This window comes from Pezoporus flaviventris, unplaced genomic scaffold, assembly GCF_033815535.1.
Source record: "Pezoporus flaviventris isolate CSIRO_AGI_PZ_B2104156 unplaced genomic scaffold, CSIRO_AGI_Pfla_v1 ptg000023l, whole genome shotgun sequence".
NCBI classification, from domain to species: Eukaryota; Metazoa; Chordata; class Aves; order Psittaciformes; family Psittacidae; genus Pezoporus; species Pezoporus flaviventris.
Window position 1 is genome coordinate 19,662,445 of NW_026892571.1, and position 529,608 is coordinate 20,192,052.

At 47.5% G+C, this 529,608-nt stretch overlaps 14 protein-coding genes and 3 long non-coding RNA genes across 30 annotated transcripts; 8 read left to right on the forward strand and 9 right to left on the reverse strand.

Moving 5' to 3' along the window:
- Positions 1-73,273: 73,273 nt before the first annotated feature.
- Positions 73,274-78,532, reverse strand: GRXCR2 (glutaredoxin and cysteine rich domain containing 2). Its single transcript, XM_061457158.1, has 3 exons — positions 77,266-78,532; positions 75,182-75,397; positions 73,274-73,470 (listed from the first exon to the last, which is right to left on the reverse strand). The coding sequence occupies exons 1-3, from the start codon at positions 77,695-77,697 to the stop codon at positions 73,291-73,293; spliced, it is 828 nt and encodes a 275-aa protein (XP_061313142.1). The 5' UTR covers positions 77,698-78,532; the 3' UTR covers positions 73,274-73,290.
- A 9,198-nt stretch (positions 78,533-87,730) lies between these two features.
- On the forward strand, positions 87,731-114,690 carry SH3RF2 (SH3 domain containing ring finger 2). The gene is made up of 9 exons (XM_061457157.1): positions 87,731-87,812; positions 88,383-88,868; positions 100,517-100,786; positions 104,302-104,622; positions 108,761-108,855; positions 110,799-110,969; positions 112,613-112,833; positions 113,376-113,728; positions 114,406-114,690. Exons 2-9 carry the CDS (start codon positions 88,497-88,499, stop codon positions 114,688-114,690), a joined length of 2,088 nt encoding a protein of 695 aa, XP_061313141.1. The 5' UTR covers positions 87,731-87,812; positions 88,383-88,496.
- A 6,980-nt stretch (positions 114,691-121,670) lies between these two features.
- Positions 121,671-142,796, reverse strand: LARS1 (leucyl-tRNA synthetase 1). Of its 2 annotated transcripts, XM_061457149.1 has the most exons (32): positions 142,702-142,796; positions 141,473-141,591; positions 140,821-140,908; positions 140,122-140,202; positions 139,557-139,694; positions 138,947-139,108; positions 138,135-138,247; positions 137,682-137,745; positions 137,086-137,153; positions 136,535-136,760; positions 136,051-136,138; positions 135,874-135,950; positions 135,378-135,431; positions 134,774-134,914; positions 134,042-134,119; positions 133,378-133,463; positions 133,228-133,293; positions 133,049-133,131; positions 132,281-132,419; positions 130,764-130,976; positions 130,517-130,574; positions 129,614-129,677; positions 128,812-128,995; positions 128,507-128,597; positions 127,523-127,663; positions 126,830-126,970; positions 126,626-126,736; positions 126,385-126,495; positions 123,896-124,000; positions 123,589-123,684; positions 122,831-122,963; positions 121,671-122,018 (listed from the first exon to the last, which is right to left on the reverse strand). In XM_061457149.1, the coding sequence occupies exons 1-32, from the start codon at positions 142,705-142,707 to the stop codon at positions 121,813-121,815; spliced, it is 3,531 nt and encodes a 1,176-aa protein (XP_061313133.1). In that variant the 5' UTR covers positions 142,708-142,796; the 3' UTR covers positions 121,671-121,812. The 2 variants fall into 2 exon arrangements, with proteins under 2 accessions (XP_061313133.1, XP_061313134.1); XM_061457150.1 differs by lacking the exons at positions 141,473-141,591; positions 142,702-142,796 and adding an exon at positions 141,285-141,424.
- Positions 142,797-143,131: 335 nt separating this feature from the next.
- On the forward strand, positions 143,132-164,671 carry RBM27 (RNA binding motif protein 27). Of its 5 annotated transcripts, none has more exons than XM_061457153.1 (21): positions 143,132-143,362; positions 145,481-145,599; positions 146,397-146,521; positions 147,488-147,594; positions 148,174-148,364; positions 149,140-149,397; positions 149,935-150,171; positions 151,366-151,500; positions 153,495-153,644; positions 155,481-155,628; positions 155,911-156,064; positions 156,737-156,991; positions 157,116-157,244; positions 158,086-158,208; positions 158,734-158,808; positions 158,917-159,081; positions 159,505-159,609; positions 159,711-159,902; positions 161,083-161,169; positions 162,045-162,155; positions 162,783-164,671. In XM_061457153.1, exons 1-21 carry the CDS (start codon positions 143,304-143,306, stop codon positions 162,867-162,869), a joined length of 3,012 nt encoding a protein of 1,003 aa, XP_061313137.1. In that variant the 5' UTR covers positions 143,132-143,303; the 3' UTR covers positions 162,870-164,671. The 5 variants fall into 5 exon arrangements, with proteins under 5 accessions (XP_061313137.1, XP_061313139.1, XP_061313136.1 ...); XM_061457152.1 differs by having other exon boundaries at positions 143,133-143,362; positions 148,171-148,364; XM_061457155.1 differs by lacking the exon at positions 153,495-153,644 and having other exon boundaries at positions 148,171-148,364.
- A 9,057-nt stretch (positions 164,672-173,728) lies between these two features.
- Positions 173,729-175,233, forward strand: POU4F3 (POU class 4 homeobox 3). Its single transcript, XM_061457250.1, has 2 exons — positions 173,729-174,007; positions 174,279-175,233. The coding sequence occupies exons 1-2, from the start codon at positions 173,891-173,893 to the stop codon at positions 175,122-175,124; spliced, it is 963 nt and encodes a 320-aa protein (XP_061313234.1). The 5' UTR covers positions 173,729-173,890; the 3' UTR covers positions 175,125-175,233.
- Positions 175,234-185,477: 10,244 nt separating this feature from the next.
- TCERG1 (transcription elongation regulator 1) lies at positions 185,478-216,419 on the forward strand. Of its 4 annotated transcripts, none has more exons than XM_061457159.1 (21): positions 185,478-185,585; positions 186,441-186,666; positions 189,950-190,102; positions 190,293-190,536; positions 193,250-193,492; positions 197,206-197,268; positions 198,550-198,750; positions 199,702-199,817; positions 200,938-201,026; positions 201,871-202,031; positions 202,871-202,937; positions 203,724-203,859; positions 204,398-204,487; positions 204,701-204,819; positions 206,842-206,992; positions 211,044-211,208; positions 212,102-212,284; positions 212,772-212,951; positions 213,886-213,969; positions 214,210-214,310; positions 215,292-216,419. In XM_061457159.1, exons 1-21 carry the CDS (start codon positions 185,500-185,502, stop codon positions 215,491-215,493), a joined length of 3,060 nt encoding a protein of 1,019 aa, XP_061313143.1. In that variant the 5' UTR covers positions 185,478-185,499; the 3' UTR covers positions 215,494-216,419. The 4 variants fall into 4 exon arrangements, with proteins under 4 accessions (XP_061313143.1, XP_061313144.1, XP_061313145.1 ...); XM_061457160.1 differs by having other exon boundaries at positions 200,941-201,026; XM_061457161.1 differs by lacking the exon at positions 197,206-197,268.
- Positions 216,420-219,319: 2,900 nt separating this feature from the next.
- On the reverse strand, positions 219,320-279,206 carry PPP2R2B (protein phosphatase 2 regulatory subunit Bbeta). 2 transcript variants are annotated; one of them, XM_061457163.1, is made up of 10 exons: positions 279,072-279,206; positions 278,849-278,926; positions 235,273-235,370; positions 234,585-234,750; positions 233,603-233,715; positions 225,998-226,175; positions 224,216-224,380; positions 220,796-220,965; positions 220,355-220,446; positions 219,320-219,663 (listed from the first exon to the last, which is right to left on the reverse strand). In XM_061457163.1, exons 1-10 carry the CDS (start codon positions 279,079-279,081, stop codon positions 219,384-219,386), a joined length of 1,350 nt encoding a protein of 449 aa, XP_061313147.1. In that variant the 5' UTR covers positions 279,082-279,206; the 3' UTR covers positions 219,320-219,383. The 2 variants fall into 2 exon arrangements, with proteins under 2 accessions (XP_061313147.1, XP_061313148.1); XM_061457164.1 differs by lacking the exons at positions 278,849-278,926; positions 279,072-279,206 and adding an exon at positions 262,964-263,192.
- LOC133271229 (uncharacterized) lies at positions 274,748-276,644 on the reverse strand. Its single transcript, XR_009744042.1, has 2 exons — positions 276,331-276,644; positions 274,748-275,881 (listed from the first exon to the last, which is right to left on the reverse strand). It is a non-coding gene; the product is annotated as an uncharacterized LOC133271229 (long non-coding RNA).
- A 5,559-nt stretch (positions 279,207-284,765) lies between the features above and the next one.
- On the forward strand, positions 284,766-307,774 carry STK32A (serine/threonine kinase 32A). Its single transcript, XM_061457176.1, has 13 exons — positions 284,766-285,022; positions 285,531-285,711; positions 289,659-289,714; positions 290,878-291,029; positions 292,783-292,956; positions 295,710-295,747; positions 299,976-300,065; positions 302,232-302,329; positions 303,572-303,688; positions 305,608-305,733; positions 306,692-306,820; positions 307,227-307,291; positions 307,647-307,774. The coding sequence occupies exons 2-13, from the start codon at positions 285,660-285,662 to the stop codon at positions 307,723-307,725; spliced, it is 1,176 nt and encodes a 391-aa protein (XP_061313160.1). The 5' UTR covers positions 284,766-285,022; positions 285,531-285,659; the 3' UTR covers positions 307,726-307,774.
- Positions 307,775-311,442: 3,668 nt separating this feature from the next.
- DPYSL3 (dihydropyrimidinase like 3) lies at positions 311,443-340,736 on the reverse strand. 2 transcript variants are annotated; one of them, XM_061457174.1, is made up of 14 exons: positions 340,446-340,736; positions 325,045-325,133; positions 323,301-323,485; positions 322,109-322,273; positions 321,951-322,012; positions 321,751-321,831; positions 320,482-320,550; positions 317,967-318,087; positions 317,012-317,168; positions 314,218-314,359; positions 313,731-313,901; positions 312,964-313,143; positions 312,161-312,323; positions 311,443-311,710 (listed from the first exon to the last, which is right to left on the reverse strand). In XM_061457174.1, exons 1-14 carry the CDS (start codon positions 340,725-340,727, stop codon positions 311,622-311,624), a joined length of 1,956 nt encoding a protein of 651 aa, XP_061313158.1. In that variant the 5' UTR covers positions 340,728-340,736; the 3' UTR covers positions 311,443-311,621. The 2 variants fall into 2 exon arrangements, with proteins under 2 accessions (XP_061313158.1, XP_061313159.1); XM_061457175.1 differs by lacking the exon at positions 340,446-340,736 and adding an exon at positions 330,993-331,119.
- A 10,749-nt stretch (positions 340,737-351,485) lies between these two features.
- LOC133271327 (uncharacterized) lies at positions 351,486-353,536 on the reverse strand. Its single transcript, XR_009744088.1, has 2 exons — positions 353,244-353,536; positions 351,486-352,455 (listed from the first exon to the last, which is right to left on the reverse strand). It is a non-coding gene; the product is annotated as an uncharacterized LOC133271327 (long non-coding RNA).
- A 462-nt stretch (positions 353,537-353,998) lies between these two features.
- Positions 353,999-401,060, reverse strand: JAKMIP2 (janus kinase and microtubule interacting protein 2). 3 transcript variants are annotated; one of them, XM_061457173.1, is made up of 22 exons: positions 400,893-401,060; positions 384,599-384,868; positions 382,101-382,598; positions 379,892-380,101; positions 378,899-378,997; positions 376,849-376,995; positions 375,061-375,201; positions 374,095-374,151; positions 372,202-372,321; positions 371,610-371,738; positions 370,612-370,695; positions 370,260-370,322; positions 368,590-368,688; positions 366,150-366,248; positions 365,769-365,822; positions 364,855-364,920; positions 363,747-363,815; positions 362,653-362,730; positions 361,727-361,930; positions 361,288-361,353; positions 359,652-359,724; positions 357,970-358,107 (listed from the first exon to the last, which is right to left on the reverse strand). In XM_061457173.1, exons 2-21 carry the CDS (start codon positions 384,725-384,727, stop codon positions 359,674-359,676), a joined length of 2,463 nt encoding a protein of 820 aa, XP_061313157.1. In that variant the 5' UTR covers positions 384,728-384,868; positions 400,893-401,060; the 3' UTR covers positions 357,970-358,107; positions 359,652-359,673. The 3 variants fall into 3 exon arrangements, with proteins under 3 accessions (XP_061313154.1, XP_061313155.1, XP_061313157.1); XM_061457170.1 differs by lacking the exon at positions 359,652-359,724 and having other exon boundaries at positions 353,999-358,107; XM_061457171.1 differs by lacking the exons at positions 359,652-359,724; positions 400,893-401,060 and adding an exon at positions 396,180-396,318 and having other exon boundaries at positions 353,999-358,107.
- A 4,560-nt stretch (positions 401,061-405,620) lies between these two features.
- On the reverse strand, positions 405,621-414,785 carry CDC23 (cell division cycle 23). Of its 2 annotated transcripts, none has more exons than XM_061457167.1 (16): positions 414,603-414,785; positions 414,458-414,530; positions 413,398-413,535; positions 413,078-413,120; positions 412,625-412,730; positions 412,153-412,285; positions 410,757-410,934; positions 410,571-410,668; positions 410,260-410,341; positions 409,534-409,687; positions 409,279-409,398; positions 408,890-408,965; positions 408,500-408,561; positions 407,597-407,675; positions 407,382-407,501; positions 405,621-406,421 (listed from the first exon to the last, which is right to left on the reverse strand). In XM_061457167.1, the coding sequence occupies exons 1-16, from the start codon at positions 414,713-414,715 to the stop codon at positions 406,251-406,253; spliced, it is 1,746 nt and encodes a 581-aa protein (XP_061313151.1). In that variant the 5' UTR covers positions 414,716-414,785; the 3' UTR covers positions 405,621-406,250. The 2 variants fall into 2 exon arrangements, with proteins under 2 accessions (XP_061313151.1, XP_061313150.1); XM_061457166.1 differs by having other exon boundaries at positions 414,600-414,784.
- A 6,627-nt stretch (positions 414,786-421,412) lies between these two features.
- LOC133271231 (uncharacterized) lies at positions 421,413-425,048 on the forward strand. The gene is made up of 2 exons (XR_009744043.1): positions 421,413-422,608; positions 422,708-425,048. It is a non-coding gene; the product is annotated as an uncharacterized LOC133271231 (long non-coding RNA).
- A 10,582-nt stretch (positions 425,049-435,630) lies between these two features.
- On the reverse strand, positions 435,631-445,770 carry GFRA3 (GDNF family receptor alpha 3). The gene is made up of 8 exons (XM_061457169.1): positions 445,550-445,770; positions 442,766-443,041; positions 442,015-442,107; positions 441,243-441,588; positions 441,055-441,164; positions 440,159-440,293; positions 439,078-439,208; positions 435,631-438,773 (listed from the first exon to the last, which is right to left on the reverse strand). The coding sequence occupies exons 1-8, from the start codon at positions 445,590-445,592 to the stop codon at positions 438,639-438,641; spliced, it is 1,269 nt and encodes a 422-aa protein (XP_061313153.1). The 5' UTR covers positions 445,593-445,770; the 3' UTR covers positions 435,631-438,638.
- An 11,921-nt stretch (positions 445,771-457,691) lies between these two features.
- On the forward strand, positions 457,692-468,217 carry LOC133271232 (C-terminal-binding protein 2). The gene is made up of 9 exons (XM_061457168.1): positions 457,692-457,946; positions 458,605-458,759; positions 458,850-458,994; positions 461,315-461,521; positions 462,132-462,346; positions 463,157-463,287; positions 463,435-463,562; positions 464,090-464,210; positions 465,267-468,217. Exons 1-9 carry the CDS (start codon positions 457,898-457,900, stop codon positions 465,436-465,438), a joined length of 1,323 nt encoding a protein of 440 aa, XP_061313152.1. The 5' UTR covers positions 457,692-457,897; the 3' UTR covers positions 465,439-468,217.
- Positions 468,218-469,760: 1,543 nt separating this feature from the next.
- On the forward strand, positions 469,761-526,386 carry KDM3B (lysine demethylase 3B). Its single transcript, XM_061457183.1, has 24 exons — positions 469,761-470,054; positions 484,339-484,506; positions 487,681-487,794; positions 488,162-488,267; positions 489,462-489,586; positions 490,998-491,066; positions 491,962-492,540; positions 495,038-496,280; positions 496,642-496,843; positions 498,187-498,401; positions 499,472-499,624; positions 501,818-501,925; positions 503,355-503,482; positions 504,133-504,412; positions 505,361-505,617; positions 509,035-509,301; positions 515,280-515,451; positions 518,507-518,597; positions 518,685-518,815; positions 521,835-521,954; positions 522,447-522,586; positions 522,933-523,109; positions 523,718-523,852; positions 525,038-526,386. The coding sequence occupies exons 1-24, from the start codon at positions 469,872-469,874 to the stop codon at positions 525,116-525,118; spliced, it is 5,244 nt and encodes a 1,747-aa protein (XP_061313167.1). The 5' UTR covers positions 469,761-469,871; the 3' UTR covers positions 525,119-526,386.
- The last annotated feature ends 3,222 nt before the right edge of the window (positions 526,387-529,608 follow it).

The window sequence follows — 529,608 nt, forward strand, 5'->3', positions numbered from 1 at the left end:
GCAGGGGCTGCTGGAGACCAGACTCTGTAACTGGGAGGACTGGGAGTTGAGTGCTAGTGCAGACCCCCCCCCTCGATGCTCTGGGGTGCATCTGGTGAGCTCTCCAGGACTGACGTCCCTGCAGCTCCCTTTGTTCCACCTTATGGTAGATGTTAATGTTTGGATTTTTGTTCTGCTCTATTAAACTTTATCAAATGGAGGGGAAAAATCCATCCTGATAAACTGAGCGGATATGATGAAGCCAGATGTAACTGTGCTCTGTTCAACAACCCCCCGCAGGAGCCGGCCCTTAGCTCTGCTGGCTGCTGTGCTCTACAGCACACTTTGAACGGGGAGCTAAATGGAAAAGGACTTATGGATTGGTTTGCTATGGCTCTGCGGTGAGTCAGGCAGGTGTAAAAGCACCCAAGGAGGAACACTGAAGCGTTCCCAAAGGGATGGCTTGCACAGTGCATAAATCTGAGCCAAGCGATGCTGCTCTGAGCCCCATTAATAGCTCAGAGCTTGTCCTAAGCCGTCAGCAGTCACCAGACACTTCCAGCTCAAGGATGCCCTGTTCAGGCACCCAGCCACACTCCAGTCAGAAGAGAAGAGGTTGCCAGAAGCTAAGGCATGACAGACAGCTCATGCACAGAGCCTGGGAGGACTCAGTGGTCCCACAGCCACATAAATTGAAGCTAGCAGCTTATAAAATCCAAGGATTGATCTACAAGGCTCTCCAAGTTCCAGTTTAAATCACAAATTTCATCTAAGTAAAGACATGGCCCTTAGTTTTATTTTTATTAATATTAAGAGCAGTGAGAAAAAACGGCACTATTAAAAAGCAACAGCTACTTGTAAATGAACAGATTTTTTCTATAGCAGGGTCATTTCTCCTGGTAACGAGAAGATCCTGTCAGGTAATCATAACCCTTACAGAAAAATGCTTTGCCTTCGCTTCTGTCCTCCAAGATAGTAAATCTGAGACAATCTGTCTAGTTCTTAAAATATAATTCCTCTTTACTAGAACTGATCTTCTAAACAGGCTGGTGGACATCTTCTCATGCCTTCCTTTTCTCTGCTTTTTCATTGGCAAAGCTTCCAATCTGCTTAGGATTGTTTTGTTCATCTCCCGGTATATGTGGTCTTGCAGGAAGGGGAAGTCTTCAAACAGAAAAATATCCTAAGCATCAGCCAGGGACTGCAAAATCCCAGGCTCCGACTTGAATTCTGCCAAGGAGACAATGTGCGGCCTTGGGAAAAATCAGCTCTCCTCCCTGCAGGCTCTCCATCTGCTTCTCGCTAATAAAATGGGATTATAAAACTGCCCCATCCCAAAGGGCAAGTAAAACTTTGAAGGTGAAAATTGTGTTACAAGCATGATACATAATCATAACACAGCAAAACCCTTTCAGGCCTCTTTTCCCTCCTATTCAGTGAAAAGCAGCCACATTTCAAAATGAAAGCTGTGGACCTGCTTTTCCATTTGCACAGACTTCTTTCAGCAGGCGGCAGATTAAAGCTGAGAGAATAATCCATTGCAATTAATTTATTCAATGAATTTAGCCTCATTTTCTGCTCACAAAATGTCTGCAAGCCATTTACTGTTTTTCTCCCCCTGGTTTACTCATTATTCACAATTATAGCAGTGTAACTCTTGGTCTGTAAATTACTCTTGAACAATTAGCTGAGTGTATTTTAGAAGCTATTTGGGTTAGTTTCAATTTAATACACAGGGCATATTGTCTCTTCTTTCTCTACTCATCATCAAGAATAAGAAGAAAGGGAGCAGATGTGGCTGGGATTCAAACACCCACGTTCTCCACTGCACCCAAACCCACCCTGGTCGCTCTCGGAGGCTGGTTGGCCTCTGCAATAGAGAAAACAGAGCCCACCAGAGAGTTCCCTGTGCACTTTTCCCCACACAGGGCTACTGCTGCCCCTTGATAGGTCCAGCCTTGCTCTTTTGAAACATTCCTCCTGGAAAAAAAAAAAGGCATTTTTTGAGAAACTGAGCATTATTTGTGCCTCTGGGTATTTTCTTACATTGTTTTAGGTACATGTTTTCACAATCATTTCCATCACCAGAAAGAGTTGCTGCAACATTAACAATTTCCTTCAGTGTTAACCAAAAAAAGGTGGAATCCTTCAATGCACGTTGAAGGGGGAACACTGAGAAATGGCATTTCCACAGAAAATGGCTGGGGTTCCTGGTGGGTAGCTGGGATGCTGCCAAAGTCCGTGCAAGTTACCACCAGAGCAGCTTCACCTTGGTTCAGAGACTTTTGAGCATTTTAATGCGCTCAGGGCTTCACAAATAAATAAATTGCAAAAATGCAAAAAGAGCTTCTGGAAAATGCATTAAGGCAATTTGCAAATAATTGCAGTGAGCTGGGCTATTATGACTTTGACTTCTGAAGTATAAAATCTCCCAGAGATAATGATTATAATCATATTGAAAATAGTTGCCACCCTTTAATCTTCTAAGACAAAACAGAGATCTTGGGGAATTTGGGACCCTGTCACTCTAATTGAGCATCTGACAGGAAAGTAATTAGAGTGGAAAGCAAAGGGGTCGCCTGATTGCCCGTGCAGAATTCATCAGCTTCCGCTTGCCATCACACGGGGCGGCCAGTTCGTCTCCTGCACAGGTTTCTCATTTAAATAGCTTCCTTGCCAACGAAGGGGCTGTCAGACAGCCTATTTCCAGAACAGATGTGGATCTCGGCAACTCGCACGTAAAGATTCACCATTCATTTTGAAGACAGCTCAGGAAAAATGGCACCAAAACACTGGAACAAAAGTCATTGCCTGACGGCTCTGTTAGGATGCAGGATCTCTACCTGGAGCTTCGTTTTTCTAAAGCCAACTGAAACACATCAAAAATGGGCTGTGCAGAGGAAAAAGCACCATTTCCAGCAGAAACATCATCCTTGTTCCCCCAGCCCCATTTCCAACGCACAATCTGCTGTTATTGGCCGTGTTTCCTGGGGTCAGGTGGGCAGCATGCTGCATCCTCAATGCCTGTGCCGTGTCCTTCAGGACATCAGGCACTGCCGGAGGGACAGCATCACACAGAGCGTGGCCTCTGACCACCAACAGCCTAGAGGTATGGGAAGGGTCCATGGGCAAACTGCAGCCAGGCTCCTCCGCAGACCGAAAGGAGATTTAGGAAGAGCAGTGAAAATTGCAAACTGCTGCTCTTGCGTTAAGGGAGACTCAGAGTAGATTTAATACAAGAGCCTTGGAATTCAATGGAAAAATCCCACTGGCTTCAAAAAAGTTAAAAATTCAGCCCAAATCCACTGCAAGCTTCAGCGCTCGGTGGGTATCTGTCAGTGTAATGCATGACATGGATGTGCAAAGAAATCAAAAGATCATCCATTCAGTTGATTCAGCAGCTGCTCTCAGATGGTTGAAGGGAAAAGTAAATACCAACTGACAGTCGCAGCATATTTCACAGACTTTAATTAGGGTGAAGTATGGAGGCAATTCCATTCGTGATGCCTGTCTTTGGGAAATAATTTGATTTTCTTTTTAGTTGAAATGCCTGTATCCCATTATGTGTTCTCAGCACGTAATTTTAACCTCAACGCATATTTTAACCTGGCTATTTCATAAGGATATTTCCTCTGTTTTCCACACATCCCAGCTGTGTCCATCCTGCTGCAACTCACCCTCACAGCCCTCAGAAAGCACTTGTTTTCCAGCCAACTCATAGACATTCAGCTGATGCTGTTTAACTCAGGGTCATTGCTCAGGGCTAACTATAAACAAGCCTCCCTGCATTTTCAGAGCTCTGGATGAGGTATAAAATCAAATTACCTAGAAAAAGCAGCACTTTGAGAAAGTGAACTAAGGTAATTGAAAAATAAGTTTGGTGCTCAGCCAGTATAACATTTGGATTTTGAAATACAAATAGTTCCTAAGATGAGAGTTAAGCTCATATCAAAGAGCTGTTTTCTGCCTTCAAATAATCTTAAAGGAGTGAAAGAAAAAAGGAAACCCAAGCCACACAGCGTGGGGAAACGCAATGCAATGTGGATTATCATTTCCCAAGTCTGTTTTCCATAATTGATTTAATGCTGTACTTGGATACAGGTCCCAATTAACAAAACAAGAAGGTTTTCTATCTTTACTCATGATGAGAATTTTTTCAGTCAAGCACTCTAAAAGTCTCTCCAAGGTGTAACCACTGTGTAGGACTACACTTGCCTTAGTGCTGGCAATAAAACTCCTGTGATTATACTATGAAATACATAAATGTGAAGACAGTGACGACAGCATCCACTTGACCACGCAGATACTTCTCTGGATACTCCCTAGAGCCTTCCAGGCTGCCCTCCTACAGTACGGCTGCAGTTAATTCCTAGCATTAATTCCTTTTATTTCTGCCCTGGCTAATCTGACAAATCCATCAAGCTCATCTTGCCCCCAGCCCAGAGACCTGCCGCAGCCTGTGACTCGGATCCAAGGACAGCCCAGTTCTTCCATCCTGCCCATCTTCCACCCAGTGACTACAACTTCCACGTGCAGTGAAAATTCCCACTTTCCACCCTAGAAATAGATTCTTAACAGTGTCTCAAGAGCAGTGGGGAACACGGTACCCCACAAGTCATTCTCTCGATGAGGCACCAGGACTATGAGAGGCACAAAGCTCAGCGTTGTCGCCTTTTGCTAAAGCTCTTGTGGAAGTGAGCTCTGACATGGACATCCCTTGCTGGCAGGGAGGTGCAGGGACTCGATGGAAAGATTCTGAGAACCCTAAAACTGAAGAGGTCTGCACAGATCTAAGTCATACCCATCACCTCCATGCAGTTAGATTTTGGTTTTCCCTTGTTCTTAAACCTGATCAGATGGTGCTGCCAGCATTTGAAAATTTACTTTTTCTTAGTATCATCTCATTACTCTTTGTAATCCTGCTGGTGACATGCTAAATGGTTCCTCCAGTCCTCGATATTTGTATCCTTGAAATGCTCATGAAGAGTTACACTTCCCCTTAAGTCATCGTTTAGCCAGGCTATACATATTTAATTCTTTAATCTTTCCTCATAAATCCTATCCCAGCTTTAATCATTTTTGCTGCTCTTTGAATCATCTCCATCTTCCCAGAACTGGCACAATGAGCAGAGGCCCCAGCAGAGGCTGACAAGAGATGTACATTGACAGACAAGTGCAATTGCTCTGCTCTGCAACTTATTACCTGTAATCCGTAATTATGTTGTACTTTCATTCAACTTCAGTCTTAAAAGTAGAATTTAACCTACCATTAAAGTCTCTTTTGAAGTGTATGTTTCCCATGTGATGCTCCTCCAGTACAAGGATTTGATTTACGTCCTCAATACCTCAGGTCTAGGAAACAGCAGAGAGGCAGCTCTCCCCCTCTTTGCATCTTCCAGGACAAATACCAGATTGGAGAGCTTGTCCATAGGGATGGCAAACGTTTCCCTGCAAAAGTCAGGTCAAGATGATTAATTTGAATTCACCTCCATTAAATACCTCCAGGTTATATCCCCCAAAAGTGGGCTGACAAACTTCTTCTGTTCTTTGGCAGTAAAGTCACGGTACCAAAGTTGTTGTCCCTTTCCTAACACCCACCAGCTTATGACTGCAAGGGACCAGCCAAGGGTTTTAAAACGTTGGCGTGGAAAGCACTCATGAGCCTCATGCTGCTCTAGAGGAAGGGAAGGATGCAGGCTTTGACAGACAGATAGATAGATGGGGAGAGATGGATGCAGCCATAAATATGTTTAATTATGCAGTGTCACATTTCTGAGTAATTCATTTCTTCTCCTCCCTTTCTGGAATAACAAAGACAAATGTGAAAACTTGAGTTAAATTACAATACAGGACCAAACCTATTCATTTGGACTATACAGATGGATGATTCATTCTTCAGCAGATGTGGTCTCAACCATGCAGTACACAGTGTGTTGAAAATTAGCCAGCAGAGAGCCGATAGCTGCACTGTATTATTACTTAATGTATATGATTAATACAGCAGCTCAATGTTATCTGTGATCAAACACAATACCTAATACAAGTATTTAGGAGTTTGCTTTTAAGCTCTATTGTTACAAGGATTTTTTCACTGAACAAGTCAGACATTATGCTGGGTCATCAGGAAAGCCATTACACTTTGCATCCAAAACTCAAATAGAACGGGTGAATGTTCCTCTCAAAGCCAGCTTATCTTACAAGACCAAGGCACAAATCTTGAAAACACAGAGCTGATAAGCTGCAAGAAACACTAAGTCGAGGAATAGCTTTTGCCTAAAAGAACACATGATCAGAACAGACAGGTTTTAATCATTTACTACTATTTGTTTCTATAATCAGGAAATTAGGCAGGATAGTTTTTCTCAGTCAAGGACCTGAGGACCCACAGTCAGTGCGTTAGACTCACCAAACATAGCCTGGGACTTACCAGTACTTACAATTGTACTCATGCTAAGGTAACTGTACCCTTGACAGCCACTGCTGATTTCACAGCATAAGCAAAACTCTGCAGATTGATAACAGTGCCAAGAAGGGCACCAGGCTGAGCTGGTGGGAAGCTGGTCCTGCTGGAGGCAGCACGCACAAGGAATTGCTGTGGGACGCAGATGCATTTCAGAAGAGTGTGGAGAACTTCCCACAAGGCAGCGAGCAGGTCAAAGCGATGCTGAAGCTGTGTGCAGTGATCTGTTTGCCATTATTAGACTTGTGAATGACTCACTGTTGCTATTTACAACATATTAATATTCATTAAGATGCTTTTCTTTTTATCTTATGTTTGCCAGGATGGTTTTGCCTATAGCCATAAACTACACCAGGACACTTGCAAGGTGAGGAAGGGTGGTCTACCACCCATTGCTCAAACCAGACAAGTAGTAACTACTACAGTAGAATCAGAAGGAGCAAAAGGCTCCATCTAAATAATTCAACACAGTTAAAAATCACCAGTACCTTTAAGAGAGCTTTAAAAGCATTCCCACTCCCTGTCCTGCTGCAGGTCATGGGCTCTGAAAGCAGCAGACAATTGTTAAGTGTTTCTAAACCTTCACAGGATTGTTGCATGCATCTGCCAATGTCTGAGCACCCCATCCACCACCCCATGTAGTGCCCTGCACACAGAGTCATTCCTGCTAAGCCAGGTCCTGCTCTTACCCTGGCATTCAGCAGCACTGGGATGGTGGATGCTCCTTGGACCCATGAGTTCAACCCCACCACCCGTCCTCTGCCTCGGGAGATGAAGAGCACCAAGGGGTCAGTGAGAGTTGAGCCAAAGGGTCCAGGCTGGGTCCACTCACCTGTGACCTGCTCAAACATGCAGTGGGACTGAGCTCTCTGGCAGCCGTGCCAGGAGCTGATGGGCCTTTGCTGAGCTTAACCACCATGAGCAAGAAGAACAAGAGCCAGCACCCCCACCTTTCACTAGGATTTCTTTTTCCCTTTTAGTTCACCTTAAAAAAAACCAACAAAGACGTATCAGGCAGAATTAAAGACTCACCTTGTGTTCCTCCACGTATCTCATTAATCTTTGATACCAAGTCTGCTATAAAATATCTAGCTTTTTAATAAGAAGCCGGTAAGATCTTGGAAAGCAAGAGCTCGTACGAATTGCTGCTGTTGTCTCTAGCACAGAACTTTGACACCAGCAAGGCAGAGCACCACACACAGTGAAGAACACTGATTTTACAAACATGCAATTTATCAAATGACACAAATCAGCTAAATGACATGAAAATATATCTGGAGACTTCATAATGTCACCCTACATTCCTGATCAGATTTGACAGATACCAGCTGAAGAGAGCTGCTTTAAGCTGCTCAGAATACTATTACAGGGTAAGATTAATCTATCACTTTGATGCCAGCTATTTTCTCATCTCTTAGGGGTTTTCTTTCCTTCTAATTTTACAAGTGTTAAACTATTGACATGTTTCCTACTCTTCTAGTTAAAATTGCATCCTATTTTCAAATCAGAGTGCCTCTTTATACCTCAGTTATATGCTGAGCAAGCAGATGGAACAATTCGTTTTCAATCACTCAGTGGAAGGCTGGGAAGGAAAAGCAGGTGAAGCAACCCTTCAGTCTTCGGCTTTCTTTGACTAGGAGACAATGAGCATGAAGCTTATCTTCATTGGTTTCTGCTGCAAAAATGTTCTGATGCAGGATATTGCTGCAACTGAAAACCACTTTAAGCGAGGCTCCAAGCAGTAACATTCAAGAATGTTCTTGGGGGATTCCATATTTTCCTGATTTTCTTTTTCCTCTCCTTCGCATTTTCTATTTATTGCTATTTTGCTAGTCAGCAGCAGCTTCGCCATATTTCTTGGTGTTATAACATCCACAAGCCACATTCCCACACTTCAGCCCAATGTAGTAATTGCATCTAATTTACTAATTTGGATACTCCAACTGCTGTTAGGCAGATACATAAGTACTGCAGAATCAGAATAGTTAATTGCACCTACTTTTTCACCTACCTTGTCTCTATCACATTACAAGGCACAATCCAGGTCATACGCCCTTCTGTAATACACATAAGCCATGCACTTGAAAGGGGCCGAGACCGGCTGTACCCCAGCAGAAGTGGTATCGTGCGAGAGCACAGACTAAACGAGCATCCTGCAACACAATGTCATCTGAGCTCAGCCTGAAGCAGCAGAATACAAACAATTACGGACAAACACTCCCATATACTATCACTTATGTTGGACTGAACTCAGCCGCTTGTTTTCCCACTCTCCTGAAGCAGCAGAAGGGGAAGCTCTCCATGTCATGGGCTAAAATCCCAGTTTTTCTCTTGCTGCTTTTGTTCAGTTTCTCCACACAGAAGGACCTCGATGTTTTTAAGAGGTGACCAATTTTTTATCATTAATATTGAACTTGATCTGTAGCAAATGAAGCCAAGTGAAAGAAACGTACGCTAATCTCTGATTTGCTCGGGAGCACGTTCAGCTCGCCCCAAATGCAGCAGCGCCAGTTTCCTGGTGGTACCTTTTTCTGCAATCACTTTAAAATAATGAGGAGCAGAAATAAAACCTTTCCCATGAAGAGAAAAGTTGGTGTAAACAGAGATGTAATTGTGTGAATGGTTTGTAGCAGAGCCCTTCATGGCCAATACCTGCTGGTTATGGCAATCTGAAACTTTGGAAAGGGAGTCAGCAAAACCAAACGTTCTACAAAGCTCAAGGAACGTTATAAAGCTGATTCTCATCACTCCAAACAAAGCTAAACCAAACTAAGGGGGGAAAAGCCAGGGCTGGCGTTTCCTGTGTTCCACTGCAGCTCTCCTCACTTAAGTTGCTTTGGGAGAAAGTGAAACTTAATTTAACACAGTTCTAAACAGTAACTGCTGAGATGATTAAATGAAGGCTTCAAAAAGCTGCTGTAGCCTGGAAGAGCTCAAGACTTCAGCAGAGAAGCCGTGCCTCTCACACTGCACGCCTGATACCCAGCACCCAAAGAGCTCCCTTTCGGAGGGCTGGCTGTACTAGCTGCACACTTGAGGGCTTCAAATCGCATCACAATAAATCACAGAATCATCGAACAGTTTGGGTTTGAAGGGGCCTTAAAGATCACCTAGCTGAATATACTGGGAGGACAAAGACAATGGGGAAGGACAAGGGGCGGATGGCACTGTGCCTCTGGCTATCCCCATTCCTGATACAGCACTGGTCATAATCTCTGGGGTAGGTTTTCATCCTCCAGCCTCAGTGCCCACAGGGTTCAAAGGAAGATGTTGATGAGCAGTGAATAATGTGTCCGTGTCCACAGAGACAGCATTGGCCGTGCTAAGCACACACAGGTCCCTGGGGGCTGCTGGCCAGGCAGCAACCCCAACCCAGCCACAGATTGGTTTTCTGTAGGCAAGGTTCCTTGGACCATGTCATCGGTGACCCTTTGCTGCTTGTTACCCCAGCTATAAGCACACTGGATAACAAATGCTGCTTGAGACTTGACAAATAACTTGCCTCCCAGCTACTCCCTTATCCCACCTACTATGTGGTTCAGAATAGATGGCTTTGGCATGTTTTGAAGCACACAAAAAACTAACATGGATCATATTTGTATCGTCTAAGTTTAATACAACTTGATGTAAGGCTGAACTGGGTTAACACAAAACTAAAAATAGCTGCTCCTGTTACCAGGATTGTTCACTAATTTTGACACAAGCCAACATCTGTTTTTATTAGGAGCTCACAGGAGTAATTTATCTAAATGAAATTGTAGCACAGAATTAGCATTATGCACCTGGGCCTGCTGGTTTTGATGCTTTGAATTTTTACACAGCTTTCAAGGCCGAGACAAGACATCCCAAACGCGTCCTGAACTGCCCTGCTATCGCTTGCTGAATGTGTCAGACATCATCAGAGGAACAGAGCCTGCCTTTGGCACCCAGGCAGAGGAAGAAGGACCAGCAGCACCCTGGCTGTCTTTATCCCTGGGTATCTGGACTGCACCACATCAGGCATGCCTTGACTTGTGAAACCCACTAAAAAGATGGGGCATCTTCCTAAAGCCATTGTCCAACAGCTGCATTTTGATCTTTGGTTCAAAAACACCCAGTAACGAGAAAACAGACACAAAAACCCTGATGGACGTCTGCAGAGAAGGCATTTCTCCCACACATGGGTTTTCAGAACCAGGTAAGTCCCCATGGATATGCGGCTGTTGCTCAATGACAGCAGCGATTGCACCAGGCTTGTCCTGTGAGGTGGGGATCCAAGATTCCGGCTGAATGGCTCCATGCCCCTGGGGCAGACACTGGGTGATGCTAACTCCAGCTGTGCAGGACAGGAGAACCCCATGCTCAGTTCTGCTGCAGGCTCCTGCATATCTACTCCTAAATGAGAGCCCTCTGAGGAATGCTGGTGGGGGAAAGGGGATTACCCCCCCACCCCCATCATATTATGGAGGGGAGGCTTGGAGGGTTTGCGCACAGGTGAACGCTGGAAAATGAACAGAAACATTCCATACCTTGGCATTCCAGTTCCCAAGCATCCCTAGCAGTGACACTGGCAAAATACGTAGTCTACATCCTTCTATTTCCAGGGTCCAGCTCTTCCCATTTCTTGCTCTAGCTGGAAGCAGTGAAGTCACTCACTGCTTTCTGCTTCACACTCAAGTGATTGCTTGATCAGAAACAGATGTGCAGCTGCTGGATAGAACAAAACAAAATAGAGGTTGCAGGGGAAAACATGTTTATTCAGCCATAAATATCCCCAGCAGCACCCTGGGGAAAGCAACAACAACCGAAAATCACTTTGCTTCTCTGGGAAAAATAGAAGGCAACTGAAGCAGCGCAGCACTGTGGGACCGAGCGGCTGCCCCCCTGTTTTCTTTGCACAAGTTCTGCCTTCCCAATTGCATCGCGCTTGTCGTTCAGGTTTCCCGCGCTATCAATCACGGCTGCAGTCTGTCCTTTTGAGATAGCAGCTCCGGGTCACCCGGCTGCGCCGGATCCACCAGCCTGGCAGCGATGCCTCCTCTTGCGAGGAGCAAACTGCTCGCCCTGGATCTGCGGTCCTGCGGCTCTGACCCACCACAGTGCTGTGGAGGTGCTGCACCTCGGGGGGATGCCGAGAGCTGAGGCCGCCGTGCCCTGCAGAGGACCAGCTCTGAGCCCGGTGAGCACCCACTCCGTTTGTCCCTTGGCAGTACAGCCACCACCCACAGAGCTGTTCTTGACTGGGGAAAAAACCCAGACCCTTCTAGCTCTGATGTGCCACTGGGAGCCAGCACTAACACAGCAGTGGAGACAGGCTAGGGCTACACAGCACCAGAGCTGCTGCTCTCAGAGGTCCCAGAGCTGGGGGCACCAGTTTGTAGTGCAGAGGTGATCACAAAGCCCAAGCTCATGTCTGGGGCTGAAGCTTAACACAAACCGGAGCACACAGAAAAGGCGCTGCTATCTGGGAGCACTTGAATATAAATTACGTCTCCTTTTAGTCAAGAACAGAAGCACTGCTCACGTTTGACATACGTGCTGAGTTCCCAGGGGAGGAAGAGCTTTACACTCACCTTTAACTGAAGCATGATCTGATGTGTGTGCTTTCCAGAGAAAGGCTAGAACTGGGGCTGGTTTAGGAGCTCTGCCTAACCAAAGCCTGGAGCAGTTTATTCCGTCAGCCCTAGAGGACCCAGCCCTCATCCCAGCTCATTCCCTGAGATCCTCAGAGCTGACTGGAAGCTCCTGTGCAGGTGGCAGGACCCCCCCACCAGAACCAGGGTCCCTGGGCCCACAGCAGCCCCAAAACACCTGACCCAAGCCCCAGCCTGCAGGAGATGCACGTCCCGAACCTCTGGAGCTGAGGACTGGCATCTACAGCATCTCCTTAATCTGCTGAGGGAGCGGCTGCAGCTCCCTTCCAAAGGACAGGAAAAAGAACAAGCACTTTATCTGCAGCAGCTACAGACACTGGGGCTTTGCCTTGCCTCTGTCCCAGAGCAGTACAGGAACTCAACCGCCATTTGATTAAATTAATCCATCCGAAATACTCACCTTGCGACAGTTAGGTAAAACGACCTATAAAACCTCCTCCAAACAAGGTAATTCACAGTTTCGAGTCTGAATCACGTTGGCCTGAGAATACAGCAACTACAGCAGGTACACGAGAGACACATGAAGGGATTTTAATTGCCTGAAACCTTCAGTACTGTCAAAACTGTGGGACAGGGAGGGAGAAGCCTTTATAGTTGTCTCACTGCTATAGATGAGTAGGGTGTTTGAGCTTGAAATGCTTCTACATTATAAGAGCTTAAAATAGTAATCAACTTCTCTTATTCAAATAGATATCTGTTTTTCACTCCCGTGGCTTTCTGCATGTACCAAGTCAGTAACTAGGTCACAGAGAGAGGAGAGCTGTGGGAGGAAAATAACTTGTGTTACATGGGGATAATTCATGCAGCCAGTTCCTCTGCTGGGAGGCCATCCGGGGCTGGGGAGCACAAAGGTTCCTCTGGCTGCTGGGTGTGCTGGAGCACCGGCCTTGGCTGGTGTGCCCCATGGACAACTGCTCCCACCCAAACCCCCCGTGCACCCCCAGCCCCTGCACATCACACTCCTTCTGCCCTTGGTGACCACGGGCTCAGACCAGGCAGGTAAGGGCTGCACCCACTGGGATGCAGTCACTGCCAGGGGAGCACCCACTGCCCGCTCCCACGGGATGAGCCACCCATGTCAGGCTTCCCACGGCAGATGACGGGGAGGAGCTGTGGGGCAGGGATGCTCTATAGCTGAAATGTAAGTATTGCTCTGCTACCCAGTGGAGAACAGAGTAACTGAGCACTGAAGACAAGTTGCTTTCATACACTCAGAGTGGCTGGGGATGAAGGGACCTTAAAGCTCACCCAGTTCCAGCCCCCGGCCATGAGCAGGGACACCTTCCACTAGAGCAGGTTACTCCCAGCTCAGCTCACCCAGCGGGGGGGGGGGGAAGCTCCCTCCATCCTCCAGAGAAACCTCCACTTCTCAGGGCTGAAACCAGAGGCTGCATTCCCCCAAGCCAGAATTCACATTACACCTTTAGAATGCAGCAAAATGAAGATGTTAATTATGAAGAGAGAAGCTGCCAGGATTATTAGAGGTGTGTTGAGCAAATTAGAAACTGTTATTCATGTGGAGAATAGTTTAGCATATGCTTGCAGTTCTTTTCATCTATTGAAACCCAAGACTCTAACATATTGAGCTGCTTCTTGTCCCCACGTTACCTACCTGTGGCAGGCAGATCATAACCAATCCCCACGCTTCCAATTTATTTCCATCTTCCAAAGGCACCTTTCTGGCGCGGTAACGCACTGAAGCGCTGCCAACGGTGCCCTCCAGTGTATGGTGACAACTGGGCTGCAGCTCCGACAGAGAAAGTTCTGCAGATGGGTCCTTCAGATCGAGTTAGCATCTCCTTGCCACCAGCCGACTGTGCCAGATTGCAGCTTAATTAATAATAGGCTTCTCTGGAATATATTCATTAGAACAACAACAACCAAAGCTGCCTAACGCAATGTGGCAGGTCCTCAGCCACTCACACCGGCCTCACGCGGCAGCAGCCACATCCCGGCTGAAGCAACAGAGAATTTCCATTATGCAGACGGTGAGAGTGTTGGTTTGGAACTGAAAGCACAACCGAGAGGTATTTGTCTCAGCAAACCTTGCAGAGCTGGTTAGGGGGCTCCTGCGTGTGCCTGTGTAAGAGAAAGCACGTGAGGGCTCCTCGACGGCTCTGACTCCCAAGCGTTCTGAGCTCCTGCTGGTTTTCAGGTATTTGCATGCTCTCTCAAGCATTTAATTTCCAGTTCTTCTTTCCTGAAACAGGCACGTTGTAGCTGTCACAAACTTGTATGCGCACAGAATCATACCAACTTGCATGTACAACCAAGCAACTGAGCATGCCCAAGCTGTGTATGAGCAAGTGGTTGTATAACAACAATAGCTTCACATTAGTTATATTAATGCCCATTTATTTCTAGGTATGATGTTCTGAATAATTTGCAGTAAAACTGCAAAATAATGTGATTTTATTCTTTATGGTGCCCACAGTGGGTTAAGTATGATGACATGCGGATATGCTGAATTGTGAATGTACAGATCAGATGCGGACGCTGCTCTGATGTACTGGAGATGGAGGCACCATGAGAGGGTGATCAGGGACCCATTCAGGCAGCAGAAGCTCACGGGTCAGAGGAGCTGGGTCTCTCTGAGCCCCCTGAGGACCCGGCTGGCTCCTGCCTGCCAGAACACAACAGAAAATTACAGGCCACAACCTCCAAAAAGCGCTCCTGAAGCGAAGCTTTTGAAGACCGGAGATCAGCTCCGAGGCACGGAACACCCCCAAGGCTGGCAGCACATTGAGCAGCTCTTATGCGACATTACCTCAACCATCCAGCTGCAAGCCGGTGTGTGTACGTTGAATACTAAAATGATGCCATCGTTGTACAGAGGCACAAAAATCTGCTTCCCCAAACCCAAGTGAAGCCTGAAGCCCATCAACCAGAAGTGTCAGAGCTGTGAGCAAAATGAGGGGAAAAACCCAAGATTATCTTGAGGCAATTGTAGGCTTTTCATGAAGGGAGTCACGCTAGGCTCAGCGGCATGTTGCATCACACAGACATGTACATAATACTGACAGACTAATGCTGGATCCATACAAGAATCAGAGCTGCTCATTCAGAAGCTTTTAGCACACAGCTGTGGATGAACATTTGGCACCTCACCTCTGGACCAGAGCACAGCTGGATGGCAGCAAGCTGTGGGACTGAGCGTGCAGACAGGGCTGACCTTCATGGCGCTTCACAGCAAAGAACCGTGCTGGTGGCCAGCAGGAGCTTCCCATAACTACAGGTGACCACAGGATGAGCCCCACACGCAGACTGGGTTATCAGCAACTGAAGTACATGGCTCCTGATACAGAGGCAGCAAGAAGTCTTAATCCTTGCCTGGAGTTAGTCCTGGATGGTTAATACAGGGGAAATCGGGTATTTGCTGGTTTTCCCTAGCCTGGGTTTCTTAAATAAATACTAAGTCACAACCAACCACGCTGAAAGCACAAATGTGCTCCTGCATCAGAACAGCCATCCCGGTGCACAGAGAAACCTCTGGAGCAGATGGACAGAGCGAATAATTACATCTGACAGCTGACAACAAGACTAAGGCGGCGCCAGTCCCATGAAATATCTTGTACTTTGAAAGAGCTTGAGCTTAAAAATCCACACACAGCTCAAGCCCCGACTGCTTGAACTGTGTTTGTTTTGCTGCTCCTCCATCTTCCTAATGCTCTGTCCTGCCGGTTTCTAATGAGAAACTGTCCAAAGCTGAGCTATGAATGCAGAGCACACAACCTTAGGGCTGTAGGAAAACCAATGGTCTCTGATCAGGTGACTCTCTCACTTGGCAGCCCAAATATGAAAATAAAACATTTATTTTCCCATCTATAACTGCATATTCTTGCTTTCTACTACCTATTCGCCTGCATTAATTCAGCATTAATTCAGGTTCTCGGAGCAGGGCTCTGCCCTCCAGCCCTGGTGGTGGCTTTCCGTCTATTCCAACAACACACATCAACATTTGATAAAAAGCCATAAAATATGCTCCAGTCTGGTTTTATCTTCTCCTTTTGAACATGCAAATAATTTGCCTCCATCTTACCCAGAAGCTCAACCAGCAATAGGAAAGAACAGGATCATTTACTGGCTGGTGCTGGCAGAGGGAAGGGGCGAAGGGGCAGGGCAAGAGGGAAGGTGCTGTGCAGCCTCCCTTCTCCTCAGCCTTTTATCACCACATCCCCCCAGTCTTTTCCATTTCCAAGTGAAGGGAAAACCTGAACACGAGCTCCCACTTGCTACCGTGCTGCTCTTCCCAGTCACCTGCTCTCAGCACCGGGGTTCCTCTCCCTTTCTCCATTCTCATTAAACAGCCTCTCCTCCCAGTTCAAACCCCATCTCAGTTTCGCTGCCCATAAGTGCAATAATCAATTAGTGAATCAAATTGATTTGGCACTGGTAAAGGGCTGTGACAAGGAATGGGGCTGGCTGCAGCCTGCGGTTTGCTCGCTGTTACAGGGCAGTGCTTTGGTGAGCAGAGCCTCAGGGCTCCCTGTGAGCTCCCAGCCCAGCACCCTCCCTGCTGTGCTCCACAGCCTGTGTCCATGGGCAGCCCACAGCCACCAGCGACCACAGACTTCATCTGCACACAGAGAGGCACCCAAGAGTTAGCTCAGCTTGGATTCTTTGTCCTCTCTGAGGATCAGGGAGGGGATCAGAAGGAAGAACGTGGCAAAAGGCAGCAGCGCAGCAGCCAGGATACAAGGATACAACCCAGGCACTCCATGGATGCTTTCATTGACTTTAATGAAGCTCCTGCCAGACTCACCAGCTCAGAGAGATTAAAGTACAAGCAATCACATCAAGCAGCTCGGGTGGCACAAAGCTTTCCTGCCAGCCCTCCCAGCCAATGCACACTCCAACCCATCGCAGTTTGCTTTGCGGGAAGCCACGCTGACCTACTTTAAGCCCATTTATATGTACTCCACGGATGCGTTCACTCACTTTATAAACAGAATATTTTTGCCTTGGTTAGACAAATGTAACCTTTATAGAAATCCTTCTTGTCCTGCAAAAGGGATGTTCCATTGTGAAATACTGCACGAGGATTGCTTACAAGAAATCACCTTGCATTTCCATGTAATCTTAATCATTTGCTATTACTATACACACAAAAACACACCCCTAACCAGCCTTCAGCTTGACTCACCAGAGCTGAGAGCGCTCTTCTGGAAATACTCAGTGCTCTCTTGCCCGTCCTAAGTACTGGAGCTTTGAAATTACACCTGAATCTCAACTTCTTTTTCTCAGTGAGGGGTGCAGCCTCGTTAGCTGGAGGAGCCGACAGCCCTTTTCTGCCTCCTGCTAAATGAATTCTTTTTGAAACACCCATGAAGAGTACACACGTGAATGCCCCAGATTTGAAAGCCTGATGCGCACACTAAGTCATTTCCCTGGTGATGCTGCATCTCCTCATGGCTGTGGAGCAGGGTGTTAGCAGGCTGCCGGAAGGACACAGCCCCTCCCAGCAGGGAGGGGCCTGTGCATGGGGTGGGGGGCACTAAACAGAGCCAGAGACCAAGTCATACCTGTCCTATTTAGGTGCCCAAGAGCCGCACTGGAACAGAAGCAAACACAAACCAGGACACAGGAGCAGGGCCAGGGACTGCAGAGCTGCACAGGAGGGTGGAACAAGCAACAGGAACCTTTCACAGCACCCACAGTTCTCTGCCCATATTTTCAATGCACATTAGGAGCTTCCTTTATGCTTAAACTTGAAAACTTGCCTACAGCAGCTGGAGCTCTTTGACAGCAATTAGATAAGATGGGTTCAACAGCAAGTTAAATTCACCCACAGCCACCCCTCCCTCTCCTTCCCACCCATTTCATGTTAACAGGTGAGCTCTGTTATGATATCTAAAAAGTTACAGCCTGCTGGTGTTTCACCTTCTGCCCTAAGTAAGTCGAAGCAAATCACGAATCTGTTACCAAATACATCAAATACTGAGAGATTAAATGATTTTGAAGAACCCCAGAAGCAGGCTGTCTGTAAACAGCTCATACAGAGCAGAAGTGCAGTCCGTTCAGCTCCTAGAGGCCAAACTTGCAAACTCATTACTATGTGTAGATACCCGTTTTGGAGGCTTTTGTCAGAGGCAGGCTTGTGCCCTTCCGGAGCCACACGAGAGCTAAGCCAGGCGCAGAGGAGGACTCCTGCCATCCAGTCCTCAGTGGCTTTCATTTTTTGCTCCACTTCACAAGCAATAACTGTGGGATGATAAGGATTTGCAAAACAAACAGAAAGCTGCACGGCGCTTGTGTTTGGAAGCTCGGAGCATGAAAATCCATTTCAGGGCCTATCTCCCCCCTCACTGCGATAAAACCCTCCTGAGTGTGCTGCATAAACCAGAGAATCACAGAATCTCCTACTAGAAACATAAACAATCCCAAACCTTGTTATTTTCTTGGCACAGTCAGGGCTCGGAGCACAGGACCTAAGCCCCCGTCCGTCTGCAGTTTGCATGTGCACAAGCTCTCCTCACAGCTGAAACGGGGCAAGAAAGGATGCTGCCTTCCACACAGCACAAAACCAAGCAGGTGCCATGGACCAGCCTTGATCCGGCGCCCCGGGGCAGCGCGGAGCGCCTGACTTCCCAGAGCCCGGTGTAGTTTCCCTCTGCTCCATCCAAGCCGAAACTGCAGCATCCGTCGGACACCCGGGAGCGCTGGAGCAGCCTCTGCTGCTCCCAGCCCCAGCGCCCGCGCTAACGGGCTTGCTCACAGAGGGGTTCAGATGTGACTGATGGAGCCCTGGTCAGCAGAGCCCCTCCGTGTACAGCCGTGCTTTGCTGAGTGTTTGCTTTTCCATCCCAGAGCAGGGAACCCGCTCCCTGTTTTCCACAGACGGGCAGGGGGCACAGCTGCTGCAGGGAAAGGGCCCCCTCCAGCAGGCGCTGCGGGTGCTGGGAGCAGCCTCCCCAGGAGCCCCGCAGGGCCGTGCGGGGCCGGGGCTGCACTTGAGGGGTGGAACGCATTTAAGGAGCGTTTAAAACCTCTGTGCCACCCGCAGGACTTTGTAACTCACGCACCCAGGGGAGCGATGCTGCTGCCGCCCGGAGGAGGGACCACATTCACCGGGACGCGCAGCTTGTCATCTGACGTTACAATGAGTTGCTTCATGTCAACGCTGAAAGCACAGATTTGATAGGAATAAAAAGTAGAGTGGACAAACATAATGGAGGGAAATCCATTAAGAGACAGTAAAGGCAAAAGATTTGTTTTGCTCTGCAGGTTTCAGGAGCTGAAACCAGTCTGAGATGGGTGAGTATCTGAGGGAAGGTCAGAGATCTGCCTTGTTCTCCTCTCTGCCTCTGCTCCTGGCCACTGCTGGAGATGGGTCCTGGCAGTAGCCAGAGCACATCCCAGGGTCAGTAGGACACAAACAACTCGCATCTCCATGTACACACATCCTGTTTGGGAGGAGAGTAGAATAAAGCTGTTTGCCTCACAAAACTTCAAGACATTTTATTTTCAGAACAATAAAGCCCCGAAGGGGAAAGAAGCAATTTTTTTTAACATAAAATTTCCCCTTTCATTCAGAGTCTTCACAACCTGTTAAAAAGCCTGTTGCTGTCTCTGCCCTGCCAGTCTCCAGCTCTCCCTCTATAGGTTTAAACTAATCAATTTCCCAGAATAATAACCTCCCAGGGACATAGAGCTAGACAATCCTTAGCTCCTCAGGAAGTTCCCTATTCCTGTAGGGTTGGGTAGCAATTACAACTCATCTGTCATGTGTCTTACGAGGAGACGACAGGGGTTAACACCGATTGTTTTTTCAGGAGCACTGTGAGAGAAAGCAGGAGAGTGGGGGTGTCCCTGTCAACAGGAACTTTACAGGGAGAGAGCGTCCAGTGATGCACAAGAACATACACAGCTCTTCCACCGGAGCTTGCACAAGGCAAACCCTCCCTATGGAGCAGCAGCGGGCTGGCTCCTATCTCAAGGTTTGCTTTCCACAGAGCAGGGTGGAACCGTTTAAATAACCTCCCAATTAGGCAGCAATTAGCCTATTCTGGGCATCCGCACAATGACAAGAACAGCTGAGGCTAAACGGTTTCCACCTGAACGACAGATATTGACCGCACTTCCTGAAGAGAGGGCTCCAAATATTGATCCAGATACCTGGAGAACTGAGCATGTACCCATGAAACTTTAAACTGTAGGACAGATGGAGCCTAGTTCTCCAAACAATGGTACTACTGCTCTTATAATATAGCATTAATTCAAACGGGGCTCCTGATGCTAGGTGGTGAATGCAGAACTGTATGAAACCACTCCTTAGCCCATCAATAGCAATGACCTGTGAGATGTTAGGCTGGTGATCAGCAGCTCCCTGCTGCCCCAGGCCTGGTTAACACCAGGTTTCCAGCTGAAAAACACATCTGGAAACCACTTGCTCAGGGAGGAGTGGGAGGCTCTGGGGATGCATGCCTGGGCCCATGGCGACGTTCAGGGGCATCAAGCACAGCTGAAGTAAAGAATTCTTTTACCGAGGTAATCTATTTTCCTCTCTGATGTCCACCTACCTCAAAATTTACACCTGTGGGATTGATTGGAGCCTTTCACGGTCTATTTTTGACCTATACGTTGCATATATTACAGTGCAATAAATCTGACATTTCAAATGCCAACAAATGGCTACAAAATTGGCCTCTGGTGAATAACAGCCCAGCAGCATTTACATGTGATTATTTTGCCCCAGAATTTAATTTGCTAGACATAAAAGTTATGCTGAATGAAAGAGCACTGCATAATGCTCGTTAAGCACAGGGGAGAGACAGCGTTACTATAGGCACTGCAGCACGTGCCACTTCCCCAGCCATAAAGCAAATTCCCTGCGGAGCGGAGATTTCTGCCTCAGATGTAGATCACGCTTCACGACAAACGGCTCTGCTTGTTTTGCAAAGGCTGGAAGTGTGTAACTCATCAGTCACCACACTGCAGGTGTACGTGGTTATCTGAGTTACCCCCATCTGAGTGCAAACCCGTGTCCTCCAAGGCCAAGGAGGAGGAAGAGGAGGGAGGTGCTGTGGCCGCGGAGGCTAGCAGTGCTTGTTGGACTTGAGATCCACACTGACACCACAAACAGTTACAACACTGACAGCAAAAGGAAGATTTTAGTCCATACTAGTGGACCTTGATGCCTGCTGTGGCACTTAATTCCATCAAGGTGATCTCTGGCTGCTCCTGGTGAGGGTGAAAAGAGTGCACTGCTGCTGGCCACACGTTTGCTTTTAGAAGTCATCCTTTGTGGGGCAGACAAGCCCTGGGTTGTGGCTGACCTCTTAAAGAGTAGTGCGCTGTGAGCACTTCTACACACATAGCTCAGATTCAAGCAACTCCAAGCAGTTTCTGGCAGCTGTACTAGTCAAAATATAACTACTGTTAAATATAACCACTGTTAGGAAACAAGAGATCATCCTATCGTCTAAATATTGGCTGAGCATGGCCACACACACAGGAGCCAGGCAGGAACAGCACACTGCTAAGGAGGATGCAGCGAAAACTTGCATATAGCATCTTGTCCTGGTTTTGACAAAACAGTGACGTGAAACTAGATTTGATTAACAGCGTCCAAAACGTAAGGGTTAAACAGCTCATTTGTACACCATATGGGTACTTAAGGCTGTGACCAGCGCCTGTCCTCCTGCCCCGCTGGTAATGTGCTGGCTTGTACAAGGTGCGCGGGGACAAAAGGATTTATTGAACTCCAGCCCATCCTTTCCAGACTGATACCTGGTTCTATGTGATAATAAAGCAGCGTTTTTTGCATGCCTGGGCTGCCCAGAATTATTACCGCTGGATGACAGCAAGCACTGAGTGAATGTGAAGCAGATGGCATTTGAGAAATTTCATATTGGTTCCATCTTGATTTACCCCAGATAAAGTTCTTACATAACTTTGACATTTAGTGGTTTAATCTAGGGAGATATTTCCCATTTCTTACCTATACTCTACCTCTTTTCTTATTATTTCTTGAGATTTAATGTTAAATGTTGATCATGTCACTGTTGAAATAGATTAACTCTTCCAGTCGCCAGGGAAAAGCAATCAATGGAGCATGATGTGAGCTGTCTGATCACCGTATTTCAGACCCAGCTCTTTGCTTTTCTGGCTGAATGCATGTTTGTTAGCACAGAGCCAAGGACGAGCCTGGAGCAGCTGGGGACTGGCAGGGAAAGCTCTTTCAGCAACACGACCCAAGCCATTAGCCACCTCCGAGACGCCTTGCACCCCGGGAAGCCTGGGATCTGGACACACTGCCCACCCTCCGCAGAGGGGCTCGGTGTTTGCACTGGTCATGGGCGCTGCTTGCTCAGTTCTGACTTTCACAGTTGCCCACATAAGGGAGTTTGAGCCTGGAGGCACTGCCAGGGCAAGGACTGCAGAGCCCGACAGCAGCTCTTTGTGCTTCCTCCAGTCCAGAAACCCTGCCCGACCCATCGGCTGACAGCACAGCTCATGGCATTTCACGCAAAGCGGAAGCCTACAAGGCTGGATGCAGTGTGGTGCAGCCTCTGGATCAGAGTTTACTCAGGTACAGCCACCTGCTTTACCACATCAGCTTCCTACCACGGACTCCTGCGAGCTGTGGAATCTCTGCTTTGACTCCCCAGTCTCTAAAGAAATAATCACAGAATCCCAGACTGATTTGGATTGAAGGGACCTGAGAGCTCCTCCAGCTCCAACCCCTGCCACGGGCAGGGACCCCTTCCACTAGAGCAGCTTGCTCCAAGCCCCTGTGTCCAACCTGGCCTTGGGCACCCTGTGCCAGCGCCTCAGCACCCTCCCAGGAAGAGCTTCTGCCTAAGAGCTCATCTCAGTCTCCCCTCGGGCAGGTTAAAGCCATTCCCCTTGGCCTGTCCCTATATGCCCTTATGAAAAGTCCCTCTCCAGCTTTCTGGAGGCCCACGAGAAATCAAAGCTACAGACATCAATCACATTACAGAAGATATTAAGCCTTGAGTTGTTTGCTAGCGCAGTATCCTGCATGTTGGCAGATTTCTGGCAATACCTGCCTGGTGGAGAGGGGACTTGGTCACAGTCAAGGCTTCTGAGCAAATGATGCCAAACCATTTACTTGTTTTTTCAAGTAATACCATCTGTTTAACAGACCACATGTACTTACTCTGGCTCTTCCTCTTCTGCTCTCCTTCACACAGCTGCAGTCCAGGAGTCTGGAACCCAGGAGCCCTCCAAAGGGCACCAGCTTACAGCAATGAGTGGGAAAGAAACACAGCAGGAAATATCCCATTTATTTGAGCCTTTAGGGGTGGGTTATTTACTGTATTAAATCAAACAGTTTTCGAGGTTCCAGCCCCTCCAGCCCCTCCTGACCCATGGAAGTGCACAGTCCCACCTTTTCTCTTCCCAAATCTGGCACACAGGACAAATGCGTGGCTGCCCTGGTTTACCCTGCAGAAGGAGCACAGCTGGGCTTTTCAAATCACTCAGCATCAGTCTATTTCTCAAAGTAATGACTGGCATCCTGCTGAACCAACAGAACATTAACTAAAATCAACGTGGGTCTGCAAATCCTGCCTATGTAACTTTTCTGTAGTGACAGGGATTATTGGCAGCCAAATCTTTTCTCACAGCCAAAACATCTTCAAAACAGAACATTGTAAAACTACTTAAGTGTAGTTATCTTCGTTCACACCAGGACACAGCTGATTATCCCAGGATATTAAAGCTTCAAACTAAATCAATTACTTCAGGATATTAATTCCATTCTAATTCCTAGACTAGCAAATTATCATCCCTTACAGCATCCAGAAATTATCAGTGTGAAATATGAAAGATATTATAGATTTAATATGTATATGTGTATTCAAACTGCTGTTACCTCATCTGCTGGTTACTCTTTCTCCAGATGCAGAAGCCTCTCACACAACCACCCACTGGTTACACACAGCCCCAGCTCTGCTGCTTCTTGCCTCTGCGGGGCCCACAAAGCATAAGGGAAGTTGGTACAATGTGTATTTTAATCCCTATCCAACCATCTTCTTATTTCTAATGTATTATGTGCCCAGTACATTACAAGAGATTACTGAGGCAATTAGGTTTTATGCAAATTACTCAGTGAACCACTTATTCAACCAACTTTAACCCCTTTCCCTTTTCTAATTACCCACTAATAGACTTTGACTGCTATGGGTGCATGTGGCTAATGGTTTTTAGAGAACACCTCCTGAGATCTCCTCAGGTGAGCTGTTCACAGCCAATGCATCTTAGCTGTGAACTATCTGTGGCATGTGGCCCCTCAGAATATCACCTTGGAGTATTTTTATTGTGGGACTGGAGGAGTAGAGCTTTTACAAGTAAAAGGAGTAAAATAGCAGTGATGCAAAGGTGTGAGAGCTGTGCTTCAGAGCGTTCAAAAGGAAAAGTAATTCACATGGGGAAAAAACACCCAGAAAAGCTCATAAAACAAATTTATGTTTTCAATTTCATCAAATACCTGCGAGTACATTTTAAACAACATTCATCCATCTCTACCGCTAAATGCTTCGCCCTCAAATCCTACATTACATAGAATTAAAGTACATTTTCTCACAACCAATTTCCTGCCCATTTGCAGCATCAATCCCATGGCCATAGGGGCAGCCGTGGCACGCATCGTCTTGCACAAAGCTGCACGCATGGCTTGGCAGCAAGTGTAACATTGGCCAGCGAGCCCTGGGCTCCTAAACGCCAAGGCTCTGTCCAAACACTTCTGTGACGGGTTGTCACAACCTTCCCAAGGGGGGCTTAGCTGCTGCACTAACGATTTGCCACTAGAATGTGCTTTATAGGCAGATGAAAACTAACTAGGAGGGAAAAACAGACTGATACTGAGGCAACAGAAGGCTCTTGTTACCCCAAGAAATAGAGTTGGTGAATTAAACACATTCTGTCCTGCCACTGATTGTGCTTCACCAGGTACTGCCAATGTGCTCCTGGGGCTGAGCTCTGGAGGGGCACGGGGCAGCGTGTTTGCTCCAGGTGACTGGATAGTAAATGATTTGTCATTCCAGACTTGGTGCAGGAGCAACTGCTGCTGGGCAAAGCTGGGCTGGCAGCCCCCGTCCCCCTCCTCAGCCCATGACCCCCCTGCATCCCTCCCCTTCCCATTCTCTGAGGGGATCTCTGGGAGCAGGACGCCTCTGGGGCATCGCTGCAGAAGTCCGAGTGCGCTCTGACACAAGCACACTTTAGTGCTTATACTTAAGTATTTCACTTGTTTCATTGTAAGAAACAGCGTGGTTCTCACCAGAATGAGTTTAGGCTAAAAAGAAGGAAAAAAAACCAAAACCCTGGTGTCTGTTGAAAAGATCTTATCTCCCCTTGCGACCCCCCAGCAGCCATGCTTTGGGGCAGAAAACTGAAATACTGGTCCCCATGAAACTAGTCACGGGCAATTAGTTACTGGTTAATGGGCTGAATTAGTTGCCATGAAAAATTACCCCTCTCTGACTTTATCATACGCCTTTGTCCACACAAGCATGCTTAGAGGAGATAGAGATCCATTAATTAATACTTGTTATTGTTGCCTCCGGTGGAGCTAATCTTGCCTGAGCTCAGGCAGTCGGTTTCCCAATGCAATTATTCCCCACGGAATTCATCACACTGGGTCAGCCCCTGCTTCCTTGGGAATCTTATCATCTCCTTCACACAGCACTGAGTAACTTCTCCGGAATGGGGACAACTGTACCAACAGCCCGAGGACACCCCCATCCACCACCAAAGTCACCTGCAATGCCCTGGTGCTTGGGTGAGCAACACACACTAAATACGAGGTGACCATAACTGCTGCTGGGAGGGGAGTGAATCCTGAAGCTTGGCAATGAAAAGCATCTTTAAAAGTTCATGGATATTTTCAGGGGAAACATACGAATATTAATACTAAGCACTGAGATAAACAGCTCTGCTATGTTTAAAAGGATGCTCTATTTATTCTAGGGGTTTTTTTAATTATATAACCAGTGAAGTGTTGATGATTCCAAGCATTACTTCAGATCACTGGGAGTTCCAAAGCAACTTCTTCCAGTCTATGGCATAAATTCCTATGTCGCTCAGTTTGACCAATTTGTCAAGACCATTTCCATTAGTAAACATGAATATTTAATGAAAGGGAAAACTGGCATGAGCAACTTCACTTAAGCGACTAATGACTTACTGGAAACAAGTAAGATACATTAATAAGCTGCTTCAAGTATTTGCAGAGCACAACATTCCAGATATTTCAGTAAAACCTTACTTTCCTCTGTCTTTATTTCTCCAGGTATCTGCCATTGTATATAGATGTCAGCAAATCGGCTCAAAAATGAATACATTTAATCACTACTGTTTGTTTACCATGGCTTTCACAAAAAACCTCAAAGCATCTTCACCTCTTTCATTGCTAAATTAGCTAATTTGTTTCTTTGGTTGCTTAAAGATAAACACAAAGGCCTTGTGACTATAAAGCACTTGGTAATGTACATCGAAAGGGAGAAAACTACTGGAAGACCCTGAAAATCCAACTGAAGAGCCAGGAGTTATTGCAGAAGATCTTAAACCACAACAGGCATCTGAAAACAGTCAGTGAATACCAGGCTCTCTGTTCTCCAGCTATGCTATGGTGCGGTATTCCCCTATGAAACCAACATCAAAATCAGCTCTACTAAATACACCCCAGGGCATCTGGAGAAAAGTACCAGCAGAAACAGAAATGCAGGCGCTGAGGCAAGACAAATGATGAAGCACTTTATCCTGGGAACCAGGAGAGGAGCAGGGAATGGTGTGCAACTGTCTGCACGTGTTTCTGGTCGCTGTCAGCCATGAACTTAACCAAGACCACCCCAAAGATGAGTTCTCACACAGAGCATAAGAGCTGGCACTAAACCCTGTGGCTCTGTGTGACCTGCTGACACTGCCTTCCTTCAGGAGCAGCTGTGGGTTTGGTTTCAGGGGTTTTTGGTCTCAGAGCAGAGCACATGCCCTGGGAGCACCAAGCCCACCCATACGCTTGGCATCTGTAAAACATCATCACTCTGATGAACACAATTACGTCCATTCAAGAAGGAAGCTGGCATTTCTCCAGCAGCAGCTCTCTTCCCAACTGACCTCCCCTTGCCACAAATCCCTTTTGACAGGCGCTCACAATTACTACGGTGAAAAGCTGTTTCCTCCAGTCGCTATCCCCGTAAAATATACTGAGTCTTAATTACATGCTCAGTTTTTTCCAAAGGCTCTACCCATGCGTGTAGGCAATAACTCAAGCTCAGAGGCAAGGGACCATGTAATAGAGCCAGAGCAGCAGAGTCGGGCGGACAACCACCCACCCCAGAGCCCCAGGGACACCGTGTCCAGTGGCAGACGCTATATAGGGGCATAAAGGCACACAAAATCAAGGGATTCCCAGTCCCACATGTACCCTCATTGGACTCTTCCCCAGTGTTATCAGCAGCAAAGTCAGAGGAACCAGGAGCCAGTGGAGCAGGACCCCTGCAGTCCCCACGACACACCAGAGCAGTTACCAAAATACGACATTGTCTCAATCCTCCCTTCAAAATACCGAAGAAATCCAACCCCAACCTCTCATTGCTCGTCACTTCAACAGTGATGAGCAGAAGGCTCAGGATGGGAATACCCGCGAGGTGCCTCCCCCAGCCCCACAGGAGGTCCCCTCCAGCAGCACCCCCCTGCGTCAGCTGGGAAGCAGAACGTTACTTCAGTGACTTTCACTGCCCCATCTGCTCAGCGTGCGTGCCCTGGGCTCCACAGAGGTAAAAGCCAAGCCACTTTCCCCAGGGACGTTTGGGAACACCCAAGGACACCGGAAAGCTGAAGGTGATCTGCGTGTATGGACAAGAAAGATCCAATCGATCATCTCGTTTGAGAAGGAAGAGAGCCCCGCTGTCAGCCAGAGCTCACTGCAGATGAAACGTTTTGGTTTGCTTAAAGAAGCGCCTGACTGGCCCCCAAATCTGAATCGACAATCTCTGGTGAGCGTTTTCTATGCAGTCATTCAAGAACATCAGACGCATGCCCAACCAGCCCAATTTTACATGGATTTGATATGGATTTGCTCCTAGAGGAGTTTGTCTGAAGTCTGCAACAAGGCACCTTTGTGTTCTTTCACCTCGTGCACCCCAAGCACCTTCCTTCCAGAGGGAGCAAAATGAACCCAAACCAAATAAGAAACCCCAAGGAGCATAAAAAAAAAAAAAAAAAGCAGATGTCTTTGAAAAGCATGAAGTAAGTTTTCAAATGCTGCCGAGCCATTTGCAAACTTTGTGATAAAACTTAATTATGATTGTTATCAGGAAACAGAAAACATAGAAAACGTTTCAGTCTCTATAGGAACTGAAACACTGTCTTTGGAGCAAAGCATTGGCTGGGGCTGCCTCTGGTGCCAAACCAAAGAACAAAGGACAGGACGACCTGTGAAATACAGAGCTATAAACTTTGATGGCCTTTCTGAAGAACTGCTGGGAGATGGCAGAGCCGGTTTGGTGCTTTCCCAGCCTTCAGAGAGCACTTGGAGGCAGCAGCCTCCCCACCGGTTGCTCTCGGGCAGGTTTTTAGTGAACGCTTTGAAAAGTAACTTGCTAAAAACCTTTCCACTTCCAAGCGCTCAGCCTTGAACGCCCTTTTCCTGCAGTTTCAGCACTATTAATTCTCTATCCAAGACAAGCCCCCCGTTTGTTAAGGGAGCGGCACCTGCCTCATCCTGCTGGAGACTGCACCAAACCCAGGGGAAATGGGCACGCAGGTAACGTTCCCCCCTGACCTGCAGAAGATGAAAGAGAAAACCTCTTTTTCCCTATGTTATTTCCTAAGACCCATGCCCATAGAAGCGAGAGATCCATTGACTTCCCATAACATTTTCTTCCTTATCACTCCACACTCAGCATGGAGAGGGCTTATATCTACATACATTGCACTTAATGGGATCAACTTAAACCTTCCACCCTCCAGAAGGCACAGCCAGGAGCAGAAGGAAAGCCCATGCAGACATCCCCATGTTTACAGAGAAAACCATAACCCAAAGCTTCCGCTGGGCAGGCAGTGCCCCTCGGCCGGCAGAGCCCTCCACCCCACAGTGCCCCCAAGCCCCAGCCCTGCAGACCAATGGCCCACTTCTAACAGCAGCTTTTTGCTCTCACAGCATTTCAGCCAAGGGCTGCGAAGCATCAGTCAACCAAAATGAACTTTATCTTTGCTCCTCTGAGAATTCAGGAACAAGCCTGGTTTATCACTGCTAGAAATAAAGACACATTTCATGGCTCTCCCAGGACCACTTCACAGCACATCCGAGGAGCTGGTGCAGAACCACCAGCCCTCACCCACTGCCCTCCAAACTTCTATAGTTAACACGTATGTGTTTGAGGCTTGGGTCAAAAGGGAAGGACAAGACTTCTCTGAACCATAAAAAAAGGTCTTGATTAATAAACCTGGCTGCAGGGTATCTTTAATATCAGTTCTCAGCCCCTTCACAGCAAGTGGTCATGAGAGAGATGGGAAAAAGGAAGCAAAAAAAGAATCCCCAGAACTGCACTCAGCAGACCAAGGCTGCATCCCCACTCTGACCTCACAGCAGAGCATCTTCCTTGTCATATAGCACACAGCATTCAGAAACTCGGGTCATTGATTTCTCAATAGAAAGCTATTCTGGTAAAGAAAACAAAGGCGGCAGCGTGGTGTGGCCAGCACACTGCAGTTGTGAGTGGTGAGAAGCCAGCACAGGCAGGAAGGAAAGCAGGGCCCTGCTTAGCAGCCAGTTGAGGGGAAGATGGGCAGAGCAATCACAAAACCTCTCATGTAAGACATGGGAACTGCATTTATGGTTTCAGAGGACAGAGAGCAGGGACTAGAGCACGCGTGGCCACATAACCCACTGCTGAAATCAGCCTCTTCTGCAGATGAGTGATGGAGCTGCTACTGCCCATGATTTTTATTAAGAAGATGCTTGTTCCCTTGGGAATCATGCAGGGAAAGATGTTTCAGGCTGGAGAACTGATAAATCATCCTGGGTTTCTGCAGGTCATGGACAGCCTCTCTGCAGCGAATGAGCATGTCCTCAGCACAGGGTGGCACAGTCCCCTCCTGCCCTGGCTCCCCCAGCTACCACTTGGGCAGCTGCAGTATCAGAAATGTCTTTCCTGGACCTGCTGACCACAGATGCCCTGGAGATAGCCCAAGGAGCGGAAAGGCAGCTACTGTCATTCCCTAAGGAGCCCCGGATGGAGCTGCCTGCCTGTGCTTCCCCAGCAAGCTCTTTCCACCTCCCCGAGCCGATGGATTCAGTCAGGTTTCAGTGGGACAAGCTCAGATGCCCTGGTCTCAGGTAGACAGAAAGTGTGTGAGTCAATTCACCAAACTGCAGTGATCCATCAGGAAACACCATTCCTGACAATGAAGACCAAGTGGGCCTGGCTCTGCTTGCTAAAACTGGTGTTAAAGAGGCACCCTGTTGCAGATCCGGATTTATGAGCAATTGCTGGGTGCTGAGCACAGCAGTTACTGTGAAACCAAAGAAGCTGGAAGCAATCGGAAGGAAGTAAGGATGCAGGGATGCAGCTGGAGGAGGACTGAGGCGTCTGGGGAAGAGAAGGAAGAAAGAACAAAGACCAGGAGGAAGCAGAAGAGATTAATGGTTTTAGAAATCTGTACCCAGCTCTGCCTGAAGCTGGGGGCTGTTCTGGGGTTTGTGGGGTTGAGTTACTCATCTAACCCTACCCTTGTGTGTTCCTCCAAGCCCATTCTCCCTAAACCCAACAGAAACAGCTTTGTCCTCACAACTTTCCACAGAGCTCCCTGCAGTTCTGAGGCACAGCCAGAATCCTGTCTGGAGCAGTGGCTCTGGGTCTAACTCTATCACCAGGGAATCGCAGCACTTAGCGGTAACTGTGCTTCTGGTCAGAGAGTTTATTGCTGCTTCTCTTCTGTTTCACTCGGAATTCCATCTTTGCAGTGCATTCTTTTTCTGGAGCAATCATTGCACAAGCAGGGCACTTGGACAACAGCTTTCTGGGGCAGGGACTTTATTTGGAAGGGCATAAACCTCCCTGAGAACCAATAAAATACTCCGGTGCCCCTAAGGCAGAGCCTGTGCGTGGTGATCAGGGTCACCCCGTGTGGATTGTAAAAACACAGCAAGTTTCTCCAAATTCCCTCCCGCCCACCACTTTTTAACACAAAATAAGGCAAAACAGAAAAACAGCTTTGAGCACATAGGGGGATTTAACTTAGTACTGGAGGAGCTGAACCGCAGGGGGAAGGTGCTGGCACAGGCGTTATCCCAGTGAAGCAAGGCTAGAGGAGGAGCTGGAGGAGCAGGGGGAGATGTGAATGATGCGGAGCCTTGTGGGATGTAGAGGGAAGCAATAACCATGTCACCGGAAAAGCAGTGCTGGGAATTCCAGCGCCATTTCAAGACAGCAACGAGCAGATCCAAACCCACCAGGATGTGGAGGATCCGTACTTGCACCGAAGGGCAGGCATGGAAAGACACTGGGATTCATTGCAGATATATTCCCACACGAACACTTTGATTTAATGTGCACAAGTAAAGCTTTCCTTTCCATTAATTTGCACGATAAACATCATCACTAATTATATGCTGCGCTTACACTAATCACCTGCCTGAGGCCATCAGATTTTATGCAGGGCTCCTGCCAGATCTCATAAACCACATAGGGCTGGATCAGATGCTTGGATGAAAAGCCTCCTTATGATACACCCTGGTGCTAATATAATGTAATTGGTTGCAATTCTTCCTGCCAAATGGGCAGAACAGCAGCTAGGTCTCAGCTGAGCCTACCTCTAACACTGCTCCCTCCTCATCCTCACTGCCTTCACAGTAAGGCTATGGGGTTTCCATCTTCACAGATGAGCATGGCCAGGGATCCAGCCTATCTACGAGCTCCTGCATAAGCTTCTCTATTCTACAGAGAAGGGAAAGCAAAGAAAGAGAAAGAAGCAACCACCAAACGTGACAAACTGCACAGACTTGGTGCCCCTGCTTTGTTTTGGTGCACTCGGAGAAAGCATCCAGCAGTCCCACACAAGGAGCATCATCGCATCCCCAGCACAGCACTCGCACATGGGACACCAGGAGCCGACATGAAGACAGGCTCCTCAAGCCCAGGCACCCTCCTCCTCCTGCCTCCCTCCCCAGTTGTCCTGAAGCAATCCCTTATTCCGAGCTGAATAACTCTCGGCAGTGGTAGCAGCCCCACATGGTTCCGAATGCTCTGTGCAAATGTTTCTTTATTAATGAAATTAAGCAGCAGAGACACAGACTGTCAGGATAAATTGATACTCTAAGCTCTTCTTTAGCCCAGGCCTGATAAATCACGTGCAACACTAAGAACAAGATTTGTAAGGGTTTATTAAAAAGCTCAGCTACTTTTCAATTCCCAGGCTCTGATCCAATGAGGTTGAAACTAGTATTCCATTAAAATTAATTGGAAGTGTTGAACCATTTCATGATGAATTCATTTCATACTTAAATATACATAAAAACAACCAGACTGGAATGACCTCCAGCCATACATATAAAAAATAAATCAAAATTACTCTGAAAACATATGGAATAAAATTGCTTTTATCATTGGCAATCACCTCTAGTGATGGCTCCAGCAACCTCACACCCCAAACATTTAACACTGAATAGCTTTGAAATGATGCAGACAGCACCAATTAAGTGTCAGTTTTACCGGTGTGGAGGAGCTTGGATTGCTGTGTAACAGCAGCCCGGTAAAAGCAGCCTCCTCTGGCTTCTGCTGTGGCCTCTTCTTAGGAAGAGCACAAAAAAGATCTTCATTTTTACCATTATGTTTTTAAAACATTTTTGCCATATTCAAACAGCTCCTCCCTGAACATTTTTATTTTGGGGGAATATCTATTTATTTTATTCACTTCTCATGAAAACAAATCAAAGCAGAGAAGCAGAACACATTTGTTCGAGAGTTTCTAAAATGGACTTTAACAAATGGACTGTGAAACTTTGAGTCTGCTGCAGAACCAGCCCTGAGAGAGGGGATTGGATTTGCAGTGCTTGCCACCTGTGAGCATCAGCCAAAGCCCTTATCTCTGTTCTCAGCGCCAGCCACTTGTCATCAGGCCACAGAAAACAGGCACCGACATCCAGGCAAGAAATTCACCTCCGTAGCTCATTACGAATCTTTGCCTGATCCGAAACGTTCAGCTCAGGACCCATCTCACAGGAACGCGAGTCGGAAGAGCTCCCGTGTTTTAAACACCGTCAGAGGCGGAATTACAGGGATGCGTGTGGCGCTGATGCAGATCAGCATCAGAGACCGGGTCCTTTACTCAAACCCTGCCCTCGAGGGCTCCCCCCATCCATTGCTGGGCTCAGGAGCTGCCCTTCGGAGCGTGCAGGCTCATTAAGGGTGCAGCTCCCCAGGGGCGCTCATCAGAGCGGAGGAGGTGGGAGCTGGCGCTCGCAGGAGCCCGGCAGCAGCTCCGCGTTCCAAACCAGCCCTGGGAGGAGCTGCGGCGCTGACCTCCGGCCCCGCTGCCGCTCCGTTGCGGAGAGCCTCAGCCATTAACCGCGCACCGAGCCCCAGGCGGCCGGGAGGGGAAGCTGCTGAGGGGCAGGAGCAGGTCCTGGGGAGGGAGGAAAGCGCCCATAACCAGGGGGCTGGACACGCACCTCCGGCGCTGTTAAATGGGTAGAACTAAGCGTGGGAACGGGCCTTTTGCCGCCTCCGGGTTTGTCTGTGACAGCCGGCGCCGCCCTGGGAAGGCACCAGCGGCTTCCTTCAGCCTTGAGGAGTTCCCTGCAGCCATGTGGGGAGTCCCAGCCCTGGCCCATGAGGGCAAACCACAACACGGGCAAGCCCTAGAACCAGCATTGGGTGGGAGATGCCTGGGCACAGGGAGCTGCCCCCGACCCACGAGGGAACTGTCCTAAATGGAAGAATCTTGGAACCAGCACCTCTGCTGCCAACGCTTCCTGTACCCAAACACCTCAAATACAGCCGGGAAAGCAAAAGACAGTGCTTGAAAACAGTTTAACAGCCTTACAGCAGAGGATGGATTTGACAGGACAGAGATCCTCAAAGTTACACAAACGTCATTTTCTCTAGTGCAAAATCCAACAGGAAAAACAGCACCTCTTTAGAAAAGCTCCAAGGAAGAGAACAAGATGCACCACAGGTAGAACTGAGTGCACTTTCTCCCCCAGACAGCGGGCAAGCTGGCATTAACACTCTGCAAAGGACGAGCAGACAGAGGAGAAGTGGCACAGGCAGCGTTAATGGCTTGTGCAGACCCCAGTTTCTGCCCAAAAGAGATGGCAAAGCAAACCCAGCCCACGCTGGTGCAACCGCTCCACAGGGGTACCCAGGGGTAGTGGCTGGGAGTTACTTCTGCAGGGAGCAAACACGTTCATGGCAGTGAGAGCCTGGACGCCGGTGGCCACAATTCATTCTGCCTCCAGTGCACCTGCGATATTTGGACTGACACCAAGAGCTGTGCTGCTGCAGAGACTGGGAAGAGGGTAAATTCCGCTTTTTTCCCCATTGAAAGCGATATTCCCCTCCTCCCGTTCTCAAAAACAAAGATTGATTCAAGCAGCATTCCCTATGTTGGTTCCTATTTGATCAGAAAAGCTTAATAAAATTTTTCTGGCATACAATGAAATATTGAGAGTTAAATTCAGATAGGGGTTTGCAAGCAGTGTCTTTCTTAATTATAATCAAAATGCTTACATGGGAACATCCTGGCATCACACATAATCCTGACTGCAACCCACCGGGGTTCCTCTGCTACTGTGGAAATGCCACCACTACGCGGAGCCCATGGAAAAGGTGATGCCTGGCATTTAACCACCTGCCTCCCAAGACAAGTTTCCTGCCTCATTATAGTGCTCAGATTCAGCCGTATCCCGGTTGTAACCTGAAAGCAACTCATGAAGGAAGAAATCCCTGTCAGGAAAGTATTAGGAACACAGCAGATGCCCAAGTGCGGGCGCAGCTAAAGAAACATCAAAGCCCAGAAAATTCCAACTCAAGACGTTTCTAATCAGTTTTCAGCAGGGAAAAGGTAACAATGCTTTAATCTATCGTTAAGCCCCAAATGTTTTTTGAAAGCGAGCACAAAAGAACCAGAAGTATAGCGACGCTGGAGCCCCATTCTCATTTGAGAGTACTTCAGGGAACAATTTTCCCGCTGTCTGCTGCAGGTTTGGGGCTCTCTTTTGTTACTAGCCCAGGAACACTCCCTTCACTCATGTGAGGGTTCAGCACATCCCAGTATTTTCAGCTGTCGCCTGGGGCCGTCCCTCTGCTGCTTTCTGCTAAGCTGAATCCAAAATTCCTTTCGCACACCACAGAGACCCGTTCTGGAGCCACCCTACAGCACAAGGAGAACACACCAGCGCATCACACAGACATAAGTGACTTGTTACAAGGCCCACAGGACCCCTAAGTTCAGGCCCCACGGCTGGAGCCCTGTTGCTACTGCCATACATAGGATGATGTGTCCCCACTCGAGCAGTCACGTTTCCCTTTATCAATGTCTTATTGCCCTCATTTGTCCCCAAGCCTTTCCTGCTTGCCACGCTGCACCGTCTCCTCATCATGGAAGTTTCTGAAGCTCGGTGGAGGATGGGCAGGATGAATATTCTGATCTCACCTTTTTATACTTGCTGAATATTTAAGGGGGTTTAGCTCCTTTAAAATAAATCTTTTCCAATTGGGAGGACAGAGGGCTACTGTTGCCATAACAACCACTCCTCAGAAAATGTTCTTTTGGTAAATACAGCAGAATTAACTGCATGGCTTTAATGTTTAATCATATTCTGTTAGAGAGGTACGAAAAAAGGCAAACTTCAGTTCACCTTGCCTCTCCACCATCTGTCTCAGTGGCCAAAACACAGCTCCTTCTTTCAAACAGCCGAAAGACAGACACAGAAAAGCTTCTGTGAGCTCATTCATTATGCTGCTAAGTGAGCGGGTAGGCACCGCTGGAAACGGAGCAAGACCAGAAATTGCTGATGCATCTTCCATCACTGCACTTTCACAAGGTTAAAAAGAGTCACAGTGGATAAAATCTTGGGAGCACTGAGGCAATGGTCTGCGTAATTAAGGCAAAAAGGCATCCTGTGGTTTGTATTAGGGGCAGAGACACCAGGACTGAGTGCTCCTGGCAGAAACAGAAATCCAAGGTCAGAATTCCCCAACCCGGGTATGAGAGGAGCAAGGCAGCTCAAGGGGCCTTGCACCCCACACAACCCATCCAGCGGGCGTGAAACCATTGGTACCCTTCTCAACCCATCTGTAGCCTTCTCCTTGGATAAACAAAATCCTTTCGGCCTCCCAGGTTGCTCTGGCACAGGGAACCTCACTCGACATCCGCAGGAACAGACCCGAGCTCTGTGCACTGCAGCACCCGCAGCGTTTGGAAGGCGGTGCCGCTGGAGCCCGGGCACTTTCCCAGCACGGGGTTTGGGAACGTTCCTTTTAGATCAGCCCAGGCCATAGCCAGGATGTTTCTGTGCCTTCGCACACCCGCTCCCATGGCGCTGCCTCCAACAGATCCTTGCCAGCAGTGCCGGTAAGGCAGACACTGACCGAGGTTACCTGTGAGCGCTCACACGCACCAGAGCCCAGCGCAGGGATCTCCGCTTCTGCACCCAGGACAGGGAGAGCTCCCGACCTGACAGTGGGCTCAAAGCTGCTCAGATCTCAGATCAGGTTCCCACATACAAGTGAATTATGGACTTGGAATTTGCAGGTTCAAGTTCTCACACTCAGTAAACAGCTTCCACCAACTGCAGTTGAAAACACGCCTGTAAGTTGATGTCAAACTGCTTCTTGCCATGCTTTAAACCATCCAGCACATTAGACATCCAGCACAATGGGCATACATTTCTGCCCATTTTTAATGGGAACAGCTTAATAATACAGCAGAAACTGTAACAGATGAAACAGGGGGAATACATTTACCGTGGGTAAATACATTCCTAACAAAGTTCACGGCAATGCTATAGACAAGAAAAAGTCTTTGGCTTTAGCCTCAAAGAAGATAAAAAAGCATCTCTCTCCTTCCCAGGTAGAAAGGGTACTGCAGAATGACCTGAGAGGAAAGAACATTACAGCTCATCTGGTTTTTAACCTCTCAGAACAATAAATTTGAAGATCCAACCTCAACTGAAAAGCTTCTTTGAGGCTCTCAACAAAGAAAACATTTCATAAAGGACACTTCTTCCTCAAGATGGCTCAGCACCACTTACACAACTTAAGACACAATTCAGGTTGTGTCAGATCATCACTGAACATTACCCAGTGCCGCTCCATGAGTGGAGCCAGGTATGGAAACCTCTGCAGACACCCGATTGCTGCATCAGCACACGGAAAAGGGAGGACAGAAAGGGAAATCAAGTGGCACTGACAGGAATGCAGTAAAGCAACGACGCTCTGTGATGGTAAAAGCTATAGAAATATTGTTATAGCAAACAGTTAAAGCAAAGCTCCCTCATTGCCCTTTCCCATTCCAGACCACAACAGCATGGCAAAACCTCCTAAAGGCCAAACCACCATCCAAGTTCAACCAACAGAAACCTGTGCTGGTGGCAGCCCAGGAGTGAAAAAGGGGCAGAAATACATTCGTCATTGGCTGCCCGAGGCCCTCCCACCATGTCCTGGGTCATGGCACATGGAGAGCGTCTGTTCTGGAACCAGGTGAAAACAAACAGCTCTTCTTCTCTCTCTGCAGCATCTTTTTGCCGCAGCTTCTCCTTCCAAGCATTTAAGTGCACTTCCCACATCAAAGCCAAGAGGCTGATGTGGCTGCATTTGACACCAGAAGGGCTTTTTTTCTTTTACCAGGCTATGCCAAAGGGTTCGAAGGATCATGGAATACCAGCACAGGAAATAACAGCAGAAACAGTCCAATGGCTTTTAGATGCCCCAAAACTACCTGTAGAATTCAGCCCATGCTTTGAGGAAGACCATGCCCAATGTGCTGCTAAAAAGGTTAGACAGGGACATAGAGGTTGGAAGGAAAGGAACCAGAGCCTGGCTTCTGGCTGGGAAGAGGGAAACTATGAAGCAGTATCTATCAGAACCATTAAGGAGTTACAAGAAGAAGCAGTTTTTGGCAGGTGTCAGTGTAAAAAAACTCCCTGCACCACCCAAGTGGCACCCGGGCTGCTCACAGGTGATGAAAGGGGATACAGAAGGAAAGGGTTACTGCTAGGAATGGGAGCCTGAACTCTGCAAAAGAGGCAAAACAATCTCTTGGGAAGTGCTGCCATCCCTTGAGGAACAGAATTCCTCCCACTTTTCATAATGCAATGCAAATTAAAGACAACTAAATGTGTGTAAAGAGCTTGGTTTATCAAGGGGTCAGGAAGTGGGGAATTGCAAATCAGAGACGTTGCAAATCAGTCGAAACAAACTTGGCTCAAACCAGCTAGGAGAAATTCAATCCCGGTTTGCTAATGCCATTATTAAGTAGTTTGGCAACACGATGTTACCGGGATCAAAAAGGCACTGTGTAAGTGGTGATTTTACACTGACAGTGCATCACAGCAGTGGGGCCGGGGGAGGCTTCCCAGCAGGTTCAGCCCTCGCTGTGCTGTAAGGCAGCCCCTGGCAACTGCTCCATCCAAAGAAAGTGGTACAACTTCCATACAAATGCAAATGCAGCTAGTAAGAAACCAAAAGCCCATCCACCAACCTGATGTGTTCATCCAGCTAACAGGTTATGTATCTGTTCCCTACTGATACAGCTTTGCGTATGGAAGTCTTACATTTTCCTGGTGTTCCATCATGTACATCCCATTACAGGCTGCCTTTTGTGCCTGCTGAATTCCACATCTACCTGAAAGGAGAGGGCTCTGGATTGTTTAATTCTATTTTGAGAAAGGATCCAGGTGTAGAGCTTTGCATCTCCATTTTGTACTTTCGGTCACACACGAATTGTTTCCTGGGAATGCCATCGCTTTCAGCAATAACCATGGACAAAGTGACACCAAGGTAATAATCTGGGATAGCAAATGTCTTTCGAGTGCCCCAGTGATTGGGACATATTTTGAGCTGCACAGGATGCATTATCCCAGCATACCCAGCATGGTGAATGATATCATTTCACTATCAAACACTGTCAGCAAGGAAAGGAAGGTTTTTGGTCTCCATGAAAACTACCTTGTACTCCCAGCATCTCTAAACTCCAGTAAAAGTAAAGCCCTTCTGCACCCTGCGTGGGGACCTGTGTATTTTTTCTTTCTCTTCAAAATCTTTCCTGCTTGTGCAGCACGATGAGGACGCACAGAAGGATTTTTCACATGTGGGCAGAGAGGGTCAGTTATCCCCTGGGGATGGGCCCATGCCTTGGACACACTTCTAACAAGGTCATCACGCCGGGAACCAGCCCTGCCTGCCACCAGTGATGAAACGGAACCCACTTCCAATGCAACAAGGAAAACGGTACTGGCAACGAAGGCACAGTCTGAGCTGCTGCCTGCCCAGCCACAGGATGGTGGGATCCAGCCCATGGGAGAGCCCCACTCCCTGTGGAGCAACACTGGGGACCAACCTGAGCAGCTCCACTCACCAGCTGGTGCCTTCACCCTGGGCTCTCTGCAACTGCATATCTCCAGTTTAAAAGATGAGCAAGAACTGGGCTGTCAGATCTGCCTAAAGGGCTTTTTCCCTGTGACTCACTCATTCCAGTTCCTGATAAGATCACTGAATGCTAGGATATGTCGGATCTGAAGGATTCAAAACAATATTGGAGATTGATCAAAACTGGGGGGAGGGAAATCATGAGTATGGGCAGGAATCCTGCCATTTCAGCATGCTGCTATTTAACTAAAACCATTCAGAGGCAAACTTAGAAGCCAGAACGTTATCCTGGCACAGCAACTCCACATTCCCATTCTCTACCAAGTACATAGAAAGCGAAAACGCACATCATGGAGGAAAGTTTTCCAGCACGAACTACCCACTGGTGCTTTAGACAGCCCATTAACGTTGAGCCTTGCTGAACAGCATCAGCAGCTCAGGCATAATGTTACTATCTACATGAAAAACCAGGCTGGCAGTTGCATGTTGTACACTCAAAACTGCTGGCCCATAGTAAGAGTCTGAGAATCTGGTTGAACATCCATATAGATTTAATGGCACGTTGTAAAGTTACTTGCAATGTTTTCTGTTAAACAAGTACGTGCTTTCAAAATCCTTATTTGAAATGTTCCAAGCGTTTGTATATATAACTTCAAGAGATTTGTCATAAAATTCATTGCAAATGAATTTTCTGTACACTGTAGTCCTTAAAGGATGCAACATCTTTGGTTTAGAAAATCATTAAATGCTTTTATGCACAATTACAGGCTAACCAGCACAGTGACCAGCTGCCTATGAATAACTTCACAACACACAAACAGGAAAATGCTTAAACTCAAAATGACTATTACATTATTATGACACAGAAATAATGCAGATTATATTGTGCTGCATTAAGCAGTTACAGTCATACTAATAGCAACAGTTTTGTTCACAGGAGTCATGGAATACTTGACACAGAACTGAATGATTCAGTGAGAGGAGAAACTGTGCATTATGGATGTGGGAAACTGCATGCTCCACCTCCTCTTTTCTTTATTTGTTCTCCTTTACGGGAGGATTTTGTAGACTGCTGTTGCTTGACTGACAAGTCTACATGCACAGTTATAGTTAAACCCTTGGGGAAGTCTAAAACCCTACAATAATGACCAGTATGTACACATTCTAATGCAGCTGATGGGTTTTGCTGTAAGGAAGGCTCAGGGCTAAAATGAGTAGTATATCACTTAAAAATCCTCTTTTGCTTTACGAGCACATGCTTAAAAATGGGTTTAGCAAGCTCCCGTAACCCTCCCGCTGCTGCCAATGGGCACAGTCACTGGGTTGTCCTCAGAGGCAAACAGGTGAAGACTGCACGTTAAAGATACCAATATAGGGTATTTATGTATGTGTCTTCATTTGTCCTCTGAACTAATTTGGCTTGCTAAGTCACAAATGTACCAGTACGTGAAAGCTGTTTGATAACATTTGTTCCAAATATGTTTAGGATACAATTTCCGCATCTCCTTTTTCAAAGGATTGAAGAAAACACGAAGCAGCGAGGTCAGAAGACTTCACACATCTTAAATTGCACTGGGGAAATACGGTCACTCTTTTGGAAAGCTGAAGGATGCCATTCATGGAGACTTCAAAACGCACAATTAGGGTCAAGCATGAAAGAAGCTATTTTGATATTGCTATCTCTTAATCAAGAGATTCAATCTGATACCAATACAAGCTCCAAGACACACTAGGAAGATAACATTACCAACTACAGTGCCTCATATAATCAAAAGAGCTTGATGCCCATCTTTCTTAGAGGCCATAAGAATTGGATTCCTTCACAATTAATTGCATTGGGCTGTGCTCATATTTACAGCCCATTTGGGAGGAAAAATGTTAAAAAGAGGGAAGGTGCCTTTGACCTTCAGCATCTCAGAAGGATGGAGGTGGCACAGCTGCTTCCTGTTCCATCCTAATTTCCATGGCATTGCACTGCTCATTTGGGAAACATGAAAAATATGGTTGAGTCAATTCCTCTGAATTATTCTGGAGGAGTCAGGCTCTTGGTAAGATGGGAGGTGATTGAAATTCTATGGCTCCACTTTTTAAGTTATTGAAAACAGAACCGTCAGCTGCACAGCCCTGAAAACAGTGCAGTGCCTGTGCAGAATGTATTAGAGCCCATTCTTGGGCTGCATTATTTACTGTGCATTTTTAACTCTTCGCACTCACACAGGAGGGGGTTCCACAGTCAGAGCTCACAGGAGCACACACACGAAGCCATCCCACCCTCCACCAGCACCACCCTCAACACTCTTCTCTTCACCTGGCGCTCCTCAAAACCAGACAACAGAGGGGAAGAGAGGGAAGTCGGGAGCATGCAGCCCCTGCAGACGCTCTCATGAACACCAGGCTGCCACAGCAGCCCCTCATAGAAACAGTGCAGCACCCTTTCAGCTTATTACACATCCCTCACAGCTCCTTGGGGGGGGAAGCCGGCAGGAGTGGGGGTTCAGTGCTCTGTGTTTGGGAAAGTTTCAAAGCACCAAAGTCCTAGAGGGCAGTAACAAGGCAGAAGACAGAGGTCCAGGCTGTCCCCAGAGGGCTGGGATGGCTGCACCATGCAGAGCAGGCACTGGGTGATGTTACTGCACCCCAACATCACCTTGCCCAAGGACACTCAGGTCCTGGCCTCACCCTCCCGCTCCAGCTCACCATTACTGCACCAGGTGATGTGCCTCAGCTTGTAGTGATGTTCAGGCCTAACACAGCAGGGGTCAAACCTTTTGGCCATACAATACACCAGGAAAAGCCTCCTCCAGCACCAGCGACACGGAGCTCAGGCTCACGTGTGCACATATGTTTAACCAGCAACGCAGGGAGACCACCAGCACCCAGGAGGTTTCCTGCACCTCCGGTGCAGTGCTCCATCCTCATGAGTATTCATTCACTTTCAGGCTCCAGAATAAACACCCTGGTTATTTCCAGAGCTCCGAGTCATCTGGGGCTGGCTCATTTGTTACACATGATGGTTGCAAGATGCTGACAGGTGTCATCATTCATTGCTAGTCACTGCCCCTCTTATTACCCTCCAAGCTCCATTCCCTGCCCACTCCAAGCCATATATCATTAACAACAAAGAGCCAACACTTTAAAACCTTAAAGCATTTGGTTTGCCTATGAATTTGTTCTGTTCTTACAGCCAGGATGTCAAACCTCCACATGTAGTTCTGCATGTAGCTGGGAATGCCCCATTGTTTGTTAACCTCATTTAAGTGTACTTTCAGCATGAGCTTTGCCTTGTTCCTGAGGAGTAATCAGAGTTAAGCAGCTACAGTTGAAAGTATGCAAGTAAAAGTAGTTTAAATTACAGCTTCAGCATGGATTTGTGTTCTCCCAACTGATTTCAGTCAGCAAATCAGCAGTCATGATGTGGTAAAAACCAACCCCAAACCAACCTTTTATACCACAAAGTCCAAAAGAGACCATGTGAAGGCACCAACCTAGGCTCTGGGGAAGCTGTGGTCAAGTTTTAGCTCTCACAGTCTTTCATAAGGCTGAGCAAGTCACTTTGCCTCTCCCTGCCTCAGTTTTCCATCCATAAGATGGATACAACAAATGCACCCTTCTCAGACACATCCTTGGATATCCTGTGGGAGGCTCCAGGAAGGCCAAAGCCACAAGCTACAGAAACAGCAAATTAAACACAGAAAGCTAGAGCTTTCATTTGTTCTGTTATGTAGATTAAAAGTGGTTTTACAAGTTTTCATCCAAGAGATGCAAAGCCAATCAGCAGCAAGTTAACTACTGTATTGAATTTAATCTCATTCCATTTCTGTGGCAATTTTTCCTCTCCCAAGACCGGCAGCATGTTCAAGCTATGAATCCATGCTATATGGAGTCTTTACAGCTATCTAGTCAACTCTAACAGAACAAAATTATCTATGGGAAAGTAGAGGTGGCAGGAACATATTTTGCCAAGTTTCCAAGTTATCTGAGGTCCACAGAGATGTACAACATGTGCTATTTGTTCTCCTTAAATGAACATGGAAGCTGATCCTGCCTCTGATCACAAGTCTCACAGTGAGTCATGTCAGCACCAGGGCTCACTGCTCCTCAAGGCAAAGAGCAGCTCTGGTGATCGGGACCTTGCTTCATAAGGGAAGAGGTTTTGTAAGCTCCTGACACAGAGAAAGCAAGATTTCACTACTGGAAATAACTCAAGTGCCATTTATCACACTCTTCCTTTAGGCTGACGGGTGGGAGACAGACCCGCTGTCCTCTTCCCCCGAGCTAGGCAGTCAATCAGCTTCCAGTGAGCTGGCCAAGTAGCCGTACAGCTGGGAAAATAAAGTGGTGTTGTCAGGTCTATGAACTCTCATCACCTTCTAAATACCCACTGCTTATTATACCTAACGGGAGCACCTCTTCCCAGCACCGGCAGAGCAGCCTCAGGGCTCTGCAGGAAGAGGGTTCCCCACCAAGACCTCTGGTGCAGGAGACCAAGAGAACCAAGGCTCCTACTACGCCCATATTTACAGGCACATCTTGCAGTGATTGATTATTTTTAGGGTCACATCCACACTCAATTTGCTCCTGTGGTAGGCCCAGTTTACCAGCCCAGCTTCCCAAGACAGTTTTCAACCCTGTCCCAGTTTCTAAGCCAGGACCCAAAACTGCCCATTTTGTCCTTCCTGTCTCTTAAGTCTGGTGTAGAGTCCAGTGTCACCATGGCTGGAAAGCACCTAAAAATGGCTCTGAATAACTTGTCCTTCTCTGGCTTTGACTTCTGGGAACACCCTGCGTAGGAGGCAGAGGGACAGGACCACTGGGTCTGGAGTGAGAACTTGCGGAATGGTGGTGTAGCTCTGATGTCCAAAGCCTTGAGTACCACAGCAGCTTTCCAATGTTGCAGGAATTAGCTGGAAAACAGGGACAGGTTGGATCCATCCCAAAGCTCAGCAAAGGCTCAGGCAGAACCCATGGAAGATGACTTGGTGCTGGTGTAGTCAAACCCACCTCATTTTACCAACTAAATGCTAAGGCAGATAGCCCACAGCAGAGGTTCCATTTATTTCCCCCTGTTTAACCTAAACTGTCGTGCCCATGGTGCTAGTTAGCAGACAAAGCAATCAGAGACACACTTATGTAAAGAATCGCACCGACCAAAAGAGACAAATCATTGGATTACACCTCGGACTCAAGAGAAGCTTTCTGACGTAGTTTTCATCGGCAAACCCCAGCTCTGCAGCAATCCTCCCAAACCACGCAAGGCAGGCAACTACCGCAACCCACTCCGGGAGCCAGCTATGAGCCATTCCCCCTCCATCGCACTCATGCCGTCAGCGCTCCCGTTCCCCACGCGGGCACTCGCCGTTTGCTCAACTAAAACCTGGCTCTGACCTTGAAAACTGTAGGCAAAAGTGAAACGCTGTGTAACCCGTGACAGCTAAAATTAAACCAATATTACAGGAGCAGAAGACATGCATCACAGAGAGAAGGGAAAGGTCCCTGCTCCACGCGGATTGGACATGGCAGCGCTCCCCAGGTGAGCTCCGCTGTTGGCTGTACATATTTGCAGTTACAAATACCAGTGATATTAACAGTAAAGGGATTAAAAAAAAAAAATCCCTGTTTGCTCCATTATTGAGCTGCCCAAGCCTCCTTCAGACAAACACAAGTTAATGTTAAAGCACCAGGAACAGAACTTGAGCAGACAGGATAATTAAAATTGCTAGATTGTTTGAATGTGCTTTTGCAAGGGCAGAACTGTGCCGTGATTTATCACTCATGACCATATGAAGACAACAATGCAAAAACAAACGTATTAGTGCTGCTTTTTGGGGGAGGTGGAGGTGCTGCTTTTTGTCAGTCAGCAGTTTCCTCCGCGCTGTAAGATCCTGTTTACTACCACTCTGCTTCGGAGCACTCGCCTCACTGCTCTGACTCATAAATAATTATGAAGCCTTGGGAATACCAACTTTGGTTGCAGCCAGCTGGTTTTATTTATGAGCAGCTCAGGCACCAGTCACTGTGTGAAAGCTGAAGCGAGCTCAGTGCAGCGGGGAGCAGCAGGGTCCCTGGGGGAGCAGAGGGGCTGTGTCCGGACCAGCTCACCTGGCACGTGTTGGCCACTGGAAAGCCACTCGGCACCCGCATCCCGGTGGCATCCTGTGGTGACATCCCTTAGCACTCCTGTGTGCAGACACACCGTGCCTGGCACTGGTGGGGAAGGAGGGAGCCCTCTTCAGAGGAGCCAAGCTGCACTGCCGGGCTGGCATCAGCTCCCCAGCACATCCCACGCTGTGAATCACAGCGCGTGTGAACAGCAGAGACAGGAGGGGAGATCAACGGCAAGAAAAGCAGCTGGTGCTCAGTAGCAGCAGCCCCTATTCGACGCAGTGCTGCAAACAAGGCTGACTTCATCTACCAGTCTGTCCTATGGCAGAGTTTGTTAATAAAGGAAATGAGTTCTTATGTTTTCATGAGGTTTGGGCTTGGTTTCTCGTTTGTGGATTTTTAAGTACTCCAGGTTCCCATTCTGTGAGGACAAGCAGGTCCAGGCTGCAGAGCCTCATCCATTCATATCCAAACACCCTCAGACCCAGGCTGGGATCCAGTTCACATACCTGCACACACCTACGTTAAGTCCTGACGTGGAGGTTTAAGCGACCCACACATCATATCCTGAGACTCACCTCCTGACAGAGCACTTACAAGGCGAGAGAAAAAGCCACCCACAGTAGCCTGTGCCAGTCTCCTGCAGAAGCCATCCCCAGGCTGAAATCTCAAGACCACAACCAGTCACAGTGATGGGATGGTGCCGCCCAAGAGGGACAGGGGACCCACACCGCTCCAGCATCAGTGCCACCTCCCCAGCCAGGGGTCTGGCAGAAGCATGGAGAGATCCCTCCTGCTTCAGTTCACCTCCACGACTCAGGTCAGCAATGGCCACAACCATCCGCAGTTACAGTCGTACAAATAAAAGGTGCACATGATCTTTCATCAGTAGTTTGTCTTTGTTTAAGCTTGTAACTCTGCTGAGTGCCTGCAACCACCCTGCTCAGACAGAGGAGAAACACACAGCACTTACACACTCTGAACGCAAGGCACCAAACCTGAACACGACAGCCAAAAGCATCCTGCTTTACTGTTACAAGTCTCAAATGTGTCTGGGCTTCACCTTCTCCCTAATAACCAACATTTGATATTCACAGAGCTCTCACTATGTCTCTGAAGTGTGATGATAGATGACAAAGTGCACTGAGATTCTTGTTTAACTTGGTTAATGCACCATTTCAGACCTTACAGGGGAGGCTGCGCAGAGACAGCCAGCCAATAGCCACCAGAAAGGAACTAATTACACCAGAAAGACAAAGCATCCCCCTGGGAAGCTCTGCCAGCCACTAGGGGAAACAGCCATGCAGGTGAATGGGCTCCCTTTTTCACACCTGGAGGAGATGCATACATCATACTAAGGTGTTTTTCAGGTACAATACTGCAGTGAAGCTTTGGACAGTTCCTTCTCACAGCCTTTGCGCTGTCGTCTCTACAACAGCTCTTTTCCTTCCCAGTGGTACTGTGTGGCTCCCACTGCACACACCCCAGCTCTTCAAGTGCAAAGGTGCATTTTTAGTACTTTCATGGTAGATATAACAGACTCTGAAGTTGCTTCATACCCCTGCTTTGTGGATGGTGGCATAAATATTCATGAAGCATTCAATGAACTGTACAATGTACCCCAAACATCAGAACTAATCGTGTCGGTAATTAAAGCTGTGCTTTATTGCACCTCTGTCAGTGAAGCTTCACATGTTGACAGGACACCGCTGCCCACAGAAGATGTGGCAATAACACTGCAACCAGAAGCACCACAGATTTTTATGTTCATCATCATTGCTGCACATTGAAGCTGTCAGACCCAATGCTATTAAAATTAGCAAAGCTCTACAAGATACTCTTGGAATTTCCAGGCTGCCACATTCATTTGAAAATCACCTAAATTGGATATTGCATTTCAGAGCATAAAACAGAGCTGAAATCCTCCAAGTACCTTTCCAGGTATTCAGGGTCTGTCCAGCAAGAAAGGCCATGCAGAGTGAAGCATTATTTTACACCTACTCAGACATGTAATTTACTTCAAGCCATGCAACCAGAGGACAGGTAAGCGTTATACCAGGAACTGCCTTAAGTGTTCAAATTCCCAAGAGATTTGCTTCCAAGCAATTTTTTGGAAGAGAAATGCTTCCAAGATAAACACTGAGGGTGGTTCATGACCCATCAGCTACACAAAAACCGAAAGATTCTGTAAGTACAACTCCTTGACAAGTATTTGTTAGAGAAAATCATTTCTCTTAAGCCCTTCACATTCTTTCACTCAAGAGCAAACTCCTTTCACTGCTTGTTTAAATACTGAAGTGCTTTTGTGCTAGAACTGCACTGGGTCACGTTTAGCAGTAGAAGGCAGAGTTGCTCATACTGAAGATGCAGTATTTCCGTAACAAAACCTGGCCACTTGTCTTCCTGTTGCTTGCACACAGGAGAAGAGACAGGAGGAAACCCATGTCTGCACTGAGGGCGTGAAGAACTGCATATCTAAACCAGCAAACAACAAAAGGAACCAAGCTCGGCTTCCAAAGAGGAAACAATCCCCATTCCTATTGGCAAAGTGTATGGGAGGTTTCCACATGGTATTTCAACAGGTATTATTTACATCTGTACACCAAGTCCCATCATTTGAAAAGCAGATGCTCCCGGTGCCCATCATCCACTCATGAAGACCGAGTCAATAAAAGCCTGTGCATAAGAAAGTCAGAATCATTCGACTGTCATTTGCATGCTACAGGATAAAGCAGCCAGCCCATGCCCCACTTCCAGAATGTCAGGTATGGACCACAGGGAAAAATAAATATTAAAGAAATAGAAATAAAGCCACAGCAGAACTCCCGTGTTCCTCTGCGTAAGCTAGGAGTTAAAAATGCAGTAATTCAGACTGTTAACAGCTGGGCTCAGTGGTTTGGGGATTTTGGCTGCTGTTTCTGAACAGAGTTCTAGGGGGATCTGAAGAGATGCAGACAGAGATGACAAGCATGAGCACAGCAGCAGCACAGCTCCAGCAAGGGCTTAATGAAGCTCAGGATCCCCTGGATTACAGGGAACAGCAGGAGGATGGATACAAGGCAGCTACATCACAAGTGTCAGAGGAAGTAAGTAGGGAATTCATTGATTGCTGTTATAATGCAGGAATAAGGAGGCATGAAATGAAGTGACAAGTAGGAAGTTAAACTAACAGATGGAGATCCCTTTAACACTGCTCATGGATAAGCTGCACATAAGTGATGAAATACGTTTATGGAAACAGTGGCCTTTGATGGCCATTTTTCTTACCAACAGGGGAAACAGGCAGAGGAGAAAAGGACACACCAGATCATAGCAGCAGGCACTCAGAAAAGAAGGAAACCCAATTTCATTTGTATAGGCATAGTCTAATTAGTACTGTGTTCACTTAATGGCCACAAAGAGTCACCAACTGGTTTTGTTTCATCCCCATGGGAAATAAACCCTCTCTCTTTGCACAGGCAGAGCCAGTGCAGACACAACAGCCCAGATCTGCAGCATCCCAACATCCCAGTGCCTGTACAGGAAAAGATGCTCCACACATCAGCCTGGCCAAGGGAAAACATTCACCTAAGTTCACACCAAACTGGTTTCCCAGTGGAAAATATTACTGCGTTGAAACCGCTTTGAGAGAACCAAGTGACAACATTGCACCAAGCCCTGCCAGGCGAGCCAAGACAGGGAACTCGAGTCTCAGCTCCCATGTTTGTCTTTAATAACACACGGACTCGGCACAGAGAGCATTCGGGCTGAGCGCAGGTTTTTAAACCCTCACTTATTCATCATTCGAATTTCATGCCAAAACACCAGGTTTCCAGCCCTGCCCGAGACCCTTTATGAAGTGGACGTGAACCAGAAGTAACCAGAAGCAGGATTTTCGGGGACACCTTCCTCTCGTGGTACCATCTGTCCCTGCCATGACCCCACAGCACACCCTCACCTCATGCAGAGCCCAGCCCATTTCACAGCAGCGAGACCCAAGGCAGGGATTGGCCCCATTAAACACAACCCTGGCCCTGTGGGTAGATTCTGAACAGACAAAGCAAAGAATGAAACCAAATTAAACCCAAACCAGCGCTATCTTGTCACCAGCTGTCCCAGCCCTGCTCCCCCAGCTACACGGGGGGACTGCTTTTGTCACTGAGAGCCCATGCAGATTTAGATCAAGCTTATTCCGTAATGAAGATGAATGGCTTCTGCAGTTAGAGCTCTGCATTGAAATAAAAACATGAGCAAAAAAGGAATCAGTCGTGCTGTGTGAATGACCTCAGGAAGCGGCTCCTCCAGCCTGCCCTGAGTTAAAGGGTCATCTTCAAGAGCCTGCTGGCACAAATTAAAAGACGAGTTGAAATATAAACCTTTCTTCACATCGCAAAAGCAGGCAAAAAGAAATCATATCCTGGTCTTTCCAGGTAATTGCACAAGGGCTCAATATTAACACGGTCAATGAAATTCAATCAGCTGATCAACACAGGTAGCGCTGAGCAGACCAGGCTGTTCTTTCCTGGGGACATTCTGCAGTGAAATAGAGGAGCATTTATCCCATGTACATCCCCTGCTCAGCAAGTGGAGCTCTTTGGAATTGCATGGCTAATGGGATTGTGAACAATCACCCACCACTGCTGGCAATCACCCCAGCTCACAGCCCTGCTCTGACAGGGTGAGCCGTGATCATGGTCATTAACAGGGGGTTTTGTGGAAGGAAAATGGAAAAAATCAAAGACAGGAGAGTTACCGTTTAATCCATGATCTTCCAGGCCCTGGGTTACAGTGATATTAAAAGGCAGGATAATAAATCAGTGATAGAATCATTTAGGTTAGAAAATACCTTTAAGATCATGAAGTCCAACTGTTACCCAGCACTGACAAGTCCACCACTAAACCACATCAAGTGCTACAAGTCCTTTAGATACCTCCAGGCACGGTGACTCCAGCAGTGCCCAGGGCAGCCTGTCCCAGTGCTTGACAGCCCTTCTGATGAAGGCATTGTTCCTCAGCTCCATCTAAACCTGCCCTGGTGCAGCTTGAGGCCATTTCCTCTCGTCCCATCCCTTGTTCCTTGGGAGCAGAGCCCAGCCCCTCCTGGCTCCATCCTCCTGTCAGGCACTTGTAGGGAGCCATCAGTTCCCCCCTGAGCCTTCTCTGCTCCAGACTGAACCCCCCAGCTCCCTCAGCCGTTCCCCATCACACTTGGGCTCCAGGCCCTGCACCAGCTCCGGTGCCCTTCTCTGGCGCAGCTCCAGCACCCCAATGTCTCTCTTGTAGTGAGCGGATGAGAACTGAACACAGGACTTGAGGTGCAGCCTCACCAGTGCCCAGTGTCCATTTATGTGGAGGTCTGGCCCCTTCTCAATACAGCTCATGCTGCAGGCAGCATCACACCAGCAGGGCCAAGGGAAGCAGACAATCCCCACTGCAGGGACCAGGGACAGCTATTCCAATGACACAGCTGAGGAGCCAAGCACAAAGGAGATGGTTTTCACCAGGGTCTCTATCTTTCATTGTTCACATATGCAAAGAACAGAAAAGCTGCTCTGGGCTGCAAACCCTGCACAGTGACACACTGGGATGCTCTAACAAAGCTGGGGCCAGAGAGGGGTGGGGGAGAACCCAAAAGATGTCAACACAAAACTCCCAGACGCAATACACAGCTAACGGGATAGAAATTAAAGCATAAATGAGAAGCTACCAATTATTCCTGTTAAAGCAAACAAACGAAAACCAAGAGAGGCACTTTGCATTAGCTCTGGTTTGTGGGGTCTCATGGTTATGTGAGACCCAGCCTCCTCTTGCAGAACAAGGCCTGAAAACACATGCCAGACACAACTATCACACAGCTCAGAGCAATTTTAGGGAGCTTTGAGCAGTGTCAGCAGAGCACCCGCTTGGATGCCCTGTGAGGGGCAGGAGCATGGCAGCATCACCTAGACCACAAAACACAGACAGAGCTGGTCTTCACTGCATGGCACGAGGCACAGCTCGTGTCCCCTTGGGTGCTCTTTGAATTGTGTCCTGATCAGAAAGCACAGCAGCAAACAGCTCATCAAGAAATGGCTTGGTTTTAACCACAGGAAGGAATCCACTTGCTGAGGAAAGAGCTGCTCTTCCCTCCTCCTCGCCACTGGTACAAAACACCAATTTAATGTGTTCTTGTGAGTGCTGGGCAGGAAAGGGAGGGATGTGCTCACACCACAGGAGAGGGGCTGCTGCTTGTTCTCAGGCTGGTGGGGAAGGAGCCAGTAGGAATAAGCTATTCTGTCCTGCCTCTCTTCAAAGGTGCAATTCACCAAGTAACCAGCTTAGAGACCTGCTCACAGAAAGATAATTACAGCTGTAGGTTTCACACGTACTGGTTTGCAGCTGGGTGTCAGACACCGTGCTGGGAGGTAACAAAAGGTAAAGCTGGGTTTGGCCTTTTTCACATCCTTTGTTCCCCTTCAGCTCATCAGCAGCTCCAGCCAAACCGAAATCCCAAACAACAGCAAAAATGATCTTTTGGTGATATCTGAAGAAGGCATTTCAAACCACCCAGCAGATCCCATGCAGCTGGGGACCTGCCATGGGTACCAGACTGACCCCTGCCTCTGAGCAGCCCATGCCACTGGAGCTTAGCCTCATCTCATTAAGCAAGAAGTGCTGCTTCTTACTGTCAATGCGATCGGAAGAGGAAGGTATTGAACCTTATTTGTGTCAATAGAAGCACTAAAGAGCAGCCGCTGCATCACACGTGCTGCCACGAGGTTACAAATCACTGCTCACAGGCAGCTGGGTGGGGGGAATAATTATGTACTGCACAACTGATGCTCAGCACAGGCCGCGGAGCCGCTGCCGGGGCCCTGTAAACACATCATTGATTTCCTGCTTCCTCCAGATGGTGCAGTTCAGAATTGGTTTTAAACGATGCCTCGCAGACACCCGGAGCAGCGCAGCCAATAACGGGCATATTTCAGGTGAGCGCTGACCTCCTTTCCTCCCCCATCAGGCTAAAGCACCCAAAGCACTGCAAGCACTTTGTATCAATTACCTGCAGCCTGGGAGCGCGAGCAGGAGGCACTCTAATTGGGACTACAGCCTCTTACCTGCGGCTCGGCTGCTTCCAGCAGGAGCCAGAGATGGCCACGCAAACCAACACGGATTAATTGTGATGTTCTGCACAATTCTTCTCCTTCCTTTTAAAGCCAAGCAACGAAGCACACCCAGGAAAAATTACCTCGAGGGATGAGCCCAGCTTGCTTCTGCTTTAGAATGGTCAGAGAGAGCTCAGCAAACAACAAGGAAGAGCAGCCAGCAGCTGATGACCAGAGCCCTGCGGCAGCCCCCTCACACCCAGAGGTGCCAGAGGGCAGCAGCGGGAAGCCTGAGTTTTGTTACCAGAATTGGGTTCAAAACCAACTGGTGGGAAACCTGGAAAGGCTCCGGGGAGCCCAGGATGGAGGCACTGGGGATGGAGGGGCTCAACCAGCAAGAGAAATTACATTGAAATAATACTGATTATACCAGCATTCCCATGTGCTGCAGTGACCATCCCCGTGCAGACTCTCTCTGCCACGGCCACCATGATGTGACTCAAGCCTCATCCAGCCTGGCCTTGAGCACTGCCAGGGATGGGGCAGCCACAGCTTCTCTGGGCACCCTGTGCCAGCGCCTCAGCACCCTCACAGGGAAGAGCTTCTGCCTAAGAGCTCATCTCAGTCTCCCCTTGGGCAGGGTAAAGCCATTCCCCTTGGCCTGTCCCTGTAAGCCCTTGTCCAAAGCCCTCTCCAGGTTCCCTGTGTCCTGTAAATCAGCTCCTCCCAGAAGAACTGACCACGTAACTCCTGTGCCCAGCTCTCAGTGCATCCGGCTGCACAGGCACAGGAAGGAGGGATGCACTGTAAAGCTGCAGCTCCTCAACCAGAGCATCCCCAGGAGCCCGCTGCAGCCTGCAGAGACAGGCACAGGCTCCTGGGGCAGCCTCAGGGAAATGAAGACTTCACTTTCTGGCAGTTTTCCTGGTACTTAAAGGCCCATCTGTAAAGTAGGTCACTGCACAGCATGGAATTTCCCAGATATTTGCACCTTCAAGTGTAAAGCTAAACACTGGAGAGGAGGGATTGAAACTGTGGGTGAAAAATAGGCTCAGGGCCATCTTAAACCATAACAGCTTCCCACCAAACACCCCCAACCCTCTTCTCTTAATGCCCGGATTTATGAACCTGCTTCCATCATTTTATAAAAAAAACTGCTGGCAGGGGTTTTTATAACACAACAAAGGCAAAAATACAACAGGAGGTCAAAGCCTAAAGAAAAAGTTACATAAAATCCACAATTTATTGGCTAATAGTGATAGCAGCCTGCTGCTGTGCTTTGGATACAGTCACAGAACTCTCTCCCAGTGGCTCAAACCGAGTTGATGCAGTAGGAAGGGCTTGTATCTAAATGCACTTTTCTGCCTGGTAGAAGAGCTTCAGCTGTGCTCGGATCCTAATCTCTGCCCTGGTTTACTTCACATTTTCTTGTGGTGAGAGGCAACTTGTGGGCCTCTGCATCACCCCAAACACAGCTGCAGCCTTGCTCCCAACAGGGAGAGGGGGATTCACGGGGCTTTCAGATGCAAATCTGTTACATTTACGTGTTAGCAAGAGTTACTGTAGCGACTCGGTTTACTTCCCATGCTGTGACTCAGCGCCTGGGCAGCCCTCACGGAACAGGTCCTGGGTGACCAGGTTTAAGTGTTTTAAAACTCTTTTTGAAACTGTTAAGGTGGTAAAAACTGAAGGGGGGGGGGGGGGGGGGGGGTGGAGAAAGTAAAGTTTCCTTATAAACCTCATACAGAAAGTTGATTTAAGTCAGCTCCATCTCAAGCAGGAATTAGGCTACTCAGGGCTTCTCTCATCTCCAGAGCAACACTTCCCTTTATGATACGCACTAGTGAGCACATGCTGGGGGTGTACATATATATATATTTGTGCTCAAGTCAGTCATGACGTGATTTGCAGCAGCTATAAATTGCCCCCCCAAAATAAAAGGCTTTAAAAGCTGAAGCCCAACTAACTCTTGGTGTAGAGAGCTGGCAGCTCACAGGGTAGTGGGGAACTCAGCTCACATGGACTATGACAATGTACCTTCACTGAAGCCAGAGCTGTAACACCACTTAGAATCCTAGGATGATTTGGGTTGGGAAGAACCTTAAAGATCACCTTGCTTCCTCCATTCCTTCCCATTCCCAGGCCAGGAGAGGCACAGCCTTCCTTCCCCCAGGTACCCAGCCTCCACGCTCACCCAGGGGCTGGCAGGGAGCACCCCAAGCACAGCGTGCCACGGAACTTACCCATCCCCTTCACCCCAAGGGCAGAGTCCTACCTGCAATGGCTGCTGGGGCCCCAGGAGAATGGGTGAGCAGAGACCCACCAGCACCTTCTGACCCAAGCAGGATCAGGCACGTACTCCCCATTAGGGGGCAACCACACTTAATGCAGAGGCTTAAATAGACAGGTGGGTGGGTACCTGGTGATGCTCTCAGGTGTCTCCATTGCAGCCATCAGCATCACCCTGACCCTGCATAGCTGCCCTGCTCCAAGAGCTCCCAGCAGCCCCAGGGCTGCAGCCCTAGGCGGGACAGCATGGGGTCCTCTTCCCTTTGCCCTTGCTGCGGCCTCTGGACAAGTGTGTCAGTGGGTAACCCCTAAACCAACTCCATCTGCCCCTACTTGGATCAGCTGCCAGAGCTACACCCACACAAACACAGTTGAAAATGAGATCATTTGATCAACCTGCTGTGCATACATCTTTGCATGGACGGAACATGGCAGGAGCCCCTGAAGGAGGTAGCCAGCCAATGCCCACACACTCTCCTCCCTCGGGCTGTGGACAATGAAACACATCCTTTAGAGCTTGAAATGAGATCTTTGGCTTTTTTTATTTTAATATATAAGTCATGCTCCTGGCAATCACAGAATCATGGAATCATGGAATCCCAGACTGATTTGGGTTGGAAGGGACCGTAAAGCTCATTCAGTTCCAACCCCCTGCCATGGGTAGGGACACATTCCACTAGAGCATGTTGCTCCAAGCCCCATCCAACTGCTCTGCCTGTCCTACCTTCACATACACCAGTCTGGTTTTTCTCCTGCTAATGAAGCAAATGCTTATAGGAGCCCATCAGTGAAGCCAGGACATGCAAGCAGGGGAATAGATTTGTCCTTCCTGTTGTCTCCAGTTGCTGAAGCAAACGGTACATCCCCACTGCTGTGCCCGTCACCTTGGGCTGTCTGTTACATCTTCCCGCACCCTGGAGGAGGCCATGGGTGTTCCGCAGCATCAGTGAGCTCCACGTGTCACCCAAAGGACAAGGGCCGCCCTCAGCCTCGGGAGGTTAAAAGCTTTTCCATTAGCAACTTCGTCAGAGGCATTTTGTCAGAAAGACAAAGCACTGTGAGAAAATAAAGCCTTGTAATTTACCTCCGCAAACAATTCAGGGCTGATAATGAGAGCGAATCAATCAAGGCAGAGCCATTGGGTTGCGAGGCAATCCAAGCGGCATCAATGGGAAAAGCAGATAAAACCCTGGCACTTTAACAGCCTCTGCACCGCCGCAGGAGCCCTGTCACTGCCCTGGCTGGAGGCTCGCTGGTGCTTAAAGCAAAAGAGAACCAGAGGAAAGTGAAAGAGAGGCTTGAAGGAACCACCACCGACAAACAGAGTTTGTGCTCCGAGACAGAGCCCTGCAGGCACTGGGAGAGCTCAGCTCTGAGCAGAGCGCCCTGGGCAGGAGCTGAGCACAGGGGCAATGCAGAGCCTGAGAAAGCTGCTGTGGGACGGGAGCTGGAGGTGAGGGGCTGTCCGTGGCCACGTGTGCTTCAGTCTCAGCTGGGGACTGAAGCCCTCCGCTCCCCGGCTTGGCCCCAGAACTGAACCTCTGCAGCTTCAGGGATGCTCTTGAGCATCTGCTTCCCAACCAAGGAACTGCCAGCCCAGGGAGGAGGAGGAGATGCACACAAGAGCCGGCCACACAGCGCCGGGGAACGTGCCTGAGGAGCAGAACATCCGACTCCTGCACAAAGCGGAGCCAGATCCTGGCATTTGGAACAATTTGCGGGTTTTGTAACTGTGTCTGGCAGTTAAAATAAACCCCAGTGGAAATGTACTGCCTCTTCCCCCAGAGACAGCGTTAGTGACCCGAGATTGCAGTGACGGCCCTTCAAATGTCAGAGACATTTAACATGCCTCCTGCTTACGAGGCAACAGCGAAAGTGGCAGGTTTGCTCTGAGCACATCCTGCCTCCCAATGGCAACATCCCTTTTCCCGAGCCTTTCCTCATTGATCTTGGGAGCAAAGGACATTGTTTTCCCTTTGAAAGGATCAGACCATGGGCATCCTTTATTTCCTTTGAAAATACAATGTGACTTGGTTTTTCAGAAGGCAAATACTGTCCACAGCTCATTCAGCACGTTTAAAACTCCATTTCTAAAGAGTACAAAAGCTGAGCCCCAGTCCCCAGGCCTGTTTATCCGGACCCTTTGTTTCCCCAGCTAATGCAAACCAGAGCATAATGGCATCAGTGGATTTAGAGTGTTCCGTGCTTAATTGGCCTCTTGTCTCCCAGCTCCCGCCTGCCAGCGCTGCTGCGCTGGGCTCCGACCAATCCCTGTTTCCCGGCAGAGGCTGAGGTGAGCGGTTTGTTCACTGGGAATAAACAGAACACAAAACAAAGCTCCAGTGAGACTCAGCAAAGGGATGCTGGCAGCAGAAACAAGCACGAGCACAATGCTGAGACTATCTATTAATAATACAATCTTCTGTAATAGCACAATAGCACTACCGCATAGGACAGTGATAGTGACAGGCCAAGGGGAATGGCTTTAACCTGCCCGAGGGCAGACTGAGATGAGCTCTTAGGCAGAAGCTCTTCCCTGTGAGGGTGCTGAGGCGCTGGCACAGGGTGCCCAGAGAAGCTGTGGCTGCCCCATCCCTGGCAGTGTTCAAGGCCAGGTTGGACACAGGGGCTCGGAGCAAGCTGCTCCAGTGGAAGGGGTCCCTGCCCGTGGCAGAGGTTGGAGCTGGGTGAGATTTAAGGTCCCTTCCACGCACAGTGAGCTCTCACCCTTCCCACACTTCCCCCACCAAATCCACTCATCGCTTTCCCCACATTTTTCCTTTCCTTTCCTCCTAAGCAGAATTCCCATAAAACCCTTTCATGACCTGCCGCCCTCCCCTGCTTTAGGGCACTGCTCTGCAGCAGGACAGGGCTCGATCTTCCACTGGAACCAAGACCTTTCCTGGGAAAATATCCCTTGTACCAGCCCAGTGCCGGGGCTGCAGCAGGATCTGCCCCTGAGGAAAGGGACCAAAGGACCGTGGCTCTGCCACCCCTGCACCAGTGTCCCACCTGGGTCCCACATATCACAGACTGAAGGACACGAGTTGTGCCCTGGGCTCCTACAAACGTGCTTTTCCCCAAGGCCTTGTTATCCCTCCCAGTGAGGCAACTGATTAATATTGAAGCAGATAAGTGCTCTAAATCTCACCCCTCTCACAGCAATGTTTGTGCCATCAGCGAGACAAACATGAAACAGAATTCACCAAACAAGAAACAAACACAGCAAACACCAAGATGGGCCTGAGAGCCAGAGCAAAGAGTTTGAAATGACGGGTTAGATCATGGCAAAACTATCCTGAACGTCATTAATCCTTGTATTCCGAGCTGTCAGGAGGGGAACAAGCATCATGGTGTAAAGCATCCCTATGACAAGTCTCACAGTTACTGCTCTACACCCACCACACGATATCTGTGCTTTTTGGCCAAGCACCATGAGGTTTTTGCTCAGGAAGTCTATTTTTTTTATCGGGGGGAGGGAACCAAAGTCCCCCCTATCAAGAAACGTCACTTTGGAGAAGCACATGGGCAAACGTGCTTGATGCTGCCAGCACACAGCGCCGAGCTCTTCCCCAGACACAGCACGGCCGCTTCCCCAGCATGGAGCTGCCTAGGGTTTTGAGCAGCTAAAGGGACTCTGCTCTTGCCTGGAGGTCAGTGCAATGGGACACAGCATCCTACAGGTGGCCTGAGAGGAGACATCGTGGTGCTCAGATTACTTTCTGCATCTGCAAATGCTTGTCTCCAGCTCAGCATGAAAACACTCATCAGGGAGAAGCAGACACACAGGGCTCTTTCTGAATGCAATCAGATGGGTGAAGGTAACTGCCCACTGGGATTGACCGTGTGCTCGGTACCATGACACCGCTCACTGGGGACTGCGCCCATCACGTCCCCGTGTCCCCATCACCCTGTGACAAGAGCTCCTCAGACCTCCCCTGAGCAGTGACTTCCACTCCTCACAGACTGCTTCTGCCCTGGGGGTGGGGAGGATGGGAATCCTTTCTACCCCAATTCCAATCCACAGTGACGTGAGAATGAAAGTGCTGGTCCTAAATCTGTGCACAGCAGTTCAAACAGATGCAATGTGATCATTTCCTCAGGCCCACAAAGCAGCCACTCAATAAAAATAAACATGCTAATGAATGTGGTTAGTCTTGGCCATTACATTTCATAAATATTGACTGCTCAGCATCCAGTCCCACCTCACAGGAGTCAGTTAACAACCGAAACAGGAAAGATGAAGGGAAGTGTTCTGCTCTGCTGTGCCAACACAAAACAGGGTCATTTCCGGAGGACCATGTGGCGGCTCTTCCATCACAGGATGGCACTTCCCATGGCAAATCTGCACAAAGAACAGACAGGGAGTGTAATGGGGCTGCTTGTCAAGTGTGGTGTTACCCAGCGCCAGTGACGGATGTCAAACACAGCTTGTGCTCTTCTGAATTTTAAATGAAAAGCTTCCAAGAAAACTGTCCTGATGCGGAGGGTGCAGCAAGAGGAGAAGCAGGAGATGGGCACACTGTCAGGATCTTCACTGGCACTCCATCAGCTCCCCTCCAGGTTTCTTCTGCTGCTCAGAAGCAACATGAGAGAAATGCTTTCTGAAAGACCTCAAGTACATGCAAGGCTTGTATTGAGGCATGTCCTTACAGCTGGAAATAACCCTGCAGGCAGGGGTTCAGCAACCAGAGATCTGCACAGAGCCAGGAGAACCGAAGGAAAGGGGGCTCACGGGAGCAGTGACCCTGCCCCACTGCTGCAGCTGAGCCTCGGTTCTGCAGGACAAAGCCTCTGCCCCACAGGATGATGACATGGACAGTGCCGGCGGTGCTGGCACCTCCTCGGGGCTGACAGGCAAGAGGGACTTCAGAGCAATGAGGGCTATTTCTGGTTTGCTGCTCCAGGTTCCCTCACCCAGTTCTGCGTCCCTGGGGATCACGGCAGCAGCAGTTCACAGGGAGACGCTGCTCCCAAGCCTACTCTTGCTCCTCTGTGATGTTCATGATCAGCATTCCCTCAAGCAATACAATTCCTGAGTCCTTTGTGAAAGGTTTGCAGTCTGTGGTCTTCTTTCCTCCCAGCTGTGCATATTAAACTCTCTTCCCTCAGTAAAATGGTACCAGTTAAGTGTAGACAACAGCCATAGAATTCCAATGGCAATGACAATCCGCGGTTCCAAGGAAACTCTTCACAGCTACATTTTCTCCTGCAGAAGCAGAGAAAATAGGGTTTAGAAGAAATTTATTAGGAGGCAATCAATAGCCATTTGCTCTTGTTTTGAAGCTAATTTAAGAGTTGACCAGATCTTCCCTCACAGATAAACCCTGATGATACTACTGCCCAGGAAAAACCCTTAGAACCAACAGCTTATTACCTGGACTATCACACTCATGAGGAGAGGATGAAACACGGGGTGCAGAAGTCATCTTCACCAGCACACTGCTGAGCAGCTCTGGAGCAGTTGGGCCTAACGCTGCTGTAGGTCACTGGTTTTCTTGATAATTCCTCAAAAGTTGCACAGTTTCTAATGGGCAAACCCCCACATTTATCTGTAGGACCACAAGGAGCACACATGCAGGGGTATCCCAGACTCCAACTTTTCCTACCTGTAGAAGGATGCTGTGCTTCCAGCTGCTGTCCACATCTCTACAGAAAAAGCAGAAAGGACAAGACTTGTTACAGCTGTGAAAAGCAGCTCCTCTTCCCAGCCTGCTCTGTGGAGAAGGCAGCAACCTGAGTTCATCAGCCTGAAGTGGACATACCACTGTTTACAGACCGAGGCACTAACTGACACAAGGCAAGACTCGAGGTTTGCCGAGGGAATGTAAGTGTTACTTATTCATCGATTATGCTCACAGTGTGACAACTGCTTTTTCTTTCCTTTTCCTCATAGCACTGGAGACTTTTAGACAAAATGGTGTTGAGGAGAAGGGGAGTGAGAGAGGACTCCATTAAATGAATAAAATACAAAAGGGCAGGTACGAGTCATTGCCCAGTATCTCTTCAGCAAGAAACAACTAAATCAAAGCCTAATCAATATATTCCCTTCAACTAAAGTTCAAACACATAAATCTCAGCCCCAGGACATCAGGCTTGAAGGAGCTAAATTTACACTGAGTGCAATGATGCACTTAGAATGCAGAGCAAACATCGCCTTCCCATTCCACTCTGCACCTCTGCACCTGCAGCTGAAAACCTTCTCTGATGGACCAGCCGTACAACAGCTTCACTTTTCAAAGGTGGAGGCACTGCTGCAGGAACAAGCATCCCCCAGGCTTTGCTGGAAGTCTATGGAGCATCCTGCCCCTCTCCGAAGGAAGCTGGGCTCTTGCCAGCAGACCCAGCCCAGGCTGTGCTGGGAGCTGGGATTTACCCACACATCTGCTCGACTGCTGAGTTATTCCAGAGGGAAGTGCTGTGGGCAATAACGTGGGTGCACCTCATTCAGTAATAGCTTTTCTGAAAAGATAAGAAAAAGATAGTCATAAATGCTGCAGTCTTCATCCAAACACACTGCTACAAACAAAAGGGGAAGAGGACTTTATCTCGGCTATTTTTGGGCAGAGTTGGAATAAAGTAAGATAAACATGACAAATATGAGAAACCATAAAATGTCACTGTTGTTCTGTTAGGCATTAAAAATACCCTACCCACAGAACAGGCTCTTCCCTCAGTTACAAAAATAATGATTAAAAAGATCAGTGCCTCTCGTGTCCATGAATGGTTTCATGAATAGTAACTTTTCCCCCTCATTCTATAAAAGATATTTAATATTGCCTGTGTGGATGCTGAGCTTTATTGTTAGCATTCACCAAATTCCATATTCTATTTTCTCCTGCTCTTCATGTAGCTCATCCCCTACCCTGTTTCCTCTGCCCCCTCACATTGCTGCTTCCCATGGTTTCCCTACCCCCTTATCTCCTCTGAGCCTCTCCCAGGGGATGGATGGAGAAGTGCTCTGCTGTCAGTGTTGAGGAGATACAGCAGGAATAAGCAACATCCTTCCGTATTCCAACCAATTACTCCAGGTGCAAGAAAAGCAGTGCCTTGCTGGTCAGGCCATTAGGAAGGATGCAGACCAGGCACTGGAAGCTAAGAAGGAAATGGAAGCCTGGAGGCATTGTCCTTCATCCAACATATGTTTGAAAACTTTAAATACCACCTTTGTACTGCCATTTATTGCACTGGGGTAAAATGTGCCTCAGACTACTCCATGGCCAAGCCACAGCAGGAACTCATCTAACAGCTTAGAAGACATGAAACGCACCGCTAGAGCTGCTGCCCTGTGGAGAGGGGGTCGGAGGCAGGGGAGAAACCAGGCAAGACTGTGTGGTTACACCAGACCTGGTGCGCTTGTATTTCCTTTTCCCAGCTCTGCAGGTACAGCCAGAATCGCTAAGGGATTTCTAATGCAGCTTTGTAGAGATACTGTGAGCTGGTTTGTTCTATCTGCTAGCTCTGCACTGTCATGAGCCGCAAGACGCGCTTCCCTCTCTCGGTCACTGCTCACAGTGTCAGAGCTGTCTGCTGCTGTCTGCTTTGTTCTTTTAAAGCCACAGCAAAAAGGCATCAAGAGTAAGCAAATGAATAAACCACGGTGCTGCTCAGAGCACGGCTCCTCTGCAGCTCCTGGGCACGGCTTCCCAAATGGGTGCCTGAAGCAGGGGCTGTCGGCCCTGTGCCAGTGGAGAGAAGAGTGTCCAAAGGGACTGTGGGGCTGCCCAGGCACTGCAGGGGGAGAAGAGACAGGGCACTGCTAATGCCACTGAGGAACCAAACCAACCTCACCTGTATTCACCACCCATGAAGAACGGAAACTGGCACAAGGCATGATCTGAACTGTGGACACCCAAGTTGATCTGAAAAATGAATCCATTAGATAACTAAAAAATGACCTGGCAGCATCGACACCCTCAGCAGGCCATGACTGTTACCTGCCAATGTAACTGGGTAAGAACACGGACGTGTGGAGATCAGGTGCAGGAGCTGGATACCATGAGCAGTTCTCCCAGTCACAGGATGGATGTCAAACAGCCACCGCTGGCCTCAGCTGGGGGTAGTTCTTCATTTTGCAGATTCACCATTGTAGGGGACAAAAAAAGGGAGGCTCAGGGAAAGCATTGATCTCTGATTGATTTCTGTAGCACGCAGCTGGCAATGCAGCACCACTACAACAGTCACAGGGAGAAGTCTATTAATGAGAGCCAACTACTAAATTATTGGCCAGTTAAGTACAGCAAATTTGCTCTAATTGTCTTCATGATGGGAGTTTAATTAAACTGTCTTCCATATAAAAAGTCCAGCAACGCTCCTGTTCAGATAGTGTCAGGGAGAGTATCCAGAGCCTGCACGGCTTTCAGAGCTAAATTAAAAGTTACAGCCAACGCAAGGCTCTTCAAAAGAGGGAGCTATTGTAGGGGAGACCTTTTCCATTCCACCTCCAGCCGCTGACACTGCTCATGCATCATGAGCGTGTCTCCGCATCAGGAGACATCTTCTCCCCCTGCACCCACTGCTGCTGGAACCAATTCCCAGTGTTTCTAGCGGCTGCTGAGACCCACGAGCCTGGGCTGTCACAGAAATGCCATCCACCACACAAAGCCCCTGAGCCTCGGCAGCAAGAAAGCTGCTGCCCTGGGGCGGGGAATGGCTGCGCTCCCACTATGGCCCAGGTAACACTTCAAAACAGCTTTACTTTCTCCAGGTCCAAAAGTTAAAAGCCCGTCACTGCGTGCAGCCACCACCAGTTACATCCCAGCGCGCTCCAGGCTACAATCTCCGCCATTCAAGTGTAAAATCAGCGCCTTGAGAACTTTTTTGTCTTGACTTCTCTTTAAAAGCCACTTTTACAGAAGTCTGTAGGAAACGTGATCCCTGCAAACGACATCCACCACAGTGAGGCGCTGGGGTTTCACAGCCTGAATAAACCTCTCTGAGCGGTTACCTTCCTTAAAAACTTCGGGAATCACATCCTGGCACGTTGCGATTCTCCTGCAGTAAATAGTCCCTGCGGACAGATCTGATGATCAAAGCAAACCAGAAGGAAGAGTCACAGCAGCAAGTATTGCCATTTCTTACATAAAACCGAAGTAGTGGTAAGGCTTCAGAGCAAAGGCGCAAGCAGAAACGGTGGCACCTTAACAGAGCACCGGGGGGGGGGGGGAGGTTTTCTTTGGGGGGGGTTAAAGCATAACCCGGTTCTGCTGCTGCTTTGCCAGTCCGAGAGCCGTAAGACTGCTACAGGCACCGCGCACTCTGCCTCAGGAGGGCATCTGCATCCATCACGGCAACCCAAGGGCGCCTTCTCCAGCCTGTGGCACAAACACCTCACTGGCTGTTGCCGTGGTGCTGTGGGTGGCAAAGCACCGCAGGCAGTGGCAGAGCCAGAGCCAGGCTCCACGCGAGCGCAGGGGTCCCTCCTGCAGCACGGGTGGCACTGGTGCACCATGGCGGAGGGGGAGAAAGCTTGAGGACCCGAGCTCCCAGAGCAGCACACGGCTGCAGCTTTAGTTTCCTTCTGTCCTCACCCCAATTTATATTCTTAGGCTCATCCTCTGGGCAAACACGCTGCGTACGGGCTTTACAGAACAGTCCTGGCTCATCGCACGTTTATTTTTGTATGGAGCTGGGCCCAGTGACGAGGACAAAACTATCTATTAGGAAACAAATTACAGTTATTGAGTATCTCTGGGAAAAATAAAGGTCGTCTTTTAGCACCACTTTGCCTTTTAATATTTAATGACCCAGATCAAGAACAGGACGCTACCGAACACAAAGCCAACTGGCAGGCAGCCCAGGTTAAAGACTTCTCCAGGATAAAAGAGCACCTTCTCGAACAGTGGTGGCATTCTGAAGTGAAAACTTCAGGAGGCTTGGTTTTCAGAACTGACAGACACGTCACATTAATAATATGAAGCATCTCCAGGAAAGAGAGCAGAAAAGCACTCTCTGGGAAGAAAACTTGAAGAAAACAGCAACAGCAGCACTAATGCTTCCTTGGATCTCAGGGCAGCCTCACTAACAACTAAAGAGAGCACAAGCGTGGAATTAAGAGCTACCATTAAACCTCAGCTGCAAGACAGAAGGCTTCTTTAAAAGTATGATAAAGAGTTTATGGACTAAAACTTTAGGGATTAAAGCATTTGGGTCTACGCATTTAAAGCCTCTAAGTTTTTATTTCATCCTAAATGAGTATTTGATGACAGTTCCCATGTTAGGAAGAAAGGGGATTATTCCAACGCAAATCCTATGGTACCCAATTCCCACATGGTGGCATAACTCTTTAATACATCCTCTGCACAGGCACGTTACTGTAAGCACCTAACTGCAATCACCTCCTGCAAGCTCATCACTGGGAAACAAAATCCCGTGTGGTGACAGCAGACCTGATCTGACCCGAGCACATCCATCATCATTATGACTGGCACTTCGGGAGTCCTGACTGATAAAGCAAGAGCCTGAGGATCTGTGACCACTTTCTGACTGTCAGCATCCTGCAAGGCCACTCTGCAAGTCTCTCACTCCCGGAACTACAGAACTACCTCCTCATCTGGAAGGGAAACAGCAAGCAATCAACTACAGAACTACCTCCTCGTCTGGAAGTGAAACAGCAAGTGATCCCTCCAAAGGCAGCGACCATGAAAGCCAAGTAGTGCAATGCCTGTGGAGTGCCCGAGGCTCGACCCACACAGCTCACTGTGCTTCCTTCCAGGGGCCTCACATCTGATCCAGAGAGCACTGCAGATGGAAATGATCACAGAAACAGCAAGAAGCGTACAACAAAAGAATGTACTACAGAGAAACCAGGAGCAACACATCTAACAGCCTCAGAATAAGCTGAAAATTCAAATGCTTAATGCAGTTAAAATACTTAAAGTAGATTTCCTCAGTATTGCCTATACGAAGTCCAGCAGGCAGGAACCCCAGGCATGTCTGCAGTGCCCAGCTTCTACTGAGATACAACTATTACACAGCTAATTTTAAATGTTATGAAATGTTTCACTCAGCTCTGCAAGAAAAAAACAGGCAGCTACCTGGTTTACCTGTTTTCTCTTCCACTGTTTCCACAGCCATGACGTGTTTGTCATGGGACTGGGATACTGGGATAAAAATGCATAGCATAGATTACCACTGCTCACGTGGGTGAAAGAGAATTGCTGTCACTTGTCAAGTCAGAAGCATTTCCATAGCTTCTCTCAACAGGCATGAGATCCAGACGTTAACACTTTGTGTTCTCCATTCAAGTTAGCAGAAAGGAAGAATTTAGTAAGATTAGTTTAGTAGCATTAGAAAACAAAGGGGAAACCCTGCATAATGAACTCCAAATTGTAAAGCACAAGGTAATTCATTGTACTCAAATCAGACTCAAAGTTACTGTAACCTCCATGCTGATACAAATGCCAGACTAATGACGACCACCAGACTGATGATAAATAATACATGAAGTTTCAGGGAAGGTGGGGAAATTGCATTTTAAGGCTCGGAACAGGCTGTTCTATAATCCAGCTCTACTATTCTTTCTGGCTGCAGAATACAAGTTGATTTTAAAAGCACAAGGTTTTCAAGTCCTATTCTACACAGAAATTGGAGGCTTCTCCACGACGCTCTGCTTTGAAATGACAGTAGTGGCATAATTGCATTATCGATGTAACTTACACTCTCTAAGGCCCAATCGTGTGAAACAAAGAGCCATTTACATAAATCTTTCACTAAATAGTAGGCTCTATTACCCCAGTATTTAAACAGAAATAGACTCAATTTCCTACACAGCACAGCAAAAGAAATAACATTACAAGTCAAGCAGATGTAATGGCCATGAGAGTCTAACATCACAAAACCAGCGTTTCCAGCCCGACACAGCCTCCCTGCAAGGTTTCTGCTCCCTGGGGGATGCCAAAGCTCACAGCAGCACAGAACAAAGCTCTCAGCCCGGCGGGTCCTTCAGCCCGCAGTAACTCAGCCCCAGAGCCCTCCTCCGCGGCACCAGGGGCACAGGAGCCCCGTCCCTGTCCCCAGGGCTTCAGCCCTGCGGTCCCGTGACCGGCGCACACGAGGATAATGCCCTGTCCCGCGGGGCAGGCTCACACGGGCACTGGCTCCAGTACGCTCGTGCCCCGCTCCTCGCGCTGGGCACAGGACCGAGCACAGCGCTTCCAGTCTGGAACCGCCCCAGGAGCGGCGGCTGCATCCCACTGCTGACCGCGGCCGTGCCCGACCGCCGCTGCTCCCACCGCGCGCGGTCCCACGCCGCAGCCCGGAGAGAAGCCCCGGTGCCGGGAGCGGTCAGGCTGCGGGCCGGCTGCTGCCCCGTGCCCTGCACACCGGGCCCGGGGGTGCGGCGCTGCGCGGCGGAGGCGCGGGCAGAGGCGCGGGGCGCAGAGCAGGCGGGGCGCGCCTCTGGCGGACGGGGCCTCCGCGCGGAGGGCGAGGACGCGGCGCCACCTCGTGGGCGAGCCGCGATCGGGCCCGTCCCGGCTGGGGCTGCGCTGCCCCTCCCCGGGCGCCGGCCTCCCCCCGCCCCGCTGCGGCGCGACCGGAGCTGCTCCGGGCGCCCCAGGCGCCGGAGCCGGGCGGAAGGAAACGGGTCTCGGAGCGCGCGTGCTGGTCTCTGACGGTGAGACAGTCCCGGTGAGGCTGCCCTCCAGATTTGCTTATTTCAAAGGCGTTTCTCCTCCGTCACACGAAGAGGACTCCAGACAAACCGGTGACAGCGGCAGGCACGAGGCGGACTTTGCCTTTGAGCCATCCGCCGCTTCAAGTGACTGTTTTCTACCCCGGCTGCCAGTCACGAGTGTGCCCTGAAGATGCCAGAGCCCCTTGCACACGTACAAGCAAACAGCAGTTTGGAAGCACCCAGACCCCCTTGCCACGGGGGTACCCAGATAGTTACACAGTCCCCGCTCCTTTCACTCCTAGTAGAACTGAAGCACTCCATTCTCCACTTGCAAAAAACAATGAAAATGAGATAAAAGAATTCCTGCGCTCCCATTCGGTCTCCTGCAGGTGTATCGATTGTTTTCTACAAACAACAACGAGCAGAATTGATTGCGTTACTCATTATTCTGAATCCAGAGAATTAAGACCCCCACATACCTTTCCTAACCGGAAAGTGTACGATCATTTATCAAAAGCAGCAGTTCCTAACCATGGTGATGTTTCTTAGAAGTTATTTGAGGGAAACAGCAGGTCTCTAAAAGCAGCACAGTGTTCAGCAGCACAGAGAAATCACTGCAGGTTACAGATAATGATTTGTATAAAAATGAATTATTCCAAAGCAATGAAGGGCTGGTTTTACATGCAAGATCAAATGCAGCTGACATAAATCAAAATGACAGCCTCAAAGACTTGCAAAAATAACAATATTTCAATTCATAAATATTGCCCCTTTGTTTGGGTTTGACTGCAAGGAAATGAACTAGTGACGCTGCAGCATCAGTGGGACCCTTGCAGGGCCCTCCGCTTGGTCCCTGGTTCGGAAGAGTGGCAGTTGTGAATAAACAGAAACAAATATATCTGCCCTTGCACATATCACCCCTGTGGTGAAGGGCGATGAATACAAACCCTTTCCCATGCAGACACACTGATTTCAAACACAAACCAGTTTGTCACACCTGAACCATGCGTTTGACGCACAGTTCACAGGCTCACTTTGAAGTAACACCTGCACTAAGCCTGGAGACGGTGCTGTGCCAGCACATGTGCTCCACAGCCACCATGAGGGGCTGTGTTCACCAGAAACACGTGGCAAATGCAGGATGTTTTCCAGCATATTTCTGAACTGACATACCCAGATACACACCCCAGCACCTGACGTGCAGGCTGTCCATCAGGGTACCACCCAGCTCTCATCCATTCCATGTAACAAAAGCAGAGCACACATCTCTGCGGTGAAGAGGATGTTTCTAGAGAAGCTGGGTGTAATTCTGCTGCAGTGCAGGGATGCTTTAAACCAAACCTGAGACATGCACCAGGGGAGAGGGGTCCAAAACAATATACAGAAATAAGAAAGCCCGTGCTGCTTCCCACAGTCCAAGTGACTTCCATGCTCTGTTGTCAGAGATCATGAATTGTAGCCCACATGTAAAACAGCACAGTCAAGGCAATACACGGAGATGTCCTGAAACAAGCATGCCCTTGAAGCACCCCAAATGCTTTGGTCTGGTGTCACCTTCCCATCCTGTTCTGCAACATAACAAGATTCAAAGGTTCAACCTGCAAAGTGGCAACAGAAAGAACAAGAGCGGGAGCCCTGAAGTCAACTTTAACTGTGGCATTTATGAGTAACTAGGGCAATTATTTCTTCAATCATATCAAATTCCTGGTTAAAAGCATGCAATGCATTTTGCTGCCACATACAAATGAGGATTATTTTAACCTTCCTGCTCTGTGTCGCTGGCTGTCAGAATTAGCTTCGCTGCTCACCTCCAACTGCCCTTCTCAAGTCATATGGACTCGCATATACTACAGAATACAAGTTCCATTTGCATTTGTGCCCTGGTTCGGATTTTTCACGATCAAAAGCACTGACTCCACTCCTCATCTCACCTCTAACACTCCAGGAGATCAGCCAAAGGTGCCCTGCTTCCTCCGCTGAGTCCCTCCAGAGCTTTCAAACGAGTCTTTCAGCGCACATCCGCGGGTTTGCCATCGTGTGGCAGTCTAAGCCACACGGTCAGCAGAGCTGGCTGCCAGAGCCTGCCAGACACAGCCCGGGATCCCTGCCGCAGGGACACAGGGAAGAGTTTGCTTTTTTACCTTTCTTTTCGTTCAGAAAACTGAAACGGGTCTTTGCACAGTCCTGCTCTAAGGCAAAAGAGAAAAAGAGTAGCTGTAGATGGCTGACGAAACAGAAGAGAACCAGAAAGACTCCAGAGTAAGCGTCTTTGCCTGCATTTACTGTTCAAAGTTCTGGCACTTCAGTTTATTTGAGGTTCTTCCTTCGGAAGTGAATTTCACAGGCCTGACAGTTTGGGTTCTATCACAAGGCAGGACACCACTGCCGGGATCCAATTCTGTTCTGCACTGAGCCATCAACCACCAGGAGAAAACTAGGCAGCCAACTAAAACAAACCCACACCGGCACATCTTGTAGCAATTTGGGTATCTCATCAGTCATCCCCTCACATGAGGGACACTGAGGACCAGGAGCTGACCCACAGAGATCGCGCGCAGGAGCCTGGTGACTCCAGCAAGCCCAGTGTTGTCTTGACAGGCTTCCAGCAAACAGGAAAAACGTGTTATATCTTGGTAGAAGCTCAACATACCATCTTCCACACCTGCCCTAATCAAGCCAGGTTTAGGACCTGACCACTCTTAATAAAAGGTTACTTATCAGGGGCACTCTCTGCCTCCCAGCACCCGGACGGCATCACTGGGAGCTGCACACCACAGGTCACCACAGCACTGCCCGTGAATTGGAGCTCTGCTCTTCAGCAGTCACCCATCACTCGGCTGGCAGAGCTGGCCGCTCACCTTGCTCCGGGTTCCTTTGGGCACTGCCTCTGTCAAAGCCAGACCGCTGCTAACAGCGGGCCGAGAACTGGCAGTGGCTGAGGCAAAAATCCTTCCTTGTGTTTCCAGCTGGCTGCATCAAGGCTGAACTGTCTCAAAGTCAACACTGGTTTAAACATCTTGTCCTGCGGAGAACATTCACAAGCCCAGGGAAATGCCCTGCTCTATGCAGCTGCTCCCTTCTATCCTTAGTGTTTAAACACACGTGGCCAAAACAAACACAATGGAGCCCATGCTGCTCTCCATCGTGGTATTCGCAAACACCAGTCACAGCTAGAGGGCAAAAGCCCAGCACCAGCTTTAATAAAGATTAGAATTAATTCCTATTTGTGTGCCGCTGTTCAAAGGGAAACACCAGCAGAAAGGACAGTGTCGATGCCCTTTGGAGCTCAGGTCTGAAAGACAGCTGTGCGCAGAATTCAGCAGGATGCCGTTTTGCCAGGAGCAGATGCCCCACGGAAAAGCTGTTTACCTGCCACTAACACAGTCCACTGCCACTGCAAAACGTTTTCGGTTTAGAGCCCACTGAACAGCCTAACAACTGCTGCGCTACCAGGCCAAAAGCCGCACTGCACCGAGCAGCGACACAGGGGCCCGCACCCCGCGGGGGCAGGAAAACAGAAGTCGTTCTTTTACCCAAGCATCAAGCGAAAGCTCCGACCGACGGGAGCGCAAGCTCCGAGCTGCAGGGAGGGCCCGGCATCCGCACGGCCCCACAGCGGGACCCGCAGGAGAGCTCGCCAGCGCCGCTTTCCCCTCCCTGCGCCGGGGCAGAGCCACCGGTAACGCTGCCGTGAGGCGCTCCCGCCCGGCGGGGCCGGCCCCGGGCTCCTGCGGAGGCAGCCGCGCACCGCCCCGGAGCGGGGGCCGGTACCCGCGCTGCCCGCCCCGCTCCGCCGCCACCATCTTGCGCGCGGCCGCGGGGAGCCGCGGAACGGGGCTGTTCCTCGCTCCGCACCGCTGGCTGCAGCGGGACTGAACCCAGCAGCGCTTCCACCCATCGGCTCAAGGTCGGCCCCCCCGATGCTCAGAGCTCCTTCTCCTGTGAAATAAGAGCGTTTATTGGGTAAATGGAGTCAGGCGTTAAACCGAGTGCGCTGGATGCGCGGGGAGCGCCGCTCTGACCGTGCCGCTGCAGCCCGGCCCCGGGCACGGACATCCCCGCTGTCCCCGGTGCACTGCGGGATCCGGGGTGGATAAGGGAGAAGCTCGGCTGCGAGCATCGCCCCGGTGACGCGTCGGGATGAATGGGAATAGCTGACACAGCCAGGAGGAGTTGCAGTGGTTGAGAAACATCGTGATTACCGAAGAACAATAAACACTGATTTTGTAAATGCATATTTGCATCTGGGTCACTGTAAACAGTAAAACTGCCGGGCAACAATTTCACCTGATTGCTTTTCTCATACCCTGCTAGCAAGCTCTTAGGCCCAGCAAACTGAGATCAAACAGGTCAAATTGGAGGGAGGAGATCCACTGGACCATTTGCGAGGTCTCCTCTGTGAATACCCCAAGGACCACATGTGTTTGTATTGCAGATCCTGCTATGATAAATGAAGCCAATCAAGTACCTGCTGTAGATTTATGCACTTTTCTGGAAATTAAACCCTTGGTACTCACTGAACAGCTGCAGGAGGAGGCACGTGGAAGTCCAGGAGCTAAACCAGCATAATTCCCAACCAGTGAAGTATTGCAGAGAAATCTTATAACCTACCATAGGAAAACAGAAACTTGGCCATAAATTTCCCTGTCTAGGCTTGCAACCTCAGCACGAAGTACATGTGAGCAGGCTCTTAACTCATCAGTCCCAGAGGCAGTACACAAGTTAAGGCTGCATTAACATTGCTTGTGAATATATAATGTAATAAGTCAATGCTTTGGGGAAAAAAATACCGTTTCCCCTGTTTGCCTCAGCCTGGTGAAGCCCCTGTGCTCTGTGCCACCAGTGGCAGCCTGCAGAGTACCCCACATCATTGCTTCACCTCACCTAATTAGAGTTTACCTTCTGCAGATTACAACATGGGATTAATATTAAGCAACAGAAGTGCTGCTCACCATCAGCCTGATCCTGAAAAGTGCTGAGCATCGTGCAGGGGAATTCTGGTTCAGCACTTCCACATAAGTAGGCTAAAAAAAACTCCATTTTGTACTAATAAAGTATGGTACATTTTTATAGCTCCAGGTTTAGGAAGGGCTTTCACTTCCTTCCCACAAATCAGACCCCAAAGGAACCACTGTGCCCACTAAAGTGTATGTAAGGAAGAAAAGTCTTTGGGAAATGCTTGTGACAGTGCAGGGCAGGGACAGTGTTAACTACAAAAGCCAGTGTAATTCTAAATCATTCAGCAAGTTAAACCCAGGGGAGGCACCGTGCTGCTGTGTTACAGACACACTTCGCACCCTGACAAGTACGCTGCCCAAGCTGCACCTACTGCTGCATTCAGTGATGTTACTGATGGGTCGGAACCCGACCTGGCATACATCCACCCTGCAGCCCCTGGGGTCTGGGCTGATTCAGAGGGCAGGCAGGTGCAGACAGGAGGGACAGTTGGTAGCAGAGGCGCAGGATTCACATCCACAGTGAGATGTGCGCAATGTGCCTTTCCCACCTCCTAAACCCTGCGTTACAGCAGGGCTGTCTGCGGGTGGAACAGCTCAGTCTCCGCAGCAGGTCGCAGCGGCGGTGCTGGTCAGGCAGCACAGATGTGGCAGGGCTGCACGCCGCTTTCCTTGCACGCCGGGCAGCGCAGGGCCCGGTAGGACTCTCTGAACCTGTTTGCCAGCATTGAAAACTTGCTTCCATGGCACAGGGAGCAAGGGGCAGAGCCCGACCCCTTACACTGGGAGCACCCATGTTCGTCATCTCCTTCCTGAAAGAGACAGATCACAAGAAAGATCTGTTACTGGATATCAGATGTCAAAGTCAGTAACACGCTTGAAAGAGAGAGTTGCTGTCTTGTGGTCTTGTAAGTAGTCGTTGCTCCTCACATGCCACTCTGCCAGTAACGCTCAGTTCTCAACAGCAAGATCTTCAAGGGGACAATTTGCGGATACTTCTAGAAGATGAGAAGTTAACGTGACAGAGCTCACAACAATACATTCAAACTCATGTTTCTCCTGCCAGGCTCTGCACAGCACCTGGCTTCCTGACATTTAACACATCCCTCCTCCAGGCTCCGCATCCTCAGTTTGGAGCTTCATTCTCTGAGCATCTGTCCTTGCCCTCTCCCCACACATCCCTGACCACTGACAGGCTCAGCTGCTTTCAAGCTGTCCCTTGTGCCTGCACATCCCTCCGGGGTGCCAGACCTCTTCTTTCAGATCCCAGCTCAAAATCCAGTGCTCCCACAGAGCCCAGAGATATCGAATACCTGCACCAGGAAGAGTACAGCACAGTGCAGGTTCACTCTGTTCAGAGTCCTGCATTGTTCCTGCACAGCCATTCTACTTTACATGGCACTATAGAACGAGGGTTTAACTAAGACACAGGGAATTGGTGCCTGATACGCTTCATATTGGTGCCTGCTTATGAATTTGATCATCCAAATTAATTCAGCTCTCGAAAGAATAACCTTGTTGTGGTTTGGTCATCTTTAAATGAATGCTCCTAACACTAGAGTAAGTCCAACATTTTTCTTGAAAAATAGGTTTAGGACCTTCAAGTTTTACTTTTTGTTCCCAAACATCAAGAACATAAGTCCTTCCGAGGTTAACAAGTTTCTCCAGAACAATGCCTTACAGGAGCTGCTGTCCTCCAAAGCGTGCTCCTCAGTGAGGGCGACTGGAGGAAGGCAGTTACCTTATGGAGGTCCCTCTCCACATGTATTCTCTCAAACTCGAGGTGATTTTTGATGGCTCAGATAGGTCCTCAGTAGATGAACCTTGGCTCTTGTTAAAGCTCTTACTCTGAACATGTTTCCTTCAAAGCTGGCAAAGGCCAGTGTTGCTCCTCGGTTTCTCAGGGCTGTTGCGGGGTCTTTATGCATGAAGCCACAGGCAATTTTCAGGGGTGCAGGAGGACCAGGGTGACCTGCACCAGATTGGTCTCAGATCTGTGAAACTGGAATGCTTCATGTTTGCCCTTCACGACAACACAATGTTTTGTGGGATCAAATTATGGTCGGACTAATTGGGATTCTGACCAACAAAGACTAATCCATGAGAAACAAGTGGAAGGCACAACCTTATTTCGACTGATTAAAATGTTAGCCTCCAGCAGTCTCAGCCACAGAGCAGCTGTGTTTAGCCTGGTCAGGCTGGAGAAACCCTGGCCTGCTCTTATTCCAGTGGAAGAGGGTGACAAAGGATGGACCTAAGCCAAGCTACATCAACGTCAGCAGCCTCCAGGGGAAGACTCAAGTAGGAGACTTGAGCATCTGGAAAGAGGACAGTGGCCTCCAGAGCACATGCTGCAGTGCAGCATTGGTCAGTTATCTCCCAAATGGAAACAGGAACAAAGCCACGCTTTTCATCCAAATTTAGTTAAGTGCCAGATGCAGGAATAGATGGGGCTTGGCTGGAAATACTCAACTGTAAAACCCAACAGCCTTAGGAGAAAAATAACACTTGCCATTCTCTTACCTGCACATACTGGTTGCAGACAACCTTTTTTTCCACATCTTTTCTATGTCCACCACCAAATCTTTCTTTCTTTTCCCGGTATATGAAGGCCCAGTCGTTTATTCCCTCAGTCTGGATGATTCTTCTCATGAGCTCTTTCTGGTCCATCGGTGCACGGATGATTTTCAGGTTGTTTGTGTAGATGATGATCTTGCCAAAGTCTAGAACTGGGGAAGGCTGGAGAAGGATCTTATCAGTCTCACCTGTACAAATACACTCTACAACCACCGGTGGTCCCCAGGCTTCCAGACCATCCCCTCTATCTGGTCATGGGCTCGGCTGGCACTGTGGCATGACCCCCCTCCCCACCACCCAGAGCAGGGAGCAGGACAGGGCCCAGAGAGATGGGCCACAGATCGGACCAGGACTTTGGTCAGGCCTTAGGAACCTCACTTGAATGTCCCCTTCTGGGTGGGGAAGGCTCTCAGGATGCAAGTTCTCATTCCAACCCATATGCAAGAGAAAAACGAAGGCACAATTCTAAGAGCAGTGGTGTTGGCACCAACGGAAAAGCAACCCCTGAACTGGGGACTGACCTGTTGCTTTGAAGGTTGAGTAGTTGGAGGGTGGGGGAGCCAGAGGGGGCTTTCATGGCTGTTGCCAGAAGTAGAAATTCCCCATGAAAGTGACCTATTCTGCAGCCTTTGATGGGGTTTTTCAGATTTAAAATAAAGCTTTTCTGTGTAATTAATGCTGGAAAAAGGGTCAGATCATAAACCATCCTCATTATCTAATGCTGAACTGTTCCTGATACAGAGGAGCCAGCCTAAACAACCATCCCTGGGCTCACTTGGGTTTGTATTCTAGTGATTTGAAAGCAAAGCGTGGTACGGGTGAGCTCGCCTCTGAACACAGCGCTTTGCTACCTGGACCTCTCCCCTCTAGCACTGAGGATCAGGTGGCAGCTCCCACAGCCTATTGCTTTACACACTCTTCCTATTTCCCTCTTTTTAAGTACCTGTGTCAAGCAGCGAAGCAGGAGACATTCCCATAGGGAAACACCCTGCCAGGGTCGCATGGGCCAGCGGCTCTCTTGGGAAACATCACCCACTGCATATTGGGAATGGGGCCGGTGAGGCCAGATCCTGCCCCTTTAAAGAAGGCTTTAAAGCCTCACTGCTGTTACACAGACTCGGTGTCTCCACAGACCGAATGCATGTTGATACTAAACAACACTGATACTGGGCACTGTGATTACTCAAGGTATTTATGGTTATGGAAGCCAGGGAATAGAGGTGAGCATTCCTGAGGAATGCAGAACAAATTCATGTGTGGATAAGATCACATTGGTGCTCTGGCTGCTGGCAGGAGTCATGGTGGTGTGGTGTTTTCAGTTTAAGTAGATGTCCAATATATCAATTAAATGTAGTTTGAATACACGGGTTTCCTACCTGTGTAAGAAAATGAGCATAACCCATGTGTATTAACCGATTTAGCATGTATTACACATGTACTGGCTTTATAGTAGGAATAAAGAGACACTTCTGTATCAATGGCATTAATTATATGCTAACAAAACATTCAGTGAAACTAAGCTGGGATTTCCAAAGTAGCCAAAGGGGAATTCTGATCTGCCAGGGGATGCAGATGCCTGGCTCAGTCTCACCGGTACACACTGTTTACACTAACCTTTTTGCCAGCTGAAGTCATGCACCTTCAGTGTCTTAGATACAGCTAATTAATATCCACCTTACATTTGCCTGGGTTAGATGCATCGGGATTACTATGTACAGATACTTATATATATGGAAATACTGGTCTGCAAAACGGAGACACGCAAACGGACCCACTGAGAAGCTGGAGCCCAGCAGATGCTGTTCGCTTGCTGCTGGCTGCTGCCGAGCACACAGCTCCTGCCATTAGCAGCGAGCAGAGCACAGCGTGTGCGGGGTAAGGAGGTACAGACCCCTTAGTAAGGGGTACAGACCCCTTTAAGTCCTGGCCTGACCGAACGCGCTTTGCTTGAGCGAGGCTCAGCCCGAGGCTGCTGTCCCGTGCCGGGGTGGGCTCCCTGCCGCCGGTCCCGGCGGGGCGGCAGCACTTACCTGGCAGGAGCTGTCTGCGGGCGGGCGGTCGAGCCGAGGCGAGGCGCTGCCCAGGCCCAGCGTCTGCCCCTCTTTGAATATACTGACCCGCTGCGCGCTCAGCTTGGCCGGCGGGAGCAGCCTGCGCTCGGGCAGCTCCGCAGCACAATGGTCCCCCGGCTCGAAGCAGTGCCGCACGAAGAGCCGGGAGTGCTCCTTGGCCGGGAGCTCCAGCTCCTGCCCGTCCTCAAAGACCTGCTTCAACACCCGGCCGCTGTAGGCAGATGATATTTTGAACCTCACTTTGCGGGGCCTCCCCTCGTGCCGAGCACCGAGCTTCTTCTGGGGCTCTTCCATTACCGGGAGTTCTCGCTGCGGCCCCTGGAGATCAACTCCAAGAGCTCTGGGTCCAAAAGAAAACTCTGCCCAGCTTCCCCCAGCCACACAATGCATAATGCAAGGTTTCTGGTAGTTCCTCTCATCTTACAGCAACACTGACACCACCCTATTAAATATTGATAGATATTCACAAAGAGAAAATATCAGCGGTAGTGAACGATGAGGCAGGTGGGTGAAGGGTGGACAGACCGACTTGCCACAGGAAAGGAGTTAACGTGGGGAGGATCAGATTAAATAGGGAACTCTGCCCATGTTCTGAAACCATGGAAATGGTTCTGCTATGCGCTGCGATAAGAACTACCCCAAATACACCATCCCAGCAGCTTTTCACAGCTTTCTGACAAGGTGAGAAGTTAAAAAGACAAGTTCACAGAAAAAGCAATCCAGCTTCACAAATAGCAAATGTGAATAATTCTTCCATTCTTGCACTGAATCCAGAGAGTACAAAGCTCCGTTTCATTTTAATCCAAATATGTTCCTCTACAGGTTGTGGAGATCTAATTAAGATTTTCTCTCTTTAGCTTTCAGTCCCTGTTTGTAACTCCTGCTTCCTTCCAGGCCCTTTTGACCAATCTGGGTTTGCTTTTCATGTTTAACAGACAGGGCCCTACTGAGAGCCGCCAGTGGCCCCATCCGCAGCTCATTTGCCATCTCTCGCCTGTGCTCAGGGAGCTCAGAGCAGCAATGCCTCCATCAGGCGGAGCAGAGGTTTGCCAGGGGGCAGAGCAGAAGAAGCCGGGCCGCAGCCCTGGTCACCCTGGTCAAGGGGCTTTGCTCTGCACCGCAGGGCTCTACAGGACATGGGTTCCAGCTGCTGCATTCAGCTTCAATTCGGGACTGCATCCCCTCAGCACTCACACAAACCTGCGCCCGCGGTACCTCCCCAGGACAGCCCGTCCCCACTGATCCCCACCAGCGACCCCAGACTGGTACCTTACTGGAGAGTGCCTTGTTCACTCACCGAGCCCAGCCCCAGCTGAGCACCTGTGACTCATCTTTGCTTCCAAGGGAAAAAACAGAGTAGGTTTAGTGCAAAATACATCAGCACAGTGACTGCATCTCCTGGTACCTGTTTGTATCAAGCACACAGAACAGGAGTTAAAATCCCTCTTCTTTCACCTTCCATGATATCAGTATATTTCCACTATTAGATGTGGTTTTGTTGAGTGGGACTTAATCTAAGCTTTCTGCCTCCATTCTGCCAAGGCTATCTGCTGGTAATCCACAGCCGGTGCTTCTAAAGCTCAACATTCTCGATAGACTAATCTATTGTGTTTATTAAAATTTGCTCTCCAAATACCAGGACAGCAGCTCAGAAGGCTGGAGGCTAAGAACACACAGCACAGACCCCCAACCAACCGAGCAGCCTTCGTGTGCCAAGAGCAATTTCTGTCACGACAGACGCTGCTTGTGCAGGTTCCTGGGGCTCACCGTAAGCACACGTAGGAGATGCGTGTTCCTCCATGCAAACATGTATGAGCACGCCTGGGTAAACACTCCGCCACAGAGACGCCCTTTCCATTTCCAAAGCGCTATGAAAAGGTCCGTGTCAGTCTCCCATCCTATCTCAAACAGGTGGAGCTCACATTACACAAAACCCCTGATTTGCATGAATCAAACTGGGCTCTCACTACACTCGGGAAGCTCGATCCACCCCTTTTTCTTGTCAGCCCCATGTGACTCAGGCCCCAGCATTGCTGCTTTTCCAAAGGCACACAGCAGTCTCCATATGACACAAACGCTGCTGTGCCAGATACCTTAATTGAGGTCATTTTCTTTTGATTAGGGGAACAAAGAGGAAGTGAAGTTCAAAGCAGCAATGAGGGAACACAAGTGCGAGCACCATGGCTGCGAGACGAGCAAAGCGACTTTCCATCCCTTACAGTTACTTACAGGTGCTGCCAAAACACAACAGGTCTGCCCTGGCCCTGTAATCTTCCCCTTGGAATGATCCCACCCTCCACTGTGCTCTTGGCTGGGTTTGCTGCTCACTAAAACCCTTGGGGCTGCAGCAGGGGTGAAACTCATCCTTTCACCCCACAGTCCCATGCAAAGCCGTGGTCAGCATGCAGAGGCTGTGATTTAGGCTTGCTGCAGGGGTACCCCACACTCAGAGATATAGGTATGGCCTTCTCTTTATGTCCCTATGCAGATAAATCTTGCAAAGAAAAGACTTCCGAACAGCCTTTCTGCATTTCCTACTTGTTCTGAACAACCCAGGTCAACCTTCCCACACTAAACACCCCAAGCAGGGACACTCCAGGTGGTGTTGACCTGTCTCCAAGCCATACCCCTCTCACTCCAGCACTGGGGGCAGGCAGCAGAGCTGTGAGCACTGGACAGCAGCAGGATGGATGGATGGATGAGCTGCAGCTGTGCCAGCACAGCAGCATTCATGCTGCACTCGCATGTCAGTGTGGGCTTCTTTCCCACAGCTAGCACAAGTCTTGCTAAAAATACAATAATCATTTTGCATTCAACAGTGAAATCAGTAAGTTTCATGATCTGGAGCATCACTGCACTATGCTTTGCTTCAGACTGTTCCACTGTATTATAATGGCATCTGTCTTTCAAGAACAGAGCCTCTCTCCACCCTCCTCCCCACATCAGCAATACCAAGCGACTGTTGGAAGCTGCAGGAGGCTTTGCACAACAAAGACAGTCCTTGCCCTGAGGAGTGTAATGTTGGTTAAGATGTATTGCAACAAGGCAGGGTATGTACAAAGAAGGACAGAAAAGCCATTGGGAAGTGGACAGCAAGGCTTTGAAGGCATGTTTCCACCTGCAAGTTTTGCTGAAAAATGTTTGGTTGTGTTTTGCTTCCTCCTCAAGCAAGCACTGCAGTCCTCCTCCTCATGAAAGCAGAGGGTAGGCGCAGATCAGGATGAGGAAGAGCTGCAGCAATGCCCAAACCCTGCTATTCCCCACTGTGCTGTATTCTGAGCACACACAGAATCTTAAAGCAAGGTCTGTGGGTCACTGCTGGAGAAAAGAAAAAAGGGGCCTGAGCAGCATCAGGGGCCACAAAGAAGGGCAAGAGGTCAGGGATGAGAGGGCAAGCTGGATATGAAGGAAGTAAAGGAAAAAGGTAGAAGCTTAAAAACAAGGACACAAGCATAAAACTTGCTTCTGTGTGGGAGTAGCAAGCAGAAAGATCAGAGCATCAGGTCAAGAAGGTTGGTAACTTAAAGGAGTTAGAGCAGGTGCTGTGCGTGATGAAGAGGCCAGCAAGTAAAGGCAGGAGCAAAACTGTGCTGCATGGAGTCATAAACAGAGCTGCTTGCTTACAAGCTAATGACAAGGTTTCATTTTGGAGCTGCAGTAGGAAAAACTCACTCACATGTAGACACCTCTTGGATGCAGAGAGAAAGAAGGGAAGGAGTTACTAGTTGCAAGACTTAATGGTGGGAAAGGTATTGGCATCACCCCAGTGAACGAGGTGGTGTGAGGAGTACTGTCCTTCAGCTTCTCAGTTGCTTTTTACCTTTGATGTATTCAGAGGTGCTGATCACCACCAGCCCCTGGTGAGCAAACCCTGCCATGAGGGTTCTTAATCATCTCTCATCCTCCATCCAAACTTCTTGTTACAAAGAGGACTGAAACCTGTTGTCAGTTCACCCCATAGAGGCTCAGGGATTGGGACACAGCAGAAATGACGCCGGTATCGTGGCAAAAGCTGTTAGACATGCATGCAGCAGCTAAGGGAAGCCTGATTTTGTGTGGGCTTAGCTCATGGCTGGATTCTCTGATGTCTGTTAAGATACAAACATCCTCCCTTGTTTGAAGCGCATTTAACGTCTCCCATGGGGAGCTGTGAGCATCTAATTAGAGTTGAAGCAAGACGCGAAGTCGCGGCGCATCATCCCCCTCCACCGAGGGGCCGACGGGGCTCCCTGCCGCCGCGCCAGCCGCCCCCTTCCGCGGGAGGCGCAGGACAGTCCCCGCTGATCCCCCCCGCTGACCGGCGCTCACCGGTTACACGGTGCGGGGCTGCCCCCGCGCCTCCCCGTCCCCGGGAGGAGCCCAGCTCTCAGGGAGGCAGCGGGGAGGTCTCGCTGCGGCGCTCGGTGGGAGCGGGGCCGCATTCCTGCGGGCTGAGCTCAGCGCCCCCAGAGCAGCGCAGGTCCTGATGAAAGCGGCTTAGCCAGCACCCACCTCAGCCCCGAGACTCCGACCCGGGCAAGGAAGAGCCCTGAGTAAGCACAAAAGTCTTGAAGTCACAAAGAAACAAAAACCAGGAAAAAGCGCTTCAAAGCGGGGAATTCCCGAGGGCTGAGTTTTACCTGGGGAGGCAAAACTGCTCTGGCTCATCCCAGGCAGAGCAGCCCGAGTGGAGCTGGAACACGTGTGTCCTGGGCAGGGAGCAGAGCAGCAGCCACAGCAGAACTGCCCAAGCACCACTGGACACACACAGTGGGGAAGAAGCCATGTGAGGGCAATGGACCATTCTTAGAGAACAACCACCAGCAGGGATGAGCCTTGAGGGACACTCACCTGGGCCATGGCTCCCAGATGCCTGCAGACATGGAATCTGGTCTGCCCACATGGAGTAGCTACCCCAAGCACTCCAGCTCCACTGTGCCTTTCCACAACACTGCTCTTCACTGGGCTCACCAGCAGCCTGGATCCTGCTCTCCAGACCCCATTCCACAAGGAGCAGTGCTCCACAAGCAGAAGGTGGTGGGAAGCAAACTCAAACCGGCCCCCCAAAACCACACCATGACCAACCACACCAGCACACAGCTGAGCCAGCTCCTCCCCAGTAAAGCAGAGACCTCCACAGTGGTCTATTACATACCCACACTCAGAGCCCCCGAGCAGTGGTTTTATAGCTGGGTTGTCTGTGCTGGCCAAGCTGTGGGCTCTGCTCTGGGCTGCAACACTGCCAGAAGCACCGGGGAACACTAAAAGGTGATGCACCCTTGCAAGCAGTGTATTTGCATCTGTGTTTAATGAGGTAATTGAAACCTGATGCTTACCTGTGATCAGACCTGCATGAAGAACAGCTGAGAAGTGCTCAGAGCAGCCTCCAGAAGTCTGTTAGGTGGTGTTCAGGTGTAGTGCTACTTGGGAATCCTTTATCTTCCTGTCCTAAAAAGTGAGAATTGCATCCCTGCAGTCAGCCTTTATCAGACAAACCCCAGTGACGCAGGATCTGGTGGTCCGTCCTGTGGCTCTTCACTGCACTGTAGGGAAAAAGGGATGAATGCAGCAGAAAGCAGAGCCAGAGCCATGGCAGGATGGTGGAGTGGAGCCTACAGCAGCCACCGGCCTGGCTTTGGTTCCAGGGCACTGTCTGCTGGTGCAGAGACCAGGCAGCAGCAGCAGCAGCAGCAGCAGGAGGAGGAGGTGAGGGTGACCTCCATGGGTGCAGGGAGGGTGGTTTCCATCCACTCGCTGCTGCCTGGCCCAGCTCCACCGCCAGCTGCTTCTAATGACGCTTCAACAAACACATAACATTCCGTCTTAAGGAAAATCACTGAATAAATTCCATTTAAAAATACTTCTCTATTTCTGGGTAGGCGCCACTCTGCTCCAGCTACTTCAGAATAGCTGAAGCCTTCAAGTTACCCAGCAGAGAGACTGCACAAGGCTGTTTTGGGCAAAATACAGCACTCGGCTCCCCGTCAGACTAATAAACAGCTCTCTGAACCACTCCTCCTGCAGTGGTGTACATGGCTTCCCAGTGTTTGGGCTTTGCCCACCAGCTGCCGCACACCTCAGGAAGGGAAGGAGGTGAAGGACAAAAAGCAGCAGTGGGTCCGTGCAGCTGCGGGTCCCTCCTGGTCGCCCTGGGTCACTCCTCCCTGGGAGCCCCCGGTGGAGAGAGCAGGGAGGTGTCCGCTGGCTGCTGCCCTCGGACACAGCAGGGGATGGTCTGGGAGATGGGAGGTTTTAGGGAGGCTTTTGCTGTGCTGGGGGCAGGACCCAGTGCTGGGCACATCCCTGCAGAGCTTTGATGGCCCCATTACAACTTAGACTCATAGAGTGGTTTGTGCTGGAAGGGACCTCAAAGCTCCTCCAGCTCCAACCCCTGCCACGGGCAGGGACCCCTTCCACTGGAGCAGCTTGCTCCAAGCCCCTGTGTCCAACCTGGCCTTGAGCACTGCCAGGGATGTGGCAGCCACAGCTTCTCTGGGCACCCTGTGCCAGCGCCTCAGCACCCTCACAGGGAAGAGCTTCTGCCTAAGATCTAGCCTGAAATTCCCCTGTTTTAGTTTGAACCCATCACCCCTTGTCCTAGCACTGCAGACCCTGATGAAGAGTCCCTCTCCAGCATCCTTGCAGCACCCTTCAGACACTGGAAGCTGCTCTGAGGTCTCTGCGAAGCCTTCTCTTCTCCCAGCTGAACAGCCCCAATGTTCTCAGCCTGCCTCCATACAGGAGCTGCTCCAGCCTCTGATCATCCTCGTGGCCTCCTCTGGACTTGCTCCAACAGCTCCATATCCTTCTTATGTTGAAGACACCAGAACTGCAGACAGTGCTCTCATGAGAGCAGAATAGAGGGGCAGGAGCCCCCGCTTCAACCTGCAGGAAGTGTTCCTGCCCCTGTCTTCAAGCAAACGCAGTGATTTCCTCAGTCTGAGGATTAGCCTCATCCCATGCACCAAGCACAGTGCCACTCCTTGCCACAACCAGTGGCGTGTGGTCCATGGGGAGCAGGGCAGTGGGTTCCTGACCTTATGCTGGGGTGGTCCCCATTCCCCTCCTGACCCCCAGGGGCATGGCTGGGTCCTGCCATTCACCCCTCTGCAGCTGCAGCACTGGCGCTGTGCCTGGGGGTGGGTAGAAGGACAAGCTGTTACCTTCTGATCCATGATTTATAGCAGCTTGCAAGAGGCACCCCCTCTGCCTGCCCCCCAGGAGCTATAAACAGCCTGAAAGGTCCCTCTTCCCGGAGGAGGAGGCATGTGGCATCCACTTGTGAGATGCAGAGGCTTTTTATAACCCCAGGAAGCGCTGCCGGGCCGTGCCCTCTCCCCGCACACACGCGCCAGTGCTGCAGCATTCATTCAACCACAGCCCAGCTAAAATATGTGCGATTTAGAGCTGGGAAAAGGCAAAACCTTTTCCCTGGTGCTGTTGTGAGCTGGAGGCTCAGCCCTGAGCTGGTGGCCCCAGGGGAGGAGGAGCTGCATGCACTCAGGTGAGCACAGAAATCCCTCTGACATTGACCCAGAGGAACCAAGCGGAGGAAGGTTTGAGCGAGGTGGTGGGACACACAGAGGCTCCTGCAAGGCACTTGCCACGACAGGCTGGAGAGCACAGACCTCGTACTCCTCACCATGGCCCATCTTGCCGGGCCTGGGGAGGCAGCAGCAAGAAACTGCCATCAACCCTCCGTGCTCTCAGAGTCACAGGGCTCATCTCCACCACGCTCTGTGCTGTGGACAGCAAGCCTTCCCCTCGAGGAGCACATGGATGTGTCCCTGCATGGCTGGGCACACTCAGCCTGTCCCCTGGTCACGGACGTGCTCATGGACAGCATGGCTCTGTGGGACAATGGGGACAAGGTGCATTTGCTGGTTGGTTTGGGATCCGTTTGAGCTCTTTTCTGACTCTACCTTGGAGGTGGGGAAGCCGCAGCTCCCTGGGCAGACGCTTATGCGCAGCGAGGACAGCACATCAGAGCAGAACAACTACTGCTCTGTGTCTCCCAGTTTCCAGCTTCATGATAAACCTCTTCAATGACGAGACTCTGGCAGTGCATATTTCAGCACTTCCATCCCTTTGGTACAAGGCATCCTGGCACTGGTGAGTCCAGGAGGCCTCCTGCAGCCAAGTGGATGGGATGCAGCCGGTCACACGTGGCTGAGTCCGGGCAGGAGGCTTCTGCAGCATCCTCCAGAACAGGCACCCTGCTGTGTCCAGCCACAGTTAATTACAGCATCGGCAGCAGACAGAGACGTTCTAAATGAAAGGGAAGCACCTGCAGCTTCCCAGCTCTGCCTTTATCTTCTAACCCCAATTACGAGATGCACTGCGAGGGAGAGGCGGTGGTAGATAATAAAGTTCAGTGGGATGGTCTGGGTGTTCAGTGGAGAACCAGGAAAGCCTCGCATCCCAATCCCAAATGGGACATTGATATGCTCTCTGTGCGTCCCCTGGTTTTCTCCAGGTAAAGTGGGGGTGATGCTTAGCCCGAGGGGTGTTCCAAGGAGGAATTAGCATTTGGAAGCGCTTTGAAGATTCGAAGTGTTACATAAATGCCAAGTGTTAGCATGACCAGCCTTTCTATTGCAGCAGAACCCAGAGACTGCAATCAAGATCAGAGCCTTGCTTTGTTGTACCAGGCAATTTAGAAACTGCTGGTTGGAAAAAGTCCCTGTCCCAGCCCCAGGCAGGCAGGAGAGGGGCTGGAAGCACTGTCAGGGGGATGGAAGGTGGCATCCTCAGGAGAGGACAGCACAGCGCTGCAGCAGCGAGGGAGGGGATGGACCCAGCTCCTTCAGGAGCCCAGAGGGTAACCACTGCCTGCACCAGGCAGCGCACACCAGATCCCCCTGGAGCCCTTGGATGCCCTCAGCACGTGGGATCCCTGGGATCCCTGGCCTGGGCCCTCCTGCAGTGCCCATGAGGTGACTGGGGTTTCCCTTGGGAATTCTCTGGGAACCGTGTGTTGCGAACACAGGCTCTGCTTCTCACAGCAGAGCTACAGCAGCCTGGCCCTACTGGATAGGAAAAAGTGAGCAAGTGCTCACAGGACAGATCTGACCGGAGATGAGCATGAAGCAGCGTGCACAAAACCAGCCATCCAACCTCATTTCCATCCCCTGCCCACCACAGGGTACTTCGTCCTTGTTTCCTTTCTAACCAGATGAAAATACAGCATGAGTGTTAATCAAAGGGCACAAATAGGGAAGAATATGTAAAAAGGAAAAACAACCTTCCAACCCTTTGTTTTCTCTCTCATTTATGTCATGCATTGCATTTAAAAACGCCAGCAGATGACATGATGCTATTTGCAACATCATTCATTAAAAAGTATGCGCTCAGCCAGCCAAGCGCAAATCAACAGACTACAAAGAAATACCAAAGTCAAAGGGAACTTGAGATGAAACGCAGTGAGGTCACTGGTTTCTGCATTATCCTGAAGATGTTTGTCAACATTTTAATGTAGTCAAATGGGCACATTCAAAAAATAATAGAATGAAAGAAACCCCTTTATTCTGACAAAATGGTGATCCAGGGGGAAGAACCTAGAACCGTTTTGAACCGTTTCCAGTCTGCAACTGTGAATGAGTCCTCCTGAGAAAAGGGAAGGGAAGTTTGTGCAGTCTGATGGCGTTATCTGTGAGAGGCTCAGGTAGAAACCACTCCCTCAGGTTTACAGCCTTCTCCTCTAACATTTGTAGCACTTGTAGGTTGTAAGCACACCAATGGGATGTAGCAGCGTTTGTAAGGAAAACTATCTCAGGCCTTTGCACATCTACTGCTCTCCTTTGGCAATCCATCAGGAGGTGCAAGGCAGACTCCAGACAGCGATTCAGCTGAGAAAGTGCATGGGAATCACAGGTCCCACGAAACCCCCCTGGCCTGCCTGTGCCATGGCCAGAGCCTCACTGGGATGAGAAGGAGCCTGTATCAGACCCTGCACTGCTGCCGCTGGGGTCTCACTGCAGCTCACGGGAGCGCTGGTGGGTGCTGAACACACTCAGTACCCAGCTGTGGCCATCCAACCCCAGCACAGAGCCATCACCAGGAGCAGGACAGCTGGGTGCTGCTGGAGCCCGCAGTGATGGCACTGACACACACCTCTTGTCCCATGGAGCAGCTGCTCCTGAGGCGAGCATCCCTAGGAACAAGTGCTGGAGCAGTCGCTCCCTGTTTGGAGCCCTGGGCAGAGAAAGCCAAGGCTAGGTCAGGTCTGCCACTCGCTGCCCACCCCAGCAGCCACCCCAGCACCTCCCCATGCAAAGGGTCCGCTTCGGCCCCTCGGCACACAGCAGGCACTGGCTTCCCATCGGCACTGCGGGGCCACACAGCCACCACAGGCCCGGACTTGCATCCACCGTGGCGTGTGCTTCAGCCCCAGCCAGCGCCGGGGGAGCTGAACAGGTTGAGTGACTTCAGGCTGTGGGAGGAATAATCGTCTTGGGTTGCTTCAGAGAGCTGAGGCAGCCAAACCGGGCGAGGATGGCACTGCGGAGCGCCTCAGCCTCTGCCAGGTACCTCGGAGGGTTTGTGTTTGAAGGGTTTTTATAGCTCTGCTGTCAGAACGGGTGGCGAGCGAGCTGAACTGGGACCAGTCTGGGAAGCGAGGCAGTGGGTGGGTGTATGAGGGATGCGTGCAGCGAGCGGCTGCCTCCAGCCGGAGCCCAGCCTGAACGGGTCCAGTCTGATGCTTATCGGGGACTCCTGTCTCCTGAGCTGGTGAATTCTCCACTGCTGTGTCAGTTGTGATCCACAGACCAGGGAGCACTAAAGACACCTTGCGAGCAGCCCCAGTAAGGCTGAGTGTGCCTGTCCAGCTCACCCCGCTGAGCCCAGCCAGCAGGACCTGTGCTCCTGCCCCAGTGCCAGCCCTGACGCTGCCCCCTTGCTATCCCCTCGAACACCATCCATCCCCTCGCACGCACTGAGTCACAAGTGACTCACTTCAAACTTGGATGCGGGCGCAAAGTATACATTTGCAAATTGGCTGGTGAGGCAGCGCTTCGCAATGTAGGTGGGATGTATTACATACTCCAGCAGTCAAGTTGTGCTCTCTCCTCCCTCCTCCCTCTCCCTCCGTGCAGGATAGCTGCCTCAGCCCAGCGTGCTGGTGCGGTTCTCGCAGGCGCAGCAGGGTGCCTCAGCCTGCTCCAGTGGATGTGGCGTGCGGATGGCTCCGGCTCCACGCTGCACTGAACATGGATGATTTAGCTCTCCTCGACCTGCTGGAGTGCCCTGTGTGCTTTGAGAAGCTCGACGCCACGGCCAAGGTGCTCCCCTGCCAGCACACATTCTGCAAGCCCTGTCTGCAGAGGATCCTGAAATCCCAGAAGGAGCTCAGGTGCCCCGAGTGCAGGACCCTGGTGCTCTGCAGCATCGAGCAGCTGCCCTCCAACCTGCTCCTCATTCGCCTCCTGGATGGCGTCAGGTGTGGACAGAACGTGGCCAGGTTTGGCTCCATCCAGAGGACCGGGCTCTTGTCATCGCCTGCCTCCATCAGGAGAGTCCCCAGGGGGCTACAACTTCATCAGCACCGGCTGGCGACCAATCCCAGGCTCCACATGGAAGGGGTAAGGAGAGTCCACGTTCTTTACTGTGTCCGTGAGCAGACAGCTTTCTTCCCGTGTGCCAAGAGCTATGAAACTTCCCTGTTAGCAGCCTCACAGAAATGTTTGAAGTGAGGGAGATCACTTTGCAAATCTGGCGGCTGTGTCCTTTGATATTTGACTGTTTCGGGTGCAGCACAGCAGTGATTGCATTGGCTCTCAGGCTGACACAAAGCCAGGCTGCCCTTCTGACAAAACCTTCATAGATCTGTTTTCCCCAGGAGTTTTCAGGTGCTTCCTGACTTCTGGGGGGCATTTGAGGCACCTTGACTTCAGGGCAATATACTGATTTGTGAGTGATAGCAATTAAATCAGTAATTGCAAAGCTGTAACTGTTAGAGGTGGAGAAAGGTATTTCCTATCACTGCACCCCAGTTTCCCCAGCATTAAAAAGGAAGGAGCGTCTAATGGTGCTTGTGTCCCTGGCACAGTACTTTGAGGTTCACTATTGAAAAGCATTAAACTTGAGTTACTAGCTGTATCTAGGGAGGTTTTTAAGTTGTTTCTGTCATTTTCTTCAACAGTACAAAAGCTTTTCTTAACTAATGAGGACATGATATTAGAGCTGTTCGAGGAGGCTGGCTCAGACGGAATGTGGGGTAGAGACTGAGATGTGGCTTCACCTCTCCTGCTCTGTATTCCTGGGTTCCCATTTCTCCCACCTGAACTATTCTATGCAGCATCCGTACAAACCTTTCCATAACATTCAAAAACTTGGCTCAAGTGGCTGTTCAATGCCAGGGCATTTTCAGAATTGCAGAGCTGTAAATGTCAATGCAGACATAGGGCAGGTTTCCCCCCCCAACGCTGCTGTGGTTCATGTGTGTGCTTGGATGTGGAGTATGGAGAACCCCTGTGTCCCGTGGGTGCAAACCGGTGTGTTGTCCCAGGGAATCTCTGTGGCGTTAGTAAGTCATCCCAGGTGGATCACACATCAAAACCAGACACAAGCATAGAATGGTTTGGGTTGGGAAGGACTTTAAGAACATCCACTTCCACCCCCTTCCACGGGCAGGGACACCTTCCACTGGACCAGGTTGCTCAAGCCCTGTTCAGCCCCTCTCTGGTTTTCCAATTGGAAAAGCAGCACTGGGACACATCAGGGAGAACCCTTGCCATGAACCAGCTCTGCAGGGAGCGGGGATTGCTGGTGTGTTCGTGTGAGGTCGAACACTCAGACAGCAACAGCTCTCTCACCCGTTTCACCTTCCCTTTACCAGTTCTCAGGACAGGCAGGAACTTGTTGCTGATGCTGTGTAATGGCAGCATCCACTACTGAGCTCCCAAAAGCATTTTAAGACCAAACTTCTGGGAAATTCTTCCCTGTGAGGGTGCTGAGGCGCTGGCACAGGGTGCCCAGAGAAGCTGTGGCTGCCCCATCCTTGGCAGTGCTCAAGGCCAGGTTGGACACAGGGGCTTGGAGCAAGCTGCTTTAGTGGAAGGGGTCCCTGCCCGTGGCAGGGGCTGGAGCTGGAGGAGCTTTAAGGTCCCTTCAACCCATCGCCGCTGTGGTTCTATGAATCGGCAGAGCTGCTGCGTGCTGGGTGGGGGCTGCGACTGCGAGTGGCTCCTGCAGTACCAAGATAGCCTCCGATTTCAGGTGCTCTGTGGTGGAGCGATACAGAAATGCGCTACACTGAAACACTCTTAGCCCTAATTAGTTAATTAATTAGAAAACACCCTGGAATCCTCAGCTGCAAGGTGAAGAATGCAACGTGTTAGTCACGGTTTGGTTTGGTGGTTTTAAATCCCTGCAGATGGGAGCAGACGTTACCTGTGGTGCTCCAATGGGATGCTGCTGCATGCGGACCCTCTTCAAAAGTGGTACCTGCTGACAGCAAGAGCCAGGACTCCTTTGGACAAGGCAGGGCTGAGGGTGACTTGTGTCCTGCACCGTGGAGTGCTGGAGCTGGGGTATTCACCTGAAGTGGTTGGGGTGAGCGGTGGCAGAGCAGGTGCTTTTGTCAGGAATCTCAGTGGGAACAGCTATCGGGAGCCTGCTGCACCACAGATGATCCCACAAAGCTGTTTTCCTGGCTGCTCTTAAGTGCAGCATTCATTTGCAACTACAATGCAAGGTGCTCACCAGAGAGACTGTCCCCATCTCGCAGCCTGCTAATTACTGCTAATGCTATACAGCACTTCATGCTACAAAGCAAGTAAAATTAGGGTGCACCATGCTGCACTGCAGCCAGATATGCCATCCAAAGCAGGATGCAGGACTTGTTTTGTTTTTACCAAAGAAGCTGTTCTATAAATAAACTTCCTTTACTCCATGGAGCTGAGAAAATCTCAAGTTTGATCAAAGTTTCTCTGCTCAGCAGAGGTGTTTCCTTGCCAACTTTTTGCTCTTCATCCTCGTGAGCATCCATGAAGGCCAAAAACTGAAATAAATCCCCTCATCACCAAGCAAGCCAAGATCTTGTACCATTCTGAGAGGGAAGCGTGAGCCAGCTGCAGCAGAGCTGCTGAATTAGCAGCAATTCAATACCTGGGTTTCAGTCAGGAATTTCACAGAGCCAGTCCTCAGTAAACAGGCAATATTACAGTTACAGCCCATCCCAAATCCCAAACTCCTCATTTGCTAGCACTTAAATCACTTCTGAATTCACTTCCTACTTGCTAATCCAAGGTGGGCATAGCCTGGGTTTGTGCCCATGGGCCCATGTGTATGTCTCTGTACCCAGAATGTGCCTCTGTAAAGACCGACAGTGCTGCACCGCGACCGCTGGCACTGCCCAGTACCTGCTCCCAGGACACCTGTCCAGGCTTTAGGATCTCTAGCATCTATGCAGAGAAGCCAAGACTTTGGATTTTCAGGATCTCCTCACAATAAACTGTCTGGAATTTAAGAATAAAAGGATTTGCTAGGAGGTGAATGTGTAAATAATCTACGCTGAAGCCTTTGAACTCTTAGGAACCGCCCCTGGCGTGTGCCAGATGTGGTTACGTCTTGTGCTGAAGCATCCTTCTTATCTGGCTTCAGCCCCAGTGTCAGCTAAACACAGCTCTGCCGCAGGTGAGAGAACAGAGGCTCCTGTGTGCTGAGCTGTACACGAAACTCCCGTAGTCCCTGAGGAGCAGCAGGCCTAAACTGTACCGTACACACAGCAAAAATCACCCAGGCCACTGAACAGCTATTTGGATGATGAACTTTGTCATGCAACAAACAGGGCAGTGAGCCAGAGGAGCAAAGCTGCGGGTATGACAGCTTGCCTTTGGAAAACACAGACCACACAAATCTAACTGTGACTGGCTATTTTCTCTCTGCATGAACTGAGTGCTGTAACACCCCCCTCCAGCATATCATGGGAGATAGACAGATAACACCTCTATTGAGATAAAAATACACTGCACTCCAACGTCGCCACCTTCACACGGATGTCTATACATAGTGCTTGTGTCTTGGTATTTTCTTCTCCTCCAGAAACATCTCCAGCTCCTTTCTGAATTTGACAGACAGGGCTTGGATTACTGGATCTTTTTGAAACCTTATTCAAAGCAACCTTCACGTTTGCTTTGAAGGAGGCACTCACTGTGCAAACCACCCTCCACACCCCCAAAAACACCCAGCAGTTCCTGTGCAGTCACAGTAATGACCTCATCACGCGTGTCATACCATCTTGGGACGGACACACGTTAAACCGACGTCACAAACCCGGGACTCAGCACAGGAGCATTGGCACAGGATACCATCTGCCTTTTTTGTCCCTTGCATGTAGTTTCAGCACTTTTATCTACTGCAGAGAGTGAAGTCACCCCCATACAGATTGCCTGGTGATACACACCCCAAAAGCTTGTGCGCAACAACAACAGGTTCACGAGCACAGAAGCAGGAGGCTTTGCAGTAGCTGTAAGCACTGCTGCAGCCATGGGGAAGGGTTGGTGTTACACACAGCGGGACGCTCGTTCGATGCCGCAGGGACCTGCAGGCCAGCCCCAGGAGGCAGTTTCCCTGGGTTCACACCATTAGGTACTGAGCTGCAAACACAGGAAGTGTTTTAACTTGTTACCACGGCAGTGAGTCAGGCTCAGATGCGAGTCAGAATAGAACAGCAGGGCTCTGCGGCGCACTCACCTGCTGAGCATCCCGGTCAGCCAGGACCATGCAAGCCGGAGTCCTCCTCTCCCTGCAGGCTCCCAGCTGGCCCCGGGTCTGTGAAGTTGGTCATTGGCCTAAGCTTGTAATTGGCCCCTCTGGAGGGAAGGGAGAGGAGCAGACACGTTCATGGGCAGCACTGCCAGTGCACCAGGGCTGGAGCTAAGAGGAGTCCTGAGAGCTGAGGCTGGACCTTGGCGGGGAGAAGGCCCATTCACTGCTGCCATCTAAACCTTGTCTTGTTTCGCTTTACTGCACCCTGGGAAAACTGCAGCACCTGCACTTAAACGCTGCACTTTGTTCTGCTGTTACTGATCCTCAGGGATCCAAACTCCGTTCAGCACCAATGTGTGCAAGGCCCTGGGAGAATTAATAATACATGAGCTTTGTTTTTAAGAAAACCTTTTCTCTAGGAGCTTGTAAGTGGACATTTGAGCTGCTCCTGATTTGGGGAACCTCCATTTTGCTTTGTTGTCAGGATGGGAGACATGGGTTAGGATGCTGGTTTTGACAGACAGGCTTGTGTCCTTTATCAACCCAACTTCTTTGAGAGGGTTCCCTTTGGGCCATCAAGAACTGATGAGCCCAGAGCTTCTCACTGGCTTTGCAGTGTCCAGCCCCAGGTCTGGGCAAGACGAGGATGCCCAAGGCCAGGCAGGCAGCGTCCTCCCAGTCCTGGCCAGTGGCTCAGGCAGGGCAGAGTGGTGGGCGCTGTTTGATGCTCATTTACCATGGGGATGGCATAGATGGGAGGCAGCAGCTCATGGGAGATGCCTGTCACTGACCACACACTCCCCTGCGACCATGTGAAAACTGAGCCCTGGGTTGCTGGGCAATCGGGAGGCGTAGGGCAGCTTTGAGCACAGGCCCCCTCTGCAGGCCTGCTGCCGGAGGATGGCCACCACCATCCCTCGTCCCCTCCTGCCACCAGCCCCATCCCGGTGGGCAGGGCACCAGGATGCGGCTGTGCCCGTGGGCCAGGCCTGGCAGTGCTGCCTTTACCGGCAAAGGAAGGGCACCAGCCAGCAGGGAGAGGGCTCGGAGCAGCAGGAGCAGGGAGCGGGATGCAGGTTTCCTCCCTGCACAATAAACAGCCACTTCTGAGAACCGCGGTGCTGAGACAGGGCATCATGACCGGGCACGCCGAGGGCTGACACAGTTTGTTTTCCGTGCGGCTTAAAACCATGACACACAACTTAACCACTGCCCGAGATTGCTGACTGCAGCAGAGACACAAACATCTGATAGCAGCAGCAATGAGTGCAAGAGGCGTGAAGAGGTTTCGCGCAGACACTGCAGCTCCAGCACACTGGTCCCCGGCAGCACCGGCTGTGCCCGGCGCCAGCAGCACCGGCTGTGCCAGCCTCCCTCCTGCCTCACACAACAGCTCACCAGGCCCATCCCTGCTCTGCCCATGCCGGCACCAAGGAGCACATGTCTGCAAGGCAAAGCCAGCTCGGGTACTGCTCCTGCCTTGTGTGCACCTTGGCCCATCTCCTGCCCACGCAGATCTCTCGTGGTTTCACACAGGCAAAGTACAGCCTGATCCAACACTGTCCATCAGGCCACAGGGACTCTACTGACAGGCAATGGGGCTGAGCACCTGCAGCGCTGCCCCAGCCATCACTGGTGCGGCACCCGCTCAGCCTCCCGTGGCAGAAGCTGCTCTGCATTCCCGTTGTTTTCCCCATTTCCCAGTTCATCTCTGCAGTGCAAAGCCAGAACCACAGCAAGCAAGGATGGGAAGCGCCCTATGCCTCAGTGCGGTGGTGTTTCAGAGGGGTGCTGGGTAGCAGACGGGGTGAGGGCTCCGGTCACCGCTGCCACCGCCCCTGTGCAGAGGTGGCAGCACAGAAACCAGCCCCAGCAGTCCGAGTGACAGGCTCCAGTACCTGCCTCTGCTGACCCCTTTGGTTGCTTTCCATCTCCCTGGTGTGTAAATCACACCCACTTACAGCTGCTGCTGAAGTCTTTGTCCAGCTAAACCTGTACAGTTTGCCTCTCCAGCTCCCCCCGGGTGCTGGCTCACGGTGCAGGGCAGCCACCAGCTTTAGCCAGGACAGCACTGGCCTTGGGTCCCGGTAACCCAACCTGGAACTGGGTGAACTCCAGTACTGACATGAGCAGGAGGGGCCTGACGCTGTTCTCCCTGGTGCACACAGTCTGCTTGTGCTTGGAAGATGGGAGCAAACCTCCTCAGAGAAATAATGCAGAAACCACCCAACTGACTGAACCTTTCGAATATAATTATATGAAGAGCTTGAAATGACAAGCTCACTTTTGATGGTTTTGTTCTCTGTGACAAGGCTGAAGTTATCTCCTCTGCCGAAAAGCAGAAAAAAAGAATTGTAATGGAAATTGATTTACATTCAAATAGCTCTTTTCATCTGACTGGATCCTAAAGAGCCCTGAAACTGTGCTACTGGAACACACAAAGAAGACCATGTGGGGCTCATTCATCCCACCAAAGTGTGGGCAGTCGGTGGCAGGATGCTGAAGGCAGTTTGCAGGAAGTTAGTAATCAAATCAGGCTGTTGTTACCGACTGAAAAGCCAGCGTGCCCTTTGGTGTCAGTGTGCAGGTAACAACCAGCTCTCCATTCATGGTGTGTAAATCACTGCTCCTCGGGAGCGTGGCCTGGGCTGTGCTCTCAGATCTGTCTGGGGTCACTGTATGCCATCCTGGGACACCTCTAGTGCTCACTTGTGATCTTGGGCCATGAAGCATGCCCTCACCTATCGCATACCACCTCTTAGAGCAGTGTGATGGAGTTCAGAGGCTCAGCAGGATCCAATTCAATGTGTTTCCCTGTGGAGCAAGCCCTGGCGAGTCCAGCCCTCCCCTGTGCCAGTCCCCTCCAACCAGCAGCAGCCCGGTTCCAAACAGCTCCAAAGTGAAAAGTAATCAAAGCCCACTTGCAAACTGAACCCGCAGTACCTACTAGGAGAAAAACAAACTGGCAGGCATCCAGGACCGGATTCCTCTTCTTCCTGGCACCATCCTACAAATAAACAGTTGCTCTCAGGGAGGCTGTTTTGTGCTACAGGAGTCGTGTATGTACAGGAATATCGCTGCCTCTGCACAGCACGGGTTTTAGCTCCTGCACAAATAGCGCAGTGCCGGGGGTGGGAGGCGAGGGCAGAGCTCGTGCAGAGCACGGGGTGCACCAGCTCCCACCAGGGCCCTGCGCCGGGGGCAGCCGGGGCCCTCCTGCCTCTCACAGCTCCCCTGCAGGGTCCCGGGTCCGCTGTGGAGGGGCAGCCCCTGAGCGGCCGCGGCTCCGGGGCTCCACGGACGCCCTGCACCAGAGCTCAGGTCTCGGGCTGCATCCCTGCGCATGGGGCGACACTCGCGAAACCCAGATCAGGATCAGGCCCTCGGCACCCACTGCAAAGACGTGGAGCTGCGGGGGGAGGAGGCCGCATGCTTGGGATGGCTCTGCCTTCGGGACACAGCGGAGAGCGGCTCCAGGGCATTCCCTGTGCGGAGTTACGAAAATGAGGGCTGGGAAACCACCGGGTGCAGGTTCAAACCCGTCCAAGGCCATTCCCGCTCCTGTGCCAGCTGCCTCCTCAGCCCCACGGGTCTGTCTGCACCGCTGGAGTCAGCAGGGTGCTACTGAGGGTTGGGGGGGCCGGTCCAGCACTGGGTTGGGCAGCGAGGCAGGAACAGGGATGCCCGGAGCAGGCAGCGCTCCTGGAGCTTGCTCCTGCCCAAACAGCTCCTGCCGCCCTCCCTTTGGCAGGCTGTAAATCAGAAGGAAGCAGTCCTGGACATCAACAGCTAATTCCAAAGATTAATTTGTCACTCATCCCATGCGACCATCAAGGTAGTCATGGACATCAGAGAAGTCAGAGCACCTGGGAAGCAGGAGGATCCCGTCTGATGTCATCAGCTGTACCTGGCTGAAGCTGTTTGAGATGAGCCTTGCTCGGAAATGGGTGATGGACTGAATGAACCCCACGTGCAGGGACATTGACGGCCTCGTGCAAAGCCCGGGGTATTGCAGGCAGCGGCTCGGTCTGGTCACACAGGCAGCATCACCACGGGGCTGTGCTGCTCATCTGGGTGGTGTCAGATGGAGTCCCCTGGGACAAGGGTGACGGGCTCACAGCCTCCATCAGAGATATTTCCGCTCCGCTGCACCCCCCGGCTTTGCTTTCCTCCTTCCTTGACAGCTCCCCATGTCTGTCCCTGGTGCCCCCTCCCCAGCCAGCCTCACACACGTCTTTCTCTTCTCTTTTCTTTTGAATACCAACGCTATGAGTGTGTGGTCTTACATTAACCCGCTGCCAATAATGAGGAAGTTATAACTAGCTCATTTAGGATAATTATAGTGTGCGTTTCTCCCAGCTATGAGGGATGCTTTGAATCGCTTCCTCACACACATGTACATATTTTTAATTTGCTTTGTTTTGTGCGGAGGGAGACTCAGATGTCTTGGATGGCTGCCCTTGCACAGCTGGTGCCAGACACCAAAAATAGCAAAACATCAAATCCTGCTCACTTATGGGCCTCAAAGCACTAGGAATTGGGGCAAGGCATTGAGAGGCATCTGCCACGGCCAGCATTACTACTGCAGCTGCAGTACTGCATGGCAAGACTGGGAAAAGAAGCCTTCTCCATTCACCCTGATGTTCTATCTCTATATTGCTGCCTCTCTGCTACCGGGCTTCCTGTAGTGTTTTCCCAATGGAACGTAATGACAGGCACTGGCCCCGCAGCTCGGGAGCGCGCCAGGAACTGCAATATTTGGCTGAACATTTTGCTGCCACAACACCCTACTACATCAAATGCTGCTTTTGGATTAACAAAAAGCAACTGGCAATGCTAACGGGAGGAAACTCCATCAAAACAAACCTGGTCCCTCCTCACCCCGCGTGCGGGAGAGCCGCTCCCTCTGCCCGCAGGGAGCTACCTCCAGGCACACCTTGTCCTTATCGCAGGGCTTAATTAGCACCACAGTTTCTGCCATTGCAATTAACCCACTTTACATAAAGCCAAGCAGATGCCTTGCAGAGGATCCTGCCCATCCACGAGTGGACAGAAACCAGCCCAGCCTGAGAACGAATTCAGGCTCGAGCTGCACCCGCGGCTGCCCGCGCTGTAGCACCAGCGATAAGGCGCGAGCTCAGGTGCCCATGAGGTGCCTGCTCAGCCCGGGTGTTGCTGCTGGGACTCTGATGCTTTTCTGTGCCTTTCCTGCACCCTGTGCACACGTTACACAACGGCGACCCTGATGCACGTCTTTTGGAAGGCTTCCTCTGGAAGATGCATTTTGTGCAGGGCCTGTGAAGCAGGAAAGCGCCCAGTGCAGTGCAAACCACATGAGTTGCTCCATGTGGGCAGATAAAGGCTTGGTTTATGCCCTAAATAAAGCTGGGAATTTAATGGGATATTTTGGGTTCAGTATCTGAACATACAAACAAAATCAGTACAAAAAGGCAACAGACCTTGGAAAAAACTGACTTGGGCCATGAAAAATCACCTGAATTGAATGGTTAGGGGGTTTATGAAGATCTTTAAAATGTTCAAGTGAATTTTAGTTGGTTCCAAACCAAAGTGCTTTGCCTTGCTGTGGCTTTTAAAAATCCTTCCTCTCTTGGTTTAAATTACCCTGATTTTTTCTGTTAACAGAGTCTTAAAATATTAGAGGCCCAAGTACAGGGAGATGCTGAACCCATCCCTGCAGTACAGGAGCTCTGGTGGGGAGGGAGCGGTGACAGTCAAGAACCACCACCAGTACATGAAGGACCACACCAGTGTTAGTTACCTGGAGAGCGTTCAAACTTACCAGCAAGCCCCAGAAGACCCACGTTGTGAAGGTTTTTGGGATGCTAAAGAAGCATGTAACATCAATATGAACTGGTCTTCACTGATATGCAAAGTTTTGCACAAATTTCAATGAGCGAATCCAAGTGCTCTATAAAATGAGGGGTGAGCTGATATCAGTGGTCACTGCAAGCTTCAGGAAACAGCAGTGGGAAAGAAAACCAGGCTTAGAGGGAAACCTGAAAACAGAAGGGGCTGAGATTTGAAAGGGCATGGAAGAGGGAGGAAAGGGTTAGAAAGGAGGTGAAGGAGTGAAGATTGTGACCAAGGTCAGAGGAAGACACACAGGGATGAGTTTTGGCCAGCCCTAATGTCACAAACTCCCCTATCCTACCTGTTTCTGCTCTCTATTCCAGCCTGCCCTCCTGTCTCATCTGTTTCCTTGCTGAAGAAAGAATATTCCAGACTCTCAGCACCCCATGGCTTGCTCACCTTTCCCAGTCAGTAGCAGGCATGCATTTCATTTCAGAGTTTCTCTTATTTTTAATACATTTCCATAACTCGTTCTTGGTGCCTTTTATGTTCTGACGATTTTGCTGTGCAGCCGTTCCCTCACCATCCCATCTGTTTGTGCTTCTCCTTCACAAGCCCTGTGTTTGCTGTTTGCACGAGCCTGGTTTGTTTTCTGGTGGCTCCTGAGGCAATCAAAGCTCTCCTGTGCTCCTTGTCCTTGTTTAACACCAGGGACTCTGTCACTGGCTTTCCAAAGGGGAGCCGGTGCTCCCGTAATCCCGTTCCCACAGTCTGTTTTTCCTCTGGGAAGGTGCGTACGTCCAGGCAAGCACCGGCAGTGGGAGTTCAGAGACTCACAGGATGGGTTGGCTTGGAGGGGACCTTAAAGCTTATCCAGCTCCATTCCTTTTTTACCAGCGATATACTTTCAGTGTCACAAAGCCAAATGTTTGCTATGAGCAGAAACTAACAGGCAAAGGGAGTTAATTAGAACTAAGCATTAAAGTAATTGCTTCCTGTTTCAAAAGCTTTGAAGTAAACACAGTACATCCAATTTATACAATTTTTCTCTTCTTGGTTCCTTTTCTGTACCAAGCATCAGTGTTTGGCAGTGCTGGAAAATGTTTCCTTCCCAAAAACTAAATTTCCATGGAAAATTCAGTCTTTTCCACGCTCCAGGAAAACAAATGGCGGGTTTCGCTCTTCCCCCTTCCTGACCTCCCAGAAGTGGCTGATGGGGGTGAGTGAACTCTGCAGAAATCCTGCCTCAGCCCTGGCCACGGACACAGGTGGATTTGGGCAGAAAAAGGCAGGCAAAGCCAGAGTGTGTCACTGGTACAATGGCGCCATTCCCACGGGACTGGCGGGCTGTTGGTGGTGATGGCTGGGAAAACAGAGCAGGGTCCTACTCATAAGCCCCCAGCACTTGGCAGCATGTACAAAACTCCGTGTTTTGCCCACGGGAAGACTGGTTTAAGGCTTTAACTGTTTCTTAATATTCTAAAACAAGTTCAGCCTGCTTTTCATCTTGATACAAATTTAGCATAAGTATTTTGCAGCTTGTCTTCATTAGAAAAAGACATCAAGAAAGGATGTGGGTAGTTAATCCCAAGAAATGCATGCTTGAGACATAGACCTCTATGTTTTCCCCAGTAATTAGGGATGCTTCTGGGGAGTTCTGTCTGTGTTCAGCATCGGATGAGCTCAAGGGCTGTTTCCCGCCCCGCAGGTCCCGCGAGCCAAGGCGCTGTACACGTACCGAGGGCACAACCCTGGAGAGCTGCGGTTCAACAAGGGGGACATCATCGTGTTGCTCCGGCAGCTGGACGAGAACTGGTACCTGGGGGAGGTGAACGGCGTCAGCGGCGTCTTCCCGGCCAGCTCCGTGCAGGTGATCAAGCACCTGCCCCTGCCCGTGCCCCTCAGCAGGGCGCTCGGCAGCTTCGACGCCAGGGGCAGGGACAGGACCGAAAACAAGGAGAGCCTGACCCTGCACAAGGTAACAGCAGCACCCAGGGCTGGGCCGGGGCCTTGTGTAAGCTGTAGGGTGTCCTACCCACCCCGCCTCCGTGGGAGCTCCCTGTTGGATACCAGGCAGTCTCCCAGGCCCCCTCAGACCCTGCTGCAGCAGTTAACCCCCCAGGGGCACAGGACCAGGACCAGGACCAGGGATGCAGGTTCCCGTCACAAGCAGTGCCTGACCCCCTTTCCCACACTGCTGTCGGTGATGTGGAGCAGCTGATGGTGGCAGTCCCCTGTCAGGATCACAACACTCCGAGCGCTCCTCTAAAACACACCTACTGACATAGCTAAAACTGCCTCCATGACTGGGGATACATCGTTTACACAGCACACGTGCCTGGCCTCCTGTGGTGCACATTTACAGAGCAACACGTGAGCTTGCAGTGCTCCCCTTTGTTCCCCAGAGGCTACAGAGCTGTTTACTCCGTTAAAGGACACGCTCTGAGTAACTGCACCTCCCAAAGCCAGCTGTCCCTGCAGTGCCAGACAAGGCGAGGCACAGCAGGACAGAAAGCACTGCCCAAAGGCATCAGCGTCCTCAGAGAAGTGACCTCTTTCTCCATCACACTGCTGCCGTGTGCTCCTCGTTCTCATGGATGGGAAGAGGAGGCAGGAGAGGAAGGCTGTGGGCTGGGTGTCCCAGGGGGTCAGAGCTGGATGGGGAGTGGTTATAACAGGAGCTGGGAGTCAGCTGTGGTTGCTGACTAAGGGGAGGAAAGAAGGGAAAAGCATCACTTAGGAGCAGCATCACACTCACCAGCAGCTCTGTGAAATGTGGGTGCTCAGCCTCCCGGTGAGGAGCACAGAAGCCAGGCAGGCAGCAGCACTCCCTGCCATGAGGATTCACTGACTTGCAGGAGGCACCTTCCTCAGTTTTCTGCCACCTGCACTGGTTTGGGTTTCACTCCATTTGCCTTTGTTGCACAGCTCACTGGGAGGTGTCGTGGTCTCTGCTCCCACAGCAGAGTTCACAAGTGGGGAGTTAACACACATAGAAAGCACACAGATGCTTCTACAGAGAGGCAGGAGCATCCTCTGATCCCCCAGCTCTGTGACAGCCATTGGCTGTTACCATCTGAAATGACACAGGTTGGGGCAGTTACTGGTAACTGCCTCCACAGTATCCTCAAAGCAGTGCCAGTGCCAGGTCCTCCACTGTTCAGACATACAAATGAAAGCAAAGAGCCCCTTACCTTACTGCAGCAGTAGTACCCCATCTCCACGAGTTCAGATGGAGACACTGTGCACGTGTCCTGCACGGGGGTGAGTGGTTTGGAGCCTTCTCTGAGCCTCAGCCTTGGAGTCAATAAAACTGGAGCAGAAAACTGCACATTAGTTCAAAAGGGAGAAAACCATAAATTCTCTTTACTTCCCCTCCCCAGGCAGGATCCTTCACAAGATGAAATGAAAACATCATAAAACTGAACAAGATTTAACTCTTCTGGGGTGCTCAGAAATGTCTTTCCAAAGAGATCTAGCTGTCAGTCAATACAAACCAGCTGCTTTCCTCTGCAATAGTCCAGATACCTGCACCCCAGCACTGCCAGGTTATTTCAGCTCCTGAAACAGACCTGAGCTGCTCAGCATGGCAGCAATTGCCCCAGTGCTTACACAGGGGTTTTCTCTCAGTTTATAGCTAAAATGCCATTTGCATCATTAGCTCTGTGTGTGGCAACTACAGAGGCATTTCCACAGGACGGAAAACCTCCAGCGAGTCAACAGCTTTTCATGTCCTCACCCTCAGACCCGTGTCCACGGCCCCGACCCAGCCACGCTCACACCTTTAAATTAAAGCCAAGCTTGAGCATTGTGCTGAGTAAGGCCAGAGGTGCTGGCGGGTCAGAGCGCATCTGCACGGGCTCCGAGCAAGCTGCTCTAGTGGAGGGTGTCCCTGCTCATAGCAGGGGTTGGAACTGGATGAGCTTTAACGTCCCTTCCAACACAAACCACCCTGCGATGCCGTGAAAGCCGCGCTGAGCAGAGGACGTGAGGCGCTGTTTGATGCTGCTGCTCTCTGGAAAGGCAGGATGAGCCCCTCGCTGCTGTGCTGGTGCCAGGCTCTGCTGGTCCCAATGCCCCAGCCTGCCCCAGCGCCAGCTCAGCGCAGCACAGGAGGCATTCCTGGTGCTAATTGTATTCCTGCAGTTTGGCGTGAGATGCAGGGTGTAAGTGGCACCAACAAGAATTCCTAGAAATAAAATTAATGCTTGTAATCATCATAATTACAGCAAGCCCTTCTCGGTGCTGTTTTATAAAAGAACACAAGTAAAAGATCTTATTTGAAGCTCTAATATATTTTGTAAAATGTCTTTTCATTTGCTGAAATCATTTTAGCTTCAGAAATTACTCATTAAGCCTGGCGTTAACAGAAGTAAGTTAGTTAGGGTAAAGGCACCAAGGAATTAGAAATTAATTATGGAGAAGGCAAGGGCAGGTCTGTTTGGGGAGATGCAAGGCTTGTCTTGGCTTTGACACTTAGGTGTCCTTTGGCTTGTCACTTGGCTTGACATTTATTGCATCTCCTGGTGATTGGAGAAGGCAGAAAAAAGTTTCCTGTTCAGGCTAAAGTTTAACTGCATATAGAGCTGACAGCATCGCCATCTCACACATGTACACACGCACACATTCAGGTTTAAAGCTTGCTTTCAGGAGCGAGGAGAAGGGAAATGCAACAGCAAGCCCTGCTTTAAAACACAACCACTTGAAGCCTCCCGCACCCCCCCTGTTGAGAGCCAGCGCTGCTGGTCCTGGGCGCGTTGCCCCACATGAGTGGGTGAGAATCTCCATGTTTTGCAATTCGTTGGTGTCAGCAGTAAATCAGGATTAATTCCTCTGGCAGCCATCGTGGTACAAACACTGTCACCACATGCCCTCTGCTATTAATACTGCCTCATCAGCAGTTCCCAGCAAGTGCTGTTTGAACACTGCCCGTATGCAAACTTCCCTCATTAAGCCCAATCCTCAACAAGCAAGGCCTTTTCCAACAGCAGCAGGATCAAGCCACCAATACTGAGGCCTACAGAGATGTCATGGGGTGGATCTAATGCTGCTGGGAAAGCCATTGGTGCTCATCAGCTGCCGGGCTCCATGTCCTGCTGCCAGGCACAGGGAAGATGTACCCAAATGTCCCTTCTAAGTTCGAGTTCAATGTATGGTGGCACTGCTGGAGAGCAGCCAGCTCTCCTTGCACCCCAGCAAGCCAAAGGCTGTCTGCAGCGTGCCGGGAGAGCGCTCGGCATTGTAACGTGTCGGCTAAGCAACAGCTTTGTAAAACAATTTTAATTCGCTGTTAGCCTTGCAGCAGTGATTTTGCATCCGGCCTTTGTCACTGAAGACAATGAGGGAAAAGGCTGAGGCACGTGTTGGTAAAGAGCACCTGTAACATCAGCTGAAATCTGCTGCTGCGTAGGAAAAGGGAGGAAAACGGGAAAACTGAGAACCCAAGGCGTGACTTGTGAAACGCGCCATCATCTCCCGCTTTGTCTCTTCCAGCCAACCACCACTGCAAGGCAGCTCCTGCAAACCAGCAAAAGCCACTGGTCCCCCCAGTTTAAGTGCACGTCCCTGCGAACGGCGTCTCCCAAAACCAAGGGCGCGGATTCTCCAGCGTTCCCCAAGGTGCCCGACTCCCGGCGGAAGAGCCTGCGGCAGTTCTCCATCACCACGGCCCTCAACACCCTCAACCGCATGGTCCACTCGCCTGAGCGGCAGGCGCTGGAGATCAGCTCCCCCGTGCTCATCAGTTCCAGCAACCCCACCGTGGCCACCCAGAGCAGCGAGAAAGCGGAGCTTCCCTACAGCACCCCCATCCAGGTAAGGAACCGGCGGCAAGAGTCCGAAGTGCAAATCCTGGGTAGAAACACGATGCACAGCTGACAGCTGGAAAAGCTAAAGCACAAATGCTCAGACAAAGCACCATGCTGCCAGCCCCACTTAGAGCTGTCATCCGCGTCAGGCTGCTGGGATATTTTCCTATCCTTTTGAATTGAAAAGGTCTGTGAGAGCTCAGGGGAATTCACCAAAAGAGAAATGAAGCTATCAGAGTAACTGAACGCGGATAAAGCGCATCCTCCATCCCGACTCCTGCAGTGAGCCCCAGGGGCAAGGGGGTGAGAGCAGAGAGTTTCTCTTTTCAAATGCACTAGCTTTCATTTCAGAAAGCGCTGCGGGGGGAGCAGCCAGGGGCTGTGCCCTGAGCCAGGCCTCTGCCTGCAGCTGCACAGCACCTGAGCAATAGCTTCTGCCAGGGAGGACAATTACCTGAGCCCTTCCCAGGCTCCAGTTGGAACCTGGGGCCGTGCTCAGAGAAGCCCGGTTTGGGTCAGAGATAATAAATGCAGACGGACCTTTACTTTAGGAGGCAAAAGGGTCTCAATTCCTTCTTCGCACTCTGACTAAAGATCTCAATAGAGAATCTTCACACATCATCTAAGATGGGAGGAAAAAAGGGTTTGTTTAGATTTATATGACATCTTTCATATTCAAGGTTGCTCTAACATTTTACAAAGCAATAAGCCAGCCCCTGGCAGTTCAGTGTCTGTGCAATAAAACCCAGCAGGCGTTTTGTACTTAGCAATAGCTTGCAAAGAGCCTTGGATGTTAGATCCTGTTTTATGTGAGAGGAAATGAAGCCTTACAATAGAACCATAATTCAATTGCAATGGTATCGTCTCACAAACCCAATATAATTTTACCAGGAATGTCTCAGTGTGAACTATTGTCAACAGCAGAAGCAATAGAGGGAATGCATTAACACTTTGCCTTCAAAGGGCTGGAATCTCCTTTCCTCTGAACAAGTTTTGCTCCTGGAGGGTCGCAGCAGGATCCGTGTTATTCACGGGGCCATGCAGGGTGCAGCTTCCCCTTCTTCCACCTCTGGGTTTGGGTTGTGATGACTGACTGCAGAGCTGAGCTGATGCCTCCCCAGGCCCCGCTGAGCACTGCCAGCCTGGGCTGCGCTGGCCACATCCCGCTGAGGTCACTCGTCCCTTTTCCTAGTATAAATCAGACGGAAAAGCTGCAGGGATGAACCTGTTGATGAGGCAGCTGCGTGATCAGAACAAAGATGCAGGACTGATGAGTAGTGGGAGAGACGGGAGCTGATGCTGATCCCAAGGGCTGGTTTACCCGGCTCAGCAGCTTCAGTAGCAAGTGCTGAGACTCTGGAAAAACAGCAGCACATCTCCAAAAGTGTGGTTGTTCCATGCAGCTAACCGTATATACACCACACCACGTGGAAGGAAAAGGTCTGTGTTTCCTGTAGTTTACAATAGTCCAGGTAAGACAGAAGAACGGAAGTAAAGAAGTTGTGTGCTGCTGCCAGCCCTGAAAACTCAGCCCAGAGTACAAGTATCAAGCTGTTATTAGAAACAGTAAAGAAGAGAGTGGGTTGAAATGCATCCTCAATCGATGTGTTTCCATGTGATTCCTGTGTAATTTAAAAACAAATGCACACATTTTGAGTGGATGTTCATTGCTGTCCTTGGAGTGAGAGTAAAAAGAGAGGGAATTTTCCAGTACCTTGTAGTTATTACATGAGACTTTCCCTAAACTATGAGACTGCAGACATTTGAGGGAGACCAAGGAGATCTTTTGTATCCCCCGAAGCACAAACAATGAAGTGTCCTTCGGTGCAACCCTTTGCTGCTCGTTGAAGGGGGCTGATAAACCTGGCACCTGCATCCAGTGCTTTGGGCTTTTCTAGGTAATAAATAAGCTGATCTTGCAGGACCCAGCTGTCAGGAGCACCAAGAGCACCAACAGCCCTGTGGTGGAATGCAGATCTCCCTCCCCATGAGGCATCTCACAAACCTCCGGACAAGGAACTGTTGGTGTCAGCAGAGTACAGAGGAGGAGAGCTGGAAATCCCCTTGGTGACAACCTAGATAGGGAGATGGAGCAAGAGAGGGATTTTAGGAGAGGCAGGAAATAAAACTCCTTATACTTGTAAGGGATTGAAAGGTACTCACAAGAGATCAGCACAAGTGAATGCTGAAATCAGTCACACGTGCCTGGAAAATCATTGTCTTTTTCCTCTCTGTTGAAAATACAAACACAGCTTTGATGCAGGCTCTGGAAGGATCGCTGCTTCCATGCAGAGGGGTAATAGAGAGATGGAAAACATGAAGCTCTCCACTCAGAAGTGGACATTTCTCCACAGTTCCATCAGGAGAAACAGCAATAGTTTGTTATTTTGCTCCAGTGCAAGGAAAAAACCCTCCAAATCCCCAAATTTCAAAGGTTTTGATTTTGAAGATTACTAAAACAGAACTGTAATTTCCAATCAGCTTCATTTATTGAGAGCCTGCTCTGCCCCTGCCTGGGCTAGAAAACGAGGGCCCAGAGCTGGTTTGAAGCTGAGCTCCAGGTCTGGAGACAGACTTACAGCTGCTGGGGTTTAATTAACGTAATTCACCGGGGAGCAGCAGCGCCGGTGAGTCACTCCCGCTCTGCCCCGGTCCTTGCTAAGCCAGCGCTCCAGCTCTGTGTCACAGACATGACCACTAGAAATTAGATTGGAAATGAAGGAGAGATTAAAGCCCTGACAATCTCCTCATGAAAGGTGCTGTGGTCTTTGCTGGCGAGCAGGGCTGCCAGCCACATCCCAGCCCAGTGACTTTCCCTGGCCTGAGATTCCCCAGGGATGCTGCTCTGCCTTGCTGGGAACTTCGCTTTCGCATCCCAGCAGCAGCCACAGTGCAACCCAGCTGATGCCTCCCAGCATTCCAATGGGGACGGGCGGCTGGCTCACAGCAGCTCACCCTGGGGTTCCTTTTTTGTGCTTTAGGAGGGATAGATCAGCCCTGGAGCAGCTCCAAAGCAGAGCAAGGTGACGCAGACCCACAGGGCATTACAGCCATGGCTCCAGCCCCCCGTGGGAGGGACCACCTCTGGATGTGTCCTTGTTCCCACTAACCCTCCACCTCACTGCTGGGCATCCAGCGGCCAGCCAGGACAGGTCAAAGAGTTCTGTTTTCCCTTGCCATTTGAAAGGCAGCTGGGCTTTGATGGGAACGGGAAGGGTCACTGCCTTCCTGAGGAAACTCCCAGTTTTCATTGAAAGACCTTGCACCCTGACTGCTATGTATGCTTGCAACCAGCAAAAGAAATACTTCCTTTCTAGCACACCTTCACACAGCTCACAGCAGGATCCAGCCAGCGCCTCCCTTTGCTGAAACACAGTAACCCCCCCCAGCACTGCGAGTCTCCTGGCCAAGGGGGAAGATACCAACACATGGTCCAGATGTGGCCCCAACAGGGGAAAAGCACAGAGGAGACACTTAAACCTCCACGTGTTGAGGTGATCACCTTTGACAGCAGAAACGGAGCTGAGGTTCCTCCCCAGAGCATGAACCCCTACAGGAGGGCAGAGGGGGCATCATGGTGACCGGTACCTCCCTGCGGATGCAGGGTGACAGTGGGAAAGGGTCACCCCAAACCAAATAAACCCAAGCAAGGAGCCTCTGCCCGCGCTCTCACGCTGCTGCTCTTCCTGGCACAGCCACAGCTCCCTGTGCACACAGGGCTATGGAGCAACTCGGGGCGCCACAGACATAGTAAAGAGCTTTAATAACAGTTATTAAAAGATCACTGGGCAAGGACTGTATTATTTGGGGTTTAGACAATGCCAGTACTCCCAGCTAGAGCTACATAAATAACAAGTGAAACAGCAGCGATTACAGCAGTCCTCACCTGGCAGGCGGGACGCTCTCCTCCTCGTCAGCAAAGTCTGGGTTTGAAACGCTTCCCAAACCCCCTTTCCTCCCTGGAGCAGGCACCAGGATTTTGTCGAATGCTCCAAACTCTTCTTTCTCCTCAAGCAGCTTTGGTTGTCGGCTTTTCTGAAGGGTGGATGAAGCCTCTCGAATGCCTTTAGCTGCTCTCCCAGTGGCTAAAGTCAGTTCATATTCGGATTAACACTTGGTTTTCCTTGCTTTCCTTCTCCCTGTAGGTCAGTGCATCCTACTACCCTGCGCCAGGATCACTGGGGCACTCAGCGGCCATCGTCACTCTTCCCCACCTGCAGCACCACATATCAACTTACATGTACGTACAGAAACCCATACACCTTGGGGGGTGTCATGTAATTTTTGGTCCCCTCACCTCAGGCTTATCCAGCCCCAGGCTCTTGGGAGCTGGGAGGTAAGGGCAGAGCAGGGCACAGCTCCCGTGCACTTGGATCCAATGCAGATCCATGCAGGAATGTGCTTGGCTGGTCTAGGCAGGGGCTCACAGAGACTTAGTATCAAGGTTGAATTGTTCTGTTCCCAGCTGGTGAACTGTCCTTGCACCTCACTACCTCACTTCAGTATTTATAGACATACATAGTCCTGCCTATTAGTCAAGAGTACGTTTTAGATCTTTTAAAGAAACGAGTTACTGCTGAAGTGCCTCCAGGTATTTCTTTCGAAGCAGGTCAGTGGTGTTTTGGATGATCCAATCTTTTAAAACTTTCCCAGAGTTGAAATCTGCAGCCGATGTATTGCAGTGATTTGTTTTCCCCTAGATAAGATTCATCAGCCTGGCACTGTAGTGAGCTGCCTAATGACAAGAGCACAGCAACACGCTGCCTACATGGCAATTAGCACCTCCGCAGTATCGAGCCCGACCTCTGGAAGCACAAGTACATGAGTGATAGCTGCAATCTGTGCCACGCTCGTGATGTTTGCTATGTCCATGCATTAGCATAGGGCACCCAAGACTACCACACGCCCCTGATCGTGAGCACAGGCAAACTCCTCAAAATAATTTGCAGGGAGATCCTGTGTGCCCAACCAGCTGCCTCCTCGGCACAGCTCCTTCTCCAGCCCTGCAATAGCAAACCAGCATCTGCGTGTCCTGCCCCTCAAGACGACTCCTGCATGAAGTGATAAACCTGCACAATCAGAACTCCCTTAGCTGAACCTCGCCTGGCCTCTGCAAGTCAAATCACGATCCAGAGACAGGCGTGCAAGGCGAACTTTCACATGGTTGTTCTGAACAACACCCAGAGAAAAACCTTTCAAAAGGCACGGGGCAGCCCTTGCCTATCGGACATTTGTCTGTGGTGTCTATTTTCTAGATGCTATCTGGTAATGGCTGTATTGGTCCATAACTCAATGTCTGGGAGCAGATCACATTCCCCTTGAAAACAAAAACCAAACCTACAGTGCAATGGAATGCACTGGAGACTTCAGGTTCCTTAAAGACCAATATTGGGAAAGTTCTGAAAAATATGTCATTTTCTTGTGCTCGTGGTTTGCTGTGGAGAGCAAAGCTTCATCCCCTGCTCTAGCCCCAGAAAACAGAGCTTCAGAGGGGATCTCAAGTGAATTTCCAGCCCAGTGTCCTTGCTAGCCAGGAGAGGAGCCATGTGCCTCCTCCCTTGCCCACTTTGTCCTCAAAGCCCTGGTGGCAGCAGCTGAAGTCCCAGCATTACTCTATTCTGCTCCCAGAAGGAGGAGGACGAAAGGGAGGAAGATAAGGTTAACATCCAGGTTGCTGCACGAGCAGTGCTCCTCCTGCACCTCACACCTCCAGATGATGCTCAAGGCAAGCAGATGCATGGCCTCTGGCTCACCACCTGCTTCAAAGGCAGAATGTATTCTCAATGCTGTCAGCGGACACAGCATCCATCCTACCTGCACTCTTTCATGCTGCTTTGCCTTAGGACAAGTACACATGAGCCCTTGATCAGTATTTTCACTGTGAGGTGGAGAGCACCAGCTCTGTCCTCCCTAACACTTGTCGCCCATGGCTGGCTCGGCTGGCCCTTGGGACACAAAGCACTGACGGGCTCTGCTTTGTTCCCCATTCCTGTTGGCTCTTCTCTTATTCACACCCCCTTTGGCCTGAAGTCCAGGACAGTTTCTTCCCTGTGAGTTCAATCCACAATGACAGCAGCACCCAGACAGTTGATGGGGTCTGGCTCCAGAGGCTTCCATAGCACAGTTAAACCCAGAGCCTCGGGATGTGCTCCGGCATCCCCCTCCCTCACCCTGTCTCCTCAGGTGCGTGGCTCTCCATTCCTATGCGGCTCATGGGCCGGACGAGCTGGAGCTGCAGAAGGGAGAAGGGGTCCGTGTCTTCGGGAAGGACCATGATGGATGGCTGCGGGGCATGTCCCTGGTCACCGGGAGAGCGGGCGTCTTCCCCAGCAACTACGTCGCTCCCCTCTTCAGGTCTGGCTTTTCCTGCACGATACAAGGACATGTGGAGGGGAGTGGGTAACACGCAGGATTTGGGGTTTTCTTGTTCCCCCACAGAAATCCCTGCAGGGGATTCCTGCAGCACTAACGGGAGCCGGGACGACTCTCTGGGTGGGATGACTCCCGGCAGCTCTCACCCCTTTAGTTCCTCTGTGTCCTAACTCAGCTGCACCAGGTGGGAATCACATCTCCCTCGAGCAGCCAGGGCCATGGCAGGGAAAGGGGGTCCAGCAGCATTTCCTCAGGGGCCACACAGTCGGGATGAGGGAACAGCACAACATCAGCCTTCATCCACTTGTCTGTAACCTGGGATGTCGACAGAGGCAGCAGCAGCTTCTCCCATCACTGTGTAGTTCAGTCCAGGAGCTCTGGCAGAGGTAACGCACCAGCACTGATGAGTTAGTGTGGGAGCCAGGATGGACAGCAGCGTGTCTGTGCTTGGACTCGCCTTTATTCCTTCTGGTTCATTCCAGTCTTTCTTTTTTCCTGCCAGGAAGGAAACCACATGTTGAAGGCTCTTTTAGAGTCAAAATAGTGTTCAGAACTGGCATTTAAGGACTGGACGCCACTGATCTCACCAAACAAGCATGCATTATGAACAGCAATAATTAAAATACTGTTTAGGAGAAGGATAAAAACTTGCCTGTGCCCCCGTTCCCCTGAGACAGGCTCAGGCCAGCCAGGGAAACAAGGAAGTCAGTTCAGAGCAGAGGTCCCAGTGCTACCCTAAACCCAGCTCTGCCCCCTGCACCCTCCCCATGCCCAGGAGCACCAGGGATCAGTCTCCACCTCCCCAGCTCATTTTTTCACCACCAAGCTTCCAGTAACACCACAGCCCCACCTCACCGAGAACAGCACCAACAAATAATGGAGAGCAGAGCCCTGTCACCCTAAATAGCCTCATAAAGTATCCCAACCACAGCACCGGGTTTGGAGCTGCTATTCTACCCTTCTTAGGAAATGTCTTCATAATAGATTGATGCCTGAGTTACTTGATGAATCACTGCTCAGTTATCAAACCATAAATCATTCCTCCACCCCCAAAAAGGTGAAGAATCATCAGAGGGATGTTTTCTCCTTCCCTAAGGAGCTCACAGGAGGATTTCACTGTGGCCCACTCACTCTCTCAAGGAATCCGGAGCAGTGTTTGGCCTTGTGCTGATGGGGAAGGCTGCAGAGTTTGGACAGTTTAGTGGCTTCAGGTGAAAATGTGATGGTGATTTCCCTAGGGAAGGCAGGAGAAATCGCTGCCCCTGCACCAAGGCTGCCTCTGACAGCACTGCTGAAGGTGCTGCCCAGCGCAGAGAGGGATGGGAATGGGGTAGCGGTAAGGGCAGGGGGCTTGGGCAAAGCACAAAGGCAGGGTTGGTGTCTGGAGGCTCCTTTTGAAATGCCACGGGGTTTGTGTAACGAATCCAAACCCTGCATGGGAATAATTTCTTGTAAATCAGGTGCAGAATGAAAGCCCTCGTTCCAATGGAACCAGAAACCTGGTCCGCGGTGCTCCCCACCAGAGCCCTGGCCTGGGGCGGCGCACGCACATCAGACCCCGCAGGATCCCTGCTGGGCAAACCCCGGGCACCGCGCGAGCTCATTGCCTGCTCCTTCCCGCACAGGAAGCCGAACCTCTCCGACTCGAAGATGCCTTCGCTCTACGCCACCTGGACGCTGTCGACCTCCTCGCTGTCCTCGCAGGGCAGCGGCCCCGAGCACGGCCCCCGCCAGAGCCGGCCGCTGAAGCCGGCGCTGCTGCCCGTGCCCGTGCCCTCGCCCGGGCGGAGCGCGGCGGCCCCGGGACCGGCACCGCTGCGGCGCGGCCGCGGCAGCGCCAGGAAGAGTAAGTGCTTGGAGAGGGGGGGGCTGGAGGAAGGAGCCCGTGTCCGGTCCTTACCTGCTCCTCGCAGCGCTGCCACAGCGGGTCCTCAGCTCGGGAGCCGGGCGGGAACGTCCAAGCACGGCGTGCTGGGGCTCTGCAGCCCGTGTTCAGGGTTAGCGCACTCCAGTGTACGCACAGAGCGTGTCTGCAGGCCAGGAGAAGGCAGCGCAAGCTCTCAGGAACCAGATCGCTCCTGTCCAGGAGAATTTGTGGCATTTGTTGTGCCAGTACAGGGGGATTGAGGGGTCCGAGTTGCTGGCTTTGCCAGAGCCCAGCGGTGGCTGCATCCCCAGGAGAGTCTGTGGACGCAGACGGTGCTGCTGTACATGGGGTTACTGCATGCGCTGAGCGCGTGGCTATCCCTGGGAGCTACAACCCCATAGCATCCCCATGGAGGGGGCTGTTGGTGCAGGGCTGTAACCCCTGCTCACTTCTGCCTCCGTGCTTTGTCTGTGCCGTGCTCAGTCCTGCTGACTCCTTTCCAACTGGTTCTTGCTCCCCAGACGGATCCCTGCAGAGGCCAGGGCAGGCGGGGACCCCCGTCCACGTTGCCGGCTCCCTCCGGCGTCCTCTCACCACGGTGCTGCGGCCTCAGCAGATTCAGCTCTATCCGCACCTCAGCCCCTCGCCGCACAGCATCCCCTCCGAGGCAGGAGTGAGGACAAACTTCTCCCACGACGTGTCCCCAGTGCTCGTGGTCAGAGGAGGGGAGAGCAGAACCCCCTCCGTGTGCAGCTCCCTGGTCCTGGATGCCAAAGATCCCCCGGCAAAGAGCGAGGCAGCCCCAAAGCCGCCCGCTTCGGCCCCACCGTCCATCCTGGTGAAGCCTGAATCCTCCCGCAACAGCGCTGAGAAGGTAGGGCCAGTGGGCACTGCGGTTCTGGGGCCCCCAGCCCGGCAGGTGCTCAGTGCCAGCCCAGATCCCACCAGGGCTGCACATTCCCAACACGTTTTCTAATGATAGAAATTACTGGGATTGGTACATATATTAAGAAATGGGGTATTTGTGTTGCTGATGCTGCTGACCGAGTTAAGCCCTTTAGAAAGGCAAGATGCTGCAGAGCCTCTGCATGTAAACTCACACTCAGTCATGACCAAATCTTGAGACTATTCTGAGGTCTTAAATCAGGCAGGAATCCCACTGAGGTCCCTGACAGTTTGGGAGTGAATGAGCAAACGCCACAGACCTGGGTGCTAGACCTCACATCAAGCTGGTCTCTACAGAGCTGCCCTCATCTTCCTTTGCTTTGGCTGAGCCATTTGGAAGGGAAAGTTCTTTCCCCTCTGGCAGCCAGAGGGCAATTTCGTAAAGGTAAAAGTCATTCTGCAACCCGCCCTCGCGGCAGCTTTCCCTTCCCACAGCACCAGAAGGGCAAACTGCTTCTCAAGGCCCCGAAAGCCCACCCAAGCCCCCAGGAGCGCACCACCAAAGCGAGACGGTGGTGGGAGCACCCCGGCTCCCCAGGGCGCATCACAGCGAGGGGGGTGCGCGGCTGCTTTTCCCACGGTGACTCGGGTCCCTTCTCGTTGCAGCAAGTGAAGACGGTGAGGTTTCAGAACCACAGCCCGCCGCCGCCCAAGCGGCACAGCCTGCAGCCGTCCCCGAGCCTGCCCCGCGCCAGGACGGAGCCGCTGCCCGAGCCCGTGGTGCTGGAGGCCGGGCTGGCGGGCCCCGAGCTGGCCGTGCTCTACTCGCCCAGGCCCAGCGCCAGCCCCCTGCCGCAGCGCCGGGCGCTGCACCCCAAGGCGCTGTCGCTGGACCTCTCGGGGCAGCTCACGTTCCCCATCCGGAAGAGCTACAGCGTGTCCACCAACTGAGGGCGACCCCGCTCGGCCTCCCTCGCACGCCTGCGCCCGTCCCCGCAGCATCCTGCTGCCGCCGCAGGTATCCCCAGCGTCTCCCACCACCAGCACCCTCAGCACCCACCGCTCTGGGGCTGCAGAGAACTGGGCTTGCTCGCGAGGGAGCGGGACGGGACAGGACAACGTCTGTCCCCCACGGGAGAGCCCTGTCCTGGCCCTGCCGAGGCGGGATTGTGGCATCCACAAGACTGATGCTCCCTGGCGCCCTGTGAGGCTACCGACAGCAGCAGAGGAGGAGCGGGAGGGGGAAGAGCACGTGTGGGAATCAGGAATAGTTAAGCTTGTTTTGATCTCCTCCCTGCTGCAGGGAAGCCCGCAGAGATCAAAACACTGGTTCATTACCCTCCTGCTTCTGCTGGGTAAAGAAACCATAAATCACAATCAGCCAGCTCCTGGCTAATGGCTCGTGGTGCCTTTGGAGGGGGAGTCACGCAGATTATTTTTGTGTTGGGTGGTTGCTTTTCTGTTTGATTTTAGTCCAGGACTTCCAACCAGAACACAGTTCCAAAGGTGATTTGGAGAGGAAAGGGACAATGAAAGGGACGTGCCGTTACACAGGCAAGACTCTGCAGAAGGGGTATCGAGTCTTGCTTCTCCTCATTGCCTGATCTCTAATTACCCATCAGCTACCTCCCAGCAGTCCACAAGCTCTCTCCAACTCCTTCCCATTTCGATACCGTTTTTGTAAATACCTTAAGGGGAATTCATGGGTTCAAGGCTACATTAAGATGCATGAAACACCGTGTGACAGAGCAGAACCCAGCACCGGCCATGCCACAGCCCAGCCTCTGCCACCGCAGCACCAGCTCCAGTGTTCAGCTGGCCCCAGTTCAAGCCTCCCCGTGTGAGCCCTGGGGACACAGGACCTGGGCAGGGCCGCCCCCAGCAAACCCCACAGAGCAGCTCCTGGGGTTCAGACTTGGATTCATTGCCCATTTCCAGACCAGCAATTCCTGCCCTTGCTGCAACCACCAACGGCTCCATCCCCAAACCTGCAGCTGTGCTTCATCCTAACCTGCTGAGAACCACATCCGCAGAGGACAGCGCACAATTAACTCCACTGGTCAACAGGAATGCTCCAAGCCACTGGCACAGCCCTGGAACTGTCTTCTGGCACTGAGAAAAAGGAACACACAAAATCAGTTCCTGGTGTACAGCCCTTTTCTGCCTGTGGAGCAGGACACTGGCATCTGCTGGCAGGGATTTTCAGTGGCACAGAAGCCACCAGAGGCACAAATGAGCTCTTACCTTGTACTCCCGACAAACTGAGAATGCGCAGCTTGCCCAGGTACAAAAGGTGGTGCCAGCTGCAAATCAGAGCGAACAGGGCTCTCAGCAAGGCCACCTCAGGGACAGCTGAGCGTCTCAGAGAAGACACCAGTTCTTTGCTGAAGACACTTCCCATCTCTTTAAAACTAACCCAGAGCACCTCATCAGCTGCTTCTGTAACCAAGATCATCCGCTTCCCCCAAGCACATTCAGAAACAAAGAGGATTGCATTGGGTATGTCCAGGACCAGCTCAGGAGGTAATTTCTGGTTTGAAGGGGGCAGAGTGGCTGCCTGCTCACGCCTGCTCCAGATGTGATCACTGGATGTGAACACAGTGTGCTAACGAGAGGGTGAACAGCTCCATGGCCCTGGAGAGCCGGGAACGAGGCGAGCAGCCAGGGACTGGCTCCGACCAGAGAGCTCCCCATGTTGATGTCCGTTAACCCTGCCCTGCAGGACCCCAGTGTCCGACCCATCAGGAGTTCAGGAGGAGATTCCTCCAGACCAGGGAGCAACAAGGGACTGTTGAGCCCCAGGGGGAGCTCAGCGCAGTCTGCACACAGCGGGCAGCTGAAGACAAGGGGCAGGAAGGAAACAATGCCCCATCACTCACCTGGGTCAGAGGGATGTGACTGAAGGAAGTCCCCTTGGGAAGGTACCCACCAGTGTGGCAGGGTTTCCCATGGGAAGCAGGCTCGCGGGGCCAGCAGGGAGGAAGGATTTGAAGCTCAGCTTGGATCTGCAAAAGGAAAGTCTCAGAGTAGCAGAGGTGGCTGCAGCTCTGTTTCTCACACCTCGGTCCTGCCAAAGCCCAAATACAAGGAGAAACAGCAGCTTCTTCAGCTCCATTTACCAAATGGATGCAGTAAGCACCAGGGGACACCAGGAGCACCAGGAAAAGCTAAAGGTGCTCAGCATGCCTTAAGGCTTAGCAAGCCTTAGCGTCTTTCTGCACATCTCTCTGGGTTCCAGCAGCCAGATTTTGCTCACATGATGGGTCAGAACATTGCGTCCATGGAACAAAGCCACTCTCTATCATCTCATAGCAAGATAAACAGCAATAATGCTTCACAGTGCCCATGCAGAACCTCTCAGCCCACCACACGATACTGAAGTCTTAAGGCAAATGCATCACAAAGCATCACAAATCTCTCCTGGAGTTGGCCCCTGACCCACTGCTATGACAAGTGACAGCGCTGGGCTGATGGAGACAGGGAAAGCTCCAGCACTCATGTGCACACACAGCCATGGGCAATGGCAGGGAAAGGGAGCACTGAGAGTGAAACCAGTGCTTTGGTAAAAGAGCAGGCAGCTATTTTGGGACAGATGTCTCAGTTCCTTGCACAGGATATTTCAGTGCTTTGATGCTATGGTGATAAGTGCCCTAAATATATTCAAAATATGTAGGGAGAGAGAACTGAAAACAAGGCATATTTTAAAGCAACAGCTCTAATAAGCATCTGGTTCCCATAGTCATACCTGCCCACGGGTTTCATACTGCAGCCCCCTGAGCAAAACTGCCAAGTCCTCCTCACCTCCTCCCCTGGAAACACTTAGGAGGAAGCATCTGGACCCTGTTACTTCACCAGGAACATCCCAAGGAAGAGGGACGAGAACTCAGACCTTCTGCTTCCAAAAGCACAGGCTAAAGCAGGACCTCCTGGAACTACCCCGGAGCTTCGGCACAGAGCAAGGCAGTGGCCCTTGTCCTCATTGGAGAAACCAACATCAGCTGGGTCTGTCAGGAGCAGCTCTCCAAGTGCACCAGGCTAAACCCCTCTGCTCCAGAACAGTCAGCTCCAAGCACCTTGACTCTGCAAGCATCATCAGCCCACCGGCTCCCTGGAGCATGAGCAAATGTCGCATGCTTGGTTCAGCTCTGGGCTGCATCTTCGCTGGGGATCTGCTCCAAACCCCTCATCCTGTTTTCATTTTTGTTAGCTGGGCAGCAGTGGAACGGGAGGTATTACATGTTGGCAGGAGGTGGCAGCTTCACATGGAGGCGGGCGAGCGCTTCAAGGGTTTCTGTTCTTTTTATATACACATCTATTTAACTTCCCTCCTGCCTTCCCACCCTCCAGACTCTCTTCAGCCCATTTCCCCAGTGAAGAGAAGTTAGGCATTGGCATAGGGACCCTGTTTATCATTCCCAGTTGGCCAGGAGGGAACACAGGAAAGGACGTCCCGTTCCCCTCGGGACGTCTCCCCTCCGCACTCTCAGTGGTGGGGAGAGGCTGTTCCAAGCCCTGGCCCTGTGGATCCACCAAGTCTGCAGACTCGTGTGGTCCACAGACCATCACCTGGAGCACAGAGTGCGAAGAAACAGCGTTAGGAAAGGCAAAACACAACAAGAGTGCACTGTGTATGAGACACATCGTCCAGCTGGAGGCACAGGCCAGTGGGGATCTCTCACCCGGAGCAGTGGGCTCACCAGCAGCATGCAGGAGAAAAACACTGGAAAAGCTCTGGAAAAGCACATAAAGCAGCACCCAGAACAGAGGGACCAGTAATGAACCTCTACAGGCTCTTCAATGGGCTTCTTTTTAATCTGCTCGTTTCTTATGATCAGTAATGAATTGGAGCCTGGACCAGACCATCCCTCAGCTCAGCTCCAACCGCCTGCCCAGCCTGGCAGAACCCTTGGAGTGCTTCAGTAACCAAGCACCCCTGTGCATGAGCAGCTGCCGTGCTTCCTGATGAACGACGAGCAGAGATAGGAACAGAACCTTGACCGATGCCTCCACATCCCCCCTGTCCCAGCCAGAAGCCACTCGCCCCAGGCAGAGAAGAATGAAGAGGAGCTCCCAGACCAGCCCCTTCAGGAGCACAGGGCCCCAGGGGATGATGGTCACTGTTAAAGAAACACCCTTAAGGCTGTTATGCATCCTGATTTCCAATTCACACCACGTTCTTGGTCACCAGGTGTGTTCATGAACGCTGATGTTTTATTTCCTGGCTTCATCCTGGTGAATTTTCCATAAGCCAAAGCAAAACAGGAACTGCTGAAGCACTGAGCACCTCCTCCAGATCCAGCACACCCAAGAAATGAGCTTGAAGAGAAAAATCTGGGAGAATAAAGCATGAAACAACCCCAAGCCTGAAGAGCTGGTCCCGCCTCCACCAGCTCCAGGAAAGGGGAATGCATACAGTGCTGGAGCAGCTCAGGAACGTGGAAGCTCAGGTGTACATTGACCACTGGTTTAGGACGTTTTCTCACTGCCACACAGTTACTGCAGCTCATTTGTGCAGCTCCGTGTTTTAAGTGCAATAACAGCTCTGACTTCATGTTTTTCAGGGGTTTTGCCTTAAGTCTCAGTATCTCCCCCATTTGAAAAGTCACACTTCAAAATACCCAGTCAGTGTCAGAACCCAAACCTGCACAGGTGAAGCGATGGGGACGTACCCATGCAAGCCCATGGCTTTGTACCTGCTCCAAAGGGGAGGCTGTGGAGGGATCAGAGAGCTCCGTGGCACGCACAGCTCCGTGCAGTGGTGGGGCTGGTGAGCACTGTCCATGGACAAAAGTGGAGGAAGGGCCCTGTTATACCAAAGTCCCAACTGAAATAAGCCCTGGAGGCAGCAGGGATCAGCAGGCGGTGCTCACCTGGAGACCCTGCGGAGCAGAGCAGGGAATTCTGTTGTCTTCTTTCGGCACTGAGCCAGGGAATCGTTATCAGAAATGTTACAGCCGTGTGACTACAGGAGAAAACAGGAACGCCTATTTTCACATGTATATGCTTAGGAACAGTAGGGTATATAATCATCTATTTGGTGATGGGTAGGAGGAATCAATAAGATACGTACATTTAGTTGCTGGTTCAGAGACACTTGTACAAACTCTGTGATGCTTAAGACTTTTTCCATGATGCGAAGTTCATTTTTTAACGAGGCTTTTTCAATTTCATGCGCCCTGGGGAGAAGAGAGAAGCCGATGAGCAAAGGATTCCCTTTGTTTTGTATTAATCTTCAAGATATTTATTTTGTATTTCTGCACCTGAGGAACAACCGGTTAAAACCATTTTAAGCTTTCGGACATTTCTTGCTGTCAGTTTCGAGCAGCACTGCTCAGAGCTGGAGCCTGCAGATGGAGCGAAGGGATCGCAGCCCCTCCTGCAGCGGCAGCGCAGACACTCAGGATGGAGGGGGGGAACGGGGGACCCGGCCCTGGCACTGCTCCTGCTGCAGCCTCCCATCCCCTGGAAGCTCCGTGTTACCATTAAAACCTTTTGCATGAAAAACCAGGCTAGTTTCATCTCTTTCCTGTTTTGGGTGGCTCCTTCACCAACAGCCAGCAGCAAATGGCAAGGAAGAGGAGGGTTGGCCCCCCCAACCTGGGGCTGGGACAAGGGCTCGGTTCCCGATTCCTATTTCTGACACACCAAACCCCTCATGAACGCAGACACACACGGGAACTGGCACTGGGCCCGTGCTGGAGGTTATTCGTCCAGTTTGGAAGGGATTTGCTCAGAGTACACAGAGGCAAACCTTTCGCAAAGGAACAATCCCTGCTGCCGCGGGGAAGGGATGGGACCAGCGCCCCCCCTGCAGCCTGCTCCCCACAGCTCTGCACTCCCCATGGCTGTGCTGAGAAGGCCCCACGAGCTGCCCACAAGCTCCCCTGAACCTCTGCCATTCCTCCTGCCCACTGGTATCCAGCAGCCTGACAGACCCATCAGGGCTTGGGCTGGCAGAGGTTTTCCCCCAGCAGTGCTCAGCCTCAACCCTTCCCCTGCTGACCCAGGCACCCAGGGACCTCCCACGGCCACTGCATCACCTTTTTCTCTTGACGAGCAAACGTGTTCAGAACCATCGAGTAGTTGCTTAGTGGGACTGGAGAGAAGCAGCAGGAAAGGGAAGCCCTGGTTGTGTCTGCATAACTACAGACAAAACCTGCCTTTTCAAAGGGATGGCAAAGGGAAGGCAGGGCACACTCCACAGCTCTGGGTACAGCAGCCTTGGGCTCTGGCACGTTCCTTCCTCCCACACCACTACGTACTTAGAGGATGTTGAACTGTTGAGCCTTATGGAGCATTGAGAGCTGTGAAGCTGCTGAGGAGCAATGGTACAGAACAAAGGATGCTGTTTGGCACCAGGCACCTTCCTGACTCTGCAGACACAAACCCTGGAGCTGGGCGTGATGATTCATAATCCAAAAAAAGGGGAAAGCAGCCTGATAGTCCCGAGATTACCAAGATCCATCACAATGCAAAATCTATGACAAGAACACTTCACCTTTCTACTTAAAATAGATTCATGCACAGTTTTATGAAAGAATAAGAAAGGAAAAGTCAATCTGTAACAGCGTGTGCTACAGGCACTCCTGTTTTAAGAGCTAGGAAGCAGGGAAGCTTTCCTATTTAACTCTTGCTTAAGAGTTCTTCAGCATCAAATTACTTCTGAACTGCTGGTCTGTGTAAAAGTGCCCTGATGCTGTTCAGTCACCTGGGTCGTTGCAAAGCAAAATACACGCGTGCAAGCAACTTGTTCCCTTCTATTACATGAGATTTACAACCAACTTTTCTACCCAGGTCTTTGCCTATTTGGAGGGAGAGGAATTCCGAGTGTGGTACTCTAGTTTGCTCCTGAAACCACTGGCCACAGCTGAAAAGGAAGATTGGCCACATTAACATTGAGGATAACTGCTCCTTTCAAGAAAAGCCAAAGGGCCAGAGGAAAAGAGTTTTATTTTATCCATGTTTAAAAGAGATGGGGTGAGCCTGCATGCAGAGGGAGGCTTTGTTTTCTACAGAACAAATTCCCATCTCTGCTCATTAAAGATGCTCAGAGTCACCCCAGGACATGCCAGTTCAGTGGACGAGGTAAACGATGGTGTCCCCAATGTCCTTCATGAGGCCGTTCTCGGAGAGGCGAACACGGTGCTCGCCCAGGTCGATGTGGAAGATTGCCTGCTCCAGAATAGGTGTTTTGTCTGCTTCCTCCTTGCCAAGGACTGGAACGCGCCGGGGGCCAAGCACAGGATCATCAAACCTCATCAGCTTCACTTTAGAGAGATCTGCAGTGAAGAGAGAGGCTGGTTAGGCTCCAGGATATGCACACAGGCTGCAGTGTCAACTGAACTGATCAAAACAATACCCAGTACGTCTACATCTGCTCCAAGGAAATACACTCTTGGGAATAACATTCATGCATAGATTTACACCCACCACAAAGATGCCACTCAGCGGTTACACCATGTTACCAGCAGAAATAGGGATAAACCACACAGCTCCCAATACCACACTCTAAGCACTAGATTTGCTTTATCTGCTGCTTGGACAGCCATGAGTAACTGAGCAATTATGGTATCATTTTCTGAGCAATGAATTTCACAGACCGGGAGAAAGAGGCAGGTAAGTGTTGTTTTAAGTACAATTCCCTATTCACACACGAACTAAGCAGACCTAGAACAAAGCTCAGAAAGCCTGTTGTCTTGCAGCCAAGCCAAGTACAACCTTCTGCCCTGGTCACCAACAGAACAGTGACACCTTCTGGAAAAGAAGGAGTGAGAAAGTCGCTGCTTAACCTCACCTGTTTTCCAGCATCAAAAAGTACCCACCTAGCATACCACCAGTAGATACACACACACACACATCTACCGTGTACACAGTGCCCTTCCCCTGCTCCTCTGGGCACCGTCACCGGTAGGTAGCTGTCTTTGTTCTACAGATAAACATTAATATAAACACAAGCTGTTTAAAGATTTGGAAAGAAAAGATTACTCTGCTGTCACCAGATCTTGGATGAGGTCCAGTTTTCCTTTCATACCCATCTCAGTGCTTCAGATGTATTTGATTCTTAAGCCACAGAGCTGTGCTAGCACCTTACCTTTGATCCCTCTGTCCATCTTCATCAGGCGCCTGATCACTGTCTCCCTGTTGTCCCCTTGCCTGATTTCAATTTTTGTAGAGAAGTGGCCGTTTGATGGCTGAGGGTTCACCAGGAACACAGACACACTGGGCTGTAAGGAAGTTAATACAAACATTAAAGGAGATCTGCGCAAGTGATCCAAGCCTCAAAGGAAACACAAAACCAAACCAAACATCTGCTGTCAGCAAGCATTCTGGGTGGAAAAACTTCATTTAGAAGCACACTTGCCAGTGGCATAATGTGAGCACTGCCCCAACTCTTTAAAACACACAGCAGAGTAAGCACAAATCTTGAGGATGTATTTAGGGAATGCCACTGTTGTGAAGGGTCACTGATCTTACATATGACTTGCCTAGGATCCACAACAGAGCTGTAGGAATCCTTTTGAAAGGTTTTCTGCCACTGAAGGGAATCTCTTAGCCACTATAAATGGACAAACTAAGAGTTTTCATATCAGATAACTAAGTGGTGCTGACTGGAAGAACCTCAGTCTAAGGTACAGCCACAGACATTTAGGGCTCTATACAGAGGAAGGAAAACAAAAAACAATACAATTGCTTCGGGAAATGTTTCTTGTTTTGAAGGAGTGCTGGGTGAGAGGCAAAATGAATCCAGTGTCCATGTCTGATCCAAGTTTTGACATGGCATGTTTGCTTTTGTCTGGCTTTTTTTAAATGAGGTTCTCAGGCTTCCAATATGTGAATTTCTGATCTTACCTCAGTTCTGAATACGGAAAATGGTTTTCCAGGACAGCAGTCTTCTTTTATTTTATCTTCTGCTTCAGAAGCAAACTTCACTTCAATGTGATCGAGCTGTGACAAAGAAGGGAGAAAGGGGAATAAACAGTTTAATCCAGTTGGAGGGAACAGGAGATACCAGACCTATTTAGTTGATAATAAAAACCACTGCTTGAGCAGCATACACCCAGAAGTTAATGCAACCATGCTTAGAGCCTTAGGAAAGGCTGGTCCTCCACCTCTGCCAGTAAAACCCAAGCAATAAATATGCCAGGTCTGTACCAACCTCCAGGGAATTTGTCAGATAGACAATATTCTCCATGAGCACTGCCTGCTCATCGAACTCTAGCTCCAGATCAAGAACCCGGGAGCCGTTCTTCTCCAGGTTTTCCTGTCAGAGGGGAAAAAAGGAAAAGAATCAAAGGATTAAAACTGTAAATGCTGCAGTAAAATGATGCTTCAAAACAGCAAACTATCTCCATTAGTCATGAACAGAATGGGACTTTAACCATGAGAGCTCTCTGCAGGCACAACATGCTAACGTAGGAGCAATATTTTTCTTGTAACAGGGCTTCTTCTATAGCAAGTTAGCGACACTGATGGGAGGAGCAAGAGCAATTAGAACACATTTTTAATATAGAATTGAAAAGGTGTTTGACATTCAGTTACGTATGATCCCTACTTAATGTGCAGATTGAGAATTCACAAAGTAAGTCAGCATTTCGGTGGTATTTCACAGCAGGAAATGCAGTCTTATGACCTAGTTTGAAATAAAGGCCAAGCTTACAACAACTGGACATGTTCACAGCAGTCGTAAAACAAGTTCTCTGCAGGGAAATAACAACTACTTTATATGTTAACATAAAAGTAACTTAATTAGTTGAGAAAGCCAACAGCAACACTCACAAGAGACAAAGTATTAAAGGCAATAGAAAAACCACATGATTTTTTTTTTAAACACTAAAACAGAACTTCCTCTTTGGAATTCAATCTGCCCTTTTCTTGCTTTTACATGCTGAGCCAGCTGTCTCCTTTGAAGCTCTGCTTTGTCAGACTCAGCATGGCTGTGGTTTCCTGGTTTCCTTGTCAGTTTAATGTGAAAGATTCCCTGCATTCACACTGAATTGCTCCCCTTTGTAAATTACAAAGTTTCTCATCCATTTAAGCCCTCCTTTGACAAATAGGAAGCACAAGAAGTAATGTTCCTTGTGCACTGGAATTGCTGAATAATTGGTTTTCCGAGAAAAACACACTGATGTAGGGAGCCTGAGCTCAGATGTTTCTATGTCTTCATGTGAAATTGCTCCCTGCTCTTCAGAAGAGAGAGGATCGATGCTGGGGTAGCTCAGTATGCCAGCCCCTTCCCAGCTGCACCAGGATCACTGACTTCTGCCAGAATAAGGACATCAAGCCCAGGACATTTCAGACCTAATACACTTGTAGGACTGAAAGTTTCTCTGACCTTTTCCAACTACAGCAGCTGATCTAATACATCACTACATCTCTTTACACACTTCTACAGGAAGCTTTGTAGCTGTTTTGTGCTCTCTGTTCCTCTGAAGGCGTCTCAGCTACCATGAGGAGTCACTAGAATAACCCTAGAGAGAGGGCAAAAGAGCACCTCCATTTATAAATTATAAGACCAACAGAACATATTATTGCAGGAATTTTAAAAATTAAGCTAAAACTTAAGGTAAAGAAGTATTTCACACTCATTAGGATTTTTCCTGTTACCAATCCCTCTCAGTTTCTCCAGACCACAAGAAGTCTAAAAGATTTTAAATCCTATTCTGGCCACCCCCTCCCCTGTTTATTTTTAAAGTTTTTGCTTATTCTTTGCATGGTACACAAATAATACACAAAATTCATAATCCCACTCAGGGCTCAGAACAGACCCTTTTAGAGAATCATAGAATAGTTAGGGTTGGAAAGGACCTTAAGATCATCTAGTTCCAACCTCCCTGCCATGGGCAGGGACACCTCACGCTAAACCATATCACCCAAGGCCTCGTCCAACCTGGCCTTGAACACTGCCAGGGATGGAGCATTCACAACCTCCCTGGGCAACCCATTCCAGTGCCTCACCACCCTAACAGGAAAGAATTTCCTCCTTATATCCAATCTAAACTTCCCCTGTTTAAGTTTTAACCCGTTACCCCTTGTCCTATCACTACAGTCCCTAATGAAGAGTCCCTCCCCAGCATCCCTATAGCCCCCCTTCAGATACTGGAAGGCTGCTATGAGGTCTCCACGCAGCCTTCTCTTCTCCAGGCTGAGCAGCCCCAACTTTCTCCCTTAAGTGTGATGCAATCACTTATCTCTAACCTTGTTCATAGCTTTCAAGTGTTAAGCACTTTTATGTCCCCAGAGCAACACCTTATTCTCATTTCAGCATAAAAAACTCAAGAGTGAAATCTGATGCATTTCAAACACAGAGGAATTCACATGTATTTGAAGCACAGATTATAACCTGCAAAATACAGAAACTACTGAGCCCCAGCCAGACCATTCATTCACATGGGCTAATTCATGTACAGACATTTTTACCGTATCTTTCTTCCACAGATGTCAAAACAGTTTATAAACAAACCATGAAGATGCCAAACAAGCAAGGGGAGGAAAGCGACTGAAGTCAAATGTTAGTAGGAGATCCAGGAACGAAATAAAGGAAACAACAATACCCATGCACCAAGTTACAGATTATCATTGCCTTTGTCCAACAAGTTTCCTTCACAAAAGCTTTTTCCATACAAGAACTGTCCCTGTGGCACTTACCTTAATCATGGCAACAAAAGGCATAACCTTCTTCATGTACTTCTTCAGCTCTGGCAAGGTGTTCAACTCACTGGCAATTACTTTATTATCTGGCAGTTGACCTCCACTGACCTAAACATCAATGAACACCCATTATAAAGGATAAGTAACAAATTACAGCTTAGAAACTTTCTACAGATAGAGAAAAAGAGTCGCCAGAGCAGCAGGTAAGCAGCCCAAAGAAACATGGAACGACGATGACCTGGTAGTGCTTGCGCAGAACTGACAAGGTGGTGTGCTGCCAGGGCGGGTAGTTCTTTGCCACGTAGATGGTGCAGTGAGAAGGCTTCTGGGAAGGTTCTTTAGCACTTTTCTAAGGAAACAAGCAAAAAAGTTAGGAAGGACTCCCGAAGCAATACAGAATTATCAGGCAGCACACTTAAAAAGATGACCTAACACACTTCACCTTTCCTTTCACAGGTGCCATATAGTTCTTGAGGCGAAGTCGCAGGTCATGAGCTGCTTCCATCAGGTACTGGGATGAGCGAATCAATACCTCATCAACAGGACCTGCTGTCGGCCACAGGGCTCTCATGATGGAATCAGGCTTTGAAGAAAGGGAGAAGTAACATGTACAGAGATGAAAACACATTAGTATCTGGTGGGGTTTCAACCCCAGCTTGACTGGAAACAGTTTAGACAGTTGGAACCTCAGTGAACACCCACCTGTAATCAGGCTGTAAAGGAGTAAGGGTACAGCCAACAAACATTTATTTGCAAGAATGTTAAGGACTACACATACAATTACACCTGCCATACACCTACATAACATCACCTACAAGAATAAGGCAGTAAAGAATCCCCAAAGTTTCATGTTTAAGTGTAGGAATATTACATTATCTGGGTCAATTTTAGATCACCTCTTTGTGAGTAGATAATCAAAGTGACTTGTATTAGAGTTGCATATGTCATCCCAGTAACAGGCTAACCCAATATGTTCACTGTCCTATGGACAATGAGCTATTATGGCTCTTTACATCTTAAGACATTTCTTCTATTTGCATGCAAAAGACATCCATAAGCCTGACAGGAGCCTCACTAAAAGTCAGGAAAAGCTGAGATCTGAATCACGTGACAAAACCCAAACGTCAGTGAGTACCTTTCCCAGCAGCAACCAGATGTGCTCACACAAGTGGGGACAAATAGGAGCCAACAGCAGCGTCTGAACCTCAATAAACTGAAACACCAACTCTCTGTGCATCCCTTCTATCGCCAGCTCACGGTATTTATCCTTTGCTGCCTGAAACACAGCCAATGCAACCAGCATTAGCACACCCCACCTGCCATGGAAAAACATCAAGAAGAAAACACACAACTCCTTGCTCTAATATGCCTTTTGAATGCAAACAGCTTAGAACTCAATCATGGATTATTACAAGAACTACATTTTCCTGAAGCACCTGCGTGAGAATCTGTCAGGCAGCCACTGGATTTCTGCTGCAATATGGTACTTAAAGTGTTTATTGGCACAGACATAAGAGACAAAAATATCCACAACTGTGTATCAGGTACTGTCATTCAAATAGCTTGCATAGAGATACTATTAAGTATTAAGAAAAAGACAATGAATATGATCTATCATTATACATATAATTCAACCTACTTATCATATTCAAGGGTATCATAAAGGAGCCACATAAAGGAGTCTCCATAACTCATTAAAGAGCAGTGTGTGGTTCAGCAGACACTCTGGAGACATGGCTTATGGAGTGTATCAAAAAGCACTCTGCTTCCAAACAACTTTGTTGATGCATTATCTGGATTTCTCATGAAGAGGTCCTTATTAAAAAGGAGCTGAAGAAAGGAAACGCTCTTTTTAATAGTGTCTTTGTTTTAAGCAGCTTTTTGCTCATATTCGTTAATCAGGACTATTTGCAGATACACAGTTGTCTACCCCTGGTCCTTGGTAAAATCACACAAGCAGACCTTTATAACTTCAGATTTATTCAAGTAGTCTTGTTTCTTGGCACGATTCTGATTCCAATTCAGCTAATTAAGGATCAGAGACATCAGGATCAAAAGAAATCCACAAAGTAACAAATACCAAGTGTTAGTTTCTTACACCTAACGAAAGACCTCCTACCTGGAATTCAAAGAAGCCAGTTTTCAGAGCTTCCTTAAACATCATCTTCTCATAATTTTGGTCTGTCTTCATTATGCCAGCACTCATTTCACTAGGGAGGGAAGGAAAGTGAGAACACCAACGTTACAGAGTCTACCCCACGTAATGGCAGACTGTGTAAAACACCACTATCACCCGTGCAGACCAATCCCACACCCTACTCTGTGAAGTGTTTTGTTCTATGTCATTCATTAATTTGTAGAATAGAGATGCACATTGCATGAAAAACAAAGAAGCAAAGTGTATTATTAGCTTTTGTACAGTACCTGGCAAAGACTCTGTCATTGAAGGTGTTGGCAGGACCGCTTCTCAGACTGTCTCTGTTTGCAATCATCTCCTTTACCCACTCCACCCATGTGTAGAGACGAAGAATACCAGCATCTGCCATGGCTTCCACAAAGTTGGCATCTTCAACAGTGTCACCAGCATCAGCCAAGGCTAAACGCATGCCTGAAAGAAACTGCATCAGCTAATGTGGCCAGCATGCAATTAGCTGGTAGCTACAGATGCAGGAGGGACTCAAAATTAATTCCAGCTGCCTTTTCATTATGAGTTAATAAAATGCAGAGTGCATTTTCAATCTGCCTGGCCAGCTAGAGAGAGCTGTCTGAAAGGATGGACTTTACCCAGTAGAGGTACACTGCCCTCCTGAGGGAGGAAACCAGACACACACCAAGGACCAGGAGCCTAGTACAATCACTGCCCAAAAACCAACAGTGTGCAAGAAGAACATGGAACATGGGCATTCATGTAGACACTCTCTGTGCACCATCAGTATCTGTATGTGTTTTGATCTCTTAGGTGAATGTGGAAGCATGAAGCAGGCACCTTTTGAGGGGTCTCAACATCAGGAGCAGCTCTTGGCTGAACAGGCTGTGTGCCTGAATAGAGGAGTTCAGCTTGTCAAAAATCCCAGTAGAGTTCAGCTTGTCAAAAAGCACAGGTGGTAAGCAGTGGATTTACTGCAATTCAATCCTCCAATAAATCCATTGCTCCTCTGAGAGCAGAACACTCATTTTAGTCATTTTGGCATAACTGAAAACCAGATGGAGGTCAGAACACACTTACCATCTGCAGAAAACTTGTCAATAGCTTGAGTTAGGGTAAGAAAGTTGCCTGTAGATTTAGACATCTGCAAGAAACAGAAGAGTCTGTTTGCTCACACATCCAATTTCTTGTTGGATAAGGAAGACACAACAGGGGCTTGGCCAAACCCCTGAGAAGGTGTTTGCTCATGAGCCCCAGCAGAAGCAATTGGGTAAATCTGAACACAGAAAAGGAGACTGAACTTTGCTCATCTACCTCCTGAACCTTGAACAGGTCCACACACACCACAGCTACAGGGTAAGTGGTGGCATCATTTGGGTTCCAGCCCAGCCTTTGTCAGGTTCTGAGGCAGGACAACCAGTGTTAAAAGTTCATTCCAGAAACTACCTAAATTAAACTTAAATACTACTTCAAATTTGGTATTTCCAGTTCATCCTGCATTGGTTTTTCCAAGGACTCTGGTGGGGCTTTTTCCTTCATGTTAGACAGTCTCCAAGGCCTAATTCCCAGGTTCAGGTACTTTAATTTCATTTCAGAACTTTCACACATTAGCGAGTTACCAGCACAAATGTTTTCCTCTCACTGCACCTACTCCAGTGCTTAACAAAGCTAAAATTTATAGTCAAGAAATCCCAAAACCAAAACATTCTACATTCTGTATTACCCTAAAACTTCACAGAAATGCACTGAAATCTTTACTAAATTGGTGAAGCTATACAAGAGCTAACTTAAGAAAAGCATCCCATAAAACTGGAAGAAAGGCAGGTCTTTACCTCTGATGAATGCAAAACTGGAGGGCACCAATGAGGAAACTGGAATTTTCACTAGTTCCTCCTCTTAAATAGCAAGAAGCATTTTTCCAGCCTGGCTAACTGCCTATTTGAAAGCCACAAAAGCCATCTCTCACATGAAACCCCACTCTACCTTTTCAGAATTGAGCAGGAGATGTCCATTTGCTCTCACAGCTACTGGCCATTTTTCTCTGTTCAAAGACAAGATAGAAAGCATTTGGTGAAGTAAATACATAGCAAAGCTGCAATATGAAAACACACATTTTCAACCTAATTCTGAATGCTGCATGGTCCAAAAAAGCCATTAGCAGATGTACCAGAACTCCAAACTCTCCAGCTTTCTCTCCTGCACGCCTGGTTCACATTATCTCCAAACTCACCTTTGATCTGACCACATGGCCACGTGATTATAGAGGAAGTAAGAAAGATGATTTGGAACAAGATCTTTGCCAGAAACTCTGAGATCCACAGGATACCAAAATTCAAACTCCTCCTTTAGCTTGTCCAACTTCTCTTTGGGAATCTCTGTTTTAGGAAACGGAGCTGCCTTGAAGAAGATGTAATCCCAGACTTCTTTGCTCATTTGATGTGCTCTGCACAGAATTAGTCCCATATTGAGATATCAGTAAAAGTTCCTCTTCTGCCCCACAGCAGTTTGTGTAACACAGATTAAAACCACAATCAGTTCTCACAACACCTTCCATTTGATAAGCAGAGCAAACACAAAGAATGTGCATGTGCTTTGGCTTGTATTATGCAGACAGGAAAAACATTCTGGATCCAGAGCACCTCCAGTACACATTAAACAATCAGCTGAATTGATACCACCAGTCTAAAACAACATCTTACACGTACCTCTTTAGTGACCTAGTTCTGGCAATTACTGTTCTATACTTTCTATTACTGTGGTGTGCAGTCCCTTTCTACTGTCCCCCACAGAGGAAGTCTTGGTAAAAAGCATTTGCTAATACCACAAGGAAGATGTTATCTGTTTGTGTTCGAGTACACTCTAATTGTGTATACTTAATTCCAACAGATCTGCAATTCTGTGCTCAGGATGCTCACTTCAAAGTTCATTTCCAGACATGACTAGGATGCAGGGAGCTTCTCTGTAATTAGAGAGGTTTGAGCGAAAATGAAAGCTTTGCCCAGCCTTTCAGAACTATTTCTGTCTGTAAGAATCTTTACTTGAGAAATGTTTTTCAGATTCATTATAGCATCAAATGAGATAAGTTCCAGTTCCAGCTTGTTCAGTGCTCCAGAAAACACACAGAACTAGAGCATAAGATTCAAGGCAAGACTAGAAGTTGTTTTTTTCAATTCTAGAGGAGTTGTACTACCTCATCTCTCTGATCTCTACCACTGAAAGTTCACAACCATTCCAACCAAGAGGTCACAGAGCAGTCTTAGGAAGTATATGGTACAAATGCCTCCTCCTCTTACTTTGAAGGCTTCCACATATGAGTTGTGGATTTAAGATGGTTCCAAGCTAAGAGAGTTACCAACTTTTGATACAGTGACAAAAAGGAAGTGATAAAGTCTTGCTCACTTTGTGAGCATACAATTTTCTATAGTTGCAAAGCAGCCTCAGTGAGCAGAGACACTACAGCAGCCACTGAGACCAATCACTCAAAAATTGCTGGCAAGGACCACTTTGTGTTAAAAAGGCAATTAACACTGCGCACAGTTCTGCTTTCAGGGATATTCCTCCTCTCTTTCCTTATTTCCCCTTCCACAGGTTTGTGGTAAGATCACTAACAGCACATTAAGTTTGAAAATGATGCCTTTTAAACACCAAAACAAAGCATCAGCCTCCTTGGCAAGTCTTTGTGGAGAACAATTCAGGAGATAAACACATCCACTTAAACAAGAGCACTTCAGGATTTACTCTCCTTACCTGATGCCTAGAGGAGATTCTCCCTGGCCCCTCAGGTTACCTCCTTGTAACAGATGAGCCACTGTGTAATAGGCCATGTAGATAGTTGAGTCAGAGAGAGACTCTATCAGCCACTGCTCATCCCAAGGTAACCGGGTACCTAGAGACACAGAAACCAGTATCAGGTACAGCCAGTACCAGCCCTGCTGACAGGCACACAAAGCAGTTCATGACTTTCAGTGGAACACATACATTCACACACACAGAGATGCAAGTGCTCATGCTTTCAAAAATCCTTTTTAAAAAAAATTAAACTTAGGCATTTGAAAATTCTATTTAAGAGAAAATACAACCTTTAAACAGATTTCAGCTCCTGATCATTTGCTGTGTGTTACGATGCAGTTAGAACAGCTTCCTCGTGTCACAGGCTACATAAGAGGAAGGCTAGTCAGAATTTAAGGAGAATACCCAAGAAATGGAATTAGCTCCTTCTTCTGAGGTCCCTTCCAAGTCAATGGCCCAGGCAAAAAGCTACAGAGATGCTGCACAGAACCGCTGTAATAATGCAAAAATTAAATAACCCCCATCCACATGGATTTTCAGGAAAGTGCCTTCTCTGGGATGCTGGGTCAGGATACAAGTTGGATATAGCTACTCTACACCTACCCACTCCATGCTGGATTCTAGATAGCACTTAAGCCTTCCAAATGAACCAGTGAATACCATCCTCATGAGGAGAGCTCTCAAGAGGACATTCTCATGAAGTGAGGAAAGGAGCAGTTTGCCTACCTAAGCCATATGTCCTGGAGCATGCATGCTCTTGTAGCCAGCCTAAAGTAGCTTCAAAGTTTCTCCTCGTCTCTTCACAAAACCTGTCAGAAATAAGCCATTACTACTCCCAGCCCTCTTAGACCACCACCAGCCACAGCCAACAAGCACTCCCCTTTCCATCTGCTTTTGTAACTTACGTCTCCAGATGTTTCAAGCACTTTGATGTCTCTTTCTTCCAGTTCACTTCACCATAATCTAAATACCTACAGCCAAGAAAAGTTTGTTTTAACAAAGCAATCCACAGCTATGATATAATTTGGCACTAACTTTGTAACTACTTCACTTACCACTGATCACAAAGGGCCACAACACATTCATCAGCAGACCTTGACATAACTTGTCTCTCAGGTTCCATATAAATCATGGCTTCATCCTAAGAGTGGAAAAGGCAGTAAAAGCTAAGAGTGAAATGCTTGGTGAAGTCTTGAAAGTCTTCACATCTTACCAAAAAGCATCCTCCCCGTTCTAATCTGCTTTGCAGCATTTATTGCATGGCTTTTGCCACTGCACAGACGCTCTGCCTCAGGATTCTCTTCAGTAAAACAAGAGCAATACTGACTATGTGCTCCTCTGAGGTATCAGTTCATATCATTTGTACAGGTCTCCATGCATAACCAAAAGGAGGACAGCAGCACAAAGATCACTGTCTTTAGTAAAGTGATCCTACACTTTCAGTGTCTTAACAACTATATGAAAGACTAAATCAGACTACCAAAATACCTCCTAGACAAGGTGACAGGATGAAGCAGGGAGTAAGCGGTCTCTAAGCTATTCATCCCACTTAGTGCAAGAACACAAGGTCCTTCTTTCAGCAGTATTTCCTAACTCTGCAGTGATTACTGCACCAGTAATGACAGCAGAACCAGAGCAGAGGTTTCTTTAGTGACTCAGCTACAGTGAAAAGGACAAAATGGGTAATTTGGAAGGAGCTGTGTGCACTCTATCACATACATTATCCACCATTGTCTTCTGAATAAGCTTCTTGACATCTTGAACTTTCTGTCCTTTGAATCCATCCACCAACATTACCTGTAAAAGATAGGTCACAGGAGCTGATGTTTTTAAAAATGAACAGCAAATAGGTGAAATACCTCTTTGGATCAGCATTAAGAAGTAGCAGCTACTGCAATCTTTGACATGCAAAAAATAGGAATAAAGTTGTTTGGGTTTTTTTTTCATTAAATACAGTCATCTACCCAAAATGGGTCTGTCTCCATGTCAGCATGCACACAGGCAACCACACACAGACAGCCAGAAATAAAGCTGTTACCAGCTTACAATAAAACAGCTGAGGAACAAATACATCACAGTGAGCCAGCACACAAGGGAAGGCAGGAGGGGAGGAAACAACCAAACAAATCACCTCAAGACATTGCCCTTTCCACCAGTTTCCCAATCAATACTTGTAGCAAGATAGATCGACCCCCCAGAAGATGGGCACTTGCAAGGAAATCAGATCACAGACCTCAGTCTGCAGTCATAGATTTCTCCATCCTGTCTCCAGTTCTACAAAACTACAACTGCAGCACATGGCTGAAGACTCTGAATGAAAAGTGGTCAGGGGAAAACTGAAAACATCTCCGTCTTTCTTGCAGTCTTTTTTGAAGTACTATCATCTTCACCCACTTTGTTTTACCCCAGTCAAACTCAGCAAGAAAATACCCAAAATCTTTTATTACTTACTCCCTCATAAAATCCTTTCAGGTACACTCTCTCCTTGGCCTCAGCAAGCTTCTCTCTGTCATTCTGGCTCTGGATCTTGAGCTCATCACAGACTAACGGAGCACAAAGGTTGCCATAGCCCGGGATCTCAATGATGGGCACCTGAGAATTAACACACCAGTATCACATAGTCAGCTCAGGCTATCGCAATGCCATAAAATCTACACCAATTCAGCACAACCCTGCTGTCACAGTAAAGGACTTTAGCTCTTTGTACAGAACAGATACTGTAACAATCTGGCCATTACAGCGGAAAGTTTTAATCACCCAACAGGTTATCAGTATAATGATGCAAACCAATCTCCAAAATAGTAATTCCTACAAAAATTAACACTTTTCTTTACGTCTGAAGGATAGCAACAGATGACAAATCTTTGTTGCAGCCCCCTATGAAGCAAACATTACAACAACAGCAAAACATGAGGACTTTAAACGCTTCATTGTTTCAGCTGAGGAGGACTTTTGAGTAGAAATTCTGGAAAAGACAGGCACAGCTCCTGGTCTGTTTCTCACCAGTGAGTGCCCAGACACATGCACTGCAGCTGGACACACTGGGTAGACTCACCGGTTCAAATGGCAGCACCATTTCATCTCTGATGTTGTACTTCACCCTCAGAGCCTTTGGAAGGTAAAAGAAAATTAAAAAGATAAATAAATTTTTAAAAACTTAACTAACATGGATAGAAGAAAAATGTTCAAGATTGAAAGGCTTTTATCCATTCATAAGGTCTTTTCATAATATTTTATACAAAGCAGACAAAACTCATCTCTGAAAGTCATTTCCACAACAGACATTTGTTTTTATTTCTCCGATACTCTTCTCTACCTTAACATGCAGCAGAAGTTACTTGATTCTCATTCAAAACTCTACTTGAAGTCTGAGAACAAACATCTGTCCCAGCTCTGCTCGTTTTAACTTCATTTATTTTTAACTACTTTGATTTCAAGTTAGAGATAGCAAAACTCCAACCAAAGGGAGTTCCTTTTTACCCACTGGATATCTAACCTTGACCCTCCACACTATGGCAAGGAAACAGAAGCAACTCGGTTAACAGACTGACCTGCTTCTTTTTCAAATCTCTCAGGGCTGCAATGTCATCTGGAGAATCAGAGGGAACACTTGTGACCACTCCAGTGCCTTAACAAAGAAACAGATATCACAGATAAAAAGATTAATCAACACGTATTGAATGCATAGAGTGCAGGCAGGCTTTGGCGTGATGCTGCTGTACAGTTACCTTTATCTTCCTTGATTGTGAGCATGGGCAGAGCATATATGACTTTGTAGGTGGTGAGAGGGGCCGAAAGTGCAGCTCCAAGTATCTCCTGTGCAGGACAAGGGAACAGCATTACAATAAATAGCAGTTTTTCAGCCTGAGTAAGCTCTTCTGGCTGGTGTCTTCAAATCTGCTGGCATTCCTTACGTATTACAAACAAATAAATACGTACATATTTAGTTAGACAAGGAGGCAGATTGCTGAGAGACTGCCAAGGCAACAGTAACGTGTTATTCCACAGGGAAGTGCATCAGGTTAATCTTCCATCAGCTGAGCATAGCTGCCAGGGAAGCTGACTGCTGCTCGCTTTTTTAGTCACTGAACACCCCAAAAGTTTTGTAATGGATCCTGTATTTTCTTTGTAAGTAGGATTCTACCGTCACCTTTGCAGGTATAAGCTTCACAAGAACTGATAAGCCTGCACAGCAAGCTGCAAGATGCTTACTTCTCCCATCAGCTCCTTGACCACAGGTACGACTCCGTTATCCTTTGTGAAGCCCTGGTAGGACATGTTCCTGGCAGCTCTTTGGGTACAGATAAAAATATCCCCAGTCACAGTTTCAAAGCCAATGTACTTCATATCTGGGCGAACCCAGCAGTTGGTCTGTCCAAACATGGTCTCTGGTCTGAGCGTAGCAGCCACCAAAAAGATATTTTTTCCTCTTAGGCCACTGCAGAGGGAAAAAGCATTTTATAAGTCACCAAAACAAAACCAGTCAGGGTAATACACAACACGCTTTTAAGCTAATGTGAACTTTCAGTAACATTTACTAAGGGATGAAAGTGGGTCAGTAAGTTCTTTGTGGGTTTTTCATTTTCTTTGAGTTCCACACAGACTAATGAATAAAGAGCTCAAAACTGCTTCATTTACCAGGTTTTTAAAGTGACACAAACAGGGTGAAACTGAAGTTTGCATTAGGCAAACAGACCGTCCAATGGAACAGTCACTTCTGGCCACAAGATAGTATTATTTATCATTACAAATTCCAGACCTACCTTAGTTTTGTGGGATAAGGATCTAATACCTTCATTTTTATTAGTGTGTACTCTTGAGGCCCGACACCCTACAGTTCACATAAACAATGCGGCAATCAATATATGACATTGACTCAAGCAGTAAAGAAAATAAACCATATTTTGCAGTAACTGAATCCAACTACTGTTTAAGGTACTGATGTTCTCATCACAGTAAATCAGATTTTCATCGATACAAATGGCTGTTTCAAAAGTGCAGACTGGAGACAGAGGTGGTACTTTATTCTAAAGTCAAAAAATTTACTCAGCAGAGCCACTATCTCAGCTACACAAGTTAATAACAGCCAGTTTGTTTTGTTTCAACAGACAATGATACGATGTAGTGGTGGTTTCTGGCACCAGTTGTCAAATAATCACAGAAAATGGCTTCGATGGAAAACACCATCCACAGGTCAAGATAAACGTCCTCGATAGAGGAGTTCACTCCATTTTCACATGTACTGACAATCAATAACTCTGTATGTGTAAAATACAGTTTGCTCCAAGATACAATTAATTTTTCCACTCAGTATTTAAGATCATAAGCAATGCATAAGAATATCAATTTAAAACATTACCTCTCCTGTTTGCCTGTCATGATCCATGCAAGGCTGTCCATCTTTTGGAGAATAAATTGTGTATCTGGAAAAAGGGATATTTTCATTTAGTAGCAAATACAATAATGTGTAGGCCAAGGGGGGGGGAACCCAAATCTTTAAGAAAAAGAGACCACTTAATGGTATTTTCAAACTTGCACATTCAGTTTTGACAAGAGCTTTTGGTATTGGCCCTATTTTGCTTTGAGGTGGCACCCATGGGAAAACTACACCAGGAACCCAACCTCACACACTTCACCAGCACAATAAACACACTCCACTCTGTCCAGGAAAGCATTTGAAATGAAAGGATTCTGGTTTAATGGGAGCTGGAAGCACGCTCCAGAGACGTGTTGGGGGGTTCTGCCTTTGGAGAAGCTGAGCTGTTCCACATTCACAATAAGCTTCCAGCTGAGTGGTAGTTTCCATGCTTACCGTTTCCCAAACTTAATCTTATTTCTTTCCTTCAGTGTAAGAAACTGCCACCGTACAAAGGCATCATAATACGGGTTAACATCTGTGGTGATGAAAGAACGCCTCCAATCCACCTGAAATGTGCAAGAGGCCCCATAAGCAAATACAATACAGAACTTCGAGGAACCTCACAATAGCAAAACTGTTGTTTTAAGAATAAAAAAAGTTTCTCTCCAAAAAAAAAGATAATACAAGTACATATCACACAAGGCGTGTGCTTAAAACCCTCGCCCCGCAGTCTGTGTGTGCATGCTCCTTCACAGCTGAGATGCCAAAGGCTCACAGTCTGTCTGCTGACCATGAACTTGAGAGATTTTGTGGTAGTTTTAACCAACCACTCAAGCTAAATCCCAGAACTACCCTGGTTTGTAATCTCTGCCTGTCTTTATTTTTAAAAATCCAATGTCAGTAGGACAAGTATCTTTATTTCATATCACATCTTTATTCTTCCTAAACTACTGTCAATAATGTCAATTAGAAACTACGGAGCAGTTTCTAATATGAAAACAAGAAGGGAAAGTCACAATTCCTTTATTCAATTCTTGCTTCCAGTTGCAATCACTGCACAGAGTACAAGCGCCATATGAGAAAGAGCTTGTCACCAAAGACTACTAAAAGTTTAAATGAATAATTCCATAAACAGCAGAAACACTTCCAGAACCATGCTGATATCACACTGCAAACATCCCCAAAGCAAAAGCCACACATCCATAAACGTAACACCACCAGAAGCATGGCTGCTCCCATAGCTGAGTTTTAGATTTCGTAGTTACCTTCAATCCCATGCTTTTCAGGTCCTGGATAGCAAGGGGAGGGAAATAATCCAGCCAATGCTCAGCTTCAGAAAAACTGACTACTTCTTCATCAGAAAGCCCCAAAGACTTCATGATTCCCCACTGGTATTTGGAAGAGCCAGCCTTGGCAGCAGCCTTACTCTGAAATGACAACTGCGATGAGGGGAAAAAGGCCCATTCTGTACTCACATTAGCTTTACATGCTCAGAGCATTCTTCCCTCTTACTGTTAGGGTTTCTATGCCCAGATATACACATTAATACAAACATTTGAGCATCCTTTTCTAGCAGTGAAGACTGATGATTAGAGTTTCTAACCTACACTTTTTCCCAGCTTGTATCAACTGTACATGCATTAACCCCCTTATGCTCTTTTCAGCTGTTACATGCTCAGGTCAATCTGCAGACAGGCTGCAGCATGACAAACTGGCAGGAAATGACCAGTTCACTGGGGTCCTGGGCAATCAGGTGATGACTGTGGGTACAAACCCACAATGTACCACAGGGTTCTCCAAGTGTGAACCCCCTGATGCACACCTGGAGTCCAAGAGCACAGCCACCAACCCAGGAAGCCTTTGTTTAAAGTTTACCTTTTTGCCTTTTGCTTTGTCTTTGATGACAATTTCCTCTTTTTTAGCAGAATTTTCTTCCTCTTCCTCCTCCTCATCAGGAAATTCAGGTGGACAGCCATACAATTCCATTTCTCTCTTTAGCTTATCTGCACAGGCCTAAGCGAAGACATTGGCAAGCAGCACTTTCCTGGGACAACTGCCTCAATCACAGCTAGGGAGTGCTTTTAGTGATAAGCATTTTGCATTTCACTACAATGCTTCAAACTTCTTCAGGACATTGCATTAGCTTCTAGGGGATTCTGCAACTTCAAGATTCCTACCACAGCAGGAAGGGCTTTACAGGGAGCATTTTCTTCCAAATAAAAAGTACAATAGGTAAACCTAGTTTGAAAGCATTTTACTTTCTAGAAAGCGGTAAGAGTTCCAGCACAACACTGATATCATACTACAAATTCAGGTTCAAAATCTCACTGTCTTGATGAATTTCTGAATAAATTAAACATGATGTTCAGGTCAGACAGCTCTAAGTAGTCTTCACTGGGGAAAAGTATTAGAAAAATCCCTCTAACTCCAAACATCTTACCTTTATAGGCATCCCAGTGCAGTGCAGCCCAAATGGAAACAGACAACTCTTTCCCTTTAGCCTCTGGTACCCAACTGCAAACTATTTAAAATGGAAAAATGAAAGTTTACACAGGAACAGCACAAGGCTTCATTAGCACCCTGCTCAAGTAGTAAGTGCAACTCCTGCTTTAACATGAAAGTACTGAAAGACAGGTGAATGACATCAACACCATCTAGGAAGCTAATCAATGGAAAAGAAGGTGCAACCCAGTTTTATACCAGCTCTGCCACTGCCTAGCTGTGTAAGTCCAAGCCTTCCTGATGTGGAGGGGGCTGGTTTTGACTGCAAAATGGGTGCAAAGAAGAGATGGATTTTGCAGAACTCTATCCAGAGGACCTAAAACCTGTCCACACACAGGTAACAGCGCAGTGGTCACAAACAAAAGAGACAAGGAGATTTCTTGCGAAGTTTCCACTATTCTGAGAGAATGACAAGAGGAAACACCTGTGTCTGCTCTCCTAGAATGAAAGAAGTGATGAGTGGCATTTCTCTTCAAGAATTTCACTGAAAATATGGGCAAAAATGAAAGTCTGAATTAGTCATTACTGACCCTATAAAGTCATTCACAAGGCTTCTGACAGCTCAAAGCTTAACTACAAAAATCATCATTTATTCTAGAGTAGCACTCAAAGGGATTAGCAAAGGAAAAATCTTTACCTCACATTTAGATAAAGAAAAGGTGTGTCCCAGGTGAAGGCGGCCGTTCATGTAGGGATAAGGAAAGGTAACAAAGTACTTCCCTTTGCTGAGAAGAAATCCAGAGCATTAAAACGTAATTAGCTTTCAAAATGACCATCAGATGATGTGTGGGTCAAACAGTTAACTGCTATGTCAGCCCACACTACATTAAAATAATGTCTTCCTGCCAGCAACACCAGTATCTGATTTTACAGAACTGATACCCCAACAGGCTTTGTCATCTTACAGAAAATAAGCACGCACAAGAAAAACCCGCATAGGACTGAGATCACAAAGAAACTGCAACAGACACAGCATCTTCCCAAAGGGAAGTAATTCTAGTGCTGCTTCTGTAAATTAATTACTGCAAAGACTTAAAGTCATTTATTTAACCTCCTACCACCCCAGCTCAGATTCTTTAGTGGCACACTGAAAGTACTTACTCATTTCACAACACTTCACATTAATTAGAAATAGCAAATGCGAAAAAGGAATGGAAAAACCCAGCCAACAATCAGCACAGACCAAGGGGCCACTTTTTCTCTGATGGATTTTGAAGGAAGTAAGTTCCCCTGAAGAGACATTTCACGCAGTTAAAGATAAAACCCTGTGAAATCAGAAGTAACGATACCACTTCTGGTTCTGCCTGTCCGAGGCATCGATCTCAAAGATTCGCTCTTCATCCCACTTCTGCTGAATCTCTTTTTCAATTTTCTTCAGGAAATCAACTTTTGCTGTTCCTTTACGTTCCTGTGAAACACAATGGAGAAGCCCAGGTTAACGGTTAACGCACACAGACTTGCAATACATTAAAGAACCCTCCTGAACCCCTTTTGCTGCAGGCAAGCCTTCCTCTGGGCTCCCTAACCTACAGCACAAGCTCACAGCAGAGCATCACTACTGAGAGTCAGCCTTTGGAAACAGGATCCAAGATCTGTAAGGAAAGGGTTAACAACCTTTCTCCCAGGCAGAGCTCCACAGTAGCCAACAAAAGGAACGCTCTAACAAACTGGCCCCATTACCCATAATTAACAAACTTAATTATTGCCGTTTGAACTGAGGAGACAGGAGCTGATAGAACTGCACAGCAAAAAAAAAAGAAACCCAACAAAATCCTCAAGAGCTCTGGTTTTGGTCCAGACTCTTCACAACTCCCACTAATGTCTCTTTATCTTGCTACACATTGAGCGGGAATGGTACTTCCTTTGCTAGGAGAAGAGGCTGGTGCACAGGTCCACTCTAACTGTAGTTCAGGGTTCTTCAGGTGAATTATGCTGCGTTTAAACCCCGCCGGTAAGCGTTAAATACTCCTTCTCCTCACTCATTTAGCACACAACGCACCGCAGGTCCCGCTCACAAACCTGGGCGCACAGAGTTTGAGTTCGGATTTTCTTCCCCAAAACAGCGAGTTGGGGCAGCGGCTGTGCCCCCCTCGGTCGTGTCAGCAAACACAGTCCTGGTTAACAACAAAAGCACTACAGCGAGCCCCAAACACCTCTGAAAGCAAAGCTACCACGACAGCTTAATGAGAGGCTCTACCCCGTGCCAAGGAGCTTAATCATTAGAACCTGGTTCCCACAGCACTGAGTCACACACCGCAGCGTGACTCCACCGCTACCGTAACTACCGCGTCTCGCAACGCCCCAGCCGCGCGCTGCGGGAGCCACCAGGGCTCTCCCAAGCGTCCGCAAACCCCAACGACCGCCTCACACCGGCGGCGGCGACGGGCTGCCGGGCTGCCCCCGCTCCGCGCACCGCACACGGCGTGTGACAAGGGGCGGCTGCACCGGCAGGAGCGCAGGGAGAGCGGCCCCCGGCGGACACCCCGACCAAGCCCCGCCGCCAACCGCCGCCGCTCACCGCCATGCTGCCGGGCGCCGCGCCTGACGGGACACGGGGCGGGCCGGGCCGTACCAAGGCGGCGGGGCGGAGGGCGGGTCGTACCAAGGCAGCGGAGAGGGGTGTGAGGGTGTCTTTGCGAGCACGAGCGTTTCCTGTCCGCCCGTTGAGCGGACCCCCCCGGCCGCAGCTGACCGGTCGGTCCGCCCGGCGGCCGCGTGGACCCGGCCCTGAGGGACCCCCGGCTCTTGGACAGACGCGGCTGCCCCAGCCCTGCAGAGCCCCCGCCGGACCGCTGGGGGCGCACTCCCTCGGTCCCCCCTCGCGCAGAGGCGCGCTGCCCCTTTAAGAGCATCCGCAAAGACGTCGCAGCAAGGCTTATGCCCTCGCTCAGAGCAGCCTGCTGGCTCACCGCTGACCTTCGGGACAGGCCCTTTCCCGGCTGCTATTGGCTCGCGTGTACGAACGCCGCCGTTTGATTGGTGTGCGGCGGTCTGATCCCGCCCCGGCTGTGCCTAGCAGGCTGCGTTGCGGGGTGGCGGTTAGTTCCTGTAGCAGGCCGCGGCGGGGCAGGGGCCGGCCATGGCGGCGGTGTAGCGCGGGGCTGGGCGCAGGCGGGCACCATGATCATTGACAACGTGGACGCGCTCAAGTCCTGGCTGGCCAAGCTGCTGGAGCCGATGTGAGTGCGGGCAGGCAGGGCCGCGGTGCCGGGAGCGGGGCGGCGGGCGGCGCTTCCCTACCCCGGGCCCCGCGGGACGGGGCTGCGTGCGGCACCGGGCCCTGCCCCAGCTCGGGCTGCCCCGGGCCCGGCCGGCGCCGCCGAGCCCATGCTGGGTCTACCGGGGTGCCTGGTTCAAAGGGCCCGGCCGGGAGTTAGGCTTTACTGGGGCGGCGCGCTGAGCACGGCCTTGCGTCCCGCGCCTCGGCCTCCGGGTGCCGCCGCGGGCCCGGGCCGCGAGGGCCGGTACTGTCCGCGGGACAGCCCTGGAACCGGTTGTGGGGCCGGGACAAGCAGCGCGTTCAGCGCTGACCCGCGCGGTGCGGCAGCGCTGGCTCCCCTGCCCCGCAGGAAGGTCCCCGCAGTGCCAGCTCCGCGGGTGACACCGGGCCCGGCTGGGGAGGCAGGACGCACGTTTGTAGTGTGCGGTTCATTGGTGTTTCCACGGGCACTTCTCTATTTGTATTTAAATAGGCCCCAGAACTGCTCAGCTGCAGTCGTCAAGCAGAAGGTCTTTGGAATCCCGCACGATTGTCTTGCTTTTTTTATTCCGATAGTAGTTTTCTTTGGTACTTGCTCCGATCCCTCTGAAACCCGTCGGACCGGGGTGTAACTCTTGCTCCTTCCCCCTACATTCAGCCCCGTGCCCCGGTGGTGTCAGCACTAGAGATGGAAACAGAGGCTCCTGGGTCCTGACAGCCGGGGACTGGGGAGGGAAAACAGAGAAGTGCATGAGCCTGAAGAGGCAGAGACCTTATGATAACATCTGCAGACCTTGCAGTGCCTCCGTAAGGGAAGTTAATATGGATGGATCATTTCCTTTATTTTAAATAAGTTTATAGTCGGCTGCATGCGGGCACTAATACACAACATGTTCCAGAGTTCCACCCAGTTTATTTCTCTTTGGGAGAGTGTGTGTAAGAATTGTAAATTCTGTAAAGTTGTGGTTTCTTTGTTGTTAATTGCTGCATTTAACCCAGCTCTCATCAGGTGCTGGAACCAGCAGCAAGGTAGTTTGGAGTGGAGCTGCTTGCCTGTCTGCTGGGGGAAGGCTTCGTTTTCTCTAAGCAGTTGTCATCTGCATGTTCCTGTGCTTTGATGGGTGTCTGGGTGTTTATATTTTCCCTTGAGGTCATTTTTGAGGTCTATAGACTTTATACTATTTCCTTTGATTTCCATAGTTAATGTTCTTAGAAAGTCCATAATCCCCTCTCAAAGTTAATCCTAAAGAATAAATATAAATCTTTAAATCATCAGTTTAGGTTCTTCCCTACCCGCTGAGAGCTTGCCTCTTCTGAGAGAGGCAAAATGAGGAGCTACTGCTGAGCCATTTGTTAGTCTAGTTTGTACTTTGAGGGGGTTTCTGGTCGTGGATGAGCCGTATCCAGTTTAAGGATCAGTGGCAGAGCATCGCTGCTCAGAGCTGGGTCTCTTTGACCTTCGTGAAGCTAGAGAAGGGCTTAGGTCCTGCATCTGTGTTAATAATTGAACCCTCGCAGACACTTTACCAGCATTAAAGGATTATTGCAAAAGTTTTAGGTTGGAAATAGTCCTTAGAGAAGGAAAACCCCAGGCCCAGTAACTGCAGCCATACAGAACATATCTGTGCATATTTGAATTGTGCTTTTGCATCTGTCTTTCTGAACTACTTTTCATGGTTATTTAATGCTTTATAACCACTTTAACACTTCACAGTGGCTGTGCAGTTGGCTTTCCCAATGCTTGCTCTGCTGTTCCCATAATGCTGTACTGGTTGGTAGTTATGCTCAGGGAAAGCTGAGAAGCAGTAGCATCTGCTCAGCTGCCCCAGAACTGGATCTCTGTGAAAAAGGGAGGTTGTTTGTCCTAAGCAAAGCTCAAGCAGGAACAATGCAGTGGGACATGGTGAGAGGTGGGAGGGAGCGGGGTGGTCATAGGGCAGCAAAAGTACTGTGCTGTAAGTAATAACAGCTCTGCTGGCAAGTCGGGGCAGTTTTGGGGTCAGAAAACAGGTCTTTGTTGCCAGGTCTTTGGTGGCTCTTGTCCAATGCAGGGGTTGGCACACTGAGCTGAGCCCAGAACCCTTCTTTATCTCCATAGATGTGATGCAGACCCCTCTGCCTTAGCCAACTATGTCGTGGCATTAGTGAAGAAGGACAAGCCAGAGAAAGAGCTGAAAGCCTTCTGTGCTGATCAGCTGGATGTCTTTCTGCAAAAAGGTACCATGCTCTCTGCTTTGGCTGCTCAGTGGGTTTCATTCCACTGGTGGGATGAGGGAGGATGATGATGCACCATTGTTGCCTTCAAAATACTTATCTGTGAATCTGATGTTTCTTGCAATGTGTGAAGGGATAAAGATCTTGTGATTTAAAACAAATAATAATAATCATCTCAAGATGCAGTTGTGCAGCTTGGACTGCCTCACGGTGGCTGGGAGGAAATCCTCAAGTCATTCAAGTCATGCTGCCAGAGGTTTGGTAACTTGTGAGACCTGGTCCATATTAATCTTTCAGGCTTCTGCTGAACATCTAGTAGTAATCTGGTTCAGATTCAAGATTTTAAACACTTGAAATTCTGACACTCAATGGGGAAGTTCTTGTGCTTTTGTTTGTGATCTGATGCTGAACTGATGTTTAGTCCTCTGGGAATGATTTATTCTGATAAAAATTGTTGGAAGCAGCAGCTGACTGTAGTTAATGGAGTAACCGTGGACTTACTCCTTGATCATAAGTTTTAAGTCACACTTGCCCCTTAGAAAGTTTCCAAGTTGTAAATGGGATTTAAGGAAAAGTCTGTTTCTGTCTTTGCTATACCTGATTAATTTCTTTGTCCAAGTAAACAACAGAGTTCCATAAATGTAATTCCAGCTCCTTGAATTGAACTAATCTTCATCAGTGTAAGGTTCTGCACTGAGCAGTCCACCTGGATGACTGTTGTTTCAGGGACTCCTCTGGTAAATCTAACAGTGCCCCTAAATCAATATTTAACAGTCTTGTCTTGTATTCTGTGTCCTCAGAAACCTCAGGGTTTGTAGATAAACTGTTTGAAAGCCTGTACACAAAGAGTTACCTTCCTTCACTCGAACCCCCGAAGGCGGATGCAAAGCCTGCGAGTCAGGACAAAGAAGAAGTCAAGGAGGAGGTAACTTCTTTTTTGTTGTCTCCTTGCCTCCAATTTTCAAATTAGCCATTTGTGAGGCAAAATGTGAAAGAAAAATCCACTTTATTGTGATTAAGGACCTTTGCAGTCTGTGCATCTGAAGGGAAATGGAGATGACCATTCAGAGAACACTCGGGATCCCTCTGTAGAGCCTACTTTTGATATAGGTTAATAGCAATCCTGTCCGGAGCTCCTTGGCAATAGGAGCTAATAAGGGTTTGGAAGGCTTTAAGAGAGGGGGAAGAAACAAAACCATTCCAGAATGTTTCCTTGTTCAATTTTGTATATTCTGAGAGGAATAGAAATTGATCAAAATGTTTTCCTTAGTCCTTAAAATCAGTGAAATACGGTGGCCTCTGTAATGAGGGATAATTCCTTTTAAAAGTGAGGCAGTATTTGTTTGCCAGCAGTTCTTTCTTTTATCTTGCTTTCAAGTTTTATTGGCAAAATTGAGATCAGTTAAGTTTTCAGAAAACCAGAGTGCTGTTTCCACAGTTGTCTTGAGCTCTTTGTATATTATGTATCCTCTGATATCACCTGTCGAAGATGGTTTTTTCTTCTAAGTTGGTGATTTTCCAAGGGAAGAGACCTGTTCTCTGTGTTTGTAGCATCCTTATGTACCAGCTTTGAGAGAGAGTTGTAGAAAAAATTGCCATGGAAGTAAACTTTCTCTCTCTGTATTCTGATCACAGTCTGCAGAGATACTTTAGGCTGAATCTGTGTTTCAGTTACTGCTGGAAAGATGCAAATGAAGTTAGTGTATATGAAATTCAGGTCCTTTCCCCTCGTAAGAGATGCTTGTGTCAGGAGCAAAACCTGTTGCTCTCTATAAATGGACCACAGGGAGTGTGTTTTTCTGACAAGTGCTCTAAATGGGTATTTGGGGTGCAGACTGTAACTTGAACTAAATCTTGAGGTAATTTTCTTTGTTTCTTCCTTTATTGGTAGTTGTCTCATAAACAGAATCACCAAGAGTCAGTTGAAGAAGAACGGGAAGGCAGGAAAAAGAAGTATTCCAGCCCGCAGAGAAGCCGTGCAGATTCCAGTGAGCACAGGTTAGTTTTTTGAACTAGAATATGAATATATTCTTCTGTATTTGCTGGGAATCTTGAACTGAGGGGTTTTACCACATAGGTAGTGATTTTTTTCATTAAAACAGTGATTTCCTCCTTGCTGTTCTGTCTCTGCAATGGATGCTGATAATGTGCATGAGAGCCTTTCACTAGGAGCTGGTCTCCTCTGAAGAAATGACAGTATTTTTCAAGTATGAATACCTTGGAATGTCACCAATTCCATTAATTCCATTTTTATGTACATGAAAAGCAGCGGAAGGGGGTTGTTAACACGGTGCCAGCATCGCTTAAAACATGTTCTGTTTTGGTCATCTAACTTTCTCACCTTTCTGATTCTTCTTAGTCCTCCCTTTGCTTGTTTCTGAGACTTAGTAGAGCCTCCTCTACTCTGAGATTCTGTGCTTTTCTATGTAATTCTCTGTAAAGCCTGACTCAGATGTTTCTCTGCCCAGATTGGGTGGGAGGGATGAACAGTGGCTTGACTGATTGCAATTGAGAACTGCAATTGAGAATTTGGTTTCTGTTTTTGTAAATGTGCTCTACCTCTGTCTCTTCTAGAAGCAGAGAAAAAAAGAGAGATGATGGGAAATGGAGGGACTATGACAGATACTATGACAGGAGTGATTTGTACAGAGACAAGTCGAGCTGGCGACGCGGCAGGAGTAAAAGTCGCAGTAAAAGCAGAGGGCTGAGCCGAAGTCGTAGCCGCAGTAGGGGCAGAAGCAAAGACCATGATGGAAGCAGAAGTGCTGGTGAGTACCCAAGGTGCTGCTTTAGGAGAGCATCTCCTGCCGGTGACGTAGGTGACTCCTACATGCTGTATGGTCTATGAGGCTGTAGATGGAGCAAATTTCCAGAGCTTTGTGTTCCTGAAATGATTAATGAAGATGGTGTTCTTTGGAGCACAACAAGTAACAGGGTTGTTTTCTTCTTTGCTACCCTTTAATTTATCCACAGGTGTATACCAGGGCGGATGATCTTTGTGTGCCTTGGATGTTGACAAGTCTGCTGAGTTCTTACGTATTTCCCCTCCGCTCTCCCCAAGGTTGATCCTCTTGAAAAAACAATGTCGCCCTTTTTGTGTTACTGTGTAGTTTTGGAGAAGGTTTCTTTGTAACTGAAAGTAGTTACTGTGTGACCCGTTCTTCTTCTAGGGCTAGTTCAGGTCTGTTGGAAAAAACAGGGGCACAGACTGCAACAGATTTCCACGCATGTTGAGACACTGTTAAGGAGAGGGAGTAGATTTGTTGTTTTGGGTTTTCCCCCCCTCTATTTCTGCTTTAGAGGAGAAAGCTGTCATCCAGGATGGAGTAAGGACTAGGAGTATGCATTTTGCAAAGAAAAAACATAGATTTCAAAGTTAAAACCCTGGTTGCCTTGTGTTTAATTCTTATTCCATGGGTAAAACTGACTGTTTGTGGAAGTGCTTGCCCTGTTGTGTAGTGTCATCCTCTCAAGGCTCTGATGCAGAAACAAAGGATGAAGACTTTTACTTTTGGGTTTTGTTTGTTTGTTTGTTTTTAACAGAGCACCGAGAGAGATCAAAATTCAAGACTGAAAAAAGTGATGCTGAAGGCTCCTATAATCCAGTGTCTGTGTCTCCCAGTATATCTAGTGAACAGTATTCCTCTGCACAGTCTATTCCCAGTGCTGTTACTGTAATTGCACCTGCGCACCATCTGGAAAACACAACAGAGAGCTGGTCAAATTACTATAACAATCACAGCAATCCCAGCCCCTTTGGCAGAAACCCTCCTCCTAAAAGAAGATGCCAAGATTATGATGGTAACTCTTAGTTTTCTGTTTCATACCTTATTTCAATTATTCTGTGATTATCTTTTTAGGTATTTACTAAATGCAGGCAGCAGGTGAGAATGCTGTAGCATGTTGCATGTACCTTGTGTGTAAAAGATGCTGTATACAGCTTGTATTGTACTGAGGAAATAACTAGTCTTACTGGAAGCAGTTTACTTACAACTGACAGTTGCTAGATAAGAACATACGGAGTTTGTTCACAATTCTGTACATGATTGGCAAATAGTTCAGCCCCTGCAGTTCTGGTAAAGATTGCAGGAAATGTGTTTAATGAAAAACAGGCAGAACTTCTGACTTGTTTTCTCCACAGCTTTTATGACGGATGCATGTGTGTCTGTCTGCTTTATGGGAGATTATTTGGATTTGAGTTCTTTTGAAACGTCCTCTGCTGATGTGATGCTGGAAGACTGCATGTTTTCTTCAGTAAGAAATTCCAGCAAAACCTGAGATGCTGCAAATTGCTTACAACTAATTTTATTTTCTTCTCTCGAACGTCCTGTTCTGCAGAGCGAGGATTTTGTGTACTTGGTGATCTTTGCCAGTTTGATCATGGAAATGATCCTTTAGTAGTAGATGAAGTTTCCTTGCCAAGTATGATTCCTTTTCCTCCACCACCTCCTGGGCTTCCTCCTCCTCCTCCTGGGATGCTTCTGCCTCCTTTGCCAGGTCTACCTCGTAATATGAGGTTGCCAATTCCACAAACTCATCCACAGGCACCTCCTCCTGTTGTACTTCCTGTTCCAAGTAAGTCACAACGTTGCTCTGTGTTTCTTTGTCACTGAGTTAGAATGATGGCTTTTCCTAGAAGATCTGTGTGTATTTGAAGTAATGAGTTCAGGTTTCTTTGCTGGCCATGTGCTATTCAAATTACTTCCAAGTAATCCTGAAAAACCAGCTTGTAAAACACTATATTCCCAGCACTCCAATTGAATTAGATGCATGAGGCAGGAAGTGGAGGGGATATCTTTACCATTATTCCATAAGCTTGGTGGTGTTTGGATTGCTCACTGACAGTTGGATTACTAGCTTTTATTTCCTAATGCAAAGATGTTGAGATTTAATCTCCTAAAAGTTCTTATAAATCTGTTTGTGCCATATTTTCTGCTGCTGAAAAGCAGTATGTAATTGATACATCCAAGATCTTTTTATCTCAACAGTGACATCTAAATTGTTCAGCCTTTTTTTTTTATTACCTTACTGCATCTTATAATGTAAATTCTATGAAGAAATAGAATATCAGATATGTGGTTACCCTGTTTCAGTACTCTCTACTCCAGCAACTCAGTGCAGACTGTGATAGTTGCGTCAAATAGCAGCAGCAGCTATGGGATGTGACATAATTTTGTATAGGATTGATCCTAAACTTTGAGGAACCTTTCAGTGGGTGGAGTTGGCTCGCTGTGGAGCGAACTGACAGTGCTCTCTGGTTGTAGTTGTCTCTTGGTGGGTTCTATAATGTAGGTCACTATCCTTTTGGAGTCATATAATAAGGAATGTGTAGACAGTGGAGGCAAAGCAAAACCAGCCAGATAAATTCTGTGTCTGTGAATGCCTTTTGCCCATAGTTCTTGGTTTAGAACTCTACTCTGAATGTTGCTGTTGTGATCTCCTGCTCTGAGCAAGCCCTGATTCTCCAAGGCAGAGCTGAGGGAGAAGCTGCTTTAGTTAACACAAGCTCTAACGGAAGTAAACCTCTGGGGAAGAAAAGACACTTCCCCTTGCTTAAAGCTTTGTGCTTTCTGGGAAACAGAAAGGATGTTGGAATCAGGGTAACTTACCTGAACAGGGCTTCTCAATTTACCTTTACTGTAGTGGGGTTGTAAATATTGACAACCTTGACCTTGCTCAAAGCAAGGCACCAGCAAATTGTGTTGAATTGTTTGCACACTTTGTGTGGAGTTCCAAGTCTCAGTGATGTGTTCTGTGGTGTCATTGTAGGACCACCTTTAACACAGTCAAGTTTGATAAATAACCGTGACCAGCCTGGGACAAGTGCAGTGCCCAGCCTTGCGCCCGTAGGACCAAGGCTACCTCCTCCCTTACCCCAGAACCTGCTGTACACAGTATCGGAACGTAAGCATGTACCTTTCTTTACCTTCTGCCTGAGATACACAGTTTGAAATTCCTCTGTTGGTGTGTGATTGGAAATTATTATCTCTGTCTTTCTCCAGTACATACAAATCAAAAAGGAAGTCTGATGGCTTTCCTCGTGGGCAGCCCATCATCTGCTGTTACCCTTGAAGTAGCAGCAGTGTCCTCCTGCTGTGTGGGGAGCTCCCTTTGGGTGTCATACGCTCAAAGCAGTAAGGCCATTGAATAAGGGATCCCTTCATCTTCAAGCTGTTTAGCAGACCATCAGTAGGCAAACACGGATCTGCAAACCTGTAGTTACCATTTAATTTGGTTTTTATTCCTATCCAGTTTGGGCTACTACAGATGAGAGGGGTAGGTTGGTTTCTTCCATCTGTGTATCACGATAGTCTACAGTTATCATATACACTAGTAGTGTCTTCCTGTCTTTTTTTCCAGAATCGACTCAGTTCTAGCTTTCTAACTTTAAAAGAAAATAAAGACGGCTCTCGGTGGACATGTCCATAATGTCCATCTTCCTTAACAGAGCTCAGGTTTTCAAAAGTGGAGGTTTATGAGGAGAAATAGAAAAACATCTGGAGAGTCCCAGATTGCTCCATTTAAATCCGACAATCTTGCATTTCTTGATAATGAAAGAAGTAATGGCATTTACATGAGCAAAATAATATAATTAAATCTCAGTGGTTTATAATATTCCCATCTATGGGTTTTCTTTAAGTATATATATATATAAACATTCTGTATTCAAAGGAGGGTTCTAGTTCATGATCCATGTCATTCCCTTCATGACTTCCATGCTCTCACTCACTCAGGTATCTCATTAGATAATCTGGCCAATGGCCTCCAAATGCTGGCAGGCATTTAGATCTGCCAGCTGATTCTTTCAGCTTCAGAACTTCCGATGTGTGATTCTGTCTGTCTGAGCTGGCAGAGCACCACTGACTTTGGTTGTGTTATTCATTTCTGTTCTCCAGAACATCTGTGGAGACTCTCATGTCCTGTTCTTGGACTGCTATGGTAACAGCTGCTGGTTGCCTCTTACAATCGGTCTGGCAAGCCATGGAGGAGGAACTTGCAGTTCAGATTCTGCAAGGTTAATCAAAGTTCTTGGCAGAGTCTGAAACTAAAGTGTAAAACATGCATATTGCAGTTCTGGGCAGCTATTTTGCATTATAGAATCTTCATTGCTGCTGTGGAGTAAGGAGCTGAAACTCTGAATGCCCCAAGTCTGCCAGACCCCATTGTGCAGGCATTAATTTCTGTTCCAGGAGGTATACTGTGTTTCTATGGAAGCTTTTCACAGACTTCATTCATTCTAGTTGTTGTATGGCTTTTCCTTTTTATGGTTGGAAAAATGCATCATCCTTGAAGTGGACCTTGGGCTGGAGGAATGATATGGGTCAGTTCTGTCATCTTGTCTTCTCCTGGTTATCCCTTTTAATCAAAATAATTATTAGTACCTTACTAGAGGTAGGCACCTGATGTCACTCTACATAAACTAAGAGAATTGATAGGTAAGTATTGGTCAAATCACCCGATTTCTCAGCTTTCTTTGATTAAGTACATTCTTCCCCAGAAATCCTTTTCAGAAGCAAACTAGACTGTTGGGCAGCAAAGGCAGAAAATCTCTGTGCATCTTGGGTCCTACAGAGTAAATGCTCAGACTGAATCTTCTGTTGTTCCCCTTGTAGCACGGTCAGATGTTTTGAATGTTGACGTACGTTTCTCATTCCATTTTCAGGCAGCTCATCAGCAATACTCAGGTTAAAAACCAGAAGTGAATGTGCCCGAATAGACTTTGGTGTAAAGTTCAGTTGAGGGTTTTAAATGGCTAAACACTGGCTGCACATCCTCTTTCTCCCACCTCTTTAACCAAAACCAACTTGCACATCCATGCATTTCCTTAATGGAAAATTAACCCTGAGTCTTAAACTCACGTAAAAAAAAATCCTTTCATTTCTCTCCTTTTTTTATAGATACATATGAGCCAGATGGCTATAACCCCGAAGCTCCTAGTATTACCAGTGCTGGTAGATCTCAGTACCGACAGTTCTTTACAAGAGCACAAACGCAACGTCCAAATCTAATTGGCCTAACATCTGGGGAGATGGATACAAATCCAAGAGGTAGGAAGGGTTTCTAGTCATTGCTGTTGCTATTTTTGTCCAAGACTGTCAACACCTATTTTGTCCTTTTTCAGGCTAAAGCAGTAGTTTTTCTTACTGATGTAGTATTTCAGAGCGATTTTCGTACATCTCTACCTTTTTTTTAAATGCTAATACAACTACATTATAGTCAAAGCAGCCTTTTTGATTAAAAAATAACCACTTGCTTGGGAATGTTATGAGGGGCTTGCTGGTTGGGTTTTATTCCTCTTTAGCCTGTGAAGGCGCTTTTCAGATGCTGGGTGCTTCTAGAAATAAAAGTGGTGCAGAAAGGTAGCTTTAAGCAGTATGGTCTTAAAACTGCTTTGGTTTGCCAAGGGTGTGTTTAGCACCTGGGGCACAGCGGTGAGGATCTGCAGTACTTGCCCAGCTGTTGGGGTGTTAGTGCCAAGGGGAGCTGTCACGGCATGGGTTTGCGCTTGATGGGTTGGCCCTGCCAGGCAGGCACTCTCTCCAGCAGGCATTGCAGGTGCCATTCCTCCTAGCACAAGGGAATCCCAGTCTGCATTTAAGTGATTCTGAATCCTTAACCAGATGGATGTGGATGTTGTCTCTCAGTGGTGACATGCTCACAGTATCTTCCCAGGGGAGAGAACAAGTCAAGGCTCTTTGAGGAAATGTTTGCTTTGTTAAACTTTCTCTTTCCCTCCTGCTTTCCCTGCCCTGATCCTCTAAAGAAAAGATGTTAAATTTCGGTGTTTACTATTACATTTCCGTGTTTCTTGCTCCTTAGATAAGATAGACACTTGTTTTCAGTATTTCCTTCCAGTGACTCATCCTGGAAAGGATATGGTTAAATATTGTTGCAGAAATGGCTCTTGCTGTCTGCATCTTAGTGAACATCATAAGGGCAGGGTTGGGTTTTATTGCTGGCCCCAGATTCTCTCTCAGAACCCACTGCAGCTGTGAGGCATGGGTGAGTGCTCAGCAGTGATGCTTGCAAAGGCCTGTTTCACTGCCTCTGTCACATGTGCGGGAAGGGTTTACTCTAAAATCATCTCTGAAGAAAGATTGATGCTCTACCCTGAAACACACAGTCTTTGTTTTCACTAGCGTAAGCAGCCGAGGTCTGGCATGTATAAAAGCCACAGAAAATTGACTTATAACTCAGTCTTCTTTTTAGGAGCTCAGTATTTGGTGTAGACAGGACACTAACAGCAATAGGATAATCTTAAGAAGGTTGTAAATGAATACTTGGCAAACTGTGATCCAGTGCTTTAGCTTTGGGCTTGCAGAAGTTGGTTCAAACTTTAATGTCTCAGAGAGCAAATTTCATGCCATAGTTGTGCTTGATTAGTAGCTTGTTCCTGAAAACTGGATGGAGGATAACAGCGGAGGTAGATAGCCGTTAGAGGAAGGGGTTCTTGGTTGCTTTTTCACTGTCAAGGGTATAGAGTGAAAGTTGGCTCCAGCATGTGCCACATTGCAAAGCTCTGACCTGAAGTCTGGGAACCCAGCCTTGATGTTCTGCCTTTTTATTTTCCCCTTTTTCTGCAGAATGTGAACTTTTAAGTACCTCAAAGATGGAGGTTTAGCTTTGTTTCTTCAAGCTCTAATACTGAGCTTAAATATCAGTAAAGATCAGATCTCATCTCTACTGGCTGGACTAAATGTTTTCCTCAAGTTGTTAAACTAGCAAGGGGTTTCTGAAGTAACTTCATAAACAAACCTGACCAACTTGATAAAGTTATCTTAATTTTCATGGATTTAAACTCAACCCTGTTCTGCTGTTTAAGTGAAAGCTTATCTGTGTCCATTGATGTCTGGTAAGTAACACAGGCCTTTCCTTTCCTCCAGCTGCCAATATCATCATCCAGACTGAACCTCCCATCCCCATTACAAATAACAGCAGCAACGTAACTAGAGTTGTCCTTGAACCAGACAGCAGGAAGAGATCTCCAAGTAGCCTGGAATGTCCACCATTGAAGAAACCATGGCTGGGAAAGTAAGAAATAACAACTGCACTTGGCTAACTGGAATGCACTTCATTGCTGTCAGTGCTGTGAACCACCAGGATTCACTGGTCCTTGTAACTTGAGCTGGTTGGGCAGAAAATACGTGTCCCCATCACATGGAGCCCAAGTATTTGGTGGTGGGAGGAGCTCTCTTTCGTTAATGTCCAGAGCATATACTTTCAATGAGAGAAGTAAGAGTTAAATGTACATTAACAGTGGCTGCCCTGCCTCAGTGCCTGTCTGAGTGGCTGTCTTGTTCTTGTTTTCTCCAGGCAAGCAAATAACAACCAGACCAAGCCAGGGTTTTTGAAGAAGAATCAGTATACGAACACAAAACTGGAAGTTCGGAAGATTCCCCCGGAGCTGAACAACATCACACAGCTCAATGAGCACTTCAGCAAGTTTGGAACAATTGTAAACATCCAGGTAAAAAGTTTGGGTTTATGCCTGTGTGTAGGTGTGGGATTTGTTCTGAAGCATTCTTGAGTATTGCAGCTGAACTATCTTCCTTGAGAAGTCCTGATGGAGGCTGGCTGGGAGAGTATTTCATCAGTTCAGAGAAACCTTTTTGTGGTCTCTCTATTATCGTCTCGGTTCTGTAACAGTATGTTTGCTTCTGCCTTCAGGAGGCCTTACAAAATTTTAAAGGCTTGCAGGTTTAATAGAATCTGAATCAGGCTTCTGAGCAACTTGTATACAGTTTTTGAGAGATCTTCTAACAATTTCTATCTGTTTGATAGCCCTGTGGTAAGTCATAGTCATGATTTTGACAAAGATGCTATAGGGGAGTCTTTACGTGCTTCGGTTTATTTCCATTTGGCATCCTAGAACTGACTCCAGTTCAGTGCTGTGCCCTGCACTGAAAAAAGGGCAGTGGCACTATATAAGCTCTTATTTTACCGCATATAGGTTGTGCCTCAAGTACATGGAGCATTTGACTTAAGGTGCTTGGCTTTAGTTACGTAGAATGTTTTACCTGTATTTTGAGCTGTTAATATCATTGGGTATCCTACTCATTATTGCAAATTATCTGTAGATTGGTTTGCTACCTGTTTTATTCCTTGAGAAGTAACACATTCTAATGAATTTCTGATTTAGGTTGCTTTCCAGAATGATCCCGAAGCTGCTCTGATTCAGTACTTGACTAACGACGAGGCTAGGAAGGCAATCTCCAGCACAGAGGCAGTTCTGAACAATCGCTTTATAAGGGTCCTGTGGCACAGAGAAAGTGAGCAGCAGCCCCCGCAGCAGCAGCAGCAGACACCCCCACAGCCTCTTCATCAGCAGCTTCACCTTCAGCAGCAACCCCTGACCCCATCTCCGGCTGTAACAATGCACAGCAACCTGTCAAAGGTACCATGCTGCCCCACACCACGAGCTGAGCAGTGAAGGCTGTCAGTGCTCCTAAATAGCTGATGTGTCAAACAAGCAGGGTATATAATCTTCAATGTTTTAATATCTGTTGATACACCCACAGGTGATGAATAAGCCACTGGCATCCGGTGCCTATGTCCTTAATAAAGTCCCAGTGAAACGTCGCCTTGGAGCAGGAGGTGGAAACCAGTCTGAGTTGAGCCAGGCCGGGGCTGTGGTGGAGGATTCTCAGGTATGTTTGTGGAGGTTGACCATCTTCATATGTTCAGTTAAAGCTTTGGCCCCTTAGCTAAGAAGGAATTGACAGATAGAACTTTCAAATTGTTCCCTGTTGGTTTTGTTTCTTCTCACTAATGTTCCATCCAGCCATGATCAGTCACTTCTTCCTGGTTTCCTTAGCTCTTTATATAAAACGGGGACAATGACTTCAACAGAATCAGCATTTTAAGTATCGCCAAATATTTTTGGCAGTGCTTCATAGTAAACAAATTTGACAGCCTGTACATGATGCCAGCGTTGTGTTGGTGAATCTGATTGCTTTTCCAGTGAGTTTTGAGCTTAGGCTGTGCTTGAACAGTAGTGCTGGAAGCTTATAGAATACTTCTGCATAGAGTTCAAGCTGATACATTTCAATTCACACTGATGCCACAGTGCAGCATCCCTTTCTTTTAAGAAAGGCAGTATGCAGGTGACTCCTGCTGTCTTATTTGATCAGAAAGCATGATGTTAGACTATGACAGCCAAGCTGAATATAATGCAGAAGCAGATAAGCTTTGGTGGTCTTCCTAGTGGTATCAGAATACAGAGGGAGCTCTGGATGAAGAAGGAAATAAACTATCTTATGCAAAAATACCTTTTAACACAAGCATTTAAGCTGATTTGCTTACAAGCAAGCTGACTGTTAGATTCGTATGTTTGTGTGTGTTTCAGTTGCCTTGGTTTTCCTGTCTCATGGCACAAATCTGGACGTTTGTGTTTCTGTTTCACCGAGCACGTTCCTCCAGAATCCATTGATGGTGCATCACGTTTTTTTAAGCTATTACATATTTCTCTGTGTGATTTTGCTATTTCAGGCATTTCCTACTTCAACAAGTCACTCAAAAATGGTTTACAGTACTTCAAACTTAAAGACGTCTCTGAAGCCTGGTGCAGGGTCTAAACCTCATGATGTGCAAGAAGCCCTTAAAAAAAAGCAGGTACTTTACTGTTCACTGCCTGACAGACAGTATTGTGATCAAAGTCCATTACAAAGAAAGGTTTGATAGGCAACTTACACCTCAAATATCACTGTGTAGCTTCATAATCTAGTGTAGGCTTTGTCACTGTTATTGGGCTATCTCACAAGTGTACTGTGGTTAATCACGGGTAAGGGAGTGTTCCTTCTGGGGTGTCTTACTTGAGGCACTTGGTCATGTGGGGATTTTTTGGGCTTTCTTTGGCATTTCTCTTCAGGTATGAGACACTTAAATGACAACATAGGATATGTATCTGAAGAGGACAAGAATTTAGTAGGGCACTTCACAGCAGGGAGTTAGCAACTTTGATCTGGAAAAAAAAAACCAATACACATGCTTGTGTATTTTATACTTGTGTGTTTTGCAGACAAGTAGTTTTCATTATGGCCTTCACTTCTATAGCTTGAAGAAGAAAATATTATGTCTATAAGTGCATATAATGCTAGACTGCTTTTTAGTGATTGAAATAATTTCCTTCTCATTTAGGAGGCAATGAAACTCCAACAAGACATGAGGAAAAAGAAGCAGGAGATGTTAGAAAAACAAATTGAATGCCAGAAGGTAAGTCTGGAATGTCTTCTAGTAAATATCCTGCTTCTGTAGATACCTGTCTGTTCAGTGTTGTTTTTCCTGGAATTTTATATTCATGCTCTTTTTAATAATACATAGATGTTGATATCCAAGCTGGAGAAAAATAAGGCCATGAAACCAGAGGAGAGAGCAGAAATAATGAAGACCTTAAAAGAACTAGGAGGAAAAATATCTCAGTTAAAGGATGAACTAAAAACTTCATCTACACCTTCTACACAATCAAAACTGAAGTCCAAGACAGAGGTATTTATTGCACAAGACATTTGCCTGCCTGTCTCTTGCAACCGTTTCTAATACGGTGTCCTAAAAATGCAGCAACATTAGATCAAAACACTTGCAAGCAGTATTTTGAATTTGAGGGTGATAACCATGGATGAGCAAGCTATGTTTTTAAGGAGCTTGGGTGACCTAGTTTTTCCTGTAGCTCATTCAAGCTTGTTCCAGTTCTGAAGCAGAGGGTTCTGGCTCTTTCAGAAAATGGGCTGGGGGAGGGCCATGGGGGCAATCCAAACAACTGAATGTAGAGGAAAGCGTGGATATTGTGCACTGATGTGTCTGTATCCTTCACATAAGTGTATTGCTGAAGACATGGAATAAAACATTAAAAGCACATATTACAGTTGTGCTTTTCCCTTCTGTTTTCTCTTTCTGCACCTTTTCTTGAAGGCACAAAAGGAGCTCTTAGATGCAGAGCTGGACTTCCATAAGAGACTCTCTTCTGGAGAAGATACAACTGAACTGCGAAAAAAGCTAAACCAGTTACAAGTAGAGGTGAGTTTGTCTGGATTAATGCTTTTAATGTGTTTATGTAAATGTTTTAAATCCTTTCAAAGTGAGGATGGATGTGTACATGATTTGCTTTCTGTAATCAGGCTGCCCGCTTAGGCATTTTGCCTGCTGGTCGAGGAAAGACTGTGCCAGCCCAAGGAAGAGGACGAGGACGGGGTCGTGGTGGCAGAGGAAGGGGGATGTTGAACCATATGGTGGTGGATCACCGTCCCAAAGCACTAACAGTTGGAGGCTTCATTGAAGAGGAAAAAGATGAATTGCTACAGCACTTCTCTGTAAGTATGAGGTCACATTAAACAAAGAAAAACCTGAAGAGGAGAGTTGTTGCCAAGCTGTAAATCTGAGGTTAAGTAGGTAACCAGTACCCTGAATGTGTGCTTACTTGTGAGGAGAGGCATGCTAAGAACATTGCAAATAACTGCTCCTTGTCCAAATCCTTGAAGATGCAAGTCTGTTGTTTCTGTTAGTGCAAATAGATCAAAGACTTCATGCCAAATTCACAAACAGGGTATAGCCATGCAGCTTCAAGAGTTATCAAGGGTATAAATGTAATGGTTTTTATAGCTGCTTTGCAATAGCTGCCCAATGCATTCCTTTAATGGCCAAAGCTAAATAGCTTACTTTTCATTCTGCATTTAAGTAGTTTAAAACAAGAGGTCCTAAACAGGACATCAATTTTGAAGTAGCTAAATTTGTTAGCAGACTCATGGTAGAGCATGTAGCTCACTGGTTTGTGGACCAAGTTAACAGATTTGTTAGCGTTGTAACAGAGGTAGCATCATAAAGGGAAAACTGGTTTTACATTTCCCTCAGTTACTCTTTCCAGAATGAAATGTTTACAAACCTTACACGTGGAAATGTCTTGGAGAGATACTTCATAAATAGGCACAGCGTGAAATCCAAGCTTGATCAAGTCAGTTTGGTGTTTCTGGATGCTCTCTGCAAAGCAAGTGACAGAAAACTGGTTTTGTGGAGCCCCACCCTTTCAAGCTGGGAACAGAGCAGCAGCAGGGCTCAAGAGATAGCTGGTAGCCTGGAAGCTCATTTGTTTCTGGCTTGGGCAGGAACAGGGAGCTCTGCAGTTTTCCACACAGTGGGGTAGGCTGTGTTCTTAGGGAAGCTGTTACTCTGCTTTAGCCTCACTGCTTAGTAGGGTAGAGGCCACCGCTACTGCTTTAACTGGCGAAATTCAGTGAAACTGTCTATAAATTAATACACATTTCCTTTCCTCCTGTACAATTAAGCTCTGCTTACTAGAATAAATCCAAGCTTTTGCCCACAAACACAGGTACAAATGCTGCAATGTTGCTGTAGGTGAGACTTCTTTGGCTCTCTCTTCTCTGTCCAAAACCCAGGGTTTCAGTGGTGCTTCAGTATAGTGTAGTTGTAGCACATGGTGATGGTGAGTTTGTAGGAGAATGTTACTGCTGCTCCTAATGGAGTTTTCTCTCATAGAAATTTGGAGATATTGAAGACCTCCAAGAGGAGGATTCCCCATTAAGTGTAGTTCTGACTTTTAAGTCTCGCTCAGAAGCTGAAAATGTAAGTAGAAAAATTGGTTATTTTTTATTTTCCCCCACAGTTCTAAAATAAGATTTTTTTAACTACTTCTGTCTGCCTTTGTATTGTAAAATATAGCAGGCTTAGCACATAGTGTCGCTGAAGGGGAAGGTACCTCCTATTTACCTTAATAGTAACCTGGCTGTTTTGCTGGTAATTGTTCAGAGGTCTGCTCAGCTTTCCAGCTTGCTGGTGCAGGAAATTATTTAGAGGCTGAGGCTTAAGTGACATTGCATTATAAAAAGGGCATGGAACTGTTGGAACAAGTCCAGAGGAGGCCACGAGGATGATCAGGGACTGGAGCACCTCCTGTATGAAGACAGGCTGAGAAAGTTGGGGCTGTTTGGCCTGGAGAAGAGAAGGCTGTGTGGAGACCTCAGAGCAGCTTCCAGTGTTTAAAGGGGGCCTACAAGGATGCTGGGGAGGGACTCTTCATTAGGGACTGTAATGACTGAACAAGGGGTAATGGGTTAGAAAAACTGGGGAAGTTTAGATTGGATATAAGGAGGAAGTTCTTTACTGTAAGGGTGCTGAGGCACTGGAATGGGTTGCCCAGGGAGGTTGTGAATGCTCCATCCCTGGCAGTGTTCAAGGCCAGGTTGGACAGAGCCTTGGGTGACATGGTTTAGTGTGAGGTGTCCCTGCCCATGCAGGGGGGTTGGAACTGGATGATCTTAAGGTCCTTTCCAACCCTAACTATTCTGTGATTGCTCTCAGAAGACGAAGTGGATGATTATGGGTTATGTGTTTGAATCTTCAGCAGTGGATCCACATGATGTTAGCTCTTCGTTGAGGGTCTTAAAAATTCTGTGCTTGACCCTCTTTCTGAAAACCTGTTCATTTAAAATCCAACCTAGGCTGCTAACCAGGGATCCCGCTTCAAAGACCGAAGGCTACAGATATCATGGTACAAACCAAAGGTACCTTCTGTGTCCACAGAAATTGAGGAAGAGGAGTCTAAGGAAGAGGTATGAGAATATGTTACTAACCCAGTCACTCTTCTGGGAATCTAACAGCCAGGAGCTCTTGTAGGATACAGTTTTCTGTTTACTGAAGAGGTTTCATAAAAGCTGTGCAGCGCAGAAGCGTGGCTGGTTTTAAGAGTCAGGTGTAACTTTCACCCTTTAGAAAAGGGAAAAGGGGGAAAAAAAAAACACTGTCTGGGTGGGATGTTGATTTGTCAACTGCAAAAGCAAACCTCGTGGTCTCTGTATAGAGGCTGCTAGTCCCTTTACTTCATGGTATTGGTGCTCTGCTGTAGGATAAGTTATGTGTGTTCTTCCCTGTAATTATCAACACTTCAAGCTTTCAAGGGTTTTTCTGCTAAGGCATTCAACAGACAGCTGTTGTTCCAGAGGGTGTGGGGTGGTTGATTCTCACGTCTCTTGCAGTTGGGCTTCTTTTCCTTTTCTGCTATGTGAGGCTCGTGTTCTGTCCACAAAACTTGTTGCATGTGGCAGTGTGCGTTTTGTGAGACACACAGTGAACAGAACCTGATGCAAAGCAGAGCTGATGCTGTGCTACATTTGGTGACACGTTTCCTAGGTTCCAGAGTGGAACTTCTCTCTGTAAAAGTACGTTTTTCCTTTGTCTAGGAGACTGAAACCTCAGATTTATTTTTGCACGAAGATGATGATGACGATGACGAAGACGAGGATGAATCCCGTTCTTGGAGAAGATGAAACTTGATGTTGGAAATGTATCATTTTAGGAATTTAGTTCAAGCTACATCTTTTAAACATTTATTTAAGGAAGTTTGATGAGCCAAAAAAGCTTTACTTTCTTTTCAAACCACAGGATTTAAAGTGGGCAAAGTTTGCTATAGAACATTTCGGATATAGAGCTGTGATCCTGAGCTAGCCAAAGGCCCAGTAACTTTTTACATGATTATCAAGCTCACCAGGGTGGTGATTTTCTTTTTTTTTTTTTCCTATTTAAGAAGGATAAAAAGAGGGGGGAAGATATTAGTATTTTCTTGTCCTCTTCTTTGTCACCTGTACTACCTTGCTTTGGGTTTTTTATAACATGATTGATTTGCTAGTTTATAATTGAAAAGATATTACAGGTTTTATTTAGCAATATTATGGGGTTAGGGGAAAGACAAACTTTCATTAAATGTTATGAAAGAAAAAATTGCCTCATTTGCTAATTGAAAAAGGGTAGCATTTTATTTCCTACAGAATCACACTGTAGGAATTACTTGTGGCTAGATTCGTAAGTCATGTATTTCGGTATGTTTGAAAGCCACAGTTTCTATGTCCTGCTTTTAGTGAGAGGAGATGGAAGAAGTGATCTAACAGGGTATTATCACACTGACCAGTTCACTCTTTCTTCAAATTCTGCTTCAGAGAAAACATCAGCAGTGACACGTGGATGAATTTTCTCTCACTGTTGATTTTCTTCTGTAGTTTCAGTGTAAGGTTCAAGTTGAAGTTGCTGTTCTCTCCATTCAGTATTTGTGAGCATGAATGTAGTGAGTTCCATACCAACTGAACTGGCAGCCACCTCCCAGCCGATGGCAACTTTTCCTCCTCTCCCTATTACCAAATGATGTTCAAACCAAATCCAGGAAGCATTCAGAGTAACAAGAGCAGCAGAATGTCAGTGTCTGCTCAGCAGCTGGCAGCAAACCAGGCCTTTGAGGGAAGAGTCTTCAGAGGAGCTCAGAGCTGCTTTTGGAAGGTCATTAATTCATCTCCAAGTAGAGTTCTGTTCTGGCACATTCAGGATGAGCACCATTGCATTCTCAGTTGCCTCACTGTTGTAGCATTACAATCACACACCCCCCACCCAGGATGGTGTGTGTTGTAGTAGCTGCGAGGATAAGTTCAGAGGCTCGAGCTGTGTGTCTTCACTGGTATGTGGCTCTACAGCTCATGAACGTGTCACCCAGCACCGTTTTCCTTGGCTGCCCATTTGTATTCACACTTTTCAGTACTTCATGTACATTTCTCTACAAAATAAGCAGGATGTCAGTGCAGAGGTGCTCTCCTCTTGGGTAACCAGCTTCCTTACCAGGGTAATTCCCAGCAAGTTCCTAATTGAAGAATGATACGACATTAAAACCTTTAATGGCCCTGGCTCTGACTGTGGGCAGTGAAAGGGAGCTGAGCGTGCCTTTGGGTTCGCAGCGCCCTGCCCTTGCCACCCTTGTGCCAGATTTGTAGTGTATCCAGAGTCAAACCTGTACCACTTCCTGTTGCTGTGTCACCTGAAGGGAGTTTGTCTTTCAGTATTCTGTCTCTTCGCACTGAAACTCCCTCTTCATCTATTAGGACTCTCTGCTAATGCTGAGGCTAAATTAGAGACACAAAGAAACAAGGGGAAACCAACCCTGTGTGCTTAGGAGACTGTCCGGCTGTTCTCCCCTCATATCTAATGTGATGTCTGTGGCTTGCTCAGTGTATATTTTGAAGAATCCATTGCAGCAAACGTTTGAGTCCTGACAGTTTAAAAAAGAATAGAGGGAACAAAAGGATTTATATATTTTTTTGTACAGAGTTTTTTCTTAAACTGTATAATTTTGTAAATACTTTGCTTTTTTTGTGTACTAAAACTACCAGCGGATAGATTTCAATAAGAATTGTTGTATTTTTGTATTTGGGAAATGATAATTACAGTGGATGAACGGAGCTGTAGTTAAAACTGCAGTAGCCTTTGGTGCAGGTTAGAATGGGATTCCTTTTCATATGGTTTAGGTGGGAAGTGGCACCCAGTAGGCACACGCTGTGCCTGTTAACAGGCCCCTGTGTGTGGAGGGTGAGGAAGGGAAGGGTTGGGATAGCTTCAGTTGCACGTTCTTTGAGAGCTTCATGTGGTTTGTGTATTTTCCCTAGCAGGCTGACAGCAGTCCTCAGGTGACATCCCAAATGCAATTCCTAATTGCCGAGGCACTGGAGTGAGTGGTACCAGAGCTTGGCCTGGGCACTGGAAGCAGCAGTTGTGTGAGCGGGGTCTAAGTGATGGGCAGCAGAGCGGGGCCTGGCTCCTGGTGAAGTGACCTTCAGTTTGCTGAGGCTTGGGGAGCTCCCTCTATTTTAGCCTCTATTGAACCACTGGGGGGGTGTTAGTTTTGGCTGTGGGTGAGGCGGGGGGCGCAGCACAGCTTGCTTTAGTCTTACAGCAACACTTGAAATTCAGGTATATTTTCAGGGAGTACCTTGGGCAAATGTTATGACCAGGAAGGAACTCATGTGCGCCAGCCAGTGTTTACAGGCAATGTGGAACTAGGTGTTACGGGTCTGAGCCTGGGCTATGAGCACCAAGGGAGGGTGTTAGGAAGAGTTTTACCTCCCCTTCACTGTAGCACTACCCAAAGCAAAAAGAATAGAAGCAGCAGGGTAGCTGAGGCAGTGGCCTGCAGGGGCTGAGAACCCTGCTCTTACCAAAATCATGTGAAAAGGAATAAAGATGCTCTCGGTGTATAGTAACCTTGTACTATAGTTTTTACAAATTGTGAACTTGTGTAATAGTATCATAGGAGATATTGTTGGATTTCTAACTGTTTATACATTTAAATTCCTATATGTAATGTTTGTTTTATTGATTACAATCTGAATTTCTAAGCTGCATGTTGACTTTTTGCAATAAAGTTACGCTATGAAATGGTTCAAGGTTTAGGAAAGACAAACTTCTAACTTAAATAAACTGGGCAGCAGAACCAGTCAAAAAAGCTGACACCCATCACCAAAAGAGCGTTATCACTTTTTTGGGGGAGGTATGGGTGTGGAATGTGCGTTGTGTGAGTTTGGTTCAGTAAATAGCCTGGGCAATATGTGCAGGTGCACGGGGAAGGAACTGCAGATGTGCCAGCTCCAACCCCTCTGTGCATTGACCTGAAACCTGATTTATTCTGTTGCTAACCTTACTCTTGGGGTTTGCTTCTTTCACAAGTTTCCATCACTTCCTTCTCTTTCCTGTGGTTTCCATCACTACAGCTCTTTGTTAGTGCCTCGGTTTTTAAAAGCCTTTTCCCTCCCCTTCTCTGTCTCCTTGGGGGGCTGGGATGGGTTTGGAAAACAGACTCGAGATCTTACAAGGACAGGAACCTTTCTTTCCTCCTTCTGTCACTGCCCTCTTGCTTTGAGGAGCAGGGGCAGGAGTGGAAGGCGCTTGCTCATCTGTTTGACGGGTTAAAACTTAAAACGGGAAGTTTAGGTTGGATATAAGGAGGACATTCTTTACTGTAAGGGTGGTGAGGCACTGGAATGGCTTTCCAGGGAAGCTGTGAATGCTCCATCCCTGGCAGTGTTCCAAGGCCAGGTTGGACAGAGCCTTGGGTGGCATGGTTTAGTGTGAGGTGTCCCTGCCCTTTGCAGGGGGGTTGGAACAAGATGATCTTAAGGTCCTTTCCAACCCTAACTATGATTCTATGAATAACCATTTCTGTTGCCATCTCCCCTGTCCTTCAGTGGTCCTGCAGTGTGAATGTTCCAAAGCATGAGCGGGCTGCTCCGCCTCGATGAGAGCCTCTGCCTGATAAACGTGCAGCTCTTGGACGTTGCTCCTTGCTGGTAATTGAAGTTCAGAATCCTTCCCCCTCAGAGGGGACATTCAGAGGTGAGTGTGACAGCTCCGTGGGCAGCAGGGATGGGGCTCTCCGGGGATGCCCCTTCCTTGCCCTGCACCGGCTGCACCAGCCTCTATGTGCCTTTGTCAGGGTGGGCTGCCCAGGCACCAGGAGCATCCATTGGGAACCACCTAGAACAGGATTTATGTTACTCTCCAGGTAGATCTATTTTAAAGCAGTATCTTCTGTGACTGTCACAAGTTCTAATGCATTTTGCTGGGATTGGTCTGCTTATTTTACTGTCAATTTGATTTTAAATGTGCCTTCACAACAGGACACTTGCTTATGATGATAGAGTTTACATACCGCTCCTGAGCTTCTGTACTCTCTTCTTGCTCTCTTGCTTTTGACCCTTGAGTAAATAGGATGCTTACAGCCTCATTCAGCTCCTGTGCTCTTGCAGCTTTGGTCCGAGCCGAGAACTGTACAGACAGGCTCCTAGGCCAGCAGCAGCAGCTCCTGGCCCGGAGGTTTGGCTGCTGTGGTGCTGCTCATCCAAAGCTCTCCTCACCCTGTCTTGCTGTGCCCTGGTGGTGTCAGAGCAGCACCGCTGGGAGCTCCAAACCCAGCAATGTTCTGGAATCAGTTATAACCCGGTCCCTGCTGCTTGCGCCAGTGACCTTAAAGCACTTCTGCCCCGTGATTTATTTAAGCACTGATGAATGATGCATTTCTGGCACTTTAGTAATTCATGTGAAGGCTCTTTGGAGTCAACTCCACATAACGTACCTCTGTGTGCTCGCTGGTGACTGACGATGTCAGACGATGGTTTCATCTGCTTCCTTCTCACTTTTTAAAGTGGCCTTGGATTATCCGCGGCTCAAACAGTGAGGACAAGTTCAGTGAGGCCACCTCCAACTGTCGGTGTCTGTTGTGAAAGAGGGAGCTAAGTCTAGAGCGAGGTAACAGCACACGTGACTGTGAGCATCTCTAGGCTTTAAGGAAAGGTATTTCGGGGCTGTATTTGTGTGCAGTGGAAGCTCTAATGTCAGCCAGTGGAGATCAATGTGACAGGGAGTACAGCAATGAGCCTTGTTAATTTAACTACAACTGTATTAATGGCTGAGGTCTGCCTGTGCTGGAAGGAATAGATCCTTATGGATTTACCAAAGTGATGGTTCATCTGGGGAGAGGAGAGGCCTAATAAAGGGTGGTGAGGCTGGATGCCCTTTCTGGCGATGTAATCCTTGCCCTTTTGAAGGGAATGTGTTCTAATTCTGTGTAAGGCTCCAGGCTCTCCTTTGGCAGCCACTGTTCTGGATGGTGCTTTGCCTGTTTTACAGTATCAGTTTTCCAAACAAAGCCACCCCTTTTCAAGCGCGTTCTGTCCAGGCAAGCACCTGGAAGTGATGTTCCTGTAGGCGCGATTCCCTACATCCACCCGACAAAGGCCCAGCAGGGAAGGGCACCTGGAGCCCATCTGCATACGCCCCTGTGCAGGGCTCCCCGACCCCAGTGGCCCAAAGACCAGAAGTACCAAAAGTGAGGCTCTTCAAATACCTGCTTCCTGTTCCAGGCCGGAGCAGCTGAATCCCTGTTCTTCCCGTTTCCTCCATTTGGATTTTTGTTTTCCTCGTCTCCTTCCCCTGTTTTTTCCTACAGAACCAGCCTGGAGCTCCCAGAGGTTCCCCACCGGAGCCTGGCCCAGTCTGGAGCTGCCCTTGTGCTGCAGAGTCCCGGTTCAATGGCGTTGGAAGCAGCAGGAATCCGGGGCTCCCAATGGAGGGATGCACAAACCCAGGGCAAGGCTCTGGGGGCATGCGGGTAAAACACATCAATGTTGTTCTTCCTCCAGCCCCCCCACAGCCGCCCTGACAAAGATAGAGCTGTTTGACTTGTTGATTAGCAAAAACATTAGCAGACCTCCTGTTTCAGGCATGAATAATTAATGTTTGTTCCTCATTAATTTCTTGTGGAACAGAGTCCTGTTGGGCTGCATTTAGATGCATTTCTAGAATTGAGAGCAAATACAAGACGAAAGAGCAGCCTGACAGATCAGGGCTCGTTCCGCCCCCCAGAAGATGCTGTCTGGTTGTTTCTATTCGCCCCATCGAGACCAGGTCGGGTTCATTTTTAACAAGCACCATGGCCTTTGCTCAATTTTCATTTCAGGGAATGATACAAGAAACAAGCTCTATAATTCATGCCCATTACAAGTGAGTACAAGACCTCCCCGTTGGCATGAACTCTCCGGCATCCTGCGTTCTGGGGACTTCAAATCAAAACCTTGTCTATGGCAAGATCCAAACCTTGGATTCCAGTAGTTTTGCAGGTGCTGCTGCCGAGGATGGGCTCTTTGTTCCACCTCCATCAAAAAAAGTGCTTCAGGGCTGCCCTTTGGCACCTCTTTTTCCAACGTGGCCACAGCGCTTTTCTGAACCTAAAAGCTTTTCAGTTCGGAGGCAGGATCAGCCCTGGCAAACACCCGCTCATCCTCGCAGGGCTGCCACTGACCAGGGGCATGGCCAGGACCTGGCTCTCCAAGAGCTCCTCACGTGCAGGCAGCAACACTTCGTTGTCTTTACTTGCAGAGAATGAGACTGAGCACTTGGGTTTAACCTGAAGCCACACACAAACCCCAGGTACCCCCCATCCCTTCCTTGGAAGGACGGGCAGGAGCCAGCCTGGCTGCTGGTCCTTCAGTGCACTGGCGAGTGGGGACCCTGCCTGGGCGTGAGCTGGGAGGGATGGAGTCCTGGGAGGGAAATCTCACTGCTGCTTCCAGCCCATCAGCAGCAGGACCTGTGTGCAGTTATCCTGCTTCCCACACCCTCCTCGCACCCACAGGATCCCCCCCGCCTGTTGGACACAGACTTCCCAGGTCTCAGCCTCACCAACAGCACGAGGTGGGAGCAGCAAAAGATAAAGCGTGGGAGAGAGACATGGGATGAAACCCAGGGTGCAGACTGTGCTGGTGGCAGCCGGATTGGCTGCTGCACAGCTGTTACCGGCTCAGCACTGAGATCCACAGCTGGTGTGGGAACAGCACGGACACCACGATCCAGAGGGGCTCACAGGACCCCCTCCTGCAGCTCCACGGCTCATCCCACCTCCAGGTTTGTCCCGGCCCTGGACTGTGGTGACCCTGGGAAAGCAGCAGAGCCCCCCAGTGCCTGCCTGCCTGCATGGGATGAAGGCTCTTGCCTCAAGCTGCCTGCACAATCTCTACTGCAGGACCCAGTTGAGCACCTGCCGAGTGGCACCTTTGGGGCGACGCCGTTTGCAGCTTTTCTGTCTGAAACAGTTTCCATCCCACCCCGCTCTGTTAAAAACTTCCCAGAATGGGGATGGTCCCTCCCTGCCCTCGCATCAACCCTTTGAGTGCTTTGGAACCCCCTTAAGCACCTTTCACCCTCCCAAGCCTCCCCAGGCTAGGCCCCGCATGACCCGCACCAGGAGCGGTTTGCCGCAGCGTGGTCCTGCCTCCCTGTGTGACCCCGTTACTTCCCATGCTGTGGAGGAACGGGCTCCTCTAAACCCGAGTGCTCTGGTGACGTCCTATCGCCGCGGAGCCGTCCTTGTGTCAGACCCCTCCCTGTGACACGGTACTGAGCCGGGCAGCTCCTGTAACGTTGCAACTTTCTTGTTGCTTTGTTAAGTTGGGCTCTTCAATCTCCTTAATGAATAAGAGAATCAAGCCAGGTAATTGATGCTTGGCCGTTTAGCTGATGAATAATTGACTGTCTGGGTAATCCTAGATAGTTCCTGATCAGATTGTGTGGTGGAACAGCCATAGCATACGGGATGGTGCAGGGCTCATGCTTCTGGGGCTCTGCATCACCAGAGCATGGGCAGCAGTCAAGAGGGGATTCTCCTCCTCTGCTGCGTTCTGGGGAGACCCCCCCTTGCAGAGACCCCCTGATCCAGCTCTGGGACAGCAGCACAAGAGGGATATGGAGCTGCTGGAGTGAGGCCAGAGGAGGCCATGGAGCTGCTGCGAGGGCTGGAGCAGCTCTGCTCTGGAGCCAGGCTGAGAGAGCTGGGCTGGGTCAGCCTGGAGAAGAGAAGGCTCCTGAAGGGGAGACCTGAGAGCAGCTCCAGTGCCTGAAGGGGCTGCAGGAAACCTGGAGAGGGGCTTTGGACAAGGGCCTGTAGGGACAGGCCAAGGGGAATGGCTTGAACCTGCCAGAGGGGAGACTGAGATGAGCTCTTAGGCAGAAGCTCTTCCCTGTGAGGGTGCTGAGGCGCTGGCACAGGGTGCCCAGAGAAGCTGTGGCTGCCCCGTCCCTGGCAGTGCTCAAGGCCAGGTTGGACACAGGGGCTTGGAGCAAGCTGCTCCAGTGGAAGGGGTCCCTGCCCATGGCAGGGGTTGGAGCTGGATGAGCCTTAAGGTCCCTTCAACCCAAACCAGTCTGGGATTCCAAGATTTTGTGATAACAAAATGCTGCATCTCAGCACCAGAACATAGCGCGTCAATCTTGAGCGAGGTCTCAAAAACCCAAATTCCTTTTCAGATGCCCAGTGAAGACAAATGTGAGAGCAGCAGGAAACCTGCCAGGACCTGGGATGGGCAGGACAGGAAGCCAAGGCTCCGCAGAGGAGACAGAAAGTGGGTACGCTTTTGCTCCCCCCTGGAGCAAAGGGAAAGTGTTAGCTGTGCTTTAGCACACTGGCAGGTCTCAGAAGGTGAGTACTGCAGTGGTCTGCTCCAGAGGAGCCAGATTTGTTGTGGTTGTTTCAAATGGTAATTTAAGAAAATGCAATGGGGCAAGTTATGCTGGCTTTGTGACTGTAATGGGTAACACTGCTCATAGTCAGCATGAAGTCATGGAGTCAGCATGTGCTGTGTATGAAGTAACACGTGGTTGTATTTCAAACTTCCCATCAGGCCTGTGTAAGCATTTATTATAGCATTCTTAAACTGAATTAATGCCATGAAGCCAAGAGCCTATCGCCAGTGCTCTGTGATGGGCTTTGAGTTACTATTCCAAATAACAATGGTTTGGTGTATTAGAAAACAGAACTTCTGAATCGTGATCAAGTGCAAAATAGCCCATGCTTTGAATCTGATTTTCCCTTCAGCTTTTCAGCGAGTCTCCTATGATGTTTCATCAGGGTTTGGTGGGTTTTTACTTCCAGTAGTACCATTAATTATTTACCAGTAGGTGAATGATCTCTGAAATCTATTGCAGTGACACCTTTGAGCCTGCAGATAGTTTCTGATGGCAAACCACCCGATCTCTTTTAACTTATTGTTTGTCCTTTGGACTCCTCTCCCCTGTTTGTGAGGTGTAACGGCAGTCGACAGGGCCAGGAACATCAATATTTCACAGCTTTAATTACAGGGAGCACAGCAGCTCCGTTACCCAGCCCAGTTTTGTTCAAGGCAGCTGCTGTCGGGAGCGAAGGAAAACCCTGTGCTTGGAACAGGCAGTGGGGAGTGTGTTCGGGTGGGCTGTGACAGAGAAGTGCTCAGAGCTGGGACCCCAACCTGAGCTCCACACCCAAGGGGTGATGCTCAGCTGCAGCGCGGCCTCTGGACAGCACTCGGGAATGGGGAAGGAGGTGTTCCCATGTCTCTGTCTCCTCCTTCTTTGAAAGGGAAACAACAAGGGAGAGATGGAAAAAAGATGCCACCCAGTGCAAACGATCCTGGAGCCAGGGCTGGTAGATGTGCTTTGAGCAGCGGGCACTGCCTCTGGCTTTACCCCCAGCTTCCCATTCAGAACCTCTTCTTTATCTGTGTTAGCCAGACAGCAGTGGAGAGAGGGAGGGCTCAAAGCAAAACCAAACAAAGGCTTGAAATTTATCCCTCTATTAATTACTCGCACCCCAGCAGGGCTGCTGTGAATATGGTGCCACTTCAGATAAAACTTTCATGCCGCTCTTTAGGCCCTCTGAAATATAAATGATTTCCGTTAAATGTTTCATCGCAAATCAGGGCTCGCAGCCCTGCGCAGCGCGCGGGGAGGAGGCCGCTTTGCGCGCTCCCTGCTCCTGCAGCGCGGGGACCCCGCGCACCCCATGGCGCTCTCCGCGGTGCTGCCGCCGCAGGGCCGGAGCCCCGGCGCTGTCCGTGGTGCTGCCTCCCGGAGCCCTCCGCGGCGCCGCCGTCCGGTCCCCCCCGCTCCGGCGGGCCGCAGCTCCGCGGCCGGTCGCTGCCTCCGCTTCCGCGCAGGGCCCGGCTGGCGGCGGTGTCAGGGAGCCGGGAGAGCGGCCCCTGCGGCCCCACTCTGCGGTCCCTGAGCCCCCGCAGAGCTCTCGGGGACTTCAAATCCAGCGGCAGGTTTTTACTTGGTGGTTTCAGCCCTGCAGAGCCCTCAGCGGACCCGGACCATCGAGTGCCTGGAGAGGTGCGAAACCGGACAGAGCAAACCTGGACCGCCTACGGGTGCTGTGGAAACGTCGGGGCGATGTCTCCCGAGGGGTGAAGGAATGGGGGGGGGGGGGGGCATTGGCCGCACTGAGGGTCTCTCTCGCCTCCCGAACCTCCAGCCCTTGGCAGCGCTCGGAGCCCCCTGCTCGTTTTACCACGCCCCGTGCTCGACACCGCGCTTCACGGGATTGACGGGGGCCCGGGCTCCGAGGGGCGGAGGTGGGCCCGGGCCTGCAGCAGCCGCTACCCCCGGGGCAGCGCTGCGGAGCCACAAAAGCCACCGCCCCCTCGATCCGCTCCTGTTCTGGTTCCGCTCCCCCCGCGGCGGGTAACCGAGCGGCACTGGTCCTGGCCGCGGGAAGCGCCTGCCAGCGGCGGCCAGCGGCGGGTCCCAGGGCCCTCCGGTCCCGGAGCGGGGCCACTGCCGGGGCTGGCCGGGGAGGCGATGCCCGGGGCTGCGAGACGCTCCGGGCCCTGACGGCGCGTCCCGCCGCCCCGAGCAGAGCGCTGTGGAGGGCGGCCTGGAGGTCCCACTGCCCGTGTGTTGCCCGCTCTGTCCCACTGCACAGTACCGCACTTCACTGCACCGCACTGCACAGCACAGAGCAGCACAGCACCGCACTGCACTGCACTGCACGCCTGCGCGGGGCCCGCTCCTGGCAGGCAGCATGTAAGATGAGTGAAGATGGGGGGGGGGGGGGGAGCGGGCGCGCAGAGGCAGCGCTGCCATCGAACATCGCTCACTCGGGCAGCGGCGGGGCAGGGAGCGAACCCCGAGTCGATGCCAGGGGCTGCGCACCCGCGAGGGGCGCAGGACGATGGCCCTGAACGCCAAGCAGCCCTTCACCATGCCCGCCGCCCTGCAGGAGCCCAAGTTCTCCAGCCTGCACGCCAGCGCGGAGGCGATGCGCAGAGTTTGCCTCCCGGCCCCGCAGGTACGTAGACGGAGCGGAATTACCGCTTTGAGGCACATTTTCTGACAGGCACCGACTTAATGTTTTTTTCATGTCACCAGAAACACTCGCGCGTCTCGGCGCCCCTCTCCCCCCTCTCCCGCTCCCGTCTCTGATCCGCACGTCTGCGCGAGCTTTCCTATTAATTTTTATGACCTGAGCTCCGAGGAGGAACCGCGGTGCCGGGGCAGGTTTTTCAGCCGGAGATGACAGTATTCCCCACTGACTCCGCCATGCGCGTTCTTGCTCGCAGCTCCAGGGCAATATATTCGGGAGCTTTGATGAGAGCCTGCTGGCCCGCGCGGAGGCTCTGGCCGCCGTCGACATCGCCCCCCACGCCAAGGGCCACCCCCACCACCACCACCACCCCCCCTTCAAGCCGGACGCCGCGTTCTCCGCCATGAGCGGGGTCCCTTGCGCCGCCGCCGCCCTCCCGCTGCCCGCCGCGCTCCCGCACCCGCTCCCGCACCCGGCGCTGGACGGCGGCGACCTCCTGGAGCACCTCTCCTCGCCGCTGGCCGTCGGGGGGCTGCCCGAGCCGCCGCCGCTGCCGCCCGCCGCCCCCCTGGCCCTGCCCGTGGGCGCCCCAGGGGGGCCGCCGCCGCCCGCCGCGCCCGAAGCGGGGTCGGACCCGCGGGAGCTGGAGGCCTTCGCGGAGCGGTTCAAGCAGCGGCGGGTGCGGCTGGGGGTGACCCAGGCCGACGTGGGGGCGGCGCTGGCTGCGCTGCAGCTGCCGGGGGTGGGCGCGCTCAGCCAGAGCACGATCTGCCGCTTCGAGTCGCTGACGCTGTCGCACAACAACATGGCAGCGCTGCGGCCAGTGCTCCAGGCCTGGCTGGACGGCGCCGAGGCCGCGCACCGCGACCGCGCCGCGGGCCCCGACCTGCTGCCGGGCACCGAGCGCAAGCGCAAGCGGACCTCGATCGCCGCGCCCGAGAAGCGCTCGCTGGAGGCGTTCTTCGCGCTGCAGCCGCGGCCCTCCGCGGAGAAGATCGCGGCCATCGCCGAGAAGCTGGACCTCAAGAAGAACGTGGTGCGCGTCTGGTTCTGCAACCAGCGGCAGAAGCAGAAGCGCATGAAGTACTCGGCGGTGCACTGACGGCACCCGGGCCCGCCGCACCGGCACCGACAGCCCCGACGGCGCCGCCTCATCGCACCCCCGGGACGGGACGGGACGGCCCCGCGAATCTCCCTGCGCCTCCGGGGCATTCCGGGATCGCAGCCGATCGCGGCGGTGGCGGAGGGTCCGCGGTTTTTCGGACGGGCAGGGCCGCTCCGGGCAGAGCCGCCGCTCCCCGCTCCCCCCGCCCCGGAATAAAGCTTTATTTTTCCACCCGAAGGGACGTGTCTTTCCTCTCCGCCCGCGCGGGCAGCACCAAAGGAAACACCGGCCAGTGCAGACCAAACCAACACCCTTCGGCGGCCCGTCTCCCCCCCCCGGAAATGCTCCGGGGCTGTGCCCCGCCGGGCCCCCGGTACCGCCCGGTGACCCGGCAGCAGCTCCCGGGCTCGTCCCGCCTGTCGGGTGGGAGCACAGGCAAAACCCACCGCGGGCTCCTTTCTGATGCGCTTTAGAAGGGGAAAAGGTTTTTATTTAGGACTCCGAAGCACCTTAACGATTAAAAATGAGCACGAGCCTCCTCGGAATATTTCCCTTCAGCGTTTCAATGAGTGACATCAAACCGGGAGCCGGGTCCCAGCCACCTCCCCCGTTGGGGAAGGACCAGCGACCTCTCAAATCCAGCCTGACAATTGCCGGGAGCCGGGGAGCTCCTTGGCTCCGCGTTTCCCCTGTCAGCCCCAACGATTTGTCCCCAAACGTCCTTCAATAATAAAAGCCCTTGTGCCATTACACTGGGGGTCCTGAACACTTGATGATGCAATATTAATTCCTACCGTAGGATCAAAGGGGCCGAGTGCAGCCCAGGCGGCATCCGTCCCCCGACTCTCCCGGTGCCGCCGGACGCGGGGCCTTTCCGCGAGTGCTTTTATGCAAACGAGCCAGGTAAGAGGCGGTTCCGTCCCTTCCCTCGTCCCGTGCATGGCCGGCAGCGTCCCCCAGAGGTGGCCCCTCGGGCTGGAGACCGGCTCCGGCGGCCGTCGGGGCGGCGGGACTGGGGCTCGTTCCAAGCGCGGTGCCGCTGGCTCGGGAGGAGGGATCAGCCTGGACCCCCGGCCAAACCCCCCCGCCGCTTCACAAGCCTTTATGTTCTAGTATGCGACAGGAATAACAACCCTCCCAAAGCTGTCCTCGGAGCGGGTTATTGTCCTCTCGGGCTGCGTTAAGCCTGAGCCTCACTTAGCCCGTGTTTCTGCTCACCTGCCTGAGAGCCTTACAGACCTGGTGGCCGTTATCTTCCTGCCTGTTCGCTTCTGGAGGACATCGGGTCGTGCTTATCATGGCAAAGGTGTCACCGCAGCGTCACTTTTGGGAGCTGGTTTTGCCGAGATCTGCACTTTTTGTGACAATTCTGCATTTCTTCGTTTGGCCAGGTCTGGAGAAATGGCTTAAAGGTGTAAACCCAGTCCTAAAGGAACTCTCCCAGACTTGCAGTAGCTGTCCCAGAAGCGGGCTCCCGTGGGCTTCTCCCACTCAAACACGCTGATCGGGAGACCTGAAGCTCCTGCTCCTCCTAGCTCCCTGCCCTGTATTCCCGGTTTTCCTGCATGGACACAGTGCTGCAGAGGCTCTGCCGGGATTTCCCTCTTTGCAAACCCCGGGTTTATTTCCACCCGGCAGGTGCAGGTTTGTGCCTTGCTCTGCCCCACACACAGGACCCGACCCCTCTCCCGGGGCTTGGCTCTGGAGGTCACCCACGAGCTGCTTTAGTCACTGCCGATGCCTGAGCCTTCCCCTGGCTGTGCCGGGCCGCGCCGGGACCCCCTTCACCCTCCCAGGGCACCGACTCGGTGAGGAGCTGCCTCCAAAGCTCCCTCCGCTCCCTGTTGCTCTCTCCAGGCGCGTGAGGATCAGGGTTCCCCGCTCCCTGCAGGACCGCGGGGCTCCTTGTCCTGGTCCGCAGGGCTGTGGGACCTCCCCGGGACACTTCCTTCCTCCCAAGCCCACCTCCCACAGGCCAGGCCTGCTGAGAAAGGGCAATGCCTTCAGTGAGCCCCTGCAAAGCACCGGAGATGGGCTCGGAGATGCCGGGCGAAGCCGGCGCGTGTCCCGCGGGCATCCCCGGTCTCCGGTTTCTGAACAATCAGTTCATTTTCTTCCCCACTCCCTGCTTGTTCCTCAATCTGCCTCTCGCCGTCTCCCGGGGGCTGCGCACTGAGGATGAAAGCGCAGCGACCCAAACAAGCCACCGGCGGTGCTCATCCCATTGATTCTTACACCAAACCTCCCTTCATGCACGAAGGATGGAAAAATGATCCCGTTAATAAGTGCAGGGAGCAAATCAATCGAGGCACATCTGATAGCACAGGAGGTGGGGGGGGGGAGCCCCAGGTGTACAAAAGCACACCTGTGGAAAGGGGGGTGGGGGGACGACGACACAGGGAGGTGACAGCCTTGGGATGGGGCATGTGGGGACACCCGGCAAGAGAGGGCTGGGGGTGCAGGGGTTTGGGGTGTGCGGGGTGGGGGTGATGAGGTGTGCAGGGTAGGCTGAGGTGTGGAAACAAGGCCATACGATCAGCTGGGTTGGAAAGGACCTTTAAGACCATCAAGTCCCACATTTGTTTCCCAGAGTGATTTTCAGCTGCAAAAATCCCATTTTCCAGTGTCTTTTTTCTCTGCACTTCCCCGCTCCAAGGTTTCGCTTCTCCCGAGTTTGGGAGGAGGAGGTTCGCCCTCCCCTGGGGACACATCCGGTTTGGGATACAACGTTCCTTAGGCCAGCAGCATCTGATGGAACTGCTCCGTGACACCAGCCCAGCCTCAGCGCCGGGCCCCCTGCCTTGGCTGTGTTCCACAAGGCAGGAGGGAGGATCAACGCCTGCACCCGGAGATGTGGGACCTCAGGCTGAGGAATGCCATGGCACTGGGGAAGGGGGACCCCGAATCCCAGCACCCCGGGCAATGTGGTCCTGTTCAGCCCAGCCCAATCCATACCAGACCAGTTCAATTCAGACCACCTCAGCCCTTTTCAGGCCAGCTGAGCACGGGATCAGCGCTCAGCGCAGCTCCAGGACTGTTCCTGGATGCCCATCTCTGAGCAGGGCTTCCAAGAAGGGGCATCTGGCCTGGCAGCCCCCTGTCCCCAGCACCCCGCTGTCCCCAGCAGCTCAGCACAGGGACAGGCCTGGCCCTTCTGTCACCCGCTGGCTTGGAGACCCTCTGATGGGAAAGGAAGCCCCACTGCTCGCCGGTGTAAAGCAAGAGGAGCTCATTCCAGCCATAGAGCCCCTGTAGTTATCTCCAGGGCAGGATATTTTAGAGCAATTCAATGAGTTTGTCTTTAATGACACCAGTTGTGCTTTGCAGTTTGCCTGGAAATGATATAAATTTATTCCATCACCAGGACATGGCTTAGACCACTTAAGCAAATTTAGAGCTCTGTATGGAGACACGTCACAACATTTTCAATCGAATTTTGTATGGAGCAAAAGAGCACAAGAGGAAAATTAAACACTGGTTTCAGATCCAAAGGGAATTAATGTACAATAACGCTCCGTGAACCCGGATCAGCTGCTGTACAATGGCACTGACACACAGCAAACGTCTCCAACTGCCTGCAGCACGTGGAGCTCCTACACAGAGCATGCACTAGGGGTGGCCTCAGAGCCGCTGAGCCCCAGACCCGCTCCCAGCCACCCTGCCTGTGGGTGCTGGGGCTCAGGTAGGGGCCTGTGGGGCAGGGGGGGCTGCACTGGGTAGGAGCAGGGATCCCCGTTTGCAGGCAGTCAGAGCAGAAGGGGGTGCACAAAAACACCTCTCGGCTGCAGATCTGCTGCCTTTGCTGGGGCGTCGCTGAGGATTCATGAAGCGTTTCTGGGGCATAAATGCAATAATCCTAATTTCGGGATCTGGTAACAGTCACCCTGCACCCTGCGCCCCACAGCAACATGCGAGGGGCTCCACAAGCCACGTGTGCAGAAGGAAGCCCCAAGGGGCTGGATGCTGAGGGGTCTGGACTTCACTGCACTGGGCTGCGGCTGGGACCTGGGCTCTGCTCCCCCTGGGTTACACCTTCCCTTGACAGCTTCTCCTCCCAGGAGAGCAGGAAGCCGGGAGCAGTGGGGAGGTTAATCACTGCCAGCATTTACTTGCTTTTTAAACTTGCATGAGTTTGGAGATCAGAACGGAGAGGAGATGTAGGGCAGATGGATTTGCAGGGAATCCTTTGATTCCCTCCTCCTCGAGGCTGCTGTGTCTGACACCAGCCTTCTGCGAGCTTACACCAGCCCTTGTTTACACAGGGTGAGCCCTGCTGCAGGACCCTGGGAACACTGGGTATGCTGCTGGGGGGAGGATGGTGGCACAGGGACACCTGTGGGGGAGAGGGATAGCATGGGGAGCACACAGTGGTCCAAGGTCTCCCTGGCAGCACCCAGGGGTCTTCAGACCAGAGAATTGGAGTTGTGAAGCATTTCAACCCTGTTGGCAGCATCAGTACTCGGTCAGAACATCCCTGGGGTGCTCCGCATAGAGCCAGGCCCCAGCTCCCCCCATCTGCATCCCGTTTGTAACCAACTGCTTCTGAGCTTCGATCCATCCTTGTCTCTTCCCCCCCGAACCGGTGACACCACCCAGGCCGAACGCACCAGAGGCTGCATGGTCCTGTCTGCCTCTGGCCGTGTGCTGCCAGGAGCCCTTGGGAATCTGGGGTCAGTGCAGGCCGGCGCTGCCCGGGGGGGCAGAGCGATGCTCACAGCCCCTGCACACAGGGCACATGAGCCAGTCACGTAGTGTCAGCGGCTCCGTGTCGCAGTCGCATTGGATGCCACGTGCAGGCACCTTAACATGGAAAACGCATTAGCTCCCACAGAGGAAACCTGAGCAAACCGGCTGTGAGGGCCGTGTCCTGGGTTTCCACACCGGTGCCGTCCTGTGGGATGGCGCGGCAGAGCCGAGCGGAGCACGAGGAGCCGCTTCGCTCCAATTCACCGCAGCCAAAAGGACACGGGACTGGGAGCTCCTCCCGGGACAGAACAGATCCCGTCACTCCTGCAGCCCTCCGCATGTCACCCCATGGCCTCTGCCAGCCTCATCCCCCGAGGGTCAGCCCCACGGACACTGTGGACCCTCCCGTTCCGCTGCAGGAGCAGGAGAGCGCATCCACCCTGTCCTCCATCAGACAGCTTCTATCCTAAAGCTGCCTCATTAAACATTAACCCCGAGGCGGAGCGCTCCCGGTCTCGCAGGGAAAGGCACATTTTCAGCGCTCTGTGGAAGTCCTCCTCTCCCCTGTACCCCATCACACGCACACGCACGAGGCTGGCACGTGGCCACCCCAGCCCGCACCTCCCACCGGGAAGGGAAACGGAGCTGTCCCGGGGCTGTCCCCTGAGCTGACCCCGCGGCCCTTCCCGGCCCATCCTGCTCCCCTGGGGGGGCGCTGGTGGGGTCCGGGGGCGCTTCAGCCCTGGCAGCACTCGGGCAAACCGCGTCTGCCCCACACACCCTGCCCCTGCGCCCGTGCTCTGCGAGGGAGCTGAGCCAGCCCCGGCCAGCAGCCCCCGGCAGCGCGGGCTGGGGAAGGGGCCCAGGACGAGCAGAAGCCGTGGTCAGAGCTGGAGGAGAGCCCGGCACGAGCGGAGATGCACCCGGGGCACCTCAGCGTCCGTGTACAGCCCCCACCCGCCAGCCGGGAGCCGGGTCTGTGCCCCAGCACCGGGACCAGGCTGCTCGGCGGCGGGGCTCTGCTGGGGGGTCACCGGTGGCTGAGCCCTGCTGCCACCTCCCCGGGCATCGCCTGATGGCAGCACAGCGCGGTCCTGCGGCAGCGGGAGCAGCGGCGGTGGAAACGGGAGAGCAGCAGCACCTAGGCACATCAATAATGCATACAATGCCAGCAGCAACAAAGGCAGAGAGGGACCTGAAGCAGGAGAACAGAATATCACAGAGCTTTTTAATGGTCTGTTTCTATCAGCGTCAGCTCCGTGGCTGGTTTCAGGCAGAAGTTTCCCGGGACACCTCCATAATTCCAGGCCGAGTGTGCAGTGCCCTGTGGCTGTCACTGGTCTCCAGTGCTTCCAGAAGGACCTGGGTGTTGGGTGGCATGGTCCCTCCTGGCCAAGGGGCTGCAGGGGATGGCTGTGGCACAAACAGCAGGCAGAGAGGCTGGGCATGGCTCTGTTGGCTGTACTTCACCTGTAAGCTCCCGAGCCTGAGTGAAACCCTCTGCTTTGGCTGACTGGGCACCTCCATGGAACTCACACCCATCTCTGCAGCTCCCACCACAGCTGAGCTCTGCAGGCCCTGTCCTGCATTATCAGGGGAGTCTCAGACTCCCCACGTACATTAAAACCAGGATTTAGATAAATACAGGGAAAGCATCAGGCCAGAGCAGGGAGCTCTGTGCCAGGGTCTGTGTGTGTGCTGTGCAGCAGCTGATGCAGTGGGTGGGGATGTGTTAAAGTCTGGCAGTGCCCAGGCCCATCTGCTGCTCCAGCCCCGCTGTCAAGCAGGAGCACAGTACAGGCACGGCTGGTGGAGGGGCACAACCAGCACATGTGGGGCCGAGGGTGCCAGTCCCAGGGTTTCTGCCCCCAAACCCTCCTCTTGAGCCCCACCACAGGGTTACTGAAGGGTTTAAATGACGTTATCCCCCTTCAGGGCTGCAGAAGCAGAGGGATGAGCAGTGTGATGTGATGGGTGCAACGTGACAGGGTGCAGTGTGATGTGGCACAGTGGGTACCACCACTGCAGTGTGCACGCCAAGGGGCTGGACTCCCCATCGCTGGCTGTCAAGGCTTCCTTCAGGTCTTCCCCTGCATTCCCAAGGTGTGGTTTCCAAACCCAACAGTTATTTAAACCTCATGGAAAAGCACCACCACAAATGCTTTTCCCTGCCCTTAATTTAATAGCCTAGCAGTCAGAAAACATGGGAGGGCTGCTCCACAAGCAGGTTTGCTGTGAAGTTAAATTAGCCCGAGAAGCCAATTTCCATTTTATTCATTGCTATTCTGCATTAAAAAAAATACACGAGGACTAAACAACGGGTGCATCAGCAGAACAGAGGGGGGCAGATCCCGATCAGAACCGTCGTCCACGTCCTTCCTGTTTATCTGCAGCCCACAGCTTTGCAAGAGCTGCTGGGTCTGGGAGTAAGCAGCTTCCAGGGATGCACAGACCCAGCATATGGCACTCCCCTTCGCCAAAGCCGTGCTGTGCTCCCGCCAACGGGACAGCCTGGAGCCAGGCTGAGCCCTGGGCCCTGCAGGGACCTTCCCTCCCCGGGGAGCTGCCCCGACGGCTCCAGGAGGCCGGTGAACGCTGTGCCGCGCGATGCCAGCTCGGGAATGCCGCCCTGCGGCGCGGGAGCTGGGTCTCCTCGGCAGATGCTGGCCCTGCAGCAGCCCAGAGCCCTGCAGAAAGCCCAGGGCAAAGTTTCTGATTCAGCATCACGCTTCAGCCTCAACCCTGAGAGCAGCTGAACAGCAATGACAGGAACTCAGCATCTCCGGGCTGAAAACCAGCTCCTATCACACAGCTGCCACAAGGAAGGAAAAGGCCACTCGGACCTCGGGAACTTGGGCAGATTTGAGAGGGAATATCCGGAAAGAGACATTTCAAGCATCCTCCCTGTGTGTCTAGCGGAGAAGTGGGACCGCGTAGGGAACAGCCCTTCAGGAATCACAGGGATCAGACACTTGAAAAGGTTTATAGTTCAAAAACCTCCACGGAGGACGCTCTTCCTGGAGCAGGGGCAGCAGCTTCTGAGCCACCCCAACGAACCTGGGGTGGACCAGTGAGAGGAAACCCAGGCTGGAACCCTGTCCATTTTCACCACATCCACACTGCACCAGCAGACGCAGCAGCCCCGCAGTTGGTTTAGGTCTGAGTTTCCATCTCTCCCTGGCCAAGCCCTTGCTGCTGGAGGTGCTCTCCAGCAGGAGCGCAGCCGGAGGCGCTTCCAGGAGGTGAACAGGCTGGTCCTGGCCAGGCCTGCTCTGCTCCAGCCCCGGTGTCCACCCGAGCGTGTCCGTGCCCACCAGTCCCCATGTACTGCTCTGCCGGCTCATTAGTGAGGGTGTCCCTGCGTTACTAGAACTCAGGTTTTTAATGACACTGAGAGGAAGTAGGTGTTAAGCACAACAAACTGCTGCTTTCAAGAGCCCCATCCTGCTCCACGGGCAGTGGCCATCGAAGTTGTCACAGTGACTCAAGGTTAATTGCTCCTGGAAGAGCTGCATCCCGAGGATTAGCGGCTGGAATGTTTTGAGGAAACAAAGCTGAGCAGGGAGGGGGGGGCAGCGTGGAACGGGGCCCGGCTCCCCCCGAGCACAGGGACGGGCCTGGCAGCTTTCTCTGCCAGCCTGTAATTAATAAATTATTGAGACAATCCTGAAACAAGCAGATGAAAAGGGGATGAAAGACGCTGGTGGCAGGCAGGCAGCCCCGCTGCCTGAGGAGGAGCTGAGCTACCGCGTCCAAAACCTGTTTTATCTCCTGTTGTCAGAAAGCGACGATCACTCGCGAGGGGGACGCGGCTCCGTCTCCTCTCCCCTCGCGGGGCACAGACGGGCTCCTTGCATCCTGCACTGGGCAGAGCCCAGGAGTTTGTCCCAGCTCCTCCCGCGGCTCCTGACAGCGGACCCGGGAAGAGGGAGAACCCGGCTCCCGGGGCTGCTCCCACCGAGGTGCGGGGTCGGGGACAGGCTGGGAGCAGCTCCCGGGGCCGCTGTCAGGAGTCCTCGAGGCAGCAGCTCAAAGCAAAGCGCATGAATAAAGAAACCGCGTAGCGAAATCAAAGTCTGCGAGAGGCTCCTGAGCGCGGCACCTCCGGACGCCCCTCAGCAGCTCGCATCGTCTTTATTGTTTAACAATAGGCACGTTGACAAAGAGGAGTGGGAAAATCGGGACCACAAAATCAAAGCAGCCGGAGGTGGGAAGCGCCGATGGCTCCGGGCGGGCTCCCCCAGCACAGGGAAGGCGGCTGCGCGGGGTTACCGCCGCCCCCGTCCCCCTGCAAGCGCCGCAGGAAGGGCTCCTCTCCCGCGTGTGGAGCGGTTCAGTTACACGGGATCAGCGCGGGACCGGCTGTGTGAGCGCAGCGTGCTTCCCTTGCTCTCGCTCGTTAACGGCTGTACCGAGTCCCCAGCTCACCACCCGCCAGCCCCACGGGACGCGGCTCCGAGGCACCCGCGGTGCCGCAGGCGCAGCCGCACGGGGCCCGCCGCAGCGGGGCTCCCCACGCTGAGCGCGGCACCGCCGGGCACTGCCCGGGCTCCCACCTCCGCGCCGCAGCCCCTGCGCCAGAGCCACGTCCCCGCCGCGCGCCCGTGCTCGGCTCGGCCATGGTCCTGCTGCGAGCGGAACCACGTGGGTGACCCCCACTGACCCCGCGGGGAGCCAGGGGCTGCCCCGGAGGAACCGCGCCCGCGGCCGTGAGGGGCAGGGGCAGGGGCAGGAGCAGGGGCAGGGGCAGGGGCAGGGGCAGGGGCAGGGGCAGGAGCAGGGGCAGGGGCAGGGGCAGGGCAGGGGCAGGGGCAGGGGCAGGGGCAGGGGCAGGGGCAGGGGCAGGAGCAGGGGCAGGGGCAGGGGCAGGGCAGGGGCAGGGGCAGGGGCAGGGGCAGGGGCAGGGGCAGGAGCAGGGGCAGGGGCAGGGGCAGGGGCAGGGGCAGGGCAGGGGCAGGGGCAGGGGCAGGGCAGGGGCAGGGGCAGGGGCAGGGGCAGGGGCAGGGGCAGGAGCAGGGGCAGGGGCAGGGGCAGGGGCAGGAGCAGGAGCAGGGGCAGGGGCAGGGGCCGGATCCCGGCTGGGGCCGCCGGGGGGCGCCAGCGCCGAGCCCAGCTCCAGGCCCCCTCTGCGGTGGCGCCCCCCGGCGGCCCGGGAGGGGAGGGGGGGGGGGGAGGTGGCTCTCGGTTCCCGCCCGCTCATTGGCTGCTGCCCGTAACTCCGTTTTCCGGGAGGTTGCCCCTCCCTCGCGCTCTGCCATTGGCTGCGCTCGAGCTCCGCCCCCGATGACGTGCCGGGCGGGACGCTTCTGATTTGGCGTTTGTGGTTGGGAGAGCACCGCCTCCGCGGGATGTGATTGGCGGTTGCCGCACGGGTTCCCTCCCGCTGATTGGATGGAGGGCCCTTCAGTTTTTCGCCCGCGGCGGGTTCCGTCTGACGTGAGGTCAGATCCGCTCCTTCCTCCGGGTCACGCCTCACGTGACTCATGCCGCAAGCGGCTCGGGCCGCCTCCGCTCAGCCAATCCCGACGCATCTTGCTTGCCCCATTCAAAGTCGGCGGGTGCTGGGGCCAATCACGGGGCACGCCCGCCCCCGCGCCCGCTGACGGACGTGCGGGACAGCCAATGGTGCGCTGCGGGGCCTGGCCGCGGCGGTAGCGGCGGGGCTCAGCGGCGCTGCGAGGCGGCGATGGCGGAGCGGGGCGGCGGCGGCGGCGCGGGGGCCGGCGGCGGGGACGGGGAGGCGGCGGCGGAGCGGTTCGGCAGCGAGCTCAGGTACCGCGCGGCAGCGAACCGGGTCCGCGGCCCAGGCGGGGGCTGCTCTCGCCGCCTCCATTTCCTGCCCCGCTCGCGGCCGGTTCGGGCCCCGTGGGGCCTCCTCGCCGGGCCGGGCCGGGCCGGGCCGAGCTGCCGGGAGCGGCGGCGTCCGGGGCCCTCCGGCAGCGCCCGGCCCGGCTGCGCGCCTCGGTGTGGGTGAGCAGGAGCTGGGGTGCCCCTGCCCCGCGCAGCGTGCGGCGCCGCTCGCCGCCGCATAACCTTTGTTAGAGTCACCGGAGCGTGCACTGGCACCGCTTTGGCGCTCGTGGGGTAGCGCTGTGCTTTTGCGAGCAGTACAGAGCGTTCTGTGCTGCCGGAGGTGACTCTTGTCTCTGCCCGCACTGGCGGAGCTCCCGCGAGGAGGGCGGGTGGCACCGCGGGGCCGGTGTATGCCAGAGCGGGAGCTCAGCGCAGGCCGCAGACACGGGGATGCAGCAGCTCCTGCTGCTCGGGTATGGAGCCGTTGGCGCGGCTGAGAGCCGCTGCTGGAACCGGCTCGGGGCCCTGTGCAGGGAAGCAGCAGAACCGCAGGTCCTGTTGCAGACCTGGGTGCACTGCCTCACTGCCTGCCCTGACCACCACCCCCCCCCCCGCCCCCCCCCCCGCGTTGCTCGTCTCCATGAGTGAAAATTAACGTTTGAGGACTGATAAACCTGGGTTGCTAGGGAGAAGAGGCTGCCGAGGTAGCTCACGCTTCACTTTGTGCAAACTGGCAGCTTCTCCACAGCCTCTCTGGTGTTGTTGTGAGTTGGTTCTACTGCAGCTGAACAGGGAGCGAAAGCAAACGCTGTGTCCCTTTGGCCTTGCCCACAGGATGGCCCAGCAGCAGGCCCTGCGCTTCCGTGGCCCAGCACCGCCGCCAAATGCGGTCATGAGGGGCCCTCCACCGCTCATGCGGCCACCTCCACCTTTCGGCATGATGCGAGGGCCCCCTCCACCCCCTCGGCCCCCTTTCGGGCGCCCTCCCTTTGATCCAAACATGCCTCCGATGCCGCCGCCGGGAGGGATTCCTCCGCCGATGGGACCTCCACACCTGCAGGTAAGGAATGGGGGGGACCATTGGTTTGTTGAATTGGGATTTTTTCGTGTTTGTTTTCACAGATGGAAATAATAAGAGGAGGTGGGGTTACAGAGCTGGTGGGGTTACAGAGCTGGTGCATACCTGTGGTGTGTAAGCGCTGCTTCTGTTCAGCTCCTTGAGGCAATTCCAAATGAATCAATTATGCAGTTAGACCAGGGAGTCTTTACTGAACCCTGACTGTGTGTTGGTGCCCTGTGGCCGTGTGCAGTGTGGAATTTGGCTGCTGTCAGATGTCTGAACGGCCCATCAGCTTCCAGGGCTGTTTTGGTCCTGCCTGTGTTTGCATGGTGAGGAGTGATGGACGCACACTGTGACTGTGAAGGTGCAGCTGGGTCCATGTGGGGCCAGCGTGGGCTGCACCTTCTGCTACTGTGGGTTGTTACTGCCCATCCCCAGGGCTTCGTTCCGTGTGCAGGCAGCAGCTCCAGGAGGGAGGTGTATCCTCAGTGCCAGGGCGGGTTTTGGGTCAGTGCTGGGCTCAGGAGGGGCACCGATAGCAGCGTGTCAGAAGTTGTCCACACACGGACAAAGAGAAATGGAACATTTGGAAAGAAGCCCAAGCGTGGGCTCGCTGTTGGGCTGGAGCAGCTGCAGGTGGTCCTTGTGCTGGCAAAGCTTTACTCTTGGCAGAGGGACAGTGCCCTTTACCTTACACATGCTGTTGTGCTTTGTGTTTTCTTTTAAATTTAGAGCATTCCCAGCACCTGTGGGGATGGTGTGAGCCTGCTGGCCTCAAGTGAGGTGGATTTCTGTCTGCATTTCATGGAATCCCAGACTGGTTTGGGTTGAAGGGACCTTAAAGCTTCTCCAGCTCCAACCCCTGCCATGGGCAGGGACCCCTTCCACTAGAGCAGGTTGCTCCAAGCCCCTGTGTCCAACCTGGCCTTGAACACTGCCAGGGATGGGGCAGCCACAGCTTCTCTGGGCACCCTGTGCCAGCGCCTCAGCACCCTCACAGAGAAGAGCTTCTGCCTAAAAGCTCAGCTCAGTCTCCCCTCTGTCAGTCTGATATAAGCTAAGATCCAGCTGTAGCCTCAGTTTGTGTGCTGTCACCATCCTGAGCCCAGCATTTCCAGAAGGAACCAGTGTGTCTTTTCCATAGCAGTTTTCTCTCTGCCTTCTCAAGCAGAGCGTGTTAGAACATGGCCTGCTCAGGGAGGTGTGTAGTAGCTGTGCCTTTCATTGAGACATTCTCAGCTGAACAGGAGTCCTGTGGAACTGAAGACTGAAACAGTGCATTTGAGGGGTGGAAACAGTCTCCTCCCCTTGATCGTTATCTCTTCCATTCATTCAGTAGGAGGGGCCTGTTCTGTGTTGTGTTTTCATGCTCTGCTTAAGTTTATTTAAGAATTTTTCCACCCACTGTGTCTTTCTTCTGGTACTCTGTGATCCCATTTTCCCTCTTGGTGTCAGTGCTCATGTGCCTGTGTGCTGCCTCAAAAGCCCTGCAGCAAAGGGTGCTGGAGTGTACGGTGGAACTCAGACCGAGGGGACACCAGGACCTGCTTCCTCTTGCTGTTTCAAGAATCAGCGAGAGTTCATCTGAAGTCACAAGCCCAGCTGCCAATGTCCCCTTAATTTATGTGTTTGATTTACACTGTGGATGTGCTCAGCATGAGCTGAGCTCATGCCATGATAAACAGCTCAGCTGGTTTATAACGCCATGCAGTAAGCATGTTGTTTGCAGCTCATTACTGCCCATGGAATCCATGCACCAATCTTTGCTGCATTTTTCGTGCCATGACAGTGCCACGCACCTCTTTGCACCAAATGTTTGGGTTTTGTTTCTAGTGCAAGGGGAGACCTGATGCTGAAAGGTCTCTGTGGTAGAAACAGGTGAGTGGAGCTGAAGGTGCTCTGAACCCCTGGCCCTGCGCCCTCTTCATTCCCAGGAAAGTTCTAACCTCTTTGCAGGAGAAAACAGCAGCAGCAGGGAGAAAGTGAGCTGTACTGCAGCCTTTTTACAGCTTCTAGAGCAGTGAAGAGAAGTATCATCTTGTGTCCAGATGGAGGGGCTGTGGGGAAGAAATAAGGAAGGAAAGACAGGCTGTAGTTACCTTAACGGCCTTTTTTTGTTTGGTTTGGATTCAGTCCACATACTCTCGACTTCCTTTGTACCAGTATTTAACAAAACCCAGAGCTTTACAGGAGTTTAAAAAGCAGTTTAGAACATCACTGTTACAGTAGAAATTTTGATGTCGGGACGCTTTAGAAGCAGCCAGGTGCAGAGAGCACCATGGTGCATGGGCACTAGGGGTGCTGGCGGCCCCTGTGGCACTGGGATTCCAGCACATGTCCCAGCGTCAGCAGAGCCTCATCCTGCTGTGGGTGTGTTCTGCTCCGGGGCTGTGGGTTGGGAGTGCAGAGCTTGAAGGTTTTTACCAGTGAGCTCTTGGTGGAGTGGAAATCTCTGCATCACAGGTTCAGTTAGAACCGGCGTAATGGAGATAACTGGGCCAGCTGTAGGTATGTGCACAAGAAGTTGAAGAACTTGGTGGGTTTTGTTGTCGTGTCTTTTTTATAGGGACATATCCACAATACTTGTTATGCACAGGGAATTTCAGAACAATCCAAATAAACAGGTAGAAGAAAAGAACTTTATGTACTTAGAATTAGAAAGCAGGCGTTCAGGTGGCAGTGGTGTGCAGGGCACTTCTGGGTTTCTTATGAGGGTGCTATAATGAAAATGTAATTTGATTATTTTTAATTAGCATTAGTTAGAATTCTAGTTAATGGGAAATCAAGAAGAATAATGGGTTGTAATGAAATCCTCTGCTCTGCTAATAAATTGGATGTCTACTTGTAATTTGGTTGGGTTTTTATGTACTGTGTTACTGGGAGGGTTACTGCGTAACTGTTCAGTGATATATTTGATTGAGAGCTGGGGATGTCTGAGTGGCAGTTACTCAGGAACAGTGCTTCCATTTTTGCTCTTTTTGCACTGGGATATTTTCTTCTTTTCAGGAGAGAAGTTTTCTTCCACCACACCTTTGTCTGATGCTTTACATTCATATTAGTGTCTCAGAAGGGAAATGCTTCCTGCAGCAGTTCTGCCATCGGTGGTGGCTTGACAGAAGCATGTTATCTGAGCTGGTGGCATTAGATTGTTAAAGAAGCTCTTGAGACTGATGGAATTAACCTTACTATAGTTTACTGTCTGTTGGTGCTCTAATAAAGAAAAACTGCTTGAAAAATTTGTCATCATTATGTTATGTTCATTATTGTTGTTATGTGCCTTTAGAGACCACCGTTTATGCCTCCTCCCATGGGCAGCATGCCACCACCTCCAGGTATGATGTTCCCCCCAGGGATGCCGCCTGTTACTGCCCCTGGCACACCAACAATGCCTCCAGCAGAGGAGATCTGGGTAGAAAACAAAACTCCAGATGGCAAGGTAAGGAGGTCACCAGGAGCAGTGAAGTGATGGCTGTACTGCTGTGGTGAGCGTGTTGCCATACGCAGTCTGGCACTGGGGTCTTGTCTATCCTCTTATTAATTACTCTTAAACCAGGAGGAACTGGACCATTATAAATGCTCCTCCTCTAGATAAGCAGCTGCTTGATGGTGACATTCTTAACTTGTAGGTCTATTTCTATAATGCGCGCACACGTGAATCAGCCTGGACTAAGCCAGATGGGGTCAAAGTGATTCAGCAGTCAGAGCTGACGCCGATGCTGGCAGCACAGGCCCAGGCCCAAGCTGTTGGTGCCTCCACACCGACCACCAGTAGTCCTGCGTCCGCAGCATCTCCTTCCACCTCCTCGAGCACTCAGTCCTCCACCACCTCTACCACCACCACCGCCACTTCTGTCTCACAGACAATTTCCAGTGAGTAGCTGAGGGTTCCTGATGTTTTGTGATGGTGGGGAGCGGATGGGGGGATACTGTGTTAGGGAGTTACTGCAGCAAAAACTTGGTATCCAGGAAGAAATTGTTTGAGCATGGAGTAAGAATTTAAAGCACAGTTATTTAATCCAGAAGAACCTTGCATGCCAGCCTGTTTTATTTTTTCCAATCTGAAATGATTCTTAGATCTTTGTACATTTATATTCTGCTGCTGTCACATCATCTCAAAGCTATTTTACATCCATTTCCTTTTGACTGTACATAAAGCTAAATTGTATTTCACAAGACAAGTTGATCTGAGGTAGAAATTACAGCTGCAGCAGTTCCCTTTTTGTTTCCAAAGTGGTGTTTGTTGCTGTAGGAGACCAGATCTTTTGAGTGCTGCTCCTGGGCTGTGGAATAGAGCTGCTTCTCATGTCCTACTTTTATTAGCATTGTTCTTCTGAGTCTTGTAAGTTCCTCTGTGCTAGGGTTGCACGAAAGAGGAAAAAACGACCTTAGAGCCATTATTGCTCATTCATGACCTTTGAATAATAGTCTGACAATTATTGCTGTTTACGTGGGCTGAGCCTTGGCTTTTAAGGGTTTTCCAGCCAAGGGAACCTCAAGAGGAAAGGGGACTGAATTTATGCAGCATGCATTTTTATACTTAGCATCAGCATATAATATAGTGTGATTTATACTGTACTTTGGCATCTGTGCTAACGAAGTGCCTCCAGTGCAGAGCGTCTATATTGGGATGTGTGTTATGTGCGGTAGATCCATTTGCACGTGAGTGTGTAAGCAGTAAACAAGGGGTGAGATCACCCAGCATGAGCAAAGCCGGGAATGCCTGCTATGGACCAGTTGGGTGCGTGTTCCTTTCTGCAAGCCCGGCTGCTGAAGCACAGTGCTTGTGGTTGCCAGGAATCCTGTTGTTTGACAGTCTTGATCACTGTAGCTGTGCTGGGAAAAATGTGTGCACTGAATCAGGCCAGAGAGTGTGCAGAAGATGGGCAGTTGCTGAGCTGTTTGAACTCCAGCTGCAGTATGTAGTTGCTCTGGAATTACTTCATCTTTTTCCTGTAACAGGTGAGGCAAGTCAAGCTTAAGTCACCATATAGAATCATGGAATGATTTGGGCTGGAAGGGACTTTAAAGCTCATCCAGTTCCAGCCCCTCTGCGTGGGCAGGGACACCTTCCACAAGAGTAGATTGCTCCAAGCCCCAGCCAAGTTGCTTCCCATCCATTTAACCCAAACTGCAGAGATCTGTGCGTGAAAGGGAGTCGAGTTTAGGTAACCCTCAAGTTACACTTCAAGTTAACACCAAGAGGAGGACGGGTCATTAGAGTAACAATTTGTATTGCACAAAGCATTGTGATATGGTCTCCTCTAAGGACTTTGCTGGCTAACAGGAGGCAGTCAGGAGGTGAATGTTGTTTCTGCCCCAAGGCCAGGCTGCTGAGAGCTGATTCTGCTTTTGGAGTAGCCCCTTACGCACCGTTGCTGAAGTTAAATTTCCTAATGTCACACGCTAAGAATCTGTTCCACTTCTACCTGTTCTACCTGCTAAACTTTGTCTTTGCTTCCGAGAACTGTTACTGTTGGTGTCTGTGCCTAGGTGATAAAATTTTATCATTTAAATTAATTTTATAACTCTCAGACTTGTAAGAACCTGCGACTTCTGGCTGAGTTTCATTCTTGTCTGGTACTGATTTGACTCAGGTCTTGAAACAAATCACATACTGACTCTCTGCTCTGTTTCCCTGAACTGTAGGCAGTGTTAAGAACTTTCGCCCTTACTGAAACTTAACAACAGATACATCTCTTTATTTACGTTTGCTAATGCTGGTATGTTATTGGGGATGCTTCTGGTAGTCATTAAGTACTGCAGAAAATGCAGTGTGCCCATACGTAGGATGGTCAGAAGTTGGTGTGGTTTATGCAGTGTAATTTTTGAATTAGCTCAGTTTTCCAGCAGTTCCTCCCCCTCGCCAGATCTTGCAATACAAATCTGCAGGGCTGATCAGTGGGGTTAAGCAGTCACTCTCCAGTTCCCACTGGCCAGTGCTGGGATGTGCAGCGCTGTTTGTTAAGTGCTGATCTCAGTCCTGCTGCAAGGATATGGAATGGAACACTGCTGGTGTATTTTCCCACTGGCAGACACTGAAGACCTGAACAAAAGTGCTTTCCTTTTCCTTGCTGATTGACATGTTTTTTAAGTTGACATTTTCCCATTCTTGGATCACAACTTCACGAGCACAGCTCTAGACAGGCTGCTGTCATGCACGTGCTGCCACTGTTCTGTTAACAAGCAGAACCTGTGTTCATTTAACAGCAGAACAACCTTGTCCGTTTGCAGCTCTCTGTAACATTCCCTTTCTGGTTTTCTGAATGGGCATAAAGAGTACAATTCCATTTCAGGCTGTATTTTTCCTTTGATACACCCTTGTATTAGGGTGTAGAGAATTGTTAGGTGTAAACGATGGGACAAAGTAAAACTTGAAACTGAGTTTCTTGGTGAATACTTAATGTTGCAGAAAAGGCAAAAGGGTGTTTTGCCCATGAGTGCCTTCCTGCTGATGATCTCCAGGCGTATCTGCTTATATCTGTTGGGAAACAGAGCACCAGTATGTTTGCAGCAAATCTATTGTAGTGTCTGAGATACAAGGTGTTCTTTGTTGTTGTTTTTTTTTTTTTTTTTTTTTTATCAGCACCTACCACACAAGACCAGACCCCGAGTTCGGGTGTTTCAGTTGCCACACCATCAGTCAGTGTTTCAACCTCTGCTCCTTCTGCTACACCTGTGCAGACTGTACCCCAGCCAGTCCCACAGACATTGCCTCCTGCAGTTCCTCATGCAGTACCTCAACCAACTGCAGCAATTCCTGCTTTTCCACCAGTAATGGTACCTCCATTTCGTGTCCCCCTTCCTGGCATGCCTATTCCACTTCCAGGTAAATTGGCAAACTGTAATTGTCTTGTCTGCTACATGTCCATGTTGTCAATTTGTTTGCACTCATGTGTCCACTGTGTACAGAACTTGCCTGAATCCTCTCCATGCAGAGTATTTTTGAAAGAATTCAGGGTTAGCAGACAGACTTTTTAATTAACAGAGAACGTGGAATTTTTTTTACTTCTTGTTCTTTGGTACACGCCAGAAAACAGCTGCATTTAAAACATGTAATCCTTTTTCTTTTAGATGATAAGAACTGCACTAAACGCTTCTTAATCTCATGGCACATGGGTATCTTGTCATCCTGTTGATGAATCCACATGGGACTCTGAGAATATTGTAGCACTATATTTTACTAATTGTAATAATACTCTAATTTTTTTCTACTTGCTTGATTTAGACCTTAAGTCTTCTGCGTAAACATTTATTAGGACATGGCTTTTAACCAAAAGAAATTAAAATAGAAGAATATATTTATGAGCAGGGAAAATTGCTACTTGAGTGCCTTACCCCTGAATGGTGTTAGGTGTTTCCAGGTCTCTTAGCATGCAGCTATCAAGGATGATGCTGTTTGGCTACACAAAATGTTGAGATTTAGACTGAGGACCATAACAAAAGTGTTCCAGGTGCTGGGGTGTTAGTCATAGATTTCAGGTATAAAGACCATTGAGAAGAAATCTTAGACGGCAGCCCAGTGGTAGATCATGTTTTCTGAAGATTTTAGAAAATAAATAGATATTCAGAGAAGTAATTTCAGGCTGACAGGAATTTGGTGTCTGCAAGTGCTGCAGAGATCCTCCTGAGAGGTCACTGAAGCCACTGGTTGTTTTAATACCATGTTGAGTTTGCAGGGGTACAGTTGAGTTCCTGTGCCAGTGCTAAAGTCATTAGCTCTCTTCAATATGCAGTAACGCTAAATATATATTGAGGGCTGATGATTTTCTGTGACAAAGGAAGGTTTGAGACTGAAGTTGTGTTGGATAGAAGTTAGTTTCTGATGATGAGTTGCAAAGAAGCAGCTATAGCAGTGTCCTCCCATCTTTGACTCAGTACAGCTGACTGAGGTGACTTCTTTCCTGCTGTCCCTGTAACACATAGATCCAGTACATACAAAGGGAGGCCTTTACCTTCCATTAAATTGCTTGGATGAAAAGTAATCCCTTAGTACACTTCCTTGATTAAAGGATATAAACATCAAAGTATTTAAAATGGGTATTAGTTCTGCTAACTAGAAGAGACTCCCAACTTGTAGTTGCCTCTGCTTTTAGGATGGTCTTCTAAAACAACTGGGCGAAGTTCCTTCAGCCTGCAGTTTGCTTGAAAAGGAAATCACAGAGTAGTACTCCTTTAAGACAGGAAAAAACTACTATTCTGAACACGATACTCAAGGCTGAGCAAAGATGGTAAAGGATAGAGGGAGAATTCTGATGTGTGTGTATCTGGGGTACCGCAGTTTCTGACATTGGCAGCAAGGGTCAGCATAGAGTGAAAGGTCCTTAGGTACCTTTGGAGGCTGTAATCATCTGCCCAGCTGTGAGCTCTTTGGGGAGATGGGGATGGTCACAGCAGTAGAGTGCCAGTGAAAATGGGTGTGCTGGGCTGTGAGCCTGGGTTCGGTTTATTCATAAGCTCTCAGTCAAAAAGTTTTGTGCAGGAAGAAGGGAAGATGGAGCGAGACCCTCGATTCCTCCTTAAATTCATGCTTGAAAATAATCTTTTTCAGAACTTTCCTGGTAGCAAGTCTTAGGTCCGGCCTGTCCTGTTCTCACAGTGAGATGGGGCTTTCGAGTGGCACCCATAACACGTAGGAGGGACACCCCATGCTCCCACTGACGAGTCTGATTAATCATTTTACCTGATTACAGAACAAAGTTAGTCTGCTTCTCTCAGCTAATTCTGACTTGGTTGTAATGGTTTATAAACACTGCAAAGAAAAAGGAAATCTTCAAAATATTTTACAGTAGTAAGAAACAAGAGAAGTTAAAATTACTTTGGGGCAGGAGAATGTGAAGTTAAAAAGGCTCACCAGGCTTTAACTTGTAGACATTTGGGGTGTTCAGCGGCAGATCTAATACCAGCTAGGTTGCTTTGAGTTTACAGACAGAGACAGAGCTGAGCAATGCTGCTGTCAAGTGATCTCAAAGTTAATCTCTGTATTGCACTGTAGTAAGCCGGAACAATGGAAGAGTTGCTTAGTGATATCTCATAATCTCAGATCTTAAAAAGTAAGTCTGCTTTCTCTTAATTCATATGTTAAAAGTTAGTTGTATGTTTGAGACTGAACTTGGCAGAGGAAACAGTTTGGGTATTTGCTGAGTCTTATCTGCATTGCAGTATCGGATCCCAGTGACCCCGCAGATGGCATTATTTATACTGACCCATTTCTGAGACATGCTGTAACTTCCTTAACAAAACGAATTGTCAGATTCATGTTCAAGTGCATAATATGAAACACCCCTCACAAATTGAGGCAAACACTTCATTCAGTGCTGTTTGAGTCAATGTTTTTGTGTCTCAATTCATACTTTTTTTTTATAAAACCAGTTTTGGATTCTTTCACTGAAATTATCATTAAAGACCATTTCAGTTCTGTCTGCTCACAAATAGTTTGAAAAGAAATTGGCAGTATTTTTGTATGCTTTCTATTCTAGATCTCCAATGAAAATTAAACATTACTTTGGTTACAAACGCAGGGGTTTAATTTCACTTTGCACTGGAGGATTTTCAACCTCAGATGATGATTTGAAACCATTTAAGTGGAAGTTTCTGAAGTATTTCAGTTTCTGAGTGTCCAGACTTGACCATTATAGAGAGAACTTTGACAGTTTCCTTCCGCACTCCAAATGGGAGGGTTTGAAAACTCATTCCTCTTACCCGTAATTTCCTACTGGATTTTGTGCCTGGTTGAAGAGGGTGAGATGCTTTCCTCTTTGTGGTCTTTCTGTGTCATTCCTAGTGCACTGGAGGGCAGAGCAGTTCATGATGCTGCCTTTCCCAGGGCTGGTTGTGCTGCTTCCAGAGCATTTTTCATCTTATAACATTCTTGATAATGAAAAGTAAAGAAAACATTTGCTGCCACTGCCCCAGTGCAGCTTTAGTACCTCCTTTTCAGCTTCATTGCTTTCGTTTTTTTCCCCTGCTTCCTCCTCCAGCCTTTCTGTAATGCTCCCAACAGCCTCAGCTTTCCCCCGGGGGTGACCTTGGCTTTCCCCCTGCCATATCTGCCTAATTCAGATCTGCCCTTCTGCTCTTCCCACTGCTTTCTACATGCAGCAGCAGACTGAAAACAGCAGAGCCTGTTTGCTGCACTTGGCTGCTGCTCCCCAGTGGGTCTGAGCAGGGGCCGTTAGCAGGGCGCATTCCCCTGGCACTGCCCTGCAGGAGCTTTCTTCCCCCTTGGATGAACTTAAACCCCTGAGTCTTCATTGAAACACTGCTTTCTTTTTGATGACATCCCAGTGATTTGCTGAACAGCTGGTTTAATGCAGGCAGAAACTGTCACTGCAGCTTCACATTAGTTTTATATTTGATCTGGCATAAGACGTTGAGGTAAAAATAATTCACATTTCCTTGCCGGGAGACTTTCTCTTTGCCAGCATTTCCAATTCTCTTTGGCATTCCAAATTGGAGCAGGAAACCCATAGTGTCCAGACTCCCCGTGGTAGCTGACATACAATGGCAGCTTTCCAACATGCTTGCTTGTCCCTTTTGCAGGTGTAGCAATGATGCAAATAGTCAGCTGCCCGTATGTAAAGACAGTCGCTACCACCAAGACCGGTAATTTTCAAAACCATCTTAGTTCGTTTTGTCTGTAAGTTGGCATGGTAGTGAATGTTGTTGTTTATTTTTTATTTATTTCTTTGCTTCCCCAAATGAATGAGTATATACATATATATATATGCTTGATTTTCAAAACCAGTATAAATGCAAATATCATATTTGGTCAGGAAATAACTTTCCCAAATAACTGTTAGTGTTAGCTTATTTTGTACAAGAGCCCAGTACAGTTTTCTGTAATCATTGAGTTCTGTAATGACTGTGAATCTCTTCATGCCCATACTTCTTAGTTACTAGTTCCTTGTGTGTGGATTTTTGTTTTTCCTACTTCCACCTGTGTGGTGACCTGACTGTGCTCGCATGTTGGTGTGCGTGTCTGTGCGTCTTAGTATGAAGTTTTCATTTTTCCAATTGTGGATTTAAGGAAAGTCACTTTATGGCAATGTGTAATGTGTGCTTTTCCATTATTTGAAAAGACAGACTTTGTCATAGAAATGTTAAGGCTCAAAATTATGATCCTATAGTTCTAGTCCTATCCAATTTGTTTCCTAGAATTCGTCATTCAAAATGTGTTCAAGTACATCCATTCTGTGGGCTAGGTAGAGGAATACTAGGATAAACAGCATTCTGGCTTTCTGATCTTGGGGTATTTACCTGCCATGTTGCTTTAGGATGTGCATAAAATGTTTTTCCAATCACTCTGCAGTACTAAACAAAACTGTTACACAAGCTGAAATTGTTTCACTCCCATCAGCTTTCATCTAAGGCTCTGAAGTCATGTCAGCTTTAAGCCAGGGCCTAAGGTTTAGCCAATTTCTGCTCTGTATTACATGGTCCAAACTTGAGCCACCGTTGTCGTTTTTCAAGAGCAATCGGAATAGCTCTTAAAATGACAACTTCATTACACAGTGGAGTAGATTATTAAAAAAAAATATTACTTGTTATACAGACCTAATAAAGACTTTTTAATAAATAGAGCACTTAGATTTGAAGTATGAAAACAAACACCTAAAAGCTGACAAATCTGTGCTATGCAGAACTGCACATGACTCAAAATAAAAAGCTATCTAATTTGCCTGCTAACAGGGGCATTGCTGACTGTAAAACAGGGAGCAAATGGAGTCACAATGCATTGCTCTGCAGCTTAACTGGAAATCTATCTTTATCTAGGTTGATTGTTTGTAAATGAAGTCGGTGAAGTGCTAGATCTCGGTCCTTATGTGGTTCAAGGTCACTTACTGTTTTCTTTCCTTTCTCCTTTTTCCTTTACCCCTTGTACAGGTGTCCTCCCGGGCATGGCCCCTCCCATCGTGCCCATGATCCACCCTCAGGTTGCTATTGCTGCTTCCCCAGCAACGCTGGCTGGAGCCACAGCAGTCTCCGAGTGGACAGAGTACAAAACAGCAGATGGAAAGACTTACTATTATAACAATAGGACTTTGGAGTCAACATGGGAAAAACCCCAAGAACTTAAAGAAAAAGGTACCTTTTAAAATCCAGCTGTATACTATTGCTTCAACCATTAATGGTCGTGTTTGAAAACATGAGCAAGAATATTTCTAATCCCTCGTTTCCTTTAAGAATATTTTGAGATTATAAGTATCCATCTGAGCAGGTCTTGAGTCTGAAAGCCCTGGTTTCTTTGTTTTCCACGGTACTGTAAGAGTATCTGGCTCTAGAGTTGCTTCCAGATTCTGTGACAATTGGGTAAACATGTGTTTCCACTCCAGCAGAGAGTAAGTACTTTACATACTCATGTGTTGGAGAAGATCTCAATAGCAGGAGGATAGGAAGCGAGAAGAAAACCCAGTTTTCTAGAGACTGTAAACCAGGAAAGAAGGAAGATCACGGAAATGCTAAACTTCAGATCCTCAAGAAGTATATAAACAGATTTAGAATCTGAGGAAAAGTAAACTGCTTCCACTGCCACCATCCCTATGCTGCATTCAGGTCCTGTTCTGTGGCTTGTGTTCATCTGGATCCATGTTATACCCATTGGTTTTGTTGTATCAGAGGGAAATTGTTATTGTGTTGTTAATAAGGAGGAAGAGGCAAACATCTCCAAGAGTTTTCTCTTTTTTTTCCTTGTCATCAGCATTCAAATCTAAAATTGCTCTTCAGTGTTGCACTGTGGGTTGCAACTCTTGTTGATATTTTTGTTGGTGTTTCAGTGATTTCTCTTGGTACACTTTAACTATCTTTTCCATATTATAGGCTGCCTTTCATTTTCCAGTTCCAGGTAATTCTTGGTACAGGAGATAATCACATATTTATAGCAGATGCTGGAAATCCCAAGGAAGGATAGAAAGTGGTGAAAATCCATTAAAAATAAGTTTTGTTGTTGTGCTTGGAAAGTTATGCTTATCAAATAAATCAGTTGTGTTTTTATCATGGTTTCCTAATAATGCTAAGGAAAATTCTATCTTTATGTAGAAAAAATGGAAGAGAAGATTAAAGAGCCAATTAAAGAACCCCCAGAAGAGCCTTTACCCATGGAGACAGAAGAAGAAGAGCCAAAAGAAGAACCTATAAAAGAACTTATAAAGGAGGTAAAAGACCTTGCAACCAAATAGTCAGTATCGCCATTTTGAGTCCTATATCCTACAGGTGTGGGTGCATCTGTAGCCCAGGCATATTGACAGGAGACATGGTTAGTAATTTGAGTTCTTACATTCCTGGGGGCATTTGAAAGCCTTCCTTTTTGGATTCATAGCTCTTTTAATTTTTTTACTTAAAGGTAAAAGGACATTTAAAAGAAAAATACAGAGTGAGTTAAGAAATCAATAAGAACATAGGGGAAAAAAAAAAAGCTAGCTAATGACATAGACATGATGTTCTCTTGCTCATTTTAAGGTGTTCAGAAAAATGAAAGTTGTCCTGAATGTTTGAAATCTTCAATAGGTTTTCTCCTCTATTTCTTTACTTCTTTATTTGGAACGCTTCTGAAACAAAGCTTACACATTCTTCATGAGCTGTAGCTGCCAAGTTTAGTCTGTCAGGAACACGTGTCCTAGGAAAGGTCTCTAGTATCACCATTGCAGTAAATAGAATTAACTTTTTTTCTTGTACAGCATTTTGTCACACTGAGGAGCAGAGTTCTTGAAGATGCCAGAGTGTTTGAATGACAGTTAAAGCTTTTATACAGATTTCTGTAAGCTCCAGTGTAACGTGGTAGGCAAAAGCACAGAATTCAGTCTCTGGTTTTGGTTAGGACTCGGCCCTGGTTACTTTTGAGGGAGATGCCACTTTGCTCATTTCTGCTACCAAGGTTGTTGCACATTTCTGGCTGTTTCATCTTCTGTGTCTCATTTTCAAGTAAATGAAGTCTAAGAATGAAACAGAATTTCTTTATGAGAAAGTACATCCTTGCCCCTGTAATCAGGCCTTGATGGAAGGATTCATGTGGCTCTAGGAAGGCTTTTAAATAAGGCTGCACTGAAGTCAGAAGTTAAGTAAACACTTGGAGGTTTTCTGAATTGAGATTTCTGAATAGCACTTCCTGTTTAAACTCCAAGACTTCAATTTTAAGCGTGGCAGAAGTGTAACTGGGAGCTCTTTGTTAGCATGGTTTTAAAATACATTTGCCTATTTAAAGCAAGTTAGTTACTTTATAATAAACAATTTTCTACCTGTCAATGCCTGAATCCTGTAACTTCCTTTTTCCTTGAGGAGCCTAAAGAGGAAGAAATGACTGAAGAAGAGAAAGCAGCTCAGAAGGCCAAGCCAGTGGCAACTACTCCTATTCCTGGAACCCCATGGTAGGTAATGATTTTCCCTACAGCCTGCACAGTGTGACTGAGACGCCAGGAAGGTTGCTGGGTAGTCAGAACAAGTGGTAGTGTGTGAAGATCCTGTTCTTGGTGTGCTTCTGTCTCAAATAATGTTGGATTCCTCCAGCCAACAAGGATTCCTGCTCCTCTGGTATGAAACACAACCAAAAAAATATCTTGGACTTCTTTTGCCCTTATGCCTTGGGAATGAGTAGGTGCTGCTCCTGGCCAAAACGATCCTTTATTTATCTCTGTCTTTTACTTGGCATAGATACTTACCAGGTGCCTCCATGTGTAATGTCTTTATTAGGTTACTCTTGCTGTAATACATGTAAATCATCTCTGTATGACCAAGGTAGAAATCTTACTGATGGGAAAGGGATGTTGTCTTATTTTTTGCAATTCAGTCATCGGTGCATTTTTATTAATGGTTGATATTTAAGGCTGTCTCCCTTCAGACTATCACTGTGGCTCTTTCATCCTCTCACTTACAAGTTCTGGTGAGATCTCTGGGTCACTCATGTTTTGCGAGGTGTTGAAGACCTGAGGTACATTTTATCCCAAATCTGATTTGCTGTCTAAAACATTTTTCTAGAGAAGAACTGAGGTTATTGCAGCTCCTATAAAGAGCATTTGTGGAAATGCATTTCAAATCTGCTGGCCAAGCCATAATTCCATAACCCACCTAGGCAGTAGGAATGTAGGTGGTTGTGCAGTCAGTGCAACCTGGCTCTGCCAGTGACTGCTTGCTCAGTTCCAGACTGTGGTAACTGTGCTGGATGCTTGGAGGCAAAGATAACACACCCCTTCCTGTCTGTCCATTGCACTTCAGGTGTGTGGTGTGGACTGGTGATGAGCGTGTGTTCTTCTACAACCCAACCACTCGTCTTTCCATGTGGGACCGACCAGATGATCTCATTGGAAGAGCCGATGTGGACAAAATTATTCAAGAACCCCCTCATAAAAAAGGAATGGAAGAAGGAAAAAAACTTAGTAAGTGTTCTTATCGTCTTCTTGAGAAGTCTGAATAGAATTTGTCATTTTACGTTGATTTCCAAAGCTAGTAACGTTTCAGTAAGTGAGAGAAATGTAAGGGCATTAGAAATGTGCATTAGAAATGCACATAATTTTAGAATTTCGGAGGGCTGTTGAAAATGCAGATGTATAGAGTCCTCTGGGGGGAAAAATACCCAGGCTATTGAAGAAAGTACATATTAACAAGATTAATTTGTTTTCTAAATGCCAACAGGCTGGAAAAAAAGGACATTTTTTACTGACTAGAACAAGAGACTGCTGTGTGTGTTCTATAAGCAAGAGGAATTTGGGGCCAGAAAAGATTAATCATTATGTATGAATGGGCTCTCATGGAAGAGGATTTAACTTAGAGAACATCAACTGAAATGCGGTTTTGGAAACAGCTGCCAAGGGCAGAGACCATTCAAGAGGCTGCTGAGACAACACTTGTTTCTGGCTTAAGTTCTAGTAAATGATCCTGGGATGAGATGTGGGCTTGGTAGCTGGAGGAGAGCAAGGTGCAAGTAGGTACTTGGGATATCCAGCTGTGCTTCATTAGACTGTTTAGCTTGAGGGGTTTTTCTCATGGAAATAAGAGGTCAGCATTCGTCGTTTTAAACCCAGAGTTGGCCACAAGTCCATTAGTCGTGCCACCAAATTCCAACAGTACAGTTCTGACAGTGACAAAACCACGTCTTCCTTTGTCAGAAGACATTATTGCTGCACACATTGTCCTCTGGTTTTGCACAAGGCTTCATTTGTAAATTACTAACTTCTCATAAATAGAAAATCTAAAGTGTTCCTGACATCTGTTGCAGTTCGAGAAGAGCATGAAACTGCAGAGGAAGCAAATGAAGACGAGCCTATTAAGATTAAAAAGCGCAAGTAAGTTTTTGTTTCTCACTGCTAAGGGTTTGTGTAGATAAAATAACTGAAGTTTTTCATCAGTGTGTGCTCAGCAGAGTGGAACAGTAACTGACGGGATTGGTGAACACAATCACCAACCTCCTGCTGTTGTACATCAGCAGCTCAAGTATTCTGTTGTTTCTCTGAGATAGCTGAAACTCATGCATGGAGGAAAGGCTTTGGAAATCGCTAAAATGGAAATGAAAGTTGGTGAATCCAAGAAATATTTTGAGTGCGGTTTATCGGAAATAGTTTACTTCTGTTGCTTGTTTACCCAGCTTGTTACTTTTGGTGCACAAGAGTTTGTTGCCAAAGCATCCTGCCATCTCTAGCCATCCAGCATCGTAGTGACTGCTCTGTTTTCGTTATAACAGAGGCTTAAGAGGTTTGTTGAGATCTTTTGGTCTGTTTTGCCTGTTGGAAGTGATATATGTTACTTCACTCTGAGTTACACACACTGCTTTACTATTTTGTTTGTTATTGTGTACTCTTAGGGCTGATCATCAAGTTGTTGGCAATTATGGCTTTGGGTTTGCCTGAGGTGAAGGGCATCCACTCTTGGTGCAGTTTGTAGACACTGCACTTAGTGAGAGTACCCTGGTTCTTGAGCTCTTCCAGTATGACAGCACCCACATCCAAGTCCCAAAGAATGGCTTTTGTGATTTGTATGCCTGTGCTTCTACAGTAACTGGGTGTCTCCATTCCGTCCCAGTGCAGTTCAGTTTTTAACCTACAGGGTTCACATGCATGTTTAATTTTTTTCAGGAAAGATGATAACAAAGATATTGACTCAGAGAAGGAGGCTGCTATGGAAGCTGAAATCAAAGCTGCTCGAGAGAGAGCCATTGTTCCTCTGGAGGCTCGGATGAAACAGTTCAAGGACATGCTTCTGGAGAGAGGGGTCAGGGAAAGCTCTGTCTGTCTGTCTGTGTGCAGTTGTGAGCAAATTTGAAAAGGTGCTTGGTACCCATCAGTTTTGAAAGAGAAATTAGACTATTAGAATATAAATTTGTATAGTAACTTTAAAAAATGGAAGTGGTTCCAGCTGTCTGTGCAGCTTTCATTTAGTTTCAATAGCTGGGTTTTATGGGATAGGTTTAATAAAGCTTATTTAAGATGAGCTTAACATCTCTCTTGTAACAGAACTGTTTACACTCGTAACATTTAGCAGGGGCATAGACCTCAATGCTTTATACTGATGTACTTAATATTTTCAGTGTCACACGGTAGTAATTGTGTGTTGTTATTTAGTAGTTTTCAGAGCCAGTCAGTGCAGAAACTTGCTATAGCAGCCTCCATCTATTGGTGATGGAAACTCCAGGATGAGTTTGTTTCCCTCTTTTCATCAGATGTGCAGTTTTGCTTGAAAACTATAGGACAACTTCTGTATCTCTGAGGAAACATATCCACTTATTAAGATCTGACTTTTTTAATTGAAGGTCTCTGCTTTTTCAACGTGGGAGAAGGAGCTACACAAGATAGTTTTTGATCCTCGTTACTTACTTCTCAACCCAAAAGAAAGAAAACAGGTAAAAGAGATGTTGGATTCCCTCCCCACCAGACACAGCTGCTAGTGCTTTCTGTAGTCTGCAGAATGATTTCTACCTCATCTATGTTGGCTCTGTGGGGAGACGAAAGGAAACTGGAGAAAAGGAAAGAAATAGGATTTTTTTCTCCTCTTGCCTAGAGCTTGGGTGGCGTCAGGTTGGTGTGTTCTGTGTTGGTGACTGGTGTTTCTGCAGGTATTTGATCAGTATGTGAAAACCCGGGCAGAGGAGGAGCGCAAGGAGAAGAAAAACAAAATAATGCAGGCCAAGGAGGATTTCAAGAAAATGATGGAAGAAGCAAAGATTAATCCAAGGTAGGACCTGCTTTCTTGTCCATATGCATCAGCTCTATTAGAATCAAGTATGTTGGGTATTAGGTGGATGAACGGGCAAAGACAAGAAAAATCATCAGATACTGTTGAAATCTTCTTTTTCTGCTTGTATTCACCTAAGTAATGAAATAATAGAACTTGTGCTTTATCATTATTTTCATATTTTAAGTCCTTTTGAAGAAATCCCCAGGGTGCTTTGCAGCTTGTGCGAAAACTTGCGGTGGATCATGAAGCCTTTCTTGAACCAGCCCTCTTTTCTTGCTAAGGGTATTGGTAGTCTCTGAGGAGTACAAGGGTGGTTTTTCTTCAGTTTGTTTTCCTGGTTACAAAATATGTTAATAATGATATGAGAGAGCATTCTGGTTGGTTTAATACTGAAATTATTACATACCCCTCGTGTTCAGACCCACTTGCAATGATAATAGCGAGGTGATGACAGTGAATGTACAAACATCCAAAATTTTATTGCTAGAATTATTTGTTTCAGTCTTCTCAAATAGAGTTAATGAAATACATGCTTGTGTCACCAGATGAGCGCTAAAGCATTCTTTTTCAGCATCTCTTGGCTTATCTGGCATTGATTCTTTTACAGTGAAATAACAATTCATTTGTTTCACTTCAGCTTAATTTTTTTCAGTGCCCCATTTTGGAGATCTGGTGGAAGCCAGTGTTATCTTAACTCCTAAATTACTTCAGGTCTGATTCATAGTCTTACCTGTCTGGCATTTAATAAGGGTGGTAGGCTGGGAAGAACAGAGGCATGGAGATGTAAGAAAAAGCTCATCAGTAGTAAGTTTAATATACATTTCAGAGGCTGACATGAACTATTAGGCTGGTTTTGGTGTCCTCAGCTTCCCAGAAATCTCTGTGTCATATTGGGATTGACTCTTTTCTGATTATGGGTTGGGGCGGGAAAGAGAGTTCCATCTGAAATACTGTCTTGTTTAATTTTATCCTTTGTCTTCTGGTTTCAGTGTTTGTCTAAAGATATTGCTGTACTTCTGTGAGTGCCAGACTGGGTTTTTATCATCTATCTCAGTCCAACATGCCCAAGAGTTTGTGTTCCACTCCACTTAAACAGCTCTTGTTCTTCAATATAGCTTTGCATTCACTCTCTAATCTTTTGAATAAGCTACCAAATTGTCTTCTTGTTTCAATTTACCCTACAGCAACAGTAGGCTGGATTTTCCAAGTCTAATTATTTCCATGCTGTGATGAAAACATTCGTATGATTATAAGTGTCTCACGTATTCTTGGGGCCAGATTTGCATCAGAGCTTGGAAAAAGCACAGTAGTGGTTTTTTTCGAGGTAAGTGGCAGTACTGTATCTACTGCACAGGTTGGAATCTGGCCCTGGAGGTGAGAGTACGGTCAGGGAGATGCTATGGGGGTAACGGGTTGAAAGCCCAGTATTGCTGCATCAGCCCCTGGTGTTTCGAGTGTTTTCAGCTCCAAGTGGTTTGAGATTGGGCTACATACAATGTCCACCACAGGAGGAAAAAGGGACTCAGCCAGTGTTCAGTTGTGCGTAATGCCAAAAGGTGATTTTCCTGGTGAACTCTTAGCATGGTTTGGCTGCAAGTGAATGCACGTACAGTTTCAGTTTCACAGCTGACACACACCTGGTGGCTGAACTTCCAGCCCCAAAATGGGACATTTTTCTAGACAACTGAGTTTTTCCATTTCTTCTTCTTGGTTGCTTTGTAGTCTCTCTTCCTACACCTGCACTTTCTGCAGGTAGATGTATTCCAACCAACCCACCCACTCTATAAGCCTCTAACGATACCTCTTGTGTGCGTGCCTAAACCCAACTCCTCTCTACATAGCTCACTGGTGGAGCATTGCTGTAGTGAGACCATAGGATGGTGCCTTTTTTTGTTCTCTTTTTTTCCCCTCCAAACTGTGCTCTGGCATGTATTCTAGCAGAAGCAGCGTTTCTCTGCTGAACCTGCTTCCCAGCAAAGACAGCTCTGCCAAATGAGTTCACTTGCCATTTTGTTGCAGAACTACTTTTAGTGAATTTGCAGCCAAGCATGCTAAAGACTCGAGGTTCAAGGCAATTGAAAAGATGAAAGATCGAGAGGCCTTGTTTAATGAGTTTATCACAGCGGCAAGAAAGAAGGAAAAAGAAGACTCGAAGACCAGAGGTGAGAAGGTAAGGTGGCTTTTTTTAGCTCCAGCAGTGTGAATGGTGCGAGTCTGAGTGAGACGGGACAGAGGCAGCGCTTGGTTTCCTGCTCCAAGACATGGCCTTTCACTTCCGTGGAGGTTTTGCACTGCAAACACTTCACGGACATCCCTTGGGTCTCTCTGAGCTAAGTGCTCAAAGCTTGCAGTGTACTGCCTTTTAGAGCACATAGAATTGAACCTACATTTATTTGTGAAGCTGAGTTTACTCAGATAATCACATATAGCATAGCTTTAACTGGAATAGTGCCTGGGGTTTATTTTAATTTTTTTTTAAGTTACCTTATGCTGAAGCATTAAAAGGAAAAGGATTCTTGTCCTCCTTGGCTGGAAACCCCAGAACCGGCTGTGACCTCTGCTCTCTCAGTGGAGGCAACAAAAACTGGCAGTTCTGTGTAGGATACTTGTTTAAATTCCAAATAGCTCCTATATCTTCTCTTGCCATCTAAAAGCTGGCACTTCAGTGACTTCTTAATCTTTGAATAAATACATCATATGTACAAACTGCTGCTTGTTAGAATGGAAGATCAGCTCTTAAAGACTGATGAGTTGCAAATGTGACTTGGCTGCGGTGCAGCAGCAGGAGCAGGTCTCAGCAGCAGAGCCACAGCGCTTGCATCCTGTCCCGTTGTGCTGTGCGAGTGGAGAGGGCAGCCTCTGACTGCTTTGACACGTGAGAGTCTGCAGGGTTTATTTGGTATTGCACAGTTATTGCAAATTTCACCTGCTGAGAATGCTTCCAGAAGAGTGCAGTGCTGAGCTGCAGGCTAGATGTGGGGACAGCTTGGTTATTGCATAAGTTTTGCCTAGTTTTTAAGCCCAGGTACTCTGGTCTCATTTGATTCTGTACGTGATTTCATCAGCTGTAGACTTAGCTGCTATTCTCAATAAATGTGCTTTCAGAGGAGAGCTGATGTACTTCAAAGCTAGACTCTTACTGCGTTTTGCTGATGAAAGTGGAATTTAAAGCATTCTTGCAGCTTAATAGTGCAGTTGAAGACTGTAAAAAGTAAATACTTGTTTTGCTGTTGCATGATTGTTCTAAAGCTGATGAGTTAAAAGAAGAGCGATTGTGTGTGTTTGCTTTTGAAATAATGTTTTTTTTTTCTCCAAAAGCCTTTTGTAACCATTTTATGTATTCTGTTTTATAACAAGTGGATAGACTTTACAGTTATGTGCTGTGCGGCCTGTCAATCAGTTCAGTCTGACAGCTGTCAATCACTGACACGCAAATATTATGGGATTCCCTAGTGAGGAAAGAATTGGTATCTCTGTGTGGTGACTTTAGCCTCCCGCAGTTCCGGTACTTTACATTTTTTTAGTTTTTTTCCTTGTGAAGTGATGAGAGTTGTACCTGCAATGTGTTAACTGCCAAAAAAAGACTTCTAAATACACCTGAAATACTTTCAGTCTTATGTTCCTTTGATTTTGAAAGTGCTTAAAACATAAAAGAAAATTCAAGGCATTTAACCTGAAGCTTTCTCAGCCTGTTTTAAAAGTCCAAAATCTTTACTTAAGGAGGATCAACTTTACAGAAATCTTTAATGTAAGGGTTTTTAGTTCTATAAGGTTTTGATTTTCCTTCGTTGATTCAGGGCTTACTGGGTGGTGAAGGAGCAGCCAGCTTTGCAGATGGTTGGGTTTGTCCTCAGGGCTAACTTCAGTGAGTAACTGCTTCTCAGATGACAGAGATAGGGACACATGGGTTTGAGGATACTGGGGAGGGGACCGTGAGGTGGTAGGAGTGACCAGGCTGCTCAGGTGCTGTCCCAGGACAGTGTTGCTCCATGTCCTCTTGGTGAGCAGTGCCAGCAGATGAGCCCCTTGTGCTGCCTCACACAGACGTGCCGCAGCATTGAGCTGCAGACACCGTGGTGGCTCTTGGGTCTGGCTGTGAGCAAGATCAACAGATTCCTCACATAATATTCTACTCAGTTGAGCTAGCTACTGCATGTAGGTGTACTAAACTCCCAGCATCACAGAGCTGTGTTCTTAAAAGATTATTCCTTGGTGGGATGGTTTTGCCTCAGTTTTTTTTTGGGAAGTTTTCACCTTTTTTTGGAAATTGTATTCCAAGTGCCGATGCCTGCACTGTGTTCATTGCAGATGACTGCAGTTAAAACCCTGCTTCAGGGAAGGTCTGGAAGTGCCCTTCATTTTGCTAAGGAGGGAATTGGCCGTGCCCTCCTGGTTTCCATGCTGAGGGTGCTGGCGAGGCAGCCAGTGCTCCGCAGGCTCCTCCGTACAGCGGTGCCGGAGCATCTCCACACAGAACGTGGTGGTGTGGTGGGTCTGGTTTGTGGTGCATCCAGTGCCACAGGGCTTCCAGCAGCATGGTGGGTGTGCAGATCTTCTCCCCTGGAATATATAGATAAGCAGAAACATTGGGATACCCTTACGTTATAGACTTCTGTAGTAACATCTGGGAACTGTTTGACTCAACAAGTATTTCTAATGCCATGGCTTAGAAGGCTTCATACTTTTGGTACTGCATGCATGTTTTAAGATGTTTTGAAACAACATTCTTAATTTTTCAATGAATGAACAGTTTGCATTTTGGTTCAGCTCCTTAAAGAAAAAGGTGATGGTGCTGTAGATGTAGAGCCACTTCCCGCTGACACTAACCAGTTGCTTTCTGATCTCTGCTTATTATCTTCATCTCTCTGTTGAGATAGTAAAGAAAAAAGCATATAAAGTCTTTTATGTTAATACTAAAGAACTAAAATTATCAGTGGGCAAGGCTGCAGAATGCTGGTTCTGATATTCAGCTCATTCTCACACTGTAACGAAACAGTTTCTGGAGAATGGGGACATGGCACTTCTCTGGCAAGCCAGAGTGCTTGCCTGCTCCCCTAGGAACAAGCATACTGCAGCTCGACTGCTGCTGGTTTCTTTATTTAAAGGGACGAGGATGGGACATAAGTAGCAGAAAGTTAATGGCCAGCCCTTCTCCTGGGTCTTTGGGTTTTATTTATGTGCCATAAAACCAGTTTTGTTTAGTGTCTGGCAGGGTTTGGGGCACTGCGAAGGCAGCGTCCTGCGCCATGCCTAGGGAGTCCCCAGAGCCATTCCCTGGCTCCTGGCGAGGGAGGCAAGCCAGCCACTTGCCCCCCGGCTTCAGAGAGGTGGAGGCTTAAATGCCACACCAAGCTTCTGAGGCATAAAGTGCTGGAAATAAAAAGGAGGAAAAACCTGGGACCTAAAGTGCAGCAGGACGAGGGAGATCCTCCATCCCAGAAAAGAGAGATGTAATTAAGGCACCATCATTGTTCTTGCAGCTGCTGGTTCTGGGAGTCTGGATGCAAACATGTCCCTAGTTGTCTTGAGATTAAAAACCACTGTTCTGCCAGCCCTTTGTGATGGCTGCCGTTATGGGCAGAGTGCTGACGCACCATTTCCAATTGAAAAAAATAAGCTAAAACATTTCCTTAAACTATTATACATATGTGCATGTCCGTCTTAAATGTAATTTACTTAATAACCATATGTGGGTAATTCTTTATTGGCTAGATCCATCTTAAGATGGATCTTTTATCTCTTTATCAGCAGATCCAAGTATCTGCCTCTGTTCATTGTGGACTTGGAGGATGAACCCATAAATACTTGATTTGTCTAGAGCCCTGTTTAAAACTGCAGAGCTTCTGGAGTATCAATATACAAAATGCTGTAATGCAGAATCAGTAACTTACTTTGATGTATATAAAAAAGTTCAAAAGAGCTTAAATTGGAGTAAAATAGTAAAACCTGTATTGGTGGCTCATACTTTAAAGAATATCATTCATGTTAGATGTAACAGATGATCTTAATATATGCTTTAGCAAAATTTTCCCGAGGGGAAGTGAATTTTAGATGTAGTTTTATCTAAATTCAGAGGTTTAACAATTTCTGTAAATTGTGTGTAATATTAATGTGCTTCCCTCAGCTGGAGGTAAGTCAGCTCCTTTCTTCATAAGAACAAACTGTTGGGTATCAAAATGTCTTTCTCAAGTATCGTCTTTCTGTTTCCCTCTGTCAAACAGATCAAAATGGACTTCTTTGAGCTGCTGGCTAATCACCACCTGGACAGTCAGTCTCGCTGGAGCAAAGTGAAGGACAAAGTAGAGACTGACCCCCGTTACAAAGCGGTGGATAGCTCCTCGCAGCGGGAGGACCTGTTCAAGCAGTACATCGAAAAAATAGCCAAGGTACTCGTGGGGCATCCGGGAGCAGAGCTTTGGCTGCTCTGCTGTCCCCTTGCTGTTAACGTGTGAAGTAACTAGCTAGAAGATAGACCAATGTGTGCTTTGGTTCCATACCAAAAAGAATTCTGTACCACAGTTATTTGTACTAGCCCACAATGACAGCTTGAGACAAAGTGCCCTTCCTGGGGATGCTGCCACAGAGGCTCAGGGTAGGTGTATGCATGTGTGCATTCACATACATGGTGTGGAAGATTTTATCCAGCAGATCAAGAAGGGCTGACTCCTGTAAAGCCATTGGTTGTAAAGATGGATGTAGAACTTTGGAAAACACAGACACTGTAGAATCGCAGAATGGCTAGAGGTGGAAGAGACTTTAAAGGTCATTACTTCCAGCGCCCCTGACGTGCAGGGACATGCCACGTTCATCACTTCCTATCAGATGGGCAGAGTTTCCTTTGCTGTGATTTTTGTATCGGCTGAGCTTCCTTCAGGGATATAGATGGTTCATAGGAAGGAAGAACCACCAGTTCCTTCACATCCAGTATTCCTGCCTTTCTCTTCCAGGCAGTTAATGGTTGAGAATGTAAAACTGGGCTGACACATAGTGACACCAGTCTCCCCCTGCCCTCCCATTATTCAGAGTTTGTCACTGCACACAAACAACACACTCCTGAGAGTAGCTGTTACGTGATCAGTGTTGTGATCAAACATCTCTTTTCCCTATCTAAACCCCATAGTGCAGCAAAACTTTGTAACCCATGGATCTGAAATCACTTTCAGGTATTTCATTCCAAGATGCCTTTAATTGATGACCCTTTAATTTGCTTCCCTGTCCACTGAAAATACGAAAGGTGCCACGCTGGTTTTATTGAGAGAAATCTGCTGTTCCTTTTCAGAATTTAGATTCTGAGAAAGAGAAGGAGCTGGAAAGACAAGCTCGCATCGAGGCCAGTTTGCGAGAGCGAGAAAGGGAGGTGCAGAAGGCTCGCTCGGAGCAAACCAAGGAAATCGATCGCGAGCGGGAGCAGCACAAACGGGAAGAAGCTATTCAGAACTTCAAAGCGCTTCTCTCCGACATGGTGAGACACTGGCCGGTGCTGTCAGCCCCCCGCTGCCTCCTGTTTCTAGGTGTTGTGCTGTGTAAAGCTTTGGGGCGATTGCAGTTCAGTTTGTGTAGAAATAGAATCCTGTTGGCTCCTCCCCACTGTCCTTGAATCGCTGCTGGGAGTTTTGCCCTGGTTGGAAGAGAATGCTCTGTGCTTAGGGTTCCTGTAGCCTGCCTGGGAGAGTGGATGGTGGTGTTCCTGCTGGGTTTCCCTGGAGCCTCGGCGTGATGGCAGATTTTCAGTCATGCTGCTGTAAGCTTTGATAAGTCTTTTGGAAAATCAGATAATTGTTGAGCACTCGGAATAGTCCCCTGGCTTTTGCATTCTCTCTCTTCATGCTCCAAACATAGCGCCTTTGTGTTAGGATTTCTCTGCTGTGTGAAGAAGGAAGTAGTAGATAAAAAATATCAGTGTACTGTAGAAAAACTGGTTTTAAGGAAAACACCATCTTTTGGCTCAGGTGCGTTCTTCAGATGTGTCCTGGTCTGACACCCGACGGACTCTACGCAAAGACCATCGGTGGGAATCTGGGTCCTTGCTAGAAAGAGAAGAGAAAGAGAAACTCTTTAATGAACACATTGAAGCACTTACCAAAAAGAAGAGGGAACACTTTAGGCAACTTCTGGATGAAACCTCAGCGGTAAGAGCTGTTTGTAGTCAAACTTCCAATCTCTGGCAGCCCATTGGGATTCATCCTTTTCTGGTTTTCCATCACACAGTCTGACCTGTTTAGTTTTATTTCCAGGGCCCCTTTCCTTCCCCACTATCTTTTCTTCCTAACGAAGTCTGCGTGATGTTTCCTTTGCTGTTTATCTTGAGTGTTACTTCTGTTTAACATACAATTCAGTTACACGTAAACTTCTAATCGGTGATCTTTTTATCTCCTGCAGGATGTTACATTTCTTCAACATTGAGTTATTTGATACTCTGCTCTGTGGCATCTTGCTCTTTCAGATACCCTCAGTGTGTTTGGTTTAAGATTATACACGGGCACTTATTACTAAGTTTGTCTGTGTTGATGTCCTCCTGATTTAGTTTGTGCTCCTGAACCTGCACTTTTGTTCTGTGTGACGCTGTGGATATCTCTCACCCATTCTGTGTATTGTGGGGGTTTAGTGAGTCTTGCTTTTTTTTGGTTAGCTGCTAGCTTCAGTCAGCTCTCTTTTAACCCATATGTTTTTACCTTATTCTTTAACACATCCCTGAAAAGTTTTAGAACATTAGGCAGATTTTAGGTAGAATAGGATGGCAGATATGTAACTCAGGCAAGTTTTCTGAAGGTGATTTTTAACAACAGATTCCTATACAGAAATATGTACTAGAAAAAGGAATGTAAATTATATTTGTGAGGACTTTGATCTAAAAATGCCACCTCAAAAGACCTAAATATATAAAACCAACTAATTAAGAATGTAGTAGTCTAAGTAATCAAAACCCAACATGTAAAAATACAGCCACAACTTTGTCAGTGGTCTTGGGAGGTATTCAGAAGCTTCAGGTGTAATAATATTTGCAGTCCATATTCTTAGAATCTGATTTTCTTTTCATTTAACCATTTTTGCTTCTTTTGAAAGATAACTTTAACATCAACATGGAAGGAAGTGAAAAAAATCATTAAAGAAGATCCAAGGTGCATTAAGTTTTCTTCAAGTGACAGGGTGAGTGGATTGCCTTGCTGTTGCTTCCAGTGTCAGGCAGGATACAGGGAACAGGAGTCGGTGGCTGCTGAGCTGGTTCCTGCTTGACAGGAGCAGAAGTAGTCTTGTTTAAGTAAGACTGTTTAAAAATTAAAGTGCTAAAGATGAGGACAAATGTAATTGTGATTATTGCTTATGGTCAGTGTGCTTAGGTGCACTTCATCTGCATTCAGTGTCTTAACCTTATCTGTTTTCTTTCAGAAAAAGCAAAGGGAGTTTGAGGAATACATTAGAGACAAATACATTACTGCCAAAGCCGACTTCCGAACGCTACTGAAAGAGACCAAATTCATAACCTACAGGTGTGTGGCCTAACGTCAGCAAAGGGCTGGTCTTTGCTCTAATTTTCCTTATAACCGGCAACAAATTCATGTCTCGTTCTTCTCTTAATGTACCTTATGTCTAAGTTGGCACTTTTACAACTTGTATAACCTGTCAACCCAAAAAGGGTGTCCCTTCCAGGCGGGTACAGCTTCAGAGAGGTTGACTTCACTCCGTTTCAGAGCATGGTGAGGCTGATACAGAATCTTGGGTGTGGACCAAAAGAAGTTTCTGAACAGGAACACGAGAAACCCTTTAAAAGGAGAAATGAGATTAAGTTCTTTGGATCCTAATGAACCATGTGGCTCCTTGGTGGTCAGCACTGTAGTGCCTTGGAGTCTTGACTTCAGGTGGGGCTCAGTGACAGTGCTCTGAGCTGCTGCTGTGGACATAAGCTCACCAGTTCAGCTGGCCTGTTGCTGAGACTTCTACATCCAAATTCTAATCGTTTGCCTCATTTAGATCTGGATTTAAACCTCAAGGCCAGGTTGGACGGGGCTTGGAGCAAGCTGCTCTAGTGGAAGGTGTCCCTGGCCATGGCAGGGGTTGGAACTGGATGAGCTTTAAGGTCCCTTCCAACCCAAACCATTCTGTGATTCTATGTTTGGGTTTTGTTTTTTTTTGTCCCCTCCAGGTTTTAGCATTTGCATAGTTCAAGCAGTGCTGTACAAGGCCATTGCAGCCAGACACGAGCCTTCCATGGTGCTTAATTAACATAGCAGAAATTTAGGTGACTTTTCCTGTGCCTGGAGTACTGTTGATATGCCTAGTCCTGAGCTAAAGCAGCATCTTTCTAGCTGAGAAGATGCCCAGGTCCCTGCAGCCTTTCCCAGCTTTGCCTTTCCTCTGTGCTTTCCCTTGGTGAGGGCAGCTCGATGCAGCTGCCGCCGGGTGCAGGGCAGGCTCCTGGGCTTTGTGGCTCCCAGCCACCCTGGGGTGGTAACTCTTACACTTGCTTTCAGATCCAAAAAGTTGATCCAGGAGTCAGATCAGCATCTGAAAGATGTTGAGAAGATTCTGCAGAACGACAAGCGATACCTGGTGCTTGACTGCGTGCCGGAGGAGAGGCGCAAGCTCATCGTGTCCTACGTCGATGACCTGGACCGTCGAGGCCCCCCTCCACCACCCACAGCCTCAGAGCCTACGAGACGAACAACAAAATAGCTATGAAATACTCTGAAGCCAAGGGTATCTGTTAAATCAAAAAGCTTGCATGAGCCATCTGTCAGGTTTATACATATACATTACCGTGAAAACATTGCAAAACCATCTGAGGAGCAGAGGAAGAAGCAGCATTTGTGAACATGAAATGGTCTCGGGGGGGGGGGGAACCAACGACAAAACCCCACGTTAAAGGTATTTGTGAGTTTCTTTGGGGCATGACTGACAAAAGTCTGAATGTGTGGCTGTGCCTGGTAACCAGCTCTCAGAGCAGAGCCGTGTCTGAAGCTGGAGGCATTCTCACCAGTGTCATATGCGTGGGTCTTAAGGATGATGACACTTGTGGTTTGAGCTTGCACTATGTGTGCCACCAGCTTCCTCATGGTTACCTGTGGTCTCTGCTGAGGAGGTGCATTGCTGTCTGATAGCTTAAATTGCCCACCACTGAAGAGCGTCTTCAGGAAACCCAGGTTCCAGTTCTCTGCTTGCTTTGACCCCTGTAAATGGAACTAAATCCATTCAAACCAGAGTTAGAACTGAGAGAGGAGAATTAGGACCGAGACCTTAAATCAAATCTGTTCACAGGTCTGCTTTTTTCCTTATCCTGTCCATGAATTAGAAGCAAAATCAGGTTGCTCTGCCCAAGTGAAGATTTGTCTGATAATTTGTACTCCAAGTTGGAAACACTTGGTCCATAGCAGTGGTTACCGGAGCAGAACAGGACGGTTGTACAAACCCATTTTTATTTACGATAAAGTGATCTTTACATACTTCTGGATTAGACTGTGGATTCCCCTCTGGGCAATTCTTGTAAACTATACTCCTGTTTTGAATGTTAAACTTGTGTTTCTAAAGCTTAATTTTGAAATGTTGGGATTGTTCAGTTTATGTATTTGAACTACAATAAACCAACCCTTTTTATATATGGATTGTACAGGCCTAATACCAATTTTTGTTGGATTTTGTTGGACTTGTGAATTTATGAGTAAAGCAACCAACTGAAGTCGTATCGCCCATCTTCTTGGCTGTGTTTGGCAGAGCGGAGTCCGTGTCACTGCAGAGTGGTGGATGGAGCTGCAGCAGCCCGCAGGTCAACATGTGGGCACTTGTGCCAGCAGAGCTGTGTTCCAGTTTAGATCTTGAGTCTTTTGCTTAAATAGGAGAGGGTAGGGCTGGTGTGACAGTATTTCCTTTGATTTGCTCAGTACTTGATGTGGATCCCTGCCTCTGAGCTGGGGGCTGGGGAGGGATTGATTCTTCCATGAGAAATTGGTATATTTTTTCTGTAGTTCCCGTTTTGGTGGCCAGCCCCTGGGTCCTGCAGCCTGAGCACCAGCACAGAAGGTTGTTTGGGGGGGGCTTGTACTGCTGACACCTGAACTGGGGGGCTTGCAGTAAGAACATATTCCATTCAGGGCATGTATCCCTCCTCCTACCCCCTCTGCCAGGGAATGGGTTTAGTTTCCCTCAGCCTAGCAGGAAGCCATGCATTTTTTATGGCTCTTTTAAAATATGGTTAACTTGTTCATTAAATGAATAAGATTGCTGTTAATTTTAATTTACCTAGTTTATGGCAACCAGATGTTCCTTAACACTTATTTATCTGCTGCTTCTGTGCCTAAAACAATTACACCTGATGTACCGGCCCCCTGGGGTGTTGCTGCTGCAGTCAGCAGTGCTGCTGGGGGAGAATGCTGGTCCTCTGCCCTGCAGCACCTCAGGTGCAGGACCCTGTGCCCCCCAGGGCAGGGGCAGTCTGGGGGATCCTCCTCCCAGAGGAGGTTGGGTGTAGGGGATGCTGACATCTTTCCCATCGCAGTCCGGTGGGGTTTTGGAGCAGTCCAACTCTCTCCCAGGCACCTTCACTGGCCACAAGGGTCCAGTAGCTCTGTTTTCTACAGGACAAGAGCAACAGCCCTTGTGTCTGCCCGGAACCCTGTTACTGGGAACAGTGCTGATGCCGGGCTACGGGGCTAAGCTGTGGGATGTGATAATGCTGCTCCCTGTGCTGGGGATTGCAGCTGGGCACCTTTCTGCCCATGAACATCACGGGCTAGCTCAAGTGCCACAGTGTGGGACTGTTCCACTGGCCATGTGGGGCTCAGTGCTCACTGACCAGCCTGATTTTGGCACCTCTGAGCCCCTCAGGTACCCATCGCTTCTGCTTTCCTGGCACAGGCTGCGCTGGCCAGAAGGGAATGTTGGAAAGGAAGCAGCCGCCCCCATCAGCTCGGACCTGGCAGCACCCTCTGCCCAGGGACCCGCAGACACCGTCTGGGTGCCCGGAGCTGCCGTCACCCGCACGCGAGAGGCACAAGGAGCCGGACAAAAGGCACGTTTGGGACAGCTTTACTTCTGGCACCAGAGTGCAGGCTTTCTTACAGGAACCAAAGACTTTCTTTTTAAAAAAAAGTTCATTTGCTCTTGCTATTTTATTTTTCTGTTTCATTTTTAAAAAACCGTTACTCCCGACAGCCTTCGCTTGGAATGAGCACGCGAGCACTGCGCTTCCCATTGCCCTTGTGAGCTCTCCAGGACGGCGGCTCTCCCTGGCGCAGGGTGTCCCCGTGGGTCAGTGCTCCAAGGCTCCATCCCAGGGGATGCGGGTCGCTGCTGTCTACAGCTCCCACGTGGGCCCCGTGCTCCTGGAGGAAGCAGCAGCCGCTGTCCCTGGTCGGGGTGAATCCTCGCTCTGTCCCAGCACCAGACCCTGCAGGGCCGCAGGTGCCGGCAGAGCTGCCGCCGCGGGGGTCACCCCTTGGGGCCACTGCTAAGGTGACAGCGTTAAACTTTGTTCATTTGCTCTTTGCTGCAGGAGCAGTTCTCAGATTGACTGAGGATGCTGTAGCTCTTTGTGTTGAACAGGTTTTTGCTCAAGTAAAAGAGGGACCCAAATAACCTGTGCTGTGAGCGGGGCAGCCTTGCCATGCAGAGTGGAGGAGATATTGGTTTTATTGTTATCATTATTATGGTTATTATAACTCAGGCCCACAGCCACCCTCTCTGGGAAGCAGTCAGGCGCTAACAGCAATATATGGTTGAATTCCTTTTTAAAAGGTCATAAATTAACAACTTATACTTTATCTCTTAAAAAAATGAATAAATAAATAAATTTTAAAAGAAAGGGAAAAAGAGAGAAAGAGTCAGAACATGCAGGAGCTTACAACAGAACAGGTGGGAGTGACCAAAGCAAGAGACAAGAAACGCAGACGAAAAGCCCAGGTTCGGTTTGGTTTGCAGTCAATGCAGTTTGGAAGCATCATTTATAAAGGTATTCATATACCAAAAAAGGCACCACAGTATCTACAGAGCCAAATCCTCGGGAGCACTGCCAGGGGGAGGCTGCAGCACATCCCCTCCGCGCCTGTCCCTTGCTAACCGGGACTTCCCGCTGTAGGTTTGGTGTTGCTGTCTCTGCTGGGACAAACACAAAACACCCACAGAAAGGAAAGGTGAGAACGGGCAGAGGGGCTCCGGGCCGGGCTGCAGCGCGGCCCCGGGGGCTCCGGGAGCGGGTTAACGCGGTCGGAGCGGGAGGGCTGTAACTGCCCACGGGGACACCGCGTGTCCCCCTCCCCTCCTCGTCCCAGGCCACCGCGCTGGTCCATCGCAGAGGGCTGCGGCCACCCCTATGGGACACGAGCCCTGCACACCCCCCAGCCACCCCACGCTACATCTTGGCTTCAGTGTGTGAATGGAGAAGCCTGGTGTGTGCTGGGGAGCCCCCGGGGCGCAGGAGCACTCGCCTCTGCATGACCGGGAGCTGCAGAGCAGCAACTGAACAAAGAACAGGAAGGAAAAGGGGAAAAAAACAGGAAAGAAAGAAAAGAACTGTTTGAAATCTTGCGTTTACTCGTGTTCATACATGAGACTCCTAGAGAGCAACTGTCCTCCTAGTTAACCTTGTCCTGGAATATGTACAGGTTATTGGTGGCTGCCACAGCGATGATGTTCTCGGTGGGGTGCCAGGCTGTGTGCAGGATCTTTTTGCTGAAGTCCAGGCTGTCCACGCTGATCTCGTCCTTCCTCCGCTTGCCTCCAATGCAGACCTTGCGGGGCTTGAGGATGGCGCGGGGTTTGCTGTTCTCCCGCGAGGCCTCCAGCGTCACGTCCCGCTTGGTGTTGCGGTCGAACATGCGGAAGAAGTTGTTGTAGGAGCCGGTCATGATGACACTGTGAGCACGGAGGGAGGATGGGTCACGGTGTGCGCCCAGCCCAGCCAACACCCGGCTGTGCCAGAAGGTTCAGCTCCGCCACTGGAGCCGCATCTCCACGTCCTCCTTAGCTCCTTAACCCAGGGAATGTGCACAGGGGAGGCACCTCCTCCTGGGGCAGCAGCGGTACAGAGAGCAGTCTTTATGGCAAGGATTCAGCTGACCTGAGCCAAATCATTTTCACACCTTTTTAGAGGGAAACTGCCTCATGATTAGAGGCAGCCAAAGTATCCAGAGGAATAATGAGATTTGGAAATCAGGCTCCAGGCCCAGCTGTGTCCCTTAACCCACCCAAAGGTTGAGAATAAAAAATATACATCAACCCTGCCAGGCCAAGTGGTTTTGCACACTGCCTGCTCTGGTTTGCTGTGATTTACGTGTGTGGACAGTCATCACCCCCTCGCTTCAGCAATCTGGAGCCAAACGCACCAACACCCTCCAGTGGGTGTGGGTGAACTGGAGACAAGAACAGAACCGAGCCAGGACCCCATCAGACACCCCCAGAGCAGCTGGGTGCGGGGATCCCGTTGTACCCACAGGAAAACTCCAGGGAGCCAGCCAGAGGCCAGGGAAGGGCACAGGGGAGCCCGCAGGCAGCCCCGGCTGTGCTCCCCCCCAGGGCCAGGCCGACCGGAGCCGCTCGCACTGACCTGTCAGAGCCGTTCCAGACGCACTCGAACTTGTCAAAGATGCAGTCGTTCTCATAGAGCGAGCACAGCTTGCTCCGCAGGTAGTCATGAACCTGCCGGGGGGACACGATGTGAGGCCCCCACATGCCCCTGAGCATGGCCACCCGCTACAGCACCAGCCCCGCTCCACATGTGGCGTTGGTGGCACCAGGGATGTCACCGTGCAGAGGGAGGCAGGGACCGATGCTCTCCCCCACCACCTGCGAGCACCTGAGTTCCCCACCCTCACCCTCAGCCCGGGACGTGGGTTTCACTCCACACAGCCACACAAGCCCACATTTAACAGCTCTTCCTTTGCTTTCTCTGATTTCATGGCATGATGCTCCCACCCATCAGGTCTGCACCAGCCCTGGAGCATGGCGTGGGCAGGAGCACGGCAGGTGCCCGGCTCTCCACTCTCACCTGGTAGGTCTCGATGGGCCGGTTCTCCATGTTGAGGTCCCACACCTTGACGGTGAGATAGTCCCGGGTCATGATGTACCTCCCGCTGTGGCTGAACTTGACATCGGAGATGGAGGAGATGATCTCGGAAAAGAACGACCGGTTACTTGGGTCCTCGGGCTCTTCAAAAACTGCCAAAGAGCAAAGGACAGCGCCAGCGTCAGCCAGGGCAGGAGCTCCTGTCCCTAGCATGAGCAGAGGCACCCGCAGCAGGGGGCAACGCTCCCACCTCTGGGTCTGATCTAGACTAATATGGACAAGCACCTGTATTTTAAGGACTTGGCACGATTGATGCTCCTTTGTTTTTAATGTGTGCAATAAGAGAAAGGGATCACCAGAGACCAATCTATCAACAGCACCACAGAAGCCCAGAAGATTTAGAGCCTTGCACATCACTGCTGCTCTCTAGAAATCAATGTGCAGCGTAACTGAAAGTCAATGTAAATATTTTATAGCCCCTGCAACCCACAGATTTAATTTGATCAGTCTTTGAGTAAATCAGTTTGAACAGTTTGAGGGAGACCGATGAAGTTCCAAATGAAATGTATTTATAAATTTGATTTCAGAGCAACATCAGCTAGGCAAGGACGGTTTTAGAAAGCCATCGCAGGGATGCATCAAGAGAGATGCTGTGATGCGGAGACATCTGTCCAGCTCCTCTTCCACATCTGCAGCTCCCCAGAGCAGCACTGCAGGATGCTTGCACCGCTTCACTTCTCTACTGGACACAAATCCAGCTGCCAGCCCCATGTGTCCAATGCTCATCCCCCTTGGCCGCTGGATCTGACACCCCATGTCCAGGGCAGGGCTGGTGGCTCCCCAGGCAGCGTGTCCTGCACAGTGCGCCCAGCACCGGCGTTTGCTGGGGTTGAGCATCCTCTTGCTAAGCCCTGTGGTACCCAGCACCTGCACCTCTGCGTACAGCAGAAAACACGCCTGAAGTGCCGGTATCAATGATCTCTACAAATCAGAAATGGCATCGCCCACAGCAGGACCCAGCTCCAGGGCCTTTAATCCCAAGCAGGAAATCTGATGACACATCAGGTCTTCTAAATAAGAAAAGCTACAGCAACAAGAGGAAATAAAGATCTGAGGCGGTCTGTGGAGAGCGTGTGAATGCCAGGACGTGTCTTCGCTGCAACCATCACAGGTTTGCTCTCACCAGGTCTGCTGGATTCCTGAGGCTTGCCCTAATGGCTGCATCATTTCCATCACAGATGCACGCCTGAGCTTATGTCAAGGCAAGAGGTGCTCAGGTTATAGTGCAGGGGCAAGAGGAAGTTGTTAGGAAAGAAGAATTTTCCCTGCACCCATGTCCTTGCCTGCTGTTCTGGGGCTCTGATACTGGGAAGCAAAACCCCCAGATACAAAGGGGGACACTTGTCTTAGGGATATACCTGCAATATGGGAGAGTAAAACCTGTGAGCTGCCGGCTACCTCATCAAAGCAGCTTTATGTGCTCTGGACCAAGGCTGAAACTCTTTTCAGCAGAGGATAAATGTTTGGTAGAGTTGCTGTAACACATTCAGCAGTGAGGAGACAGAAGGGAAAGGTCCCTCTTTGGGAAACCTGAGCCTTTGGTTTCAGGAGTTTGGTACAATCACTCCTTAAAACTCCATAAGGAAAAAGGGGAAAGCCTTTTGCTATGGGGAAATAACTGTAGTAACTGTTATTCTGCCCCTGTTACCAGCTCCAGGAATCCCGACCTGCCCTTTGGCTTCCCTCAGTGCTTCGGCCAAGGCATGTGTTTCTTTGGGCACGTGGAAGCTGATGCCGCCTGCGAGGCCAGCTCTGAGACTGGAGGGAGCTCACAACATCACAGATCGCAGGAGCTCCAATGAAATGGGCAAACAAAACTGAACACGAGAAGCACGTAAGTACGAGCTGTGCCCAAGCAATGAGCTGCATCCGTGGGAATTAACACTGCTGGGGCGTGCAGAGACAGCGTCTGCATTCCTATTAAATACTGACAGCTATTAAATGTCTCCATCGGAGGATTCGCCTCCAAAAGGCAGCGCTGCTTTTCACGTTGAACTTTGATGGACTGTCTCAATTTCCACTCGCACATCCGCAATGCTGCAGCTGTCTGGGGCTGGGGCTTCTGAGGGTGGAGGGAAATCAATCAGGAGATATCACAGGAGAGGTCAAAGGGAGCGGGATGTGCCACTGGGCGCCGTGTGCGGGACGCAGCAGCACCAGACAAAGGGAAGGGCAGGGGGGGCTCTGCCACTGGAGCATCAGGGAAATGGATTCTGTTTGCTCTGTGATTGTGTTCTGGTCCTCAGCTGGGAGCTGCCGCTGCCGGGCTGTGAGACATGGCCGGGAAACGCAGGAACAGAAACACTCCTTTGATCAGGGTTTGGGAAAGCTGCCACTGGTATTTCCCATCTCCAGCCAGCCAAAGCTCTCCCACCAGCGGTGCTTCCCCTCCATCCAATGCACCTCAGGTTAAAACAGGTCTCAGACACGAGCACAGCTCAGAAGCCCAGAAGCAACAGCTGCTGTGTAATTCCCTATCAGCTGTAGGAAACCCACATCTGAAGCACACCGCGGGGCTCTACAGGGGTAGGTTATGACCATGGGGCTCCAGGAAGTTGCACCCATTTTGTGTACCCTGTTCTCCTAAAGCGATCACACTTTGAGTACTGGAATCTCCTTAATTTCCCACAGGATATTGCCCATTTTCTGAGGAAAACCCAAACCAGAACAGGAGACACAGGAGTTCAGCTGTGCAGTCACACAGGAGAGGCAGGGCTTTGGCTATGCAGTCACGCAGGGCTTTGGCTGTGCAGTCACACAGGAGATGCAGGGCTTTGGCTGTGCAGTCACACAGGAGATGCAGGGCTTTGGCTGTGCAGTCACACAGGAGATGCAGGGCTTTGGCTGTGCAGTCACACAGCACAGCAGCACTTGCTCCTGCCACGTTTCACTGTTTTTAAGGCAGGCACCAAACTCTTTTTGACAACAGGGGGCTCAGCACAGGAACTGCCACGGCCCAAAGAACAGCAGCAGCTATTGACCAGCTCACCCATAGCTGCTGTGGGTGTTTGTGCCAGTGTTCCACTGGCAGGCTCTGACAGGAGGAATATTCCCAGCACCATCCTCTGGACAGGCAGAGGCTGAGCAGGACCCGAGCTCCGCGGCAGCGGCTCACTCATCGCATCAGCCTGGGAGGAACCAGGACCAGCTCCCTGCCTGCCCAGCTCACTCCGAATGTTGAGGGAGCTTTTCTGCACATCCCAACCCTGCGGCATCAACCACAGCTGAGAATAGGACACGGGGAGGACGGGGTGAGGCTGCGGGGTCTGTGCTCCCCTTTTCTGGGCTCTGTGAACGCGAAGGGGACCCCGTCCCCCCGCACCGCGCTGGGGCTGCACTCACACTTGGCGTGGCGGTCGCAGAGCGCGGAGGTGCGCATGTCACACAGCCGGATGGTGCCTTTGCTGCTGCTGTAGACAAAGGTGTTGCAGTGGTGCGGGTGGAACTCGGCAGCCGTGATCACCTCCGTCAGCTCCTCCATGTTGGCTGGTTTGATGTCCACGATGTCTGGCAGGGCGAGTCAAGGAGCCCCCTGCAGCGCAGACCCCACAGGTCCCTGAGCACCCTCCTGGGAGAGCAGCACCAACCTCGGGCTCCAGCCTGCACCAACACAGGGCAAAGCCCACCTCCATCACGTTGCTGTTCAAGCGGGGACCATGAGCCCTCTGTACAGCCAAGACCTGACTCTGCCGATTCACCCTGAGCCAGAGCAAACATCTCCTACTGCAGGAACACAAAACCAAAACCTGGAGCACAACGACCAACAGAAACTGCCACAGCCCAGGGGTGCTGCTGCGGACTTGTCACTTCCAAAACGTTTCTCATGCTCAGGCTGGGTGAAGCACTGGGTGGCAAACAGAGCTGGCCCTGAGGATGATGCCACAAGGACCTGCACAGCCCTGCAGAGCATCCCAGGGCTGCAGGGCACGGATGAAGAGGATCCACCCCGACTTGACACTAGCAAGCAGTCACCAGTGGAAGCAGCTTCAGATTGTACAGCGCAATCCAAACACCCAGCATGGGGTAACTGTGCAAACGGGGAGAAAGAAACAGCAGCTTTCCTGACCCCCTGGGAAGCAAATTAAGAACCTGCTGTTCCCAGCAGGATGGGAATTAACAGACAAATAAAGAATGAATTCCTGCCCCGTGGGGGGGGCATTTCCAGCAGCCCCAGGGCACAGACTCTGAGCGGTCTCAGCCCGGCCGCACTGCGGATCCGCAGCAGAACCTGGGTCCCAGCTCAAGCCAGGCCTGAGCCAGTGCACAGCCCTGCAGGGCAGTGACCGCCCCCTCTGATCGCTTCTTGGCCAAACTCCCTGCGGTTTCACCCAAATTTAGGGCTCCCCACATTCTTCCCCAAAACACAGCGCACTCTGCAGCCCTGCTTGGCCGTACCCACCAGTCACACACCTCTGACTGCTGAACTCCTCTCCGGTGCCTGAATGGGCCCCATGCCCCGTGGGGACTCCTCAGTGGGAAATGCTATAAATATCATCCATGATAAGTACCCCATTGCTGTTATTTCTGACGTGGCTGTTGCAAGGGTGACTGGCAGGGCCTCGTTTGTACAGCGGTGACTGGCAGCCCGTCACCTCGCTGCAGGGTATAGCAGAGACTGCACAATTAATATTGCCTCCCTGCATCTTCCCCAAGGCATCTGTCTGCTCCATCACCGGCAGACGCTGCTCCCGCCCGCCCTGCAGCAGAATTCAGAGCTGTGTCACCAGGCTGGAGGCAGCGTCCTCAGGATGCCAGATGAGCCCTGCACACGCAGGCAGCGGCTCAGCTCAGTGTGAGCCATGTCCTTCCGGCGGCACAGCTCAGCCCGGCAGAGATGAGAGGGAAGGGCCTTGGAGGTGACACCGGGAGAAGGGAGTTTCAGATGCTCTGCAGTCAGATGTGCTGTGGAGAGCACTGCTTTGTATTCCTGACCCCTGGGAGCCTGCCAGAGGGTGATGCTGTACAAGGAGCCATGACCAGGGTGCAAGGACGGGACCCCTTCATTCTCCTACTGACACGTGCACGCGTCTGGGCTCCCAGGGCTCCTACAGCCCACTCACCAGCAGAGGCACCGCCCGCACTCCCGCTCTTGGCCGGGCTGTGGGGTCACGCACCAAAGGATACTAAAACTTTGATTTGTGATTTCAAAGTTCCACAGGTTTATCCTCAGGTCATCCGCTGACATGTAGGTCTCGTAGTCGCTGTTGACGGAGATGGAGTTGATGTGGTAGGTGTGTGCGTTGGCAAACACCCGCCGAGGGGTGGCCTCCACCATCAGGTCCATGGGCCGGAGCACTGGTACCTGTGACAGGAGGCAGAGTGTCAGCACCCGGGGACGGGTCCCGCTGCCCACCGGACCTGCGCCAGCACCTGGCATGGACAGGCACCGGCTCCATCACAGTGGGTGCCTGCAAGCACTGGCTGCCCCCTCTCCATCCCCCTGCCTCGGCTCATGCCCTCACCAAGGAAACCCAGCAGCTGTGTGCGGGCATGAGCAGGACAAGCAGACACAAAACCTTACACCTCTGAGAGAGGCATGAGTACGGTTTGATTGCAGCAAGAGCCCCGTAACCCAGGCTCAGGTCTATGCTGCAGTGACTGCTCCTTCTTTGGGAGAAACAAACCCAAACCCACTTCTGCCTTGTTTTGTCACTGTTAACTGGTGAAATTCCTGCCAGAGGCATTTCTAACAGGCTTGTGTGTCTTGAGAGAGCCAGGGCAGCACTTTCTTTGCATTTGCTTCACAGCAAAGTGACGGAGGTGAGAGATGAGAAGAGACAGGGAAAGAAACACACAGGGCAGGGACAAATGGGGGACTAGAAAGAGAGCTGTACGTGTTCACCTTCAGATTAATAAGCATAACTCTTGGAAACAGGGGATTGAGAGATGCAGTAAGAACAGGGAGCACGAGGAGTGGTGCAAGTAATAGCTTCAGACAGGACGCTCCGGAGGCAGTTCAGTGCTCCCGGAGGTGTCAGCCCGTGCTCCTGCTCGGCAGGCAGCTCTTCCCTCAAGCTACTTCATTACTGTGTGTATTATCTGTGCGCTGCCCAAAGCGATTTCCCGTGGCTGCCGAGGTGGGGACGGGACTGTGACAGCCAGCGCCAGTGACACCAGAGCGCAGGGACTGCAGCGCGGAGCCGGAGCTTAATGTGACGAGCCTGCCCGCTAATCCTGCCTGACACAGGCAATGATGCATCGTTTGCACTGACGGGCTCCGCTCAGCCGCTGGGGACGGAGGCTCAGGGATTACGGGAGCCGCGCTGCCGGTCAGACAGGCACAACCGCAGCGCAGTGCAAAGGGAAAGAGCTCACGGTTACACCGGGCTGTGCCCGTACAAAACCAAGTGCAGCAAAGGCAGGAGCCCAGCACCTCACTGCACTGCACCACACCACACTGCACCTCACCTCACTGCACTGCACCTCTCGCTGCCCTGCACCTCACCTCTCCTTTCATTGCACCTCACCTCACCTCTCACTGCACCTCGCCAGGGGCAGCCGGGGCTGAGGCGCAGCAGCGTGGGCACCGGCACCTTCCAGCAGGATTCCCTGCCCCAACCACGCTGCTCCCACTGGCATTGCCATGGCAATCTTCAACAGCACAGAGCTCCGCAGTGCATCCCTCCTTCAATTACGGAGCCAGCCTGCAGGGCAGGCTCTGGTATTATATACACCCATTATTAAAGGGTAATTCAGTGTAACAAACCGCATCAAGTACATAGAAAGGCTGCCAAATAAAATAAACCACGAATAAATTAAATTACTTCTTGTTTTCGGGGCGGGGGGAGGGGGGAATGCCAGTCATTTCTCATTTAAAACAAAATATGTCTTCATTTTTCTCTCTTTTACCAGGCACCCCCTGCAAAAGAGCTGGTCCCACTCATCCAAAGGGCACATGACGCTCAATTCCTCTCTCCTTGTCTGGCCAAGGCTTCCCCTTTGCTCAGTTAATGAGGCACTAATCCTGCCTTGAGCTGTAAAATTCATCTCCTGGGTGGTGGGGGGGTGGAAGATCCAGGGTGCCCTGGTCCTTCCCCACCACCAGTGCTGCCAAGCGGAGGACCATGGTGCTGTTAAAAGCACGGCAGTAACTGCTGCTGCTTCTCTACTTTGCCCCCTGCTCTCATCGAGTTTCCCCTTTCATTGCCTGTCATGTTGACGGTCACCAAACGCTCCCTGCTCCCCAGGGTAGGGAAGGCTTCCCATAGCAGAGAGTCTTCTTGTTCCCAGTGCCATGATGGACGTGGTGTGAAGGGATACAGAGGTTTGGTGCTCCTCAGGAAAACCTCATCCTCTGCCCAAAACACAAGTCAATACACAGGGAAAAGGATAAGGCCTCAGCTCCCGGCCACGTGCTCACCTCTCACAGGCACAGTCCAGCATGAGCCGGGTCTGAGCTGCCCGTTACTGGGCTCAGACAGTGACCGGTCACCCCAGCACAGCCCCGCAGCGAGTGCAACCCAACACGCACACCAAGGCAAAAGGACCCAGGCTCAGCACCTCTGCAGGTACCTGCCCTGTTCAGCGGGACCAGCAGCGCCAATTCTCCTACGACCTCAGCCCAGCCACGATGCTGTGAACCAGTGCTCAGGGCAGAGCTTTGCTCCCTCCTCCTGCACTTAGAGAAGGGCAAGCTGCTGTTCCTGGAGCGAGGCATCAGCCCACCAGCCCCGGCAGATGCTGGCTCTGCAGCCCCGGTGACCTGCAGGATTTGTCCATGTGGGATTAGCCACAGCCGGAGCCCAGATTAACCCCATCCTTGGTTCTGCAAGAAGGAAAATGTCATCTGGTTCCCAGCAAATCCGAGAGCAGAGCTGGCTGCCCAGCGACAAACCCAGGCTCATCACCTGCTCCAGCAGCCAGGCTCCTGTGGACGTGCTCCCCGGTGTCTGTTTCTCACCTACAAAAGGCACAATCTGCAACCAGTGCTGCCTGCACATGAATAGTTTGCAGACAAAATGCACAGCAAATGCCATTTCCATGGCAGACGGACAATTTCCTGCTCTTCAGGATTTTGTCTCATTGGACCTTCCCCGTGATGGGGGAAAGGGACCTTCCCATGGAGGATAAACACACTGTCCCATTACCAGTACGTGTAGCCAATAGAGCTGCTGGTTTCATCTCTTCCCCAGACACGTCCCTCCCTAAGCCTCACACTAACACCTCCTGTCGCCCGTCACTGAACCTTTTCATACAGTGAAGCAAGATTAAGCCTGGAGTCCGTCCATGGGCCAACTGCTGGAGCCATCCCCACAAAGAGCCCAACACCAGGGCCCACTCACAAGGGGTTTCAGCACAGGGATGAGCAAGTGTCCTTCCACACAGAGCCTCCACCACCCCAGGTTTCCCCGTCTCTCTGTGCTTTCATAGCATGATAGGATTTTTGTTGTTTGTAACCGAGAACTTGTCCTGGATCAGCTCCTGTGCTCTGGGATTGCTGTCGCCACCTGCACCTGAATTTTGACACAAGTTTGCAGAAGCCTCAGAGAACAAAGAGAGCATTTTTCTTATCCAAAGTTCAAAATCCTGACCCCTTTTCACCAATCTCATCCACAGCGCACGCCCCTCAAACTTGTGATTGCTTGAACAGATCTTTATTAACTTATTTTTCCCTCTGAAAGAGATCCCGTGTCAGTAAAATCCCACCAGGGGGACGATTTTCCCAGCAAAATCCTGCAGAAGCAGAGCCACGCTCCCAACCACACATTCAGAGCAATCCAAACCCGCTGGATAATTCTGCTGGCACATTGTTTTTACAGCACGTCTAGACACAGATACCACCAGTGCAATTGCTGTGGAAATAGAAATGGAGAAAAATACTGGAAAAGTCAATTCTGGTCACCAGCATTTCCAGGCGAGTTTACAGATGTTCCAAGGATGAAGTATGAGTTTTCACCAGAAAAACAAAAAAAATGAGAAAAGTACCTCAAAGCTGCGCACCACAGGTCCCAGCATGTGCTGAGCCCAGCACTGCCCTGCCTGGGCGCAGGATGGGCGAACGTTGCACCCTGCGCTGCTCCAGAGCAGTGTGAGCAGCTCATGGAACTGGGAAAACCCTTTGTTTTTCATTTCCATGGCAATGATTTGATGATGATCATTTGAAATTGATTAGTTCTGCCATGTGCATTTTATAGCCCAAAAAAGCCAAATGTTACACATTACGTTGTCATTTAAATGATAATGCTTCGGAGAATGTACACAGGGAAAAGACAGACAGATCTCTGTGCAGGGGCAGAAATGCTGCAGCACCACATGCCTTCTCCAAAGCATCCTCCTTCCCTTTCCCTCTCCCATCACCCAGCCTCACTCAGGGCTGCCCGCTGTGTGCACTGCATGCTGTGGATACACAGCACAACCTCCCCGGGAAACTGCTCCAGGAAATCCCAGTGCTTTGGCAAAATGGGAGACACAGACCCACACTTCTGGTGGATTTTGGTGGGACCAGGTGAAGCGGTAGCTCTCAGTCAGAGCACGTTTTGCGACAGCCACAAGCACCCGCATTGCGTCTGGCTGGGGAGGGCCATTCCTCACCCAGGGAGCTGTTGGTGCAGAGCACAGAAACCCACCCCCTGCACCATGGTCACCTCCTGGGTCCTCCACAGCCAGGTGGGACACAGCCCTGCTGCCCAGAGCAGCTGGTCCTGCAGCTCAGTGGGTGCACAGCAGCCTGTCTGCAGGGTGCTTCCTTCCTTACACACATTTAAAACGCCTGGGACAGAGATCAGCTGCCTGGGGCTGGGAAAATTGTTCCCAAATGGTGTCCAAGGCCCCCTGGGTTTCCCTGGCACAGACAGGGGAGAAGCGAGAGCCCTGACCTGAGCCCTGCCAGCCCCAGCTGCTCCTCCCGCTGTGGTCACAGCTCAGGAGAAGGGGACGTGATGGACTCCAAGGAATCCCAGCCTGGCTGGAGCACCCTGTGACGGGGTCGGTACGGTGGGAGGATGCACCCCAGTGTTTCCTCACAGCCTGACCTGCTGTGAGGGACCAAAGCAAACACATTCTCTATTTAGAAGGATTTAAAGCCTTGGGTATTATTTGTGTTAATTATTTCTTGCACACACCCCATGGCAGAGGTATGGCTGTACACCGACCAAGGGGCACTCGAGAGCTCGCTGAGGCTGCTAAATGACGCCGAAGGGCTGCAGCTATTAGACTAGAGGCAACCCAAGTAAGCAGAGCTCTTCTAATGACAGCAAAAGCCTTACTTTACAGTCTGAGCAGAGGTAAACATTCCTTCTGCTCTATGTGGGTTAGAAATTTCTCAGAGAACAATGCTCATCAAGCACATTAAAACCATTATGACAAATGGGTAAGAGATGGTGGCAGCAAGGTGGTTTTAACACCTTTTTTGCTCGTCTGTGGTTGAAAATTTAACTGGATGGATGTGGCTTTACTCCAAAGCAGGAGCATCACAGGACAATTAGATGTCAGAGATACACCAGGCTGCAGCAAAGTGGTTACAGCAATGTAAATATCTAAGTAAAATCATCAAAACATCAGATCAAACTAGGGCTGGAGGAAGACTCTTCAATACCCTGTCCTCAGGGACAGCAGGCGCTATGCAGGCAGAAACTAATAACCATAAACGCTGAGCACTTACACCGTGTTTTACCTCTTCCCGTTGCCACGAGGCAGGAGCCACATGTTCCCACCAGAGCGTGGGGAATCGCAGCACTGTATCTCAGGGCACAAGGGAGCACACCCAGCTCCTCCAGCACCAGGAAACAGACTGAGGGCAAACCAAAGGCTGAAACATGAGGCAGACAGGGGACTCCAATAAGCACGGTCCAGCGCTCGGATGTTCCAGTGCCAGTGGGACGGGCTGGGTGCCCCCCACACTGCCAGGGCTGGCCCCAGCCCCGCTGGCAGCAGCTCTGAACCCTGCCCCTCTGTGGGGCACCGGCCACCATGGATGGGGACGGTGGAATTCAGGCCGAGCACTTGCAACCCCCTGCACCAATTTTCGGCTCCGCTGCAGCCCTGCAGTCACCAGCTGAAGCAAGGGGATGTGGTCAGACACAGTCGGCTGACACCAACAACCAGCACTGAAGATGAGCAGGACGATTACCTGCTTTCATAACCACGTCGCCCCTGCACTCCTCTGAGGTGTCATCACCCTCATTGTGAGCTCCCGTTAACTGACTGCTGCTTCCCGATGGCCGGTCTGGGATGGGAGCCTGACCACCAGCTCGGCATTCCTGCACCCCCCCGGCCCTCGGCCCTGTGAGGGTTGGTAACCCCAGCTCTGACATCCCAATGATGAGCAAACTCCAGCAATGGGCTGTGTAGGTAACAGAGTATCAGGCTGAAAATGCTGCCTGAAACGTAACAGCAGATACGTTCATACATGAAATTAAATGTTTTCTTGCTCGGTAAAGAAAAATGCCTGCCAGCCACCAGGAGCAACTCAGTACGCAGGTGAGAATTAACTGCCTGTCAGGGGCTCTCAAAGGATTCATCTGCAAAGGAACTGGAAGCCATAAAACTGAGCTGAGGGTAATTGTAGCAACATTTATATATATATACAAATATAAACCCCCTGAGTACTCAAAATGCAAATTCTAAGAGGATGTTACTAAATTACAAGGTGGTCTGGTCTGATTAATGCCATCACAAAATTCCTGAACACTTGTCACTTCTAGGCAATGGGTTCAAGGGGTTATTGCCAAGCAGGGGAGAACATGGCTCCCCCCTGTTTGCAGAGGGGCAGCTCACTGCTGGAGCCATGCACCAGGGGTCTCCAGTGCTGCCTGCACCCACTGCCTGCATCCCCTGCCTGCACCCACTGTGCAGGACCCCAGGTGAGCTCTGGTGAGATTAGCCGTGCTCCTCTGCTGCGGGCTGGAGCTGGCTCTCTCTGAGCAAATCAGAGCTTGTAACCAGCTGTCCCGGGGAAGAGCAAACTCACTGGCACTGCTGGTCAGGAGCCACCAGTGCCAGGGGCTGCCGGGCAGACGGGCACTGCCATGCCCCGGTGCCTCCTCTTGCCAGGCTCCCGGCAGCGGCTGCATTAACGGGGTCTGTGCATCCATCCCCCCTTGCAGTAAATGGAAAACGTAGCCCTGGGTGTTTACATTTGATTCAGGAGCTGGTTCTAATCTCCTTAGGCTGGGAGGAAAACTCATTTAGAGAAGGTACTTATGCTCCCTAAGCAGAAGTTGCAGTTGCAAATGCACTAAGCAGAGAGAGCCTGTTAACTGTCTCGTCCCCAGCATGCTCAGGGCATGCAGGGCACTGCAGCAGCGCCAGCATCAGCACCGGGCACTGGAGTACCTGACATGACACAAAACAGGGTGCTCGGTGGCACAACTGCCCAGAGACAGCACCACTCCTGCAGCAGCTCCACTCCTGTACCTGCACACCAACCAAAGCTCTGAAACAGGGAGCAAGCCCTGCCCTCTGACACCGACCTGCCACACAGGATGGCATTACCAGTGACACAGCACACAGGTGACACCACCAGCAACTTCACAGAATCACAGCCTGGTTTGTGCTGGAAGGGACTTTAAGGTCCCTTAACCTCATCCACTTCCAACCCCTGCCACAGGCAGGGACACCTTCCACTAGAGCAGCTTGCTCCAAGCCCCTGTGCCCACCCTGGCCTTGAACACTGCCAGGGATGGGGCATCCACAGCTTCTCTGGGCACCCTGTGCCAGCGCCTCACCTTGGTTTGACCAAAGATACTGAAGAGAAAGGCTCCTTCACAGCCGTGACCTCCCCAGACTCACCCGTAGCATGGTGATCATGGAGGGGTCTCGGAGACGGCCGTCCTCATCCTTGAGGTTGTATCCCTCTGGTCTCTTGTCCCGCTCGCTGATTTTCCATAGCTTCACAGTCTTATCTGTGGGCAGAAGAGAGCAAACAGTCACAGCTTGGCAGACCAACACGCCACGGCCACTCAGGATGGTTTCTAACAGTGGAATTCTGCCCTATTTCTCCCCCTCTCTGACCCCTGTGCTGTGAACACCCTGCAGCCATCCCTGTGGACTCCTGCATGGAGAAGCATCCACTCACCCTGTGCCACAACCCCTGGGGAAGGAACATCCGGATTTGCTCCAAGTAATGGTGTTTTCCTTCCCCTCTCCTGGCAGGGGCTCCAGCAGTAGTTTGTCATCACTTCCACCAGGTTTCATACACAATCCTGCAATTTATCTTCATTTTCTCCTTTCCATGGCAATTCCAATAGAGTGCCATTAATTTTGTTTTTATTAACCCACTTTACTTCAGGGGGTTCTATGTATAATGCTAGTTTAACAGTAAGAACAACGCAAAACAGCATAACATGGGAGCATTTCTGAAAGGATCATTTTTATAACCTGCTAGCATATGAAACGCCCTCCCAAATGGAGAGATAAAATCCCTGTTAATCAAAAAACTATTTAAAAACCCAATTAACAGAACATTATGCTCTATAATTAATATTCATTGCATTTCAATGATTCCCCCCCCCCCCCCCAAATGAGTTTAATAAGTCTTTGAATTTTATTACAGTGATCAATAGAGTCAATCCTATAATACAAAGTAAGTTGGTTATGGAAGATAATTAGACCCCTCCTTTTCCTCTGAAATAATTAAGTCACATCCTTCTTTAGCTGCCATTCACCCCAAGTCATATTCCTGGATCCTCCTGATATTTATCTGACTGTAACAAGGAACTGCTGAGCTGAACGGAGCCATGGCAGCACTGGTGCATGCCCAGCGGCCACGTACCATTGGTGGAGAGCAGGAAATAGGCTGCGTTCTGCTGCGGGAGCCATCGGATCTTGTTGATCTTCTCCTCTATCTCCAGACTCTTCAAGTAATCGAACTCCGGCTCGTGGCTCTGGAAGGTGCTGTAGACATTGTACTCTCCCCTGCGATGGGGCTGGTTTTTGCTCTGTAGGAAGGGCACAGGGAGGGATTTAAAGCACAGGGAGCAGGAGAACATCCTGTGTGGACTCCTTGGGTCTCCGAGGTTTGTTAAGTGGCAGCGAGTGCCTGGTCACGGTGACGCAGCACAGGTCTGAAAGCCAAAGGCACGGCCTCTCCTGTCCATGAACTGAGCAGGAAGGGAGCGGGAACAGAGGGAACCACTGGCAGCACACCACCTGCACGGGATAAGCAGCGTCTGCCCCATGGGGACACAAATACAACATAGCTGTTAGCTATGGATGGACTCCCCCGGCATGCTCAAATGCACCAGAGAGCTGCAACCCGAGAAGAGGGATGCAGGCAATGCAGCATGGCTTTGGAGGGTGTTTTACAGGATGGAATCTGGACCTGCTTATGTTAAGTCACTTTTCAGTTTGGAGTCTGCCAGGAGACATCTGAGGTTAGGAGTGACACAGATGGATTAGGAAACAGCAGGAAGCTTCTCTTAAGAGGATGAAATGGGCATTTTGCATTCACTGGCACTTACCTCCTGCTCACGTTGAAATATTACAACACGGCCCCCCTTGTCCCCTGTTGCTAGTAGTTCTCCAGTGTGATTAAATTCAACTGTGGAGATGATGTCAGCTGGAAAGAAGACAAAGACAATTTAAGTAAGCACAGACTGGCTTTCACAGGCATCTAGGAAGCACCATTCCTTGCTCAGCCACATGCCCTGACAGCACTTCATTCCTTGCAGGATCTCCATAAATCCCCATTTTTCTGTTGTCTATGATAATAACAATGGCCTCAGCATCTTGCTGCCAGGAACCAAGACCTGCTCAGCAGGGACTGGGCAGGGACTGGCATTGGATGCAGAAGGGGGAGAATCCAGGGGCTGGTAACTTGTAACCGCTTTGATCCGCAGTGTTTACCCCTGGGAGCCGCTCGTGGTGGGATTTATTTGGGCTGGTTTTAGAAGCGTGTCAGAGGTTAATTCCACGGCAATTGCCGCCCAAGCGGTGTCAGCACTGCCTGGGGGCAGCTCCAGCAGCCGGGGCAGGGGAGATGCGCTCTGTTCACAGCCAGCTCGCTCCTGCCGCAGCCGCCGGCAGCGCTCCCCTCCCTTTCCCCTCTCGTTCCTGCCGCCCACCAGCACAACAGGGTTGCCAGGACCCCAGCACCACCGGCACCCCGGAGCCCCGGTGCGGCGCAGCGATTCCTCTTGCTTGTTAGCTCTGTCACGCGCCAGCAGAGAGCCAGGTAACACGAATTGTCCCTTCTCCCTCCTGTGGTTTTTATCCCTCTTGGATACGTACTGGAAAGTTACCAAAGCACATGAGAAAAGATTCAGTTCAGAGACTGGCACAGCCTGGCAGCTGCTGAGAACCCTCCTGAGGGTCTGGCTCCAGGATGCCAGCCAAGCACCCACCAAACACATGCCCTGCGCCATGGCAGATCCCAGACCAGGAATCTCAGAGGCCCTTCCATGGCGCAGGCTCCCCAGAGCAGCACAACCTGCACCCCAGGATGGTGCCTCAGCCCTGCCAGTTACTTCAGCAGGTCTGGGGATCAGAACAGCCCCTGGGGCAGGTAGAGCCCAGCAGCCACCTCATCTTAAGATACCTCTGCTCGCTCACCAGCACACACCCCTTCTCACCAGCACGCACCCCTGCTCACCAGCACGCACCCCTGCTCACCAGCACGCACCCCTGCTCATGGTACGTATGTATCTGGTTTGCATTATTTAACCTTCTCCATCGCCTGCTGTTGCTTTCAGGTCATTCAGCTGCCAATGAATTGGAAATCACTGTCCATGCTGCAATGAGCATCTGTCAGATGGCAACAGCACCTCCTGCATTGCCCGGTCAAGGGATCACGGAGCCAGGCACCACCAGCATCCTGGTGCCAGCCCAGCCCCACCAGCCGCTCACTCTGCTCCTGTGGGGAAGGGGATGCAGGCCCACAGGACATCCTGGACTGGCTACTGGATCATGCCCATGTGGGTTTGAGACAAGATAACAACAGAGCCTGGCTAACAACATGCTGGCAGACCTTAAAAACTCTTCACAATTAGAAATACCTCTTGTGAGGGGAGTTATTCAACCCGACCCAAACCCCACCACTGTCAGCAGGACTCCCCCCAGCACCCATCTCCACTTGAGGGCTGGGCTCCAGCTCTTCTCACTAGTACTGGGTAGGAAAACATCCCCAAGGGGTGGAACGGGAGTCTCTGAGAGGTGCCCATCGTGGAGTACAGGGCAGCACCACTCCCTCGCAGAGAGGTCTCTGAACAAAGCTGCCCCCCCCAGCACAGGCTGGTCCCGGGCTGTGCCGCTCACCCCAGCCCTGCTCTGGGGACCCACGACAGGGTGGTTGTTAATTAAAATCCACTCGCACTGACACAATCAATAACTTATGTCTGTTGCTCCCGAGGTTCCTGCAGCAGTTTTGTGACAACAGAGAGGAAAAAAACTCATCTCCTGGTTTTGCTTTTCCATTTCCTTCATCACCTCCTACACGCTCAGTGCCCCGAATGCGGGAATTTAGAGAAAGCTGTTTCCATGGAGACGCTCCCCGCGCCAGCGCTGCATCCTCATCCTCCCTCCACAGCGCCCGTGATCCTTCATGCTTCCACACTAAAAATACCAACGCCGGGATTTGATTTCCGCTGTAGCGATACAGTTGTATCAGAAAAATAGGAATTTATAATCCGCACACACACGTCCCTCTGGGTGTGCAGGGAAGGTGTGATCCCCATCAGGAGCGGGAGAACAAACCCACTATCAGAAAGAGAGAGCTGCATCCGGTGTGAAACCTGCATCCCTGGAGCAGCCCAACTCAGAGCAGGGAGCTGCCCACACTGCTGCCCCTCTCCTTGTGCCCACCAAGGCTGGGTGCTCTGCCCCTGCTCCTGGGGCATCCCAAGCACCTTGTCCCCACTCCTGGAGTATCCCAGGCACCTCACCATTGCTCATGGAGCATCCCAGGCACTCCGTGCCCACTCCCATCACATCAGTGGCTGGCATAGGGCAGCAGCTCACGCCTGGCATGGTCCGGGACAGGCTCTGTGCCCCGTCCCAGCTGCGTGGAGCTCTGCTCTCTCTTCTCTCTTCATGTCTCTGTGTAGCTACAGACAACGCCCTTCCGCAGGATGGGAACAGCAGCTTTCCTCAAGGTAAGTGTGACCAAGAGGCCTCGCTCAGCCCTGACATGGGACAGAGCACAGGGAATGCTTCACCCCTTGCTCTGCTCTGGACCCAGCCCTGATGCTCCCCGAGACCTGCACTTTTCTGTAATGGAGCACATTCTGCAAGCCTGGGTGTCCAGGATGGAGAAGCAAGAAGGACCTGATCCCTGTAGCCTCTCCCTGCATCTCCCTCCCCTCTGGCCGCTTCCAGCAGGACAGCCTCTTTGGAGCAGGCAGCCCATGGCCCTGTACCCACACACTGGCCCAGGAGCTGTGCACATGGCACTGTCAGGACAATTCCTTCCCTGGTTCCTCAGGGGTGCAGCTCTGCCATGCTCAGGGGGCTCCGGACCTCCCAGAGCAGCAGCGTATCCCGGCACTGCCGTGCTCCTGCCCTGGGAAGGGGCTGGTGCCCGCGGCACGGCTCCCGCTGCCCCGCTCTTGTCATCATGGGTGTAAGTCACACAGTGGATGGCACCGCACACAAAGCCTCCAACTCTGCAGATGAGAGTAAATTGGGAAGCACCGTAAATAACAGCAAATCAGGCTGCCAAATGAGGGAGGATTTAGATCATTCAAATCCCAGGCTCCGAGTTGTCAAATCCAGTTTAATGCTGATAAGTGTGGGATAACAGCTCCCTGCAACTACGTCTCTCCTCTCCCCCATGTCAGCGCCTTGAAGAGAGCGAGGGCAGAGGGGGGGTGTGCTGGGTGGGGAGGGCACTGTGGTACAGCCTGCTGCTGGTGGAGAAAGCAAATGGGACACCAGCAGGGAACTGGGGAACAAAATCAACACCTGCAGAGGAAACCGTTCAGGTGGATGAAGAAAGCACAAGGAGGGCATGAAAAATTGGTGGGCCTGGGGGGGGAAATGAAGGACACAGCCACGTCTGGCACCGTGAGAGCCACCAGCCCCACCATGGGCCCTCTGCAGGGTTCTCAGTGCAGCAAAACCCCATCTCTGCATCCACCCCTCGTGGCAAGGGGTGCGCCCTGAGCTCAGGAAGGGGGTTTGAGGAGAACACAAACCTTCAAGTGTCCACAGAATAACGCAGCACAGCCGGAGGAGGAGCCAGTTCCAAACCCAGTGACAGCCTCTGTGTCCCACCTTGTCAGGAACTGTGAGACCCTGCATTTCACTGTGTAAAAGAGATACCCCCGCTCTCCCTTTCTGCCTGCATCTCTTAAAAATGAAAGAGATAACGGGGTGTTAATAACCCTGAAACACACACACTGTCAGCAACGAGGAACATACGCTGAATGTCAGAGCCTTAAATGAAGCCTTGCAGGGTTTTGATGGGGAGTTGTGAAGATACCAGCGTGCAGGCTTGAACACTGAAAGGTATTTGAAAGGAGCCGTGACTTTTGTTACAGTACAGACTTACAACAGAAGAAACCCCAAACCCAACCAGCAAACAACCCAATTCCAGTCCCAAATGTAAATAGGCCAACCCTGCCTGTGGTGGGCACCAACTGGCCACCAAACGGAGGATGCTTCTGGGGCCAGTCCCGATTCACACCCAGGGGGACCTGTGCCCCAGGAAGGCACCCGAGGAGCCGTCCTGGGCACTTGAGGGACCTGGGATCCTTCCAGGTTCACACTGGGTGCGCCCAGGACGTCGTGGAAACACCCCCCCCAAAACAAAGCACCCAGCAGCTCCACAGCGGAGCCAGAACCCCAGGTCCCATCCCAGCAGGCAGAGCAGAAACCTCATCCAAGGACCTGGATGCAGCTTTCTTCCCTGCCTGTGAAACCTGGAGCGAGCAACCAAACCAAGGAGCACTTTGGAACCCTCAGCTACAGAAAAGACAGGCGGAAGAGGGAAGACTGGACAAGGTGATGGGGCTGGAAGGGGACAGGGAAGTGCCACCCCAGTCCCACCAGAATGGGCAAGGCGCAGCTCCCAGGGTGACACTGGGCTGAGCCCAGGACATCAATCCTCCCTTAAACCGTGTGGTCCATAGCGGTGGGAGGGAAGAGGACAGCAGAGATTAAGCTGGGATCTAATGGCATGCAAAATCAGACATGATTGACCTGCATTGATTTTTCCCTGCTGATGTGAATGATAACCTGGCAAACCAAAATCAATTCCACTGCATTAAGCCCAGCAAGGACTTGTGATCATCAGCAAAAAGCCCTGAAAAACCACTGCTTGCTGACACCATGAAGCGCCACATGGCACTGCATGGCACGGCACAGCACAGCATGGAACAGCACGGAACGGAACAGCATGGCATAGCACAGCACAGCACAGCACAGCTTGGCACAGCATGACATAGCACAGCACAGCGCAGTAAAGCACGGCACAGCATCTTCCCAACCCCTCCATCCCAGCTGGGCTGGGGCTGCAGCCACAGAGGGCCGATGGGCTTTGCAGAACACCATGAGCACCTCCAGGCCCTGGGAAAAGCCCAGGCCTATTCTTCTGCCCCATCCTGATCTGTATAGTCTGCAGGGATCAGATGGAGTCATGGCCCCCAGTGAGACCTCCCCGCAGCTTGGGGGGGCTGGACACTGCTGGGGACAGGTCCTCATCATGACAGTGAGATGCTGCAGAGCCGGCGGCAGCTGCTGCTCTTCCCCAGAATGGAACAACTCCCCTAGATCTAAGTGCTAAGGATACTGACACATTCAGGATTTCTCTGCCCTTGTTACAGCAGAGAATAATTTAGTGCCACCACCCAGACAAATGAAACTCCATCTGGTAGTTCCCCCAGCACAGCACTGCAGCATCCCCCACTGCAGCGCCTGCTCAGAGTGTCTCCATAAAGGAATGTGAATTCACATCCCCCACCATCCTTGCAAGGTTTAATTCACTGTAATGCTGGAAATGAGAGTTCAGGAGGAAATGCTGTCATGGAAGTGCACGAAGGTGCACAGAGAGCAGCAGCTCCCGTGGTCCTGAGTGCTCTGTCCCCATCATGGGGTGGCAACCATTGAATGCTCCTCCAGGGCTGAATGCAGACAGCAGAAACCACACAGCTTCAAAATGCAATGGGTACGTCATTAATGGAAGTAGAATAATCAAATAGAAAAGAAAGCCAACAGCAGCTTTCAGACAGAAACAACTCAGTAGGGCACTTGGCTAAGGTACTTCTGTTCCACCCCAATGCGTCTTGACTTCATAGAATCACAGAATCCCAGACTGCTTTGGGTTGAAGGGAACTTAAAGCTCATCCGGCTCCAACCCCTGCCATGAGCAGGGACACCTTCCACTAGAGCAGCTTGCTCCAAGCCCCTGTGTCCAACCTGTCTCGTCACACCTGATGTTACAGGCACATGGGGTGACCCAGGGGGCGGGAGCCTCCATCCCAAGGGAGCTCCAGGACCTCTCCCAGCTGGAGCAGAAACACGTTCATTCCCACCCTCCCTCCTCAACACAAGACCCAGGAGCCGCAGGGCTCCAGCCCCCTGCCTGGACACGCAGTGCGGCCACCGCATGGGTCTCAGCTGTCCCTGGCCCTGCAGGGATGAGCAGGGATGCAGGAGAGAGCAGCAGGGCTGCTCCCAACAGGGCTGCCCCAGCCCCGGACACCGGCGTCTGCAGCCGGCTCCTGCCGGGCCTGCGCGTGCACACGCAACAGAGCTCTTCTGTCGGCGCTGGGATGCACAACTCGTTAGCTCATGGATTAATGACGGTTTTGAATTGGTCAGGCCATGAGAACCTCACAGAGCTGCTCTACATACACCTGCCACGGGGAACAGCGTGCTGATCAAGACCGTTAGCGTGGGACCCAGAGAATCTCTACCAGCGCAAATAACGCTTCTCACTGGCAGAGGAGAATGAGAGCTGCTTTATGGTGCCGCAGAGCACCTCACCGCAAGGGAGACCTGGATCCTCTGTGGGCAAGCGAGTGCTCCTGGGGCAGGATGGCCCAGCCTGTGCTACAGGGACCAGCTCTCGACCCCCTGAAGACCCCAGCTGAGCAGTGGGTTGGGGCAGGACACACACATCCTTTTGTCAGGGGACTCCGAGGTACACAGGACAGAAACCTCCGCGATGTGGCTGAATTGGCCTTAGGAACAGTAACAGAAAATCCAAGTCTGCTGGCAAAAACACGCTCCTGAAATAAATTAGACTTTGCAAAAAGTACCTGAGCATCGATCGAGTCCACTTCATCCTGCCCACACCGTCGCCCTGAAACACCCTAAGGATGTCTACAAACCTCGGGCTCTGCACCAGGTTTGCCACGAGATTGTTTGGGCACTTCTCACTCATGGACATAAAGGAATAAGCAACCCAGAAACAGCCTGCTTTGCAAATGCCTCCCCAAAACCTGTAGTTTCCAATGACACCACTGGTTGCTGAGACCTGAACAGCTGACACAGGAAACACAATTCACAGGTATGAACAACACCCACCTCTTCTTATTAAAAAGATCTTTATCTTCAGCAAGAATGCAAAGACTGCTGTTCTGGCGAGATCAGCATCGTGGTGACCACGACAGGAACCAGCTCTGACCAGCGGGACATACACGTGTTCGCAGGTTGTTGCCTTGCACACGCAGGAAACCCCACTGCATGGACACCACTGTTAAATTACTGTGACATCAAAAGGGTCGGTGCAGCACCAGGAGGGATGCCTTGCCAAAGCGCTCAGCATGCCACGCATTCTGTCTTTCTGGTCATCCTGCTGAAGCCATCTGTTTGCTTATGAGCAAAACCCATTGGTTTTTTCATATTCTAATTAGAAGTACCCAAACGTCGGCTGCGCGAGCACGGTTTGGAAGCAGCGAGCTTTCCCCTCATGTACAGCAGCTGCTTCCAGCTCAGCACCAAAATTTGTTACCGTCTGGCACTGATGTCATTCTGTGTCTCATTATTCCAGGTTGGTGCTCCTGGAACAAGCTGAACACAGCAGCACAGCACTCAGTGACCACCCCAGAGATTTGCTTCTGCAGAGCTCCAGCTATGAACTGGAGACTGCAGCCCCCTGTCAGGTACAGCCCCAAGATATTCCCTCTCTAAAGGTGAAAAGTCATAATGAGGGTGACACCTTAGAATGTATCTTAGAGAGCAAATACAGTAAACCCCACTGTGGGAAGAGGACAGTGCTGCAAGGGGGACCTTGTGCAAACAGGGTGGACCCATTGCAGAGTTTCCATGAAGACACCCAAGAACAGGAGCACTGCTGGCACCAGGCGAGGGAGCTGGAGGAGAAACACCACTGTGAGACATGGGTGGGTCTGGCATGCACTGGGAATGGGAAAAGGCAAACAGGGAATACGGCCAGCAGAAGATAAAAGCCTTCTGCATGGGGCAGCTGAGTGCTCTCAGCCAACACTTAACCTATGTAGAAAGCATGCATGGGGCACGTGGCCTTCAGAGAGTGAAAGAATGTGCTTAATATTAATGGGCTTGTTCAGCCTGGAGAAGAAAAGACTCCTTAAGGGGAGACCTTAGAGCAGCTCCAGTGACTGAAGGGACTGCAAGAACCCTGGAGAGGGGCTTTGGACAAGGGCCTGTAGGGACAGGCCAAGGGGAATGGCTTTAACCTGCCAGAGAGGAGACTGAGATGAGCTCTTAGGCAGAAGCTCTTCCCTGTGAGGGTGCTGAGGCGCTGGCACAGGGTGCCCAGAGAAGCTGTGGCTGCCCCATCCCTGGCAATGCTCAAGGCCAGGTTGGACACAGGAGCTTGGAGCAAGCTGCTCTAGTGGAAGGGGTCCCTGCCTGTGGCAGGGGTTGGAGCTGGAGGAGCTTTAAGGTCCCTTCAATCCAAATCTGTCTGGGATTCTGTGGTTCTATGAATATCCCAATTCTATATTTAGGGGAAAGCAAACACACTTGCAGCTACATACAGACAGTCCCTGGCATTCGTTGTGGAGATCTGAATTTAATCAGCTAAAGAAGGCTTAATGCAACATCTGGGCTCTGTCAAGCAGGGAGACATCACGACAGGATTTCTTTCCTGATGGGCGCAGTGGTGCCGGGGATGCTGCCCAAGGGACGGGGCTGTTCCCGCGGGGGGAACACTTCCCATTGCTGTGCAGGACACTGTGCCGGTGGCTGACACTGGGATCTGTCACCGCTGCGACTCCTGCGTCTGGGCCACAAACCCCTGCAAGCAGGGCAAAAATACACCTTAACCCAGGACACCTTGACAGAGTCTCTGCACGGGGCCAGTCCACAACACACATTGTGTCTGCTCCGCTTAAAGCTCATCATAAGCTCGATTTTCTGCCTACTTTAACACCGCTTCTAAGGGAAGCTGGACGTCTGCGCCATCACTTCCAATCTGCCCCTGGAAGCTTGTCTCAAGACATTTTCCATGCAGTATTTTAATTAAACTTCCTTTCTTTCAGTTCAGTGTGGGGTTCATTAAGTGATGTTCTGAGCCACTGAAATGAATTGCTTAAAAGTAATTTGCGCAGCAGCTGAAGGAGGAGATTACAGCTATAAATGAGCCCATCCCTGAGCCGTGCGTTTTTGCTGGTACCAGTTTGCAGCGTGTAGAGGTACATTTCTGTACCTCAGCACCGCCTGATGTCATGGCTCAGAAAACGTAGTGGGCACCAGCCTCTGTAGAGTCCTGCCCAGTTCCAATGGGGAGCAGATGCCATTGTGGTGCTATGGCCCCAGCACCTCCAGGAAGAGCTGAGCCCGTGCTGCCTGGGAGCAGAAAGCCCTCACACATTGATTGAGCTGCTTCACCCAGGAGATGGCCCATGATCTGTCTCAGTAAGAACACACTCTGCCCTTGCTGATAAGTAACAGAGTATAAAAATACTTGGGTTAGAAATTGCAAGTGCAAATAACAAATATTTCCTTTTGAAACCAACAAGGAATCCCATGTACGCACCCGGCTGTGCTTAAGTAAGGCTTAAGTGTGCTTAAGTAAGTAACATACTGCAGGAATACCTCCTCCTGCCTGCCCAGGAAAGAAATAACCTTGCTTACTTCCCTGAGCGATAAATCACTGCTCAATCCATGTCTGAAATAGAGAGGTCATGGTCGTCCTATTTTTAGGATCTGCTAGGTTGTGATAACAAGAATTCATCTTTAGCATGGGAGAACTAATACCTTGAAGCTGAAAGATGTCCACAGTCAGATCCCAGCTAGGCTGCTAGTCATCACCATCCTCAACAAGAAACACATACAGCAGAACACTGGAGGACCCTATACAAGACTAGAGGCACCCGCTGGTCACTCTCTGGCAAAGCCTTTTCATCAGCACAACCCAGTCTGGTCATTTTGACTCAGCAACAGCCAGGATTTCAGGGAGCTGAAGAGGAAGGATCCTTGGAGCGCTCCGAGTTCTCCTGCTCCTCTGCTGACGTGGGTCAGAACTGAGCTGGGCTGTGGGCAGGAGGTGCTGGGTGAGCAGTGCCCCCCTGCACAGGACCTGAGCAACCTGCACCTGCAGGGGCTGAGCCCCCGCCACGGCCCCGCAGCACCAAGGACCCCTTGGCTCCTTGTGCATTTGAGGACACCCCAGCACAAACTTGCTCGTGTCCATTCTCCAGGTGAGCACCCCAGACCGGCTCCTGCATGCAGAGTGAACTAGCTCAGGATGTGCCCCCCCAGCCCGCTGTTCTGTCCACACTGGCAAATTCCATTGCAGAGCCCCTGCTTTTCATCTCTAATTCATCATTCCACCATGGGGTTTGTCCCCTTGAAAGGACAATTTATTTGGATTTATTTTAATCTATCTTTCCTGGGAAAGAGCAGACAAACCTTGCCTGTTATCAGGGAATAAACTCTGGGATGTAACATGCTTCCAAATGGAAGCACGGATATTCATTAGATCGAATGAAAACCCTCTTCCAGTCAGAGGGGATTTAATTAAGTTGATTCTGACAGGGAATTTGCAGGTCTTTGCTGGGAGCTCTGTTTCTGGTGCCTGTATCACTGATGCTACACACAGTGCTTCCTGAGGCAGCATTAGTACCAAAACATTTTGGACAAAATCGTTACGTTGAGACAACACTGGCGTTGTTCATCCACCAGGGTGCAGGAACTAGCGCTCGAGATGAAGCTCCTTGTTCCTAGCGAGGTCTTACAGCTAAGGCAGGGGCTCCTGCACCTTTTCCTCACCCCTATGTAACTCCCAAGAGTTAGAGCCCCACCCCAGAGAAGGTGCAGAGCAGGTTTTGTCCTGTGCCCACACGGAACACGGATGTGAGTGGTGCTGAGGAGTGTGGCTCCACACCTATCCCAGGGGAACAGCGTGGCACCACGTGCATGAAGATGTTGTACACAAGCCACAACACGAGAGGAGGAGGGCGAGGGTGAAAGCTGGCCCTGACCCTGCCGTCCCTGCCTGACCCGGCCGTCAAGGCTGCCCCAAGCACTGCTGGTCAGCACCAAACAGACACAGTTATACAGGAGCCAACAGGCCCACTGAAACCCCGCAGCAATAACCAGTGTGTTCCCCCACAGCCCAGCTTCCAGAAACGATTTCATGGCTTTGCAGATCACCACCACCACCACCCCCCAGTGAGATGAGAGCTGGGTGCCCCGTCTCTATTCCTCCCTGCACTGTCAAGGAGAAAGCAGGTTACCAGATGTTACCGTGACCTGCCTCATGCTTATCCCAAGACAAGGCACTGGGTTTCCCCCTCCTCATCAGGGACGGAGCACACAGTCGGGGGGCCAGGGAACAGCATCAGACCCCAGAACAACCATTGCAGCCTGGACACCAACCACTGCAGACAGGACACCCCACGCTTGACAGAGTCCCCTCCAGCACGCTACAAAGTGAAGGACATGATGATGTGGAGTTCAGTGCTGGGAACCTGCTCCCCACTTCCATGAAATCTGAGGATTGCTTCGTTCCAAATGGGACACGCAAACTGCACTGTGGGCTGCGAGCCCGTCTGGGCGCCTTCAGAGGGAAGAAGTGAAAACCCTAATTAACCTGCGGTGCTGGAAGAAGGCCCTGAGCGGGTCACAAACCAGGAGACAATAATAATAACCCCCCCACAACGCTCTGGGGACACAAAGCGATCACAGAGTTGTTGTTTGGCTGGGTTTCACACTTCATTAGCATACGCATAATTTAACGAGTGAACGTGCCGAGGGCTGGCAAGACATAAGAGCCACTTTCTTGAAACACGAACTGTAAATTGGGACGGCCGCAGTTAGATTGTCGTCATTGTTGTCCTTTTAATCATGATGGAAAAGCAACAGACATCAGTTCTAGGCCTTCAGCAGAAGGAACCGATTGCCAGGGACGGAGGAACACGCAGAGAGCTGCTTTGGAAAGGCAGCCTCAACTCTGGAGCAGGGCTGAATGTGGCCCAGAGCACCCAGTTGTACACAGCTGGCAAAGCAGTTTAACACAGAAGCACCCCGCTGCACAGCACCCTGCCGCACATCACCTCACTGCACAGCATCCTGCTGCACATCAACCCACTGCATATCATCCTGCAGAACACCATCCTACAACACATCATCCACTGCACATCATCTCACTGCACAGCACCCAGCTGCGCAGCATCCTGCAGCACGTCATCCCACTGCACATCATACTGCAACACCTCATCCCGCTGCACAGCACCCCACTGCACAGCACCTCGCTGCACATCACACTGCCACACATCATCCCACTGCTCATCACCCACCAGTGCACCAGAGTGAGGGGTACCCTCAAACGTCACTTGTGTGTGAGGGTGCAAAGAGCTGTGGTACCAGCAGCAGGGGAAGGGCCGCCCCCAGGCAACAACTTCGGAAGGGTGGGAGGGCTGCAGCTTGTGCCCTCCAAACAGAACACCCATGGGTGCTGCTGCTGGGCCTGAGCCGCAGAGACAAGGGGCTTGGGATGGGGGAGCTCTCTGGTCACCCTCAAGCATTTTCTTTTTCACTTTATGGCTGAGCAGCCCAGCCCGTGTTTATTAACACCTATTTTTAATTCTCTCCAGCGTACGCTGCTTTACCAACCCCTTTCTTTGGGACCTGGTTTCTCTGCCTTTGATCTGCTAATTGATTTGCATCATCTCCAGCTCCTTTTAGGCTGCTCCTTCATGCAATTCACTCCTTCACTGCCTGGTGCACCCCAGCCCCCTTGCAGGGCTGCCTGCCCCCTGCCCAGCTCGCCATGAGCCATCAGCCACGTGAGCACAAACCCTACACAGGGCTGCACCAGCACAGCGAGAGCGGGAGGCTCAGCAGAAGGAGACCTGAAGCTCAGGCAGAAGGGTGGTTCCAACAGCGGAGAGATGAGACTTTTGCAAAGAAATTCACTCTCTTGCTCCTTTCCCTGCAATCTGCAGCAGCCACATTTCCAACAGCTGCTCCCGGCTGCAGTTTCTCCATATTTTAACAGATGTTCTGTTTATGAACCTGCAAGAGGATTTAGGACTTATGAATAATGCCATGAGGTCTGGGAGATGTTTCCTGATATAATTAACTGATCACAGGCCATTTGTTTTACAACAAAGATGCTCAATGATCCACACACTGATTCATCCAGATCCTGCCTATTGTAATGGTTGACATCTCCCTGGTACCCTTCATTTGCATCCACACAAGGATGGGAGGGACCCAGACCATGAGAGCAGGTCCCTGCTGCTCTCCATGATCATCCATTAGCTAGGGCAGAATCGATTGGTAGGAGACCCAAGACTATGATGAGGGGAAACAGACAACTGGCAAACTAGACTTCCCAAGTAAAGGGCTCTGGTGAAGTCCTGATTTCAGGACACCCCTCATTGCTCTGCTTCCAGGGGCACTGCTGCACATTTCACCCATGTTTCTGATCGTAGATATAATAATATTTGCTGCAAAGATACTAGGCATTGCAAATAAACTAGGGGGAAGCAAGTAACAGTCCTGCCATAGTGGAACACTCGGTGCTGGTGCTGCATTGAGGCAGCATGTGAGAGCTGGCAAGTGCATCTCACCCTAAATAAAAGTGGAACTGACAAATGTACTTTAATTGTCCAAGCAGCTGATGGCAAGTACCTGGCATCATCCGGGTGACACATGTTTGCTTTCCACAGGCACTTAATTTTGATCAGGAAAGGCAAAGGCTGGTTACTGCAAAAGATCTTATTTTGACTTTGGCTCTAATAAATGAACAAGAACTGTTATGGCTATGAAAGAACGTTTGGGTTTCTCCATCCAATGAAACGCAGCAATGCCCGCCTGGCACTTCACGTTGTTCTGTTTTGTTTTGCTGCAGTACTTTGAAGTTGAACTTAGGAGTATGAGCAAAGCTACCGTGAGGGTAATAAATTATGCAAAACTATTAGTGCTTGGAATGCCAATGCTTTAAGATGATGCAAATAGGCACTTTTTGAACCTCTGCTAAAACCCCAAAGAAGCCCTGGGACCAAACCATATGGTTCACATCAGCTACCCTTAGCAAGCTTAATGCTCCTGCCAGCCAGCAAGGATTTGGTCAATTAGTTTATTAATATGTTTATGCAAACAGAGGAAAAGAGTTGGGGAAAGTTTTCCTGAGCTCTGCCCAACTTCCGAGTGCCACAGGGCTGAGACAACCCATCCACAACCAGCAACCCCCATCAGCATCCCACTCGCCAGGCAGAACCGATGCACCCATCAGATGGATGGGGCTCCAGCAGAGCTGTGTCATACCAGAGGTCAAAGGGAACTGGCAAAACCTTGAAATCCTAGAAGCCATGAGCAGAAAGCTGCCACATCAGTTACAGCTCATTGTTCTAATTCCTTAGCTCAGGACAAGCAATATCTACTTACACTAATTACTTCTGGTTTGGGCACAGACCCTTTACGCTTGGATCAAGGTGCCTGTGAACAGCAGTCTCTGCCTGAGCAGGCTGTGGGTCAGGTTTTATATGCTCCGAGAAGATTAACTTTATTCCTAGTGAAGAATTTAATTACAGGAGTGATTAGCCAAGGGCTCCCAGTCAATAGAGCTGCAGCAGGAGCTGCACAGCAGCGTGTGCACTCCCCTGTTACATGGGAAGCTCAGGAATGGTGAAACTGCAGCGAAACTGTTTGGGTTTGAAGTGATACCAGCAAGACCTGGATCTCCACAGGCCAATTACAACATGCTGACTCAAGCAACATTCAGCAGGGCTGGGAAGGGGGGAAACCAATAAAAAGACAGCAGGAGGCCGAAACTCCATTTTAAAATACAGGAATAACATCATTTTATAGGCTTCTTGTTTTCTAATTGCAATGCTGCAAAAATCAATGGCTTTTGGAAAGTAAAAGAAACGCACACAGTCATTTGCTGCAAACCCTGCTAGCCAGGAAACAGCACTGGCCAATAAACATAAATACTGTATTCCCCATCTTGTGGAGAAGGATGGGACAAAAGAATGCCTTGAATGTTTTCCATCTGCTTTAACATTTTTTACTACAGGTTAACAATTGTACCAGCAGCAATTTGCTAAGCAAGCAAAAACTGTAATTAAATATACCTAAAATACCCTTCCAGCCTCCAAATAGCACTGCCAGGAGCACAACAAAAGCTAAATCTGACAATCTTGCCAAGCTGTCTCTGAGCATTCTCACACTGGATGTAACCGAGTGCAATGGTTAAAACAAGCTTGTATTTTAATGTGCTGTCATGCAAGACTATTTAAACCTCACTGGGAAGATGCAGCCCCTGTTGCTGTCACAAGGGCTGGAGAAGGAGCCGCCTCTGCTACTTGCTGGGCTGGGCACCCTCAGCCCCTGGAGCAACCCGTGCCTCAGCCCTGGCTCTGGAAAGGCACCTCTGCAAGGACAGCTGAAGGCAATGTAACAGCCAGGAACAAATGACACCCAAACCAAGCATTAACTATGCACATTTCAAGTCTTTCTGCCAAGACAGAACTGTTTCCCATCAACCCATTCCCAAAATCTTCCTCTGGATGAGCTACTATCATCACCCATGGGTCTTCCCAGTTAACGAAGCCAACCTTATTCATATTCTTTCACATTAAACTCACTGGAGAAGTCAATGTCATCAGTGGATTGCAAAGCATTTGCAGAGTCACCATCAGCACTAGGTCCCTGTGCTACCATCACCAGTCACCACAGTGACTCCTGCCCAGGCCACCTATCACAACAGAGAGGTCCAAAACAGACACATCCTGAGACTGATGTTGTAAAACAGCACTGAAAATCACCCCTCTTTCCAGGTGATGGAACCGCTGTGCGTTTACCCTGCGGGCGGAAGGGACACTGCTGAGCAGTACACAGCACCCAACGAGGAGAGCTCACAAGGACGGTACCAAAGTGTATTTTTGTTGTACTCTGTCACCACCCACAGTTCTTCTGAGCTCCAGGCCCTGCACGTGCACTGAGGACGTACCACCGTACCCGCAGGCCACCAGACCACCAGCGGCTCGGCGGTTACCACCAGCAGCTGCTGCTCTGAACGCATACGCAGGTTTTACAGGGGGGAGGATGGCTTCATTTGAAGGCTTGAGACTGCATATGCAGAGGGAAAAAGCCTTCTTTTTCTGGCAAATCCTTGTCCACCAGATTTCATCACCTTGTCAATAACTTCACACGTTGTCAGAAACAGATTGCGAGGGAAGGGAGAGGTTTGGTGAGGGAGTAGCTCTCAAAAGATGGAGAACGAAGCGCTACAGAAGTCAGGAATTCAGCTGCACACTGGGACTTCAAACCAGGGCAGGTCTCCTGTCTGCAGCCGTGACGATCATCTCTAGCCAGTGAAGTGAGCAGTGACATATTCTTCAGCCTGGCTGCATCACCGCTGTGCAAACAGAAGAGCCTCAGAGCAGCGCAGGTAGCTCAGTGCCCCTGTAGAGGAGGAATGGCACTGGCACTGGCCATAGTCACAGCATCAATCACTCCTTGAGGCCAAGCCATGGAATGTGAACACAGCGAGGACCTCGGGTGGGATGCTCTGCGCATCCCCAGCCAGCGCTGAATGGGACAGACACCTCCTGGGCACAGAGAGGTAAAATGAATCTAAGAACAACCTCGCTGTTGTAACAGCAGTTTCTGGCTGAGAGAAAGCAGAGCTCTCATAGTTACAGCAACACCTCAAAGAACAAACCTCCACAGACCCGCCGGTTCCCAGGGCTGCGTGGGTCCCCGGCGAGGGGAAGCTCGCCACACGTGAGCCGTTTGGAGCAGTTTCTGACACTTTCTCCCCAAATACCTCTCTGCAGAGTCCCTCCTGCTGCTGAAGGAGGTCTGTCCCACCCTGCGCTGCTCTCATGCTGCTCCAGCATCGGCAGGTCCGTCACTGGACGTGCTTCCCTGAGAGGAGCTGGACAGCTGGGAAAGGGCAGGGCTGTGGGAAGGAAAAGGGCGAGGACAAGGCTTGGTGCCCGCACCCTTCTGCCAGGGATAGGACTTGGCAGATGCCCTCCTGCCCCGGCACTATAAACCACACACACCGTAAGGGCTGCATGGCCAGCAGTGCCAGGACAGGATCTCACACGTGTATTTACCACACAGACAGTGCTGGTGACAAAGCACGTCACCAGATACGGGAGTGACAGGGAGTGCTCTGGTTGGGATCACCAGGCCAGGACACTGATGGGCAACCTTCACACAGAAACCGAGGTCAGCATTTGGCCTTGAGAACCTAACTTAGAGCAAACCTAATTGCATTAAGGACCACACAGCGTATTGCTTTAGAGTTTTAGGCTTCAGAAGCTGAGAATCCCATCTGCAAGAGCAGACTGTAGCAGGATTCAGCTATTAATAGCCACTGGTACACACTTACTTCCAGCTGAGGGACACAAGGAGGGAGGAGACAACCAGATGGAGATAATGCATTACGATGACACAAGGCCAAAAAAACAATGATCTACTTCCCCACATCCACACACACACATCTCAGGCTTGCAGCGGGGAGCAAACAAAGTGTCACATGTGATTAACTCATAAACATCCTTATTACAAAGTTCTTAGGCTAGATCAAATGTGCAAACATGACAAGACGCCACTGTCTCCTCCCGAGAGCCCCGCGCACACAAGGCATTGCTGCAGATTTCAGCTTTGGCTTCAAAGCAGTGTTGCCAAGATCAGCACCCTGCCTGGATGTGCACTGATGGGTAAGAATCACTAAATACACCTGTAAAATATGAGCAAGAATCCTCCTCACGTTTTTGAGGTACTTTGAGACCTGCTCGTGAAGGAGTGCTGGGTGAGAACCAGGAGCTGCTATTCCATCCCCAGCATTAAGCCGGATGTGATTGCTGTTGCCTGGGGCTGGATCCCTGCATCAGCCTCTCGGAGGGGAGAGTTGCCCCCAAGGGGTGCCGTGCCAGTGGTGAGCACTGATTGACCCCTGAGCACCTTGAGGACCATGGGGAGACAGGTCTGGCTCCACTGACATGAGCTCCCCATCTACAAGGTGATCAATGCATGGCATCACAAACACCATCTTTGGGCAAACTAAACCAGTTGGTGCCACAAGTACTGACCTCTCACTTTCTGCCCAATGACTAATAAAGGATGCCTCTTCATTGCTTTCATTGCTAAAAAAAGCTGAACAACCTCTTGCTGGCTGGAGGCCCTTCATTAACAGCACCAAGCTACTGTATTTTGTAGGGCTCTAAATGAAAATACTACATCAAGGGGTCAAACAACAGTATGGAACAGGGTCCATAACCTGCAGGGACACTCTGACCTGGCTGGTACTGGGGGAGAGGAGTTTCCAGCTGCCCATCGCTGGATGTGACAAACCAGGAGATGCCTTCAGGATGCCAACAGCACACCCAGCACTGGGCCAGCCTGGCTGAGAGTGGCTTCTCCCTGGCTTCCTCGCTCACCACAGCCTAACACGCTTGCTAGCAGCGGACCAAGACTCCTCACAGCAACTGAGCCTCTGGCTCTCTCCAGCCCCAGGCTGCTTTCTACCCCGACACCAAGAGCCCAGCAGATGCAGAAGTCACATTCTCAGAGCACCGTCCGTGCATTTTCCAGCCTTGCAAACGCCCTGGGTCACACAGGCCAGGACCCATCTCTGCACGACTCCAGCCACACTGTGCATGGGGCCGTGTCTCAGCAGACTGAAATCATGCTGGGTCTCACAGCTGCATGAACCCACAGACCAGAGCTAAGGCTGGGGCTCCGAAACATCACTGAAATTCAGCAATACATGGCTCTGGGAGACGTGCAGATCCCTGTTCTCCCCCATGTCTTCTGACACAATGACTTTTTGCAGAAGGCAATTGCTGCAGAGCCACTTGTAAAGCTTTTGGTGGGCCTATGAGATGGGATTTGCATCTGCCAAGAAACCAGGCAGACAAACAGGGCCTCCCCTGGACACCTGCATGATGCTCGTCCTCCAGTGGAGAGCATTACCCCGCACCAGTCTGCAGGAGCAGAGCAATCACAAGCAGACATCTGGCACACCACTCCTGCGAGCCAGAAATTTCAGTGGGGAGCCAGTTACAAAGCAACACTGCTCATGCTGTTATTGTAATTAAGGGTCTGTCAGCCTCCTGCAACCAAGGCCAAGTTTAGTTAGGGACTGTGAGGGAGGGCTCTCAGAAACCACCTCTCTAATTCTCCATTTCCCACCTCCTGATCCCACACACGCACATTTTCACACGCAGCTTTCCAGCCACAGTCAGAGCAGTGTCCACCTCTGCCGGTGTCTGACTTCCAGCAGCAGAGCCCATCTCCTGCTCCATCACCGCATGCGTGCACGTGCGGCAACAGAGCAGGGCCCCATGGACACAAAGCTCCTTTTCCCCCGGCAGCTTCCCGCAGCACACACCGCAGGCCGGGAGGCACCGTCCTCGGGCTGCCGTGCCCTGGCAAAGGGCTCTGCGGGGCTGCACCAGGAACACCCAGCCCAGGCTCGCGGTGCTCCGCAGAGTGCCTCTGGGCGCGGCTGGTGGGTAGGAGCCAGGTGTTAAACACACCACGGCCCCCCCGACGCCGATCGCATCTGGCGCCCATCAGGCCGAGCCACGCAGCGAGGCAGCTCCGTCAGCGCGAGGTGGAAGGACGGGCGCCTCCGTACCCTGACCTCCGTGCTGGTAAGGTTTCCTCAGGCTGCAAGCGGAGCAATCTGTCACCCCAGCTAATGCTGCTCATCAGCCGCTCACTGCTGCGAGGCTGGCGGCAGAAAAGAACCGTCAGTGACTGGTTCTCACTATCTGGTCAAATGCCCACGTTCATCAGACAGGCTCTTTTCACCAGTCAGGGTGCTTTTCCCTCGCTCACAGAGCTAACAAATGGAATGCAAGGAAATGCTTGTTTAAAAACCCCAGTGGCCTCCCAAGGCCTACGGAGCCTTGGAAAAGAGTGTCCTGGGGAAGCCGCATGTGCAGGGCTGGTTCACCAAGGCTGCAGCTGAAATAGCGGCTCTGCCAGGAGCCGGTTCTTCTCCTGTCACCGTACTTCTTGGGGAGCCTGTTACCAGCATCCTCGACAGTTTCCACTTGGAAACCCCTGCACTAAAAGGAGCTGCAAATCAAACCAGGCAGCCAACAGGATTTTTAAATTTAACTACAAAATTATTGAAGCCCCCTTCGAGGATGTTATCACTGGGTTTACACCCACTCTGGCTTCAGATAATACAGCAGCAATAAATGGTAATGTGCACTATGGAACATGATTTATTTTTGCCGAGCAGGCTTGGCATCTATAAATCTCAGCACTCAACATTTAAAGTTATTCCGAAGACAAAATAGACATGAGGGAGATAACACTCTTTATCTCCATTAACATTTTATTGTTATTCAGCGAATATGGATACGGGCTGATCCAAGGGTAGGAAAATCACAGCAATTTTTTTGCATACTCAGGAAGCTGAGATAATGGTGGTGGTTTACGGCTTCAAGAGGGAATCAACTGAAATGCAGGACAGAGATTGAAACGGGATCGGCTGTCTGGTTTGGTTTCTGGTGCCTATTTCAGTTACCTCTCCATCCACAGGACCTGCTTTAGGAGGGATGGTCCCCGGCCCTCTCTACGCACACTCACTGCACGAGCACGCAGGGAAACAGCTTTTAAGGGAAACAAAAAGGCTGCAGAGCAATTCTGTGCCGCACAGGCAGACAGCACTGCAGCGAGCAGAAGCTGTCTGGATATACCAGCTCTCCCCAGCCCTGCTGCCTGGACTCCTGCGGTTCCCACAGCCCCAGCACAAAGCTCCTGCCCCTCCTGGCTTTGCTCCTGCTGCCCAAGGTGTCTGTCACACCTCTGAGTACTACAGCAGGAGCCACGAGGCTCCTCTCATCCATCCAGCAGCGCCTCCAGCCCCAAGGCTGCAATGTCCCCTCCCACCACCAGCACCCCTGACAAAAACCTGGCCTGAGAAGGGCCAGCCCAGGCAACACTTGGAAGGATTCAGAGGACCAAATTGCTGAGGAGAAGCTTGAATCTGACACAGGGAAAATGTCAACTTACGGAAAACAGCCGGGTTATCGAAAAGGCTCAACAACAATGCAAAGCTACAATAAAGGGTACTCCTCTGACTGCTTCCCTGGCCCATCACCTCTCTGCTCGCCCAGGCTTTGCCCAGCAGGAAGAGGGGGCTGGATTGTGAAGGGCAAAGCAAAAAACCATCCCAACTCGGTTAACTGCTCAATGCAATGGCAAACCTCACAGGGAACAGCACAAGGATGTTGGTCAACAAGCTGGAGGGAAGGGATATGATCCAGAGGGACTTGGACAGGCTGGAGAAGTGGGACTATGCCAGCCTCATGAAGTTCAACCAGGCCAAGTACAAGGCCCTGTCCCTGGGCCAGGGCTACCCAAGAGTAAATGCAGGTTGAGTGGAGACTGGACAGAGCAGCTCTGAGGAGAAGACCTTGGGGGCTTGGTTGATGAGAAGCTCCCCATGTACTCTTGAGCCCAGAACCCCTGCGTGTGCTGGGCTGCACCCCCAGAGCATGAGCAGCAGCTCAGGAAGGGGATTCTGCCCCTCTGCTGTGCTCTGTGGAGCTCTTAGGCAGAAGCTCTTCCCTGCGAGGGTGCTGAGGCGCTGGCACAGGGTGCCCAGAGAAGCTGTGGCTGCCCCATCCCTGGCAATGCTCAAGGCCAGGTTGGACACAGGGGCTTGGAGCAAGCTGCTCTAGCGGAAGGGGTCCCTGCCTGTGGCAGGGGTTGGAGCTGGAGGAGCTTTAAGGTCCCTTCCAATCCAGTCAGTCTATGAGTCTGTGGCAAGAATAACAACAGCACCCAGGACTCCCTTCACTCTGCCACGGTGAGCGAGGTCCCACTAATCCATGCCTGCACTTCCAGAGTGATTCAAAGGCCAGTGGCACCGGGCGAGAGGAGCACTGCCATTCCCTGCTATGGGGGGAACTACTCAAAGACCCTTCAAATATTTCCCCTCAAGAAATCAGGCTCACAATGAAGCAGGAGAAAAACAACCACCAGCACTGAAACAACTGCTCTGAATGGAGACATTGACTCTGATGGCTCAATTATACCTCTACTGGGGAGGGCAGCAGGACCCAAGCTGTGTTTCTGACAAGGTAGGAATAACGCACTGATTCCACATCTGGGCTCTGATTTTGCATTGCCCCAGCTCCAGGGCAGTCGCCAGCCCCATAAGTCACAGGGACTTTGGGAGGGCCTCAAGGAGCTCAGGTGCCATTGCCCAGGGCTGCCAGGCATCCCAGACCCAGGGTGGTGCTAGACAGGGATGCTGTGATGAGATGCCAGTGGGTGTTTGGGGTTTACCCATAGGCCCCAGGCAGACCTGCCATGCAGCATTCCACTGTGGCAGGGCTCCCCAGATCCCTGCAGTGGTGGATACCAGCACACTTCTGCCCAGTGCATTCCCTGCGGTACCCAGGCTCCGTGCAGCCCTGGCTGCAGCTGGAGCATTGTGCTTGCTCAGCACATCAGCCTGAGTGCTTCCAGCAGCCGAGATCAGGAGGGATGGGGAGGAAGCAGCTGCTATTTTTAACCTGCCTCATCAGCACCCTGCCACGTCAACGCACCTCAGCTCTGCTACGTGTGCACAGCTCACACCTCTCACAGGGGTTACAGGAGTCACCAGCCCACACCGGTGGCATTTTCAGCAGCTGGGACATATTACCAAAGGATCTCTTCCATGAGCCTTTACTCCCACAACCAGTGACCAAGCCACTGGCAGGGGTGCTCCTCTGCTCTTAACTCCCAGTTTAGGGTACCTGATGCTGCCACAGCATTTGCCTTAAGCCCAATGACCTGCTGACTTCCCAGGGACAGGATATCTTTGGGAAGGAGGTGTTAGGGGTTTGGTAGAGCCCTGTGGACTCTTGTTCACACAAGTGACAACAGCTTTGCCAGGGAGCAAGGCCATACTGAGTAAAACCAAAAGCATATCCAGCCCAGCATCCCATCCCCCATGGATAACTGGAGATGCACGCCAACAGCGAAATCACGTAATGTGTTTCCAATCATGTTCTCCCACCCTCTAACAACGTTCAGCTCAGGGGCCTCCCAAGCCAGAGGTGATCTCTCCGTGCTTAGTAAGCCTTGACAGCTCTCATGACCTTATCCAGCCTCACAGATACTGAAAGATTACAAGGGTTGACTATCCCATGGGAAAACTTCCCAAGTCTGCTCCCCTTCACACAACTGCTGCTCCTCCAGACCTCCAGAAGTTTCCCCACTTAAGTTCCCTGTGCCCTGCCCGACACAGCCCAAGGCAGACCCCCACCATGGCATGGAGCCCCACACACGCTGGCGGCCGCAGGACACTGATGAGACACCAGTGGTTTATAGAGACTGGCCATCACTGCAGGAGCCAGCTGAGGAGCAAGCACATCCAAGGGGAGGCACAAAACGGAGATAGGCACAGAAGGGACAGGACGGAAGGGGCATGGGGAAAGCTTTTGTTGCCCCAGGCCTCCACCACTCCACCAAGTCCCACCATCCCATTTGGAAACCTGAGGATCGTGCAGTGCCCCACAGATGCTGTCACCAGTGACCAGGCACTCTCGCAGACCATCAGCACCGGGTCAGAGTCACATCATTCATTACCTGCTCCCAGTCCTCTCACTAATCCCAAGATTACAGCATCCCCAGGCATATCTATTCTCTCATTAATCTGAACTTAAAAGTATCCCCAAGTCGGCTTTGACGCAGGGCACTACAAGCACAAGGCTCTCCTCACAGTGATCCCAGGATTAGACAGAGGGAGATGCGCCTGTGGGTCCTTCCAACCTGGCTGGAATAAAGACTCTGGAAGAGGAAGGGAGGGCTAAACATAGTGCATGTGTATAAATAAAAAGCATAAAAGATGGGATTATGTTTCATAATCAAAGGATTTATGTGATAAAACAACAACTTCACGGAGGTTCCTGGATTAATTAAATCCCAATCCAGATGATCCCCAAAATAAACTGACATCATTCGCAACAACAAAAATACCCACCAGCTCTCACCGTGAACCCAGGCTGGGGTCAAGCACCTTGTGCTTTTCTGGGAACCACATGCAGGCTTTTATAGAGGTCACTGTGGCCACAGATTTCTCTTCACAAACTGACCGGGAAATGAAACAGTGTTTAGGGACCTGGCACAGCATGACCCAGGCTGCTTCTGGAATGTGCTCCCTGCAGGCGGGTGACCACCTGGTCAGGCTGTAATGGCACGGATTGCTTCTCCCCACAAAACAGAGCAGGGGAGCCTGAATTTATCCTCTGCTCATGCACCCAGCGGCTCCAGGGTACCCACAGCTCCTGGTGAGCTCCTGGTGGGGGGACTCATGAGGCCATGTCCTCAGCATCAGGGCAGAGGCAGCTCCTTCCAGCAGCACAGTATGACAGTGGGACAGGGAAAAAAGTGGAACGGGAATGACAAGAGAGGCAAGGGAGTTTCAGCTGGAAGTAACAGGATTAAACTAGGAAAAGGAAATGAGGGCTTAATGATAGATTTCTCAATGGAAAAATCTATTTGATTTAGGAAACACTCCTCAAAGAGATTAAAGACTCGATGGACTTCAGCCAGCACACTGGGAAAAGGGGTGTGGGGAGCAACTGAAAAGCAGATGCAGGGAGCCATGGCCCAGGAGACAGGGTGCATCCCTGAGGCCACACAGCCCCTGTAGGGCAGGTACTCCATTGGCAGAGCCGATGAGAGACAGGGATATCCTTCCAGGGGTGCTTCTGGATCACAGCTGGCCCCACAGCAGGCCCACACTGTGGCCGTGGGACAAGGGTCCTCCTCCAACAGCACAACCATGTGCTCACAGGCATCCCACCTGAACCCACATGGGCTGGGTCCAAATGTCCCTCTCATCAGGGCACGGAGCACAGAACAGGGTGTTCACACCATCCCTCCTCTGTCTGGAGGTATCTACCCAACTGTCAACCACCAAGAGGACTGGGGGACCTGCTGGGTGGGCAGCACCACACAAGAAAGGTGACACGCAGAGCTTGAAGACTTCAGGGGATGGGCATTTTGGGTCAAGCTACTGGAAATGGGCCAATGTGCAGGGGCCCCACGCCTCTAGGAAGCACGTCTAGCAGTGCAAGCTACTCAAACGGTTTGTTTGTATCCAAATAGTCTCAATTTGTCCTACTTCTGGCTGGGCGTTGAGCAGAATTGCCAATGAAGATGGGGTTATGCAGCAGAACAAACCAAGCTTATTTTGCGAGCATCTCTCACGAGGAACCCGCCGTTCACGGCAGTGCTGCCAGCTCCGGGCCAGCCAACAACCGAACAGCAAGGCTGGAGCCTCACCCGGCTCCAAGTGTGGGGATGCAGCTGCATCTCTGCAACTCGGTATTCTCTGGCAGCCAAAGTCGAGTTAGCACAATGGCTGCACCTCCTTCATTAACAGCACTCTTGAGCACCGTAAGAAGGAGGCATTCAAGTGTCTGCTTTTGAAAAGCCATCCTCATCCCGCATTTGCATTCAAATACCAGACCTATTTAAGTGACGACACTTCACTAAACCGAATTGCATAACCCCATCCTTCCCTCACTGACACACCACGGACACCTTCACTTGGAGCCTTCACCTCCGGAGCAGGATTTGGAAGGATTTTTATTTCAAGACATGTTACCGACCACATCGGTTTAGGCACATTCTGCTTTCACGTGTAATAAAAAATAGAACTGAATCGTCTTCCTTCACTTGTTTTCCTCGCTAGCAAGATCTACCATTTCAGAGCACATTCAGCCTTCCTCCAGCATCACAACCGCATGGAGAAGCACAAGTCCCGAGCGGCATGAGATGAGGAGAAACTCCCAGCTGAGAGACAGCCACCAAACAGGCTCCTGAGGCTGATTCAGTCCGGCCGCAGCAGCAGCGATCCCTCGGATGAGTCCATTACCGCCGCACAAACCCTGCCGGCCCGTTTACTGGGCAGAGCTGGGCTATGGTTTTCTCATACAGCACACAAAGCTCTTCTGAAAACACCAGCGTGCAGCTTGAGGAAATCCACCACGGATTACGAAACAGACTGGATCTTACCCCTGAAAACCCCTGGAAGCCCCGGCGTCACTGAAATCACTATATCTGCTCATCAGGCTCACCTCAACCCTCCATTCTTCCCGGCCACAGAAAGCACGCTCTCAGCAGGTCACAACAGGGCAGCTATAACCCCAGTTTTTGTCTGCTGCCTGCTGCAGCTGCCTTTTATAACACAGAAACAGCAAATTCATCCCGCCACAGCCCGCAGTGATGTGAGCCAGGTTTGTGGACACGGGAGCTCGGCTCCATCCCACCCCTCCGGCAGAGCTTCCCTGCCTCCTGCACCGGTGAGGCGTCTGCCACCCAGCCCCACATGTGACACACCAGGAGCAGCGAGCCAGGGACAGCCGGTGTGCCACCTCCCTGCTCTGGGCACTGCCAGTGCCTGGCACTGATGTTCCAGCCACACACAGGCAACACGAACGTCCCTATGGCCGTTTTCTGTGGCTCACCAGGTACCCAAAGCTTTCCACTCCTGTATTAAACCAGATATGTTCCTGATAAACCTTCCTTTAGCCATGGGCTGGAGTAATAACGTTCCCAAAGTCTGGTCCTACATTGGCTTCCTTTTGAGCCTGAGGAGGATGAACCAGCACAGGAAAGCCTCTTTGGCTACTAATCAGCCAAACTACTATTAATAAGCCTTTATTTATTAGCTACTATTAATAAGCCTGTATTTATTAACTACTACTACTAAGCCTGCCCAGGCTCCCTGGTGTTCAGCCTGTTTTCTGAAGTTGGATGCAAGGGGTCAGTGCCACCGGGAGGGATGGAGCCGGTGGTTTTGCTCCACAGTGGCTGTGTTTTCCTCCCGAGGCAAGGATGCATGGGGAGGCTGGAGGCAATGGAAGCAGCTCTGGGCTGTCGGGAAGGGCAGCAGAGGCAGCCGCTGCTCCTGCCCTGTCACTCCTCCAGCCCCGCCGGTGGAGCCTCCCTCTTTGTGGCAGCTGCAGCATCACGAGCAGCCTGCAGCTCCCTTCAGATGCCTGATCCGAACATGGCCACAGCGTCTGCTCCGCTGCCCGAGCCTGCGGGAAACCGTGCTCAGACGCACCCGTGAGCTTCGCCGGGGCTGACACTGGCCATGTCCAACAGATTTGGCATCTCCTCAACCCCCGCAACACGCAAGTCAGAACACGCAATTCTTCCTGCAGAGGCTTGCAGCAAAAATAGCCCTGAGATAACTATTTCATTTCTGTACCGAGAACCGCACCGGGATCTACCTTATTTCCAAGTCTGACAACCCCGCTGCAGCCACAGGCCACCTGCGGATGCGCTGATGCAGCTGTAACCTAAGGAAGCCGAGCTTGAAACCGCTCCCGCCCGCCTCCCGTCTGCCGGGAGCCCCCAGCCCGGAACCGGTCCCGGCTCCTCGGGGAACGGGCTGCGATCGGCCTGGGCTGGAGGCTGCCGGCGGGGCCGGGCTCGATTCGACCCGCTCCGCTCCCGATGCCCGGGTGGAGATGGGGGTCCTGGGACCCCGGTTCGCTGTTCTCCTGCCCGGCTGCGGCTCCGCTCCCTCACAGCACCGAGGGGCCAGCGCGGGGCGGGCCGGACCCTCCAGCCCGGCTCGGGGGGCCCAGCGCCGCGGGATCCGGAGGGTCCGGCGCTGCTGAGTCACCGGAGAGGGTCAGCGGGTCCGGACTGAGCCTCCGCGGAGCGGCTCGGCAGGGGGGAGCGGGGCCCGGCCCCGATGCAGGCAGCGGGGGTTCGGCAGGGGCCGGGACCGGCCCCCCCACCTGCTGCGGGGAAAGGGGCTGCGGCTCCGCGGCACTCGCTCACCTTCCGTGGCATAGCTGTGGTCTCGCAGGAAACTGCTGCTGATCTTGCGGGTCTCAACGTCCTCCTCCATTGACGGCGGGCTGGCGGGCGCGGGGCTTCAGCAGCCGCAGATCCATCATCCCCCCGCGCCCTGCTCCGCGGCGGCCGGCCGCGAAATGCCGCGGCGGTGGCGGGGGGGGGCGGCGCGCAGGGGCGGTGGAGCCCGCTGGCTCCTCCCATACGGCACGGCTTGGCTCGGCACAGCACGGCACGGAGCTCCGCCCGCCCCGTCGGGCACGGCGCGTCTCGGGCGGGCGGAGCGCGGCGCTGCCCCTGCCCTGGGGATGCTCCTGCCTCCGAGGGATGCTTCTGTCTCCGGAAAGTGCCCCTCCCTGACCTGCCTGCCCCGGACACAAGAACTAAGCCGGGCTCTGACACCAGGCCCCTTCTTTGGCAGAAGAAGAGCCACTGCGTGTAAGCTCCGCGTGCCCTGGGACAGAGGCTGCAGCGAGGGCCATGGGGCAGCCACGCCAGCACCAATAAGGCGGGGGGGGGGTGTGACCACACCCAGGCTCATCCCTCTCGGCTGTGGAAGGGGTAGGGATGCGCCGAGGCTCTTCAGGTCAGTGAGGGATGGGAAGGAGTGAAGGTGGGTCGGTGACACTGGGGAAGACGCAAGCACAGGGGCTGCGGGTGAAGCACCGTGAGCTCAGGGTGAGCCATAGGAACCCCAGAGCTTGGCGCCCACCTCAGCAAAACTACGCTCTGCCACAGCACAGGAGCTGCCTTGACAGCCCAGTGCCACATCAGTGGGGAGTGTTACTGGTACTGGGACAAGCGGGGAAATAAGGGATACAGAGGGAATGGGCAAAGATGCTGAATAACTGTAAATACAGTAGTGCGCTGCAAATAAATTTCCTCTCCTAACTGTAGTATCATAATTAAAATCTCATTGGGAAGGTTCAAGATTTTACAGCCTCTTACTATTCTGCTGCAATCACACTGCCTCCTTGGGAGCTGCTGATTTCAGGGCAAGCACAGGAGATAACATCTCTGAACAAGAAGGCTCAAGGACTCACGTATGTCCAGTGTGCACATCATGTGGACAGAGCACTCGGCAGCACCACTGATGAGTGTGGATCCTCTCAGATGAAAGGCAAGAGAGAGGAAAAAGCTCTTTCTGCCCCGTGTGGTGACCTTGTGAGGCAAGGTGAATTCCCAGGCTCTCACTGTGCCTCTCTTCCACTTGCTGACATGCTGTCACATTGAGGTTGATAAAAAGCATTGTAAACCTGCACCTTGGAGAACTCCAGCACTTCCTCACAGTCATATATAACTTCAAGGATTTGTCAGTGAAGCACATCACATCACAGGCCATTCGTTAATACAGGGATTACTGAGGTGACAAACCAGAAGCATTCATCAGACAGGCACAAGCCTGAAGTCTCCATGCCCAAAGCGTTCACTGAGTTATTCTGGAATTTGAGTTCCTTGCTACAATCACCAGACACATGTTTAAGTTAAGCAAGCACACTGTATTTGTGGCTGAAGCTGCTCTCAGTTGCAGTGGGCAAGATCCACAGCTCAGTTTGAAGTCACTGTGACACGGCACAGGACCGAGCCATGGATTCACGGCCAAGCAGAGATGAATTTACCAAAGCCCTCTTGCAGGGCAGAAAGAGCCACAGCGGTAATGTTGTGCTTTAAAAACAACTTTTGTGCTGCTGGTAGCTCCTTGTAGATGCTACAGTGCAGGGGACCGGACCCGAACACAGCACTACAGGACTCAGAACTGCTGCTGGCTCCAGGAAAGTCAACTGACGGCTCCGGGCTCAGTCTCCTGTGTCCAAAGGGAAGGGAAGAGCACGGACCCCCACAGGAGAAGAGAGAAGGAAAGGAAAGGTAAAACCAAACCTCTACACCCTGGAACCAGACTGCTTCTGCCTGCCAGTTGTGTTTGCCTGCACTTGTGTATGCTGGGTGAGACACCGGAGCAATCTGGCTCAAACAATCCCAGCGCCAGGAAAGAAAAATAAAGATGGATTTTTAATAAGCAGATATTACCATATCACATCCTCCCTTCAGATCCCAGAGGGCAAATCTCAGTCAAGTCACTGCCCAGCTGAGTAACAAGCCCCTGCAATGCTCGTGAATATGGTTTAGGAAACAAACACAAACCAGCAACCTCCTCCCTTTCATTTCAGCAGGCTCCGTCTTCAGTGTATTTCCATTTTAACAAATGCCAAGTCCTTTCTCCCATATTAACTAGAAAAAATTACTCTCCCCATTGTGTATGAATTAAAATTACTATTCATAAGTCCTGCAAAGTTTTCCAGTGCACTGTATCATTTAAATGCATCCACAAGCCACCCATTTGTTATGCAACATGCATAGGAGCTGCATCATGAAATCCATTTATTCTCAGCTTTTTAGAATCCAGGAATGAGCCTTTACAGTAACTAAAAGCATTAGCTGTCCTAAGCGGGAATCCATTTGCAGATTAAATTCGCCAGAGGTCAGCTTGTAGCTGTCACTGCTTTCCAAACCCCCGCCCCTCTCCCATGTTATATACCTTGACATCCCTTGAAGAGCCAGGACACTTTCCACTTCACTGATTTTTGCTTCAATTAGACTAGGTTTAAGAGCTCCCATGCACAGGTTTCTGTGGGACCTCAGCAGTGTGTTAAGAATAATTGAATCAAGCCTCTGATTTCATGCTCAGCACAAAACTTCCTTCACCTCATTTGTTTTACCTTCACATCTAAGGCACTAAATCTATTTTCCTAATGACTGGACTGGGTTCAAACACAGCCTGATTTTTTTAACTGTTAAATATGCTGTTAGATAACAACATTTCTTCTAAACTTCTGTGAACTATTCCTGTTGATTGACTGATGGGCAGGGCAGTACTGGATGATGCCTGAGGCCAGTCTGTGTAGAGCAGCCCTGGGCACAGCTCCTCTGCCCCACCCCAGGGGACAGGGTGACACAGGGGAGCAAGGACCCTGGGAAGAGGCACTAACTGTGCCCAGAAGAGATCACAGTGAGATAAACAGTTAACTGCATACGTTTGAGAGAGAAGAGTCATCTTTCTCGACAGTGCACTTTAATGCATGCGTAAACTAATTCTAAACTAGTTAGAATTCATGCCAATCATTATTTCATCAAGTGATGCAGTCCCTCAGACCAGTATTGGCTTTTGGAAGGCCACTGTCACTCTGAAACACAGCTGACTCCACACTGCTGTTTTCTTGTGTGGGAAAGCAGTTTTCTGCCCAGGGCTGGGCTGTGCTGCCCGACACCCCTGGAGCCTTGTCAAAGCAGTGCCTGGTCCATCACGTGGGTGGTTCAGTCCAGGATGAGGGACACAGACACCAGGTCAGGGACCTTCCTTTCCAGAGGACCATAGACACCCAAGTGCTTCACAGCAGGCGAATAAATATTATCCCCATCATGTAGCTGAGCACCCAGGGAGACCGATGCTGCCTGTTTACAGCCTAGGGAGCCTGGGGAAGGCTCGGGAAGAGCAAGGGCTCATGCTGGGCAACAAAGACCATTCCAATCCAGCCATCAAGGGACGCGCGATGCAGTGTTCCTCCTGTGCCACGCCAAGAGACCTGAGTGATTTCGCTACACTAAGTCAGTTTGTTTCTCACATTTTCCACTATAAGTCACATAAGCAAGCTGGGGAAGCTGTAACCCATATCTGGGATGAAGTCCTGATCATATGAACCTTAATTAGCTTGACTTCAGGAAGACCAATGATTTACTGGATTAAACCAAGATCAAGAATGGCGGGGAGTCAGGTCACACGCAGAGGGTGAACTGCAACCTTCTCCTTCATGAGTCACGGAGAACAAGGGTCAAGACCTTGGGGCAGAAAAGGGAAGACTCAGTTCATTGAATACAAAGTAGAAAGCTTCTGCCTCCCAAAGGTCGCATGATAAATTGACGTGCCTGACCCCTGCCCCACACTGCGCAGGTACCAGTACAAGCAGTACATGTTTAACAGCACTTCTGTAACCAGCACTGCCACATAACCAGCCCGGCTCGGGGATGAGCTGCTAAGTGCTTTCTCTCCTATCTCCAATTAGACTAACCAGCTTATGTGGCATTTTAGCAGGCCCTTTTCCATTTTTACTCTTTCCCTACTAAGCATTTTATGCCAGGGTCTGAAACCAGCCTCCCTTCACCTATTTACTGCTTTTGCCCTTTTTTTCAAGCAGCCGCATCCAGTGCCCATTGCCAGTGCCTCTCACTCATTCTCTTCTTAGCCAAAACAGCAGGGCATCCTGCTCTCTGTGGGCACACTGTAACCATGGGATCCTCACCCCAGTGCTAGCCAGAACTGAACAGTAGAGCAACAGGCATCACTCCTATAATGCACACATACCACAACTGTGTCCCTGCAACGTAAACATGGTGCTTCCAGGAAGAACTTTGTATAAATTACTTCTTCCTTTGCTCTACAAATGATCTAGCCATAACATACTCAGTGTCTTTATACTATCACCAAATTATGCTATTGCTATTCACAGTGCTGAGCACATATGACACCCCAAAATGGAACAGAATGTTTCAGGCAGGTCCAAGACTTCAACGTCCTTTACAGGATAAAGTGTGAACAGTTTATCACATGTTCCCCACATCAGAGGTCTAATTAGCTTAAATACTTACACAGTAAATAGGATTTGCCATTTCTGAAGATTAAGGCCACATTACAGCATCGGTGCATCTGAACCAGCTGAGCACAGTCTATGCTAAGTTCTTGCTTGAAATCAGCTACTCTGAGCAGTGCTGCAGGTGAGTTCTTCTGCCGGTGCTGGGGCTTTGTCTGTTCTTGTGGGTTTGGCTTTTAACTGGAGTAACAAACTCCAGTGCACCTGACAGTGGGAAGGCACGACAGTGGGAAGTGAGGGGCGTTGGTTGGGTATCCAGGTCTGAAAGCCAGTGGAACACCAGTGCAGCTCTCCTGGGGACTATATATATAAGAGCACAGAACCAGTGTACACAGCATTGTGTGATACATCAATACTGGTTCCTTGTCCCAGAGTGCTACAGCGAAATGCAATAACAAGGGATAAAGAGGATGCAAGATGACACAGGAACATTGTTCATGAGACGACCATTATAGGAAGTCTAAGGCTGAATAACTAGATCTAGTGAGCACAGAATGGAAGAATAAAGACAGTATTTTGTTTCTAAGATTTCCCTGGTTTATTTTCAGTTGGTGAGGAAAATCACCATTTAATTCCACTATTGCATAGAGGGGTACATCTCCCAAAATGCTTTATGTTAGATGAGGTCACCATACAGGAGGGGAACACGTGAACTGAAGTGGAACAGATACTGTGAATTATACTGAAGGTTACCTGCTTCTCATCAGCCACTGCACAGCCCAGCCCTGTTCATCTACAAAAGGTGATGTTCACAGGCCGGGCTCTGCACATCGCTCTGGATGCTGCTGGTGTGTATGGGGTAAGCTGGCTTCCAAAAACCGATCCTTGTGTATCTCCCCCCCGCCGCTTGAAGTATTTCACTTGTCAAGTCAAAGGCAGAAACAATTCCACAGAGCGAAGGTGACAATTGCACACTTCAATAGTAGTAATAATAATACAACCAAAGCAATAGTCTGCAAACCCTTTAGCCACCAGCTGCATGGTCAAGAAACTGTGAAAGGAGAAGCTAGGATCAGCCTGAGCATAGAAAAAAGCAGTTTGTCATGTAATGGATTTATACTGAGCACTCAGATGCTTCCCCCAGTATCCTGGGATGAGACACTCTTTGTGAGAATGACTATTTGGCATTTATTTCTGTTAAAGTAGCATTAAACATGCAAAATCTTGTATCGCCCCAGAGGAGGATTTTCTTTGAAAGGATGTATGCCAGTATGAGACACCAACACATCTAGGTCACTTTGAATTGTATATCCTAAACTGCAATTAATCCACTGCCTTCATTTAATTTGAACATGGGCTACATCAAAAAGTAATAAAACCATGGCATAAACTAAACCAGGGCAGTCCACATCCTGTAGCGCCAGCAGAGTGAGTTTAACGGCAAAACTGTAAAAGTTGGTGCTGGGATTGTCACTATATACAAACCATTCTGCTTGTCCTCAAATGTCATCCAGCAGCGTAAGAGAGAACACCCGCATGTGACACCGTGGGGAGCCTTAAAAGTTTGCACAGCTTCTCAAAACGCTAATGTTGTAAAACTAACATTTGTGTGTCAGGAGCATTTACATATCCTCTACCTCGTGTCATTTGGAGAAACAAACCTGCAAAACTGCTAATTAATAAAAGATATCACGTCTGATTAACGTTCATCCAGTAATTACGAAATCCACAAATCCATCTGTTAAGTAGAGAGCAAACAAGACAAATGACTGTGTTATGTTAAACAGATTATAAACTGCCTGAGGGAAGGAAATCTAAGCGGCCAGACCAAACCACGAATCAAGCAGCAGCCCGGTCTCACACACGGGTACACGAACACAGGCTCCCTCCTGTACCTGCCCTTCCTAAAGCCTCCTCCTGAATCATGCATAGTATTAATATGAGCAAGGAGGTCAGCACGACATTCTGTATGAACATACACATTGCAGTGTGATTACGTGATCGTTCAGATTTTACTGTCCTTTACAAAAAATTACTTTCTAAACCAGACAACTATCCCCAGCAAGATGAGACCGGACAACATCCAAAGTAACAGTGAATCCTATTGCCCCCGTCCACATGGGAATCCAGGTACTTTAATCCAATTTAACAAACAAAACTGATTTCACTCCTGTCATGTTTTTGAATGGTTTCTGAACATTTAAAGGAAGAACCATCACACATGAGAGTAATTGATTCATTAGCATGAACATCATCAGCCCATCAGCCTGTGCTCAGGACGCCCAACATAGCACCAAGGCAGGAAACTCTGACCACCTACTCTTTAGGCAATACACGTGCTCAGCTGGATGCCAGCTTGCGTGCAGCCTTACAACAATTACCCACCCAAAACAAGTACTAGTGCTAATTAAAAAGGGATTCGGGCAGTGGTGCACCATTACCCTGAATTCACACATTGGCAACTCACCCTCTGCCTGCCGCGATACAGACCCCCACCGCTGCAAGGGTGTCCTGGGACAGGGACTGCACACCCGCTGCCCCCAGACCACCGCAGCCACTTGCACCACAGCTCTCAGACCTCGCCAGCGTGTCCAAAGCAATCCCCACACCTCACCTCTCTCAGCCCCTCCACTCCACCTTGCCACAGCTGACCATAGTCAGGCACAGTCCTGCTGACTGCAGAGCCTATTTTAGATCCATCCATGCACCGTCATGTGTAATTTTTGCCAACAGACTATGGCAAAAACATTCCAGTTCTCTGCTTTCCTGCGACCCAAATTTATGGGAACAAAGTATCAAGGGTATAACAGCAAAGTTCCCCTCACTCCTGCCCTCACATACTCTGTGTCAGAAAAATACGGCCATGACATTCTATCAGAAACTCTCCCATGGTCTTCCTGGTCGTGCACACATGAAATTTCATCAGTGTGATTTTTATGGCTTTTAAGTTTAGACAACACGGAGAGTGATGCCAAGCACAGCAAACCTGCAATGCCTTTCCTCTCAAGGACAGCGTCCCCTTCAAAAATCACAAAGCCAGCACAAAAAGGGGAAGACAGATTTGAGGGCAGCCCGAGCAGGACTGCAAATGGACTCATCTGCAGGCAGTGTGTTTGCCATGCAGTTGTGTGTGCTCACGCTGAGGGCACAGCACCCCAGAAGACAGAGTGCTGTTCACCTCCGTGGTGAGAGGAGAAAGGGGAAGGCACAGGAAGCCCCCAGGGACACGCTGTGGGTCCAGGCAGGCCCCACTTACCCCACGCAGGGTGAAGCCTCGCTCTTTGCTCCGCACCAGGAGTCCTCAGGTCTGGACCCGCTTGCGCACAGGACTTGGCACTGTAGTCCTGCATCTCTCCTGAAAACAAGCATCTCTTGGCAGCTCTCCTGTGTGAGCGGCAGAAAACATTCGCTGTGGTATCTGTGCTGGACAGCAGGCCAACCTGCTGCTCTTGTCCTTTATAAGGATGCTGCACAGATTTGTTACTTACTGTTTAAAAGGCCTTCCCAAAACTATTTAGCTCTAAGCGTGTCATTATCCAGGTAGGCAGAGCAGCTGGAATAGGGACAAGGGAAAGATTTGTGGCCAAGATCAGCCACGGTGTATCCAGAGAAACCCTGGCATGCAGCAACAGTCCCAAGGGAATACAAAGGCCAGGACTGAGGGCTGCAAGGACAAGTTGCTGAGCACATTGCGCCTTGCACAGCTAGCAAGGCCCCAGCAGGACACTCCAGCCCACAGCCCAGGCTGGTGAGTGGGAGCAAGTGCCAGAAGTCATAGAGATGATTGGGTCTAATGGCTACAGGGGCCTCACGAGCCCCATTTCCAGAGGAAAGTTGCACTGTCGTGCAACACTGCACAGGGGAAAAAGCAGCACTGTGGAAATACGCAGGGATGAAAACTGGTGATGAAGTCCACAGGGGTTTGTAAGAACTCACTAATGTGTGTGATTAATTCTACTGCTGAAGATGTGCTGCCCATAGCTCCAGCCCCAGCCCTCTGATCACATGCTGGAAAAGGAAAAAGGAAAAAAAGAGTGCTGAGCTGTATGCGGGAAAATGTATTACTGACTGCCATAAACTTGCATTTGAAAGGAACTGCTGATCGTGAATAAATCCACCATATGGCTTTACAAAGCTGATAGTGCATTTATTTCCCAAATATAGCAAGATCAGCCTACGACAGCCTGTCTTTCTTTTATAATCCACATTAGAAAATTATTCAGAGTACAGTATCACACATGGTTGGTTGAGTTGTTGTCACACAGTCACCGGTGCATCCAAGGCTTTCCTGGCAAGAATGGGGCCTCATGTACAGCAATTACACCTGCACAGCTTCACCACACTATCATGACATCGAAGGGATTTGTGAGATGCTTTTGGTGACCTTGCTTTAGCAAAGCTGCCTGCAGAGGGGACAAATGCTAAACCTCAGACTATCGCTTTTGGGAATGCTTTCCCTGTCTCTACACATAGACTGGTGGCCCTTTGTGCACACTGCCCACCTGCGACATCCCAGTGTGGGCTCAGTGAGCACACAAGAACTGAGAGGTGATCACTGGGCATTCACCATCAGGTCTGCTGGCCCAGGACAGCAGCTGAACCACCTCGAGGCCTGGTCACAGTCCCTGAGCTGTGCCTGTGGTCTGTGCCGCACACAGCCCTTGGTGCTGGGGAAGCGGATCTGGCAATCCTACCGGCACATGGGCAAAGCTGTGTGTGGTAGGGACGATTTCCCTGATTTCTCTCACGGGGAGGCCACCCTGGCCGGGCTCACCACTCACCACCTGCTTTCCCCACAGTGCCTGAACTAACCCCACCTCAAGCCCACTGCAGGCACCCTGCTCGGAAACTCAGCCCAGCAGCTGCATCCCACCCCCCTGCTCCAAAGTGTTTCTATCTGCACAACCCTGAACTGCAATCGGGTCTCTTCAGAGAGGGAGGGATGACAGAAGGTACCTTTGTGCTGATTTAAGCACTAACTAAATATAGATGACACAGGAACACTGTGAGGCTACAGCTGAACCCATCCGCAGTGGATGAAATAGTCACATAACGGAAATATCTCTAGAGCCTTAGATGTGTGAGCTTAACTCAGCTCTTCCTATTGCTGGGGTGGTTTGATGTGCAGAACAGTGGGAAGCCCTGGCCCCAGGCAGCCCAGGAACTAGATTGGAGGTGGCTGGTCAGCAGGACCAGGAGCAGCAGCCCTGAACAGAAACCGTGGTCAAACTACTCCAGTGATAGGATGAAACTGTCACACTTGAAAGTATTTTTGATGAAAACACCTCATCAGTTTGTTAGTGGAGAATTAGACTCACAAACTGGTTTGGGTTGAAGGGACCTTAAAGCTCCTCCAGCTCCAACCCCTGCCACGGGCAGGGACCCCTTCCACTAGAGCAGCTTGCTCCAAGCCCCTGTGTCCAACCTGGCCTTGAGCATTGCCAGGGATGGGGCAGCCACAGCTTCTCTGGGCACCCTGTGCCAGCGCCTCAGCACCCTCACAGGGAAGAGCTTCTGCCTAAGAGCTCATCTCCATCTCCTCTCTGGCAGGTTAAAGCCATTCCCCTTGGCCTGTCACTACAAGGAAGCCGCTCCAGCTGCCATGGCCGTTCCCCAGTCCCGTTCCCCTCGGGGCCGGGTGGTGACGGTGTCGGTGTCCCGCGAATGAGGCGGCGAGAGGAGGAGCCGGAGCGGCCGCTGCCACGTCCCGCGGGGCTCAGAGGGCGGCGGGAGGACCCCTGCACCGGTAAGGCCGCCGCCGGACCCTCACACCGGCACCGAGCGGGGCAGGCGCGACTCCAGCCTGGCCCGAGGGGCTCTGCCGGGACTGGCACCGGCGCGGCCGGAGGAGGCGCGGGCCCGTTTCCCATTCTCCTTTTCAGAAACGACTCGAGATGGGCCCCGCCGAGCCGCGAGCGCCCCGCTCCGCAGCACTCCCGGCTCCGGTGCGCTGCCGCCGGCATCCCGAATGCAGGGAGAAGCCGAGGAGCGCGGCCGCTGGTGTCCCAAGTGCCTGCGCTGCGAGCGGCCCAAAGGTCGCAGCGTGACCCCTCCCGGGGCTGGGAGACTGCAAGCTGAGCTCCAACGGAAAAGTCGCATCTGTCATAGCGGCTCCTTCGCGTCTTCCCCCGTGAGCGCGCCCCCAGAGCATCACCGTCCAGACAGAAACCGAGGACCTGTGTTCTGGGGCCAAAGAAATACACTGGAAGAGTGCAACTGTAAGAAGAGATCTCTGTATGCACCAGCTGGAACAGCTGGGCAGGGCTCTGCAGTATGCCTCCTCCACAAATGAAGGGAAATGGAGGTAACAGAAACAAAGCCGTAAGTTCCCTGGGAGGAGAAATAGCGTCACATACCGTGATCCATCATGCCTAACATTTTGGATAGGGAATTCACCTCTTTTCCCCCTGAGCAACAGTCCGTTTCTCCATGGCACACAAAGTTTACTGTCATGGAAAGGACAGACCAGGCAGCTGGATTCCTGCATGAGATGCAAGTCCTGATTAATGTAAGAACTGAGATGAGAGCAAGCCTGATGTTCTCTAAAAGGCAAGGGCTGGTGTAGCATTCAGACAGAGAAATTAAAGAACAGCTAAATCAGGAAACGCAATTATTGCAGAGAGCTCAATCTTAACTCAGTGCTCTCCTCCATCAGCCCTAAACTAATGGCCTCTCTTCACATAATTATAGACTGTTACACCAAGCCATATTTGCATAGTTACACAATCTTGCTGTACCTCTAATGCACATACCATTCTGTAGTATTAAAGCTGCTTCAAATTTAATTTATGTGGGTTTACTCCAGGGCAATTCAGGACCTCAGTGAAGCTCACAGCTGCTGGAAGTGGAGCAGAGCTCGCTGCTGCTCACCCAGCTCCCCGCAGACTCGTGTCCAGCACAGCCACAGCCGTGGGCACCACACTGGGACGGGTCTGACAGCCACGGGTCGCCCTGGCATGCCCTCAGGATAACTCAGCAGGCTCTGCCCTCTCTCTGGGATGATGGGGATGGGGACAAAGGCTTTCTGTACCAGGGCAAAGTGGAGCTGCACTACGGGCTGGTGCCCATCCTCACCAACAGGCACTGCCCTGTGCTTTTGCTGCAGCTGCAGCTCAGGCAGAGCCCCCGGGCATGGGTGCTGGCCGTTCTTCACAGGCCTTGAAAGACACATTCATCTTCAAACGCATAATATTTACACCAATGATTATTTAAGATCTATTTATTAACGTGCCTTCCATCCTGTGTCCTCTGCCCAGCACTGCAGCTGCTCTGCGCTCATGCAGCTCCCAGGGCGGCTGCTCAAACAGCCAGAAAAATCTAGAAGTTACTGAAAATGATTTCAAGTTGTTGTCCTATCAAATTAACAATGCAGTTAAAGATCTCCTAAGAACAACAGCAGGTTTTAAGGGGAGGATATAATGATCACTCATCACCCATGAAACCTGCAGAACAGGGGACGTTTCAAACCCCGCCCAGAAAATGGCACAAAAATACATTTCTGTTCGAATTCTGGATGAAAAATGTATGCATGACTCAAAGTCTGGCAATCGTATGACCTGAGAGAACTCGCTTCCTATCTTTGTGCTTGCTTCCTCATCTGCAGGAAAGAGGATTCTTGTCTTAATTCAAAGGCTTTTTCCCCTGAAGGTTACCTAGCTGAGTATCCTTTAAGAGAAATTTTCAAAGGAAGAATTCCAGAGTTAGGACAAGTTATTGACTCGGTTAATTTTATCTACTTAGAACTTCGGGGAAAATAAAATTAAACCAAAACCTCCATACTGTCTGCTTGGACTAAAACAGCAGCCACAGGAGATGTAATAATTTAGCCTCAAACATCATCCTCTGCCCAGTCCCTCCAGCCTGACCCCTCCCACTCCACATCTTCAGCCTTAGGACATTCCAGGTCACGGCATCAGGAGTCATGGTAGGTGCTCCCCATGGAGTTTCTCTTCACTACAGACACACTGTGGGCAGAGACTAGAGCCAGTCCTCTCCAAACCAGCCACAGCACACATCCCTGCTGCATCCAGATGGATCTTCCCGTGGCTTATGGGTGCGGCTGGCAGATCCATCCATGCACAGACACAGACCACATGAACATGTCTGTAGAAAGCTGCGTGTCAGGAAAGGGTTTCCTTCATTAGCTAGCTCTGGGTAGGGCACAAGGAATATTGCTGCGGTTCCATGTAGGGGAGGAGCAGCGATATGAAATTTTGATCTCACGTAGCTGGTTGCACGGCTGCAGATGATTCACAAAGCTGACTGACAGCAAACACGCAGGCACCGCCGGGCGCTGTGCACCAGAACGGAGCCCTTCCTGCTGGAGAAGTGCCCTGAAGGGAAGGAACCTCAGCCAACACAGACCCGGTTCTCCGACTTCCTATACAGAGGATAGAGTTCAGACGCTGCTGAGAACACTTGGGTTTTCCCAAATACCGCAGAGCTCTTTTTGCCAAGACCTGGGAAAAGGCTTGACGGAAGGAGGGAAAAGGCGCCGGGAACCAAAAGCAGGCAGCGCTGCACACGACGGTTTCATTTTATCGGGAGCAGGCAGATGAACCGAAGGCCACATTTACACCCGACAAACGCGCAGCACCACAACCGGAACGTCCCCCTCCCCGTCCTCCTGCTCGCCCCTTGCGCGGGGCCGGCAGCGACCCCTGGGGCACTCTCCGGACATAACGGAGCCGCTCCCCGCAGCGCAGCCCCCTCGCCCCCCATCCCGACCAGCGGCCCGTTACCGCCGGTCCCTCTGCGCGCTGCCCGTACCTTCCGAGTGGCAGCTGGAGGAGAGGACGGCGCCGGGCGGCCGGAAGAGGTACGGCATGTACCGGGAGAAGCATTTCATCTTCCGAACCGCGAGTGGGGAAGGAGGAAACAAGCCCATACAGAGACCGAGGAGCGCGCAAACCGCCAGAGAAACCCTGCAGGGCAGGAACGCAGCCGCTGCTCAGCCCATGCGGACCCCCGAGGCCCGGGCAGCCTACACTGCGGGGACCCTCTGCGGAGAGCCGCCCGGGCGGACCCCACGCACCCGGCCCGGCGGCTGAGCCGAGCGCTCCGGCCCGGCCGGCCCCGCCGCATCGGCAGAGGTGCGGCCGGTAGCGCTGACTCAGCCCGTCCTGCTCGCGCGCACCCCGCACCGCGCCCCCCAGCACCGGGGGCTCGGCCGCCGTGAGGCGCGGGGGGCGGCAGCGGGAGGGAGATGCCCCGAGGACAGGAGGGCCGGGCCCGCGGTAAAGCCGCTTTCCTCCCCGAGCGCGCCCCACAGCTCCGGCACCGCGGGACCCGCGGGGGCCGCTGCTCCTCAACTGGGCGCCGGATCCAAGGGCCCGGCCGGGGAACAGAGTAAACCACGGGGACGGGGACGCCTGCGCCACGACACGCACATCCAACCGCGACGGGAAAACACTTTCTGCTATGGCACGGCCCCTTCGAGGCAGTGCTCCGGACTCGGGCCCCTCAGCACCCATCTGAGCCGGCAGCACTGACGCGGGTCAGTGTTTTTCGAGGCGGAAACCTCTTGCATCTGAGCACACTCCACGGTCTGTCACGGCCTGCTCAGGGGCACAGGATACCAAAAAAGCACAGCCTCAAGGGGGCAAGTGGGAGGGAAACAACGCCCTGCTAACACTCACCCCTTTGTTGTCGGGCTCCTTAATTACAGATAAGTTTTGGACCTAGGACCAAGCCACTCACGGCTCTTGCCTGCCGCTGTTGCCTCATGTGGAACCCCGGGTGGTTTTGTTGTTGGGTCTCATCGTCTAGCTACAGTCTTTCTATTCGTACTGCCTTTGGCAGGTGGCAGCACGACTGCATTTATACCCCTTAAAGAAATGCAGAGCACCTGTGCCAGCAGAGAGACATTCTGTTTCACTGCAGTATCTTTCTCTTTACTCAAAATGCCTTCTCTGGATGTGGAAAACCAACCAGGTCTAAGCTGCGAGCTATGCAAAGTTGTTCTGCCTAGAGGTGACAGCTCACTCTGCAACACACAGAGTGAATGAGGAAGATAAGTGCTATTGGGTATCTCAGGTCCATGCCAGGAAACAAGAGACAGTTTTTCATAAAGCAATTTTCATGGCAAGTCACTTTATGTGTTCGTGTATGACTTAACAATGAGATTATTTAATACACTGTCTGGAAATATGAGCATCTGTCTCTGAAGTCACAACCTCCCCTTTCTCTGCATCCAGTTTACTCTCTGCCCGCGCAGGTGTGTACTGTGAGAACAGGGCAGCGCACACCGTGGTACACAGGGATGGAACCTCCAGCACCGCTGCTGTGCCACCGACACAATCACCCACCACGCACAGCCCAACCTGCTCCTTCCCCAGGTATGTGCATCCACCACCCCTCTGGGCAACTTGTGCCAGGGTTTTACCACACCCACTGTACAAAATGTAAAACTATTGCCTCTACTGGGAGGGTTAAGAGAAGAGGGATGGGATCAAGGCTTCAGTTATCCTTGAAGGATAAAGAAATGGGAATAAAATATGAAATGGAAAGGGAAAAGAGCTAATGTATTAATGGGCAATACAATAAGAGAAAGGAAGACAAAAATGTGAAATGAGAATAAGAAAATGTAGGAAAATGCCTGGTAAGACTTTCAAACCAGAACAATCTTACAAAGAAGTTGAATGCATGAATTTAAAGTCAGGAAAACTGAATGCTTTTAGTTCTTTTCAATTGTCCGTGATTTTGCAGTCCACATCTTGGCTAAATGCCAAACAGATGCACTTGCAGAGGAAGAAGTGCCTAAGTGAGTGAGGAGCACAAACCACCCTGAAAGCTACTGAGCATGGAAGGGGATGTCTTTGTGCTCCCAAATCCCACAACTGCCCACATCAGTCCATCCCATACAGATTCTTGTCTGTAGAATTGTATGTTCTGCAATTTATTTTAACTCCAGATAGAAGGACAAGCACCAAGATACACTTAAGTTACCCAGAAACAGAATCCAACTGATTCCAGTCATAGATATCATAATGGGAGAAGCTGTCTCATAATTCCCTGAAAAATTCTGTAAATAGCTGAAAACCAAAAGGAAATCTATTTCAAAGACTGTAGATGTGATTAAGCCATAATGCTTAATCTAGCTCATTTTAGAGACCCATCTCTTTCAAACACAGAAGCACATAATGAAGGCAGAACAGGAGGAGTGTAACTTTGCCAGCAGTTCTCACCAACATGCGACCCCCCCCCCCCCCCGCACACTGACTGGGCAAAACGTACATCATGATCGAGTCCCTGCTGATTGCAGCAACAAAAGGAAAAACAGACTTACCTTCTGCCACCCCAATATCTATAGTTCCTTTTACTTGACTAAAGCACCACAGCACGTCCTGCATGAAGTTTCCAAGTCCTGCCAGGGAAACACATGCAGAAAGGAGATAAGACATGGTCACACTGGGATATAGTTTGTCCTTTTTAAAATGAACACACACACACGCATACAAACTGGCACACAAATGTCTGCGATCCCTGCATGAAGGTACATGTTTGCTCACCTGGTACCATTCTTCCACACGAAGTGCAAAGCTAGCCCTGCAGAGCTGGAGGCATCGTGCCTGTGCTGTGAATCACGCCTCTGTTTTCTCTGTACCATGGCAGGGCTAATTCAAAACCGGTGCAATTGGAGCCCGTCCCCTCTACATCACTGGCAACACCACAGAGGAGTCAGGAGGCCTCTTAGTCACAGCCTTTGTCACAGCCTCCCTTCACCAGAATACTAATGCTCCCTTCATTCCCAGCACTGTTAGAGAAAGAGGGAAACTGAAAAAGGGAGCTACTCCTAATACCACAACAATATTTCTTCCAGTCATGGTGTAGTGGGAACTCCTTGGCAATGAACCCAGGCAGAATGAAGCCTCTTTACAGGACATCCTAATATTGTAATAAAATTTCATCTGGAATGAGACATGCATGGTAGTTGCTTTAAAAGAATGCTATGGGCATTTCTATTGTAAACCCAACTATTAAGCTGTGGCTCTCAGCTCTACTTGCTGCTGTACCAATACTCTGTGTTAAGCCTCTCTGAGAGAAATCAGGATTTTATCTACTGCTGCTCCTCATTTTCTTGACAGCTCAGCAGAATTTCGCTTTCTATAATACAGTTTTCACTGCAGCACAAACCCCCCCCAGCACCTCAAAGGACAACTTGCTTCCTTCTATCCTAACACACGTTTTAACTAAAAGCAATTTCCACACCTGAAGAAAGCAGCACAGTGGGGCTGTGAGGACAGGAGATGTCAGCTTACCCCAGTCGCACCCAGGTGGAACATGGCACAGAAAATTTGTTACACAGTCAGCAAATGTGACATGGGACTCAGTGAGGGGGTCGTGCCATGGGAGACTCAAACTTGTTACTTCCCTGTGAAGAAAACGAAAACATGGGACTGGGAGGTAATGGATAGCTGGAGATACAACTGAGTTAACTGGACTGTATCATGGCCTACCCAAATGTCTTTGTGAGATTTCTGCCTGGTTTTATTTAAATCATTATAAGCTTTTGTGTATTAATACAAGTCAATACGTACCATATGTATTAAAAGTAATATAATCATATAAGGAGGAAGTTCTTCCCTGTGAGGGTGGTGAGGCACTGGCACAGGTTGCCCAGGGAAGCTTGAACATATCCTTGGCTGAGTTCAAGGCCTGTGGGACTATAAAACAGGGTTAAATTCTGTGTGCTCTTTGAGAAGAGACCTGGGGAGAGGGAGCAGCCTCCATATACCTTTTATTTCTCTTATTGCTCCTTATTTCTCCCCTTCCCACTCCAGATATGGCTCTGAAGATGTCTTCAGTGCATTTGTAGCTGTGAGTGCAATAATATGTAGAGATAACTGAGCTGGAAGACAGATGAGGTTGATAGAAGCTGATACACCCTGTTCTTTGCATGGATTTTGCAGCTGATTTTGCATAAGTATCAATACCTCATAGTGCCAGTTTAAAATTGCAGTTACCAGCACAGGATAGAGACTGTTGTGCAAGGGGGATCTTGTTATTGAAGGGGAATCAGAAACCTGTGTCTCAAGCTTGCTCTTCAGTGTTCTTTCTAGTCCACTACTCCAGAGGTCAGAACAAGTTGATAGTAGGTTGAGGAGAATGAAGAGATGTGGGGATAACAAAAGGAGCCTTGTGCTAATATTTGGGGAAAACTGAAGCCTTTAGAGCTGTCACCTTTTAGTCCTGCAGCCAGCAAGAAAAGCATGGTGAGTTTTACTGTTAGCACAGAACCCTCCAACAGCTGCTGCTGGCAAAGCTCAGGCTAATGAAATACATTCCATCTATGAAATACTGGTTTGTGTTCAGTGAGCATGTCAGCAAAAGACAAATGGGTACATGGAGAGCTGGTACTTTGTATGTTATAGAGAGACAGGGACAAGGACACTGTTGCCAGTGGATTTGTGCAAAATGTCATGATTTTACAGTCTCTTTACCAGGAGCAGTATTATAGAAGGAATATGGAGCTTCAGTTAATCTTACATTGATATACACAGCATTCTTCTGTGTAGAGCAAGCCCTCCCCCTGGACACCCCCCTCTAGCAGACTTCACCTTCCGTGATGACTCTGGACGGGGGATGCTCTCGCCTGTTCGCCCTGCAGAGGGGAGCATCAGCCCGCAGTGACCCGCTGTGGCTGACGGCAGAATTGCTGTCCCCGGGCAGCGGCAGGAAAGCGCTGGGGACACTACATGAAGCAGAGTAAAATATTCAACATACCACTTTAATCTCGATTAAACATGTATACCGATACCTACGCTTTTAGATGTATATCAACACCAGAGCTTTTGAACAAGCATCCACCTGCAATGTATACAAGATATCTCCAATTCAGTCAAAGTTTCACCTGTGTGAAAGGGAGCCCACCTAAACCATAAGACATGTCAGCAATGGATATTAAATCTAACACATGGAAGACATACCATAATGTTAAAGTTCACCAGCGGGTTACAGCTGAAATGGCTGCTGAGTATAACTGCACTTCTTTTAGGGCTTAAGGTTCTGGGAAATTTATACTGTAGATATGTTTAAACTTCCCTATTTTTGTAAGCTGATGCTAGAAATCAGTTTGGTACTTTCAACAAAAATATAGTTGGCTGAATAGTTAAAACTGTGAAAGAATAAAAGAGAAGAAACCTTTCTTGAATGTCTGAATTCAGTGGCAGCAACTAGGTGCTTCGCTCCCACTGCCCTTCGCAGAGCCGGAGGGTTTGCTCTATGCGCACAGGCTGGGTAGGAGCAAAGGATTTCAGTGTGTCAGTGGAGGGCGTTTGGTTTGTCGCAGAGTCACCTAGAGAGGGCTGAGCCTTGCCTCATCTCCATTAGAAGGCTCCAGAGATCTGCCGTGGTGCTCCCGTGTCAGCCGCGGGAGGCTGACGGTGGCTGGTCCCCACGACAGTGCCGTGGGGAGGCCGAGGTTCTGCTCAGCATGTTTCGGTGCAGCCACAGCCCCACAGCTCCACAGCTCCACAGTGAACGCTGCGGCACCACGGAACGTCCCTTCTGCTTCCCAGCGCTATGTCACCAGGAGCTCACCTCCAACTGATGCCCAGAGGTGTCCCTGTGTGGTGGGAGCCTGGGGTGGGACAGGGCATCTGCTGCTGTGGCATGCCTGAGTCCTGATCTCCTCTTGGTCTTGCTGCTCTCAGGTCTGCCTGCTAGGAAGTGGTGGTTTTGTTGTAAGAAACCTAAGGAAAATCTATGTAAATGACTCTGATGTAAGCTCTAACAAACATTTTGGACAGGTAGCTCATAGGTACACATGGGCCAGGTGGCATCCTTCCCTCTCTGGCAGGTAGTTGCCTGGATACAGATACGACAGATATGACAGTTCTGCATGCCGTGTGTTACATATAATAGGAAATTTCCTGCATTTTCCCTAAGTTCCAAAGTCGGACGAGCGGGTGCCGGTAGCAGTGAAGGAGGGTTGTGAGTACAATGCAGGTAGCAGAGAAGAAAACTGCAGTTTGCTATTCCCTGTACACAGCGCCCTTGTTCTGTGCCGTGGATTGGTGCCATGTTACACTGGTAAGCTCAGTAAATGGGTGTCTGCTTTTGGGACAAATTTTCATTTTCTGTTCCCACTGAAAAACTTCCAATCTCGGGAAGTGCCTCCTGGTTCCGAGCTGGCTGACTGGGGAAACTCCATTTCTTAAGAGAACTGAGGGCAAAGCTTTACTGGCTTTTTTTATTGTTTCGATTGCAGGCCAGGCAAAGCCCCAGCTGAGGACTCGAGCCTTTGTCTGCTATAGAAAATGAATCCCGGCCAGTTCCCAGCCAGTTCTGAGCTGACCAGCGTTTTCCCATTTCCCAGCAGTGCCAGCTGGGCTGGAGCTGGTCGGAGCAGAGGCTGGCTGTTCCCCAGAAGCTGTTGCAGCAGAGCTGCCTTCTGCTGTTCCCTTGGCCTGCTCTGGAATTCAGCTTTACTATTTTATCTCTGCCAACGTACAGGGATACTGAAGCTCTCCAGATGACTCCCCCTGCAGAGAACAACCTTTTCACTTCTGAAGCCAGTAACTGTCCTGGTCTTGTCTTGGGTTCTGCTTTTTGTTGGAAATAAAATCTTAAGATCAATGTTTAGAAAAGATTTCTAACAATTTAAGGCAAAATCAAAATCAAATTTCATTTCAATTGCTGCTGTGAGACATCAGATAGGAAGGATCCTCATTGCAGCAAATTTCAGTCCATTCAGGAGACACTGTTTTGAACATGCAGAATAGCGCAGGGGGATGCTCCGAGAGGTGAAGTCTGACCTTGGGCAGGGAAGGGAGGCTTCAGCATCTCTGGTGCTGGAGTAAATCATTAAACATTCCCTGCAGCAGGAACTTATTATCCTGCCCACCAGAGATGCTTTCATTTCAGCCACTTTGTTGTTTTGTGTCTGTGCAGTAGATGTTAGATCCCCACCTGTGTTGTAGGGGTGAGCAGTGGAGGCAGGAGCTGACCAGCCTCAGGGCCCTGCAAGGTTCTCACAGTGGGGCTGGTGAGGACACATCCCCTGGTCCAACTCTGCAGTGACTCCAGCTTTCTTCTCCTCCTGTAACCCATGTGTTTAATTTTCAGACAATTTGATTTGCTGCATTTGACTAAAATTTGAGAGTTTCAAGGGGACCTGAGCTGTGCTTCAGCTTGTTGGTTCTTCTCCAAGTAACATGTGAATATGGCTAAAATTGGATAATTACTCTGACTTGTAGCTGCCCTGGGGCAAGGACTGCTCTCCCTCCGAGCCCTAGGAACCTGAGCCTGCTCTGAGCACTCAAGAATGAGAGGAAAAGCTGATACCCAAAGGGTATAGACAGTGGGATGGGAAATCTGCCTTGCTCTGGTGAGACCCCCACTGCAGTCTTGCATCCAGCTCTGGGGAAGCAAAACAAGAGGGATGTGGAGCTGTTCAATGAGTAGTGCGGAGAAGGCCACAGAGATTCTGCGAGGGCTGGAGCAGCTCTGCTCTGGAGTCAGGCTGAGAGAGCTGGGCTGGGTCAGCTGGAGAAGAGAAGGCTCTGGGCAGACCTTAGGGCAGCTCCAGTGCCCAAAAGGGCTGCAGGAAATCTGGAGAGGGGCTTGGGACAAGGGCTTGCAGGGACAGGCCAAGGGGAATGGCTTTAACCTGCCCGAGGGGAGATTGAGATGAGCAGAAGCTCATGCTCTTAGGCAGAAGCTCTTCCCTGTAAGGGTGCTGAGGCGCTGGCACAGGGTGCCCAGAGAAGCTGTGGCTGCCCCATCCCTGGCAGTGTTCAAGGCCAGGTTGGACACAGGGGCTTGGAGCAAGCTGCTCTAGGGGCAGGTGTCCCTGCCTGTGGCAGGGGTTGGAGCTGGAGGAGCTTTAAGGTTCCTTCAACGCAAACCAGTTTGTATTCTGTGAATTCGGGTGTCTGTCCTTTTACAGGACCCATTCAAATAGGAATGGAGGAGATGGCGCTTCCTGGGTCTCAGCCCTGCACATAGCAGAGTAACTTGAGCTGTGCTCAGCCGGGACCCGGCGTTGAGCCTGGTGTGAGCTGCCCCGCCCCGCAGTGCCCCCACCGGCTGGAGGGGGAGAGCTCCGCACCCCGCGGCCTGAGCCCCCCTGAAGGGGAGCCTCCTCTCTCCGGGGCAGGCTGCACCGGGGCGAGGGGAGCCTCAGCGCCCTCCCTTGTCACCGCAGTAAAAGCCGATCGCCCGGTACCGCTAAGCAGAAGGAGCCCGGGCGGGCCGGCAGCAGCGGCGCTGTTCGGGAGCGCGTCTCCTGGCGGGTTTCCTCGCACCGAGCAGGGGTGACCGGCACAGATCGTCCTGCCCCGGCCCGGGCGCGGCTGACGGGTGCCGGAGCAGGGGCTCGGGCTCGGTGTCGCAGGCTCCTCCCGCCGCGGGCGGGGACCCTGCAGGCGCTCCGCTCCGCTCCTCCGGTTGCCGCCGCCCTGCCCAGGCTGTGGTCGGTCCTGCCGCGGCCCCTCCGGGCGGCTCCGCTCCCTCCGAGGTAGGTGCCTCCCTCGGCCGTGCTCAGCCGCGCTCCGGGGGGGTCTCAGCGCTCGGTGTCAGCCGCGGTAGGAGCGCAGGGTCCCGCGGACGGGCTCCGGGAGAACGCGAACAAAGGCGGCACCGGCGGTATCAGCTCCCGGCCGTGCCGGTGGCTGCGGGAGAGTTCAGTCACCTGCGGTTTCTCCGGGACAGAAGCGATAGGAGAGCGCTCTGTATTGCTCTTACTGCCTGGTCCCGGTTGTTCAGCAGCACCCCCCGCCCTGAGCAGCGCTTAAGCAATAATGAGGTGTAAGAGAAACTATTTGCGACCCCCTCTGAGCTGCGGTCCCCTTCCGAGAAAGCGCGGTAGTGGCCCGTCAGTGGTAACTCTAACCCTGCTCGCCTCGCGTGTGAAGGTCTGACCCTTACCTCAGTGCTGCTGAGCACTTTTCCCTGTCGGAGAGCACAGTCTGCTCATAAAGCCCTGGCGCTGGCACTCAGGTGGGCACATGTCCTGCCTTCTCCAGGAAGCAGCAGCATAACGTTGCCCAGCTCTGCTGGGAGTGACCCCTGGGAATCGCCATCAAGGAGTCATTTTGCTTTGCAGGAGGTGACCCAAGAGTGGTGGAGAGAGCTGAGCCTGGGCTGAGCACATCATGGGAGCAAACACCTCCCGCAAGTCACCCCCCTTAGATGAAAACACAGATGGTAAGAGCTCTTCCCAGTCGTTGTCTTGGACTGCAGAGTCCACCAATGCAGAGATGGTGACTCTGAGAGCTGCCCCCAGCTCCTGTGACAGAGTTGCAAACACCCAGAGGTTTTGGTTAACCAGAGGAATACCAGTGTCTGCTGCAGCAGCATGTCCTTGGTCGCCTGCAGAGCTGTGGTCCAGTGTCAGGTGGTCCTTTTGCTTCCTCTCTGTGCAGCTGGGCACTGGGAGAACGTTGTCAGAAGTTTGGTTTTGAGATGTCTCAGGGATGCTGGTGGTGCGTTGAAGGCAGTGAGGAAATGCTGTGCTTGTGGAGGTGGGGGAGGTTTGTTCTGGAGACCAAGCACAAAGAGGACGAGTTTGAAGTGTGATGGGAAGATAGCTTCAGCAATGCATGTTCCTGTCCCTGCTTTGGGCTTGGTGGGAGGGACACAGAGAAGGACCTGGTCAGCAGAGGTGGAGGCTCCCAGTGGCTGCCCTGCTGGGCAGCTCTACCCACTGGCACTTGAAGACCAGAATGAGGGCTTGGTTGGCTGGAAAAGGAGAATAAATTGCTGAAGAGCAGTGTTCAAGGCCAGTGTCACTGTGCTGCCAAGTGTATAGTCAGTCATTAAAAGATTGTTCCATAAATGTATTTTCTGTTGCATGACTCAGCTTGCTCACTGCCATATGCGTTTTCACCTGGGGCAGTAAATCTTCTCAGGCCAGTGATTTCTTATGAAAGCCAGTTCTGTGCTTGAAAGGGGCTTGGTTTCTGCAAACAAAACTTGGCAGCACATGAAGCCCTTGTGAGCCCTGTGGCAAAGGGCACTGGGCTTCCCAAGTGTGAAATGCTGTGCCCCATGATCAGTGTGTTTGTGTCTTGCTGGGAAGTCAAGGGAAGGACCTGGTCCAGACCATCTCAAGTAGTTCAATGTTGAGCTGTTGAGTTTCAGTGAGCTCAGAGGTCACCCTTGCACTCAGTTGCAGTGTCCAGTCTGGTGCAGTTGTGCTTTCATGGCCCTTAAAAAGTGGTGGCATGTTTTTTCTCTAATTAGTTGTACTTTAATATATGGGGGGAGAGAGAAACCCAACTGAAATGGAGAGGTCCCCTATTCACTTTTCTGTTTTCTTGGCAAAGAAACGGTCTCTCAGACCAGAGACTGCATCACCTTCCATGTCACAATCTTGTCATTCAGTTAAGAGCTGCTGGGTACAGCCAGAAGCAGGACAGCAGCTCCTCTGCTCCATGACACTGTGGGGTCACTTCCCCAGCTGAGGCTGGTGGGGAGCAGCTCCACCTCTTCAGCTGTGTCATGGAGAGGCTTTTCCTTTGGAACCTACGTAGGTGTCAACAGCAACAGCCTGAGTGATGTCAGTGCTCCGGTGCACAGCTCAAATCCCACCTCTGCCGGGCTCATGAGCATTTTGCCATTCCACCCAGGCATTGGGTCTGCCTCTCAGAGAACTGTGCTTGAACCCCCCCAACAAAACAGCTTGTAGAATACTCAGGCAGTTGCAACGAGGCGAAGCTTTTTGCAAAACAGGGTCGTGAAGGGGCTGACCTGAGAGTGGAAACATCTGGATTTATATTGAGCTGAGTGGACCACTTTATGCTGCGCAGAGACAGGCACAGAACAGGGCCTGTGCTCGCTCGTTGTCCTTTGGCTCTCACACAGACACGATGCCTCCTGCAGGTTTTTCCAAATCGCTGTTGCTGTAATTTGACTGTTTTCTGTGTACCATAAGTTTCATTTGTCAGGTGACACCCCCCCCCCCCCCCCCCCCCGTGTGGCTCAGTTTGCCTTTGGCTGAAGCAGGATGACAGTAGTATTTTTCTCTTAGTGTTTCCTCCAAGTAGGCACAGTTGTGCATAATAAGCTCATGAGATGAAAAGAAAATATAATGAACAGAAGGTTCAGTGCTCCAAGGCGATCTCAGCTCCTGATGCAGCCAGGATGAACCCATGTTAAAACTGGATTTTGTTTGTGCTGCTTCTGGGCACAAGGGTGTGGAAAGCATCCTGGGGGATGGCAGACAGATATCCTCCCCAGCTGGCCAGATCTGTTGGAAGAAGCAGAAATAAGTAGTAGGTGAGGGCAGTGGCAGGGTGAGATGGACATATATCATTCTGTGGCCTTTTGCCGATGTCCTCTCCAGCCCACCATCAGCTGCTCTGCCTTTACATTGCTCTGGGACTGAGAAGTGCATTAGATCTGTCTTTGTTTCTTCGCCTGGATCTGCATCACGTTCAGGTCCCCCACACGGAGGGACTTACGTTATCATTCTTGATCTGCTGGCAGCACTTGTTTTCCTGAGGCTACAGAGCAGAGAAGGGACAGAAGGCATATAATGAAAATGGGGGAAATGCGTGACAAAAGGAAGGCAAGCCCTACCAGATCATGCAGTGTTGTGCTGGCTGTACTGGGGTGGGTGGGGATGGGATGACCTGAGCCCCGAAAGCATCAACTTCCACTTGGCAGGTAGAGTTCAGGTTCTTGGCAGGGCTGACTTGTCTCCGATAAGGGTGTGTTTTGGGGCTGGTTAGGTTCTGCTTTTTTTTTTTTAAATTTAAATGTTGTTCCTTGAACCTGGGTTTAGAAATACAACCCCTGCTTCCACAATGGTGTTTCATGCTTATGCTTCAGTTACTTCTTTATAGCAATTCTGTTATCTTGTTTGGCATCTCTTAAACATAATCTGTCTGAGTTGGCATATTGCATGAATTTTCCCTCTGAAGGGCAAATGCTTGGGGTTTTTCAGTTTTAGATGCCATCAGGCAGTGAAATGAGGTTTGTCAAATATGTAGATGTGTCTTCAGGATGAAGAGCACGTGTTTGGTTCCTGATTTGGGCACCGCAAATTTCAGTACCCTCTGGAAGTGAGACTCGGGATTGGCTCACTGTGAAAACTGGGGATGGTAGGAAAGCTAAAACAGAGGTTAAATGTGATTGTGCTGAGATTGAGAGTTAAATACAAAGTATGCAGGTTAGCTTTCTTGTGACCAGCTCAGCTATTTATTAAAAGGAAAGGACCTTCCCCTGGTGCATTGAGGGGTGTCCCTGTGGTTTGGTCCAGCCAGCAGCAAGACCTTTCCTTAGCTGATGGCTGCTGGGCACCAGCCTCTTGGAGAAGCATTAGCAGGATCCAGAGCATTCAACTCAGTAACCACTGCTATGGTGCCTTATCCAGCAAGCAGCAGCAGGGTTTGAGCCCAGTGCAGTTAAATTGTGTTTGCTGTATGGTAATTTGATTTGCTGTTTCTCTGGATCTATTTATTGCCTGAGATGAAACACAGGCAGCTTCATCCTGGCTGATCAGAAACACTTGATGTGTAGGGTCCTTCAGATTGGCCCTTACAGAACATTCTCTCTCGCTGTGCAGATGCCCAGCTCCTGGCTCCATCCCCCGCCAGAGGCCAGGAGGTGAAATGCACATTCACGTTCCTCCCTCTTGTTCCAGTGCGTGGTCTGCAAAGCTGCTGCTCTTCTGTCTCCCTTCTGAGCAGAATCAACCATTCTGGATGCTGTGCGGCAGCAGAGCTTTGCCCACGTCGCTGTGTTTATCTTGCTCAGTTATCAAACAGCTGTCTAGAATACCACAGGGAGGAGCAGATCCGGCTGTCCATCGATGTCTTCACCTCGTATGAGTGTTTGATGGACTCAACTTGTTTGAATTTGGTTTCAGCAGGAACAAGATGAGGCTTTCATGATTAATAGGCAGGGCAGAGTGAAAACATTCACTGATGGTTCCTTGCCTGACCTGCTGTTGACAAAGGCTGACCCAGGGAACTTGCCTTTGTAGCTGAGCTGCAAAGAGAAAAAGCTGTTAAACACCAGGTTTAAAACAGCACCCAGGTCTCCAAAAGCAACAGGGTATCCTCTTATGGAGAAAAAGTAGAAATCATGTAACAGCATCAAACGTTTGCTCGGCTATTTAATATGTGAATGTTTGCTCTTTCTTGCAGTCACCTTTGACCATTTTGAGATATTGAGAGCTATTGGGAAGGGCAGCTTCGGAAAAGTAAGTATTTTGTGAACTAATCACCGTTTGGACAGCTGGGAATGTAATAGATTGAGAAATGGGTGAATTAGAGGCTCATGTGAGAGTAAAGAAATAAACCCCTGCACTGGCAATGAGCTTTGACCGGAGCTTCAACTCCTGGTAATCAAGAGGGAAACAGAGCCCAATTCCTCATCCACACTGTAGCCACCATCTCTATTACAGGAGATTAAAATGGGAAACTGACAAATCAAATGAGCTGACTTTCAGTATGCTTCTGGATAAGCGTTTTCTGAGGTTCCCCTTCAAATCAACACTGAACATCATGATGCAGCTTTAATAAAGAACTACAGTCAACATGAAAGACTGGCAATTTTAAGAGGGTATTTCTGTGAAACTCAGAGTTTGCTGTTAAGCATCAGGTTACGGTCATGCATTTTATTTTAATGCTGTTAAGGAATTGCCCACTTGCATACGCCGACAGAGTTCTAGAAAGTCATTTACCACCTCCTGTAAAGGCACACTCTGCCAGGAATGGGGTATGTGCTTTAGGTACAGAGTGTGACAGAAATCTCTAGACAGATTTACTTGGTGGTTGAAAGAAACTTTGCATCCCAAACTCAAAGCGTTACGGAAACAAGTCTGGAAAACTGGTCTGTTTTGTTTTACTCAGACAAACCCCAAGTCTTCCCTTGAACCAAGGTTTCTTTCAGGAATTGATAAAATACAACTAAAGAAAGATTAAAATTCAAAACCCAATAACCTCAAACAAAGCTTGAGGTTCATTGTGAGCTGAATGAAGCTTACCAAGAAGGTGCTGCTCCCCAGTTTCTAACCTGAAGTTCTGTGATGGAAAGGACTTGTCCGAACAGTAACTGATGTGGGAAGGATAGACGTGACCAAGATTATACAGTGCTGTTAAATAAAACATTGACTTGTGTGCAATTCCCTGTCTCCTGTCTTTGTGGTGACAAATTCTTTCCCCTCACCTTCCCATCATCAACGTTTCTTTGGCTGAAAACTGGGTGAGAAATTTACTTGTGAGCTCCAGGGTTGCAGTGTCAGCATGTGGAGCTGTGAATTTGGCAGCGTGGACTTTGCTAAAGCCCATGGAGAACACCCATGTGACTGCCTAAATCTACTGAGAACTCATCTCTGCTTTATCTCTCTGTTTGCTCACTTAGGTCTGTGTTGTGCAAAAGAACGACACCAAGAAGATGTATGCCATGAAATATATGAATAAACAGAAGTGCGTGGAGCGTAATGAAGTGAGAAACGTTTTCAAGGAGCTGCAGATTATGCAGGGCCTGGAACACCCTTTCCTGGTTAATTTATGGTAAGATACTGCTCATTTGCTTGCTGGCTAAGTCAGTGTGGTCAGTTAGAGATAGATGTCTTTGAGACCTGACTTGCACATTTCTGTGCTCTGGACAAGGCACGTCCTGCACCGTGGCTCGGTCCCATGAGGCTCCTCAGCTGTTCCACTGACTGGGACTCTGTTCTTAGAGGAATCTCATTTAATTAAACAAGAAGTTATCTCCCCTGACCCCCCAGACAAGCACAGGAGAGTTTATTCATGTGTTCCCTTGTGGTTTCTTCCGAGGCAGGCATTGCTTGTGACCATAACCCACTGTTATTTAATTGTGCTCTTTACAACAAGCAGCAGCTCCCAGGACCATGCAGTAAGAGCACAGGGTCAATAGCCAAGCAGTGCTTTCTTCTCATCACCTCCCGATTCTGATTTTGTGATTTGTTTTGTGCTTTAAACAGCCTTCCTTAATACCTTATTGATATTTGACTGAGCTTCTGCTTATCAGCAAAGATAAAAGCAATTTATCAGTGAATTTACTGACAGACAATACCATTCAAATTCTATTGCAGAAACCCAAATAGCTATTAGGGAAATGTGTGTGTAAAAAAGTCTCCTTCCTTCAAGAGTACCTGATAAATGCAACGTACACACTCTGGTAATAGTCCTTTTTCAACCATTAGCAATGGGATTGACCATCTGAGTGATAAAAGATGCTCTAATTCTTCCCCCTCTGATTCAGCATGTTTTGGGGCAGTAGAAAGGAATTTTAAATAACTCTATTACTGTTACTCTGCCAGGTTGATTTTATTAGGACACCAGTAATATTTCAAGTGGTGTGGTCTCATACAGCACACGACGCAGTGGCAAATACACTGTAGTTACAGGATCGCTCTGGGGTGGTGGGGAATTACATTTATTGGATATTGGATTTATTTTTAGAAGGAGGTAGAACTTATCAATGCTAAACACAAAATGTGAGGCTAAACCACACTGAAGATCACAAATCTTAAATAACTTAATGTTCCTTTTTGCAGCCTCCTGAAACCTGAATGCTCTTTGGTCAACTCTCGTGATTTTGATAGTATGGCCATTCAGTGTTGTTCTAACCAGGGTATAAATGAGAACCATGTATCTAGACCTCCCAGAGCCTTGGACATAGCTCCAAACCTTGCACTCCTACTTGAACAAGCAGTTCCAGGCAAAACAGAGCAGCTGAGAACTAAACAACATATGGGTAGACCTTCACAGAGCAAATCAGCTGAATGTCCCTACTTTCATGTTGCTTCTGGCTTAGGGATGCCTTTAGCATTTCCTTTGCTTTCCTGCACTCTGAATGGTACATGCACTATAAGCTTTGTGTGGAGTAATACTTTGTTTCTCTGATGCTGCTCATCACATGAAGATGCTCATGCATTGTGAGAGGAAATCCATGAGAAAAAAGCTCATAGCCAGTCGCTGCCTCAGAGGGACACTTGGTGAACAGTTGCATCAAGTGAGGTCACTTAAAGAGGAACATCAGAGAGCAGCAGCTGCATCCCCTACTGTGTGGAGCCAATGGTTTTATTGACTGTTATGGATCTGAAGCTAAATTATGGTCATCTCAGGTATGCCAGTAGGAGCTTAGTTGCAACAGGAAAGGGAGCATGGAAAGGTCATGAAATTATTATTTCCCAATTGAAAAAGTTCCAAGAAATGATGAGTATTCCCAGGGGTACCATATGTCTCATTATAACCTCTCTTTTTTCAGTATACTTTAACCATGCTTACACCATTCTAGGTACTCATTCCAGGATGAAGAAGATATGTTTATGGTGGTAGACCTGCTGCTTGGAGGGGACCTGCGATACCACCTCCAGCAGAATGTGCGGTTCCAAGAAGGCACCGTGAAGCTCTTCATCTGTGAGCTGGTGCTGGCCCTCGACTATCTCCAGAGCAGGCACATCATCCACAGGTCAGCTGGGGACCTCGGAGGAGGGCTGGTGCTCGTAGGCTGAATGTTTCTGTGTAAAACACCATGTTTCCCAGCGAAATGAGCTGTAGCTCATTAACATCTGTCCTGGTCCAGGGTGAGTAGGCATCAGCATTCAGAATTCCCCTATTATTACATTCATAGGTATTTGCCTTTTGCTCCTCTCTCTGTACCACACAGAAAGACAAGGAATGAGACCAAACATGGCAGTTCTCTGTATGAGGTTAATCCCTTTCTAGAAATGGTGAGAGTTTCTTTTTGGTCACCAAGATTTTTTATGGCCAGTGAAAGAGTATTTGAGCTCTCCCCACACAGTGGGAGACCTACAGAGTAACAGGGGAGGTAGAGCTTTTCCCTGGTTGGAGAGGCAGGGTCAGCTCTGGATGGACGGATGGATGTGCAACTGCTTCCTGCTGGTGAACTGGGCCATGCAAACCTCAGGGATCCTCCATATTTTGACTTGGTGGCTGCAAACAGGGAGTGTAAAGAGGGAGTGACCAGCAGGGGGTTAGTAAAGATGGGAAGAAGATTATCCCATTTAAAAGTACCACTTTAGAAGCGCAGCTCCTGGTTTCTCAGGGGTCCCACATCCCGTGCTGCTGGCTTGCTCTGTACCTGTGCAGATCTCTACCCTGATGCACCTGATCCCAGCGTCCCAGCCGCCCTCAGATGTGCTCCGGTGTGTGGCGACAGGTACGTCGTGCTGGCACCTGCTCACCCACACCAAATAATGCATGAGCATGAATTACACACCATGAAATGCAGCCTCGCTGTCTCTGTCCTGGGCAGTGAGGGGTAAATTCTGCTGCTGGCTTGGCCTGAACTATTTGAGTGGGGCACAGGCATGAGGAAGAACAGAGAAGAAATCCTTCTCTGTTAGTAATACATCACAAGTAGTAGTACTGTTTATAGGACTCAAGGGCTAGAGGCTCAATGTTGTAAGAATAAGTCTGAAGGATGATGATGATAATGATGATCATCATAATGATGAATGACAAGATAGCTACAGGAGCACAGGGTGCCTGGGGCTGCAGTCCCCTTTCCAAGCTGTAAACATAGGTGGGGAAAAGCTAAAGTTCAGGCTGCAGTGTGTACTTCAAGCAGCCCTACATGTTTAAGGCGAATCAAGCACAACAAAACATGCATGGCAGTTGGTCAAATTTGCAAATTATTTGATTAACACTGAGTGCAAGTTGTTTAATTACCACTGTGACCCAGTGGGACAGGGGTAGGTTGATAAAGTGACTGTGCTGAGTCAGTTGAGCTGCAACATCTGTAATGAGGAGACAGGCAAGTGTTTGCTTGTTTTGTCTGAACAAAGCTGTGCAGAGACAGCAAACACAGACCGATGGTTGGAATTATTTCCCACGTGCATGCAGAAGAGTGGTAGGAAATGGCGTAATTAGTTCATGAAAAACAAATAATCAATAAACAAAACTATCCCTGTTCATTGTTTGCATCATGGGAAGGATCTCGCTGTGCCGGTGCAAGTCCATAGGCTTCGCACCAGACTGAGTTCAGAAAAGGCCCCAGTGAAAAGAAAAACAATATTAAGAAAAGATCGAAAGCTGGATTAGAAACGAAAACCTTTGTGGTTCATTTCAAAACTTCAAACATGCTTTTCTACCAGGGGATTCAAAGAACCCATTTTTTTTCCAAACCCTGTTTGCTGAAACATTTCCTAAAGCTGTTGCTTAAGTCGGTGTTTTCTCCCAAGCGTGGCATCCCCATTTTTCACAGTCAGATATGGAGCTTCCTTCCCTCTGGGCTGTTTGGCTCTAACCTGAGGCAGTTTTGCTGCACTGACAAGGAAAACCAGCTGCATACCTGAGGCCACCTGAACTCCTGATAAAGACTCTGGTCCCTGTGCTTACCTGTGTGCTGGGGGTGGCACAAGGGAGGGGACTGGCATTTAGAGCCCACTGGAGCAGTTTTGGTGAGAAGATACCAGAGAACAGAAACGGTGAGATGCCTTTTCCTGGTTCCAGGGGGGTGGGTGAGTTCAAACTCTATCTCAGTGACTGCATTCTTAAAGATAAGATCCTAAACCTGCTCATTTCCTTCCTCTGGGCTGGCAGGGCATCAGGGCAGTGCAGGGTCTGCGTCTGCCCCATGCATGGTGCTTGGCTGCCAGGTGCCTGAGGGCAGGTGAATGGGAACTGATGTAATGAGCTCATTAAAACCAGGTAATGTCTTGTAAAGTCACTCAGGTGGATACAGTAGGCATATCAGGTATACACGTTGTCCCTTCAAGCGAAAGCATTGCAATAGGTATTATTACTTCGGGTTTTCTTTGTTGGTTGTTTTTAACAAAACCTGTGGGGACCCATGTGTTTCTAAGCAAAGATGTTGAAATAATTGCATTTTTATTTAATAAATGGGGAACATACAGTACTGAAAGAGATTACAAAGTTAACAGGAGAGGAAAGAGAAAAAGAAGCTCCAACATTGTCAGTGGACTGCCTGAGTGCTGCTAGTCCGAACCACAGCAGCCATCACAGCCATAGCCTTGAACCACCCCTCTGCTTCTGCTCTTTGGTTAGCTGTTCTCTTATGCCCAAATCAAACCCTGCAGGAATATCAGAGCTGAAGAGCCCCAGCAAAGGCACCTTCTCAGGCACAATGTCCCTGGAAGTGAGCCCCTCTGGAGCCTGGGCTTTCCTAAAGCATCTGCAGCCGTGTTCCATGTCACTTCCTTAGGCTAATGGCTGTCTCTCCTCTGCCTTTTCTCTTAGAGACATCAAGCCTGACAACATTTTACTGGATGAGCATGGTAAGTGTCACTTGCTTTGTGGTCGTGCATTCAGAACCAGGACATCCAAGGTGAAGTCCAGGTTGTCAATTTTCCTAACTTTGTGTTGCTTAGTCTCAGCTCAGACAGGACCAGGACCATCCTTCCATGCTTTGGTTGTTGTCTTTTGCTTTTTGAGTGGCAGCATCTTGTACCTTCATGGCACTAGGCACCCTGTGATGCAGTGATGTTTATGAGGGTGCCTCAGAGTTTCGTCCACACCTCCTCAGACTGATTGACCTGACAGCGTCCCAGGACCAACGCTTTTTGTGTGCCTGCGGTCAGTTGCCTTGCAGACCTTATTTTAAGACCTTCATGGCTCTTGCTTTAAACTTCCTCAAAATATAATCATTTTAATGGAAATGCTCATGTAATTGCAGGCTGGGTGTGATGTAGACTCACAAATAGAATGAATCATGGCTGAACAGATAATCCTTTTCAGGTATTCAGATTCAGGTATTTTCTTTTTCCTTGAGCATCTGACATTGGGAGGGAGCTCCAAAGAGGATCTGAGGCAGGGGATGTAAGAGATGTTGTTTTATTTTCCCCTTTAGCCTTAGTTTAGGAATGTCATCGCTTCAGAGGCTGTGATGGAGATGCTGAAGCTCCCGAGGAGCGGCTGCGGCTGCCGCGTGTGACCAGGGTTGCCCGGCAGCGCCCGAGCCCGAGCTCTCCCCCTCTCTCCTCCGCGCTGGCTCATGATTTATTGAGGAGCCGTCAGCCGAGCTGCGCCCGGCCTCGCTGCCGCCCCGTGCACGGACCCGGCCCGGTGCCGGGCCAGCCCCAGCCGCGGGTGCTCTGTCACCATCTCCCGAGAGCCTCTGTGCCCCACAGGAAGGGGGGGACAGGCCACCCGGGAGGGTTCTGGGAGCACTAGAACCGCAGAAACATAGGTCAGCATTCCCAAAGGGGGAAAAAACAAGAGGCTTGTCTTTGCAGTTGCATTCAGCTCAGCAGGATGTAACCTGCAAATTTCTGTAATGACTGCAATTTAGGCTGATTTTGAGTTTATTCCCTGCTTACTGTGACGGTTTAACTGTCTGCTGCAGAGGTTTCAGTTATTTTGTGTGGATTTACCCCTGACTTCAGTGTCCTTCTGACTATGACTTGTAGTATTTCTCTTCTTCATTCATGGCAACAAAGGTGCATCCTCTCATGCATACAGAAAGCTTTGTGTACACACAATTCAATTTTTTTCTTGTCCCCACAGCAACTGTTATTGTGACATTTTCATCTGTAGTTAGCCTGGATTGTGCTTGTTTTCCAGCTTCTCTTTCCCCATGGAGCAGAGCTGCAGCTCCCCATTCTCTCTTCAGCATTCACCAGGTTTTCACAACTGATGTTTTGTGATCACAAAACGCATGCTATCTGCCAACATCAGTTCTTTATAATGTTCTTGATTGAGGCCGGTCCCCAGGGAGTATTTAAGCGCCTGAAGACCTTCAGCAGTCAGACTTCAGCCCTTCACTTTTAGATTCTTCTTGACCCCAACTCTGTCCTTTGGCTCTTCCTCCTTTCCAGCTGTGAAGTACCTCTGCAGCTGAGACTCCTGTGTCATGAACTTGGCACACATCTCATGCCTTTGCCTCTGTCACCCTGTTTGGTGACATTCTGTATTAGCATAGCACTTTCAGCTAAGAAATTAAAATGAGGCATAAATAAAGTGGAATAGTGGGCAGCTGTCTTTCTGTGCAATAAATAAAGCAATTGTTCAACATCAGCAATTGGGATCAGGTCCCACAGTGAAAAATCCTCAGCTGCTGACCACCTTCAGCGGTCATTCCAAGCACAAAGTGACTTTCTCCTGTGATGAGCAGTCGATTTGGCTCAGTGACAGCACAGCTCACCTGGGAATAAAAGAATATAACAGATGGCAGTTTCCAAGAATTGTGACTATTTCATCAGCAGGTTTTGGCCATGTCACTTGCCTAATAAAGCTGGAGAAAAGCTCAAACTAAAACTGAGAGGTTTTTTTGTTTGTTTGTCTGTTTTTTGCCAGAGCCCTATAATGCCTTCGCTCAGTATTATTTCTTGAGGGCAGTGCTAAAATGGATGAGTTCCTGCCAACGCAGGCACTGCAGGCACAGCTCATTTGCTCTCATCTAAGAATGTTACAGAACAGTTTGTCCAAGAGCCTCCATACTCCACAGCTCCTAATGCCTCTGTTTCCATATTCCTTAAAATATTACCTTAGTTGAATCTGCAGCAGCTTTGTATTTTTTGTTCAAAAGATGATCTGGAAAGATGACGGAATTATGTAGTAAGTGGTGCTGAATATAATGAGAAAGTTCTTTGCCTCAATGTAGAACCACAGGCTTGATCCGAAAGCTTCAGGCAGACAGGATGAGCTTGGGAAGGATGCCGTGCCTGGAGCACAGCTCTGGCTGCACTCAGAGGTGCTGAGCACTCAGGAAAACATGAGCCTTAAGCCCTGACTCTGAACGCCCGCAGAGGCGCCCATCGCACCCCTCAGCCCTCCCGCTCCACAGCGCCGCAGTCGCAGCTCCGCCTGCTCGCACCGTCTGCAGCCTCCCTGCTCGGCCCCAGCGGCTTGGTTTGGTCAATTCCCAAGTGAGCTGGTTCATAAAACGTGTGATTTATTTGAAGTTGATAGTTTAAAAGAGACATCCAGAGAAAGGCATGTTTGTGCTTGGAATAGCAAATTCTTTACAAGTCTTTGTGATTCATCTGTATGAAAACAGCTCCCCACGATGTGGAATGAGAGCTAGAGATGAAAGGAAACAATGCAAGGACAGAGAGGACACATCCAGCCAGGACAGTTGTGTATCATTCTTTCCTCTCAAGTACTCCCTAGTGATTGCTACCTGCTCTTTAGCAGCAGACGGCTTAAGCAAGAAGGAGGGACATGTGCCCTGACAGATCCGTCAGATACCATGTGAGAGGTGAGCCCTGACAGCGTTTTTAGGTGAAATCATGAATTTAACTTTTATTCCCCAGATTTTCCCCACCTAGATCAGGTATTTGCAGCATGGAAACCTGTATCACTATTCTTGAATAACACATGTGTAGGCACAAACCCAAAGATTTACTTAAATGCTTCATAGCATCCAGAAGAGACAGCAGGAGTTCATTGGCAAAGCAGCAACTTTCAGACACATAAAGGTGATCTTATTCTATTTACCTCATGAACTAAAAAGAGTGAATTTCTAGCTGTTGAAGCTAACAACTGGGGGCAGTGTTGTAGCATCTCGGTCAGTAGAAGCCACTTTAATTTGATCTCCGTGGTTAGAGAAAATGAGCAATTCAGCCACTCTCTGTTATTGCAGAGGAAGACAATGACTCTGCAAAACACCAGGTACAAAAGACCTGATGTTTTGATAATGAGCCCACCTTTGTCAGGGTGAGCAAGTTCAGTGCCTGGGAGGATGATGAGGTCTGGAAGAACAAACCACCTGCATCTGATCAGAAGAACTGGGCTGAACTAACCCACAAGTTTCAGTGAAGTGAAGCCAGCCTTACACTGATCACCTGCCCTGCTCTGCATGATTGCTATGCTCACTGATGTGAGTTTAGGGAATAAGGAACAATAATTTAAGTGCTTGGAAAAAATAAGTGGAAGTAGAAGAGCAGGCGAGAGCTAGGTGGAAGCGTTTCCCTTCTCATCCCTGCAGATCACATCCACCTCCTATTTCCTTTCCTGTTTCCAGGTAGCAGTGACAGCAGAAACTGTTCCTACACCCAGTGGAGGGTTTGATGATGTTTAAATTTCTGGCACAAGGCTCTTCTGCTTGGAGCAAAAGCATCTGTTTCATTGCAGAGACATCCTCTAAAGATGAGAACGGAGAGTGCTTAGTACCTGGGAACCCCAAAGGGCAGTAGGTAGAAAGCCAAAAATATCAAGGATTTTTTTCCCCTCCCTCAAAAGCATGATGGAAATTTTTCTTTGTGACGTCAGTCCCCCCCCCCCCCCCCCCCCCCGATTTAGGAAGCCTCAAACCAATCATCATTTAACAGCTTCTTGGAGAACTCCATTGTTTTGCTCCCCAAAAGGTAGCTACGGGGATATCTGATGTAACCAGACACATCTGTGAGCTGCCTCCTGCAAGCTGAAACACACCAGTTCTTCCACCAAAATATTTTGCTCCTGGAAACTCTTTTCCATGGAGTATTTCATTTAAAGATTGATTCAAAGCTGTTCATCCTGTGAAATTAAAGCTAATCAAGTAAGACATTAACCTCTGTCTTTCAGGACACGTGCACATCACTGATTTCAATATTGCCACAATGCTGACTAAAGAAATAAAAGTCACCACCATCGCTGGCACAAAGCCTTACATGGGTAAGAACCACTGACAATTGGGTGTTCTTCAGTTGCCATTTTATGGCCTTCATTTGGCAGCTGTGGTAGGAAACGGGTCAAGTCCTTTTTGGTGGGAGCTCAAACTCTCTTTTCCCCCTAGTATGTAGCAAAAATGCACTTATTGGAAGTGAGAAACAAGCTCAAGAGGTGCTGCAGGGCAACGGGACAGGACTCCCTCCCCAGTAACACCCTGATGCAGCTGGAAAACATGCGTACACCTACTGATTGCATACAACAATGCAAGCTGCTAACATAGATTTTAGAGCCACTGTGTCATACTGACAGCATGGTTTTGATTACAACAGAAGACAGTTGCACTTGTGAGATCTCAGAGCATTTCACAAGCAGCAGTCAAGCCATGTAATGATGGTGCAATGCTCTTGCTGCCCTTGCAAAGGAAAAGGAAGCACAGAGGCTTGTATTTGGTCCCTCAGTACGCTAGCACAAGTCTTACACTGCTGCATCACTAGTGATAATTTGAAGTTTTATATAAACTGGCTGCTTTAAAAACTAGCATTACACTGGTCAGACCAAGCGGTGGAAGTAGGACTTGCTGAGCTCCCAAGCCACAGCATCGCTCAGCATGCAGGGAGGACCCATGTCCTAGTGTCAGGCTGCCACAGCAGAGAGCACTGCTAGCACCAGGGAGAGATGGGTGAGGCTTTAGCTCTAACCTGTACCCCAAGGACAGCAGCAGGACAGGAGGGCAATCCTGGGGTAAACTGACTCTGGAGCGGGTGGATGCCTCCATGGCAGCCTCTGGCCAGCTGCAGGAACAGTTTTCATAAGCAAATCAGCACCCACAGAGCGCTCGCTCCCGGTGCGGACCTTGTCTTCCTGGTACTCCAAATGTGCATTTTTCTTTTCCACTTTTTGAGAGGAACACAGAAAACTGACTTACGGTCACTTACTGTCTAAATCAGCAAAGCAGCTGACTTTAAATCAGCAAGAGCCCCACTTAATACTTTTTACACAAGCACAGTTAATAAGCATAAAGCAAAGTAACACTGACATAACCTGGGAGGAATCAGGGCTGGAGAAGGCAGGTAATGAGCCAGAGAGGAACTCTGAGCTGAGGCTGAATGAAGCTGTGCAAACACAACACAGAAAGGTCTCTGCAACTGTAAAGTGAAGTTTTCTAACTAAAGCAAAAGCACTCAAAACCATCTCTACACAACTAACACAACTGCTCCCACAGAAGTTACACACTTTCACATGCAGCAATACTGCCTCTGAGAGCTGAGTAACAGAAAACACATCCTCCCTGCAGCTACTACATAGCTGAATCCCTCGGGGCAATCTCCTGGGAATCCCTTTTTATCCAATGACCAAGCTGACCTCCCACCTTTGCATCACAGGTGCAGTCCTTTTAAAAAGGAAACATGCACTAATGAAGGCTTTGCTCTTGGTCTGGGGTTTTTTAGAGCAAGTCTTGCCTCCATCTCACATCAAAATCCTATTGCATTTTTTCCCCTTACTGTGAAAAGGCAAATTTATTGGCTAACCCCCCCATTTCATCCTGTGCCTCCACCCCCTCCCTATCAGCAGGCACAGAGGAGCCAGAACACTGCCTTTGAACACAGGGGAAGGTGTTCCGTGCCGTGCCGTGGTCAGTCAGCAGGGTCACGTTTTCAAGGTGTATGTGTTCCCACGGCAGGCAAGTGTCTGGGCTAAGCTGGCGTCCCGGGTGCTGGGTCAGGCTGGCTCGCACCGAGACAGCCCTCGGTGCCAGGCAGGACTGGGGCCGGTGGGAGCAGCGGCTGCGCGGCACACGGCGGGGTGGGAGATCCGGGGCTTTGCACCCATGGGTGTCAGCTCTTCACACTGCGGCACCTCGGCTGGGACGTTTCTGCACTGCAAGGCTGGGACAGCAGCAGAGGAGCCTGACACGCTCGGCAGGTGAATTGCTGCAGGGACACGTGTGTGTTCTGATCGGGGTCCACCTCCGTGCTGTTCCGTGCAGGACTGTGCCACCAGCGCTGCCCCTCTTTTGAACTAAAAAGCAGCAAAGATGTGGTGAAGGGAAATGTGTGAATTTGTGTCCTGGTAGAACCGCAGGGCTGCTCCCTGGGGCACACACCAGGCGTTCTGGTGCCTCACCTGAGACATCAGCAAGGCAAACTTTCCTTTTTCTGTGCTCTGCAGCACCTGAGATGTTTAACTCCACAAAACCCACTGGCTACTCCTTCGCTGTGGACTGGTGGTCACTGGGGATCACGGCCTATGAGCTGCTCCGGACCCGGGTATTGTGCATGCAGCTCCTGTCTCCATCCATCCATCCATCCATCCATCCATCCATCCATCCATCCATCCATCCATCCCTCCCTCCCTCCCTCCCTCACTCACTCCCTGCGTTCCTCCCTTCCTCCCTTTCCTTAAACACTCTGTTGGAAAGGTTAATGCTTTAGAACAGGGATGAAAGACCCAAGGCAAATTCCAGGCTTTCAGGGTTATCAAGCTATAGGAAACAGAACCACGTCTTCACCAGGGTTCCTGTGATCACAGCTAAGAGCTCAGAGGAGCTGTCGCGATACAGAATAGCATGGCACAACAGCTCCCTGCTGCACTCAAGGCCTCTGAGTTGATGTAAGCTGGGCAAGGCAAACGAGCAACAACTCTTCTAGTCTGGGCTGCAGTATAATTTACTTTGAGCTCCCATCCTGCAGGAAAAAAACACTTGGAAAACAAATCTCATTGCTGTTGTAATAAGATTGAGCAGTTTGAGCAAAAGCAAGCTGCAACATGTAAATTAATCAGAACAATCCCTGCCTGCCATGTCAGTGCTCTGCTGTTAGCTCTGGTAAGGTTGGGAGCTGCGTAGGCAGATGATGAGATTTGCGGGTTGGAAGTGCTGTGTGAAAAAAGAGGGACAGAATTATTCAAATTGCATTCTTCTAAGCAAAATGTGTTTAAAATCGTGTGAGGATAGGAAACTGCTTCGAGTCCAGCTATGTAGAATAAGCTTTTAAGAAACGCTGTCATCAGTCTTTGCAGAACGCTTTATTAAATGCCTTGATTAATATATTTTAAAGAACAGATTTTCAAATGGTGAGTGATCAAGTTAGCGAACATGAAGGGGACGCTGCTGCCTGACCTGTTGGGTAATGGAGGCAGTGTGCCCCTGTGAACATACTAACATAACACTTGAGTTTTCCATTTGTAATGTTAAGTGAACGGCAGGACTGTTCATCACATCGATTTTTGACTCGATGGCCCTGTTTTCAGGGATGGGAGCAGAAGTGCTGGTTTGGGTTTTGCCTCCCTCCTGTCCTGCTGTTTAAGTATCTGGCTGTTGTCACAGTTCTTGCTGACATTATTCTGTTTATTTCAACTGTGCTGCGATCACACAGGGAGAGACTTTCAATGGGAGGATGGGGAATCTACAAGGAGGCTTCATTTGAAGCTTCTTTGCTCTAAAAAAGACTTCCCCAGGGGTCTGAAAACCCAGATGAATTAAAATGCTTTCTTGGTGGCACTTTTCCCAGAGGCCGTATCACATTCGCTCCAACACTTCCACAGACGAAATTGCTCACGTGTTCAGGACGGCCACAGTGATGTACCCTGCGGCGTGGTCCACGGACATGGTGTTGCTCATCAAAAAGGTGAGGGCAGCGTGGGAGTGGAGGGCTCAGGGCTGCCTGTATCTGGGCACTGAGCCCTTCATCGTGCTTTGTAGCCTTTGCAGTCATTGCAAACTGTGTCCAGACCCAGTGCTGGAGACCTTCAGGTGGTAAATGTCCAGCTTCTCATGCTGCAGCTGCACTAATACAGTAACCAGCTGGCAGTGCTGCATCCCGCACTGACAGGGATGGAGTCTGTGCTGACAGGCATGACTGCTGCTAATGTGGTTCCTCTAAGGACACAGGCAGACTTTGGTTTCACTGTTTCTCCTATAAGTTTGTCTCTCTGGAATGACATACCATAAAATAGATATTCACATATGTGTCAATAAATCTGGCAAAAAAAACCCTAACAACCCTGCCTTTTTTATTTAAAAAACTCCATATTTTTCCCAGTATTTAAAAGATTTGCAAGAAGTGCTGGTACTGTTGAAATCCTTTGGTGCCATGTGCTTTATGTACCACTGCAATTATTTTTTAATAAAGCTGCTATCATGAATTGCTTCAGAATCATTAGTAGAACCATTTTGAGGCTGGAATCATGTTTGAAGTGAAGCCACATCTTCAGTAAACAAAACTATGGCTTGACAGTGTCAGACACTGTTTGCTTACAGTGGCAGCAAAGCTGGAATAGTGAACTCAGCGTAACAGCATTAGCTGCAAGTTTTGGAAAGTACGTATATAGCTTTCTAATTTTCAAATGCAGGCCATGAAGTAGCACTTACTGCAGCTTTCATCTGACCTTTGGTCCGAATGTTTTGTAGAAATATTTTGTCATCTCTAATGAAATACTCTCAAACTTTTTCATGAAAATGAGACATCATTTCTTTGCTGAGACAGAACCATGGCATATTTTCCAAGAAGAGAATTGAAGAATATCTCCATTTGCTTAAAATTAAATGGAGCTAATATTTTATTAGGCTTAGCAGTAATACGGGGTATCTACTGCAGATGTCCTCTGTGTTGTTATGTTGGAAGCGTCTGCCCAGCCCATGACACACCACAAGCTGTACAGGCTCCCGTGTGAATGAATAATGCAATGCCTCAGTTATTTAGATTTCCAAGTGCCCCATGGCAGCGGGTTCAGCAGCCAGATGTGTTAGACATGAGCCAGCTGTGCTTCCGTCCCAGCTGTATTTGTTACCGTTCAAGGCAAGCTCTCACTTGCAGCAAAGCTGCATTGCGGGCGCTGGGACGGGAGCACGGGGCTCTGCAGAGAGCATGAACTGCAGGGACAGGAGCGCGGCGCTGACTGCCCGACCTGGCACAGGACAGGGGCTGGGGGCTCCTCATCCACCCCTTTCTGGGGGGTTTGGATCATCTGGGCTTCCTGCTACATCTCTGGAGTGTGTATTACCAGGAGTTTATGAAACCGAGTCCTTGAACAGAGACAAACCTCAATTATTTCCTTCCACACAAGTAATTCCTAGGGCAAAATAAGCTGCGTGAATGCATTATTTCACATGGGAATTACACTTATGAATATTCCATTACTAGAGTGAGAAAACAGAGGATGTTTACAGATACAGTATTAAATTTGGGATACAAAGGCATAACTTTAACTCCCCATTCTGAAACCTTTTTAACCTTGAACAAGCTGTTTCATGTCACTGCACTGCCTCATTGCTTGAAATGCAGATAAAAGTTGCTCATAAAGACAAGAGTTAAAGGCTGTGAGCCCCTCGCACATGCTGTTGAAGGGTATCTGAGCCAGAATAAGAGAGGAGGAACCAGTCAAAGCAGCAGCATTAATGCAGTGTCACCGGTGTCACTGAGCCCATCCAGCAGAGTGTCTGAGTGTCTGACCGGGAGGGCAGCGGGCTGCTGGACCCCAGCACAGTCTCTGATCTCCCACCTCAGGGCCTCACTCTCTCACCTCTTCTGTTTAATTCTCACTGCAGTTGCTTGAGCTGAACCCTGAGAAGCGTTTTTCTCAGCTGAAAGATATCCAGGACTTCCCGTATCTGTCAGACGTGAACTGGGATGCTGTTCTCCAGAAAAGGATAATGCCAGAATTCATTCCCATGGTAAGGAGCTGGACTTTTATAGGTGTTGCAGGCTGCAGTCTGTCCTCGCGCCAGGCACCAGGTCACAGGAGTTCTCACAGTTTTCCACAAGAGCATCAGATGCCACAAGGGATAGGGGATAGAGAGGCATGGGCAGGATTTCCACTTTCCTGTGTGTGTAATAAGGAGCAATGGGGACCGACTACAAAGTGCGGGTGCCCCAGAACTGATCTACTCTGTTTATAATATTCCCAGAATTTCTGGATGCAGAACTGGTCCGAGCAGGTGAAGCACACACTGACAGCCCTTGTGAGCAACCTGCGCTGAGCAGCCTTTCTTAGCTGCTTTGGACCTGCTCTGGGAATGCAAAGACCAATCACCAGACACAGGCTCCCGAGCAGCCTGGAGATCCCCCACCGGTTCAGGGCAATCGTTTCTTCCTGTGATGGCTCTCCTGAACAAGCCCCTTCTTTTTAGTAAAATTACAAGTGCAGTAGATTAGAGTTTCTGATCCTTTTTTAATTGGATTGAAAGCACAGAAGTAACATAACCCGTATAGAAAATAATCAGGCTGCGGGTGCAGAGTTACTCTGGTTTTCAGGCAAACAAAAGTTGGGCTAACTACGCACATTTGTTACGTGCATGTGTTTTCCCCCTTTGTAGCTGGTTTTCCCTGGGGTGGGTGCACATGCACTGCTTTAAAGCCAGGTCCGCAGGCTGCTGCTGCACTCCTCCCCAGCACAGACACACCACCCCTCACTTCAAAGCAGCTGAAAGGCAGAGCAGAAGCAGGGAGCACGAAGCAGTTATTGTCAGCCCTCGGCAGTGTGCCCTGGCTGAAGGGATGATGTGCAGTGGGTGCCATGTGTGTGCCGAACCGTGGGTTCAGCTCAGGTTTGCACAATTCAGCTCCTGGAGGCTGTCCACAGACTCTTCAGGATGGGCTCTGATCACTTCAGGGCACCTCTCCCCTCTCCAGAAAGGCAGACTCAACTGTGACCCAACCTTCGAACTGGAAGAAATGATCCTAGAATCAAAACCTCTTCACAAGAAAAAAAAGCGCTTGGCTAAGAAGGAGAAAGACACCAGCAGAAGCAATTCCTCCCAGGTGAGAGCGAGCAGGTACAAGCACGTGGTCAAGAAGTCTCTCATTTTCCAGTTAAGCTGATTGCCATGCAGCCAGATCACAGCAAACTGTATAAACAGACTGGTTTTTTTCCCTTGTGACCAACTTTATTCCCAAAACTCTTCCGCATCTTCCCTCTGGTGGAAGGCAGCACATGTACACATGGGTTTTGTATGAGGAGAATCTGAATGCCCTTCTCCCCACTGCAGTGCTAAAGACGCTTTTTATACCTAAATGCTTTTTATACCTAAAGATAAATATATTTATACGTAGATGCTTTTTATACCTGAAGATACTTATATTGCCTTGGAATTCTCCTTGTAATATCTTTCTGTGTCAGCTGTGAATCTGTTCCTCATCTCTCTATTTTTCTATTTGATTGTGAAAGGCCTGCCACCTGCAGAAGCACCTGGAGATGCTCCAGAGGGACTTCATTGTTTTCAACAGAGAAAAGTAAGTACTGGTGCAGAGGCAGCACAAGAGATCCTGTTCTTGCCAAAGCCTTTGACAGACCTGGCTTTGGGCTCTTGGTAAACGCTGCATGTGGGGCGGAGGCGCAGGGTACTGCTGGTCTGCCAGGACCCACGTGGCATTTCTGTGCTCGAGGTCCCAGCCTGCACTGAGTGCCCCATCTGTGTGGGCAGATGCTCAATGTGGGGGCTCAGGGCTGCAGGGCTCAGTGCAGCTCCTTGGGAAGGCACAGCCCGTGCCAGGGAACTGGATGCTCCCAGACAGTCACATCATGGTGTGGGCCATGGCACTGCCTGGGCTTTCCCCCACAGCAAAACCATCCCTTTCTCTCCCTAAGGGCAAGACACCACCACAACAACATCCAGGAGACCCTGACACTGGCAAAGAGCAAAGGCACGTACAAGGAGGACAACTAGAACAGCAACCCCTGAGCACACCTGCACACCTTCACCATGCTGGGACACCACTGCTGCCAGGACCCTGACCACTGCCTGGTGCCAGGTGGGAGTTGGGGCACCCACTTCCTCTGCTTCCACCCTACAGCCAGTGGATCCTGGGCATGGGGAGAGAGGCTGTGGGTGCTGCCCTTGTGACTTGCCACAGTCAGTTAGACTGAAATCCTGCTATTTTGCCTGTCTTGGTGGCAGGAATGCGACTGTGTGAAATGGATGAGACACTCTTCATTCAACCCATCCTTTGGGTTGGCTTGCCAGCATCACAGCCCTTGGTGCTGCCAGCAGCATGACGGAAGGGCCACGCGTGCACTGCCTGTAGAAGTGTCATCACTCCTATCACTCCTGGTGACAGCAGCATGGGTCCAGGTTCCGTGGAGGTTGGAAACCCACATCCTCACAGCCAGTTGCTCTCAGTGAAGGAAAGGTCACCCTCAGCTGCAGGGTCTCCACCGAAGGGTGGCCTTTGCTTACAGACACCTCCTGTGAGCACCCCACGTGTGGGCACCAGAGGGCTGGAAGTGAGGATCAGCTGGGAGGAGGCAGTGAAGGTTTCCCGTCCGTCTCCCCCTCTCCGTGCTGGTTCCTGTGCTCATTCCTCGCAGGTCAGGGCTGGTGTGCCGGCTGTCAGAGCATGCAGGCAGGGGTGGAAATGAAGAGGCAACAACCAGGCACTGGCAAATCACCAGGATCCAGATGCCTTTCCAGGTCAACCTGAAAAACCCATTTGCCATCATATGAAGCTGCTGCAACTCACTGAATCTAATGGGGTTCAGCTTCCAACACCAGAAGTGAATTGGAATGTGTGTTTTTATTCTCTTTACTATTTAAATCATGCTCAATTTAAGCAGCTACTATTTGCAGTAGCTGTACTCCTGGTGCAGTCACTGCCAGGACTGAGAATGGCCAAAGCATTTCTATTATGGTAATGCTGGGAAAGATGCCGTTATTTAAATGCTTTGGCAGACCTGAGGTTTCACCTCCTGATTTGCCATTTTTCCTATTTTCATCAATATAATGAATGCATGGGGAACCATTTGCCTCCCATTTACCCAACGGTGTTCTTTGTCACCCCTGTGCTTTCCTCTCTTTCTGTCTAAATCTGATCAACTCCAAAAAAAATCCGAATAAAACCAACAGCATAAGAAAGGCTCAGAAGCCAGTGTTACTCCTGAGGTCACTCGCATAGCAAGGCAGAAAGGGCAGAAAGCACACCTGCACCAGGGCAGGGCATCAGCCATCCGTGCAACTGACCACAGTGTCCTGTCTGCCTGTCCTGCCTCTGCCGCGGTACACAGCACCAAGCAACTCAGCCGTAGCTCCTGCCCAAAAATCAGCACCAGTTAAGTGTCTTCACTTTGTGGTCCCTCTGGTGGTGGGGTGTCCTGGAGTGGGGCAATGCTGGGGATCCCCTGCCCCACTCCCTGTGTGCTGGGAGCTCTGGTGTCTGCCTCTGAGCCTCCACCCCCCAGGACATACTGCGCTGCTCCCAGCCACAGCAGTCTCTAACAGAGATGTGAGTGGCAGGATGTGGTTGTAGGTCTTGGTGTTAACAGGCAGGGTACAGGGATGATGATGGCACAGCAATGAAAGCGTGTCCCCAAGGTCAAGGGGTCTTGTTCTGGCTTGTGCCATGCATCCTCTTCCTGAAATGGTGCCATGGCAGTACGTACCTTCACCGCTGCACAATGATGATACAAACCCCCCAGTTTTAGATGACTACAGCAGTTTCTTTTCTGCCATCACATGAGGGTGCGGGTGAGGGGACGCTGGTTCAGGGCTGCAGCACTCGCTATGCTGCGTGTCCTGTTGCCTCTATGCAGCCAACAAGTGCCCACAGGCACCGGGGCTGAGGTGTTGCAGCACCACCACCCTCATCCACAGCTGCAGCCTGGTTTCATCTGCTCAGGTCAGGCTCTTGGCATAGCCGCAGAACAGCACGTTTGTGTGTGCAGGGCTGGGAGCAGAGGCAGCAGCATCACTGTGCACTGCCAGCATGGAAACAACCGACCCGCAAAGTGCGACCCTCTTCTGTCCGGAGAGCTGCAAAGCTGGGCTTCACCAGTAAGTGGTTATTGGAGTCCTCAAAAGGGGTCATTGCAATGGGAAAGCAAAGTCACAGCACACCCCAATTGCTGTGTCTTCTCTTCTCCCTCTCCCCAGACATCCCTCTTTTGAAAGGGGCCTCCACCCTGGAAGTTCCCTGGGCAGCCTCCCCACTGATCCACAGTTCTTTGCCCAGTCCTACTCTGGGTCTGGGGCCAGGTGCGGTCCAAAGGGGCTGTGCCAACAGCCATACCTGTCCCCTGCTCAGCACACAGCTATCGCTGCCTTGCTCTGGAGCAGGTCACGGTTCATGCACTGTAAATGTGTTATCTGGAGCTCAGAGAAGGAAACTAGCCCTGCTCCTCACTGGGGGAAAGTCTGCTGCAGCATAAATCCTGTTGCAATGGCTGACAACAAAAAACCCCAAAACTCAAGTACTTAAATGGCAAGAAGATCGCAACTTTAAAAATCCCCAAAGACTCCTACAACCATCTCCCCTTTTCCCTCTTCCTCTGTAAACAGAGCCACATTCTCAGCTTAATCCCTACCAGGCAACAGGGAGAAATCTGTAATTGCTCGGTAGCAGAACTTCACAGAACTTGCAAGCATGAACAACTTTCCCCACCCCTGGAAAACTGTTCTGGCATGGACCCTTCAGGACTGCTGCATGGACAACTTGTCCTGTCTGAGCTCAGGCATGTAAAAATAAGTATTTCAAGGTCAACTACTTTAGGAAGAAAAAAAAAAAGAAAGAGTATTTATTTAGCACGGCCTGAATTGACTCTTCATTTTTTGTAATACTTCAAAAACAATCCAGGTTTTCCTGCATGCTTTGCAAGCTTCAGGAAGGCTGTGACCCTCAGTTTGATAAACACCACTCGGTAGAAGGGGAGCACGGCACTCACAGAAATCAGCCTCTGAGCCAGCCCCAGCTCCATGCTCAGGCAGGGCTGTGTGGGGCCGGGCTCTGTAACCACACAGTCACCACCACCATGGCCAGACAAACTGAACAGCCTGCTCCAAACACCCGACCCTGCTGGGCTGGACACTGCTTCTGCCCGGGCAGGCACACGAACACTGCCACAGTGAGCAGCACGCAAAGTGCCCCCGACAGCCTGTCCCAGCCCAGGCACTGCCCGAAGCGCCTCCTCAGCCCCACTGCCCAGCTCCCTGCCACCCCTGCCCAGCTGCAGCACCCTGAGCGAGGAAAAAGTCACCCAGCACCACGAGCTGTTTGAAGGAACGTTTTTTTCTTAATAAAGTGTACAAAGTAGTAAACGCCTTTGTGAGGCGCTGCAACAGCCCTTACAGATGACCCGGGCCCCCCGTGGGCCTTGTGGTGAAACGCCAACAAGCACTGGGTGGAGATGAAGGCCATGAACACAACACAGAGCCACCAGCTCCCATGAAACTGCCCTCCCCATCCCACACCCTGCCTGCGGCTGGCCCCTGCCTGGCCGGTTCACCCATGCCGTGCTGTTCCCACTGTCCGCACCACAGCACCCCACACGCGTTCAACACTAACAACACACTGACCCGAGCGACCTGTCTGAGCGGCATGCATACAGAGAGGAGGAGTGAAAACACAACTCGACCAAACCCACAACGACAACAACAGAATTTTAAGGCTATGCATAAAACAAAACAAAGCAATATCTTTAAAGCTAGGTAGGAAGTAGCATTTGTGAAACATAAGGCTTGAGGCTTATTGATTCTTCAGAACAGGTTTGTTTGCCTTTCCTTCTTAAACACCAATGTACCATTTTTCTTCCTTCGCTTGAACAGGGATTTCGCTTCCTTCTCGGCAGGGACATTTAACTCAGGGACGTGATGTTGGAGCGGCCTCCCGGGGGCGCCACGATGCGTTTGCTCGCGGAGCGAACGCCTTCATCAACCTGGGTACCTGGGAGAGGACAAGAAAGCACAAAGGCAAGGGAGAAAGCGAAGTTAAGAGCGTTTTCTTCCCTGGACTGAGCAGTCAGGCAGCCTGGGGTCTCACAGAAGTGCTTCCCGAGCCTGCCTACAGCAACCTGCTCCCTCTCCAACTCCAGTAACAACCGCAAGAGAACCAGTGGCTTCAACATCTCTGGAAACACCTCTGGGAACAGACCCACGCTGCAAGAGCAAGGTCTGAAGCTGTGCTGGCACCTCCGTGGCCACAGCCTGCCTCGCTTCTACTGCAAGGTGCAGCAGGGTGGAGGGTCAGCTCCAGCCATGTCCTTAAGGGGCACGCAGGGTCTGGTGCTGCCATGCTCCACCCTTGTGCTCAGCTTGCCCCAGGTCATCTCCCAGCTGCCTCCAGCCCCAGACCAGCAGCTCTGCGCTCTCCCAGCCCACCGCCACGCGTGTTCACCTGACAGGCTGAATCCAGACTGATGGAGGTTCCTGACAGGCGGGGTCTGCCGTGTGGGGGACCCCCTGGTTGACCCTGCAGGGGTGCCCCCCTTGGGGGTGGTGGTCAGGTCAAACACGGGTCCATCATACATGCCCCGGGGCACAGCGTGCATCTCTGCCATCTGTCACCAGAGAGAAGGCAGCAGTGACACTTCCCTGCTCCTGGGGAGCATCCTGCCACAGCAGTGCCATGCTCCAGTGATCCCTGGCCCCCCAGGTTCACACTGCCAGACCTGCGCCCCTCCATCCCGCACACCCAAGACCTCCCTGCAGTGCTGCGGTCCGGTGCAGCCCCAACACCCACCTCCTATGTGACAGCCTCCCTTCACTCCCACCCTGCAAGGTGTGCAGATCCTGGTGCAACAGGCGATCCCTCAGCACGGATTTGTGCTGTATGCATGGGAAAGGAGCAGGCCATTTTCCCAGTCTCTGGTTTTAACTCAGCACTTCTCTCCAGACTCCTGCAGCAGCAGGACAGCAACAAGGACAGGCATTGCCCACTCTCAACCCAGATGAGCATCTGCCTCCAGTGGGAGCCCTCCACCAGCACTAAGGTCAAAGCTATCTACCCAAGCATTAGCTATCCCAACTACAGGTTCAGGATATACCTGAACAGTTTGCAGATACACAGATACACAGTTTGTAGCACTGTTTCCAGGGTCCAGTGAGAACAGCAGAGGAAAACCTATCAGTTATTAGGGTAAATGTCAATTTCTGCTAACAGTGTCCCAACTCTATCTTCTGGCATCCCTATCTCCTCACCTTCCTCCTGGCTTTAATGCGCTTGTAGACATAGTCAGGAAAAGGGCTGCAGGGCAGGAAGCGTCCAGTCCCCTGGGTCACATGCAGGTTGCCATCCTCCAGCATGATCTTCCCCTGGCATATGACAACCAGCGGGGCCCCACGTAGCTCCATCCCTTCAAAGATGTTGTATTCAGCCGCCTGCAGCAACCAGGGGATGATGGTCAGGAGGGACATGAGCACTGCCTGCTCACTCAGAGCAGTTTAGTGCCCACACCTCGTTGCTGAAGTCACCAGTGCAGGGAGAGGACAGCTGTAACAGCCTTGCCTGCCAAAGAGGCCTCCTTTAGTTCACTAGTGCATCACGCTAAGAACCCACCACAGCTCCCAGCATGAACCAGGACCTCCTGCTTTGGAGCTCAGTGTGAGCAAGGACTCAACAACTGAGAAGGACAGGACATAGGCTTGAGCTAAGGCATGAACAAAGCTCACTGGCAAAGCCAGGAAAAATTTTTACCTGGAAGAGGAACCCAGAGAAAATGTGTGTGGGCTATGCAGGCCCACCTGCAAGGGCCAGGCTCAGGAGAAGAGCAACACAGCAGGGTGAGAAAAGCCCTGTGTGCACAGCCCAGGGCTCACAGACATCCTACCCCACAGTCACAGCCTGGACTCAGCCCCTCATCCTCAATCCCAGCACGGCAGGGCAACACCAAGCTCCCGGAAGCAAGGCAGCCTTTATACAGTGCTGCTCAGACCCATGCGTCCCCACAGACGAGCAGAGGACTCACGGATTGATGGGTTTTTGCTGTGACAATCTTCACTGCATCAGGATCCCATATAACCAGGTCGCTGTCTGAGCCCACTGCTATTCTCCCTTTCCGTGGGTACAGATTGAAGATTTTTGCAGCATTAGTGCTCGTCACAGCCACAAACTGGTTTTCATCCATCTTCCCTGTGGCCTGCCCAGACACAAGAGAACTAAGCACTCTTCTGGGGAAAGGGAAGGTAAAGCCCTGGGAAGCACCACACTCACTCACACAGAAGCCACCGGCTGGCTGGGCACAGACCACCGTGGCTGATCTTACTACTGGTGTCAGACACACAGAGTCACAGTCACAGCTCCTGAACCCATGACAGCCGCCTCTCCTGCTCTGGCTTGCTGGGACTCTGAAAGCCAGACTGGAGACAGGCAGCTGGGTGCCCAGCTCTGCGGGGCAAGAGCACGGGTGTCAAGGTGCCCATCAACCCTGCCCGCTCTCCAAGCATGACTCTTACCACTGCCTTGTCCCAGATGACAGACATTCGTTCCTCTATGCCATTGGTCCCTTCTGGGATCGCTGTGAAGTTGTCTTTTCCAATTGCTTTCTGTGCAGTGCTGAATGTACAGTGGGCGCTTCCCGAAACCTGCAGGTCACCGCTGAGAGTGGAGGTAACAAAAGCATCATCAGTCATTTTGCCATCAGACAACAGCAGGGGCACAAGGGACATGTATCTCCTCTGGGCATGGGCAGCACACAGTTCAGTTTTATTTTACACTGCACCCTCATTTCTACAGCTCCTCAGTCTGAAGACTTCCACCCAACTCATGAAACCCCCAATACCTGGGGCCATGGGGACAAGACAGCTCTGCCACCATGCTGTGTGGGACACAGAGCAGCCAGCACACAAGAGGAGTCAACAGCTCAGCTCCCAGGGACCAGGGTGGCTTTGGGCCAAGCTGAAAGATGCCCTTCCATACCAGACCACCATTTTCACTAATGCAAGGGAAAAAAAGCATCCCAGTGTAAGTGAGAAAAACCTTTTCTGGCAGTTTGTCAGGTCTGCTTGGGAGAACAGCCTTTGCCCCCAGGGAGAAAGAGGCCTTTCTACCCAAGGACTGTCCCCAGAGCCAGCCCTTTCCTTGTGTACTGCCAGGCAAGCACAGCCCTCCCCTGCCTCACGGGAACCTGTGGCAGGCAGGCATCACCCACCCCTGTCTCTGTGAAAGGGGACAAGGCTGCAGGAGGGCCCTTACAGCCACCCATCACTTGCACTCCAACCCTCTCCAGCAAGGAGAGCACCTCAGCCTGGCTCCAGGGCTCTGGCCTGAGATGTTTCAGTGGCAGGAGCTTGCCAATGGCTTCCCTCAGCCCCACATGGACACTTAACAGCACAGCTGCAGCAGCCAGCAGCACAGACCGAGAAGGCGTGCTTGCAAGTGCTACAACAGCAAATGACTCCACGGCCACACGTAAATCTGATGGTGGGATGAAGAGCCAGGACTCCCCAGAAGCAGCTCTCTGTGAGGCCCAGAGAAGCTTCACTGCAGCACCCTGCAGTGGCTGCTGCCCAAAGATATCATCCAACCCCTCTGCCCAGATGGGGTCACCCTCTGGATGAGATGACCTGACCCATCCTGCTCCTGACAGCGATGGCAGAGGGCAGGAATGGGCAGAGCCAGAAAGCTGCTGGGCAAGGCAGGGCAAGGAGGTGCCCATGGCTCCCTGGAAGTCACCCGGGCAGCCACGGAGAGGCAGCGCTGCCAGGCAGGAGGAAGCAGAGCCAGACTGCCATCTCCCAGCACTGCCATGTGAGGAAAGTGTCCTCCAACAGCCGGCTCCAGGGCGGGTGCCTGTGGTACGGACACAACGGCCCTGCGCAGGGCTCTGAATCAGCCCTAATCCACCTCTAATCCCCATCTTCCTCTGGTAACTTCTGCCATATGTCTGCCGGAGGCCCAGGCTGAAGACACATGCCTCCTAATCCCCACCAGATTTGCCCCAGTGGAAGAAAACAAGGCAGCCAGCCCAGCTGGAGCCTTGCAGCCTCTGGCCCTGCTGAAGCCTTACAGAAAATGGCACGGGAAAGGTGTCAAGACAGACACCTGTGGGCTGCAGGGATTCAGAAGTGTTACTGGCTCTCCTTTGAGGTCTGGGGTAAATTCCAGGTGGAAGGGAAGGATTAAAAAGCCATCTCAGGAGCTGGGTTCACTTTTCCCAGCCAGTCCCCAAGACCTGCCCCTACTGCATACATCCAGACTGAGCAGAGGCATCTCTTGCTCCTTGACTACAGCAAGATCCAGGGCGAACTGAATATTCAAACCCCAAATGAACTGGCACCTCTCTTACATCAGCGATGGCATCTCCATCCTGGCACAACCCAGGTTTACTCTAACATGCCCTTCTGAGGAGACACGTCTGAGTGACCAGGCATCCCTTGCTCACCTAGTCAGAGATGCTTTCAGCATTACCTCAAAGGTCGTTTCCAAACCCCTCAGTGTCAGTCATTCCCTAGCTAACAAAGACCAGCCACCATGAGCACAGTTCGATGTACAAACACAGAAAGGGGTGAGAGATTCACATGTGGTGCATGGACAGGGCCAGCAGTGAGCTCTGTGTCGCTGACTGCTGTGCATGCCTTGCCAGTGAGAGGATGGTGTATAACTACAAAAGGTCAAAGCGAATTGCTGAAGTGCTTTTATTGTTTGCTGTCTATTTTCAACAAATCCCTTCCCCACCCCTTTGCCTTCAGAGTGAAAAATTACCTCCCACCCCTGTCAGATGTGCAGGAGCTGCTCTTGATGGTATCCTGCAGCCTGCAGGTTGTGCTGCTGCTCACCTCTACAGGTGTGAGAAAACATCTGCTTTGTGTTCACCAGATTGTGACACCCCTCCACCTTCTTCTGTACCATCAAAACCCAGGCAGCCATTCCCCACTGGGTACATGCAGAAGAGCTTCTCCAGCTTGGTGAATGCCTTTGTTGACAAGCCAGTGTTAGCTGGTCCTCATTTCTTTGCCTTCTTCAGGGCATTTAAAATCATTCATGACTACTTGCCCTGCTATTTTTCTCATTACTGATGTTAAACTTATGGTGTCTCCCCTGTCCTCCTTCTGCTCCCAGGGGTAAGCCACCACAACTCCTGAGACAAAGCCATTCCATCAGCCAGCTCATCAAATACCTACAGTGAAGTGGTCTTTGTTGAACTAAAGTCTATGCTGTCCGGGTACTCCCTATCCTCTTGCTTCCCCATCCAAGGCCAGAGTCCACTTCTTTCCTCTACCAGCATCACTCAGCATTGCTGTCACTCACCTGGCCAGAAGGGAGTTGATGTAGTCAGGAGTTGTTGGGTCTGGGCTCAGAGGGGGAGAGACTACAAACGCTGCAGCCTTGGCCCAGTTCTTGCTCCAGTAGTGCGTCCCGTCGGTCCCAAGACTGGCCGTGATCGGCTCACCAAACACCACATTGCCTGGAAGGGGAACAGAAAGGACAGTTCTGGTGGAGCCTGGAAACACACAGGCTGACAGACAACACAGCCCAACACTGAACCTATGCCAGGCCAACAACCAAAGCTCTGACGATGTCCTTCATAGCCTCCCGTGCATTCTTCCTCCCTTAGCCCTCATACGTACTGACCACATGCCACCAAAGAGCTGGCAAGCTCATCCTCCTCTCCTGTTCCTCACTCACTTTCCAGTGCCCACTAAGGGACAGGGGAGAGGGGTGGGTGGCAACCATGAGCTTTTTGTGGAGCAGGGCTTGTCACACTGATAAACTAGTGTGGTGACTGAGAAACTGCTTTTCTTTCCAAACACAACCTACAGCCTGAACAAGTTCTTCTGGGAGACAGAATGACAAATGGAGCCACCGGCCACCTGAAGAGGCACCCAGACACCTCTGAAGGGCCAGCATTTCAAAGGGAGACCAAAGTTAAATGCAGCAGCTCAAACTACTTGCATGTGGACTGGACAAGTATTCTCAGAGAGCTCTTCACAGCCACAGACAAACTTTGATGTTCAAAGCATTGCTCCTACCTATGACCACATGCTGATGTTACCGGATATGACAACAGGAGGTGGCCCTGTGTGGCCCGGTGCAGTGTTGTCCCTGTGCCCTTCACAAGTGAGGTAAATCCCTGAACTAACTGCTTCCCAGCAGCAGGGGAAGCACTGGACAGCACTCACGGCAAAACAACCATGGAGACAACCCAGGTGTCCAGGTCCCAGTGGCAACCCCGAGGCTGTGTGCAGCACCAGCTGCCACTCACCCTTTTTTCTGGCTTGCGAGATGAGGTCAGCAGCACTTTTGCTCATCACTTTAGTCACATAGAGAGGACAGTTGGTCTGGCTGGCAATAGTGATGGCCCGGAAGACAGCTTCTGCTTCCAGCTGGAAGAGAGAATGGTGCATGGCTGCAGAGGAGCAGCAGGAGGGCAGGGAGGAGCCCTGCTTCTCTCGGCACACCACGGATTGCTGCCAACACCCTGTGCCCTCGCTCTTACCCTTGACTCCCTAAGGGCAAGGAATCAGGAAGACCTGCGGGGGGAAGCTGCAGTCCCCCTGCATCTGGCCCAACACGCAGGCTACAGCCACATGATGCTCAGCCAGGGAGCGCTGCCTGGACCGTGTGCAGGGGCCAGCACCGAGCTGCATCTGCTGATTTTTCCACTGCCTGGTTCCAGCTCTCCCAGCAGCCAGAGGGATTGCAGCCCACACCTGACAGCGCAGCTCACAGCCTGACACCAGGCAGCGAAAGGGGCTGCCCCTTGCAGCCACCACTGCTCCAGGCTTTCCTGTGGCTGCAGGTTAACCAAACGTCCCCATGCCTGTGGCTGGGGTGCGACAGGCTGTGCTCTGCCAGGCTGTTCACACCAGGGCCTGCCTGTCCTGCGATGCTGCCACTGCTCAGCCCAGCCTGCTGACACCCACCCCTACTTCCCTGCCCTGCTGCTAGCGAAGGGCAGGTTTCCATCACGAGGGATATCTTTGGACTGTTACATCAGCCCATGCTCAGCCTGAGATCAGCCCCAGAGGTTCTCCAACTGTTTGCTCTACAGTTTGGCTTCAAGCTTTGGCATGAGAAAGTTCAAAACAGAAGCCTTAAAAAGCCAGTGTACCAAGCAGCCGGCTCCCGGGGGAGGCCAGGACAGCCAGCTCCAGGGAATGCAGTGATGGCTTGCAGGCAGGCAGCCGGCCGTGCAAGCTTAACTCTCCCGGTGCAGGAGCAGCAGAACACTGCACCCGGACACACACCCACCCGGACACCTCCCGTACTTCTGCAGGCCTATTTCCTGTACAGGGAAAGAGGCTTTTCTCTTCCGCTTAAAGACTCTTTAAACAGAAATGCACACAAGAAAACATTTTCATCAATGCATGCAGTTATGGATTTAAGTATTTGGCAGAGTTTAACATGTGGACAGGAGCAAACATCCATCACTGAATACCCTTCACAGCAGGTTACTTACCTGTAGCAGCACCATCCTGCCATACCAAATCACCACCATCACCCCATAGAAGAGTTTGTCTTTAACCCCCACTGAGGTCTCTTTGGGACAGAGCAAATCCACAGACCCATGGACCATCTTCTCAGTGTTTTTCCATCAGCCTGCACGCTTTATGGGGAGTAGCAGGGATATTTGTGCTGTAGCTAACATTTTCTCAGGTAGAGTGTGTTCTGGAAGAAGGACACTGTTTATCTCAAAGGCAGTCAGATCTGGATCTGGCTGAACAGATTATAACTAGAGCTTTGTGCACTATTCTCGGTTGCCTTGTGCATTAATGGCATTCCAAGATCAAACACTCAACAACGTTTTACCAGCTTTGGATGACAACCGCAGTGCTGTCTTAGAATAATAGGACAGTTCTCAAATCCTGGCACAATCACAGCACCCTGTAATTGCAGGTTAGCTTGCCAACTAGTGGCAACAGGCCTAAAGCCATAAAAATAAATGGCAGTTTACACACACAGTGACTCTGGTTGACTGTATTTGACATTAAGTCTCTTCCCTGTACAGGAGAATGCCTTACACTTTCATACTTCAAAGAGAATAAGCACTACATTACACTAGGCTATATATGTTGTTACCAGTCATAAAACAGTCAACTTCTTGCATTTTTAATTTAAGCTACCTGATTTCAGTTCCAGCAGACACTGAAGTACAAATCTGTCCCTGTGCTCCCCTGCTCAGCTTTGCTATTGTACCAAATTCCTATTTTCTTCTTTCACGTGCTGCGGAAAGTTAAAAGCACCTCTCAGCAGGGAGCTAGCTCAAGAAAACCTACCTGAAATTAGACTCAACTCAGATTAATGGACCAAACCGAAAAATACCCTGAGAGCTAAAATTAGAAGTAATCTAATTAGTGTCTTGACAAAGATTGGTAACCAGGGAATTTCCCTCCTCCTTCCCTCCCGCTGCTTCCACCAATGGCTTTGTCTGTCTGACTTTGAAACACACTTTAGACCCTAAGCAGAGATTAAACAGGAAGAGCCTGGAATCTGTCAGTACCCTGACAGACATGAACAGTGCGTTTACAGAGGAACTAAAACTAACCTTGTGATTCTTCTTGGGCTTCTCCTACCCGTGGAGTCACCTATACAAGACAGATGCCCCCAAACCAGCCTCAAATGCTGCTACAGCCATACAGTCATTTTTGTTGACTGATTAATTCTGGGAGACTCAGAAGGCCCTGTGTCTGCTGGGAGACTCAACAAGACTGAAAAACATTTGTCGTGCCTGTGCTTGCAAGGGAAGCTCTTCAGTGTTACTGTCCTTCGCATCTTACCTCCTCAGGTCTGCTCAGCACATGGCCCTCAGGGCCGGTTATTCCCATTTCCAACATCCTGGTTTGTTCCTAGGGCAGAGGGACGTTACAAGGCTATGAAACTATCAACCACACATTAAAACAGATTCCTCCTGTGTTGAGCCCTTCCCCTCAGCACACCCCGTGTACAGGCTACCCACATGAAAACCAAACCACATCCTTTGCAACAATTCCCTTGCAAATGCCAGTCCATTAGCTGGCTGCCTGCTTACAGCAGGGAGAAAATTCTGCTCTTAGAATCATAGAATCATAGAATCGTTAGGGTTGGAAAGGACCTTAAGATCATCAAGTTCCAACCCCCCTGCAATGGGCAGGGACACCTCACACTAAACCATGGCATCCAAGGCTCTGTCCAACCTGGCCTTGAACACTGCCAGGGATGGAGCACTCACAACCTCCCTGGGCAACCCATTCCAGTGCCTCACCACCCTAACAGGAAAGAATTTCCTCCTTAGATCCAATCTAAACTTCCCCTGTTTAAGTTTTAACCCGTTACCCCTTGTCCTATCACTACAGTCCCTAATGAAGAGTCCCTCCCCAGTATCCCTATAGCCCCCCTTCAGATACTGGAAGGCTGCCATGAGGTCTCAACGTAGCCTTCTCTTCTCCAGGCTGAGCAGCCCCAACTTCCTCAGCCTGTCTTCATACAGGAGGTGCTCCAGTCCCCTGATCATCCTCGTGGCCTCCTCTGGACTTGTTCCAACAGTTCCATGTCCCTTTTATGCTGAGAACACCAGAACTGCACACAATGCTCCAGGTGAGGTCTCATGAGAGCAGAGTAGAGGGGCAGCATCACCTCCTTCGCCCTGCTGGTCACGCTCCTTTTGATGCAGCCCAGGATACGGTTGGTGTTCTGGGCTGCAAGTGCACACTGCCAGCTCATGTTCATTTTGTCATGGCACTTTTCAATACACTTCAGCTCTTTTAGCTGATTATGTGCAAGGCAAAGGTCTCTGCCTCTCCACACTGAAAAAGAGCTGTGCTTGGAGTGAACGTACCATACTTGATGGCACTCTCTTCTATTTAGATAAGTGCTAATTCACTATTTCAGATTTGCTTATGCACAAATACAGCAGAAAGTCTTGGTAAATTTGACACTGCTGCTGAGCAGCAAGAGATCCCCTTGAAGAAGACAACTGTGCAGCTCCAGAGTCATTTTGCTAATGCTCCGCACCAAATCTGCCCGCAATGAATTTTCAGTACCTGCATACCATAAGCGGAGTTTGTTACCTGTGCAATTATATCACCATTTTCAGCATGAACTTGAGCTATGGCACCCAGCTCTGCCAGGCAGCTGAATATCTCGTACAGCTAAAACAGAGAGAAGGAAAAATGCCTGAGGAGCAGAAGGAGTGCCCTGGCCTGCGCTGCACCCGCACAGCTGCCGTCCCCCCGCTGCCCCGTGCCCAAGGTGACAAGCGAGGTCTCACCTCAGTGTTCGACATCTGGTACAAATCCTTGTAGGCCATGTACACCATGAAGGAGTTAACTCCTAGGGGCAGAGCAGAGGGGAGAGGGGGCCGAGTGGGGCTCTCGCTCCTGAGGGTCCCGCTCGGGCCCCTGGAGCCGTGGGCAGTGGGAGCCAAACCTTTCTCCTGGACGAGGGCGTGCAGCTCCTGCCGGACGCGGTCGCTCCAGCGCGGGACGTCCACGTGCAGCGCGTAGTCGCAGCAGGCGCTCCCGTCAGCCCACTCCCGCCACCGCTCCAGCGCCTCGGCCAGGCTGGACTCGGGCTCTGGCACCACGTGGTCCACTGCAGCGGCACCGCGGGGCACGGGCTGGGCCAGGGCTCCCCGCAGCCACTGCGCCAGGCCCCGCGCGCCGCCGCCATCCCCGCTCGCCTCCCAAGCAGCACCGGGGCTGCTCCCCAGAGGTCCCCATCGCCTCCACGGAGTGCCCGGGCTCCTCCAAGCGCAGTTATTGGCAGGGAAGCACACGGACACTTTGCTTAATGGCCTCTGGCACGGGACCAGGGCCTTTCACAGGCTTCTGCTGAGAAATCAGCTGAAGGTCCTCGTCCTCCCTCACCCCCACTCCCACCCCATTAACACAAAGCCTCCTCCCATGCTGCAGCCCTAATGCACCTCTTACTGCCCACCCCGCCATCCCCATGCCCTGCCACAGCCCATTGCACACAGTCAGTTTTTGGGTCCCGTGGAAGAATAGCCAATGGGAGAGGACAGGAAGCCCACCCCTTTGCTGGAAGGATCCACAGTTACTCCTGCACCCCAAGAAACCCTGCAGTGCACATACCTGTGACCTGCACAGCACTAAAACCCAGACCTCAGACCCGTGCACAACTATGTCCTCCTCCAGGGAAGGACCTCAGAATTCCCTTTCCTTTCTCGTCAGCACTGTTTACTTCTGAGCAGTGCCGGGTGCCAGGACACTGCTCTGTTCTTCTGCTCAGAGTCATCTGAGCATCATGCTGCCCTATTTTTATTTAACAGGGGAAAAAAGCTGGGCCGTTGCTCCTTTTTGAGGGTCCCAGGGCACCAGTGGCTGCAGACAATGAAGCACTACAGAACACAGGATTTGCAAGGGCAAGGGGCCCTATGCAAACCTCCTGCCCACCATTTCACTATTACTAAGGATCCCAAAGATTCACCCCAGTCCTCACTCTATAGACTGCATTGTCAGAGAGCACAGAAAAGATGAGCACAATGCCATGGACCTTTAAAGCGAAGATGACTGAGAAAAGCAAAGAGAAAAAGAAATAACTGGGCAGTGTTCCAAGAGTGCTGGGTATTGCCATGTACAGGACCTGCTGCTGCACTCACTGATCATGGTGGTTCCACCAGCCAGGGCCGCCTTCGTTCCTTGGAAGAAGTCATCCACCGCTGTCATCCCCTTGTATGGCATCTGCAGGTGCGTGTGGACATCGATTCCTCCAGGGATCACCATCTTTCCATTGGCTTCTATGGTTTTGACCCCTCCAGGGACAATCAGATTGTCTCCAATCTGCCTGATGAGATCACACCAAGACAGTGAGGCCCACGTGAAGGAAAGCCAGCCACAACATAACGAGTGAACGGCTGGCTGGGGAGCAGCCAGGGCAAGACCACAGCCAGCAGACGCACCCACTCTGCCCCACACCAGGCCTGGGCTTGCCAGAGCCCGCAGCGTGACACCACCTCACTGCAGCAAAACGCACGGCTGCCTGCCTTGCCCAGACCTACGCGCTGCGCGGCTGCTGTCTGCCCGACTACTCTGGTGGTGTCCGGGATGGCACCTGCTGTCTGGGCAGGCACTGGGCTGGGGGAGCAGTCCTACCTGGTCACCCAGGGTGCATGCCCACATGACACACCACCAGCCCTGCTTCCAGTAAGCTGTACCCCTCATCTCTCCTCTCCCTTATCCTTCTGCCCACCTCAAGGTGGCTCAAGTCTAAGGCTTACTTACAGAGAAAGACCTCCCCTCTCATGTTGTCTCCTTGATGCCCCTGAGAGACATCTTTGCTATCAGCACGGCCACACCATAGGGAAGGCAGCTAAAACCCCAAGTACCTAAAAATACCTTCAGAAAAGAGGAAACCTAAAAAGCTCCAGTATACATCTACTCGTAACCTAAAATACCATCATAGTCCTTTGGGGTTTGTACTGTTCTAGCACACAACAGTCTCCTTCCGAGGCATACCCACCCTCCTTTAGGCCAGGTCACCCAAACCTCAGGATTCCATTCAGCCCCCTGCCCCCTCAATCCTTTTATCTGTCCATATGTAGCACTCAGCTTTCAAATCTCTTCTTTCAGAAATCCTATTTTCTTGAAGCCTTCCTCAGTCTTCCCTGATAAATCAAGATAAAAGTAAAGTTGATTTTGGTGAAAAACTCTGATTTTCCCTGGCACACCAGGGAGGTAGATGAGGAGCAAATTCCATTTTCACATTTTGTTCAACTTCAGCCACTTTGCAGGCCTGTTTTTTCTTTTTCCTTAGAGTTGCAGAAGTTCTGTGGACACAGCTGCTCACTCCAGCGTCCTCACAGCAATAAACCAGCAGCTCTTTCCACTGCTTCTATTGAGATGAATCATCACCAAAAGACTTAAACCGCTCAGTGTATTCTTACCAGAATTCACTTGTAAGAGTACTTTGGTCCCCAGGCAATGATTCTGAGACTTCCAGGCTGCAGATGAGGCTAAGAGATTTGCCTGAAGACACCCAGAAAGTCTGTGCCATAGCAAGACCTGAAGCTGGCTCTGAGCCCTGCCTGGGCACAAATGCTCTGGTCACCAGCTATAAACAGCCCCATCAAAATACAGCCCCGCTTTGCACCATGGACACGGTATCACAAAGTCTCCAGCCCAACTGCAATTCGGTCACTGGAGTTTGTACACAAACACACCAGGCAATCACATACGTGCTCACACACACTGCAGAGAGCTGAGCCTCTAAGCAGAGGTATCCAGGGCTATCAAGTTTTAGTGGCTGGCAAGTTGCATACAGACCACGTCCACAAAAAGCCAAAACAAACATCAACCTGAAACCAGTTTAAGAGGAGATGCGGATAACAGAAGTCCCATACTTACTTTATGAGGCCATCCTCCATGTAAATGTCAGCATAGAATGACTGGTCATCATTGACTATTCTCCCTCCTTTAATAAGGAGACGATCACTCTGTGAAGGGAAGGACACAGCAGTTGTCAGTAGCAGAGAACACAGACGCTCCTCAGCAGCCAGGGCAGTGCCCTCCCTGGGTGCAATCCTACAGCATCAGACAGCAGAAACTTCACTTCTGTACCGACACTTGAAACAACAGGACAAGAGCAAGACTATGACTTTTTCAATCCTATGGGCTGCTTCTGAGTGGAGCAGGTGCTGCCAGAAACACCTGAGGCAGAAATGAGTGGACAGGAGAGTCACTGGGGACACAGCAAAGATGTTTCCATAAGATAGACAGAGAGAAGTCAAAAGCTGCCTACACCGGGTCATTATGCACATCTGCAGGGAGCTCAAGCCACATACCAGCATTTAGAGCAAGTTAGTTACTAAGGGCATGTCCTTAAATTTTATCCAAATACCACACAAAATCAGTTGCATTAAAGAAGACAATTTCTATCTCATCTGTTACCCCCTTGCGAAGACCACCAACATGACAGGCAGCCCTGAAGATGATGCATCTGCTGTTAGAACCTGTGCCTTCACTACAATGCTCAGGGTAGTCCTTCTGAGGCATTTCACAATGACACAGCTCTACACCAGACCCAGAAGGCACTGAACTATCTCATCATTTACCATCTCCTCTGTTCTCCTTTTACTGACCCAGAGTGGCCAGCAGCCTTCTCCAAAGGAGGGCAGCCAGGGAGCAGAGGAGCATCCAAACCAGAACTGCTCTATGCTCTTCTGCATTCGCACTTGTGGACCTGGGCAACCAAGCACGCACTGATGGAAGAGAATGGGAACTGTCTCATGGGGAGGAGGAACAGGGAAGGTCAAGGTCCTGCTCTTCTACCTTCACGTGCACAAGCCCAAACCCCAGCTGCAGGCTGTACAGGGGCAAACAGCCCCACCGCACACAGGACTACCATGTATTTGGGTGACATAAGCTGCTTGTGCTGCTCCAGAGAATAATACAGCCTTCCTGACTGCTTAAAATGCTTCCAACAACCCTCCAGCTCTCAAGCTCCCCTAATTTTCCTCTCAGCTCCCCCCTGGTGCCCACAGCCCAGGTTTTGGCATGTGAGTACACCCCCCTTTCACTGTGCAAGCCTGGACCAGGGCTGACAGGAGCCTTCAGCAGGGCTCACACACCAGCCTCACCCTGTGAAGCTCTTGCACAATTAATTCCTATACAGGGACCTGCATTTGCTCTTCATCTGCCCCCCCCGGGGTGATTCCTGGGCGTATCACCCCAGTGGTGGTAATTTGCAGCTTCCTCCCTGGCAACAGAAGGATGCACGAGAATCCCCTGCATTCCTGCAGCTTGCAGCAGCCAAAGCCCGGAGACCCACGTGCGTTTTTACAGCAATCTCATCCTCACAGAGGAGACAAAGAAACTGGGTGGGGAAAGGACGAGAACGCCCGGCGTGGCTGCAGCTCAGCGCTGGTGCAGCGGGAAGGCCATCGTCCCTCCTGCTTCCCAGGCAAGGGCCTCTCCACGGCCGTACGGATGACCAGCAACCGGAGTCCCAGCAACTGGGATTTACCTTCCCTGCTCAGCACAGCCTAACGCCCATCAGGAGCCGAGCCTCCCACCAGGAAAAGTGCAGGGTCGAGTTGTTCCCCTGTTCACATCCCACCCACAAGCAGACCTGGGGTCAGCTCCTCTTCTCTCCTGACCTAAGCTTGCACGTCAGCACAAAGGTCTAGCGGAATTTTGGTGTCTAATGGGGAAGGAAAGTCTGGAAGTAAAGGCACGATGCTGGTCACAGACCTCCTGCACAGCTCCTTTAAAGAGACAGCTTTAACAAATCACAAACTGCACACGGAGATACCAGCGCTGACTGCTGCGCTGGGGGACCTTCACTACCACCCTCTGTGCACATCTTTTCCCCAGGCACAGATGGGGGAGGACAGCACTGGCTTGGAAGTGCCAGGTCTTTGGGCCAGCTCTCAGCTGCCTCTCCCTGACGGGCACACACCAGGGAAAGCTCAGCCTTGGGGCTGAAGACCCCAAGCACCAACAAACGCTGTTGACAAGCCACTGGTTCTCCTCCTCGCCCAGCGCAGGGTGCTTGTCCTTCCTTTTGTGTCTCTCCAACTGTCATCTCACCAACAAGACTGTGATTTTTAGTTCAGAAACCCCTAAAAGAGCCACGTGTGACCACAGCCAGTTGCTTACAGCCTGTCAGTCACAGCGGGCAGGCAGCTGAACCCTGGCTCCCATGGATGCAAATAGTGAGTATTTAAGTAGCAGTATAAGAAACATAGAAACTACCAAGCAACTACCAAGTATCAGACATCGGCTATGGACGAATGAGGTCCATGGTTAGAAACACAGGGAAGAAGACTGGTTTTTATATTTCATACACAGAGTTTCTCCCACGGAGGCAGTTCCCCATGCCCTGGCAGATCCTCCTTGGCTTTACCTAACCTACACGAAGGAAAAAGTCTCAGATCCAGTAACATGACTGGGCCTCCTTCTTTTATTTTTGTCTTGCCCACACCCTTTAAACCTCCCCAACTCGCGCAGCAGTGCCAGCAAACGCTGATGCTGCCCTGCCTCTCCCTGCACACCAGGCAAGGGGAAGCAAAGGGAGACCGGCACAGACGGACAGCTTGGGGCCAGGCAACTGCAGCACTGGACAATTGCAGAATAAGCTGTTAATATGAACTCAGAAGATGTGCCTGCCCGCAAACACAAACGATCATTCTGTGGCAGACGTGAAATGCTGCTCGGTGCTAACTCTGTTAGTACACAGAATCGTGAGGTCCATCATGCTGGAACTGGAACAAGGCGTTCATTCAGGGGCCGCCCTGAGCCTATCTGCCGGACACCCCTGTGCCGCAGGGTGGGGAGAAGGGAGGCTGCACCAGCAGCTACCCAGCGTGGAGGGAGAAATATAGCATAAAATAAGTGAAAGCCAAATGGTACCACATCCATGGGCCCTAGCATCAATCAGGAGTGCATCCAGACGTTCAGAGGCAGTGAACAAGAAAGGAAGAGAATAAAGCAGTTACAAGGAAACCAGTCTGAATTAACAGACAAGCTTCTGCAGCCAGAGCAGCCTCAGATTACAATAAATGCACTGTTTCCTCTGCCAGAGCTCATTTGTGCATCTCCACAACCACATCTCCCTGCCAGCCAGTGTCAGTCTGTGTCATCAGCCATTGTTAGCAGATGGAGACATCCTCAGAGGCTCCAGGGGCACCACCTTTCTCCTGGCCTGGGAGAAGCCTCTGCAGGGCACCTCAGCTCCAGCCCAGCCCCTGACTGTGCCTCAACAAGTCTCCACGCAGCCAGCAACAGCCCACTTGTCACCAGTGTGGTGGTACCTTTCCTGAGCATCCATTTCTGCAGGCCCAGGTTCTGCCCCACAAGGCCACACCTGGAAGCATCTTCCAGCAGAGCCCTGCCAAAGCCTGGCAGGATCACCACCAGCACCCGTGCTCTGCCAGAAAACCTTTTTGCTAAGCACTGCCTGTCTCTCCGCCTGTTGGTTCCTGGGACCAAGCTTTCAAAACCATTGCTCATTCCCTCATGCCCACACTCTGCTCCTGATGCTCTTAAGCATCATCCAGTCATTTGAGATCCCAAAACATCAGGGGGTCTGTTAACACTTCTCAGTGTAATGCTGCAGAAGGGAGGCTGCAGCTTCCAGAAGGCTACTGAAACCACTCAGGAATAGGGCTCACCCTGTTTACAAAGCACCAGAGTATAATGCATGGAAGCAGGTGTATGGCCTTACTACTCTTTCCCTTCTAAGATAAAAGACACTAATTGCCATGGTGTTTCATCAGTAGTTGGATGTCTCCTCCTTACTAATGCACCACACAACAGCATGCAAAAACCTCTGGCTGGAACCACAGGGATTGAGGGCAGCCACCAGCTACACTCAGTGATCCCCCACAGCCTGTGGGCATGGCAAGAAATGCCAGACTGATGGCTGCCAGATTGCCAACATCCACCTAGTCAGTAACTGAGGCTTTTCTCCCCACTTGCACCCAACACCACATGCTAGATCCCCACACAGACCTCACTGGTTTTAGAGGTGCCAGAGACATCTCAGAGGTGCCACTCCTGGGCTGTGACAGGCAGTGGAATGGGATAGGCATGGCGCACACCCAGAAAACACACGGGAACTCCAGTCTACCTCGATAGTGTGACCAAACCAGAAAGACTGGGCAATTTTGATTCAAACAACAGCTCTGATAACAGTTATTTGGTAAAACCAGGGCTCCCTTCATTTGCAGGCTTTGTCACTGCAGTACTATCAGATTTGAGATCTACAGGTGAGCTACATGCCAGACCTGCCTCCAGCTGTGGTGCTTTAAAGGTCTCTCAGGTATCTTATGCCCTAATGGCACATTACAGTCCCTAAAGTCTCTCTCCTAATGAGGGCAGCTTAGCTGACAATCTACCATCCCAGAAGTCACAATGGTCCTGATGTGCAGGAACAGATTCTGGGGTGGAAACCTCAGGAGGAATAAACAGTCAAATGCCGGGGGGGGGGGGGGGAAGAGGGGGCACAACCTGCAGAAAGGGACAGAAGAGGCTTTGTTCCAGGAGAGACACCATATCCGAGATATTCCTTCTGCCATCCCTCTAAAACAGAGACACCTGACTTCACTTCACGGCTTCCCTGGGCCTCAAGGGGTGGGTTCAGAGCATATGGGTCATTTGACGGAATTCCTGAGCCATCTTCGCCACCCAACCACGACATGATAATGCTGCAGAGCAGGGAAAGAGAGTCCCCAAACTGGTAACCAAGCTGCAGGAGTCAGAGGAGACACCACTCACTCACAGCGCATTCAGCTTCAGCAGGCAGAGGAAAGGATTTAATGGGGAGAAATAAAGTAACCTGAGAGATTTTGTTACCACTGAGGTGAGAAATTTCCTGCCAGATCCCAGAGGAGTGAGAACAAGCCCTGCATATTAGTAAAGCCTAACAGAAAAAAGGTCATTGTAGAGACGCCCCAGAGAACAAGGGAAATCCCACCTGCAGAAGCAATGTCCTTATCATCATGGTGGTCTAAGGATACAGGAAAGACAAGATGTGCACAGTGGCAACATTGCTTATTAAAGCAACTGAATCTGGGTTGACAAAGGAATTTCTCTTTACAGCGTTAACGATCTTTGTGCTTCTCTGGGAGCATTTTGTTCACATTTGTACATTAAAAAGAATAATGAAACGCGGGTGCTTCGATTTTCTTTCTCCTCCAAGGGGCCAAAAGCCGCCCTCAGAAGGACAATCGGGAGCCATGTAAAACCAGCGACAAGGCACCGGGGAAACGAAAGCCCTGACCGCTCTCCCCGAAGAAAGCTCGGTGCAGCCTCCTCTGGGGGGGCGGGCAGGTGCTGCAGCCGCCGCGGGAGGCACGGAAGCCCCGGAGGGGCCGCGGTGGCCTCGGGACCGGGCTCCCCGCGTCCCCGAAGCGAAGATGCCGGACAGCGCCCCGCGGCCGGGCTGCGCTGGGTGCGGTCCCCGCGCCGCAGCCGCACCTGACGCGGCAGCACCGGGAGCAGGGAACGCCCTGCGGGACAGCCCGGGCCGCGCTCGGAGGGGCGCCCGCCCGCCCGGCGGGTTTGCGGGACCGCTCACCTCCGCGGGAGGCGGGGTGGCTGCCGGCGGGGCCGCGGGCAGCGCTCCAGGAGCGGGCGCCGCCGGGCACCGTCCGCCGCAGCAGCTTCTCCCCCGGACTGACCCCGCCGTGGCTTGGCCGTGCGCAGCCCGGGTCCCCCCGCGGCTCCGGGGCACCTGCGCGGGCGGCGGCTCTTTGTCTGCGCGGCGACGCCACCGCCCCGGCGGGCACCGACCCCGGCCCCATGGGGCGCTCGGCACCGGCAGCGCCCCCCGCCCCGCCCGCGGCACCCACCGTGATGCGCGGGATGTTCTTCTTGCCCTGGTACGACATGGCGCTGCCTGCCCGGCCCGGCCCAACGCCGCCCTCCGCGCCGGCTCCGCACAAAGGCGAGCCCGAGCCCGCCGTGCCCGCCGCCACCGGGGACACCGCCCGCCCCGCCCCGCCCACAGCCCCGCCCGCGGCCGCCAGGGGGCACCTCGATACCGGGCGCCGCTCCCGGTGCGGCGTTACCGGGCTCCGCTCCCCGCACCAGGTACGGCCCAGCCCGCAGCCGGCCCCGGTCCCCGCGCAGAGCCCCGCCGCCAGGCCCCGGCTCCTCCGCCGGGGGAGCCCGGGGCTCGGGGTGGCTGCGGAGGGGTCACCGAGCAGGGCCGGGTCTGCACCCGGGTGCAGCGACGGTCACCGGGGGAGCAGGGACCCAACGGCTCGGCGCGAGCTGACACCTTCCCATGAGGGAAGAACGGGCCCGTGGTCCTGTGGCACGCGGGTCAGCCTCAGCCTCGAGTCACAAGCACAGCAGTTGGAGACTTTCAAGGAGCAGTAAGATGCACCACGCGTCTGCCCCGGGAATCGCGTGTCCTGCGGAAACACTGCGAGTGCTGGCAGCGCTAAGGACTTGTGATCGAGGCGGGAAGGTCACAGGTATTCAGCGTATGCCGAGACACACAATTACGGCATCCACTAGCCAAACCTTACACAGGGCAACTTCCAGCTCTTCTCTAGCACCCTGACCTGGATGATCAACACCCAACCCTCCCCTCTGTTTTCCAAACTACAACGTAACTGCGGTTTGTGGTAACTGCAGGAATCCACAGAGCACTCTGCTCACCAGCATGTGCACAAGCAAAGCAACCTTCATGGCACACCCCTGACGCTGCAGCCGGCTTTGCTACAAAGCTCTCAAGTGGGTGACGGCCGCCTGGCCTGTCCTGAGCGCTGCTCTGCTGTGGAGTTCAGCGTGGAGGCACATTCCATGGTATCAATTATATGCTCCCCTTACTGAACGGTGTGAGTACACAGCTTGGTGTGGCAGCCCTCCCTTAACACAAGCTTTGATGCCTCCATCAGCTCAGTGATCCAGCCCAAGGCTTTTACTACTCACCGAGTTTGTTATTCTGTGTGCGCTGAAGCTCTTAGAAACTTTTACTGGATACATATTTATTCTAAATAGAGAAAGATTTCACCGGCTTAAAGTCAGCAGCTTCTCAAGAATATTACTTATTGCTGCCAGGACTAGGAGAGCCTGCAAACTGCAAGAGCTGCGTGGTGCGGCTGGACCACTGCCTCCTCTTCCCCAGCTCCTGCACCCTGCAGCTGGCAAGAGAAGGCTGAAGCCTTCCTCTCCCTGGGGATCCACGGGCAGGGAAGTGTCCACAGCGCTGTGCCAGAGCCTCTGCAACTGAGTAGTACATGGGGAGGAGGTAAGGTACCAGACTGAACTGTGCTGCCACGATGCTGCGACGCTTCAAGAACAGGTCCTGGTTTCTACTGAAATGAGACTGGCTGAGGGTGGAATGCAGGGACCCTCAATGCCTATTGCCAAACATCCTGAAACTTCATTCACCCATCTCCCAGCAAGTTTAAGAGTATCCCCATGCTGGGTGGCACCATGTTATTTTGTCTGAAGTAACAGAAACAGCAGCAGTTAATTAGCTACCAAAATGACTATGAGGGCAGATGTTGATGACCTGAGCACTCGGACAGTGCTCAAGCCCCCTGAATGCCAGGCAACCAAGGTGACTTCAGACCCTTCTTTTGCAGAGATGTGCTCCCCACCTGGGCACTACATGATGCTCACACAAATCACAGTAAAACGTGCTGCCTGGGCCCAAAACATTCAAAATGGACAAAAAGGTGGTTTTTTTTTCCATAGGACCTCCCCAGGTGCATCAATGAGGCATTACTCGTGTGCTTCAAAACATTCTCAACAAGAAGCACGGTCAAATGGAAAGTTATTTTAAAATGACAGTACTCTTCCAGCTCATAACGGGAGACAGGAGCATGTTTATCCCCTGCCAGCTCCAGTGGATGACCACCTCCCTCCGAAGGCATGGCAGAGCTAGAGCGCAGCATGCATGCCCCTTTCATTACCATTCCCATTCCCACCCAATCCAAGCCTCCAGGTCCCTGTTCTGTGGCTCCCTTCCCAGCTGACACCTGCCTTCTCCAAGCCTCAGAAGAGCCAGCCTAGGCTGAAAACTGACCCAAACCCCACCCACAAACACATCCAGACTCACACCGCATGCAGGACAAACGCAGCTACAACAGTGGAACAACCCTTCTCACGTGGGACCAGAACATGTGCCGCACTTGATGATGGTAGCTCAGCCCCTTCTGCTCTCTCCCCACTCCCTCGTACATCAGTCTGCCATGAGGGGAAGGTCTGAGCCAAATTCAGGTCCCTCCTCACTTCTTCAATGCGTATGTTGAAAAGCGGGATTTTTACTACGCTCAGCTATTTCACCATGATGTGAAAGGTACCTCCCTTGTCGCTTCCCTTCTCCACTGACACAGAACTTCTGTGAATCTTTGTTGTGCAATTTGAAATCACTATACCTCATCCTAGCAAAACCACAGGCACTGTGACCCACTGTGCAACAAGGGGCAGCCTGCAGGCAGCACTCTGGGGATGACTGACAAAACAGCAGCTACCCAACACTTCCAGACACAGCAGCTACCTAGGCTGCTGGACCACAGCTGGGACAGGGCCCTGGGAGGTGCCCAAGCACAGAGGGAAGACATCCCTGTACACAGCAGACATCCCTGCACACAGCAATCCCTGCGCATCCATGATGCCTGTGGCCACACCAGCACCCGGACAGAGCAGTAAGGTACCTGGACGTTGCAATGCCCATTGCAATGTGGACAAGGGCGCAGAGCACCAACCTCTGGGAGATACCTGCTCCCACTGCAGGCAGCTGCTTCCATGCCTCCCTGGATGGATATGTCTGGGTTAGGAGAGACCACTCACCCCAGAATGCTAATGCCAAGCCAGGAGAGAGATGGCTTCCACTTCACACTTAGTTCCCTCCATGAGATGAGCTTCGGCTACACAAGAACATCTGGATTTCCACTGAAGTGACTCAATTCCCTCAGAGCATGGGCAGGCCAGCCCAAGTCCATGAAATACAGGCACCTGTCTTGCCACCTTTAACCTGCGAAGCAAGGACTAGCAAAGTCTGGGCTCTCTGCTTAGCATCACTGCTTCTCCCCCCTCACTGAATGTAAACAACCCGTTACTGGATCCAAATCCGTGTGCTGTAAAATGGAATTCAGCTGTTCCCAGAAGAGCAATGGGAAAGATGCTGCTGGATCCAACCCACAGCTGAGAGTCAGCCCTGCTGAAAGAGCCAAGGTTCAGCTGTATTTTCCAGCTTCTCATCCCTGTCTCCAGGAAGGCTGCTGGCATGTTTATTTTGTGTTTCTTCCTCCCATTTCCTCCAGCCATCCATAGCAACTGCTCCTCAGCAGAAAAATCAACCCTCTCCGCCTTCCACCTCGTGGCAGAGGTGACAATGGAAGGGGTCTGTGTAGGGAAAGCTTCCACCCAAGTAAAGTGACAGAGCAAATGCAGCTCTAGCTTGTCTCCACCACAGTTTTCCTTGGGATTAGGACTGACCATCAGTGAACAGCTTGCACTCTCCCAGACAACCTCTGAAGAGTAGGCCACACACAGGAAATTACTTGTCTGGGTCTCATCACAAAATCTTGCACATTTCACAGTCCTTCTGTAGGTCTGTTCGCTTGTGCTTTTCAGAGCTGAATCTCTTTCTGTCATTCCCGGATCACCTCTCTGAGTCCCAAAGGTCATGTTGGGATCGTTCCTCCCCAGCTGGCATTCACAGCACCACTGTCAACTCCACACATGCTGTACCTCTCTTTCCAGGTCATTTGTGATACTGGAGAAGAGTTGCATCTAACACATAAAGCATAAAGCTTCCCACTAAACAAGTCACACACCCTCCTTCTAAGCCCCCTACAGTTTCCCTACGGAGCTGTATCCACCCAGTCAGCTGGGGCTATTCTGGCCTCTTGAAGGTACTGACATCTCAGATAAAAAGGAAAACATTATTTTGGTCAGAGCCAACCGTTTTGCTGCGGCCAAACCACAAATTGAAATGTTTAATTCAATTTAAACCTACCGAAGTTTGCATTTGACACTTTCAACTATGTTCATAGAAAAATGCTTAGAGGAGTTTCCAACACACCAAAGCCTTTTCCAAGTGAGACAGCAGTGAGTCTTGCCTTGCAAAGCTCACAAAGTTTAGCTGCTTCCCAGAATTTTTTATGGTTTTCCTTTCTTTCCTAAAATGGGCATCTCAGAAGCCACACAGATTTGCAAGAACACAAAGAAATGTCCAAGCGGCTCATGTAGTTTGGCTCCCAAAGCATGTCTGCGGACTGAACGTTACCTGCCAGGAGTCTCCTGGTGACATCTCTGCAGCACCTCTGTCAGGACCACAGACGCCTGGGGATCAGTCCTTCGCTTCTGCCCCTCATCCTAAAGCCAGCAACTTGGCAGGGACAGAACCCCTCGTACCCTGCTGGGCTTCATTGGCCACAACCGCCTCAAGGGAGAGCAGCTGCTGCATCTCGGATGCCATGTCCTGCTGCAGGTGTTCTTGTGGCATCCCCCATCAGTGCACTGGGCGAGCCCCCTGTGGGTCTGTACTCAAGACAGAAGCAAAGTCAGCTCCTCTGGAAGCTACTCACAACACACTTTTCCTGATGCCGCATCACATGCGGCTCTTGCTGTGTTTTCTGATAACCCCAGAAGAAATACACAGTATTAAAAGAAGCATCACCTCTTCCAACCTGCTGCATTAGGCTATTGCCACAGAATCTGGTATACGTTTTATGTACTTCGTGGCATGCTTGGTGATGCCCCATTGCTCCCCTAAAATGTTCCATAGCTAGGATCTATTATTATTTGTTAAATGTGGAGAAACAAGATCAATGGGTTTTTATTTTAAATAAAGTCTTTTGGAGTATCATTTTGTGAAGATAAAGAACATTATAAACCCTACCACAGGCATAGGAAAGAACTCCTTCCTTGCCCTGCACATGAGCCCCTTCTAAACCACTGGCCAGACTCTCTCTAAACCCTGTCCCTCGGGGTCACAATACAAGAGAAAGGCAGCAGCAGGAATGCTCATCCTGCAGGTCATGCCAGCCAGCCTGTCCAATGCCCTACCCCTTCAGACAGGGAAGATCTGCTTCAAGAAGGCTGAAAATCACCACCCGGAGTAACAACCACAGCGTCCTTCCAAGCCCAGTGCCATCACAGTGCTCACATCTGCAGCCAGTTCCTGGCTCTGCCACTACCGACACCAGAGCAGACGCTTGTGCAGCCTTCACCACCACAGCCAGGAGCATGGGAGGAAGGAAACCAAGGACTGTTCGCACAAGGTAAATCAAACTATTTCTGTTAGGGTGAGATTTCTGGTAACACAAAAGCTCTTTGCAGCAAGCAGGAACTCTTCAACTGACTCCAATTTCTTTATAAAAGCGGCCCTACTGCATAACTCCCATGAAATCTGTGCCTTCTCACACAGAGGGTGGTTTATTGAACTGCAGTTCTGCATAACTGCTGGCACTAATGTGTATCCCAGCACGAACAGCCAAAGAACTGACCTCTTGCTGTTGTGCTTCAGGCATCAGATTTCTTATTAAAAAAAAACAAAACCAAAACCAAAAAAAAAAAAAAACAACAAAACCAAAAAACCCAACACAAAAATGAGTGGGATTTTTTTTTCCAATAAATACCAGAGTATTTATCCTCAAACTCTGTGAATTATCACAGCTTTCACTGTTTTGTTTGCATTGTGGGAACTAGTCCAGTGGCTTGGGTTTGTTCTATTGTTTGCAGAAATACTAGAAATAATGTAACTCCAAATTTTTCTCTTAAAAAACGTAAAACCAAAACAGAAACCTGAGCTCTCTGCTGAATGGGGTGATACTGAGGTTATGAACTGGTGCTATCCAAGTGCTTTATGATCTCTTTCACAAATGGAAGATTTTGGGAGAACTGTGCAAAAAGGCAGCACACAACTGCAACTTTAGATCATGCTAAGTTCACCCGTGAGGAAAACGCTGCAGTTGGCTTGGTGTTTCTGCTATAAATTACCTGCAATGGAAACAAGAACACTGAATGCTGAAGTCAGAGCACATTTTACACGTGTCAGAAAAACTGAGAGAGGATTGAGTCGGTTCAAGCCTCGCTCTCCACTGCAGGCAGCCCCACGTCTCCAGGATCTATCACACCAGGTCCGAGGGTGTCACACAGCTGGAGAGGACAGGGCACATCTGCTCAGGAGCAAGCCAAGGGCAGGGTGCCATAGGTCCTCAGGAGGGGACAGACCCCTGGCTGGCCTTCACAGCCCAGTGGTTTCCCTCACACTCCTGGCTCTGCTCCTCGCCCTCCGGGGCGCCAGGCTGATGGAGCTGCCCCAGCCGCCGTGGGGCCGCTGCAGTGCCGTGTTTGTGGGACCACAGCCAGTTGCCTTGGCAATGACGACTTCACGGCTGAACCACGCAGTGGGACTGGACGGGACGGGGCTGAGCGCAACAAGGGAGTGCTCCTGCCTGGGCTGGGCAGCAAGGAGGTGCATGGGAGAGGCTATCACAAGCTGCTGCTGTACCACCTTCTCCAGCACTGAGCACAGAGCTAAAAGCTCCTTCCCCGCTCTGTAAGTCATGTTTCCCCTGCAGAGGCCCAGTGGCGCAGCTCTCCACTATTCACACATTACTAGCTCTCTGTGAACATCCTTACCACAGGAATTCAGAAGGTTTGTCTGTGACCTACAGAGAAACTCTCTTTGACTTCATTTTAGTAAAGTAATCCGCTCCAGTTAGACAAAAGGCATGGCAGACCTCAAGGAAAACTGCAGGAAAACCTGAGAGTCCACACAAGATGTTACTGAGGGAAACCTGCACAGAGTTAAACAGCTCCTGTTAAATAAGGTCTCTGCAAAACAGTCCAGATCAGAGCAGAATCCAGCCCCTCAACACTCTTCCTACACATTTCAAGTGCTCTGCAACAACCACCCTTGCTGCAGCAGAAACTCATGGCAGGGAAAGCAGACTCCTGAAAGGCACATCTTGGTTGGGCAAGCCCAGCGCCAGGACTGGGCACCAGGATGTGATCAAGTCCCAAAGCCCATCTGCCCACACAGGCAGAGCCTCTGCAGCCAGGGCCCCAGCAACCCATCACCCGCTCTGTCCCTGCGCCAGCCGGCAAAGCTCAGGCTCCCAGTGGTGAAGCCAAGCAGGCACCTGACTGACCTGAGCCATAACCACGGCTTCACTGTGCCCGCACCCATAGCTCAGGGTTTGCTCTTCCAGCAGACCTGGTGATAAAGCACAGTGAGACTGAATCACATACCTGGGCCTGTCTCACACTGACAGGTTGATTTTCCTCACGTGTTACACGCTGCAGTTTCTTCCTGCAGAACAGCCAGCGCTTTGATTGCAATTAATGCCATTACAAAGAAAAAAAATTAAAGAAAAGGTGTGCTTGTCTGGGGGGCTTCCAAGAAACTGCTCACTGCAAGGATGAGGAGACACATCTCTGCCTGCTGCCCTGTGTGCAGGCTATTCTCTTACTTTCAGCTTCCCTACTAAGTTTCTTGGTCAAAGGTAGATGACTTAACCTCTCTCTCTCTTTCTTAATCTGTGAATTTATTCAGAGGTTCGATTTGCCCTGACAAAAGAGCCTTTGTGCGCTCTGAATCTGCAGGGTTCAGCAGAAGCTGGCACGCGGTGCGCCTCGGTGTGCATGGAGCACCCGAACTCCTGAACTTGAACGTTGCAGCAGCGAGTCATAGGATTCCTTCCAGCCACATACACACAGGAACCCATCTGTGAAGCCTCCCACTTTCTTAGGCAAGGCATGCAGATAAAAAGGGTTTGGTTCCTGATGCTCATCTGGTGGAAGGCCTCAGAGGAAGAAATCTAGGAGTAGAAATCATCAGGAAGAGAGGGGCTGTGGAAGGAAAACCTCTGCTACAAAACTCCAGAGATAAAGATCTACATAAGACCTTAAAAGGGAACAAGACTGTTTCAAAGTTTTGGTAGGGCTAACAAAGCAAAGCTCATAGCAAAGCCTGCAGACAGGCTGAGGTTGTTTCTTTCCCAACAAGCGGCGCCATAAAACTGTTGATACAGTGGTCATTTCTGCAGCTGCTCTTCAAACCATGTGGACAAGGTTGGTACTGAGAGGAATATAATGTCAACTTTGTTCCTGACTCTAAAACAGGCTGTAAAGGAGCAATGCTCAAAAACGGGAACCAAAGAATGCACCAGTAAGAAGCCAGAGAGCAGAGGGTGAAGAAACCTCAAGACCACTGCATAGCTGAGAGCCCCCTACAGAAGATGCAGACATTAAAGAGGGTTGATGCTTTTCCTCAAAACTGAAACAGGCCAATTGCATCTCAGTGCTGCTGCTTCTCCCATCAGGCTGGTGAGGTGGGTCCTCCAGATCACACACTTTATCAAGGTTCACTCTGGACACAAGCCCCCAGGACACCCACCACTCCCCTCAGGCTAAACTGCAGGCTCGCTGTTTACCTCAGTGATTTTTGGTTCCATTTTAAAAATGGGTTTTACGAATTTGCCCTGTTCACCCCTGGACACCAGACAACTGTTCACTGTACAGTTCAGCCCCAGACGAGCTCACTGACCTGAGTGGCCTCCTCTGCCCATTTTGAGCAACCGGCACACTGACCCCCCCAGATGAGGAGTTCACCCAACACCATTAACTTCATCATCTCCCGGCCAAACTTACACAGGTGTAAACGGGACCAGAACCACAAAGCAAGAGGATCTGTGCTGTGGAGCTGATGAACCTGTTCACTACCTTCATCGTGGCACAACTTGAGAAACTTTGTGCCTGATGACACCTTTAGTAATGCCACTTCCAGATCAATGGGATGTCCCTCGCCTCTGGGGTGGTGCTTCGGAGTTGTGTCAGTGTGAGATAAGGATCTGCCTGTTTGGAGTTATAGCCCTAAAACCCCCCTTGGTGAGGGGGTATGGGGGCAGGTATTCTTTCATTCAAGTATAGAACGAGCAACCGCAGTAAGCCCAGTCAGCCGCTCCAGCACTCGGCTTTACCGCTCCCAGTAACGCTGTGAGGACCCTCGGACCGGGCTGGGAACCGAAGACAACGCGTCCCGCGGGCAGGAGCCTCGCACACCGGCAGACAGCAGCGCGGCCGGTCTGCCCTGCCTGCCTGCTGCCCTCACTCCCATCTCGCCAGGGATGGCAGGAGCTACGTCGCGGGAGCGGAGCCCGTCGCCCGCACCGCTCCAGGCTCCAGCGGGACCGGCCCCGGGTCCCGAGGCTGCCGAGCCCCGCCCGTGGGCAGCGGCCCGGGGTCGGGAGAGGCCCCGCCACCGCCCGAGCCCCAGCGCCGGCCTCGCGCCCGCCGCACCCGTCCAGCGTCCCCGCCGCGCCGGCCCCTACCATGTCATCCGCGGGGGCCACGTCCTGGAGCCGCTCCTCGTCGGGGGCTGCGCGGAGGTCACCGGCGGCCGGGCAGGAGCCGGGAGCGGGGTCGGGGCGGGAGGGAGGCGGGGCGCGGCGCTGCCCTACACGCAGCGCTCCGAAGTCCAGGGTCTTGCTCTCGAAGGCCCCCTCGACGCTGCAGAAGAGCCCGCCGCGCTTCTGCCGGGGCGCCACCGGCGCTCCGGGTCGCGCCAGGTACACCGGGAGCTCCTCGCCGCCGCGCCGCCCGCCCGCCGCCATGCCCGCCGGGACGGGACGGGACGGGACTGGACGGGTCCGCGGGCGCGGGGCGGGGCAGGTCACGGGGGCGCGGGGCTCCGGGGCAGCGCCGCCGCTCCCGTTCCGCTGCCGGCGCGGCGAGGTCTGGCGGGGCCTGTACCCGGCGCGCAAACGCCACGTGCCCGGGCGGGACCAGACGTGAGCAGAGACCCGCCCGGCCGGGGGCCGGGAGCGGCCGCAGCCGGGGCCCGGGCGGGGCGGGGACTGGGCCGCGGGGCGGGGGACGGGGCGGAGCCTCCAGCCGCGCTCCCGGGCCGCGTCCGCAGCCCCTGTGGACCGAGGCCGGCACCGGCAGGACACGGGCGCGCCCCGCGCTTGGCTTGGGCGCGGAGGCGGCGGGTTGGCGCGGCCGTGAGGCTTTGCCCCCCCCCCCCCCCCCCCCAGGGCCATGGCGGTGCGGCAAGCGTGGTCCCGGGCAGCGGTGCCCAGGCGGGTCACGGCTGGAGCTTCACCTGTGCGTGCAGGCGCGCTCCTGCCGTGCAAGCACCAGCGGGCACGGTGCACAGGCAAGCTCCGTGTGGTGACCGAGTCAAGGTGCTGCTTTGAGAACGCCGTTGCAGATTCACTTCGGAAGTGTAGGAGGCTCAAAGGACAGAGGGACAACCAGGGCAAGTCTTAAATACGCTGACGGCCGGGGTAGCAGCAGCCCGTGAAGTACATCACACAGCACTGAAAGTGGAGTTTTGACCTAAAAGTCTTTTTCCAAGTGCTCGCTCTTTTTTTCATGCAGAGCAAATGTACATCGTAGCTGGGCTCACATCCTGCCAAGGTCAAGTAGTTTCTCACACCACACAGTTGTGTTACAAGATGTTGTCCTTTACAGTTTTCCCAGGACTTTTGGGATCACAAAGCAGTGCCATTGTCTCTGCCTGTCCTCTGAGGACCGGTGGTTCTCCCTCGCGGAAAAATCCACGTGGAGCCCGACCGGTCGCAGAGCACAATGACCCTGTGATTATGGCTAAGAGGTAGTCTGTGGGCACTGGCTGACAGAGGCGGAGGGAGGAAGCGGTTTGGGATCGTTTCCTTCCTTTTGTGCGCTGGGAAACAGTCTGCTTTTGTAACTGGACTTGTACCACTGTCATTAACTCTGTCCCTTTTTTCTCCACCTGGGTGGAACAATCCACAGGACCTTGATTTTTTAACTAATTATTCAGGTCTGAAGGGTTAGAATAGATGATGCGTTAAATATAAACTGTGTATCAGCAAACTTGGATCAGTAGCAGTGTTGTGTTACACAGTGGAGTAAAACACTGAGCAGTGTCTACCCTTACTTTCTCTAGAGCAGCACCAGAGAGGGTTAGATTTGGTTGTTCTCGTGATCTTACATGAACTTTGACAGGTGGCTGCCCTAGCTTCACAGAACTTAGAACCATGGGCTCCTTACCTGGCTCCACCAGGTCCTTACCTTCCCAAGGGAACACCCTGGCATGAATGAATTTATCCCCCTTCGCTGCAGGTTGGACCCACTGAGCAGAAGCTGAAATCCTTCTCCACCAGCTTCTGCCCCAGCAAAGGGCTGATTTCAGAATACTTTAGACCATGAGCAGAGCCTCCATCTTCTAGTTGCCAAGTCGTAGCGCTTGAGGAAGTGAGCCTTTCTTGGGACAGAGTGTGCTCCTGAGGAGCATGGCTTTGTGCACTGACCACAGTGAAGTCAGAGTGAACCCCTTGTTTTGGCTGGGACCTCTCCATATGGTTGTGTAGCTTTATGGGGGATTAAAATTCCTTGGAACAGGGCCTGGCCTTTGGTTCTGCGGATGTGAAAAAGTTTCAGCATTGTACTTTAATAGCAATATTTATCCAAATCCTGATTCTAATGTTTATCTTTCCTAGTGCCTTGCTGCATAAATGGCTGCACTGAAATTATCGGCACCAGTAAGAAGCACATGGCCTCTCCTAAGTAGCGAAGGCTTTAAAATTTGGCCTTTAATGGAAATTATTCACTGTATAAAAGGCAATTCTTGATTTTATTTCTCAAATTACCATTCGCTTTTAAGATTCTTTTTGTTAAGTGTTGTAAGGCCTCTAGTTCAAGAATACCATGAAAATTAAATTTGGGTTCAGTGAGTGTTCACTGCAATAGCCTTGCCCTTGAGCCAAGCAAATGCATTGTTTAGATTTCTGTATATGTACGTGTCAGATCAGATTTGAAGCTTTTAATTATACGATGACAAAATTCTGCCATCTGTCTGTCATACAGTCTGTCCCCTGTAATTAAGCACATTTGCTTTTCCTAAATCACATGTTTACGTGCTAGTTGACAAAAATGCTTTCCAGGGAAACAGTCCTGAGTGGTGCATCTTCAAATCCTGCTGGCAAAGCAGATCTCCTCTCACTTGTCAGTGCAAAGTAGGTGAGAGATAGAGATCAAGGAGGGGATCCCATGGAAGAGTGAACCCAAGGAGGATGGAGATGCCGGTGTTTGAGCCCATGCACTCAGATGCTGCCACAGGACCTTCTAGAAGCAACACGTCATCCCTGCAGTGTGTTTCCTCGGCTTGAGGACCACACTCACCTCCTGACCCCAGAACAAGGGTGCCTGTGCCTGTCCCTTGTGCTTCAGGTGTCTGAGCTGAGCCTGCCAGATGGGCACTGCTGGTGTGTCCTGCAAGACAAGAAAGTAGGCTCATACTCTGATGTAGGGAACAGCATTTATTTTATGGGAAATTACATTTTGTAGTAGCAAGCTTCTAATTTATGTCTGATTAGACTGTGTCTCTCTAGTTCAGTAAGAACTTTGTTATTAAGCAGCACTTAGAAATGGAAATCAGTCATGTTACAAGGTGAATCACGCTAGTTATGAATGGGGGAGTGGTGCAGCCTCCTTGGAAATGGTCTTTAGGCAAATCCCTTTCTGCAAAAGGATTAGTTAATAAGACTGCACATAATCACCCTGTCTGGGGTGGGTGTTTTCTTATTCTGAGTGCTCAGCCCCTGTGCTGGTTTCTTTTGTTGTTCTCAGCATCTGTTGCCAGAGCACCAGCTGGGTCTCCCGTTCCTACCTATGCAGGGGAATCACAAATGACAATTGCCTGATCTGCTGAGTACCCAGAGGGAGGCACAACACGGTAGGACTTTCACAGGGATTTTCTCCATGAGGCTGCCCACATGCTAAGTGTCATCTTCTGAGTGTTTAAAGGAGAATGGAAATTGCCAACTGAATCATTCAGTTATTGACAGAGAAGTCAAATTCATTTTCCATTTGTCAGGCCTGCAGGCAGCTTCTTAATTGGAAAAAACTCAGCACTGTCTGTTGGCAAACTCCTGTGCTGGTTCGCAGATGCTCTACACAACGTCATTCTGTCTATAATAAAAGCAGAAAAGGATTAAAACACAGTGAAGCATGTCCTGGATGTGTCCAAGATTGCTGTCCTCTTTCCCAGGCGCTTGGCCACTGCTCTGCCTTGTCTAAGAGGTGCGCTGTCTGCCTTGCAGGCAGGGCTGTGCCTGCAGGCTGACACGCTGCAAAGGAGAAGTGCCAGGTTTAACCTGAGCCAAGTGTGCACCATTCCTCTCCCACCACCATTGCAGATGGGTTGCTGACAAGACCCACATCAGCCAATTGTCTGTTTTCCTTGCAGTGGAGCCAAGATGAGGGGGGTACCAACATTCCTCATAGAGGCTGACTCGTAAAAGTCATTCGGACTAAAATGTACCCATCCAAATTTTACTTCCATTTCTGCTAATGCTTTTACTTCCAATGCCATTTACTTCCAATACTGCTTGCTGTCAAAAGTATCAAAAATAATGATGGTTTCACCTTGCTGTGTTCCACCTGACTAGGAGTGGAACATTCTTATTTTAACATCCCTGGTGTAATTCTGGATTGAGTGGAAAGTACCTCAGTGGAGATACGTTTCTGCAAAACTGACGCAGGAGAAAGCAGAGTCAGGCTTGCCATGTTCTGTTGGCAAACAGAAGATGCCTGACTCCATCAGCCAAGCACAGCAACTATGGCTGTGAGAATCAGTGGGAACAGACAGGAGAGAAATGAATGGGCTCAAGACACTTAAAGAAACTCCCTGATGTTTATACCATGCATTGCTGGAGAAAAAAAAAAAGGGGGGGGGTGGGGGGAGAACTTCACTGAGTGTAAAGAACGAAGGAAGTAGGTTAGTAAGGACAAGAATCTCTCAGCAGATCCAGCGCCAGCAAGCCACTCCTCCAGCCTGTCTAGTTATATCAGTAATTGTGTTTGGTCTGTATTACTGTCCCACCAAACTGTCCTTTGAAATCACTGCAAATTTACCCCACCATTAAGGACTGCTGGGCTATCCCTTCAACACAGATGTTAAATCAGATAAAAATAGATAAGGTCCATCTATGCTGCTTCCAAGTATGTCCTAGGGAAAAGCAAGCATAGTTTATGGCTCCACTTTTGTGGGATGTCAGTGCCAGCTGAAAGGGTGAGACAATAAAAATCTTGCCTCCTAATCCGTGGCAGTTTTGGAAGACTAGAAAGGTAGGGATTATGTGGCTTTATGGGATTACGATGTTGCACAGACACTAAATTAACATCAATGTTTTGTCTTTATAATACATGTTCATACCCACCTTTGCTCCATCTGAAGGGGCTTTTCCTAACTCTGTCTTGGTTCTGTCAGCTGCTTTTACTTCTAAACCAATGGCTTGTGGGTGCCCTGCCATGAGCAGACTGCAGTGAAAGGAATTAATCTGACTCATCAAGCCACAGGCTCATTCCTCTTTAACAGGGAATTGTGCACCACAAAATACCATTGTGCTGAGTGTCACCACTCTATGAATTTTACCAAGAATGAAAAGATAAAGACCAAAGAGAGAAGCACCAATGAACAGATAAAGAGCCAGACGATTTCTTGCTGGAGAGACTGGAACCGAGGATCCAAATCACAGCACTTTGATGTGGGCCCTTTACAGAGAGGGGTGAGTTATGAATATCAATGGCTGTGAACTTTCAAATCGCAGTGAGGTGTGTTGTACTGGAAAACTGTGAAAGGCAGCATATTAGTCATTTCCCTAGGAAACCATGTGAACGTGGCATCTGTTCGTGATAAACTTTGAATGTCTGAGTTTGAAATCAATCTGCACCCCACATGTGCTAATGCCTTAACTGCAGTACAGCTTTCACACATCCCATAAAACATACAGTATTTTAAGAATTTCATACCATAACCACCAAATGAACCACCCTCAGTCTGTGAAGCTAAAATCCTTTTCCTTTTCTTTATATATGCCCTGTTACTACAGAGTTCTCTTGGTAGAAAATGGGTAAGAAGGTGGCAGGTTACTTTTGCAGTGTGACCCTTCTGCTTCACCGTGTTTCCCCTTCACCTTTTCCCTATTTCTGACATAGGCACTGTGATATGGAAGTGAGGACCTGTGTGTATCACACACAAATATGTGCAGAGGTCAAACAGGTTTATGTACGATATCCATGGTATGTTCTTACAGGCTTAGACTAAGTGACTGTCATTAGAGTATTCGAATCCTTCATTCAGTGCCTAGGCTGGCTGATAAAAATCCAAGTAATTGATACCATGGTGACCCCTGGAAGTTTCTGTGCTACAAATGTAGAAACAATGTCATTGTTTTCACAAAGTAATCGTCTTTCCTGCCAAGCCAGAATGTTGAATTCTTTACACAGCCCCTATCAGTTAAGCAAGTGTAACTTTACTGGTTTACCTGGGGATTAAAGAATGCACTTTGGGGAATGGGTCACTTTAAAAGTTCCCTGTTTCATGTACAAAGGAATTCAAACGGCTGTAGGTTGCTGTCTTTTTATTATAATACTCACTGGATATTGCCATTCTTCTTCATCCTCTCCGTTCTCTGAAGTTCCAGGGAAAGCATAGCACCAATGCTTTCTAGCTGTGTCTGAAAACAGCAGGCTTGTTTGAGAGTGGATACTGGTTCTGGATGAAGAGATTTACAGAGAGTGCTTTCTGAGCATCGCTGCTGGAACTCAGGGGTACTTGAACTCCAGCTCACATAGCTGCCCACTGCTTTTCTCTGTCTTGTCTTGAAAGGAGATTGTGTGTGTGCCTTAATCCTGTTAAGGAGTGTGTACTTTCTCTATGTTTTTTTTTTTTTGTTTGAAACTGCAATTTATTTTCTTAGTCTTGCACATTAATAGTTTCTAACTCAACAGTATTTTTCCTTTGAGGATTGCAAAGCACTTTCCATGACAATGAGGAGGTCTGTATTTTTCTGCAGAGCATTAACAACCAGGGCAGCTACAGCAGAACCAGATGTGGAGTGCTGGGATCAGCAAGGTGTAGGCATTAGCAAGGTACACTGCAATTGAGGAAACATTGCTGGGAACCTGCCAAGGAAAGCCTTAAAACATGCTGACTTGAGCGTATTACAAGACACTATGGTTCTCGTCCTGCAAAAGGGCTTCACATGTTCTACACTGATAATTAATGCTATTTATGTAGTTTAGAATGTTGCCATGTTTTTAAGTTAAAGATAGTATCAGAGCTTGCAGACTCAGGACCTAAGAAATAATTGTAGCAGCATTACTTGTTAGAATTATCATGTCAAATTTGCTCAGGTTTCATTCATAAAAAATTTTTTTTGGATACCTAATAAAAAAAAGACTGATGCCAAATCTGCCATTTGCCTTCCTGCTTCTTCAGTGTGTGCTCTCCACTAACCCTAAAACACAGTTTTATTCTCTTCATGCCTGGACAAGAGTTCAGATCCCCAGCTCAGAAACTGCCAGTGAAAAATGCTGTCTCTTGCCAGTGAAGTTCCTGGAAGGGCAGTGAATTCCCCACGGATGGGTAAAGACAGTGCTTTCAGACCTTCTTTATCTGTCTCCAGGAAGTGAAGCTCACGATGTTTCTTTCCCCTGGAGCAGGCACAGCAGAATAATAATCTCGTTTTGTAAAGTATGTTCTGTGTCAGTTTAACATTCCTGAACTTCTGGGATGGCTGAAAACATACAGAGAATGTACAAACAAAAGAATCTGAGTTCCAGAAGCTTTTCCATTCAAATCTCTGAATGCACAGAACCTAATTAGGGCTATTATAAAGAAATTAAAGTTAATGACTCACTATTATACGATCCTTACTGCATTTATATTGCAGCTTGTTCATAAAGGAAATGGTCTACTCAAGACCTGAGCCTTCAAAGCATCTGTGGGTCAGCAGATGAGTAGCTCAGCCAAGGAGACATTGACCACTGAGGATGGTTTCAGCAGAGCAGGAAGGAAGGACCTCAGCAAGAAAGCACACCAAGAGCTTCCGCTGTGCCTGTAACAACAGAGAGAAACATCTTCCCCTCCGAGAAGTACGGACTGGCCTCAGCCGGTTTGGGGTGTAGCTGCTGGATACCGAGTTGAGCAGGACAACTCTGTCTGCAGCAGATGTCTTTTGTGGGTGGGTACCAGGCTGCACATTTGCAGTTTAAAAGCATTCTGTAGCAGCTAGATCATCCCTGGTGGCTGGCTGTGGGAAGGAACGGGTGTCTGCCTATTCATGAACTCGCTCTTGCTGTTGCTGGCTGATCCAAATGTCATCCATACAGCAGGCAGATGTGTTTGTTTCTTCTGAATGGAGAAGGCTTTTCTTTAACTGTTTTTCCACTCACTACGTTGCATATCTTTCTGATATGTATTGAGCTATATATTTAGATAACTGTTAGTAAACCAGTGCCAGGACAATTTTTGGTGACTCGCTCTCCAAACCAATGTCAGATTTCTAGCACTGCAGTCATTTTACAATTGCTAAAGCCAAGCATGGCCAAGTTTTGCCTTTCTCAGTTTTGGCAGTCAGTCTTTGGATCTCTGCTACAATCTCCATCAAAAAGATTTTCTTGAGTAGCTCAAGATTTCTCTGAGTCCTGTCGTTGTATTCCACGACGTGCACAGGAGGTGAGTTCCTGTTCCATCCTTGGTCTAAATTTGTAAAATCACAGCCTTCCTGACACATTTTTCACACTCAAACACCAAAATAACAGACATGGACACCTCCCGTGTAGGCCTGCACCAGCTACCTCTGCAGTCTGCAACACAGCACCCCAGGGCTCGAGCAGGAATGCTTTACTGTTGGTTTTCTACCCACCTTCCCTGGACTCAGGCTACGCTGTTATCTGCGTTACAGTGCTGAAACACTCTGTGTTACACTCACCTACGCTGCTCCTGTTGGTTTAAGCACAATTGAGGCACAGTCTTGTTGGTAACTTGTTCTGCACACTTGCTGAAGCCCAGCCACAGCAAATTACACAGCTGTCATTAGATGTTCAGCTTCGAATGAGCCTGAGGAGAGGTTAATCAACAGGTAATATTCTTGTTCTAGGAAATAGTCCAGCAGAAGCTGTTGGTAAGGGTTTGTGCTGGTCTGGTTATGCCCTAGCTGAGCTAATGCTGAAGACTTTCTGCTCACTGCCTGCTCTCTCGCTGTTCTTGTCTCTTCCCTTCCTCAAGTTCGCACCTTTTGGCACCTGAAGAGTCGGTGCTTGAGGGAAGCTTAAGCTGTCCCAGCCATAACCGGCATAGCCGGTGCTTGCCGAGAGGCCTGGGGAGAGTCAGGGCCCAAGAACGAGCCCATTCTCAGGGTCTGCACAGCTGTTTGTGGCCGTTGCTGTAGCAATGGTGAAATGCTGACCAGGGAGCAGGGAACAGCCCGCTGTGTCTCTGGAGTTAATAATATGATTTCATGTAGTACATCAAACAAGAATGCAACAACTCAGCAACTCTGCTTTAGGAGTCCAAAGGAAACCAGATGAAGCTATGCAGTTTTGTTTTACAATATCCAGAGTCTTTCTGCGAGCCACCTTCTTTTATAAGTGTTCATTCTCCGGGAGTCCTCTGAGGATCAGAACCTAGTCAATGTGCGTATCTGTGTGATTTTCAGTTCAGACTTTGCACAGGAGCTCTGGACGCTCTTTACGAGCCAGGGAGATTCACTTATCAAGTCTCAGCTTTTAACCCACCTTGCCAAGATTCTTCCCAACATGCACCCATTTATACTTCACCCATTTATTCAGTGGCACACACACCCCTCGAATACTGTACTTCCTAGGGACACCAATCTCGTGACTGCTGGCTTTCACTGCAGCAGATCAGTTATGCAGCCATTCATGCAGCCAAGAAAATGCTGTAATATATTTATTTTAATATTTAAATACTTATCTTAGTTCATGATTGCTTTTACTAAACCATGTTCTTTTTTGTTTGCTTTTCTGAAGTATCAAGGAGAACATGTATTAAACCACAGTGAACTATAAGCCTGAGTAGCCTAAGACTTTCACCTAAAGCATTTTTAGTGTTGATACTTATGTGAATTTTAATCTGTGAACCATAAAGTATAACAGATAAAGTAAAGCAGTCATAGAAATAGTGTGAAACTTGAGCTTCCTTTTGGCTTGTTACACATGTTCCCATCCAGATATAAAACACATATGATCTGTGTGACAGAACTTATAATTACTATGCAGGTCCAATTTCAATTTTCCATAAATATTTCATGAGTAAACTCCAAGTCAGGATCATTTGGTGAAGACCCTCGTGAAGCTATTAACTAACCAAGACAGGGACCTGCGGAAAACCCATCCACAGGAAACACCGTGGCACTTGTCAGTTGCACTGACATTTATGAGTCATTCTCTCACCTGCACTGCAGGGAGGACACGGGACATCCTGCCGGTGCCGTCCCCAGGTGAGAGCCGCGCTGAGGTCAACAGGACCTTACGGGTTTGTGACTCTTCCAGGTGAGAGAACATTAACGTGAACCGGGCGGCCCCGTCCTGCCGGGCAGAGCCTGGAGCCCTGGTCCCGCGCCCGGCTGGGGTCAGTCAGAGCCACCTGCTCCTCCCGATCCCCTGCAGGGCTCAGCGCAGGAGCTGCCCGGCCACTGGCACTCGGGGGCCAGGCAGCGCCAGGCCCAAGGCGCGGCGTACACGGGCAGCGAGCAGCTTCCAGACAGCCCGGGGCTCAGGCAGGCCATAAGGGAGGGTCAGTGCTGGAGCCAGCGGCTTTGCTGGGGGCACTGGAAACCTGTTTGATGGCTGGGTCTTGCCAGATCCCAGGGTTTTGTTATTAGTCTCTGCAATTGCCTTACATTTACTGCTGTGGGTAAGAGATGCCCCCAAGGCATGAGGATAGACAGTGCACCAGAGAATAAAGTTGAAGAGCTTGCGTTTCCTGCTCCTGCTAGGCTCTCGTGGCTCAAATGTGAGTGATTTTCCTGTGTCTGAGGCAGTTGAGGAATGAGGGCAATGTACGGCGTTGGGGTCCACACTATGGCTGCTGTTCGTTGAGTGATGGCTGTGGAGCTCAGCTGATTTCTGCATTCTACAAGATAGCTTGGTACAGGATAAGGCCAGAAGTACACAAACAGTTATTGTTAATTTGGGTGCGAAAAGAAGCAAGGAGGGTGTTGCATCTCAGGACTCTGGACTTGAAGCACTGCTGGGCCTAGCCGGGCCCTCCAGTTTCATCAGTGCTGAAGCTGTTTTGTCTCCCAGCCATTATCACGTAGTAAATCTGGAGATAACAAATGTCACAGGATAGCAGACAGCATGGATTAAGTGCAGTTTTAGGGTTAGGGATCTGGAATAAAAGAGTTGATGGGGTCACCTGCTTGATTGCTGATTGCTTTAGTTCTTGTGTCCCAGGGTTCACAGATATCAGCTAAGTGCAGTGCTAGAGAAAATACCAGGGTCCACTTCTGTGGGATCTGTAGGTATCAGTGTATCATTTGTTGTGCGACTGACTGGGACAGAATCAGGAAGAAAGTAGCAGGAGTAATGGGTTTTTATTTACTCCAAGACCAGGAGTCAATAAGATAGGATCATACTGGGATTAATATTATAGTCAATGTCAAGGCTGGCTTTTGGATTTTGTCCCTCCTTTGGCTGATGCTGCCTCTCAGATATGGTGTCAGTCTATAATTAGGGAGTCTGTAATCCATAGATAAGTGGCTCCATGCTCTGAAGTCTCCATCTGTTGTACACACTGAAATCATTATATCTCTAGTCTCAGTCCTCCTCCAGGCTTCTAAAATGGTTTCCACAGGATTTTCTTTGTTGTGCAAAGCAGCTTGTTCATGGCTGTCACTTGGTGGTCAGGCACTAGAGCAGACATTGCACAATGGCCTCTTGTCAGTGTGGCACAAGCTGTGGGATGCTCCCCTGTCCAAGCAGAACTGGGGCTTTGGAATGTATTTTTCTGCCATGTTCAGACTCAGCCCCCCTCGACCCAGAGCAGATGGCACATTGCCAGTTACTAGGCCTTTTACTATGTTTGGAAATCTCTCAAACAATGGAAAACTACTGCCAGCCAAATGGGCTGCAGAGACAACACAGGAACCTTTTAAAATGCAGTCAAACTTCTTTCCACACAAGCCATGAGTGCTGGCCATACCTGCCCCTGACAGATGCACAGCTCAGCCCTGTTCAATGACAAAACAGTGGACAAAATGGACAGGCCTCACGCAAGGGCTGCCCAAACAACTGCAGCCTGATTCTGGTTACCATTGTACATCATTCCACGCATGCACAGGAAAGGGCAAAATCAGACCTAAGATACACTGACGCCTGGGCTTACCATTCTGAGTTGTATCTGTTCAGGATGCCAGTTTCATTGCACTGGTTCTTCATTCCTCCAGCAAAGATCTCCAGGCTTACACCAGCAGCAGCACAGACTCGGCGCTTACACTGCAGCTTTCCTGTGAACTTCCTGATGCGGGTGCTGTAAGCAGCACCCTGCCTGAAATAAAGCAGTCATTTTATTACCAATTTTCAAGAGTAGCGTGGCAGCCCCAGTGTCCTCGCCTGAAAGCTGTGTGGCGCACAGCGACAGCCTCATCGCCTCTCATCCCATACAGGGGGCATGGCTGCGCTCCACTGCCTTACCCAGGAAAGCTCTGCAAAGCCTGACTCAGCTATGCTGCCACTGCCACACAACAGCAGGAGGCTGCTCACAGACATCCTGTGGGAAGCAGGGGCTGCAGAACTTCTGCAGCACCCACATACAACCTCCATCCCACTGGGGTTTCCAGATGAAAAAGCCCACTCAAGCAGAGCTGCCCTTCTCAGGCAGGTGCAACGCTCAGTGTGGCACTGAGCTCCTTTTCTGGCCCTCGGACACCACTGATGGGTTTCAGCTGTGAGCTCACATCTGAAATGCTCACAGGTGAATCAGTCATTACCCAGACACAGCTGCCACAAAGAGGTAGTGACAAGGATCTTTGCCTCAGGGTCACAGCCCCAGCCAGGTGAGCCACTGCGGCCCCTCTTGTGTGAGCAGTGACACAAGTGCAGCCTCTTCTGTCCCACTGCACCCTGCCCCTTCACCAGTGACACTGCACACAGGAGGCCTCCAGAAGCAGTGGACAGAACACTTCCACCACGGGCAAACAGTGTCCAGCGGTGCCCTGGGAACAGCCCGGGACGCTCCTGCACTAGAGCAGTGGTGGGGCAGCACAGCCAGGACACCCACAGCCAATCTTCTGCGTGTGTTCCTGCTCTTGCCCGTGTCTCTTGAGCATCACCCACCTCGAGACACCTGCGGGCACCCCAGCCCTGCCCATGACAGCTTCACTCCCATACCAGATAAGCTCACTCCAAGGGGCCTGTAGCACACATCTATTCAACGTCCGTATCTGATCCCTTTGACTTAAGGCTGAATTAGTGGGGTTTAATATTAAATGCCCCTTGCGTGGTTTCTGGCCAAAGGCGGTGAGGTGCTCGGCTCACGTCCTCTGCTTCACTCAGTACCGGAAGGCCACGGTGCAGGGGGTGGACATGAACGCCTCTGAACGCGTGAGCAGCAGCGACCCGAACCTAACCCGAACTCTCTCTCTGGGACCCGCTCCGTGCGGCCGAGGCGTTGAACAGCGAACGAGCGGCAGCGGGCGGCGCTGCCCCCTGGCGGCCGGCGACGGCACCGCTCGGAGCCGGGAACTGCCTCCGCCCCGCCCCTGCAGCGCAAGCTCCGCCCACGAAGCGTCTGGGCCGCGGCCCCTTTGCAGCCCCCAGGGTAAAGCCGCGGCGGCGGCGCCCGCAGCGCTCCCGGTCGGGAGCTGCCCTGAGCGTTCCCGGTGTTGCCGGAGGGGCAGCGCCTGCCGCTCCCTGCGCCCCTCGCCCTGACCCACGGCGCCCGCTCCTCTCCCGCTGTCCTCTCCCCTCGCCTCACACGCCGAGCACACGCCGCGCATCCGCTTTCGGGTGTGGCGGCCCAGCCCCGCAGCCGCGCCCCGCTCCCGGCGGTACCCGGGACAGAAGAGGCGGACGCCGGGAGCTCCGGGAGTGTAAAGTGGCATTTTGTTTTGTAAAAACGCTGCTGTTTTATTCTTTGTACAAACTAAAACACCAGAGGTCATTGAATCCTATATTAAATACATAAATTAAAAAATAACCATTCATAAAACTTTACATACAATGAGGATTCTCTTCTACACGTTAATACATATAGTACAGATACATGTCCAGTGTTTATCAAAGGGTCATTCTGCCAAGTCATTTACAATTCTGTTCTGAACAGACACAAAAAAAAATGGGGACAAAAAGTACATAAAAAACACCTGGGTGCTGATGGGAGGGAAAGGAAAAACGCTTGGAATCGCCAGGAGCTGCGTGGCTGTTCCTGAGCCCTGCCCAAAGGAGCAGGAGAGCCTGGCCTGCCCAGGAAGCTTCGGGGGGGGGGCAGAGGGTGTTTCTTACTGAGATGAGGGCAGGGAGCTGGCAAATGGGGAACACCTACAGAAAAGTCTCCACGGTGTCCCCGCAGTCAGTAAGAGAGGATGGAGGTGGGAGGCAGGCTGGTCACAGTGCAAGAAGCCTCCTGTGACCTGCAGTGCCTAAATCCATCTCACCTCACTGGGCTCTCATCTGGAATGCTTAAAGTTGAAACAAGAGTCTTGAAAATCTCCTTAGTCAGTGGAGAAAAAGCAGCAACTCAGATTTTGGTCAAGCTGACTTGCACTACATGGTTCCTGTGACCACATGGATAGCCTGAGTAACTCCTGCCACGGGCCAGGATGGATGGATGGGGGTGGGGGGAGGAATCCAGGGCTCCATTTGCTGTCCTCAAAAGCTGCAGTAAATCGGTTTTCATTTTGTTGGTTGGTCTGGGGAGGGTTGACTGCAGTGAGAGATTTCAGGGATGATTCTCAATACTTTGCCTCAGTGAGTACCAGGAGCAGCAGAAAGCCCTGGATAAACAGCTTCAGGACATCGAAGGGGTGAGAGCTCAGAAAAACAGATCCAAAACCGAGTTGCCCATGAGCTGTAAAACTAAACCATGAGGAGTGCCCCAGTTGTAGCAGCTAAACAAGTCTAGATTCAGTTCCCCACACCTAGATTGGAAGTACACTTCCATAAGCTATATCAATGATTTACTATATACAATAGGGAATAAATGCATATGTATGTATATAAATGTACATATACATATATATTGTATATAGATACATGTATATATATACACAAAACCATCAAACTCATTTTGATCTAGCTGATAGCAGAAGGTTTGTATTACTAGTATCAGCAAGTGTGTTTTAGGCATGGCTTATGTTACCCTGCAAGCAGAGTAAAGCAGCTGCAAGGCTCTCTGGCGGGAACACTCAATTGTTTACAAGTCTGCAGACCAAGATAAGCTGTGGACTGATACCACTCCCAGCCACCTGGAGCCCTTGGAACATAGCACCTGCAGGTGCACGTGTGCAGAAGAGTGAAGGAGAGGAAATTAGGCAAAAAAAAAGTAACTGAAGATGTGCACAGCACAGTTCAGAGGGCCTAACTGATGAAGCCTGCCGCAAGATCAGTCAGTGTGTCCAGAAACATGGGATTTCTATCTGCCAGGACCCTTCCTCATGAGTGCCTGAAACAAACTTTTCTAATCCTCCTTTTGTTTTGTTCTTTTTCAACCAAGCAGAGGTGGAAGCTTTTGCTCTGTCACAGAAAACAGGCGCTGCTCATTCTACAGGAAGAGCTCAATGGTTTCATTGCCGGCCCTAATGCTAGGGCAAAGAACTTCCACAGCCTGTTTCACCTTGCAGGACACTGCAGCCAACTGGAACAATGGACTGCAACAGAGGAAAACAAACAGTGAGAGGTGCTAGAGAGAATAACCACAGAGGAAACTCTCATTTGTAGCTAATAAGATGTTGTGAAGTTGCTCAGTGATCTAAAGGTGTCACGTGTGTGGATGAGACTTCCAAAGGGGCTGACTCCAGAGCTTCAGGACTGAACTGCTAGCAGCACTCTTGGAAAGCACATGTAGGTTTGGGACAACTTTAACCACAGATTCTTCTGGGGGAAAGAGTTTGAACAAAGAGCATGCAACATACCTATATTCATTTAACATACGTGCCTAAAAGCCTGTCTTAAAAAAATGAACCAACCAACATACAGCTGGTGCAGAATTCAGTAAACCCCTTGGCTGAAACAGACTGCTTAAGGAAGATGTGGTCATTCCATAATTTAAATTAATTTTAAGGAGCAGGAAAAACTCACTTGCTAAATAGCTTCTAGTGTTTGATGGAAGGCTTAACTCAATCTCAGGGCATGCAAGAAATGAGGATGGTAAGAGTCTTTGTGGAGAAATGGAGCCCAGCATTGCAACCCAGTTGGGTGAATGGACATTAATGAATAAAAGCTATTCTGGCCAACAAATACCTGCAAGGAGCAGGCACCCCTCAATACTAAAGGAACTTCATCTCTGCTGTAGCTAAGGAACTGCTTCTGACCTGCTGAAGTTGCTGTGGCAAGTTACTTCACTGCTTTGTGCCTCAGTTGCTTCATCTGTAGAAATAAACAAGCAAACAAAGGACAGACTGTTTATAAAAGCACTTTTAAAGCTTCTGGTGTGTGCGTAAAGCGTTGGTACACTTGAGGCCTATTTTGAAGGTTTAAGTAATGCGCAGGCTGTATTCTGGCCCTCAGTTTTCTATTTTGTAATACGGACATCCATTTCTCTCAGTGAAAAAAGTAAGGCTCAATCGTGGAAGACAACTTAAAAAGGAGCCTTGCCACAGGAACCCAAAGTCTAAACAGGTACAACTCCATTTGCACGCCGATGGAAACAGTGGCACAGAGAAGTGCCCTGTTCAGTACTTTCCATTCAGCACAGCAGTGCTCGTGGGGTGCAGGACCTCACCATGCCGGCTGCATCTGTGATGCTCCTGACTGCACAGCACGGACCTGTGAGACCTCGGGGAGACACCAGGACTGGGCTCCAAGCTTTGTGGTTAGAAGGGGAAGTAATGCTTTGAAATGCAAACTACTCATACTGGTCCTTAGCTGTGGAAAAATCTATAAAGACTAGCGATACTTTTGACTTAATAAGACGTGTTCACACAGCTTGTCCCCAGTTTTGGTTTATGTGTCACTGATCAGGAAGCCAGCTAACAAAATCAGTTTGACAAGCTAAACCAAAACATATGTTCCAAGCTGGGACCACACAGTTGGAAGCTGCTGCATTGTGGATTGTACCACATGGACTTTTCCCTCCTCCACCCTCCAACACTTTTTTTCTTTCTCAGAAGCTACTCTGCAGGTCCAATCCAGTGATCCTCAGTGTATTATTCAAATAGTAAAACCAAGTACAGTCATTATTATCTCAATGGCAGTCTCTAAATAGAGTATGAAAAGTGTCTGACAACAGACAGGCTGTTCTTCCTGGAGGGAGAGTGAAGAGAGATAAGGCTGGAACTCCATCAGAAATCCTCCTTATGCCAGATACCCTCTTCTTCCCTTCCTTTGCTGAGTAGGGTGGTGCTCTTTTATGGTCTCAAGTGCAAACTGTGGTGCCCTGTCCTGCCCATCCTGTGTTAAATCACACTGCATTTTTCCTTTCTTCCCCCACATCGCAGCCATAATTTGTTCCTGAGGTTAAAACCAAAGGGAGGAGGAGTCCCTACAGTGAGAAAGCCAGACAGTTCACACTGAGCGCTTTGTTGTCAGCATCTCTCCATGGCTCATGTTTCTTCTGCCCTGTCAACTTTTGATCTGTTCGTGGTACAACGCTCTCACATTTAAATGATTGCCCTGCACAGCAGGGATAGGTTTTTCTGTTGTAACTTTGGTTCCATGCCCAAGACACACTGACTTGATCAGCTGAAAGTGGTTCCTTCCCGTTAAGTTCTTCCCAAGTGATGTAGGTTCACAGTTTGTTTTTCTTCCCCTTTTCCAATTTCAACATGTAGAATTTCATTAGATGCAGCATATATCATAGCTTTAGAAAGGAACTGTCAAGTAACAAATCTTGAGTGATGGCTTTAAAATACAAGGTGGTTGCAGTCTTGGCTACAGGTTGTTCAATGTTATACTTTTTAAAATAGGTGTAAACAATGTTCTCTTCATCAGGGGGTGGAAGCATTTGCCTTTATATGGACTGAGCTGTGGTCGGGCACTCTGAAAATAAAATAAAGAACATCTGTATCAGCCAAGTGAGAAGTTCCTCCACCTCCCCACCCTTGACCAGACGCAGCTATCAGTCAAAGCTGAAAAGGTCTGTTCTTACAGTTATCAGCGTTAAACTGGTTTTGTTTGTCCATATGAAAGGCATTTGTGAAAATTCTGAGTATTTTGCCAAGCCTGTCCATTTAACCCTAACCCTAATGTACAGCCCTCTCGTCCATAAAAGCCCCCATGGGCATCTTCAGATGAATATTTACGCACCAGTTTCAGTAACTCTTGAACCAAAACTGCCTAAAATTCACCAGTGAAAGGAGACATGACAGTGGGTGGTATGCTTGTGGTGTCAGGGCAACCCCAGAGCCTTGGCTAATGCAGCAGTGAGGCAGGCACAGACTGCTCCAAGGAAGCCTTCCCTACATATGGAAAAGAATTATGGTTCTCAGGTTTGAAACCAGGGAAAAAAGGCCATATTTTTTCTGTATTCTCTCAGCATTCAAGCCTACATGGTAAAAATCACAGAGTGAATTCAAATTCACATGAATGAGAGGCAAATACTCAATAGAAAAAATATTCCATACCCATAAAGGTTGAAAATATAGGTGAAAACTTTATGTACAGAAAATCCTGAACCTCTCATTGCCCTAGTTTTTCTCATTTGCTTCAAAAGGATTTTATCATAGCTGTGGTATAAACTAAAAGGAGGACAACAGTATAGGCAATTGCAGACACTCGCGCAGACAGGTTCTTGCAAATGTCACTGTCAGTTCCTGTGAGTTTTCAAGATGCACCTTAAAATCCAAGTTTGTTTGGTTTTAATCACAGAGCTATAGAATGGTCTGAGTTGGAAGGGACCTTAAAGATCATCCAGTTCCAAACCTCAGCCACGGGCAGGGACATCTTCCACTGGAGCAGGCTGCTCCAAGCCCCGTCCAGCCTGGCCTTGAACACTGCCAGGGATGGGGCAGCCTATTTTCTTTGTTTTTCTGACTCTCTCTTTAGGCTGGCAGCTTGTTCTGGACTCATGATTGTCTGTTACAGGAAAAGACAGTCAGATAAATTTACTTGTTACTGTGGCTCCTTAAGACTAGCCTATACTATTTCAGACTTTCTGATCTTTTTCCCCACAGTGAATAAGCAAGAAGCTGTAAAATCAAAATTTCACCAGTCATGGCCACTCAGAGCATCTCACAGAGGCTGTGCTGTGTTATGGTTTCCAGAAACCCTGTGGCAGGAACATTAATAAGTATGCAGTCTTAACTTAGTCCATTTAATGTCCACTGGATCAAGGCAGTATGTTTCAAATAGCAGCAGCTACATAATGGCACTGGCCATTGTTAACAAGTGTGCTGGATGGTGCTGGTCTGACTGCAACTCCCTGTGGCAACTCAGAAGTGTGATGACTCTCCATTGTGAACTGTCACAAATTGACAACCTGCTGAATTCTCTGACTCCAGACATACACAAAGGCACACAGGGATGTGATCCTCAGCTCTATGCAAGAAGCACCATCTTGGAAGAAATAAAGAAAATAGTCTTACCTTTCCAAGAGGCACATTGACATCAAGGCCAAAGAATAAAGGCAAGAGAGAAGAACAAGAATAGAAATAGAAACTGCAGAAGAAAAAGAAGATGGTGTAAGAACTAAAGGTCATGGCATTGTAAGCGTCAGAATTACTTTTGCACTCTCTAGGACAACTAGAGTGACTATGCATTTGGAAAACACTATTTCCCTAGTTACTTCTGTAGGTACCATACCACCTCTCAGGTTTAGAAAACTGATCCCATTAATTTTTGTGATCAATTAGAATTGGCACCATATTGAAAGCCTGAGATAAAACTGCCACTATGAACTATGATGGGTTGACTTAAGTCAACAAAGCTAGATATCAGAAATAGCATAGGTAGTATTTTTAAGTGCATTAAAAAACTGCCATCAATCCATGCTGGAAATAGCCCGGGAATATCTATATCCATATATATATATATATATATATATACACACACATACACACACATAATATCAAACCCTAAGAATTAAATGTTTAATAATAAATTTTTTGATGTCTCATTTTAATAATGAACATGTTATCTTCAGAGATGCGAATTTTTGTGAGTTGAAAATTGACATTAAAATGTCTCCTATCCAAGGTCTCCATTTGACCATGGCATAAGTTCTGCTTTGCTTTTTTATTTTCATCAAAGATTATCATCTGTTATTTTTCCAAGTTACATATGTTAGAAAGACAGACACAGAGTCCTTATATCACAAAAACATTGGTAGAAAAGCAGAAAGAATTATGTGTATCAAGTTTTGCACTATGCCCACTTGTTTCACTTTAGGAACATACATACAAACTGAAAGGGCTTGTTAGCACTGCTGCCATTATACAAATAGAGCCATTATTTCATATGCTGTTTCACACATGGATGTTGGTATTTATTAATAGAAGTACATCATCAAGGCCACCACCAGAGATGCATTTTACACGAGTCTGGCATTTCTAGAAAAGACATTCTTGATAGCAGCACACTCTGCTATAACCTTTTTTCAGCAACCCCATCTAACCTAGCTACAAGTAGAAAAATGTGTCAATGTGACAGAGTTGGCCTTATTCACTGAAAAAAAAAAATGCAGTGCATATTTTGACAGAGTATGTGTGTATATATGTATTACATATAAAGAACGTGCATATATAGTTCTTTGGCAGTTTAGTTTAAGGACAAGATTCTAGTGCTATATTTATGTCACATAGTAATTACAAGCTTCAGTAAAAAGGACAGCATCAGAACCTGAGTTCTATAGTCCTGCCAGATAAGAATCATTTTCACTTGGTTTCATTCAGTCCTTCCTGCTCGCTAGCCTCACCTGGCCTTTGATGGAAGCATTGCCTGTCTACCAACACAGCATTTAACAGCCAAGTAAAGGCTTCCTTGTTTGCCTTTATCATTCACCATAATTAAAAGTGCTTGGCATATATTTCCTAAAATGAAATATTGCAGAGGGGACTCTTAAGATTATAGTCTGAATATACAAACTGAAAAGAAAGCATAGTAGAACAGCACCAAGAGATCCAGCTGATTCAGCATAACAGAAAGCTTGTGTAATTCACAAGAACTAGGTCATCATGTTCCAAAAAGTTGCTCAGTGTGGTTCAGAAGCGTAACAGAACCAACCTTTTCCTCCAGATCCTTAATTTGTCTCTTCTGGATGTCAGTTTTATCTTCTAAATCTCGGATCCTCTAAAAATCAGAAAAGAAAGCATCTAGACTGAATTCTCTGTAAATCTGCTCTGCTGAAGTAATAACTTAACCTTCCGAGTGCCAAGAGCCTGGAAATTAACAAATGCATTTCTCTGGCAGAGTTAATCTTGTGAAGTACCACGACCCCATCCACCAACCTTGCCCAACCATGTCTTTACCATGTGTACAACTGCTCAAAACATGCTACTGCAAATATGTGACTGTATCCTCAAATGCTGGACATTAATATTAACTAAAAAAACTAGATGCCAGGCTCCCTCATGACCTGGAGCTTGCCTAAATTTCACCTCAGCTGATGTTCTTATACAGCTAATCTGAGTAGATACACATGTACATGGTTCCTTTTTCTTACCTGATGAGCCTGCTGGAGCAGTTCCATCCTCTCCTGAAGAATCTGGCAATCATATTCTCTGCTTTTCCTCAGCATCTGACGTCTTAGCTTTTCTACTGCTGTCCTCAGCTCTTCCTGCTGTTTTTCAGTCAGTAGTTCCCCAAACTTTATCACTGTTTCTTGCTGCAAAGCATTGTACAAGGTGGCTTCAAGCTCCTGGATCCTCTGGTTGATGCAATACCAAAAGCCAATTAGAGATGAAACATTGTTTAAAACACAGTGGGAATTGTGGACTTGGTGGCAGATTCAGGCACCTGCATGAGAGGTGGGCTCTGTGCTCAAGTGTGCAAAAAATGTGGAAAACGGAACTCAAAATGGTTCAGCATTTTGACAACAAGATATGAACTTTTATTTTTAAAATCTTTTCATATAATTTTCACCGAAATCCCTAACTTTTACACTTTTTTTTTTTTTTTAAGCAGTTACAGAGATATTAGGAGTCGTATTTTTCCTGCCTATAAGGATCAATATATCACCAATTCTAAAATTCTGACCCATTGTGCTAAAAAACAGGAGGGAAGACTGAAGGTCACTGTCAGACTACTTTGGTCTTAATGCTGCTAATCAAGGAGCATTCTCATTCCAGATCTGAGTTCCAGTTGGTTGCACTGACTCCAGCTGGACAAGCTGACGTTAATGAGCAATATTTGCCTTTAACTGACAAAAATGTTTCAGACTTCAGGAGACCTGCCTTTCTGTGACAAGAAAAAGGCAGATGCCGTGGTGACTGTGCAGACTGCACGGCAGAGCACTAGAAGAAAGGGAAAAATAAAAATTAAAAAAAAATGCTAGGAAAAAAGCAAAAAACTCTCTTGCTGATCCAGCAGGAGTCTGTGTCCTTTCACAGTGCTGGCCAATATATGCTGTAGAATCCCCTTTGTACATACCATGTATGCCTGGTCAAGAGCCTGCTTCCTGTAGTCCAATTCTTCCTCCAAATAACCTTTTATTTTGCAAAACTGCTCCTACAATGAAGGATCATGTAGACAGAAAAATTAATGAGTTACTCCAAATATTTGGAGAACTTTTATACAATCAACTACAATTATCTGACTCAGGCAGGATTAGAGACTGGTCGTCAAATGACACTCTGCGGAGTTATTAATATCTGAGCTAGAAAAGAAGGAAGGGAAAATAGCTGCGGGCCACTTGTGTAAGATAATACATCTGATCTACATGGAACATCATCTCTTGGTTGACTTCAGTGATATTGCTTTGCATTTCAGTAATGTAATTTTAGGGTTTCTGTACAATTTCTCTAAAGTTACGTCTTCTGGCATCATGGACAACTCCTTTTGTGCTTTCTCTTATTCTAGAAGTATGAAAGTGTAATAAGCTAAACAAGCGTATTTATGTTCACATTATGTGGGGGAAGCTGCTCTGCTTTAACTTCTCAGCCTACCTTAAGCTGAATTGACTCAAGTACAGACAAACCGCAGGAACAGAATGTAAACCACTACAGCTATCCAACTCTTGTAGTTATGCTTGTTTATCTTGTATGTTAACTAGAATAAGAACAGAGTAAGGTACTAACTTTACTGGTGCTATAGCAACTTCAGTTCAGCTGTGAATGTTTTACCTTTAGGATGGTATAGGCTTAAAATGTAATGAAAGAAAACAGTGTAATAATTCATTACTTTCCCATATACTGGTGTTTAATAGAATGTGATACAACAGCTGATGTTTAGACTGTGAATCTTATGAGACAAAGGGTGCAGTCATTTTCATTTCTGAAAAATCACTGAGCAACCTTCTAGTCCTCTGTACTTTTAAACAGTCATCCACATGGAAATAGAAAGTTTTCAAACCTTCATTACTTCTGTTTCTGAACCAGACCAGTAACAACCTCATGAATTCATCAGAAGAAGACTACATACCTAATTTGCCAAAAGACCTTTTTAGTTCTCTTTTGGCATACCAAATGAATGTGACACACTCAGTACCTTGTCCCTAAAACGTGTATTGGGGAAAGTTTGCTTACCATATCACTTTCCAGTTCCATCATCTTCTGATGCAGAGCAGCTTCAGCTCCCTCAATCTGCTGGATCCACTGGAGGAAAGACAATGAGAGCTGTAGCCTGCTGTGTCTTCTGGGCACATGAGCAGTGGCAAGTGGGACATCTACAGTATCTTGTTAGTCTATTCTTAGTAACCTATTGCTAGTTTAGGCCCATCCTGAGGCTGTTTTTGTGTGACAGGGGCAGCCACAGTGTCTGTAGGCAGCCCTTGACAGAGAAGAAGCAACAGGATCACCATTACCAGATTGCTGGAAGATGGAAAAGCACACTTCCTTGGATGGACAAGAAACCCATTTCATCCCATTGATAAGGGCCCACGACGAGGCTCTAGCAGCTTATAGAATCATAGAATGGTTAGGGTAGAAAGGACCTTAAGATCATCCAGTTCCACCCCCCTGCCATGGACAGGGACACCTCACAGTAGACCGTGTCACCCAAGGCTCTGTCCAACCTGGCCTTGAACACTGCCAGGGATGGAGCATTCACAACTTCCCTGGGCACCCTGTGCCACTGCCTCTTCAAAACTATCTTAAAAATAGCTTAGCTGGGTAGATGGCCATTCCCTTTACAGAGAAGAAATTGTTGACTAGAATCCTTGGAAGCTGTCATGTTGACAAAATAGTGTACTGCATTTGTGCCACAGAAATCAATTTTAACCAATCCTCACTTTCTTTTTCATTTCCAAACCAAGGAACTTAGGCACATACTTACAGTGGAAATGTTGTATACAGATCCCTTCAGAAGCTTTGGAAATGTCAGGACTAGAGATCCCATGCTATGACTAACTGCAGCTTCAATGTCTGATGGTTTCTCATTCAGTTTACATTTGCAAGTTTCATTAGACATTCTTTTTTTATTTGCATTTGTTGTGACTTCACAGCTTGGGCCAGCTGAGTTTGGTGGTTTTGCTGCTTTAGCAGGTGTTTGGGACCATGCTGGCACAGTTTACTTCATCTGGGGATCACTTCCTACACTAGAAAGTTTGACAATATTGACAACAACAGAGCAGAAAATTTCCAGTGTTATATGAGGCCTTAGATGACAAATGAGAAAAGCAAGCACACAGTTTACCTTTTCTGCCAAGGACAACACAGTGGAGGCCTGGATTATGGCCACTTGTTCTTCATTTCTCAAATTCTGAGTAGGGAAAGAGAGGGAATAAGAAAATTGGCGGCAGTTTCCTTTATGAATAAAGATAATCTAGGTGATACATTAGGTCTACCATTTTCAGGGGATCCCTCTAGTACTGGGTATCCCATAAGCCCATCAGTCTGTTAACATATTAAAAAGAAGACTGCTTTTGTCTACCTGCATGATACGGACTAACTATATGTTTTCATTCCACTGCGTCTTAAGAGAAATCTAAACTAAAATTAGACCCGTTTGTCTTTCCTCCTGCTAGTTTTACAAAGCTGAATTTCCATTAATGCTTTTCTAAAGACAATGCTGATTTACACCAGCACGTGAACAGACAATCATGAGCCTTCGTTTTTATTTCACTTTCTTAAAACATACCTAAGATTGGCCAGAGATGCAAGATGATCTCTTACACAGATGACTAAAGCAGACAGCAATGTCCACTTAGAAAACCATGAGGGATTTGATAACTCTTGCCTATTTATGAAACTATATGCAGAGGAATCCTAGTCCTGATGAAGACTGGTTGGCTGAAACTGCCAAACAAATTCATGTGCTTTCCTGAATGACTGGAATTCAGTCAGGCCCAGTTCCCAGTATGTGGCCTTTGGACAGTCTCCCAGTCTGCTAAACCAGATGCTGAAGCTGCTGCTTCGTTACTAGGCCTCTGACTTTTGAAATCTCACAAATCCATAACTTACAGAAATAATAACTCTTTAAATTAATTGTTCTGATGCTGCATAATTTAACAAGTATCTTAGAAAATAGTCATGATAATTATAGATCTCAATTACACTCATGTACAAAATGCAGCTTGTAAAAGGAAAATATCTCTGACTTTAACTTACTCCGTTATCACCTAGGATGTCTAACTGCTTTATGAGGTCTGGGATGCTGACATCCTGCAAAAAGAGAATAAGGTATAGGCACAGAATGCACGTTTTATCACAGCTGCAGTATTCGTCCCTCCTACAATCCATGTTTAAATCAACCATTTTGTTTTATCCCATGGAAATGCATCACACACTGATTTCAATTACCTCTGAGCCAGGTTTTGTCATTATGGTGAAAATTGTGAATCCAGTTCAACTGTGTCAGTCATCATACACTCATTGTAGACTGAGTGTAAATGTTTAAAATTTACTGGAGTTATTGGCAGACATCAATATAATGGGTTACATGGGCACCACTCCTGTAATGAGAAGTGCTGCCTTATAAAACTGACCTACCTTAACCCCTTCCTTCATGCAGTAGATCTGTAGAGCACTCACACCATCTGAGAATGGGTGAATCTGGAGATTAAATGGTGGGGACCGTCTCTCTCTTTCCTGAAAATCAATTGAAAAGATGACAGAGAACATATTAGAACAAAGGAGGTGGACACAGAGCTCGTTAAATGCCATAGCTACTACATCATGCTTTGCAAAGCCAAGCTCCAAGTCAAAGATAGAAACATTTAGACCTAGTCTGAAAAACAGGGTGCCAAGTGGGATGGGATCCTGAATCCAGGTTAATTCTCTTACAGGAGATTATTGATTGATTAATTATATCAATTAGCAAATTGGGTGGGGAAAGGCTGTCACCTGCTAAGACTCAAGTGACTCGCCTAGTGAGGTACTGAACAACTATATACTGTTGTAAATACTGCCTTTAGAAACAGGTATTTGACTTAAGACTGCTAGGATACTCCAGTTACACATCTGCTTGTCCTGGTATGCTGTGTGTTCTAGTATCCGTGGAAAGCAGTAAGTTCAAACAAGCTGATCGAATCAGCTGTTTATACACCCTCATTGCACAAAATCAACAGGTATTTGTCCTGTCTTAAGGGACCAAAGACAAAAATAAAATCGGAAGATGTTATTTCTCATCCCTTTCAAGTACTCGGGGAAGCACAGCAGTGAAAATCAAATTTCAAATATATTCTTGGTTTATGTAATTCACTTGGTCAGACCCGTTCCACGTCATGGAACAGAGCTGTCAGGTAAAACTGGGAAAGATCTATAAATAAGGGACAAATCTGTCCCAGCACTGAACCATGAGAGCCAGGAAAGGCCCTGTGTTACCTTCAAGCTCTGAATGGCAAGTGTGTAAGGCTTTGGACAGCAGCTGCAAAGAGCAACTGAGAAATAAACCAGCTCATACTGGAGAAAAAGCAGATGGAAGTTTTTGTCTGTTAGCACTCCTATAACAAGGGGCAGACAGGAAGAGGGAGCTCAAGGTCTAGCACAGTCCTCTGGCCACCTGCAGAGGCTTCTGTAGCTCCTCCACTGATTTCCAGAGTCACCTGAGGGGCCTTTCTTCCCTAATGCAGGTCATGAGGAAAGCTGCTCAACAAGGAACCGGCAGGGACAGTGGGCGGACAGGCGTGCGAGGGCTGACAGCCTCTAGACGCAAATGAGGAGAGCTCTAGGCCAAGCACGCTGTGCCCATAGGCAGGCACTGCTGGCTTTTCTCACGTGCCAGCATTGGCAAGCATGATGATAAAGGCCACAGGAGCAAGACCACCTTCACCTGTATAAAACATCTCCTATCCCCACCACAGCGGCAGGGAACTGAGGTACAGAGATCAGATCTACGCGTGCCTCAGGAATCAGCAGCACAGGGGCCATTGCACAGCCTTGTCCCTTGGGCACCTGAGCTCTGCGCGCCCTCTGAGCCCAGGGCAGCAGCTCCAGCAGCACCGGGGATCCACCGATCCCCCCGCAGAGCCGGAGCAGCTCGCTGCAGGCTGCCGCGGGCCTGGCTTCATCCCTTCCCCACGGCATCTGACATGCACGCTGCTCCTCTGCAATGAAGAGTGCTCTAACCCCCGGGAACACATCGGTCTGGGGAGGACAGGCCCCGGCGCCTCTCACAGCCAAGGTCCCACAGTGAAAAGTGTTCAAAATTCTCTGGGTCAGAGGGGACAAGGTACAAACCTTTCACCCCCATAAGACAACAGCCCTGGGTATGACACTTTCTCTTACAACTGCTTATGCAATTTCATCAGTCATTGCTGAACTGAACTTCAAACAATTCCTCTCCTTCAAGCAAAGGCTGGAGAGGTGCACTTCTCACCCTGAGGAAGGAATTGCACCTGCATCTCTGACTTCTCAGAGGAACACTCCAGGTATTAGAGAGAAAAGTACACTCAACATTTCTTTCTCCTCCAAGACCTGCTCAGGTTCATGAAAACAAAAACAAAACAAAAAAGAGCCCCCAAAACCAACCAAACAACAATTCCACACAAAACCCTGGGTACCTACTCACGGGAGAGATCTTAGCTGTGAACCGGGATACAGCCCTGAGCAAAGCACGTGAGTAACTGCTTACTTAGTTAATTCAAATGTAATTAATTTCTGTTCATTTTGGTAGACTTCAGGACAGCAATAAGAACAAAGAGACTGCTCCGAAGTGCTAGAAAAGCTGTATCTGCAGGTGTGGTAACTAAGAGCCACACTGACATTAACCAGCTAAGCTTATCTATGCACGCTGGGCACCTCACTCAGAGAGGTTTCCAAGGTATTAGGGCTGGCATACTTCAGCTCACAATTAAAAATGCTGGCCCTGATTTGTTACTCTGTTGTATCACTACAATGCCTGTGTAAACACTTGGTTAAAACTGGTTCCCAGTGCAAGTGCAGTAGTTTAACTCGATACCAGCTCTACTGTAATGAGCCCATCCATCACCTCCAGCTCAAGGTTGCGGAACTCCAGCAGCTCATTCTGGTCTCGGGCATCCTGAAGCTCCTGTTGCAGGCGGTTGTTTTCTCCTTCCAGTTTCTCTATCTAATAGAAACATGTAAGTTCAGGATCTGTGTGACTGTTACAAGAAATATTGAACATTTGGTGAGTGGCAGCTGAGGTAGCATAGGCAGTGCAAAATCCAAACTCTAGAGATGATTCACTACTTGCTGTTTTACCTCAGTGAATCTTTAGTTTACAGGTGAACTTCTGCTCATCAACTTCCTAAATATCATAAAATGCTTAGGCTGGAAATTTCCCTAAAAGGGTCTAATCCTAGTGAAGATCAGCAGGGAAGCTAACTCTACAGAGGTGTCAGGTTAGCTATCAGGTTAATCTGCATCAGCTGTTAAACACACTGCTCTCATGGCAAAACACTAGAATAGATTGTTTGGGGAGGGATGTGGAGACATCATTATTGAGGGGCTATGGGAAGATGATGGATAAATATCTGTCAGAAACACCTACCTTTGGAGAACTCAGGCTAGATCAGACATTCCCAGTGTGTAGCACCTGAAGCACAGATGGCATGCAGGGAGAGCCGTCTCTGTGGAGGCAGCTACCTGAGCAGCCATCCCTCCCCATGCAAGTGCTCATGTGAACTGCACAGCAAGCATCTCCACACAAGGAGTTCTGTTAGCAGATGAACTTAAACACCACCCATTCACCAACTGTCTATAAATTGCTTGCTGTGGACAAATCCACCACTAGCTCCTCAGCCTGCTCTCTTTTGCAAGTCTCCAACTAGTGCCAGAACATGTATTTTGCAATCAGGTTGCCTGAGTAGGGCCTTAGAAAAAAGCTAGGGAGCATGCTAAGACCCAGCTCAAATGTGCCCCCATGGGTCAGTTTGTCTGGATGGGGAAGAACAGCCCAGGGCTGGAAGATTATTAGGGGTGTTTACAGAAGAGGATGAACACAAGCAAAGAAATCTCATCTGGGGAGGTAAAAGCCAGCAGGAGACCTGGTGCTGGGAGTTCTGGCCTCTTGCTGATGGCAGTCATATGTATTGCCACTGCTGTTACTCTTGGTGATATGCAAGCAATGTTGAGGTCCTTCATATGCGTATATTCTATTATTATAAATATATAGATACAAATACACACACACACAAACAAACAGTATTCCTAAATGCACCAAGGGGCTGAGCCATACAAGTTCCATTAGACTTAGGATGACTTTAAGGCTTTAAAAATATAGATGACGCACAAGGACTAGGCCTATGAAAGGGTCCTGGTGTTAGAGGGTGACTGCGCTTTTACTGCTGTTTCACACCAGAAGCTAAGCTCAAAACATCCTGCCAGGGCAGTAGCAGACTCTTTAGTGCAATGCTACTGGAACACAAAGGTCTGCACCTCCGATTCAAAAACTGAATAGAGCTTCCAGCCCTCAGGCTGATGCTTACCAGCACAGTTGGTGCATCAGCAACTGCCAGCCATAAGGGTGCCTAAGTAAAGCTGAAGAGGGCTCATCTTTCTGTATGTCATCCTGTCCGTGTTAATCTATGCTGTTCTGTCCTTATACTACACATATAAGCACCACACTGCATGTCCAAAAAGTGTATTGCAGGATCCAGATTACATTTCAAAGTGAACACACAAAACTTGGGAACATACCTTGTCTAAAAGCTCTTGGTTTCTTTTAATGAAAAGCTGTTTGTCCTCCACCCAGTGCGAGTCCTGTTGGATGAAGCAGTACTATTACAAAATAATCAAACTCCACGAGGTTACTGAAAATTGGAGCCACAATATTCAGGCTTTAAAATCCTAGAGGAACAAACCGCCATTTACAGAACAATGTATTGTTCTACCAAGCTGTACTAAGGCTTTTGAACTCATTAGACCTGCCTGTTTACTGAACAGCAACATTACATCTCATGCAAATCTACTGAAATTGTGCCAGGTATTTTGTGAGCAGAGCAGGTAAGATCCGAAGCAGGAAAAGAAAATACACACAAGAAGTGCTTACCTGCCCTTTCTGTGCTAAAGTTTTCTCCAGATCTTCTATTTTAGCTTTATACCTCTGGACTTCAGCTTGGAGCTGCTCCTGAGCCTGTTGAAGTCAGGCACAGCATTAAATAATACAAAACAAGCAATGTGACTGGTACTAAAAGGAAATCAAACACAGCAGGGTCTTGGTTCATGCTGTTGCTTCCGCTGACTGTTACAGAGATTCTAGCTCAGCAGTGTTTTGTGCCACCCCACAGCTTGGGGTACAGATGACACAAGGAAACCGTGGCAAATCAGCTCCTCTCCCCACCCAAGCCTGTTACTACTGTGTACTGCATTACAGTAGTGAAACACAAGCTTAGGTATTTGGGGTGACAGGCTTTGCTCAAAGACCCTTGTAAGGGGCAGTCCCTGAACTGAAGAAAAGTGCTTAGTAGGATAGGAGCAGGACAAAGGTAATGGAAAGCAGCAACTGTAACTGCCTGGGGCAGCTTCAAAAGCCAACTCACCAACATGCTGAACAGCCTGATGCCATCTCACAGCTGACACTGCTTTTAGCAGGATTTAGGGCTGCAGACCGCCCGAGGTCTGAATGATTCCATGATTTTATTAGAGGAACAACATTTTTAGACTTGGAAGATTTACAGTAGTCTGCATCACATTCAAATTTGAATGCGATTTGCATTTCTTTGTTAGAAACATTCAGGTGACTATCTGAAAGCCCACAGGGCTCCATTTAGCTGGAAAACCCAACCCCTTCACACCATCTTTTGATGAGAATACCCTTGTGACCTGGTGCCAAACTGCAGAATTGCCTGTTTTGGCATGCCTGCCTAACTGCAGTTTTCAGGTTCAGGTGGAGGACAGTCCCATGTAAACCTAGTCATTGTGTCCGTTCTTAACAGTCACTCTCTTTAAATGCACTCAATAAATGAGTGAAATGGACAATTGTCAGTTGTATGGATGTTGTATGTGTGTTCTGTTAGGAATCAAATGCTTTTACCCTCAGATACTGACCTTGGCTTCTCTTTCAGCATCTATGATGCCCCCCGTCTGCTCCTGCAGTAGTGCGTATGCTCTCTGCAGGGCCTGGTATTCCTTTGTCAGCTGTCGGAACCGCAGCTCTGATTCTTCTGCTGCTAAACCCTGAAGGATAAGAAAGGACACGTTTAAGCACCAGACAGTAGAGCACTGCTAAAGCAAAGAATGCAAGTGTGATTTGTTAAGCACAATAGTTGGTTTACAAGTCTTGATTCAAATAGCTTTTTTTGGTGAGTTTACTGTAACATGAAGTAATAATGTGGAATTTACACAGAATTTATGTCTTTAAGCTAAAAGAAATGTGATAGGTTTATTTTCTTGAAGGAGAGAGGGAAAAAAAATCATGTCAGATTGCAATGAAGTCATACTGTAGATTCTATGGACTAGATTTTGAAAGAACTTCTCAGCATTTTAGTGTATCAGTAAGCAAAATTGAGGCCAAACCTAATGAAGAACTTAGCACTCAGTACACACTATAAAGACCTCAGTGTTTTGAGAGCCCAACCACTTTTGGAAGTCAAAGTCTCCTGAAAATCTCTCCTTGCCTATGGAAAGAGCCAGCTCTTACCTCATCTAGATCATCATCTGGGGTTGCTGGTGTTCTGTCTGTTCTATATGAGGCCACAGAGGATGTTTCAGAGTCCATGGAATCATCATCATACCCAAAAACTGTATCCACCACATGTCTCTAAAGGAGGGAAAACATGATTTCTGAATCTCCTTGGAAACATGGGTTTCTGATGGGGTGAAAAGGGCAGTCCAAAATCACATTGCTGGTTACTTAAAGGCAAGACATAAAAAAAAGCGATGGGCTACCCCTGCAACTACCATCTCCAAAACAACCCAAAAAGAACCATATGGAAGATTAGGTCTTGGACTGGTGGAGAATGAGTTTGCTGAGTAATTTTTTCTGAGCTGAGAACCTGGCTCAGTCTAAAACTTGGAAAACACCATGCTAAAGGAAAAGTCTCTGCTCTTGCAGGAAGGCATAAGAATTGTTCGTTAACATGAAAGCTGCTCAGAAGACATCTCTCAACATGCAGACTGGTGGGCAAAGACAACACCACAACAGCATGGAAACGCATGTAGAATAGGGAACCCTCCTTATTCTCTCAAACTGCTGATATTTTTAATATCTCGGAGCTTTTCTCACTGATACTGCTGTTGGAGTAAGTGAAAGTTATGCTAATACAAACTAGCATGAAGTAACTTTTATCTCGCACAGCTTTCCAGTACTACAGTAACTCAGTTACAATCTCATGTGGTAAGAGACTGCTAACACTACACACTTTGGTTAAATGTCCGACACCTCACTATCTTCTATCTGAGTAACGGAATTAAATCAAATGAAAACTGTATGTCCTATGAAGGTATAGATGCCTGGCCCTGCTGGCTTAGCTTCAGGGCACAGATTTCAGCATTTAAATACTTGGTTTATGAATAATTCTGCAGACAAACTGATCAATGGGCACTTAAGATGCACTTCTGCTTTGCAGCATTTTTCACTTTTGCTTACAGGTTGCAGCCTTCTAAACCTGGAATTTTAATCATACAAAAAACATGTACCAAAGATGCCAGTAACCTTTTGCATATATTATCTTTTTATGTTGTTCATTATTGTAGAAGACAATAGCCATATCCTCCCATGTTATAAACTCTGGCTTTGAAATAAAGTTGACTGATTAAAATATTTTGTAGTCCTTGTCTGCCAGCTATGTCTGCTGTGTCTTGCTTCAAAACCCACAGAGAAACAATGTGATGACACTGAAATTCTCTTGTGTGTAGGACAGTCCTGCATTTCTTTCACAGAACGTGGCTGACATACCAGGGGATGTGCTTGAGGGACAAATTGCAACTAAGCTCTGTCTCCTACCCAGCATTTCCATTTTCTGAAGGTAGGACATGGCTGTTACAAAGTCATTCTTCACATCTAGCTTATAAAGGAAACTATTTGAAAAGCTACTGACTACTCAGCACCAGCTTTGGACTTGACCCAATTCAGGGTAATACATGGAGTAGCCTGTGGAACTGAGCAGGAGTGAATGGCACTCAATTTAAGAACTACCACTTGAAGAATAAAGATGCACAAGGATTTTGCTTTCACCCATATGTGCTATGAAAAACAGCAGAAGATAGATGGGAGGGCATCTGGAAATGTAAATACACCACAGCATAATAGATATTGAGATCAGTATTTATAGAAACCAGATGGAAAGAAGATTATTACTATTTCAGAGGGAGGGGGCGAAACCCCATTTTACTGGAAATAAAATAGCTACATACCCTTAACTGAATTTCAAAGTGGAGTTAAAAAGCTCTCCCAAAGTGTAAGGTGTTTATAAACCTGATCACTAAAGCAGATTGTTATAATCCACAAAGCTCTCTTTAATCAGATTGCTAAAGCGTGTTTCCTACAGAGCCTACTAGTATTTTTATAAACCAAAAACCATTTTTCTCTTACTTTAATTGGCTTTGAGCTTCTTTTATGCTTTCTGCGACGAATGAGTTTCTCCCTGTCCTGGAAAATAAAATTAAAAAGTAACTCTCATCTTGCTTGCAGCTTTAGAAAGCCAAATCTACAGAGGAAATAAATCATTGGGCTTTCACCAACTCTCTGTTCATACATTCAAACAGCAATCTGATTCCAGGTGGGTGGATTCATACCCAAATCTCTATGCATGTCAGCTGAAAACCACTTGAGGAAGATGGGATATCTGCAGAAAAACCCTTGTGCAGTTGCCTTGACAGGATGTTGAATGACAGGCACAGATGGATTTCCTGTTAAAATCACTGGGAAGTCTGTTGCAGGGGCCTGGTTTGGGCTTTGTGTGAGAGGCTGTTCACCTTCCCTGCAAAGGAGATGCTGCCCATTTCAAAGTTGTTACATGATGGTAATGTTGATCTCACCCCTCCTAGCAATGACCTCTTAGAAAAGGCAACAGTGTGTTTTGGAGTCTCTTTCTCCTTACCCTCAACATCATAATACAAAGTCAGCTGAAAAAGGGATTGTCAGTATTAAATGACAGGAGAACGAGTGAACCACCATCTAGCAGCACATGCTTTCCCAGCACATGGTATCACACTGTGTGCCTGCCTCTTGTTATGGAAACTTTTGAATGGTAGCTTAGGTTATAGCAGTAAAACAAAACAGCCTTGTGAACATGTAGGTACCTTCCCAAGCTCCACAGTTCTTAGTCTGCGTTCATTTCTAGAGCTCAGTTCTCATATAAGTTATACTTTTGAGTTGTAAGGGCTGATGCCCCACTAGAAATTCAATTAAACTGCTCCCTTGCACACCTACATCTGAAAATCTGCAGGTGTTAAAAGTAAGATATTAACCCTTGGATCTCTAGTTACAAGAAGAAATACCATCAGTGGTGAACTGTACATAGGAATTGTTCCTAATTTCCTGGTGCTCTGGACGTACCCTCGTTAGCTCATCAATTATGTTCTGTTGTTCTATGACCTGAAGCTTTAAGAATTCAGTTTCTTGTTCCTCATTAGCCTGATCCAGGTCATTGAGAGATCTTAATTTCTTTAGAGGAGGATGTGATGTAATTTTTTCTCTCTGTGGTAGGAAGAAAAACAGATAAAGTAAGATCCAGCAATTAAAAGACCACCTTCAGCTAAAAATTAGACATTTAAGCTGCACAGCCTTTAAATATCCCTCAGAAACATCACTTTTATAACTTTATTTATACGTGCCAGCACTTCTTAACAATAGAGCAGCACAGGAAGTTTGAGTTCTTCAACCAGAAAAACAAAGCTTTACCTATTTACTTTTTGCGTGGCAAGGTAGCCTCTACAGCAGCCTTTACCCATAGCTCTTCCTTTGCCATGTATCAAGATGCCCTAACATATGGCAAATTCAGCTGAACTCCCTACCTGTTTGGTGAGTATGCAAAACAGTATCTACTCCTGCGACCCCATGCCCTTACTGATACCCATCACATGGCCATACACACTGAGGAGAGGGACATGCTTTAGTCACATGGAAGACATATAACCAGTAGGAAGAAGAGGAAAGGCAAAAAACTGTGGTACCACATCACTTTTAAGTAGAAATCCACATCCTACCTGGGATAAGAGATGGCTACAGCCCGTGAGAATTGCTCTATCCACCCACAGCCTGCTAGCTTCCATAATTTGGGCATCGATAGTATAAAAAGTATATCTTAGGGAGCTAAGTTAGAACATGTGACTGCTGATGTCTAATGCATGCACATTGCCAGATCTCTTCTCTCTGCTATGGGACAGCCCAAGGGGCTGTGATCTGTACTACCACAGCTGTGGAAGAACAATTCTGACCTGTGACACCTGAATTGCAGAGTCTTAAAGGGGCTTAACCTTGTAACACTAAAGCTTTTTTTTCAAGAAAGTGAATCTGATCCTCTCATCCTAATCGCAGGAAAGCTGCATCCATTGCAGAAGTCAGCCTGCTCGTGACTGTGCTGGTGCAAGCCAGAGACAAGGAACACAAACACACTTAGAGGAAGTTGTCTCAGCCTGCCATCTTACATCTGGCAACCCAGAACTTCCACCTCCTGATTTTATTAATGCCAAAGCAATCTCAGTGCATGTGTAGGGAGTGGATTCTGACTGATACTCAGGGAAATTTCGTTTGAAGGACACAGGCATAAGTGCTTTGACCCCATTTAACATATCCCGGATGTGAAACTGATAACCCTAGACAAATTTAGAATACCAGAATTACCCTTTCCCATACCCATCTACCATGTTTATGTTTTATGGGAAGACCGTATACGCTCAGTGCCAGACCAGGACTTCACCATCATCAGCAATAACAAGAACATGTATATTCAAAGATGAACATCACACTGGCTGAAAACATCACTCTTAATAGCTTCCTTTTTGAGTCCCAAATGCCAAACAGTAGACTGTGATATGATTCTGATGCAATTATTATTAATTTTTTTTTTAAATAATTGAAACTCAATATTCTAATCTTGGAGATCTTATTAAACATTCTACATTCACATATTAGGCATTCACTTAAGTGTATTGTATGCAATACATGATGTTACAGTATGTATCTATTATACAGAGACATAAGCATGGTTTTATCTTATCAGTAGTATTACACACGATATACAACACTTCTTTTGTACATATATACATGCATACACTATGCAGATGTGGCTACCATAACAGACATAGATCTACAGCAATTCTCACTTTGCTCTTCGATACCAACCATTTCTATGTTTTCTTTAGTAACTGCTTTGAGTTTATCTTCCATACGCTGCAAAGACTGCATAAGTTCATCATTTCTCTTCGTGAGGCACTTGTTCTTTTCCAGAAGAGGTTTACATTGTTTCTCAGCTTCTCGGACACGCTTCAGCTGTATTGATAATAGCAATTAATAATGGTAAATAATCCAAATAAAAGAGTTTGTTCTCACTCCTTTGTTAGAAGTCCTTTTATTTCTTTCCTATCGGACTAATGTCCCAGTAAAACACCAAAGTGATTTAGTGGAACTGATGTTTACAGCTTACATAGCTTTATCTATATACCTCAAAACATAATTCTGCATATTCATTTCCAAAAGATGGCTTTATCAACGAGAAACTGAGACTTAGAAATGAAGCAACCCAACACAGTCAGGCAAAGCTGCTACAAAAGTCTGAAATGACCTGTGCTTCATCTGCAAGAAACTCACCGATTTTCTCACTGAAAGACAGATTTGCATAGGTATCTACTCAGTCTGGATCACAGCAATAACAACATAGTTGTAACTCTGGTTTTTAATGCCACACAGTGAAATACTTGTGCACATGCACAATGAACTTTGTTTTAATCAAGAAATCACATGACATTTAGTCATCAAATCCTGTTAAGATAGGAAGATATCTTAGGGCATGCTTGGAAGTTCCAGTATTGGTACAACTAGAGTTTTAAGCAAGATCTCTTCCTCTGAAAAAAATAGTTCCATTCAGTAACACTGAGTGTTTTATAGCTATATTTTCTTTCTCTAAGGGAGAACAAGGAAGATGTCATGTCGCCTTGAAAAGACATCATCTCTGTGTCCAGATGATCTACTTAACAAAGGCACTGTCCCAGTTCTGTAGTATTCTTTGTCACTGGGAGGTTCCTGCCCCTTGCAGTTCTGCTGAGGAAAGGACTGCAAGAGTTTTCTGTAGCTATTTAGCACAGTCAACCACACTTGCTTACATCACCAGATCATCTTACTAGGCTATTTAAACTGAACCAGTGATTTAGTCTGAAGCAGGTTAGCAAGTATCTGACAATCCCTTCTGCTAACAGAAAAGGGGGGAGCAGCTAGGAAGTCATTACATCTTTGATCAGAAAAGCTGTGGACAAAACAACTGTTTGTCCTACCCTAACAAATAAGTTAGTTGTTTCTAATCTGAACGAATCAAAGCATGTAGTATTTCCAGCAGTACTCCTGGTCACTTAACCAAATGTGTTTGTTGTAGCCACGTTGTGTGAGGAACAACTCAGCAGCTTTCTAAAAGCACTTTTTTTTCTTTTCAAAAAAATAGCCTGAACACTTAATGACATGCAGCAGGTATTCAGACTGACCCATCAGACTCCAAGTTATTCAGTGGCACAGAAGTCTGAGAGTTAAGAGCTTTTCATAACTGGAGACACATGAACATATCTGTAATTTTCAATCTTGCAAAGACATTTTGCAAATACTACATTAAGAACTTGAAGAGATTCAAGCCAGCTAAACTGATGAGAAACAAGTGCATTAGGAGTCCTAGCTCAGGAATAAAAAAAAATCATGAGTTGAATTTCAACACCCTCATCCTTAATCACAGAAGGGGAAATACAGAGAGGCTAAAAAGCCAGGATGCTGACTTCAACATACACATATCACCACTTAGGATTAAGTCAGACAAAGGGATCAATTCACCACTGTCCAGTCTCCCTAGATCCCTTCACTATTCTCAGCCTGGTCAAATACTGGATTATAAACATTACTTCAGTTACAGGATAAGCCCCACCATACACTGTTGTATGCTCAAAAGGTCAAGGAGGGAACATAAGCGTTCATACAGACACCTACAAATCTCTCTGCCTCAACTTTTATTGTGACTTTTTACTCATGTCACTTCAATGAAATTACTGTTTAATTCTAGGATTAAAAAAGTCATCCTCAGCCTCCCGATGGATGGGAAAGGCATATTCATCACTGCCTGTCATCTTTGGATCCTCCTCTCTTTGCCTTTCCCTATGGCTCCCAACCTCCTCTGTCCGACAGTGCAAAGCCTACACACCAGTTCATTTCGTTCATCAACAAGCAACGTATTCCTGTCCTCCAGCTTCCGGATTGTGGCATTCAGCTCTGCTATCCTCTTCTGGTTTCTGCGCAAGTCCTGTTTATTGGCAACAATACAATACAGTTACTGAGTCTTTTCAAAATACATGCTTGGGAAAAGAAGCCTCAAAAACCACCCACCAGTCAACTTAAGCTGTCATCATCAGCAAATTGTAGTTATGTATTTTCACAATATTGAACGTGCTTGCAAAAATATACATATATTTGGAAGAAAGTATCTGGTTTGGGGGACACTTCAATTGAAAATTTTCAGCTGTTAAAAAAATAAAGAGAAAACAACCAAACAGACGTTGGTATGTTTTTACGATGGGGAAGAAAAAGCAAAAAGATAAAAGATCCTAATTTTTATTGCTTTTTCCCATACCTCACTTCTATTTGCTGAGCCACTATGTCAGGTGAAAAAGGACATCCTTTTCAGTATCAATTGCATTTATTTTCTTATTCCTTATATGTATAAACATGGGTATAGTCACACATTTGTTGTGCAAACATCATACATTTAGTCACACAACTGGTGAGTTGCATGCTTTGTGAGTGATGGCAAGGGCTGCATACCTGGAGAATAAGACAAAGAAAGATCTCCCAAAAGTCTCCCAGATTCTGATGCCCTCCTTCACCCTCTCCATTCCTGACCATCTTCATATGTGGTTTTATGTGGTTTTAAGGATCTGTGCTATCCAGGTAGTTATGTTAATGGAATGATTCTTCCAAAGGTGCACTAATTATTTAATATATTTTATACTTGTAAATACAGCAACTGAGGAAACAGCCTTACAAAGCTTGATCTCATTAGTATTCTCTCTGAAAAATCTATAGACATAACTTCTCTGTAGTGAATAGAGTGGGAATGTTTTCCCAGGGCCTGAGAAAATATTTAAGCAAGAGAAACAGCCATGTTTCTGCTTTGCAGCAGCAAGTAAAACCTGCATACAGGGCTGCTGCAGTGCTCCGAACCATCTCCGGCCCTTCCTGGGATTTCTCTCTTGGGACTGCTCATGTTACACTCTGCTTCCTTCACCAAGAAGAGCTGTTCATCCAGTGCTTCCTTCTGCAGCTGCAGCTTCTGTACATAGCCTGTCTGTGTCTCCAATTCTTTCTCCAAGGAAAATATGATCCTGTCTTTAGCCTTGATCTCATCCATCTGAATGAGAGAAAAAACACACAACAATATTACTGTGTAAACGCAACACCATTTTAGCCTTCTCCAATATAGTAGTGTATGGTTTATTTAACAGCAGTGTTCAACATCTAAATCTGCTATATCACACTGCACCAGGCTTGTAAAACAACACACTTTGAGATTTCAGCCATAACAGTACATTGACACAGTGGCAGATTCACTAGCCTTACCGAGTGAAGCCCGGGGACTGATCCTGGTGCAATGTTAACAGATAGCTGGGTGAATAGTTCAGGCTTTTGCACTGCATTTTGGTCATTGATACTAGTGAAAAATAAGTATAAAATCTGACAAACCCCAGAACGTTTAGAATAGCTCCTCCTCGTGTAAATGCAGCTGCATTGGTTGGGACAGGAGAGGTTATGGTCCAGTTCTGACAAACAGAAGATCTGTGCAGAGCCAGTATTTCTTAAAGGTGATTACTATGCTATTAACCTTGGCTGAGTGCAAACTCAAGCTATTCATTTTATTGTTACTTAATTTCTATTTAATACCCCAGGTCTAGCCAAGACAAAAAGAAAGTGTCACTTATTTCACCTCACAGCAATTTTTGAGAACGATGGCTGATAGGAAAATCTAGATGAAAACTTAGAATTCTAAGATCAGAGCATGCAAGCCTTGCAACCATGAAAACTGATACAAAACTGACAACATCATCAAGCTCAAAAAAATTTAGTGAATGAGAATTTGCAAATCACTCTGGAAAACAGAAGTTCTATTATCCGGGAACACTACTAATCGTTCCCTGAAAACAAAAATTGTATCTATCCTGAATTTTGGCAGCTTCAGGCAAAGACACTTTCTGGTCTTGCAACTTTCCAGTCTTGCAGAAGTCCTCCCCAGACTGTTTTTCCAGTGAGTAGGACTAGCTTCTGATCTCCATTCACTAGATGTCACCCTGATGTAACTTCCTGCACTCTAATAGCAATACAGTGGATTTGGAAAACACTTGTGTAAGATAAAAATAATTCTGGACGTGTTCAAGTTTCTTATGTGAGTAAATAGCTGTCAAGAAGCCTTTCATCAGTGGCTGAAAATAAAATACACAACACAACGGTGCAACCGGAGTTGATCTTAGTGTTATTATATGTAGCTCTGGTTTACCCTGAGTTTCACTATAGTTCCTTTTCATATGAAAATATGTAGACAGAGCCTCAATTCCAGATGAGGGAAAAAAGAAACCCAACAAAAAAAACCCAGTAGTTTGTCTTCATGGCTACACAAAACTGCAAATGGGGATCAAAGTAGCAAGAAGGGTCAAAATCAGAAGGCAGATATGAAGAATCCACCACTCCTAGTCTGCACTACATCACTGAGCATTCTGGCAACAGAAGAACATACACAGGTTTCAAACAGGTTAAGGATGACCCCCCAAAAATTATCATTCCTGACAGCTTACATCACTATTTCTTTTACTTAACTATTAAATCCTGAATTCCAGTTTTCAAGCCAAACTATCCACCATTGCAAGCAGGTCCAGCTCCCTGGATGAGGAAACATGGCAACTTGCACCATTGCTAATGTGGGCCTCATTTTGTTCATTTTCCCCTGTAATTACTGAAGGCTGTGCCAAGAACAAAACAAAAGATATCTCTCCTCCTGCCATGGATTAATGTGTTTAGGATACCATCACAAGGGCAGGAGAAACTAACAGACCACAAGCGCAGATGCAAACACTCTTTTTCTAACACTTTGTAGCGCACGTGTATTGGCATCTCAGCAAGCCAAATTCTTACGGGCTAGGCCAACCATTTCCTCACTTTAAGGTGTTAGCTGCCATCACAGTGGTTGCTCTCTCACCAACTCACCATGATCTGCTTATTGCTAAGAAATAACAGTGAGAAGCCTGTAATACTTCTGCAAACTGAGGTGCATTGCGGAGTTCTGCATTCAGAAAAAGCTAAGGGCACAAGAGGCAAACTCACTATGGCATAAAAACACATGAACTGTTTCGGTTACTGACCAGGCGGCGAATATCCCTTTCACTCTCCCATTTGATCTTGGAAATGGCTTCCTGGTGGGATTGATGCTCACTCCGAAGATCCCCTGCCTTGATCTTATCGGCTTGGATCATATTGTTAAGGGCCTCATCTACCTGCTTTTTGGCAGACTTCAGTTCAGTAATTTCCTGCAGAAGTTTAAGGCGCTCAGAGTCGAACTGCTTTCTGGCCTCCTCACGAGCCTCAATAGTCAGCGCTGTCCTTACTTTATCACTGCTCCCATCCCGCAGCGCACTCAGCGCTGACTTCAGGCGCTGGATTTCACTGTCTCGGACTTTGACCATCCGTGTCATCTCCTGCTCATGCTGTTTGATGAGGTTCTCCCTCACAGCCTGCAGCTCCTTCATTTTCTCCTCATGGAGTTTGGCTTTTAGCTCTGTGATCTGCACAGTCTGCTTGCGCTGCTCCACCTCGCGGATGCGCTTAGTTTCTTGAGTCTTCTCCCTTTCAAGTTTAGCAACCTACATTGAGATAAAATGAAAGTCACTTGCTCCCAAGATAATGTTATCAAAACAGGCCCACACAGACACACAGTCATGTCAAATTGAGGAAGACCCTGCTGGAGAACCTGGATGATCTTTCACCCTCCTAAAGCAAAATACAGGCCAACTCCCAGGGCATTCACACAGATTTTATGCAGTTTTACTCAAGTCAAAACAACCCTGTCTTACCTCACACAGTGACACATGTAGCTTAAGTATTTCCTAAGGAAATAAGACCCCATGTATACGCATGCATCTGTCTAACAACTTTCTATCCCATCAATGTCAGTCACATTCACCAGAAAATTAGAGGGCTCAGATATAGCAAGGTTCCTATAACTTTCATGACCATGGGCAGTCAATCAGATGAGAGAGAAGTGCTTGGCTCTATGTGATCCCACCTGAGGTAAAGTGCAAGTCTCAAAGTCCAGGAAACACTTCATCTTTTACAAATGTTCTAACCCATACACAGCACTTTCACAGACATTTGTAGTAACTTCTTAGTCACATATCTACAGACAAGCATGCTTCATGGTTGTTATGCTTATGAAACAGATAGCTTTACTTAGCATACATCATTTGATAGTACTTATTAAAAATAGTTTTTAAAGTTCTTTGGCCATAGTTTCAGAATCAAAGTTGCAGAGCAACCCACCAGTCCACAGTACACTTGCACTAATACATCTCTAGGTGTAACTTCATAACCCTGAGCAATTCCACAATAGTCACCTGTGTGAACCTACACCAAAGGAAAGCAATGGATAAGGAATGGTTTCAGTTCAAAGCAAACTTGGTAGGTTTGTCATTTACAGTGAAAAAGAATGTGGTTTCAAAGATTGTAAGAACTTCCTTGTTAATTCCTTATTGAAAAAGGACCACAAGGAAGAGTAAGCAAACCTCAAAGGTCAGGTTGGGCAGGGCTATGAGCAGCCTGATCTAGTGCAATAGTTCCTGGGTTTGGAATTGGATGAGCTTTAAGGTCCCTTCCAACCAAACCCATTCTATATTCCATGATTTTTTCAGAAAGAAAAAAACGGGAAAAAAAAAAAAACCTGTCAATACAAATAAGCATAGTAGCAGGTCATCTGAAAGCCCTCCAGGAGACACTGGTGGTCAAGCCTGCAGGCCTAATTGATTATTTGGAGATGATTTAGTGAAGGTAGGTTTCTATCACCAGATCGTTCTGACAAGTAACACTCCTTAAAAATGAGAGGCATCTTCCTCAGAAGGCTCCATGGAAAACAAATCTGAAGGCTGCCCTACATAAATAATGCAGGAAAAGAGAGTGGAAAGTTCAGCAGAAGATACAGGCAAGAGCTGAAGCTGCAGCACACAGTTCTGAGGTTTCTAAAAGGTTTCTAAATTACCTGGGAGGCACCTCAAACCTCCACAGGTATGTCTATACCATAGGGCCATGGCTATACCGTGTGTGTGATACTCATCTCCCTTTAGCCTACATATCTGAGACCGTAACTGTGGCAGACCAAGTGGTACGTAAACAAGATTTAAACACTGCATACATACCCTAGGGTATAAATACAATTCAGCTGCACTGCAGATGGATTGAAAGGGTTGACATGGATTGCCATGCTATACACTCAAGGAACCCTTCACTTGACTTTGAAATAAGGGCATGTCTTGCTGAGATATCAGCCATTCAAAAAACAGCAACACTGCACAATTTCTAAACACTGAGTGGATAGGATGAAACCCACTAACTTGAATATGGCCAAAGGTGCTACAAAAGACACATTGCTCCATTTGAGTGCCAGAGGCCTCTTAGACTTGTACCTCAATAAAGTCTTTTCCATGCAAGCAACAGGACATCCACAGTAAGAAAATGCTGTATGTGGAGAAAGCAGCAGACCACTATTCTAGGAAACAGTTGTGTTCCATCTGATCAGCTGTAATACCACCTTTTTCATGTGTTTCCCTCCTTCAGCACAGACACTGTTAAATAAAACCAAATCCTCACTTACCTTTGATTTCTCTTGATGCAGCTCAATTTGAATGTCTGTTAGCTTGGTCCTGAGTTCCTCATTGGCAGCCTGTAGGGCAACAATCAGTGCCTCAGGCTTTTCGCCCTTGCTACGTCCTTTTTTGGACATGGTTTCTTATCAGCGAGAGTCCACGTGTTTAATTACTTCAAATACAGACTGCCATCTTTTTCTGTTCCTTTCAGTGCCACTTAGTTCAGCACCTACTGCATGGCATTCCTTAAGCTCCTGGACTCAGCTGCTTTGGAAGCCCTGTGAGAAATAAGACATACTATTATTTGTCAGTAAACAGTGCAGCATGACAGCTCACATGGTTACAGAACACAAGAGCGAGCTTGCTTCTCGAAACACTGCAATCTTTGTCTGAAAACCTGCAAGGGAGATCCCAGCACAATCAAGCTTCTATACGCAAGTCTGGTATATTTGTGGAGATTCCATGTATGCCCTTTTTATGTTCTCAGAAAGGGCACCACGCAATGAAGACAGGAGCTTGTTTACCGTAAGGATTGCTGCTGTTGGGAGTACAGGGCTAGAAAGGGCAGGTAAATTTAACCCAAGCCTTGCAGCCTGAGGTAACCACAAGGCAGGCACTTTAGTCTTGAGCATCCACCAACTATATCTTCCCTTTACCCTTCCCAACCCTTGATCCCCCTCAACATGCTGTGCCACACTCAAAGACTTTCCAGAACACAGCTACAATCTGCTATAGCTCTTCTTCCACCTCTCAAAACCTGGTGAAATATTGCTTCCAGGAATTCATCTGTCTTATAGAAACACAATGGTATCTGCATCCATACACAAAGCTGCACCAGGGGAATTTTAGACTGCATGTTAGGAAGCATTTATCTAGCAAGAGGGTGGTCAAACACTGGAATAGGCTCCGTAAAGAGGTGGTCAATGCCCCACGCATGTCAGTGTTTAGAAGGCACTTGGACAACGCCCTTAGTAACAAACATGCTTTAACTTTTGGTCAGTCCTGAAGTGGTCAGACAGTTGGACTAGATGAGCATCATAGGTCCCTTCCAACTAAACTATTCTTTTCTAACACAAAGGATAACAAACCAGATCAACCTTGCAGATTCACTCTGCTGATCTGAACGACTATCCTACTGAGACATAGGAAGATATGTAATTTTAAAAATATTTTGTTACTGTGCTTTATGTAGAGCAGCTCTGAATAGATAGAGTGAGGTAGAACAAAAAAAATGTACCCCTGAAACTGGTTTTTGGACTGCAATTTCCATTTAATTTGAGTAAATTAATATTACAGACAAGATTTATCTTCTTTCAGTGGAATTCTTTTTCGCTTAAAGAGTGTTGTGATATTCAGATGCCCAAAGTTGTGTCTTTTCACCTGTAAAGGCAGCCCTACCATTCTTTCAGAGGGAGGGGCCCAGTGAGTTTGTCAGTTCTCCAACATGTTGCTTTTAATTGCACAAAGCTTGAATTTTATGCCAAAGCATTTTTAAGCGTCTGCTTTTCCAACACCTGCTTGCAGACTGCAGTGAGGGACTAGCCTTTCATAAAAATCCCTGGTTATCTTGCAATATCACATCTTCCCCACATGGTGCGAATTATATTTACCGAAGAGTACTGTCCCCGCAGTCTGCCATGGAAATCTAGGCAAGTCTGGAGGATAATTTCACCAGCTGCCATGTCCTTACTACAATGAGCACTCTCAACCCCGAAGTGGGAAGGGAGCCAGTAAAATGTACTGGTTCTCAGCGGTACACATGATCAAATCCTAGATTTTACATCTGAGAAGAAACAGTTTAGTTCTCTGCATAAATAAATTTCCTTGGTTTCAGTGGGACATAGCCTTCGGTATATAGACCTCCCTATGAAGTACATAGGGCACTGTGCTGATGCCATTAGACATACCAGCTCAAGGAAATTAATACCACCACAGCATTCCCCGACTGTGAGAATAACCTGACCCTCATAACTGTTTCAAAACCTGGTAGTTTATTTGGCAATGCATCTATTTAGAGATTACAAGAAGCATCAGTCACAACTGTAAGCAAAAAGACCAGCAGAATTATTTACGACAAATGTCTACCAAGTACAATAGCAGCTGGAACATCTGTCAGCTTTGTCCTCTACTAGCACGTGTCAGTATCATCTGTAGGAATTATTGTTGGAGCCATGAAAACCTCTGGTTAAGAAAAAGAAAGCTTCAAAACCAAGCAAACAAACAAACACATCTACATGCAGATTTCCATCCAAGATAGCAAGATTAAACCCATGCCTAAGCCATAATAAATTGAACCTGGATGTCAGACGAAAGATTGTATTTTCCTTCTCTCCTGAGAAAATCTATCCAGTAAATTCTGAAGTAACAGCTACACACATTTGAGATACATCTTGAATGAAAATCTAAATTAATTCACTGAAGGGTTTGCCTCTATTTTTATGGAAAGTAGGAACACATTGCTATAGGCTGTGAAGTATTTATCAGCAAGAGATCATGGCTACACTTGTCCTTAATCAGAACTGCTGCTGCATGAAAAGGCACATTTGAATCTCAAAGTTTGTTTGTTGGTTGGTTTTGGGCTAGGTTTTTTGGTGATTTTTGGTCTGAGTTTTTGCTTTAGTTGGTTGGGTTTTTTTTAAAGATCAATTCAAGCTTAGCTGCATGATATAATGAGGTAGAAGTCTATTTATTCACATTCCCAGAATTCTAAAGCAAATAAGCATTGAGTGTGCAAATAATGGTGTGCTGCTTCCCAAGGCAGAAAAAAACATAAAACATAAATGCCTCAAGGAAAGCACTTCATAACCTTTAAGGTTGAATATAAAAAGACAAGTACAACTGGATGAGCAATCCCACTCAAAGCTTTTTCCTACCTAGTCTCTTTAATCTTTTGTTTTCCTTCCTTCCTACAAATTTCACCCATTGCTTTCCGCTTCCATGCCTTCCTTTTGATTTTTTTTTCTTTATTTGCTGTTTGCTCTTGTTCTTTCTTTTCTATGGCATTCTAGGCTAACTTTTTGTTAATACTGGGTACAGCCTCTGCTTCAGAGATGTTGGGGATCAGCCATTTTGATCAGTCATGCATGTTTTTATTCTCTGCTAAATTGCCCATGCACGATATTGCCCAAGCAGAACAGGATGCCCAGAACCTTGACTATGAATTGTACAGGTCTCCATACTGAGACACAAACCCTCCCCAGGTTACACCTGAATCTCAGAAGTGAAGAACACAAAGGACAGACCAATCCCTCTCCTATCACTGATTTCCTTACTGATTACACCCTAAAAACTAATTCCAGGCTGAAAGTGAAAAAAGCAGGGGAATGCAGCTGGCTTTGAACACTTCTTTTTCTTTCTCTTGCAGTTTGTATCCTGTGCTGAGGAGCTGGGAATGATTGCTCCATTTCAAATTTCTTTTTAAGCCAGGCATCCCTTTACCAGACGATCAGTTAACCACCTTCTTGGTGAGCAATTCCCAATCACAAGCCTTACCACTGTATTTTTCAAGGCTAGCTCACGCAAACTGCACCCAGACATGTTTCATGTCTTACCCTTATCTACAGAATTATGGATTTCAAACCTGCATTTCAGGACAAAAGTTTCTGTTTCAGCAATAATATTTCAGTTCAAATCCAGAGTAGCAATCTTGCACATTAATGAACCCTCAGAATTAGGGCTTCTTCAGTTAGTTATTACACAGCAGAGGGATAAGACAGAGAAAAATTTACAATGCAGTCTTTGCTCCAACAATCTTACAACTTCAAAAATCCTATTGCAATTACAGTGAACAAAGTACTTTCCAAAAGACAGAAAAACTACCCCTTTTCTAACCCCAATGTTACTGTCCACTTTGTACAGCATGCATCTGTACAGCTGTCACCACAGCCACAGTCTGTCATTAATGCCTCTCCCAGCAGGCCTCTTTACAGAGGAATATGTGTATAGCTGTATGTTTATAGCAAGAAGAAAGTCTCCGCTAATTACACAACAGCTGCCTAACATGAGGGCCACCAAATACAAGAGGTATCTGAAATAGCAAAACTCAGAGAAACACTTTTGTGAAATGGCTCTGCAAAGAACCATTGAAAAACGAGTTCCTTCCCTCCAACAAGTTCCAGTGGAAGTTATCCACTTGTCTACCAAACTGCAGTCAAAAAAAAAACCTTACTTGAAATACGAAAAACCACTTGCACTTGAAAAGTACTTTACCAGTACATCTGTACAGTGTTAAAGGGAACTTTGCTATTGACTGCTATAGGAGCAGCAAGCAGGAGACCAATACATCTCCCAGTGTAAGTGAATTCATAAAACATATTTCCAGCTGAGCCTGGGAACTTAGTAAAACATAATGAAACAGGATGCCATTTACTCTTAGAATCTTAATCAGCCATTCTGCCTTTCATCTTGACAAACGAATTAATGTACCGATGTTTTCTCTTGCTCTTTGAACAATGCCACATGTGTACTAGAATGCTGCAGTGGTGGGTGGGCAGCAAAAGGCTGTGAATTCATAACTCTGGTTTAACTAAGAACACTTCAGCAGTGTTCACTAGCATTCAGATTATTCATAACAGCATATCTTAATTTCCTCTTCCAACAGAGATCCAGAGAAGCATCATTCAGCCCAATTAAAGTTTAAACATAAAATTAGGTTTAAAATAAAACGTAATTGAACAGTCCCCTTTTCTGTATAGATATCATCTGCTCTAGATGTGTACTGAAGATGGGCACAAGTACCCAACTCATCTCTGCTGAGTAACCTCTTGAATAGATGTTTGAGCACCTTTCATTATCACTTCAACTTTCTTTACCACAGACCTGAATGCAAGATGACACATACTGTAATCATGGATGTATTTAGCACACTAGATTGGGATTGAAATGAAAATAACTGACAAAACTCTGTGCAAGGCAAGCTGGAGAGAAGAACAGAAAATGTTCACTAACAGGTGCTGCGTGATGAATATAATGCGCAGTTCAAACCGGCAATTTATCAGATTCAGCCATAGGAGCCCTACAACACCTTGGGTTACTGTGAAAATCAAGAACAGACTCAGCAGTCTCATCTCAAAATAGAAATTCCTTTTTTCCAGATGGGAAAAACATATCTGAGCTGAGAGATATGTGAAGTATCTTTAGATTCAAAGCGAAAGAAATGAAACAAATGCTGCCCTTCTAAATTCAAGTGTAACTTTCCTAAATAGGCAGTGTAGGCTGTAGCTGGTAAATAGCAGCATGAATACAATAAAGAGACAAATCATGCTAAAGCATAGATTAGGCTAGAATTAGGAACACAAAATGCTGACAAAGAGACAAGCATGTATTTATGCATTAAAAAGCCACATGGAAGTCCACTGCCATAAGACTGTTTACTGACATGCAGCAGACAAAGTATAATATTTATTCATATTGCTAAAAGTAATGAGAAACATTAGGCTTATAATTTTGTTTCCAAATCTAACAGCGCTACGCTCTATTTTCTTTGTCAACATTATTTACTTTGTCCCCCCAAAGGACCCAGCAACATCAATAAAGAAAATACAATTATCTGCACAACACATCAAGATCTTCAGAACCCCATAAATTCACACTATAACCCTATCAACCAGAGGGCTGCCATCTGTCCCTAAAATTGTATTGACCCTATTGAGTCTGAAGGCATGAAATTCTAGACCAGTTCATGATTAATACTGCAAGACAAATCCGCTCTGGGTAATTTCTAAATCCTTTCCCTTCCCAGAACTAAAAAGAAAAATTAGAAAGTCCTGCAAGATGGGGGAGGAAAGAAAAGGGGTCAAATCTAAGTAGATGGAAACCCCTGAAAACTAAGAATTTCCCTGCATAAACAAGAAAGACAAGGAAAGCTCTTATATTTCTCTTTTGGAAACACTGAAACTGTCTCATGAAATTGCCCTGCTATTGTGAAATTGGTGTCTAATTGTCAAGAATGTTATTTTGATTTATATACTGCCACACTTAAAAGGAAACAGCCGTATCAAAACCACGCAACTCCACCAAACCAAGCACTAATTAAATGTTAAAAAAATGTAGCAAAATGGTTGCTGCAGTTTGCAGCACCTGCGAGTTTGTGAAGTTTCATTTACCAAGTCTGGCATCAACAGAACAGCTTTTACAGCATACAGATAAAAAAATAAAGAGAGCAGCCCCTCTTCCCCACCTTCCATTCTCAAGCTCACCTACAGAGCGGCAAGAAAGACTTGCCTCCTTTACAGATAAGGGAAGCAGAAGGAAGCAGCTTGTCAGGTTGGATTCTAATGTGCACTGTCAGGAAACCTGCATTTCACAACCAAATCATCATTGCATGCTAATTCTGGAAAGAATTTCACAGTAATATCTTCCTTTCTTAGAAGTCCCTACCACAAGGTAAAGAATACTTGGTGTTGGTACAAGCACTAGCTTGTATCTTTTTGTCTACTTCAATGAATCACCTGATCACCTGTATCAGAGCAGATGAACCCACTTTCTATTATCCAACTGAATTCCCTAAAATCTACAGGAGGAAGTTTCTGGGGATAATGCAGCACCTCCAGTAGGGAAGGACTATCAGGAATCTTTGAATGGTCTCATTTGTGTAATCATCTCTGATCTGCTAAGGAGGCATTTGTCACATGGACAAGTCATTCCATCACCACTGAACAAGTTGCTTATATCTGAAATTGCAATTAAAAGAAAGTGGCTTTTTTTTTTTTTTCTTATAAAAAAGATCTCACCCCAGCTGAGCTCACTCTAAGGCTTGTCTTTCATTTCCAGTTATACTTTAATTTTCTGCTTTCCAAGGACAGGAACAGATAGGGACCACAAGTCATGCACACACTCCTCCCAGAGCCCTGCTACCAGACACTTGGCTCTGCTCAAGGAGAGAGTGACATTTGTTCCACTGTGAAATGGATTTAGCAATGGGAACAAGCAGAAGTTCAAAACTAAACTTGCTTTCTTCAGGGTCCAGAGCCAAGATAGCGATTAGTAACATGGTAATGGGGAACTTTGCTGACCCAACTCTCTGCCAGGGATAACCTGAAGTGGGATTCAGGTTAGGTAACCCTAACCTCAGGGGTTTTTCCAAATCAAGATGCGGATCCAACCACTCTGGCTCTAGATCCGAGAGCTGACTCTAGAAACAAAGCTCCAGAACATGGCAAGTCAAGATCCCAAATCAAGCTGTTATGCCTTTCCATTAATTAGAGAAGTCTGATGGCAGTTCAGGGATACACACTGATATCCACCCCTATGTCAGAAACTTCTGTAAGCGTTAGTGAAACAAAACTCTGTGACCTTCAGTAGTCCCTCCTGCCTTTACAGGCTCTTAATGCAAATTAAGAAAACTAATGCAAAGACCACTGTGAAGGTTTTTCCTCCTCAGCAAATCCTCATGGCCTCTGCTTACTCACAGTCTCTGTCAATGATCTGCAACCATTCCAAAACATTTCCTACTCCCACAAAATGGTGAAAATCCCTTGAAACTAGAGGGGTAGCTGCAGTGCTTACCTGCTGGAAGTCTTATCCCAGCGGCTAGACTGGATTTGTGCTTGTTCACTGATCTGGTCTTAAGCAATATTTTAAGGAAATAACATTTCCACATGTCATAGTTTAAGCCCAGCCAGTAACCCAAATGACAGCAAATGACTGCTAGAGCTGAACCCAGGACACCGCGTAAGCCAATTCCCATCACTGCAACAATTCTGTTAGATGCAAGGGGAACTCTGGCCATCTACAATCCCGTCTCTCCAAAAGCTGTCTCATTTTGCTGTTGGAATTCGAATATATCCAGAAATAAGTCTTTGCTTTGTCTTCTATTTACCAGGTTTCTCTTAAGCTTTGCATTGTTTCAGAATAAAATTCAAGCCCTGATTATTACATTCCACGGGTGTGCTTTATGTCACATAACTGCACACAGGATTAATGAAAACTGTGATTAAAACAGGATTTATATTTGGTACAACATTATAATTCAGCACCAAGATGAACCCAAAAGCTCAGCTCAGACTTGCTGCAAATATTTGCAACGTTTATACAATTCTGTTCTGTATTTCTTCGTACAGTCAGAACACAGCAAATTTCACATGCAAGCAGTTCACACGTGTTTTATTCCACCAAATGGTGATAAACAGCTTCCAGAACAAAACCTAATCACCCCCTGATTTTGACTGCACAAAAGTCATAGCACTGAGGTTAGATTTTTAATCAATACCACAAAACTTTTTCGGAATACTAAAATACCTTCAGAACTGAATCCACAATATCCCTTGGATTCAGGGCTCTGCACAAGGAATACAGGATGAATATGCTGCTTCCAGGCCACTCATGCTAAAATTACCATTGGCCTTGCTCTCAAACATCACAGTATCACAGTATCACAGTATGCTAGAGATTGGAAGGGACCTCGAAAGATCATCTAGTCCAATCCCCCTGCCGGAGCAGGAACACCTAGATAATGTTACACAGGAATGTGTCCAGGCGGGTTTTGAATGTCTCCAGGGAAGGAGACTCCACAACCTCCCTGGGCAGCCTGTTCCAGTGTTCCGTCACCCTCACTGAGAAGAAGTTTCTTCTCAAGTTTAAGTGGAACCTCTTGTGTTCCAGTTTGTACCCATTACCCCTTGTCCTATCATTGTTTGCCACTGAGTAGAGCCTGGCTCCATCCTCGTAACACTCCCCCTTTATATATTTATAGACACTTACAAGGTCACCCCTCAGTCTCCTCTTCTCCAAACTATAGAGACCCAGCTCCCTCAGTCTTTCCTCATAAGGGAGATGCTCCACTCCCTTAATCATCTTTGTTGCCCTGCGCTGGACTCTCTCCAGCAGCTCCCTGTCCTTCTTGAACTGAGGGGCCCAGAACTGGACACAATATTCCAGATGGGGTCTCACCAGGGCAGAGTAGAGGGGAAGGAGGACCTCTCTTGACCTGAACCTCTCTCGACATGAACCAAAAAACCCTATCCAAGTTACTGGAGGTTCCATGGAAACCATCAAAAGGGGACAGAAGAATTATCGTTACCCGCATCAAAGCTGAGATTTGTTAAACCAATATTCTAGTATTCTGTGGCTAAAATACCATCTGTTTCTTTTTCATACAGTTATTTCCCTAGAAGTTGCCATAATGTGATGCACATGCACAAGAACACTACCAATGAAAACACGAAATCCTGCCCTATCCTGAAAGGAAATGGAAATTTTCCAGAATGGCTATTTTTCAGCACGAGATGCGCATGGACACAGATTAGACACACTATTTAAGAATGGCAGGATTGTTGGGAAAGGGATGAACTCTATCAACCTGCTCAGCTCATTGCAAACTGGGGGTCTAAGACAACATTTCAGTAGTTTTGCACTTCGAGCATTATTCAAGGCCCATTCTTGGTTTAGTAAAAACATGTTTTTGTAAGTGCATTTTATGCAAGTATGGTCACACTCAACCATTGCCAGAGACAACACAGACAGCATGAAAGGGAAACATTGCAGTTCCCAGAGTTTATAGTATCAGGCTCTCTTTTCTCTCGTTTTGATTTCAACAAGCCAGCAGAACCATCTTTAACTGCAATGCATATAAACAAGAAAACAAGCAGAGAGGGAAAGCTCATTCCCTGACCTTTCTGCTGGAAACCTTTCCTTTTCTTTCCTTCTATTGTCTTACGGTATCAGAGAAGGATATTTTATGTTTACTACTAAAGACTGACAGATATTTAAGTAGTTTCTCTATTTAAAGTAAGAGGGTTAACTTGTGACAGTTTCTGCCATTTTTAGCTCAGCTCCTGCTATAGCCAATGAAGGTAGATACTGATGCCAGAGTAAGAAAAATTTGCTTTCTGGCCTCCCATGTTCACTTCTAACAATGCAGATCTCTACAAGGAATAGCTTTCTTTTCTGGACGGCTTCCAACCAGATCACCACCTTCTTGCAAGCTACACAAGTTTCTTAGCTTGCAGCTCAATATAACTTGAAAACGTGTATTTTCTTATCCCACTATCAATGCCCCGCAGAACCTCATGTACATATTGCTCTGATTTCCCTTGTCCTGTATTCCTCTTGCCCTTTCCTTCTATTTTCTGGGAAAAGAACCTCAGTGTTGCCATTACCAGGGAAGTTCAACAAAAACTAAGCCACCATGAATTACAGTTTGTGCCTTCACATCAGCTTTTCAGCTGAAACCGGACATCAGATAACATTAGAGATCTTCTTTTCCATCAATGACATTGATCAGCTGAGTGACAAGTAACTGTCATTCCCTGTCCTCTCAACAAAATAAATACAATGAAAACATACTATATAACACCACACACACTGACTTAAACAGCTCTACTCAGCATGGGAAGAACAAATAAATAATCAAGCATAAAGTGAAACTCGTGTTAAATGTAGAATTTATACTTACAGTTTACTACTTAAAAACTAGCCCTGACATTCACAGGATGACTTTCAGCTGAACTGTGCTGATTTAAAAATGGAAGCATCAGCTAGTATTGATCAGGAGAGCAGCATTCTCCTCCCACGTCAGCGGGTGATGGGTTGGATTCTCAGAGAGAAAAAGGGCAAGCATGAAACACCACCCATTAAACACAGCTGAGATGCTGGTTCGTACATGACATGACAAAATCCCAAAACATTAAAAGGTTTCACTTCTAAGACACGCAGCGTAGTGCCCTGAACACACAGATTGCCATTAAGGCTGCATCTGAAACCAGAAAAACATTTTATGGTAATCTCAGAGAGACTTTCACAGGCTTTCAGATATACTATATAATTTCAAATCAATTTCCCAGGACAATGCTTATGTCTTCCTTGAGTTCACCTCACACGGACTGCCACACAGATCACTAACACTGACTGCACATTCCAAGAAAACGGCAACATGTAGGTCATGCTGTGACCCACAAAGAAATACGTGACACAATTCAAAAGGGATCTGTTAGCACAGAACCTGGCAAACATGGGCTGAATACCAACCACTAGGTCAGTAAGACTTACCACTGAATATGCACAGATGTTGATTAGCTATCAGCTGTGCCTCTGGAACACTTACTGGACACACTCTAAACTTACAGGTTCACTCTTAAAAAGCACTTCCAAATGAATTAGTGCAACCTTTTCCTACCAAATAGTAATCAGCACAATTGTTCTTTCAGCCATAGATTACTCAATGTTCGTCAAGTGCAACAGTCCCCATATACTCTTTGTTCATCTGAGATTGATTATAATTTCCCATCAGATATGAGAAGGGGATATTAATAAGGGTTGTATTGAATTAAAGCAAATTCTCCCAGCTGATTCTCCAAAAATGACTGCACCTCATTTTGTTCCTCACCACTGCACAGAGGCAGATTAGAGCAGTTTGCAGAACCTTGAATATTAAGTACAAATACATACAGCATAAAAAAAAGCCCAAGGACTTATCTACAAATTACAGAACCTCAAGAACAAAAGTAACATTCATGTTCATGGAAATGTAAGTGTATATTATGTATTAATACGATCTTAAATCTTTTTAAAATTAATCACTAAAATATTTGTAAATCAAGCCTGCCCCAAATACATGCAAAACAGAACAATAGCAATTTCAGTTTCTATTACCTGTAGCATTAAAAGTTTCAACAATTTTGCATGCACCACAGACATAAATATTCTGCATCCATTTAAAAAACCCAACTTAGTGAATTTTAGCAAACCAGTGCACATGTAAAAAACCAAACAAGCCAGAAGCTCTCCCTCCACAATTTCTTCCAACTTTATTTACTTGCTCACTATTGATTACCCTAAACCACCTGGGACCTCAGTCCAGTTTTCAACAGCTGTTGTCTCTTCTTCTTCTTCTCAGTTTTAATTTCTATGTTACTTAGACCTTCTGTTTACAGTCCATGCAATGCAAGGTTTAACAAAGTCTTTCCCCTAAACACTTAAAAGAATATTACAATAAACAATTTTAACAAAACTCAACAAATAGCTTGACAAATGGAGTATAGGTGTTAAATGGTAACTGTGAGATGTTGCCTCCTCCTTACTTGAGATGGGAGGAATGCATAAAGTGACAATGGCAGACAACATGCCTTTAGCATCAGCTGTTCTCAATTAATTCAAACAATTAGTTTTGTTATTTTTGATAAAATAATCTGAGATAATGTTATACTTTGCATTATCATTAACTCAAAAGAACACCTGGCATACCATAGCAGCTCTTCTATCTAAACAATTTTCTTTCTCAGGTACATCAGTTTGCTTTACTATTCACCAGAGTTACATTTCATTCAAGGTTAGAAACAGAACTGTGGCTCCTCCAGTCTTCATTTGTACTCCTTGTTTGTTGGTGTTTAATAAACTCTTAACTACGCAGCTCTGCACTAAAATGTTTGCTGTGCTCATTTGTCTCTTCCTTATTTAACTATGCTATGTGGACAGTCACACAGACCAGTTCACTTTGCTTCTCTCCTGACAGCCACTGATTCAGACTGCTGAACATCAAGAACTTGCTGTCATCTCCAGATGTCGTCTTCCAAATAAAACACAGGTCCTAAAGTTTCCAGCACGGGTGACAGTTTCTCAGCTACCCACCAGTGATCCAAATGCATGTCAAGCAAATCCTACAGCCCCACAGATTTTAGTGAGATGAATGGAAAGCCTGCATTCCTGAAAGCGCTCATATCATTATTTTTCCTTTAAAGTTCATCAGACGTTTTAGAATCAAATTGCACACTGCAATCCAGACTGGTTTTCTTTCATTTACAAAGAAGCTGCATTTGTGCACATTTAACTTGACAGCCTTCAGTGCTAGACCCTTCCAACATTCTGTTGAATTTTCTATTTAGAGCCCCACCTCCTGGCACAAAGATTTCTCGTCCTTGTATTTCAAAGGAGAAATTCAAATAGGCCTTAAAGACAAAAACTAGAAGTACTACTTAAATTAAAATTTTTCTGCCCTCTTGGATTCAGGATATTGAGAGCTGATGACACAGAGAATTGCACAGATGCTTTGCACAGATGTAGATGATTACTATAAAGAGAGCCCACCTCTGAGGATGGGAGGATAAATTTCTTATAATTTGGCAAAGACCAGATCTTCAAGTGATACAGGTTTATACAGGAGCTCTGAAGAGGTTACCTGCTGCGAATTAGAGCAAGCTGTTGATTTGGAAACACATAATGCAAACATGCCCTTGTAACTTGAGTAAAATAATTGGTTTTTAAAACAAAAACATTTGCTCTGCAGTCTTGTAATCCAGATATTGCATTGCCATGCACAAAGATTAAAGAGAAATCTGATGAAACCCAAAAGATACAAAGAATGACTGACTCTAGAAAGTGATCCAAAATTCAGGTACCTGCTAAGGACTATTTCACTGCCTCACAACTACACAAAGCAAACAGAAAGCTCAAATATTGACCATGATGAAAAATGGCCATAACTCAGTAGTGAAAGCCAAGTTATAAGCCTCATCAGTCTCCCAAAATTTGGTTAAAGAGAAGAGATAAAAAGAAGTTAGAATTAACAAACTACTCAGATTTCAACTGCTTGAGGTACACCTGAGAATCTATCGCCATGCCTTTTTCTCAGGTGGAGGACTATTTTATAAATTATAAAACACAACATCAACTGCCTGTTAAATGGATGAATATAAATCAGAATTTAAAATTATTCTGGGCATCATTTTGACAGTTATGTTTCACAGCATTTTCCTGACTTGAATACCTTGAGGTCATTTATCCTTCATAATGACAGAGAAATTATGCAGCATGTTTCCAGCTACATTAAGGTCTTGATAATAAAATATTTGTCAGAACCCTGCATACATTTACACATTACAACAGCCAATCACCTCCTTAACACACAACCATATTTTAGCTGTACCTTATGTTCAATTCCGAGTAAGTAGGATACAGAGGATCTTATTCAGAAGATTATTTAGCTGAGAACGGCCTCTGGAAGTGGAGGAATTATCAGAAGCACCGATAGGTGACAGGGATGAGGTTATTATAAGGGAGGCTGAGGCAGCGCATTAGCACTTACGGTACCACAGAGCCTGAAATTAAGCTTGGGGTGGACTCTGGAAATACCCTGCTCGAGTTCATCTCCAAGACGAGGGCTGTGTTTCTCTACCTTGAAGCACCAGCAGAACAGTCAGTCCAAGATCCACAGGTCAGAAAGGTTGCAACATCTGTCACTGTCAGCCTGGTCCTTCCAGCTAAGAGCTCTGCTGACAGCCAGAGAATCCCAGCAGTCCACCACATGGCCACAGTTCTGAGCCAAGGCCAAGGCCAAAGGGGCAATCACAGCAACAGCTCCTGGCAGCCACCTTCTCCTATGGAAACCGCAACAGAAACTTTCCAGCCTTTCCTCCCTGAGGCTCTTCCTTGGGATTTTGCTCACACTGGAAGCTAGGGTAGAGCTGGCTGCAACCCCATTAACTTGATTAGAATCACAGAACTATCTCAAGTTGGAAGGGACCCATACGGATCATTAAGTCCAACTCCCTACTACTTGCAGGACTACCTAACAGTAAGCCGTATGACTAAGAGCATCACCCAGGTTGCTCCCGAACTCTGACAGGCTTGGTGCCATGACCAGTTCCCTGGGGAGCCTCTTCCAGGAACTGTCAGCTTTCTCAGTGAAGAACCTTTTCTTAATGTCCAACCTGAACTTCCTCTGACACAGGTTCATTCCATTCCCTGGTCACCAGGGAGAGGAGATCAGCACCTCTCCCTCTGCTGCCCCCCCTTGAGAAGGTGTAGACTGTGATGGGGTTACCCTCAGTCTTCTCTTCTCTGGGATGAAGAAACCAAGCAACCTTAGTCATCCCTCCCAAGTCTTGCCTTGAAGACCTTCCACCATCTTGGTTATCCTCCTCTGGACACACTGTGATGTGCTTCTTGTATTGAGATACCCATGGTGTCTTTTGTTTGCTATGGAACTACTTCTAGAACACTTATGCCTTATGCCCTCTTCAACAATTACCAGCTAGCCACCCTCAGACTGCACCAATATCATAACTATTCCCAGAGAACCTCTTAGAATCACTAGATATTCACCTCACTCAAGCACCAATCTGAACCTGGTCAAGTGCCAGCAAAGCTAGCTTTTACAGCACAGTAGGCCTAGATTTGAAATTCATATGTAGAGCAGCAGGCCAGATCAACAGAAACAAAACCTGAGCCAGAGTAGAAGCAATAAGCCTAACATTATTGCCTGAAAAGGGACAAAACATTCTCCCGATAGGCCAGCCAGGCTGCTAGACCAGGCATGGTGTTCACACCAGTGCAAAATCTGACCCAGCAAATCAGAGGCACTGAGAATGGGACTCCAATGTGTCACCTTACAGTGATGCATAGGGCAGCATCAGAATGCAAATGTTTTTTAAAAAATGCATCTCATGCATTTTTTTCCTTACAAGAATCCAAATTAAGCTTTTAAAATACGTACTTCTCTATGTTTCCAGCCTACAAGGTACACTCAGCATCTTTTGCATGTTTGCATTCACAGCAAAAACTAGACACAGATGACAAATGAGCATTCAGTGCCATACGACAGCTCAAACACAGGATCAAGATCTGCCCTGAGTGGCCATGATGAAACTGAGGATAGCAATCCAGAAATTCGAATCGCACAGCTGCCTGAGCGGCGTCTCAGCACTTAACGGCTGTGAGAAGAGGCATGTGCTGCACGTACAAAGACATGCATCTTGCGGGTCTGCATTTGCAAGAGGGGATGTCTGCACACACAGCCACAGCCCCCCCGGCCTGGCACGCAGCGCATTTCCACAGGTACGTGCTCGGCAAGGAGCACTGCGCGAGGCTGCGCGCATAAAGGGCCGGGCAGAGATGCACCGCGGGTAAAAATAAACCGGGGGCACACCCCTGGAGCGGCTCTTCCCCCCCCCCCCCCCCCCCTTCCCCCGCCACCGCACCGGGCCCAGCCTGACCTCCCCGGCTGCGGGCTCTGCTCACGGCACGCTTGGCCCTGGAAACCCTCCCTCGTACCGGACAGCGCACCTGCCCCCCGCACGGGGAGGCAAGACAATGGCCAACCGGGCACAATGGTGCGTGACCGGAGGGAGGCTGAGGCACGCAGGCTGTCTGCCACACCTCTCCATCCCCACCATCATCCCCATCACCGGCTCCAGCTTGTCTCTCCTCCACTCCATCACCTCCATCTTCACCTCACCTGCACCCTCTCCCCCACCGACCCCACGCCCCGCGCCACCGCCCGAGCCCCATCCCCGGTCCCCCGCAGCAGGCCGAAGTCATTGTTCCGCCGACCGCAGGGCCCGAGCGACCCTCCCGGCTGCCGCCGCTCACCGTGCCGCGGCCAGAGGAGGATGCCGAGCGGCGAGGGACGAACGCAGCTCATCCATCTTCCCGCTGCCGCGACGGCTCCAGCGCCCAGCACCGGCCCCGCCGGACTCCTGCGCGCCGACGCTGACGGCGGGCGCCCGCCCCGCCGCCTCCCCGCGGCTGAGGCCTGCGCTGCCGGGCCGGGGTCTGCGGCAGGCCCCGCCCCGCCGCCGCAGAGCCGCGCTCCCGGCCGCCATGGCAACGCCGCGGCGGATGGCGGCGGCGAGGGGAGCCGCAGGACGAGCAGGGCTCGCTGCGGCCGCAAGTGCCCGTGCGGCGGAGGGGCCGTGTGAGGGCTCCGAGCGGTGCTGAAGGGGGCCCGGCGCGGCTTCGGAGCGCTCCCTGCCTCGAGCACCTGTGCAGGCCGCGGGGAGGGTACTGCAGGCAGACACAGCGGCCCCCAGAGAACGAGCCGTCGGCAAGGCGGGGGGCGACTTGTGAGGCCGTGAGCCTCAACGCAAGGGCGTTCTGGGAAACAAGCTCTAGACCGGACCGAGTGAATCGGAGCTGTTTATACCCCTCAGGGACCTGCAAGAGCAGTCGCACTTCTGCCGGCGAGGTGTCAGGCGAGCAATGGCCACAGGGTCCTGCTCTTCACGCTCCTCGTAAGCTCCCTCATCCCCATCCCTTACCGACTGCAGCGACATCCCTAGAAGAGGGCGGTAGGCTGACAAGAATAAACACGTCAAGAATTGCAGTCATGACCCTTTTGGCCCTTCACGGAGATAAGGATTGCTGTTAGAGCTGACAAGGTGTACGATTTCTGCAAAAACAGACTCCCCTGGTTGTGGACGAACCGATAACAAATGTGGGTTTAGGTCTTAGGCTTTTTTCTAACCACAGCAACATGCAGGAAAACAAAAAGCAAAGAAAGAAAAAGAACACAAACAAACAAAAAACCCCAACCCAAACATTTACAGAATAAAAGATAGTTTAGTACTGGAGTTGTAGATTATCTCAATTTCATAATGTATTTCCCTCACGAGTGACAAAATCAGAACAAAACTAGCAGCAAAGGCTGAATTTTCAGTCATCCATCCTGAACACTGAATTCCATCAGAGCCTCCCCTCAGGATCTAGTGGTTGAGCGATTGAAAAAAGCTTCAATGCCCAAGTAAAACAAAGTTCTGTTTTTTAACGACTGCTGTGATCTGTATACATCTAGCCTAAATGTTTTCTTTTGCATGTTTTGGTTACCGATTGCATAGCTCTGCACACGAGAAATGGAAGGTCTGAAATATACTGAATAGGGAAAAAACAACTCTGAAGAACACTAAGACATATAATGTGGCACAAGTGCTCTGGGATTGCAGGCACAGAGTTTGCTTTCTCAAGAAAACTAGTTTAACTCTGCAGCCTGAGTGTACAGGGGAGAAACAGATTTTTCCAGCTATGTATTTCTGTTGCAGGTATCTCAGCACCACTGAAACAACATTTGGAGGGTACAGCCAGGCAAATTCCAAAGTGAAGTCTTGAGCAAAAGTAAATCAGAATATGGACAAATTCATGTTTATGGCACTGGAACAGGTCCACATCTACAGACAGAAGTAGCAGAAAAGGGATACTTGCTTACAACCAAGAATCCTTTCCTAACCATATGTAGGAAAAAGACTGGCTTTGGTTACTACAGGTCTCAAGCAGAAGAGAATAGAGGAGCTGTCGACCTAACATTCAGAAGTTCTGACAGCTGAAGGATCTTGCCCCACCTCCTGCCTATACCAAGCTCACTCTCTGTTCTGTTCCTTTATTGCAGAATGTCTCCTCACATGGTAATAACTGCTGGCTGAGAAACAAGAACACTTTAGCAATGGTGGACTGACAGCAAATGGTAGCAAAAAATATTAACGGATCAGTGGCTAAATACACTAATAAACGTCAGAGATGGCAATCCATCTAGGCCACAACTTCAGGACAGTAAATCTGGCAAGCTCCTAAACTGCAAAGAAAGGAACGTAGAAAATCATGTAACACATCAATATGTCAGTGAAACCCCTGGTAAATAGCCCAGGAAACAGCAAGGGTCAGTTGTAGTTCTGGAAACAAAGTCCTGCATCTTACTAGGTAGAAATACTGAAAGAAAGACTATACCAATCTTGGAATAAGCAATTGCACTAATAGCAGTTAAAGCTTTAGAAAAGTGTTCCAAAAATGTAACCATAATGGGTCTTTTTGGTTTATTTTACAGGGTGATCTCCAAAGGACGATAGCTTCAAGAGAAGTAGTTGGACCTATTAGTAGCATTGTTGATTTCAGTGATGTCCTTTCAAGCACAAATACAGAAAGACTCTAGGAGAGATTAGCAATGAACTATGACTGAAGAAGGATAAACTCAGACAGAACCAGGACAGAAAGAAGGCTCCATAAATCAGTACTAAAGGACAAATATCTGTCTAGAAATCAATTTGTTTCCAAAATTTAATCTCATGATGCACAATTTTAACTGGTAAATGTGGCTGATGTAAAAACCAGCATCTCTTTTAAAGTGTTAATAGTTCTCTGTAAGACTGATTGTTCCTAGAAAGCATAGAGTTTGAAAGTTGTTCTTCAATGCCTCAAGTATTAGAATTCTTTCATAGCATTCTAATGATTATTTATCCTACATAGAAAGCTTTTTTGTTTTAGCAGAAGAGAAAGACAAAACTAGCAGATTTATTTTGCTGCACAAGTTGTTTAATTTACATTGTAAGAACTTGCTGTTTGTGTGGCATAAGGATTGATCATCAATTGTCATTACTGAGCTTTAAGGTCTCTGATATATATAGCAAGATGTGACATTTATATACGATAGGATACTAAAAAGCTAATAGACTGCTTGTAGTTTTAAATATACTAGCAGGCAATATTAAAAAAAATGAGGTCCCATTGCATCCTCAGTTTTAGGACAGTAGGTAACCTCTACTTATGTGCAGTTTGCTCCTTGTTCTTAAAAAAAAATAAAAAATAAAAAAAAAAAAATCACTCCCACCTTGTATAATGGATGTCATTACCAGCAGGCACTGCCACACTTCCAGAGCTTCCATAGCAGAGACGCCCATCAGTACATGTCCATCACACACATCTTTGAACTTGGCACCAAGTGCGTTATCTAAGCCAGAGGTAAGGGACACAAAATGGTGACCTCACAGTCTTCATAACACAACTTTGACAACCCTACTGCATCTTTTACAGGTATTTAAATTCGGTGTATCTGGAATAAGTATCCTCCACATCAGGGGAAACCAGGTTTCACTGGTTGTCCCACCTTTGAAACCCAGCAGGCAAAGTGCATTGTACCAGATCAGTGCCATTCCACGGTTCAGAGATGGTGAACACAGTTAATCCCTACTGGCAGCCTCCCACACTGACATCTGTATTTAACATAGGACCTTTACAAGCACCACGGTTTGGACAATCTTCATTACAAAACATTCAACTGAGACATGGACTATTTCCCCCTATGGAAATCTTCAGACAATTATAAAACTCAGTGGGAGATTCCACTACTGGATAGCTCTGTGGGAACTGGAGCTTGTTTAGCATGAACACCTGCAGATTATCCATAACTGCAGATTATTAATAGCATATCAATATATTCATAGGTGGCTATTCATTACCCAAAATGTATACAAGCCTCAGGTACTTTTTAAAAGACCTCCAGGTTGTATCAAGCTTACAAGTTGTAACTGAATAGCACCGAGATATTTGGCTGAAGTCCTCTGAAGTCGCACATTAAACTGATATCCCAAACTGTTACAAAGTCCCATTCCCTTCAGGCAGATGAAGCCCAAACATAACACTGTCCTCATCTGAGGGGTACCAAGCATCAGTGAGCAAGACAATTCAAGTCAAAGGCAGCAGTGTTATTAACCTCTGGCCTTCACTGCCTCTACAAAATACAGGATCACGGTTGGTTACAAGGAAGGGTCTTACAAGCAAGAGCAAATTTACTTCATGATGTGGGAGAGGGATTGCAGGACCACCTTGCAGGACCTGCAAGATGCATCATCAGATGCCAGGAGAATAAACACAGACCCTGTGGGAGGGGAAAAGACGGGTCAGGGAGGCTCAAGCATGGGAAAAGTGCGGGGAGGCAGGGAATGAGGATGTTGATGGGAAGGGGCAGACAGAGAAGCTGCATATTCACAGGTTGCTGCTCAGTAACCCTTGTCTGGCTGAGACCACTTGCCATGCTTTTATTGATTAAGTATTACTGCTTGTTTTCTATGTTATTGTGCTCCTAACTCTGTGTACACATGCATGTTCCAATAGCAAGCACACAAGAGAAACCCCAAATCTATACATACCCTAGGTTCAGGATTGACTGCACAACACACCCAAGGTCTAGACATGGAAAAAGGTCATGGGCAGAGAATGGAGAGACTGAAGAATATGAGCATGTACTCAAGTCACTGTAAGCATGTATGTATGTTCCACTAGCAGACTTTAAGCAAGCGGAAACATGATCAGGCCAGTTCTGCAGTTTCTGTTTTAAGCAAAGACATCTAAGAGCACTGTACTCTTGTTTATGGTAGTTGTTAATTTATGGTCATGGCTGTAGTGCACAATTTAAACTGCGTGAGCAGGGACAAACAGCAGCACTGGAGGGGAGGAATCCCATATAACATCCTGTTCACAAGATGCGGCGATCCGGAACAAAGTGGTCCCTTACAGCTCATTCAGTTTCATTTGCAACAGTACACATGAAAGCCCAAGGACAGTAATTTAACCATTAGTTTTTAATGGTGTTATCCCAGTGGCTGCTTTTCTACTGAAAGCCAAAGTATGTCAGATCCACAGACAGAAAGACAAGCAGCTGTCACCTACAGCTACTTGGAATTCCTCTGACATCTGTCAGTACTGACACATAGACATGGCACTATACCTAAGTGCCCATATCTACTGCTTCAGTGAAACATCTGTGTAGTTCAAGACAATTAAAAGTCATTAAGTAGGCAGGCAACAGTTCCCAACATAGATGGCAATGATACCACCAAAAGGTCATCCAAAGAAGTTCAGTAAAGACTAGAGGTAACACAGCAGAACCAAACTTCAAATACATTTTAACTCAAGCAGACAAGTTTTTTCTGGTCCCTCAGTTAGGAGTGGTCCTGCACATGGAAACATTCTGCCCTCTGACTGGAATGACCAGGTGAGAAGCACAGCAGTTCTCATGTCTCAGCACAGGCACTTCTGACATAGGCTGCACCTTTGTCTGGTGGGGCGCATCCGTCTTCAGCTGTGAGCTCTAGTAACTCCTCACCCTCGCGGCAATAATGAATGTCCAGGTTTCACTGGAAAGAAATCTGTAAGGTCTCATTCAACACACAGAAGTATAAGCATTGCTCATGGTGTTACAGAAGACAGATTGAGTGGAGAGACACGACGTGTAGGAGTGTTGTTTGCTGACAGGGACGCAGGGAGGAAAAAAGGAGCAGCAATATCTGCGGATGATGTTTCTCCTTGGTTGCGGAGCTGTAAGATCTGCCGCAGCAGGGCCTTCCCTTCTTCTCTAGTCTGAAAAGGATTTGTAAAAACCAAAACAATACACCTATGGATGGGTAGTTTCTGGGTCAAATTCAGTAGGTAACCAGTGTAAGTTACAGTACTTTGTCATTCTGTATCTCTGCAAGCTATAAAAACCATCCTAATTTCTTCTGCTATTTAAAAATGTTACGGAATTTAAAGCCTTTCCTCCCTTTACCCACCTAATTTGCATGTCACTTTGGTATTTCAGACAGTGGCATCATCAACCACTGAAGCTGCCTAAATATTCCAGCAAAAAGTGGATTGGAAAAGTTTCAAATCAGTTGAATTCAGATTCTCTAGAGTTCCAGACAGCTTTGCTAAGCACAGGCCATGCACCCTGCACTCATGGCCAGTGTCTGCAAGTGCACACTTATAAACATCGCAGAATCAGTCACATACAAACATAAGCACTATTATAAACTACGCACTGTCTACACACAGAAAATGAGAAAAAAAAAAGTTATGTGAGTACCATCATTACACAGCATGTGGAATCTGTGAGCGTTTAACCACCTCCTCAAACCAAGATTTTCAGTAGTCTTAAGACTGCCATATGGAGCCTCAAATTCTTCTACTTATTAAACACCAATGAGACATGGTTCAATTTTACTATCTACACCACATTCCATGACTTTAGTCAGTCATAAGCAGCATTAGTGATCAGGTATACAGCACCACCACTTAGGATATGACCTGCATGGCAGACAGCCCTCATTCACTCAATAAAGGATCCCTTCTGCTCACGGGGGAGAAAAAAAAAAAAAAAAAAAAAAAAAAAAAATCAAGGTCATGGTTCCCCTAAGAAAGAAACACCAAAGATGGACAGAGCCTTAGGTGACATGGTCTAGTGTGAAGTGTCCCTGCCCATAGCAGCGGGTTGGAACTGGATGATCTTAAGGTCCTTTCCAACCCAAACCATTCTATGATTAAGACTGAGCAACTACTCACATCATTGAATGCACAGCACTTCTGAGCACAAGCGGAGGCTTCATCCCAGAGCTTACACTTGAAGTAGTACTGGGCCAGGTAACGGAAGGCAGTGCTGACCTCCAGGTGTTCCACTATCTCCTGCAGTGAGGGGGGTAAAACCCATCATCTGTGAGTGCCCTCCAGGCTAGCTCTATACCATGTTTACTTCTTTTATTCCCAAGATACCATCTTACCCCACAGGAATAGATATCCTGGATGTATTTGATATAGCACTGAGCTGCCTGTTCAGATTCATTCAGCTGTTCATGCAGCCTAGAAAAGGAAGAAAACAGGCCACTGGAACAAGACAGCACTGTTGAAGACCTTCCTGGTCTACAAGAAAGTACCTACTTGCTCTGACTCAGTCTAAAGCCAGGTCTTTTCCTTCAGAATCTGCATGACATGCACCAGGTACTGCCCCTCATGGAAGCAGATGACCCAGTTTAAGAACATTTACATGAACAGGAAGCAGCCAGTCAGGTACTAACTGCCAGAAGCAGTGACAACCAAAGCAGGGACCTTTGCTTAGTCTATCACATTTCCTTTAGTGCTCCTTCTTCCCCCACTATATCCCAGAAGTCTTTGTAGAGCAGCTTCACCCTCTACTTCCCCTTTTCCTTCCCCTTCATTTTTAACACTTTATGTTACTTTATCTCCCTCAAAATATTAGTGGCGATGTCACAATGTTCATATTTATTTCACATTAAACCCTCTCCCAGGGTCACAACCACATAATGTGGGGAGGGAGATAATAATAAAAACATAAATCAATCTACAATTTTGCACATCATCTACTATCAGAGATTGCTTTAAGTTTCAATACAACAAATACAATTGCCTGATCAAAACACTTCAGGATTCAGGGGTCCCTTCCAACCCACACTACGATTCTCTCTAGTTAACCCAAGAGGGACTGGAAGCTAAAGCTGGACACAGAATTAGCAGTCACTACAGACCTAACAATAGCAGTTATTACAGAGCTACTAATACCACCTAACAGCAGCTCCTCGTTTTACATTTCGTATCGTATCATTAGATATCAAAGTGCAAGTTGCATTTAACATAGTATTGACAGTTCAGTGACAAAACATACTCACTTTGCTAGTTTCACCAGTGCCATTTTCTCCACATCTCCTACAGCATAAGCTCTCCAATAGCACTGCCGAGGAAGGAGAGTCAGTCAAGCACACCACAAAAGTGACTCCAGCTCATGACTCATGCAAGCAGGTTAGAAACAGAAAACTACATGGCTGTCCAGCAAAGGGGCACATGCCATCTGTAGAGGACCCTTTTTATTTATCAGCAGCTCTAGTTACATTGCAGCAGAACTTATCCCATTGTAAGCACCACAGAAACTGTTCCAATAAGCTCCTAGCAACATGCCCAGTGCATTTACAGTGGCACCAGCCACACAATTGTGCTATAACTCCTCCTAGTGTCCTGGGAGACATCCTAACGTCCTCCTCCAAACATCAGTTCTCACTCACCTTTTTAGCTTCCACCAACTGATTGAGTTTCTCATAGCATTCTCCTAGAGCAACCAGCATACGAGAATCATTTGGTCTGTAAAAGAGCAATTCCTAAATGCAGCTTAATGGACAACAAGCTGACCTCAGGATGGGGTAGTGGGGGAAATCTAGACATAGCAGTGCCTGTCATCCCCTCTCATATAAAACATCACTTACACTCCTGACCAGCATTCCTCAGCATTTAATTGACAAAGCCTTTGTTAACTGTTAACTAATGCAACTAAAAGGGTTTGGAATAGTGAGACTGCACAAGCCACATAGTATTGATGTTACTCTTCCTTCCCCAACTTGGTTCCTATATGCAAGTTTCTTAGCTAGTAGCAACATGGGTCCATTTGGAACCTTACCTGAGCTGGTGGGCCCGTCGGTAGTAATAAAGACAGTAAAATGGCATTTTCAGGATTTCGTAGGTTTGCCCCAAGCCATACCATGCTCTGTAGTCCCTTTTGTTCACCTCTATTGCATGTCTGTCAAAGGAGATGAATCAGTCAGAATAAATACAAAGATACAGTTCAGCAAAAGGCTACCAAATAACAAAGACATTACTTCAATCCTTATGTATGCAGATTCACACACCATTTTGTGCAGTACACAAGTGATACCTATAAGCCTGGATAGCTGCAGATGTGTTCTTCATTTCCATATACTCATGTCCCATAAGAGTCCATGCTCCCAGATAACGAGGATTCAGTTTCAAGGCCCTCTGGAAATAGAGGGCTGCTTTTTCATGCTGGGAACGCAAACTGTAATAATTCCCTAAAGCAAAAGTAACAATATTTAAATACATTTTAAAAATAAAACCAAACAAAAAACCTCAAACACACAAACAAAAAAACTCAACAGGGAAGTAGAAAAGAGATGGAAGAGGTATGATCGACCACCTCCCAACTTAAATTATAAAGAGTCCCATTAAAGGCAGATGTGACTAAAACCTCAAGAGACCTAATAGCAGTCTGTTCTCCAGTGTTCTGCTCAATCCTTTTCCAGTTGCATTAATCAAGATCCCAACCCCTTGTCCTTAAAACTCATGTCATCACTTAACAAATTAATTTTCTGGTCCAGGCACACAATTATTTCCATGGAGTTTCAAGACTATAAAGGGATTATCAGCTACACTGGTCTTCATAATGATTTCTTCAGTTCCTTTCTGCACTGAGAGAACTACAGCAGTTCTTACAGAGCAGAGCAAAGAAAAAGGGTGCTTTGTCATTTGGTCCACATTCACAAAGTAGTTTTGACAGCCTTGCTGTTTAATCCATTTTCCACAAGCTTTCCTCACACAGCTTGCACACAGCATAATCAAGACATGTGAAAGAGCTGGCTCTCACCAATTACACAGCAGGTCTCCACACGGTACTTGTCTATCTCACAGAGATTGTGAGCCAGATAGCTCAACTCAGGCTTCATGCTCTAGTGAAACAAAGAAACAAGAGAGATTAGAAAAGCAACATGTTACTGTTTCAAAGATAAGCTAGGCAATTAGCAATGTACACACTGTATCTGTCCATGGAGCTGTGAAGCAGAAAGCATAAGTCAAAAGCCTATATTCAGAAGCTAGATAGCACCAGCTGCTTTGCCAGTGTTTAAAACATCTCTGAAGATACCATCATTATGGACAGACAATAGAAAGAGTGCTTACCCTTACATATAGCAAGTTGGAGAAAGTGTCCATGTTTTCTATCCTGTAAGGATCTTGTTTCCTTAGCTCATTAAAGATGGATAAAGCTTTGTCAATATCTGAAGAACAGCAGACACAGAACAATAACGAGAAATGCTAAGTTGGCATTAAGAGGCTTATTCCTCCTGGTTAGTAAGTGTCACTGACCTCGGATATTGTGGTAGGCAACTGCAATCTGAGAGATGATATAAGTGCTTTTGGAAAATCCTGCATCAATGAGACTCTGGTACTTCTGCAGAGCCTCCTCTATCAGCTGCAGCTCTGTATAAATGTGTGCAAGAAAGAACTCTTTCATCCATGTATCTGGCAACGACAGGAACTTCAACTAGCGAGAACCAAAGAAGAGGAGGAAGAGATGACAATCAGTAGTATTCCAAGAACCACCTGAGGCAAAGAATCCGTTATCTTCCCTCCCATAATTTAGCAGATGGTCTTGAGGTAGGAGGCTTTCCTGCAACCGCTTTCTTATACCATAACAGCAGCTACAAAAGATCAGTATTAGGACCAGGAATTAATATCAGGCTCTTCCACAGGAAAGACAAAATAATGTCTAAGTTAACAATATTGAAACAGAAAAGGAGCATTAAGACACTCAGTCTAAAAACCAGTACAACATGGACCACAAAATTCTATTTAGTCACTCTGCATCTGTCCACATGACTGCTGAAACTGCATAACTGAAGCTATTTCATTTGATTAACAAGTGAATAAATTGTCCTCAAATCTGACAGCACCTGGCTTTCGATTCAGCCATTGGCCTTGTTTTTCCATTAAATTCAAAGTCCTTCAAAGGCTCTTCCCACGTTTGAGCATCAATATCATATCACTGTTTTTTGATAACCTAAGTGAAGATACTCTCATCAAAAATACATTTCCCTTTTACCAATCTCTTCTGTGCCACCTCTACTTTGTTAAATATTCCACCAGCCAGAACTGACTGAAGAATTCCAGGAGTCAAAAAGTCCCATGTGCAAAGAAAAGTAACCTATTTTGGTTTTATATCAAAGTTCAGTTCTTTCATACAAAGTAACACATAGGAGATGAATTGTATTTTACAAAGGGAACACCCATGTTACTATATTAGTTTTAAAAGCAGGGATTCTACACACCCTTCCAGGCCACCAAAGTGCTCAATAACTGTGGAACTAGAACCAGATTCAGGGAAGAAAAACAAAACGAAAACCAAAGTTATCTTAGAAAAGTACTTCAGGAGGATCTCCTCCACGTGCTTCATGTGACAGGGCAATAAGCCTGCTGACAAATGCTTCAGAATATGTGAACGCGCCATTTCTTAAACCACTTTGTGAGTGAATGAAAGGAAATCAGCCCTGCCTGCATAAAGATTCTCAAACTACAGCATGACAAGCAATTGAAGAAAAAGAGGCTTTAACAACATCATTTACAATCTTGGATTGCTTTGCCTGATAGTCTAACAGAATAAAGCAGTGGCTGATATCAATCTTGTTGCAACTGAATCAATGGTTACTGAATCGTGTTAAACTCTGGAATTTGTTACCACATCTTGATATCTCCCAAGTTTTACCATCTCTTTATCTGTAATCAAGTTGCAAAGTTCCAGCCAGGCTCCCCAATGCAAAGGTAAGACATGGGTAGCTTCAACGAACACATCTATGGCTTCTTTCCCCAGGTCCAGCTTCCTCAGCACGACACCGTACCTGTAAATAAAGTTATCAAGTTAATCAGAATCACAACACTGCATGTTCACACAAACAGAATCATGGATGGGCTTGGGTTGGAAGGAACTCTGAAGCTCATCTAGTTCCAACCCCCTGCCACAGGCACAGACCCTTTCCACTAGAGCAGCTTGCTCCAAGCCCCTGTGTCCAACCTGGCCTTGAACATTGCCAGGGATGGGGTAGCCATAGCTTCTCTGGGCAACCTGTGCCAGTGCCTCACCACATTCACAGGGAAGAAAATTCTTCCCAATATCTAATCTAAATCCACCCTCTTTCAGTATAAGTTCATTTAAATATATTACAAATGCATGCACTTACAGATAAAGGCCAAATCCATCCAATTCCCGTGCCTTGTGTTTCTTGCTAAGCTCAACTCGCAATTCTCGTAGAGCTTCATTTTTCACCTGTCCTTTTTCCAGAGGTCCTGCATGAAGAGAAAGTCAACTAGGTTTCAATCCAGAGTCCTACCACAGCAATCACAAAGTCCAGGCTATATTCAGAGTCATCAGTGACATGACCTGAAGGCTTCCTCTTTTTAGAAGAAAATCACTTAATCTGATCATCTGCTTTAACAGAAGAGCTAATAAATGAAAATCTGTAACCTGTATTAAGCCAATGAATTGAGAAAGAATGAAAGAAATGTTATACTATTTCAGTTTTATTATCAAAAAACTGAGAGGGGAAAGCCACACAGATAAGGTGATTTACATGAAAAGGCATTACCTGAAACTTCAATATATTGTCTTGTGTTTCTTGACACCAGAGACTTACCCAAACTATCCACTGTTTCATCATCCTTCTTCTTTTCCCCTGACTGTGGAAAAGAGAGGAAACCCAAAATTACATCATAACAGTATATTCCTTACGCCCACTGCAATGCCAGCAGCAGCACGTGAACTTAAACTGAGCCTTCACAAACACCATGGTCCTAAAAAGAACAGTCCTATCCTGCTTCCCCCAGGCATGTAACTGGGAATTCTGGGTGCTCATTCAGAACAGAAAAGGGAAAAAAAAAAAAAAAAAGGTATGCCAGAGAGGGGTGGGCAGCAGAGGAATTTGGTGTGAAAAGGCGATCTTCCCTTCTGTCTTACCAGGTATCTAGAGTACATATACAAGAAGTAAGCTTTCTGACTCTTGCATCCCCGTAGAAAATAGGCAGCCCTGTCATATTCCTTTAGATCAAAGTAAGACTTGGCTAACGTGTAGGCATCCAGATCACGAGCATCCTCCTGCAGGGACACAGAAGAGCTGTAAGACCTCAGAAGCTCTGACATGCTTTAGGACAATTACATGGTTACAAAAGATCAATGAAATCGCTCTGGAAGCTAAAAATGTTTATTCATCCTCAAAGATGGTTTGAGGACAATCAGGAAAGTACCTCTATTCCCTCACATGATCAGATTCCTAGATCTCAGATAACATGAACAGACTAATTAGAAACATCTAAAATACACAGTGAAACTCCAGAAAACAAATTGTGGCAAGGTGCCAGAAGACATGAATTGACTATTCAGCAAGTATGAACAACCACCAGTAAGTAACCTACTTAGGAATTCCATAGCAAATAGTATTAAGTGCTCTGAAATGCACTTGCGACGTGTCACACTGCTATAACTTGACAAAACAGGCACGTACCTAAAAGCCCACCTATACACCTAAGAACACAGGGACAGAGATACAATTTTTATCTTCTGTAATCTAAAGTATCCTAAAGAGCACGAGTTAAAGGCACGACGTAATTTGTACTATAATAAATTTTGGCCTTGGTAAAAACAAATAAACCCCAAAATTAAGTAGCATAATTTCAAGCTTTGCTTAGAGAGAATCATGTTATAAGGACAGCCACACATCAAACGGAACACCTCCCATCCGGGAAAGCACGCTCAGCTCTGTCTGCCCCGCTATGGAACAAAGCTCTGCACAACCACCAGCGCCCGGAGCCCCCTCCTTCCTGCGCGGGATTTTGAAGTGATCGCGGTCGCGGTTTTAACCCGGTGCTGCAGGCAAGATCAACGGGCAGCACTGCACCAACCGCACCGTCCCGTCCCCCCCCCCCCGAGCCTCAAAGCGCTCCCACGGCGGCGGCCCGCCCTGCCCAGCTAGCCCGCGGGTGCCGATTCTTGGGGCGGCAGCAGCCCGCTCCGGCCGTACCTCTGTGAGCGCAGGCGGCGGCGGCAGCTCGCTCAAAGGCAGCGGATCCAAGGCAAAGGCGAGCTCGGAGGCCCTGCGAGGGGAAAAACGGTTGAAGCGGAGCCCGCGCGCGCGCCCGCGCGCCCGCCCGCGCGGCTCTCACCACTTGCCGCTGTGCTGCAGCCCTCGCTCGCGACTCCGCTCCGCCACGCACAACAGCTGCTTCTTGATCTCCCGCAGGTCCGAGAAGTCGCCTCCAGAAAACCCCGCTGCCGCCATTGCACCGGAGCGCTCCCAGCCAATCACAGCCCCACACACTGAGTACCCTTCAGCACCGTAGACGCAGCATTCTCTTTGGCTGAGCTCGAAAAGGCTCGTTGCCAATCAAACAGACGCGCTGAATCCTAAAAGCCTGACTGGCTAACTGGTGCTCTGACTGGCTAACTGGCGCTCTGATTGGCTAATTGGTGCTCTGACTGCCTAACTGGTGCTCTGACTGCCTAACTGGTGCTCTGACTGCCTAACTGGTGCTCTGACTGCCTAACTGGTGCTCTGACTCGCCATCGCCGGTACAGCTGCGCTCCGGCACCGAGCCAGGCTGAAGGGGGAGCGAAAGACGCGGGGTCAGGCTCGTTCCGCCCGTTGCTATGGGTGCAGCGCCTCAATAAGCTCCGGCCGGTCCGGCTCAGCTCGGTGCTGTCTGCCTCGCTAGTCCACCTAGGCTGTTTACGCCTCGGCGCTATCAGGCGCTTTTCTATTCGAATCTGTCCGACTCCGTCAGCCTCGGTTCTTTCCGACTCGGCTCTGTCCGCCTTGTTTTTGTTTTTGTTTTTTTTTTTTGTTGTTGTTTTTTGTTTTGCTTTGTTTTTTTGTTGTTTTTTTTTTTTACGTTAAAATAAAATTTCTTATCTAAATGCAACTGAAGGTTACCTGTCAGAAGAGGTTAGAGGTCTGCTCTTGTCTCTCCTGAAGTGTGTCGTTTCACGTGTCAGTTTACGAAGGATAATATTGTACAAAAGAACAAAGGAAAGACCTCTTTTGACGACGTTTTGTGTTTGTTGATTAAAAGAAAATCATTCCTCCCACACAGTATTAATAAATGATCTTGATAAACGTTGGAACTGTGTATAATGTCCCAGTACAAATTCTTGTTCAAATGCAGATCAGGCACTGCATGTGTAGTTGGCCACGTGATTAGGAAGGGGAGGCAGGGGATTTCTTTCGCAGTTGATGCCAGATCTGCTTTTGGACCGGCTGGGATAAAGTGTTTATAAAACAAGAGGACCATGCTCTTTTTGCCTTCTGCTAGCCATAGGCCTGGAAATCTTAAGTGCCTACTTCACTCCTGTGTCCGCTTCGGCTCTTTCCGTGTAGGCTCTGTCCGGCCTGCCCTCCTCAGCTCTTTGCGTCTCTGCCCTCTGGCTCTGTCAGACCGCCCTCGTCTCGGTTCGTCGCTTTCCTGCTCGGCTCTTTCCTCCTCGGGTCGGCGCTCTCCGCCTCTCTTCGGCTCCCGTGGAAGTTTGGCGCCCCGTCTGAGGAGCGGTTCCGGGTTCCGGCCCTACTCCTTCCCGAGAAGTGCGCACTCCCGGTGCGGTTTCCAGGGCTCGAGGTGTCGGCGGGAAGTATGTCCCGTGGGACGGAGAGGGGGTTTCCAGTGCAACGAGGTGGGCTGGGTTACACGAAGTGGAGGGGCTCCCAATGCTCCTTTCCTTTCTGGAGGGGCAGGGGGTACCTTGATGCCGGCCTCCCCGCTCCTCTTTTCTGTACTTTGCCTTTCTTCATTCTTACAGAGTTTGCCCTAGCCTTTGACATGCCGAACGTTATTAACTGTGTGGGCTTTTTGCCTTTCACTGAGGTACATCCTTGCCTTTCTTTAACAGGTGTCTATACTCAGTGCTGGAGACTGAGGACCAGCACTGTGGTGTGTTGACGCTGCAGTGAGGAGGAAAAAGGACTGGAGAAGACTGGAAGAGAGATCCTTTGGTGGAGTCTGAGCAGCGGTTTGTGCCGTAAGGACACTTTCGGGAGGGCCCTTCCCGTTCAGCACAGCTGAAAATCTCACCCATTTCTGACTTAGTGTTTGAATTTTCCCTTTTCTTTATGTAATCAAAATTTATCTGGCTTGAGTCTTAGACTGGCGATGCCTGCTGTTGGATGAAAGCTGGGGAGGCAAGGCAAATAGCACTGCAGCATCATAATCATTCTGAGATAAAGAAACAGGGGCCTTTCTTGTTTCTAGTTGATCAGTTCTCAGCCGATAGCAGAAGTACCATTAGTAGGGTCGTCCTCGGGGTTCTAGTCTTCAGGGTCATCTGATTGTTTCTTAATGGAGTATTTCAATTTGCCTCTGTGTTGATAACACCTCCTAATTTAGTCTCATTTGAAAGTTTCACTGCCTACCTCCTGTGCTGAACATCATAATTTAAAAACACGAAGTAGAATTAGTCCTAATACCACTCACTCAAGCTTGTACTTTTAAACCAGTATCATCTTTTTAATTTTGTCATTTGTTTATTTTCTTGTGGCATTTTTCCCTGTGATGCTTTGGGTACTTAACTGGAATTACAGTGGAATGGGATTTAACTCTTGGGGTGTTTTTTTTGTTTGTTTGTTTGGTTGTTTTTTTGTTTTGATTTTTTTTTCTAATAGTACAGAAATTTAAGCGCTTGTTTTGAGATCATTTTGCTCCACAACTTTTTAGGCTTTTTCAGAAAAATAATACTACACCATTGTGCTCTTTCCAGTATCAGAATGTCAGCTTTAACTCTCTTTTAAAAGAGGAATTAGGAAAGAATACTGTTAAAACTCATTTTGTACACCACTTGCAGGTTCTTTTTTTTCTCTTTTTCTGATGGTAAGGGAAGTATATTGTCTGTATCATGAAAGTAGCCTTCACTATCACTTCTTTTATTACAGAAGTGACTTGAATCAGAGGATCTAGTGTTTGAATCTGCCGCAAGTCTGTTGGCAATAAGTGTCACTGATTAGCACCATGTCTCCCTACTTGATTCTTTTGTATCACAAAGAAAGGTTTTGGCTTAGTTGTGGTTTTGTGAGCTACTAATGTCACTACTTCCTCTAACACTGAATTCAGTTTAAATTCTAAGGTTACCACCAGCTTTCGGTTTGTTGATTATTGTGACAGTTTCTAGGTTGTGACTGTGTTGTTCTGGAGCAGTCTCCAGACTGTTGATCTGGAGCAGTCTGCTGAAATCAAGGTTGTCCTACAAAGGTTGACAGCAATAGGAACAGCCCAGTTTATTTGGGAAATAATGGGTTATTTATAGGTTTTTTGGTCTTTCAAATAGACAAAGCAAACTGTTCCATTGTTTGAAGTCTGATTTTAGTATTTCATGTTTTTTTTTCTGTCTTAATTTTAGCCATATGTTACAAGTTTGGTTGAAGCTGTAATAGAAAATACTTCTCTTACTCTGCCAGCCCATATATCCAAAATGCCAATAAAAAATTCTTTGTTATTCCTGTTACTACAAAGATGGGTCTAGTTAATACACAAAATGCCTGACTCATTCCCCATTCCCTCTCCTTGCCCTGTCCCCAAATACAGATGAACAGAGACTCAGGTTTTGGTTTTTGATCTGAAGATAAACTTTTGTTGTCTTTACAGTCTCATTAGTACATGGGTATTTTTATACATACTTGGGTATCAGCTGTTAGAGCGGGCTGTTCTGTACTCCTAAATTTGCATTTGATGTTTGTTCGATAATTACATTGTTTTAACTTAAGGATGTTCATATTTTGCAATCATACAATGACTGGTTTTTTGTTTGGGGTGTTTTTTTTGTAAATTATTTTGATGTATGTGAGGCCTGTGAAGTCATTTTGTTAGTCTGTCCATCTTTTGGGCCCGCTGACTACTGCATGCTATTTTCCTTCTGGAAGCTGTGACGATATGCTTCAGGCGCTCTGTGAGATTTCAAAAGGAAATATGGAGCCTTCTGCAAGAATGCACAAAGTTCTACTTAGTCGGACGCTTGCTGAAATCTAAGTAACATATCCTTTATGTCAGGTTCCTGATGTGTGCCACTGGGGCAGCACTGCTCTAGCTGTTCATATGATTGTTCTGCTGGAAGAGCAGGAGCTCAGAAAGCTCTGACATACTGAGCTTCTCAGTGAGAAAACATGTTCATTTTTTGGTGCCTAACCAGATGGATTTGAGTGTGTGAATATCTATCACTGCAGTAGGTCACCAGCTGCTGAAATTGGGTTTTGTGGCTCCCGCTATTCAGCAGAAGGTGGCGCTTTGGGCTCTGTCTTACAGGCATAAGAAAAGGACAAAAGGGCACTTACTGATAGCTAGAGTCCAGTAATTCAATTGCTCTAGACTTGCTTCATAATGAGAACTCATCATTCTTCCTGTCAGTCCGTTGTTTAAGAGATGCATATTTTAAGTGACACCCAGGGCTGGCTTTTAGAGCAGGGGCCTAATTAAATCCACTGCAGGAAACCTGGTAACATCTTTGGGAAATCCAGATTAACTTGCCTGTCCTAACTGGTGCTGTTGGAAGAGCAGGAGGTTGTTCACCATGTCACTGCAGAGCTACCAGGGTGAGACTGTCTCTAGTACCAGAACATAGAAACACGGTGACAAAAGCAGTGAAGGTCAGAATGGGGGGGAATTGTGTTCATTGTACAAATGGCTTGTGTAGACTTTAAAAGTTGGTTTTTCTTTTTTTTCTGTTTTGTTGTTTTTTTTTTCCCCCAAAGTTAAAATTTTCAGCTGTACAGCTAATGCCCAGTGAAATCTGTGTAAGTGGCCTCTACCAAGTCAAGTGTCTTCCCAATACAGGGAATTTCATGTGTTGACAGAGGAAATCCAGACTTCTGCATTCTCTGGGTTCAACTTCTTTATCATGATACTATCAAACTGTGCTTTTAAACTTGCTTAAAAAACAGTTATGATTTTAAGCTATGTATATGCAAATGATTTTAAGCTATATATATGTAAAGCTGTGATTACAGGTTCTTGTATAATTTTACACTGAGAAATTTTCTACTGTTGGTTGTATTCTCTATTTAGCACAGTTACTGCAACCCCTCTGTTTGCTTGTACCTTCTGCCAGCACGTCATTAAGGTTAGAGCTTGGAAACTATGTGACCCTAAGCTGTGAGAGAAACCATTTGTACTTAATTTACAGCAAGACTGAGGAATAAATTCTCACCAACTGTGGATAGCCTCAAAGGTGGGAGATTGCCTGTCAGAAGGCAAAAAGGTTACCCATGAATTTGTGTCAGCTCTGTGACACAGTTACTGAGTTCCTGAGTGAGAATGGAATTAATTCTATTTGTTTAGGGTGACTCTTGTGTACTTCTAATCCCATGGAGATGAGCTTTTCTTTCAAGCATCCTTTTGTATTTCTTCTTTCTAATAGTATTCTTCCTTCCAGAAATGAGAGTTACATTTCTGTCTGGGTTCCATGTGTACATTATGCCAGATCTCCTTAAGTGACCTTTGGTTTAAAAATAATAAAGTAGTAGTATGAATCTTCTTAAACCGGCTATCCTTTAGTTGATTTGTGGCTACTTGAATTGTCCTACTTCAAGTGAAATTTGAAGGTAACTTATTTAGAACTATGAATTTTGATATATGTGCATATGTATGCTGTCCATGTAGTGGCCAGGATGTTTCTCTTTTTTCAAGACAAGGCACAGGTTACCACGTGGTACCAATTCAGAGATTGCCACTAACACTGACGGAAGATCTTTGAACAGTTCCTGCCTTTTGCAAAATCATATCTTGGAAAGTCTTGGTGTGACAACAGCAGATTTTTAAAGAAAATCCTTTCTCTGTGAGAACTCGATGGGTTCTTGCCAAATTTCTGTAACTGGTTGGAACAAAGTTCACAAAGAGTTTGATTTATCTGACCCTCCAGGATGTATTCTAACCAGCATGTTCAGTGAACTCTTTGAACTGTATTGTCCTCACATTAGGCAGCACAAATAGGTACAACTTATAGATAATGCAAGTTCAGAATCAGTATGTAGATTCTTGCAGGAATCAGCTGGTTGGAGCAATAAATTGATGTGCAGCTTCATTAGAAAGTGACTGAAATGCCTGTTCATACTCAGACTTTCCTCTTTGCATTTGTAAAAGGTTCTTAATTGCAGATAAACTCCTGGCCTAGAATAGCTGTCTTGTAACCTCTGATGTTAATGGAAGGTCTGTTTTTGTGATTTAACTGTAGCGAGATTATTAAAGTGCCGAACACTTGTCCCAGAACTTTACTTGATATTTCCTTTGTGTTTTTTGCAAGACTTAAGTCCACGCTTAGGCAGACAAACATCCGTTCCTTTATAATGTTGGGGGGGTTCCCCCTAATCAAAAAACTAATAAGCTGGGAATATCTAAGACCAAAGTAAATTCACTGGGAATAAAAGTGACACCTTTTTTTTTTTTTTTTTTTCTTTTTTTTAGGCCAGCCTCCCTGGGTAAGTGGTGCAGCTTGAGAACCACAAGTGGTTTAACTTCAGTGTATGGAAGTCTAAGCTTTACCAACTTTACCAAATGTAATTGTAGTTCAGTTCCAAAATGATCTTGTTGGGGCAAAAATAGACACTGAATGCACTGAAAAAAAACAGGTGTCAGTGTTTGGAATATTTGGACAGAATGGAAAGGGTGGGTTTTAATATGGCTTTTCCATCTTCAGTTTGTAATTTTGCATCCCCCCATCATCGTCCCCCCCCACACCTTGTCTTGTATATACCAGTTGCTAATCTTGTAAATCATGCCTGCTGCATAACAAGAACAGGGAATTGACTGCAGGATATCTCATGTGACAAAGGCGCATTGTGATCCACAGCCATAGTGCTGGCCAGGACAGTCTCCAACATCTGCTGTGCTGAGAGCAAGTCACCATGAGCAGTGAGCGCAGAACGGGCTGTTTGACACAGCTTTGCCCATAGGTGACAGGTGGTGATACAGTATACTGCAGGGGAAATTTATAACTGCCTGTTACAAACATGATAGAATAGTATCATTCACTGTAACAATTGTTTACTGTTTTTCATCAGGGTTTAAGTGACAGGTACGTTGCTCAGACTGCAGTTTCCTGATCCTTCTTCACCCTCTTGAGGCAGCTTTTTCCAAATACTTCTGTCATACTGGTGGTAGCACTTATGCCATTACATGATCAACTAGATTAGGAAACTGATCTGGTTTTGAAAAGATCTTGGGTGAAAGAGTGCTTCAGCTTTCATCTGACTCACCTTGTCCAGCTTGTGGGCTGACAATGGGACTGCTCCCTTGGGTGGCAAAAGGGCTACAAGAGTTTATGGGAAGAATGGGACTGTCCTTTGCAGCAGCAGTTTGGGCTTAGTTTGCATGGTTTGGAATCCATGTGTTTCATCTGCTAGTGAGAAGGCAGTGCTAGCTGTGAAGGGTTTTGTAGTGTGAACTTCTGTGTGCTGGGGCTTACGGAGTAGAAGAGGAACCAACTGGCAGTCAAATTGAAACAGCTCCGGGCTGGAGTTGACCCAGTGGTTTGGTAGGAAAAACTATTTTTTCCTCATATGATTTATTCATAGAGATCTGTATAAGTGCAGAAATGTATGTGTTCTTGTATCCTGATCATGGCAGGATTATTTGAAAGCATTGGTTTTATAATGATGGATTGCTATAGACATTTTGGGCATCTTTTCCAAACACTATTAAGCCTTGGGTTTCTTCAGGCTGTTCATTTTGTGATTAAAGTATTTTATGTGTAAGGTAATCTCTCTAATAATAATTCTCAGTTTTGTTAGAACTGCATAGGCCTTTGCATGTCACTGCAACAATCCTTGTGATTTGTTCTTGATTCATTTTCACAGACTGCTAGCTTTGGGCAACCAAATAATATTCCCACTCCACAGGAAGCACTGGATTTCCTTGTGTGGAATGCTGTGTAGCATAGTGAAAAAAGTGTCTTAAAATAATGTAACAGAGTACTGACAGCTACTTCTGTCAGTGCTGCTGTGTAAAGGTGGTGCTGGAACAACTGCATCAGAACAGGTAATGGCATCTGTGAGTTTACAGTAAATTGTCTTTTTTGCAAGTAAGGAGATAGAAAACAGTCTTGTGACCCAGAAGCTACTGTGAGCAAGTTAGAACTGTTGTATTCTTTGCAGTATGTGCAAAATTGGGATGGGGAACATTTTGAACCTAAATAACATGTTAAGGTACACTTTGGAAAGCTGCTTTAACTTTCAGCTTCTTTAACTTTCAGCTGTAATAACAACTTAATTGTCATCTGAAATAATTTCTCCTTTTACTCCCAGTAGGTGGCTGTTCTTCTATCAATACTATTTATCATCTGCTTTCCCACTTCAAAACTGAATTCCAGGAAATCTGCCTGTGATTCAAGTAATACAGCATCATGACATCAGAGTAGGCTTTTTTGTGTTGTCAGTAACGTCTTTTTTCCACTCCTTCTTGATCAGATCTGAATTGCTTTCCCGGGAGGTAAATTGAGATTAAGTGATATAAAATGCCTCTGAGGACCCTGGAGTCACGCAGCAAAAGTGTTTACTGTGCCTGAATCACTTCTTTATATCTGAGAAATCCATTGACTCATGCCATGTATTTTCTGTTTTGGAGATTATATTCAATTGCAGCTTCTGATGAATTTGAAAGTAGTATCAGCTATGCATGCATAAATAGGCCAGGTGCTCTGGGGAAACCAGCATGCATCATTTGCATAGCATATTGCCCACCAGGACCCCTAGATATCACAGTAAAACTGTAAAGAACCATGCAGGTTCTTCAGGATTCTGTTATTCAAGAGCCTTCAGACTCTTGCTAAACTGTGGTTCCTGACTTAGTGGAGAACAGACTTGCCTTTTCAAGAGACCGTGGCAGTTGTTTCAACCAGTCTTCAAAAATTATGATTAGACTGACTTCTAAGAACTAGATTAATTTGATTGGATCGTGTTTAGTGTGCTGATAATGCATTCTGGAAGTCACTGAGGAGTAGAGAGACTGGAGACAATATACTGAGTGATGGTCTTCATCTTGCACATGAGCAATAGGAATCTGTGGTTGATGAGCAGTCCAGTCAGTACTGAGATACTAGAGCCTCTGGTTCCACTGGCATTGCTGTCTAACGTAAGTCTTTCCTGTATGCTGAAAAGGTGAGTCCTGTACCTTCCATCCTTGTTTTGATGCTAATGATTGTACACATAGATGATAATGAAAGAGCTAATTGGAAGGAAAATCCATTGCTCTTTTTTTGCGGGGCCACTGGAGTCAGCGTGAGAATGACGGAAGTGAATGTGGGAAGGCAGAACCGCACCCTTCATTACTGTTGAAGGTTTCGGCAGGAAGAAGTAGAAACTAATAACGTTCAATGATTGAATTCTTCTCCCCTCCCCCTATGAACTGAGCATGGATGTAAAACAGGTCAAAGCTGCTGGTAGTTTCCTTGTGTGTCAGAGCTTTGTTACTGAGCAAGTGAGTGCAGGTTTTTACTGTCAGGAAACTAAAAATTTCTGCAAACCCGTACTGATATTCGGTCTGTCCAGGCGTTCCCCCCCACAGCTTTTCGCTATATTTTCCATTTGAGAAGAGAGGAGGATGGTTTATGGTGATCAGCAATCCTTTATGGCTGCTTCTGAGGCAGCAGCATTTTACACAAATTGAAGCAGTGACTTTGACCTTACAAAATAAATCAATGACCAGTACTCACAGCTCCTCCTGATTGTAATGCACTGATTGATGTACTGATGCTCAGTGTATCACAAAATCAGAATGCTTAGTAGCCTTTCTGTTTTGCATCTGTCTTACTGAGAGGCTATATTTAACAGGAAGGGTGTCATTATCAACTTGATCTTTTTAAATAAAACACAGTATTTGATATTCTTTTGAACCTCAGTGTTAATGATTTCTGCATGCTTCATTAAGAAAAAAAAAACAGTTCTTTAAATAGCTCCTGTAAAACCAGCTTCTCTTCAGCAAAAGAATGTTGTGGCTGTTTTCTGTGTTACAGTTTCTGTGGAGCTAATGAAGGCAAGGGCACACTACTGGCTTCTGTTTGGCTTGGTGTCCACCAGGACTCCCAGGCCCTTATCTGCAAAGTAGCTTTCAGCCTGGTGCATACATTTCATACTTTCAGCATACATTGGTGCATGTGTTAATTTTCTTTCAGCTTCATAGGCTTGGTGTTAAATGACATTTAAAATTTTTTGTTTATTTTTTTTTTTAGCAGGTTAGGTGCTACTGTGGTAGTGATAAAATGAATTTTAATTAACTTTTCAGCATAGGTGTGATGACTTCTCAAATTTCACTTTAACGTAATGATTTGTAAGCCTTGCTCAAGTGAAGAATGTCTGAGGACATTGTGAATATCCAAGTAAACATCAACGCCAGATTACGGGCTTTTATTACCTGTGGTAATTCAATTGAAATCCGTGGCTTGTTAACTGAGCTGTACTGATTCTGAGGGAAGATGAAATAGTGCCCATGTAGATTTCTGTTGTGTTGATAAATTGCTACAAAAGGGATTTCTGCTGTCAGTGGATCAAATACAAAGACAAAATTTATTTCCTTCATGTAACAGTGTATCGTATTAGACATCCTGAGGAAAACGAAGTTAAATATTAGTAAAGTATGTTCTGCACATAATTGACTTTATTTTCTTTAATTGAGAATAATGCCACTCTGAAACAGAATTTTGTACATCTAAGTTGTCTGCTGCTAGATATGTTATAATGGGTTAGAAGGTCTTAATAGTGACTTGTACAGCATTGCTTGTTTCCAGTTAATTTTCCACAGGTCAACAGAAGTTGGGGTATTAAGGAACTTCAGTTTAACTCAGACACTGGTATGTGCTGAAGGATGACATTTGCACATACATTCTCCTCTTATTTATTTCAACTAAAACAGGTTAGCTTAAATCATAGAATCGTAGAATCGTTTGGGTTGGAAAGGACCTTAAGATCACCTGGTTCCAGTCCCCCTGCCGTGAGCAGGGATGCCTAACACTAGACCATGTCGCCCAAGGCTCTGCCCAACCTGGCCTTGAACACCTGACTGCCATGATTTTTCATATATGATGGACAGTGGCTTAGCAACTTCATTTGCCAGCTCCTTCAGGGCTCGTGGATGGATTCCATTAGGACCCATGGACTTGTGCACATTCAGGTCACTGTGATGTTTCAGTGGACTAGAAATGCATAGCCATTTGAAGGATACTCATGTTTTAAAATTGTCCAAAGTCATCTTCCTATACTGCTATTATAATGTCAGGGTAGATAAGTAAGAAGATTCTATATTCAGAGGCAAAGAGAAGGCATTTCATGCTCCCTGAACCAATGCTTTCTGCCTAATTGAAAACTGAAACTAAATCAAGTGCCTGTATTTCTGCTTAGAAGCAGACTTTTTCTAGTAGTTTCACTTCTAGGAATGTTGGTGTCCTGTCCTTCTTCAACCTCTTGGCTGCTCTAAACAAGCAAGCTAAAAGAAGTCTGTTGGTACCTAGCTCATATAATTAATTCAGTCTACAGACATATCAAATTAGTAACTAGCAAAGAAGGACCCCAAGAGGACTGTTCCTAAGAGTCTGGAGTTTTCTGTGAGTGACAGGTATGATAAGCAAGGATGCTTGGCCTGAGTCCAGCCAGTTTATAAATGGAGAAGTCAGCACTGGTAGCATGTCACGAGAGCGTAAGCGTAAGATTTATTTGAAGAACATTTAATTAAACTGGAAGGTAATGGAAGATACAGTGTGTAGCTTTTCCATTATAGAAAGTACTACAGTGCTTAGATGATTTATTACTGGGTAGAAATAATGGCTTCATGTTTTTTCAGGACACAGTAGGAAAGTGCTGTATAACATTTGAAAGCTACGTAGATTACATTGATACAACCTTCAGAATTATTATAATGTGACTTGTTTTTTGGACTGTACATCCAAAAGCAATCAATTGTGGTGGCCCATGGTGAAGAGTTTGGGGTACGGTTATTTAAAAGGCAAATCTGACAAATACTACAGAAGTCTGCAGTCGGAGGTTATAATTCAATTCTTTGTGTCAGTGTGTGTTTCATGAATTGATAACCAGTTCTTGCTAGGCATGACACCTCCTTAATACACTTTGTTATAGTGTGTTGTCTGTTAAAATACTTTTATGGTTCCCTAGAAGGACTATTTTTTTAATCTCCTCTTTTCCTCCCCCTCCCTCCTCCTCCATGGTTTGAGGTTTTTTGATGGAGAGAACTTGGGTGAATGTGCTGCTTGTCAGCTGGAGATTTACCATGGTGCGTATTTATGTTGTGGGGCAGTTACGCACTTTGTCTTTATAGAAGTTGCATGAGGAGAAGCTGATCTTTGCATTGCATTTTTCAGGGGCATAAATTTTAAAACCAGTAGCTGGGATTGATTGAGCAATACCTTCAAGTTCACACGCAGTAGGGTGCTGCGCAGGGAGTGAATGTCAGTTTTCTTCCTAGAATAGGCTGTCTCTTTTTTCTACCTGAAAACTCCTCCAGACATCACATTGTGCAGTGAGCACTGATGATCCTTAGCTTCAGGAACATTTTACTTATTAAAAGAGATGCAGTTCTGTACACTGACTTCAGAAAGTCCAATCAAAATCACCTCTTTTTATTTCATGTTACACAGTAATTCATATATTCTCTTCAGACCCTGAATGACCCTTCATATTTTCTGTTTTCCAGTATTTGGGCTTTCCTTATGAAACCTTTCTGCTTCTTATTGACCATGAAATCACTCGTTTCATTTACTATGTTAATCCCACACATAAAATTAAGTCTGGTGGACAGTGATACTGTGTGAAAGAGCATGTATTCTGAGATTAGTCTTTTAGAAATAAAATTAGTAAGTATTGTGTAAGGGTGGGGCAATAGGACAGATTTAGGTAAAGTTTGGATAGGCTGTGGTATCCAGAAATCTTGAAACCAGTATATTAAACCAACTGAAAGCATGAAGTAGTTGTAATCCAAAGTTAGAACTTTTATCACCTGCAGATACTTACCTAGGCTACAGTGTGAATACTTTTGCACAATTACCAGTATCAAGATGACCTTTGGTTGAAGACACTTTAAAATAGAGGCAAACTTTGTGTTCTCTTTTAAGCGTGAAGGAATGGAGACTTAGTATGAGAAAAGAGGAGGGAAGAGTTTGATTTCTTTTAGATGCATCCATTGTTGTCAATTATTATAGAATCATAGAATGGTTTGGGTTAGAAAGGACCTTAAGATCATCCAGTTCCAACCCCCTGCCATGGGCAGGGACCCCTTCCACTACAGCAGGTTGCTTGAAGCCCCTGTGTCCAACTGGCCTTGAACACTGGCAGGGATGGGGCAGCCACAGCTTCTCTGGGCAACCTGTGCCAGCGCCTCAGGGAAGAACTTCTTCCTTATATCTAACCTGGACTTCCCCTGTCTCAGTTTAAACCCATCACACCTTGTCCTATTGCTACAGTCCCTGATGAAGAGTCCCTCTGCGGCATCCTTTTAGGCCCCTTTCAGATATCTTCCTTTTTATGATTAAAGTGAAATATGAGAAAAAACCCTGTATAATAAGGTCCTCCAATAAACTCCTGGGAATGGGGGACATATAGAATAAGTAAATAGAGGCCTGTATTTTAAGAATATAAGTATTGAAATAACCTTTAAACAATAAAAGGTTAATTAAAGCATTAAGGTTTAGAGAGTCTTAGAATGAGGGTGTTCTGAAGGGGGGATATGAAGATTTTTCATTAACTCAGGCTGTCTTCTCAATACTGTGACATGCAGTATTTGGAGAAAAGACATCATGTTCAAGTCATTTGTCATGTTCACTTATGCTTAAGTCCTTTGCAGGACTGTGTGCTGTCAAGAATCCATTTTCTTTGTAACACTTGAGCTTTTCAAGGTGCACAAAATGGAGCAAAGGAACTGATCTGGTTGGAAGAATTTCATTCGGGGGGAGCAGATTATTGCTTAGAGCATTACTAGAGCTGGAGACGGTTTTTTATCACTTCTTTTGACAAAATGGTAGTGTGTAGATGGGCTGCCCTAGTGGAATCTTTTGTAACAAGACCTGCAGTATCCAAATCATGGAAAAAAAGCATTGTACTCTGAACTGTCTTCCTGTTGTGTGCTGTCATGAACAGAAGGGAGGTAGGACACCAGAACTGTGGTCATGTCTTTGTCTCTTCCAGAACTTTTAGAATTGGGTTGTAGAAGCCACACTGTGAAAACTGTTTTACACTCTATAGTGAAAGGGGCACCATCAGGACTCATTGCTTTCTGAAGGGGTCTCTGCTTCTGTGATGACCAGAAGTTGACCAGGACACTGGGCACTTCTGTTTTGAATGCACTTACTGTTTCTCATGTGTAGTTAAAGTTCCCAAGTTCATTTTTGTTTCTGATTTTTGTATTCTGTAATATCTCTGATAATGTGTTTCTCAGTCTGCTATAGTGTTGCATGCTGTCATGCTTACTCATCTAAACAGGATTAATGTAAGTTCCATGTTACTGCCAGTTTCCGCCTTACAGACATTAGTTTTCCTTGGCATGTTGTGGCTGCTGTAATCTCTGATGTTAGACTGTAGTGTCAGTCAGTACTATCTGCAGTACTGCCTGTTCCTCATCAGTTACGGAATTTAAATTTCTGTCAGAAAGTATTTAAATATTCTGTGTCATTTTAGATATAGCTAATGTTTGCTTCTCTTCTGTGTGAAATGTCAAAGCCCTAGGTTCTACACATCTGTGTAACATGAACATGGTCCTTATTTTTCTTTGTACTGTTCTCTTATAGATCTACTTGTTTCTTATCTCGTTAGATAAAACGTTCAGCTTTGGTTTGTAGCATCCACTCTGTTGAGCAGGAAATTTGTAATGTAGATGCTGTATGCTTCCTTTAAAACAAAGGTGAAATGCAGTATAAGTAAAAATAACTTCCGGTTAGGTGATAAGACAGTATTGCAGTTTTACATAGGGAATACACAGGATGGAAAGTAGTTTAAATTTTTGTCATGAAAAGTTTATGCTGCTACATATAATATTGCCATGTCAAGTTTCATACTAGTTACAGGAGTTGTCAGTTGAATGTTTTACCCTTCCTGATTTTAATGTCAATTTGTATTATCTATAGAGGTTATAAATTCAGAGTGAAAGTGTAGCTGTAGTGTGACTGGTAGGTTTGTGATTAATGAAGCCTAGGACTGAAGCTGCAAAAAGGGGTGGATCTGCTGTTGCTGGTATGGAGGCAGCTGAGTTTTACAGGATGGAGCATCTGTATGTAAAGAAAGATGATTTTCAGTCACTCTTTCTTAAGATAACTGTGAAAATAGTGCTATTAATACATGTTGGAAAACCAGTGAAGTTTTAATAGAACTAAATGTGGCTTCTCCAGACTGTGGGCTGCCAGTCCCATTTGGGCAGGCTTCTGAATTAATCTGACATCTTGTTTAGCACTGATAACACTAGAGAGTCCAATTAAAGTATTTCAAGAAGACATCCCCATACAAGACTACACTGATTGTCTGCTAATGTGTATTGAATTGTAGCTGAACAGAGCCCCGGGTGCTGTGCTGCAGAGCAGGGGAGCTCGCTGGCCAGCTCTTAATTCCTTTTATATCGATTTGGCTGCTAATGATACAACCTTCTTCTCTAATTAACTGACATCTGCATTAGGCTGAACAAGAGCTCCCTGCTTGAAGCTGTCCACTTGTTTGTGTTATGAAATGTGTCCTCCTTATATGTTACATTTTGTCCAGATTAGCTCAGTCTGTGCAAAATAGGTCTGAGTGGGTTTACAGCATTTTCCATTTCTTGCTTGACAGGGATATTGTTAGGAATAGAAGCTTATTGGGGTGAGTGTGTGTACGTACAACCCCCTCATCCCCACCAGTATATATGTATGCTGTTACTTCAAAGAGGACAACAGATCTGTGAAAACAGGTTTCAGTAGTTTCTTTACTTAAGGAGCAAGTTGTTTCCCATGTTATTATAGTCATATAATGATAAAAAAGAATTTCTGACTCTAATCTGTGTTATGCTACAGAGCATTTCAGCCCTGTAGGGGGAATTTATGTCCTATATGGTGTAAATAAAAAGGGTGGGATTTTACTCCCAACTTTTTTAGTAAATTCCTTCATGACAAGTCATGATGTCTCTCTGCCAAAGGGCCTTTCTGTGTTGAAAATATATATAAAATGTGCCTTTGTACTGTGATTTGCAGGTCCATGTTAGTTCCATTTGCACTTTGGTTTGTGTTTGCATATTAAGAATTAAGTGTTTAGTGTACTAGAAGTGTGCTTCTGATGTGATACCACTGCAGCTCCGACTTGGAGGTAGACTGGCAATCAGTTGTATAGTGCGTTTGAGGACCTGGACTGCTTAGTTTAATTTAATAAATTTTGACAAGGCTGGATTGTAATTGAGAAAAAATATGGTCTATCTCTCGACTAGTTTCTACTTGAACTGTCGTAAAAGATGCACATGCTCTGATTTGGAATTATGGGAGTGAAATCCAAAGAGCCTGAGGCTGTAAGAATTAGCTGCTAATCTCACATTTCTACAAAAGGACTGAGCAATTCCTATTTTATAGCCCTGAAAACATAATGGAGCTCTTGGGATAACTGACACAACAAGCTTCTGAGAGCCACTAGCACTTAGCAAAATTGACTTCAGTTAATCAAAAGATTCTGTAGGGAGAGGGGAGGAAAAAGGCTGCTGGTTTGGAAAGCTGCAGAACAATTGTGTGTAGACAGTAAAGACATTTCAGTTCCTTGCAGTGGGGTTCAGTAATTAGTAATGACAGTATCTAATGGGCAAACTTAAGTAGAAGGAAAAATAATTTAAGTGCTAGACTGGTGGGGAAAAAGGCAAAAGGGAGGCGAGAGAGATAGAGCACAGTGGCACTTAGCTCACACTTTATTAAAACATTTCTCGAGTGAATTGTATATATGAATCTGCAAGCGCATTAGAGATTACAGAAGTAATGGGTGCAGAAAGAACAGAATTATCCAGCGTGCATGACCTGGAATATTAACATGCCCCATTATGAATCATAGAATCATAAAATTACAGTGGTTTGGGATGGAAAGGACCTTAAGATCATGCAGTTCCAACCCCCTGCCATGGGCAGGGACACCTCATCCTAGACTGTGTCACCCAACCCTCTGTCCAACATGGCCATGAGCACTGCCAGGGATGGAGCATTTACTACTTCTTTGGGCAACCTCTGCCAGCACCTCACCACCCTCACAGTGAAGAACTTCTTCCTTATATCTAACCTGAACTTCCCTGTTTTAGTTTGAACCCATCACCTCTTGTCCTATCACTACAGTCCCTGATGAAGAGTCCTTATCCAGCATCCTTGTAGGCCTCCTTCAGACACTGGAAGCTTCTCTGAGGTCTCCATGCAGCTTCTCTTCTCCAGGCTGAACAGCCCCAATTTTCTCAGCACTGTGGGAGGTGCTCTAGACCCTAATCATCCTCGTGGCCTCCTCTGGACTTGCTTCAACAGCTCCATGTCCTTCTTATGTTGGGGACACCAGAACTGCAGACAGTGCTCCGAGTGTGGTCCCACAAAAGCAGAGTAGAGGGGCAGGATCAGCTCCTTCAACCTGCTGATTATGTTCCTTTTGATGCAGCCCCGCACATGGGTGGTTTCTGGGCTGTGAGCACACACTGGCTCATGTTCAGTTTCTCATCTACCAGCACTCCCAAGTCCTTCTCCACAGGGCTGCTCTGAATCTCTTCTCTGCCTAACCTGTAGGTCTGCCTGGGATTGCTCCGACCCAGGTGTAGGACCTTGCACTTCACATTGTTGAGCTTCAAGAGGCTGCCACTGGCCACCTCTCCAGCGTGTCCAGATCCCTCTGGATCCCATCCCTTCCCTCCAGCATATCAACAGAACCATGCAGCTTGGTGTCATAAGCAAACTTGCTGAGGGTGCATCGATCCCACTGTCCATGTCACCGACAAAGATGTTGAACAAGACCGGTCCCAACACCGATCCCTGAGGGACACCACTCGTCTGCAGCTGGACACTGAGCCATTGACCGCAGCTCTTTGCATGTGGCCATCCAGCCAATTCTTTATCCACCGAGTGGTCCATTCATCAAACTCATGCCCATCCAATTTAGAGACAAAGATGTCATGTGGGAAACATGTGAAGAATGAAGAATATGTTTGACATTATTCTGATTTATGTGCCATTTTCCTGCAGTCCTAGGTAAAAGGAGGCACCAAATTATAACCAGTACCTCACAGTTCTTCCTAGGCATTTTTTTTCAAGAGTCCATGGTGAAATCTCTGATGCAGTATTTTAAATTGGCATGGCTGGTTTTAATAGTGTCCTTTTCTTGCACATTTTATTATGTTCTGCTTATAACTGTTGAGTGCTAGATGTTAAAAGAAACCCAGAGGGAATCACCTTTTCTGGAGTCCATTGGAATGCTTGATAATAGAAGAGCAAAGCTGTGAGGGTGGTGAGGTACTGAAACAGGTTGCCCAAAGAAGTAGTAAATGTGTTATCCTTGGCAGGGTTCAAGGCCAGGTTGGACAGGGCCTTGGGTGACATGGTTTAGTGTAAGGTGTCCCTGCCCATGGCAAGGGGTGTGGAACCAGATGATCTTAAGGTCCTTTTCAACCCAAACCATTCTGTGATTCTATGAAAACACTTCTGAGAAGTTTCCATGTTCTCTGTTTAGGGACTGAAACTGCAAGAAACCTCCTGTGTCACCATGTCCAGTATCCTCTTATTGCAGTCACAAGTTCATCCATAAAATCTGTCACATAATACTTGGGTTTTTTCCTGAGAGCAAATGCGTTAAGATTTATGTGTCTCCCAATAATGGAATAAACGGTTTTATTACAGTGGAGTTTAAATGGTCATTTGTGAATGCCAGGGGAATTTATCTACAGTAGCAGTTCCAGCATTATAAATCAGCTTGCATCTTTTTTCTGCTGAATATGTCACTGTAAACCAACATTTTAATTTTGCTTCTCTGTATGTGTTGCAATGCAGATGCTTCCATGTAATATTCCTCCCTGACCAAACAACAAAAAGTTTGAAATAGGGATGGCCACAGTTTAGAACATGAAGCATTGTAACAAGAAAACACTTCTGTTTTCCTTACTTGAGGAGTATACTGGAAGGAGAAAAACAGGAATACAAAGATCAAAATCTTTAATTTAGTTTTGGATGTGAACGTGGAATCCTGGGTGGTTGTGACAGGAGAAGGAAAACTGAAGTCTCATGCAACTGTTTTATTCTTGTGCTGTCTTCAAAGGGGTGATATATGCAACAAAGTGTATATGTGCATGTTGTAATGAAAGGGGAATAACATTGTTAGATGCAGAGATTTCCAGTTGCTCTATTTCTGTATAGTGCTTTTCTAAATGTTGCTCTCTATTTTGATCAGAGGTTGCTGAAATACAATTCAGTGAAAGACTAATTTATTAATTTCATTTCAGTCAGATTTCTCAGTCTTTTTCTCTATGCACACAGGTAGCTGTAGCTCTCCTGTGTTCTTGAGCTTACCAGCAGTTCTTCTTGTAAAGTGCTTCTAGAGGCTCCAGTCTACATTTCCTAGCTCTTCAAGCATCTAGTGGTGTGAACTCTGTGATTCTGGACGTGCAATAATACAGAGGCAAAGATGATTTTCTTGCATCAGGATAAACTATTCGAATGTTGCCTAATCAGTTTTGTCGTCTGATGGGTAGAGGGGAGGAAGAGCTGGACCTCATGCCTTACAGGAAAACAGGTAGGACCAATAAGAGGAAAGATGAGCAAAAAATCACACAATTATTTTTTGCTAGCTTAATGGCTGCCTTGTTCTGCCCAAAGGTAAAGACACAGTTATCAGTGCCATTTATCAGGTACACCGTTTTAGTATAAACTTGTTTAAAACAGTGTAGAGCCCCTTTTTTCATCTTAATTAGACAGTCACCCATTGATTCCAAGTGGGCCTTCATTTTCTAATTATTTAGTACATAATATAATGTCATTAAACATCTTTGAGTGGACAGGATTGCTCTAAAAGCTTTAGCTCCAGAGGTCTAATATTAGGCTTTTGGCATTCATCCCTGTGTGTGAAAAGCAGTCAGTTTGTTTACCAGGAATTTAGATTCCCATTACTGGGGGAATTAGCAATGAGCTATTAGTCTGATTCAAGCACTTAACAATTGCTGATCATCTCCTCATAGCCTGGGGATAATGGAGCTGATCAGCTGTAAATGGAAAGTTTGTGGGCCTGTTTTCATGAAGGCACTTGAGAAAGTGCTGCATTCCCTGACCTCTGCTAACCCTAGGGTTTGCAAGAAACCCAGACACCAAGTCACTTCCCGGAGGACAGCTAATCACCTCTAAGAAGAGCTTCCATTAGGGCCTAAACCAAGTCCACCCTCCCTCATCTGAGAAAAGGTTCAGCCACAAAATCCCTGAGGTAGAAGTGATGAGCTTCTGATTGTATTTACCAGTATCTGTTTCGGTGGGGGAAGCAACTGCAGAATAGTGGCTGGTTTTGATTCTGTAGCAGTATTGAATGGTCCTGTTGAGTCCATGGTGCTGGTTGGCTTCCTGCTTCTCTACTGTTGCCCCAAAAGCTTTGTCTGATTCATGGACACCTCAAGTTACTTTGAAAGTGTTCTTTCTTGTTCTTGTGTAAAATTGCTACCATTTTAGCAAATAGAGTGATTTTTAGGATGTATTGAGAAAGATACTTTTGTTTATAGGTGCTGAACCTGTAGTGTTGTCTTGTCAGCTTGAAGTTACCTTCAGATTTTAAGAGGCACACCAGTGATCTGTAGCCAGGAATTACTGTTTGAAGTAAAGCTTAGCCTTTCCTCATCTGTGGTACATATTGTGCCCCCTTTTAAAAGGAAAACTGCAGTCAGTTGATTCTTACTGACACATATGTATTTGTTGGAGGCAGTGGGAATGTTTTTAATGGGGCAAGGATACAATCATTTTGGACTTCCAAATTCAAGGCTTATCTCTGGCATAACCTTGCTGATGACCTCAGGCAAAAATTATGAATGCTGCATTAGACCATGTTAAGGGATCTAAAGCTATGTCAGTTATAGAAGCCACATCTGAAGTTTGTGACAGTGAGTGATGTCTGTAAAAGTTAAGATTGTTTTGTAAGGGATTCTGTCTAACTCTGTTCTTTAAATTTCTTTCCCATAATGCCTCCAGCGTTGGAGACAAGGAACATAGCTTCTATCAAACGCAAAGGAAGCAGGAGACTTCTAGAGTTGCAGGATAAAATTTATTAGTCAGATTTGGCATTGTTTCACACTTTTAAAAATAATCTACCTTACAACGAGAAGGTTCCCTCCTTTTACATGCTTGCTGAGAGCTCAAGGTTAAGTCTGTCAGGATAGAGAATTTTTATTAAATTATTTTTTGTGTTAGGAGCAAGGGTACTCACAGGATGTTGTATTTCAGCTTCTGGGGACTAGAAGCTGAGGAGGGTTTGTAAATTCCCCTGGAATATATTTAGTAAGGATTGTTCTGAAAGGATTTAGGTAACTGGCAGTCGTTGGACATCGGCAGTGCTAAGAGAACTGAACTGATACTGGCGGACCTTTCTTGCAGTAGTTATACTTGTGCATGCATGTATGCTGTTGTCCTGGGTTGAATAACTGATATTTGGAGAACAGGTGTTACAAAAGTCTAAGTGAAAATGTGTTTGTACTTATAGCAGTGTGAGTACCTGTGAATATTCAGAGATGAATTTTGTTTGCAGTTACTGATGAACAAGCCTGAGAGGCGGCTGTGTGTATAGAGGTACACATGTACATGCGAAGGGAACATAGGACACCTCAAGAAAACCCCAGATTGACACGTTTTGCTTTCCTTTCAGTCTGTAGTGGGATTTGTCTGAGTGTCAAGCATTTTCCTATGTAATCCAGGACATGACAGGAGGCTGCAACTGCAATCAGTAACTTAGGGGTAAGGGGTTAAAGGTGCACCATGTCCTGAATATGAACAACAAAATGCCGATACCTTTTTCCATATCAGCCTGTCCTAGAACATGGATGTGGGCAAGAGGAAAGATCACAGTGCAGATTAGTGGAAGAGGAATGCAGTACACTGTCTGTGTGGTCAGATGGCTCAGGGAAGTCTACTCAAGTATTCTAACAAATAACCTCACTGATATGGGTATTGCAAAGAACATTTTTTTCTTCCCTGTAACTCTCCACTGAATTCTGGAGATGACAGACAGCATTACTCTAGTCAACAATTGTGACTTGTTTCTAGTCCAGCCATATGGAGGATGGTCTAACGTAGATACTAGAATATGGTAATGTGGACTCTTCCTATTAAAGACTGTTAGCAAACACATGGACACAGTGCTGTCTCTTGATCCAAACAGCCATACTGCAGTAGACATGAGACAACATGAGATTCTGTAATAAGAAGGTGTCTGACAGTGACTGGAAGCCACAGCATATTATCTAGCTGATGCTTTCCTGGCAACAGATAAACCACAGGGTAAAAATAAACACGCCCATGTTCTGAATATATTCAAGATTATATTGTCTGGCTGTGGGTAATACTGTTCAGATCTGGTTTGTCTCATAGAACAAGCAAGGGGCACTATTGTGTGCATGGAGGAGCTGCTTTGAGATGAGTTTCTGCTATCCTGAAAGCCTAGGCTGGCTGATGAGGCACCTCTTGAACACAATTGATTGTGGACTATTAACCTATGCTCAAAAATCAATATTCACTTAACACCACATTTCAACAGGCAAATGCAGTACAAAACAACAGCAGTTACACAGTGCACGCATTTACACTCAGCAAAAAAACAGGTCATGAAATAGTTTGGCAGAGATTGGGCAGGCAGTGTGGCAGGGGACAGTGATAACTGGAATATGTGGAGACGTACAAGGTAGTTACAGCTCCCAGAGATTTTCGCAGCTTGAATATCCCAGGGATTTTGTGGTCAGTGAGCTATATGCATTCTCTAAGTGTTACTAAGGTTTGTCCTGAGGCCAGGCAAGGTCATCCTTTGCTAGATAAGACTAAATTTACTGGGGTTGAGCATAGAAATCCATTCTAACCCGCAAAATCCAAGTCTGTTGCTAGCTGTGATGATTATATATATGTATATATATACATGTTGCAAGGGGCAACCCGCAAAGGAGCAAGAATATAAAAATGTAGTGTCCTTGATCTGGAATGGTATTTTTCGTACTTGAAATGAATCTGAAAAGGGAACTGAACATAACCCAGAACTGGTGTTTACCAGAGACTTTATGTTTATTGAGCTTTACTTGCTGCCCACCCTGGAGCATGGACTTCTGGCCTTTAGGATGATGTGCTGAACTCCATGCCTTGACAGGCTTGAGGAGTGGGCCCATGTGAACCTCCTGAATTTCAGCAAGGCCAAGTGACAGGACATGGACCTGTTTAAGAAGGTTTTAGAGCAGAGCCACAGAAATTATGAGGGCTGGAGCACCTTTCCTGCCAAGAAAGGCTGAGACAGCTGGCATGGTTTGACCTGGAGAGAGAAGGCTCTGGGGAGACCTTACTGGGACCTTTCGATATATATAAAGAAGGATCATAAGAGAGACTATTTAGCAAGGCCTGGAGAAACAGGAACACTGTACTGCACTCTTTTAACCTGAAACAGGGTAGGTTTAGATTAGATATACGGAAAAAAAAATTTACTATGAGGGTGCTGAGGCGCTGGCACAGGGTGCCCAGAGAAGCTGTGGCTGCCCCATCCCTGGCAGTGTTCAAGGCCAGGTTGGACACAGGGGCTTGGACTAACCTGCTCTAGTGGAAGGTGTCCCTGCCTGTGGCAGGGGTTTGGAACTGGATGAGCTTTAAGGTCCCTTCCCACCCAAACCAGTCTGTGATTGTATGCCTGAGGAAGAGCTCCAGAACATGGAGCAGTAGGGTGCATGGTGTTGGGTCCCTCCCTGCAGTCAGAATCTAGTGCTGCAGAAGTTCTGTCAGAACTCAGACCTTCGTTTTAAAGCATTAGCCTGACTGTTACTCAAAATGCTAACATGGCAGAAGCAATGGTGGGCACCAGATCTGCAGAGTTCAGTACAAACTGGTGGGGGAAAATGGGGTGCGAAGGGGGGGGGAAGTTTTCAGTGACTGCCGTTCTGGGTTAAGGCTTTTCCACTCCTCTTTTCTGTAAGCTTTCTGTTTTCCAAGATAAATCCATAGTGGGAGGTGCCGGGATATGAAATAAAATTAGTAATATGGGAAGAAAAGATGCCATTTCTGCCAGGTTAATGTGGGCTCAGCCACAGGGGCAGGAACAGAGCCAGGGATGGCCAAGAAACAGCGGCTCCAGAATATACTGAGGAGGCCATAGGCATACTGCTGTGTTTGGAGATGTCTCGCTGTGTCTTCCCTTCAGCCACCTGGGAAATGAAAAGGAGGAATGAATCCCAGTTAGACACATTTATGCTCAAATGTCTGGCTGCAGAGCTTCCAGTTCTGAGCACTGATGAGAGATCATAGGAAACTCCTGTAGCCAGGCAGCACAGCCTCCTGCTTCTACTAGTCTGTGGGGGAGATAGCCCAGGGTCCAAGGGTTCTGTATACATGTCACATTCCTCACTTTGGTGTCCAAAATCACACCTTTCCAGATCCAAGGCTTCTCAACTACTGTCTCAAGGCTACTTGTCTCGCTGCTTTGTGAGAAGGCAACAAAGCAATGCATACCTGGGACATTTCTGAAGCAAGAGATGTGCTGACACTGTCTCGTTGGAAGCTTAGGGAAGATGAATAAAAGAAGTCTTCCTGTCTTTCTAGAGCTGTCTGTTTCAGGTGCATTTGAGACCAAATCGCATTTTCTGCAAACAGAAGTAAAGCAAGAGTCTTAATGTGCTTTTCTCTGCACCTCTTGGAGTCTAGTGAGCAGAAGTCTAGGGAAGCTGTTAGCTTTCAGACAGGCTCTGTGGCTTCAACTCGCAAAATACGTATTCTCTGTTTAGTGAAGGGCCTGTTAGTTTGTGGGCTTACTTGTGAGGCTGAGCCAACTGCCAAGCCAATTTGCACTGTACTTAAGGACCTTTGGGTCCATCTGGGACTTTCCTGAGTGTCTGTTTGGTAAGGCACATGTATGTAGTAACTGAGATGGGATGTTTAGGTTGTAGGTGTATCTATAGTGCTGGGTGTAAGGCTTTTCTATAAAACAGGAGGTAGATTTAAATATTAATCATTTATGTAATGATGCTGGTTTCTCTGATATCCTTTGGGAGCTTTTACAAACATAAAATATTTAACTTTTATTACAGTCTGTTGCTAAAATGCTAGGGAGAGAACAGACTTAGGAGTATAGTTGAATGTAACAGGATTTTTGTAACTGTTGTGTTGCTGAATCTAGTAACAGGGGCTGTGTTAAGAGCTACTTATCCTGACCAAGTGAGGGCCAAGGAAGGGGGACGAAAGGAAGCCAAACTGCAGAATCCTGGTGCACTGATGTGGTTACTCAGCAACCTATGGATACAGCATGTCTGACCTCCCCTTGTGATTTTCTTTTTTTTGCAACCCTGTCATTTGAATGCTGCTTGGAAATACCCTCATGGTGTTTGAGACAAACAGAAGGGTCGCCAAAAGATACAGAAGCACTTCTGAAAGGAGATCCAGGCTGGTCCCATAGGTTGGATAAGGGATCATGGAGACACTGCAGAAGACAGAACTATACCCAAGAACAATGCAACATAGGATCTTGAAATCAACAGGATTTGAATTTCCCTGTGCTGAGCAGTCTCTCTCATTCTGGGATATGATTGATGCTTACCAAGGCATTTGTTGTTCTCAAACATGCCAAGTATCTGGTCACACTTCTCCTTCTCGTTGCCGCTGCTCTCACATGTGCACCACAGGGATACCTCCGCACTGGAGTTGCTGACATAGTTGGGTGTCATGGGTGTGCCTGTCCCAGAGTGCCAGAAACCAGAATGAGGATTTACTTACCAGATGAAAGAAGAATCATGAGTCCCACTGTAATAAAGGGAATGCTGCCCTGAAGGCAGAAGCCTTCCACTGCGATACACACTACTCAGGAGATGCCAGGGTGCCCCGCGAAGTGACCCAGGCCTGGTCAATCTACATGAAGTCTGCTGGGCTGTGATAAAGTGTGGAGATTGCTACCCCTGGCTCAGGCAATCTGATGATGAGGTGTGCTGATAGCTGAAGCTGGTGCAAGCATCAGGTAGGATGCAAAGCTGCAGGGTCTCGGCTGCAGAACTGGCATATGGCAGCAAAAGGTGCTCGTTTCTTGTGTAGCTGGTAACACTGTGAGGCCAAATGCCTTTTGCCACAGAAATGCTGCATGCTTGTGGGGTTGCCATTCAGCCAGAGTTCATTTGGCACAAAACCAGCAAGGACCAGAAGGTATAGTTTAAAGCTCCTGAGATACTGTTGCTCTTTACAGTTCCTCTTTTGAGACAATGAAAAAGTATTAGCAGGTTGGCAGTGAATGCCTAAAACCAAAGATGACCTTCCTCCTAACAGCTGGTAGTGCCATGTTCTGTCTGGCTCTGAGAAGAGAGCTCTTTTTGGGCTGCATTTACCTCAGAAGCAAGAGGGAGCACCAGCATCAATTATTCACTGGTATACTGAGCAGCATCAGTGTGCCTGCAAGTTTGTGTCCTACAGGCACCCGCCCTGTGTGCTCCTGTGGCTGTCACTTACCAATCATCCCCATGTAAGCCTGCAGGCATGCAGCATGGCTGTGCTGAGAGCAACCATCTGGAGATGTGTCTGCAGGTTGACAATTTTGTTGGAAGTCAGCCAGTCGGGATCTGTAGGAAGGAAAATGAGACTGTCAGTGTCTATGCTGTTCTCTTCTCTTGGCTAATGTCCGCTGCTGCTGGACCTACTTGCAGATATGGTCTTCTAAGCAGGAGTCCAGAAGCCAGAGGCAATTGGGTTTGGTGCTATACTGGAAGGAACAATTTGGAACAATAGTTTTCCGGCGTCGTTCTCCACAAAGCTCATCTTGACATGGACAGAATAGGATCCTTTTGGTGAAATCCTCAGGGACTTTCTCAAAGAAATTCCTCAGCCCTCTGTGGCATTTTCGACGGTCACACACGTCCTCATTTAGTGCTCCTTTAGTGCAGATAGAAGCATATTCTGTGCGCAGACGAACACACTTCTTGCTCAGATTACAGACATGAGTTGCTTTTACGCATGGATTTGTTGCATCTCTTGCTAACTGTGAGCCTAGAAAACCAAAAGAAATCCAGAAACAATGAAGGAAGTCTCCAGAAGAGATTCTGTGTGGAAACAGGAGTAGCCCTTACTTGATGGTCAGATTGGGAGTATCAAAAAGAACAAAACACACATTAGTCCTGCTGTGTGCCTGCAGTGTGATGTTGCAGTTGTACTAGTTACAAAATCATATTTTTTGTTGGTTCATGTTAGGGTGTTTGTTTCAGTGAGTGCATCATTGTGAGTTATTCCCTGTTTCATGGACCTTGATCTGTGGCTATATTTATACTTGTTAGGGGGGATGAATTTAGGCAAGTATCCAGAGCAGGCATTCATCTGATTAAAGAGGCCATTACCCTAAATTGTTCTTAATAATCTTCAGCCCCTGAAAAGATAAGAAATGACAGCATTATATCACGTAACCATTACAATCCTTACCTGATAACAGAGCTGCCAGTTTATTATAGTCTGTCTTCCAGTGTTCTTCATTTGCTGGATTCTCATAGGGAGAGGTCTCCAAATTGAAATAACCTGGGCAAGATACAAGATATTTTATGCAGTGGAAACACGGTTTGGTTTTTTTTCTTTCTTTTTTTTCCCTCCTTAATTTTTTTCTTATTTGTGCCTGGCTGTTTTCTCAGGCTGGAGTTCAGAGATGCTCTGTTTTGCTCAAAGCCAAATGCCAAGAATGGTTCTGCTGGAGAAGCCATGTAAAAACAGTGTTACATTTTGTCATCATTATTTCCTCTGGCTGGAGTTTGGTCTGTGTTGTCATTTGGGCCTTTTCAGCCTCAGTAGTAGTGAGAGGCCAAGTAGAAGCATCCCACTGAAGCTGGAGAGAAGCAGCATGCTCATGGATGCTGTTAGTGTGTGTAATAACAATGTGTTGTTTTAAGTTATGACAGACTCACACTTTGAGGTGATTTTCATCGCACTCTCCCCTCACAGCACCAAATCTAACTGCCTCGGAGTAGCTATCTTTGTCTCTTGGGGTCTCTGTTGTCTTTGAAGGCCCAGCCCAGATCAGTTTTCTCTGCTTATCAAACAGAGCAGTAGTGAATTCTCTTCACTGGGAGGTGACTCCAAAATGAGCTTCACTGTTGGGAAGTCACCTTTTGCAGTTGTTTCCAGATGGGGGGCAGGGGCGAGCCTCACTAGTACCTTATAAATTTCTATTATTTCATCTCACCATCTGTCATGCTGGAATGAATGGTCCAGAAAACACGCAAGCAGTGCTCCTCTCTCTTCATGCCCCGGTGACACTTGCAGTGCAGCAAAGAGCTGTTCCCGAGGTCTAGCTCTGCATTCAGACATTGGACCCTGCTATCATGATCCAGTGGAAGGAAGCGAGTCTTAGCCAGCGCACAGTTTTCCAGGATCCTGTAGGTGCCATTGCAGGTAGAATCCAAGAGGCACAGTTGTTCTGCTGCTATGCAGTCACTCCTTGGCAGAGCCAGGAGGTCTCCTGGTCAAGTAGGGAAAAGATTATTAGGATCACAATCATGATGGATGCCACACAAGCACCTTGTCACTGTTCTGTAGGCATCCTTTATTCAATGAGGACTCCTCTCAAGAGGCAGAACTGGTTGGGGTCTCTCATATGGAGTAGTAGGAAACAAAAGCTGTCTCAATTTAGAAACAGAAGGATGAATATTAATGTATGAAAGAGGGAACAAAAGGTTAAAGAAAAGTTGCAGAAATAATTTTGTTTAATAAAATGTTTTTTTATCACCCTTAACTCTTTCAACTTGGCCATGATCAGGGATGGCTCTGTTTTTTATGGAGTAGTAAATCCCCATGGAAACCTTGGGGTTGATGAGGCCTGCTCTGAAGAAGCTCTTCTATCTATTATCTATGGGTAATGAAAACCACAGTGCAATAAACACATAGTAACACCATGCTGTGTGCTGTGAGTCAGTGCTGCTGCACTTGCTGAAGTATATACTGGTCATTAAGAGATGTACTGAGAAAGCCATTCGTAGGGTGTAAAAACAACTGCTTTACTGAACTTGGAAACTTAGGAATAAGAATGTGTATTTTTTGCATACTAGAATAACTCCTTGACATAAGATGCAAGTAGCTTCATATAGCAGTGCTGATGTGCAATCAATTCAAGTACACAGGACCCAGTCCCTGAAATCCCTGAAAAAAATGCTGGGATGCGGGCTTGGTCTGCTGTCTTTCATCTCTTGGTTGACTGTGAACTCTATCTATCTGTGTGTATGTACATTTGCATAGCACAGGCATTGATTATATATAGACACACACATACACACGCCTCCTTTCCCTGCATGACAATATTGCTTGGCTGTTTTAAAGAAAGGACTGTGCTGAGCCTTACATCTACCTTTAATGTTCTTTGGGTACACAATATTACCTGTCACTATCTTGGTCAGTAGTGCTACTTCAGTCTGCCTTCACTACAGATTAGAACAAAATCTTAGTGTGCCTCTGTACCTGGTATACTACCTTCACCATCTAACTTGTTCTCTCACTTCCTTTACTTTTGCTGGCTTCATCAGTTCATTTGCTCTAAGCCATAAATGGCACAACTGTGTGCTAGTCTGCTTCTCAAACCTACTCCTGCAGCCCTGTAATACTCTCTAGGTGTCTCCGACTCACTTGTACAAATGTCTTTCTTTGCTTTTCTAGCAACTTTTACTGTATGTTGTTTTTCATCTGGCTGTTTTACATAGAGACTGTGACTTTGTAAGCTCCCTGACAAGCAAATCTCTCATCAGAGAGAAATTCAAAACTCTTCTACAGACATCATCTAATAGCTATGCATTGTTTTAAGCCCTAACACAACTTAAAGGTAATAATAACGTCACAGATTATGATTACTTATAATGTAGAAAAAATGGGTAGATAATACTATCCCTTTATTCTCCCTTTTCACTCCATGTCCTGCCATATATATAGATATGTGTATTAATTTCATGCCCCTGGTGCACCACGCTATTGGAAAAGGATGATTACAGAAGGGAAACCTATCAAGGAAGCAGTAGGACTGAGACACGGAAAACTGAGGGACATCTGTTGTGCTCATGTGGCTGCAGGTGTTGCTGAGGTCTCAGTGCCATGGCCCATTTTTAGAGCAGTCACTGTGATACTCAGCAGCTGCAGCTTTTTCTGAGTAAAGCACTGACATCTCATAGCCAGAGTCTAGGAATGGTTCAGAGCAGTTCTGTAATTTCTGCATTTCTAGTCACATCAGCCATGGAGATTGCACAGGAGATGAACTGGAGAGGAACCGTTTCTATCCTTGGCTCTTGTGACTTGGCAGTAATAAACGGCAGAGTAGAGCGAGCTGCTGCGTCTCTGCAGGAGTTCCTCGCTCTGGTCTTTGCAGACTGAGCCTCACCTCAGAATACTACCGGCCTGCAGCACTCGGGAGGGGATCAGGAGGGTGGGTGGTCAAAAAAAGCCCTCGACGGAGCCCGTGTGAGGGGTGCAGCCAGAGCCGGCGCTCGCCGAGTGCGTCTCCTGCCCCCAGGGGGTCAATTCCCGCTGTCCCGCTCGGCAGCACGGAGCCGAGCCCGTCTCCGACGCCAGCCACAAAGACGAGCCCCCCCTCCCCGGCACGTCCCTCCGCACCGCTCGCCGCCGCATACGGCACTCGGCGTTCTGGGTCACAAGTAGCGGCGCGCCTTTCTCGGCTGGAAGGCGATTCTGCCCCCGGGGCAGCAGGGCGGCCGCCCTCCGTCGCAGCCGGTGGCCAGGAAGCAAGGCTGGGGCAGCGGCCGAGAGCTGCGACCGCGGGACGCGCTGTGGGTCCGCCCAGCACCGGAGGACACCGACCCGGGACCCCTCTGCCGCTTTCCCGGAGGGCAGGGGATGCGGATGGTCCCTCGGGGCGGCGGCGCGGGTCCCACTCTCCCCCCGGCGGGAGCGGGACGAGGGACATGCCGCCCTGCCCCGCCGCCCTCCCAAACCCGCCCCGTCCGCCACCCCACGCTCCGGGCGCTGTTACCTGCTCGGGAGAGGAGCAGCCCCAGGAGCAGGGCGAACCCCATGCTGGAGCCCGCGTCGGCGGTCGGTCCCTCAGAGCGCTGGGGCCGCAGCTCACATGCTGCGTGCAGCCCCGTCTCAGGTCTCCGCCGTCTGCCCCGCGCGGCTAGGCTCGGCACGGCACCCACCGGCCCGCCCCGTCGAGGAGCGGGCGGCGAGCGCCGCCCCGCAGCCCGGCCCGCCCCCGGGATCTGACGGGGGGTCCGGCCCCAGCAGGGGTCGCGGCTGCTGTCGGAGCCGCGGCGGGGGATCGCGGGGTGCTGCGCTGCAGAGCGCGGGAGGCGCCTCCGGGGAGGCAGCTGCGAGCGCGCTCCAAAGGGGAGCTGCTGGAAGGGGCTGTTCGGCTCGTGTGCGGACTCACGGCCCGTCTCGTGCTGGGGTCAAGGCTGGGCCTGCGCAGGGCAAGCACCCGCCGGGGTGCACTGGGTAAAATAAAAAGTCTCCAGCGGAGTGCTGCTTTGGTCCGCAGGAGGGATGAGCGAGCTTTGTTCAGCTTCTTCCTCCGAGCTTTGTTGTGGAGGGTCTTATTTCGGCACCTTACCTGTGCTGGCTCTGTCTTGGCTGAGGATGGCATTTCTAAGAGCCTGCCCGGTATTCAGGCAACCGTGCTTTTTGAACAGATCCTTCTCTTTAGTTTATATCCTACAGTCAAATTGACCAGCACAAGAATTAAGTAGAAGTCCAACATGTGCACATCAAACATTAGTATATGAAAACGAGAGAAACCTTTTGTAGGTCGACTGTTTGCACACATAGAGAGACCTACCCCATCTGCTTGAAAAGCCCAAGAGAAAGGGTAATAACTGTGCAAACACAGTAAGCATTCACAGTCCAGTTCAGGGATGCCCTCCTCTTCTGGGGTTTGAACAAGATTAGTCCTTCTGCTTCCTGCAGGGAGCTGCTGAGAGAATTCTTCTGAAAGTGGTCAAGTTGTCCCCAAACAGTGGGAGCTCTTACTTCATGCTTGAGGAGTGAAAAAAGTGTTCTCACCATACCTTGAAGTTTAACCAAAGTCTGGTATTTGGAGGAGCTTAAAGAAAATGGTGGATGGGATGGGGCGTTTTTGACTTTGTAGTTAACTGCTTGCAGTTATCATTTAGGAGGAGGAAACAGGGTAGTTAGGCTGAAGAAAGAGTAGAGGTTTTCTTGTAATGCCCACATGTAAAAACAAGAAGTGGCTTGTTCCTGTGAACTTCTCTATGTTTTTATCAGAAATTACAAGATTAAATGAGTAGATCAGAAAAGTTTTTAATCCTGATCCAAGTTATAAATGTGGTACAGTCAAGATCTGTTTGGATTATTACTATGGCTAGAGTGTTAATTACAGTAGTGTGCAAGTTGTGAGGAATAAGAGGCAGAAGAAGAGATGCTGCCTCCAGTGTCATGGATTTGTAGACTTGCTTTGAGACTGTAGGAGGATCTTCTCTATGCAGTTTGAGTGACTGTTAGAAGGGAAGGAGACTGGCCACTGCCATTTATACTCCAGGCTGCCTGGCAGTAAACCCAAGCAGAATGATCCAGTGCACAGCAGTGGGAGATGAGAGCTGCCCAGGCATGCCGATGACACCAAGCTGTGTGGTTCGGTTGATAGCCTGGAGGGAAGGAATGCCATCCAGAGGGACCTCGACCGACACGCTTGTGAGATGGGCTGATGCTAACCTCATGAAGTTTAACCATGCCAAGTGCAAGGTCCTACACCTGGGTCGGAGCAATCCCAGGCACAGCTACAGGTTGGGCAGAGAAGAGATTCAGAGCAGCCCAAGGAGAAGGACTTGGGGGTGTTGGCTGATGAGAAAATGAACATGAGCTGGCAGTGTGCGCTCGCAGCCCAGAAAGCAACCGTATCCTGGGCTGCATCAAAAGGAGCGTGACCAGCAGGGCGAAGGAGGTGATCCTGCCCCTCTGCTCTGCTCTTGTGAGACCCCACCTGGAGCATTGTGTGCAGTTCTGGTGTCCTCAACATAAAAAGGACATGGAACTGTTGGAACAAGTCCAGAGGAGGCCACGAGGATGATGAGGGGACCGGAGCACCTCCTGTATGAAGACAGGCTGAGGAAGTTGGGGCTGCTCAGCCTGGAGAAGAGAAGGCTACGTTGAGACCTCATGGCAGCCTTCCAGTATCTGAAGGGGGGCTATAGGGATGCTGGGGAGGGACTCTTCATTAGGGACTGAAGTGATAGGACAAGGGGTAACGGGTTAAAACTGAAACAGGGGAAGTTTAGGTTGGATATAAGGAGGAAATACTTTCCTGTTAGGGTGGTGAGGCACTGGAATGGGTTGCCCAGGGAGGTTGTGAATGCTCCATCCCTGGCAGTGTTCGAGACCAGGTTGGACGAGGCCTTGGGTGATATGATTTAGAGTAAGGTGTCCCTGCCCATGGCAGGGGGGCTGGAACTGGATGATCTTAAGGTCCTTTCCAACCCTAACTATTCTATGATTCTGTGATTACCACATTACTGGTAGTACACAAAGCTTATGGGATGTGGTACTGACTTTCTTGGTACAGGAGATGATAGCCAGAGGAGGGGAAGCTCTGCTAGAGCTGACTGTAGCTGACATGTGTAGCTTCTTGAGAATGTTAACATAAAGGGCTGTCTGGGTGGTCATGACTGTCAGCTTGTGATCTTTCAGTCCCTTCTATTTTGCTGGTTTTATGCTTCTAAGCAAAGGCAAATTTCAGTAAACTCGGTGAACTTACAGCCAACATCTCACAGGAGAAGAGCTTGAAGAAGGGAAGGTGGTGTGTTTGCCTTGAGAAAGGGAAGAATATAAACAACTGATTTAAACATCAAGCTCTAGGAAAATTCTGGGATGCATAACCAATCTGTTAGCATGTGGAAAATAATAGGCCTGCGGTTTGTCTCCCAGGTGGATTTGTCAAGGACCAATACAATTTCTTCTACAATAGGGTAACAACTTTTGTGGGGGAGGAAAGAAAAAGAAGAGATCGTGTGTACTGGGGATCTTTAAGAACAGCTTTAGACGAGTTGGTCCAGCTTGGTACAAGAGAATAGTTTGAAGGATCTTTCAAATTCATTTCCAGACTCGTTTTCTGATTCTGTGATTATAAATCTTCACCCAAAGCCCACTGAAATGGTTCATTAGCTCAGCTTTGGATTATGCACTGCAGCAAACATAAAAGGAAAGGGAAGATTCTTCCTTCCATGTTAAAGCTGAATGCTGTAGCAGTGCTTTCAGGGTGCCTTGCCAAGTGGCCAAGTAGAGGAACCCTGATGTAGTGTCTGGTGAAGGGTTGGCCAGGTCCCTACTCTTTACTAGTCAGCAGAGCCTGTGAGGGCAGTGCAATGGTTCCTTTTTTGATTTTTGCATGCTTATATATGTATCTTTCCTGGGACCCATGACATACAAGGTTATTTGGTTGTTTCTCCCTCCCCACACACATGCAGAGCAGCACTGTAACCTCATTATAGGTCTCAGAGAATTGGGTAATTACCAGTCTCTCATGACCAGAGCTTTCATCACTTTCTATTTGAAATTGTATAGGCCAGCTCTGACCTATGGGGGTCATCTACCAGTGTAATGTGTAATATCTCAGGAATCAGTTTCTCTAATTCTGTGCAAGATCCAGGCCTTTGACCTTCTTAAACAGCTGCAGAAACAGTGATCAACTCTGATCTGATTTCCTCAGCTTTTAGCACCCGTTCCATGGTTTATGTTATCTTTGCTGCTCTTTGCTGGTTCATGTAGGTCCTGGTTGATTTGGGGTTAGTGATGTCAGCAGGTTCTGTGATGACAGACAACACCAAGTAGGGCAGGAGTGCTGATCTGCTGGGGGGTAGGAAGCTCTGCAGAGGGATCTGGCCAGGTTGGATCCATGGGCCAAGGCAAATTTTCTAAGGTTCAACCAGGCTCAGTGCCGGGTCCTGCACTTGGGCCCAACAACCCCCTGCAATGCTCCAGCCCTGGGGAAAGGCAACTGGAAAGCTGCTCATGGAAAAGGAGCTGGGGGTGCTGATTGATGGAGCTGAACATGAGCAGCTTGTGCCCAGGCAGCCAGGAAGGCCACCAGCATCCTGGCCTGGATCAGCACCAGTGTGACAGCAGGGACACGTCAGTGAATGTCCCACTGTAATGAGCACTGCTGAGGCCGCACCTCGAATCCTGTGTTCTGGGTCCCTCACTACAAGAGAGACATTGAGGTGCCGGAGCAGGGCCAGAGAAGGGCAGCAGAGCTGGTGCAGGGCCTGGAGCACAAGTGTGATGGGGAATGGCTGAGGGACCTGGGGGGTTCTGTCTGGAGAAGAGAAGGCTCAGGGGACCTTATCGCTCTCTACAACTTAGATCAGCCAAAGACAGCAACTGCTTTTGCAGCAGTCATGGGAACTCTTCCTACCAGTATGTTACAGACAATATGACCACTATGGTTTCCTCACCACGCCACTCCTCCCCTGGAATACTGCTGTACTTTACTTTCCATTTTTGTTTTACCATCTATGAGTCTGGTTTCTCTGGTCCTTGCAGTGCAGACTACAATCCCATCTGCCTCTACTGGGAAATACTAGCACCAAACCTCATGTTCTTGAAATTCATTGGAGCCATTACAGTTCATCTTCATATTGCTGTCAGGCTATAAAGGACTTAATTCAGTGCTTGAAAGTTTTTCCTCTAACATTAAGAACTCATTCAGCAGGCTTGGACACATGGCAGGCCACATCTGTGTTATATCTTATCATAGGCTCTGTGTGAGGTGCACAGTGCAAACAAGAAATCCAGCCTGGAGAAGAGAAGGCTGCATGGAGACCTCATAGCAGCCTTCCAGTATCTGAAGGGGGGCTATAGGGATGCTGGGGAGGGACTCTTCATTAGGGACTGTAGTGATAGGACAAGGGGTAATGGGTTAAAACTTAAACAGGGGAAGTTTAGATTGGATATAAGGAAGAAATTCTTTACTGTGAGGGTGGTGAGGCACTGGAATGCGTTGCCCACGGAAGTTGTGAATGCTCCATCCCTGGCAGTGTTCAAGGCCAGGTTGAATAGAGCCTTGGGTGAGATGGTTTAGTGTGAGGTGTCCCTGCCCATGGCAGGGGGATTGGAACTGGATGATCTTAAGGTCCTTTCCAACCCAAACTATTCTATGATTCTATGATTCAGTTATGCTGGTGCTGTTTCTTTATTAGTTGTTCCTCTCTTTGGTGGCAGGAAAATCCTTATGGGTTCTGCAGGAGGATAGTTTGTGTTTCCTCTTCTGTTCAATAGCAATGGACAGGCCTTTCCATTACGGGGGAGCCCTTTTCAACAAACTTTTAGTTTACCTTTACAGCACAGATTTTTAGTTTACCTCTGAAATGACTGTATATCACTGTATCAAATCAAGTAGTAGTTCCAGTGATGTGCTAGGCATTTCTTCTCTGCATCTGCCACAGCCATAGCTAGTAAAGAGTGGGTTTGACCAAGCAAGTATCTTGTTTGCAGTATTTGCTGAGTTGTACCTTATTTTGTGTAATACTAAACTTATGAGGATTATAGCACACTGCTGCTTTTTATCAGGATTTGGTCCCTACAACCCTTCTTGAGTCAAAACCAGAGCACTCTACTCTGCAGTGCAGGAGATACTGAGGCTCTGATAGCTGAGCCCTGGTCATTTGTAAGGGGTACTATCAAAGTACTACTGCAGGAGGCAGCACAGAGTGTGCAAACACTTCTCTACCTGGGCTAATATTTGTAGCGCCACACTCTGCTCTTTACAGGCCTAGAGACAGACAGCAGACACTCACAGCTCATATTAACACCTGTACATTACAGAAATATTAACCTAATGCAAACAGCCCAGCAGAAGTTAATGTCTATATTCATAGAAAACCAAATAAAAACTGCTTTCATTTCCTAGTGTGAGTGCTAGTGCCCTAAACTGCTCTGGCTGCTCATTGCCAGAGAAGGTTCAGGGATTTGACATCCACAGCAGTACCCATAGTTTTCTGCTTCATTACCTGTGGTATCTGGCCACTTCTGGCTCAGACAGTTTTATTCTTTTGTTCCTATGAATAAAGCATTCAAAACTGCTCTTGGATTTTAGCCTCAGTGTGGTTCACAGCAGGAAGATGAGAGACACTTAGGTGTCTGTCTGGATACATACAAAGTCATACAGCCTAATGGATAGACTATATCTTTGCTGAGAATAACTGTCTGTACGTCATCCTACAGGAAAAAGGAACTAGGAAATTTACAGTGATAATAATTTAGGGTGGGCAGTTGACATGCTGGACACAGAGGGACTTTGAGAAATGAAAGAGCTGGTTTAACAGGCACCTTGTGAAGTTTGGGAAGGAGAGTGGAGTGTGTCTGTTTTGGCTGGGGAGTGAGTGGCTGAGGAGCAGCCTTACTGAAAGGACCTGGAAGTTGCATGGATACCACTATGCTCCAATCCTGAATAAGACAACCCACACACCACACTGCATTGGGAAGAACACAACCAGAGGCTGATGGACATTACTCCTGTCTACTTTGCAGGAGTGTGGCCACACCCGGACTGCTGTGCACAGTTCACTACCTCTGATATTCAAGAGGGATGTGGAGGGACTAGAGAGGGTCCAAGCGGAAGGTTACGACGCATGTGACCAACAAAGAGGTTGACAGAGCTGGGCGTGTTTGCTTGGCAAAGAGGAATTTCAGAGGCGGTCTGTTACCAGCCTATAGATAGTTGAAGGTGAGTTGCAAGGTGACAAACCCAAACTCATGTTGGCAATGGCAGGTGATACAAGAAGTGATGACAGCCACGGTTTCTAGGTTGGGTTGGTCAGGCTGGATACTATGAAAAACTTTTTTGCTAAAAAGTTGGTGCAGAGCTAGAATATCCAGAGATGTGTTGGTGTCTGTATCCAAATTTGCAGAAAAAAACCCAGCTGACTTGCTCTGGTGTTAGTAGTACCACCTAGCACACAGGTTTTGGATTACAGCCTCCTTTATGGTCCCTTCCTGCCAGCTAGTCGAGGCAATGATCAGCGTGCATGTGCTTGGATGACAGATTCGGAAGCAACCTGAGTCATGAGCAGCTTAGAAAGAAATTTATGTGTAACAGGAAAGCCAAAATACTTCTTCAAGGGAAGAGAGGAGGGGCCCCTTGGAGCAGCACTGATCTACTACCTTAAGTCTAAATCTTTTCAGAGACAGGAACATAGAAAAAGTAAGTAGTGTTAATAATGCATTACACTAGACGTTGATTCAAAGACATTTAAGCAATGCACTATGAGTCCATTGTTCTCATCCTAGTATATCCATGATGCATATTGTCAGAGCAGCTACTTGTTCTCTACTTAGCTCAAGTGAGCTAAATCAGCACACAGGCCAGTGGATTGGGCAGTGCAGAATAGCCCAGGTCTTCAGATAGTAGCTGTTCACAAGACAGGTACTATATTGAACAAGGTAACAAACAGAAAATTAGTGGAAACAAGAATAAGATTTTACTGTTCCTGGCAAGGAACTCAAATGGGTATGACAGCAATCAAGTTACAGAATTATTTCCACTTGATTCAGCATCAGCTGTACAGCTGTGTTCCACTGTGAGATCACTGGCTTTCTGTTAATGCAAGCCATGAGATGGGACTCCAAGGCACATCAGGCATCAAAGATCAGAGGTCCCATCATGCTGCCACCTTCACTACCTTTCAGTGCTGCGGAGGGCAGAGTGAGAGGCAGGAAGCTCCAGCTGCTTTTAGTTGATTTTTATTTTAATCACTCCTGTACATTTTCTCCTCTTTGCTTGTAAAAGAGATGGACACACGGAGGGCAGCAGCTCAGGGGCTGTTTACTTTACATCTTATCAGCAGCATTAGGTACTCTAGAGACTACCAGGAAAGACCCAGGTATGAGCCACTCCCACTTGGCAGGACTTTGGACCACAGCATAGAGCTGCTGTGCCCAGACAGATGAGGCTTTCTCTACCAGCTCTGCCCCTAGCAACAAGGTTTTCAAGATCTCCAATTTCTTTGTCTGTCCTCAGGAAAATGCTCTCTTTCCTACTACCCCTCCTGTTCTTTTTTAAATGTCCAATACAGTACTTGCCCAAAGAGCTATGAGCAAGATGCAGTTGACAGTCCAGGAGCACACCTTGCTGCTCTCAAGAGACCTGTTAACTGGGAGTTTTATACAGAGGTATAAAACGTCAGTCAGCGTAAATGCAAAGGGAGACTCCATGTGCTCCAGAGCACAAAGGCTGTTGGTTAATGCGTGGAGGGTAGGGCTTGCCTCTCAGATTGTGCATGCAGGCCAAGCAGGTAAAGCTGCCCAATTATTTTTAGTAGTAGTATATAGAAACTGTTGTGGTGAGGGGTTTATTGTTTATTTTAACTAACTCATGCTGAAGGGAAGCTGCCAATAGCTGAGGCACCATCACAAGTTTGCATATGCACCTCTTTTACCCCAGTGATCTAGATAATTTGTAATAAAATGGAAGATGTTCCAACTTGGCCCCAGGGCCCTGCTCAGTTGGTCATGGTTGGGGAGGCAGAACAGCTGGGAGCAAGACAGAGTACAGCATCATCTCTTCTTGATGCAGACACATGCACAGGGGCTACCACACCAGAGTCTGACACCATCCAGTGCCCTGGGGTTAAAAACAATCCCCTCATGCAGGCCTGGATGGGCTCAAAAGCTCAAGATACTCTGTGTGCCCCTGCAGTTCCCGTTCGTGCCGTCTCCCCAGGGAGACCTGTCCTAATGCCTTCTCCTAGGAGTGATGAGCTGGAAAAGCAGCTGCGGCCCCTGGCTGTGGCTGTGTTTCCTGTGGTGCTGCAGGAATGCTTCAGGAGTGAGTACTGCAAGAGTCAGCGGTGCAGAAACACAAGAACGCTTCAGGAACCCTGCAGGAACACTGCCAGAGTGCAGGAATACTGCCAGAGCACTGCAAGAGTGCTGCCGGAACGCTGCCGGAGCGCCACAAGAACGCCGCAAGAGTGCTGGCACTGTGCACGAGCAGTGCGGGAGCGCTGCACGAACGCCGCAAGAACGCTGCAGGAGCGCTGGCAGTGCGCACGAGGGCTGCCGAGGCGCTGCAGGAGCGCCACCTGGCGGGTCCCGCCCTCGGGCCGTGCCAAGCCCCCCCCGGGGGCACTCACAGCCGGGCATACCTCGAGCAGTGTCCGGCAAACGCTGCTGGGGCAGCTCTTGTGTGTTTCGATCATCTCCAGAGGACGTGTAGGAAACGTGACAGGCTTTTCCAAGCGACCATGATCATAAGGCTTTTTCGGCCTCAGGTGGGCTTTGTTAGGTAAGAGCTGATAAATTAGCATGGAGCCATCTTCTGAGAATCACAACCTTCAGGCATATGATTTCATAGGGCAGGAGAAAGCTAAAGCATATGTGGCTGGTAGAGTGCAACTCATTTTACTCCAGCACCTAACAGAATTCTAAGAGAAACCCAAGACCTTCTTGTTTAACTCTACTATCATCACCCCCATTTCATGCCTTTTATAATTGCCAGGATCTCTGTTGTTAACTTGAATGTAAAGCAGAACATACAAGCTCATTGTGCATGGTGACTAACTCTGTTAGCATCACTATTTCCTTCCTTGATAATCTGCTTATTACATGAGACCTCAGAAACCATGACAAAGCATTGGAGTGGCAGAAAGCAGCAGAACAGAGTCCATCCTAGCCCTGGTCTCTCTCTGAAAACACCCATCCTCAGCTGCTCCATAGGCGGCCTTAAAAACATCCCAAAAGGAGAAGCTGAGCAACCTTCCCCTATAGAAAGCTCCCCTTGTCTGCTAGCTGGTGCTATATAAACGCATGTAAACCTATCAGATCTTCAGCCTTGCCATCCCCACCTAGAGTCTATAGAGAGATAAGAGCAATACAATTACATTGAGCTACTACTCAAGAAAAAATTGTAACTGTAGTTTCAGGGCTGCAGCTTGGGAAGACCGTGGCTGACATGTCAATAAGCACTTAACAGCCACGCAAGAAAAGTTACTGTCCCCAGTTCTCACTGTTAAATCTTTATGGAAGCATAAAGACTTAACTTACTGGAGACTTATTTGCTGGGATACCTGATCCCTGGTGATGAGCTGAGAAATCGTCATTTTAGGTATCCACCAGTTAAAAGAAAGCATGCTTTGCTTTCTTACCACTGAATTAAAACAGGGAAGAAGGGCCAGTGCTCAAACACTTTGGTCTGCTCTAACTCTTTATTTTATCACTCAGAAGTGGCAACTAAGAACATTTACAATGTGTGGTACTGAAGAGAAAAATGGAGACTCCTGTCTTAAGCAGCAGGGGTGAGAACATCATACTACTAATAACATATACTGCCTTGCAGTCTTTAGGCAAAACAGCCCAAGAGCTGGCTTAGTCTTTAGTGAACAAAGATGACTCTTACCCTAAGCAGCTGTGGTACTCTTATTTGTGGCTTTATACTCAGCCAGTGTCTCACAGAGGCAGTGTCAAGATTTTTTAAACAGACCTCCTTTTAAACAGACAGAAGCCTCAGCAGAACAAGGCAGGTTCCCTTTCTCCCTCTTTCACCATCACAGCCTAGCTGTCTTCAGGGAGCTCAACTTTGATCTGGAAGACACGACTCTTCCAAGCAGCTTCTGTTCTAGATACTGCTTTGGTGCTCACAGTTTTATGAGGTGAGTGACCTGGTCCTGCTTCCATCACTCCATAGTCCATGACTTGCTCTTGGTGCTCAATTTCAGCAGCTGTACTTTGAAGTCCCAATAGTGCATTGGACAATAGCTCTGAGTTCACAAAGTTCCTGGTAACTGGAGGGAAAACACATGGTGTTGAGTGTCTACTATTGGAAGATGCTGGGCAGACAAAAGTAGATAGTTTATCCCAGGAGACAGTATGTTGGTGTTCTCAGTGTGGATGTAACTACCGTTTATCCATGCAGGCACCTACAGGTGGTAGACAGAAGCACAAACCTATGGGTTGAACAAATTAGGAGTCAGGCAGTCCATGAGTATCTTTAGCTAGATCAGCTCCCATGGAGAGCAAACAATCCCAGCTTTAGGTGAAAAAAATACCAGCTCTGCACAGATTATGTGGGAGGAAGGTTTGGGGAGTTTCACAGAACTAAAACTAAAAACTTAGTAAAATATGAAGAATAAACAGAGAAAAGCATTATGCAATTGTATAAAGTCCTTTTAAGCCCTCTATCTCAAAGAATACAACAGAGATTGCACAGATACAGAGAACAGCAGCAAGGCTGATCAAAGTATGAAATGGAAAAGCTGAATACACTGAAATTCTTCATTCAAGACTGACTGAGGATCTGGCAGAGGTCTATAAACCCCAGAGTTCCTTGGAGAGCATGAAATGGAAAACTGTAGAGTCACTCAATACAACACTGCAGGCACCAAAAGAAAACAGGTGTCAGGTTCAGACCACATGAAATGCAATGAAGCTTGAGAAGTCCGTAACGAGGGAGTATGAATGCTGTAAATTTACAGAGATTTGCAAAGTAAAAAAAAAAACAACCCCAAAAAAACAACAGATGGAAAACATTTCTAGAAGGCCCTGCCAAGGGCTATTACACACACAGATACCACAAGTTGCTAAATAATAAAGAATTCTCTGGGGCAATACAAGTCCATGTTTGTCACCTTTTTATACGCTTCTTGTCTCTAAGGGCACAAAACAGGAGAGAAAAAGATGCCTCAAAACAAGCAGGCGAGGTGCCACGTATCCAGCACCCTCCAGTGGGGTCACTGCTGCAGCCCCGTTCTGCAGGGAGCCGCAAGGAGCCGTTACTTTCTCCCGTTCCCGTACGCGTTCTGGCGGTCCGTAACGATCCTCGGGGTCCCAGGCCACCGTGGTCAGCTCTCCTGGTAGCCGGGGCTCTCTGCGGGCCCCGCACCCGCGCACCCCGAAGGCCTTGGTCGGGCTGCCCGAGAGCCGCACCGGCTGGGTGGGCCCCGGCGGGAAGGAGCGCGGGGCGGCCCAGGCCGCGCAGCCCCTCCCCGCGGGCGGTGTCACGGGCTCCGCGCAGGTCCCGCCCGGCGCTGGGACAGGGGGAGCGCGGGCGGCGGGGCCGTGCCCAGCGCAGCTCCGGGTTTCTTCGCGGCCCGGCACCGCCGTGACCGAGGCGTATGAGGGCGCGCCGGGACGCCCCTTCGCCGCAAGGGCCTGTGGGGCGGGCTGCCGCGGCGGACCGGAAGCGGAAGCGAGCGGCGCCCCAACCCGCGGTACCTCTGTGGCGGCTGGGCCGCGCGGCACGGGGCCGCGGCCCGGCTCTTCCGCTTCCTCCTGGGAGCTGGGGTAGGTGCGTCCGCGCTGGTGGCGGGGGCCGGCGGAGGCGAGCGGCGGAGTGTCCCTCCGCGGCGCTGAGCGGTGGCGCGGCCCGGCGCGGCCCATGGACCGGCACAAAGTGAAGCGGCAGCGGCTGGACAGGATTTGTGAAGGTGAGGCGGGGCGGGCGGCCTCCGGCTGCGGAGCGCCGCGTGGGGCCGCGCCCGGCGGCGGGGAGCAGCAACAGCCAGGGCAGAGCGCCCTTGTGCGGCGGGGCCGCGGGCCCGCAGCTGCTCTCCCCGCCGAGCGGCGCTGCGCGGCGGCCGCCTGTCCGGTCCTGCCGCCTGCGGGCACGCTTCCACCCGGCGCTTCCGCAGCACGCTGCCCGCGGCGGGGAACGCCGCGGCTGTCAGGGCCCGTGAGCGTACGGGTTCTTGTGCGCTGTTAAGCAGGAAACAGACTTTGTGTCTTGGCACGCTGGGGAGGGAAGGGGCTAGTTAACGGGCAGTAGGCCTGAAGCGGCTTTGTAACTACTTTTGAGAAGCTAGGATAGGGAGGCGTGTTTCTGAGCAGGCCAATTATCTCATGATTGATAAAACGCGGCTTATTTTTCTTTTTATAGTGGTGGCAGGGGTTTGGGTTTGTTTGGATTTGTTTGGGTTTTTTTCTTCTCTAGCTTAATGTCCCTGTTTGTTTACTGTTTCTTTTGCGTTGACTAATCCCTTCCGAAGTACTACAGAACTCGAACAGAACTAATGACTTGTTGGACTAGCAAATGAGACTCAGAATTCTTGTCTTTCATGTAATCACTCCTGCTGACTTTTTTAATAGGCATACGGCCTCCTATTGTGAATGGCCCAATGCCAACACGGCCACTGGTTGCACTCCTGGATGGACGAGATTGCACTGTGGAGATGCCCATCTTGAAGGATGTTGCTACAGTGGCATTTTGTGATGCTCAGTCAACTCAGGAAATCCATGAAAAGGTGGGCACAAAAATGTGCGAGCATTCAGACATAGAGCTCTGCCTCTTGGGCTAACTGAAGCAGACTGATTTGCCCTGGTTTTTGTTGTAGGTGCTGAATGAGGCAGTAGGAGCTCTGATGTATCACACCATTACCCTTTCTCGTCAGGATCTGGAGAAATTCAAAGCCCTCAGGGTCATTGTGCGCATTGGCAGTGGCTATGACAATGTTGACATCAAATCCGCTGCAGAATTAGGTATGATGACACCATTAGAGCTCTGTTGTGATCAGAACTGAATGGGAACTGGAACACTGCACATGTTTTTCTGTTTTATAGCAGAGTACATTTTAGATTTTCTCTGTAAAAAGATCTGAAGCTGCTTAATATCGTACATTTTTAGGAAGCTGACGATATCGAAGTTAGTAGGTGGCTTGAACAAAAGATTCTTAGTTCAGATTGCTCTGCTATAGGTGTCAGTGTCTCTCCTGTTGTTTGGGATTCAGAAACCTGAGTACAGTGTCCAGGTAACTTTTGGTGAGGCAGCTTTAGGTCGTTTGTGAGAAAAGAATTTGGCAAACTGACATCCAAAAGCAGCCTGCAAATACTGGTACAGGATAAACTCACTGTAAATACTTGATAAGTGAGTTTTCCTGTTACTTTTTTATATGCATGTAGGTTCTGATTCAGCGCTATTACTGATTCCTTTAGAGCCCTATGTATGTGAAGAGTCTGGATCAAGTGACCAAAGCTGCCAGACAGTGAGACTTTCAGACCTTGTAGTCCCCCAGGTGATGTAGGTCATCTAAGTACGCTGTTCCTTCTTATTTTGGGCTTGTGTAAGTGATTTGAAATCTTTCTTAATGTAATGAAGATTAGATTAAGCTTAAATGCATGTAAAATTGATGTAGGTGTTACAAATTCTGGACTGTAAGAGCAGCTGAATTGCAAGTAAAAGAGGAGTGCTTATTTGTCTAGTGCTTGAATTAGGTCTTCTGGTCTGAATGATTCAACTGAAGGCTCAGGAGTTCCTGGCAAGGTCTCTGGTTCTCATCCAGCCATTACGTTTTTGGGCTGAGTTTGGAAACTGCTCTACTCTTGGGCTTTTCCACTTTCCATATCTTTGATTCAAAGCCTTCCCCCACTCTACACTAATTAACTCAAAGAGAAACGAATGGGTAAAATTCTTTCACCGTCAAGACTGCTGCTTGCCAGTTTTGCTTTGGAGAGGTACTATGATGACCTTCAGGCATGGCCAGATTTCCTTTATCATGGACAACTAATGGTTATTTTCCTAGTTACCCAGGCCCTTTAATTCATTCTGAGGTAAGATACTGTTCCTTATGTGTTCTGAGTCTTCAAATCAGAACGAAGGGCTATTGTGTGTGCTTTCATTTCTTACATTTAGGCATAATATTGCATGTAAACACAAATTGGTGTCTAGTTGTGTAAGAGATGAATGCATGTGGCTTGTCTGAAGTTGACTGAGGTGGTAACCAGTGAGATTAAAAGAAGTTAGGTTTCCCTGTCTTCTCCTGTCTCTGAGTAGTCTATGTGGTATTACAGCGCAATTGCAAAGGGTTTCATAGAGATTTCCCTAGTTCTCTTGGGAGAACATAGTCTGAATTTAGTCAAATGTCTCCTCTGTAAGGGGCTTACAAAAGAGTGATGCATTGCTGAATTTTATGTGCCTTCAACCATTGCCTAGATGTTCTGCCTAGTTTTAGGATAGGTGGTAGACTTCTGAGGGGGAGAGTTTCCTTGGTTTGGCAAGTGGTGATGGCTGCATTTTGGAAGAGACCATTTTTAATCTAATTATTTTTATTTCCCAGCTGGATTATTGACTGAAGGACAGCCACAACAGGGAAAGACCAGATTTTGCTACAGTGTTCCATCTTTCCCTTTTCTGACAGTATTTTGTGCTTCCAGGACTTTAACTCAGTTTGCATTTGTAATTTACCCAATAGTCCTAGCCATGGGTTTTATGGCCCCTTGTGGTTGTATGCTATTCTAGAGTGGGAGTGTTACATGTTGCCATTTTTAAGTATAATTTCAAATGGATTTAGAGAGGCTCCTGTGGCTTTTTTCTGTGTTTAATGAATTAGTTACTTATTGTTGCTCCTGGGGAAGCTGATGCTTGCAGTGAGCATCTGGACTGTGAGGCACGGAAGAGCTCAACCATCTGTCTTAATTCTTCTTCAGTCTGCTGGTTAATCTGTTAGGACTCTCTCTGGAATGAGTGCATCTTTTTGGATGGAGATCTTATAAAAGTCAGTTTCTTGCATCACTAGTATGAACCAGTTTTTTTATTTCAGTCTGTTTTGTTGTTTTTTTTTTCTTCTTTTTCTGGTGAGTGTGTCAATGAAATGGACATTTATAAGGAAGGAATGCTATTTCCTTGGGGTTAAAAAGCTGGTGGTCATTTCTGTGTTCTGTGAATGAGCTTCTGAGATGAATCCTGTCTCTTTGCAGTGGTTCTGGAGCACTGAATTATCTTTCAGCACTTATGTCTGAAGAGCTCTATGTTGGTTTAGCATTGTGATGCTAAAAATCTCATATGACCTCTATGGCTTTGTAGGCATTGCAGTTTGCAACATCCCTTCCTCTTCAGTAGAGGAGACTGCTGACTCTACACTCTGCCACATCTTGAACCTCTATCGCCGTGTTACTTGGCTACATCAGGCTATGAGGGAAGGGAATCGAGCCTCAAGTGTAGAACAGATTCGAGAGGTGGCTGGTGGCGCTGTGCGTATCCGTGGGGAGACTTTGGGCATCATTGGACTAGGTAAGTGATGGGAATTGTTAGACTGAAAAGTGAACTGTGAAAGTTTCTGGGAATGTGAGAGTCACAGGCTGAAAACAAGTGACAGTGTTACAGCATTGTGAAATGCACTGACTTGTAAGGAATACCAGTGCCCTGTTCTGTGGTGGTGGATATCTTCAAGAGTTAGGTATATGCCATGGGATTGGGGATTTCTTTTCTATTTTCAAATGGCTAGAAGAATTGGAATATTTAGACAGTTCTTCTTGGTGACTGTTTCCCTGAGTGCTAGGCCCTGTGACAAAGCCACCTGAAAGCTACCAGTTCTTTCCCCAGGTTCGTGTAATCAGATTATTATTGCTTCTGGCTAAGGGTCCAGATTTGTCTGGAAAAACAGAGCTCCTTCTAGGCTAAGCTCTGGCTATGTTGCATGGGGAAGGACTAGAATTAGCCATATGGGATCAGCACTGAATAACCTCCTCTGGATCCCTGTGGCAATCTGAGGGGTTTCCAGGGCTGCGTTACCTTTGGCCCTGACAGTAAAGTCCAGTGTAGGCTCCCAGTCTACCCCAGTATCTTGTCTATAAAGTTTGTTTTACCTTTCCTTGATGATTGTGGGTTTTCTTTTGTGAAGGCCGAGTTGGACAGGCAGTGGCTCTGCGAGCCAAGTCCTTTGGCTTCAACGTGATTTTCTATGATCCCTATCTGCCGGATGGAGTGGAGCGATCCTTGGGTTTACAACGAGTAGGAACCCTGCAGGATCTACTAATGCACAGCGATTGCATCACATTGCACTGCAGCCTGAATGAACATAACCATCACCTCATCAATGACTTCACTATTAAACAGGTGCAGCAGGAGCTTGATTTCCCCCACAGAACACTGTGGAAATGAATGCAAACAGAAACTGCTGCTTTCACAGAGGCTGAGAGCATGTGAATCCTGCTGCCTCTGTCATGTGCCTCCTGCTGCTGCCTCTCAGAGGCTGGGAGTGTGTGGATCCGGGTGCTTGTGCTTTGTGCTGTATAGAATTTCACGTTAGGAGAAGAATAGGATTGGCTCTTCTTGCCCAGTAACTTCACCTATAAAAAATGCTTTAGGTGATTCAATAATTTCAGATTACCTTTAAATTGCATAATTGACTGGCTTTTAGAGCCGGATGTGCTGTGGCTGGGGCTGTGTAAGTTTCTTTACACGGCTCTGCCAAAGCCTCTCTGCCCAAGCCCACTGCAAAATCAGTCTCGGGCTCTGCTCCACTAGTCTATGAATGTTTATCAGTGCTTTCATGTGAGACATCTGGATGCTGTAGTCCAGTTTTGTATGGTTCTGAGTTACCGGCTGGGCTTAAACCGTGACAAGCTGGATACTTGATTCATGTCCTCTTTCTTTTTTAATTTAGTAGGATGAGTATGGAGTGCAGAATTTGAGAGTTCCACTTTTGCCCTTGTGATATTGTTTCTACATTTTTAAAGCAAATTTCTCAAGCATTGCTTGCAGGCATTTCCCTTGTGGTTAGCTTTGCAGTGAGAGCATCCCTAGTTCATTCAGGCCTCATCTAATCACTGCAGGCTCCTGTTCATTTCCAGTAGACTTCAAAGATTCACCTAGCTTTCATGAAAAGCCTCATTCTCAAACCACTTAATATTTTTGTTCTTCCAGATGCGCCAGGGCTGCTTCTTAGTGAACACAGCCCGGGGAGGGCTGGTAGATGAGAAAGCCTTAGCACAAGCCTTGAAAGAGGGGAGAATCAGAGGAACAGCATTGGATGTGCACGAGTCTGAGCCTTTCAGGTAATGTTGCACCTGCATGCCTACTGCTAGCATGCGACTCACCTACACTGGATGGCTCTTGCTTTTTGATATTTGAGTTACGGTGATACCCAAGAGGACAGATGGGTTATCTGTTTTTTTGTTTCCCTCCTCCCCTCTCCCATGCAGCTTTGCTCAGGGTCCCTTAAAAGATGCGCCTAATGTGATCTGCACCCCTCACACTGCCTGGTACAGTGAGCAGGCGTCCATTGAATCCAGAGAAGATGCAGCTAAGGAGATCCGCAGAGCTATTACAGGTAATGAGGAAGACTGTGTGCTCTGCAGCTGGTACTGCAGAGTGTTCTTTTGTTAGTTCACTGCAAGGCTTACACTCCTTGATCTGAAAACTTAGGCTCAGTAACTGGTATCTAAAACTGGAGTGTAAGTTGGTAATTGTCTTGTAACTAATGCTGGAGTGGCATTTTCCCTCCCTGGGAAAACCTTATACCTAGTACATCCTTTGCAATAATTCCTTTGACAGTTATACTGTACACCATTTTTCTGGAGCAGTACATACTGTCTCTTGGGGAAGGTGAGGCTTGGCAATTGCAGTTTGTGGCAGATAATTTCTGTAAGATCACAGAAGTGGGAAGGAAGGATCAATTCCTTGTATTCTCCAGAGACAAGCTGTTCAGAAGAATCTCTCCTGCCCAGTGTTACCCTGTGGAGATAGGTGGAAAAAAACATGTGTGTTTCCTTTTTACTTTCCTTTCTAAATGCTTCAGGGGACTAGCCCTTTCCAATTGAGTCCTGGGTTTTTTCGTAATTCTTGGTACTCTTGTAGGTCACATACCTGATGCTTTGAGGAACTGTGTTAATAAGGAGTACTTGCTGCTAGCAGCTCAGTGGTCCAGTATTGATCCTGCAGCTGTCCACCCAGAACTCAATGGAGCTGCAGCTTACAGGTGAGATGTGTATTTAGGTTGTACAAGTTACCGCTTTCAAGCCTATCTTCCTACTGAAATAGGCCAGCATCCCTCTTTTGGTTTGAGAACCCAAACTTGTAGCTGCAAGCTGTTTCTGTTTCTATATGCTCTGTATATGAACTCTTTCCAGAAACTTAACAGCAGCACTTCTGAAGCTGTACTAGGATCTAACATTTACTTGGTCATATTTAGTTCCAGCTGCATACTGGTTTGTTTTTCCAAATCCTTGCAAGACCTGCCCAAGAGATCTCCTTATATAAGAAAGCCTGTTTGGTACCAGAAAAAGAGGTCTGGATCTTGAAGATTAGAAGTTGTGTGTATCATTAGAGTTGTATAGACAAAGCACACTTCTCAATTCTAGCTCATATATGGAGTATTAAAGAGGCATTGTCTGGTGGATTTGGGCAGTGGCCTAAATAAGAGTATATTTCAGTTTATTTGTCTTACAGACCTGCCAGGTGATTCTGGGCAGGTTGCTTCCCTTCTGTTTTTCTTCCATCTGCAAAGTAAGACATACATTCTCTTCCCTTCTCTGAGACATACAGAGGTTCAAGTATATTTCTGGAGAAAGCATAGGGAGGCAGAATGGGAAGTAATGGAAGAATGGTTCATTAGCAATTCATGACTATTACTGTCCTATTTCTCATCTCACTTGTAGCTGTTTTTATTAGTTCGGTTCCTTACTTTTTCTGTCTTGGAGTCCAGTGAAGGATAACTGGCAGCTTGTGCTCCTCCAGCTGATGGAGAGGGAATTTCTAGCCCTTCAGAGTACCTTCACACAACACCTTATGCTGTTTTCCACTGGAGATAAACTTTGTACCAGTTTTTAAATGCTGAATACATGACCCATCTATGAACGGGTGTCATTAGGATACAACTGCTACTCTTCATCTCTGGAGACTTCTCCTGTGTTCTGTCACAGAGCATTTCTGTTAGAAAGATGGGTTTGTATCCAGCAGGCGCCTGAGGGCATAGCTCCCTAGCCCTTGAATAACTGTTGGGCAAGCTTGTAATTTCTGTTTCTGTTGGTTTTAGGTTTCCTCCAGGAGTAGTGGGAGTAGCCACCCCTGCACTGCCAGAACCGCCAGCAGTGGAAGGGATTGTAGCTCACGGGATCCCTCCTGTTTCCCACGCTGCACCGCGTACCCCTTCCCCAGGAGAGACAAGCAAACTGGATGCAGACAGAGAGATTCCTGCTGACCAATAGCAGCATCTTTCCTTTCATCTCACAGCAGATAAAAGTAGGAAAGCATCTCTTCCTAGGACCTTCTTTAACACCCTACAGAGACTGTTTCCTGTTCACGCAGGACAGGAGAATGCATTTCATTATTGGCAAACTTTAGCTCTTGCCTTTATTTTTAACCCGTTAGTTTTAAACCCTCAATCTTTCCCCTTCCCTGGGGCAGGACAGCAGTGACCTTGCCTCCTCTTGGAAACACTTAGTTTAACAAATGAATTTTCCCATATATCTACCCCGGTTGTCTGTGACAGGGAACTGTCCTTGTGGGGTCAAACACTGAAGTGGAGCTGTCTGATCAGGAGTGGCCCTCAAGGTTCCCAACACCAGACTTCAGTGCACACCTTTCAGTTGTGACTTGTAGCTTAAATTTAATTTGGTTGAACCTCTCAAGTGTAGCCATGGGGAGTACAAAGAAAATACTAGTGAATTGGAGAAGTTGTGACTACTGTCTTTATTATGCCCTTGGTAGAATGCAGCCTAGGCTCAGCTGTGTGTGTTACTTTGCTTGTTTTAATTAAGGTTTCCTGTGAGAACAGGCATTGCTCATTGTTGACCATACAAAGTTCAGTCTATGCAGTACTACGCCTGAGGTTAAAAGTAACAGTCTCAAAGCCAGCCCTGTAAATAATTTGGAAGGGATCAAACTGTCGTCAGATATATTGCAGTGACCACTGTGTTTGTGAGGCTTCAGAGTAGTTCACCCTGGAGTCTGTCTCACTCAGAGAAGAGTTAGAATATCCAGAAGTGGGAAAAACTTGCCCTGGGAGACAGCAGGTAGCAGTAACTTGCAACTGCAGTTGCTTGTTCCTCGCACACAGGTACCTCACAGTCTGACGGTGGTGGTTAGCCACAAGGTATCAAGGTATCTCTTATGTTAGAATTCTAAGCTTTGTGCTACAGTTTGGTTGTGGGTTGTTTTGGTTTTTTTTTCCATAACTGCATCAACTAGAAGTAACATAGCACCGGTTCCTGTGCTGATGGAGAAGGCAGCTTTCACTGGTTGAGCAAATTACGCCAGCTCTCCCACAATACACTGCATCTCCAATAGTGGGCAGGGCAGGACAGTGGTGTTTTGGTTGGGGTTTTTGTTTTTTTTTTCTTTCTTTTTTACATGAGTAAGCTTTGGGATACTAAAGGAGAAAGAACCCTCTTAGCTTGTCACTGGAAGCCAAGGCAGGATTGTTGCTCTCGAGAATTTTCCCATTTTCCAAATAATCAAGTATGAATCACTTCTTTGAGGGGGATGGAGCAAAATGGGTTCCACAGGAGAAGATTATCCTTAATTCCACATCTTCCTTTAATTTTACCTTGTTACACTTTAGCTACAGCCTTTCCATGCACAACATGTAACAACTCACAATTGATTTGTTCATGTTGTGTGGGCCTACTGAAGTCGGTGCTGTGTGGGAGGCATCCCCTCTGTGTGGGTTGGTCTGCCTCCCTGTTGTGTGTCTGTGACTGGAAGCTGAGCAGCTGGGAATAGACTGGAAATAGAGTTTGAGGTGTGGACACAATCCTCTCGTTGGGCTGTTTGGGAAGCTGAGGGAAGCTTTCACAGTCACTAAATTTTCAGGGTTTTGATTTTTTTTTTTTTCCTGGTTTTAAATTTTTCTCCAACTGCCTTCATATAATGTCTTGCTACTGATGCAGTGAAGTGATTAATTCCTTTCCCCTCCAACCGTTCACACCTCACAATTCAAGAAAGGAAAACGAAGAAGTAAACTTCAGGTGTTTTCTTACAGATTTTACACTTTAACTGTTTAGCATTAGTGAGATGATATTAGTTCTCTAGTGCTGAGTGTCTTTTTTGATAAGGTGTTTGTCTTGGTGAAGGTTCTTCACTTCTGTGTTTTCATGGATGATGCTGATTCTACTTAAAATTCATATACCTCCTTGGCAGCTCAGGTTTAGCAGATGAGACTGGGACTGGTGGAAAATAACCAGCAGCACCTTCTTGAGTTCTCTAAGCAATCTAAGTTTTACATGCTAGTAGCTCAGAAAGCTGTTCTGACAGGCAGATGGGGAATAGTTTTCAGGGCCTGAGAGCTCATCCTCTGTGTATTACCACAATCTGTCAGCAACTGCTCTTTCATTAATCGCTGCTGAAAATTCCTGCCCTGCTTAGAGGTTCAGGTCTGAGATTATTCTGTGGTAAGGGGCTTCTAGTTACGAGCTTTGTGACTACAGAGAATCGGAGTACATTGACCGTGTCTCTTCTAGAGCACAATGCAAGATAGATTTATTTTTTTTTTAAAGAGGCAGCAATTTATTTCTTTTTTTCTCTTCTTCTCTTCTTAACTTCAAATTTCTCTATAGACCAATCAACTGAGCAGAGGAAGAGTGGAAAGATCTCATCTAAGGGACACCTGAGTTTCTCAGTTCTCACTTTTGGTGCCTAGACATACTGGTGGCTAGTAATTCCCTAGTGGGAATTGATTGATGTAATATTTCCAGCTATGGGTACTATGGAATTGAAGGTGACAGCACTGATAGTGGCTCTGTTCTAGCCAACACTCTGTAGGCTTGTGCTTGTATATGAAGGCAATTTCCCCCCTGATTAAAGCTGCAGCAGAAAATACTGAGGTAAAAACAAACAGAACCCTTATCATGACCTCAAAGAAGGACAAGGGCTCTCTTTGTGTGTCTAGGATTACTTTGCTTATACAGCATTTGTCCCTCTACCTATAGACTGAATCTGTTATTACCAGACAAAGGTTATTCTGAACAGATAACACACACAGAGAAAGGATTTCCAGTGCTTAGGTACTCTGTGGTCTTCTCCATCCCCCGAGTGCCCGGTCCAGTGTCCATGCTCTCATGTGTGACACTTGGATTTGCAGCTTCCTTCCCAAGCTGTTGCAGGTTAGAGAAGTGGAAGGACTGATGTTTATTTTGTTTGTTTTAATGCCTTCCTTCAGAACTAGTGCAGACCTTTAATCCCAAAGAACAGAAGTCTGCCACGGTGAGGCAGGAGTGTCCTAGCTGCACTAATCTGCTTACAGGAGGTGCTCACACTGTCCTAAGGTACTTTCTGTTTTGTCAAGGTCACTGCTGCTGACCAGCTTTTTTATAGAGGATTCAGAGATTCAGAAATATATTTTTGTAGACAATGACTAAACTGTGAAATATTGAAATAAAGCATGTAAACTAAACCTTCCGGCACTGTCCTCTGTACAGCTGTTTTTCTCACTTCAATTCTCTCCTGCCTTGTTAGAAAATGTTTGATTACTTCTTGGATATATTTTAATAAAGTTCTCTAAAGAACATGACTGCTGTCTATGGAAGGGGTGGCCTTACCTACAGAAAGTCTTTTGAGCTGCCCTTGATGCAGGTCTTAGTATCTTATCTGTGTGACACATCAGGACTAAAATCACACTGTAAAGAGTACAGATGATGAGATGAAATCATGAGATGCACTGTGAGGACAGGTGCATGGTACAAACCGGTATTTGGTGCTACCTTGCCCATTTCCCAGTGAATTTTGCATCCCCCTAACCAGGAATAAACCCAGATAAAATGTTGTCATCTACTTAAAACTGCCTGGTACAATCTCTTTGAATAAACGAAAGTGAAAGAAAGCAACTTGCCTTTGCTGCTGTTAATTCAGTGTCACGTGTGGCACTCCCAGAGCATACCTTGTTCTGGTATGGAAGATAGCATCTGCTCCAGATTCCAGTGTCTGTCAGTGCTATTGTGTCTTCACAGTGCAAGTAGAGAGATGTAAAGTTGTGTGTCATTTCTCTAAGTGTTGGATCCTGAAGGATTCTGTGGTTGCCCAAGTACACCAAAAAGGGTTGGCTTTAGGGCATTGTGCTGTTCTACATAAGAACTGTTCACATGTATCAGCTCACCACGACAGCCACATACCATTAGCAAAATAATTCTGTATCTTAATCGCCTCCTAAATAAACGCCTTTTCAAACTCTGCCTCACCGACAAGCGAAGCCCCGGACCTGTGAGGCACTGCTGTCACTCTGGGCCGGCAGCAGCTCCTCCTGCCAGCCCGCACCTGGAGCTGCCGAGCGGCGTTTTGTCTGCGTTCACCTCCGTAACAACTCCTGGGGTAATTCCGGAGCCTGAGCTCGCCGTTACGAGCGTTCCTGCGCCTGCGGCGGCTCCTCGGGGCCCGGCCCGCCCGGCTCCCTCAGCTGCGCCACTCTTCCGGTTCCCCAGCGCTGCCGCCGCGCCCGGCACCGCCTTCGGAGCGCAAGACCTCGGCGCGCTCCGGGCGGGGTGGCGCGGGGCATTGTGGGACAGAGGAGGGGAGGAGGGAGAAGTGCGGCGCGGTGCATGCCGGGAACGGGGCGGGCGGCGCTCGGAGGCCCAGTGCGGGGCAGGCGCTTGCTCGGTGTCTCGGTGCGGCGGCGACCAACGGCGGAGGAGGCTCCAGCCCGTCGGGGATGGCGGACGCGGCGGCCTCCCCCGTGGGGAAGCGGCTCCTGCTGCTGCTGGCGGCGGGGCCCGGCGAGGGCGAGGCGGTGGGGCCGGAGCCGGGCCCGGGGCCGGGGCCTGCGCTGCCCTCCCGGGCCTGGCGGAGCGGCACGGTGCGGGCCATGAGCGGAGCCGTGCCCCAGGACCTGGCGGTGAGGCCCCGGCGGTGGGGGCGGGGGGTGTTGGGACTGGGACGACGGGCAGCCGCAGGCGGGGCGCTGCGGGTCGGGCCGCCCGCGTGGGCCGCGGCCTCCCGCCGCCGTGCAGGGCTGCGGGCGAGGCGCCGGGGCCGCGGAGCGCCGCCTCTCGTGTGCGGGTCGTGGCAGCGCCGTGCTGGCTCTCCGCGGTCGCCCCGGACTCCCCGCTGGGCCTGCCGGGACGCGCTCCGGGCTGAGGGGCGGCGGGGCCGGTCTGCGGCGGGCGCGGTGGCGGATCGGTCCTGAAGCTGCCGGGACACGGGTCTGCTTGGGGCGGAGCGGACCCAGTGGCTTCGGGTGCGGTGGTTGGAGGTAATCGACGTGTGAAACTCGCGCCTGGGAGGTTTCTGCGTTTTGGTGCTGATCCATCTGTATGTAACTTTTGATCGTTGGAGTTTATTTTTCCTCAGTAAGATGCTGAGTTTTCTCGAGCAGCCCAAGTGATGCTCTTGTTTGAAGGTGTACTTTTGAGTGGGGATCATCAGTTTCATTCTGTCTCAGATTTTGTTTTCAGCTGTAGGAATTCGTGCTTCATATAATGTGTTTAAACAGTCTTTAGCACTTACTTGTTTTGCTTCTAGTTGTCCTGAGTTCAGGACAAGATAACAGCACAAGTATAGCTCAGTGAGATGCATGTGTGGAGATCTTAAAAAGAGCTCTTCAAAAATGCCTGAGCTATGTATCTCTTTGCGTATGCCAATTCTGCAGATATTTGCTGTGATCAATGGTATGCTTCAGAGACCTGGTGGTATGCTGCTGAGAACTGTGGTTGTTAAATAGACCCACGGGGGGGAAGGCATGAAGTTCTGTGTTTGTGAAGAGTCTTGTTAGTTCTCTTTTTGATGACCTTTATTAAACATTTGTTGTTACTACTGTAAGTTCTTTGGGTTTCTTTGCAGAGTTCCAATTTTGAGAAGTTGCCTTGACTTCTGCAGTGATGCTGATTTCTTTGGCCTTGTCTTAGTACTTCAACTGTGCCATCAGTGGGAAGGGGTGTGCTGGATTTAGTTTGGTGAAGCCAGGTGCCCTGGCACCCCGTGTCTGCAGTTGGGAGCTGTGGTGATGCACTCTAGCTGCTCCGTTTTTTTGTTTAAGGAGGGAAAAAAAAACCTCCTTAACATGCAGAAAGGGGGTCTTCAAAGGAAAATGGGGCAAGTGTTTGAGACGAGAAACGTCAAAATGTGTTGTCTCTGTTCTGGAGAGCTACTTTTGTAGCAGACTGCATTTGACAAGTGTATTGTCAGCACTCTTGCATTCTGGAGTAATCCATCCCAAATCTGAGTATGATGTAGGGAATTTTTGGTGTGTTGGTTTTATGCTCTTTTGCTGGAAGAATTGGTGGGGTGTTTTCCTTTTTTTTTTTTTTTTCCTCCAGTGAACCTGTTCAATTAAAGGTAAGAGTTTGTTTCCTTGTCAGTCATTGTTGACCAACCTTTTAGACTACCCTAGCAAGGTAAAAATCAACTAAATAATGTCTCCTACTGCTGCTGTTAAAGGCAGAAAACTGGGGTGGGTGGATGTTGTTAAGACCAGTAGGCATATCTTTAATGCCTTTTGCTGTAAAAGAGATGCTTATGAACAAGCCGTATGTTGAACATACTTTATTTGCAAAGCAAGTAGAAAAGTATATTAAAAATATATAAAAATATATATAAAATATAGGCTTTTGGAAAAGCCAGTAAAATACAGCTCTTCAAAGGAAAAAAGTTCGTTGAATGAGAGCTGACTGCAAAAGTAGTTGATGTACATTCCCTCTGCTTTGCAATACTTTGTAAAGTAAGCACAAAGTGTTTTATACTTAAGTACAAAACACTATAAATTCTTGTTGTGCCAGAAGGTTTTTTCTGATAGCCTTCCTGTGTGTGATAGACATCCACACTGAAAAATTTTCATTCATATGGTGAGCAATGTCTTCTGTGACTCCACTTACACTCTTCTTGGGTTGGGGCTCAACAGGGTCATGAGGGATTCTGTAACCGTTTATACTACTGAAATGCAAGGAATGGGGATGATGTGTGAGTGGATGGAATACCTCTTTGGTTTTAGCTTATGAAAGTATAAGTTTACATGATTTATTAAAAACGCAGTTTTGGCTTTTTTGGCAGTGTCATTGCAGTTAGAGGTAACTCAGTGTGACTTGTAAAATTCTCTAAAAGGGTCTTGGCAGATCTGAAGTGGTTATGAAGTTATAGGTGAGGACTGGAGTGGAGACTCAAGCTGAGGAACATTCCTGGTCTTATGCCATCACTGGTGTCCATGTGTCATGCCCACTGAATAGCGAGGGGCAGGGCAGATGGTGGCTGTGGAGGGGATGGTAGGACTGATCTCAGTAGTGGCTTTATCAGGGCTGACAATGGGATTGGGACTGTTCCCCCAAAATACAGGTAATGGAGAAGGAACAGTAACAACTTTGCAGAGCTGTTCTTATGCAACACAGATTCTGTTTGTACTGGGTACCTTCTCAACTGTGCTGTCTCCTGTCTTTCTGTTAACCAAGACACTCAAAGTCCCTGTCACTTCATTTTTTTCCCCCTTTTCCTTATTTGAGGGTACTTGTTGTAATTTCTTGACACATGGTAGCAATTACAGTACATGGTCAAGAGGTTTAGTTGAACTGCCTTACTCCTGAGGGTTATGGAAGTGCCCACTTTGGATGTTTGCTGTGCATATGTAGTGTTTATGTGGTGCTTCTGATATTCCAGAAGCATCACACTATTGAACACATGCTGTGCTAATCTGCATGTGCAGTAATTTTAATACATATTAAACCTATTGGACTTGTTTGGGGAAGTCTGGGTAGAAATATGGAAGCTCTAGATTGAGAAGGTAAGCTTCTAGGAGAACTGCTGCCTCTAATACAGCCAGTATTAGTAAATGAGTATTTTACTTTCGTGTCAGTGAAAGAGTATCTGTACTGGACAAGGTCAAAGGCCCACCCAATCCACCCTTTTGCCTTGCCTGGTCTTGCACTGGTGAGATGTGGAGATCCCTGTGCATCTGTTGAGGGAATCAAAGTTGTTGAGTGCTGCCAGGTGAGAGTTTTTTGAAATGATGTTTAGCTGTAAAGTCATGCACAGCATGACTGCTCTATATTTGCCAGCAAAGGGATATAAAATAAGTTTTTGCTCATCTGATAGTGGATGCTCTGTAGAGCTCACTGACCTTGGATTGACTTTGGAGGGTTGGCCTCTTCCTCCTTTGCGGTGTTTGTTGCAGCAGAATCAAAGATTTCAGATTCACTGGTTCAGTCTGAGTGAACTATGGTTATTTGGCTTTGAAAATTGCTGCTAAAATAGACTTACTGTTTAAAATCGATATTCAAGGACTCTCTTTCTAGAGTTAACCCATCTTTATATTTAATTGTAATTGCATCTACAAGTTTTATTTATACTGATATAAGTGATAGGAAAAATTGTAGTGTTAAATTCTTAGCAATATTCAGATCCAGCTTTTGCAAGTGAAAGCTGGGAAGTTACTGTGCACTGGCAAAGTCTGCAGGGAGCTCCTTGTGTTTGCATTTGTGGATCAACCTTTCTGCCTTTGAAGAAGTACCAATTACAGGCAGAAGAGATTCAGACATTTCATCAAAATTACTTGTTTTGACCTTTGTGAGTATTGTTTTGTAGTGTTGAAATGTAACAGCCGAAACAAGGAGAAAAGGCTAGGAAACTATGCTTTGGCAAGACCTTAGTTTTTTTTCTCCCATCATTGTCAAAACACAGCAGTTTGGCAGTCTGTTTTCATGGGTGGACACTGTTGACATGGTATGACCAGGGCTTGCATTTTACCAAATGAAATGCCATAAGCTGGGAAAGCAGAAACCATGTTTTATGATCTGATCAGTGAATATATGGTCACCTCATTTAGCTGTATTTTTAGTGATGGATACAGAAAGCAGTAGACTCTGTAAGAGCTGCGCAAATAGAGTAAAATTCAGCAATTGAAAACTAGTACATATAATCATAATGTAGGTGCCTGCCAACACATTTGTTGGTATGTTTTTCTCTAAGGTGTTGTACGTGTTACACTTCAGATAAACCCAAAAGGCTGAATGGTACATTTGTATGGGGTGGTTCAGTATGGTGATGAGGGGTTTGAGCTACAGGTGGGCCCCTGGGAGTCCATTTCATCATTCAAATGGCTGCAGACAGTCAGGTTTCTGTAATATCCATACTGAGATGATTTCTCGGTTTTCAGTGGCAGTATCAGTGGAGCTACTTAGAAGTTTGAAATGCATCGTTTATTGATGCCTCTTGGTGTGACTGCAGGGCACTGCCTGATGCAGGAATTCTGTCGGATATGTGCTAGCAGTTGCATACTCTTTTCTGTCAGGTTTCAAGTGTACTGATTATTTCATAGCAGGTAAAAACACATGGACTTGTTGTATATGGAGAAACTTCTACTTGAAATGCAGGTGATTATGGGAAAGTGGGAGTTTTGTCTTGAGTTATTACTGTGTTAATCTCTGATGGCATTCCATTTCCTAAACACTTTGGATGAAAAGGGGAGGCCAGTGTTCTAATCAAGCAACTGCTTCAAGAAGTCTGTTCTGTAGTTTCAACTTCATAAGATACAAGGCTTGCTTTTTCTTTTCCCCCACGTAGGAAAACAACTTTTTACATATTCCTTAGGCAAGCTCTGTGGGTCTCTGGCCTGCATAAGGGACTGTTAGATTTGAGGCAGGAATGTGTGTAAAAAAATATGATACATTTTATGCCAGTTTTATCAGCGACATTATTAATATCTTGAAATAATAATTCTACTTCTCCAATACTTGCCATTTTAAAACTAATAATTTTCCATCCTGCTTTTATCATTGCTCTTAGATGCTTGTAAATTCCGGATGCCTTCATTTTCAGTGCAGTGCCATTTGGATACTCAAGTTCAGGTTAGATGCAGTACGGAAAAGTCCTTCATATCATACGTAAGCTATGTAGTTAAAACTTTCTTTCACTTTTAACTCCTTCCATTTATTGACATTCTTGTTTTCTGCAGCTCCCTACCTCATTCCTCACCTGAAATTTATTCTGATATTTGGCAAACCACTGGTGTTGTTTGAATAGACTAATAATTACCAGTTTTTTTCCTTCCTTAGTTTCAAATTCAGGTGTTGTATTTGCCAATTATACAAGCACCAATTTTAAATCATTTGAAAGTCTGGCTGTCAAACCTGCAGTTCAAGATGTTGCTTTTTCTTCCTCATCTTTTTCTTGCTGATAATTGGGTTGTAGAATCCTTGGGATTAGGAATAGCTTTCTTTGTTTTCTAGTTGGTTTGTTTTGTGAAACAGCAGATATCATCTCTGCAGGTGCAGAAAGAAACAGTAGTCAAAAAAGATTGTCTTGCTATTATTTCACTGAAGTCGGTTTTTATGATACTTTGATTGGGATGCAGGCAGACATTAGGTAAAGAGGTATTTTAGATGGATTGAGGCCAAACTAGATTGCTGTCGCATTCGTACCTGTGGTAATTAAGGTTGTGGGCTGGCTTTGTGTTGCAGAGGCGTTGACAGGGCTGCTCATAGATGGTTCTGAGCATTGCTCATTTTTGTTACAACAGGAGAGTGGCGGTTGCAGTGTGCTCTAAAATGACTCAAGTGTCACTTGTGCAAAACGGGATAGGCCCTTGCCAAAGATGATGCTTCTTCCCTTGCATGTTGTAGCTTGTGTGTAGATTCCAGCACTGATTTTTAGCTGTGATACTCACATTTGTGATACTCCTTGACATTTTCCTCCATGTGTGTGACCAATGTGAGGGTCGGTAATGATGCTCAAGCTGGGACTGCTCTAATGTTGAAAGAAATGAGATACTGACAGAGTGCTGTGCAAGATTCTCTTGTTTTGGCACATTGTCGTTCTTTTCCTACCTACTTGACCTGACTCATCTAAATACATGTCTTTTTGAGCCACATAAAGAGGTATTGAAGACCAGTATTTTCAGGAATGGTTTTCTCTACTATTTTTGCTAAAATATAGTGTGGTGTTTGTTTTGTTTTGTTTTGTTTTTTTTGGTGGAGTTTTGTTTTGTTTTACATTAATAAACTGGGTCCTGCTTGGAACTGCCTGGGGTTTTAGGATGATTACAGAATTTAGCTATGCTGGTGTTTTGTGTTTGCTCCTGATACCCGCTATAATTCTGTTACTTATTAATCTTGAAATGTTTCTTTTTTGCCCTTTGTTAAACAAAAGTAAAAATACCCAAAGAAAACAGAAAACCCCACAACCCAACAATAAAAAAACAGAACGTGAAACTTTATCATCTTTGTTGTGTCAAATGAGCAATGTAAATAAACTCATATTTTTTTAGATATGCTATATTTCTGTACTTTAAATTTTACTGTAGGGCTTGCTGTATGTTACTGTGGTGTCAGAGCGTTGTTCAGGCTTCAGATGTAATAATCATAATGCCAGGCAAGATATTTAAAATTCTAGGAAGCTCGTTGTTTCAGTAGTTGTTTGAAATGGCTGTACAAATAGTTACTAATGCACTGGCCCCAACAACTTAATTCGGTTTGCCATGTCATACTGTCTTCTGTCACTTTTTGCTCACAGAAGTAGCCACCTTTGAATAACAGTAACAACACATGTTCCCCCCCCTTCTCTCTGTGTTGTCATTCCATTCTCTTATATGAAACCATCATCAATTCTACCAGTGCCATTCCTGACAAGTTTCTGGATCCTCTTTTTTCCTTCTCTGCTAATAGAGGTTTTTACAGTGTCACTGCATAATCTCCTCATTGCTTCTGGTTTTGCAGTTCTCATACAAGCAAATTTTCTTACCCAGATATTTCTAGTTGAATTGTAATCCCAATATTGTCTTATCTCTGTAGTAGACAGATCAAGGGATTCACTGTCTTTTCTGGCAGGCCTTTCATGAAGAATATATTATTAATTTCCCCTTTCAGTCTCATGTTTTCTTGATAAAGCAACCTAATTTGACCACTCCAAAGTTTCAGCTTCTTAGACCTTTAGTCATTCTTGTGTGCTTTCTTCTGCTGCCTCCTGTTGTTCTGACCCAAACTGCTCATAAGTATCTTAGCAGCGAAGCTAAGTAGAGAGACAGTTGCTTCAGGTGTACATAGACATTTATGTACATGTCTGTCCTCTTTTTTAAGCAGGTAGCTGAATGTATACCACCTCATGACCCATTGTACCTGCTTGCTTTTATTTTTCTATAAAACTGATGCTTGTCCTGTCACTGGTAGTTTCTGCCTTTGCTTAGCACCTTGTGCTTATTTGCATGATTGTATTGTGCTCTGATCTGAGGCAATTTCTCAAAGTTGTCAAGGTAATTTGAGTTCTGCCTTCAAGTGTGCTTGCAGAGGTTCCCAGCATATGATCTTTCTGGGGAACTTGGCAGTCCTGGTGTTGGTTACAATGTTTAATGACTGTTCTCAATCAGTTTATTTTCTGGAACATATTCCTATGAAGGCCCTCAGTCAAATGAATGTTTTATCAGAGAATAGTTGATTTTTGCGCTCAGTGTGTAGGCTGTCTTTTGCTGGTGTGAAATGTTATACAGAAGTGTTCCAAGGTATAAATTCAAGGTGTGAGACCTGTATTTCTCTATTTGGAAGAGATAGTAATCTTTTTTCAAGCAGAGAATGACAGGGCCTTAAAGTATCTAATCCATATCTACCCATGAATGTTTGTAGGTAACTTTTAAACGGGAAGGTTACTGCTCTTTCTTTGTAGCAGTGGATTAGCAAAGCTTTGTCATATTTTTTGTGGAAAGCTTCAGTAGTAGTATTGTAGCAGCTGAAGAATATAAAACCTGTAATAAAAAACCCCCCCACAACCCAAAACTGTTCTTCACTGGCAAAGGCTCTGACCACACCACTCAATTCTTGGAAGGAAGACGCAGGCACTGTGAGAATGAAGACCCTAGGCCCACTGTAGGAGAGGATCTGGTTCAAGACTGTCGTAAAGACCTGAACGTATACAAGTCCATGGGACCTGATGAAATCCATCCGCAGGTCCTGAAGGAGCTGGTGAATGAAGTTGCTAAGCGACTGGCCATCATATTTGAAAAATCATGGCAGTCAGGTGAAGTTCCTGACGACTGGAAAAAGGGAAATATAACCCCCATTTCCAAGAAGGGGAAAATGGATGACCCGGGGAATTACTGACCAGTCAGTCTCACCTCTGTGCCTGGCAAAATCTTGGAGCAGATTCTCCTGGAAGGCATGCTAAGGCACATGAAAATCAACAAGGTGCTTGGTGACAGCCAGCAGGGCTTCACTAAGGGGAAATCCTGCCTGACCAATTTGGTGGCCTTCTATGATGGGGCTACAGAACTGATGGACAGGGGTAGAGCAGTTGATGTCATCTACCTGGACTTGTGCAAAGCGTTTGACACTGTCCCACATGACATCCTTGTCTCTAAATTGGAGAGACATCAATTTGATGGATGGACCACTCGGTGGATAAAGAACAAGTGGTGTCCCTCAGGGATTGGTGTTGGGACCGGTCTTGTTCTCCATCTTTGTTGGTGACATGGACAGTGGGATTGATGCACCCTCAGCAAGTTTGCCAGTGACACCAAGCTGTGTGGCTTGGTTGATATGCTGGAGGGAAGGAATGCAATATTCGTAGCCATTTATTAGTGGTCACTACCCTTAATGTAATGACTTAGCAGAGTTACCATTTCTGTAGCTGCTGATGGTTTAATACTATTTATGCCCTCTAGGATTTTTCCTGTCAAAGGTGGTTTAGATTGTTTTGCTTAATAATCAGTATGTGCTATGAGCATAGGAAAGTGCCAAGGAAATATAAAAACAAGGTATATGTTCTAATTTTAATAATATATTTAGTGTCTTCACTAAATATATAGTGACTTAATCAGTATCAGCCTTTAAGCATAATTGTTCTAATAACTGTGGTTTCTTGGTTATGTGATGAAATCTACTTTTTCATCTGCCCTGATACAAATTATTTTGGAGGAGGACTTTTCTCCTTAGTTTCTTTTTCTAATTTTCTTGGTTTGGGAATCAGCTGCAATGAAGCACCTAGTGTGTTTGTGTGTCTATATATACTTCAGATTGGATTTTTTTGCCTTTGCTTGTAAGAAATGGTTTGAAGCATGATTACTGGATTGGAAGGTAAAAGTTTTCTGAGCACTGATGTATCTTTGTTTCATGTAATGAATTCCAAAGTAATACCTTGACTGCATTAGAAAACTATTAGAAAACTACAGTAGGTTTAGTTTTCTTTTTTAATCCCATTTAATGATGGTTCTAGCTGAATGAGACCTCAGATGTCTCCCAAGGTCAGTCTCAGTGTCTACCCTTCCGTTCCTTCCTCTTTCACATGTTGATAATGTAGTTGTTTTTGCATCATGAGTAAGAAGTCATGAACCAGCTTGTTACCTAGTTTTACTTGATAGTCTGCAACAGATTCCTACTAGTGCCTCCTTTCTGGGCATAAGTACTATTATTCCAATTTACAGATGGGGAAACTCAGCCAGTGAGACTAAATGACTTGACCAAGGTCATGCAGGAAGCCTCTGATGCAGCAGGGAATTGAACCTGGGTCTTTGGCTACTCTCTAGCAACTGATGGACCATCCTTCCTTTCAAAACTAGGTAAAATTTAAGACCATTTTAAGGGATATTTTTGAACTTGGATTTTTTGCCATCTTCTGCTTTTTGTAATGTATAAAAAAATGTAAAGATTTTGTTTTTCATAGATGGCATCTACATTAGACCTTTGTACAAATTCTAATGCGATAAGCTGCAATACTTTTTCCTATTATAAAGCATGTTTAGAACCTGTGTATCACATGATGATAAAGACCAGTATGTCTGTTTTACCTACATTATGGTCTTCCTGTTGTTGCTGCTTTTACGGTGGAACTGATGTTGGAAAACTCTAGAGGATATTCCATTTGAACCAGACCATAGTTCTCAATAGTGTGTTAAGGCCTGAATTTTAGCATAGTGGCTAAATAAGAATGTGTTTTCTGGAAAAAGCACTTTAGACTTTGTAGATCAGGTAAAGCAGCTCTGCTTTGTAGTATTGCTTTTTATTGGGAGAATTACAGGGCTGTTCTGTGTTGGGGGAAAAAAAAGTGTTGTAGATTTAAACAAACCTAAAAGCCAAACATAAAAATCTTTTCTTGTTCATAAACAGATGTTGCTTAGAGAAGGTGTTTTTTCCCTGTAGGAGAACTTGGGAAATCTTTCAGGTACATTTTTGTCTAAGCAGGTACATTTTTGTCTAAGCAGCATCTTTTTCTTTTTTTTTTTTTTAATATGATACAGTCATATCTGCACTAATTCAATGTCTAGTTACTATCACCAGTACCACTGTTTAGAACCATTAGTATTAACAAAGCACCATTGCTGTTCTTATCAATGACTCATCTAAACTGATTGTGAGCAGAGTTAGGAGAGTCAGCAGAAGATACTGTTTGTAGATGTGACCATATGAATTGTAGGGCCATTGGTACATTTGAGAGGTAATATATTCTGCTGTAGCCAGGGCTTTAGCACATAGACGTTGCCCTTTTGACTCAGAACTGCACAATTTCCAAATTAAGATGAAACACCCTCCACCCCCTGGAAATTCTCAGTCATAATGCAGCCACTTTCCTTAAGGCTTTGGGGTTTTCAGCAAAGGTAGACTGTTCCTGTTTACCACTTTAAATATCAGAAGACAATATGTCTAGTCACTCTCAAGCACGTCCAATCTGCCCATACTTTCCTTGCTTTAGATATCTCTTTCACAACTCTCTTAGTTTTTTTCTGATAGAATTTAAGCATACTGGGCATCAGTTCACAAATATGCTGTAGTTATTTTCTGTAGTAATACAAATTAGCATATGCACAAAGATGTGGTGTGCTGTGCAAGTCAGCCTCTGCTTCTTGTGCGCCCAGTACACAAGGTGATTTTTATTGCACATTCTGGAAACAGAAACTGAGAACATAGCTGTTATTAATGAGGGTTTCATGCTTTTTGTTGCTGTGTGATCTGTTGGAAACTACTGACAATACTGACAGTATCGTGTGGTGCTGCATGGATCTAGAGCAGCTGCCTTGCATATGTGTATAAGAATAGTCTGTTGGGTATTGACTTAGAATTAGTAACACCTGTTGTAAAGGTTGGAAGTCAGAATTTTGCAGGACTCCATTGCTTCTGTTGATGATACCAAGATGGAACAAAACAGAATATTGAACGTAAAGTGTGTAAAACAAACTTGCCATGACTTCTCTGTTCTGCAGGGAGGGAGATGATCTTAGAATGATAATGTAAGTCTTTTCTCTCCTTTTCCCTCAGTTCATGGGTCTGGGGTTTTAGAAAGGAAAACTGTGAAGTCTATTTTCTGAGTTACATGATGGAATAGAGTAGTTCAGTTGAAAGGGACCTACAACAGTCATCTAGTCCAACTGCCTGACCACTTTAGGGCTGTCCAAAAGTTAAACCAAATTGTTGAGGGCACTGTCCAAATGCCTTTTAAACATTGCCAGGACTTGTTTTGCCCTCTTGGTTGCCAGGGTACACTGCTGGCTTGTACTGAGCTTCTTGCCAACCAGCCCCCCAGGTCCCTTTCTGCAGGTTGCTCTCTGGCCACTCATCCCCTAATTTATACTTCTGTCCAGTGTTGCTCCATCCCTAGTGCAGAATCCAGCATTTGTTCTCATTATATTTCATGGTATTAATGATTGCGCAGTGCAGGATCCCTGTGCAAGGTCTCTTCTCACTTGAGAGAGTCAGCAGCACCTGCCAGTTTGATACCATCAGCAAACGTTCTCATGGTGCATTCAACTCCTGCATCCAGATCCTTGATAAAAATCTTGACCAGCACTGGCCCTAGCACTGAGCCCCTAAGGAATACTGCTGGTGACTGGTCGTCACCCACATGTAGCCCCATTCACTACAACCCTCTGAGCCTTGCGAATGAGACAGTTCTTCACCCAGCACACTGTGAACCTGCTTATCTTGCAGTTGGACAACTTGTCCAGAAGGATGCCATGAGGGACGAAACCTAAAGCATTATTAAAATCCAGAAAAACTGTATCCACCACCTTCCCTTCATACACTGGGGGGGTGGTCTTGTTGTAGAAGGAGATGAAATTTGTTAAACAGGACTTTACCTTTGTGAACCCATGTTGATGGTGCCTGATGATTGCATTGTCCTTCAAGTGCCCTGTGTGATTTTCATAGCTTTTCCAGGTGGCTAGGTAGCAGGTCTGTAGTTCCTGGCTCTGCCTTCATGCCTTTCTTGTATATTGGAATAATGCTGACCAGCTTCCAGTAAGTGAGGACCTCCCCAGACTCCCAAGAGTCTGGTAGGTGATTGAGAGAGGTCCTGCTGTAATGTCCCGTAGATGTAACATCCTAGATGTAACATCCCCTAGATTAGAGATGGCATTGCTACTGCTTTGTATATGATGGGTACACGGTATTTGTCAGAATATTTTGTGAGCCCCTTAAACCTGGAACACTCATCTTAAAGTTCATCACTGGCCATTTCTTGTAGTATTTTTTTAATAGGAAGTAATTTGTTAAATTTGTATCTAAAAGTAGAACTCTTCCACTTCATCAATTTAGAATGATTCATGGAAATGTGAGATGTCTTATAGGTTAAAACTGGAAGAAGTTTTGTTATAGTCTTATTTCTTGTGTGTGTCAAGGTGAATTGACTTAAGTCTTGTCTGAAGGAGTAAATTAAAAAAAAACCCTAATAGCTATCCTTATTTATCTGGGATAGGTGGTAAGCTTCCCTTTGTTGCTTGCTTGAATTTGCTTCTCTTTAGTGATCCTTGCCAACTGGTTTAAGGGGACGTGCTAGTGAGAGGTCCTCTCTGTGTAGCAGCTTATAAAATCTCCCCTAATTTTCACCAAATTCTTCATTATGTTGCAAAAAATGACATATATTCCAAAGTCAGCATTATTCTAATAATTCTTTTTGACAACCTTTTTTCATGTAACTGCACAGTAAGAGGATCATAACAAGATGATTACCTCACTGATACTGTACATATAAACAGCTCCATTTTGTTATTCATACCTGGTAGTCCTCCCTTTATGTCACGTGCTACTGCCAAGAAAGCTACAGGCCCACTGAAACAGAAAAAGTGTTCAGTCAAATTTCCACTGTATTGCTGAAGCTTGTTGAATGGAAGGGAGGATATCTTGAAAGGTCCATTCTTCTTTCTCTGTAGGGCAGTGTAAGCAGTAATTGAGTTCAAGAATTCATTGGGAGAGTTGCTTCATATTCTCTCCTCTGCCCTTGGAGTTTGAGCTTTTGAGTCTGGTGTGTGAAAGAGGAGTGTATGAATGGTCTCTAATACCTCTTTTAATAGGAATTACTGGTAAAGCAAAGAGAGAGCTGTCTTTGGTTAGTGCCCTGTTATCCCTAGTGATCTTGTAATGATTCCAAAACTCTGATTTGACTCTCTCAGAGCTTAACGTGTTTCTTAACTGATCAGAAATTTCTTGCTGTTTACCTGACATATTTGATTACATTTGTGTAGTTCTGTAGGTGTAAGATTGGAATGCAACTGCTTTAATACTTACTAGCTCTAGTTGTCAGGATGTGGAATGAGATTTGTAGTCAGCATTCCTGGTCCTAGCATTCTTACCATGTAATTTCATAGGGCTTTAACATTTGTCCTTTGTGACAGAAAAAAATGAGGATGATATCTCAGAGTAGTGATTTAGACTTGCAGTGTGAGTTGTATTGTCACGTTTGTAGATAAGGTAATGAAAAATCTAGTGAGTAGGTATTTCTGAATAACCTCATGTCATCCCAAATATTTGCATTTGGTTCAGTGAGTTTAATAGTGTACAAGGCAACATAAACTTTCCAGGCTGAAGCATTTAATTCTGTGAATGTCGGTTAACTATGCTGATACAGATCCTCTGTTGAAATAAGAGTATCTAAATTCTCTATGGTACCCCAATGTGAAAAGGCTTGCATTGAGGCATCAGCTGTATTTTGGGATTTAATTTTGTAGGGGAAAATGTGGCAGTTGAAGCCAGTGATGCATGTTTGGGATAAATAATTTTTCATAGGTCAGTAATTACTGTGAATTTGATTCCTGTTTCTTTTTTCATTGGTAGTTATGTACATGGGATGTTCTCAGTATTACCATTACAATACTTATACTGGTTCCTCTGACTAAAGCTGCTGTCTCATCATCCATAAGGATTGTAGGTTCTATTTGGTGTCTGAAAAGAGCTGAAATGCCTTCTAATATTTATTTATTTATTTATTTATTTTTATTTTTTGATCAGATCTTTGTGGAATTTGATGGCTGTAACTGGAAGCAACATGCCTGGGTGAAAGTCCATGCTGAAGAAGTTATAGTGCTGTTGCTGGAAGGATCATTGGTTTGGGCTCCTCGAAATGATCCAGTTATGCTTCAGGGGACTCGTGTCTCACTGGCACAGTGGCCTGCACTAGTGAGTATTTGGCCAAAACCTCTCATATCTTCACTCTACTGTGAAACACACGGTTGGATATTGTGCAGAGCACCAGTTTGGAGATACCAAAAATTGCTTGGGGATTGATTTTTTTTTAATTTATTTTTTTTTAAATGGTAAATAGAGCAGTTGACTGAGAATTATAGTGTCTTCAGAAAGGCATATGTGAGGCAGCATGCTTCCAGTTCCTGCCCCAGGAGTTGAAAGCTGTTACCTCACAGAAATGAGATACTGTTTACCAGTGGGTCTCTGAAGAAATGTGCTACGTATCTGAAAATATTGTTTTTTTCCCTATTTTAGGCTTTTCTGAATTGTGAGATATTTTCACAATCCAGAAAAAAAAAAAAGTCTTTTGATTTCTATGGTCTCTCCAGAGCTCTGTATGGTAAAGGTTGCTGCGTAATTCTAATAGGCATTCCTTCAAGGCATTTTTAGGAGGTGAATAGACTGTGGGCTTTGTCTGACCCAGAAGTTTGCCACTCCTCATCTAAACTGAAAAAGATTATTGAAGTGTTATTGTCAGCATTAACTAACTTGATATGCAGAATTTTCTCCTGGTTCTTGAGGTGATTATCCATGTTGTTGCTTACATGGCAGTTGTAAGTCATGATGCTTGAGAACAAAACCAGTATGTTTTAGCTGGCATATCTGAGTACACCCATTCTGGAGACATCCTGGTGAGTCGTGTGTAGTGAAAGGCATTTCTTATCTGAGGACACCCATTCTGGAAACATCCTGGTGAGTGGTGTGTAGTGAAGGGCATTTCTTACATCCTTCTTTTTTCTCATAGTATCTTCTGAAGAGGAAATATCATTAGATGTGAGAATCCTACCTTTGTTTTCATGCTGTCTTATTTTTATTATTTTGCCCTTTTGCTTCTTTTCTTCTGCAGTCCTTGGACTGCTTAGGATCTGACTCTACTTTTTAATACTACACTTTGTGCATGGACACATTAAAATGTTTTTTCTAGTCAAGGACTTTGTGGCTTGGTGGAATTTGAATTTAATGTTTTAAATGGACACTTGGGCTCAAAGCAACAAGCTCAGCCCTGCATCTTTCTCTGAAGGTTTCTTTATTGCATTTGTCATAAGGCAGAAGAAAACCAAGTCTTTACAGCAGAGAATCTGTACACAGTGCTTGTTCCATAGGTGGAGTTTCCTTTCGGTGTATTTACAACTTGTTTCTGAGATTGAAGTCCAGTTTGATTTTATCTGGGGAAACTGTGTTTATACAGGATCAGTTTATTTCAGATGATTCCCAAGTATCTTTATCTGAGTGACCAGCAGGTTGAAGGAGGTGATCCTGCCCCTCTACTCTGCTCTTGTGAGACCTCACCTGGAGCATTGTGTGCAGTTCTGGTGTCCTCAACATAAAAAGGACATGGAACTGTTGGAACAAGTCCAGAGAAGGGCCATGAGGATGATGAGGGGACTGGAGCACCTCCCGTATGAAGACAGGCTGAGAAAGTTGGGGCTGCTCAGCCTGGAGAAGAGAAGGCTGCGTGGATACCTCATGGCAGCCTTCCAGCATCTGAAGGGGGGGCTATAGGGATGCTGGGGAGGGACTCTTCATTAGGGACTGTAGTGATAGGACAAGGGGTAACAGGTTAAAACTTAAACAGGGGAAGTTTAGGTTGGATTTAAGGAAGAAATTTTTTCCTGTTAGGGTGGTGAGGCACTGGAATGGGTTGCCCAGGGAGGTTGTGAATGCTCCATCCCTGGCAGTGTTCAAGACCAGTTTGGACGAGGCCTTGGGTGATACGATTTAGCATAAGGTGTCCCTGCCCATTGCAGGGGGGTTGGAACTGGATGATCTTAAAGTCCTTTCCAACCCTAACTATTCTATGATTCTATGATTCTATGGTTTGGGGGTGTTAACCATAGTCCACACATTAATTGTGTGATGAGTTGTGTCAGAACCTGTTAGAAGACTATTAGAACCAAATATGGGTCCACTACGATCCCAGAATATTTCCACTGTAACTCAAGCTAGATCTGTGGACTTGCTGAAGAAATGTTTCTATCCCCTGTGCTCCGGATAGCCCCGTGAGCACTCAAGCTTCTCAAGAGTTCACTAGGTACTAGAGGCCTACCCACATAACTGCATCGGGGTATAGACTGGGGTTAGCCAGAGGACCAGAGTAGGTATGTATAGACAACTCTGGGAAGCCAACTCCTTAGCATTACAAAGTTTGGGGTGTGGACTCAAGTGTGGTGGTGGTTTTGCATGGGTTTTTATGGTAGACTGGAGTGTGGTGGTGGTGATTTTGCATGGGTTTTATGGTAGTGTGGTTTTGTTGTTGTGGTGGTGGTTGGTTGGTTGGATTTTGTTCTTTTGAGATCTGTCACGAATGTATGTTCATCCTTACTTCTCTCTTGCTTGTAGTCCTGTTCACTTTTATTTAGGAAATAATTGCATAAACTGAGAAAATACATTCATGCTGTTATGTACCGGAGAATGGAGTGTGAACAAACTTGATGAGAGCTGTTAAGGGGAAAATGTTGTGACTACTTGTGTGTTAAAATCAGTTAAGTGTGAGTGTGAGACAGGTAACACTTTTCAGAGACCCCCGTGGTTGACAACTTTCTCTTCCATCACCAAGTTACGTTATAAGTTTATCACTATGATTTGACTAGCTGTTTTGTGATTTGTCCTGCAGCTTGAATACCATTAGTACACCTGTTAGGAACTTTAGATTTGCACAAAGTATGAGCAAAAACAAAAGCTCCCCTTTAATAGTATGCCTGTAAATTACTTATACCTGACTTCTGTACAGGAATAAAACAGCTCGTTTCAGGAGGTTGTACGCCAAAAATGTAGGGTAGTTTGAACCATTAACCAAAGCTTGTTAGGTTTTTTATTTTGGGGGGTTGGGGTTTTCTAACCTGAGCATCAGAAGGTACCTCTGAAAAAAACAATACCATGGAAGGTATTTTCAGTTATGCTTTAATTTCTAATGAAGAAGTGGAGCTAATTTTATATAATTCCTTCTTGTGATGTGCCACATTTGCAAGAAAAGTCAGATAAGTGGTGCAAGTTGAGAAATGAAACTTACTCCTTGTCATACTTAAATAGCATGTGAAAATAGCTATTGTTGACCTGCATGTGTGCTTAGTCATTTTTATAACCTTTGATTTTTGTTGTCCATCACAGACCTTCACTCCTCTAGTAGATAAGCTGGGCTTAGGCTCTGTGGTGCCAGTAGAGTTTCTTCTGGACAGACATTTACGTTTCCTATCTGATGCCAGTGGATTACGGTTGTTTCAGGTATTTGAACTGTATTCAGTTAAAGTGCAAATTTAACTTTGCTGTGCTTGTCAGATAAACTTATTTTTTCCCCTGCTTTTCCAGATGTTTATACTAACTTCCATCTGCATTTGAAAAGTCCTAGTTCCTCTCTGTATTGGTCAGTGGGAGAGCTAGCTGTCAAGCGCAGTGTAACTGATAATTGCAATGAAAGTTTTGCAACATCTTTTGCATAGCTAGTGCTTTTTTTCCTCCAGGCATGTTCAGCTGTGCTTTCCTTAGTTTTCCTTTTTTGTTTGTCACTTTCTGAGAGCTGTCCATTAAAAACTAATGAGTCTGCTGCCTTAAAAGACTATACTTTTATGTTAAAACCGTTTGTTCTCGGCAGATGGGAACAGAGAGTCAAAATCGGATTCTGCAGGAGCAGTCTTCACTAAGAGAATCTGTCAATGCATTGATCAGTGACCAGAAGCTTCAGGAGATATTTAGTAGAGGTGAGACTGTGTTTTTCTATCTCAGAGCTACTTTGTTGTGGAACGGTTAGGCCATGCTGGAATTTGTGAAGGAGAATTAGTAATAGAACTTGTTACTGCTTGATTTGGAAGGTCAATTTTCTGTATTGTTTTGAAAGTTCTTTACAAAGAAACATTATTTTGTGACAGATACAGGTGCTCAGTATAGATTTAATACCTTAACTGTTGTCCGGATTTTGTATTGGGTTTAAGCCTGATTGTAGCTTTTTTCAGATTGGGGTCTTCAAGTGCTAAAATGATTTTCTATCCAGAGTTTGGGTTCATGGGGCCAGGTGGCCACCGTAGAGGTAGGTCACTGTATTACACTGGGAGGACGATGTAATCCTTAATGGGGATTTGGTGCCTTTTGATTAAATGTTTGCTGATGAAAATAACTAGGAGGTCAGTACTTCTTACATGAGTAAGGAGCTTCACAATTTTCCAGTTTGGAGCCTTCTTCTGAAGTGCCTGGTTCTGGTTGCATCAGATACAGGCTTTTTGATTGTGTGGATTTTGATGACCTAATGTCAGTAAAGGTGTTTTTGTCTGGATTTAGGGTAGGAGGAAAGGTCTGCATGCTGATGTGGAGAGTGACGGCAGGGTCAGAGGAATCCTTTCTGTATATAATCTGTTACCTGTGTCAGAGAACAAAGACTGGTTGGTGTATAGACATTGGGTATTTGTGCAATTATATTAAATTTTTCAAAGTTACAAATGATGTGTTTCTGTTCTGAACTGCATGCAGTTTATACTGGGATTTCATGCATATGAACTGAGTCGGAATGTTGTGACTGTCCCCTGGATTGATGTTTCATAATTACTGACTTGTAGTTTAGAAAGCAAAGGGGTTAGTTAGCAGGGAGCCCGTGTCTGCTTTGCTTTTGTCAAAGGAGTGAGTTTATTTTGCTGCTTTTTTTTGCCTTTTTTTTTTTTTTTTTTAACTTGTAAGCTGTATTTTGTCTTTAGCTTTGAGTGTTCACTGATACTTTACAATAGAATGCTTGGCTTTTGCAGGATTTGCAGCAGAAGCCCTAGTGTTTTAATTTCTTTCCACCTGAAAGATGACTTTTCAAGCTCTAATTGTGTGTACAGAACTTTTTTTTTGATTGTATGACTTCTAACTAAATGACACAAAACTTGTCTGGAAAATTCACTTAGAGTCCTTCTTTTTTCCAGGTCCTTACAGTGTCCAAGGCCAAAGAGTTAAGGTTTATCAACCAGAGGATGAAAATAGCTGGCTCTGTGGTGTTGTGAGCCATCAAGACCCAATAACTCGTCTTATGGAGGTGTCTTTGACTGAGGTAAAAACATGAAGCAGTGCTTTGGTGTTTCTGAAATACCAGACTTCAGTAGCTCAAGCAGAATGACAGCGTCACAAAACTTACACTTTGGCTCTTTGTTATTTGTTTTAAAATATGAGTAATTATCCATGTTGCTACTCACAGAATTATTTTTCTTCTGTTATGGTGACTTTCCACAATAAATGATGATGCACAGCCCACTACTATACAAGAAGATGCAAGAATTTCTTTAGAAATGAGCACTATATGAAAAAATATCAAAAGTGGCTTTCTGTATGGGAGAGAGTGCTGATGTACAGAGCTGCCTTCTGGCTCTATTATGCTGTGGTCTTCTTGTGCCTTCTCTCAGTTTCTGTCTGGTAGGCTGTACAAGTGGTTTGAAACAAGTTTAGCATACAAGGTGAAATCTTAGTCTAAATAAAAGTGATTGGTGTATTTTAGCTTAAGCTGTTTACTTTTGTCCTATTCCTATCAGTAAACCTAGTAAGAAAATCTGTACAGTGCTAGAGTTAACTGGTTTGTATTGTGTGCTGCTGTGTGGTGTGGCAGGTAGTTCAGTCCTACCAGCAGCCTGCTCCCAATGGCTCCATTTTTCAGGAGCATCTAGGAAGAAGTCTGTGGTGCTGTGTGTAAATTACTATAGCAGTAACACTCTTCTCAGTTTTTTTTTTTTTTTGGTCCCATGCCTATGCCACCTACCCTCATAGCCTTTGCCTTGTGCAGTAAAATATATGTGCAGAATGAGTGCACTGAACATGTCCAGTAAGTCCTGTGTATACGTGCAGTACTCCTGCACTCTTGGATCTATTGCTGTTGCACAGGAAAAAGGTTTGCCATGTACCATAAACGAGTGCAGTGCTTTGGAGAGGCACTGAAATTGTGGAGGATGTGATTTCAGCAGATACGTGCCAGGAAGCACCCAACTTAATGCACGTATACTGTGAAATAAAAAGGTAACCTCCAAATGCAATTGCTTAGATAAGGTATTCATTGCTCCTTTTGGGGAGAAGCTGATAAAGATAGCTATCATAAATTGATGTGCTTCCAGTAGCCTTTTCTACATCTAGCAGTGTATGTGCAGGAGGCTAGAACAATACTAAATCAGATTTAAGAAGAGGTGTGTTTAATGCAATGAATGCATTAGAGATGCTCAGTAGAACAAATTTACAAGGAAAAAGTAGTAGGGATGAAGTCTGAAAGATGTTTAAATAGGGAAGGAGCAAAAGGATAGAAGATAAACTGGAAGCCTGTATTATTACTAAGGAAGTGTGACAGGAATAAAAGACAAATGCTGCAAAGTAGCCCTGTGTTTAAGGTCTCTTGTGTTGATACTATATATTCTGAATTAAAAACTAACCTCCTCTTTTTTTTTCCTACTACCTTCTCAATATCAATCTGCATGAAAATTAAGAGTGGTGAAGTTAAGTCAGTGGATCCTCGACTGATTCATGTGGTGATGGATAATACTTCTCCAAGTGAGGTACGGCAGCAGTTAAGGTCTTGTATTTACAGTGTGAAACTTCATAAAAATTTAGATAGAAAACATGGAAGCAACTGAAAACTAATGCTGTGTTCACTGTGGGCTTTTGATAATGCCATTGGCAAAGGAGAATTTTAATGACCACTCTGAGGTTCTTTAAAGGTTTCCTCAAACAGTCTTTTTGTTCAGGCCTGTTTTACTAATTTCAACCATGGATCTTGGGGGGGCAGTGGTTGTTTTAATAATCATGGCTCCATTTTAAGAATAAGTGCTCTGATAAAAGGTGTATCTATGCTCTCTGCCTTTTTCTAATGGGATCACTCTGCTTCTTCACAGGATGTTTTTTAAAATTACCATCTGGCTTCTCTGAAGCAGGCTTGTGTGCTTGTGACAAGCATTTCATTGCTTCAGTTGAGAGGTTCCATGATGATGTTTGAATCTCTGTTTTTAACCTAGGCTAAGGGGCAAGCTATCTCCTGTAGTTAAATATTGTAGGTTTTTGATAGTGGACAGAAGGTGTGCACTTCAGAAGAACTATGGGGATTGCACTTGTAGAAAAAATTACTGTGCAGATAGCTTTCATGTGTTAGCAAGAACTGTGTTGGAGGATGGCCATGTTGCATGTTTCCCAAAATCTGCCATGATGTGGTACATGGTACAGCAAAGCAGCTCAGCTACAAATCTCATTGTGAAGATCCTCTTTTAGTACAAAAAAGACAAGACTGCATTTATGCTTGTGTTCTATGATCACATGGTATCTTTCCTTAGATGTCTCAATTTGTAATTAAGTGTTTCTAAGCTTAAGAGCAGTGTAATGTATTCTAATGGAAAAATGTTCTTTGAGTAGGTATTCTTATTGTTCTGTTTAGCAATTGCATGATGTTGTCTATTATAGGGAGGGGGCCTAAAAGCAGCTAAATCATCTAAAGGGAAAAAGAAGAAAGAAAGTCTGGAGGGAAAGGATGGACGGAGGAGGAAAAATGCCTCAGATTCTGGGTGTGATCCTGCAACAAAGAAGCTAAAGGAGAGGGGTGAGGTGGATAGCAGTGGTAGTGATGGAGGTGAGGCAAGCAGAGGTCCTTGGAAAGGAGGCTCCAGTAGCGAAACAGGACTGGATCCAAGGGCCAAGCAGTTGCCTTCATTCATTCCGCAGATTAATCGCAATATTCGCTTTGCCACTTACACCAAAGAGAATGGCCGAACACTAGTAGTCCAGGATGAGCCAGTTGGTGGTGACACACCATTGCCCTTCACTCCATTTTCCTCTGTGGCTGGACAAGCTTTGCTAGCTGGATCTGGATGTAAAGAGGCAGGAAAATCACTGGAACAGGTTGGCCAAGGCGCGGTGACTTCTGCAACTGCAGTTACTACAGCTGCTTTGACGCCAACAACTGTGAGAATCTCTGATACCAGTTTGCCACCTGTTACTGGGCAGGAGAAACTGAAAACAGGCCGATCACAAGCCCAGGGAGAGGTGAGTAGCTCATGATCCATCATATTCAAGAAAGACATATATATCTGCAACAGGTGTTCTGCAGCACATTCCTGTTACAAAATGTGTCCGTGGAATTGAGAAAACTACTTTTCTCTGGTGAATCCCTTCCCTCCCAAAGGAAACTTATTACCTGATGTAAGAAAAAACTCAAAATTAACATTTTTGATGGCGTTGTAAGAGACAACTTTTTAGCACTCTTATTCAACGTTAATATGAGAAGTGCAGCCTTAAAGTCACTTTAATCACTGTTGTGTCATGTGGAAAATAACCTACACCTACATAGTATCTCTTGCCTTCATAAAAATAAATATGGATGAGAACGTTCACCAAGTTGAATGTTTAAGTTACTTTAACAAAACAAAAGAGCACCTCAAAACCAGAAAAACAATGTGACTACATTTAGAGGACCTTTTACAGGTGTCTAACTTGTCTGTTGCAGCTATGATATCTCTGCAGTAGAAAATGTGCCGGTCTCATCGTATACTATCTTTGGAAACAAAGAAATAGTTAAAACATTTGAGATTGGTACCATTAGAATAAATGTTAATAAAGGACTCAGTCTGGAAGCAGCTTGAAGACTTTTTAGTTACATGTTTGTATTTAGGGGAAGAAGTGAGAAAGTAGAAGGGAAACACTGTTAAAAACAAACTAGAAGACTTTTTAAGTAACCAAATGAAGCCTTCATCAAAACAAAAGAAAACCAAAACCTCACCTCAGTAAGTATAGCAAAAATGAAGTAACCTGTAGTCTACTGTATAAAAAAAGTTAAGAAAAATGGGAGGTATATTAGGGAGTCCAAGGTGGTTGCCACAGGGTTGAATGGATTTCATTCTTGTCTTTTGTATTAGCTAATGGAATGGGGGGAAAGCTGAGATGTTTACTTTGGGATAAGGATTCCTAGATGGTAAGGTGTAACAGAGAAACAGAATTGTAGAATACTGCAGTGTTACCTAATGACATTGTTATACTGTAGCCTGCTCTCCTCCATCCCACCACCCCCTGCGAAAAGAAAAATAAAAGGAGGGAAACAAGTTCAGACTTAGGAGCAACTACAAATGGTGCAGGTAAACAGTCAAAATTGTATCTGTCATCGGTGGTAATAAGGGAGAACTTGAGTTTTTCTGAGAAATTTTGGTACTGCATCTTCCCTCCCTCTCCACAACCCCAAATCATTTGGTTTACATCATTATTAAATAATCTGGCTTCGGAATTTGCAGGCAGATCACTAATCCATTTCCAACTGTATTTTCCTCTAGGGAACCTGACATAAAGCAGTAAGAGTGTTGTAGATAGTTCACGCGTGTTGCTGCTTTAGACTGTCCACTTCATCTTGGTGGTTTTGTCCTCGAAATCACTTCATAAGATTACGCTTTTAAGAACTGTTAGAACTCAGTTTGTGAAAATCTCTTTGATTCTAAAAAGAGATACCTGAAATTCGAATATCTGGAAGAACTGTCATGGGGGACATGAATAGGTTATTCAAGTTGTTACAGCTGGAGGTTGATACCAAGGAACAAGCTAAACATTAGTTTGTGGTGTAGTAGGTGTGCAGTAACCCTAATTACCAGTAGGATGTGTTGCAGAGAGGCTGTGGTTGTATTTAACATGGCCTTGGAATAGTGTATTAATCATGAAAAGGTTTCTACATGGAAACTCAAAGAAAAGGGATAGAACCAATGGCTTAGTTGCAGAATATAATCAGTTACAGTAGGACTGGGAGGATTGGAAAATCTGAGTAAGTATAAATTGAGAAGAGAGCAAGTAAATATTCCATATCACAGTTATGAGTCTACTAAAAATCTGACAACTTTCCAGTATTTGAAGATCATAAAAATTAAGCTTGTTGTGCCTAACCTCTACTGAATAATCCCTGGAAGGCAACACGTCATAGGCATCTATCTACCTGTTGGTAAATGCAGCTTACTGTGACCAGAAACAGTTTGTTCACTAACTGCTTCTTTGTGGAATTAACTTCACAAACTAAGTTAATTATTTCAGGGGTGCTGGTTAAGTAGGAGAAGCTTATCAGGATGATTTTAGGTGAGGGTAAAAGATGAGTTTCAATTAAAAACAGTCTCAATTTTTAATTGAAGTTTCAGTTAAAGTTTCGATTAAAATTCCCTGCTTGCTAATTTGAATGAAAACACTCAGTAGTTTAAATAACTTTTCTGTGAATTAGTTGACCTTGTCTTGTGTTTCACTTTCGTTCTAAAGCATGGTAAGACATTAAGTGTTCATTTTCTCTGTATGTCTTAGATATGTAGTGGACACTGTTAGCTCATTAGTTTCAATAGCTTGTGGGTAGGAACAGTTAGGCTAGCAGAATCCTTAAAGAAGTTTCTTCACTGTAAATAATTCTGCTAGAAGTTTCTGTTCCAGGTGGATAAGCAAAATGCTGATTGTACAGGTAGATGAACCAAAGTATTGCTGAATCAAGCAAGAATCGTTTAAGAGGCTAATGCTTATTTTGTTTCAGAATTCCCAGAATTCACTTCTGGCTTCTGGATTTGGAATCTCACTCCCAAGTGCTTCTCAGTCCTTGATTTTTGGGGGTGGAAGGAGCCAATCAAATGGAGTGGTGACTACAGAAAGCAAGCCTTCTGGATTTCCTTTTGGCTCTAGTACTGGACAAGAGGCTCAGAAAGATTCTGATCTATCCAAGAACTTGTTTTTTCAGTGCATGTCCCAAAATCTACCTTCCAGTAACTACTTTACGGTCATTTCGGAGAGCTTGACTGAAGATGCCTCTAGTCGGGACTCATTCAAGCAGTGTACAGAGAGTGTGGGTGCTGGCATCTGTAAAGGCAAAAGTCTTTCAGTGGACACTAAACCAGGAGCCCAGTCTGGTGGTTCTGTGGAGCGGAAGCTGCCTGTGGAATCTATGCCTACGCTTACTCCAGCCTTTTCACGAAGTGTGTTGAATACTCGTCCCCCAGATAGTCATGAAAACCTATTTTTACAGCCCCCAAAGCTATCAAGAGAGGAACCCTCAAACCCTTTCCTGGCATTTGCTGAGAAAGCAGAACTTAGTCCTTTCAGTGGCTTTGCATCTTCATCTCAGACAGGGGTTTCTATTCCCTCTACACCTGTGGGTCACAAGGCCACTTCTGGCTGGCTGGAATCGCTCACCTCTGCAGACTCCTCCCTATCTAAGAAGAAGACCTTGTTTATAACAACTGACTCTTCAAAGATGATCTCCAGTACTCCCGGTTCAACAGTTGCTGCTGGTGTTCAGAGCCCTTCCACTATAGGGAATGGCTGTTCAAGCTCACCAACCAGTAACTTGACACAGCCTATTGAGATGCCCACACTTTCTTCCAGCCCAACAGAAGAAAAACCAGCTGTTGGGCCTGGCCAGCAGGACAATCCTCTTCTGAAAACCTTTTCTAATGTGTTTGGCAGACATCCACCTGGCTTTTTCTCTTTGCAGGCAGAATTTCCACAGGAGAGCAAAGCCCCTTTTGAAGCTGTGAAAAGGTTCTCTCTAGATGAGCGAAGCTTGACGTCCAAACAGGACTCAGACTCCAGTACCAATAGTGATCTGTCTGATCTGAGTGATTCTGAAGACCAGCTGCAGGCCAAGGCTTGTATGAAGGGAATCCCTGACCACTTGATGGCAAAGCTAGGCCCCAATGCAGAGCGCAATGCTGAATTGCTGCTGGGGAAAGGAAAAGGGAAGCAAGCCCCAAAGGGCCGTCCCCGCACAGCCCCCCTAAAAGGTGATGACTTGAATTCAGGGTGTCTTGAAGCACAAGGAGGTGGGATGCTGGGATATCTCCTGTGTGATGAACTATGTGAACTAACCACAGGTATAAACCTCATTTATGCTCAGTAGGCAGCACACAGGATGTTTACAAGGCTAAAGCTTAAGGCTTCTTTAATGTGAATGAACATGTTCACTTCGAGAAATGTTTAAGCATTTGTCAGGACAAAAGAACAGTATGCTGCAGACTTGAACAGTCTTACTGGTTTTGCATGCATATGATCATACAGGTTTCTGAAAATACGTTTATTTGGGCCAGTATCCTTTTGCTGTTGCAGTTATCTAATGAATTTTTACTTCTACTTTGCCTCAACCAGTTGGTCAGTCTGTCCTGAAAGATATGAGCAAGGTGAGAAAGCTGAAACAGTCAGGTGAGCCTTTTCTTCAGGATGGCTCTTGCATCAATGTGGCTCCGCACCTGCACAAGTGCCGGGAGTGCCGTCTGGAGCGGTACCGCAAATTCAAGGAGCAAGAGCAAGACGACTCAACTGTGGCATGTCGCTTCTTCCATTTTCGGAGGTGCTCAAATCTTTCCTTCCTTCAAATGTAGTCTGTGTGCAGGCTTGGACTGTGCCCAAGCACAAAGTAAATATGTTTTACTTATTTAATATGCTTGGGTACAATAATGAAGATTTTGAATGTCTTGCAGTTCCCTGTATCACCTGCCTGTAATTCCCTCACTGGGGTGGTAAGAGTTGCTGTTGGGAGATAGAGGTATATGGTACTGAGCCTCCAGGTCCACCCTCAGGAAATTGAATTTGCTTTATTGGGTAGAATTTACTGCTGGGTAGCAGTTTGTGTGGAACAACTGTTGTCTCCCTCTTTCATAGAGTTTAGAACAAAGATAGAATTTTACAAGTTCACAGGTAACGAAACATTCTAGTATGAGGCTAATGTTTGACTAGGTTCTGTTGAGAACAGAACTGATTTTTAGGGGTAGAGTACCACCTGTATTTTTTCTGTCTTCTGTACCTGTCTTACAGTTCTTTAACCTCTCATGCTTTTCTTCATCTTTCTTAACTGCCTATTCTAGCAAGTGCTAGGTGTCTTTTTCCGAAAAGGTGTTTGTTCACTTTCTGACATGTAAAGAGTGAAGTAAATTTTTTAGTGTGTGCCACCCATGCCGTAAGGATTATAGCTGCTTTTCTTCCCAAACTTGTTAAAAATTAATCTAGCTTTGAGGTTAAAGACAAGATTGGTTTTGCTCAAAAATAAAGTTACCTTTAATATTGGCATGAGACATACAGGGTTCTATAACTTACACCTTCTGTTGTTGCACCTTTTACCACGCAAAGACAAGGAGGGTCAACAGCTACTGGTAAAACAGCTGTGACTTGCCTCTGTGGAGAGCAGTGGCAAGAATAGTAGTAGTACAGTAAGGATTTTTATGTCTTGTAATGTGGACTGTTAGAACAGTTGCCAAGTGCTAGCAGCTCTAGCCAGAACTGAAATACTGGTTTCCCCAAAAGTGGGAAATAACTTTCTCCTGAGTAGAATGAGAACCATGCACAATTTTACAAGCAGCATCATGCAGGAGCACAAATAAATTGAATTTTGTCATCTCTTTCTGTCAATAATATAGAGAAAAGTGACTTACTAAACTGTAGCCATTTTCTACATGTGGAATTTCCCACCAATGCTTGCTGGGCCCTGGAGATTCATTCTAGTGGTTTTGCGGATGTTGCCTTTGTGTACCTTATTCTCTGTTACTTGGATTTGCATAATAATTGTACTGGCAGATTATACCACCTAGTTCAAGCCCTTTTCTCCCTTTCTGGGTTAATGTTCTGACACAGATAGCATTATAAGTTAGTTAAAGGTGGTTGAGCAGCTTCTCGATTACTCCGTCCTGTTTTCTGCAGGCTGATATTTACCCGGAAAGGTATTCTACGAGTAGAGGGTTTCTTGAACCCACAACAGAGTGACCCTGATGCCATGAGCCTGTGGATTCCTTCTTCCTCCCCTGCAGAGGGGATCGATCTGGAAACTTCCAAATATATCCTGGCCAATGTTGGGGACCAGTTCTGCCAGCTGGTTATGTCAGAGAAGGAGGCAATGATGATGGTGGAGCCACATCGTAAGCTGGGCTTTTGACGTGTTTTTTGTCCATCTTCTCTGTGTAATACGCGTACAATGCAGTGGAATAGAGTTGAAAGTGTAATAAAATTTTTTGTTAAAATGCTTCTCTTTTTCTTTCAAAGAGAAGGTTATATTCACCTTTTTGGGGGGGGGGGGTGTAATCGTGGGACCAGCATTTAGGATTTTTCTTTTGGATCAGTGCTAACCAGGAAGCTAACAGTAACTTTCCCAGACATCCTTAAATTATTTTTCAATAAATAAATGCAGGAGTTGGCTGGCCCATGCTTCTAAGAAAATAGAAATAAGTTCAGAATGCTTATCATACTGACCAGCTATGCTTTAATGAGCAGCTTTTCTTACATATTCCTATCCTGTTATGTTCTAGGGTCATCACAGAAAAGCTCAGGGTTTTCTAGGGATTGAGCAGTACCTGCATTCACCCTGCAAGGACTCAGCTGAGCAACTGGTTGCCAGCATTGCCAATACAAGGGGAAGTAGGTTTAGAAAAAATTTTCCAAAGGTGTCTAGTACAGCCTATTGCATGGGGTAGTTCTGGCTGTCTTATTTTTCCCATTAGCTTCTGGAATGTACAAGGCCAGCCATTTGGAGAGGGCTTCCCCTTCCTCAGTGAATGTGTCAGTTTAGAATCTGCAGAGTTGGCAGGCTTCCAATTAGTAAAGTTAACTATGCATTCTTCATAGTTTTATAAGTTCACATTATCTGTTCCTAAAAAGTAGCAGAAGTTTTATATTTTTGCTCTACGTTCTGTAAGTGCTCCTTGAAATTCAGCTACTGCAGATCTCTGTGAGGTGCTTCATTTCTTTGTAGCATGTATGTTTTGGGACTTGACCTTACCTGCTCTTAGAAATGAGTGCTTTAATAGTGTCGAAAGACTAGCAACTCAAAGAATGTGTCTCTGGATGTACAAAGTATGTGTTCCTATACTCTGCCCTCAGTTCACGTTTCTGTGAATTGTTTCTTTATCAATGTTACTGCGATATTCTCAAATTAGGCAGAAGAAATGAAAAATGTCAGAGCAGTAATTCCTACTGTTCCTTCTCTTTATAGAGAAAGTGGCATGGAAACGAGCAGTACGTGGCGTGAGGGAAATGTGTGATGTATGTGAGACAACACTCTTCAACATCCATTGGGTTTGTCGCAAATGTGGTTTTGGGGTCTGCTTGGACTGTTACCGGCTGAGGAAGAGCCGTCCACGTAGTGGTAGGTGCTGGGCTTTTTTTCCCCCCACTGTAGTCTTTAAACTGGCTGGCTTTCAGTGGGGATAGTTTCTGGGAAGTTGCTGAAGGTTTTGTGGCAGAGTAAGTGAGTGTCTTTGGTGCTGCTGTTCCATTCTTTAGATACTTGTGTTTTATCTGTTTGATTAGAATTTGGTTATTAAAATAACAACATCAGCAGGCATAGTCTGTCTGCTGAGGCTACTGTATAGTTCTGACTTTTCCTCAGAGAGTATAAAGGAAAAACTTAAGTAATACCTTAACAGATTGGAACCATTGCAAGATGAAGTAGTAAGCAAACATTGCAGAGAATTCCTTTCTATAACAAGGAGTTAGAAAGTTTTTTTTGATTCCTTGGTGCACTAGGGTTTATAATTCAGGAAAAAGCTTAGTAAGTTCAATTTCTAACAAAGAGAGGTGCACTGTTTACAAAAGTGAGTACCTGGTTGTTTTTTTTTTTTGTGGGGGTGTTTTGTTTTGGTTTTTTTTTTATTGTATTGAGACCGCTTTGGTAGCATGCACACTGGCAATGGGCAGTCAAGTGTAAGGCTATTAGTGACAGTTACTTTATTATATGGAGCAGATGTACGAAATATTGGATGTTAATAAGCGCGAGTACTGCTGTCTATTCATTATGATAAAGGTGCCAGAGACCATTAAATGAATTATGATGTCACCTGTTTTTAAATCGCTGTTGTGGGTTAACCCCAGCAGGCAGCTGAGCACCATGGAGCCACTTGCTCACTCCCATAGCACTGGGACTGGGAAAGAGGAAAGGAAGAATAAAAGCAGGAAACTTGTGGGTCAAGATAAAAATTGTTTAATAAGCAAAGGAGGAATAGAAAAAGAAAACGAAGGAAGTGATGCAAAGGCAATCACTCGCCACATCCCAGGGGCAGGCCATTTCCCAGCAGTTTCCCAAGCAAAACATGGCTTAGCCCCCTCAAACTCTGCCTCCGCTCTGTCTTTGTTGCCGAGTGTGACTTGTATGGCGTGGAACATCCCTTTGCTGAGTTTGGATCCCCTGCCTGGTGGTGTTCCATTCCAACCTGTTGTGCATCCTCAATTTGTTTGCTGCTGGGGTGGGGCGGGGGGAGCGGGTAGAGAGAGAAGGAGAAGACCTGGACACTGCAAAGGCTGTTCAGCAATAGCTACAACATTAGTGTGTTATCAGCCTGGTTTTGATCATAAGTCTAAAACAGCACTGCAAGAGCTGCTATGAATAAAATTAACTCCATCCCAGCCAGACCCAGTATAATAATGAAGCCTATGAAATTATTGCCAGAATATACCAGAAAAGAGCATAACAGTCTTATTATGTGGTTAACCAGGGTACAGTGGATATAGCTGAAAGTCAGTAGAATAGGGTTTCTTGTGTTGTAATTATGTTTTATTAATCAAGTCTGAAATTTTAGAATGGACCAAAATGTAGAGCCAAGGCATTACTTAAATACAATTGCATGCTTTGAGGCTTCTGAACATTGAACTGTAGAAACAACCTACACAGACACCAAGTCTAAAGGACCCTGAAATGAAGTTTTGTGATCCTTCTCATATTCTCACACTCATCCTTCCACCTCACCTTCTTTTTAAAGGAAGAGAATGGCATGCATTTTATGCAGCTACGTATTTGTAAACCAGACTTGGTGTAAAATCTGAAGAATTATAAATCTGTCAGGCTACTTTTCAAACTACTGATTTTCTACTTTCTAGCTTTGTAAGTAGATAGGCTGACGAGAGCTTAGTTTTCTCTTCCTGGAATAGATCTTCAGATACTTTTGTTGTTGAAAAAGCTTGAGAGATGATGACAAGAAAAGATAGAATTACTCTGTACCTTAGGAAAGTATAATGAGAGCAAAAGTATGATATTTAAAAACTGAGGCTGGAAGCCAGGGTTTTTAGCTGACTGAAATAAGCAACTAGAGATGAAGAAAAAATGACTGTGGTAGTTTTATAATCCAAAGAGGCAAAGAAGTTGCTGTAGATCCTGGTTTCATGGCCTGTATTTTATAGTTTATTTCTGAGATAAACAGGCTAATCTCTGCACTGTACAGAATTAAAAAAAAACAAAAAAAAAAAAAAGGGAACAAACCCCAATATTGATGCAGAAATACTCTGATGGTAAATTTTTAGTGAATTCTGTACAAAATTTTACTTTTTTTATGTGTCTTTATTCTAGAGACAGAGGAGATTGGTGACGAGGAAGTCTTTGCGTGGCTGAAATGTGCAAAGGGTCAGTCTCATGAGCCAGAGAATCTTATGCCTACACAGATCATTCCTGGTACAGGTAATGCTTGAAACCTGAAAGAAAAAAATTCCAAATCTTGTCTCAAGCGAAAGTGGAAAAACTACTAAGATGGTTGGTGTTCAGGCTGATACCTTTCCTACCATGGGTTCAGAGGAGTCTTCCACTTGTGACAGTGGAAGGATTGAAGGGACGATAAATTAAGTCAGATCAAGCTGTGAATTTAAAGTGAACACCCTGCTGATGCTGGCTGTGACTTCTTGTGCTCAGCTGGTTTTAATTTTATCAGAAAATTTGGTTAACTTGCAAGAACTTTTATTTTTTTTATTTTTTATTCGGGGAGAGAAGTAAATTGTCAGTGCTGACCATTTACTTGACAGTTTGCATAACTGGTCCTGAAAATTATCGAATCACAGACTGGTTTTGATTGGAAGGGACCTTAAACTTCATTCAGTTCCAGCCCCCTGCCATGGGCAGTGACATCTTCCACTAGAGCAGCTTGCTCCCAGCCCTGTCCAACCAGGCCATGATGGGGCAGCCACAGCTTCTGTGGGCACCTTCCTCCTCTGGCCAGTGCCTCACCACCCTCATTGTAAAAAAAAAAAAAAAAATCTTCCTTGTGACCACTCTAAACCTACTCTTGGTTTAAGACCACTGCCTCTTTTTCTGTCGCTACAGGTCCTGGTAAAAAGTGTCTCTCTGTCTTTTATGATCCCCCTTTACATACTGAAAGACCACAGTATGATCTCCAGGTCAAACCATGCCAGCTGTCTCAGCTTTTCTTGACAGGAGAGGTGCTCCAGCCCTCTCGTCATTTCTGTAGATCTGCTCTAGACCTGCTTGAACAGGTCCATGTCTGTCTTGTACTTGGCATCCTGAGCTGGACAAATGCAGGACTGCAGGTGGGATGGGGTGAAGTGGGATAGACTAGAGAGGAAAAATCGCTTCCCTTGACCTTCTGGCCATGCTTCTTTTGATGCAGCCCAGGGTACAACACTGCTTTCTGGGCTGTAAGCACACACTGCCGGCTCCCATCCAACTTCTTACCCACCAGTACCCCTAGGTCTGCAGGGCTGGTCTCAATCCATTCATCCCCCCAGTCTATTGATACTGAGGATTGTCCCAACCCAGGTGTGGGACCTGGCCTAGCTGAGACTATAGTCTCTGGTTCAAAGTTGCCTCATTGCTCTAATCATTGGACCCTCTATAGAATAATAGGAGCAGATGATAATCTGTAGGATTTGCCAGGCTTGACGGCCTCTCAGTGACATTGCTAAGCTGGTGTTAGCACAGTTATACAGGCTATCCAGAGACAAGTGTCTTGTTGTAGCATGTGATCTTAAAGATACTTAGCAGTAATACTGGGGAAAGAAAAAACCCCAAACCATTCATCTGAATATATCTTATAGTTAAGACCTTGTTTTTAGATTTCTGTACATGTGATACTGAAGACTTTTAACTTTATTCCCAGCACTTTACAATATTGGAGACATGGTTCATGCAGCACGAGGCAAATGGGGTATTAAAGCCAATTGTCCATGTATTAACCGGCAGAACAAATCTGTGTTGAGACCGGCTGTCACTAATGGAATATCACAGGTATGTAATATGAGCCTGAAATGCCTTGTTTGACATTTACATTTTTAAGATGTATTAAAATGTTAGATCCTTTAGAATAATCCATTGTGAAACACAAACTTTAATTTCTCCATACGTGTTCTGAGTGGTTTAGCTTAGCAAAAATCTTCTGGGGTATTTTTTGGAGATGTGTGCTGCAACATTATTTATCAAGTGGATATTTGAGCTAATGCTCTTATGTAGAAGTTTGGTAAGAAGCCATTCATGTTAATGCTGTATCTTAAACCAAACCACTAAGTAGCTTGCAGTGTATGCATTTATTTTGTTATGGTTCCTGAATTTTGAATTTTGTGCTGAATCTACAGCAGTTCTGTTACTGTTCACACCAGAAGTTATCCTATAAAAAAAAAATCAGAAAGCCCGGTCTTATGTTAAAAGATAACTGAAAGATGGCATGGTAAGAATTCATGCAACAAGGTCTAATGTACTTGGAAAAGAAGCTCCTGTACTCTGATGCAGTGTAAGCATAACCGAATTCTACTGTGTGCTTAAAGCAAATGATCAAATAAAATCAACAAACAAAATCCACTGCATTAGATAACTAAAATGTCTCCCAAGTTGAACTACTCCCTTTATTCAACATTTAGCAGTTGTTTATATCTTTGTTTTAGCTTCCGACTGTAAATCCTAGTGCATCAGTCTCTGGAAATGAGAACACCTTTTCCACTGGAGCAGGGACAACAGGAGTGGGGCAACTAGAAACTGACACCATTCCAAAATCTGAAGCAACTGATAATAGGATAGAAGAATCTGCAAAAGCAGAGACATTACCAAACAGTAACACTGGTGAAATAAAGACTAACAGACCCCTTTGTCCAGAAACAGCTCCATCGTCAGCCTTACACTGGCTTGCTGATCTAGCAACGCAAAAAGCAAAAGAAGAAACAAAAGGTGAGCAGAAGACATACCCTCTGGTGTTGGAATTAGAAGATACTGTTCGGTTGCTATTGTTTGTGAGAGTGCTTAGCCCTAAATAGAAAAGAACAAGATGATATTTTTCTCCCTTTGCCTCTTAGAACCAGTTTCTTTTACAGGTTTAGGAGTACTCAAAGCTGGAAAGAAGATGATACAGCTGAAGATAAACATACTGTCTTGTCACTCCTGGTTTATTTCAGTGCCAGTTTTTGTATTTATTTTCTAAGTAATATGCAGCTGGTATGTGATGTAATCAATTTCAGATGCAACTTTGTTGCTTCATTGAAGTACAGTTTTTTTGTGTGCTGTGTGAAGAGTGCATTTCCAAAGACTTAAGAGTCCAATTGGAGGGTCAGAATGAAAGCTTAGATTTTTTTTCATACTCGGTAGTTTCAGTGTGATTCTCAGTATGAAATAAGTGTTCACAAAATACACCTCCCAGTTGTCAAGCAGTAGCACAACTAACACAGGATTTATTCCTTTCCATGTGTCTAGCAGGAACTACTTTATATGTCAGTGTTAAATGTTCATGACTCTCTCTCTAGTTTTTTAGGGCTTAATCACTAATAATTTTGACCACAGTTAAAATATTTCATATTTCATATTGAAACATTAGTTCAGAAAGTCAAGGAAATGTTTATTTGATTGAGTCTATTACCGAGTTGTGGTTTGTTGTGTATCAGAGGCACTCACATCCACTGTTCTATTCAAAACATGAACAGCACATGAAGGGTAAAATTTATCTGAAGTGTATGATGACTGTGAATCATTTTGAGATGCCTCATTCACTGTTACAATGATGATTTACCTTTTCCGCAAGTTTCTATCAATACCCTATTTAATGCAAGAGCAAATAACTCCAGAGAACTTTTTAGTCATTTGAACTTTGACTTTTTTTTGCTGATGTTGCAATTTACCTTGCAGAATCAGGATCACTGAGGTCAGTGCTTAACAAAGAATCCCATTCACCCTTTGGATTGGATTCCTTCAACTCCACTACAAAGGCTTCCCCACTAACTCCAAAGCTGTTTAATAGCCTCTTGTTGGGCCCTGTGACATCTAGCAATAAAGCCGAAGGCTCCAGCCTCAGAGATCTGCTGCACACAGGGCCAGGAAAGCTTCCTCAGGTCCCATTAGACACAGGAGTCCCCTTTCCTCCAGTCTTTTCTGCAGCTTCTACGGCAAGTAATTTTGTATTCCTTTGATATCTGTTCTGTGGAAGATTTCGTGATGATCTAAATGTTTTTATAGTATCTTATTTTTAAATGTTAAAACAATGCAATGTCTCACCAAACTGACCACCCTACAAAGACACAGCAAATTTTCATGCGAATTGTTAGTGGTTTGGTTACTACTGCTGTGGAGAAGCTATTCCTTGCAAGAGACCAAAAAAGTGAGTTATACGTAGTCTTTAAATTGTTTAACTGATAATCAGCATCCCTATAAAAGCTCGCTTTAAATTCCACATCTTTAAAAATGTTGCAAGAGCATGCCACAGAAAAAGACAAAAATCTGTGAGCAAACCAGTTTGGTAAAAACACTTGTGTGTACTTGAAAGGCATTTAAGATAGAAATCAAATTTAAAGTGTAGTTGCTATTTCTGGGTTCTTATCCTGGGTACTTTGATTATCTTTAGTCTATTCTGGAGGAAATAACCTTAAAAAAGCCCTGAACAAATCAATGATTATTGAAATCCATCCCTGGCAGTGTTCAAGACCAGGTTGGACGAGGCCTTGGGTGATACAATTTAGCGTAAGGTGTCCCTGCCCACGGCAGGGGGGTTGGAACTGGATGATCTTAAGGTCCTTTCCAACCCTAACGATTCTATGATTCGAAATGGGTAAAAGAATTTTGTTTGAGAAGAATAGATTCTGTGGAATTTATCAAGGCGTAGCTCTTCCTGGAGAATACTTTCCCCAAACGCTTCAACAGGCAGAAAGAGGAAAATGATGAAATGGCTTGTCTCATAGCAGAGTTTTTGGTTGTTTTTTTTCCTCTGTGTCAGACTGGAAGGATGGAACCTTAATAACAGTTCAGAGAATCCTGGAATCCCAGGTTGGAAGGGACCTCGAGGATTATCTGGTCCAACCTTCCTTGGCAAAGCAGGACTTAGACTAGATGTCCTAGCCTTCTGTCCAGCTGAATCTTAACAGTGCCCAGTGTTGGAGAGTCCACCAATTCCTGGGGAGATTGTTCTGGTGGCTGATAGTTCTCATTGTGAAAAATGTTCTTGTGTCCAGTCAGAATCTCCCCAGGAGTAACTTCTTCGCTCATCATGCCTCATCTTTCCCATGTGAATACTAAAGAAGGATTGCCTGTCTTCTTTGTAGCCACCCTTTAAATACTGAAATGTGTTCCTGTTGTTCGATTTTGGTAGAGGGAACTGTACAGGAAAATACGTCACTGCTAAAGGAAAGTGAATCCAATACCACTTCCACCCCTTCTCATCACTGAGTTCAGGCAAAGAAATTGTGATCACTTGTTTAATAGCAAGTTACTCCTTCAAGGCTTGAAGGGCCTGTCTCAACTTGTATCCTTGTCCCACCAACTCCATGTATTCTCTTACCACACTGAACCAGATCTGTTGTGTAACATCTCTTTTCACTTTCTTGACTTCTGGTCTTCACAGACTAATTTAGATTTGAAAGAACTTGAGGGTAACTCTGGTGCAGCCCCCTGCTTGAATGCGTAGATGCTTTATGTAGAATGAACATAACATACCTGAGAAGCAACAGTTGTGTTGGTCAAATTGAGAGGAATAGTAGATGGCTGCTTATGAAAAGTATCATCTTGATGTTTCTGGAGCACTGACATTCTGCTGTGAAGAGTAGTTAGCATTGACTGTAATTATTAAACTGGATATTATCTATGGCCTCCATAGAATCAGTATAGAGGTACATTTTTAAGACCATTGTAAGCAGATGATTTTATGATCTAGTCTTACTTGGAAACAGCTAAAACCCCAAGCAGCAGTACAGGCTGGGGTCTAACTGGCAGGAATGTAGCCCTTCTGAGATGAGCCTAGAGGACAGCAAGCTGAACATGAGCCAACATTCTGTCTGTGGGCAATGCCTGTGAAGGCAAATGGTCCTGGGCTGCATTACAGAGCATACAGCTGGAGCACATCAAGGAATGTGATTATTCCACTCGACACTTGTTAGGCCACACCTGGGACACTGTTTCCAGTTTTGCTTTCCCCAGTTGAAGAATGACACTGAAAAAAATGGAAGGGGTCCAGTGGAGGGCCATGAAGAATGTTTACAACATTGCAGAGCTACACAGGAAGAAAAGTTGAAGAAACTGATTTTCTTCATCTTAGAGAAAAGAATGCTTTGGGGTTCTGATTGATCTTCTATCTAAAACGTAGTTGTAGAGATCATGGAGGTACTCCTTTCACAAGGATGTGTGGTAACAAGGCAGGAGGCTGTAGACACAGGTTGTTTCAGGGGAAATTCTATCTGGATATAAGAAAAAATTCTCACTTTACATTCAAATATTGGAATAGACTACCCAGAGAAGTGACGTAATCTCCTTCTTTGAGATGTTAGGTTTGGGTTCACCCAGGTAACTTAACCTGATGTCAGCAGACAGTTACACCAAATGATCTGTGTGTCTTCCTTCTGGCCTGGAATGAATATCTTCAGTTATGAATAGTGTTATGTTTAAATTCATAGTTCTGCATATGGTTAATTTTCTGCCTATTGATCTTTATTTTTAAAGAAGATGGCAAAATTGTTCCAGTATTAGTTCTTCACTATTTCCGTTCACTCAGCTTCCAGCCCCTGTTGTTTTTGTGGGTTTTTTTATGTGTGGGTTTGGTTTGGGGTATGGGGGTTTGTTTGGTTTGGGTTTTTGGGTGTGGTTTTTTTGGTGTTATTTTGTTCATTTTTTTTTTGTTGGTTGGTTTGTTTTTTGAGGGGTGTTTGGTTTTTTTTGGCTAAAGTAAGAAGCTCTTTGCTGCCAGAAATCTATCACACCCTTACCCCTCCCATAGATGTCTTGTGAATAATGATCATGTTAGTGTTTATCTTCTGTTCAATATATGAAGTATATTTAGTGTCTTAAGTATCTTGCTATAAGGCATGAGTCTTCTACTTTTTTTTAAGTTAAGAACACGATTTAAGATTGTGTCATTAACCTCTTCTGAATTTTAAACGTCCCTTGAGGAGTTTTAAATGTCCTTTGAGTAGCATGTATGCCAGAATAAGAGAGGCTGTCTACAAATGTTTCTGTTAACATTGCACATAGAGGAAGCACTTTCTCCTCTCTGTCAGTGGTTATTTAATGTTTGCATATGCAGCAACTTACCTGTGCCAGAGTTGAATTCACTTTCTTAGAACTTAAGTTTTCAATTCCATGATTGTTCCCTTAATATTTTTTCTAGGCACCCTGTAGCAGGTTGTTTTAAGTTTTACTGTTACAAAGTAGGGCCATAGCTGTTTCAGTTCTTACATTCCTATATCCGAGCTGATTTGATTACTGTTAGATGTTTTTTTGATAGCAAGATGTCCATGACTAAAATCTGAATGACAGCAGATATGTGTCAGCATGCAATACTGTTTTAAGACTAAACTTACCTCTCAATTTACACCTTCTAGGGGGCCAAAGGTAAAGCCAGCCTGCCTAACTTCTTAGACCATATCATTGCTTCTGTGGTGGAAAATAAGAAGACATCTGATGCTGCAAAACGAGCTAGTAATTTAGCTGACACACAGAGAGAGGTGAAGGAAATGGTAATGGGCTTAAATGTGCTGGATCCACACACTTCCCACTCTTGGCTGTGTGATGGTAGACTCCTTTGCCTTCATGATCCTAGCAACAAAAACAACTGGAAGATCTTCAGGGAGTGCTGGAAACAAGGCCAGGTGGGTGATGGCATCCAACTCTTACTGCTTATAAATACCCTGTTATAAATTTTAACCTGTACCTTAGTTATTGACAACTCCATTCAAACTTTGGCTACTTGCTCTTGAGTGAATATGATGAAGATTTTGACTGCAGCACTGTAAATAGGAGTCAGCAGCCCTGTCCACTCCATGCTTTACTGACTCGAGCCCGTGTGCTCTTGCCCAGTGAGTTTTTCTCAGCTTGCCAGTATGAGGGTGTTTACTGTGACAGCCTTTTTGTTTCTGATATGGTTTGTGCTGAACCTGCTCTATTACAGCCCAGTAGCAAATCCACTATGCTTTCCTGTATGATCCTAGTATCTACCCCATACTTGATGCTTTATAGCCTGAGGGGAAGGTACAGCTTCTAGCTGCAGCATGTACAAGAATAAAAGTGCTATACATAGTAATTTCTGCCGAAATTTTGAGTGTGCTTGATGCCGTGTCTCATCCTGAGCCTACAGTCTGTGTGAACCCAAGTATTATTTTGAACTCAGCATTTCATGTATTGAGCACTCCTCTGGATTGTCTGAGGAGTCATCAGCTGGTTAGGCTTTCGGTCAAGAGACTGGACCTTAGACCTTCTGCCAGCATCGTCACTTTTTCAGATTTCAGTATGTAGTGCTACAGTTTAGGTTTCTCCTGAAAGGTCTGGTCAGACAAGCTGAATCTCAGCCATATCTCTAATAGAATATGATGTCCATTCAGTCAAACTCTGTTCTTGGCACTTGCTTCTGTGGCTACCTCTGATGCCATTACCTTCACTAAATTGAGATCGTTGGTGCTAAACAGTTAACATCCTGTTTGCTGGAGCAAGTTCTTTGTTGGCTCTTCTGTTGTTATGCTAATGTTCTTGGTGATCACATGTAGTTATTTGTGGTTGTGGACTGCTGAGCTGTGGTGGAAGAACTGATCAGGCTGCATGGTTCTGTTTTGGCACTCAGTCCATTCCTGCCAGAAGCAAATTACTTCTCAATTAAGTTTAGCATGTCCTGTGGAACTGTGCGTTCTTTGGGTCCCCTGGGCACAAGCATAAGTAGCATGTAGCCATAAGAACTGCAGAAAGAACTGTGGCACCATCAACCACAGAATTAATGGTTTCTTTATCTGACTGCCCTAGCCAGCTCCTAATAGGTGGAAGAGGCTACTGTGCAGCACACCCTTGATTCTCAACACTAAGTTGAAAAACTTAGCTCAGTGCTGGCATTGCTATTTTCCCCTGATGCAGTGGTGACCTAAGATTTTTGCAGTGCATAAAGGTCTCTTCTCTTCTTTTTTTTTTTTTTTTTTTTTATTTTTTTTCCCCTCTCTCCTGGCTTCCCCTTCCACCCCTTCTTTTTAAAAAACCCAGTTGCATATTTTTGGTTTATAAAGGATTTCAAGTCATTCTTTTGCGATGCTGTCGTGTAAGTCATCTGCCTGACTTAGCAAAGAGCTCCTTAGTTTCTTTTCAGCATACTCTGATAATTTTCTCTACCTTCTCTGTCGGCAAATAGTCATGTCTCTGAGGAGGATCGTAAATCTCTTGGTCATACTTAAAAATGACATGCTTATCTGTTTCTCTGCAAATGAGGCTGGTTAATCACTGTGTGCAAGTTGCTGCACGTGGCTTTGGGGTTCTTGTCCATTAAAGAATCCTGAGAGGCTACTTGTGGAGTCCAGAGATGAGATTACGAATCTACTGTCAGATGTGTAGCTTGCAGTGTGCATTGCCTTCCAAGCTGTTGCACACTTGGAGTCTCTGGCTACAACTGTCATGCTCATGTACTGTTTTGGCCCTCTATTTTAGGCTTCACCCCAAGATATGCTATTGATGCTTTTGGATGACATTATCATTCAGAGGACCCCTTGTATAGCAGCAGACTATTTTCTCCCTGTAGTCTGAGAGCAGATATGGCAAGAAATGTCTGCCAACCAAGTCTTGCAACCTTAGCTGTGTTCTCACTTAGAGAGAACACTTTCTTCCATGAGAAATTCTCTGCTTAATAGCTGGAAAGGTCCTACTAGGTTAAGTAGTTTGGGTTTTGCTGTTTTTTTTTTTTTTTCCCTTATGTTCAATGGGTTGAGTAAATACAGGGGGGGATCAAAATTTGTCATTATTTTCTTGGACTGGAGAATAATTTATCTGTTAGCCTTAATGTCTACCTGGCAGCAGTTTCTGTCCCTCCTGTGAAAGGTACTGTTATTTTATTCCTCATCCATGATCCTAGGTTTTTGTAGAATATGATTAAAACCTTTCCATTGCCTGAATGTTACAGTTCCTGCTGGGATCAAGGAATATATTTAAACTTGGGATCAGTGTGTCTTGCTTTGTGATCTTGAGGAGGTTTGCTGCTTCTCAGGGCCTTACCATGGGACATAGTGGAAGGACTGCCAAAGCTTGTCTGTCCCTCAGATGTTTATCCTCTGCTGCTGTTCCATATTGGCATGAACGATAGTACCAGACCAGTACCTGAATAGTATCCAGAGTGACTGTATGGCTCTGGAAGAAATGGTCATGGATCCCAGGTGGTTTTCTTAATCCTGGCAGTGAGTATGTAGAAGGGGTTGGCCAGTCCTGCATGCCAACCATTGTTTGTGCACATAGTTTCAACAACAGGGATTTTTGGAACCTCTTTGGGGGTTGAGGCCTGCATGGAGGAGATGGGTATTTTAGCCAACAGGCTGTCCAGCATGATTAGGAGAGCTGTAAGTCAGGAACAATAACAGAGAGAGTATGACCAGTGATTGAGACAGTAATTAGTTGATTGGGTTGACAAGCAAGCAGCGTGAATGTGAGATATCTCATACTCAAGAAAACAGGGATGAAAGATCTCCACCTCAAGCATATGCACAATAAGTAAGGAACTGTGTACATCACAGCATTATGAGGAAAGGTCTTTTCATGTTTCTTGGAAATCAGCATGACTAGGTGTCTTTCTGAAGTGCCTGCACACTAATGCATGCAGTACAAGGAACAGGAGGAATTAGTGTACATTTGCACAGCCACGGTCTCGCCAATATGATTGAGAAGTGGGGTGGCTTGTGCAACTGTAGTCTGGCAAGAGATACATAGAGGTTTTTCAAGAAGGATGGTTCAGGTATGACAGGCTGGGACAATGAGGAGGAAGCACTGCTGTTTATGTGAGAGAGCAGATGGAACGCATGAAGCTGTAGGAGCAGATGTAGGAGGTGGCCATGAGCTAAGAACAAGAAGGGCAGCAGTATTAGGAAGAACATTGTCACTATGTCAGGGGAAGTGATCCTTCCTCCCCTGCCTACTTGACACTGTGGGATGCCACACCTGGAGTAATGTGTCCAGTTCTGTCTAAGAAAGACAAGGACTTAATGGAGAAAGTCCAGCGAAGGGCCACAAAGATGATTAAGGGACTGGAGCATCTTTCATATGAAGAGAGGCTGGGAGAATGTTCAACCTGGAGAAGAGAAGTCTCAGGAGAGTGTGGGGACGAAATCATATCAATGCGTATAAATACCTGATGAGAGGAAATGAGAAAGAGGGAGCAGTGCCGACTGACACTTGCATGACATGTCTTGCATTCCAGCTGCTCCCTCACATAAATGGCAGTGCTCCCTCCTTGCCTTCCTGGCCTGTCATACCTGAACTATCATTCCTGAACAGCCTGTACATATCCCTTGCCAGACTACAAGAGGCAACTGGCACAAACTAAAACCTGGGAAGTTCAACATAAACACAAAGAAAACACTAGTGTGTGGGTGTTCTCTTCCAACTTAAATGTTTCTGTGGTTCTGTGGAAGCTTTCTGCCTTTTTTCACCTGAAATTGACAGGACTACAGTAACAACCCCTTCTTGTCCTCTTAAATCTCACTCTTCTGGAGGTGAGCTTTCATTGCTGCCTTTTAGAATTTAAGGGCTATGTTGTGTTGCATTTGAAAACCAAGGCTATTTCTGTTATCCCCAAAGTTGCGGGTTTTCCTCCATTCATTTTTGAATGAGTAGTTTGTCCTCGCTTAGAGACTAAAATGGGTAGTAGTCCTGTTAAAGGCCATTGGGCAATCCAGATGAAGCAGTGGATAGTTACTGCAGTGTTTTTAAACAGCACAACTTTCAAGTTATTCATCTATAGCTCTGTAGGTAATCTTTGCCTAATTTGCTGATACTACTAGAATGTCTAGGGGCATCTGTGCTCACGGTTGTACTGAGCTATTCATATAAATGAAGCCAAGATACACCTTCAGGTCATTGTTAATGCATAGGGCACAGCTTGCATTAACATTTGAACATAAGTAGCAGTTCCTAACCTTAGAATTCTTTACATGGCATAGTCCATGTGCAAGTTCATACTCTTCCTTTTCTCTCAAGTCTTGTAACTCTCTAGAGATTGCAGGGTGACAGGAACTGACCAAGGTCTTGGCAAGTGTTGGGAAGATTGTCTGGTATACCTTTTCATAGTATTGTTAGTTTAGCAAATGCCTTGAGCATTAGGGGGGAGAGGCCACTCAAATCGTGGTGTGTAATATAGATATACTTGGTTAGCCTAAACATCTTAAAATGCTGTTTGCTGAGTAAACAGCCACTTTTTTGCTACTTGGCTTTGTCCTAGGGAATTAATGATGATCCATGATTATACATAAAGAAAGAGTGAAATTGTTTGAAAAAGTCCTATCAGAGTAAGAAAATTTCACATGAGAAGGCTTTTCTACAAATGCTGTTTCTAGTGGTAGTTGCATTTGTGCATAAAAAGGAGAGGTAGCAGGACTCGACACCCAGTGTACTTACACAGGTGGATTGTGCTGGCTGCTAGATCCCTGCCCAGCTGCTCTCTCTCTTTTCCCTTCTCAACAGGACAGGGGGAGAAAATGAGGTGGAAACATTTGTGTGTTGAGATGAGGACAGGGGGATCACTTAGTGATTGCTGTCACAGGCAAAACAGATTCAACTTGTGAGAAAATAATTTAATTTATTGCCAATTTAAAATACAGTAGGATGGTGGGGAGCAAAGACAAAGCTAAAAGTGCCCTACCCCAGCCACATCTTCTTTCGTCCCTGACTCTTCTACCCACTCTCCCCCTCAGAGCGGCACTGGGAGGATGAACAGTAATGGGCTTGTGATCACTTCCCCTCTGCTGCTCCTTCCTCCTCATACTTTTACCCTGCTACAGTGTGGAGTCCTTCCATCATCCTTCATGAACTGCTCAAGCATCAATCCTCTCTATGGGCTGCAGTCTTTCAGGAGCAGACTGTTCCAGTGTGGGTCCCTAATGGGGCCCAGTTTCTGCCAGAAAACTTGCTCCTGCATGGGCTTCTCTCTTAAGGGCTGCAGCTCCTACCAGAAGCCTGCTCCAGTGTGGGCTGTCCGTGGGCAGCAGCTTGCTTGGGGGCATCTCCTTCTGCTGCAGTGTGGGGTCCTCCATGGACTGCAGTGGCTATCTGCTCCACCATGATTCTCCACAGGCTGCAGTGGGGCAGCCTGCTTTCCCAATGGTCTCCTCCACAGGCTGCCCCTTCCTCTCCTCCTTCAGTGACCTGGGTGTCTGCAGGGTTGTTTCAGTTCCTTCCCCCAGTAGCTGCAGAGCATTTTTTACGCTTTCCTATTATCACAGCAGTGCTATCAGTGTCAGTTATGGGCTGAGCTTTGGCCAGCAATGGGGCTGTTGGAGCCAGGTGAAACCATCTATGTCCAGCCATGAGGAGCTCCCAGCCTCATCTCACAAAGCCCACTTCTGCTGCCAGCACCTTGCTGTGTAGACCCAATACGCTTGCCTTAAAGCTTGTAAGTCTAATACAGTACCCCTTCTAAGGCAACTGCACATGGCCTAGAGCTGCAGTTTGCTTTGACTCTGGTTATTTGTTTGTTGCACAAAATCCAAATATAGATGGAAATAGATTTCTGGCGTCTTCTGTATGATGGTAGCCAGGAGTCTCAGCTCTTAAAGTTTGGCTGCATGTGTAAGAAATTTGGTTATGGTGGAGTAAGCATTCATCTTTGTATTCTCAGCCCGTGCTGGTATCTGGTGTCCATAAGAAGTTGAAGTCAGAGCTTTGGAAACCAGAAGCTTTCAGCCTGGAATTTGGAGATCAAGATGTAGATTTGGTGAACTGCAGGAACTGTGCCATAATTTCAGACGTGAAAGTGCGTGACTTCTGGGATGGCTTTGAGATAATACCTAGTAAGTAATACCTATGACTGACTAGTTTAACTGAGTAGTCTGTCTTACTACCAGCTCCTTTTCCACCTATTTTCTTAGAAAATAAAAAATAACAACAAAATCCAAATATCTATTAGTGTCATCCAAAGAAGCAATTGCTCCTTAGGTGTAGCACGCTCTAGATGATACTTTATTGGTGAAGATTAGGGCAGGGCTGCCCAAGAAAACTACATCTCTACTATAGTGTGTTGGTGTTTGGTACTTTCATGTGTCAAAAGATGATCAACTTAATGGGAAACTACTTTTTATTTTGGTGGGGTTTTTTTGTTGGGTTTTTTTTTTTTTTTTTACTTTGTGAAATTAGTCACCAGGTACCATTACTTAGATAATAATTTGACTACCCTTACTCCTTCCAGCCTCAACTTTTATTGTAAAACTAAAGGGAACCTGCAGACCTAAAACAGACTGAAGCTTTTGGTGATAAAACTCAGACTTGGTGGAATTCATCAACTAAGTAAACTTGACATTGAATATTATTTTGCAGTAGATCATGTATGAGTACAAACACAAGTGTATATGTACTATAAATAGCAATGCTGTATGTGTATCTCATGTGATAACACATTACTTAATGCTTGAGCAGTTCTTCAAGAAAACCTTCTGTCAAGTATGGATGTGGAAGCTAACCAGTTAAAATTCCTGGGGATATAACTGTTCAGATTAAAGAGGTTCTGAAAAGGAGTTCTCTATTTTAGATTGTATATACCTGCATCAGAGTGGGTTTGTATTTACAGATGTTAGAGTTGTAATGGTTCATTGCAATGTTGCTGATTTTAGTGTTGTGAATAAAGTGTTCTGTATTTATTGCTTGTGCACATAGCACATAGCAGGTGACTTGAGAGAATGTTTGTTCATAGCAAACGAAGTGATAGGTTTGTAGAACAAGAATATTCCCTTCCCTAGTAATTTTTCAATAAAGGAGCTCTCAACTTTGACGTGTTTTCATGTGATTCCAAGTCCAGAGTCTTACTTTTTGTACTGTTAAATTTCATACTGTTTCCATTATTGCTGAGAAATAAATGGCCTAGAAGGAGCTATCGGGCTGGTCTTTCTGTGTGTTAATGGTAATTGTGAAAATTCACAAACTCTTTACTGTTGTGCTAAGGTCATTCATGAAAATAGTAAATTTGTATGTATTTGAGAAATGTTATTTGTTGTTTGTCTCCAGACAGGTGATGCTCCTTGCAACAAAATTAGTTGCTGTGTTTCATTTAGACAATATTATTTCCATACTTCATATGAGAAGTGTTAGTGATCTAGGTTGGAAACCTGATCACTTTCGCTGGTTTCTTTTAAATACTTTTTATTTAGTGTTTTTCAGCCATGTGCAGTCCTCAGTTTTGAGGAGCATTATCTGCTACTAGTCCGGAAATTTCACAAACTTAATTTATATGAAAACTTTTTCTGTTCTATAATGACGCTGACTTCTCTGCATTTACATGAGTTTGAGATTTCTCAAATATGTGACTGGTTCCCACACACTCACATTAAGTTATTGAACAGGTGTAGAACAGCCACTGAATTTGGAGGTGGTATGGAGATAATCCCTTAATTATTCTATATAATATTTTAGTTTTAATCTTGTGCTGTTTACTTTCAATATCTTTGGGTTCTAAGTGGACTTCTAGCAGGTGTTTTTGTTTTGAGCCTTAGACCTGCTTTTCTTTGCTAATGAGATGTTTTCTGGACTTTGATTTTGTGTGATTTGTCAGATCCGTTTGTTTTCTTCCATGTAGCTTTTTACTCTGTCCTTTCTGAATAACCTTCCTTCAAGTTTCTTCTCCATGTTTGGAACAAAGATCCTTAATGAGTTCAAAATCTTGACTACAGGAAGTTCTGAAACAGCTTTAAATTCAAGTCTAAATTCTATCTAAATTCCATAGCTCATCAAAATTTGTTTTGTTTAAATCAATCAGTTTGGTTTGCATATCTGCAGTTCTTAATTCCTTTTAAGTTCAATAAAATAATATATTGCAGACTAAGGCTGTCTTTTGTAGCCTGTTGATGTATAACACAGATGTGGGTCACAGGTCTCCAAGTCCTAGTTTCTTAGATATGCTTTCTCTTTTTGTGCTGTGAGCAGCTCTGCTAGGTCTAGGTAAGATCAGTTGCTTTTTGTTTGGCTGACAATCCTTGGTAAAGTAGTAATTGATGAAAGATATTACTTTCTGAGGAAGGGGGGATTGAAGGTGTCAGACTGCAGTCAGTACACCCCATTTTCCAACTGATGGCTTCATGTAGAGTTGTGAAGAATGTGGTAAAGAGTGAACTTTGTTTCTCTCAGAATGTTATGCTGAGCTTTCTAGGCTGTTCCACGTACCAATTCCACATACACTCTCTTAGCCATTATTAACATCTGAGGCAAACCAGCAGTTGATGTGCTCAGTGCTGTCGTATCGTACATCCACTGTTGCATATGTAATCTCATCTTTCTGTGCTACTAGCTTTCTCTGTGACCAGTCAGGACTCACGTTCTACTCTTGAAGTGAAGAATAAATGTTTGAGTGCTAATTTGAGTGCCTCCAGCAAAAAAGAATTGAAAAAACTAAAGGCTGTCTTTCTCATTAGCTGCCCACAGTGTAGCTTTTTTGAGTGTAGCGTACTGTAGTTTCTTGCTTTATACTGAGATTACGGTTGATTTCAGAGCATGAAACAGTAACTAATTTTACGGAAGTGCCACTCCTCTTGAAATGAAAGATAAAACTCCTTTAGAGTTTGGTAAAAGTAGTAAGGTACAATGTGTTGGAAAGGCTTGTTTTCAAAGCTGAATAAAACCTATTCTAAAACTTAGAAGCTGTGCAAGATCTGTTAAATTTTTACTGTAGCTACTAATATATATAACATTGTTAAACTGTTGTTCAATCGTACTATCATAATGTTTGGAAGCCCAAAGAAAAATCAAGATTGATTTTGCTGCAATGTGAGAGGTGTTGGTACAGTAGACTTAGGGCTTAAACAAGGCAATGGGCTTGGTAAAAAGATACTACATGAAGAAATCTTAATTTGTTTCTTGCAGAACGGCTACGGTCAGAGGATGGTCAACCAATGGTACTAAAGTTAAAGGACTGGCCTCCAGGGGAGGACTTCAGAGATATGATGCCTACAAGGTAAGAAAACATTAGTATCAATACCTGCAGAGCTGCTGTAGGCAATGTAGGAGGAAAACATGCCTATGTTCTCTTTTTGCTTTCTAGGTTTGAGGACTTGATGGAAAACCTTCCCCTTCCTGAATATACCAAGAGGGATGGCAGACTTAATTTGGCTTCTAGGCTACCAAGCTACTTTGTCCGTCCTGACTTGGGTCCCAAAATGTACAATGCTTATGGTATGTGAGAATAGTTCTGTAGATGTTCATTTTTTGTGTCTCTTAGCGCATGTACAAGGCTGTGGCATTAATCAGAACTTGGTGCTTATTCTAGAGCATGCTGTCATTATTTTTTTTTTAATTGGTCCTATGATAGATTGCTGTGCTAGTCCTCTCTGTCAGATGTGCCCTTTTTTGCCTTGTGGTTTCCAATAGATGTGCATATGGTAAGTTTGTAAACTACAGGGTTTAAGGAGAAACTAATATATTTTGACATAAATTGATACACATAAGATGAAAATTAGCTGGCTTCTGGGCACTTCAGTCTGTGTGTTCATGTTTCTGACCAGGGCTGTAATTTTTTTAATCCATGTCTAACAACTCAGACCACAGCATGCAAGAAAAACTCTCCCCGTGTTCAGCTACCTGAGTTGGATAGTCTTGTCTTAAGACTATAATTATATAGTAGGTAAATGGCATACAAATGGAGGAAACTTTTGTCTGAACACATACCCTGCATGTGGCTGTGAAGCATTAAACTTTCAACTGATTGTTAATGTAGCAGAGTGTAGAGGATATATTAACAATTAATATCAACTTGAATTACTTCAGTTCTGAATGTATGGTCTTTGAGGTCACAGTCAAAAGCAGGTTTTGGAGACTTTTAAAAGAAATTATTGTTAAAGTTCCAGGAGATTGATTTGGAAGAACATACTTTTGCAACTTTGGGGTAAGATAAAATTTAAAGTAGTTGCTCTTTGTATATACTGAAAAATATCAAATGATAAAGAGTTGTAGCCATCTTGCAAGGCAGTTATGTGGTAGCAAACTTACCCTAATGTAACTCCCACAGTACTCTTAAAATATTGATGAGGCAGGGTTGCAGGGTTTTGTAAGGTTTTGCATTCCAATTATTGATATATCTACACTAACAGCTCGCCTCAGCTCTTTAAAGCTTTTGCAGTTCTGAGGAAGCGTTTGTGGAGTTATTTTGGGGGTGTTTAGCAGTATGACATCACAAATAAAAGTTAAAAAAATAGGAGGTTGTGAATTTAGGCAGATTTTGCTTATTCACTATGTAACAGTGTTTGATGTTTTGGTTTATGTATTACTTGACGTTTAAGTTGAGTGAGAAGGCTGTACACCAAGTGGCTTATAATGTAATTGAAGAATATACAGGAGTGTTGCAAGGCGCAAGGTATCAGTCATGGCTAACTTGGCTGTGTTTTGCTAGTTGCTGGCAGTGGAAGGAGTAGTTGCATTTTGTTGGGTTTTTTTTTGTTTTTTTTTTTTTTTTTTTGCACAGAATGTAACTCTTCACTGCTTCATCCTTCTTAGATGTATAGGTCTTGGTCCAAAGAGAAAAAGTATTACACTTTGTTTACTTTCAAGTTAAAAGAAACACTTAGCTAGGTCTGTCTTCAAAAACAGTTTTTTGTATCATTTTGCTCTTAGCTGCTTTACAGAGAAAATAAAGGGTGGACCTAGACATAAAACCAGCAATTCTGTCTGTGTTGAATAAGAGTAACTTTTCTAGCGTATTAAATGTATTTTGGTTGTAATTATAGCTTTGTTTTCTGAGTATGGGATGGAAAAAAGCTCTCAATAGTGAGGTAGTGTCTTTCATGTGCTTAGCGTTTTCAGGCAATAAGATACAAAAATTGTGGCTGAAGCTTGGTTCTTAAAGTGGTATTCAGTTACCTAAACAAAAGGACTGTTTACAGAAATAAACAGTGAAGAACTCTTGTTCCCTTCAACAGGCTTTGTGTGTAAAGGACCCTTAAATACTGATCAATTTTTATATATAAATACATAAACTATTTAACATAAGACCTATCACTGATGTTGTATTTGTATTTCCCAGCATACTCTGTGTGACTTACACCACTAGCAAATAATTAAGGAATGACACTTCTTTAATTATATCCTGCTGCATCTGGCAAAGCATATTTTTGACTGGGAGGTTATAAGGGTCATTACTTGTGTGAATTTGTCTGGCCTGTTTTTTCTACCCATATATTATGTTTATCCATGTTTGCATTTCAGTTGTGCTTTCTTAAAGTTCATGTTTAAACAGACTGGCTAAATTAGCTACTGTTTCTGGTTGGTTGTGGTGGGTACTGTATAGTAAGTTGAGTTCCTGTCCCCAGAAGCTTGTATTTTAAATAGGAAAGGGGTAAATACAATGGAGATCTTAAAACATAACCAGAAGTCTTCTGGTCATAATCACATTCTTATGTGTTGATACGAAGATTTTTTTTCTATTTTAATTTTTTTCCCCATGTTACATGCTAGAGGAGATGGTAAAGTAAAAAGAGAGAGCTATTAAAGGGTCAGATGAGAAAGTGAAAGAATTAAGCAGTAAACATTTGAAATCTTTCTTGGTTGTTTATAACCACTTGAGAGGTGTAAAATCATTCAATGTATAAAGGTACAAGCATTTGAGAGTCTGCAGCTGTTTTTCCATAGTTTCCATCTGAATTGTTAATGATGAATTGGACAGTAAGTGCTGTAAATTCAACTGATCCTATGGATTTTATAGCTGAGTATGAGAAAATAACCTGCTGGAGGTTTATACTTACAGCACTCTAGTGACTTGCTGCATGCAGTATGATGCTAATGCCACTTAAAGCAATTGGGGTTTCTCTTGTACTTCCAAGCAAAGCAAAGTGGTGCCAAAGAATGCCTACTAACTTTGTGTTATGAAAGCTATGAGTCACTACTGCAGACTGTATAAATGACCCTCAGAGAGACAAAATGGTAAAGTACAAGTTCAGGCTTTGTTTTGCAAATGCTTTTCTCATGGCTTGGGTGAGCTACATTTGCTACTTCTGTTTCCTGCAAAATTAAAGTACTAGTTATCAGTAAACTTTTTACTTAAGCCACACATGACATGAATATAACTATTTTAGGTGCCCTTTGACATTGGTTTCTGCTCTTACTGCTGTCTAAAGTTAGCATTCTAGAAAGATCTTAAAGCCAGGTTATATTTCTGTAAGAGCTTAAATAGAATTTGATTTTATTTTACACTCTGTTATAGGCTTAATTACTGCAGAAGACAGACGAGTTGGTACCACAAACCTGCACTTGGATGTGTCTGATGCTGTTAATGTCATGGTGTACGTTGGGATTCCCATTGGGGAAGGGACCCATGATGATGGTAATGTTTGAGGAAAGCTGTTTTCTGTCTGTTAAAAATTAGTTGTGTGTGAGAGAAAGCAGACTGTACCTTTTATCGTTTAAGTTTGTCATATCTATGATGTAGAATACAAATATACAAGGCATTTTGCTATGACTGCAGCACATATTTAAAGGTGCAGTAATGCTTCATTGGTTTCCAACTCTGGACACAGCAGAATTTTGCTAGAAATTAGGTATCTCCCTGAAGAAAGGAGGAAGACTCTTTTATTTGAATAGCTGCAGTTAGTTCAGTTTGAATTCATGACTAAGCTTTTTGATTAGCTATGAATTGATACATTTCCTGAATTTTGTTAAGAAAAAGCTTGATATGCTTAGAAAGGGCACTGTATGATGCAGCAGTTGCAGTGGCATTGTGACTGGATTTAGTGGCTCAAAATATTCTTTCCTCTTCTGTATGTCAGAAATCAGAAGCTTTGTAATCATATCTCTTTAATGTGGATTCCTCTTTCAGAGGTTCTGAAAACAATTGATGAGGGAGATGCTGATGATGTAACAAAGCAGCGAATCCATGAAGGAAGAGAGAAACCCGGGGCATTGTGGCATATCTATGCTGCCAAGGATGCTGAAAAGATACGGGAGCTTCTCCGGAAGGTATGTCAATTACAGAGGAGGCTTGAGCTGACAGGATCCCTTGACTAGCTTGCTTACAACAGCTGAATAATACAAATTGCTATCAATGTCAAATGCATAGATATTCTAATGCTGTCTTTGAGGACATTAATAGTTACTACATTCCCAAGTTCTCAGCCTGGTCTAGAATCTTCATACTAATGCACATGTTGCTAGTTAAGACGCAAATGAACTTAAGGAAAGTAGTGTCCTATCTTGAAATAGTTTGTTTGTTATGTTTTTTGGTACAGAGCTTTTTGTGAGCCAGCAATGTCAAGGTGCTCTGTCATGGTTTCCCTCCCACCCCCACCCCATATCTTGGCCCTAGGTCGGAGAAGAACAAGGCCAAGAAAACCCCCCAGATCATGACCCCATTCATGACCAAAGTTGGTACTTGGACCAGACCTTACGCAAGCGACTCTATGATGAGTATGGTGTACAGGGCTGGGCAATAGTGCAGTTCCTTGGAGACGCTGTATTCATTCCTGCAGGTGCTCCCCATCAGGTCAGTATGCCAGCTTTAGGACATTTGACAAATAGAATTTAATTTGAGGCATAGCAGACCTGTGACTTAAAAAGAACTGTTAGACAATACAGCTGACTTAGGTTCCTTTTTCTATGTATGCAGTTCTTACAGGAACTATTTTAATTGGATTTCAGTAATTATATTAGTAAAAATTCTTTAGATACCTGAGTAATGTGTACAGTATTGTGATGGAATAAAAAAAAAAACCACAAGAAAACAAAGTAGGGTGAATGGTGGTAAAACATTTCTGTGTAGTGAAACTTCAGCCAAGGGAACAGAATTCCAAAAAATGTGGAGAACAGCAGAGAACTTGTTTTAGGGAATATTGGTGTATGTGGGAGAATAGGGACCATGTGAGAGATGTCATGTATTTTGTTCTGGTTTTACTATTCAACACAGTTCTGTGTGAGATCAGATAGGCTTCAGTTCTTGTTTCTGACAAGTAAATGTGGAAGAATCTAAGTGGTAGTAGGGTTTGGGATTTGGTTTGGCTTGGGGGGGGGGGGGGGGCAGGGGGAGGGAAGGAGGGGTTTTTATGGTTCATTCAATCGTGATGTATCGATCATGTGATCTGGATATTTTTTTAGGTCCATAATTTGTACAGCTGCATTAAAGTGGCAGAAGATTTTGTATCTCCAGAACATGTGAAGCACTGCTTCCGTCTGACCCAGGAGTTCAGGCACCTGTCTAATACTCATACAAACCATGAGGATAAACTGCAGGTAACAATTTTATGACAGTGTCACTAAATATCTCCTGTGTTCTGCCAGTTTTGTTCAGTACTAGAAACATGTGGCTAGTGATATAAGAAAAAGTAGCAACTTTCTGTAACTTTGGAGGTTCTCATTTAATAAGTATTAAAAAACTAATAAATGCATCAATGTCTACAGCGTTACATAAACAAAAACGAGTAAAGCTTTTGGATTTCCAGAGAACATTTCCCCCTGTTGGACTAACACATGTGTCAGCATGAACAAGTCTTTAAATGGCAGATCCTGAATGACCGAGAAGTGTGCTTATTTTGAAGAGAGATGTTTATTTGACCTGGTATTTGTCTCTCTATTGCCTAAAGAAAAACTGCTCTGAAAGCAAAGGTTTGATTATTTAAATTATGGATATGGTTTAGTGGTGGACTTGGCAGTGTGAGGTTTATGGTTGAATTCGATGATCATAAAGGAAGGTCTCTTCAAACATTACTGATTCTGATTCCCAAATGGGAAAACTATATGTGTTTTGGTTCGAAGAAGTGTGACTGCTTAAATAATTATGCACAGAACATATTATGCACTGAAGCAGTACATTGTGTATAAGACGGTAAGCTGTACAGAGAGAAGACCAGGGCAGACATTTTTGCGTTTTGCCTGTGTATGCTTCTGAAGAATTAGTAGAATTAGATTGCTGGGAGTACTAGAGATTTTTCACCTTGTCTTTCTGAAAGATGCACAAATTACAAACATTTCTAGCCTTCATGCAAAGACAACGGAATGATTTGTTGCATCATTTTAATTTATAGGGTTAAAACATATTGTTTTCTTGCTCCTTTGGGGTTTGAGTCATGTGAATCTGAGTGATTTGGATCACAAGGACTTTTCAAAATAAACTCTTATGTGTGACTTCATAGTGTACTTCCTCCTTGCTCTCATAAAAGAGAGACTTGGAAATCATGTGAGTAAATGTATGTTGCTGAATAATCAGAAAATGATTTGTTAATATCAGTGCAGTTGTGTAAAATACTTGCTTTCTGTGACAGCTAAATTTGTGCTGTTAATATCCTGAAGCAGTGATAGTATATACTTTGCATATTCTTCCTAACTCCTACGGATTCAGCTGTCCAAGTTGATTGTGGATATATGAGTCTCTCCTTGTTACTCTGTAGATATGGATTTTTTTTTTCTTTCCTGTTACAGGTGAAGAACATTATCTACCATGCAGTGAAAGATGCTGTTGGCACACTGAAAGCTCATGAATCCAAGCTAGCTAGATCATAGGAATTTCTAATTCCAAATGCCCTGTGAACTAAGCCTTTTGCTCACAGTACATACAGGGACTGCACATGACTGCCTCTGCAGGTGCAGGGGCTTCTCACCGAGAGCTGGTGTGGTCAGAATTACACACACTCTTCAGGCACCGTTTTCTACGCTGCCTCAACACTCAAGGTCTAATGGAAGGTTGCACTATTACATGCAGAATTCCAGATTCTAGTGAAAGGTGCCATGTCCCTTTCCTGTGGCCTTTTGCAAATTGGAAGAACATGGAAACCACTTGGTGCATATTATGGTTAGAAATGGTATAAAGAGTGTGGATGGTTTTTTTTCCTCATGCCTAGTTAGACTCCACAAAGTTAGAAGAAATGTGCTGGAGGTGGGTTGTCCTACTGCAGACTTAGTTGATAACTGCTGAAGGAGTGTGACCAACAGTAGCCCAACTGCAGAAATTTAAGCAATCTTCCCATGTGAGATACAGGCCAAGGAAAAGAATAAAATTATTCTCTGCACTCCCCTTCTTGTAGCCGTTTCTCTGTACACTGTAGAGGTGCAGAAATAAAGGGAGAACCCACTTTTTTTTTTTCCCCATGAGACTCCAGAAATAAGAGAATTGTGTATTTAGTGAAAAACTAGGTTTGTAGTGAAACAGTTAATATTTCATGAAAGTAGATATTTTTAGTATTTTTAAAGTACCACACTGTTCCTGGATTTTTAAGGAAAGGCGCGTTACATTTAGTCTTCCTTACAATAAAATCAAGAACTGATTTTTAGAAAGCAGTCCAAAATAGCACAAAACCAGCCAAAGGAAAGCGGATAGAAATCGACACCCCACCTCCCTTGCCCATATTCCTCACCCATCTTCCCCCCTCTCCCTATGCCACTTTGCTTCCTCAGAATGAGAAGTAAGAAGGAGTATAAACTCTGTTCTCATGTGGAGATGTTGTACATCTCTCCCTGCACTGGTGACTGCAGGCAATAGTTCACCCAATACCAGTGCTAACTGAAAACATCTATCCTTTCCAAAGTGAAGGAGAAGTTAACTTTCAGTGTCAACTTTGTCCAGAACTATTTTAAGTAAAATGTTCCTGCTTGATAGAACTGTATTCAGAATTTACTAATGTCAGCATTGATGCAACGGATTTCATTGTCCGGGTACACGGAGAAATGTATCTACCTTATATCCAGCTGTACTGTAGTGCCACCCGCAGGCCTGTTAATATGTTCACGGTTATTTCATTTTTTAAAAAATAAAGTCATTTACTGTAACAACCTGAGCAGTTTCTTTCAGACTTGTACCCTCATCGTCCTGCTTTGAGTTTGTGTCAGCCTCTGCTAGTGTCAGCTGCCTGTTAACTTCTTGCCCTGTGTCTGACCAGAAGGCTTGAGTGTTCTACACCTTGTGGCCCACATATATGCTGAGAGCATACCAAGGTACCTGTGAAGTTTGGTTCTCTGAGGTAGTTTGGGTGGAGGATCTATCTTGTCATCTCTTGTGCTGTGCTCCCCACCTCTCACTGTCTTCCTAACAGGCTGGGGTTCAGAGCTGCCCTCTCTACTGGAGATACAGATGGGGTCGTAAAGGTTCCCTGGTTTCTGACCTTGGAGTTGTGATGGCAGCAGCAGTTCTGGTCACTGATGTGGCATGCTGTCAGCTTCTCAGGTTGGTTACTGGGTGCAGGTAGTTCACACCCAGACTTTTGCTGCTTTCATACCCTTGCAGCTGTCCTGTGAATACAGGCTAATTCAGGCTGCTACACATGGAAAGGGTTATCCCAGACCCATGAACCATTCAACTTCACTTCACAAGCATTTCTTGTGCAGTTCTGTTGTGCTCTGTGCATACAACCCATTCTGAATGGTAAATTACAGCTGAGATTATTTGTGTGTGTATATATATCAGGAATTAGAATTTGGTAAAGACAAAAAAGACAAAAGACCTGGCTATGCATAATGCAATAGCTTCAGTAACTTCCAGTGGAGTGATCTACACTGAGTTCTGCATCTCATGCTGAACCTTTGGTTTGAGCATATCAAACATTGTTTCTGTCCCTTGAATTTCCTCTTTCATTAGTCGGAATAGAATTAACCTAAAGCAATATTCATCCAAAATCAGAGGAATGATTTGCACAAAAATTAGAAACTAAAGAAATTTGTAGCAATCCAGATTTTAGACCAGATGAGGACAGGAAGAATCTGTAAACTGATCTGGCAAACAAGTTCTTGTACCTTACATTTTAAAACTTTCATTCTTTATCTGGATTGTATGCATTGGGAGACAGAGTACCACAACTTTTTTTGATATTGATTAAAAATGTAACAATGTAGTCTGCAAGGGTAGTCTGCCAGGGTTAATTTTACAACACTTATATCTCTCGTCTGTTTGTAAACTATGCTGAGGCAACTGAACCAGGCAATGTAAACATGAGAAAAAATAGGTACTTAATACATCAAAGGCTGTGATCCATTTCTCTGAAAGATTCCAAGACAGCCTCTTGTAGAACCTGAGGATGTGAAGTCAGAATTGGAGCAGAGGAGTTAGATGTGAAGCAGTAAGTTGAATTTACCTGCAATACAAATAAGAAGGAAGTTACCAGGCACAGATACTCTTTAAAGTTATTGCTCCTATGTACATACAGTGTCTCCCTCCTTCCTCATTTCTGGCAGCCCTTTGTTAGTTCTCTAAGCTTCTACAGTTGAGGTATTGGTTGAGCTGTATGACACGTGCTAGTGGCTTATCATTCATCTTGTAAGCATTGCTTTGGTGGAAAAGCAGTGAGACTACACAGTGCGTGAGTGAAGCACCAGTGAACAGTGCATTTACTGATTCTGGTTACTGGTAACTAATCTGGTGGTGATCCTCAGTGTTTTCCCAAGCTCATTTCCTGCCTATCTGGGATGCACCAGCCTGCTTGTGGCCACTTCTCAATGTAACTCAGAATTTGACATCAGCCCACAGCTTCTTTTCCTCTTCATCGGTAGTCTTTAAGTTCCCTATTCTCAACCTTGAAAAAGAGCTGCACGCTCCCACTAGGCATTTGAAAAATAGCCAGGCAGAACTCTTACTTCTCTCTCTTGTCTCCCTCATCCTTCTGCCTTACAAGAGTTTTTGTTACCTCTCTACTTCTATATAGGCTAATACAAAACCGGTAGAGTTTCAAAAGCTGGATGTAACGAGATACAGCTGCTTCCCCTAGGAAGGTCGCTTCTAACTTAAAACAGCTTTCAATCAGAAAGCATAACAGGTAAATAAGGGAAGAGTTCTCAAAAGAATTTCCAGTTCTAAGGTCCCTCAATGTCAGTTTATACTATCAGCTCGCACTTTTGTGTTTTCCTTACACCTTCCAGCATTTGATACTCCTCCATTACAAACTGCACCTTTAAGCTTCAGAGAGGGTTCCCACTGCGTTCTTCCAATTCATCTTTCTTCATGAGACCCTTATTTATTCTGCTAAACTTGACCAGAGACGCTTTGTATTCTTCAGCCCTGACTAATTGCTGTTCCTGTGCATTACAGCAGCATCTGCCTGAACCAGTTTCAGCAGGATCTCAGATCTGACCTGGCATTGTTTTAAATGTAGCTTTGCTTAAGCTGCTGTACTCAAGGAATGGTTCATTTGATTCCCATGCCTTATTGTTTAGGCCATAGTAGATTGATAGGTCTTTGGTCACCTATTTTAATCATTTGTAAAACACAAATTTGTCATGAGTTATTTCAGCAACAGCACACCTTCAGGAAAAATATACAGCCTTAATTTGAAAACAATCGATGAGCTGTTTTCCTGGGTAGGTCTTAAGGTCTTAATTACACAGCAGTATACAGTATTACTGATAGCTTCATATAAGGAATACTGCTAATCATTCTATTTTAATTTGACCTGCAGCTGGCTTTTGTTCCAAAAATAGCCCTTCAGTACCAGTAGTACTTCCTTGTGGGAAAGTAAGTTAATGAACTAATTTCTTACTATTCTTTATGGAAAGAAATTGAGCTGCTTATTGCTAGCTTAAAATATAGTTCCTGAGGTTGCCCTAAAGCTCAGTGTGCCATGTAGCAATGAGCTGCCATGTCAGACATTCCTAAGACCACCTGCTTTACTAATGTTCATATTCTGTTGTTCATAACACAGTTTATTTATAATGCACTGTAAGTCTTCCTACTGCTCCTGAACAGTTTAAAAGGTAAGGCACAGTTTATTTAGGTGCCACTTACCCATGGTGCAGTTATTTAGCCCTCTCACACTCTTAACACATTTTACTCGCCAGGTGTCTGAATTTTCTTTCTTCTGTTTGCATCTTTCACTCACCTGAGTATGAACCCATTACTTAAGTAACAGAGCTGTTGCCATGGGATTCTCTGATATGAAACTGGTGCAGTTAGACTTACTTTGGTGAAGGTTATGCATGTTGGAGTTACTTGGAGGTAAGAGCGGATTCCTTTTATTCTGTTTGTAAGTCAGTTGCACCATCAGTGGTGTAAATTGTACAGCCCCTTTAGC

Coding starts and splice junctions, on each gene's coding strand:
- SH3RF2 (XM_061457157.1), top strand. CDS start 88,497: ATGGATGATTTAGCTCTCCTCGACCTGCTGGAGTGCCCTGTGTGCTTT. Junction 88,869..100,516: donor CCAGGCTCCACATGGAAGGG/GTAAGGAGAGTC, acceptor CCCGCCCCGCAG/GTCCCGCGAGCCAAGGCGCT. Junction 108,856..110,798: donor CACCACATATCAACTTACAT/GTACGTACAGAA, acceptor CTGTCTCCTCAG/GTGCGTGGCTCTCCATTCCT.
- GRXCR2 (XM_061457158.1), bottom strand. CDS start 77,697: ATGCATTGTGTGGCTGGGGGAAGCTGGGCAGAGTTTTCTTTTGGACCC. Junction 75,398..77,265: donor CCGCAGACAGCTCCTGCCAG/GTAAGTGCTGCC, acceptor ATCCTTCTCCAG/CCTTCCCCAGTTCTAGACTT. Junction 73,471..75,181: donor TCTGCAACCAGTATGTGCAG/GTAAGAGAATGG, acceptor TGTCTCTTTCAG/GAAGGAGATGACGAACATGG.
- KDM3B (XM_061457183.1), top strand. CDS start 469,872: ATGGCGGACGCGGCGGCCTCCCCCGTGGGGAAGCGGCTCCTGCTGCTG. Junction 496,844..498,186: donor CGCTTCTTCCATTTTCGGAG/GTGCTCAAATCT, acceptor TGTTTTCTGCAG/GCTGATATTTACCCGGAAAG. Junction 523,853..525,037: donor ACCATGAGGATAAACTGCAG/GTAACAATTTTA, acceptor TTCCTGTTACAG/GTGAAGAACATTATCTACCA.
- GFRA3 (XM_061457169.1), bottom strand. CDS start 445,592: ATGGGGTTCGCCCTGCTCCTGGGGCTGCTCCTCTCCCGAGCAG. Junction 441,165..441,242: donor TTAGAAGACCATATCTGCAA/GTAGGTCCAGCA, acceptor TCCTTCCTACAG/ATCCCGACTGGCTGACTTCC. Junction 439,209..440,158: donor TGAGAACAACAAATGCCTTG/GTAAGCATCAAT, acceptor TTCTGTTTGCAG/AAAATGCGATTTGGTCTCAA.
- RBM27 (XM_061457152.1), top strand. CDS start 143,304: ATGATCATTGACAACGTGGACGCGCTCAAGTCCTGGCTGGCCAAGCTG. Junction 143,363..145,480: donor GCCAAGCTGCTGGAGCCGAT/GTGAGTGCGGGC, acceptor TTATCTCCATAG/ATGTGATGCAGACCCCTCTG. Junction 153,645..155,480: donor GATGGATACAAATCCAAGAG/GTAGGAAGGGTT, acceptor CCTTTCCTCCAG/CTGCCAATATCATCATCCAG.
- STK32A (XM_061457176.1), top strand. CDS start 285,660: ATGGGAGCAAACACCTCCCGCAAGTCACCCCCCTTAGATGAAAACACA. Junction 285,712..289,658: donor CTTAGATGAAAACACAGATG/GTAAGAGCTCTT, acceptor TCTTTCTTGCAG/TCACCTTTGACCATTTTGAG. Junction 291,030..292,782: donor CCTTTCCTGGTTAATTTATG/GTAAGATACTGC, acceptor ACACCATTCTAG/GTACTCATTCCAGGATGAAG.
- JAKMIP2 (XM_061457170.1), bottom strand. CDS start 384,727: ATGTCCAAAAAAGGACGTAGCAAGGGCGAAAAGCCTGAGGCACTGATT. Junction 378,998..379,891: donor CGGAGCACTGCAGCAGCCCT/GTATGCAGGTTT, acceptor GCCAATAAACAG/GACTTGCGCAGAAACCAGAA. Junction 370,323..370,611: donor CTTTAGCACAGAAAGGGCAG/GTAAGCACTTCT, acceptor TTCATCCAACAG/GACTCGCACTGGGTGGAGGA.
- CDC23 (XM_061457166.1), bottom strand. CDS start 414,715: ATGGCGGCAGCGGGGTTTTCTGGAGGCGACTTCTCGGACCTGCGGGAG. Junction 413,536..414,457: donor CGCCGCCTGCGCTCACAGAG/GTACGGCCGGAG, acceptor GTGTCCCTGCAG/GAGGATGCTCGTGATCTGGA. Junction 408,966..409,278: donor CGACGGGCCCACCAGCTCAG/GTAAGGTTCCAA, acceptor GCTCTTTTACAG/ACCAAATGATTCTCGTATGC.
- PPP2R2B (XM_061457163.1), bottom strand. Junction 235,371..278,848: donor AGATATTGGGGTGGCAGAAG/GTAAGTCTGTTT, acceptor TCTTCTTTCCAG/CTGACATCATCTCCACAGTT. Junction 234,751..235,272: donor TATTTCAACGTGAGCAGGAG/GTAAGTGCCAGT, acceptor CCCTTCCTACAG/AGCAAAAACCAGCCCCATCG.
- TCERG1 (XM_061457159.1), top strand. CDS start 185,500: ATGGCGGAGCGGGGCGGCGGCGGCGGCGCGGGGGCCGGCGGCGGGGAC. Junction 190,103..190,292: donor ACAAAACTCCAGATGGCAAG/GTAAGGAGGTCA, acceptor CTTAACTTGTAG/GTCTATTTCTATAATGCGCG. Junction 190,537..193,249: donor TGTCTCACAGACAATTTCCA/GTGAGTAGCTGA, acceptor TTTTTTTATCAG/CACCTACCACACAAGACCAG.
- LARS1 (XM_061457149.1), bottom strand. Junction 129,678..130,516: donor TCCTGCTCAATTCTGAAAAG/GTAGAGTGGGGT, acceptor TGTTTCTTGCAG/ATGTCTAAATCTACAGGCAA. Junction 127,664..128,506: donor CTGGCTTCTTTGAATTCCAG/GTAGGAGGTCTT, acceptor GCTGTGTTTCAG/GCAGCAAAGGATAAATACCG.
- LOC133271232 (XM_061457168.1), top strand. CDS start 457,898: ATGGACCGGCACAAAGTGAAGCGGCAGCGGCTGGACAGGATTTGTGAA. Junction 458,760..458,849: donor CTCAGGAAATCCATGAAAAG/GTGGGCACAAAA, acceptor TTTTTGTTGTAG/GTGCTGAATGAGGCAGTAGG. Junction 462,347..463,156: donor ATGACTTCACTATTAAACAG/GTGCAGCAGGAG, acceptor TTGTTCTTCCAG/ATGCGCCAGGGCTGCTTCTT.
- POU4F3 (XM_061457250.1), top strand. CDS start 173,891: ATGGCCCTGAACGCCAAGCAGCCCTTCACCATGCCCGCCGCCCTGCAG. Junction 174,008..174,278: donor TTTGCCTCCCGGCCCCGCAG/GTACGTAGACGG, acceptor TCTTGCTCGCAG/CTCCAGGGCAATATATTCGG.
- DPYSL3 (XM_061457174.1), bottom strand. CDS start 340,727: ATGGCGGCGGGCGGGCGGCGCGGCGGCGAGGAGCTCCCGGTGTACCTG. Junction 322,013..322,108: donor CGCCCTCGTCCAGGAGAAAG/GTTTGGCTCCCA, acceptor CTCTGCCCCTAG/GAGTTAACTCCTTCATGGTG. Junction 313,902..314,217: donor TCATCTGGGACAAGGCAGTG/GTAAGAGTCATG, acceptor GTGTCTGGGCAG/GCCACAGGGAAGATGGATGA.